General features: G+C 36.2%; 3 protein-coding genes, 2 long non-coding RNA genes and 2 pseudogenes across 21 annotated transcripts; all 7 read right to left on the minus strand.

Annotated features, from left to right (window-relative positions):
• Nucleotides 1–39,700: 39,700 nt before the first annotated feature.
• LOC145978627 (uncharacterized) lies at nt 39,701–128,596 on the minus strand. 2 transcript variants are annotated; one of them, XR_014440727.1, is made up of 9 exons: nt 128,574–128,596; nt 105,480–105,500; nt 97,595–97,705; nt 95,311–95,337; nt 94,579–94,599; nt 94,154–94,174; nt 85,884–85,904; nt 77,673–77,693; nt 39,701–39,944 (listed from the first exon to the last, which is right to left on the minus strand). It is a non-coding gene; the product is annotated as an uncharacterized LOC145978627 (long non-coding RNA). The 2 variants fall into 2 exon arrangements; XR_014440728.1 differs by lacking the exon at nt 128,574–128,596 and adding an exon at nt 126,736–126,754.
• A 4,764-nt stretch (nt 128,597–133,360) lies between these two features.
• Nucleotides 133,361–146,697, minus strand: LOC145978629 (uncharacterized). The gene is made up of 4 exons (XR_014440729.1): nt 146,427–146,697; nt 141,288–141,308; nt 135,959–135,979; nt 133,361–133,381 (listed from the first exon to the last, which is right to left on the minus strand). It is a non-coding gene; the product is annotated as an uncharacterized LOC145978629 (long non-coding RNA).
• Nucleotides 146,698–148,090: 1,393 nt separating this feature from the next.
• LOC145978904 (uncharacterized) lies at nt 148,091–158,334 on the minus strand. The gene is made up of 4 exons (XM_083111856.1): nt 158,134–158,334; nt 151,706–151,776; nt 149,802–149,916; nt 148,091–148,245 (listed from the first exon to the last, which is right to left on the minus strand). Exons 1-4 carry the CDS (start codon nt 158,170–158,172, stop codon nt 148,126–148,128), a joined length of 345 nt encoding a protein of 114 aa, XP_082967982.1. The 5' UTR covers nt 158,173–158,334; the 3' UTR covers nt 148,091–148,125.
• Nucleotides 158,335–161,150: 2,816 nt separating this feature from the next.
• Nucleotides 161,151–276,014, minus strand: LOC145978626 (uncharacterized). Of its 8 annotated transcripts, none has more exons than XM_083111369.1 (16): nt 275,785–276,014; nt 251,218–251,328; nt 248,116–248,142; nt 245,707–245,730; nt 240,560–240,580; nt 237,819–237,839; nt 235,700–235,720; nt 234,710–234,730; nt 207,189–207,209; nt 205,987–206,097; nt 204,617–204,649; nt 202,163–202,270; nt 199,916–199,942; nt 196,634–196,654; nt 194,247–194,267; nt 161,151–161,400 (listed from the first exon to the last, which is right to left on the minus strand). In XM_083111369.1, exons 1-16 carry the CDS (start codon nt 275,858–275,860, stop codon nt 161,396–161,398), a joined length of 669 nt encoding a protein of 222 aa, XP_082967495.1. In that variant the 5' UTR covers nt 275,861–276,014; the 3' UTR covers nt 161,151–161,395. The 8 variants fall into 8 exon arrangements, with proteins under 8 accessions (XP_082967495.1, XP_082967494.1, XP_082967499.1 ...); XM_083111368.1 differs by having other exon boundaries at nt 202,163–202,273; XM_083111373.1 differs by lacking the exon at nt 237,819–237,839 and having other exon boundaries at nt 202,163–202,273.
• A 1,376-nt stretch (nt 276,015–277,390) lies between these two features.
• Nucleotides 277,391–441,823, minus strand: LOC145978876 (uncharacterized). 9 transcript variants are annotated; one of them, XM_083111778.1, is made up of 65 exons: nt 441,583–441,823; nt 431,671–431,697; nt 431,143–431,166; nt 430,363–430,386; nt 429,626–429,649; nt 428,882–428,905; nt 422,818–422,841; nt 420,907–420,930; nt 419,682–419,705; nt 418,946–418,969; nt 418,149–418,172; nt 417,284–417,307; nt 415,360–415,383; nt 414,142–414,165; nt 413,405–413,428; nt 412,618–412,641; nt 412,169–412,192; nt 411,788–411,811; nt 408,766–408,789; nt 404,806–404,829; nt 404,083–404,106; nt 403,583–403,606; nt 394,215–394,232; nt 393,288–393,311; nt 388,216–388,236; nt 385,599–385,622; nt 383,745–383,768; nt 383,399–383,422; nt 382,770–382,787; nt 382,237–382,254; nt 379,456–379,485; nt 375,542–375,568; nt 361,449–361,469; nt 357,962–357,985; nt 356,138–356,161; nt 355,874–355,898; nt 352,927–353,040; nt 351,612–351,725; nt 350,560–350,595; nt 349,056–349,085; nt 347,807–347,920; nt 346,226–346,252; nt 345,910–346,038; nt 338,900–338,920; nt 337,515–337,634; nt 337,061–337,093; nt 320,461–320,562; nt 319,517–319,564; nt 317,716–317,736; nt 317,305–317,322; nt 316,418–316,435; nt 313,858–313,965; nt 311,039–311,074; nt 309,965–310,081; nt 308,457–308,480; nt 306,811–306,936; nt 305,785–305,808; nt 305,022–305,039; nt 301,999–302,022; nt 294,918–295,028; nt 293,486–293,503; nt 290,442–290,465; nt 284,228–284,338; nt 279,901–279,957; nt 277,391–277,616 (listed from the first exon to the last, which is right to left on the minus strand). In XM_083111778.1, exons 1-64 carry the CDS (start codon nt 441,619–441,621, stop codon nt 279,953–279,955), a joined length of 2,559 nt encoding a protein of 852 aa, XP_082967904.1. In that variant the 5' UTR covers nt 441,622–441,823; the 3' UTR covers nt 277,391–277,616; nt 279,901–279,952. The 9 variants fall into 9 exon arrangements, with proteins under 9 accessions (XP_082967904.1, XP_082967909.1, XP_082967910.1 ...); XM_083111783.1 differs by lacking the exon at nt 431,143–431,166; XM_083111784.1 differs by lacking the exon at nt 430,363–430,386.
• LOC145978855 (puff-specific protein Bx42 pseudogene) lies at nt 359,034–360,381 on the minus strand (annotated as a pseudogene).
• LOC145978979 (ADP/ATP translocase 2 pseudogene) lies at nt 402,314–403,386 on the minus strand (annotated as a pseudogene).
• Nucleotides 441,824–442,493: the final 670 nt, after the last annotated feature.

Below are 442,493 nucleotides of genomic sequence, written 5' to 3' on the forward strand. Positions count from 1 at the left end.
AATTTGCTATAATTTAAGATATCAAAATTAATTATTTTGTGAGTACTTTAGGCACTTGGAAAGTATTTAAATACGGTACGTTATTTCCAAGTTTAATTAGTTTATGTAGATCACTGTATGTAGTACGTTATTAGTTGATGTAGTTTCATTAGATTATGTAGAAACTTGAATTACACGATGAAAATATGTAAAATCATAGATACATGTAAATATCATCCATGTTGTCCTGGAATTCTGTCAAGAACTCTCTTGTATAAAAATGCACAACATTTCGGCCTACTTTATCGGATTGCCGTAAGATTAAGATTACGTTTCCATATTTAATTTTATACACGAAGCAACAACTCCGACAACAAGGACAGTGATTTACATCTATTGTATATTCGTGCGCATAGTGATTTAAATAAATACCACGACATAGTATGCGTTAATGCTAGAAAAAGAGATCGTGAACACTTACACAGATTTACTATTTACAGTTATATATAAAATACCACAATAAGAAGATTGGTGCAAGAAGAGCGTTGTAATACCACCTCCTACAAGTGGCACGCCCAGGTCGGTATATAGGTCTTTGGAAAGATAATTCCTTCTCAATCCAGACTTCGCAAAATTACGTCTGAAGATTTGGAACAATTTAGATAATTGGAATGATCGTATATTGAAAGTGCTTAATTTGTGAAGTGTTATTAATGTCATAAGTGTGGAAAATGCGTTGAAAATTTCAAATAACTGCTCTCATAATTTTAATAATTTAGGAATGTATCATATTTATCTACAAAGTTGTGTTTATTGTTGCTACAATATGGTTACATGACACTAACATATTACACATGTGTAACATTTTATATGTTCAAGTGGATTCACATTGTATGCATCAGCTGAAACTCATCCGCTTGGACAAATCAAATCAGGATATGTTCCTCCTTTTGCTGTCGTCTGAAACATAAAAAATCAAAAGGTTAGAGAGCTGGCAACGAAACAAAGTATATTTGAGAGACACGAAATACTAAATCGTGTTAGATCAGGAACCGTAGTTTATGTTTTCCGCGACAGCAACGAAAATAGATTTCGATGCAAGAACTATATTAATAAAGTAAGGTAGATATTATATGAGTTGTAAGAACATGTATTGCTCCTCACTGTCGTGTTGGCTTGCTATTTAGTTCGCCATAACAACTCTAAATAACGGAAAATTGCTTTCTTCTCTTTCTTCTCCCTTTTATTTGTAACTCCTTTCTCTCTTCCTTTGCTTGCATTTTTTTCTAGCTCTTCACCTATCTTCAGTTTTATTATCTCTTCTTTCCGTGTTTACTTTTTCTGTTCTTGACCATTTCCTTTTCTAAGTTTTCTCTCCCACATTCTGTTTCTTTCTTCTTCATTCTTTATCTCTATCGATGTTCTACTACTCCTCTTCCTTCCCTCACTTTCTGCCTGTTTTTCTTCTAAATTTCTCTTTCTTTGTCCCTCTTCTCTATTTTTTTCTCTACTATATTTCTCTTCCTCTTCTTCTTCTTCTCCCTCTATCTCTCTGTGTCCGTGTTAGTGTGTGTGTTTGTGTTGCTTCTTTATTTCTCCTTCTCTATTCCTCTTACTTAAGTTTCCACTTATTTTTCATTTCTTTCTCCACCTCTCTCTTTCTCTATCGCTTCTTTAATTATCTGTCCCTCAATCTCTACCGTTTCTTTAATTTATCATTTCTTGTCTCCCTTATGGCACTTCTCTTATGATGACATGTAAACATGACGTCAATATATCTAACTTAAGGATGAAGCTTCTCCATTTCGACACACCATTGGAAAAATTTCTGCGGAAGCCCATGAAAGAACTACATGTAGTAGAACATGTAGTAGTTCTTATTGTCACCTATGAAAAGGTTCTGGTATTGCGTACCGCCAATAAAAGGGCACTGTGTACATATAACCTTTCTGCTATGTTTTCTTATTTACGCCTCCTGTTAATTGATTTTCTTATCCCCATTTTTCTATTTTATTCCATTTTCTTTGATCTTCCTATATGTCTTTATCTTTCCTTTCCTCTTTCATCCCAGTCCCAGTCTTTCGACAACTCAATGTGTTCCCCAGTGTCTACTTGCCCTTCCTCTGTATCATGAGGATTTTATGATTCGATAAATATGCTTTCACCTTTGATTTAATAAAATTGTCCTCTATATTGCATTAGGCAAATGAAACATCTTTAAGTATATTATATACACATGGCATTGCTGTAAAAGGGATTGAAGAAATAATTATATACTAACGAAAGAGTTTGAAAGTTCTTAGTTTGGAAGAAACTGTTTATGCAATTTCCAACAATATATTACAATCACGTTCTACGTTCATTCAACATCGCAAAATATACCGGTATACAAATTTTACTTATCTGCATATTTTGTTCCCGAATTTCGTCTCTTCCTGAGTATTACAAATTACATGAACACTGGTGTTAACTTTGCAGTAAATAACATTACACGTAGGGAATTACAAGGTACTTACAACAGTCATTCGTAACATTCGTCTTCCGTGGGTAACGCTGCCATTACGCAGTTCTCCTAAGCACTGTACGCATGCACGCACTTTCCCCTTACGCATTTGTAACTTATAACAAAATTAAAGTTTGTTTTAAGTCAATTACATGCTCAAATAGGGTAATCGGGACTGGGCCTACAGGATAAAGTGCGATCCAGATCACTGTGTAGTTCCACCGGGGATCGAACGTGAGACTCCTTGAATACAAGGCGAGATAATTACAACTAATTCCATCGAGGAAACTCAAGGACTTATTTGGGGGGGGGGGGGGTCCGGAGTGCAAAAATTTAATAATGAAAATATACTTGTGTAGCATTTATTACATAATCGATTGTTATAATTTCCTTTGAACTTATTGATTGATTTGTTGTTTTCAAGTCCACTTTTTGCACAAAAAGGCTAATCGGGACTGGACCTACAGTTTAAAGTGGGATCCGAACCACTACATGCCTCAACCGGGTATCGAACCCGGGACCCCTTGGTTACCACTGCGCCATCGAGGAAGCCCATAATTTAAGTAAGATTCAATTGGAACAGTCTCTGTATTAATGTATTTATCCTTTTGGAAAATAGAAATAAGACAAATGAAAAACAATCCAAAAAAACAGCCGGCTTAAGGAAATCAACTTTGGATTTTCCGAAATGGTCGGAGCACGGTCAAAAGCCGCCCCCAAGGGAAAATTCAATGCCAAGGGTAGAAGAAGAAGAATGGCAAGCCACGCCCACTGTAGTACAACCTCGTCAGAGTCATCTATCGGCAGACGGCTGAACTTGTAGGACTTGAACATAACCCCGCCAGATCCCGCTATGGCTAGAATGAAGCCATTCTCAAAGGACATAATGCATATCAGTGTTTGCAATGGCGTACTGTCACAATGGGCCTCTCAATTTGAAAAAAAAAAAAAAATCAATTTACTCAGGAAGGATGCAAGAAAGCCTTGCAAGGTTACATTTTTAGAGTAACTTAGAATCGGGCTCTATATGCGAAATCAAAAAACTGAGATATTTGACAGCTAATATCTTTTAAAATATAGAAGTGATAAAAAATGCAATATTCACTGTTAAGATTCATCCTTTCTAATCAATGTACCACAAAGCTCATTTAAATGTCTCAAATGGTTTTTGAGTAAAAGTGTACTGAATGAAGGTCTTTTTTCCCGCTGCACATGATATGGCCTCTTAATGTTACAACCTCAAAGACCTCCCCGATGACGTAATAGTAATGCTGTCGCCTTGTAATCAACGGATTCAGGATTGGATTCCTGGTGATGGCATCGTTTGAATCACAATTTAAACACTAAGTGCAGTCACGATTAGCACATCTGTGCACGAAGTGACAAATTTTGACAAACGTTTTTGATATCGTAGCATATTCGCTCGGTTTAAGAAATATTGACTCTGGCAGACCTTGCCAGCTTCTGTTCAGAAATGTGTAGCATAAGCCTTTTACAGGAAATGGTAAGAACACTGGCCTTTGGCTAGAGGTAACGAGATTCCAAGCGAGGGGTCTTTTTGCTCGGAATCGTCAGGGAAGCAGGAGCTTTGGGCTATTTTCTAAACCAATCAAGGTAACCTATCCTACACCCTTATCTGCCATTCGCACTGTTCAAATTCAGTATAAAACCTAATCATGAGTTGGTATTAATGTTAATTTAAATATTTGTACCTGCCCTTTTTTAGGGTCCCCCCGATGGCGCAGTGGTAGCTTCATTGCCTTGTAATCGAGGGGTTCCGGGTTCGATACCCGGTGCAGGTTCAAGTGGTTCGGATCCCACTTTAAACTGTAGGTGCAGTCCCGATTAGCCTTACTGTGCATAAAGTGGACTTAAAACACCAACTCAAAACCTGCACTTTTAGGGCTCTCTCTACCATAAATAGTATTAACAGGGAGGGGCAAGTTACACACTTTATTTAAGGTCCCCGCGTTCATGATGGAACGCTACGCTATGACCTAAATAATTAAAACGTGTACTCATATTGTACCGTACCAATAAAATGGCAATAAAATGTAATATTAAAGTATATATTTCTTAATCTGACTACCATCCGAGAGACCCGGGTTCGATCCCCGGCGGGGGAGAAACGGGACTTTTTCAACACTGTTAAAGCGGCTACGGCGCCGACCCAGCGTTACTAAGTGGGTACCTGGAGGAACTCTGGGGGTAAAGGCGGCCAGGGGCGTGGTGCTGATCACATCACCCCAGCTCGGTCGAGATCAAGAAAGTGTGGGGCCCTAACTCCACACCCCCTATTCGCCTTTATGGCGTATTGTAACACACTTTTACTAAGATACATGTAACGATGGCGTGGTACAATGCACAGAGAAGCACTTTATACATATTTCTTAATCAGATATTTTTTTATTTAAAAATAACATTTTGTAACAGTATTATAAGTTACAATTTCATGAATTTCATTCTTTTCACAAACTTTGCAATAACATAATTGTTACCTTACAACTTTACAATTAAGTTGCAATAGTTAAGGAAATATTGATGAATAAGAAACATAATGAACATATTATCGGAGGGAAGAATATTTTCTGTAAACATGGACATTATGTTCTCTATCTGAAATTTCCTATTAATATTAAAATTCCGTTTTGGAGGGACAAGAATATTTACCGTTTTGCATAGAGGAACAAATTGTTTTAAAAAATATTCAAAATTCCTTACATATTTATATTTTTTTCCAAAATATAATATCTTAGTTCCTATTCCAGATATGACCTATTATGCATGCCAGAGTTTTGATGCATTATTTCGTTCAGTTTTACATAATTAATGAGGTTAGATCATTCCCTTACCACGTGCCAAATCTTGTCTATAAATGTAAATGTTTGCACGTAAAGTATCTCGTGCTTTGCAATAAATATGAAAACAACAATAAATTTCCATTTTACTTACTATCACGAGCAGTATAGGCAGGCATTTGTGAGGTTTCATATCAGATTTGGCCAAATGTACATTGCATGGGTAATGTAATACTAGAACAGAATATACTACAGTTCGAAATAACACTTGTCGTTCATTGTTCACTGAAGATAAATATTATTGTACAGACAACCTGTTCATTGCAAACAATATTGAGCAACGACAGCATCCAACACCACATATCGCAATGTAAAGTACTCAGCAAGTATTTCTTTGTACCTATGAAACGTTTGAACGTTATGCAGAAAGATAATATCAGTTATAGTATTTTTTGAAGAAAATAATTCTCACCATGTTAACAGAAAATAACGCAAGGATGCACAGATATGACTGTTTTTGAATAGTCGATATTCCATTCAAAGAAATCAGTTGATTTTATTCATTTCATAAATATTTACTCTATTAACGAACTAATATTATTTGTTAATGTTTAGGAAAATGCCGGTATAAGTTTGAAATACATGTTTCACGATAACAAACATCAACAATACAGAGGAATAATAATGAGAGAATGTCGTAAATTAACATGTCACTAAAATATAAACTCTAATTTCATTCTGCAGTATAGGGTGCTTACAAAGTCTACGTCCATTATGAAATTGGTTTAGTTTTAAATTGCTGCAGCACAGAACGCTGTGTTCAAATGGGAATCAAAACTAACTTCCTTTATGAACCTGGCCACACACAGAGTTGCGTGTGCTATGTTCGCTACTTTATTCTCTATCCGGAAAATCTCTGGAGAAGGCGAACGAAATAAGTCTTTGTGTAATTAGTGACGCAGGACGGATCGACCAGTGAACGTTTTGCAAGGGAACAGGATTCAGGGCTGGGGGAAAGACACTGCAGTTTCCAGTCTTTCCAGAATTATGTACTGCTTCAGCTCCGCCATTCGCTCTCACACGTTCTCTGCTCTTGTGGTCTAACTTGCTCCAGAGATAAGAGGATAGGGTAAAGTTCATTGAAGCAGTGAAAAAGTATCCATGGTTGCATCGATAATAGATGATCAAATTGATTCTTATTTATTTTTCTTTTATCACCAACTTAGAAAACATTGTACATATGTAATGCATTGTGAAAATAATTTGTTTACCTTGGCACTGTTTGGCTTGTTTATTTATGTTTATATTATCTTATTTTCTGTTTGTGGTTCTTTTAACACTAATGCACTGTTTTACTGTTGTTTCTTTCCGGTTTAAAATAGCTTTTGCTGTACTGAAAATTTCAATAAATAAATAAATAAATTCGAAAATACGACTTCCGTGACGGAGTGGTTATCACATCGCGCTACGACGACAGGGGTCCCGGGTTCGAATCCCGGCCTAGGCATGGAAGTTTGTGAGGGCCCATTCATCAATTTCATAATATCATCACTCATCCCCATTTTCGCAAATTAGCCAAAAGTGGCATAAAAAGAGAAGTAAAGTAAAGCAAATCAATCCATTATTCAAAAATAGTTTTTAAATTTCTTCACGTAACTAGGGACAAAGGTTATGGCCGAAGTTTAACCTATAGATATTTTGTTGAAACGTTTTACGGACAATTAAGTAACACTCCACTATTTGATGAAATAATGAGATTCACCAAACTTTATTATTTTGTCGTTCACGTCGTGCATCCACGTTCTTTCATTTTACACAACGGAAGCAACAAGGAAAGGATTTGAAGAGGGTTATGAATCATTTTGCACAGTTTACTTTCCAAAAAACAAGCTCTCTTGAAAAAAATACGCTTCAGTTTAGTGTCAAGTGAATATAGATTTATTAGAAGTACCACCCACGAAATCAAATTAACTTTACTGCAATTAATTTTTTAATACCTCACCTCCAACTGACCCAAGAGTGACGTTCAAACTGTAATTTTATAGTTTTTAAAAATAAATTTCAAAACTTTGATATTATACCATCATAATAGTATAAAATCCATTCTTTACAAGACACTCTCTCTGGACCTTGGCCTCCTCCACAATCAGCCTTATAATAGAATGGGGAGAAGGGGGGGGGTTCAACATCCAGTTTGGCATGGATGTTTGTTAATTACGAGAAAAAAACTGAAAATAAATACATCTCCTGACATGTGTACAAGAATAAAATATGGGGAGGTTGTGTTATGTTAACTCGGGCAACGAAGAAGGCCAATCAAGTTCCTCATTCGTTGGTCTTCGATCACAAGCCAAGTTGAGCAAATATTATTAGTATTATTATTAACCCTACATACACCAAGGGTTTACGCGTAACACCGCACACCAAGGGAGGGTTAAAAAATGTCCACCACATAAATCATTATTTTCTGTCCCAGAAAATGTAATATTCTTCTCTATTTTGTAGTAACTATAAACTTAAGACAACTGAAGGCTACGAACAGAGCAGGTATTAAGTATATCACCATTTTTATTAGTTATTCTTACAATATATTTTAACATTATGGAAATTCTATTCACATATTTCCTGAATTACAAGAGTAATGATGTAGTACTACAGAGTAAGCATTATTGCCTTATATTACTTTCCAAAAGTCATTGTTGGTTACTCTGAATCAATAGTCTTGCGTTTGCAAGAGTGGCATACGTTGCTTTTTTCACTATGCTTTCCACAAACAAAGGCTTCACATTTCCCACGTACAATTGTTGTTTTTGCAAGCTTGTTCAAATGTACATTTTTCGATCTGGCTTCTTTGCAACAAAGAACACATCTTCCTCTTCCTGTTTTCGGTTCTTTACTACGGTGAAACGTGTTGTGATTTTGTGTCCCAAAACGTTTTCCATTGCTGTGACAACATGATTCTGGAGACCAGATAGGTTCTTAGCTCGTTCCTGTACATTTTCTTTGATAAGTTCTAAGCCAAGTTGTTGAAGGTACATGCACCTTTGTTGGATCTTCTTATTTGTCACTCTGGATTATTCAGCACGTATATGGTATAGGAATTGATACAAATTATATCCAACAAGGTAAAAAATTCAGATAATGGCCACCTTCGAGTGTTCCTCTTCGTGGTATACTTTCTGGCCATCTTGTCAATTGAGTCGACTCCGCCTTCGGTTGAATTATAAAACAATATAATTTCGGGCTTATTTTTATTACTTTCATCACATTTTGTATCATTGTGCTGTGTCGAGAGCATGATTAGTAATTTCTTTGGTTTCTCGCGCACAATGTACGACACAAGAGTGACTGGGGGATTGCCAGAATCAGGATCCGTAAATACAAACATATTAGACTGTAATTCTCTGTCTTTAGTGGACTTCAGTTCTTCTGGAATGTGCTTCCTGTTGCATTGCATGGTTCCAACTAGAGTAAGATTATAGTCTGTGTGCAAGCTCTACGGATGTATAATACCTGTCAGTTGTCACATCCTGTATTTGAAATCGGAGCCACAAGTCGTTTCACTATTTCTTTAGGTCCCCTAGTTTGAGGGGTCGATCCTTCTACTTCTCCGGCATAAACTTGCATATTGAGGACGTAATGCTTTTCAGTCTGCTAAAATTCTTATCAATATCCCGTACTTTTTGGGCTTGTCTTTCATGAACTCTTTGAACAGGCACTTGAAAGACGAAAGCATTTCATCACCAACAGTGTTTGCACCAGCTTTATAGTGCTCTGCAAACGTTTCATTTGTGAGTTGAAATAATTCACGTAAAGCAGCAAATTTGGCTTTAGCTCTTCTTTCTTCCCTTGTACTTTTATCATCAAACCTGATAACACTTAGAAGTGAAGTGAATCGATTTCGACTCATGCTTGCTATATATGACAACCTACCATGTTCTTTTGACCATAAAGTACGATTGTCCAAATTGTTGTCGCCTTTTACACCCATCAAAACCAGATATCCAATAAAGCCAGCATTTCAGTCTCATTGGTTTCAGCAACATTTCTTCTTTGTGCCTCTTCATTAGTGTGTTTAACAATTAGAGAGAAAATGTCTTTCGTAAAAAATTTGGAAAATGACCCTGTTATACCGCTTACTTTTCTTGATGGTCGTAAACCCGAACTTTCAAGAATAATATTCTGTTGTTTTCTGCGTGTAGGACGGGGAGGTTCTATAGTATACACTCGGCCACTTTTAGCAATGTATGTCACTGCTGATGAAGGAGGGGAACTTCATCTTTCAGTACTACCATCGCTAGAATTAATTTCTTCGAATTCTTCGTTACAATTAACACTTACTACATCGCTGACGTGATCTTCAATTCCACTTAAAATTTCGTCCAGGCTAGATACAGAGTCACGGTCATCAGTGTTATTTGCCAGTTCGCTCGCAATGTCGCTATCGGAAAGACAATATGCCATATTTGCTTTCCACAAAAGCAAAAACACGTGATGTCTGCTACACTCACGTCCTTGGTGTCCGACGCTTTGTGTCGGCTGTACCCGTAGCGACGCGTAATGTCAGAATCTTCAACTTTAACTGGAAATAACAAAATGCACATTATGGTAACACGTTACACCAAGGGAGGGTACTTTATGTCCACCACGAAAACTTTTTTTAAATTTTGGGTTATTTTCTAGAAATTAAAAGTATTGAATGATAGAAAATAAAATTTATATTTTTGACACAAAACCTGAGTTATGACATGATATTAAAGAAACATCCGTAAAACTTCTAATTCGGATCAAAGTGTGGACAATTCTTAACCCACTTTGGTGTACGTAGGGTTGAAATCAGAATACTAAGACATGTTAAAAGAAAATTTTTTAATGTACGTCGAATACTTACATATCTTCACCACGCTTCTCCACTCGTCTCTCAGACAAGCGAATAACACTTATCCATGGTGCACTGGGTCAAAACACTCGAGCATATTTGGCCGCTGATAGCCGGCATTGCACACGAAATTTTAGTACTTATATTCCGTTGGTATTATCTTTACCGAAGCACAGTCTGATTATAAAGAAATGAACACAAAACTGAATGTTTTAAGAAAAGTGTCCAAACTCGTACACGTTAGGAGAAAAATCTTTTCTTGATCTGGGAGTCGTGTTGAAGAGTCTTGTAGGTCCAAGCGATGCACACCAACTGTTCTCTGGATTTCTATATTTCACTCTTGATTCTTCCAGTACGCTGCTACGGGGAGGAATTGTCCTTCTTCCCTATTGGCCAGTGCACTTTAGCTCCACCTACACGTGATTCCATGTTTATTCCGTGGAGGGATGACTGCGTTGTACGGAGACACAACGAACCCTTGTTCGCTGGGTGATTTGGAGAATGAACAAGTTTCTGACTCTACTTAAATTAAGTTTCTTGTAACTTCACGGTGAGCACTTCCTTTCTGACACTTGGTTTACTTATGTGTTTGCTGGCAGTCTTAACTTCACTAGCGGAGATATATTTTCGAGAGAGGTCGGGGTTCAACATCCAGCACTTTTTTCTGTTGTGACTTCCTGTCAATGTGGCAGACTAACCTGCGCGCTTGATAAAGTTATGTCCTCGGCTCAGCTCGTGATACGTGCTGAGATGCTAGTCTGTTTAGGTGTGCTTGCTCCGGAACATTTGACTCTCATCACTGGAATAGAGGGAGTCATTGTCTTTACAAGTCTCTAAGTAGGACTCTCGGCACTTGCAGCTTCAAGGAAACAGAGGACTTCTTGTTTTCCAAGTTAACGATGAAGGTAGAATGATGTTCTAGCAGGAATTGTTCAGATATTTATAAATTAAGCCTCTGGAACTTAGTAGTTGAATGGCCCTCCTCTAAATTCTTAACTTTCCACCCACTGCAGAGCGGTGACGGATCCAAACGAATATCGAAGGGAGATCGCAGTTTATTGCGGGACCAAACTGGCTTCCTTTTCTTGATTGTAGGTTCTTTCATTTTATGGTTGAATAGATGGCTGGGTCCGTGGGAAAATTTTTTGCTGGCTAGAGACAGTTGCGTCTTTTTCAGAGAGCAAGAAAAAAGATCGAGGGGAAGACCGAGATCGTAATGGTAAATCGGTCATACATCCCTCTGCCCCCGAATAAAATTTGTTGAATGGTAATGAAGCACATTCTTCAGGTTGCCGTATCGACACCTCATACAGGACTTCTGAAGTTTCTTGCCTCACGTTCTCTTCTATGATAGCTTAGGTCAGAATGTGGCTCTAGCACCCATACACTTAAGTGTGTGGGTCACATCTGCCTCTCTTTGGCAAGTCTATCTGTCTCTTTCTTTCTCCCTTTGCTGTTGTTCTCTGCTGCTTCTTCTTCTTCTGTGTGGACTGGCTCTGGGCAAGTGATTGGTGCCCCCACTGCTTCCTGTGTATGTATCATCTTCCTTTTTGACGATTTCTGGAAGCTCTGCGTAGCTCATCCTTTTCCCAACTGCTAACTCTCCAAAGTCGGGTGGCTTAGGCATACGGTTGGTATGAAAGACGTTACCGCCCGCATTCCAGAGTCACTATGGAGTAGACTCTTAGAACACCTTGGCATATTCTCCTGTCATCTGGTCTGTACCGCTCAAGTTCTTGTACTGGAACAATGGGTTGAAACTCCATCTTGGTTGACGCCGGTAATTCCTCGGTGCATCTTCCCTCTTTCATTGGCAGTGGTAACCTGCTCTGGGATAAGTGGCTCTCTTTACTTCTGTCCAAGCCTACGAAAGTTTATAGGCATTAGAATATTGCTTAGTTGAAAGTCTTAATTTTATCTTTATGAACTATATTCCCATGTCCAAACTTCAAGTCTCTTGATCACTTTAACTTCCTTGTCCGCTGGCACCCTCTCTTTACTTCTGAACACTATGTCTCTTGAGATTTTTCATTTAATGTCTTTTGATTATCTTTACATTAATTATGATTAATAACAAAAGTTACAAAAGAAAATTGTTAAAATTGTGCACAAATTGTTATTTATATCATGTTACTAGAGTGTATTACATTATCTATGAAAATTAATTGTTTATTGTTTTCAAATCAAAATTGTGAAAATTAAATCAATGCTAGCTTACTATAATAAAAATGAAATTTTTATTTTATTCATTCACCACTCTCTTCAACTCGATCTCATAGTTTCTTTGCTCTCTTTAAATTCAATTACTGGGCTCAAACTTTTACTAACACATATTTGAAATCAATTTTACAGTCATAATAAAATAAGATAAACAGTATTTAAGGAACGGGCACACAGCCCCCTATATGTGCTTATCACAAGAAATAAGGCCACCTCGGCCAAGTCGTCTGCTCTATGGCAGGAATTATGCGTGCATCATTGTCACATTCTTTAAGTAATATAACCTATAACCCTCTTTTGGCAACGGTATACAATTGTAACGAACTTCAATTATGGCACAAAAAAATAAAAACCTTATCTTGTTCAAGATAGGGAAAGATGGAAGGCCTGTGTTGCTGCAGTCATGAACCTTCGGGTTTAAGAAGGCTAGAGAGTTAGTTAGTTAGTGTTCAATTTTGTTAGGAAGTGTATGTGTTAGGTGTGGGTATTGTGTATTTTATTGTACTACACTATCCTAAAATATGCATCTTGAGCTACCTAACATATGAGAATCTAAACATTCTTATTATTATTATAGAAAGCAAACAATGAATAATTATTATTAAAATCTAACCTAGATTTTCTCCTCATCAAAGCTAAATGGTGCATGAAAACTAGTTTTATTATCAAAAAACATAATCATTCTTTCTACTATACAGACCCAACCTATTTTCTTCATCATTCATCCTTGGCCATTCCATGCCCTTGGTTTGGTTGGCTTCCCTAGTCTATCCAATACTAACTAAAATAAATCAAAGTACACTTTAGATAAAACACAGATGATAATAAATCAAATAGTAATCAATTGATATGAATATTTTCCTGCAGATATTGACAACAAATGTAAAAAATTGAATCAAAAATTATATGGCTAATGTGCTAATCGCACTTAATAAACAAAACAATGGGACTGAGTACTATATATCATTCATAAAACTATTGGGTTGGTGCGAATGAAATGTCCGCTTTGACGTCTGGTGGGAAACTCACCTCAACAACACAACACAGGTATTGACTCAGGTCACAGGTCTAACGTCATAAACCTTGTATACGTCCAGCAAACAGGCTGGGGCACCCAGACAGTCAGGAGGCAATGTGTTGCTGAACAGGGTCATCTGAAAGTGCACCATGGAGAACACACAATTGCGAGTGATTTTTGTTTACAAATTCAAACGGGGACATTCTGCTCAGCAAGTCGCCAAAAACACTAACAGTGCATTTGGGCCAGGAATGGTAAATGAACGCACCATTCGCCGCTGGTTTGTCAAATTTCGTTCCGGTGACATAGCCTTGCAAAATGAACCCAGTGGCCATCGACCAACATCATGTTCGGATGAGCTCCTCAGGAACCCGGTGGAAGCGGACCCTCGGAAAAGTTTCGTGCCATTGCAGACGAGTTAGGCATACACCATACCACTGTCGTTTGGAGGCTCCGTGCGATCAGTAAAGTGAAAAAGTTGGACTCATGGGTACCACATGATTTGACACCGGTCAACAAGACTCGCCGTCTGGATGTGTGCAGTTCTCTGAGTGTAAGGAATAACTGGGATGGTTTCCTGCATTGGATTGTCACTCCAGATGAAAAATGGATCTGCTATGACAATCATAAACGATCAGGACAATGGTTGGATCGTGATCAACGTCCAGGGCGGTTTACGAAACCACCTCTCCACCCACGGAAGGTGTTGTTGCAGGTATGGTGGTCTATGGTGGGTGTGATCCATCATGTCTTTCTCAGCGAGGTGAAACCATCAATGCAAATTGTTACAGTGCTGAACTCCATGAAATGCACCACAAACTTCTCCACAAGCATCCAGCAATGGTCCACAGACATGGTGTCCTCGTGTTGCACGAAAATGCTCGCCCACATGTCGCGCAAAGGACGGTGCAGGCTCTCCATGAGTTGCAATATGAAACCCTTCCTCATCCAGCATATTCTCCCGACCTCTCTTCCATTGACTACCATCACTTCCGGCATCTCGATCACTTCCTAATAGGGAAGACCTTCGCTGATTATCGGGCCGTGCAACATGCCGTTGAGGAGATCTTTGCGTCGCAGACTCCAGACTTCTTTCGCCATAGAATCCAAATGTTGGCTGAGCGATGACAAAAGTGTGTGGCTGCAGGCGGCTACTATTTTGATTAACCAGGTATTGTAGTTTTGATTCTTTTGGCCTTTGGCAATGACGCACCTGAGCCGGACATTTCATTCGCACCAACCCAATATATTAGGTGACTTGCAGAGTCACATGTGAACAGGTATAAGTAGAGCAGTGGCCCCGGTTCTGCAACCGAAAATGGCGCTCGGTGGCGCTCGCAGTGTTGCTAACTCCTCACTTGAAAAAATCACCAAGGTTTTTGTTTTTGGGTCTAACCTAACCTCAAGCAAGGAGCTGGCAACACTGCTTGAGGCTTTTCTCGCAGTGTGGCCAACTCCTCACTTAAAAAATCACCAAGGTTTGTTTTTGGGTCTAACCTAACCTCAAACAAGGAGCTGGCAATACTGCTTGAGGCTTGTCTTGGAGTATTGCCAACATTTTACTTGAAAAGTCACCAAGGTTTGTTTTTGGGTCTAACCTAACCTCAAACAAGGAGCTGGCAATACTGCTTGAGGTTTTACAGTGCATAAAGCAATTTGCCAACCTACTGGTTTGCCATAGCTTTTTACAAAAAAGAGAGAGGGAAAAGTTAAACAACCGATAGTGTTGCTAATATTTACCTACAGCTTTTTTTTACTTGGCAAGAGCTATCTTACTTGAGGCTTAACTAATTTATATACTGACGTAACATACACACACTGAGCAAAAAGAGTCGGCAACAAACATATACTGCTGTAAAAGAGAGAGGGATAGATAGATAGATAGCAACACAGTATGTGTGTGCGTGTATAATATGTAGCATTATTAACTAGAGTGCGTTGGCAACCCACCTACAACTAAAAAAATAAAGATGCCAATGTTGCTGTAAGATAAAGAGAGAGACTAAGCTGGCAACAGTGGTGAGCGAATATGCATTATTTCCAAGTCCCGAGCGCCAATGTATATCGTGATTTTTGCAATCCTCTCTCGCGGCAACGATGTGCCACACACACACGTACGTACTTTTTTTTTATTTCAGTATTGTGACGCAAACAAACAAATAATAATTGTTGTTTTTAGGATGCCTGGCCCCTAACCCCGCCAGGGTGCGTGGTGCCCAACCCAAAAAGGTTCTAATGGCTGCGGTTCTAGATAGCCGCACCTCTGTAGAGTTTCACGTGTTTTTTTTTCCCCCAAACTTCCATGAAACCCTACAGAGGACCTCCGTAATGCTTGCAACGTGTACTAACGACTCTAGTGTTATTTGATGTTGTAATATTTTTGGATATAGAATTTTGTGAGATATAGATAATAATAATTATGTTTATTATAATATTTTTTGATGAAGATGGAGAATGTATGTGTGTGTTACAAATAAAGTTGCATGCTTATTTTTTCTAGTGTGTGTGTATGTGTATGTGCATGTGTTTTTTTGATGTTCGACAGCATCTGAAACGATAAAAAAATTTTATTGTTAATTTTCTCATGTAAGAACAACAACAACAAAATTTTTGTGCAAAAATTCTGATTGTCTTGTGCTATAGTGCAAAAACTGATGATATTGTAATTCATAACTGATGAAATTAATATTGTAACTGATTTTGAACTAGTGAAATTTTCGTATTGTGCCATTGAAACTGATTGTGCTAGCACAAAAAATTTCTTATTGTGCAAGAAAAAGATGTTAAAAACCTGTTAAAACTGCTCTGTGACCCTCTCGTTCTTCACGTCGTGGACGAAGGACTTCTCGGCGACCAGGATCACACTGCATACGGTGTCCTCGGGCAACGGACTGTTGAACTCGCAGACGATCTTGATGTTGGTTCGATCGTTGACCACCACCTGCTTCCTCTTCGTGGTATTGATGACGAACATGGGTCTGCGGGTTTTGAATTCGCTGGGCGTGTAGTACATGTCCATGCTTCCCTCGGTCACGCGTTTGAAAGAGGTGTAAGCTTCGTAAAGTTTGAGATAATCGTCTTTGGTCATGTCGAGGTTGTAATTCTCGCGCGGGAAGACTTCGTTGCGTCCATTCTTGAGATAAATGTTTTTGATCTTGCAGTCGTCGAATTTGCTGGAATTTTTTTCCTGGTTGTTATCGCGACCAGTCTGAAAGAGCACTACGACGAAATCTGGCATGTCGAACTGTATGTTGTTGAACTGTGTCGTCACGTCGAATTCCATGTGACTCCCCGATGCCAACTTCTGTAAGCACTGGTAACCGTGAAAGTGAATCAGTACCTGCGGACTCTTCAAGATCTCCGTTTTGTACTTGAGGGCGTAGTTTGTTTCGTATTCCACGATCGGCATTCTCAATTCCATGCTCCGGATGACGCACTTGGCCGCTTCGGGTAATGTGTTGGCTATCGGCGTGCCGTCGGCGTTCAAGTTGGTGTATCGCATCAGTGCGTTGTTGTCGTTGGCCGCTCTTCGAAACGTGACGCGCAATCCACCCTTCCACATGATCTCCTTGTAGTCCGAGAAGAATCCCGGCAGCAGACGCATGGGAAAGAGCACCGTGTGATTTCTAGTCGATATTTTGGTCCCCGCTTCGAATCCTCCCGCCTGGTAGTATGCTGCATCTGTTTTGGATAATTTCAATGTTCCCACTGCCGTCGATGTGATGCCTGGATAGTCTATTCTGTCTATGACGGTGTTGTGTTTCCTCACCTCCACCTGCGAGAACAGGTGAGGCACGAAGTTGTCCACGAGTATCAAATTTGCATTGGGCGGAAACGCTTCTCCGCTTTCTTTCTTCACCACGTCGAATTGAAGGTAGAGGTCCGCTCTGTGAGGATGAACGAACCCGTCGCCTACGTCCACGTCGTATTCGATCTCCCTGTTTGCTTCGTTGAGATTGGCGAACGTGCGACGGTTCGGAGGGAAAGATTGCAATTCGTAACTTTCGATTTGCTCCATTTTTACTATGCGTGTTATTTATTATACGTTGATCTCCACGATGGCAGTGGTCGTTGCACCTGCGAAATCCACCACGTCTCCTTTCTCGTTTGTCACCACCAACTCTATGTCGTCTATGCGGTTGCGGCATACTGGAAAATAGATCGGCGAAGAGGGTGTGTAGATGATCGGTTCCATGAATTCGGAACTGGGTTTGAATGTGGCTATGATTCCTGTCTGCTTGTGACTTCCTAACAATCCGTCCGAGGATTTTGTGATCATGCCTTCCGCCACGTTGCAGTGAACGTTTAGAGTTTCTATGGCTAGAAATTTAGGAATGTTGGTTGCCGTATGTTTGATGCCAGCTTCGAGTTTGGTGTCGTTCTCGAAACCTAAAAGTTCTCCCATGGTGCCCAGGTTCACGGTCTCCGTCGCCGACACGATTTCCACTCTGTGCGTGACCGAATTTTGAGAAAGGTACGTGCCTTTGGGTAAGTGAGCTTGCAAAGTGGAAAGATTGTATTGGCCTGGCGTGACGACGATGTGTTCGCTTCCGACACTAATTTTATTATTGTGCTGCGTGACGTTAGGTATGAGGTACATGCTGTAGAATGCACGGAGAGCTACGGATTTAGGATAGACGATGTCGTCGTGCAGCGTGAGTTTCAGGATCGAAGATTCGCTCGTGAGATGGAACACGCCCATTGTGTTTCAGGTTCCACAATGCTTTCTGAAAATGTTCCACCGACGGGTTATTTATTTTAGACATGTATGCGAGAACAGAAAGGCATAGGTGGCCGCAGTTAACATCAGTGAAACCCTGGATGCGTTTGTCATTGTAGTAGAGGTTGGCAACACTGAGATACTTCACCAACCTGGCAGGCGGTGTGCCACCGAACGAATCGAAAACAAATGCATTGTTATCGTCAATTTTGAGGTAGCATATCCAATGTGTACCAGGATTTTTGTAACTGTCCAGGTTGACCACGCCATACTCCTTTTTCTTCACAGCAGAGGGTAGAGAATCGGACATGAAAACACCCCTGAAGTTTTTTATTCCCAACAGTTTGATCAGAGATTCAATATCGAAGTTGGACAGGGCTTCTTCTTTTTTTTATATTTCTTCAAAGCATCGAGGTTGCTTTTTTGTTTTTTGGTTATACCTTTCCCCTTCTTCTCCATAGCCAGGTTGTGACGTTTCTGTTCTTCCAATTCTGCCTTGTTCTTCTTCGAGTCGATGACGGTTTTCGCGATGGCGGCGCTACCGCCGGCCAAACTTCCAACAGCCCCCAATGCTGCCAGGATGGCTGGGATGCTGAATATGAAACCTCCGATTTTTTGCTGTTTTCGCGAACGCTGCAAGCGTTTCAATTGAGGTGTGCTGAGAAGTAATTTCATTCCGTGTCCTTTCGTCAAGCAAGAACGTTTCTTCTCACGTTGTTTCTTGGTGAGTAACCCATCGAGGGCACCTAGATTTTTCAGATTGGAGTATGGTATCTGGTACACGACACCCTTAGGCTTCATGTTGATGCTCTATATGTTATCTTCACGATATGTTATTTATATATATGTTTTGAGATTTTTTTGCTTTGTGTAATTTTTTTGGTATGTTATTTATATATAAATATTCTGAGATTTTTTTGGTCCGTGTAATTTTTTTCAAGGATATACTTTGCGCAGAGTCGTTACACAAATTCTATTACGTGCTTTGTTTTTTTACCAAGAAGTTCTTTTGTACCCTTGTACACGATTCGAGTTTTGTTCTCGATTAAAATAGCTAGCTTCTCGTTGGATAACATGTCAGCGTATCGATCTGGTAAAAATAGACTGTATTGTGTGTTGAGCAACAGACGCGCCTTGGGACCATACTGGGTAGAAACAATTGAACCGGAAGTTATCGTGTAAGGTTTGTCCACTTCCAATTCCCGAATTTTTACATACTCTACTGACAAATTTAGCATTTGTTTTAATGCTTGGAGGTCACTCATTTTTTCAGTTGTCATATCGAAGAGAAATTTTCAGTGTGTGTGTTAGAGAAATTTAGTTTTTTTTCACGATGTGTGTTATTTATATATACCGAAGATTTTTTTCACGATGTGTGTTATTTATATATATATTTTTTTTCACGGTTTGTATCGAAGATTTTTTTTGTGTGTGTGCGTTAGAGGAAGAAAGTTCGTGCTTCGGAAAACGCAATGATGTGCGTGATGATTTCTTCAGTTTCCTGTTTGGACTTACACCAATCATCAGTATATCGTCTTCTCCCCTGCCTCGCCTCGTGCAGTTCGTCTAACCTATCGTTTAATTTTTCCCCCGCAACCGAAAGAAGAGTGTCAAGATCACCGCTCCTCATTCCACTGATCTCCCGAAGATGGCCCTTGATAAGCATTTCACAAGGGATACGAAATTTCGGAGTTGTTCTTGCTACGTGTAAAAGTTTCCCTACATCCTCGCAAGCGTGTTTGAATATTTTACATAGCAGTTCGTGCGGCAAATCGGTTATGCAAGACATGTTGTTATTATTTCTTTTTTTACTGTATGTTATTTATTTATACACCCCATCCAAATTTTTGTTTCGTGTTCATGGCGATGGTGGTGCCCAGTGCTGCAACTCTTTCTCCCAGCGAAGCGTCTCTACTAACGAATCTTTCGAAAGCTGCGTGCTCTAACTTTCTGTCTGCTTCGTGACGTGCATTCAGATCGGTGCGAGTGGTGTTGTAGGCAATGTCGTGATCTTTGCATGCGACGTCCAACGGATTCACACCCTTGTCTCCTCTCTCCAATCTTTTCTCGAGTTTGGTACCCGGTCCGCAGAACTGGTAGCCGGGTAAATGCATCTCGAAAGGTAACTTGTTGATGATGTCGTTCACGAGTCTATTTCCTTCGGCCACGTTCCAGAATCTCGGAGGCAGCGTGTTGATAATTTTAATGAGGTAACCTATGCCCTTGTCGTTGTTCACGATGAAGTTGGAAAGTTTTGTGCTGATCATGTCCACAATTCCTACCTTCTCGTTGTAGAAATTACGATTGCCTGCATTCTCCTCTCCTGCAATAACCAACAATCGGTCTATGAGCTTGCGCACGTCGTCCACCCACACAAACTCTTTGGGCAGGGTGTTGTAGAGTTTGACGCCGCTGCCTGTTTTCACCTGGTTCCAAATCGGTTTGATGAGATTTCTGTACTTCTCGCCGCTGCTCGATTTCACCCTATTCTGCGAGGCGTCGTTGTTCTGGTATAAGGCATCCGTCATGATCAAAATTTCCTTGTAACTCTGGTAATCTTCGTCAGTGTAATCTTTCGGCTGCTTTTTGGCAACGAGTTCCCACAGTCCCACCGTACCCGGATACCTGTTCCAACTATCCTTCTCGCCTAAATTAACTTTAATGTCGTTGCCTTCGAAGGTCACCTTCGATTTTCCAATCTTCCAAACCACACCGCCACCTTCGTTGCTCTCCATGCTCGGATACAATCCGAACACTTCATCTTTGTCGAATTTTCCCGTGCTCAGGTAGTCTCGTGCCAAAGGTCCTAACTCAATCTTATCCAAAGACGACGGCGTGCTACCTATGGCTCGACGTCGTGCCGGTACGTCCTTCAGTTCGAACGGCGTCGAAGGAATGCTCGAAATGGGCGTGGGTACGGTGTAACTTTTAGCTGCAAGTGGTACGAGTTCGTTGATCAAATTTTTATTTTGTTCCGTGACGCCTTTAATTTCTTTACCTAGATCGCTGATGGCGTCGATCACAGGTTGATCTTGACGTTTCTTCTCTTCGTAGAATCCGCGATTCTCGGATTTCCAACCTTTAAAGCGTTTCGCGAGGTAATCGCGAAGCTTGAGATTTTCGTCTTCGATTTTTCGTTTCGTCATAGTGTTATTTATACACGTCGTTTCTCACAACGTTGCAACGTTTAGAAAGTCGTTGATTTTGTTTCTGTATTTTCCGTCGTTGGGTTTTCTCGTCATGTCGATCGTCGCGAATCCGAAATCGTCACTGTTCCAACAGTGGGAGCAGCAGCGTTCCGAAAATTGATTGTAGTTCATGTCTCCGCCTACGTAGTCATCGTACGCGTGCTTGAGGTTGGTGTGATCTTGACGAAACAAACATATGAAATTAGCGTTGTCGCGTACTAACTGTTTTGGAATTTTGGAAAACGTTTGAGCTAGGAAGAAGCAATCTATTCCTTTGTGACGACCTTGCGTGAAAAAATTGCGAATTTCATTTTGATTTTCCAGGATAACATCGTCGAACACAACAACTGAATTTTCACGACAATCGTCGAGGGGTTTTATTTCCGAAGCGAACGTTGCAATGTCCAGACCATCGTACAGTTTCATCAGTTGCTGGTATTTCGCTTGCTCCAAACTTTTCGAAAATACGTAGAGGTGCCTGTTCTTCCAATCTAACCAATTCGGTGCGAGGAGAAAATTGTCCACGAGCAGTGTTGTTTTCCCACACCCCGAAGGACCTACGATCAGACAGCGGATGCTGTCGGGAAGCAACTCACCGTTCCTTTTCTTCTTTCGATTTTCCGAATCAGGTAGACGTTTCACGACATTCCACGCACTCATAGAATCACTTCGTTTGAATCGATCCAACTCGTGTCCGGAAGTCCCAGCCATTTCACCAAAAGTTTGTCGCCTCTCTTACGCAAAACTTTTTCGATAAGGTACGTGTCGGGGTATTTTGTTTTAGAGAGTTCCTCCTCGTAGAAGCGCCCCAATAAAATTTCACCACCACTGTCCTTTATTATATACGTGTGTCGGTTTCCGGGTAAAACTCGAACCACCGTAAAAAGTTCTGTGCTCCAATTTTTTGTGAACCCCTTCTCGAAGGTGCGTTTGAATTTGCTGATCCTCACCTGGTCTCCAATTTTGAATTTTGATTTCTTGGTAGTTGTGGGAGTGTACTTTGGACAGTAAACTGTAGAAATTAAACGCTGCTCGTCAGATTTCGTAACGTCAGCTGGCTTCATGCCTATTGTTCTGTGTACCGTATCATTATAGGTGTCGACGAGTTCCGGCAGTATGTCGACCCATTTGTAATTTCCTCGAAGCGTGAATCGTTTCCACATGTGTGTTTTCAAGGTTCGATTAAATCTTTCCACGATGCTGGCTTTGATGTGACTGAAGGTTGAATAATGTCGAATGCCATGTTTTTGAATAAACTTTTGGAATACGGCATTGTAAAATTCTTTACCGTTGTCTGTTTGCAAAAACCGTGGTCGTCTGCCGCTTTTGCGAAAAATTGTCTTGAATGCTTCCATGACGCACGTCCCCGTTTTGGCTTTCAAAGGTAGAGCCCATGAGAATTTCGAAAACGTGTCTATGACGGTGAGGAGGTATTTGTTGCCCTTGTTCAATTTATGCACATTTTTTAGATTGCCGCTACTCATCTCCACGAGGTCACTTTGCCAGAGGTCATCGATTCCCTTGGTCACCACCGACAAACGTTCGTAGTTGCGGCGTGCGGGTTTATGCAATTCTTGGACGATGGCTTGCCTAGACATTTTTTTAGAGATTACGTTTGAAGAGAAGCACCAGCGTGATGGGATTCAAAGAGGGTGGTACTTCACTCGTGTTTTGAATGATCAGCTTATCGCCGGCACTCACGTCAAAAACGGTGAGATCTTCGTCTTTGTGTATTTCATATATGTTGCGCGTTTCGTTCCAACGTGCCAGAGGAATGTTTCCTGCTTTCTGGACACCACGATTCGATATCAAGGTCATGGTGGGAACGCTAGCTTTTCTGCCGTGAGACCAGTACGAAAATTCGTTTATCTGAATCGTGCCATCGAGGAGAAACTTGTAGTACGGATGATAAGGATGCAACATGTACAGTTTGTTACCTTCAACGAACGTGGAGATTCTCTGTTGATTGGGTACGCTGTTGATTTCGATGGCTTGCAGAGAATGCAGTTTAGCAAATTTAGTATCGACGCTAACGAGGTTGCTGTGAAGCTGCCCCAGTGTATTTTGTACGGGCAACAAATATTCGACTATAGTATCCGTTACGGAAGAAAATGACGGCTTGATTTTCACTTCCACGTTCAACTGCTTGAAGTTTTCGTTGAGTTCTTGTAATTTGGCACCGAAAGAGGCCAGCGTCGATTCCTGCGTGGATTCCAGCACTCCAACTTGATCTCTGATGTTAACGACGATACTCTGAAGGTTCTCGACTTGATTCAATTTCGAACTTTTCTCGGTAAGATCGTTCACGATGCTTCGCATCTCGGTAAACTGCGTGTGAAGGTCGGCGACGCTCTGCGAAGTGGGCAGCGTCGACACCAGCGAAGTAAGTTCGTCTCGAATCTGTTCCACGTTCGCCGTTTCCGTTTCCAGTCGTTTCAGCATACGTGATATGTTCCTTTTCAAAGCGTGCAATTCTTTTGAGGTGGGGAGATTGGCCACCCTACTCTCGAGATCGCTCAATGAACTTTTGATGTCGCTCGAATCGGATAGTGCCGTCACCGCCGTTTTCAATTTTTCCAAATCTTCGCTCGAAGGTACGCTCGTCCGTAACGATTCCAAGTCACCCTGTATGTTGTCCAGTACGTGATGAAAATGAGCAAGATTCGTTTCGACGTTCAAATTTTCTAAATATTTGATCTTCTGCTGAACCGCGCTCAACGTGTCTTGTATGCTCGTCAACGCACTTGCTTCAGCGTGAATATTTTTAATTTCTTCGTTGATCAACTCCAGAGACGCCTGAAGCGTAGCGATGGTGGTTTGAATGTGTTCGAAATCTTGATAAGCCTCCAATTGAATTTTTATGTTCGCGACGCTTTTGCCGATGACCTGCAGTTCGTCTGACGATGGTAGGTTCGTCATGGTATCTTCCAAAGTCTGTAACTTGGATTTAATTTCTTCCAATGTGCCGGCGAATTCTTCTTGTAATTTGGAAACGACGACGTGCAAGCGTTCTACATCAATATCCTTCACGACGGTTTGAAGTTCAGAGAAATTCTTTTCGATTGCCGAAGTTCGTTCTTCGATTTCGAGTTTCAATTTTTCCAAATCTTCATTTTTTGATTGAAATTGCTGCAATTTGGCCAAATCATTTTGAAGCTTATCCACGCTCAACTGTATATTTTGAACGTTGTCGTAAGAAGGTACGTCGACATAATTTTTTATGAGCATTTTTAGTTCGGAATCGATTTTCAGAATAGGGTCGAGACATTGCGTTTGGAGCGTAGCGATCTCCGACTCTAAACTTTTGTTTAAGGTCTCCTGCAAAGCGATTAAATCGCTCCTCAACTTTTTAATTCGGACGTCCAACATGAGAATCTCTTCTGCGTGGTCTACACGCTTAGTGTTGCCGAAAATATCGTTAGGCATTTTGGTTAACGGTTATTTATAATAGGATAGACGATTCGTAATTCTACGAAGAGAGGAATGAGTTTGTCGTAATCTCCGAGGAGTTCGACGTACAGGTAATCTCCTGCGGAAACATCGTACGTAATGTTAGAAAGCATCTTGTCGTGCTTGATTCGAAAAATGTTCTTGCCGGTAGATATTTTGATTTCGCCTACGTTTTCCGGATTCACGGCGATTTGAAGTTTTCCATCAATCGGAATTTCGTAGAAATGTAAATTGTTGTTGAAGACGTAAAACATCTTGCCCACATCGTCATCCAATTTCGTCCAAATGCTGTTAAGGTGAACGATCAGTAGACCGTTGAGTTTAGTTAACATGGAAGGTAGAAATTCATGATCTGTCGTCGCGCGGTGTACAGTCTCCATGTTGGTTTGTTTTCGGAAACCAAAAAGATTCATAGGTATGCTGGTTATTTAAAATACGGTCAAAGTTTTTTGTAATAACAGTCAGTGTTGTTTTTTTTGTTTTCTTTTTTTTGTTTTGTTTTATGAATCTTCTGTTGAAGATGGGCATATGTTGCAGGTTTTGCTTTCTGCTAAGCGATAGTGCCCCCACGGCAGTGTGTGGATTCCACATTGGAGAACGCACCTCTTGTCGTCGTTGGGATCCAGGGCAATCTTCCTCACTTTGTTGGTGGTCAACACATGGTCGACGCTCTGGATGCGCTGTTCTGCTCTTAGAACCGACGACCTGGTCTTGAGGCAATCGAGGAAGTCCTCGAATGTGAGATGCTCCCGAACCACCTGTCTGCCGACACCCTTGGCCTTCTTGGTAACGCTACCCTCGGCTTTGATGGTATAGGCCTTGGCGCGAAGACCTGCAAACTCAAGAATCACGTCTCCATCCTTCTCATCTTTGAGTTTGCCGGGCACCTTCTTGTTGCTGGCCAGGATACCGTACTGGTTCGGCTGGGGATAGCCTGAGGTGTCGAAGAGCTCTTCAAGAGCTGGAACTGTGGCTATATCCCCGTATGCGTCGGCTGTGTGAACGTGGTACACCAAGCTGTCCGTGTCCGTGTAGAGAAGCGAGATGTTGTGGCCGTAGTGTGGACGTAATATGTCGTAGTATGTTTCGAACATGTGGAGCTTGCTCAGATCCAGAACAGTGGCTCCAACGTAGATGGGCTTGGTGAGTTTCACCACACCTTGCCTCATGTGAATCAGAGCCAGCTGCTCGTTATAGATTGTTCGAGACTTGAACAATGGACTCGCGACAAGCTGACGACATCGCTCTTTCCTCGTCACCAATTTTATGTCCACGCGATTCCGTACATTCTCCATGGTCTTGCCAAACACCGCATTATTCATGAGCTTCAAGAAATCCTTATCAAGCTCGGACGTGGCTGCGGTGCGGTGTTTAGTGTTGACTTCGATATATGGACGCAACCATGAAGAATGCTCGAACTTGAGGATGCGGTGAACTACGTGGACTGTGACCCCTCGCTGTATCAACCACCGGAGATTTCGGTAGTGAAGGACGTAATTCTTCTTGGGTTCGAAATCCATGACGAGCTTCTTCTGGTTGGAATCGGGTGGACACTTGAACTCGGGTGCAGGGGGGAGATCGCAGAACAAATCCTGCAGCTTCTCGGAGAACTCAAGGTCCACCTCGGCGAAGAACCCATGTTCCGAATCGTCGAAACCTTTAATGTTGAAGTTGGAAGGGTCAGCCCACTCGAACCCTCTAAAGGGGAGTGGCTGCATCATGGAGTGCCCGTACAAGTTATTCACGTCCGTGTGCATGATGTAGCTCGACGGTTGGGTGGAGTCGTAGCCAGTAGCCATGTGACGGTTGTTGGCGCGCGCGTGCCGTTGCGACACCTGGACCATGCCACCCCGCACGGCGCGTTCCACAAACAGCATCATGTCCACGTCCGAAAGAAGCTCCAGCTTGATTTTCGTCACCAGAAACATGGCTGACCACGCCAGTCCGGGGAGACTATAGAAGTAGGCGGGATCCAGGTGGTAGATGTTCATTGCAGTCGCCCGGAACGTCTGGAACACGTCGGCGAGGAGCGTCACATCAAGTCTGAGGTAGGCATCGTGGTAGTCTCCGAGATTTTGGCAATCCAGCTCGCGCCACATGGACTGGGCGTGATGATATTCTTCGTCGGTGATGTTCGAGCCTCGTAGCTGACTGTAGAACTTCGCCTGGGGAGGTAGCGACGTCTCCGCAAACTTGGTAGAGTCGGTGACGTATTCGTAGGGGTAGACCCCCTTACGCCTGAAGAGACCGGCGTCCAAGTTTGGAAAATTCGCAGAGGTAATGAGCATTTGCTCGTTGCTCAGCTTCCCTGCAAGGGCATCGAGGCTGGCCGGGAGGAACCTCAGGGAATCGAGGAAGCGAAGCTCGACGGTAGAGCCGGATTCTGGGATCGACACTCGCTTGCTCACACTGATGTAACGCTCCTCGTTCTGGGCGAGAACGTTGATTCGCATGTCGTCGTACCCAAGATGCTTGATCAGGTGGTGAAAGTCGTACCCCGAGCCGTTGTGAAAAAACACAGGGATGAAGCGTGGGTCCCGGGCCATACGGTTGCAATCATTGCACCAAGGACCAACGTACCTACCGTTAAAGTGATCGTGGTGACGGACTTTACGGTTTTTGGTAGTGTACTCCTCGACGCAGACAGGGCAAGCGATGGCCTCGTCGTGTCTGCGTTGATCGTCGGGGGACAGTGGGAGCATAGACTTGGGGGTCAACAGCACCTTCCCTATCTCGATGGCCTCGTCAACCATCCTCTCGAGGAAGTGTTTGGCTGCGTCGGGACCGCGATACACATAGGGCTCGGGGGCGATGTGTTGATCTCGTCGCACCACAACGTAAGCGAAACTGGATGCATCGTGGAGTTGGTAAGGGGTGGTGGAAGAAACTTCAGGATCGGGGTCGCAAGTGGACAGGGGTTTGAGGAAGGCCTCGAAATCCGCGATGATGATAGCAGGGTGCTCCACCATGGCACCGTGCATGTGGAAACGCTCCACGGTGCCAGGTTTGGGCAAGTCTGCCACCCCCGGTTCGTTGGCTTTGCAGTAGAGCTTGTGGTTAGCGAGCTTCTCGACAGCGATGTTGGGACCTCTGATGCGTTGATAATCCTGCCGTTTTTGATTACGAAATTTAGACAAGCACCTGGGACAAACTTCTATGTGGTGTTCGTCTTTGCTCAGCTGGCTTGAAACAAGCCGAGAGAGGGAACGGATGAGAGTGTAGTGGTGATGGGTCTCGTTCTTGATGAGTAGGAGATGAATTTCTTGCACACCATCATCGTCTACGTCGCTCACCCGGATAGGGTACACCACATTTTCGTCGGTGAGGCCGTAAACGTTGATGGCCAACCGAGGGTTGTGTGTACGGGCCTCGAACTTACGAATATCCGAAAGCGCCACCGGGTAGTCGATCCCAACCATCGCATCTTCCAGCTCTGGCTCGTAGGGTAGGTAGTGGTTAACTCGGTGTGGTTGTTTTTTCCGGTCGACAGGGTGTAATGCTGCAAGCACCGACCAGAGAAAGCACTTGGCGTCACTGTTTTGAATGTTCAGGACGGCCTTTTTATCCTCAATCGCTTCTGGTAAGCGGACGTAGCTGGAGGCGGAGAGAGGTACAAACTTGCAAAGTTTGACGCGCAGTTCGTGAGGCTCGCCACACAGCGAACCCCCCGAGCCCTTGGCTTGATGTTCCTCCTGCTTTGCCACCAGCTCCTCGACAAACTTGTTGTAAATATCCTCGAGGTTGTCGACATCCGCCAGATGCAACGTCTTCGCCTTGGTGTTGTGGCAGAAGCTGTAAATTTCATCAGACGGCTTCTTGTACCGACAACGTAGCGATGCGTAGAATTTAGTGGAGTGCGTTGCAAGCGCATCGCCGAGGACGGAAATAATTTGCGCTTGCACGTTCTCTAAAAAGCTACGCACGTCGCATGAGCCCTCCGAAATAAAAGGAAAGTCCTCTAACGAACGCTGGAAAGCAGACTGGTCTGCTTTTATCGCAGGCTTGACGCGTTTGGCGAGTGGTGCATTGATGGAGGCTGCTTCCGCCTTCCTCTTGGTGGAGGTCGAAGGCTGGGCCCCAGATGTATTTTTGCTTAGGCAAGTAAGCTTATGCTTTTTGGCATACGCAATTGTAATATGTTTATTACATCCGGAACACAGTTCGGTGGCAGCCAAATGCTTGCCTGGCACGCAGGTGCGACAATGTCTTGCAAAATGTTCGCTTGATATAGTTTTTTCGCACACAGGGCAACTTTTCATGGAGCGCATTTTTTCGGGGTATGTTTATTTATATATGGGTGGTGTTGCCTTCCTCAAATATATGCTTTAATCAACTCTATAAAAAAAATTAAAAAAAATATATAAGAAAAATATGATTGTAGATAGAAAAAACACAATAAATATTGTATGCATGTGTAATTCTATTTAGCTTATTTTTGCTAGACACGAATTTTCTTCAGATTTTATTGCCCATTAGTATATTTTTCGACTATTCTAGTAGAGGCGTGAAACTATGAAAATGTTTTTGTTTATATATATTCTATTGTTTTGGCTGATATAATAGCAAATATATATAGCTATTTTGAAATTCTAAAACTTTCAGGTATACTTAATTTTACATGCAAACATACATCATAAAAAATTACACAATCGTATTTTTTTTCCATACGCACATTTTTTTATTTTTGGAAAACAAAGTTATTTTCGATCTCCATTTTTTAAAATCAAACAATAAACATTATTTGTGTTTATAGTATTTGTCGGGCAATAGCAGATAAAACAAGAATAGGTTTTCTACGACCTATAGTTTACGAGTTACAAAACAACTTAGAAATTACATCTTGAAATTTAAATTTAAAATAACTCGAAAACAGTAAGCACTAATCATTATGTTTCCAATAGGTTGTAGAGTACATTCAATTTTTTATCAAATGTCATTAAAATTTTCGAAATAGGGTAAAAACTAAGCCAGCAAATCAAGTTTCTCAAAAAATAAAAAAAAATTGTCTATATTTTCGAAACTTGAGGGGGTGGAATCGATTTTATTTGCTAGTTGAATAGTTTTCGTCAAATCCTATCCAACAAACCTAAAATCATCATCCTAGTTCAATTAGGAGTCGAGAAAATCAATGTCTTGGAAAACGTCTTAAGATAATTGTCTTAAGAAAATTTTCTTGATAGACCGGAAGTAACATCTTGAGATACCGGAAGTCGACTTTCTTAAAGATTAAGATATTTGTCTTAAGACGTTTTCCAAGACATTGATTTTCTCGACTCCTATGGGGGCTAGAACCATGTAACTTTGGTTTATGTATATACCAGTACTTGCCCGACCCCGTGGCCGAGTGGTTAGCACATCGCGCTACAACACCAAGGGTTCCCCGGGTTTAAATCCCGGTCAGGTATGGTTGTTTGTGAATATTCATTTTCATCAATTTCATCACTCATCCCCATCTTCGCAAATTAGCCAAGAGGTACAAAATGCGAAGTTAAAATAAACTAAATCAATCAATCAATCAATCATTAAGTTCGTGTTGTAATCATGAAATTAAATTTTAATTAATTTTTTCCTATCCATCTCTCAAATCTATATAGTCTGTTCATATTTGGCATGTCGACCATTTTGTTTACGTAGCAAAAAAAATCTCAAGCCATTTTTGCGAATGCTCGTTGTAGCCATAAGTATATTTGGATATAATTGTCGGATTTTATTTAACATTAGGTTTAAAAATCAATAAGCCTGCATAAAAAGAAAAAAAACTAAATATTTTAAATAAATTAGATTCGAATAACTATGTACTTCCATTAGTCTTTACAATAGTGTAGTGGTAGCATTGTAATCAAAAATTTGATACCCGCACAAGTGGTTCTTGAAACTGTAGGTCCAGTCCCGATTAACCTTACGTGCATAAAATAGACTTAAAACATTAAATCTATCAGTACTTCCACTAGCCTCTACAATAGCACTGCAATAGTTTTGTAATTGAAACTTTGATATCCGTATAAATGGTTTTTGAAACTGTAGGTCCAGTCCCGATTAGTTTTACGTGCATAAAATAGACTTAAAACATCAAATCTATCAGTACTTCCACTAGCCTCTACAATAGTACTGCAATAGTTTTGCAATTAAAAGTTTGATATCCGTGCAAGTGGTTCTTAAAACTGTAGGCCCAGTCCCGATTAGCCTTACGTGCATAAAGTGGATTTAAAACATCAAATCAATCAGTACTTCTACTAGCCTCTGCAATAGCACAGCAATAGCATTGTAATCAAAAGTTCGATACCCGCACAAATAGTTCTTGAAACTGTAGGCCCAGTCTCGATTAGCCTTACTGTGCATAAAATAGATTTAAAATAACAAATCCAACCCAGTGTACACGCGTCAATACTATCCACTATAAGTAAACTAACATGATTATAATCATTGCCCCTCCCGATTGTTACCTCGCTTTTATGTTATTCGCGATGAAGAATAGTTTTTTTTTTCAAGCATATGTTATATATGCTCATATTTTTTTTGTTTAGCATAATTTCGTTGTTTAATAAAAACAACACTTTCTGTTCACTAACGCCACTTGCAATTATTATTAACACACACACATGTAAAAAAATAACAAAAAAAATAAAATTTATTTATAAAAAGCTGCTAACAATTTAACACACACGAAACAGTAGTATAATTGCGTAAATTTTAGTTTTATAGCTAGTCAAGCGACTTGTGTGCATATAACTTATGCTAATATAGTACTCACCTGACAGACCAAACTAATTCGGTTTCTATTACACTTGATATTACACTTGGTATAGCGTACACTTTTATGCAACTACCCAGTAGCAATACTCGACTGCAACTGATGTGCGCGAGGTTTCTAATAGAAACTTATACCTGCCGGCAGCTAAACTTTCAAGGTTGGTTCGAGCTATGCGTGAACGCCCTTTCCTAGAAAACATATCGTTGACGCCCAGCTGTATTCTGCCGGAAACAATTAGAACTTGTTTCGTGCAGAATTTATGACAGCTGTGTGAGTGATTGCTTCCTGTGGTCACCCAGTAGATTTGAATCTTGTGTGCCCTTTAGTGTAATCCACCCTTTAGTGCAATCCAGGAAAAAAATATCGTTGAGTTCATCGCACAGCCTGGGTGTGACTACAGGAAACTGTCAATCACATAGCCGTCGCAAAAGCTGAGAATTTGCACAATTTTCGGCAGTAACAAATAATCTTGATTTTTGTCGAGTAATAATACCATCAACTTGATGGACAACTTCCTGCAGTCGCACCCAGGTGATTGACAGTTTCCTGTTGTGTGATTGATGGTTTCCCATAGTTACCCGCCCAAGTTTCCACACAACACAGTTGAGTTGACCACAGATTTTTAGCTTATCCTTTCAATCACCCCCAACAGTCGATGAAAATTGTAGATAGGCTGTGATTGATGGCTTCCCGCAGTCACCCACCCAAAGTTTTTACATGGTTGAGTTGACTACAGATTTTCAGCTTGCCCTTCAGTCACTTCAGTAGATGAAAATACAAAAATAAAAAAAAGTACGTACGTATGTGTGTGGCACATCGTTGCCGCGAGAGAGGATTGCAAAAATCACGATATACATTGGCGCTCGGGACTTGGAAATAATGCATATTCGCTCACCACTGTTGCCAGCTTAGTCTCTCTCTTTATCTTACAGCAACATTGGCATCTTTATTTTTTTAGTTGTAGGTGGGTTGCCAACGCACTCTAGTTAATAATGCTACATATTATACACGCACACACATACTGTGTTGCTATCTATCTATCTATCCCTCTCTCTTTTACAGCAGTATATGTTTGTTGCCGACTCTTTTTGCTCAGTGTGTGTATGTTACGTCAGTATATAAATTAGTTAAGCCTCAAGTAAGATAGCTCTTGCCAAGTAAAAAAAAGCTGTAGGTAAATATTAGCAACACTATCGGTTGTTTAACTTTTCCCTCTCTCTTTTTTGTAAAAAGCTATGGCAAACCAGTAGGTTGGCAAATTGCTTTATGCACTGTAAAACCTCAAGCAGTATTGCCAGCTCCTTGTTTGAGGTTAGGTTAGACCCAAAAACAAACCTTGGTGACTTTTCAAGTAAAATGTTGGCAATACTCCAAGACAAGCCTCAAGCAGTATTGCCAGCTCCTTGTTTGAGGTTAGGTTAGACCCAAAAACAAACCTTGGTGATTTTTTAAGTGAGGAGTTGGCCACACTGCGAGAAAAGCCTCAAGCAGTGTTGCCAGCTCCTTGCTTGAGGTTAGGTTAGACCCAAAAACAAAAACCTTGGTGATTTTTTCAAGTGAGGAGTTAGCAACACTGCGAGCGCCACCGAGCGCCATTTTCGGTTGCAGAACCGGGGCCACTGCTCTACTGGTATAATTATGCATCTGATGATACAAGTTTACTACAAACATAAGTATAAAAAGACAAACGAAAGTATAAAACTACACTTATAAAGTAATAAAGAAGTTAATATGAACAAAGGTATGAAACAAATACAGACAAAACAGAGGATTTAATACCTCTTTCGGTTAGTATCACCATAAAACACAATATGAACATAATAAATTAAAAGATCGAAACACACTTATACTAGAAGTGTAATCATGTGTATGAATATAGCTTTTGGTCGAGTGTAATTGTAAGTTTAGTTATTCTTAATGGTGTAGCCCCTTTAGGAGTAGATTATGAGGACAAAGTATTTGATCCCTAACCTCTAGCAGCGAGATGTCGACCTGCCACATGACTGATAGAACCCAGGAACCGAAACGTCCCAGACCCAATCCGCATATATATATATACACATGTACATATATATACATATAAGAGTCCCCCCTGAATCTGATAGCAAGATATTATGTTGATAAAATAATCCCTGAGCACCTAGAGGAGGTATAGAGTTCAATTAAATATGCTTCTCGCATGAAGACAATCAGATTCCACAATGGTTAACCATGGCGTCTTACGAGCTGTTGCAGGGACAGGTGTTACGCGGTGTGCCCCAATCTTCCCAATTCCTAACTCCTAATTTCTACACCGATAAAAAATCTCTCAAGTTACCCAGGGTGTATCGAAACAAGTCGAAATTAGTGAAACAAATAAATTTTTGGTTCTAAACTCTATCAGAGAATAGAATTTTCTAAAAAAATAGCTGGCAAAACTGATTTTCACTAACTTTAACTGGTAGTTGGATGCATAAAATATTGAACATTTAAATTAAATAACTAAACAAGTTTCAATCTGATATCCTAATGCAAAAATCGAATTTTTTTATCAATTCAAGATTTCAATGTCCACGGTCCTTGGATACGACATGTTCATATAAAAACACATTAACAAAAAATAAAATTATGCAAGTTCTTGATGATACTTAGTAATTGTCTTCAAGGGTAGATTATTTATGCCTGGACTAATTAGTTTTCACAAAGACAACTATAATTAAGCATTTTCTGGTTGATTTAAAATTCAAGTTTTCTGCCAAATTACCCATTACAAATTTTGTATTTTAAGTTACAGTAATTCAATTTTATGAAACCATACAAGTTTAATTCTCTACTTTTAAGTAATTTACAGTTTAATTGTTACTATTTATTTCTAAAACGTATAAAATTGTTGTTTTAATGCTGAAAATTCATTTAAGTACTTAATTTAACAGCGTAATCACGCTTTTAATTTGGAAAATGAAAGATAAGCCAAATATTATTTTTAAGTACCAATTTTTAGGTTGAAGAAGAAATAAGGTACTAGATTCTGTGTACACCATCCTGAGAATCAAGTGTTAGAGAATCTCCCAGCCTCCAGTCCATTATGAGGACTTCCCTTTTTAAAGTATGTGGGTTATGTAACATGTGTATCATTAGCATCCTGTGGGAAAAAGATCTGGTCTCTTACCCTTCAACATCCTGAGGTATAATGCCCTTTTACCTTGATTACAATGCCACAGCGTCATGTTTTCCACGTGCTGATTGGTTACCATCTGACCGATACAGCAATCCAACACCGTGAAGACATTGTTTCGTTCCTCCTAGTAGCAGTAATATGGACCTGAGTAGGTGTTGCAGTATTTTCGGGTGATGACATCTAACAGGCTACTAAGAAATTGGGTCTTTAGAAATATTAGGTTCCTACAATGACATTTTGCCTTTGGGACAGTTTTGCATTAAGCTTGGAATTTATTTTGTTCCTTTCATCTGTTGTATTAATATTAGACATGCACAGCTTGTGTTCCCAGTTAATTTCTTCATCAGCTGGCAAGTCAAAGTGTGTTTTTACTGCATTGTCAATGGGATAATTTAGCTGAAGCTCAATGGGTGCAAAACCTGTGAAATGGTTGACACTTCCGTTCAACAAGTTAACAACTTTGGTGACATTTTCTGACCAGGCATTATGCGTGCCTTCACAGACCACTCGCATAAGCAGGTTTAAATCCTTGTGTATCCTCCTTACTAGGTTACTGCTTGGTTTGTATACTGCGGTGTAAGCAACCTTTATGCCTAGAGAGGCTAATGATTGTACTTACTTATTTGCCTTGAACTGAACTCCATTGTCGCTCACTATTAAATTTGAGATCCCGAAATGCAAGAAATAAACATCAATAAGCTTCCGTAGTATGCTGTCGGTAGTACTGTTACGTAATGCGTATGCGGTTAGAAATCTAGTTTTAGCATTTTGAATAGTTAGTAAGAACCTTTCACCTCTCTTATCCCTTAGTAATGGGACCTGAATATCTATGAACAATACAATATATTTAACTTCCATACTGTGCATTAACAGTGTTTGTCTAGGTGTGTGTGTGTTATCTTTAGTACTTTGACATGAATACAATTTGTAACATAAGTTCTGACATATTTCCTCATATTTCTCCAATTATACAGTTTGAAAATCCTTCTCATCATTTTATGTATCCCAAAATGACCTAAATTGTCATGGTAAGCTCTAAGAACTACTGGTACAAATGATTCTGGTATGCAGAGCTTCCATTCATTCAAAAAATGATATTCCCTAGTGACTAACAAGTTATTTGGCAAAATTTTGTGGAATTTTAACCAATTTCTAGACCTGGTTGAATTTTCTGTGAGGGTACCATCCACAAGCTGTATGATAGGGAGAAGTATGGGGTCTTTCCTTTGCTCCGCAGCTACGAAGTCAACGGGAAAATCAAGTATCTCCTTACTGAACGGTTCACTTGTGTAAGTTTTCAGTTTCTTTATTTCAAATGTTCTGCTTAGCAGATCTGCCAGACCATATTCTTTGCCCTGGCAGCAATGTACTTGAAACTGGTAGGATTGCAACTGTAAAGACCTGGTCAGCCTATCGTTCCAGTTTTTCGAGCTGTTTAGCCACTGTAAAGCATAGTGGTTGAAAATGACTGTAAATTTAGTACCAGCTACATATTATCTGAATTTAGAAATAAAAAAATATACTTAAACATTCTAGTTCAGTAAAGGTGTACTTTTCTTCATATTGTCTCAATGTTCTACTTACATAATAAATGACACGAGGCTCCCCGTTATCAATTTGGAATAGATATCCCCTATGCCAATTCCACTCGCAGTTGTCTGTATGAAAAATTCATTTTGCATGTCAGGATGATATAATGTAGTATCTCTGACAATGGCATCCTTCATAGATAAGAAACTATTTTCTTCTTTTCTACCCCACTTCCACTTTTTGTCTCTTTGAGCAAGTCGGTTAACGTTTTACAAATTTCTAAATAGCTGTTGACAAATTTTCGTAACAAGCCAAAAGTACCTAATATTTTCTTTAGTTGTTTCCTAGTTCTAGGCCTGGGAAGTTCATTTATTGACTGTATCCTATCTTGATTTATGTGAATGCCTTTCTGATCAATTGTATGGCCTAAATAGTTTATTTTTCCTTGCAAAAGAAACTTTTCTTCATTTTTATGCTCATATTAGCTGCTCTAATCTTTTAAAATACTTCTCTTAAGAGTTCTATGTGTTCTTCAAAACTATCTGTTCTAATACACAAGTCATCAACATAAATCATTACTTTATCTGAAAGTGTATCTCCTACTCTCCTATTTATAGCTTCAGTAAAAACTTGCACTCCATTTGAAGAACCAAAGACTTACCTTTTATACTTGTATAGTGCGCTATCAAAACTGAACGCTGTAAGCGGTTTAGACTGTTCTGTAATCAAAATCTGGTAAAAGCCGGAACACATGTCTACCGTACATATGTACTTCTTGCCTTGAAAACCTTGCAAGGTTTCATCTATTCTAATAGGCTTAGTTTGAATTAGTTTTTGATACAAGTTCACATTACGTATGTCAGTGCAAATGTGTAGGAACCCATCAGATTTCGGTATTACCATCAGGGGGTTGAGGTGACATGATTCACTAGGTTCTATAATATCCCACTCTAAAATTTTCTCTAGGTGTTCCCTGACTTGAGCCTTATAGTTATATGGTATGTGATAAGACTTCGCTACCAAAGGTTCTGTGGTATTTACCTCTATTTTGTGTACATACTTATTGCAACACTCAGGCTTATCATCAAAAAAGTCATTAAACTCTAATAATGTATCTAAAAGTATATCCTTTTCTGTAGGATTTAGAATTTCAGCATCTTGAGCTTTTTGAAAAAGTTCTTCGGATGTGGTCTGTGTATTACAATTAGTATTCCCAACTGGTACCGTATACCTAGGTTGCTTGTGTACCTGGTTACAAGAATCATCTAAATCCTGAGTGCATTCAGCAAGTGGTAGGGGTAACAATGATACTGCTTTATTTCCTTGTTCTGTGTTTAGTAACAACTCTCTTTACTTCAGGTCTAGTTTAGCCTCTAGTGCAAAAAAATTGGGCAAATTTAGAATTTAGAACAATTTAGTGAATTTTGAATTTTAACGGTACATAACTAATTACAACTTGGCTTGTAAACATGTCCCGTTCGGGAAAGCCATTATTTAATATAATAGGGGAGTTCAACATCCAGTTTTTCATGGATGTTCGTTAATTACGAGAAAAACCTGAAAATAAATACATCACCTGACATGTGTACAAGAATAAAATATGGGGAGGTTGTGTTATGGTAACGGCCAGAACTCGGCCAATGAAGAAGACTAATGAAGTTCCTCATTCGTTGGTCTTCGATCACAAGCCAAGTTGAGCAAATATTATTATTATTATTAGAAAGAAATCAGAACACTTAGACATGTTGAAAGAAAATTGTTTAATGTACGTCGAATACTTACATATCTTCACCACCCTTCTCCACTCGTCTCTCAGACAAGCGAATAACACTTATCCATGGTGCACTGGGTCAAAACACTAGAGCAACGTTGGCCGCTGATAGCCAGCATTGCACACGAAATTTTAGTACATATATTCCGTTGGTATTATCTTTACCGAAGCACAGTCTGATTATAAAGAAATGAACACAAAACTGAATGTTTTAAGAAAAGTGTCCAAACTCGTATACTTTAGGAGAAAAATCTTTTCTTGATCTGGGAGTCTTGTGTTGAAGAGTCTTGTAGGTCCAAGCGATGCACACCAACTGTTCTCTGGAGATCTATATTTCACCCTTGATTCTCCGAGTACGCTGCTACGAGGAGGAATTGTCCTTCTTCCCTATTGCCCAGTGCACTTTAGCCCAAACTACACGTGATTCCATGTTTATTCCGAGGAGGGATGACTGCGTTGTACGGAGACACAACGAACCCTTGTTCGCGGGGTGATTTGGAAAATGAAGACGTTTCTGGCTCCAATTGAATTAAGTTCACGGTGAGCACTTCTTTTCTGACACTTGGTTTACTTATGCTTGATAAAGTTATGTCTTCGGCTCAGCTTGTGATACGTGCTGAGATGCTAGTCTGTTTAGGTCTGCTTGCTCCGGAACGGTTGACTCTCATCACTGGAATAGAGGGAGTCATTGTCTTTACAAGTCTCTAAGTAGGACTCTCGGCACTTGCAGCTTCAAGGAAACAGAGGACTTCTTGTTTTCCAAGTTAACGATGAAGGTGAGAATCATGTTCTAGCATAAATTGTTTAGGTATTTATACATTCAGCCTTAGGAACTCAGTGGTTGAATGGCCCTCCTCTAAATTCTTAACTTTCCACCCTCTGCAGAGCACGAAATTTTATCGTGACGGGTCCAAACGAATATCGAAGGGAGATCGCAGTTTATTGCGGGACCATACTGGCTTCCTTTTCTTGATTGTAGGTTCTTTCATTTTATGGTTGGATAGATGGATGGACCGGTGATCAAACAGATGGCTGGATCCGTGGGGAAAAATTTGCCGGCTAGAGACAGTTGCGTCATTTTCAGAGAGCAAGAAAAAAGATCGAGGGGAAGACCGACATGGTAATGGTAAATCGGTTATAGCCTCCATTCCAATCTATCATCAATTCTTCTCCTCCATCCTTTTATTTTCATCTTCTGCAAGTTTGCAGCCACGTCGAGTATCCATCGAAGTCGTATTCTGCCCTTTCTTCTTGTGTGGTGAAGCTTTTCTCTCAACATTCTTCTTTGCATATAGTATTCGTCTTCAATCAATCTCTCCATATGTCTTAACCACTATATTCTCTGAGCTTTGACAAATGTCACTATATCCTGACCTTCTATTAAATTGTCTAGCTCTGCATCATATGTTATTCTCCACTGTAAAATACATATTTATAAATTACTTAGAATGCTGTTAGTTAACGAGTTTTCACTTCCGTAAGTAAATCTCAAGGGAATTTTTTTTAAAAAAAGACCAGGAAACATATACATTTGTGTCTTTTCCAGGACTGGAGCACAGCGTATAGGGTTGATCCGTGATAAATATTGAAAATATACAATTAATCAGATTATTATTGTGTACGTGGCCAACGATTATTTTCTTTGAAATGTATGTGTTCTAAAATTTTACATACTGAAATTAAGGAAAGATAATTATATATTTTGAAATGAAATGTTTAAAGAATATACTCAGATTTTTATTATTTACAACCAATATGCAACAAACATTATGATATAAATTATGCGGTTGTGTGCAAGGGAAACGTTAAGTAATGAAAATATGATTATGAACTTTTATTTGTAATATCAAAGTATTCTTCTATACAAGGATTAAACAATATGAAATGTCTGGCTGTAATACTTCACTGTCATCCTTCTACAGCAAAGTAACGTCACTACCAGGCACTTTTTTCACTTACGTACTTCAATTCATGATTAATCTGTGAAGAAGGAAAGAAAGATATGTAAAACACAGTTTCATATTATTTGGATGTAGGTTTAAATTTTTTTATCCCACCATACTAAACAGGAAATGATAATAAGCAGAAAATATATTACAAGTATAATATTGAATTCATGAAATAAATAAATATACGAGATGTAAGAGCCTCATGTTAAACCTTCTTGGAGTCAGTTTGAAACAAAAATAGCTCGTCGCTCGGATCCGGTGTGCAGCTGGTCTTATTTAAAAGGAGACAAACAATGCTTTTGACGGGGTGGGCAAACATCTTCCAAGGGAGAGCAATGCTTTATTTTGAATTATTTGAGAGGTATTGTACGATGCTAACACATACACAACAGTATATTTAAGCCGGTTTTACCTCATTTTCGGCAAGAATCTTCAACCTTTCGCAAACTCAAACTAATCGATGTTATTCATTGACCCAACAGATTCATTATATTTTAATTTTTTTTCAAAATATTTATTCAAGGATAACTGTTACTTTATCTTGTAAATCAAAATAACATTCTATGAAAAACCTCATTCAATAATTTATTCTATACGTTCAGTATAATGATACTGATTCTGAAATAATCACTGTATTTGGAGTTACAAAAATTATCTAGAATGCATTAGGAAAAAAGATATTTGCGTATATAAGCAAGACGTTAGGGACAAAAATGCCGCCATCTGCGCCATGTCACGCGCTATCTCGATCCAGAGCCAAAGCGAACGCACTGTATTTGTATTTGAGAGCAACAATGGAATGTTTCAGAAATCAAACATCAAAATCCTTGTGCGAGTAGCATTTTTAAAATCTCCCATACATTGCAATGCTACGTTTAATTTGATTTGAATCTCACCGCGAATCAAACTCAGGAAACGTTGATTACAAGGTGACTTTCGTTACTGTGCATGGAACAAATAATATAGCGCTCTTGAACATCTAATATTGATTCGCACGTGTATCAGTGTCCATCCCTGGAAATATACGCATAGATGTTGGATTGAAACAAAACTGGGCTAAATGCCCTGAACGTAGTCACCTGCCATGTGCACCACACGCTGAAAACGATGTGGGAGACTCGGAATACCATCTGCGTCACCATTGGCCGCACCATGTGTGAATCGGGTCATCTGTTGTTGCACAGCATTGGAAATGTCCTCTCGTGTCGCAAACTGCCTTCTACGTAGTGGTTCCTTAACCTTGCATATGAGATGAAAGCCACAGGGCGAAATGTCAGGTGAGTACGGTGGGTGCTCCAATTCTTCCCATCCCCAGCGTTGCAGTTGCCACCGTACACACTCTGCTTTATGTGGTCTAGCGTTGTCGTGCAGAATGATTGCACTGTCCAGAGGGTCCGAACGCCACGTCGTACCTGTCGCATAGGAAGTTCCTGTAGTACTCTGCTGTCACTGTTCTGCCATGTGGAACGAAGTGGCACACAATGACACCCCTGGCAAAATACGCTACGTTCACCATCAATTTCACGGGGGAAGGATTCTGACGGGACTTCTTCGGTCTTGGTGATTCGGCATGTCGCCACTCCGCGGACTGACGTCTGAGTTCCGGTTCATATACCCTGGCCCAAAATTCATGATGGCGATTATTCATGACAGGAAGTGGTCGCCGTCCTGTTGCAAGTCTGTGTGTATATATATATATATACCTATATATTGTGAGCGACAATATTGTTGCAATATGAGGTGCAAGAAGCGATGCTTCCATGGAGTAAACCCAATTGTCAACCTTCACTTCCACACAGTATATTCCGGGCAACTGCTCTGACCTCTGGACCTATGGAAAGTATAATTTTCTTGGGATTGTGTGTTTTCTTGTACTTAAAACTCCTCGGTGACCCGTTCTTCTTGACATCGTACACGAAAGATTTCTCCCCGATGAAGATGATGTTGCACAGGGTGTTGGCGGGCAGAGCGTCGTGGAACTAGCACACAATCTTGATGTTGATGCAATCGTTGACTCCCATCTGCTTCCTCTTCGACGTGTTGATGACGTACATGGGTCCGCCAGCTATGAACTCGTTGGGGGTGTAGTACACGTCCATGTTGCCGGAGGTCACCCTCTTGTACGCCGTGTACGCCTCGTACAGTTTCAGGTAGTCGTCGTCTACGATATTCAGGTTGTAGTTCTCACGTGTGAAGATCTCGTATCTCCCGTTTTTGAGATAGACGTTCTTGAGCTTGAAATTGTCGAACTGGCTGGAATCTTTCTCCTGGTTGTTGTCCTTCCCTGTCTGGAAGAGCACGGCTGCAAACTCGGGCATGTCGTACCGGATGCTGTTGAAATGCGTGGTCACGTCGAATTCGAAATGATTGCCGGAAGCAGGTTTCTGCACGCAATGGGATGGATGGGCACTTGACGATTCTTCAGGATGTCGGCTTTGTACTTGAGGGCATAGTTGTATTCGTATTCCACCACGGGCATTCGTAGCTCCATGGACCTTACAAAGCATTTGGCAGCGTCGGGTAGTGTGTTGGGAAGCGGAGTGGTCCCGTTCGGACCCAAGGTGCTGTAACTCATCAGCGCATGTCATTGGCGGCTCTGCGAAAGGTGACACTCAAACCACACTTCCACATAATCTCCGCGTAGTCTGAGAAGAAAGCGGGCAGCAGGCGCATGGTAAACAACACCGTGTGGATTTTGGTTTGGATCTTCGCACCCGCTTCATATCAACGTGCCTGGTGGTAAGCGGCGTCGGCCTTATAAAATTTCAGCGTTCGCACGGCCGTCGAGTTGATCCCGGGGTAGTCGACTCGATCGATGACCGTGGCGTGCTTCCTTACTTCGACCTGCGAGAGTCGGTATGGTACAAAGTTGTCCACGAGCCTCAGGTTTGCGTTGGGAAGGAACGTCTCCCCGCCGTCTCTCTTCAAAACGTCGAACTTGACGTACAGGTCGGCTGTGTGCGGATGCACGAATCCGTCCCCGACGTCCACGTTGAACTCCGTCTCTCGGTTCGTTTTGTTGAGGTTCGCGAACGTGCGACGGTTGGGAGGGAAGGACTACAACTCGTAACTTTCAATTTAATCCATGATGGTTATTTATTACACGTTTATTTCAACAACGGCAGTGGTCGTGGGTCCTGCAAAATCCACCACCTCGTCCTTCTCGTTGGTCACCGCCAACTCTATGTTGTCTATGCGGTTGCGACACACGGGAAATATATCGGTGACGACGGTATATATATGATCGGCTCCATGAACTCCGAGTTCAGTTTGAATTCACGTTCAGAGTCTCGATTTCTAAAAATTTAAGAATGTTGGGGCCAATGTGCTTGATGCCAGGTTCCATTTTGGTACCGTTCTCGAATCCCATGACATCTCCGACAGTACCCAGGTCCACGGTTTTTGTAGCAGATACCAGTTCTACACTGTGAGTCACGGAGTTCTGCGAGAGAAACACGCCTCTCGGCAAGTGGGCCTGCAAGGTAGACAGGTTGTACTGTCAGGGGTTGACGCTGAGTTTTTTGCGGACGACCTTGATGGTGTTGTTATGCACCGTCACGTTGGGTATCAGGTACATGCTGTAGAATGCGCGAAGGTCGATGGATTTAGGATAGATAATGTCGTCGTGCAACGAGAGTTTCGGGACTGATGTCTCGCTGGTGAGATGGAACACTCCCATCGTGCTTCAGATGCCACAACACTTTCTGGTAATTTTTGCTCGTTGGGTTATAGATTTGTGACAGCAACATGAGCATGGATACGAGGAGATGACCGCAGTTTACTTCGTCGCAACTTGCATGCGTTTGTCGTTGTAGTAGAGATTGGAAGCACCGAGGAACTTCACCAACCCAGCAGGAGGGACGCCACCGCAAGAATCGAAAACAAACGCGTTGCTGTTTGCTTGCTTGTGGTACCAGATCCAGTGGATGCCCTGATTTTCGTAACTGTCCAGGGTTGACGCACTCTCTTTTCTTCACGACGGAGGGTAGGAAATCGGACATGAAAACGTCCTTGAAGTTCTTGATTCCCAGCGGCTCAATCAGAGATTCAATGGCGAGGTTGGACAGCGGCTCTTATTTTTTCTTAATTTTTTTCGGAGTTTCTTGCTTTTTCCCAACTTCTTTCCCTTTCTTCTCCTAGGACAGGTCGTGTCGTTTCTACTATTTCAGTTCGGCCTTGTTCTTCTTCGCATCGATGACCGTCTTGGCAATGGCAGCGCTTCCACTGGCCAAAAAACCCACGGTACCCAAAGCGGCCAAGATAGCGGGGATGCTGAATATGAAACCTCCAGTCTTCTGCTGCTTTCGCGAACGCTGTAACCTCCTCAAGTGAAGGGTGCTGAGGAGCAATTTCATTCGATGTCCATTGACCAGGCAAGAACGTTTCTTCTTCCTCTGTTTCTTGGTGAGCAATCCATCAAGAGCTACGAGAGACTTGAGGTCTGTATAATACACCTGGTAGACGACACCCTTCAGCTTCATAGTGACAGTATGTTATTTATATATCGTGGGAGTTCGTTTTTCGCCTAATGCGATGATGTGATTGATGATGCTGCCTGATTCTGTATTCGAGTGATACCAATCGTCGGTATATCGCCTCCTTCCTTGCCTCGCCTCGTGAAGCTCGTCCAACCTATCGTCCAACTTTTCCCCTACAGCTCAATAAATCGGGATCTTGCAAGCCTTTTGTGCCGCATATTTTTCGAAGATGGTCCATGAAAACCATTTCGCACGGTGGCCGAAATTCCTGCGTTACTTTGGCCAAGTTGACGATCTTCGAAACATCCTCACTTCCGTCGAATGTGTACGTAAATATTTTATACATGAGTTCAAGTCGTAGGTCAGTTATACGAGTGTTTATTTTCAAGGGGTGTTATTTATTTACATTCCCACCCCCAATTTTCGTTTTGTGCTGATAGCGATGGTTGTACCCAACGCGGCGACCCGTTCACCCAGCGAGGCATCTCTGCTGACAAGTCTCCCGAAAGACGCTTGCTCCACCTTCCTGTCGGCATAGTGACGTGTGCTTAGATCTGTCTGAGTGTTGTAAGCAATGTCGTGATTTTTGCATGCAGCGTCTAGCGGATTCACACCCTTGTCTCCTGTCTCCATTTGCTGCTCGAGTTTGGTACCCGGACCGCAGTACTGGTAACCTGGCAGGTGAATCTCGAAGTGCAGCTCGTTGATGATGTCGTTCACGAGGCTTCGACCCTCGGCCACGGACCAAAATTTCGGAGGCAGGGTGTTGATGGCCTTGATGACGTACCCTATGATTTTCTTGTCGTTCACGATGAGGTTTGCAAGCTTGGTGCTGATCATGTCCAAATGCTCACCTTCTCGTTGTGGAAATTACAGTTGCCTGTATTCTCTTCGCCTGCAATGACCAACAAACTGTCCACGAGCTTCCTCACGTCGTCAACTCCACACAAACTCCTTGGGCAGGGTGTTGTAGCGTTTGACGCCGCTGCCCGTTTTGCCCTGGGTCCATATTGACTTGATGAGGTTCTTGTACTTTTCTCCGCTGCTGAATTTGAAGCGATTCTGCGTGGCATCGTTGTTTTTGTACAGGGCGTCCGTCATAATAAAAATTTCCGAGTAACTTTGGTAATCATCATTCGTGTAATATTGAGACTGCTTTTTGGTGATGAGTTCCCACAGTCCCATCGTGCCGGGATACCTGGTCCAGCTGTTTCTCTCGCCCAAATAGTCTTTCACGTCGTCACCCTCAAACGTAACTTTCGATGTTACAATCTTCCATCCCACGCCCTCGTTTGGTTTCATCCGAACACCTCGTCCTTCTCGAATTTCCCGGTGCTTAGGTAATCCCTCGCCAATGGACCCAACTCGACTAGCTTGTCCGAAGAGGTGTTGCCTAGGGCCTGACGTTTCGGTGGCGGTGCGTGTTTAAACGGGGTAGTGTGAATGCTGGATATCGGTATGGGTACGGCATAATTTAAAGCAGTGAGCGGCAGGAGCTACTTGATCAAGTCATTGATTTCTTTACCGAGTCCGCTGATGTTATCAATGAATGGTTGGTCCTGACATTTCTTCTCTTCGTAAATTCCACGATTCTCGGATTTCCACCCGTTGGACCGTTTAGCCAGGTAGTCGCGTAGCTTCAGGTTTGCTCGGTTTCCTCGTCATGTCGATCGTCGCAAATCCAAAGTCGTTTCGGTTCCAGCACAACGCTCAGAATTTCGAAAAATTTTTGTAGCTCAAATCTCCACCCACGTAGTTGTCGTGCACTTCTTGAGGTTCGTGGCATCTTGGCGAAAAAGCACACGAGGTTGGCCTTGTCCGGGAGGAGCGGCTTGAGAATTTTGGAGAAGGTCTGCGTAAGGTAGAAGCAGTCCGTACCTCTGTGGCGACCCTGGGTGAAGAAGTTGCGAATCTCGTTCTGGTTCTCCAGGAACACGTCGTCGAAAACCACAACCGAATTTTCGAGGCAGCGATCCAGGGGTATTACTTCAAAAGAGAACGTGACTGTGCCCAGTTCCTGGTACAGTTTTGCCAGCTGGCAATACTTTGGTTGCTGTAATCTTTTGGAGAAAACGTACAGGTGCCTGTTCTTCCAATCCAGCCAGTTGGGCGCGAGCAGGAAGTTGTCCACATGCGACGTTTTCTTCCCGCATCCCGAATGTCCGACGACGAGGCAGCGAATGTTGTCGGGCAGCAGATCGCCATTTTTCTCCTAGAGCATTCCGAGGAGGAATCGGAAAGTCGCCTCACCACGTTTCACCCAATGATCACACTATCACCTCGTCCGCGTCGATCCAGCTTCTTTCCTCAATTCCCAGCCATTTGACCAGCAGCTTCTTACCTTTCCTGCGCAGGACCTTCTCGATGAGGTACGCATCTGGATGCCTCTTCTTCGAGAGATCCTCCTCGTAAAATCGCCCTTTCAAAATTTTGTTGCGAGCGTCCCTTATTAGACACGTGTGCCTCGTTCTTGGCATGACCCGAACCATGGTGAAAGGTTCCGTGCTCCAGTTTCTGGTGAATTCCTTCTCGAACGTGCGTTTGAACGTGCTGGTTTACCTGGTCTCATATTTTATATTTCGGTTTCTTGGTCGTAGGTCGGTACCTGGGACAGTAAACGGTGGAGATCAAACGTGCCTCGACGGATTTGTCGACGTCCGCAGGTTTCGTGCGTATTGTGTGATGGACCGAGTTGTTTTAGTCGTCTAGGAGATCCCGCAGCACGTCGGAACACTTGTAGCTACCCTCAAGCGTGAACCGTTTTCCAATGCGCTGTTTTAACATGCGATTGAAGCGTTCCACGTTTCAGGACGCTGAACGTCGAGTAGTGTCGCACATCCTGCTTTCGCTTTAACTCCCAAGAGTTAGAGTTGTAGAATTCCTTCCCGTTGTCAGTCTGCAGGAAATGTGGTCGTCTGTTGGATCGCCGGAAAATCTAGTCTTAGGCTTCCGTGACTCATGCAGCAGTATGCCTCCACTTTGTGGTGAATCGGGACTTGTATATCCCGTTTCGCCACATTCTTCGGCCCACCCTGTATAGAGGAATTAGACCGATGCGTGGGATTGTCAGTTCGCGGAGAAACTTGGTTTGTTTTCGCAAGAAACTCGCATGGGGTGCGACGAGACTGACACCTAGCGAGCTTCTCGGGGTAAAGTTTTTTCCTTGTTGGGCAAACCAGTGTTCTCCCCGGCCCGATTTCGATAACAGCAACTCCAGCAACGGTGTTCCACAGCGTGATAGCTGGCCGAGTCAAAGTGGCGTGACTCAGCACTTATCTTCCCGTACACCTGTGAGCCTTGACTAGAAAGTGGAAACCTTGCGGATATGGAGTTAAGTATTATTACAAGAATGGTTTAGTTTACCGCGTTACCTTAATAGAGATTTTTTTTTGAATGTTTCATTTCCCTTTTCTTTTTTTTTTACTTAAAAGTTTTTTGGGAAAACATCGTAATTTCAGTTTTTTGCGATAATAATTTCCCATCGCCGGGGTCTAATTTCTCCAAAGCATATATGTAGTCAAAAGAAGGAATGATCATGGACTTAGTTTGGGTAGCATAAGTGATGTAAGAGATAGTGGGAATCCAAAGTAAAAATGAATCGATGACGTGGATCGTCATTGTAAAAAATGTTTTTGTGAAAATCTGTCAAGAAGGGGGGGTAATTGGTAACTGTTTTTTTCTGGTAAGAAACGACTTATTTAATGAGAACACGTTGTTAATACTGTTGTAAGAAATTAAATACTCTGCACTTGTTAAGCAAATAAAAAGCATTTTGAGAAAATACCTAATCTTACTATTCATGTAATTACGCAAAACGCTGGGCGTTCTTTAAGATAAGTTCACCCCTTCCAGTATAATTTCTTGGGTAGCAGATTTATTATTATTATTATTATTATTATTATTATTATTATTTGGGAAGGGCCACAATAAAAAGGGGAGTTGTATTTTTTGTTGCTCATATACACGTCAGTTCGTCGGTAGTGGGACTAGACGAGCCCGCTATAAAACTCCGGACCAGCTGGCGGTATATGCGAGATCTTGAAGCCACGCACTATTTAATACCAAAAAAAAATAAACCTGGGATTAGTAGTTTTGATTTGTGTCCATTTTGATTGTCAGATCCTTTTGGTTTTCTCCCTACAGCACGGCAGCCACCCGTGATTGAGAAACTTAATATATACATATATATATTGCAAGTATTTTCTTTTGTGGAGGGTGTGTTATTTATTTCTATTACAGGGAGATAGCCAGAAAAACAAGCACGTACTTCCAAATAATAAAAAAATGGGTTGTGACGGATTGTTCCAAACAACATCGAAATCGAGCAAGACGTCACAACTTTCCATGTCAAGAACGGATAATTGTTGATCCTCGTGTACGTTATATTTGTCGTCCCAATACGCGATCGATATTTGAAGCGCTCTGGATACTTTCTTTGTATGGTGAAGAGCGGCACCTCGAAATTTTCCACCTCCATTTTTCCTGTATCTAAATTTTAGAAACCGAACAGTACAGTCGAAGAAAAATTCGTGAGACTGAGTGTAAGATTACAATTTGCAAATGTTACCGGCGCGTTCATACGGCCAATGTTCTCGAACATTCGGAACACTGTGAAGCCTGACAATCTCGACGAGGAAAAAAATCTCGCTAGTCTGAATCATCCAATCTGCACAGCACCGGTTCCAGGTGTTCTCCGATGGTGCGATCAACCTGGTCGTAGCCGGGTTTTGTCCTTACGTTGACGTACAGTTGCTTGAATTCCTCTTTCAAATCATGAAGCTTGGTGCCAATGTCGACCAAAGCCCGTTCCTGGTTCGCTTTGGCGGCACCGATCTGGAGCTTCACTTTCGCGACGATTTGCTGCAAGCTTTCTACAAGATTCAACTTCAAAGTTTGGGTCGCCAGGTCGTGGACTTGCGACCTGATTTCAGCGAATAGTACGTGTAGGTCTGCGACGTTCTGATTGGTGCGCAAAGCAGCGATCGTGTCCCGAAGTTGCGCGATTTCGGCTTGGATGTTTTTGACGTCGTGGATTTTGAGTATTGGGTTAACAACCCTCTTCACGGCTTTGAATTCCTGCGACGTGAGCATGGTGGCCACCGTACTTTAAAGCGTCTCCATAGCTTTTTCCACGGCATCGATTTTCGTGGCATTAGCCACGGTACGCATGCCATCTTGAAGTTGAGCCATGTCATCCTGGGTGGGCGTCGATCACTGTAGCCTTTCCAACTTCTTCTGTATGTCGTCTATCAGGTGATGGAAATGCGAAAGTTCGGATTCGGTGTTCAGACTTTCCAGCTTGAAGATCTGCTGTTGAACGGTGGCCATATTTCGGCGATTCCGAGCAATTTCGATTCCAGAGCTTCGAGAGATGGCTTTTCATGTTTACGAAGGTATCCTCGATGTGGACTACGGTGCCTTGAATTTTCCCAACGTCGTCGTAAGTTTCGATCTGGATTTTGATGTTGGCTAAGCTGCGAGCAATGGTGTTCAGTTCGCCAGACGAAGGCAGGTTGTCTATGAAGCTTTCCAGCGTTCGGAGTTTGGCTTGAACATCGGCGATAACGGCGTGCAGGGCATCTGTTTGAAGTCCAATCTTAATATTTCCCAGCGTGGGAATTTCCAAGGATTCAAACTGCTCGCGTAAATCCGCGCAATCATCCTGAGTTTTGATACTCTGAACGATGGATTGCAGTTCGGTATGGATGCTTCTCGTTTGATCCTCTAACTCTGTTTCTGGTGTTCCACGTCGTTTGTCCGCGCCAAGAGTTTGTGTTCCAACTTGCCGACGATCACCTCCTAGTTTCTGAGGTTGTCGATGGAAGCTAGGTCACTAGCAGGAAGTCGGTTGTATCTGCGGACATGTCTGTTTGATACCATAGCCTATTTTGGCTAAAATTAAGCTAGATTTTCATATCTTCTGGTGGATTTATCTCATTCATAGGTGTAAAAAATTCTAATCATGCTACGAATTTTAAAATCCTCGTACTATGATGATTAACATTTTTCAATATCTAGCTTGGGAATATTCTATTCTCAGGGTCACGTGACCCCTGTTGATTGGTTGAGAGTGTACTTAACTTATGCCTCAAACAACTCTAATGCCAGGTGGTTAGTCATGTTTCAGAATAGTGCCAAGGTATTTTTTTTAGATATGAAAACTACTGACTACTTGATTACTAGTTATTTTTTAAAGACCCTGGTTTGCTTATACCTAAGGTACAATAAAATTACTAATATTAAGAAAAAAACTTTTGAGGCATCCTATGTGAAAGACTAGACTAGTATTAATTTAAACAACTAAAATTGTTCTGTGACTCTCTCATTCTTCACATCATAAATAAAAGTTTTCTCTGCAGTAAGAATAACACTACATAAAGTGTTGTCAGGCAGAGGGTCATGGAATTCACACACAATTTTGATATTTGTTTTATCATTGACTACTTGTTTATTTTTGACGTGTTGATGACAAACATTGGTCTGTGTGCCTTCAATTCACTGGGAGTGTAGAATACATCTATGTTTCCTTCACTTACTCTTTTGTAAGCAATGTAAGCCTCATATAATTTAATAAAATGATCTTGTGCTATGTCCACATTATAATTTCCACGGGGGGAAATTTCATTACGTCCATTTTTGAGATAAATATTTTTAATGTTGCAATCAACAAATTTGCTAGAATCTTTTTCTTGACTGTTCTACCTCTTAAAAAATCTGGCATATCATACTGTATACTACTAAATTGATTAGTGGCCTCAAATTCCTAATGTCCACCAGAGGCCGGTTTTTTTAACACACTGGTAAGTATAAAATCCAATAGGAACTTGTGGATTTTACACAATATTTGCTTTGCATTTGAGAGCATATTTAGTTTCATATTCTACTACTGGTAGCCTCAGCTCCATGGTCTTGATGATACACTTGGCTGCTTCAAGTAAGCTGTTGGGTAATGTTGTACCATCAGACTTCAAGGTACTACAACGCATTAGTGTATTATTGTTATTAGCTGCACTGCGAAAAGTGACCCTCAAACCACCTTTAAATATGATCTCCTTGTAGTCTCAGAAGAAACCTGGCAGCAGACGCATGGGGAGCAGTACTGTGTGTTTTTTTTGTCAGGAATTTTATTCCTGATTCAAATCCCCCTGCCTGGAAATATGTTGTTCCTATGGCAGTAGAAGTTATGCCTGGATAGTCTACTCTATCTATCACAGTACCATTTCTATGATTGCTGTTGTGGAGGCACCTGAAAAATCTACTACTTCTCCTTTTTCGTCGGTTAGTATTAACTCTATGTGGTCTATACGATTGTGGGATATTGGAAAATAGATAGGTGAGAAGGGTGAGTAGATGATAGGCTCCATGAACTCAGAATTTGGTTTGAACGTTTGCTAATATTCCAGCTTGTTTGTGAATATTTAGGAATATTGTTACCTATGTGTTTGATGGCAGGCTCAAATTCTTTATTATTCTAAAAACCTAGTAGTTTACCAAGTGTACCCAGATCAACTGTTTCAGTTGCAGAAACTAATTCCACCCTGTGTGTAACAGAGGTTTGTGATAGTAACACACCTCTAGACAGATGATGTAATGTTGATAGATTATACTGAGCAGGAGTAATAATATTATTTTTGTTTCCTACTGGAACTCTATTATTTTGTTCCGTGAAATTAAGAATAAGATACATACTGTAGAAAACACGTACAGCTGTAGATTTATGATAGATAATTTCATTGTGTAAGCTGAGTTTCAATACTAAAGTCTCAATAGTAAGATGAAACACTCCCATAATGCTGTCTGAAAATCTTTAATTAATGGTTTATTTATTTGAGAGAAGAAGTCCAGAATTCAAACACATAGGTGGCCACAATTTACAACCTCAAAACCCTGGATACGCTCGTCCCTATAATAGAGATTTGGAGTATTGAGAAAACTAACTAAACCTAATGGAGGTATGCCACCATAAGAATAAAAAAACAATAGCTATGTTAGCTTGTTTGTAGTGACAGATCCAGTGCGTTCCTTGATTTTTGAAACTTTCCAAATTGGCTACACCACACTCTTCTTTATATGGTCCCTTAATAGGTATCGAATCTGACATGAAGACACCTCTGAAGTGTTTAATTCCCAGTAACTTAATCAAATTTTCAATATCATAGTTGGATAATGGTTCTTTTTTATATTTTATCCAAGCATTAATACCCTTGCCTTTGTTCTCCATTGCCAAATTATGACGTTTTTGCTCTTTTAGTTCAGCCTTGTTTTTCTTTGAGTCAATAACTGTTTTTTCTATGAAACCTTTAGGTTTCATAATGATAGGTATTTATATATACATATATGATTATAGCACTACCTCCTGCTAGACTTTCCACAGCACCTAGACCTGCTAAAATAGCTGGAATACTGAATATGAAACCACCAGTGTGTTTCTTTTTTCTGGAACTCTGCAATCTTTTCAACTGAGGTGTATTAAGAGTTCATTTCATTCCATGACCCTTACTAAAACAAGATATTTTCTTCTCCTGTTCTTTTTTGGTGAGGAGACTGTCTAAGGATCCTAGAGATTTTAGATCTGAATAAAGTACTTGGTATACAATACCTTTAGGTTTCATGATGATAGGTATTTATATATACATATATGATTATAGTGCTCACCCTAATTTTTGTTTTGTATTCATGCCAATGGTTGTACCTAATGCTGCTATTTTTCACCTAATAAAGCTACTTTGATGATTATTCTTCCAAATGCTGTTCGCTCCAATTTTTCATCAGCCTTATGACGAGCACTAAGATCATTGTGAGTATTGTAAGATCATTGTGAGTATTGTAGGCAATGCCATGGTCTTTACAAGCTGTGTCCAAAGGATTAATTCCTCTGTCTCCTTTCTCCAGTCTCTGTTCTAGTTTAGTCCCTGGACCACAGTATTGGTAACAAGGTAAGTGCATTTCGGAAGGACGTTGGTTAATAATGTAATTAACTAAACCCCAACCCTTGTAATAATAATTTTAATTAAGTATCCTATGCCTTTACCGTAATTTACAATAAAATTGGCTAGTTTAGCACTAATCATATCTACAATGCCTCTATGAGTTTTCCTACATCATCCACCCACACAAACTATTTGGGTAGAGTGTTGTAGTGTTTAATTCCACTACCAGTTTTTAGTTGGTTGCATATAGGTTTGAAGATTTTCGTATTTGTCTCCACTGCTACATTTAACTCTATTATGACTAGCATAATTGTTATGTTAGAGAGCATCAGACAGTATTAAATTTTCTGAATAACTCTGGCAATCTTCATCTGTATACTCTTTGGGGTGTTTCTTAGTGATGAGTTCCCACAGTCCCAGGATATCTAGACCAGCTATTTGCCCCACCCAAGTTGACTTTTGCATCATCCCCTTGAAATGTAACTTAGATTTACCAATTTTCCAGACTACTCCCTCGTTAGTCTCCATGGTTGGATATAGTCCAAACACTTCATATTTGTCAAATTTCCTAGTACTCAGGTAATTTATTGCCAAGGGACCTAACTAATTTTTTTCTGATTCTACTATGGCCTTGGTAGGTGGTTGTTGGAGTACTAGAAGAGCATAAATACTGGATAGTGGTATAGTAGGAAAATCTGCATGACTTTTAGCAGTAAGAGGCACTAGCTACATGATATTCTTATTTTGTTCTGTAACACACGTAATTTCTCTACCAAGACCACTGATAGCATCAATAATTGGTTAATCCTGACGCTTGTGTTGTTCATAGTATCCTCTATTTTCAGAATTTCAGCCTTCAAATCTTTTGGCCAGATAGTCACGTAAATTCAAATTGTCTTCAATTTTGTGTTTCGTTTTTTTTTGTTTGGGGGGTTATTTATACCGTCACAACGTAACTTATAATGACTCAACATTTATAAAATTGTTAATTTTGTTTCTATATTTTCCATTGTTTGGTTTTTGAGTCATATCAATTGTAGCAAATCCAAAATCTTCTTTGTTCCAACAGGAAGAGCAAAATTTTGAAAATTGACTGTAGTTTAAATCTTATCCTACATAGCCATTATATACATGTTTAAGATTATTGTGGTCCTGACAAGACAGACAAACTAGATTTTTATTATCACGAAGTAACTGTTTGGGAATCTTAGAATAAGTCTGAGCTAGATATAAACAGTCTATTACCCTGTGACTACCCTGAGTAAACAATTACGAATTTCATTTCGTTTTTTAAAAATTACATCATCAAAATAAAACAATTGTGGTTTAATTTTTGATCCAGGCCCTCATACAGTTTCATGAGCTGCTGGTATTTGTGTTGCTCTAAACTTTTTGAGGTAACATACAAGTGTCTGTTCTTCCAGTCTAACCAATTGGGACCAAGCAGAAAATTATCTACAAGTAGTGTAGTTTTTCCACAACCAGACCAGAAGTACCTACAATGAGGCATCTCAGATAGTCAGGGAGCTGCTCACCATTTTTCATTCTAGTTTCTAGTAAATCAGGCAAATGTCTTACCACATTCCATGTTGTTGCCATAGAAAAACTTGGTCTGTGGTAATCCAACTTTTTTCTAGAAGTCCCATCCATTTCACTAATAACGTTTTTGTTTTTTCAACGTAATACTTTCTCAATAAGATATGTATCTCGGCATTCAGTTTTGCTAAGTTCCTCTTCATAAAATCTTCCTTTCAATATTGCATTGCAATTGCATTTTATTATATATGTATACTTGTTCCCTGGTAAGACTTCAACTACAGTGAACAACCCTGTACTCAAATTTTTAGTAAAACGCTTTTCAAAATTGTGTTTAAATTTGTTAACCCTTACTTGATATCCTATTTGTACTTGGGTTTCTTGGTTGTATGTTGATATTTGGGACAGTAAACAGATGAAATTAATTGTACTTCGTCAGATTTAGTCACTTCAGCAGGCTTCATACGTATGGTTCTATGTATAGAGTTATTGTAATTATGAACAAGATCAGATAAAATTGTTACCCACTTATAGTTGCCTAGCAAACTAAACTGTCTCCACATATGATTTTTTAGTGTCCTTTTGAATCTCTCAATTAATCTAACTTTCAAATCACTGTATGTAGAATAATGCATAATATCATGCTGCACCATTAATTTGGTGAATGTGGAACTATAAAATGATTTTCCTCTGTCTGTCTGTAAGTGATGAGGTATTTTGCCTTGCTCTAAAATAGATTTAAAAGTCCCAGCGACACAAGCTCTTGTTTTAGATTTCAGATGAACAGCCTAAGAATATTTACTGAAAGTATATATTACAGAAAGCAAATATTTAAAACCATGTTTTATCTTATTCAGAGGAAATTTAGTACCATTGAGGCAAAATTCATGAGTTTGTGTATAGGGATATAATAAGTAAATATTACCAGCCTTAACATATGTCCAGTGCCCTAGTGTATTTGTAATACTGGGAAGTCGGACACTCTCAAGATAGAATAACTGACTAGATTCAGTTTGCTCAGCAGTGGTTCCAAGTGTTCCCCTATAGTACGAAGAACCTCATCATAGCTAGGTTTGATTCGTATATCACATAGAGTTGTTTAAATTGTTCATTCAAATCATGAAGCTGTCTAATGAAACTTGACAAGACTGATTCTTGATTTGTTTCTATGGTCCCAATTTGAAGCTTAATATTTGAAATAATCTGCTGTAATCTCTTCCCAAGCCTTAATTTATAGCTTTGGCTAGAAAGATCATGTACTGCTTTTGATTTCCATAAATAATGAGTGAAGTTCACTGACAATTTGGTTATTGGGCAAAGTGGCTATAGTTTCTTGAATTTGTGCAATTTCCACCTGAATGTTTCTGATATATTCAGATTTGAGTATTCTATTTACTGCTCTTTTCACAGCTCCCAGTTCCTGAGAAGTAGGTATTCTGAAGTGTCGTCAGAGCTTCCTTCACAGCATCTAATCCAGTGGCATCACCTACAGTACTTAAGGCATCTTGGAGTTGTAATATGTCATTTTGTGTAGGTGTTGATTGCTGTAGTGTTTCCCATTTGTCTTGTATGTCATCTATGAAATGATGGAAATGGGATAATTCAGATTCAGTGTTCAGATTTTCCAGCTTAGTAATTTGTTGTTGGACAATACTCAGAGTTTCAGGAATGCCAGGTAATTTTGATCCGAGTATTTCCTGGACACTCATTAGTTCCTTTTTTATAGTTGCTAAAGTTTCCTCAAGGTGGGCTATGGTATTTTGAATTTTCCCAAAATTATCGTAAGTCTCAAACTTGAGTTTGATGTTAGTAACATTATGGCCAATAGCATTACGTTCACTAGAGGAGGGTAGATTATTTATAAAATCTTCCAATATTTGAAGTTTAGCTTGGACTTTTGTTATAGCAGTGTGCATCTCATCTGTTTGTAGTTCAATTTTTATTTTTTTCTAATGTAGGAATCTCAAAGAATTCAAACTGTTCACACAAATCAGCAATTATACTATCATAATCTTGTTGAGTTTTAATACTTTGGATGATTGCTTATAGTTCTGTAAGAATACTGTTTGTTTGAATTTTTAACTGTTGATTTAGTTGTTCAACATTTGTAGTCCACGCTTATCTGAACTTGTCAACCTCATTTTTTAATTTGCCTACACTCTCTTCTAAGTTTTGAAGATTGTCCATTGAGGCCAAATTAGTGTATTTTTGCAGTAAGGATTTGAGTTCAGCATTAATTTAGAGAATAGGATCCAGACACTGAGACTGGAGGCTAGCTATCTCAGATTAGAGACTAGAGTTCAGTTTCTCCTGTAATATTCGTAGATCAGTACGTAACATTTTAACTCTAATATTAATTATAACACCATTAAGCCTTGTTTCCATGATTATGATAAACTGAATATGCTGACCAAGGCAGTAATTTATTTTATTAAAAACATAAACTAAACGTAACGTTTCAACCTTCTAGCAAGGTCTTCTTCAGACTCTGTATCAAGTACAAAAGTAACAAGATACAAAAACAGGGTATTATATATACACAAATATTACTCCCTCCTAAACTATTTAGAAAGTTGTTTGGAACTTTCTAGCAGGTGACTTTCACTTGCCAACTCTACTTTCATCTAAAAGCCTAAACACAATTACTTCCATATAGAATGTGGTTGGACTTTTAATCTCACGCTCTTTTACCTTCATTTTTCTTCCTTCTCCTCTCCAATTTCTCCCTTGTCCTTTCCACTCTTTGTAACATCTTCTTCCATTCTTTGTTTAACTTCAGTCCCCCATTCCAGTTCATTGTGTCTTCTTCACCTTTCTTCTCTATTTCCTTGGCTTCCTTCCATTTTCTCACTAGCATTCTCTTCTCACTTCCTATTTGCTTAGCCTCATCCCACTCTATGTCATGTCCTGTTTCTCTCGTGTGTTTAAATATTGCATTTCTCTCTCTCTTAAGTCGTACATCATCCCTATGTTGTTTCAACCTGTCTTTCAGCCTTTTTCATTTCTCCTATGTACACACTCTGACATTCTTTACATTTCACTTCGTAGATAATCCCTTCCTCTTCCTCTTCTCTGTTTACCTTTTTCTTGTTTGCATTCCTCGCTATTCCTAAGATGCTTCTCCCTCCTTTCCTGTAAGTTTTAATTCCCGCTTTCCTGAGCACTTTGCATATCTTTTCTCTGGTCTTCCCCATACTCCTTATACCAAACCTTCTCTCTTTTTCTTTCTTTCCTCTTTTTCTTTCTCTTCCAATTATTCCCTGCCCGTTTTCTTCCTTCTTTTGTTTATGTCCAGTCTATCCTCCTTCTCATAGCCTTTCTTTCCAGCTTTTTCCATAGGTTATTTATTTTGCCTTCTTTTTCACATTCTTTCGTGCATATTTTCTTGATTCTGTAATCCATATTCTTTATAAAATTTATTTTTGTCACCTCACTTACATCACTTCTTTCGTGGCAGAATACCCCTGCTGCACACTGCTTCTGATGCCAAGTGGTTTCAATTTCTTGTCCTCCCTTAATTTTCATCAATATATCTAGGTAGCTTATCTTGTCTTCTTCTTCTATTTCGAGTTCCAATAATATCACTCTTTCTTCATTTTGGATTTCTTTGGCAAAAATGTCGAGCTGCCTCTTCGTACCCTTCCATATGCCAAAACAATCGTCCACATATCTGCAAAATAGAATTATTTTGTCACCTCCTTTTTCTATCACTTTCTTTTCCCATTCATTCATAACCAATTCAGCAAAAAGCTGTGCTTAGGCTAGCACCTATATTCAGTCCTTCACTCATTAACATTATTTTATTTCCCATTATACTGTAACCGTTATTCCAAATGGTTTCCAGCGCCTTCACTACCCTTTAACTATCCCATTCTACTATAATTTCTTGTCCCATTCTCTTTTTGATAATGTCCAAAACGTGTCCCCTCTTGATGCTCGGGAACATACTTTTCACGTCTAAGCTAAACATTGTCGTCTCATCTCATTTAACTTAAGTCCTTTTATGAGGTCTACTACTTGTTCCCTGTTCTTAACTGTTCTGCTTTCTTGCTGTGTTACTAACACGTCAATAATTTTCTTTAATTTATTTTCTAAGGATTCCAAAATATTGTTTCTGCAGTTCATTACTGGTCTTAACTTTATTTCCTCTTTGTGTATCTTTGGAAAGCCTTTCAAACTTGGTAGTCTTCCTGTCTCCTTTATGCATTTCTTGAATCCTCTCCTCCTACAGTCTTTTATGATTCTATCTTTTATAGTCTGTTTTTCTCCTTTTCCACAAATCTCCTCATATCCATTTTCTTTTAGGTCTTCAAACTTTCTCTCGTACCATTCTAGTAGTATGAAAGTATATATTATAAGCACAAAAATTGTACAAAAGAAGAGCTTTTTGGTTAACAGGCCCGATTTGCCTACACTTAAAACTATGCCAAGATGCCCTTATTCCCTATTTCTTCAAGTGTGATATGCTCTTAATTCTGAGAATTCTGAATTCTAGTGTAGAAAAGAAGAACCCTAACAGACAGATTTGCCTACACTTAAAACTATGTCAAAAAGGGCATATAGCCCAATCGGCTATGTGTGTACATATTTAAATCTAAAGAATTTTGAATTCTAGTGTAGAAATGAAGAACTCCCCTCAGACAGATTTGCCCATGAGTGTAAAAACTACATCTCTCAGTTTGTTGTCCATAAACTTGTCAAAAATATGCCCCCCTTGATATTGTTTTGGCTACACTTAAAACTAGTGAAAAATGCTTATAAGAGCTTTTGCTTACACAAAAATATAATGTAATATATGCTTAAATACTTATTACCTGGAATATGCTCAATATTTTAATTGGACACCAGCCTCAACTCATATATCTAGTACTAAAACAATGTAATATGCAGAGATTTTCTAGAATTGCTCTGTGACTCTCTCATTTCTTACATCATAAACATATGATTTTTCACCTATGAGAATAACACTACATATGGTGTCATCAGGGAGTGTTTCGTGGAATTCACAGATAATTTTAATGTTTGTCCTGTCATTAACCACAACTTGTTTCCTTTTTGAAGTATTGATGACAAACATGGGTCTCTGTGCTTTGAATTCATCTGGTGTGTAATACATGTCAGTATTGCCAGTAGTGACCCTTTTGTATGCTGTAAATGCTTCATATAATTTAAGAAAATCATTCTTGGACATGTCTAAATTATAATTTTCTCTAGGGAATACTTCATTTCTGCCATTTTTAAGATATATGTTCTTGATGTTGCAGTTATCAAATTTACTTGAATTTTTTTCCTGATTATTGTGTCTTCCAGTCTGAAACAGTACCACCACAAAATCCGGCATGTCATATTGTATACTCGAGAATGAATTTGTAGCATCAAACTCATAATAAGTAACAGTGGCGGGCTTCTGTACACATTGATATGTATAAAATTGTAAAGGAATCTGTGGATTTTTTATTATATCTGCTTTGTATTTAAGAGCATAACTGGCTTCATATTCAACAACTGGCATTCTTAGCTCCATAGTCTGAATAAGGCATTTGGCTTCATCAGGTAGGGTATTAGGCAGAGCTTCCCCTGTAGAGTTTATTGCACTGTACCTCATCAAAGCATTATTATCATTGGCAGCTCTTCTAAATGTGATTCTTAAACCACCCTTCCACATAATATCTTTGTAATCTGAGAAGAATCCTGGCAACAGGCGCATGGGGAACAGCACTGTGTGGTTTTTAGATAATATCCTATCACCAGCCTCAAATCCACCTATTTTGTAGTAAGAAGCCTCGGTTTTGGATAATTTTAGTGTGGCCAAAGCTGTGGAGGTAATGCCGGGATAATCTACTCTGTTTATAACAACACCATGCTTTCTCATCTCAATTTCAGAGAACAGATGTGGCACAAAATTGTCTACCAATCTTATATTTGAATTTGCCGGATAATCTGTACCATCGAGCTTTACAACATCAAATTTGATGTATAGATCTGCTCTGTGGGGGTGTATAAAGCCATCCCCTACATCAAGATCAACCTCAATCTCTGTGTTGGGTTGATTTAAATTTGCAAATGTCCTCCTGTTTGGGGGGAATGATTGTAGTTCATAACTCTCAATATTTTCCATTTTTTTTTGTATGTATTTTTATTTAAATATTAATTTCTATGATTGCAGTTGTTGTGGCTCCAGCAAAATCAACTAATTCTTCTTTTTCATTAGTGACCATCAACTCAATGTAATCTATTCTATTATGGCAGACAGGAAAATATAATATTGGGGATGGAGTGTAGATGATTGGCTCCATAAATTCAAAATTAGGTTTAAATGTTGCAATGATGCCAGTTTGTTTGTGAGTGCCTATGCCATTTGATTTGGTGATCATACCCTCGGCCACATTACAGTGAATATTCAGAGTTTCTATGGCCAAGAATTTAGGTATATTAATAGCAGTGTGTTTGATGGCTGGTTCAAGTTTTGTGTTGTTCTCAAAGCCTAACAGCTCTCCTATAGTACCCAGATCCACTGTCTCTGTAGCAGATACAATCTCTACTCTGTGAGTGACAGAATTTTGAGTTAATACTATACCTCTGGGTAATTGAGCATTTAGAGTAGATAGATTATATTGCCCTGGAGTGATGACAATTTTTTGATCCCCTACTGCAATTGTGTTGTTGTGGTGTGTAATATTAGGGATCAAGTACATGCCATAAAATCCTCTGAGAGCTATTGTTTTGGGATATACTATGTCATCATGTAATCTAAGTTTCAATATTGAATTTTGGCTGGTGAGATGGAATACCCCCATGATGTTTCAGATACCACAAGGCCTTTTGAAAATTTTCAATTGATGGTTTATTTATTTGAGACATATATCTAAGAACAGATAAACACAAATGTCCGCAATTAACATCTTTGAAATTTTGAACACGGGCATTATTGTAATAAAGATTAGCTGATTTTAGATATTTTACTAAATTTTCAGGTGGAACACCTCCAAATGAATCAAACACAAATACCTCATCTTTTAAATATTTAAGATAACAAATCCAGTGAGTGCCCTGATTTTTGTACTTATCCAAATTAACAATGCCACACTCTTTGTTGAGTGGTTGTTCTGGTAAAGAATCAGACATGTACACACCTCTAAAATGTTTGATGCCCAGTGGCTTGATTAAAGCTTCAATATCTTGGTTTGTAAGCGGCTCTTGTTTTTTTAAACTTATTCATGGCTCTCTTAACACCCTTGCCTCGTTTCTCAATGGCCAGGTTATGGCGCTTCTGCTCATCTAATTCTGCCCTATTCTTCTTGGCATCTATTACTGTTTTTGCTATGGCAGCTGATCCGCCAGCCAAGCTCCCAACAGCCCCGAGAGCAGCTAAGATGGCCTGGATAGTAAATATAAATCCACCCACATGTGATTTTTTCCTGGATTGCTGTAATTTTTTTAATTGGGGGGTACTAAGTAATAATTTCATACCATGCCCCTTTGCAAGACAAGAATTTTTTTTCTTGCGCTGCTTTTTGGTTAAAAGACTATCAATAGTTTTAAGAGATTTAAGACCTGCATAAGGTACCTGATACATAACACCCTTGGCCTTCATTGTAGGTTTATTATATACATATTCACAACCCCCACCCCAGTTTTTGTTTGGTGTTCATAGCTATGGTGGTCCCCAATGCTGCTATTTTTTCACTTAAAGAAGCATCTTTGCTTACAAATCTACCAAATGCAGCCTCTTCTAATTTCTTGTCTGCAACATGTCTCTTGTCAAGATCAGTATGTGTGTTGTATGCTATGTCATGGTCTCTACAAGCAGAATCTAGGGGATTAACACCAGGATCACCTCTGTTTAATCTATGGTCCAATTTTGTGCCTGGACCACAATACTGATAGCCTGGAATGTGTAGTTCAAATGGCAGCTTGTTTATAATGTCATTAACCAGCCCCCGACCCTAAGATATATTCCAAAATTTAGGAGGTAGAGTATTAATAATTTTTATAAGATATCCAATCCCCTTAGTGTCATTCACTATAAAATTAGACAATTTTGTGCTTATCATGTCCATAATTCCAACCTTTTCATTGTAAAAATTGTGGTTGCCAGCATTTTCCTCCCCAGCTATCAACAATAACCTATCTACAAGTTTCCTGACATCATCAACCCACACAAATTCTTTGGGCAGGGTGTTGTATTGTTTGATTCCACTGCCAGTCTTGATCTGTGACCATATGGGTTTGATTAAGTTGTTATATTTTGCTCCACTGCTAGACTTGACTCTTTTTTGTGTGGGATCATTGTTCTGGTATAGAGCATCTGATTTTATTAATATTTCTTTGTAATGTTCATAATCTTGATCTGTATAGTTGCCAGGTCTCTTCCTAGTCATCAGTTCCCACAATCCAGGTGTGCCGGGATATTTAACAAAACCACCTTTTTCTCCAAGATGAGATTCTGAATATACAATCAGATCATCTCCCATAAATGTTACTCTGAAATTGCCAATTCTATGTATGATGCTACCATCACGCTCTGTGTCAGCATATAAGCCAAATACCTCATCTTTGTTGTCTTTAGGTGTGCTTAAATATTTTTGAGCAAGAAGACCCAATTCAATAGGACCCTGAGTAGCTTCAATTCTTCGAGGAGCAACAGGACTAGGTGTATGAATACTAGAAAGTGGGGTGAATGGATTATCTAATATGGTTCTTGCAGCTACAGGTACAAGCTCTGTGATCAAATTTTGATTTTGCTCTGTAACAGTTTTGATATTTTTACCTAATTCACTAATAGCATCAATAATAGGCTGTTCTGTTTGTTTGTGTTTTTCATAAATTCCTCGGTTCTCTGATTTCCATCCCTTAAATCTTTTTACAAGATAATCTCTTAATTTAAGATCATCAATAATTGGCCTTTTCATGGTTATTTATATATGTTTCAATGTCTAGAAAATTGTTGATTTTATTTCTGTATTTGCCAGTATTAGGTGTTCTTGTCATATCAATTGTGACAAACCCATAACTGTCCTGGTTCCAGCACCTACTGCAAAACTTGGAAAAATCATTGTAGATCAAGTCCCCACCTACATATTCATCATGTATGTGCTTGAGGTTGGTATGATCTTGATGAAACACACATATAAAATTGCTGTTGTCTCGGATCAGCTGCTTCGGTATTTTTGAAAAAGTCTGTGCAAGGTAGAAGCAATCAATGTTTTTGTGTCGGCTCTGTGTAAAGAAATTTCTAACCTTGTTTTGATTATCCAGTATAATGTCATCAAACACAACAACAGAATTATCGAGACATTCATGGAGTGGCTTAACATCTGATTCAAAAGTGGCAATATCCAGTCCATCATAAAGCTTCATCAGCTGCTGATATTTTAATTGTTCCAAGCTCTTAGAGAAGATATACAAGTGCCTGTTTTTCTAGTCTAACCAGTTGGGTGCCAATAAAAAATTATCAATCATTAGTGTAGTTTTACCACAAGCTGATGGCCCAACAATAAGACATCTAATATTATCAGGCAGCAACTTGCCATTTCTCTTATTCTGCTGTTCAGGTTCTGGCAGCCTTTTTATAACATCCCAGGTGTTCATATTATCACTTTGTCTGCATCGATCCAGCTGTGTTCTGGAAGTCCTAGCCATTTGACAAATAACGTGTTGCCTTTTCTGCGGATGATTTTTTCTATGAGATATGTGTCAGGCTGTTTAGTTTTGGTGAGTTCTTCTTCTTAGAACCTGCCTTTGAGAATATCTCCTCGGTGGTCTTTTATTAAATAGGTGTTAAGGGTCCCAGGTTTAACTTGAACCACTGTAAATAATTCAGTGCTCCAGTTTCTTGTAAAGCCTCTTTTGAATAAGTGCTTATATTTGCTGATACTTACTTGATCACCCACCTTGTATTTGGCTTTTCTTGTTGTTGGCTGATATTTAGGATAATAAACAGTACTGATCAATTTTTGCTCATCAGATGAAGTTACTTCAGAGGGTTTCATGTTGATTGTGGAATGGACCGAGTTGTTATATTTTTCTAGAAGTTCTGGAAGAATACTGAACCATTTATAATTACTTTGAAGTGTAAATTGTTTATACATAAGATTTTTTAGGGTTTTGTTGAATCTCTCTACAATTGATGCCTTGAGATCACTGTAACTCGAATAATGTTGTATTGACTGGCTTTTAATAAATTGTTGGAACACTGGATTATCTGTTTGCAAATACCGCGGTGATCTTCCACTCTGATTGATGATTGTCCTGAAGGCTTCTGTAACATATTTTCCAGTCTTGGATTTGAGTGGCACAGCCCAGGCAAATTTTGAAAATGTGTCTATTACAGTGAGTAGATACTTGTAGCCCTTGTTGATTTTGTCTAAGTTTTTCAGCTGTCCACTTGCTATCTCAATCAAGTCGCACTGCCATAAATCATCTATGCCTTTTGTGACTACTGGCAGTCTCTTATAATTATGTCTGGCTTGTCTGTGTAATTCATCAACAATAATTTGTCTAGACATAATATGTAAACAAGAATATTGCAACTATAGGGTATTCAGCAGCTGATACTACAGGATTTTCTAAATACAGTTTGTCTCCTATTTGTATATGAAATTCCAGAGAGCCTTCATCTTCAACATAAGATGTTTCTAATGTATTGGGATCTGTAAAATCCTCCAATTCTACACAGGTGATTTTTGGTTTATTATCAGCATTTGTTATTGATAAGGTAGGGTAGTGGTGTGCCTGTGGTTGTAGCCAATATTTGATTGGTCTCAGTGTGCCCCCAACAAAAAACTGGTAATAAAATTGTGCAGGGGACAGCATATATATTTTGCCACCTGGTGTAAATAGTGAATCATATTCTTTGTTGGGGATGCTTGTTACAGATTCAAGGTGCTCATTGATGGTCCTAACAACATCATCATGGCCTGGCTTGATTTTTATGTCCACAACAAGTTTCTTGTATTGTTGCACAATTTCTTGTAGCTGGGTGGCAAAAACAGACAAAGCATTTGCTTGATTGGATTCCATGGTCCCTAGCTGTTGCTTGATATTAGCTACAATTTGCTGTAAATTTTCAACAACTGCCAATTTTGAATTTTGAGCTATAAGATCATGGACCTGTCTTCTGATATCCTCAAACAGGGCATGCAGTTCATTAATATGTTGATTGGTTGGTAGAGTGGCCACTGTCTGAGTGAGTTGTTTGATCTCTGTCTGGATATTCTTGATATCTTCTGATTTCAATATGCGATTCACAGCTCTCTTAATATTTTTAAGTTCCTGTGATGTAGGCAGATTTGATACAGTATTATGCAAAGATTCAAGTGCCAATTTCACATCATTTACTTCAGAAGCATCAACCACACCACGCATAGCATTTTGGAGCAGGGCTATATCTGCCTGAGTGGGTGTTGATTGTTGTAAAATTTCAAGCTTTGTTTGGATATCATCGATCAAGTGATGAAAATGAGATAGCTCAGATTCAGTGTTGAGGTTTTCAAGCTTTGTGATCTGTTGCTGGACACTAACAAGGGTATCTACAATACCGGGCAGGCGAGATTCTAGAGTTTCTTGTACATTTGCCAAATCACTTTGCACTGCTGCTATTGTACCCTCAAGATGGGTTATGGTACTTTGAATTTTTCCAAAATCTTCATATGTTTCAAGTTGCAGCTTGATGTTGGCAACACTCCGAGTTATTGCACTCAAAGCATCAGAAGATGGCAAGTTGTTCATAAAATTTTCAAGTGTCTCAATTTTTTCTTTAACCTCAGCTATGGCATTGTTCAAGGGGTCCAGATTAGGTATCTGTAATGATTGAATCTGTTCTTTTAGAGTGGAAATCACTAGATCAAAATCTTCTTGTGATTTTATGCTTTTGACAAATGTTTGGAGCTGTGCCTGGACATTATTTATTTGCTCTTCCAATTGTTGTTTCAATTGCTCAGAGTTGGTGGCCTGGGTCTTAAATTTGGCTTGAAGAGCTGCTACAGCTTCTTCTAAACTTTGAAAATTATCCAATATGGCCAAATCAGTATATTTCTGAAGCAATAATTTGAGTTCAGAATCAATTTTAAGAAGAGGGTCCATGCATTGTGATTGCAAATTTGTAATTTCTAATTGAAGACTGGCATTGAGTGTGGTTTGTAAAGCTTGTAAATCACTTCTTAATTTCTTGACTCTGACATCAAGCATCAGAATCTCATCACTGTGATCTTCATGTCTTGTATGGCCAAATATATCATTAGGCATTTTTGTTTTAGCGGTTATTTATTATTGAATATCTAATTCTTAATTCTATAAAAAAAGGGTATAAGCTTGTCATAGGATCCCGGGACCTCAATATATAAGCAGTCACCAGCAGAAACAGTATAAACAGTGCCAGAAATCATGTTTGAGTGCTTAATTCTATAAATATTTTTCCCTATTGAAATCTTGACATTACCCTCAGGGGTTGTAATAAATTGTAATTGTCCACCTACAGGTAATTGGTAATGATTTAAATTATTGTTAAATATGTACAATGTTTTACCTGTTTCATCATCAACATCTGTAAGTATGCTGTTCAGATGAATAATTAACAAAGCACTTAGTTTCGATATTATATCAGAAGAGGGTTGTGGTGTTGGCAGGTCCATAATAGCCTGTTTTTTGAACCCAAATAAGTTCATAGGCATGTTTATTTATTTCAAATCATGCTCTGTAATTGGGCATTGATTGCCATTTTTCAAATCACAATGACCCCATGGTAGAGTATGTATGCCACATGACAAAATGCATCTCTTATCATCATGTGGGTCCAGAGCCACTTTTGTTACAATATTTGTAGTTAACAAGTGATCCACACTCTGAATTCTATTTTCTGATGTTCTGATTGTGCTACATGATTTGAGGCAATTTTTGTAATCTTCAAATTCAAGCTCTTTGTCAACAATTACTCTGCCAATGCCCTTGGCTTTTTTGGCAACAACACCAATACATGTTTCAAAACTGTACATCTTGGCCCTTAACCCAGCAAATGCCACAATAACATCACCAAGTGTCTCATCTTTTAACTTGCCAGGCGCCTTTTTGTTGTGGTGTTGAATTTTTGAATGTTCACTGGTATCAAAATATTTAAACAATTCAGGCTGGGACATATCTTGATAAACATCTTCTGTTTGAATATCGAGAACAAAACTATCAGTGTCCATGTACATCAGTTTTACACGATCCTTATAAAAAGGCTTCAACACATCATAAAACAATTTTAACATGTGTAATTTGGCCAATTCCAATATCACAGTCCCTACATAAATAGGTTTATCAAACTTAATCTTTGTTTTTTTCATATTAAAAAGTGCCATATGCTCATCATAAATTCTTCTGTAATTGAAGTTGGGCTTTGCTATCAATTTTTTGCTCCGGCTGGGGTCAGTAATTATTTTAACATCAATATGTTTTCTGACATTTTCAATTGTTTTGCCATACACTGAATTTACCATCAATTTAAACAAGGTCTTATCAAATTGACTCATTGCAGATGTTCGAAGCTCTGTGTTTGTATCAATATATGGCTTCAACCATCTTGAGTGCCTGAACCTCAAAACTTTGCCAACTTTGCTCACTTGAACACCATGTTTCATCAGGAACTGGAGGTTTTTGTAATATATGACATAACCCTGTTTTGGCTCTAGAGTCATCATCAATTTCTTTTGTTTAGAGCCAGGTGAGCACTGAACCTCAGGAATTGGGGGCAGATCAGAAAATGTGTTGTGTAAATTATCTGGAATTGTCAGATCAACCTCTAAGAACAGCCCATAGTTACTGTCATCAAAATCCTTAAGATCTTCAATATTGAAATATTCAACCCACTCAAGCCCTGGATATGGCAGTTTATCCATCATAGCATAACCATAGAGGCTGTTGGCATCTACATACAGTATATAATTTGATGGCAATGCTGGATCATAATCAGGAATATATTTGTTATTAGCTCTGGCATATCTCTGACAGCATTGCACCATGCCCCCTCTTATACATTGCTCCATAAACAGATACATATCCTGATCTTGGATCAGATCCAATTGCATTTTAGTGTTTAAAAACATTGCAGACCATGCTAGGCCCGGAGCACTGTAAAAATACATTGGATCCAGCTTATAATTTTGCATGGAAGATTTTCTAAATGCCTGCAGTATATCAGCTAAGAGGGTCACATCAAGTTTTAAATATGCCTTGTGATAATCACCAAATGTCTGGCATTTTAAGTTGTTCCACATCAAATGGGCATGGTGATAATCATCATCAGTGATTCCAGATCCTCTGATTTTGCTGTAAAACTCTTGTTGTGGTGGCAGAGAACACTCATCAAATTTAGAAAAATCTGTAACATAATCATATGGATATACACCCTTCCGCCTAATTAATTTCAGGTCCTGATTTGGAAACAAAGCACATGTGATTTTGAATTGATCATCAGATAATTGAGTGGCCAGTGTAGCCAGGCTAGCTGATAAAATTCTGTATGAATCAACAAATCTTAAGTGAATAGGAACACCATTAACTTTAATTATTTTGCTAATAGCAATATATTTCTCATCATTTTCAGCTAAAATATTTAAATTCTGCTTGTCAAACCCCTCGTACCTGATGAAATGATGGAAATCATAATTGGCACCATGGCAAAATATGGGGACAAATTTTGGTCTCTGGATCTTAATATTACAGCTATTACACAGGGCCATTAAGAATTTACCATCTGTATGGGAATGGTGATGTACCTTGATATTTATATCTGAAAATTCAGAATCACATACCGGGCATTTTTCTGCATTGTTGAAATCTTCATTCTGTTTCTCTGTTAAAGGCAACATGGGTTTTGATTTTAATAAGATATTAGATGCTATGTTATGGCACTCATTTTCTATTCTATGTGCAAATTTTTTGATGGCATCTGGTCCCATGTATAAATATTCTTTACTAACAACACCATCCTGTACAACAACATAATAAAAACTAGAAGGTTCATGTAATTGATATGATGTATTTCAAGATTCCTCAGGGTCTGGGCTAGAGAATGCAAGAGGTTTGAGATTTGATTCAAAATCACAGACTATATATGCTGGGTGTTCCAACAAGGCTTCAAATTTTTTAAAATTGGCTTTTTCACTTGGCATTGGCATCACCATATGAACAGGTTTATGGTTGCCACAGTATTTCAGATGCTCAATTAATTTGTTTTTAGCAATTTCTGCATTCACTTTACAAACCCCATTTATTATCTTTTTACCATCAAATACAGTCAAACATCTTCTGCACAACTTAAATATTCTATTAGATTTGTCTAGTTGTGTTCTGACTAAAGCTTCAAGATTATGTATCAGAGTGTAATGATATGTGTCATCCCCTTCAATTAAGAGCAGATCAAGCGGAACAGCAGAATCATCATCAAATGTACTGATTCTGAGAGGTTCTATCAAGCAATTGCCACGGCCAGTAGAACAAATAAATACATTAATAGATAATTGTTTACCATTGATATCCCGGGCCTTTTTTTTCAAATTTATCAATATTCTGAACAGACATTGGATATTCTAAACCCTCTATTGCTTCATTAAAAATATGTTCATGCTGTTTATAATAACTTATTCTCTGAGGATTCCTTGAAACTGGAAACAAAGCAGCTAAAATACACCACAAAAAGCATTTCTCATCATTATTTTCTATATTAACCACGGCTCTTTTGTTTTTAATATTGGCAGGTAATGGCAGATATGTAGATCCTTGTAATGGGCTGAATTCAGAAATATTAACATATAACTTGTGTGGAGAACCGCATAGGCTCCATCCAGACCCTTTTGCTGCAAATTCAGAGTGTTTAATATTCAATTGATCTATCAAACTGCTTATTATTTTGTCTGAATTTGCATTTGAATATAAAGGTACAGTTTCTGTTATGTGGGGCTGTGTAAATTTTGTGCCATTTGGTTTCTTATATTGTGTAAACAATTTGAGGGACAGCTTATAAGAGCCATTTTGTACATTTAGAATTGCCTGCACATCAGGATTTATACTGTTCAAAAAATTCTTAATGTCACATCTTGGCTCTGATTTAAAACAGTGATCCCTAAGTTGGCCATTAAAACTGCTATGGATAGGTGGTGCATAGCGTGGCTGCTTTGCTGCTCTAGCATTAACAGGTGTTTCATGCGTCCTTTTCAGACCAGATGTAGATGGTTGTGGGGGCAATGTTGATGACTGTACATAAGAATTACACCTATGCCTTTTGTAATATGCCTTGCTTAATATTTTATGGCATCTTGGACACATTTTTGTGGCCTTTCTGCATTTCTTACGGTCGCAAATATGCCGGTGCCTAGACCAATTAGAACTAGATATATTTTTATTACACTGATTGCAATATTTTTGATTTGGCATTTTTGTTGTTTGTTTATATAAAATTTCTTGGTCCAAAAAAACAGAACTATGGACAATATGCCAAAACAATTATAACAGCAGTTAGTGGCTGAGCTGATATTTTTATACCCAGACAACAGCAGAAACTATGCTCTGGTGATCCCCAATATAGAGTAGTTTTTGCTCTATTATGCTGTTGTACAACACACTTTACCAGGTTTTAAACCTCAGCTGTATATCAGCTAGCAATAAATATTCTCAAAATATCACATGTGAGGATATTATTCTGCCACATGTATTTTAATCTTACACATTTTACCAGAGCCTCAAACCCGGAGCCTCTTGATTACAAGGCAATAATACCAACACTTTGCCATCAGGAGAGGCCTCACATTTTACCAGAACTCAAACCCAGAGCTCTTGTTTACAAGGCAACAATATTAACACTTCTCCATAGGGGGGCCTCAAACAGAGAAGCCTATTGATTACAAAGCATATAAGCCATGGGACTATGTCCACATGCAATACACATTGAGCAGCAGAACCCAGGAGTTATGAGCTCTATATCAGCTAAATACAATTCAAAGTTGGACTTTGAAATGTGCAATGAATATTTCTGTAATTCTCTCTCGGTATATATTATCAGAACAAAGCAAAACTTGAATCCAATTCAGGCATATATGTAAACATGCAAGAGGCCAATGTTCTTTTTACTAAGAATTTCCCTTGGAGTTAATAGCATGATGGCATGGCAATTTTCCCTGAAAGGGCACAGTGTAGATTTTATCTCATGCATGCAAGCAAAAATCTCCCAGGCGTGCATAATTTATTGCTGGCCAGGACATGTAACTGATCAAAGATTAAAAAAAAACATGAAACCAATTTGCTTGCCTGCCCTTGTTGTATTGTATTGATTTGTAAGTTGTAGAGGATGAGAATATAAGCATTTTTGCCCTAGTTTTAAGTATAGTCAAAACAATATCAAGGGGGGCATATTTTTGACAAGTTTATGGACAACAAACTAAGAGATTCAGCTTTTACACTCATTGGCAAATCTGTCTAAGAGGAGTTCTTCATTTCTACACTAGGATTCAAAATTCTTTAGATTTAAATATGTACACACATAGCCGATTGGGCTATATGCCCTTTTTGTCTTAGTTTTACGTGTAGGCAAATCTGTCTATTAGGGTTCTTCTTTTCTACACTAGAATTCAGAATTCTTAGAATTAAGAGCTTATCACACTTGAAGAAATAGGGAATAAGGGCATCTTGGCATAGTTTTAAGTGTAGGCAAATCTGTCTATTAGGGTTCTTCTTTTCTACACTAGAATTCAGAATTCTTATAATTAAGAGCTTATCACATTTGAAGAAATAGGGAATAAGAGCATCTTGGCATAGTTTTAATTGTAGACAAATCGGGCTGTTTAATCATATGAGCTCTTCTTTTGTACAATTTTTGTGCTTATAATATATACTTTCATACTACACATTCTCTTTCCATCACCACAATTGCTCCTCCTTTATCTGCTTGCTCTATAACCATATCATTTCTTGTCTTGATTTTCTTCATCCCTTCCCTTTCTTTTTGACTCAAATTATCTACTTTTCCTTGTTTTCCCATTTCTTTCTTCAGTATGGCTGCTGTTCTTCTTCTAATATTGTCTCTTTCTGGTTCTTCTTTTATATGGAGCACTGCTTCTTCAATGTCATATATAACTTCCTCATAATCTACATTTCTTTCTTTAACTTTCAAACCTCTTCCTAGTTTTAAAAAAGCTACTTCTTCTTTTGTTAGGTCTACATTCCCTATTACCACAACTCTTCTTCTGGTATCCTCTTCTTCCTCCTCTTCTCCTCTATCTTCTTTCCATCCTAGTCCCTCTCCTTTCTTCTTTAATTTTATTTTCATTTTCTCTCTAAATTTCTCCTGCCAGATTTTCATTTTATGAAATGTATATTCTCTAGTAAAAATTGTGAGACAGTCTTCAATAGCTTTTTCAATTCTTGTCAGGTTCTCCTTTATTATCTTTATCTCCTTTCTTCTTGCCCTTATTTCATTCCATATCACTTCTTTTTCCATTTTCTGAACCAATATCCTCCATCTCCTGGTGTTGCAAACCACTCCCTTCTACTTATTTTTAATCCTTTAGGCGCTGTGCCTCTCTCCAAACATTTTCTCTTCTCTTCTCTTGTTCGTCTTTGTGTATTTCTTTCCTCTTCAAGTCCTTCCAGTTGTTAATTTTCCTCATCAGCCTTGGAAAATGTCCAATTATAACACCATTAAGCCTTGTTTCCATGATTATGAAAAACTGAATATGCTGACCAAGGCAGTAATTTATTTTATTAAAAACATAAACTAAACATAACGCTTCAACCTTCTAGCAAGGTGTTCTTCAGACTCTGTATCAAGTACAAAAGTAACAAGATACAAAAACAGGGTATTCTATATACACAAACATAACTTCCTCCAGACTATTTAGAAAGTTGTTTGGAACTTTCTAGCAGGTGACTTTCACTTGCCAACACTATTTTCACCTAAAAGCCTAAACACAATTACTTCCATATAGAACGTGGTTGGACTTTTAATCTCACGCTCTTTTCCCTTCATTTTTCTTCCTTCTCCTCTCCTCTTTCTCTCTTGTCCTTTCCACTCTTTCTAACATCTTCTTCCATTCTTTGTTTAACTTCAGTTCCACATTCCAGTTCATGAATGGAGGGGTGGGGTCCAAGCACTGAGACTGCAGGCTGGCTATCTCGGTCTGGAGGCGGGAGTTGAGTGTGGACTGCAGAGCGTGCAGGTCGCTCCGCAACTTCTTGACCCTGATGTCTAGCATGAAGAGCTCGTCGCCGTAATGGTCGCGTTTCGTGTGGCTGAAGATATTGCTAGCCATTGCTAATATGGTTATTTATTATAGAGTAGGTGATTCGCAACTCGATGAAGAGAGGGATGAGTTTGTCGTAATCACCCATAAGCTCGAAACACACATCGTACGTGGTAGCAGTGTCCATCCTATCGTGCTTGATGCGATAAATGTTTTTGCCGAAGTAAATCTTGACTTCACCCGCATTCTTCGGATTCACTATTATCTGAAGATTGCCGCTGAGCGGAATTTTGTAGAAATTGAGGTTGTTGTTGAAGACGTGAAAAGTTTTGCCAACGTCGTCATCGTATTTCATCCAAATGCAGTTTCAGTGAATGATTAGCAGCCCGCTCAGTTTGGACAACATAGACGGTAACAGGTCGAAGCTTGGCGGTGCAGCCTGACTCGATGCTTCCATGACAGACTGGTTTTTGAACCCGAACAAGTTCATAGGCATGGTTATTTTATATATATATTTGCATAGAGCAAGGGTGGCAGTGCATTATCTTAATTTGTAGAAGCATTGCAACATTTAATGTTAGTTGGCTCCTTCCCCTTTTACAAATTAAAAATTGCATTTTCATTATGTGTGTGTAGGACAGAAGTATGCATATTTCCGTTCATAGTGTATGAAATTAGTTACAAAATAAAACACATCGCACAGGAGTACAAAAAAAAAAGAAGCCCAACCTGCCCCAATATTGCTTAAGGTTTGGTTCACATTCGATAGATAGTGGTCAATTTTGGTAATCGCTATTGAAATATTATATTAGGCGACAGCATGTCAGCCGCGCATTACACAGGAGTGAAAAAATATGGCAATCAAAACTGCACCACTGTTGCCAGTTAAGTTTCGTTAATAAGTATTAGATCACAGTCAGTGTTGCTAACTCCTATTTGTAGATTACCTTCTCCTTGTAACAGATTGTTTACAGAACGTTCCGGGAAGAAAGAAGCAAAAGCAATTGAAACACCCCTTTTTGAAATAATAAACTGAGTCCGGTACACAAAGGGAAGTAAGCGCTCGTGAATTTGCGCGCGGAGTAGTTGAAGCAGTTGTCGCGGAGAAGTTATATGTGAGAGTGATTTTTCTTATATTTATTTTACCAAGATAATCTAAAGTACTGGTGTCAACTCTTGTATTGGGTATACTCATGTAAACCAAGAACCACCAGCGAATTAGTGTGAACCTTTAATTATTTTTTTTGTGAAGTTATTTCTTAGTTTTCTTCTGTAATAAATGAAAGTAAAGGTAATTGATTATTCTTTTCTTCAAACATTAAAATCTATAAAAATATTTGAAATCAGTTTATCTCAATCGAACTGTAATTAAAAATCAAGGCTACGTCTAATAATAATAATAATAAAGATAAAATCACGTTTTATTGTTATATCCTGTAAAATATCATATGGTACAATTTTTGTGGGGTGGGTTAGCAACACTGACGAGTCCCAATTGATTGCGTCTTATATGTTTTTTTTTATCGTCAGGGGGCTCCATGAGACCCAAATAATGGCGCAGAACCCGAGCATATACAATACTCCAGGCATCGGGTACAACGTCACAAAACGTACGAGTACCCCAGAACGTGCAAATGTCCACTCTAGAGAAACAAATGAAAGCTTTTTCCCTGACTAATAATAAGGTTGTTCAAACCATCACAGCATGTAATAATTTCATGCAAAAGCTACAAGTTCTCCGAGAACAAATGGTTCAAAACGTTCAAAGTCCACCTCAATCGTTTCATTTAATCGCTTTAACCAAGAACTTTCAAATAGAGGAGAAAAAGGGAATTACCGATCGCATATTTTTTTCGCTTTGCGAAAAATATAATTTAATCCCTAGAGCACTCATAAATACCAACTCACCTATTTTGCCTGCCACTAATCCTACAACTTACAAGATGAAAATAAACAAAGGAACAATACTAGGTCATTGAACTAGTGGTGAAATAATCATGCCATTTCAAGGCCAACCCATTGTTGAATGACCATCTTAGTTAACACTGCCAAAGAACACTACGCCGAAACCCTTTTAATTAATTTATTGGACTATATTATGTAATGGCCTGCGGTGGTGTCCCGCCTAGGGATGTTGGCATTCCCTCACACACACACAAACACACACACGTGTTTGCTAAACTTGAATGTCTGCCTTTATCATCCATTAAGCTGTCTATCGCAATCACAAAATTGTTCATCGCAAATATCGCAATACCTCTCGCAACTCTCTATAAACCGTCTATCATAACTGTTCCGCAAAAACTACTCCCTCCTCTCCCACGACACACTATTTATTTCTTATGAATATCCATTTCGCGGAAGTCGGGTAAAAGCACTTTTAATAAAATGCTGAGTTGTCCCCAGGCAGGAACCGAGTCAACGGAACCCTGGCAGACCATATACAGCAGACAGTATTTATATTTTAGGTTAATTCACGACGTTTTCCTAACTCTCTAGTATGAGATTTACTGGATGAAATCTATGAAGCAATACGGACAATGAAATATTTCCTTCTTTCCCATGAATCAAAGAATAGACCCTCGGTTTGTAGCCTGCAATAACCACTCAGCCTCTATGTTCACAAACTTATATAAACTATAATGCCATTTAATGTCATCAAAATTTAAAAATGCAATATTATATGCTGTAATTAGCTATATTATTATATATATTATATATTATTTTTATATATATATATATATATATATATATATATATATATATATATATATATATTATAAGACTTTAATTCACCGACCTCCGTAGCGGAGTGGCTATCACAGCACACTACGACACCACGAACCCCGAGTCGAATGCCATGGGTGTTCCTTGTGAGTGTCCCTTCATCATATTTCATCCTCGTCTCCGCGAGTGGCAGAAAAGCGAAGTAAGACAAATTAATTCAATCAATCAAAAGCTTAATAATTATTGGAGAACTATTAAATTTTATACCAGTGTATTTTTACTAGAGTTTCACCATAAAGATTAAATTTTCATAATTAATTTCTTGTGCATATAGAATCTAATTATGACAGTATTTTGGAACGATTAGTGCATAATAATATACAACTGTGTAGTTTTGGTTTGTTTGATTTTTACCTTCCAGGACACAACATATTCAAAGTTAAATTATATTAACTCTCGGGTTTTAGTTTCAAATAACAAATATATTTTTATTCATTTCTATATTAATATCTACAGTATACTGTCACCGACATCTTTAAGTTCAGAAAATAAAATAAATATTAATGTCATAATTAAATGATTAATATTGGTGTCTTGTAGTTCATATAACATTTTGTATTATGATTTGTTTTAGTTTACATGTTTGTGAAAATAGCCAGCAAATCTAATAAATTCAATTTGTTTCTAAAAACTACAGATTTCGAAACTCACATTCAACACTATTGGGTTGTTTGTTATGTATATCTATATTTTCGCAAACTAAGATATAAAAGAATTATATTTATAAAGCGAAACTTCAATGTTTCAAAAAATATCACTTATTAAATAAAAATGAAACATAATAAAGAGCAGTCAATAAAAATGTGACGCATACCTTCATGACTGTGCGAATGATCTAGAAAGTATTAAAAATACAAAAGTAATTAATCGTGACACAATATAATACAACCATATATATTCATGAATATCAAAATACGTGACTTTCACAATTGTTATTGAATATATATATGAATGTAAGAAAAAATATATGAGGTATAAAGAAAGGAATAAATTATAGCCGCTTTTTAGGAGGTTAAAAAATAACAATTAGATTAGTTACTTGTACTACTTCCACAGACAAGAGATGATTATGATAGTGGTAAATGTTATTAGGAAGAGGATTGTGTGAATGAATATTAATTCTTCTTTCATAGAGATCTACCATTTAGAGCAAAAGTTTGAGAAATGATGTGACCTGTTTCGCTACAAATAACTAAATAGCCTATATATGATATATTATATGGATGTTTAACTGTTCATTCATTTTGTTGCATGTAATAAAGATTAAGTTCATACTATAAACTATTGATTCACATTTGTCTTCTGAATGGTTTCAATAAATAACTCCAGATGTGAATAATAAGCTTTTAATTGGCCAAACGTTGTAGCGGAGTTGCTAACACAGCACACAACGACACCAGAAACCCCGAGTCGAATGCCATGGGTATTCCTTGTGAGTGTCCCCTCAAGAATGTCTTCATATTTCATCCTCGTCTCCGCGAGTGGCAGAAAAGCGTAGTAATACACATTAATTCATCCAATCAAAAGCTTAAAAATTATTTCAGAACTGTTAAATTTTATATCAGTGTATTTTTATGTTTGTTTCACCATAAAGATTAAAATTTGATAATTAATTTCTTTCGCACATTGCATCTAAATATGACAGTATTTTGGAACGATTAGTGCTTAATAATTATGACAGTTGTATCATTTGATTAATTTTGTACTCGAGTGTATTGAGGTAGGAACGTCGCTGTGACGTGGTAGACTACCTCAGAGCTCCTCATGCCTCGTGGCTCGAGCGAGGTGGAAAGGGGGCGGTGCTAGCAGTTAAAACGGCAGATCGCTTGACGTCGGACTGGGTAGCGGGCAGTGGCTCGACTTTTGTACGGGGTGTAATACCTGCAATTACGTGTTCGTATTGAATAAATAGTAAGTTAAGGAAACTGATTCTTATTACTTCCCGTCGTCATAAGTATGGCGCACGAACAGGAGGACTCGATCGTCTACGTCGTTAGAATCTGGTTGTAGCTGTTAGATGGAAGAATTCAACTTTTTCGTCTGTGATGTTGGAACGTAAGTACTGAACTTTTTCTATGTGGAAAAGAAGAGTGACGAATAACTTTATCGTGCTGTGATTGTAGCACCGAAATTATAAAATAGTTGTACTGAATACTGCGACTAAAATTCTTAGCCAGCAGTAACGGAAATTGAAAATGGCTACAAAAAGGAATTGGAGTTTCTCTTTAAACAATTTGAATCTAGACTCGCGGAACAAGTTAGTAGTGTGAAGGCCGATATTAACAGTGTTGAAAGTAACGACAAAACGGATATTAATAGTGTTGAGGCCAGTGTAAGTAATGTAGGCACCAGCATAGGTCTCTTAAGGCAAGACTTCGAATTATTGGAAGCACGAGTCGAAAAGAAAAATGTCTGATAATTTGGTCGAAACAAAGGAATGCGCCCATGAACTAAAGGAACAAGTGGTCAACTTGAGAACGAAATTGGAAGAAAAGATAAACGAGGTTTCTGTTAAGTGTGTAAATCAACATAAAAAATTGAGAGAGGTTTTCGATTCTCATGTAAAACAGGTAGAAAATGAATGCGTAGAAATTAAGAAAACACTCGAAATAAATCAAAAGAAGTTTGAAAGTTTAGTCAACCTTGTACATGGAAATGAAAGTAGTATGAAGGAGTTGTTTAATAACATTAGTGGACATGAAGTTGCTATTGCTGAGTTGAATAGTAAATTTAACGAAATTAGTGTTAGGTCTGGACAAACTATTCAAGATCTAAACTTGAGCGTTCAAACCGTTCAACAGAAAATATCTAGTAATGACATTACTGTTAAGGGTTGCTTACAACAACTTAGAGAGATTACTAACAAATATGAGGTTCTAGATGATAAGCTGGAGAATATTCGGTATCAAGTTAGAGATTTAACGAATGATTTTTCCATTTTAAGAGTAAGTGCTGAACCGGTAAAATCTTCTGTAGGATTAGAAACTAGAGTACAAGGCTTAGTTAGTCCTGATGCTTCTAGATTGTCTGAACAGCAAAGGGAAGCAAAGAAAGCTTCTTTACCCATTGAAAAAACTGAATATATCACGTTTAGAAAGCAAAGACCATTACGTAAAGGAGAATCTGATTCAGATGTAAAATCTTCTAGCTCTGAAACTAAAGTTCAGTTAAGGGGGCTTAAACGTAAATCTGTAAGTAGCTATAAGACAGGTAGAGTTGCGAAAAGCATGTCAAGAGATGAATTTCATGATAGTAGTTCGGAAAGTGGAACTGATCACAAAAGTAGTAGTTACAGAAGGAAGTTTGTACCTAGTACACTTAAGTACTCCGATCTAGATAGGTTACCTAAATTTACTGCAACTAAGATGGATTATTTGGCATCACAATTTCTTCAAGAGGTTGAGGATCGCTTGGATATGTTAAATGTTCCCAAAAAAGATTACATGAAGTATGTACCAATGCTTTTGAAAGGTGTTGCTAAAAATTGGTTCTCTCAGGAGAAACTACACATTGTAGATTATAGTTCTTTTAAGGTTCTTTTCCTTAATGCCTTTGAAAGTGCATCGTGGAAGTCAACATGTCTTGCAAATGTCTTGTGCAAGAGATACAGTAAACAAAGTAGACAAACTCTGTTAAATTATTTCTGGTCACAGATTAATTTACTAAATTCCATTCAGCCAGACATGCCAGAACAGCAAAAAACTATTTTAGTAGCTCAACAGTTACCAAATAGAGTTAGAGAAGCAATCTTAAATCAACCTAATATTAGTCTTGGTACCGCTGCGGAATTGGTTGCGCGTCATGAAGCTTTGTATGCAAGTGCTGAAGGTGAAAGTAGGAGAGATGGAAGGCCTGTTGGTATTAGACAAGTACAAGTTGTTAATGAAAGTAAAAGAAATAATCAATCTAGAGTAAGCAATATGCAAAATTCTAATACAAGCCATGAGACTAATGTAAGGAATTCTGGTAATTTCAGGAGATTAGCCACTGATAATAATAGTAGTAATGATAGTAGATCTGGTCAAAGGTCTTGGAGAGTAAAACGTTTTCCATATTCTGGTAATAACTATAGAAATAGTAACTTTCGAGGTAGATACAATTATAGTAACCAAAATCGTATAAATGCTGATAATAGTAGACCTCGGTTTAGAAATACTAGTACAAACACTGTGTCACACGATGATGTTCAAAACAATCCTCAAAGAAATTAACCTAGATCTAGTACTAGGGAAGAAATAGAAAATGGTAATGGGTCTTCACTTAGGGTGAATGCGCCCTGGTTTGTGCCTGAACAACCTTTAAACTAGATAGTGAGTCTATTGTTATTGTGACACAGAATAGCATAGACGAAGATGAGAATATTGTGTCAGTAGCCAATCTTAATACTGAAGATTTAAGAAACAAACTTTGTAATGAAAATTCTAGTAAATCAAACTGTGAATCATGCTTTAAAAATGTATGTAGGGTAGATATTAATTTTTATGAAGACTTGTTAGAAGATGAAGCGAAATATAGTTCTAATAACTTAATGTTACCTGTAAACCTCAGGAACAAAGTCAAGAATACAACTTCTATCTTTGCAAATATTAATGGGATAGAGAGTAAATGCTTAGTAGATAGTGGTAGCGACATTTGTTTGATGTCAGAGAACAAATGGAAATGTATTACTAGCGAAGTCACCAGACCTAAATTAGAGCCAACAGAAGATATTATTTTGGTTGACTATTCTGGAAAAAGAAAACAGAAAGTACTTGGAAAATTTTGTGTGGATATAGAAATTGAAGATATTATGTTTTCTGTTCAGTTTGTTGTCGTCAAAGATTTGACAGTAGACATTCTTTTAGGTTTAGATTTTTTGTATAATGTAGAGGCTCTTGTAAACTTCAAGGAAAATTCTTTATTGTTACATACCAAACAAGGTGAAATGTTAGTTAAATTATTACCCATATCTTGTCCAACTTTTGATGTGAGTGAAGAGGCAGAGAGTAGTTGTCTTAATGTAACCCAAAAGCCAAAAGAGGAAATAACTGTTGCTAGTGTAGAAGATCTTAAATTAAAAGCTATGCACGCTGAAATACTCGTTGAAGATGAAAAGAAACAACTGTTTGATTTGTTACTTGAATTTAGGATGCTGTTTGATGAAAAACCTGGTTTATGTACTAAATATTAACAGCATATTGAATTAGATACAACAGAACCTTTAGTTTCTAAGCCATATCGAATACCTTATCATTACAGACAAAATGTTAGAGATCATATTCAAAAATTACTTGAGTGGGACATTATAGAACTTTCTGATTCGCCTTATTTAAATCCACTAGTAATAGTTCCTAAGTCTGATAGAAGTGTAAGGGTATGTACTGACTTCAGGAATATTAATCAACACCAAAAAGTTAGTCAAATTAGACCAATTAATATTGAAGAGGCATTACAAGGATTTGTTGGTAGACCATATGTATCACTGGTCGATATGTCCTCTGGATTTCACCAGATTTTGTTGTCAGAGTCATCAAAAAGTATACTGCATTTTTGTTTGAAGGTAGACAATACCAATACAAACGTTTAGTATTTGGTACATGTAATGGAGTACAAGCATTTACGATGGCAATGACCAAGGTATTAGACGACATTCTGTCAGAGAATGTTATGATTTATGTTGATGATTTATGCATTAGAAGTGAATCTTTAGAAAGTCACATAGAACATTTAAGAAGTGTATTTTCTAAATTAAGATAGAGTGGTATGACTGTACGTCTCAAGAAGACATTCCTCTGTAAAGAAAAGTTATTGTACTTGGGTCACATTATTGACAAAACAGGTATAAGAGTAAATCCAGAGAGAGTAGAGGCTCTTCTCAACCTTCCTACTCCGAAGGATGTAAAGACACTTAAAAAAATAATAGGTTGTTTCTCTTGGATGAGAAGATTCATTCCAAACTTTGCTACCATATGTACACCTTTATATGAATTGTTAAGAAAAGGTAAGAAATGGATATGGACTAAGAAGGAACAAGAGAGTTTTGATTTGCTCAAGCAAGAAATTTCTAATGATGCTAAACTATTTCATCCTGATCTTAATCAAAGGTTTTATGTCCAAAGAGATGCTTCTTTACTTGGCATTGGAGGATATTTGCATCAAATAATTGATGATGAGAAAAGAATAATAAGTTATGTAAGTCGTACACTGAAAGGTTATGAGAAACAATACACTATAACCGAGCTAGAATGTTTAAGTCTTTTATTTTGTATTGAGAAATGTAATCAATATCTTTTGGGTAAAGCATTTACTTTAATTTGTGATCATAAGTGTCTCACTTGGCTGAACCATTCGAAGAATTGGAACCCTCGCTTATTGCGTTGATCCCTTCAACTTCAAAAATACCAGTTCATTGTAGAATACTGCAAAGGATCTGACAATGGCCTAGCGGACTTATTGTCCAGACAATTTTCAGAGTCAGAGCCGATTTTGATGCACATCAACAATAATGTAAGGTTTAAAAATGAAGTATTAGATATACCTGTAGAGTTGTTAGTCCAAGAACAGTACAATGATAAGTTATTTCAACCTATTATTGATTATTTGAACAATTGTGAAAATGTAAATGTAAGTTTACCTCAAAGGTGTAGAAATTGGAAAAAGTTTTATAAAATATGCAATGGAATTTTGATGATAAGAGATTTTCACTTTGAGAACATCTGGAAAATATGGATACCTCAATCTTTCGTTTCTGTAATACTGAATTATCATGACAATATGGGCCACTTTGGTTGTGAAAAGGTACTCGGAAGAGTTAGGAAAATGTACTTTTGGCCTGGTATGAGAAAAGGTATTCTGAGTTATATCAAAGATTGTGAACTATGTATGAGAACGAAGCCGAGTAGACATCCGCCCCAGGGCATATTCCAACAACATTGTAACCAGGGTGAAACTATTTTGTTTTTAGATATACAAGGACCATTAATTAAAGGCTCGCAAGGAGAAAGGTTTCTTCTAACCTTACAAGATGCTAACACTAAATATCTGTTCGCTTATCCAATGAGGTCAGGTACGGCCAACAGTATTGTAAAAGCCTTGCTAGAAGGATATGTCAGGCATTTTGGCATTCCACACAGGTTGGTCAGTGATAACGCCACGGTGTTTCATTCTAACAAATATGTGGACACTTTAACAAGCTTAGGTATAAAATTGGCGTATACCCCAATATATCACCCTAGTTCTAATTTAGTTGAGAGAATTCATTCTGAACTCAACCGGCTTATGCGTGTGATTTGTAAAAACAACCACAAAGATTGGCCGAAATATATAGATGTAGTTGTAAGCTTATTAAATGATAGTGTACACACAGAGCTAGGATTTGCTCCCTCAGAGTTACAACTAAACAGAGATCTTAACTCATGTATTTTGAATCATTTTAATTTACCGCCTAATGAAATTTCTCTGTGGAAAGACAAACTATACATGGCTTTTGTAAAAGGTTTCCAAGCAAGGAAGAAAAGGAATGACAGGTACAACTTGCAACAAGAAAATAGACCTGATGTTAAAATAAAAGACCTGGTATTTGTAAAAACACATTATCTTAGCAGCCTCCTAGAAAATCGCACTAAAAAGTACTGTGAGGTCTATGAAGGTCCGTATATGGTAATTGACAAACAAGCAACTAATGTATACATTGTAATAGATTTGAAAACTGGCAATATCAGTGGTAACCATCACAGTGATAATCTAAAAATCTGGAATTGTTCCATTGAAAAAATAAGTTGTTATTTAAGCCAATTGGAAAAATTAAATCCAAAATTGTACAAACATTTGTTTTGGGTAGATCAAAGAAAGATTTAGATTTTGTTTAAATTATTTATATTTTTTGCCATTTTTATATTTTCTTTAACATAAATGTTGTTATATTGATTATACCCAGTGTATTTGATCATGATGTATACCAGTTTAACTGTAACTACACAAAGTATGAGTGTAGATAAGATAACAATGTGTAAATTATAAATGGGTATTTTATTTTGTAAAAATTTCACTTGAAGGAAATTTTTCTCCCAAGAGAGGGGAGTTATGAAAGTTGTATCATTTGATTAATTTTGTACTCGAGTGTATTGAGGTAGGAACGTCGCTGTGACGTGGTAGACTACCTCAGAGCTCCTCATGCCTCGTGGCTCGAACGAGGTGGAAAGGGGGCGGTGCTAGCAGTTAAAACGGCAGATCGCTTGACGTCGGACTGGGTAGCGGGCAGTGGCTCGACTTTTGTACGGGGTGTAATACCTGCAATTACGTGTTCGTATTGAATAAATAGTAAGTTAAGGAAACTGATTCTTATTACTTCCCGTCGTCATATAATATACAACTGTGCAGTTTTGGTTTGTTTGTTTTTTACCTTCTAGGACACAACATATTCAAAGTTAAATGATTAAAGGTAAAAAAAAAAGGTAAAGTGTTCCCCTGTGCATAGCACCACGCCATGAAGGCGTATAGGGGGTGTGGGGGTAACGCCCCACACTTTCTTGATCCGGTCGTGAGTGGGGGTGATGTGATCAGCATCACGCCCCTGACCGCCTTTACCCCCCAGGGTTTCCCCCAGGTACCCATGTTATTCGACGCTGGGTGGGCGCCGGGGCCGCTTTCACCGTTAGAAAAGTTCCCGGATTTGAACCGGCCGGGGATCGAACCCGGGACCTTGAGCATGGTAGTCAGACGCGTTACCGACTGAGCCACCGCGGCCATTTAATTATTAATATTTGTGTCTTCTAGTTCAAACCCCATTTTGTATTGTCAATTTTTTTACTTTACATGTGTGTAAAAATAGCCAGCAAATCTAATAAATTCAATTTGTTTCTAAAAACTACAGATTTCAAAACTCTCATTCAACACTATTGTGTTTGTTATTTATATCTATATTTTCGCAAACTAAGATATAAATGAATTATATTTATAAAGCCAAAGTTCAATCTTTCAAAAAATATTACTTATTATATAAAAATGAAATATAATAAAGAGCAGTCAATAAAAATGTGACCAATACCTTCATGACTGTGCGAATGTTCTAGAAAGTATTAAATATACAAAAGTAATTAATCGTGACATATATAATCGTATAATACAACTATATACATTTATAAATATCAAAATGCGTGACTTTCACAATTGTTATTGAATATATATATATATCATACATTCTAGTTCAAACCCCATTTTATATTGTCAATTTTTTTAGTTTGCATGTTTGTAAAAATAGCCAGCAAATCTCATAAATTCAATTTGTTTCTAAAAACTAACTAACTAACTAACTAACTCTCTAGCCTTCTTAAACCCGAAGGTTCATTGCTGAAGCAACACAGGCCTTCCATCTGTCCCTATCTTGAGCAAGATCTATATACTCTTTTCCATCCCTACCGATTTCCTTTAGGTCCATCTCGACGTTGTCCCTCCATCTTCGTCTTGGCCTTCCTACTGGTCTCTTACCATCAGGTTTCCCAACAAGAATCCTGTAAACTCCTCTTTCCTCTCCCATTCGTGCCACATGGCCTGCCCACCTAAGTCTTCTTGATTTAATTATTCTAATAATGTCTGGACATGAATACAAATTATGTAGTTCTAAATTGTGTAACCTTCTCCACTCACCTGTCTCCTCATCCCTTTTAGGTCCAAAGATTTTCCTAAGGATCCTATTTTCAAATACTCTCAATTTATGTTCCTCTTTCAATGTAAAGGACCAAGTTTCACACCCATATAATACTACAGGCAAAATTACGGTTTTGTATATTTTAACTTTTAGTTTCTTAGATATTAAACGAGAACACAAAAGTTTATGAAGAGAGAAGTAACATGCATTTCCTGAATTAAGCCTACTATTTATTTCCTCTTTAATATAATTTTCATTTGTTAATATTACTCCTAAGTATTTGAATTTGGAAACTGGTTCAAACGAGTTGTTATCAATAATTAGATTTTGATTATTACCTAACACTTGGTTTCGGCCTGTAAGCATATATTTAGTTTTCTCTTTGTTAACTTCCAAACCTATCTCTTTAGCAGTTTTGAAAAATATTTTAGCATTATTCTTAATTGTATTCACATCATCCCCCAGTAAGTCTACATCATCTGCATATGCTAACAACTGAGTCACACCATTTAATTTTAGTCCTTCTTTAGTTTCGTTTACCTTCCTAACAGCATATTCTAAGGCAAAATTAAACAGCAATGGAGATAATGCATCTCCTTGTTTTAACCCATCATGAATTGTAAATTTGTCAGACATATTAATACCCACACGAATTTTACTTTCTGTTTCACTGGTGCATATTTTTATCATACTAACAAGCTTCTTAGGTATTCCAAACTCTACTAATATATTATATAATTTATCTCTTTTGACCGAATCATATGCTTTTTTGAAATCAATGAATAGCTGATGGACATTTTGATTATATTCCCACTTCTTTTCAAGTGTCTGTCTGATGTGAAAACTTTGATCTGTAGTTGATCTGTTGCGTTTAAATCCACATTGATAATCACCTATAATTTCATTAGCATATGGGGTTAGTCTTGTTAAACGAATGTTAGATAATATTTTATATGTTGTTGAGAGTAGAGAAATTCCACGGTAATTATTGCAGTTCATTTTATCACCTTTTTTAAACACAGGAACAATTATGGATTCTTTCCACTGTTGAGGGATTTCTTCTTTATTCCATATTAAACAAATTAATTTATGAATTTAACATATTAATGAATTTCCACCATATTTAATTAACTCAGCTGGTATTAAATCAATGCCAGGTGCTTTGTTATTCTTTAGCCTTTTAATAGCATCTTTAACTTCAGTCAAGTTAGGTTCTGGAACTAAAGGTTCTGCTGTGTGTACTTCATTCACTTCTGATTTATCTCCTACATGGACATTTAAAAGGTCATTAAAGTAGTTCTTCCATCTATTTAGAATATCGTTAGGGTCAGCTAGAAAATCACCGTCTTTATCTTTTATCAAGTTTACTTTAGGTTGCCACCCCTTTCTAAACTCATTTACACCTTTATATAAATCTCTGATATTTTTATTTTTGCTGTTTGTTGCAATTTCGTTAATTTTGCTTTTCAAGTAATCTCTTTTTTTTACTTCTAAACGTGCGGTTAACTTCTCGCTTTATTCTATTATAATTGTTTAGATTTGTATCATCAGAGTTATTTAACCACCTAAGTCTAGCCTTATTTCTTATTTCTAATAGATTATGACATTCATTATCAAACCATGGCTTACTTTTTCTCGGTTTATGGTATCCTATACTTTCTTTAGCTGCTGACTCTATTGCATTACGTATGTGCTCCCAATTCTTATTTACGTCTGTTTCATTTATATTTTCATCATCATTTAAATCCTGCAAAACATCAAATCTATTTGACAGTTTAATTTGGTAATCTTTCTTAATTCTTTCATCAGCAAACTTTCCTGTATCAAATTTTATAACTTTTAGATTTTGTTGCTTATGATTTATCACTGAGAGTCTTTCTCTTAATTTAGCAATTACTAAATAATGGTCACTGGCAAAGTCAGCACCTCTATGTGTACGAACGTCAATTATACTAGTATGCCTTCTCTTATCAATGAGAATATGATCTATCTGATTATGAGTTTTACCATCTGGAGAACACCAGGTATATTTATGGATATCTTTATGTTTAAAAGTGGTACTTTTCACAATTAAATTCTTTGAGGTTGCAAAAGTAATCAATCTTATACCATTATCATTACTTAATTCATGAAGACTTTCTTTACCAATCGTGGGTTTAAATGTCTCTTCTTTGCCAATCTGTGCATTACAGTCACCTAACAGAATTTTCATATCATACTGAGAAAATTTATCAAAGACCTGTTCTAACTCTGTATAAAAATCATCTTTAGTATTATCATCTTTATCTTCCGTTGGTGCATGTATGTTTATTAAAATAATTTTACACCACCTACCCTGTAAAACTGCATATGATATCCTATCATTAATAAATTCTACTGTTTTAAGAGCCGAGATAATTCTATTATTTATGAAAAAGCCTGTTCCAAAATTATGATTTTCAGTACCACCATAGAAAAAAGTATAATTTTTAGTTTTACAATTCCCTTCTCCTGGCCACCTAACTTCCTGGACAGCTACTACATCTAATTTATACTTAACTATCTCATTAACTGTACACTGAAATGCCCCAGGCAGGTAAAGGCTCAGAACATTCCAGGTGCCTAATTTAATATCCTTATTCCTAATGCAGATTTTATCCTTAGTCCAGGGACCTCCCAAAGTAGTCCCCACCCGGAGATGCGAACGGGGGACTATTTTACCTCCGGAATATTTTACCTTGGGAACATCCATGGCCTTATATTGCTGATTCTTGACATGGATTTTTACAGTGCAGAGTTGTCAGCTCTACGCCTAACCCCCAATATGAATGGAGGAACTACTACACAAGACAAACACAAACACATTAGACAGCACAACTACTACACAAGACACACACAAACACATCACAACTATAACACAATATAAACACAAACACACCACAACTACTACACAAGACAAACACAAACAAATTAGACATATGAAGATACATGCTAACAATTATATTTTGCATCGTATTATTATCAACTAGATAACTAGCAACAACATGAGCGAACGACGATTTGTTGAAAGAGATGACAATATTCAAAAACCTTTTATAATGTAAATTCTGATTTCATGTTCCATTTTATCGACCATCGTGCCTTAGTGTTCAGGGGGGAGGGAATCTTGAGCAACAATTCGGATAATGAATTGGCAAAATTACACCAGACTAACCACTAACTAACTAACTCTCTAGCCTTCTTAAACCCGAAGGTTCATGGCTGCAGCAACACAGGCCTTCCATCTGTCCCTATCTTGTGCAAGATCTATATACTCTTTTCCATCCCTACCGATTTCCCTTAGGTCCATCTCGACGTTGTCCCTCCATCTTCGTCTTGGCCTTCCTACTGGTCTCTTACCATCAGGTTTCCCAACAAGAATCCTGTAAACTCCTCTTTCCTCTCCCATTCGTGCCACATGGCCTGCCCACCTAAGTCTTCTTGATTTAATTATTCTAATAATATCTGGACATGAATACAAATTATGTAGTTCTAAATTATGTAACCTTCTCCACTCACCTGTCTCCTCATCCCTTTTAGGTCCAAAGATTTTCCTAAGGATCTTATTTTCAAATACTCTCAATTTATGTTCCTCTTTCAATGTAAGGGACCAAGTTTCACACCCATATAATACTACAGGCAAAATTACTGTTTTGTATATTTTAACTTTTAGTTTCTTAGATATTAAACGAGAAGACAAAAGTTTATGAAGAGAGAAGTAACATGCATTTCCTGAATTAAGCCTACTTTTTATTTCCTCTTTAATATAATTTTCATTTGTTAATATTACTCCTAAGTATTTGAATTTGGAAACTGGTTCAAACGAGTTGTTATCAACAATTAGATTTTGATTATTACCTAACACTTGGTTTCGGCCTGTAAGCATATATTTAGTTTTCTCTTTGTTAACTTCCAAACCTATCTCTTTAGCAGTTTTGAAAAATATTTTAGCATTATTCTTAATTGTATTCACATCATCCCCCAGTAAGTCTACATCATCTGCATATGCTAACAACTGAGTCACACCATTTAATTTTAGTCCTTCTTTAGTTTCGTTTACCTTCCTAACAGCATATTGTAAGGCAAAATTAAAGAGCAATGGAGATAATGCATCTCCTTGTTTTAACCCATCATGAATTGTAAATTTGTCAGACATATTAATACCCACACGAATTTTACTTTCTGTTTCACTGGTGCATACTTTTATCATACTAACAAGCTTCTTAGGTATTCCAAACTCTACTAATATATTATATAATTTATCTCTTTTGACCGAATCATATGCTTTTTTGAAATCAACGAATAGCTGATGGACATTTTGATTATATTCCCACTTTTTTTCAAGTGTCTGTCTGATGTGAAAAATTTGATCTGTAGTTGATCTGTTGCGTTTAAATCCACATTGATAATCACCTATAATTTCATTAGCATATGGGGTTAGTCTTATTAAAAGAATGTTAGATAATATTTTATATGTTGTTGAGAGTAGAGAAATTCCACGGTAATTATTGCAGTTCATTTTATCACCTTTTTTAAACACAGGAACAATTATGGATTCTTTCCACTGTTGAGGGATTTCTTCTTTATTCCATATTAAACAAATTAATTTATGAATTTGACATATTAATGAATTTCCACCATATTTAATTAACTCGGCTGGTATTAAATCAATGCCAGGTGCTTTGTTATTCTTTAGCCTTTTAATAGCATCTTTAACTTCAGTCAAGTTAGGTTCTGGAACTAAAGGTTCTGCTGTGTGGACTTCATTTACTTCTGATTTATCTCCTACATGGACATTTAAAAGGTCATTAAAGTAGTTCTTCCATCTATTTAGAATATCGCTTGGGTCAGCTAGAAAATCACCGTCTTTATCTTTTATCAAGTTTACTTTAGGTTGCCACCCCTTTCTAAACTCATTTACACCTTTATATAAATCTCTGATATTTTTATTTTTGCTGTTTGTTTCAATTTCGTTAATTTTGCTTTTCAAGTAATCTCTTTTTTTACTTCTAAACGTGCGGTTAACTTCTCGCTTTATTCTATTATAATTGTTTAGATTTGTATCATCAGAGTTATTTAACCACCTAAGTCTAGCCTGATTTCTTATTTCTCTTAGATTATGACATTCATTATCAAACCATGGCTTACTTTTTCTCGGTTTATGGTATCCTATACTTTCTTTAGCTGCTGATTCTATTGCATTACGTATGTGCTCCCAATTCTTATTTACGTCTGTTTCATTTATATTTTCATCATCATTTAAATCCTGCAAAACATCAAATCTATTTGACAGTTTAATTTGGTAATCTTTCTTAATTCTTTCATCAGTAAACTTTCCTGTATCAAATTTTAGAACTTTTAGATTTTGTTGCTTATGATTTATCACCGAGAGTCTTTCTCTTAATTTAGCAATTACTAAATAATGGTCACTGGCACAGTCAGCACCTCTATGTGTACGAACGTCAATTATACTAGTATGCCTTCTCTTATCAATGAGAATATGATCTATCTGATTATGAGTTTTACCATCTGGAGAACACCAGGTATATTTATGGATATCTTTATGTTTAAAAGTGGTACTTTTCACAATTAAATTCTTTGAGGTTGCAAAAGTAATCAATCTTATACCATTATCATTACTTAATTCATGAAGACTTTCTTTACCAATCGTGGGTTTAAATGTATCTTCTTTGCCAATCTGTGCATTACAGTCACCTAACAGAATTTTCATATCATACTGAGAAAATTTATCAAAGACCTGTTCTAACTCTGTATAAAAATCATCTTTAGTATTATCATCTTTATCTTCCGTTGGTGCATGTATGTTTATTAAAATAATTTTACACCACCTACCCTGTAAAACTGCATATGATATCCTATCATTAATAAATTCTACTGTTTTAAGAGCCGAGATAATTCTATTATTTATGAAAAAGCCTGTTCCAAAATTATGATTTTCAGTACCACCATAGAAAAAAGTATAATTTTTAGTTTTACAATTCCCTTCTCCTGGCCACCTAACTTCCTGGACAGCTACTACATCTAATTTATACTTAACTATCTCATTAACTGTACACTGAAATGCCCCAGGCCGGTAAAGGCTCAGAACATTCCAGGTGCCTAATTTAATATCCTTATTCCTAACGTAGATCTTATCCTTAGTCCAGGGACCTCCCAAAGTAGTCCCCACCCGGAGATCCGAACGGGGGACTATTTTACCTCCGGAATATTTTACCTTGGGAACATCCATGGCCTTATATTGCTGATTCTTGACATGGCTTTTTACAGTGCAGAGTTGTCAGCTCTACGCCTAACCCCCAATATGAATGGAGGAACTACTACAGAGGACAAACACAAACACATTAGAGAGCACAACTACTACACAAGACATACGCAAACACATCACAACTATAACACAATATAAACACAAACAAATCACAACTACTACACAAGACAAACACAAACAAATTACTACTACGCAAAACAAACATACTAGACAGCACAACTGCAACACAAGACACATACTACACAAGACAAATAGAAACACATTAGACAGCATAACTACTACACAAGATAAACACAACCACACTAGACAGCGCAGCTACTACACAAGACAAACCCACATACAAGCACATCACAACTACTACACAAGAAAAACACAAACACACTAGACACCACAACTACTACACAAGACAAACCCAAACACACTACAGAGCACAACTACTGCACAATACACCCAAACACATAACAACCTCTACACAAAACATTACATAGTAACTTATAAATTTAATTGAGATTATTCACAGCAGTTTTTAATTATGCTTCCAAAATTACACCAGAGAGAAAATATTTTTGATTGATTCATTTATTTGGTCAATTTATGCACAATAAGGCTAATCGGGACTCGACCTATAGTTTAAAGTGGGATCCGAACCACTATGTACCTCCACCGGATATCGAACCCATGACCCCTTGATTACAAGGCGACGACACTACCACTGCGCCATAGGGGAGCACACCCAAAACATTTTTCATGTAGAACAACCACCAGTCACACAAAGTTCCAAAATATTGACAATGGTACTTTTTGCAAAACTTGGTTCGTATTCCTTTACAGGTGTCAGCAGTGGCGGCGATTAGGGGGAGGGCCGAGAGGGTGCAGTTGCCCCCCCCTACTTTTGGCCACTTTTGCACCACACTAACCTCATGTACCAAGGGAAATTAAATTGTCCTTGCCCCCTCCCCCACTTTTGCACCTTGGCCCCCTAGTATTGGAACCCAATAGCCGCTACTGGGTGTGAGTGATACAAATGTTTTCTACCAAGGAATAAATGTCTGCAATTTCAAATTGATAAAAGTGATGAACATTTTTCTTATATATATTATATTATATTATATTGTCAATTTTTTTAGCTTGCATGTTTGTAAAAATAGCCAGCAAATCTAATAAATTCAATTTGTTTCTAAAAACTACAGATTTCAAAACTCTCATTCAACACTATTGTGTTGTTGTTATTTATATCTATATTTTCGCAAACTAAGATATAAATGAATTATATTTATAAAGCCAAAGTTCAATCTTTCAAAAAATATTACTTATTATATAAAAATGAAATATAATAAAGAGCAGTCAATAAAAATGTGACCAATACCTTCATGACTGTGCGAATGTTCTAGAAAGTATTAAATATACAAAAGTAATTAATCGTGACACAATATAATACAACTATATACATTTATAAATATCAAAATGCGTGACTTTCACAATTGTTATTGAATATATATATATATCATACATTCTAGTTCAAACCCCATTTTATATTGTCAATTTTTTTAGTTTGCATGTTTGTAAAAATAGCCAGCAAATCTAATAAATTCAATTTGTTTCTAAAAACTACAGATTTCAAAACTCTCATTCAACACTATTGTGTTGTTTGTTATTTATATCTATATTTTCACAAACTAAGATATAAATGAATTATATTTATAAAGCCAAAGTTCAATCTTTCAAAAAATATTACTTATTATATAAAAATGAAATATAATAAAGAGCAGTCAATAAAAATGTGACCAATACCTTCATGACTGTGCGAATGTTCTAGAAAGTATTAAATATACAAAAGTAATTAATCGTGACACAATATAATACAACTATATACATTTATAAATATCAAAATGCGTGACTTTCACAATTGTTATTGAATATATATATATATATCATAAAATTTGATAATTCATTTCTTTCGCACATTTGATCTTAATATGACAATATTTTGGAACGTATAGTGCTTAATAATATACAACTGTGTAGTTTTGGTTTGTTTGTTTTTTCCCTTCGAGGACAAAACATATTCAAAGTTAAATGATATTAACTCTCGGGTTCGAGATTCAAATGACAAACCTGATATTATATATATATATATATATATATATATATTATTCTCTAGTGTATACTGTCAGCGAGATCTTTAAGTTCAGGAGAGAAAATAAATATTACCGTCTTAATTAAATTATTAATATTTGTGTCTTGTAATTCATACACCATTTTGTATTGTGATTTGTTTTAGTTTACATGTGTGTGAAAATAGCCAGCAATTCTAATAAATTTAATTAATTTACAAAAACTACAGATTTAAAGACTTACATATAACACTATTAAGTTGGTTTTTTAAATCTATATATACAAATATACAAACTGAGATATACAAAAATTATATTTATATTGTTAAACTTCAATGTTTCAAAAAATTTAATTAATAAATAATAATGAAATGTAATAAAGAGCAGTCAATAAAAATGTGACGCATACCTTGAGAATAGGGGTCTGGCAAATACCCTAGAAAGTATTAAATATACAAATATAATTAATCCTGACACTGTGTAATACAAGAAATAAATAAATTATAGTCCCTTGCCAGGAAGTAAAGAAAAATAACAATTACATCAGTTATTTTGTACTATTTCCACAGACAAAAGATGATTGTATAAATGAATATTAATTCTTCTTTCACAGAGATCTACCATTTGGGGCAAAAGTTTGAGAATTAATGTGAAGTTTTACGCTACTCATAACTAACTAGCCTACGTATAACATATTATGTAGATTTTAAACTTTTAATGGAATTAGTTGCATGTAATAAGGATTACGTTCATACTAGAAATTAATGATTCACATATGTCTTGTGAATTGTTTCAATAAATAACTCCAGATGTGACATGCCAACAAGTTCATGTTACTTTTCAACAACGTCGTCATAATGTCAGCAATTATATGCAATGGTTGGTGATTTTAAATTCTACTGGTTTCTGGTTGGATACGCGGTGGAGGTACAATGCACAGTCGTGGAGACACTATTTTAAATTAGGTCCAGTTCCGATTAGGCTTTGTCAATAAAGTGGACTTCAAACAACAATTCAATCAATTGGAGCTACTGAATCTTGTGATTCTCATCCATAATGCAATGAAAAGATTACTTGGGAGCAACATCACTTAATAATATTTTAATAGCTTCACCTTTCATCAGTTTATATGAAAATGTTGATTATGTTTGGGCAATTCCATTCCAACAAATTTACATTAATTTTTTTAATTAATTTCTTAGCACCTTCCTATATGCATCTCTATCAATTCATGTAATTTCATTTTCCTTGATGAAAGTTACTTAATTTCAGGGAATATTCCTCCCATATCTCAATTCTCAGCTACAGAAAATATATTTCTTTTACTTGTGACGTGTGTGACACTTCTGAGACATGACTTAAGGACCTTCCTCACTCCTTCAGGAATCTCTGTGAAATATATGGGTAAAAAGGTAAAGTGCTCCCCTGTGCATAGAACCACGCTGAAAATATTTTATTTTATTTTCACAAAACTAATTTACTAGACGTTTAGATGACTTTATTTTTTAAATATTAGAAAATACACTTTTCATAAACGTGAGTGCGAGGGGTGTTAAAAATTTTGTGACGGGATAAAATTTTTATAAATATATTCTTGAAAATAATATTTGTTTCAAAAATGTAGTAGGGTACTTCAGAGCTTAAGATATAGAAACAATTAATTGACAGAATTGGAACAAAATTAGTATTAATTAGTTTTCTTATGGTATATTACTATACTATAACTAAACTACATATAAATTGAGTGGAGACACTACATATACAATCCCACTTCTATAAAAATTAATAGTAACATAATTAAGTCTTGATTAAATACTAAACTATTAATACAGGGTGTTTACGGGCTGATGATACAAACTTTCAGGGATGGTGGAGAAGGGCACATGTAACAATTTCAGATGAGGAACCTTGGTCTGGAAACGACTTAGTCGAAAGTTATAAGCAAAAATCGGTGTATCAAGTTGTAATAGTTTTATTACCTGCACAAGTTTCACAAGCTGCTGCATTCACAACTGTTGTTCAAAGTGGCGTCCCCAAGCTTCGCTGCAGGCATGTCATCGTTGCACAAAGTTCTGGCGTACCCGTTGGAACAACCCCGGGGTCGTTCGAACAGTGTCACAGGCAGCGAAAATTCTTGCCAGGAGAACGACCCCGGGGTTGTTCCAACGGGTACGCCAGAACGTTGTGCAACGATGACATGCCTGCAGCGAAGCTTGGGGACGCCACTTTGAACAACAGTTGTGAATGTAGCAGCTTGTGAAACTTTGGCAGGTAATGAAAGCATTACATCTTCATACACCGATTTTTGCTTATAACTTTCGACTAAGTCGTTTCCAGACCAGGGTTCCTCATCTCAAATTGATACATGTGTCCTTCTCCATCATCCATGAAAGTTTGTATCATCAGTCCGGAAACACCCTGTATACTACTTCGCCTGAGGAAGATCCTTATAGAGGGTACAAACATAACATGTGAAGTGTTTTTAAATCTTAATACATAGCCTTGGTCAGCAAAGTTAGCGTAAAAAAATAATAGGTTTTGATAAAAGCCATGAAACTAATATTTGTAATATTAAATCCAAATTGTGCATAATTTTCCCTTTAATTTAATTTCATAAGTGATACTTGGAATAAAAAAAATATCCTTGTTTGTCCACTTTCACATATATAGAAACACGACGCCATGACACTTACCACATACTCTCCTGCATTCACCAAGAGAGTCATACAAATTGTATTCCCTACAATCTCCTGTGTGTTGGAAGTCTACCTCACAGCCACTGCTGGTACACCTCCAGCACAACCCTGAAACATTCGATAATGACATCTTATTTACATAACTATTTTGTAATTAAGGACTGTTATAACTTTATTGCTTTAGTATGTTTCTCTGAATAACGGAAAACAATTTAGAAAGGTATTTTGGAAAATTAAATATTATTTTGTTTATTGGCAAAAATGTTTTTGTAAGCCTTTAATTCGCCGACCTCCGTAGCGGATTGGTTATCGCAGCACACTACACACAACGTACACCAAGTCAAATGTCATGGGTGTTTGTTCTGAGTGTCCCTTCATCAATTACATCATATTTCATCCTCGCCTCCGCGAGTGGCAGAAAAGGGAAGTAAGATAAATTAATTCCATCAATCAAAATCTTAATAATTATTTGAGAACTGTTAAATTTTATATCAGTGTATTTTTATGTGCGTTTCACGATAAAGATTAAAATTTTATAACTAATTTCTTACGCATGTAGCATCTAATACTGTGTGAGTCTTTTAAAAGAGGCCCCGTGGAAAATCTGCTCCTTGCATGTAGGCAAACCTGGTACACCGAAGAGAAGAGCTGGGTAGAGAACAGTCCAGGATATCTGTGCTAAGCAGTTTAGACAACTTTACATAAACGTAAATGAATGAAACATCTCTTCTGTAAATACAGTACAGTGTGACAACAACCTACCTAGAGGAGGAGCTGGAAGTGTCCTCCGTTGACCTCGAGGCACGTGTGCAGACGATACCACATGTTCTGAAAAGCACGGGCGTGGACATCCTGCGGGACATCCTGGATAGCTGTGAAAATATTGTTCTGGAGTTCTTCGAGTGTGTGAGGGTTGTTGCTATACACCTTTCCCTTTAGAGCTCCCCACAAGAAGAAATCACAGGGTGATAAATCTGGAGAACGAGGTGGCTAAGGTTGGTTCGTGCCACGGCTGATGACGCGATCAGGCGGGAACACTGACTCAATGCGCGTGATCGTTGCACATGCTGTATGCGCCGTGGCTCCATCCTGCTGAAAGTAAGCGTTCCTTCGCTCATCTTCAGTCAGTTGTTCAACAAACACGTTGAATATGTTACTGATGTAACGAGCCGAGTTCACAGTCTCATGGAAGAACACGGGGATGATGCGGCGTGACGACACGGCACACCAGACACCGAGTTTCTGGGCGTGCAGTGGAACCTCCATGAACACGTGTGGATTGTCACCTGACCAGTGTCGCGTGTTCTGGGAGTTTATGTAGCCTGACGGATGGAACCATGCTTCATCGGAAATGAACAAGTAACCATCCTGCAGCACCTCCGGAGCAATATTGGACAGAAACTGATACGGTCTAGGTATTAAGCATATGGCTACAAGGCTTGGTCTTCACGTCCAGAAGAAGATAAATCATAAACAGATATATTCTGTGTAATGCTTGCTATATCATGGGTTCAATGTATTTGAATGTTTCGGACATAACGTTCAGTTTATATTAAATATGTTAATTGTTCACCGTCTGGTTTTTATCTTGTGCAACTTATATTAATCTACATTACCATGTCCTTCACTCCGAACCTATCAATTTGGCGCTGCGGACAGTGAACAGAAGATTTGAAGGATTCTAATCATATCGGCACGGGATAGTGACAAGTACGATTTCATGTAGAAAATCAACAAGACGGTGTTTTACAGGTAACATTCAGTTTGCTAATTTTGTTCACGCTTAAGCAAAAGCAAGTTTCAGTTACACATCGTAACTTTTATATTTTCCAGTTATTTCTATCAGTTAACGTAATTTGACGTTTCAACAACATGGCTCTCAACATTACATTCAGCGAATTTGCTGAAGAATATGAAGATATCGAGAGTTATTTCATGCGTTTTGATCAACTCTACCTTGCCCAGAATGTGGCAAATGAAAGAAAAGCAGCAGTTCTATTAGCAGTCATTGGTCCTAAGGCTTTCCAAGTACTTCGCAATATTACGGCTCCTGAAATGCCATATAATCTAACATATACTGTCATTCACGACAAAATGGTTCAGCACTTCAGGCCCAAAACAAACAAGTTTACAGAGAGGTTCAAGTTTCGAAAATGTATTCAGTCTCCAGGGGAATCCGTTACTCAATTCGTAGTGAGAATCAAACAACAAGCAGCCAAATGTGCGTATGAGCAGTATTTAGATGAGGCACTTGTTGAACAATTTCTTGTTGGTGTACAATCTGACAGTACTCGAAAAAGATTATTATCTGAAAGTGATCTTTCCTTTGCTAAATGTCAAGAAATTGCTTTGCATTGTGAATTATTAGAACGAGAAATTAAATTATTCTCGAATAAGTACATAGCAGATTCTGTGACTTTTGCCACCAGCTCAAGAAATTTAACGCGGATGAATCCAGATCGCCACACAGACCCTTCGACGAGTTCACGCCCGGGAGAAATGAAGCGGAACAGAATCAACCTCAGAACTCAACTGCTACCAAGCAAAATCCTCACTCCCAGTGCGGCAACTGCACAAAGAATCACCCACAAGGTCTATGTCCGGCAAGAAACGCAATCTGTAGCTACTGCAAACGACAAGGCCATTGGAATATACGATGCAGAAAGAAGCTGAAAGATAGAACCGTGAATAGAACGTCCAGTTCAACCTCACGGAGCACAACATCCGATGAGTTGTATACGTTCAGCTTCAACCATCTCAACACTGATGCGCTCGGTCATCATTCCACACTGGTTACTTCTACACAACACATTTTGGAGCTGCAATTCAGTTCGGATAGCTTCATAATAAATCTCGAAATCAATAAGTGTATTGTTAAATGTGAAGTAGACACTGGGTCTGCTGTTACTCTTTTCAACGAAAAGTATTTTGATCAGTTGTTTCCACACTATGTAAATGTAATTCTAGCCTACGATTACGAGGTGTAAACGAAGGATATGTACGTGTTACAGCACAAACATCCGTCAAACTATACTTAGACAATAGGGATTATACTTTACCTGTCTTTCTCTGCCAGGAGAAACTTTTATATCCATTGATCGGTCGTACATGGTTGGACATTATTCAACCATCTTGGAGGCGATTATTAGTTACAGCCAGTGTTCTTTCAACTAACACAGTACAAGGTACTATTACTAACACTGGTGCCGACGACCTAAGGCGAGAAATTTCTTCTAGATACGAGAAAATCTTTGATGGTGATTTGTCCAAGCCAATTGCACTTTATTTGGTCGATATAACACTGAGATCCAACTCTGCACCGATATTTCGTAGACATTACGAAGTTCCTTACGGTATTCGAGACCGTGCTCAGGATTCTATTCAAAATCTAGTGAAAGTAGGGTTATGGGAACCGGTCGAATATTCTGATTGGGTCTCACCACTTGTCGTTGTTACCAAGAAAGATGGCTCACTTCGTCTCTGCACTGACTTCTCAGGAACGGTGAATAAAATGACTGAAAACGTCAAGTTTCCCATTGCTAAAGTCGAGGATATTTTCTCTAAGTTGGCCAGGTGTAAATACTTTACGGTAATTGACCCTCAAATGGCTTACGGACAGTTGGAACTTTCTGAAGCTGCCAAACGCATCACTGTCGTCAACACACCTTGGGGATTATATAAACCTCACAGACTACCTTTTAGCATAAATATAAGTGGAGATCTGTTTCAAATGGTCCTAGCGAAGATATGACATTCCCGAAGTTTCCTTCTACTTTGATGATGTCATCGTCGGAGGTGAAACATTGCAAGAATGCTTCACACGCACGTGTGATGTCCTGAATCGTCTGGCCAAACACAATGTCAAAGCGAGCGCCAGCAAAAGCCAATTCCTAACCTCATCTATCGAGTACCTAGGATACAAGATTGACGTCACTGGTATACGGCCGTCAGACAAGAACTTGGAGGCCGTCCTAAATTCTCCACCACCTCAAGACAAATCACAATTACGTTCCTTCATCGGAATGATCAACTTTCATCGAAAGTTTGTACCGAACTTAGCTTCGAAACTTCACTTTTTACTTTCTTTACTCAAGAAAAACGTCTCTTGGAACTGGGACGATAACTGTCAACACGAGTTCGACAGCATCATGGCGGAACTTCGACAGGTAAATCCTATTGTGCCTTTCGACCCAACAAAGCCTGTTGTACTTATCACTGATGGCTCTCCTTTCGGCTGTGGCACGCAATTGTGTCATCGAGTTGAAAGCGGTCTACAGACTATCGCCTGCTCTTCTACCACCTTCAGTGAGACGGAGCGGAGATACTCCCAGGTAGAGAGAGAAGCTTTAGCCATAGTTCACGGTATCAAGCGATTTCACAAATTTTTACTCGGATACAAGTTCGAGATTGTTACAGACGCACGTGCTGTAAAGTTTATATTTTCTCCGGATCGAGCCATTTCGAAACATTCATCCAATAGATTGATGAGATGGGCTCTACTTTTATCTTCATACCAATATAATATAATTCATTCCAGCAAGGTAGAAGTAGCTGACATGCTAAGCAGGTTGCCTACGCAAACACGTGACACAATACCAGCTGGGGAAGAAGAACTTCATGCATATTTCGGGTCTATTGAAGACGCTGTAGCTCCTCTTTCTCGAGACTCAATACAGAACGCCACTTCAGAAGACCCACTGCTCTCATTAGTTGTGTCCTGTGTAGTAAATGGTTGGCCAGATCAACTCGACACGTCTACCGAACGGAAGAAGCTCGCACCTTTCTTCGAAAGAAGAGCTCAGCTTACGTACGAGCAGGGAACGCTCATGTGGTCGGGTAGACTTATCATTCCCACAGTTAAACGGAATGAAGTTCTTAGAGCTTTACACGATGGACACATAGGTTCACCTTGCATGAAAGAGTTATGTCTATCCAAATTTTGGTGGCCAGGCATGTCAGCAGAGATTACGGATTTTGTAGCGAGCTGCAATACATGCCGAGCTAATGCTCCTAAGGTCAGCAGCGGACCCGATTCTTCATGGCCTCTCGCTTCGTACGTGAACGAGAGATGGCATATAGACCATTTTTTCTTTGCAGGGCGTAAGTTCCTACTGATAGTAGACGACTTCAGCAAGTGGACGGAAGTATTGCCTGTACACACATTGGACACAAAGGAAACTATCCGCTGGCTTATGCAATCTTGCGCCACGCTAGGGATACCAAATACTATCGTATCCGACAACGGCCCAACGTTCACTTCTCTCGAATTTCGTAACTTTTGCCTTAAGAATGGCATCAAACATGTTACTTCACCGCCTTATCACAGCCCTAGCAACGGCTTAGCCGAACGATACGTTCATACTGTCAAAACCGCTCTTGTCAAGCTTATAACCGACAAACCCAATCTGAGCACGCTTGAACTTGATATGTGGATCGCCAACCTTCTTTTCATCCTTCGGAACACGCGACTGGGTGGAAAATGAAGCCTACCAGCACTTTCTGTCTTGAAACACCGACGCAGATTTTGGTGGGAACCAAACAATCTGCCTCTGTCGAGTGAATCTCCGTTCAAGCCGAGGAAGTTAGCAAAGTTTCAGAACGATTCTTCATCGAGATATGGTACTTTCGCCATCAACTCAGCAGTTTGGGTTCAATCACCTAAGCACGGTACTCCAAATTACATCCCAGGAGTTGTCATTCGTCGAATTGGGGATAGCATCCTCTACGAGATAATGTTGGAAGATGGTATCAAACGAGTGGTACATCCCAGGTGGTTGAAGAGACGTGTTTCACGTGACACTGCAGATGACGACGACTTCAACGTTACAATACCAAATAGAAATTCAACAAATCCCGGTGGAACAGTACCAGAACCTACCCCACGCAGAGCTGGATACCCAAGACCAGGTCCTAGCACACCTCACTCGTCTCCGAGAAGGTCTACCAGGATTCGCCGCCCACCAGATCGATACGGTCATCAGCATACCTGATTTTTTTTTAATGGGACACCTGGAGGGATGATACGGTCTAGGTATTAAGCATATGGCTACAAGGTTTGGTCTTCACGGCCAGAAGAAGATAAATCATAAACAGATGTATTCTGTGTAATGCTTGCTATATCATGGGTTCAATGTATTTGAATGTTTCGGACATAACGTCCAGTTTATATTAAATATGTTAATTGTTCACCATCTGGTTTTTATCTTGTGCAACTTATATTAATCTACATTACCATGTTCTTCACTCCGAACCTATCAGAAACCACTCACAAAACTGCACGCGAGTTGCCTTGTCCACATCCCGCACCTGATGCATCACGGTAACTTTGAATGCGTGCAAGTTCAAGTCCTGCTTCAGGATCCGCATAGCGGTTGACTGGGTCACCTGCAACTGTTGTGCCAAACGCTGAGATGATTTTCGTGGACTGCGTATCATTAGCTGCGCTGCGACGCCCACCTTTGCCTCAGTGCGGACAGTCTTTGGACGCACTTTTGGCCTATTCAGCACAGATCCGGTTTCCTGCCATTTTGCAATCAGTTTTTGCATTACTGATTTGGTTGGGGCCTTCGCTGGAACTCCATTCACCACGAACTCCGTCGTAAACAAATCTGCACACTGTTCCCAAGAACCGAGGCGTGCATACGTCTCGTCAATAAAGATACGCTGCTGCACCGTTAACACCATGCTGACCCACGGAACCACACTCACAACTTTCCTCGCCGCTCAACTACACTCAACTGACCTGCACGCTGCCTGCCTCAAGGTCATCATTGGACACTTTCTTTTCAATCCCCCTCTATGTCATGTTGTCGAAACTACTTGGCACCGATATCCTGGACTGTTCTCTACCCCGCTATTCGATAATGGCACATTATTTGTATAAGTATTTTATAACTAATCACTGTTACAACTTTATTGATTTAGTATCTTTCTCTGAATAACACAAAGAAATTCAGAAAGGCATTTTAGAAATTTAAATACGATTTTATTTATTGGCAAAAATGTTATTATAAGCCTTTAATTCGCCGCCCTCTGTACCGGAGTAGCTATCATAGCACACTACGACACCACGAATCCCGAGTCGAATGCCATGGGTATTCCTTGTGAGTGTCCGTCCCTTCACCAATTTCATCATATTTCATCCTCGTCTCCACGAGTGGCAGCGAAGAAAAACAAAATAAAGAATTCAATCAAAAGCTTAGTAATTATTTGAGAACTGTTAAATTCTATATTAGTATATTTTTATGTGCGTTTTAAGATAAAGATTAAAATTTCATAATTAATCTCTTACGTATAAAGCATAAAAATTTGCCAGTAAATTGGAACGATTAGTGCTTAATATGAACTGTGTAGTTTTGGTTTATTTGTTTTTTTCCTTCTAGGTAAAAAAAAGGAAAGTGCTCTCCTGTGCTTAGCACCACGCCATGAAGACGTATAGGACAAAACATATTCAAAGATAAATGATATTAACTCTTGGGTTCCAGATTTAAATGACAAATCTGATATATATATATATTATCTAGTGTATACTGTTAGCGAGATCATTAAGTTCAGGAGAGAAAATAAATATTACCGTCTTATTTAAATTATTAATATTTGTGTCTTGTAGTTCATACACCATTTTGAATTGTGGTTTGTTTTAGTTTACATGTGTGAAAATAGCCAGCAAATCTAATAAATTCAATTTGTTTGTAAAAATTACAGATATCAAGACTTACGTGCAACACTATTAGGTTGTTTTTTTATTTATGTCTATATTTGCACAAACAAAGATATACAATAATTATATTTATATTGTGGAACTTTAATGTTTCAAAAAATATTATTTTTTAAATAAAAATGAAATATAGTAATGGGCAGTCAATAAAAATGTAACACATACCTCCATGACGGTGCCTATGTTCTAGAAAATAATAAATATTAAAAATTAATTAATCGTGACACAATAAAATACAACTATATATATTTATAAATATGCAAATGCGTGACTTTCAGAATTGTTATTGAAAATATATATGAATGTAAGTGTTAAATATTTATGTGAGGAATAAAGAAAGGAATAACCACTTTGTGAGGAACTTAAAAAAATATCAATTAGAATACTTATTTTGTACTACTTCCACAAACGAGAATTGATTATGATTGCAAATGTTATTAGGAAGAGGATTGTATGAATGAATATTAATTATTCTTTCAAAGAGATCTACCATTTGAAACAAAATTTGAGATATAATGTGAAGTTTTACGCTACTCATAACTAAATATCCTATGTATGATATATTATGTGGATTTTTAACTCTTAATTCATTTACGTGTAGTTGCATGTAATGAGGATTGCATTCATACTAGAAACTAATAATTCACATCTGTCTTGTGAATTGTTTCAATAAATAACTTCAGATGTGAATTAAATGTATCCTGATATGCCTAACAAGTGCATGTTACTTTTCAACTACCTTGTCATAATGTCAGCAAATATATGAAATGATTGGTGATGAAATCTACTGGTCTCGTGTTGGATACACGTTTGAAGGCACAATACACAGTGGTTTAGATACTATTTTACACTAGGTGCAGTTCCGATTAGACTTTGTCAGTGAAGTGGAATTCAAACATCAATTCAATTAATTAAAGCTACTGAACTTTGTGATTCCCATCAATCATACAATGAAAAGATTACTTGGGAGCAACATCACTTAATAATATTTCAATAGCCTCACCTTTCATTCAGTTTATATGAAAATGTTTATTATGTATGGGTAATTCCATTTTTCGGGTTCACATTCAGACAAATTTACGTTCATTTTTTAAATTATTTTGTTAGCACCTTCATATATGCAGCTCTATCAATTCAAGTAATTTCATTTTCCTTCATGAATGTTATTTAATTTCAGAATATTCCTCCCATATCTCAATTCTCAGCTATAGAAAATATATTTCTTGTACTTGTGATGGGTGTGACACTTCTGAGATATGATTTAGGACTTTCCTAATTCTTTCAGGAAACTCTGTGAAGTGTATGGATTTACTGAAACAATATTATTTTATTTTCACAAGAAAATGTACTAGACATTTAAATGATTTTATTTTTTAAAATATTAGAATAACTTTCTTCATTAACGTTCTAGAGTGCGACGGGTGTGACAAATTTTGTGACGGGTGGAAATTATCATAAATATATTCTTCAAGGTAACGTTTTTTTATAAATCAAGTAGTGTTCGTCACAGCTTAAGATATAGAAACAATAAATTAGACAATTAAAACAAAATTAGAATTAATTAGTTTTCTTATGGTATATTACAATATCATGACTAAACTAACTTAAGTGGATACACTACACATAAAATCCCACTTCGCCACTTCTGGTACACCTCGAACACAGTCTTGGAACATTCGATACTGGCATCTTATTTACATAAATATTTTAACACCTTTAAGCCTTGTTTCCATGATGTGAAAAACTCAATATGCTGACCAAAGCAGATATTTATTTTATTATAAAACATGAACTAAACGTAACGTTTCAACCTTCTAGCAAGGTCTTCTTTAGACTCTGCACCAAGTACAAATGTAACAAAGTACAAAAACAGGACGATTTATATACACAAACATTACTCCTATCTACACTATTAGAAAATTGTTCTGGAACATTCTAGCAGGTGTCTTGCCCTTGTCAACTGTACTTCCACCTAAAAGGCTAAACATATTTTCTTCCATTTAGAATGTGGATGGACTCTTTATCCCACGCTCTCTTTCCTTCATTCTTCTTCCTTCTTCTCTCCTCTCTCTCTTGTCCTCTCCACTCTTTCTTACACCTTCTTCCATTCTTTGTTTATCGACAGTCCCCCATTCCAGTTCATTGTGTCTTCTCTACCTTTTGTCTCTATTTCCTTGGCCTCCTTCCATTTTCTCACTAGTATTCTCTTCTCCCTTCCTATCTGCTCAGCTTCATCCCACTCTATGTCATGTCCTGTTTCTCTCGTGTGTTTTAATATCGCATCTCTCTCTCTCTCTCTCTCTCACTCTTAAGTCGTACATCATCCCTATGTTGTTTCAACCTGTCTTTCAACCACTTTTTCGCTTCTCCTATTTACACACTCTGACATTTTTTACATTTCACTTCGTAGATAATCCCTTCCTCTTCCTCTTGTCTGTTTTCCTTTTTCTTGTTTGCATTCTCCTAATTCTTAAGATGATTCTCCTTCCCTTCCTGTAAGTTTTAATGCCCGCTTTCCTAAGCAATTTGCATATCTTTTCTGTGGTCTTCCACATACTCCTTATTCCAGATCTCCTCTCGTTTTCCTTCTCTTCCTCTTTTTCTTACTTTTCCAATTCTCCCCTGCCACTTTTTTTCCTTCTTCTGTTTGTGTCCAGTCTATCCTCCTTCTCATAGCCTTTCTTTCCAGCTTTTTCCATAGGTTATTTATTTTGCCTTCTTTTTCACATTCTTTCGTGCATATTTTCTTGATTCTGTCCTCCATATCCTTTATAAAATTTATTTTTGTCACCTCACTTACATCACTTCTTTCGTGGCAGAATACCCCTGCTGCACACTGCTTCTGATGCCAAGTGGTTTCAGTTTCTTGTCCTCCCTTAATTTTCATCAATATATCTAGGTAGCTTATCTTGTCTTCTTCTTCTATTTCGAGTTCCAATAATATCACTCTTTCTTCATTTTGGATTTCTTTGGCAAAATAGTCGAGCAGCCTCTTCGTACCCTTCCATATGCCAAAACAATCGTCCACATATCTGCAAAATAGAATTATTTTGTCACCTTGTTTTTCTATCACTTTATTTTCCCATTCATTCATAACCAATTCAGCCAAAAGTTGTGCTTAGGCTAGCACCTATATTCAGTCCTAAACTCATTAACATTATTTTATTTCCCATTATACTGTAACCGTTATTCCAAATGGTTTCCATCGCCTTCACTACCCTTTAACTATCCCATTCTACTATAATTTCTTGTCCCATTCTCTTTTTAACAATGTCCAAAACGTGTCCCCTCTTGATGCTTAGGAGCATACTTTTCACGTCTAAGCTAACCATTGTCGTCTTCATCTCATTTAACTTAAGTCCTTTTATGATGCCCACTGCTTGTTCACTGTTCTTACCTGCTCTGCTTTCTTGCTGTTTTACTAACACTTCAATAACGTTCTTTAATTTATTTTCCAAGTGTTCCAAAATATTGTTTCTGCAGTCCATTACTGGTCTCAACTTTATCTCCTATTTGTCTATCATTGGAAAGCCTTTCAAACTTGGTATTCTTCCTGCCTCCTTTATGCACGTGTTGAATCCTTTCATTTTACAGTCTTGTATGACCTTTCTCTTATAGTTTGTTCTTCTTCTGTTCCATAAATATCCTCATATCCGTTCTCGTTTAGGTCTTCATACTCCTCTTGTATCATTCCCTTTCCATCACCACAATTACAACTTCTTTATCCCCCTACTCTCTCACCACATCACTTCTTGTCTTGATTTTCTTCATCCCTTCCCTTTCTTTTTGACTCAAATTATCTACTTTCCTTGTTCTTCCATTTCTTTCTTCAGTATGGCTGTTGTTCTTCTTCTAATTTTTTTTTCTTTAAGGTTCCTCTTTTATATGGAGTACTGCTTCTTCAATGTCATATATACCTTCTTCATAATCTCTATTTATTTCTTTAACTTTGAAATCAATTCCTAATTTTAAAATAGCTTCGTCTTCTTTTCATAGGTATACATTCAATATTACCACAACTTTTCTTCTGGTATCCTCCTCTTCTTCCTCTTCGCCCTTTTCTTCTTTCCATCCTAGTCCCTCTCCTTTCTTCTTCAACTTTATTTTTATTTTCTCTCTAAACTTCTCTAGTCAGCTTTTCATTTCGTAAAATGTATATTCTATCGTAAAAATAGTGAGACCATCTTCAATAGATTTTTCAATTCTTGTCAGGTCCTCCTTTATTATTTATATCTCATTTCTTCTTGCCCTTATTTCATTCCATATCAGTTCTTTTTCGATTTTCTGAACCAATATCTTACATCTCCTGGTGATGCAAACCACTCCCTTCTTACTTATTTTTATCCTTGAGGCGCTGTGATTCTCTCCAGACATTTTCTCAGAAACTTCTCTTGTTCGTCTTTGTGCATTTCTTTCCTCTTCAAGTCCTTCCAGTTGTTAATTATCCTCATCAGCATCGGAAAATGTCCAATTATAACACCATTAAGCCTTGTTTCCATGATATAAAAAACTCAATATGCTGACCAAGACAGAAATTTATTTTGTTAAAACATAAACTAAACGTAACGTTTCAACCTTCTAGCAAGGTCTTGTTCAGACTCTGCACCAAGTACAAATGTGTAGTTAAATTAATTTCTGCCTTGGTCAGCATATTGAGTTTTTCATAAATATTTTGTAATTAATGACTGTTATAACTTTATTGCCTTAATATTTTATTCTGAATAACACAAAACAATTCAGAAAGACATTTTGGAAATTTAAATAATATTCTCTCTATTCGCAAAAAGGTTATTATAAACCTTTAATTCGCCGACCTCTGTAGCGGAGTGGCTATCACAGCACACTAGGACACCACGAACCCCGAGTCGAATGACATGGGTGTTCCCTGTGAGTGTCCCTGACACATTTTCATCATATTTCATTCTCGTCTCCGCGAGTGACACAAAAACGTAGTAATACAAATTAGTCCAATCAATCAAAAACTTAATAATTATTTGAGTAGGTGAAAAGGTAGGAACTGGAATGGTCCTTTGACCTACTTTTTATTTTTACGACGTTTTACGGACTAAACTAACCTACAATGAGGAAAAAATGGATAGAAGAGGCTCTGGCATCACTTTTTAAGCTATTTTGTACCTCTTGAAAATTTTGCTCTTATGCTGACCTCGCCTTTGACCTACTTTATTTATTTCACCTACATTTGATGTCGATCTTTTACGTGCTAAGCTACAGGAGGAAGAAAAGTACAGTGCAAACACTTTTTAAGCTATTTTTTACCTCTTGCAATTGTTCGACATGTTTTCTTACTACGCTTACCGCGTGATCTACTTTTTATTTTCACGATCATTCACGGGTTGAGCTAACCTAAACACACGTTGCTTGCCTACGCAGTGGAAGATAGAAAGAGGCATACATGTGCGTAAAATGATAAAGGCGAACAACGTGCGTCAATCAAAATTATTTTTGTTAGGAAAATCCTTGGCCCCCAAAAGAAGAATTTTTTTTATCCCGCCAAGGATGCGTGATACCCAACACAGTTCTAACGGCCGCGGCCATATAAGCAACGCCTCTGTAGAGTTTCACGTTTTTCATGTTCTTAAACCCCCATTACTCCCTACAGAGGACCTCCGTGTGTGTGTTTTGCATGCAATGTGTGTAGCTAACGATTCTAGTGTATGATATTTTTTTGTTGCAATTAATTTGTATGGCCTTTTATGAATGAAGTAAACAAATAAGGAAAAGAGATAATTTGAGAAGAAAACTTTGGTTAATTAACATGGATGAATGGAATGTGTAAGAACTAAAGTTGCATGCTTATTTCCCTAGCGTGATAGAAGGGAAAGCTGGTTGCACCATCTGAAAGAAAGAAAAATATTCAGAAGTAGTGCGCATAAAAAAATAACATGATAGAAAAAAATATTCAAAAATAAATTAACCATTAGTGAGAATATTTTTTTGATAATACAAAAATAATTAAACATTAGTGAGAATATTTTTTTTGATAATGCAAAAATTATTAAACATTAGTGAAAATTCTTTTCTTTCTTCCTCCTGCAGCGTGAAAAAAAAATAATTTTGATTTTAGTGCAATTGTGATTTTATTAAAATGGAACAAGAAATATGAAAAATCGTTACTTCTTTTTTCTTTGAAGTAGGAGTCTAATGCGCGAGCAGATTTTGCATCTTTCTTCTTCTTCTTCATCGTCATAACCCCATTCTCGAGTGTGGATGTTGCAGTCCAATAACCTCACTTTGTTGTCATTTGGATCAAGCACCACTTTGTTGATCTTGGATGTGTGCAACTGGGCGATGGTGCTCGTGATACGATGTTCTGTCATACGCTTGTTGGTCTTGTTGAACAAGCACGACTTGTAGTCTTGCATGGTTAGCTTCCTGGAGCTTGTACGACCCACATCTTTCGCTTTTTTTTACTTCACTCTGGTCCTGGAGCTTAAAGCTGTACATTTTCGCTCTCAACCTGCAAACTCTATGATGATGCGACCGTTGACTTCATCCTTCATCTTCCCGACCGTTATTTTGTTGGTGTCGAAGAGGAAGTTGTCGTGAGGATAATTGCAGAAATCTGAAGGCTCTTTCATACTTTTCAAATCTTTGTACAGATCCTCTGTGTGGATGTTGTACACGAAGCTATCCGTGTCGGTGTACACCACTTCAACCCCCTCTCCATATCGAGGCATCATGATGTCGTAGTGGAACTTGCCAGCTTCGATAGTTCAAGGATCGCTACACCCACGGCAATTGGTTTGTCAAAGGTGACGAAACGAGGTGATCTCTCGATAAGTGCAAACGTTTCGCTCAGTATGGTGAAGTTCTTGTACGTTGGCTGAGCGATTAGTTTTCTTAGTTTTTTTCGGGTCGGAGACCAAGACCATACTCTTGCCGTAGATGCTATTATTTAATAGTTTATAGAGATCCTTATCGGCGGAAGAAGAAGCTTGCGCTCGACGTAGTGTGTTGCCGTCGATGTAGGATGCTAGCCATCTGCCCTGTCTGAAGTTCAATCCCGAGTACACACGCTTCAAAACCATTCCATGTTGCAGGCAGAAGTGAAGAAGACGATAATGCACAACATAGTTCTCTTTGGTTTTGAAGGTGAGGATGAGTTTTTTTCTCTTGATGCTTGTTGCCGGGAGCTGCTTCCATTACACGTGCCATCGCAAAACCGTGATGTTCTTGATGTAGTGATGGTGGATATTGGAGATCTACTTTCAGGAAACATCCAAATTCATGGTCTTCGGTTCAATGTAAACATGCTTGAAGCTCCTCGTTGCACTTCCATTTGTATTCTCCGATGGGTAGAGGCTCGGACATGGCATAGCCATATAGGTTTTTCATATCCCAGTATGCCAAGAAGTTTGTTGGTTACCACGTTTCCCTTCTTCAACAAACAGAAGTTGATCGACATCTTTGATGAGACCTATCTCCACCCTCGTGGACTTCATCATCGCTTGCCAAGAATATCCTGGTGTTGTATAGTTGTAAGCGGGATCCAAACCATATGCTGCTATTCCTCTGGAACGATGAAGATGAAGACGATCGCCCAATAACATCACATCCAGTTTCAGGTATAGATCATGGTAATCACCCATGCTTTGGCATCCAAAAACGTGCCATACTTGCTGTGCGTGGTCGTACTCTTCTTCGCTGCAACAGGTGTCGCTAAGACGACTGTAAAATTTATGACGGGGAGGGACCGCAGTGTCTGCGAATTTGGAAGTGTCTGTCATATACTCATAAATACCTTTTGGCCTTAACAAATCTAAATGATTGTCGTCAAAACATCTCCTGGTGGCAACCAAATCGTCGTCGGTGAGCTGAGATACGAGTACGCTCAAACTCGATGACAGAAAGTTGTACGAGTACAGAAAACAAATTTCTAGTTATTCAGTATTTCCTATGTCCACTTTCTTGCTGAAGGAAACGAATTTCTCCTTCATTCGTGCTACGACGCTGATGGGTTGAGCGTCGCATCCCATTTCCTTTATGAAGAGTTTGGCATCGTATCCTTCCAAATTATGTATGAAGACCGGTATAAAATTGGCTATCTTGATTTGGAGATTGCAGTTATTACACAGGGGGGGGGGGGCACATATATTCCCGAGTGATTGTTGTGGTGTTGAACTTTGACATTTTGGAGAGTGAAGTTACATTCACAAACTTCGCAGTGGGTGGCGCGGTCGTATGATTCCTTCTCTTCCTGGGTAAGAGGCTTCATTGTTTTGTCTTCTCTTAGTACAGGAGCGAATTGTATGGCCAACTGTTTCAAGGTTTGGATACATTTTTGTGGAGCATCATTACCACGATGTAAAATAACATTGCCTGTGTTGTTGACCATCAATCCAAAAGCGCAGGCTTCGTGGTGTAGAATTTCAGTAGTACTCGATAAGTTGGGATTCAGTTCGCAGATGGCGAGTGGAACTTGAAAACTTTCAAAGTCGGCGCATATCACCATGGGATACCAGAGTAATGCCTTGTAGTTAGAAAACCTCATGCCTCGAGAAGGCATTTTGATAGCTTCAGTCGGACGTTTACTACATAGACGAAGGTGATCTCGGAGTTCTTCATCAACACTCTTCTTTCCTTGACCGTAAAATATACTCAGACATTTGTCACATACTCGAATTTGATTTTCATGTCTAGTAATTTGACTTGTTGATAATTTTGCAAGGTTTTGTATTAAGCAGGAGTGATAATTATCATCATCTTCGATCAGCAGCAACCTGATGACATGATTGCTTTCAATTTTGCTATATCTCAGAACGTAGATGGCGTGATTTTTGTCTAAGCCGAAAACGTGCACTGCTATATTTCTGTTTTTATTATTCTTAGACTGAGTCTCAAATTTTGATATGCCCCGAAGATTTGCTGGGTAATTGATGCCGGCTACAGATTTTTCGAATTCTGAGAGGTATTCTGGCTTATTGTAGTGGTATAAACAAAGTTCATCGTTTCCCGCTGGGTGATGATCAGCAATAATGCACCACAAAAAGCATGTTATCCTCGTTCTGAATATTGATGTCGGATTTCTTACTTGCTATTTCCGGAGGCACATTGATGTAACTAGATGCTCCTATCGGGTTGTAGCGTGCAATCTTCAAAGTTAAAGTGTGCGGTAAACCGCAAAGTGACCAACCCGGTCCACGTTTTTGGAAAGTCTCGTGCTTATTCAACAAAGCCTCAAACAGCTGGTTGCAAATGGCATCCACCTCATTGGCGTCGGCAGCGTAGAGAATTTTAACACCAGTGTAATTATGGTAAGTTTCTTGTTCCTCCTTCGTGTTTTCATAGATAGCAGAGAGTATAAAATGAATCTTTAACGAATATTGTAACAACGCATCAGTGATAGACGAAAATAATTTGATTTTCACTGGCCGAAAGAAATTATTGAGATCTGATGAAGTTACTGTTTGCGTACCTTAATTTTTTATATTAGACCCAAGCAAAATAGAAGCACAGCCTCATACGATGTGAATTGATTTCGCAAGATATTCTGTTACCATGATCTTTGTATTATTATTGTTTGAAAGATGGTAAGAAATGTTTTAGATGCTCCACAAAAAAAATCATGCACTGTATTATACGAACGGTCTCAATTTTTTTTCACATGTATTAAAATAACCATGCCTATGAACTTCTTCGGTTTCAGAAAGCAGATCATCATGGAAACTGCACCACCAAGCTTCAATGACCTCTTTCCTTCTGTGTTACCTAATCTCAACGGTTATTTAATTATTCACCTGAACAACATTTGGACGAAATTCGATGACGACGTCGGTAGAACTTTTTACGTCTTTAACAACAACCTCAATTTCTACAAGATTACGATCGGCGGGAAACTTCAAATAACCGTGAATCCAGAAAATGTAGGCGAAATCAAGGTTTCCTCCGTCATGAACCTTTATCGAATGAACCATGATAAGATCGATTCTGCGACAACGTATGATGTTTCTGCAGGAGATTATGTTTTGTTGAACTTCTGGGAGAATATGATAAACTTATTCCTCTCTTCGTAGAATTGAAAATCACGTATCGTTAATAAATAAATAACCATAGTAATAAAAATGCCTAACGATATTTTCGGACACACGAAGCACGTGGATCATGCCAGCGAGATTCTTATGCTGGATGTCAGGGTTAAAAAGTTAAGGAGCGACCTGATAGCTTTGCAAAATACAGTCAACACCAATTTATAGTCGGAAATAGCTAGTCTTCAGTCTCAATGCTTGGATCTCATTCTCAAAATAGATTCCGAACTGAAATCTTTGTTAAAAAATGATCCCGACGTACCGTCGATCGACAACGTTCAAGATATACAGTTGAGCGTTGGTTCGCTTCAGAACGACTTGGTGAAGTTGCAGCAGATTCAAACGAAAGATATAGAAAAATTGAAACTTGAACTTGAAGAACGAACTTCCAACCTGGTAAAAAAATTGTCCGAACTTCAAAACTTGATAGGCGGCCTTAAAGATGATTTCGAGGTCGAACAGTTTCATGACGCCATCTCTAACTTACGTGATGAATTTTCCACGATCGAAAGTGAGAAACGTACCATGGATTTCATCAAGGAGAGACTTTAAACGGAAGAAATTCATAGCACTCTTGAAGAAATTAAGAGTATACTGCAGATTTTGGAAGACACCATCACCAATTTACCTTCCTCCGACGAATTGCAAGCTATCAGCAAGAGCGTAGCGAACATCAAGATTCAGTTAGAGGCTTACCAAGATTTCGAACACATTTAAACTACGATCGCTATACTCCAAGCGTCTTTGGAGTTGATCAACGACGAAATAAAAAATATCCACTCTCTCGTGGAGAGCTTCCAAAATCAGGCGATCAGTATTCAAGACACGTTAACCACGGTTCAGCAGATTGATTACTTGGAAAATTTGAACGTCGAATCTAATCTCAACCATTTTCATCATTTCTTTGACAACGTACAGCGTGATCTCGAAACCTTGCAGACGAGTGTTCCGTCGAACGAAGATTTACAGAATTTGAAAACGGCAGTGTCGACGTTGTCCGAATCCAGTGACGTGGAAAGTATCAAAGCAATCGAAATCATGGTAGCTGGCCTTCCCACCTCGGAAGAACTTCGCGCCGTCAAAAGAAACATTTCACGCATATTGAAACAAATTAAAACGGAAGTGACGGACACAGAACAGATTCGGCACGAAATTTCTTCACTTCCCGACATGGTGTCCACGTTACCAACATCGTAGAGCGTGACCGATCTCCATACGCAGTTCACCGATATGAGAAACATAATAAACGATCTTACAGTGAAACGTTCCAAATTGCATCTATTGGAAAATCTTCAGCAAATTGTCGTCAGCGTCAGAGAACAGGTTGGTGTTCTTGAAACTAATGCTGCCTCTCAGGAATCGACGATAGTCGCTTTCAGTTCTAAGTTGCAAGAACTGAACGAAAACTACAAACAATTGAACGTCGAAATAAAAATCAAACCGTCATTTTCGTCCATAACGGATTACATCGCCGAGCAATTGTTACCCAAAGAAAATAAACTGGGACACCGTCACAGTAATCTCGTTGCTATGGATACTAAAATTTCCAAATTGTTTTCCTTGCAAGGTATAGAAATTAAAAGTATACCGAACCAGCAAGGAACTTCCAAGTTCGTTAAGGACAACAAGTTTTACTATTAAGTCCACATAAGCCATATTACATATTTTTAATCGACGGTACCATACAAATACATGAAATTTCATACTGGGCTCATGGAAAACAGATCGCTGTTCCTACGATGACATTAATAAGAAAGCGCGGAGTCCAGAAGGCAGGAAACATACCTTTAGCGTACTAGAAAGAAATTCATTCCGTATATGAAATACACAAGGATCAAGATCTTACGGTTTTTGATGTAGTCACCGGAGATAAACTTTTTATTCAAAATACCAGTGCCGCCTTCGAGACATCCAATCACTTAAGTCATTTTCTTCAAACGTAATCTCGCACTCACTGTCTAGACAAGCTATAGTTGAAGAGTTGCACAAACCTGCACGTCGCTATTACGAACGTTTAGCTGTAGTAACAAAAAGGAATTGATGATTTTGTGCAAAGTGATCTGATTGAAATGATTACAGGAAATTTTAAAAAAATACATAAAATCAACAAAGGCACCAAGTACCTCATGACCGTCATAGACACATTTTCAAAATTCGCATGGGCTTTACCTTTAAAATAAAAAAACTGGAATATGCGTGGTCGAAGCATTCAAAACCATTTTCAAATAAAATGGTAGATGTAGTCGATTTCTTCAAACGGATAACGGAAAAGAATTCTAGAATTCGATTTTCAGACAATTTATTCAAGAACATGTCATTCAGCATTATTCGACTTTGTCACATCAAAGCCAGCGTCTTGGAAAGATTTAATAGAACTTTGAAAACGCGCATGTGGAAACGTTTCACGCTTCAGGGAAATTACAAGTGGGTCGACATTCTTCCGAAACTCATTGACGATTACAATCACACCGTTCACAGCATGATACACATGAAACCCGTCGATGTTACTAAATCCGACGAGAGAAGATTAATTTATTCAGTTTATTGTCCAAAGTATCGTCCCACGACCAAGAAATCAAAATTCAAAGTTGGAGATCAGGTGAGGATCAGCAAATTCAAACGCACGTTCGAGAAGGGATTCACAAAAAATTAAACCACGGAACTTTTTGCGTAGTACGAGTTCTATCCGGAAACCGTCACACGTATATAATAAAGGACAGTCGCGGTTAAATTTTGAAAGGAAGGTTTTACTAAGAGGAACTCACTAAAACTAAATACCCCGACACGTACCTCATGGAGAAAGTATTGCGCAGAAAAAATAAAAAATAAACTGTTTGTTAAATGGCTGGGACTTCCGGAAAAGAGTTGGATCGATGCAAACGAAGTGATCTTATGAGTACGTGGAACGTAGTGAAGCGTCTACCTGATTCGGAATGTCAAACTAAAAGAAAAGAGAACGGCGAATTGCTTCCGGATAACATTCGTTGTCTAATCGTAGGTCTTTACGATTGTGGAAAAACCACGTTGCTTGTGGACAATTTTCTCCTTGCACCGAATTGGTTAGATTGGAAGAACAGGCATCTGTACGTTTTGTCAAAAAGTTTGGAACAATCGAAATACCAGCAACTGATGAAATTGTACGATCGACTGGACATAGCTATCTTCGAATCGGAAATAAAACCCTTCAGCGATTGTCACGAAAATTCTGTAGTTGTGTTCGACGACGACATCATCTTAGAAAATCAAAATAATATTCGCAACTTTTTCACGCAGGGTCGTCACAGGAGAATGGATTGCTTTTACCTAGCTCAAACGTTTTCCAAAATTCCAAAACAGTTGCTACTCGACAATGATAATTTCATTTGTTTGTTTCGTCAAGATCACACCAACCTCAAGCATGTCTACGATGACTACGTGGTGGAGATTTTAACTACAACGAATTTTAGAAATTCTGCTCTTCTTGCTGGAACAGTGACAATTTCGGATGCGCAACGATCGACATGACACAAGAACCCTACGACGTAAAATGCAGAAACAAAATCAACGACTTTGTAACGTCACACGACGTTTAAAATAACCCCATATCAAAAATGACAAAACGTAAAATCGAAGACGACAATCTTATGCTGCGCGATTACCTCGCGAAACTATTCAAAGGTTGGATATCCGAGAGTCGTGGATTCTACGAAGACAACAAGCGCGAAGATCAACCTATCATCGACACCATAAGCGGTCTCGGTAAAAAGATTAAAAATGGCACGGAACAGAACAAGGATCTGATCTCGGAACTCGTACATTTTGCTGCTCGAAATTATGAAGATTATCCTCCAACGCCTCTCTCTAGCATTCACACACCTCTCGAACTTCCGACACGTCCTCAAGCTATAGGAAGCATTTCATCTTCTTCGGAGAAAATCGAGTTGGGTCCATTGGTAGGATATTATTTGAATACCGGGAAATTCGACAAGGGCGAGGTTTTCGGATTGTACCCAAGCATGAAAACCAACGAAGGAGTGATTTTAAAAATTAGAAAATCGAAAGTCACGTTCGAAGGCGACGACGTTAAACTTAATTTAGGTGAAAAAAATAGTTGGGCTAGGTATCCTGGAACAGTTCGACTTTGGGAACTCATCACGAAAAAGTATCCTCAAGATTACACGGACGAAGATTATGAAAGTTACAGAGATATTTTGATAATGTCTGATGCTCTGTATCAAAACAACGACGCTTCTCAGAATCGAGTGAAATCAAGCAGCGGAGAGAAATACAGGAATCTCAGCAAACCTATTTGGAACGATACAAAAAGTGGAAGCAGCGTCAAACTCTACAACACGTTGCCGAATGAATTCGTTTGGGTTAACGACGTTAGGAAACTCGTGGATCGTTTACTTGCCATAGCAGGCGAAGAGAATGCAAGCAATCGTAATTTTTACAACGACAAAGTAGAAATCGTGGACATGATCGGAACCAAACTCTCCAACTTCATCGTAAACGACAGTAAAGGAATTGGATATCTTATCAAAAACATCAACACTCTACCGCCGAAATTTTGGAATGTTGGAAAAGGAAAGGGACTCGTGAACAACATCATAAACAAATTACCGGTCGAAATGAATATTCCAGGTTATCAGTATTGCGGACCGGAAACCAAACTCGCACAACGCTTGGAAAAAGGAGACAAAGGAGTGAATCCGTTGGACGCCGCATGCAAAGATCACGACATCGCTTACAATGTACACATCGATCTAGATGCACGTCACAAAGCAGATAAGAAACATGCTGCTTTCGAAAGATTCATCAGCAGGGACGCTTCTCTGGGTGAAAGGGTCGCAGCGTTGGGCACGACCATCGCCATGAACACGAAACGAAAATTGGGATGGAAATTGTAACCGATCGTCAAAAAGAACTCAGCGAGACAAAAAAATCTTCGATATATAAATAACACACCGTGAAAAAATCCAGTAGCTTGGTTTTTTATAAAAATGAGTGAAGCTCGAGCATTAAAACAAATGTTAAATTTATCAGTAGAGTATATAAAAATTCAGGAATTAGAATTGGGCAAACCTTACGCAATAACTCCCGGTGCTGCAACTTGGTATGGTCCGAAAGTGCGTCTATTGTTCGACGGTCAATATAGAATACTTTTACCACATCGATACGCTAACATCTTATCTGATCAGAAACTATTTATTTTAATTAAGAATAAAACTCGAATCGTGTACAAGGGGAGAAAGGAACTTCCTGGTATCAAATCGAAGCATGTAATAGAATTTATTTAATAGACAAAAATATTTTTCTTTCATAAATAATCCACCTGTGAAAAAAATCTACATGATCACAGAGACAAAAAATTCCCAGAATATATAAATAACATATCGTCAAAATAAAAATAACAAAAACTCATAGACCTGGCAAAAAAATCTCCGAGATCACAGAGAAAAATTCCCAGAATATATAAATAGAATATCGTCAAAATAAAAATAACAAAAATTCATAGACCCAGCGAAAAAATCTACGAGATCACAGAGACAAAAGAATATCGCGCTGAGTGAGACCCTTAATATATACATAAATAACATAGCATCATCATGAAGCCCAAGGGTGTCGTTTACCAAGTACCGTACTCGAATCTAAAAATTTTGGTGCCCTCGACGGGTTACTCAAAAAGAAACAACGCGAAAAGAAACGTTCTTGCTTATCCAAAGGTCACGGAATGAAATTGTTGCTCAGCACTCCTCAATTGAAAAAATTGCTGCAATCAAGATTTTTCACCACGTTGGTTGTTTCATATTCAGCACTCCGGCAATTGTAGCAGATTTGGGTGCAGTGGGAAGTTTGGCAGGTGGAAGTGTAGCCATCGCAAAAACCGTAATCGACTTGAAAAAGAACAAGGCGGAATTGGAAGAACAGAAACGTCACAATCTGGCCATGGAGAAAAAAGGTAAAGGCGACAAAGCTTTGAACAAGTTTAAAAAAAGAAGAAGCACTCAGTAACCGCGACATTGAATCTCTGATCGAACCTTTGGGAATCAAAAACTTTAGAGGAGTTTTCATGTCAGATTCTTTACCCTCCACCGTAAGAAAAAAAGAGTGTGGAGTCGTCTACTTGGGCAATTTCGAGAATCCAGGCATGCACTGGATATGTTATTTCAAAAATTCAAACGCGTTCGTTTTCGATTCTTTCGGAGGTGTTCCTCCGTCGACTTTTGTAAAATATCTCAAAGTTTCCAACCTCTACTACAACGACGAAAGAATCCAAGGTTTCGAGGAAGTGAACTGCGGTCACCTTTGCGTTTCCAATCTCGCATTCATGTCACGAATAAATAACCAACCGATTCGAGATTTCCAGAAAGCATTGTGGAACCTGAAACATCATGGGAGTGTTCCATCTCACAAGCGAGACTTCGGTCTTGAAACTCACGTTGCACGATGATATCGTCTATCCAAAATCCATAGCTCTTCGTGCTTTTTTACAGCATGTATCTGATTCCAAATATCACAGAAGACAACACCATAAAAATCAGCATAACATCAGGTCAGTACAATTTTTCCACTTTGCAAGCCGAATTACCGAGAGGAGTACTACTCTCTCAAAATTCCGTGACCCAGAGAGTTGAGTTGGTGTCCGCAACAGAAACCGTGGACCTGGGAACCATCGGAGAGCTTTTGGGTTTCGTGAACAACATCAAATTCAAACTTCGCATAAAACGCTTCAGTGCTAAAATTCCTAAATTTCTAGCTATCGAAACTTTGAACGTACACTGCAACGTGGCGGAAGGCATGATCACGAAAGCAGTTAATATCGGAAGTCACAAGCAAACTGGAATCATAGCGACCTTCAAACCGAATTTGAATTTCAATGAACCGATCAACTTCACTCCCTCGTCACCAATCTACTTTCCCATATGCCACAATCGACCAGATTGAATTAGCGATGACAAACGAAAAAGGTGAGATTGTGGACTTCAGCGGCCATCGTCGAGATCAACATGTAAATAACTACTATAATGGAGCAAATTGAAAGTTACGAATTGCAATCTTTCCCTCCCGACCGTCGCACGTTCGCCAATCTCAACGAACCGAACCGAGAGATAGAGGTGGACATCGATGTCGGGGATGAATTCGTTCATCCTCACAGAGAAGACCTGTACGTTAAATTCGACATGGTGAAAAATAAAGCGGAGAAGAGTTTCCGCCCAATGCAAATCTGAAACTCGTAGACAACTTCGTACACTACCTGATCTCACAGCTCGAAGTCAGGAAACACGGAACGGTCATCGATAGAGTCGATTATCCAGGCATCACTTCCACGGTAGTGGGAACTTTGAAATTATTGAAAACGGATGTCGCTTACTACCAAGCGAGAGGATTCGAAGCGGGAACAAAAATGTCAATGAAAAGTCACACGGTACTGATTCCCATGCGTCTGCTTCCGGGTTTCTTCTCGGAATACAAGGAAATCATGTGGAAAGGAGGTTTCAGAATCACTTTTCACAGATCCTCGAACGACACCAACGTTTTGATGAGATACAGTAACTTGGGTCCGGACGGGATCACTCCGCTTCCAAACACATTACCCGAAGCAGCAAAATGCGTGATCCAGAAAATGGAAATGAGAATGTTGGTGGTAGAATACGAAACGAATTACGCTTCAAGTACAAAGCGGAAATCTTGAAAAATCCACAAGTGTCCATTCAGTTTTACAGTTACCAGTGCGTGAAGAAACCCGCTTCCGGTAATCATTACGAATTCGACGTCACGACGCAGTTCAACAACATACAGTTCGACATGCCAGATTTCGTCACAGTACTCTTCCAGACCGGGAGAGACAACGATCAGGGAAAAGATTCCAGCAAATTCGACAACTGCAATATCAGTTTGCGTTATACCTCAAGAACGATAGGAACGAAGTTTTCCCTCGCGAAAATTACAACCTCGACATAGCACAAGACGATTTTCTCAAATTATACGAAGCTTACTCTGCTTACCAAAGAGTGACCGAGGGAAACGTGGACGTATACTACACTCCCAGCAAATTCAAGGCGCACAGACCCAACACGTCGAAGAGAAAACAAGTTATGGTCAACGATCGCACAAACATCAAGATCGTGTGCGAATTTCACGATTCAATCCCCGACGACACATTGTGCAGCGTAATCCTAGTGGCAGAGAAGTCATTCGTCCAAGACGTGAAGAACGAGAGGATCACAGAACAGTGCTAAGTCTATTTCATAACGTTTTATATATAAAAAAAATCAAGCATATCATTTATTTTTCCTGATCACCGGTCGCCATATAGAATTTGCAAAAACACCTCTCGATAGCTCTCGTTTTAATATATCAAAATAAACATAAACGGATTTTCTCCGATTTATAGTTTCCGAGTTACGTAACATCTTAGAAATAACATCTTTGAATTTTAATCCAAAATAACCCGAAAACTATCGGGTGCAAATTGCTGCTTCGTTGGCAGTTCATGGTCCTTTAATTCCTGTATCCGTCGACGGTGAAATCAGAGATCTGCGATGGATATTTTACTAGCAAACTGAATTTCTTAGAAAAACATGTTTTTGCTATATTTCATCAACCAGCGAAGATGGAAACATTCAGTTACGTTCGTCGAGTAGTTTTTGTCAATACCAATAGCACGCAACAGAAATCAGGGTTCCAGCTTAATTAGCGACCGAGAAAACCGATGTAAACCGAGGTAAAAAAATAGCTTAAAAGTGCACAGTACACTTTTTGTCCTTTTGTAGGTTAGCTTAGAACGTAAAAGATCGACATCAAATGTAGGTCAAATGAATAAAGTAGGTCAATGCGCGAGGTCAGCATAAGAGCAAAATTTGCAAGAGGTAAAAAATAGTTAAAAAGTGATGCCAGAGACTCTTCTGTCCATCTTTTTCTCATTGTAGGTTAGTTTGGTCCGTAAAACGTCGTAAAAATTAAAAAGTAGGTCAAAGGATCCTTCCAGCTCCTACCGTTTCACCTACTTATTTGAGATCTGTTAAATGTTATATATCAGTGTATTTTTATGTGCGTTTCACCATAAAGATTAAAATTATATAGATAATTTCTTACGAGTATAACTAACTAACTAACTCTCTAGCCTTCTTAAACCCGAAGGTTCATGGCTGCAGCCACACAGGCCTTCCATCTGTCCCTATCTTGAGCAATATCTATATTCTCCTTTCCATCCCTACCGATTTCCCTTAGGTCCATCTCAACGTTGTACCTCCATCTTCGTCTTGGCCTTCCTACAGGTCTCTTACCATCGGGTTTCTCAACAAGAATCATGTGAACTCCTGCTTCCTCTCCCACTAGTGCCACATGGCCTGCCCACCTAAGTCTTCTTGATTTAATTATTCTAATAATATCTGGACATGAATACAAATCATGTAGTTCTAAATTATGTAACCTTCTCCACTCACCTGTCTCCTCATCCCTTTTAGGTCCAAAGATTTTCCTAAGGATCTTATTTTCAAATACTCTCAATTTATGTTCTTCTTTCAATGTAAGGGGCCAAGTTTCACACCCATATAATACTACAGGCAAAATTACTGTTTTGTATATTTCAACTTTTAGTTTCTTAGATATTAAATGAGAAGACAAAAGTTTATGAAGAGAGAAGTAACATGCATTTCCTGAATTAAGCCTACTTTTTATTTCCTCTTTAATATAATTTTTATTTCTTAATATTTCTCCTAAGTATTTGAATTTGGAAACTGGTTCAAACGAATTGTTATCAATAATTAGATTTTGATAATTACCGAACACTTGGTTTCGGCCTGTAAGCATATATTTAGTTTTATCTTTGTTAACTTCCAAACCTATCTCTTTAGCAGTTTTGAAAAATATTTTAGCATTATTCTTAATTGTATTTATATCATCCCCTAATAAGTCTACATCATCTGCATATGCTAACAACTGAGTCACACCATTTAATTTTAGTCCTTCTTTAGTTTCTTTTACCTTCCTAACAGCATATTCTAAGGCAAAATTAAAGAGCAATGGAGATAATGCATGTCTTTGTTTTAACCCATCATGAATTGTAAATTTGTCAGACACATTAATACCCACACGAATTTGACTTTCTGTTTCACTGGTGCATAATTTTATCATACTAACAAGCTTCTTAGGTATTCCAAACTCGACTAATATATTATATAACTTATCTCTTTTGACCGAATCATATGCTTTTTTTAAAATCAATGAATAGCTGATGGACATTTTGATTATATTCCCACTTTTTTTCAAGTGTATGTCTGATGTGAAAAATTTGATCTGTAGTTAATCTGTTACGTTTAAATCCACATTGATAATCACCTAAATTTCATTAGCATATGGGGTTAGTCTTGTTAAACGAATGTTAGATAATATTTTATATGTTGTTGAGAGTAGAGAAATTCCACGGTAATTATTGCAGTTCATTTTATCACCTTTCTTAAACACAGGAACAATTATGGATTCTTTCCACTGTTGAGGGATTTCTTCTTTATTCCATATTAAGGAAATTAATTTATGAATTTGACATATTAACGAATTTCCACCATACTTAATTAACTCAGGTGGTATTAAATCAATCCAAGCTGCTTTGTTAACCTTTAGCCTTTTAATAGCATCTTTAACTTCAGTCAAGTTAGGTTCTGAAACTAAAGGTTCTGCTGTGTGTACTTTATTTACTTCTGTTTATCTCCTACATGAACATTTAAAAGGTCATTAAAGTAGTTCTTCCAACTATTTAGAATATCGCTTGGGTCAGCTAGAAAATCACCATCTTTATCTTTTATCATATAAATCTCTGATATTTTTTTTATGTTTATTTCAATTTATTACTAGTATATCATATAAATTTGACAATATTTTGGAACGATTAATGCTTAATAATACACAACTTTGGAGTTTTGGTTTGTTTATTTTTTACCTTCTAGGACACAACATAATCAAAGTTAAATATTTTTATATATGTATATATATATGTATATATATATATATATATATATATATATATAATGTCGTGTACACTGTCAGCGAGATCTTTAAGTTCAGGAAAGAAAATAAATATTACCGTCTTAATTAAATTATTAATATTCGTGTCTTGTAGTTCAGACCTCATTTTGTATTTAATTGGTTTTATTTTTCATGTGTGTGAAAATACCCAGCAAATCTAATAAATTAAATTTGATTCTAAAAACTACAGATTTCAGAACATACATTCAACATTTTAAGTTGTCTTTTATTCATATATATATATTTTCGCAAACTAAGCTATACAAGAAATATATTTATATAGTGAAACTTCAATTTTTGAAATAATATTATTTTTGCAATGAAAATTAATTATAAAAAAGAGCAGTCAATAAAAATGTGACACATACATTCATGACGGTGCCTATGTTCTAGAAAATATTAAATATTAAAAGATAATTAATAGTGACACAATAAAATACAACTATATATATATACCTATATACCTATACCTATATATATATATATATATATATATATATATATATATATATATATATATATATATATATGCAAATGCGTGACTTTCAAAATAGTTATTGAAGATCTATATGCATGTAAGTGTTAAACATTTATATGAAGTATAAAGAAATAAAGAAATTATAGCCCCTTGCGAAGAAGCTGAAAAATAACAATTATATTAGTTGTTTTGTTCTGCTTCCAAACACAAGAGAGCAAAAGTTTTAGAAATAATGTGAAGTTTTATGCGACACATAACTAAATAGCCTATGTATGATACATTATTTATTTACTCAGAGTTTCGGATACAGTGTTATTTGGCCATTTTACACACATTATTTGGATTTTTAACTCTTAATGCATTTACTTGCTTGTAATAAGGATTAATTGCATACTAGAAGATAATATTTTACATATGGCTTGTGAATTGCTTCAATAAATAACTCCAGATGTGAAATCAATGTATCCTCACATGCCTACAAGTGCATGCCACTTTTCAAAAACCTCGTCAAAATGTCAGCAAATATAAGAAATTAATGGTGATTTTAAAATCTACTGATCTCAGGTTGGATACCCGGTGGAGGCACAATGCACAGTGGCTCAGATACTATTTTGAACTAGGTCCAGTTCCGATTAGACTCTGTCAATCAAGTGGACTTCAAACAACAATTCAATCAATTGAAGCTACTGAATGTTGTGATTCCCAGCAATAAGACAATGGAAAGATTACTTGGGAGCATAATCACTTAATAATATTTCAATAGCTTCTCTTTTCATTCTCTTTATGTGAAAATGTTGATTATGAATGGTCAATTCCATTGTGACGGGTGTGACATTCAGAGAAATTTACATTAATTTTTTTAATTATTTTGTTAGCACCTTCATATATGCACCTCTATCAATTCATGTAATTTTATTTTCCTTGATGAAAGTTATTCAATTTCAAAATATTCCCCCACATCTCAATTCTCAGCTACAGAACCCCGAGACGAATTCCATGAGTGTTCCTTGTGAGTGTCCCTTCATCAATTTCATCATATTTCATTCTCGTCTCCGCGAGTCACAGAAAAGCGAAGTAATACAAATTAATTCAATCAATCAAAAGATTAGTAACTATTCGACATCTGTTAAATGTTATATCAGTGTATTTCTAAGTGCGTTTCACCATAAAGATTAAAATTCTATAGTTAATTTGCTACGAGTATATCATGTAAATTTGACAGTAATTTCGAACGATTAGGGCTTAATAATATACAACTGTGGAGTTTTTTTTTTACCTTCTAGGACAGAACATATTCAAAGTTAAATAATATTAACTGTCGGGTTCGATATTCAAATGACAAATCTGATATATTATCTAGTGTATACTGTCAGGGAGATCTTTAATTTCAGAAATGAAAATAAATATTACTGTCTTAATTAAATGAGTAATATTGGTGTCTTGTAGTACAGACCTATTTTGTATTGTGATTTGTTTTTGTTTTCATGTGTGTGGAAATACCCAGCAAATCAAATAAATTCAAATTGTTTCTAAATTCTACAGATTTCAAAAAATATATTCAACACTATTAGGTTGGTTATATATATATATATATATATATATATTCTCGCAAACTAAAATATACAAGAATTATATTTACATAGTGAAACTTAATGTTTTGAAATAATATTATTTTTGAAATGAAAATGAAATATAATAAAGAGCAGTCAATGCAAATGTGACACATACCTTCATGACGGTGCCTATGTTCTAGAAAATATTAATATTAAAAAATAAGTAATCGCGACACAATATAATACAACTATATATATTTATAAATATCAAAATGTGGGACTTTCATAATTGTTATTGAATTTACACATGAAAGTAAATGTTAAAGATTTATTTGAAGAATAAAGAAATAAATAAATTATAGCCCCTTGCGAGGAAGGTAAAAAATAACAATTATATTAGTTGTTTTGTACTGCTTCCACATACAAGAAATGATTATGATAGTGGTAAATGTTATTAGGAAGAGGGTGGTATGAATGAATAATAATTCTTCTCATATAGAGATCTACCATTTAGAGCAAAAGTTTTAGAAATTATGTGAAGTTTTACGCTACACATAACTAAATATCCTATGTATGATACATTATTTGGATTTTTAACTCTTAGTGTATTCAGATCTGTCTTGTGAATTTTTTCAATAAATAACTCCAGATGTGAATTCAATGTATCCTAACAAGTTCATGCTACTTTTCAAAAACCTCGTCAAAATGTCAGCAAATATGAGAAATTATTGGTGATTTTAAAATCTACTGAGCTCAGGTTGGATACCCGGTGGAGGCACAATGCACAGTGGTTCAGATACTATTTTGAATCAGGTCCAGTTTGCATTAGAATTTGTCAATCAAGTGGACTTCAAACAACAATTCAATCAATTGAAGGTACTGAATGTTGTGATTCCCATCAATAAGACAATGAAAAGATTACTTGGGAGCATTATCACGTAATAATATTTCAATAGCTTCACCTTTCATTCTGTTTATATGAAAATGTTGATTATGTATGGGCAATTCCATTGTGACGCGTGTGTCATTCAGACAAATTTACATTCATTTTTTAAATTATTTTCTTAACACCTTCATATATGCAGCTCTATCAATTTATGTAATTTTATTTTCCTTTATGAAAGTTATTCAATTTCAAAATATTCATCCCACATCTCAATTCTCAGCTACAGAAAATGCATTTCGTGTACTTGTGACAGGTGTGACACTTCTGAGATATGACTTTAGGACCGTCTTAATTCTTTCAGGAAATTCTGTGAAGTATATGTGTTTACTGAAACAATTTTATTTCATTTTCACAAGAAAAATGTACTAGACATTTAAACGATTTTATTTTTTAAAATATTAGAAAAACTTTCTTCATAAACGTTCTTGAGTGCGACGGGTGTGACAAATTTTGTGACGGATGAAGATTATCATAAATAGATTCTTCAAGCTTATGTTTGTTTCATAAATGAAGTAGGGTAATTCAGAGTTTAAGATATAGAAACAATAAATGAGACAATTAGAATAAATTAGAATTAATTAGTGTTCTTATGGCATATTACTATCCCATGACTAAACTAACTTAAGTGGAGACAATACACATAAAATTCCACTTCGCTATTGCTGGTAAAACTCCAGTACAGTCCTGAAACATTCGATAATGTCATCTTACTTACATACATGTTTTGTAATTAATTACTCTTATAACTTAATTGTTTTGTATCTTCTTCTGAATAACACAAAACAATTCAGAAAGGTAATTTAAAAATTTTAATAAAATTTTCTTTATTCACAAAAATGTTATTATAAGCCTTTAATTCGCCGCCCTCTGTAGCGGAGTGGCTATCAGAGCACACTACGACACCAGGAACCCCGAGACTAATTCCATGGGTGTTCCTTGTGAGAGTCCCTTCATCAATTTCATCATATTTCATTCTTGTCTCCGCGAGTCGCAGAAAAGCGAAGTAATACAAATTTATTCAATAAATCAAAAGTTTAATAACTATTCGACATCTGCTAAATGTTATATTAGTGTATTTCTAAGTGCATTTCACCATAAAGATTTATATTCTATAGTTAATTTGTTACGAGTATATCATCTAAATTTAACAGTAATTTCGAACGATTAGGGCTTAATAATATACAACTGTGGAGGTTTTTCTTTTTTTTACCTTCTAGGACAGAACATATTCAAAGTTAAATAATATTAACTCTCCGGTTCCATATTCAAAAGACAAATCTGATATATTATCTAGTGTATACTGTCAGGGAGATCTTTAATTTCAGGAATGAAATTAAATATTACTGTCTTAATTAAATGAGTAATATTGGTGTCTTGTAGTTCATACCTATTTTGTATTGTCATTTGTTTTTGTTTTCATGTGTGTGGAAATACCCAGCAAATCTAATAAATTCAAATTGTTTCTAAATTCTACAGATTTCGAAAAATATATTCAACACTAAAATATACAAGAATTATATTTACATAGTGAAACTTAAAGTTTTGAAACAATATTATTTTTGAAATGAAAATGAAATATAATATAGAGCAGTCAATGCAAATGTGACACATACCTTCATGACGGTGCCTATGTTCTAGAAAATATTAATATTAAAAAATAAGTAATCGCGACACAATATAATACAACTATATATATTTATAAATATCAAAATGCGTGACTTTCATAATTGTTATTGAATATATACATGAAAGTAAATGTTAAAGATTTATTTGAAGAATAGATAAATAAATAAATTATAGCCCCTTGCGAGGAAGCTAAAAAATAACAATTATATTAGTTGTTTTGTACTGCTTCCACATACAAGAAATGATTATGATAGTGGTAAATGTTATTAGGAAGATGTTTGTATGAATTAATAATAATTCTTCTCTTATAGAGATCTACCATTTAGAGCAAAAGTTTTAGAAATAATGTGAAGTTTTACGCTACACATAACTAAATATCCTATGTATGATACATTATTTGGATTTTTAACTCTTAATGTATTCACATCTGTCTTGTGAATTGTTTCAATAAATAACTCCAGATGTGAATTCAATGTATTTTCACATGCCTACAAGTTCATGCTACTTTTCAAAAACCTCGTCAAAATGTCAGCAAATATAAGAAATTATTGGTGATTTTAAAATCTACTGACCTCAGGTTGGATACCCGGTGGAGGCACAATGCACAGTGGTTCAGATACTATTTTGAATTAGGTCCAGTTCGGATTAGACTTTGTCAATCAAGTGGACTTCAAACAACAATTCAATCAATTGAAGCTACTGATTGTTGTGATACTCATCAATAAGACAGTGACAAGATTACTTGGGAGCATTACCCCTTAATAATATTTCAATACCTTCACCTTTCATTCTGTTTATATGAAAATGTTGATTATGTATGGGCAATTCCATTGTGACGGGTGTGACATTCAGACATATTTACATTCATTTTTTAAATTATTTTCTTAGCACCTTCATATATGCAGCTCTATCAATTTATGTAATTTTATTTTCCTTCATGAAAGTTATTCAATTTCAAAATATTCATCCCAAATCTCAATTCTCAGCTACTGAAAATGCATTTCTTTTAGTTGTGACGTGTGTGACACTGCTGAGATATGACTTTAGGGCCGTCTTAATTCTTTCAGGAAATTCTGTGAAGTATATGTGTTTACTGAAACAGTTTTATTTCATTTTCACAGAACAAATTTACTAGACATTTAAATAATTTTATTTCTTTAAATATTTGAAATAATTTTTCATAAACTTTCTTGAGTGCGAATTGTGTGGCAAAATTTGTGACGGGTGAAGATTATCATAAATAGATTCTTCAAGCTTATGTTTGTTTCATAAATGAAGTAGGGTAATTCAGAGTTTAAGATATAGAAACAATAAATGAGACAATTAGAACAAAATTAGAATTAATTAGTGTTCTTATGGCATATTACTATCCCATGACTAAACTAACTTAAGTGGAGACAATACACATAAAATTCCACTTCGCCATTGCTGGTAAACCTCCAGTACAGTCCTGAAACATTCGATAATGTCATCTTACTTACATACATGTTTTGTAATTAATGACTCTTATAACTTTATTCTTTTGTATCTTCTTCTGAATAACACAAAAAAATTCAGAAAGGTAACTTAAAAATTTTAATAAAATTTTCTTTATTCACAAAAATGTTATTATAAGCCTTTAATTCGCCTCCCTCTGTAGGGGAGTGGCTATCAGAGCACACTACGACACCAGGAATCCTGAGACGAATTCCATGGGTGTTCCTTGTGAGTGTCAACACATCAATTTCATCATATTTCATTCTCGTCTCCGCGAGTCGCAGAAAAGCGAAGTAATACAAATTAATTCAATCAATCAATAGCTTAATAATTATTCGACATCTGTTAAATGTTATATATCAGTGTATTTCTAAGTGTGTTTCAACATAAAGATTAAAATTCTATAGTTAATTTGTTACGAGTATATCATCTAAATTTGACAGTATTTTCGAGCGATTTGGGTTTAAAAATATACAACTGTTCAGTATTTTCTCTTTATCTTCTAGGACACAACATATTCAAAGTTAAAAATATTAACTCTCGGGTTCGATATTCATGTGATAAATCTGATATATTATCTAGTGTATACTGTCAGTGAGATCTTTAATTTCAGAAATGAAAATAAATATTACTGTCTTAATTAAATGAGTAATATTGGTGTCTTATAGTTCAGACCTATTTTGTATTGTGATTTGTTTTCGTTTTCATGTGTGTGGAAATACCCAGCAAATCTAATAAATTGAATTTGTTTCTAAAATCTACAGATTTCAAAAAATTCATTCAACACAAATATTCGGAAACTAAGATATACAAGAATTATATTTACATAGTGAAGCGTAAAGTTTTGAAATAATATTTTTTTAAAATGAAAATGAAATATAACAAAGAGCAGTCAATACAAATGTGACACATACCTTCATGACGGTGCCTATGTTCTAAAAAATATTAAATATTAAAATTAATTAATCGTGACACAATATAAAACAACTATATATATATTTATAAATATGGAAATGCGTGACTTTCAGAATTGTTATTGAAGATATTTATGAATGTAAGTGTTAAACATTTATATGAAGTATAAAGAAAGGAATAAATTATAGCCCCTTGCGAGGAAGCTAAAATATATATCACGCCGTGATGAACGACTTCGTGCCGACCAGGAAACCGAAATCTACAAAATATGCAGTGTGGTTTGACAATGAAGTTCTCCTGGTGTTAAAAGACAAAAAGTAAGCCTGGAATCTGTGGAAACATAGCCCCAATGTGCATACACACCAAACCTTCTGTAGTATCAGACGTCACTCCAAGTATTTACTACTTCCTACGTCCAGTCGGTCTGTTCACATTCTCTATCCACTATCAAAACCTCTTCTCAAGTAGTTAAATCTCTCCTTGCCTCATTACCCATACACCGCTCTTTAGGACCAGATGAAATTCCCACGATTTTCCTCCGTAACACTGCTGACATCGTGGCTCATCCTCTCTCTCTCTCTTACTAAATAGGTGCTTCTCTGAAGGCGTGTTTCCTCATATGTTCAAGAAAGCCAACGTTGAATCCATTCACGAATCTGGAGATAAAAATAGTGCTACATCATACAGACCAATATCACTCCTGTCACCTCTGTCTATAATCTGTGAAAAAATCATTAAAGACAGGTTATTCAGATTTACATCTCCGCATATCAGGACTGTCGAAAACGGTTTTCTTCTAGGTAGCTGTTGCTTGACTAATCTTTCAGTTCTCCTTTTACATTCCACGAGGGCTATTTCCAAAACTTCCCAGCTAGATGTGATATACTTGGATATTTCAAAAGCCTTTGATAAAATAAACCATGCCCTTCTTATTCACAAATTACGAACTAATTTAACATACATTGCATCTTTCTCTCCTTAATCCATGATTATCTACACTCACGTTCACAGCGAGTCACTCTTTCAGGCGTCTCTTCTTATTTTCTTCCTGTCTTGTCTGGGGTGCCACAAGGGAGCGTATTGGGCCTTCTCTTCTTCATTCTACATGGATGATCTCCCTCAAAGTCTTTCCTCACTTCCTGTCAATATACTCATGTTTGCTGACGACTGTAAACCTCTCAAAGAAATCTCAACCACATAAGATGCTGTGATTCTCCAGAATGATCTTTCCGAACTTGTCACTTGGTGCAAGCAGTGGAATCTACAACTTAACCCGCAAAAATGTTCCTCCCTCACAGTCTCTTTAAAAAATAACAAAATACATTCTCATTATGTTCTCGAAAACAATTATACTACTACAGTTTCGACCCAAAAAGATCTAGGTGTTATCATAGATGAAAAACTGAACTTTAAGGAACACATCGCAGCTACAACTAAAAGTGCAATGCGCCTCTTAGGCCTCCTCTACAGATTCAGTGAAACTTCTCTTAGCCTATTTTTCAAGTCATTCATTTTTCCGATTCTTGAATACTGCTCTCCAGTCTGGGCCATGGCTTCCAATACAAATCTTTCTAGCACGGATTCCGTTATAGGCTTCTTTACTGCCATTGTTCGTCATAGAATTCCTTCTCTGCGGCATCTTCAGAATCTGACATCCTGACTACTTTGAACATCCAGTCACTGCAGACCCAACGCGATATGGCCGATATGAAATTTTTCTATAAAATCATCAATGGAAAATTAAGATCTGAATTTCTGCTTACAGAATTCAACTTCAGAGTTCCCTCTTGATCGACACGAAACCCTGAATTGTTCCAAAACTCTACCGCTAGGCTTTCCCTTATACAGCGCGCTCTATTCCACAGTCTGTACCAGTTTTACAATAAACTACCCACAAACATAGACATTTTTGCCCCTGAAAGTATTTTCCGATCTTCCTTAAATATGAATATGTAAATCTTTGTTTGTTTCCTTGTTTATGTCTTATGTTTATATTTAACCTTTCCTGTGTTTACCTATAACCATCTTGACTTGTTCTATCTGAAACTTGCAGATTCAAATGACAAAACTAATATATATATATACGTATATATATATATATATATATATATATATATATATATATATATATATATATATATATATATGTGTGTGTGTGTGTGTGTGTGTGTGTGTGTGTGTGTGTGGGTGTGTGTTTGTGTGTGTGGGTGTGTGTGTGGGTGTGTGTGTGTGTGTAGTGTATATTGTCAGCGAAATCTTTAAGTTCAAGAAAGAAAATAAATATTAAAATCTTATATAAATTATTAATATTTGTGTCTTGTAGTTCAGACCCCATTTTGTATTATGATTTGTTTTTGTTTACATGTGTGTGAAAATACCCAGCAAATCTAATAAATTAAATTTGTTTCTAAAATCTACAGATTTCGAAAACTTACATTCAACACTGTTGGGTTGATTGTTATTTAAATCTATTTTTCGTAAACTAAGATATACAAGAATTATATTTATACAGTGAAACTCAAATGTTTGAAATAAAATTATTTCTAAATTGAAAATAAAATATAATAAAGAGCAGTTAATAAAAATGTGACGCATACCCTCATGACGGTGCCTATGTTCTAGAAAGTATTAAATATTCAAAAATAATTAATCGTGACACAATATAATACAACTATACGCAAATATGCAAATGCGTGACTTTCACAATTGTTATTGAAAATCTATATGGATGTATGTGTTTAACATTAATATGAGGTATAAAGAAGGGAATAAATTATAGCCCCTTGCGAGGAAGTTAAGTAAATATCAATTAGATTAGTTAGCTTCTAATAATTCCACAGACAAGAGACGATTTTTATTGTGGTAAATGTTATTAGGAAGAGGATTGTATGAATGAATATTAATTTTTATTTCATAGAGATCTACTATTTAGAGCAAACATTTGAAAAATAATGTGAAGTTATACGCTACACATAACTAAATAGCCTATGTATGATAGGGTAAGGACGGGGAAAACGGACTCTGGGGCAAAGGGACATCTCCTAAGCAAAGTACTAATATTTTCGGTTTGAAGTTCGCTACAATGCAGCAGTTGCAGTTGTGTACGAACCTGAACGTTTGCGAGCTGGTGTGTTGAGCATCGGAAGAAATCTTAAAGAAGAAATGCCCATCCAGCCTAAAATTCTGACCAGATTAGCACAAAATGTACACGCAAAATCCTGAATACTAAAAAAAATGTGTTGCGAACAAAAACATTGCATAGACTACTATACTCCCGCCGAAGTTGTGATTTCAAGTGTGGTGATGCCAGTGATTCCTTTCTAGATACACACATGCTGCCAACATTGTGCTGCCATCCAGTGGACTTTTTCGGAATGTAAAGTCAAAGGTTACAAGTGGGGCAGATGTGCTGGTTGCCATTGGGGCAAACGGAGATAGACGAATTGTATTTCATTTAACTATTGTTAGGTACTTTTTTTAGATTCTAATGTATCTTTTACTCAGTAATGGAAATGACAAGTGTGAATTGTATGTAATGCATTTTATACCTTCCAAATGTTTGTGTTTCTAATACAATGTGCCCTGTTACAGGATTGTGAGAAATCGAGAACGAACAATGCTGTAAATTGGTTCAATGCTTGTAGGATATATCCCTTTAATCCAGAACGACTGCCTGGGCATGTCTTTGTTCCTGTAACTGTCCATGCTCAAGACGAGCGATCATCTGAGCCTACAGCAAGAGAAGAGAATGTGTCATCTCGTGGAAGTTTTAAGGAGCTAAACCCTTTGCCATCATCTTCCGGGACCTGCAGCAGGAAACGCAAAACTGGACAATCACATGGATTGACGGATCCTTCCTTCATCGCTTGCCTCAAGGACAAAGAACTGAAAGCTGCAGCAAAAAAAATCAAAGAGATTAAATGCACCACAAGTGATGAGTGCCGTGTATGCAAAGATGTGTACAAGCAGGGTCAAAATTGGGCGCAGTGCTTAGAGCGATATCTCTGGTTCAATGTAATTTGTGTTGCAAACGGAAATGACCCATATTTTGTGTGTTGTTATTGTAAGAGTGATGATAGTTCATAAATCATCACGTGTCCATCTGCACCGATCAAATGACCGTCTGCCCCGAACGTGCGGGGTAAACGGACACTGCTGCATCCGGGGATTGATCAAACTATTTTGAGACAGATCTTCTTGGTTATGCATACTATGTGCTATCACATGTTAACTGAACGTTCACACATTCCATGCCAACAGTTATTTTCAGTTTTAAATAAAACGTTTCAGATATATTTTGAAAATTGTGCTTAGGGTGTCCGTTTCCGCCGTCCATACCTATATTATGGGAATTTTTAACACTTAATTGATTTACTTGCATGTAATGAGGATTAAGTGCATACTAGAAGCCAATGATTCACATCTGTCTTGTGAATTGTTTCAATAAATAACTCCAGGTGTGAGTTCAATGTATCCTCACATGCCTACAAGTTCATGTTACTTTTCAACAACCTCTTCAGAATGTCAGCAAAAATATGAAATGATTGGTGATTTTAAAATCTATTGATCTCAGGTTGGATACACGGTGGAAGCACTATTTGGAACTAGGTCCAGTTCCGAATAGACTTTGTCAGTGAAGTGGACTTCAAACAACAATTCAATCAATGAAAGCCACTGAGCGTTGTGATCTCGGTCCACAATGCAACAAAAAAAATACATGGGAGCAACATCACTTAATAATATTTCTATAGCTTCACTTTTCATTCTGTTTATATGAAAAATGTTGATTATGTATGTACAAATCCACTGTGATGGGTGTGACATTCAGACGAATTAACACTCATTTTTTAAAATTATTTTCTTAGCACCTTCATATACGCAGCTCTATCAATTCATGTAATTTCATTTTCCTTGATGAAAATTATTTAATTTCAGAATATTCCTCCCGCATCTCAATTCTCAACTACAGAAAATACATTTCTTGGACTTGTGACGGGTGTGACACTTCTGAGACATGACTTAAGGACCTTCCTCAGTCCTTCAGAAAACTCTGTGAAGTATATGGCTTTACTGAAACAATTTTTTTTATTTTCACAAAACAAACCTTACTCGATATTTAAGTGATTTTATTTCTTTAAATATTATAAAATACTTTTTTCATAAACGTTCTTGAGTGTGAGGGGTGTGACAAATTTTGTGACGGGTGAAAATTATCACAAATATATTATTCAAACTAATGTTTGTTTCATAGATGAAGTAGGGTACTTCAGAGTTTAAGATATAGAAACAATAAATGAGACAATTGGAACGAAATTAGAATTAATTAGTTTTCTTATGGTATATTACTAAACCATGACTAAACTAACTTAAGTGAAGACAATACACATAAGATTTCACTTCGCCACTGCTGGAACACTTCCAGCACAGTCCTGAAACATTCGATAATAACATCTAATTTACATAAATATTTTGTAATTATTGACTGTTATAACTTTTTGCTTTAGTATCTTTTTCTGAGCAACACAAAACAATTCAGAAAGGCATTTCGGAAATTTAAACAAAATTTTCTTTATTCGCAAAAAGATTATTATAAGCCTTTAATTCGCCGACCTCTGTAGCGGAGTGGCTATCAGAGCACACAACGACAAAAGAACACTGAGTCGAAATCCATGGGAGATCTATGTGAGTGTCCCTTCATCATTTTCGTAATATTTCATCCTCGTCTGCGCGAATGACAGAAAAGCGAAGTAAGTGAATCCCCGATGGCGCAGTGGTAGCGTCGTTGCCTTGTAATCAAGAGGGCCCGGGTTCGATACCCGGTGGAGGCACATAGTGGTTCGGATCCCACTTTAAACTGTAGGTCCAGTCCCGATTAGCCTTACTGTGCATAAAGTGGACTCAAAACACCAAACTATTTTTACTATCACCGATTTGAAGATAGCGGGCAGTTTTTTATCATGGCGCGCGTCATTTTCTCCATTCGTAAGCATCCGCGGCAGCTCTGGTAAGTCCTAGGACAGTGATACAAAATCTGTGATGTTAAGCACATATTAGGCTACAATTATATTTCTGTGCACTTTTCTAAATATTATTCCTTCATAAAAAATTTTAAGGTCAAAATTGTGTATTTTAATCGCTCAAACTGACATTTTCGGAATTTTTTTTGGGGGGAAGGCAGTTTATCTAACACTTGAATTTTTTGTGCAAGTACCTGTGCACTAATGGAGTATGTCAAAATTATTTGAAGCTTGAGACTTTAATAATTTTTTCTACAGGGTCATAAACATGTACTTTTTTTAAAAAAATTACAAGTTCAGGGTTAAATATCTCTGGTGGGCAGTTGTTTAAAAATCTGAAATTTGTACACAATACAGTACTCCATGATAAGTAACTTGAGTAAAAATTTTGAGTTTGAGATTCAATTGGTTTAAGAGATACAAAACCTTTGCATTAAATATGGTATGCCTAATTTCACTTTTTCTTAACATTTTGTGTTAAAATTCTGCAAACTGTAATTTGGAATGACAATCAACAACATTACAATCCTGAAATGGATCTACAATAAAGTATATATACGAGGGCGTGCTGGACAGTAAGACTTCCTATGTTTTTATTTTCTTTGTTAACTTGTAAACGCATTTTGGATTTTGAGAAACCATACACTGCACTTATAAGACTTTCCCGCTTCTCCATTGAAGGTTTCAAACTTCTAACAAAAAGTACATGTTTATGACCCTGCTGAAAAAAATATATTAAAGTCTCAAGCTTCAAATAATTTTGACATACTCTATTGGTGCACAGGTACTTGCACAAAAAAATGAAGTGTTAAACAAACTGCCTTTCTCCCCAAAAAAATGTTCGAAAATGTCATTTTGAGCGATTAAAATACACAATTTTGACCTTAAAATTTCTTATGAAGGAATAATATTTAGAAAATTACACAGAAATATAATTGTAGCCTAATATGTGCTTAACATCACAGATTTTGTCTCATTGTCGTAGGACTTACCAGAGCTGAGAAAAAAAGTTGCCGCTGATGCTTACGAATGGAGAAAATGACGCGCGTCATGATAAAAAACTGCCCGCCATCTTCAAATCGGTGATAGTAAAAATAAAATAACAGTGGTTCTGAACTGTCAACATATGAGGCTCACACCACACAAAAAAGATACTTCTTAAAAATTGTCAAGCAACCATGTTGTATGACTTCTTATAGATTGACTCATAAGTTTATTTTTATGAGCGTTTCACCATAAAGATTAAAATTTGATAGTTCATTTCTTAGGCATATAGCATCTATATTTGACATTATTTTGGAACCATAAGTCCTTAATAATACACAACTGTGTAGTTTTGGTTTAATTGTTTTTTACCTTCTAGGACACAACATATTCAAAGTTAAATGATTAATTAAATTATTAATATTTGTGTCTTGCAGTTCAAACCCAATTTTGTATTGTGATTTGTTTCAGTTTACTTGTGTGTGAAAATACCCAGAAAATCTAATAAATTGAATTTGCTTCTAAAAACTACAGATTTCGAAACTTACATGCAACACTATTTTTGATTTTGATTTGATTTGATTTAGTTTATTTTACTTCGCGTTTTGTGCCTCTTGGCTAATTTGCGAAGATGGGGATGAGGGATGAAATGATGAAATTGATGAATGGACATTCACAAACAACCAAGCCCGACCGGGATTCGAACCCGGGACCCTTGGCGTCGCAGCGCGATGTGCTAACCACTCGGCCACAGGGTCGGGCATGCAATACTATTGGGTTGTTCCCTATGTATATGTATATTTTAGTAAACTAAGATATACAAGAATTATATTTATAAAGTGAAACTTCAATGTTTCAAAAAATATTACTTATTAAATAAAAATGAAATATAAAAAAGAGCAGTCAATAAAAATGTGACTCATACCTTCATGATGGTGATGATGTCCTAGAAATTATTAAATATACAAAAATTGTTAATCGTGACACAATATAATACAACTATACGGAAATATGAAAATGCGTGACTTTCACAATTGTTATTAAATTCCATATGAAAGTATGTGTTAAACATTTATATGAGGTATAAAAAAAGGAATAGATTATAGCCCCTTGCTATAAATTTAAAAAATAAAGTTAAAAAATAAAAATTAGATCAGTTATTGTATACTACTTCCACAGACAAGAGATGATTATGATTGTGGTAAATTTTTTCAGCAAGAGGATGGTATGAATTCATATTAATTCCTCTTTCATAGAGATATACCACTTGGAGCAAAGTTTTGAGAAATAATGTGAAGTTTTACTCTACACATAACGAAATAGCCTATGTATGATATATTATGTGGACTTTTATTTCTTGATTCATTTAGTTGCATGTAATTAGGATTGACTTCATACTAGAAACTAATGATATACATCTGTCTTGTGAATTGTTTCAATAAATAGCTCCTGATGTGAATTCAATGTATCCTCAGAGGCCTACAAATTCACGTTACTTTTCAACAACCTCGTCATAATGTCAGCAATTATATGAAATGATTGGTGATTTTAAAATCTACTGGTCTCGTGTTTGATATACAGTTGAAGGCACAATGCACAGTGGTTCAGATACTATTTCAAACTAGGTCCAGTTCCGGTTAGGCTTTGTCAATAAAGTGGACTTCAAACAACAATTCAATCAATTGAAGCTACTGAATATTGTGATCCCATCCATAATACAATGAAAAGATTACTTGGGAGCAACATTACTTAATAGTATTTCAATAGCCTCACCTTTCATTCAGTTTATATGAAAATGTTGATTATGTATGGGAAATTCCATGTTGACGGGTTCACATTCAGACAAATTTACATTCATTTTTTAATTATCTTGTTAGCTAGGTGCTAATTTCAGAATATTCCTCGCATATCTCAATTCTCAACTACAGAAAATACATTTTTTGTACTTGTGACGGGCTTGTCACATCTGAGACATGACTTTAGGACCTTCCTTAGTCTTTCAAAATATCTGTGAAGTATACGGGATTTACTGTAAAAAAAAATATATTTACAAAATAAATTTACTAGACAATTAGATGATTTTATTTTTTCAATATTAGAAAATTCCTTTTTTACAAACATTCTTGAGTGCGACGGGTGTGACAAATTTTGTGACAGGTGAAAATTATCATAAATAGATTCTTAAAACTAATACTTGTTTCATAAAGGAAGTAGGGTAATTCAGAGCTTAAGATATAGAAACAATAAATGATACAATTAGACCAAAAATAGAATTAATTAGTTTTATTATGGCATATTACTATACCATAACTAAACTGTATTAGGTGGATACACTACACATAAAATCTCACTTCGACACTGCTAGTACACCTCCAGCACTGTCCTGAAACATTCAATTATTTACTTACATATATATTTTGAAATTGATGATTGTTATAAATGCATTGCTTTAGTATCTTTCACTAATTGCTTTACAGAGGAACCCCTCACTCCTTTCTCCACTGACCCAGAAGGCTCTTTTGAATGATTGAAGTGACAGACTGTTTATATCAACACTCGGATCATTTGCTATCACTTCATTATAATTTGTACTAATTTTCCACATCGGAGATATCATTACATAGTTTGTTCGAGATTTTGGTACATGAAACAACCCGGGATTCGGTTTAGTTCTCATTTGAGGAACACGATGTTGTAATGCAGATACTAATACTAACCCCATAGAGTGTATTTTGTTATTTACAATTTTATATGGCGTGTTCATCAAATTTGGGTTAAACCTTTCTTCAATTTTTTCGATGTTAAACTGCGATACAAGCTCAAGTCCGGAGTGAATTTAGGGTACACTTTGTCTTCCTTGTACTTTATGTACCTCAAAAATTTGTGCTGAATCATTTCTATTTCCCTCATATGTTTTTGACCGAATTCTGCCATGTTAACGATGCATATTCCAGGAGTGAGCGTACTAGGAAGACATACAAAGTTATTAATATTGATGTACTTTTCAGATCTTCCCCACATATTTTTATAAATCCTAATTTCTTATACGCTTGGTTAACGATATGATGGATATGCTCTTTAAAACATAGGTTTGCGTCATATGTCACACCAAAATCCGTGAATTTAATGACCCTTGTTATTTGTTTTGTCCCATCTGATACTGAAAGTTTTTTATTGTTTGAGCGTTTGTTGTAGAAATTACCTGACATTTATGAAGATTAAATGAAAGTATATTATTTTCGTTCCTCTGTAGTAATCTATGTACGTCTGCCTGCAAGTCAAGGCTGTCTTCGTTCTAAATATTTTTACATCGTCAGCGAATAGAAGGCAACGCGATTTCGTAATAATTTTCAGGAGGTCATTAATAAGGAGTAAGAAAAGGAGTGGGACCAAATTGGAGCACCCCACAAGGCATAGGGTATTCCCGAGATATGTATCCTCTATAATTGACAAATTGCTTTCGGAACATCAAGTACACGTACTAACGTATATCGTTTCTAAGCAGTAGCTTCAACGTCATATAAATTGAGGAGGTCAAGACTGACACCAGAATTTATATGTGTAGTGCCTCCATTTGGTTATTGTGTCATTAGAATGTGGCCCGCCTAGCGTATGGAAGGACGCCACTTGCTGCCGAAATCAGATTATGTCAATCTGACCTTATTGAGGGGCACAGTGTGCCTTGTCCTCCTAAAACAGTGCCTATATTACTAACAGTGTAATTTGCCAACACCTGTCATCTTTGCTTGCCTACATACAGAGGAGAACATATTTTTTGACATAAAAATGTGTGTTGCACTCACATGAAAAAGGCCAGGGGTGCCCACGGAGAGAATAATGGCGCGGACCACGACATGAAAGTTTTTCGTATCTTTTTTGTAGGGATTTTTCCTTAAAATAATTCGTGGGACGTGCTATTAGCAAGCAATACATTGTTTAAACGCAAGCTCGTTGTAGGATTAGCTCTCACCCCAGCAACACTTCACAATTTGAATAATTGTGAGGGCAAAACAACAGATGACACACAAGAAAATTGGAAGTGCTATATCGGCCTAAAACCTTAACTAAATCCCAAAAAAGAAGATACGCTTGGGAATTAACAGAAAACTCCAATAATAAACCCGAAACTTGAATTTTTAGTGGAAATGTTGGGACTAAATGCTAGACAGTGGGTGTGAATGCACTGTTATGGATTATGAGTTCTGGAAAAAAAATACGGTAAAAAGTGCCCGGTTTAAAGTTACAACGAGGTCCTGGAGTGAAATTAAAGGATACTGTTGGACATGAGAAATCACGCACATGGGCTAGCGAAACATCCATTTTGAGATTGGAGGATGTACGTACTTTTGAGGATCAAGTCTATGTTGTAATAATCTTGAGGCTGAATTCTTATTTGGATATTCTCTTTTCACAAAATATATACAAAGAAAGCGTCGTGTAAGGGAATTTGGTTCCCAATAGCTTGAAAGAAGATAATTCAGCACTGCAGGTTAAGACTTCGACAAGAGGTTCCAGATCAAGAAATAAGCATTCGCACTAGAGTTGTTGCAGCATGGAATTATCAGGGTCAGGATTTTGATGACCTAAAAATATCTGAAAAATGATTTTAAAAGAACCTAAAATATCAATAAAATGACCTAAAAATGACTTAAATTGTTTGTCTTTATTTCAGGGTATGAGAATTAGTACGGCATAGTTCTTATTTCTGTAAAGTTAGAACTGAAATTTCAAGTTCTATGTGAATGTTAAGTATAAACATCGTTAAAAAACTTAACTTATTCAAAATTATTGCAGTTGATAATGTCGAGCGGCATGTTGGTTTGTTCCTACAATCACGTGGTGATAGAATTTCAGTTTTCATTGCTAGAGACATCAAGGCGATAAATGTCAGTTCCTGGCTAAAAATTAAATATGAGTGAGTGTAACGTAATTACATTACTTTTTTTTGCAATTACGAAAAGAAAACAGAAAAAGAAGTAAAACGCGACAAATGCCCGGAAAATGACATAAAACTTGAAACAATGACAGAAAAATGACGTAAAACTAGAAATAATGACGTAAAACTAGAAATAATGACGTAAAACTTAAAAATTTATAAAATATGACGAAAAATGTAGAATAGAAGTCACATTTATAAAATCAGAGTTTCATATTCAGGATTTTAATACTTAAGAGCAATGCATACTACATAAGGAAAAGAATATGACATGTCATTAAAATCTGTGCCCTGGTAATCATATTCCTCGCTTGAAATATATTGTCAGATATTTGCAACTACTTAGATTTGGAAGTTATGATTTCACACGTCATGTGATTGGGGGAACGGCTTCCTTCACTATCTGGGACTGGTAGACTCGGTGTTCTAGGGACTTATAACTTGTGTACTGGTACTATTCGCAGCATAATTAAGATAGTTTACAAATTCATTTATTGATCATCACTAGAGTATATAATTGTCTTTAGCACGATTTGCTTTTCATATTGAATATGACTCACGTAATAAATTCCGGGTTGATCGACATCTATTTGTCACGGAGACACAGCGATAATTAATTATCCCAAGTTACCCCTTGTCATTTGACAGTTATTTTCAATCTAAAATAATCAATTCTTAATATCTTTAACCAAACCGAAAATAAAACCTGACTTCAGATACAGGTGATTATGTCTATATAAATTATGGTCGTACTAATAAGTATAATGTTGATGTTAATCAGATTCATATGAATTGTTACAGAGTTTCTGAATTAAATTGTTGAATGAAACATCTTGTCATGAAAATTTCTAATGTTACATAAAAAGAACTCTCGTCTCGGCGTAATGAACTGTGGAACTGGAAATTACAATTATTCTCGTACATCTACAAAAACCTCTTACTCTGCTGATAAGGTAGATATTTATCGACTCTATAGAGGACTTGATTAGTATTCGACATCTATAGTATATGCATTGATAGCAAGGGTATTGATAAACGAGAAGGAAAGGAAGTACAACGCCTTGTTTTCTGATTGGCCAAAAGTCACATTGGTCGCCATTCGAGATATTCTTCCCAACACTTCCAAACCTGTGATTTCAACGATGTATCCTGTTCCCACAACCAGAAGGATGCAGAGAAGTTGGAAGCTTTGAAGCCGATGCATCGTTGTTACTTCACGTTCCCGAATCCTTTGGTAACCAAGATGATCCAGGAAGAGATGTACAATAAAGGTGTGACCAATCTTCAGTGAAATCAATACTCATGCAGATTGTGGTGGAAGAAACGAGTGAAATAATAAGCATAAAGAGTCTTGAAAATGTTTCTTAGAAATTTTGGAAAACGAAACGTTGACATTAAGCTTAATAGAGAACGTTTATTGAAAAAGATAAATACTTTTACATGATATGTTTACTTGTTGAAATCTTTTCTAATGTTTACTTGTCAAATAGTTTGTTTAAAGTAATTTCCTAATGATGAAGAATGAGTGTTGACAAATATGTTAACTTGTTGTGTTTGTTTAAAGCTATTCAATGATTGAAGACAATTCATATTTCAAAGTTTACTAGCTACAACGTTCACTTGTTTAAAATTTACTTTCCAAATGTATAGGAAAAGGTTTGTATAGCCTAAGACAATGTTGGCCAATGATTGTGCTTTGACTGTGACAAATGTAGAAAGAAATGAAATATTGTGAAACCCTAAAATATAATCCACGTATTACTAATGTAATGATAACGTATCATACCCTGAGGTGTGAGGGATTGAACCTGCCACTCTCAATAGCTTTATGGGTTATGTAGCTTAATAATCATTCATCCTCAGATGGTAAAAGCATTTTTAATATTTCCATTTTTTTCTACTGGAACGGCACCATGTGTCGCTCCAGTAGAATCTGTCCATGCTCACATTGTAAAATAACATTGCATACATTAATCTGTGCGATGCATAAAACTCAAATAATCTGGAAGAAATTTGCTATCGTTTAAGATGTCAAAATTAGTTATTTTGTGAGTACTCTAGGCACTTGGAAAGTATTTAAATACGGTACGTTATTTCCAAGTTTAATTAGTTTATGTAGATTACTGTATGTAGTACTTTATTAGTTGATGTAGTTGAATTAGATTATGAAGAAACTTGAATTACACGATGAAAATATGTAAAATCATAGATACATGTAAATATCATCGAAGTTGTCCTGGAATTATGTCAAGAACTCTCTTGTATAAAAATGGACAACATTTCGACCTACTTTATCCGATTGCCGTAAGATTACGATTACGTTTCCATATTTGATTTTATACACGAAGCAACAACTCCGACAACAAGGACAGTGATTTACATCTATTGTATATTCGTGCGCATAGTGATTTAAATAAATACCACGACATAGTATGCGTTAATGCTAGAAGAAGAGATCGTGAACACTTACACAGATTTACTATTTACAGTTATATATAAAGTACCACAATAAGAAGATTGGTGCAAAAGAGCGTTATAATACCACCTCCTACAAGTGGCACGCCCAGGTCGGTATATAGGTCTTTGGAAAGATAATTCCTTCTCAATCCAGACTTCGCAAAATGACGTCTGAAGATTTGGAACAATTTAGATAATTGGGATGATCGTATATTGAAAGTGCTTAATTTGTGAAGTGTTATTAATGTCATAAGTGTGGAAAATGCGTTGAAAATTTCAATTTTAATAATAATAATTTTAATAATTTAGGAATGTATCATATTTATCTACAGAGTTGTGTTTATTGTTGCTACAATATGGTTACATGAAACTAACATATTACACATGTGTAACATTTTATATGTTCAAGTGGATTCACATTGCATGCATCAGCTGAAACTCTTCCACTTGGACAAATCAAATCAGGATATGTTCCTCCTTTTGCTTTCGTCTGAAACATAAAAAATCAAAAGTTTAGAGAGCTGGCAACGAAACAAAGTATATTTGAGAGACACGAAACACAAATCGTGTTAGATCCGGAACCGTAGCTTATGTTTTCAGCGACAGCAACGAAAATAGATTTCGATGCAAGAACTATATATTAATAAAGTAAGGTAGATATTATATGAGTTGTAAGAACATGTATTGCTCCTCACTGTCGTGTTGGCTTGCTATTTAGTTCACCATAAGAACTCTAAATAACGGAAAATTGCTTACTTCTCTTTCTTCTCCCTTTTATTTGTAACTCCTTTCTCTCTTCCTTTGCTTGCATTTTTTCTAGCTCTTCACCTATCTTCAGTTTTATTATCTCTTCTTTCCGTGTTTACTTTTTCTGTTCTTGACCATTTCTTTTTCTAAGTTTTCTCTCCCACATTCTGTTTGTTTCTTCTTCATTCTTTATCTCTATCGATGTTCTACTACTCCTCTTCCTTCCCTCACTTTCTGCCTGTTTTTCTTCTAAATTTCTCTTTCTTTGTCCCTCTTCCCTATTTTTTTCTCTACTATATTTCTCTCCCTCTTCTTCTTCTTCTCCCTCTATCTCTCTGTGTCCGTGTGTGTGTGTGTTTGTGTTGCTTCTTTATTTCTCCTTCTCTATTCCTCTTACTTAAGTTTCCACTTATTTTTCATTTCTTTCTCCCCCTCTCTCTTTCTCTGTCGCTTCTTTAATTATCTGTCCCTCAATCTCTACCGTTTCTTTAATTTCTCATTTCTTGTCTCCCTTATGGCACTTCTCTTATGATGACATGTAAACATGACGTCAATATATCTAACTTAAGGATGAAGCTTCTCCATTTCGACACACCATTGGAAAAATTTATGCGGAAGCCCATGAAAGAACTACATGTAGTAGAACATGTAGTAGTTCTTATTGTCACCTATGAAAAGGTTCTGGTATTGCGTACTGCCAATGAAAGGGCACTGTGTACATATAACCTTTCTGCTATGTTTTCTTATTTACGCCTCCTGTTAATTGATTTTCTTATCCCCATTTTTTCTATTTTATTCCATTTTCTTTGATCTTCCTATATGTCTTTATCTTTCCTTTCCTCTTTCATCCCAGTCCCAGTCTTTCGACAACTCAATGTGCTCCCCAGTGTCTACTTGCCCTTCCTCTGTATCATGAGGATTTTATGATTCGATAAATATGTCTTACACTTCTGATCTAATAAAATTGTCTTCTATATTGCATTAGGTAAATGAAACATCTTTAAGTATATTATATACGCATGGGATTGCTGTAAAAGGTATTGATTAAATAATTATATACTAATGAAAGAGTTTGAAACTTATTCGTTTGGAAGAAACTGTTTATGTAATTTACAACAATATATTACAATCACGTTCTACGTTCATTCAACATCGCAAAATATACCGGTATACAAATTTTACTTATCTGTATATTTTGTTCCCGAATTTCGTCTCTTCCTGAGTATTACAAATTACATGAACACTGGTGTTAACTTTGCAGTAAATAACATTACACGTAGGGAATTAGAAGGTACTTACAACAGTCATTCGTAACATTCGTCTTCCGTGAGTAACCCTGCCCTTTCGCAGTCCCCCGAAGCACTGTACACATGCACGCACTTTCCCCGTACGCATTTGTAGCAGTTGAACGAATCTGCGGAGAAAAGGAAAATCGTCCATGAATGTGAATCACTATCGCTCTCTCCACGAAAATAGTTCAGTCAAGGTCAGAGCTTCCCTTTGCCTCCTCCACACCCCTGGCCCTCAACGAATGCGGTTGATTTCGTCTTCGCTATTGTATTATGTGAGGATTATTCGTTGCTTATCGGCAACACTGTAAGTGGGCGGCGTGACCTTGACTGGACTACTTTCATGGCGTTAGCTTTAGTGACGTAAGCAAGATTAATACAAATAGAGATTGGGCCAATCGCTTGTTGCCTCGTGATGACGAAACGACGGCAAAGGGGTGAATTTAAGCATTGAAATGAAATACAAATCTATGTGCTAGTGTTGCAATATGCAGATAGGGAACAATGTGAGAAACTGATCACGTGAAAGTGATTACACTAATGCGCAATTCCTGATGCGAGATGCTTTCTTCTTTATAAGCAATAAACCATGTAAAGTTTATGTTAAGGCTTTAAATAAATTTGACGGGTAGCTACTTATTGTATACATAACGCGAGATAATAACTTTTTACCAATGTTTAAGACGAGGAAAGAGGAACGTAAATTAAGATTATTTTAAAATAAAACTTTTAGAAAAATATTTGGACCTAAAAGGGATAAGGAGACAGGTGAGTGAAAAAAGTTACATAATTTGGAACTACATAATTTATATTCATCTTCAGATATTATTAGAATTATTAAATCAAGAAGACTTAGGTGGGCAGGCCATGTGGTACGAATGGGAGAGGAAAGAAGAGTTTACAGGATTCTTGTTGGGAAAGCTGATGGTAAGAGACCAGTGGGAAGGCCAAGACGAAGATGGAGGGATAACGTTGAGACGGACCTAGAGGAAATCGGTAATGATGGAAAAGACTGGTTAGATCTTGCTCACGGTAGGAAGAAATGGAAGGCTTTTGTTGCTGCAGCCCACCTCGGGTGAGTAGAATCAGGTGGAGTGGGGCCTGTTGCGCCATGGTTTATTAGTATTAGTAGCAGAGTTAGAAGAAAGTCTATGGTTAATAAGTGAAATAAGAGGAATGATCATTCAAGTTGACTCGTTGCAGTGGCGTGCCGAAGGAGGATTGGTCGGGACATAATCCTCCATATTTGGCCCAATAATCCTAATAAAAAATAACGTCAATGTCAGGAAAAGATGGCAAAATAAGGGCTGACGTCTGAACGAATTATGCGTAAATACTCTCCCTCGTTTCGAAAATTCTAGGCACGCCACTGACTAGTTGTCCATCATTTATTTGCTGTAATATAATAAAATAGATGTGTTAAGACTTTATATTATGTACCAGAAACATAAATAAAATTTGATTCACAGTTACTTTTGAAGTATCAGGAACTGTCACTGAGTTACTTTTTAAAAATAAGTAACTATAGCTGTAACTTCATTACTTTTAAAAAGTAGGTTTGGGAACACTATAATATGCAATTAATATCATTAATTACAACTATAATTGATAAAATTTGACAGAGTAACCGTGATTCTTATCAATCGGTGGGTGACGTTCCATCATTTATTTCTTACTGCACGATGTGTCTCAATTTTGACAGAAGTGAGGGTTAGCTTATTATTGCACCGAGCCCTTCAAATAGATCGGTGTTCTCTAAATGTGAATGTATTGCCCAAGCGTTTTCTTTGTATAGACACAAATTGTATCTCTAAAATGCGTTGAAGTTAATGTGCCTATAATTCAAATTATATTCAGAGATCAAGACGAGAACCAGAGAACGTTTACATAACTTGGGTCAAGAACAAGACTTACAGTTTGAAATGGGACCAGACTGTCTCACTTCCTTTCAATTTAATTTCTGTAGGGCCTCCCAAGGCACGTATCTAGAAATACACCGAACCAAGTGTGTCAATAATAATAAAAATATGATGTTTAAGTTAAAATTATATTATTATCACATAAATAGGTAAAAAGATCGAATAACAGCACGTATTCATTATCTAGTAGCTGTCCAGGAAGTTAGGTTGCCAGGAGAAGGGAATTGTAAAACTAAAAATTATACTCTTTTCTATGGTGGTACTGAAAATCGTAATTTTGGAACAGGGTTTTTCATAAATAATAGAATTATCTCGGCTCTTAAAACAGTAGAATTTATTAATGATAGGATATCATATGCAGTTTTACAGGGTAGGTGGTGTAAAATTATTTTAATAAACATACATGCACCAACGGAAGATAAAGATGATAATACTAAAGATGATTTTTATACAGAGTTAGAACAGGTCTTTGATAAATTTTCTCAGTATGATATGAAAATTCTGTTAGGTGACTGTAATGCACAGATTGGCAAAGAAGAGACATTTAAACCCACGATTGGTAAAGAAAGTCTTCATGAATTAAGTAATGATAATGGTATAAGATTGATTACTTTTGCAACCTCAAAGAATTTAATTGTGAAAAGTACCACTTTTAAACATAAAGATATCCATAAAAATACCTGGTCTTCTTCAGACGGTAAAACTCATAATCAGATAGATCATATTCTCATTGATAAGAGAAGGCATACTAGTATAATTGACGTTCGTACACATAGAGGTGCTGACTGTGCCAGTGACCATTATTTAGTAATTGCTAAATTAAGAGAAAGACTCTCAGTGATAAATCATAAGCAACAAAATCTAAAAGTTCTAAAATTTGATACAGGAAAGTTTACTGATGAAAGAATTAAGAAAGATTACCAAATTAAACTGTCAAATAGATTTGATGTTTTGCAGGATTTAAATGATGATGAAAATATAAATGAAACAGACGTAAATAAGAATTGGGAGCGCATACGTAATGCAATAGAATCAGCAGGTAAAGAAACTATAGGATACCATAAACCGAGAAAAAGTAAGCCATGGTTTGATAATGAATGTCATAATCTAATAGAAATAAGAAATCAGGCTAGACTTAGGTGGTTAAATAACTGTGATGATACAAATCTAAACAAATATAATAGAATAAAGCGTGAAGTTAACAGCACGTTTAGACGTAAAAAAAGAGATTATTTGAAAAGCAAAATTAACAAAATTGAAACAAACAGCAAAAATAAAAATATCAGAGATGTATATAAAGGTGTAAATGAGTTTAGAAAGGGGTGACAACCTAAAGTAATCTTGATAAAAGATAAAGACGGTGATTTTCTAGCTGACCCAATCGATATTCTAAATAGATGGAAGAACTACTTTAATGACCTTTTAAATGTCCATGTAGGAGATAAATCAGAAGTAAATGAAGTACACACAGCAGAACCTTTAGTTACAGAACCTAAAGATGCTATTAGAAGACCAAAGAATAACAAAGCACCTGGCATTGATTTAATACCAGCTGAGTTAATTAAATATGGTGGAAATTCATTAATATGTCATATTCATAAATTAATTTGTTTAATATGGAATAAAGAAGAAATACCTCAGCAGTGGAAAGTATCCATAATTGTTCCTGTGTTTAAAAAAGGTGATAAAATGAACTGCAATAATTACCGTGGAATTTCTCTAGTCTCAACAACATATAAAATATTATCTAACATTCTTTTAACAAGACTAACCCCATATGCTAATGAAATTATAGGTGATTATCAATGTGGATTTAAACGTAACAGATCAACTACAGATCACATTTTTCACATCAGACAGACACTTGAAAAAAAATGGGAATATAATCAAAATGTCCATCAGCTATTCATTGATTTCAAAAAAGCATATGATTCGGTCAAAAGAGATAAATTATATAATATATTAGTAGAGTTTGGATTACCTAGGAAGCTTGTTAGTATGATAAAAATATGCACCAGTGAAACAGAAAGTAAAATTCGTGTGGGTATTAATATGTCTGACAAATTTACAATTCATGATGGGTTAAAACAAGGAGATGCATTATCTCCATTGCTCTTTAATTTTGCCTTAAAATATGCTGTTAGGAAGGTAAAAGATACTAAAGAAGGACTAAAATTAAATGGTGTGACTCAGTTGTTAGCATATGCAGATGATGTAGACTTACTGGGGGATGATGTGAATACAATTAAGAATAATGCTAAAATATTTTTCAAAACTGACATAGGTTTGGAAGTTAACAAAGAGAAAACTAAATATATGCTTACTGGCCGAAACCAAGTGTTAGGTAATAATCAAAATCTAATTATTGATAACAACTCGTTTGAACCAGTTTCCAAATTCAAATACTTAGGAGTAATATTAACAAATGAAAATTATATTAAAGAGGAAATAAATAGCAGGCTTAATTCAGGAAATGCATGTTACTTCTCTCTTCATAAACTTTTGTCTTCTCATTTAATATCTAAGAAACTAAAAGTTAAAATATACAAAACGGTAATTTTGCCTGTAGTATTATATGGATGTGAAACTTGGTCCCTTACATTGAAAGAGGAACATAAATTGAGAGTATTTGAAAATAAGATCCTTAGGAAAATCTTTGGACCTAAAAGGGATGAAGAGACAGGTGAGTGGAGAAGGTTACATAATTTAGAACTACATAATTTGTATTCATGTCCAGATATTATTAGAATAATTAAATCAAGAAGACTTCGGTGGGCAGGTCATGTGGCACGAATGGGAGAGGAAAGAGGAGTTTACAGGATTCTTGTTGGGAAACCTGACGGTAAGAGACCTGAAGGAAGGCCAAGACGAAGATGGAGGGACAACGTTGAGATAGACCTAAGGAAAATCGGTAGGGATGGAAAAGAGTATATAGAACTTGCTCAAGATAGGGAAAGATGGAAGGCCTGTGTTGCTGCAGCCATGAACCTTCGGGTTTAAGAAGGCTAGGGAGTTAGTTAGTTAGTTATATTGTTATAAATAGTAGCGTGCAAGCATAAATCTTTGGTATTGTCCTTCTAAGCCCCCTAATTCCAATCTTTCTTCCAATAAGTTCAAAGAGTGGGCCTCCTCGATGGCGCAGTGGTATCGTCGTTGCCTTGTAATCAAGGAGTCCGGGGTTGGATATCCGGTGGAGGCAAGTAGTAGTTCGGATCTCACTTTAAACTGTAAGTCCTGTCCCGATTAGCCTTTCTGTGCAAAAAGTGGAATGCTACACAAGTATGTGTTCATTATTAAATTTTTGCACTCCGGACCCACGCCCCCAAATATGTCCTTGAATTTCCTTGATGGAATTAGTTGTAATTATCTCGCCTTGTATTCAAGAAATCGCACGTTTGATCCCCGGTGGAACTACACAGTGGTCTGGATCCCACTTTATCCTGTAGGCCCAGTGCCGATTACCCTATTTGAGCATGTAATTGACTTAAAACAAACTTTAATTTTGCTATAATTTAAGTAAGATTCAATTGAGACAGTCTCTGTATTAATGTATTTATCCTTTTGGAAAATAGAAATAAGACAAATGAAAAACAATCAAAAAACAGCCGGGTGAAGAAAATCAACTTTGGATTTTCCGAAATGGTCGGAGCACGCTCAAAAGCCGCCCCCAAGGGAAAATACAATGCCAAGGGTAGAAGAAGAAGAATGGCAAGCCACGCCCACTGTAGTAAAACCTCGTCAAAGTCATCTATCGGCAGACGGCTGAACTTGTAGGACTTGAACATAACCCCGCCAGATCCCGCTATGGCTCGAATGAAGCCATTCTCAAAGGACATAACATGGTGTTTGAAAATGCATATCAATGTTTGCAATGGCGTACTGTCACAATGGGCCTCTCAATTTGAAAAAAAAAAAAAAAAAAAAAAATCAGTTTACTCAGTAAGGATGCAAGAAAGCCTTGCAAGGTTACATTTTTACAGCAACTTAGAATCGGGCTCTATATGCCGATTCAAAAACTGAGATATATTTTAAAATATAGAAGTAATAAAAAAATTCAATATTCACTGTTAAGATTCATCCTTTCTAATCAATTTACCACAAAGCTCATTTAAATGTTTCAAATGGTTTTCGAGTAAAAGTATACTGAATGAAGGTTTTTTTTTCCGCTGCACATGATATAGCCTCTTAATGTTACAACCTCAAAGACCTCCCCGATGACGTAATAGTAACGCTGTCGCCTTGTAATCAAGGGGTTCAGGATTGGATTCCTGGTGATGGCATAGTTTGAATCCCAATTTAAACACTAAGTGCAGTCACGATTAGCACATCTGTGCACGAAGTGACAATTTTTGACAAACGTTTTTGATATCGTAGCATATTCGCTCGGTTTAAGAAATATTGACCCTGGCAGACCTTGCTCAGAAATGCGTAGCATAAGCCTTTTACAGGAAATGGTAAGAACACTGGCCTTTGGCTAGAAGTGACGAGAGGCCAAGCGAGGGTTTAAATAGGTGCACATGAGAGCGACACGAGGTTTTTTTGTTCGGAATCGTCAGGGAAGCAGGAGCTATTGGGCTATTTTCTAAACCGATCAGGGTAACGTATCCTACACCCTTATATGCCATTCGCATTGTTCAAGTTCAGTATAGAACCTAATCATGAGTTAATGCTAATTTAGATATTTGTACCTGCCCTTTCAGGGCTCTCTCTACCATAAATAGTATTAACCGGGAGGGGCAAGTTACACACTTTATTTAAGGTCCCCGCGTTCATGTTGGAACGCTACGCTATGACCTAAATAATTGAAACGTGTACTCACATTATACCGTACGAATAAAATAGCAATAAAATGTAATATTAAAGTATATATTTCTTAATCTGACTACCATCCGAGAGACCCGGGTTCGATCCCCGGCGGGGGAGAAACGGGACTTTTTCAACACTGTTAAAGCGGCTCCGGCGCCGATCCAGCGTTATTAAGTGGGTACCTGGAGGAACTTTGGGGGTAAAGGCGACCAGGGACGTGGTGCTGATAACATCACCCCCAGCTCGGCCGAGATCAAGAAAGTGTGGGGCCCTAACTCCACACCCCCTGTACGCCTTCATGGCGTATTGTAACACACTTTTACTAAGCGTGTGAACCTTAAAAGGTTCTGGGATCGAACCAGGAGACCCTTAGATGAATGTAATAATTACCATAGGGAGTCAGCGGCAGCTCGTAAGCACACGCTTGGCTGCATCTTCTATTTGCGGAGGTAAATAAATAACTTAAATTTACACAATCTTTTAAAATGAATGGAAACTCTCAAAATTGGGTTAAAATGACCTAAAGACTGAAAAGGCAAGGTTGGCTTGAAAGAAAGGCATATTACCTGCCTCGTTTGGAAGAGAAGATCAATAAGAGTTTCCAAGTTTACTCTCACACCCTCGCTGACGTTAGTCTCTTAAATTGTATGTTAGCTTCTCAGGACTTCACTCCCAAACAAGTTTCTAAAACTCACGTTCACTTCACATAATCCAGCTCGACTGTCTTTCAAAATCAAACTCCCGTTCATCTCCGAGAATCCAAACTTAACTCCCGTCTCTCCAGACTACAAACCCACAAACTTCTACTTCCTTCCAAACCCCAGAACCGACTGTCCCGTTCAAGATCCAACTTGCATCCTCTCTAGCTAAACTCCTCCCACTTTTCTTTCCATCTCACCCCACTTTTTCCTGCAATAACTGGAAATTCTTTTGCTGAGGTTAACACATTCCTCACCGTTTCCTGCCTGGTTACCTAGCTCAGTGTAACTCGAAAGTGACACAATATAAGATATATGTAACGATGGCGTGGTGCAAAGCACAGTGAAGCACTTTATATTTCTTAATCAGATAATTTTATATTTAAAAATAACACTTTGTAACACTATTATAAGTTACAATTTCACGAATTTCATTCTTTTCACAAACTTTACAATAACATAATTGTTACCTTATAACGTTACAATTAAGTTGTAATACTTAAGGAAATATTGATGAATAACAAACATAAAAATATTATCGGAGGGAAGAATATTTTCTGTAAAAATGGACATTATGTTCTCTATGTGGAATTTCCTATTAATATTAAAATTCCGTTTTGGAGGACAAGAATATTTACGGTTTTGCATAGACGAACAAATTGTTTTAAAAAATATTCAAAATTCCTTACATATTTATATTTTTTTCCAAAATATAATATCTTAGTTCCCATTCCAGATATGACCTATTATGGATGCCAGAGTTTTGATGCATTATCTCGTTCATTTTCACATAAGTAATGAGGTTAGATCATTCCCTTACCACGTGCCAAATCTTGTCTATAAATGTGAACGTTTGCACGTAAATGATTTCGTGTTTTGCAATAAATATGAAAACAACATAAATCTCCATTTTACTTACTATCACGAGCAGTATAGGCAGGCATTTGTGAGGTTTCATATCAGATTTGGCCAAATGTACATTGCATGGGTAATGTAATACTAGAACAGAATATACTACAGTTCGAAATAACACTTGTCGTTCATTGTTCACTGAAGATAAATATTATTGTACAAACAACCTGTACATTGGAAACAATGTTGAGCAACGGTAGCTTCCAACACCACATATCGCAATGTAAAGTCTTCAGCAAGTATTTCTTTGTACCTATGAAACGTTTGAACGTTATGCAGAAAGATAATATCAGTTATAGTATTTTTTTGAAACAAATAATTCTCACCATGTTAACAGAAAATAACGCAACGATGCACAGATATGACTGTTTTTGAATAGTCGATATTCCATTCAAAGAAATCAGTTGATTTTATTCATTTCATAAATATTTACTCTATTAACGAACTAATATTATTCGTTAATGTTTAGGAAAATGCCGGTATAAGTTTGAAATACATGTTTCACGATAACAAACATCAACAATACAGAGGAATAATAATGAGAGAATGTCGTAAATTAACATGTCACTAAAATATAAACTCTAATTTCATTCTGCAGTACAGGGTGCTTACAAAGTCTACGTCCATTATGAAATTGGTTTAGTTGTAAATTGCTGCAGCACAGAACGCAGTGTTCATATGGGAATGAAAACTAACTTCCTTTATGAACCTGGCCACACACAGAGTTGCGTGTGCTATGTTCGCTACTTTATTCTCTATCCCGAAATTCTCTGGAGAAGGCGAACGAAATAAGTCTTTATGTAATTAGTGACGCAGGACGGATCGACCAGTGAACGTGTGCAAGGGAACAGGATTGAGGGGTGGGGGAAAGACTCTGCAGTTTCCAGTCTTTCCAGAATTGTGTACTGCTTCAGCTCCGCCATTCGCTCTCACACGTTCTCTTCTCTTGTGTGCGGCCTTGCTCCAGAGATAACAGGATAGGGTAAAGTTCATTGAAGCAGTGAAACGTATCCGTGCTTGTATCGATAATAGATCTCAAATTGATTCTTATTTATTTTTCTTTTACCACCAACTTAGAAAACACTGTACATATGTAATGCATTGTGAAAATAATTTGTTTACCTTGGCACTGTTTGGTTTGTTTATTTTTGTTTATTTTATCTTCTTTTCTGTTTGTGGTTCTTTTAACACTAGTGTACTGTTTTAATGTTGTTTCTTTCCGGTTTAAAATAGCTTTTGCTGTACAGAAAATTTCAATAAATAAATACATAAATAAATTCGATTGATTTGATTTGATTGATTTAGTTTATTTTACTTCGCGTCTTGTGCCTCTTAGCTAATTTGCGAAGATGGGGATGAGTGATGAAATTGATGAAACTGATGAATGGACAGTCACAAATAACCAAGCCCGAGCGGGATTCGAACCCGGGACCCTTGGCGTCGCAGCGCGATGTGCTAACTACCCGGCCACAGGGTCCGGCAAATAAATTCGAAAATACGGCTTCCGTAGCGGAGTGGTTAGCACATCGCGCTAAGACGACAGGGGTCCCGGGTTCGAATCCTGGCCTAGGCATGGAAGTTTGTGAGGGCCCATTCAACAATTTCATAATATCATCACTCATCCCCATTTTCGCAATTTAGCCAAAAGTGACACAAAATGCGATGTTAAATAAAGCAAATCAATCCATTATTCAAAAATAGTTTTTAAATTTCTTCACGTAACTGCGGACAAAGGTTATGGCAGAGATCTACCCTATTGATATTTTGTTGAAACTTTTAACGGACAACATGCAGCACTTTTTCTGTTGTGACTGGCTGTCAATGTGGCAGACTAACCTGCGCGCTTGATAAACTTATGTCTTCGGCTCAGCTCGTGATACGTGCTGAGATGCCAGTCTGTTTAGGTCTGCTTGCTCCGGAACAGTTGACTCTCATCACTGGAATAGAGGAAGTCATTGTCTTTACAAATCTCTAAATAGGACTCTCGGCACTTGCAGCTTCAAGGAAACAGAGGACTTCTTGTTATCCAAGTTAACGATGAAGGTGAGAGTCATGTTCTAGCAGGAACTGTTTAGATATTTATAAATTAAGATTCTGGAACTCGGTGGTTGAATGGTCCTCCTCTAAATTCTTAACTTTCCATCCTCTGCAGAGCACGAAATTTTATGGTGACGAGTCCAAGTGAATATCGAAGGGAGATCGCAGTTTATTGCGGGACCATACTGGCTTCCTTTTCTTGATTGTAAGTTCTTTCATTTTATGGTTGGATAGATGGCTGGACCGGTGATCAAACAGATGGCTGGGTCCGTGGGGAAAAATTTGCCGGCTAGAGACAGTTGCGTCATTTTCAGAGAGCAAGAAAAAAGATCGAGGGGAAGACCGAGATGGTAATGGTAAATCGGTCATAGCCTCCATTCCAATCTATCATCAATTCTTCTCCTCCATCCTTTTATTTTCATCTTCTGTAAGTTTGTAGCCACGTCGTGTATCCATCGAAGTCGTGGTCTGCCCTTTCTTCTTGTGTGGTGAAGCTTTTCTCTCAACATTCTTCTTTGCATATAGCCTTCGTCTTCAATCAATCTCTACATATGTCTAACCACTATATTCTCTGAGCTTTGACAAATGTCACTATATCCTGGCCTTCTATTAAATCGTCTAGCTCTGCATCATATGTTATTCTCCACTTTAAAATACATATTTATAAATTACTTAGAATTCTGTTAGTTTACGAGTTTTCACCTCCGTAAGTAAATCACAATGGATATTTTTTTTAAAAAAGACCAGGAAACATATACATTTGTGTCTTTTCCAGGACTGGACCACAGCGTATAGGGTTGATCCGTGATAAATATTGAAAATATACAATTGATAGGATTATTATTGTGTACGTGGCCAACGATTATTTTCTTTGAAATGTATGTGTTCTAAAATTTTACATACTGAAATTAAGGAAAGATAATTATATATTTTGAAATGAAATGTTTAAAGAATATACTTAGATTTTTATTATTTACAACCAATATGCAACAAACATTATGATATAAACTATGCTGTTGTGTGCAAGGGAAACGTTAAGTAATGAAAATATGATTATGAACTTTTATTTGTAATATCAAAGTATTCTTCTATACAAGGATTAAACAATATGAAATTCATAATAGAATACTTATGTTTGCAAATGTCTGGCTGTAATACTTCACTGTCATCCTTCTACAGCAATGTAACGTCACTACCTTGCACTTTTTTCACTTACGCACTTCAGTTCATGATTAATCTGTGAAGAGGGAAAGAAAGATATGTAAAACACAGTTTCATATTATTTGGATTTAGTTTTAAACTATTTTATCCCACCATACTAATCACGAAATGATAATAAGCGACAAATATATTACACGTATAATATTGAATTCATGAAATAAATTAATATACGAGATGTAAGAGCCTCATGTTAAACCTTCTTCGAATCAGTTTGAAACAAAAATGGCTCGTCGCTCGGATCCGGTGTGCAGCTGGCCTTATTTAAAAGGAGACAAACAATGCTTTTGCAAAGGGTGGGCAAACATATTCCCAACGAGGGCAATGTTTTATTTGGAATTATGTGAGAGGTATTGTACGATGGTAACATATACACTACAGTATTGTTTAGCCGGTTTTATCTCATTTTCGGCAAGAATCTTCAACCTTTCGCAAACTCAAACTAATCGATGTTATTCATTGACCCAACAGATTCATTTTATTTTATTTTTTTCAAAATATTTATTCAAGGATAACTGTTACTTTATCTTGTACATCAAAATAACATTCTCTGAAAAACCTCATTCACTAATTTATTCTACACGTTCAGTATAATGATCCTGATTCTAAAATAATCACTGTATTTGGAGTTACAAAAATTATCTAGAATGCATTAGGAAAAAGTTTTTTCATCTGCAATGCGTTTTTTCTCATATTTTATATTTTACCTATCGATTGCATGTCCAATAAATATCATATTCTACCCAGTGATTTGTTATCTACGTGAAGGAGGGTGATTATTAATTTTAAAACTATAGTGCGTTCCATTTAGTTCTGCGCCGAGATAGTGCAGGAACAACTTTGAGGAACACTTATAACACAGGTTAGTACTCGTCATGCAAATATAAATATAATTGTCTACATGCTAAAGATATTTGCGTATATAAGCGAGACGTTAAGGACGAACATGCCGGCATCTGCGCCATGTCACGCGTTATCTCGATCCAGAGCCAAAGCGAACGCACTCTATTTGTATTTGAGAGCAACCATGGAATGTTTCAGAAATCAAACATCAAAATCCTTATGCGATTTTCATTTTTAGAATCTCCCATACCTTGCAATGCTACGTTTAATTTGATTTGAATCTCACCGTGAATCAAACTCAGGAAACGTTGATTACAAGGTGACTTTCGTTACTGTGCACGGAACAAAAAATATAGGGCTTTTGAACATCTAATATTGATCCGCACGTGTATCAGTGTCCAACCCTGGAAATATACTCATAGATGTTGGATTATAATTAACACTTTAGGTCGGTATTAAATGTTTCGAGATATATACGAGGGTTGGGGCAAAATTCATTGCAACTATTTTTTTTTCTTTCAGATACCAGCCCGGTTGTAAAATGCGACATATACAGATGAAAGGACGAGGGGGGAACTACATATGGGGACAGTTAAAACACGCGAACATTGTGCCTCACATATTTATTACGATAGTGTACAGGACAATACTGGTTTGATTGTATAAAACAATTACATACCTGTTCTACAGTTGACAGAACAAAACTGGGGCTAAAGACCCTCACAGTAGTCACCTGGCATGTGCACCACACGCTGCCAACGATGTGGGAGACTCGGAATACCATCTGCGTCACCATTGGCCGAACCATGTGTGAATCGGGTCATCTGTTGTTGCACAGCATTGAAAATGTCCTCTCGTGTCGCAAACCGCCTTCCACGTAGTGGTTCCTTAACCTTGCGTATGAGATGAAAGCCACAGGGCGAAATGCCAGGAGAGTACGGCGGGTGCTCCAATTCTTCCCATCCCCAGCGTTCCAGTTGCCGCCGTACACACTCTGCTTTATGTGGTCTAGCGTTGTCGTGCAAGATGATTTCACTGTTCAGAAGGTCCGGAAGTTTGTCCCGAACGCCACGTCGTACCTGTCGCACGAGAAAGTTCCTGTAGTACTCTGCTGTCACTGTTCTGCCATGTGGAACGAAGTGGCACACAATGACACCCCTGGGAAAATACGCTACGACATCAATTTCACGGGGAAGGATTCTTACGGAACTTCTTCGGCCTTGGTGATTCGGCATGTCACCACTCCGCGGACTGACGTCTGAGTTCCGGTTCATATGCCCTGGCCCAAAATTTATGATGGCGATTATTCGTGACAGGAAATGGTCGCAGTCCTGTTGCAAGCATGTGTATAAATATATACCTATATATCGTGAGCGACAATATTGTTGCAATATGAGGTGTAAGAAGCGATGCTTCCATGGAGAACATCCAATTGTCAACCTTCACTTATACACAGTATGTTCCGGGCAACTGCTCTGACGTCTGGACCTATGGCCAGTATAATTTTCATGGGATTGTGTGTTTTCTTGTACTTAGAACTCCTCGGTGACCCGTTGTTCTTGACATCGTACACGAAAGTTTTCTCCGCGATGAAGATGATGCTGCACAGGGTGTTGGCGGGCAGAGCGTCGTGGAACTAGCACACAATCTTGATGTTGATGCAATCGTTGACTCCCATCTGCTTCCTCTTCGACGTGTTGATGACGAACATGGGTCCGCCAGCTATAAGCTCGCTGGGGTGTAGTACACGTCCATGTTGCCGGAGGTCACCCTCTTGTACGCCGTGTACGCCTCGTACAGTTTCAGGTAGTCGTCGTCTACGATATTCAGGTTGTAGTTCTCACGTGTGAAGATCTCGTATCTCCCGTTTTTGAGATAGAAGTTCTTGAGCTTGAAGTTGTCGAACTGGCTGGAATCTTTCTCCTGGTTGTTGTCCTTCCCTATCTGGAAGAGCACGGCTGCAAACTCGCGCATGTCGTACCGGATGCTGTTGAACTGCGTGGTCACGTCGAATTCGAAATGATTGACGGAAGCAGGTTTCTGCACGCAACGTAACCGTAAAACTGGATGGACACTTGAGGATTCTTCAGGATGTTGGCTTTGTACTTGAGGGCATAGTTGGATTCGTATTCCACCACGGGCATTCGTAGCTCCATGGACATTACAAGGCACTTGACAGCGTTGGGTAGTGTGTTGGTAAGCGGAGTGGTCGCGTTCGGACCCAAGGTGCTGTAACTCATCAGCGCATGTCATTGGCGGCTCTGAGAAAGATGGCACTCACACCACCCTTCCACATAATCTCCGCGTAGTCTGAGAAGAAAGCGGGCAGCAGGCGCATGGTAAACAACACCGTGTGGATTTTGGTTTGGATCTTCGCGCCCGCTTCAAATCCCCCTGCCTGGTGGTAAGCGGCGTCGGTCTTATACAATTTCAGCGTTCCCACGGCCGTCGAGTTGATCCCGGGGTGGTCGACTCGATCGATGACCGTGGCGTGCTTCCTTACTTCGACCTGCGAGAGTCGGTATGGTACAAAGTTGTCCACGAGCCTCAGGTTTGCGTTGGGAAGAAACGTCTCCCCGCCGTCTCTCTTCAAAACGTCGAACTTGAAGTACAGGTCGGCTCTGTGCGGATGCACGAATCCATCCCCGACGTCCACGTCGAACTCCATCTCTTGGTTCGTTTCGTTGAGATTCGCGAACGTGCGACGGTTGGGAGGGAAGTTCGGTATGGATGCTGCTCGTTTGATCCTCTAATCTCTGTTTCTGGTGTTCCACGTCGTTTGTCCGCGCCAAGAGTTCGTGTTCCAACTTGCCGACGATCACCTCCAAGTTTCCGAGGTTGTCGATGGAAGCTAGGTCACTAGCAGGAATCGTGTATCTCCGGACATGTTGCAGATGTTGCAAGATCAAGAAGTTGCGGAGCGACCTGCAGGCTCTGCAGTCCACATTCAACTCCTCCCTCCAGACCGAGATAGCCAGCCTGTAGTCTCAGTGCTTGGACCCCATTCTCAGGATCGACGCCCAACTCAAATCCCAGTTACAAAAGTACACCGACCTAAGTAGAAGGAGTTGATTGTTTCTGCAGACAAGTCCGTTTGTTACCATAACCTATTTTGGCTAAAATTAAGCTAGATTTTCATATCTTCTGGTGAATTTATCTAATTCATAGGTGTGGAAAATTGTCTAATTATGCTACGAATTTTAAAATCCTCGTACTATGATAATTAACACTTTTCAATATCTAGCTTGTTAATATTCTATTCTCAGGGTCACGTGACCCCCCTGTTGATTGGTTGAGAGTATACTTAACTTAGCCTCAAACAACTCTAATGCCAGGTGGTTAGCCATGTTTGAGAATAGTGCCAAGGTAGTTTTTTTTTATATGAAAACTACTGACTACTTGATTACTAGTTATTTTTGAAACACCCTGCTTTGCTTATACCTAAGGTAAGATAATATTACTAATATTAAGAAAAAAATTTTGAGGCATCCTATGTGAGAGACTAGTCTCGTCTAGTAATTTAAACAACTAAAATTGTTCTGTGACTCTCTCATTCTTCACATCATAAATAAAAGTTTTCTTTGCAATAAGAATAACACTACATAAAGTGTTGTCAGGCAGAGGGTCGTGGAATTCACACACAATTTTGATATTTGTTCTATCATTGACTACTAATTTTTTTTTACGTGTTGATGACAAACATTGGTCTGTCTGCGTGCCTTGAATTCACTGGGAGTATAGAATACATCTATGTTTCCTTCAGTTACTCTTTTGTAAGAAGTGTAAGCCTCATATAATTTAAGAAAATGATCTTGTGCTATGTCCACATTATAATTTTCACGGTGGAAAATTTCATTACGTCCATTTTTAAGATAAATATTTTTAATGTTGCAATCAACAAATTTGCTAGAATATTTTTCTTGACTGTTCTCCCTCTTACAAAATCTGGCATATCATACTGTATACTACTGAATTGATTAGTGGCTTCAAATTCCTAATGTCCACCAGAGGCCGGTTTTTTAACACACTGGTAAGTGTAAAATCCAATAGGAACTTGTGGATTTTCACAATATTTGCTTTGCATTTGAGAGCATATTTAGTTTCATATTCTACTACTGGTAACCTCAGCTCCATGGTCTTGATGATACACTTGGCTGCTGCATGTAAGCTGTTGGGTAATGTTGTACCATAGACTTCAAAGTACTGCAACGCATTAATGCATTATTGTTATTAGCTGCCCTGCGAAAAGTGACCCTCAAACCACCTTTCCATATGATCTCCTTGTAATCTCAGAAGAAACCTGGCAGCAGACGCATGGGGAGCAGTAATGTGTGGTTTTTTGTCAGGATTTTTATTCCTGATTCAAATCCCCCCGCCTGGTAATATGTTGTTCCTATGGCAGTAGAAGTTATGCCTGGATAGTCTACTCTATCTATCACAGTACCATTTCTATGATTGCTGTTGTGGAGGCACCTGCAAAATCTACTACTTCTCCTTTTTCGTTGGTTAGTACTAACTCTATGTGGTCTATACGATTGTGGGATATTGGAAAATAGATAGGTGAGAATGGTGTGTAGATGATAGGCTCCATGAACTCAGAATTTGGTTTGAAAGTTGCTAATATTCCAGCTTGTTTGTGACTACCTATGCTGCCATCAGAATTAGTAATTATTCCTTCTGCTACATTACAATGAATATTCAAATTCTCTATGGTCAAGAATTTAGGAATATTGTCACCTATGTGTTTGATGGCAGGCTCAAGTCCTTTATTATTCTCAAAACCTAGTAGTTTACCAAGTGTACCCAGATCAACTGTTTCAGTTGCAGAAACTAATTCCACCCTGTGTGTAACAGAGGTTTGTGATAGTAACACACTTCTAGACAGATGAGCTTGTAATGTTGATAGATTATACTGAGCAGGAGTAATAATATGTTTTGTTTCCTACTGAAACCCTATTATTGTGTTCTGTGATATTAGGAATAAGATACATACTGTAGAAAGCACGTACAGCTATAGATTTAGGATAGATAGTTTCATTGTGTAAGTTGAGTTTCAATACTAAAGTCTCACTAGTAAGATGAAACACTCCCATGATGCTTCAGGTGCCACAATACGTTCTGAAAATCTTTAATTGATGGTTTATTTATTTGAGATAAGAAGGCCAGAATTCAAAAACATAAGTGGCCACAATTTACAACCTCGAAACCCTGGATACGCTCGTCACTATAATAGAGATTTGAAGTATTGAGAAAACTAACTAAACCTAATGGAGGTATGCCACCAAAAGAATCAAAAAACAAAAGCTATGTTAGCTTGTTTGTAATAACAGATCCAGCGGGTTACTTGATTTTTGAAACTTTCCAAATTGACTACACCACACTCTTCTTTATATCGTCCCTTAATAGGTATCGAATCTGACATGAAGACACCTCTGAAGTGTTTAATTCCCAGTAACTTAATCAAATTTTCAATATCATAGTTGGATAATGGTTCTTTTTTATATTTTATCCAAGCATTAATACCCTTGCTTTTCTTTTCCATTGCCAAATTATAACGTTTTTGCTCTTTTAGTTCTGCTTTGTTTTTCTTTGAGTCAATAACTGTTTTTGCTATAGCAGCACTACCTGCTGCTAGACTCCCCACAGCACCTAGAACTGCTAAAATAGTTGGAATACTGAATATGAAACAACCAGTGTGTTTCTTTTTTTCTGGAACTCTGCAATCTTTTCAACTGACGTGTACTAAGAGTTAATTTCATTCAATGACCCTTACTAAAACAAGATATTTTCTTCTGTTGTTGTTTTTTGGTGATGAGACTGTCTAAGCATCCTAGAGATTTTAGATCTGAATAAGGTACTTGGTATACAATACCTTTAGGTTTCATAATGATAGGTATATATATATATATATATATATATATATATATATATATATATATATAATTATAGTCCCCACCCTAATTTTTGTTTTGTATTCATGCCAATGGTTGTACCTAATGCTGCTATGTTTTCACCTAATAAAGCTTCTTTGCTGATTATTCTTCCAAATGCTGCTTGCTCCAATTTTTCATCAGCCTTATGACGAGCACTAAGATCATTGTGAGTATTGTAGGCAATGTCATGGTCTTTACAAACTGTATCCAAAGGATTAATTCCTTTGTATCCTTTCTCCAGTCTCTGTTCTAGTTTAGTCCCTGGATCACAGTATTGGTAACAAGGTAAGTGCATTTCGGAAGGAAGTTGGTTAATAATGTCATTAACTAAATCCCGACCGTTGGAAAATTTAGGAGGTAGAGTAATAATAAGTTTAACTAAGTATCCTATGTCTTTACTGTCATTTACAATAAAATTGGCTAATTTAGCACTAATCATATCTACAATACCTATTTTTTCATTATAGAAATTATTATTGCCAGCATTTTCCTCTCCTGCTATGACCAACAATATATCTATGAGTTTTCTTACATCATACACCCACACAAACTCTTTGGGTAGAGTATTGTAGTGTTTAATTCTACTACCAGTTTTTAGTTGGTTTCATATAGGTTTGAAGATTTTTGTATTTGTCTCCACTACTACATTTACTATTATGACTAGCATAATTGTTATGGTATAGAGCATCAGACAGTATTAAATTTTCTGAATAACTCTGGCAATCTTCATCTCTATAATCTTTGGGGTGTTTCTTAGTGATGAGTTCCCACGGTCCCACAGTGCCAGGATATCTAGACCAGCTATTTGCCCCACCCAAATTGACTTTTCCATCATCCCCTTGAAATGTAACTTAGATTTTCCAATTTTCCAGACTACTCCCTCGTTAGTCTCCATGGTTGGATATAATCCAAACACTTCATCTTTGTCAAATTTCCTAGTACTCAGGTAATTTATTGCCAAGTGACCTAACTAATTGTTTTCGGATTCTACTATGGCCTTGGTAGGTGGTTGTTGGAGTACTAGAAGAGCATGAATACTGGATAGTGGTGTAGTAGGAAAATCTGCATGATTTTTAGCAGTAAGAGACACTAGCTCATTCATGATATTCTTATTTTGTTCTGTAACACCCTTAATTTCTCTACCAAAGCACTGATAGCATCAATAATTGGTTAATCCTGACGCTTGTGTTGTTCATAGTATCCTCTATTTTCAGATTTTCAACCTTCAAATCTTTTGGCCAGATAGTCACTTAAATTCAAATTGTCTTCAATTTTGTGTTTTTTTTTTCTTTGTTTGGTTTTTTTTATAACGTTTCAACGTATTTAATAATGACTCAACATTTATAAAATTGTTAATTTTGTTTCTATATTTTTCATTGTTTGGTTTTTGAGTCATATCAATTGTAGCAAATCCAAAATCATCTTTGTTCCAACAGGAAGAGCAAAATTTTGAAAATTGAATGTAGTTTAAATCTCCTCCTACATAGTCATTATATACATATTTAAGATTATTGTGGTCCTGACGAGACAGACAAACTAGATTATTATTATCACGAAGTAACTGTTTGGGAATCTTAGAATAAGTCTGAGCCAGATATAAACAGTCTATTACCCTGTGTCTACCCTGAGTAAACAATTACGAATTTCATTTTTTTTTTTTTTTAAATTACATCATCAAAGACTACAACTGAGTTTTCATAACAATTGTGGTTTTATTTCTGATCCAGGCCCTCATACAGTTTCATGAGCTGCTGGTGTTTGTGTTGCTCTAAACTTTTTGAGGTAACATACAAGTGTCTGTTCTTCCAGTCTAACCAATTGGGACCAAGCAGAAAATTATCTACAAGTAGGGTAGTTTTTCCACAACAAGATGTACCTACAATGAGGCATCTCAGATAATCAGGGAGCTGCTCACCATTTTTAATTCTAGTTTCTAGTAAATCAGGCAAACTTCTTACTACATTCCATGTTGTTGTCATAGAATTACTTGGTCTGTGGTAATCCAACTTTTTTCTAGAAGTCCCAGCCATTTCACTAATAACGTTCTTGTTTTTTCAACGTAATACTTTCTCAATAAGATATGTATCTCGGTATTCAGTTTTGCTAAGTTCCTCTTCATAAAATCTTTCTTTCAATATTGCATTGCAATTGTCTTTTATTATATATGTATACTTGTTCCCTGGTAAGACTTCAACCACAGTGAACAAACCTGTACTCCAATTTTTAGTAAAACGCTTTTCAAAATTGTGTTTAAATTACTTGATCTCCTATTTGTACTTGAGTTTCTTGGTTGTATGTTGATATTTGGGACAATAAACAGTGGAAATTAATTGTACTTCGTCAGATTTAGTCACTTCAGCAGGCTTCATACGTATGGTTCTATGTGTAGATTTATTATAATTATGAACAAGATCAGATAAAATTGTTACCCACTTATAGTTGCCTAGCAAACTAAACTGTTTCAACATATGATTTTTTAGTGTACTGTTGAATCTCTCAATTAATCTAGCTTTCAAATCACTGTATGTAGAATAATGCCTAATATGATGCTGGAACATTAATTTGGTGAATGTGGAACTATAAAATTATTTTCCTCTGTAAGTCTGTAAGTGATGAGGTATTTTGCCTTGCTCTAAAATAGATTTAAAAGCCCCAGCGACACAAGCTCTTGTTTTAGATTTCAGAGGAACAGCCTAAGCATATTTACTGAAAGTATCTATTACAGAAAGCAAATACTTAAATCCATGATTTATCTTATTCAGAGGAAATTTAGTACCATTGAGGCAAAATTCATGAGTTTTTGTATAGGGATATAATTTGTAAATATTACCAGCCTTAACATATGTCCAGTGTCCTAGTGTATTTGTAATACTGGGAAGTCGGACACTCTCAAGATAGAATAACTGACTAGATTCTACTCCATTCAATTTGCTCAGCAGTGGTTCCAAGTGTTCCCCGATAGTACGAAGAACCTCATCATAGCTAGGTTTGATTCGTATATCCACATAGAGTTGTTTAAATTGTTCATTCAAATCATGAAGCTGTCTAATGAAACTTGACAAGACTGATTCTTGATTTGTTTGTATGGTCCCAATTTGAAGCTTAATATTTGAAATAATCTGCTGTAAGCTCTCCCCAAGCCTTAATTTAGAGCTTTGACTAGAAAGATCATGTACTGCTTTTGATTTCCATAAATAATGAGTGAAGTTCACTGAGAATTTGGTTATTGGGTAAAGTGGCTATAGTTTCTTGAATTTGTGCAATTTCCACCTGAATGTTTCTGATATATTCAGATTTGAGTATTCTATTTACTGATCTTTTCAGATCTCTCAGTTCCTGAGAAGTAGTTAAGGTAGCTACAGTATTCTGAAGTGTCGTCAGAGCTTCCTTCACAGCATCTAATCCAGTGGCATCACCTACAGTACTTAAGGCATCTTGGGGTTGTATTATGTCATTTTGTGTAGGTGTTGATTGCTGTAGTGTTTCCCATTTGTCTTGTATGTCATCTATGAAATGATGGAAATGGGATAATTCAGATTCAGTGTTCAGATTTTCCAGCTTAGTAATTTGTTGTTGGACTATACTCAGAGTTTGAGGAATTCCAGGTAATTTTGATCCCAGTATTTCCTGGACACTCATTAGTTCATTTTTTATAGTTGCTAAAGTGTCCTCAAGGTGGGCTATGGTATTTTGAATTTTCCCAAAATCCTCGTAAGTCTCAAACTTGAGTTTGATGTTAGTAACATTATGGTCAATAGCATTAAGTTCACTGGAGGAGGGTAGATTATTTATAAAATATTCCAATATTTGAAGTTTGACTTGGACTTTAGTTATAGCAGTGTGCATCTCATCTGTTTGTAGTTCAATTTTTATATTTTCTAATGTAGGAATCTCAAAGAATTGAAACTGCTCACGCAAATCAGCAATTATACTATCATAATCTAGTTGAGTTTTAATACTTTTGATGATTGCTTGTAGTTCTGTGCGAATACTATTTGTTTGATTTTTTAATTGTTGATTTAGTTGTTCTACATTTGTAGTCTGAGCTTATATGAACTTCTCAACCTCATTTTATTAATTTGCCTACACTCTTTTCTAAGTTTTGAAGATTGTCCATTGAGGCCAAATTAGTGTATTTTTGCAGTAAGGATTTGAGTTCATCATTAATTTTGAGAATAGGATCCAGACACTGAGACTGGAGGCTAGCTATCTCAGATTAGAGACTAGAGTTGAGTTTCTCCTGTAATATTCGTAGATCAGTACCTAACATTTTAACTCTAATATCAAGTACAAGAATTTCATCACTGTGATCATTGTGTTTTGTATGACCAAAAATATCATTAGGCGTTTTGGTAATAATTAATTATTATAAAATAGAAAATTTTAAACTCCAAAAACAGATGTATGAGTTTGTCGTAATCTTAGATAAAAAAAATAATTTCTCAAAAATTAAAAATTTGAAAACTAAAAAATTTAATTTTGAAGTTTGAAAATTTTGCTAATTTTGAAAAAAATTAAAAATTTGAAAAAATTGAAAAAATTCAAAAACATTTATTTTAAATTTTAACTTTAAAGTTTTTGGGTATGACCTTATACTACAAATTTACTCTAAGATCATATAGAATTTAAAATAGACCATGTTCATTTAATATAAAATATGTGAAAACAGATATTCATAAACATATTTTCTACCTATATAGTTCCTTGGATATTTTAATGTGTTTTAAAATCTCTTATTATCTATTTCCTCAAGTACTATTATATGTAAAAATAGTTTCTACTTAACACAACTATTGCTTATGGGAATACATAGACAATATCTGCCTTATTAAGAAAGTACAAATTACTTTTAACACACCCTGTTGTTCTGTCCTATGTTGAAGGTACTCCTTTTCCCAGCAGGTAGAGAAAATAGGGGAATGTGGGGATATTGATTTTCCACGGACAGACCAAGTAATGACGTTTCTACTTCCAAGGCAAATTATGGCAGCATGCAACATTGCAATTCCAGCACAGGAAAAAAAAGGTTTCATTATACGTAAGGTGTAAAGGAACATGTTTTCTAATATTGCTTATACAATTATAGTAGTTTTGTTGTAGAACATTTAATCTGCTAAGTAAAACTTTCTAGCAAGGTTCTATGAATAATTTGTCTTGTTTTCTTGTTGTCTTCGATAATATATAGTCTATATATATAGTAACCAAAAATATCATTAGGCATTTTTATAATGGTTATTTATCATAGGATAGGTGATTTTCAAATCCAAAAACAAAGTTGTAAGTTTATCATATTCTCCCAGCAACTCTATATACAAACAATCATTTGCAGATACATCATATGTGGTGATAGTATTCATCTTATATTTAATACGATAGATATTACTCCCAGTAAATATTTTTATCTCACTTTTGTTCTCATGATTTATAGTAAATTGAAGTTTCCCACCAATGTGAATTTGTAATAATTTAGATTATTATTAAAAATATAAAATATTTTACTAGTATCATCATTATATTCTGTTAGAATACTGTTCAAGTGGATAATTAGTAATCCATTTAGTTTAGACAAGAGAGTAGTGAGATTTTGTGAGGCTATCTGAACAGGCACTTCCATAGCTTGTTTTGTAAACCCAAACAGATTCATGGTTATTTTATTGACAAATATCACATTGGTTGTCATTTCCCAGGCAATAGTAACCCCATGGAAATGTATATAATTCACATGATAGAATCTGTCTCTTGTCATCCTCTGAATCCATGGAAATTTTTCTTATTTTATTTGTAGTTAATATATGATCAATACTCTGAATTCTTTTTTCCTCCCTCAGTTTGGGAGACTTAGTTGTGACGCAGTTGTAATAATCATCAAAGGAGAGTTTATACTCTACTGCAGTTCTACCTACTCCCTTGGCTTTTTAATAGTATATTTTATTGATCTAATTACGTACATTTTTGCTCGTAATCCAATCCTTAATAATATCATTACTTTTTCATATTTTAGTTTGCCAGGCACCTTTGGAAGGAATATCAAAACTAGGAGGGTATGAAGATGTATCAAAATAATTGAACAACTTAGGGTGTTATATGTCTTCATAAAGATTAGGTGTTTTGATATGATATATAAAACTATCTGTGTCCATATGCAGAAGAGAAAGGTCATATCCAATATATATAAAGCCCCAATCCCACCACTCACTGACATAAATGTTCTCCATGAAGGAAGCCCCGGAGGCGAAAAATGCCCGATTACGACCCCCAATGAAATCGTCCCAAATGACCGAGAAAATTCAAAAATCGCTCAATCGGCCCTTCCTTAAGGGTGAAAATGCCCTTTTCTCACGTCCTTAGCAACCGTTGTTACGGACATTTTTTTGCAGCACACATTGTTTCCTTCAATTCTTAATTGTCGAGATACATTATATTTGTCACAGATCAATAGCACACAGATGAATGAACTCCTGGCTTTGAAAAGGTGCCTGAAACAAGGGTGACATCTACATAATAAGGAGTTTCAGCCCAGATACAATTACGTTATACTCAATGCGTAAATATCTACATCGTGCTTGTTTTAACTAAATGTTTAGGGGGTATAATGACATGCAATTCCTTAGAGCTTGCCGTGCCTGTTGTTGTCCATGGAAACGGACGTTGCTAGTGAACTTAAAGAAAGTTTATTTTCACCCCGTAAGCTACTGTAAGGGAATTATGCTAGACTTTTCGAATTTCAAAATACGAGCATCAGCATTTATTACAGACGCAAGATAGGAATTTGCGGGGAATGACGGAAAACAGTTATTATCCAATTACGTTAAAAAATGTGAAAATGACAAAAGATGTAAATATTGCATTTTCAATTTAGTGTCGCTATTGAACTCGTTTATTCAAAAACATCCAACTAATTATCTTGAAACGGTTATTACTTACTCAGTTTATTATTAAGAAATTAGACAATACTCTTTTGAATATTTGTACCTTATTAGAGCTCATACACACATAAAGTAACTTTCGAAACTTTTCAAATTAGCGAACTTATACACTTGTTCCTCTTCATCCAATACAACATGCAGACATTTTACCCCATCTATAATATGATTACGCCCACAACGTGGCCGAAGGTCACGCATGTGAGCGTACAAGACGTGGCCAAAGGCCACGTCGAAAGTACGCGAGTTTATAAATATGGTTCATTGTGTCATAGTGAAGCTGGAACATATGTAACTTAGACATATCCAAAACTGTAGCTCCCACATAGATAGGTTTTTTAAATTTAATCCAAGACTTTTCCATTTGTAAAAGTGAAAAATCTTACATCTACATGCTTCCTAATATTCTCCATAGTCTTACTATAGACAGCATTATTCATTAAATTATAGAAATCCTTATCTAAATCTGGAGTAGCAAGTGTTTTGTGTCTTGTGTTAGTTTCAATATAAGGCCTCAACCACTCTGAATGCTTGAATCTAAGAACTCTTCGAATTTGCACTATATGAACCTTTCTCTCCATCAAAAATTTGAGGTTCTTATAGAGTATGACATATCTCTCTTTATGGTCAAGAGTCATCAGACGCTTCTTCTGTTTTGATTCAAGTGGACACTTGAACTCAGGAGCTGGTGGCAAATCGGAAAACAGATTATGTAATTCATTAGGAAAAACAAGATCCACCTCAGCAAAGAAAGCATCATGGTAATCGAATTTAGCCGGGCAAATACTATTAAAAATCAAAATCCTGTAGTCTAACTTATATTAAACTGAACAAACCCACGCACTGCGAACCATCAAACAAATGTATAATAAAATAAATAGTAAGGTTTGAATTTTAATTGTGGTTGTTAGGTATGAATGGTATGTTAATTTTTAGTGTTACAAGAAAATATATAATACAAATTAATGGTATGTGTATAATATTAAATAAGTGTATTTGTTGTTATGTTAACGGCTAGTAATTCAGCCAGCGGAGAAGGCTATTTAGGTTTTTATTTGCTGGTTTTTATTTATAAGCTAAGTTGAGTAATGATAATTATTGTTATTTGTTATAAAGAATTAGGATATTGAGATATATATATGGAAAGAAATTATTTAATGGACTGCCCAAATATTTATATTCTTGAACTATATTATATATATTATTTTAACAGCTGACTGTCGAAGAGAGTCGACAGTCAAATTATGCATTGGGTAAAAACAACAGATAGTTACGAGTCGGGCTTGCGATGTTTTGTATATATAAATATTAATATTGAAGTATTTTTTAGTAAACAATAAAGTTTGATTGTATATTAGAGAGCATACTACTGTTTGCATTGAAGTGAAGAGGAAAGGTTGTTTTTAGTTTTGTGTTGAAGTTTTTTATTTGTTTAAGTGATGTATTGAAAATTGTTTGAGCAAAGTTTTTTTGAGGGTTGGAGCTATATATTGGAATTGTTTTTTGATGTATTTTGTTTCTTCTTATTTCGGCTACGCTGATATTGAGGATGGAATTGTTTTTTTACTACTGGTTAGTCTATTATAGTTTTATTTTTATGTGATTTAAAGTTTGCATTGAAGGGTGATAATTGTGTAGCTTAGAAATACAATAATATTTTGTTTGAGAGTTGATTTGGAGGACGAAAAGTATTTTGTTTTATTTAATTTATACTGTTTACAGCTCGATATTTTGTTAAAGTTATGCAGATAGTTTGTTAAAGTTAATTAAATTATGTGTTTTGTGGCTGTTTAAATTTTATTGAGGTGAAGAGATATTTTCGGCAGGGTTGTAGTTCAAATTTTTATATTAGTTATATTGACAAGGAAATGTCAAAATTGTAGATTGGCTGGCGCGTTTGCAGAAATTATGTTGTATGCTAGAGTTTGTTATGTGCTAAACTATTGTTTTGATTTTGGGTTTGACCGGCTGTGTATTTTTTTGAGAATAGAGGGTTTTTGTTTAGGACGAGGGCGATTTTTTTTGGATGGTTTTAAATTTTAAATTGTTTGAAGTTTTGTGATTAATTGCATTTTATTGTTGGCCCTCTGTTTTTCTAAATTCCAACCTCAAGCTAAATATGAATTGATGGTGATGTGGGCCGAATGTGGATTGGATGGATATTAGAGTTTATTGCGGGAATATATTGTTTTGTTTTTTTTTCGAAGTTGGTGCGGTGATATATGCAGGGTTTTATGGGAAAGAATGCTGGTTTGTTTGAGACGGCTGTTTCTTTTAGAGAGCAGAAAAGTGAAATTTTGGGGGAAGTGTGTAGAAAGATTGATGGTAATGGTAATTGGTAATTGTATATTGGTTATAAGTGTCCTACACCCTAATTTCTTCGATATCAGTTGTGCATGATAGTAATCTTTATCTGTAATATTCTTTTCTCTGAGTTGGCTGCAGAACTCCTTTTGTGGAGGAAGAGATTCACCATTAAACTTAGTATGGTCAGTCACATATTCATATGGATAGGCCAACGTTTGTCTAATATGTTTAATGCCCAAGCTAGGAAAACTCTTAGTTATAATTTGGAACTGTTAATCAGATAGATTCCTGGCAAGAACATCCAATCCAGCAGAGAGAAATCGCATGGAGTCTAGGAATCTCATCTTAATAATGCTACCACCAGGAATATGTACTATTTTGCTGAGACTAGTATATCTCTTGATTCTCTGCTAAGACTTCTATGTTCTCTGTATCATAACTAAGATGCTTAACCAAATGGTGGAAATCATAGCCATTGTCATTATGAAAGAATATGGGGACAAATTTGTGTCTGTGTATTTTGAGATTACAGCTATTACACAAGATCCCAAGATTATTTTCTGTGAAATGACAATGGTGATAAACTTTTTTTATTTTCATTTGTAAAATATAAATTCCTTCATGGCGTGGTGCTAAGCACAGGGGAGCACTTTACCTTTTTTCACTTTTTAAAAAAAAATATAAATTGCACTGTAGACAAATATCAGTAGCATCATATAATTGCTCTTCATCAGCAGATAATGGTACTCTTGGTTTTGACACAGACAAAACCATACCAATTTTTCTCACTTCTTTTATTTTTTGGAAAAAGTGTTTGACAGCATTAGGTCCTCTGTATATGTAAGGTTCATTAGGTTTTAATAAATTGCACCACACAACTACATAACCATAACTACAGACCTCATGGAGTTGATAAGGTGTAGTAGAAGAAATTAAAGGATCAGGATATAAATAGTTGATTGGCTTAAGAAATGCCTCAAAATCTGCTATTATTATAGCTGGATGCTCCAACAGAGCCTTGTGTTGTTTGCATTTCTCAAACTCTTTTGGTTTGGGCATAATCATACGTACAGGCTTGTTCTCACCACAGTATTGTTTGTGCTCTTTACGTTTCTTGTCAGCAATTTCTGGATTATTAAATATGACATAGTCCTGTTTAATACGATTGTCAAATGTAGTCAAACACCTATGACAAATTTTGATTTCCCCAGAATATTTAGTTATTTGGCTTTTAACCAAACGAGAGAGATTACGAATTTGACAGTAATGGATATTCTTGTTATCCGAAATAAGTAACAAATCAATGACAGTAGCATTATCATTATTGATGGTGCTTATTCAAAGAGGATATAAAACTATTCTCTGTATAGGCATACACATTGATTGCTAAGAGTTCTTTTGCCTGTTTTTCAAATTTTGTTTTATCAGATATAGCAACAGGATACTGGATATTTGATATAATAATATGTTTATACTCTGTCTCATACTTCATATAATGATGAACTAGCTCTGGATTGTCTTTCCTATCAACTGGGTAAAGTTTTGCCAAGACACTTGTTATCTTTATATTTTATATTGACCACTGCTTTCTTATTTTGAATATTCACTGAAAGAGGAATATAAGTAAAATCAGAAAAGGGTGAAAATTTACTTATTTTCAGTTCTAGTTTATGTTGAGTCCTACATAATCTCTATCCACATCTTTAGCCTCAAATTACTCATGTTTTCTAAGTAATGTGTCCATACGTTGGGCATAGATTTGGTCCAAATTATCTATATCACTTAAATATAGAGTCTGGGTCTTGGAACAATCGCAAAATACATGACGTGTTTCATCAGGTTTCTCATATTCAGAGGATAGGATAATATAGAACTTAATAGATTTATTGTTAAGTTCATTTCTCGGGAGTTCTATTATTAATGATTTTATGTTCTGCAAGAAATTGTTGATATCACAGTGTGGCTCTGATTTGAAGGAGTAATCATTGAGACGACCACCAAAAGCTGTTGCACTAGGTGTAGCCCAAAATCTACTTTGTTTTGGTTTAGGACCATCAGTTGGATCTGTATCTGCTTCTCTTTTTCTAGGATTAGTCTGGCTGGTTGATGGTTTAGATTCATATATCTTTTTATGTCTGTTTAGATTAGGTATGCTAATAAAATTTCCTCGATAGGGACAGTGTTGGGTTGGTAATATAGGGTTTTTGGGTTGGCCAGTGCATATTGCCAAGTGTTTAGACAAATTTGTTTCAGATATGAATTTACTTCAAATGTGGCACTCAGTTTTACAAGTAAGATTTACCATTGTTTTTATTTGGAATTTATATATTCATTTTTCTGGATATATCACAACTCTAGAGGGTGTCAATATTTCAATCTTACTTGGAGATAACATATTAAGCACAAAACTTCAAGAAAATTGAAAAACGAACTAATCTATGCTTAAGTATGTCAAAAATAGTAAAATATTTTGGGTATTGGTTATTATATATAGATTTTGTTGGAGGCACAAGATTATGCTTAAGTGTATCAAAAATAGTAAAATATTTTGGGTATTAGTATTTATATAAATATATATGGAGAGAAATAGAAAAAACATAGATACCAATCTTGGCAATATTTGAGCCTTAGAGCTTCTATAGTAACTAAACATTTGTATACCAGATCTTCAAGAAAAATGAACACACTATAGATGAACCAAAATAGTATATAATAGATTTCCAGACCACTCAAAATAGTGAAGTGTTGCAAATAAATCAAATTTAGAAACTCTTCTAATTTACTAGACAATACTAGTATAATATTCTGAAGAAAAACTTACTTAAACCAACAATTTTTACGAACTCTGTCAACATCCAACCTCAAACTTTTCCACGAATAACAATAAGAAAACATTCCACTGAGGTAACATGTTCGTGCATGTTGGAGAAAAGAATTCCACTAATGACACATGTGCAAAAGAAAAACTAAAAACTCACACACATGCATGAGCAACTTATCACAACCTTGTGCAAGGAATTCCAGACTGGATCAATACTAGTATGTGTAGGTGAACAATAGACAGTATGTCCCAAAAGTTATATACAAGGGTTGGATAAAAAGTAATGGCAACACTGGTATAATTGGTACTTGACTGTATTGGCAGAGGAGCACGTGTTACATTCCTTCAAAGTAATCGCCCCTCATCTCTACGACCTTCTGTCACACGTATGGAAGGCGTCGTACACCGTCAGCGCGTCCATCTCTGTCGATGTCCCGCAGTGACCGCCCTATAGCACGTATAATGGCTTCGCGCGCGTCGTAGTGCTTCCCGCCCAGTGGTTCCTTCATTTTGACAAAACGGTCGTAATCACACGGTCTCATACCGGTGAATACGGCGGATGTTCCAGTACCTCCCACTACCAGTTATGCAGGAGCGCCGTCACATTGTTCGTAGTGTGACACCTTGCATTGTCAAGCAGGATGATGGGACACCGTGCCGTCGCTTCCTTCTTAATGCGAGACGAAGGTGGTGTTGCAAGAAGGTGCAGAAGTAGGCTGTGTTGACCGTCTGCCTGAGAGAAGTTGTTCTTCTTGCCTAAACATATTGTTAGGGCGCTTGCACTCTCGTCCTCTGCTTCAGAGCACTGCTGTTTTTGACTGAATAATATACAATCGCTCCCACTCACTATACTTCCTCGTCTGACATTCCTTTATCAGCCACGAAACGCTTGTGGCGCTGTGACTCACCCCTTTCACGGGACAGCAGTGTTGCCATTACTTTTTATCCAACCCTTGTACATTAGTTATGTTGAGTCATGGCAAATGAGAATGAAAGGCATGGTGTTTTAAAAGTGTATATATTGTCTTTATATAATAACTTGTGGCAAATAAGGATGAAAAATAGGGTGTATTAAAAGTAGGATCTATTTTTTTTATTGGTAACCAAGTAGACTGTTTTTTATATCTAAGAAATTATTTTTAGTAATAACAAATATGATAGCTTAGAAGTTTATATCATATTGAAGAAATTATTTTGAGTAGAAATAAATATGATAGCACATATTTACAAAGGTATAGATGATAAATAGATGTGAAGAATGAGAGAGTCACAGAACAATTTTAGTTGTTTAATTTACTAGACTAGACTAGACTAGTCACTCACAAAGGATGCCTCAAAAGTTTTTTCTTAATATTAGTAACGAAAATAATATTTAAGAAAGTACCTTAGGTATAAGCAAAGCAGGGTGTTTCAAAAATAACTAGTAATCAAGTAGTCAGTAGTGTTCATGTCTAAAAAAAACTACCTTGGCAGCATTCTCAAACAAGACTAACCACCTGGCAGTAGAGTTGTTTGAAGCATAAGTTAAGTACACTCTCAACCAATCAACAGGGTACAAGGATTTTAGAATTCGTAGCACGATTAGGCAATTTTGCTACACCTATGAATTAGATAAATCCACCAGAAGATATGAAAATATAGCTTAATTTTAGCCAAAATAGGTTATGGTAACAAACGGACTTGTCCGCAGAAACAATCGACTCCTTCTACTTAGGTCGGTGTACTTTTGCAGCTGGGATTTGAGTTGGCGTCGATCTTGACAATGGGGTCCAAGCACTGAGACTGCAGGCTGGCTATCTCGGTCTGGAGGGGGGAGTTGAGTGTGGACTGCAGAGCCTGCAGGTCGCTCCGCAGCTTCTTGACCCTGACGTCTAGCATGAAGAGCTCGTCGCCGTAATGGTCGCGTTTCGTGTGGCCGAAGGTATTGCTAGCCATTGCTAATATGGTTATTTATTATAGAGTAGGTGATTCGCAACTCGATGAAGAGAGGGATGAGTTTGTCGTAATCACCCAGTAGCTCGAAGCACACATCGTACGTGGTAGCAGTGTCCATCCTATCGTGCTTGATGCGATAAATGTTTTTGCCGAAGTAAATCTTGACTTCACCCGCATTCTTCGGATTAACTATTATCTGAAAATTTCCGCTGAGCGGAATTTTGTAGAAATTGAGGTTGTTGTTGAAGACGTGTAAAGTTTTGCCAACGTCGTCATCGTATTTCATCCAAATGCTGTTCCAGTGAATGATTAGCAGCCCGCTCAGTTTGGACAACATAGACGGTAACAGGTCGAAGCTTGGCGGTGCAGCCTGACTCGATGCTTCCATGACAGACTGCTTTTTGAACCCGAACAAGTTCATAGGCATGGTTATTTTATATATATGTTTGCATAGAGCAAGGTTGGCAGAGCATTATCTTAATTTGAAGAAGCATTGCCACATGTAATGTTAGTTGGCTTCTTCCCCTTTTACAAATTAAAAATTGCATTTTCATTATGTGTGTGTAGGACAGAAGTATGCATATTTCCGTCCATAGCGTATGAAATTAGTTACAAAATAAAACACATTGCACAGGAGTAAAAAAAAAGAAGCCCAACCTGCCCCAATATTGCTTAAGGTTTGGTTCACATTTGATAGATAGTGGTCAATTTTGGTAATCGCTATTGAAATATTATATTAGGCGACAGCATGTCAGCCGCGCATTACACAGGACTCAAAAAAATATGGCAATCAAAACTGCACCACTGTTGCCAGTAAGGTTTCGTTAATATTAGACCATAGTCAGTGTTGCTAACTCCTATTTGTAGATTACCTTCTCCTTGTAACAGATTGTTTACAGAACGTTCCGGGAAGAAACAAGCAAAAGCAATCGAAACACCCCTTTTTGAAATAATAGACTGAGTCCGGTACACAAAGGGAAGTAAGCGCTCGTGGATTTGCGCGCGGAGTAGTTGAAGCAGTTGGCGCGGAGAAGTTACAGCAGTTGGCGCGGAGATTTTGACTGGAAGGTGGTCGCGCTAGTTAGTGCTCTGACTGTTGAGTTTTGCATACCTCCGGGGACATTTTTCTTCTGGCGAAGTAGTAAAGTACAGTCTTAAATCGGGAGACCACGCTAGTGGCATTAAGGCTCTCCGGAAAAGAGTGAACTCTGTCTGCAGCAGTTTAGCAGATTTTCACAGTCAGTGAAGCCGAGGTTGCAGAGAAGGATTTTCTACAGCGACAAGACACCAAGGTTCGTCGGGAAAAGAAGATGGAACGACGAAGACAAGACACCGAGGATCGTCGGAAAAAGAAGACAGAACAACGAGGATTTTAGTGAAGTGGTCCCTAGTGTCGAGAGCTCTCGTGTTTTAACCCCCACATGCTCGATCTTCTGATGAAAAAATCCCACTAAAGTTTGAAAAGCGCTAATTCTTTCTAAAGGCCGGCCATGTAATCGTGAGTAAAAAGGTTAAATTTGTTATTATAAATATATGTGAGAGTGATTTTTCTTATATATCTTTTACCAAGATATTCTAAAGTACTGGTGTCAACTCTTGTATTGGGTTTACTCATGTAAACTAAGAACCACCAGCGAATCAGTGTGAACCTTTAATTATTTTTTTTGTGAAGTTATTTCTTTGTTTTCTTCTGTAATAAAAGAAAGTATAGGTAACTGATTATTATTTTCTTCAAACATTAAAATCTATAAAAATATTTTAAATCAGTTTATCTCAATCGAACTGTAATTAAAAAGCAAAGCTAAGTCTAATACTAACAATAATAACGTTAAAATCTCGTTATATCGTTATATGGTGTCCGAAACTCCCGGGAGTTGCCTTAGATTGTCTTGGTGAAATAAAAAAATGAAAGGGGTAACAGGCATTGTGTTGCGTCGTTGTCGGCGATGTTTATGTAAATATTGAGTGTTGCAATCTGCGTTCTTGTTTGTCGGCAGCATGGCTCGTACAATACGGAAAGCTCCTTGTTGCGGCAGATTGTTGATTTCTGACGCCGCTGTTAAATGTTCAGACTGTAAACAATGGGTGCATAAAGATTGTGTTAAGAAAGATTTTTCCTGCAAGCAGTGCAAGAACGGAGCTGGAAATGAAGTTCATGATAATAAAAATATAGACGACAAAGAACAGGGTGTTTCGAAAGAAAGTGACGAATTTGGTTGTCAAGTTGACGTTGGTCGGGGAAAGGAACATGATGTCTTGAATTCAATTTTGTCATTTATGGAACAGAGTAGGCTAGCGCAGGAGAACTTATGCCTAAAATGGGAAGAAAATAAGGAACAAGATAAGCTAAAATGGGAGAGATTATACGAAAAAATGGAACAAGATAGAAAGCAAGATAGGTTAGAACGGAAACAGAAAGAAGAACAAGATAAGCTGAAATGGGAAGAAAATAAGGAACAGGATAGAGTGAAATGGGAGAGATTATGCGAAAAGATGGAAGAACGTAGGCAGGAAATGAAGGAAGTAAGTGTTGGTTTCCAAAATTTGAGTGATCGAATGTCAGTTCCAGAACAGAAACAATCAGCTGTAATGGAGATGAAGGTCGTTAAGGTGAACGCTATCCAGGAAAGTAAGGTTCGATTTCAGAAAATGAACAAAAAGAGACAGATTGGAAAGTACAGGCTCTAGAGGAACGAGTGTGCGTGTTGGGAATGAAAAGGCAACAAGTTGAAGATGAGTCACTCGGAATACAGCAATCTCAGGAAGTGATAAGTAGAGATGAAAGTTTTCACGAAAATCCTGAGAAAGATGATATGTTTTCTAAACTGCAAGAATGTGTAACTTTAGACGTGACGATACTGGAAATGACTCTGATCAGTAAACGGAAGAAAATTAGAATGATACCTAGACATAGTTCAGTAAAGAAAGTAAGGAAAATGAAGAGAAAGAAATTGAAAGCTGCAAAGAAAATTGAAGAAGCGTCAGTGAAAGCGAAGAAGAAAGTTCGTAAAGATCTAAGAATGTCAGCGCAGAAAGATCAGACACAAGTATGAAAGAGATGAAACCAGAAAAGGTTCATCTGATGAGCGTGAAAGAAAGTCCAAAAAGAAACGAGACAAGAAGAATCAGAAGAAAGTAAGGAAGAAAGTTGCTTGTGGTGATTCTCATAGTGAGAAAATTGAACCTATGGATAATCGGAAACAAAATGAAAAGACTTTAAAGGTGAGAGAAAGTTCAAATAGTGTTGAGAGATTGTTAGTTTCCCAACTTGAAGAAAGTTGGAAGGGGGAGAAGAAGAAATTTGAAAAGCAGAGAAAAGATGAAGAAAGAAGAGGGAAAAGAAGAGGAAAAGGCACTGGATAGTGACGACAAACAGAAATATTAGGAAACTGAAGAAACAACAAAGACTGATAAATCTAAAGCTGAGAGACATTCTAATTTGTTGGGTACTATAATAGAATGTAATTATTAAGTTAGTAAATTTTAAAGAAAGATCTAATTTTCCATTTCTCTTGATGAGCATTTTGAAAATTACTAGTTTATGTAAATTTGATAAAATGATGGAAATTGTTCAAATGTAAATAAGCTGTTTAAAAAAAATGTGCGTATGTTGTTATGAGCCAAGTATATTGAAAATTGAGAAAATGAAAAGTGAAAGTTATTTAATGTCAGTTGTTTTGTATAGGTTATGTGAAAACTAGTTGTGGTTCAATGTAAAAAGTTTAATGATGGTTTTGATAAACCTCTGGTAACTATTATTGTCAATGAGCAGGTAGATAATGAAAATTTGAATTTGAAAATAACTTTGTAGTAAGAGAAAAAAGCCAAAGAGTAAGAGAAAAAATGGAAATAAGCCTCAAAATCGTTAAGAATAATGAAGAACAAATGAGAAAGAAGATAGAACAGTCATGCTCAGAAGAAAGTTATTTGAGGAAATTCTTTGGGAAGCAAGGTTAAATAGCATTAATAGAATGATGAAGTGATGAGAGTACTTGGATATACCTATATGAGATAAAAGTCAGTGTGTATTAAGATATAGTGCGAGAGAGGCACATAAATATAAGGTAGAAGGCGGACCTAAAATGTTGAAAAATATAAGGTCGAAGGCGGACCAGAAATGAAAAATAGTAGGTCGAAGGCGAACCGAAAAATATTGTAGTTACGTAATAAAGAACACGTAATAAAGAACACGCTGATATTTAAGTGAAAGATTATGTCCAGAATTCTGTTTCAAGTTAAGAAATAGTTTGTTAAAGAGATAAGCAACGTATTGTACGATGTAATTTCCTGAAATTAGTAATTTGAGCATGCTGATACCTTAAAGAAGAAAGAAGAAATGAAAGGTAAAGATCATGACAAGAGAAAGGAGGTTTACTGTTAGGTTAATGTCATGAGTATGATGATATTTTGTAAAGATAGAAATCAAGATATTTTTATAATGTTCTACTCTTGCCCGCTGTACCCGCTCTAGTAAATAATTGAATCACAACATGCAGAAAATGTAAAATTATGGAATTGCAGAAACAGTAAAAGGAGAATTTATGTAAATCAGTTAAAACAATTAGAAAACCTGCAAGACAATATGTCAATGATTGAAGTTACTTGTAGTAGATTGATAAAATATGTAGTAATGATTCAAAGTTTATTTTATGTAATGTATGAAGGTATATATGTAATGAAAAGAAATTGAGTAATGTTTATTATGCTTCAATGTTTACAAATTGTAATTCTGTATACTTTCTTCAGATTATTCTTACCATGTGGTTCCAAGAAACAATTGAACAGAATTATTATGCGAAATTTAAGAAAAATCTCTATGTAATTACTGTGTTTAAAAAAATTTGGAACTTGTAACCTGAATTTTGAAAAGAAAAATGTATATACGAGGATTGAACAAAAAATTCAAGGAGATGAATAGACTCTAAAAGACATTAGCTCTCCTTGATCAGTCCATCTAATGTCTCTTCGGGGAGGGGGCATCTGTAGCAGATTGTTTACAGAACGTTCCGGGAAGAAACAAGCAAAAGCAATCGAAACACCTCTTTTTGAAATAATAGACTGAGTCCGGTACACAAAGGGAAGTAAGCGCTCGTGGATTTGCGCGCGGAGTAGTTGAAGCAGTTGGCGCGGAGAAGTTACAGCAGTTGGCGCGGAGATTTTGACTGGAAGGTGGTCGCGCTAGTTAGTGCTCTGACTGTTGAGTTTTGCATACCTCCGGGGACATTTTTCTTCTGGCGAAGTAGTAAAGTACAGTCTTCAATCGGGAGACCACGCTAGTCCGCCGTTGTTTGCAGAGGCACAAGAAACGTTAAATCGGCATTAAGGCTCTCCGGAAAAGAGTGAACTCTGTCTGCAGCAGTTTAGCAGATTTTCACAGTCAGTGAAGCCGAGGTTGCAGAGAAGGATTTTCTACAGCGACAAGACACCAAGGTTCGTCGGGAAAAGAAGATGGAACGACGAAGACAAGACACCGAGGATCGTCGGAAAAAGAAGACAGAACAACGAGGATTTTAGTGAAGTGGTCCCTAGTGTCGAGAGCTCTCGTGTTTTAACCCCCACATGCTCGATCTTCTGATGAAAAAATCCCACTAAAGTTTGAAAAGCGCTAATTCTTTCTAAAGGCCGGCCATGTAATCGTGAGTAAAAAGGTTAAATTTGTTATTATAAATATATGTGAGAGTGATTTTTCTTATATATCTTTTACCAAGATATTCTAAAGTACTGGTGTCAACTCTTGTATTGGGTTTACTCATGTAAACTAAGAACCACCAGCGAATCAGTGTGAACCTTTAATTATTTTTTTTGTGAAGTTATTTCTTTGTTTTCTTCTGTAATAAAAGAAAGTATAGGTAACTGATTATTATTTTCTTCAAACATTAAAATCTATAAAAATATTTTAAATCAGTTTATCTCAATCGAACTGTAATTAAAAAGCAAAGCTAAGTCTAATACTAACAATAATAACGTTAAAATCTCGTTATATCGTTATATGGTGTCCGAAACTCCCGGGAGTTGCCTTAGATTGTCTTGGTGAAATAAAAAAATGAAAGGGGTAACAGGCATTGTGTTGCGTCGTTGTCGGCGATGTTTATGTAAATATTGAGTGTTGCAATCTGCGTTCTTGTTTGTCGGCAGCATGGCTCGTACAATACGGAAAGCTCCTTGTTGCGGCAGATTGTTGATTTCTGACGCCGCTGTTAAATGTTCAGACTGTAAACAATGGGTGCATAAAGATTGTGTTAAGAAAGATTTTTCCTGCAAGCAGTGCAAGAACGGAGCTGGAAATGAAGTTCATGATAATAAAAATATAGACGACAAAGAACAGGGTGTTTCGAAAGAAAGTGACGAATTTGGTTGTCAAGTTGACGTTGGTCGGGGAAAGGAACATGATGTCTTGAATTCAATTTTGTCATTTATGGAACAGAGTAGGCTAGCGCAGGAGAACTTATGCCTAAAATGGGAAGAAAATAAGGAACAAGATAAGCTAAAATGGGAGAGATTATACGAAAAAATGGAACAAGATAGAAAGCAAGATAGGTTAGAACGGAAACAGAAAGAAGAACAAGATAAGCTGAAATGGGAAGAAAATAAGGAACAGGATAGAGTGAAATGGGAGAGATTATGCGAAAAGATGGAAGAACGTAGGCAGGAAATGAAGGAAGTAAGTGTTGGTTTCCAAAATTTGAGTGATCGAATGTCAGTTCCAGAACAGAAACAATCAGCTGTAATGGAGATGAAGGTCGTTAAGGTGAACGCTATCCAGGAAAGTAAGGTTCGATTTCAGAAAATGAACAAAAAGAGACAGATTGGAAAGTACAGGCTCTAGAGGAACGAGTGTGCGTGTTGGGAATGAAAAGGCAACAAGTTGAAGATGAGTCACTCGGAATACAGCAATCTCAGGAAGTGATAAGTAGAGATGAAAGTTTTCACGAAAATCCTGAGAAAGATGATATGTTTTCTAAACTGCAAGAATGTGTAACTTTAGACGTGACGATACTGGAAATGACTCTGATCAGTAAACGGAAGAAAATTAGAATGATACCTAGACATAGTTCAGTAAAGAAAGTAAGGAAAATGAAGAGAAAGAAATTGAAAGCTGCAAAGAAAATTGAAGAAGCGTCAGTGAAAGCGAAGAAGAAAGTTCGTAAAGATCTAAGAATGTCAGCGCAGAAAGATCAGACACAAGTATGAAAGAGATGAAACCAGAAAAGGTTCATCTGATGAGCGTGAAAGAAAGTCCAAAAAGAAACGAGACAAGAAGAATCAGAAGAAAGTAAGGAAGAAAGTTGCTTGTGGTGATTCTCATAGTGAGAAAATTGAACCTATGGATAATCGGAAACAAAATGAAAAGACTTTAAAGGTGAGAGAAAGTTCAAATAGTGTTGAGAGATTGTTAGTTTCCCAACTTGAAGAAAGTTGGAAGGGGGAGAAGAAGAAATTTGAAAAGCAGAGAAAAGATGAAGAAAGAAGAGGGAAAAGAAGAGGAAAAGGCACTGGATAGTGACGACAAACAGAAATATTAGGAAACTGAAGAAACAACAAAGACTGATAAATCTAAAGCTGAGAGACATTCTAATTTGTTGGGTACTATAATAGAATGTAATTATTAAGTTAGTAAATTTTAAAGAAAGATCTAATTTTCCATTTCTCTTGATGAGCATTTTGAAAATTACTAGTTTATGTAAATTTGATAAAATGATGGAAATTGTTCAAATGTAAATAAGCTGTTTAAAAAAAATGTGCGTATGTTGTTATGAGCCAAGTATATTGAAAATTGAGAAAATGAAAAGTGAAAGTTATTTAATGTCAGTTGTTTTGTATAGGTTATGTGAAAACTAGTTGTGGTTCAATGTAAAAAGTTTAATGATGGTTTTGATAAACCTCTGGTAACTATTATTGTCAATGAGCAGGTAGATAATGAAAATTTGAATTTGAAAATAACTTTGTAGTAAGAGAAAAAAGCCAAAGAGTAAGAGAAAAAATGGAAATAAGCCTCAAAATCGTTAAGAATAATGAAGAACAAATGAGAAAGAAGATAGAACAGTCATGCTCAGAAGAAAGTTATTTGAGGAAATTCTTTGGGAAGCAAGGTTAAATAGCATTAATAGAATGATGAAGTGATGAGAGTACTTGGATATACCTATATGAGATAAAAGTCAGTGTGTATTAAGATATAGTGCGAGAGAGGCACATAAATATAAGGTAGAAGGCGGACCTAAAATGTTGAAAAATATAAGGTCGAAGGCGGACCAGAAATGAAAAATAGTAGGTCGAAGGCGAACCGAAAAATATTGTAGTTACGTAATAAAGAACACGTAATAAAGAACACGCTGATATTTAAGTGAAAGATTATGTCCAGAATTCTGTTTCAAGTTAAGAAATAGTTTGTTAAAGAGATAAGCAACGTATTGTACGATGTAATTTCCTGAAATTAGTAATTTGAGCATGCTGATACCTTAAAGAAGAAAGAAGAAATGAAAGGTAAAGATCATGACAAGAGAAAGGAGGTTTACTGTTAGGTTAATGTCATGAGTATGATGATATTTTGTAAAGATAGAAATCAAGATATTTTTATAATGTTCTACTCTTGCCCGCTGTACCCGCTCTAGTAAATAATTGAATCACAACATGCAGAAAATGTAAAATTATGGAATTGCAGAAACAGTAAAAGGAGAATTTATGTAAATCAGTTAAAACAATTAGAAAACCTGCAAGACAATATGTCAATGATTGAAGTTACTTGTAGTAGATTGATAAAATATGTAGTAATGATTCAAAGTTTATTTTATGTAATGTATGAAGGTATATATGTAATGAAAAGAAATTGAGTAATGTTTATTATGCTTCAATGTTTACAAATTGTAATTCTGTATACTTTCTTCAGATTATTCTTACCATGTGGTTCCAAGAAACAATTGAACAGAATTATTATGCGAAATTTAAGAAAAATCTCTATGTAATTACTGTGTTTAAAAAAATTTGGAACTTGTAACCTGAATTTTGAAAAGAAAAATGTATATACGAGGATTGAACAAAAAATTCAAGGAGATGAATAGACTCTAAAAGACATTAGCTCTCCTTGATCAGTCCATCTAATGTCTCTTCGGGGAGGGGGCATCTGTAGCAGATTGTTTACAGAACGTTCCGGGAAGAAACAAGCAAAAGCAATCGAAACACCTCTTTTTGAAATAATAGACTGAGTCCGGTACACAAAGGGAAGTAAGCGCTCGTGGATTTGCGCGCGGAGTAGTTGAAGCAGTTGGCGCGGAGAAGTTACAGCAGTTGGCGCGGAGATTTTGACTGGAAGGTGGTCGCGCTAGTTAGTGCTCTGACTGTTGAGTTTTGCATACCTCCGGGGACATTTTTCTTCTGGCGAAGTAGTAAAGTACAGTCTTCAATCGGGAGACCACGCTAGTCCGCCGTTGTTTGCAGAGGCACAAGAAACGTTAAATCGGCATTAAGGCTCTCCGGAAAAGAGTGAACTCTGTCTGCAGCAGTTTAGCAGATTTTCACAGTCAGTGAAGCCGAGGTTGCAGAGAAGGATTTTCTACAGCGACAAGACACCAAGGTTCGTCGGGAAAAGAAGATGGAACGACGAAGACAAGACACCGAGGATCGTCGGAAAAAGAAGACAGAACAACGAGGATTTTAGTGAAGTGGTCCCTAGTGTCGAGAGCTCTCGTGTTTTAACCCCCACATGCTCGATCTTCTGATGAAAAAATCCCACTAAAGTTTGAAAAGCGCTAATTCTTTCTAAAGGCCGGCCATGTAATCGTGAGTAAAAAGGTTACATTTGTTATTATAAATATATGTGAGAGTGATTTTTCTTATATTTCTTTTACAAGATAATCTAAAGTACTGGTGTCAACTCTTGTATTGGGTTTACTCATGTAAACCAAGAACCACCAGCGAATCAGTGTGAACCTTTAATTATTTTTTTTGTGAAGTTATTTCTTAATTTTCTTCTGTAATAAAAGAAAGTAAAGGTAATTCATTAGTCTTTTCTTCAAACTTTAAAATCTATAAATATTTGAAATCAGTTTATCTCAATCGAACTGTAATTAAAAAGCAAAGGTAAGTCTAATACTAATAATAATAACGATAAAATCACGTTTTATTGTTATATCCTGTAAAATATCATATGGTACAATTTTTGTGGGGTGGGTTAACAACACTGACGAGTCCCAATTGATTGCGTCTTATATGTTTTTTTTATCGTCAGGGGGCTCCACGAGACGCAAATAATGGCGCAGAACCCGAGCATATTCACTACTCCAGGCATCCGGTACAACGTCACAAAACGTACGAGTACCCCAGGACGTGCAAATGTCCACTCTAGAGAAACAAATGAAAGCTTTTTCCCTGACTAATAATAAGGTTGTTCAAACCATCACAGCATGTAATAATTTCATGCAAAAGCTACAAGTTCTCCGAGAACAAATGGTTCAAAACGTTCAAAGTCCACCTCAATCGTTTCATTTAATCGCTTTAACCAAGAACGTTCAAATAGAGGACAAAAAGGGAATTTCCGATCGCATAATTTTTTTCCACGAAACACTGGCAATGCTTACCAAAACAAACAAGGACAAAATTTTCGTTTGGTAACTTTCAGCGTTTGAACCACCAAATGTGGGACAGACAGACCCAAACGCAGGTGTCCCAAGCGTCCCAACAAACCTCATTCATCTGCAGAATTTGCAAACAAACAAATCACAAGTCAGAATATTGTGTTTTAAATTCCAATTTAAACATGTAAACACGGTACGGCATGGAGCATGGAGTACCGGATGACCATTTAGAGTAAATGGAAAACCACCTCCATTTTCTCTTGGGAAGAACGAAACTGAAGTAAACATTGTTCCCGATTATTTCATTAACAGATTTGCAGCCGAAGCAAAGCCGCAAGTGACCTTATCTAGAAAAGTTAACATTCAGCCTCGCTCCAAGATGTTCGTGCCTGTCAGCATTGTCAACACGGCAGGTAAAAGCTTGAATGTTTTCGAACCCAATCTTTTGCTTCGCGAAAAATATAATTTAATCCCTAGAGCATTCATAAATACCAACTCACCTATTTTGCCTGCCACTAATCCTCCAACTTACAAGATGAAAATAAACAAAGGAACAATACTAGGTCATTGAACTAGTGGTGAAATAATCATGCCATTTCAAGGCCCAGCCATTGTTGAATGACCATCTTAATTAGCACTGCCAAAGAACACTACGCCGAAACCCTTTTAATTAATTTATTGGACTATATTATGTAATCCATGTGAACACATATCTGGCTGGTGTAATGACCTGCGGTGGTGTCCTGCCTAGGATGTTGGCATTCCCTCACCCACCCACCCACACACACACACACACACACACACCCACACACACACACACACACACACACCCACACACACACACACACACACACACACACACACACACACACACGTGTTTGCTAAACTTGAATGTCTGCCTTGATCATCCACTAAGCTGTCTATCGCAATCACAAAACTGTTCATCGCAACTATCGCAATACCTCTCGTAACTCTCTATAAACCGTCTATCATAACTGTTCCGCAAAAAACTACTCCCTCCTCTCCCCCGACACACTATATATTTCTTATGAATATCCAGTTCGCGGAAGTCGGGAAAAAGCACTTTTAATAAAATGCTGAGTTGTCCGCACGCAGGAACCGACTCGACGGAACCCTGGCAGACCATATACAGCAGACAGTATTTATATTTTAGGTTAATTCACGACGTTTTCCTAACTCTCTAGTATGAGATTTACTGGATGAAATATATGAAGCAATACGGACAATGAAACATTTCCTTCTTTCCCATGAATCAAAGAATAGACCCTCGGCTTTGTAGCCTGCAATAACCACTCAGCCTCTATGTTCACAAAACTACAGATTTCTAAAATCTACAGATTTCGAAACTGATATTCAACACTATTGGGTTGTTTGTTATTTATATCTATATTTTCGCAAACTAAGATATAAAATAATTATATTTATAAAGCCAAACTTCAATCTTTCAAAAAATATTACTTATTAAATAAAAATGAAACATAATAAAGAGCAGTCAATAAAAATGTGACGCATACCTTCATGACTGTGCGAATGATCTAGAAAGTATTAAATATACAAAAGTAATTAATCGTGACACAATATAATACAACCATATATATTTATGAATATCAAAATGCGTGACTTTCACAATTGTTATTAAATATATATATGAATGTAAGAAAAAAAATATGAGGTATAAAGAAAGGAATAAATTATAGCCGCTTTTTATGAGGTTAAAAAATAACAATTAGATTAGTTACTTGTACTACTTCCACAGACAAGAGATGATTACGATTGTGGTAAATGTTATTAGGAAGAGAATTGTATGAATGAATATTAATTCTTCTTTCATAGAGATTTACCATTTAGAGCAAAAGTTTGAGAAATGATGTGACGTTTATCGCTACAATAAATAAATAGCCTATATATGATATATTACGTGCATGTTTAACTCTTCATTCATTTTGTTGCATGTAATAAGGATTAAGTTCATATTATAAACTAATGATTCACATCTGTCTTCTGAATGGTTTCAATAAATAATTCCAGATGTGAATTCAATTCATCCTCACATGCATAAAAGTTCATGTTACCCTTCAACAACCTCGTCATAATGTCAACAATTGTATGAAATGATTGGTGATTTTATAATCTACTGGTCTCGGATTGGATACACGGTTGAAGGCGCAATGCACATTGGTTCAGATACTATTTTAAACTAGGACCAGTTCCATTTGGACTTTGTCAATGAAGTGGACTTCAAACAACAAATCAAACAATCAATTGAAGCTACTGAATGTTGTGATTCCCATCCATAATACGTACAATGAGAAGATTACTTGTGAGCAACATCACTTAATAATATTTCAATAGTTTCACCTTTCATTCAGTTTATATAAAAATGTTGATTATGTGTGGGCAATTCCATTGTGAGGGGCGTGACATTCAGATAAATTTACATTTATTGTTTAAAGTTATTTTCTTAGCACCCTTATATATGCAGCTCTATCAATTCATGTAATTTCATTTTCCTTGAAGAAAGTAATTTCATTTCAGAATATTCCTCCCACATATCAAATCTTAGCTACAGAAAATAAATTTCTTGTACTTGTGACGGGTGTGATACTTCTACGACATGACTTTGGGACCTTCCTCATTCTTTCAGGAAACTGTGAAATTTATGAGTTTACTGAAACAATTCTATTTTGTTTTCACAAAACAACTATACTAGACATTTAGATGATTTTATTTTTTTTAAATACGTATTAAAAAATACTTCTTTCATAAACGTTCTTGAGTGCGACGGGTGTGACAAACTTTGTGACGGGTGAAATCTAACATTAATAGATTCTAAAAAGTAATGTTTGTTTTATAAATGAAGTAGAGTACTTCTGAGCTTAATATATATAAACAATAAATGAGACAATTAGAAATAAATTAGAATTAATTAGTTGTCTTATGGTATATTACTATACAATAACTATAATAACTTAAGTGGAGACATTATACATAAAATCCCAATTTGCCACTGCTGGTACATCTCCAGCACAGTCCTGAAACATTCCATAATTACATTTTCTTTACATAACTATTCTGTAATTAATGACTGTTATAACTTTATTGCTTTAGTATCTTTCTCTGAATAACACAAAACAATTCAGAAAGGCATTTTGGATATTTAAATAATATTTATTTTATGCGCAAAAAGGTTATTATAAGCTTTTAATTCGCCAACCTTTGTAGCGAATTGCTAATACAGCACACAACGACACCAGAAACCCCGAGTCGAATGCCATGTGTATTCCTTGTGAGTGTCCCCTCAACAATGTCTTCATATTTCATCCTCGTCTCTGCGACTGGCAGAAAAGCGTAGCAATACACATTAATTCATCCAATCAAAAGCTTAAAAATTATTTGAGAACTGTTAAATTTTATATCAGTGTATTTTATATTTGTTTCACCATAAATATTAAAATTTGATAATTAATTTCTTTCGCATATTGCATCTAAATATGACAGTATTTTGGATCGATTAGTGCTTAACAATATACAACTGTGTAGTTTTGGTTTGTTTGTTTTTTACCTTCTAGGACACAACATATTCAAAGTTAAATGATTAATTTAATTATTAATATTTGTGTCTTCTAGTTCAAACCCCATTTTGTATTGTCAATTTTTTTAGTTTACATGTGTGTAAAAATAGCCAGCAAATCTAATAAATTCAATTTGTTTCTAAAAACTACAGATTTCAAAACTCACATTCAACACTATTGTGTTGTTTGTTATTTATATCTATATTTTCGCAAACTAAGATATAAAATAATTATATTTATAAAGCCAAACTTCAATCTTTCAAAAAATATTACTTATTAAATAAAAATGAAATATAATAAAGAGCAGTCAATAAAAATGTGACCAATACCTTCATGACTGTGCGAATGTTCTAGAAAGTATTAAATATACAAAAGTAATTAATCGTGACACAATACAATACAACTATATACATTTATAAATATCAAAAAGCGTGACTTTCACAATTGTTATTGAATATATATATGAATGGAAGAAAAAAAATTATATGAGGTATAAAGAAAGGAATAAATTATAGCCCCTTGCGAGGAGGTTAAAAAAATAACAATTAGATTACTTACTTGTACTACTTCCACAGCCAAGAGATGATTATGATTGTGGTAAATGTTATTAGGAAGAGGATTGTATGAATGAATATTAATTCTTCTTTCATAGAGATCTACCATTTAGAGCAAAAGTTTGAGAAATGATGTGACGTTTATCGCTACAATAAATAAATAGCCTATGTATGATATATTATGTGGATTTTTAACTCTTTATTCATTTTGTTGCATGTAATAAGGATTAAGTTCATACTATAAACTAATGATTCACATCTGTCTTCTGAATGGTTTCAATAAAAAACTCCAGATGTGAATTCAATTTATCCTCACATGCATAAAAGTTTATGTTACCCTTCAACAACCTCGTCATAATGTCAACAATTGTATGAAATGATTGGTGATTTTATAATCTACTGGTCTCGGATTGGATACACGGTTGAAGGCGCAATGCACATTGGTTCAGATACTATTTTAAACTAGGTCCAGTTCCATTTGGACTTTGTCAATGAAGTGGACTTCAAACAACAATTCAAACAATCAATTGTAGCTACTGAATGTTGTGATTCCCATCCATAATACGTACAATGAGAAGATTACTTGTGAGCAACATCACTTAATAATATTTCAATAGCTTCACCTTTCATTCAGTTTATATACAAATGTTGATTATGTATGGTCAATTCCATTGTGAGGAATTCGCCAACCTTTTAATTCGCCAACCTTTGTAGCGGAGTTGCTAACACAACTACATCAGAAACCCCGAATCGAATGCCAAGGGTGTTCCTTGTCAGTGACCCCTCAACAATGTCATCATATTTCATCCTCGTCTCCGCGAGTGGCAGAAAAGCTTAGTAATACACATTAGTTCATCGAATCAAAAGCTTAAAAATTATTTGAGAACTGTTAAATTTTATATCAGTGTATTTTTATGTTTGTTTCACCATAAAGATTAACTTTTGATAATTAATTTCTTGCGCACATTGCCTCTAACATGACAGTATTTTGAAACGATTAGTGCTTAATAATATACAACTGTGTAGTTTTGGTTTGTTTGTTTTTTACGTTATAGGACACAACTTATTCAAAGTTAAATAATATTTACTCTCGGGTTCGAGATTCAAATGACAAATCTGATATATATATATTATCTCTGTCAACGAGATTTTTAAGTTCAGGGAAGAAAATCAATATTACCGTCTTAATTAAATTATTAATTTTAGTGTCTTGTAATGTTAGTTCAGTAGTTCAGACCCCATTTTGTATTGTGATTTGCATTGGTTTTCATGTGTGTGAAAATACTCAGCAAATGTAATAATTTCAATTTCTTTCTAAAAACTACAGATTTCAAAACTTACATTCAACACTATTAGGTTGTTAGTTATTTATATCTATTTTTTCGCAAACTTAGTGAAACTTCAGTTAGAAATAATATTATTTTTTAAATAAAATTGAAATATAATAAAGTACGGTCAAAAAAATGTCACGCAAACATTCATGACGGCGCTTATGTTCTAGAAAGTATTCAATATTCAAAAATAATTAATCGCGACAAAATATAATACAACTATATATACTTATAAATATGCAAATGCCTAACTTTCAGAAATGTTATTGAAAATCTATATGAATGTAAGTGTTAAACATTTAATGAGGTATAACGAGAGCAATAAATTATAGACCCTTGCGAGGAAGTTAAATTAAACAACAATAAGTTCAGTTCTTGTGTACTACTCCAACAGACAAGCGATAATTATGATTGTGGTAAATGTTATCAGGATGAGGATTGTATGAATAAATATTAATTCTTCATTCATAGACATCTACGATTTGGTGCGAAATTTGAGAACAAATGTGATGTTTTACGCTACACATAACAAAAAAGGGTATCTGAATTTTAAACCCTTAATTAATTTAGGGTACTTCAGAGCTTAAGATATACAAACAATAAATGAGACAATTAGAGAAAAATTAGAATTAATCATTTTTTCTATGGCATATTACTATACCATAACTAAACTGAAATAGGTGGAGACACTACACATAAAATCCCACTTCGCCACTGCTGGTACACCTCCAGCACAGTCCTGAAACATTCGATAATTTATTTACAAAAATATTTTGAAATTAATGACTGTTATAACTTCATTGCCTTAGTATCTTTTTCTGAATAACACAAAACAATTCAGAAAGCATTTTGGAAATTTAAATTTAGTTTTCTTTATTAGCAAAAAAGGTTTTTTATAAGCCTTTATTTCGCCGGCCTCTGTAGTGAAGTGGCTATCACAGCACACTACGACACCAGGAACCCCGAGTCGAATGCCATGGTGTTCGTTGTGAGTGTCCATATATTAATTTCATCATATTTCATCCTCGTCTCCGCGAGTGGCAGAAAAGCGAAGTAAGACAAATTAATTCAATCAATAAAAAGCTTAATAATTATTTGAGAACTGTTACATTTTATATCATTGTATTTCTATGTGCGTTTCACCATAAATATTAAAATTTTATATCTAATTTCTTACGTATATAGCATCTAAATTTGACAGTATTTTGGAACGATTAGTGCTTAATAATATACAACTGCGTAGTTTTGGTTTGCTTGTTTTTTCCCTTCGAGGACAAAACATATTCAAAGTTAAATGATATTAACTCTCGGGTTCGAGATTAAAATGACAAACCTGATATTTTATATATATATATATTATTCTCTAGTGTATACTGTCAGCCAGATCTTTAAGTTCAGGAGAGAAAATAAATATTACCGTCTTAATTAAAATATTAATATTTGTGTCTTGTAGTTCATACACCATTTTGAATTGTGATTTGTTTTAGTTTACATGTGTGTGAAAATAGCCAGCAATTCTAATAAATTTAATTAATTTACAAAAACTACAGATTTAAAGAATTACATATAAAACTATTAAGTTGTTTTTTTAAAACTATATTTTCACAAACTGATATATATACAAGAATTATATTTATATTGTGAAACTTCAATGTTTCAAAAAATATTAATTTATAAATAATAATGAAATGTAATAAAGAGCAGTCAATAAAAATGTGACGCATACCTTGAGAATAGGGGTCCGGCAAATACCCTAGAAAGTATTAAATATACAAATATAATTAATCCTGACAGTGTAATACAAGAAATAAATAAATTATAGCCCCTTGCCAGGAAGTAAAGAAAAATAACAATTAGATCAGTTATTTTGTACTATTTCCACAGACAAGAGATGATTGTATTAATGAATATTAATTCTTCTTTCACAGAGATCTACCATTTGGGGCAAAAGTTTGAGAATTAATGTGAAGTTTTACGCTACTCATAACTAAATAGCCTACGTATAACATATTATGTAGATTCTAAACTTTTAATGGAATTAGTTGCATGTAATAAGGATTACGTTCATACTAGAAATTAATGATTCATATATGTCTTGTGAATTGTTTCAATAAATAACTCCAGATGTGACATGCCAACAAGTTCATGTTACTTTTCAACAACCTCGTCATAATGTCAGCAATTATATGCAATGGTTGGTGATTTTAAATTCTTCTGGTTTCTGGTTGGATACGCGGTGGAGGTACAATGCACAGTCGTGGAGATACTATTTTAAATTAGGTCCAGTTCCGATTAGGCTTTGTCAATGAAGTGGACTTCAACAACACTTCAAGTAATTGGAGCTACTGAATGTTGTGATTCTCATCCAGAATGCAATGAAAAGATTACTTGGGAGCAACATTACTTAATAATATTTTAATAGCTTCACCTTTCATCAGTTTATATGAAAATGTTGATTATGTTTGGGCAATTCCATTCCAACAAATTTACATTATTTTTTTAATTAATTTCTTAGCACCTTCCTATATGCATCTCTATCAATTCATGTAATTTCATTTTCCTTGATGAAAGTTATTTAATTTCAGCGAATATTCCTCCCACATCTCAATTCTCAGCTACAGAAAATATATTTATTTTACTTGTGACGTGTGTGACACTTGTGAGACATGACTTAAGGACCTTCCTCACTCTTTCAGGAATCTCTGTGAAATATATGGGTTTACTGAAAATATTTTTTATTTTATTTTCGCAAAACTAATTTACTAAACGTTTAGATGATTTTATTTTTTAAATATTAGAAAATACACTTTTCATAAACGTGAGTGCAAGGGGTGTGAAAAAGTTTGTGACGGGATAAAATTATCATAAATATATTCTTGAAAGTAATGTTTGTTTCATAAATGTAGTAGGGTACTTCAGAGCTTAAGATATAGAAACAATTAATTGACAGAATTGGAACAAAATTAGTATTAATTAGTTTTCTTATGGTATATTACTATACTATAACTAAACTACTTATAAATTGAGTGGAGACACTACACATACAATCCCACTTATATAAAAATTAATAGTAACATAATTAAGTCTTGATTCCATACTAAACTATTAATACAGGGTGTTTCCGGGCTGATGATACAAACTTTCAGGAATGATGGAGAAGGACACATGTATCAATTTGAGATGAGGAACCCTGGTCTGGAAACGACTTAGTAGAAAGTTATAAGCGAAAATCGGTGTATGAAGTTGTAATACTTTTATTACCTGCAGAAGTTTCACAAGCTGCTACATTCACAACTGTTGTTCAAAGTGGCGTCCCCAAGCTTTGCTTCAGGCATGTTATCGTTGCACAAAGTTCTGGCGTACCTGTTGGAACAACCCCGGGGTCGTTCGAACAATGTCACAGGCAGCGAGAATTATTGCCAGGAGAACGACCCCGGGGTTGTTCCAACGGGTACGCCAGAACTTTGTGCAACGATAACATGCCTGAAGCAAAGCTTGGGGACGCCACTTTGAACAACAGTTGTGAATGTAGCAGCTTGTGAAACTTTTGCAGGTAATAAAAGTATTACAACTTCATACACCGATTTTCGCTTATAACTTTCGACTAAGTCGTTTCGGGACCAGGGTTCCTCATCTCAAATTGATACATGTGCCCTTCTCCACCATCCCTGAAAGTTTGTATCATCAGCCCGGAAACACCCTCTATACTACTTCGTCTGAGGAAGATCCTTATAGAGGGTAGAAACATAACATGTGAAGTGTTTTTAAATCTTACTACAGTGCCTTGGTCAGCAAAGTTAGCGTAAAAAATTAATAGGTTTTGATATAAGCCATGAAACTAATGTTTGTAATATTAAATCCAAATTGTGCATAATTTTCCTTTAATTTCATTTCATAAGTGATACTTGGAATAAAAAAAAATAATTGTTTGTCCACTTTCACATATATAGAAACACGACGCCATGACACTTACCACATACTCTCCTGCATTCACCAAGAGAGTTATACAAATTGTATTCTCTACAATCTCCTGTGTGATGGAAGTCTACCTCACAGCCACTGCTGGTACACCTCCAGCACACTGCTGAAACATTCGATAATGACATCTTATTTACATAACTATTTTGTAATTAAGGACTGTTATAACTTTATTGCTTTAGTATGTTTCTCTGAATAACGGAAAACAATTTAGAAAGGTATTTTGGAAAATTAAATATTATTTTGTTTATTGGCAAAAATGTTATTATAAGCCTTTAAGTCGCCGACCTCCGTAGCGGATTGGTTATCACAGCACACTACACACAACGAACACCGAGTCAAATGTCATGGGTGTTTGTTCTGAGTGTACCTTCATCAATTACATCATATTTCATCCTCGCTTCCCCGAGTGGCAGAAAAGGGAAGTAAGATAAATTAATTCAATCAATCAAAATCTTAATAATTATTTGAGAACTGTTAAATTTTATATCAGTGTATTTTTATGTGCGTTTCACGATAAAGATTAAAATTTTATAACTAATTTCTTACGCATGTAGCATCTAATACTGTGTGAGTCTTTTAAAAGAGGCCTCGTGGAAAATGTGCTCCTTGCATGTAGGCAAATCTGGTACACCGAAGAGAAGAGCGGAGTAGAGAACAGTCCAGGAAAGCTGTGCTAAGCAGTTTAGACAACTTTACATAAACGTAAATGAATGAAACATCTCTTCTGTAAATACAGTACAGTGTGACAACAACCTACCTAGAGGAGGTGCTGGAAGTGTCCTCCGTTGACCTCGAGGCACGTGTGCAGACGATATCACATGTTCTGAAAAGCACGGGCGTGGACATCCTGCGGGATATCCTGGATAGCTGTGAAAACATTGTTCTGGAGTTCTTCGAGTGTGTGAGGGTTGTTGCTATACACCTGTCCCTTTAGAGCTCCCCACAAGAAGAAATCACAGGGTTATAAATCTGGAGAACGAGGTGGCTAAGGTTGGTTCCTGCCACGGCTGTTGACGCGATCAGGCAGGAACACTGACTCAATGCGCGTGATCGTTGCACATGCTGTATGCGCCGTGGCTCCATCCTGCTGAAAGTAAGCGTTCCTTCGCTCATCTTCAGTCAGTTGTTCAACAAACACGTTGAATATGTTACTGATGTAACGAGCCGAGTTCACAGTCTCATGGAAGAACACGGGGATGATGCGGCGTGACGACACGGCACACCAGACACCGAGTTTCTGGGCGTGCAGTGGAACCTCCATGAACACGTGTGGATTGTCACCTGACCAGTGTCGCGTGTTCTGGAAGTTTATGTAGCCTGACGGATGTAACCATGCTTCATCGGAAATGAACAAGTAACCATCCTGCAGCACCTCCGGAGCAATATTGGACAGAAACCACTCACAAAACTGCACGCGAGTTGCCTTGTCCACATCCCGCACGTGATGCATCACGGTAACTTTGAATGCGTGCAAGTTCAAGTCCTGCTTCAGGATCCGCATAGCGGTTGACTGGGTCACCTGCAACTGTTGTGACATACGCAGATATGATTTTCGTGGACTGCGTATCATTAGCTGCGCTGCGTCGCCCACCTTTGCCTCAGTGCGGACAGTCTTTGGACGCACTTTTGGCCTATTCAGCACGGATCCGGTTTCCCGCCATTTTGCAATCAGTTTTTGCATTACTGATTTGGTTGGGGTCTTCGCTGGAACTCCATTCACCGCGAACTCCGTCGTAAAGAAATCTGCACACTGTTCCCAAGAACCGAGGCGTGCATACGTCTCGACAGCAAAGATACGCTGCTGCACCGTTAACACCATGCTGACCCACGGATCCACGCTCACACCTTTCCTCGCCGCTCAACTACACTCAACTGACCTGCACGCTGCCTGCCTCAAGGTCATCATTGGACACTTTCTTTTCAATCCCCCTCTATGTCATGTTGTCGAAACTACTTGGCACCGATATCCTGGACTGTTCTCTACCCCGCTCTTCTCTTCGGTGTACCAGGGTTACCTACATGCAAGGAGCACATTTTCCACGGGGCCTCTTTTAAAAGACTCACCCAGTATATATATATATCTTATCTAGTGTATACTTTCAGCAGGATCTTTTAATTCAGGAGAGAAAATAAATATTAAAATCTTAATTAAATTATTAATATTTGTCTCTTGTAGTACATACATCATTTTGTAATGTGATCTGTTTAATTTACATGAGAGTGAAATAGCCAGCACATCTAATAAATTCAATTTGTTTCTAAAAACTACAGATTTGAAGACTTACATGCAACACTATTAGGTTATTTGTTTTTTTAAATCTATATTTTTACAAACTAAGTTATACAAGAATTATATTTATACAGTGAAACTTCAATGTTTCAAAAGTCATTTTTTAAATAAAAATGAAATGTAATAAAGAGCAGTCAATAAAAATGTGACGCAAACCTTGAGGATTGGGCGTGGGATCTGGAAAATATCCTAGAAAGTATTAAATATACCAAAATAATTAATCTTGACACAGTAAAATACGACTTTAAGTATTTAAAAATATGAAAATGCGTGGCTTTCGCAATTGTTATTGAAAATCTATATGAATGTAAGTGTTAAACATTTATATGAGGTATAAAGAAAGGAATATCATATACCCCTTGGCGAGGTAGTAAAAATTTACAATTAGATCAGTTATTTTGTACTTCTTCCACAGACAAGAGATGAATATGATTGTAAATGTTATTAGGAAGAGGATTCTATGAATGAATATTAATTCTTCTTGCATAGAGACCTGCCATTTGAGCAATGTTTAAGAAATAATGTGAAGTTTTACGCTACTCATAACTAAATAGCCTATGTATAACATATTATGTGGATTTTAAACTTTTATTGCATCTAACTGCATGTAATAAGGATTACGTTCATACTAGAAATTATTGATTCACATATGTCTTGTGAATTGTTTCAATAAATAACTCCAGATGTGACATGCCTACATGTTTTGGATACCCGGTGGAGGCACAATGCACAGTTGTGGAGATACTATTTTAAACTAGATCCACTTGCGATTAGACTTTGTCATAGGAGTGAACTTCAAACAACAATTCAATCAATTAGAGCTACTGAATGTTGTGATTCCCATACATAATACAACAAAAAAAATTACATGGGAGCAACATCACTTAATAATATTTCCATAGTTTCACTTTTCATTCAGTTTATATGAAAATGTTGATTATGTATGTGCAATTTCATTCAGACATTCATTTTTTAAATTATTTTCTTAACACCTTCCTATATGCACCTCAATCGATTCATGTAATTTTTTTTTATAAAACATATTTAATTTCAGAATATTTCTCACACATCTCAATTCTCAGGTACAGAAAATACATTTCTTGTGCTTGTGACGGGTTTGACACTTCTGAGACAGGATTTAAGGACTTTCCTCAGTCTTTCAGGAAACTCTGTGAAGTATATGGGTTACTGAAACTATTTTATTTTATTTTGACAAAAATTATTTACTAGACATTAATATAGTACTTCGCCTGAGGAAGAAGCTGATAGAGTGTAGAAACGTTACATGTGAAATGTTTTTAAATCTTAATAAATTGCCTTGGTCACCAACTTTAGCGTAAAAAAGGTAATAGGTTTGACAAAACAATATGCTATTTAAAAGTCATGAGACTAATGTTTGTAATATTAAAATCCAAATTGTGCATAATTTTCCCTTTAATTTCATTTCATAAGTGATACTTGGAATAAAAAAATATCCTAGTTTGTAAACTTTCACATATATAGAGACACGACGCCAGGACACTTACCACATGACATACGGCATTCACCAATAGAGTCAAACAAATCGTAATCAGTACAATCATGTGTGTGTTCGTAGTCTACCTCACAGCCATGGTCGGTACAGTTCCAGCACACTCCTGAAATATTCGATAATGACACATTATTTGCATAAGTATTTTGTAATTAATCACTGTTACAACTTTATTGATTTAGTATCTTTCTCTGAATAACACAAAAAATTCAGAAAAGCATTTTAGAAATTTAAATATGATTTTGTTTATTGGCAAAAATGTTATTATAAGCCTTTAATTCGCCGCCCTCTGTAGCGGAGTAGCAATCACAGGACACTACGACACCACGAATTCCGAGTCGAATGCCATGGGTATTCCTTGTGAGTGTCCGTCCCTTCACCAATTTCATCATATTTCATCCTCGTCTCCACGAGTGGCAGCGAAGAAAAACAAAATAAACCATTCAATCAAAGCTTAATAATTATTTGAGAACTTTTAACTTCTATATCAGTATATTTTTATGTGCGTTTTAAGATAAAGATTAAAATTTCATAATTAATATCTTACGTATGTAGCATCTAAATTTGCCAGTAAGTTGGAACGATTAGTGCTTAATATGAACTGTGTAGTTTTGGTTTATTTGTTTTTTCCCATCCAGGTAAAAAAAAGGGAAAGTGCTCCCCTGTGCTTAGCACCACGCCATGAACGCGTATAGCACAAAACATATTCAAAGATAAATGATATTAACTCTCGGGTTCCAGATTTAAATGACAAATCTCATACATATATATATATATATATATATATATATATATATACATATATATATATATATATATATATTATTATATTATCTAGAGTATACTGTTTGCGAGATCATTAAGTTCAGGAGAGAAAATTAATATTACCGTCTTATTTAAATTATTAATATTTGTGTCTTGTAGTTCATACATCATTTTGAATTGTGGTTTGTTTTAGTTTACATGTGTGAAAATAGCCAGCAAATCTAATAAATTCAATTTGTTTCTATAAATTACAGATATCAAGACTTACGTGCAACACTATTAGGTTGTTTCTTATTTATGTCTATATTTTCACAAACAAAGATATACAATAATTATATTTATATTTTGGAACTTCAATGTTTCAAAAAATATTATTTTTTAAAATAAAAATGAAATATAGTAATGAGCAGTCAATAAAAATGTAACACATACCTCCATGACGGTGCCTATGTTCTAGAAAATAATAAATATTAAAAAATAATTAATCGTGACACAATAAAATACAACTATATATATTTATAAATATGCAAATGCGTGACTTTCAGAATTGTTATTGAAAATATATATGAATGTAAGTGTTAAACATTTATGTGATGAATAAAGAAAGAATATCCACTTTGTGAGGAACTTCAGGAAATATCAATTAGAATACTTATTTTGTACTACTTCCACAAACAAGAATTGATTATGATTGCAAATGTTATTAGGAAGAGGATTGTATGAATGAATATTAATTATTATTTCAAAGAGATCTACCATATGAAACAAAATTTGAGAAATAATGTGAAGTTTTACGCTACTCATAACTAAATATACTATGTATGATATATTATGTTGATTTTTAACTCTTAATTCATTTACGTGTAGTTGCATGTAATGAGGATTGCGTTCATACTACAAACTAATAATTCACATCTGTCTTGTGAATTGTTTCAATAAATAACTTCTGATGTGAATTCAATGTATCCTCATATGCCTAACAAGTTCATGTTACTTTTCAACTACCTTGTCATAATGTCAGCAAATATATGAAATGATTGGTGATGAAATCTACTGGTCTCGTGCTGGATACACGTTTGAAGGCACAATACACAATGGTTTAGATACTATTTTACACTAGGTGCAGTTCCGATTAGACTTTGTCAGTGAAGTGGAATTCATTCAATCAATTCAATTAATTAAAGCTACTGAACTTTGTGATTCCCATCAATAATACAATGAAAAGATTACTTGAGAGGAACATCACTTAATAATATTTCAATAGCCTCACCTTTCATTCAGTTTATATGAAAATGGTTATTATGTATGGGTAATTCCATTTTTCGGGTTCACATTCAGACAAATTTACGTTCATTTTTTAAATTATTTTGTTAGCACCTTCATATATGCAGCTCTATCAATTCAAGTAATTTCATTTTCCTTCATGAATGTTATTTAATTTCAGAATATTCCTCCCATATCTCAATTCTCAGCTATAGAAAATATATTTCTTGTACTTGTGATGGGTGTGACACTTCTGAGACATGACTTTAGGACTTTCCTAATTCTTTCAGGAAACTCTGTGAAGTGTATGGGTTTACTGAAACAATATTATTTTATTTTCACAAGAAAAATGTACTAGACATTTAAATGATTTTATTTTTTAAAATATTAGAATAACTTTCTTCATAAACGTTGTAGAGTGCGACGGGTGTGACAAATTTTGTGACGGGTGGAAATTATCATAAATATATTCTTCAAGGTAACGTTTTTTTATAAATCAAGTAGTGTACGTCACAGCTTAAGATATAGAAACAATAAATTAGACAATTAAAACAAAAGTAGAATTAATTAGTTTTCTTAAGGTATATTACAATATCATGACTAAACTAACTTAAGTGGATACACTACACATAAAATCCCACTTCGCCACTTCTGGTACACCTCGAACACAGTCCTGGAACATTCGATACTGGTATCTTATTTACATAAATATTTTAACACCATTAAGCCTTGTTTCCATGATATGAAAAACTCAATATGCTGACCAAAGCAGATATTTATTTTATTATAAAACATAAACTAAACGTAACGTTTCAACCTTCTAGCAAGGTCTTCTTTAGACTCTGCACCAAGTATACAAATGTAACAAAGTACAAAAAACAGGACGATTTATATACACAAACATTACTCCCCTCTAGACTATTAGAAAATTGTTCTGAGACATTCTAGCAGATGGTTTCCCTTGTCAACTGTACTTCCACCTAAAAGGCTAAACATATTTTCTTCCATCTAGAATGTGGTTGGACTCTTTATCCCACGCTCTCTTACCTTCATTCTTCTTCCTTCTTCTCTCCTCTCTCTCTTGTCCTCTCCAATCTTTCTAACACCTTCTTCCATTCTTTGTTTATCGACAGTCCCCTATTCCAGTTCATTGTGTCTTCTTTACCTTTCTTCTCTATTTCCTTGGCCTCCTTCCATTTTCTCTCCCTTCCTATATGCTTAGCCCCATCCCACTCTATGTCATGTCCTGTTTCTCTCGTGTGTTTTAACATCGCATATCTCTCTCTCTCTCTCTCTCTCTCTCTCTCTCTCTCTCTCTCTCTCTTAAGTCGTACATCATCCCTATGTTGTTTCAACCTGTCTTTCAACCTCTTTTTCGCTTCTCCTATGTACACACTCTGACATTTTTTTACATTTCACTTCGTAGAAAATCCCTTCCTCTTCCTCTTCTCTGTTTTCCTTTTTCTTGTTTGCATTCTCCTTATTCTTAAGATGCTTCTCCCTCCCTTCCTGTAAGTTTTAATGCCCGCTTTCCTAAGCACTTTGCATATCTTTTCTGTGGTCTTCCACATACTCCTTATTCCAGACCTCCTCTCTTTTTCCTTCTCTTCATCTTTTTCTTTCTTTTCCAATTCTCCCCTGCCACTTTTGTTCCTTATTCTGTTGATGTCCAGTCTATCCTCCTTCTCATAGCCATTCCTTTCCAGCTGTTTCCATACGTTATTTATTTTGCCTTCTTTTTCACATTCTTTCGTGCATATTTTCTTGATTCTGTCCTCCATATCCTTTATAAAATTTATTTTTGTCACCTCACTTACATCACTTCTTTTGTGGCAGAATACCCCTGCTGCACATTGCTTCTGATGCCAAGCGGTTTCAATTTCTTGTCCTCCCTTCCTTTTCATCAATATATCTAGGTAGCTTATCTTGTCTTCTTCTTCTATTTCGAGTTCCAATAATATCACTCTTTCTTCATCTTGGATTTCTTTGGAAAAAATGTCGAGCTGCCTCTTCGTACCCTTGCATATGCCAAAACAATCGTCCACGTATCTGCAAAACAGAATTATTTTGTCACCTCCTTTTTCTATCACTTTGTTTTCCCATTCATTCATAACCAATTCAGCCAAAAGCTGTGCTTAGAATAGAACCTATATTCAGTCCTTCACTCGTTAACATTATTTTATCTCCCATTATACTGTAACCGTTATTCCAAATGGTTTCCAGCGCCTTCACTACCCTTTAACTATCCCATTCTACCATAATTTCTTGTCCCATTCTCTTTTTAACAATTTCCAAAACGTGTCTCCTCTTGATGGTTAGGAGCATACTTTTCACGTCTCAGCTAACCATTGTCGTCTTCATCTCATTTAACTTAAGTCCTTTTATGATGCCCACTACTTTTTCACTGTTCTTACCTGCTCTGCTTTCTTGCTGTGTTACTAACACTTCAATAACTTTCTTTAATGTATTTTCCAAGTGTTTCAAAATATTGTTTCTGCAGTCCATTACTGGTCTCAACTTTATCTCCTATTTGTGTATCATCGGAAAGCCTTTCAAACTTGGTATTCTTCCTGCCTGCTTTATGCACGTGTTGAATCCTTTCATTTTACAGTCTTGTATGACCCTTTCTCTTATAGTTTGTTCTTCTTTTGTTCCACAAATATCCTCATATCCGTTCTCGTTTAGATCTTCATACTCCTCTTGTATCATTCCCTTTCCATCACCACAATTACTCCTCCTTTATCTGCCTGCTCTCTCACCACATCACTTCTTTTCTTGATTTTCTTCATCCCTTCCCTTTCTTTTTGACTCAAATTATCTACTTTCCTTGTTCTTCCATTTCTTTCTTCAGTATGTCTGCTGTTCTTCTTCTAATCTTGTCTCTTTCTGGTTCTTCTTTTATATGGAGTACTGCTTCTTCAATGTCATATATAACTTCTTCATAATCTCTATTTCTTTCTTTAACTTTGAAATCAATTCCTAATTTTAAAAAAGCTTCGTCATCTTTTGATAGGTACATTCCCTATTACCACAACTTTTCTTCTGATATCCTCCTCTTCTTCCTCTTCTCCCTTTTCTTCTTTTCATCCTAGTCCCTCTCCTTTCTTCTTCAACTTTATTTTTATTTTCTCTCTAAACTTCTCTTGCCAGCTTTTCATTCCGTAAAATGTATATTCTATCGTAAAAATAGTTAGACCATCTTCAATAGGTTTTTCAATCCTTGTCAGGTCCTCCTTTATTATTCATATCTCATTTCTTCTCGCCCTTATTTCATTCCATATCAGTTCTTTTTCGATTTTCTGAACCAATATCTTACATCTCCTGGTGATGCAAACCACTCCCTTCTTACTTATTTTTATCCTTTAGGAGCTGTGATTCTCTCCAAACATTTTCTCAGGAACTTCTCTTGTATGTCTTTGTGTATTTCTTTCCTCTTCAAGTCCTTCCAGTTGTTAATTCTCTTCATCAGCATCGGAAAATGTCCAATTATAACACCATTAAGCCTTGTTTCCATGATATAAAAAACTCAATATGCTGACCAAGACAGAAATTTGTTTTGTTAAAACATAAACTAAACGTAACGTTTCAACCTTCTAGCAAGGTCTTGTTCAGACTCTGCACCAAGTACAAATGTGTAGTTAAATTAATTTCTGCCTTGGTCAGCATATTGAGTTTTTCATAAATATTTTGTAATTAATGACTGTTATAACTTTATTGCCTTAATATCTTATTCTGAATAACACAAAACAATTCAGAAAGACATTTTGGAAATTTAAATAATATTTTCTCTATTCGCAAAAAGGTTATTATAAACCTTTAATTCGCCGACCTCTGTAGCGGAGTGGCTATCACAGCACACTAGGACACCACGAACCCCGAGTCGAATGACATGGTTGTTCCCTGTGAGTGTCCCTTACACAATTTCATCATATTTCATTCCGCGAGTGACACAAAAGCGAAGTAATACAAATTAATTCAATGAATCAAAAACTTAATAATTATTTGAGTAGGTGAAACGGTAGGAGCTGGAACGGTCCTTTGACCTACTTTTTATTTTTACGACGTTTTACGGACTAAACTAACCTACAATGAGAAAATTGGTCAGAAGAGGCTCTGGCATCACTTTTTAAGCTATTTTGTACCTTTTGCAAATTTTGCTCTTATGCTGACCTCGTCCTTTGACTTACTTTTTATTTATTTGACCTACATTTGATGTCGATCTTTTACGTGCTAAGCTAACCTACAGGAGGAAAAAAATGTACAGTGCCAACACTTTTGAAGCTATTTTTGCAAATGTTCGACATGTTTTCTTACTACGCTTACCGCGTGATTTACTTTTTATTTTCACGATCATTCACGGGTTGAGCTAACCTAAACACACGTCGCTTGCCTACGCAGTGAAAGATAGAAAGAGGCATACATGTGCGTAAAATGATAAAGGCAAACAACGTGCGTCAATCAAAATTATTTTTGTTAGGAAAATCCTTGGCCTCCAAAAGAAGAATTTTTTTTATCCCGCCAAGGATGCATGATTCCCAACACAGTTCTAACGGCCGCGGCCATTTAAGCCACGCCTCTGTAGAGTTTCACGGTTTCTCTTTTTTTTCCTTAAACCCCCATGACTCCCTACAGAGGACCTCCGTGTGTGTGTTTTGCATGCAATGATGTGTGTAACTAACGATTCTAGTGTATGGTTATTTTTGTTGCAATTAATTTGTATGGCGTTTTATGAATGAAGTAAACAAATAAGGAAAAGAGATAATTTGAGAAGAAAAACTTTGGTTAATTAACATGGATGAATGGAATGTGTAAGAACTAAAGTTGCATGCTTATTTCCCTAGCGTGATAGAAGGGAAAGCTGGTTGCACCATCTGAAAGAAAGAAAAATATTCAGAAGTAGTGCGCATAAAAGAAATAACATGATAGAAAAAATATTCAAAAATAAATTAAACATTAGTGAGAATTTTTTTGATAATACAAAAAGAATTAAACATTAGTGAGAATATTTTTTTTGATAGTGCAAAAATTATTAAACATTAGTGAAAATGCTTTTCTTTCTCCCTCCTGCAGTGTGAAAAAAAAATTTGATTTTAGTGCAATTGTGATTTTATTAAAATGGAACAAGAAATATGAAAAATCGTTACTTCTTTTTTCTTTGAAGTAGGAGTCTAATGGCGCGAGCAGATTTTGCATCTTTCTTCATTTTCTTCTTCTTCATCGTCATAACCCCATTCTCGAGTGTGGATGTTGCAGTCCAATAACCTCACTTTGTTGTCATGTGGATCAAGCGCCACTTTGTTGATCTTGGATGTGTGCAACTGGGCGATGGTGCTCGTGATACGATGTTCTGTCATAAGTTGGTTGGTCTTGTTGAACAAGCACGACTTGTAGTCTTGCATGGTTAGCTTCCTGGAGCTTGTACGACCCACATCCTTCGCTTTATTTACTTCACTCTGGTCCTGGAGCTTAAAGCTGTACATTTTCGCTCGCAACCCTTCAAACTCTATGATGATGCGACCGTTGACTTCATCCTTCATCTTCCCGACTGTTATTTTGTTGGTGTTGTCGAAGAGGAAGTGGTCGTGAGGATAATTGGAGAAATCTGAAAGCTCTTTCATACTTTTCAGATCTTTGTACAGATCCTCTGTGTGGATGTTGTACACGAAGCTATCCGTGTCGGTGTACACCACTTCAACCCCCTCTCCATATCGAGGCATCATGATGTCGTAGTGGAACTTGCCAGCTTCGATAGTTCAAGGATCGCTACACCCACGGCGATTGGTTTGTCAAAGGTGACGAAACGAGGTGATCTCTCGATAAGTGCAAACGTTTCGTTCAGTATGGTGAAGTTCTTGTACGTTGGCTGAGCGATTAGTTTTTTTAGTTTTTTTCGGGTCGGAGACCAAGTTGATATTTTTTTCTTGTTCTCGGATCCTCCATACTCTTGCCGTAGATGCTATTATTTAATAGTTTATAGAGATCCTTATCGGCGGACGAAGAAGCTTGCGCTCGACGTAGTGTGTTGCCGTCGATGTAGGATGCTAGCGATCTGCTCTGTCTGAACTTCAATCCCGATTACACACGCTTCAAAACCATTGCATGTTGCAGGTAGAAGTGAAGAAGACGATAATGCACCACATAGTTCTCTTTGGTTTTGAAGGTGAGGATGAGTTTTTTCTCTTGATGCTTGTTGCCGGGAGCTGCTTCCATTACAGGTGCCATCGCAAAACCGCGATGTTCTTGATGTAGTGATGGTGGATATTCCAGATCTACTTTCAGGAAACATCCAAATTCATGGTCTTCGGTTCAAAGTAAACATGCTTGAAGCTCCTCGTTGCACTTCCATTTGTATTCTCCGATGGGTAGAGGCTCGGACATGGCATAACCATATAGGTTTTTCATATCCCAGTATGCCAAGAAGTTTGTTCGTTACCACGTTTCCCTTCTTCAACAAACAGAAGTTTATCCGCATCTTTGATGAGACCTATCTCCAATCTCGTGGACTTCATCATCGCTTGCCAAGAATATCCTGGTGTTGTATAGTTGTAAGCGGGATCCAAACCATATGCTGCTATTCCTCTGGAACGATGAAGATGAAGACGATCGCCCAATAACATCACATCCAGTTTCAGGTATAGATCATGGTAATCACCCATGTTTTGGCATCCAAAAACGTGCCATCCTTGCTGTGCGTGGTCGTACTCTTCTTCGCTGCAACAGGTGTCGCTAAGACGACTGTAAAATTTATGACGGGGAGGGACCGCAGTGTCTGCGAATTTGGAAGTGTCAGTCATATACTCATAAGAGTAAATACCTTTTGGGCTTCACAAAGCTAAATGATTGTCGTCAAAACCTCTCCTGGTGGCAACCAAATTGTCGTCGGTGAGCTGAGATGCGAGTACGTAAGATGGCAACGATGGTTCAGCGATAACGGTGACTGTTTCGTGTCCGGTGTTTATATGTGATTTAAGTGATTCGAGTGCAATCTGTGAGTTTATATTATGCTTGCGAACAACAGTAAGTACGCATGAGCACTTATTTATAAAAATAATTACAAATATTTGACTTATATACAGTAGTAGATGTATTTTCTAGTTGGTGAATGGTAATGTAAACAAACGGGGTTGGACTCAGAATTACCAACTCAATTTGGATTTTGTTGGCTCTAACCGCAGTGTTGCTAGGTCACCAAGTGTGATAAATTATTTTCTAACCGGACACTGACTCAACACCGATAAGATGGGGGTTTGTGGAAAATGTTCCAAAACGGTGGTGCGACAAGATATGTTTCAAAAGATTCAGTGTAAGACCTGCAATAATATTTATCACAGCGCCTGTGTGAATTTAAAAGAGGATGACATTAAATTTATTCGTTCTATGGAACAATCATGGATCTGCGATGTATGTGTAAAATCTCGCCGAGGTAGTATTGGTGATGGAACACTCGTGGTTTCTGATGATCATCTTCCTACTCATGATGAGATGTATCGTCTTTTATTAGATATAAAGGAGGAAATAAATGTAATAAGGAGAAGTAATAAAACGGTGGAGGATGAGATTGGGAAATCACTGAATTTAGCTCATGAAAAATTAGACGAGAACGCCAATCTATTAAAGTGTCAAAGCGTTGAATTGAAGAAATGTATGGAGGTAATAGATGATTTAAGAAATGAGAATGCCAGATTACATAAGAAAATAGGAACTTTAGAATTACAGTTGGATGAACTGGACCAATATGGTAGAAGGAACACTTTGGAAATACATGGGGTCCCATCTAATAAAAACCAAAATGTAGTAAATATTGTTAAGAATGTAGGTCAGGCTTTGGATGTAAAACTTGAAGACAACATGATTGATTGTTGTCATAGATTGGAATCATCAAACCAAAATGTACCTGGTATAATAATTAACTTTGTAAAGAGGGACGTCAGAGATGAAGTTCTTCGTAGACGTAAAGTAAAAAGGACGTTACACTGTAGGGACCTCGGTCTGAATCAGGGGGGCCTGTATATATTAATTGTAATTTAACACCGCTAAGGAGGAGTGTATTCAATGAGGCTAGAAAACTTAAAAATGAAAGAAATTATGCTTTTCTTTGGATTGACTGGGCAGGCAATATAAAACTCAGAAAAGCAGCTAATGACTCTCGGGTACATATACTTAAGTCAGTGCATGATGTTCGTGCTCATGTTTAGAATGGCGAGTCATACAAATTTTTCATTTTATTATCAAAATGTTTGGGGCTTAAATACTAAACTAACGGATATGTATCTGAGTGTGTTAGCGAACAATTATGACATAATTGCCATAACTGAAACTTGGCTTAGGGCTAATGTAACGGACTCTGAATTTAGCGATAATAGGTATGTAATTTTTCGTCAGGATAGAATGGATAAAAGGGGTGGAGGTGCTTTAATAGCTGTAAAAAGTAATTATTATGTAAGAAACATAGATGTTAATATTGAAAATGTTGAGATTGTATGCATTAAGATTGGGTTTGAAATTTACTCTTTAATAGTAATTTGTGTATACTTCCCGCCAAAGTCAAATGTTATAGCTTATCAAACATTTTATGCATTTGTAGAAGATATGTTTAATATATGTAGCTGTAAAATTATAATAATTGGAGACTTTAATATTCCGTCTATTATTGAGTCGACTCATGATTTGACACAGGGGTGATTGCATAATTTTGTGTCTCTGACTGGTCTTGTTAGCATAAATAATATTAAAAATATCAATAATAGAACGCTTGATCTAGTATTAACGAACGTAGATAATTTACCGGAAGTTCGAATGTGTACGGATCCTCTTGTGAAGATTGATAGACATCATCCACCGTTAGAATTACATGTCAACACTGGTAATGCAAAAAGTAATATTAAAAACAGAACTACTAACATTCTTAATTTTCGGAAGACGGACTTCTATAATATGTATAAAGACATTAAGGAAGTGAACTGGGATGCATTAGGTAACTTTGATGATCCAGATAAAGCTGTATCGTATTTTTACAAAATATTAAATGAAGTCATCACGAGACGAGTACCTAAAAAGAAACATAAGAAACTGTCTTATCCATGCTGGTTCACTCAAGAAATTATAAATGTGTTAAAGTCAAAGGAAAATTATAGGAAGAAAAAATAACATTCAGCTAATAATCTATTAAGATTTAAGGAGCTTCGTAAAGAATCAAAGAAGCTGATTAATGCTGCATATAGAGCATATATTAGTAACTCCGAAGAAGCTAGTAAAACTAATCCAAAGTGCTTTTGGGATTTTATTAACAATAAGAAGAAAGGGAATACTCGAGTGAATACAATGACATGTAAAGGTACGGTTCTTGATTCTAATCAGTCTATCGCAGACTCGTTTGCTGAATATTTTAGTAGTGTCTATGAAAAACAGGATACAGAGCTGTTGGATATTGGTAATTTAACCATGGATGTGAGTCACTGTTTAGTTGTAATGGAGATCAAGGAGGATGAATGTAAACAGTCAATTCGGAAATTAAAATCAAGTAAATCTTGTGGGCCAGATGGAATACCCTCGTATGTATTTAAAGGTTGTGGTGAGTGGTTATGTTATCCTTTATGTAAAATTTATAATCTGATTTTAAATTCGGGTAAGTTTCCTACTTTATGGAAGATAAGTAAAGTTTGTCCCATATTAAAATCTTGTAACCCTAGTGACATCTCAAATTATAGAACGATTTCATTAATATCTGTACCTGCTAAAATATTCGAACAAATACTCTACAATAAAATATTTTTCCATGTTAAACCCTATTTATCTTCTTGTCAACATGGATTTATACCGAGAAGATCTACTGTAACTAATCTCGTTACCTTTACTCAATATATCGCTGAGGCAGTTAATCAAAATCAAGCAGTAGACGTAATTTACACTGACTTTGCAAAAGCGTTTGATAAGCTAAATCACCGCATCCTTTTACAAAAATTGGTACAGTTCGGTTTCTCGGATGATTTCATTGTTTTATTTCAGTCTTACATATTGAATAGAGAGCAGTATGTTCTTTATAATGCTTGTTCATCGAGTACATATATTAGTCATTCGGGTGTTCCACAGGGATCCAACCTTGGTCCCTTATTGTTCTTATTATATATTAATGACTTACCTTCTGTTGTTAATTACTCAAAGTGTCTCTTATACGCAGATGATTTAAAACTCTACAAGAATATTGTAAAATTTAAGGATCTTACAGAATTACAGTCCGATTTGAGTGAATGCCATCAATGGTGTATAAGAAATAAGCTCTATTTTAATGTTGCTAAATGCTTTTCCATGACATTTACAAGAATTTCATCTACATTTTTATTTAATTATACTATTGGTGATGTGGGTCTTCAGAGAGTCAATATAATTAAAGATTTAGGAATAATTCTGGATTCTAAACTAACTTACAAGAAGCATGTTGATAAACTAGTAGTTAATGGTTTCAAAACTCTGGGATTTATATTTAGAAACACAAAGGAAATTCAGTGTAGTAAAGCCTTAACAGTTGTGTATAATGCTCTGGTGAGGAGTAAATTGGAATACGCTAATGTAATCTGGAGTCCTTACTTCCAATTATGTATTTGTAAACTCGAACGAATCCAGAATAAATTTTTAAGATATCTGTTCTTTAAAAAATACAAAAAATCGTCTTATGTGTTAAGAATACCTTATAATATGCTACTAACTGAGTTTGAATTTTCCTCTTTGAAAACTAGTTCTGATATTGCAAAGCATATTTTATTATATAAAGTTGTTAATGGTCTAACCGAAACAGAAGAAGTTTTGCAAAGATTAAACTTCTGTACTAAACCTCAATCATTAAGATTGCGTCAACCGTTTATATGCACTTTTTCCAAAAATTTGGTCCATCAGAATTCTGTGGTCATTAGTATGTGTAGACTCGTACATAATAATATTGTTAAGGATAAAATTGATGTAGATTTTGCATTCCCTTACGCAAAGTACATATCAGTAATAAAGGGCTACTATTCAAGACAAAGTTAAGATGTAACGATAAATGGTATTTAATTTTCTTATTTTTATGTTGTGTATTGTATGTATTGAATTGCACTTAACGTTATGGATTTGTATATTATCTTTTATGTTTATATGTTCGATAATCTGAAAAATATCAAAATGAGAGTTCGGTGTTTATCTCTTTTGTTCAGTGCGGATTTTAATATGGAGTTTCGTTATACTGTTTCAAGTCTGAAGCTTCAGCTTCATGTATATTGGTACTATAGTATTATTATAATTTTATAATTTTTGTTTTGTTGTATTAGTTGTATTATGTTTGTCGGTGGGTATATTGTATTGTATTTGTATTGTATTTTTTATCTTTTTATTTTATTTTTTATTTTTTTGTGTTGCATAATGTGTTGTTGTAATATCCCATTGTAATTGGAGCATTGCTCTGTTATGGGATTGCTTATAAATAAATAAATAAAACTCGATGACAGAAAGTTGTACGAGTCCAGAGAACAAATTTCTAGTTATTCAGTATTTCCTATGTCCACTTTCTTGCTGAAGGAAACGAATTTCTCCTTCGTTCGTGCTATGACGCTAATGGGTTGAGCGTCGCATCCCATTTCCTTTATGAAGAGTTTGGCATCGTATCCTGCCAAATTATGTATGAAGACCGGTATAAAATTGGGTATCTTAATTTGGAGATTGCAGTTATTACACAGGGGGGCCACATATTTTCCCGAGTGATTGTTGTGGTGTTGAACTTTGACATTTTCGAGAGTGAAGTTACATTCACGAACTTCGCAGTGGGTGGCGCGATCGTATGATTCCTTCTCTTCCTGGTTAAGAGGCTCTATTGTTTTGTCTTCTCTTAGTACAGGAGCGAATTGTATGGCCAACTGTTTCAAGGTTTGGATACATTTTTGTGGAGGATCATTGCCACGATGTAAAATAACATTGCCTGTGTTGTTGACCATCGATCCAAATGCGCAGGCTTCGTGGTGTAGAATTTCAGTAGTACTCGATAAGTTGGGATTCAGTTCGCAAATGGCGAGTGGAACTTGAAAACTTTCAAAGTCGGTGCATATCACCATGGGATACCAGAGTAATGCCTTGTAGTTAGAAAACTTCATGCCTCGAGAAGGCATTTTGATAGCTTCAGTCGGACGTTTACTACATAGACGAAGGTGATCCTGGAGTTCTTCATCAACACTCTTCTTTCCTTGACCCTAGAATATACTCAGACATCTGTCACATACTCGAATTTGATTTTCATCTCTAGTAATTTGACTTGTTGATAATTTTGCAAGGTTTTGTATTAAGCAGGAGTGATAATTATCATCATCTTCGATCAGCAGCAACCTGATGACATGATTGCTTTCAATTTTGCTATATCTCAGAACGTAGATGGCGTGATTTTTGTCTAAGCCGAAAACGTGCACTGCTATATTTCTGTTTTTATTATTCTTAGACTGAGTCTCAAATTTTGATATGCCCCGAAGATTTGCTGGGTAATTGATGCCGGCTACAGATTTTTCGAATTCTGAGAGGTATTCTGGCTTATTGTAGTGGTATAAACAAAGTTCATCGTTTCCCGCTGGGTGATGATCAGCAATAATGCACCACAAAAAGCATGTTATCCTCGTTCTGAATATTGATGACGGCTTTCTTACTTGCTATTTCCGGAGGCACATTGATGTAACTAGATGCTCCTATCGGGTTGTAGCGTCCAATCTTCAAAGTTAAAGTGTGCGGCAAACCGCAAAGTGACCAACCCGGTCCACGTTTTTGGAAAGTCTCGTGCTTGTTCAACAAAGGCTCAAACAGCTGGTTGCAAATGGCATCCAACTCATCGGCGTCGGCAGCGTGGAGAATTTTAACACCAGTGTAATTATGGTTTCTTGTTCCTCCTTCGTGTTTTCATAGATAGCAGAGAGTATAAAATTAATCTTTAACGGATATTGTAACAAGGCATCGGTGATAGACGAAAATAATTTGATTTTCACCGGCCGAAAGAAATTATTGACATCTGTTGTAACTTGTGATGTGAAAGTCTCCTCGGTTAAAATATTCGAAATATTTTCGCCTGTACGCTTCTGCTTCTTTCGAGGCGCTTGATCGTCAATATTCAGTTTTCTCTTACTCGATCCTTCCCCATGCACATTCTTCCGATGTCTACTCAAGTTGGAAATGGAAATATATTTCCCACACAGGACACATGCACGTTTCGCTTCAATCTTCTCCATTTTTGCTAAGATGTAAAAAAGATGAAGTTACTATTTGCGTACCTTAATTTTTTATATTAGACCCAAGCAAAATAGAAGCACAGCTTGATACGATGTGAATTGATTTCGCAAGATATTCTGTTACCATGATCTTTGTATTATTATTGTTTGAAAGATGGTAAGAAATGTTTTAGAAGCTCCACAAAAAAATCATGCACTGTATTATACGAACTGTCTAAATTTTTTTCACAGGCATTAAAATAACCATGCCTATGTACTTATTCGGTTTCAGAAAGCAGATCATCATGGAAACTGCACCACCAAGCTTCAATGACCTCTTTCCTTCTGTGTTACCTAATCTCAACGGTTATTTAATTATTCACCTGAATAACATTTGGACGAAATTCGATGACCTTGTCGGTAGAACGTTTTACGTCTTTAACAACAACCTCAATTTCTACAAGATTACGATCGGCGGGAAACTTCAAATAACCGTGAATCCGGAAAATGTAGGCGAAATCAAGGTTTCCTCCGGCATGAACCTTTATCGAATCAAACATGATAAGATGGATTCTGCGACAACGTATGATCTTTCTGCAGGAGATTATTTTTTTGTTGAACATCTGGGAGAATATGATAAACTTATTCCTCTCTTCGTAGAATTGAAAATCACGTATCCGTTAATAAATAAATAACAATAGTAATAAAAATGCCTAACGCTATTTTCGGACACACGAAGAACGTGGATCATGCCAGCGAGATTCTTATGCTGGATGTCAGGGTTAAAAAGTTAAGGAGCGACCTGATAGCTTTGCAAAATACACTCAACACCAATTTATAGTCGCAAATATCTAGTCTTCAGTCTCAATGCTTGGACCTCATTCTCAAAATAGATTCCGAACTGAAATCTTTGTTAAAAAATTATCTCGACGTACCGTCGATCGGCAACGTCCAAGATATACAATTGAGCGTTGGTTCGCTTCAGAACGACTTGGTGAAGTTGCAGCAGATTCAAACGAAAGATATATAAAAATTGAAACTTGAACTTGAAGAGCGAACTTCCAACCTGGAAAAAAAAAATTTCCGAACTTCAAAACTTGATAGGCGGCCTTAAGGATGATTTCGACGTCACACAGTTTCTAACTTACTTGATGAATTTTCCACGATCGAAAGTGAGAAACGTACCTTGGATTCCATCAAGGAGAAACTTTAAACGGAAGAAATTCATAGCACTCTCGAAGAAATTAAGAGTAAACTGCAGATTTTGGAAGACACCATCACCAATTTACCTTCGTCTGACGAATTGCAAGCTATCAGCAAGAGCGTAGCGAACATCAAGATTCAGTTACAGGTTTACCAAGATTTCGAACACATTCAAACTACGATCGCTACACTCCAAGAGTCTTTGGAGTTGATCAACGACGAAATAAAAAATATCCACTCTCTCGTGGAGAGCTTCCAAAATCAGACCATCAGTATTCAAGACACGTTCAGCAGAAGATTGATTACTTGGAAAATTTGAACGTCGAATCTAATCTCAACCATTTTCATCATTTCTTGGACAACATACAGCGTGATCTCGAAACCTTGCAGACGAGTGTTCCGTTGAACGAAGATTTACAGAATTTGAAAACGGCGGTGTCGACGTTGTCCGAATCCACTGACGTGGAAAGTATCAAAGAACTCGAAATCATTGTAGTTGGTCTTCCCACCTCGGAAGAACTTCGAGCCGTCAAAAGAAACATTTCACGCATACTGAAACAAATTAAAACGGAAGTGATGGACACAGAACAGATTCGGGACGAAATTTCTTCGCTTCGCGACATGGTGTCCACGTTACCAACATCGCAGAGCGTGTCCGATCTCCATACGCAGTTCACCGACATGAGAAACATAATAAACGATCTTACAGTGAAAAGTTCCAAATAGCATCTTTTGGAAAATCTTCAGCAAATTGTCTTCAGCGTCAGAGAACAGGTTGGTGTTCTTGGAACTAATGCTGCCTATTAGGAATCGACGATAGTCGCTTTCAGTTCTAAGTTGTAAGAACTGAACGAAAAGTACAAACAATGGAACGTGGAAATAAAAATCAAACCGTCATTTTCGTCCATAACGGATTACATCGCCGAGCAATTGTTACCCATAGAAAATAAACTGGGACACCGTCACAGTAATCTTGTTACTATCGATACTAAAATTTCCAAATTGTTTTCCTTGCAAGGTATAGAAATTAATAGTATACCGAACCAGCAAGGAACTTCCACGTTCGTTAAGGACAACAAGTTTTACCTATTAAGTCAACACAAGCCATATTACATATTTTTAATCGACGGTACCATACAAATACATGAAATTTCATACTGGGCTCATGGGAAACAGATCGCTGTTCCTACAATAACATTAATAAGTAAGCGCGGAGTCCAGAAGGCAGGAAACATACCTTTAGCGTACTGAAAAGAAATTCATTCCGTATATGAAATACACAAGGATCAAGATCTTACGGTTTTTGATTTAGTCACCAGAGATAAACTTTTTATTCAAAATACCAGTGCCGCCTTCGAGACATCCAATCACTTAAGTCATTTTCTTCAAACGTAATCTCGCACTCAATGTCTAGACAAGCTATAGTTGAAGAGTTGCACAAACCTGCACGTCGCTAGTACGAACGTTTAGCTGTAGTAACAAAAGGAATTGATGATTTGTGGCAAAGTGATCTGATTGAAATGATTACAGGAAATTTAAAAAAAAATACATAAAATCAACAAAGGCACCAAGTACCTCCTGACCGTCATAGACACATTTTCAAAATTCGCATGGGCTTTACCTTTAAAATAAAAAAACTGGAATATGCGTGGTCGAAGCATTCAAAACCATTTTCAATGAAAGTGGTAGATGTCGTCGATTTCTTCAAACGGATAACGGAAAAGAATTCTACAATTCAATTTTCAGACAATTTATTCAAGAACATGACATTCAGCATTATTCGACTTTGTCACATCAAAGCCAGCATCGTGGAAAGATTTAATAGAACTTTGAAAACGCGCATGTGGAAACGTTTCACGCTTCAGGGAAATTACAAGTGGGTCGACATTCTTCCGAAACTCATTGACGATTACAATCACACCGTTCACAGCATGATACGCATGAAACCCGTCGACGTTACTAAATCCGACGAGGGACGATTAATTTATTCAGTTTATTGTCCAAAGTATCGTCTCACGACCAAGAAATCAAAATTCAAAGTTGGAGATCAGGTGAGGATCAGCAAATTCAAACGCACGTTCGAGAAGGGATTCACAATAAATTGGACCACGGAACTTTTTACGTAGTACGAGTTCTACCCGGAAACCGTCACACGTATATAATAAAGCACAGTCGCGGTTAAATTTTGAAAGGAAGGTTTTACTAAGAGGAACTCACTAAAACTAAATACCCCGACACGTACCTCATGGAGAAAGTATTGCGCAGAAAAAATAAAAATAAACTGTTTGTTAAATGGCTGGGACTTCCGGAAAAGAGTTGGATCGATCCAAACGAAGTGATCTTATGAGTACGTGGAGCGTAGTGAAGCGTCTACCTGATTCGAAATGTCAAACTAAAAGAAAAGAGAACGGCGAATTGCTTCCGGATAACATTTGTTGTCTAATCGTAGGTCTTTCCGATTGTGGAAAAACCTCGTTGCTTGTGGACAATTTTCTCCTTGCACCGAATTGGTTAGATTGGAAGAACAGGCACCTGTACGTTTTCTCAAAAAAAGTTTGAACAATCGAAATACCAGCAACTGATGAAATTGTACGATAGACTGGACATAGCTATCTTCGAATCGGAAATAAAACACCTCAGCGATTGTCACGAAAATTCTGTAGTTGTGTTCGACGACGACATCATCTTAGAAAATCAAAATGATATTCGCAACTTTTTCACTCAGGGTCGTCACAGGAGAATGGATTGCTTTTACCTAGCTCAAAAGTTTTCCAAAATTCCAAAATTGTTGCTACGCGACAATGATAATTTCATTTGTTTGGCGACAATGATAATTTCATTTGTTTGTTTCGTCAAGATCACACCAATCTCAAGCATGTCTACGATGACTACGTGGGTGGAGATTTTAACTACAACGAATTTTAGAAATTCTGCTCTTCTTGCTGGAACAGTGACAATTTAGGATTCTTAACGATCGACATGACACAAAAACCCAACGATGGAAAATGCAGAAACAAAATCAACGATTTTGTAACGTCACACGACGTTTAAAATAACCCCATATCAAAAATGACAAAACGCAAAATCGAAGACGACAGTCTTATGCTGCGCGATTACCTCGCGAAACTATTCAAAGTTGGATATCCGAGAATCGTAAATTCTACGAAGACAACAAGCGCGAAGATCAACCTATTATCGACGCCATAAGCGGTCTCGGTAAAAAGATTAAAAATGTCACGGAACAGAACAAGGATCTGATCACGGAACTCGTACCTTTTGCCGCTCGAAATTATGAAGATTATCCTCCAACGCCTCTCTCTAGCATTCACATATCTCTCGAAATTCCGAGACGTCGTCAAGCTATAGGAAGTATTTCATCTTCTTCGGAGAAAATCGAGTTGGGTCCATTGGTAAGATATTATTTGAATATCGGGAAATTCGACAAGGGGAGGTGTTCGGATTCTACACAAGCATGGAAACCAACGAAGGAGTGATTTGGAAAATTGGAAAATTGGAAAATCGAAAGTCACGTTCGAAGGCGACGACTTTAAACTTAATTTAGGGGGAAAAATAGTTGGGCTAGGTATCCTGGAACAGTTGGACTTTGTGAACTCATCACGAAAAAATATCCTCAAGATTACACGGACGAAGATTATCAAAGTTACAGAGATATTTTGATAATGTCTGATGCTCTGTATCAAAACAACGACGCTTCTCAGAATCGAGTGAAATCAAGCAGGGGAGAGAAATACAGGAATCTCAGCAAACCTATTTGGAACGATATAAAAAGTGGAAGCGGCGTCAAACTCTACAACACGCTGCCGAATGAATTCGTTTGGGTTAACGACGTTAGGAAACTCGTAGATCGTTTACTTGTCATAGCAGGTGAAGAGAATGCAAGCAATCGTAATTTTTGCAACGAGAAAGTAGGAATCGTGGACATGATCGGCACCAAACTCTCCAACTTCATCGTAAACGACAGTAAAAGAATTGGATATCTGATCAAAATCATCAACACTCTACCGCCGAAATTTTGGAATGTTGCAGAAGGCAAGGGACTCGTGAACAACATCATAACCAAATTACCGTTCGAAATGAATATTCCAGGTTATCAGTATTGCGGACCGGAAACCAAACTCGAACAACGCTTGGAAAAAGGAGGCAAAGGAGTGAATCCGTTGGACGCCGGTTGCAAAGATCACGACATCGCTTACAATGTACACATCGATCTAGATGCACGTCACAAAGCAGATTAGAAACATGCTGCTTTCGGAAGATTCATCAGCAGGGACGCTTCTCTGGGTGAAAGGGTCGCAGCGTTGGGCACGACCATCGCCATGAACACGAAACGAAAATTGGGATGGAAATTGTTACCGATCGTCAAAAGATCACGACATCGCTTACAATGTACACATCGATCTAGATGCACGTCACAAAGCAGATTAGAAACATGCTGCTTTCGGAAGATTCATCAGCAGGGACGCTTCTCTGGGTGAAAGGGTCACAGCGTTGGGCACGACCATCGCCATGAACACGAAACGAAAATTGTGATGGAAATTGTAACCGATCGTCAAAAAAAACTCAACGAGACAAAAAAATCTTCGATATATAAATAACACACCGTGAAAAAATCCAGTAGCTTGGTTTTTTATAAAAATGAGTGAAGCTCGAGCATTAAAACAAATGCTAAATTTATCAGTAGAGTATATAAAAATTCAGGAATTAGAATTGGGCAAACCTTACGCAAAAACTCCCGGTGAAATTGCTGCAACTTGGTATGGTCCCAAAGTGCGTCTATTGTTCGACGGTCAATATAGAATATTTTTACCAGATCGATACGCTAACATTTTATCTGATCAGAAGCTATTTATTTTAATTGAGAATAAAACTCGAATCGTGTACAAGGGGAAAAAGGAACTTCCTGGTAACAAATCGAAGCATGTAATAGAATTTGTTTAATAGACAAAAATATTTTTCTTTCACAAATAATCCACCTGCGAAAAAAAATCTACATAATGACAGAGACAAAAAATTCCCAGAATATATAAATAACATATCGTCAAAATAAAAATAACAAAAACTCATAGACCTGGCAAAAAATCTACGAGATCACAGAGAAAAAAATCCCAGAATATATAAATAACATACCGTCAAAATAAAAATATCAAAAAATCATAGACCTAGCGAAAAAAATCTACGAGATCACAGAGACAAAAGAATATCGCGCTGAGTGAGACCCTTAATATATACATAAATAACATAGCATCATCATGAAGCCCAAGGGTGTCGTTTACCAAGTACCGTACTCGAATCTAAAAACTTTTGGTGCCCTCGACGGGTTACTCACCAAGAAACAACACGAAAAGAAACGTTCTTGCTTGTCCAAAGGTCACGGAATGAAATTGTTACTCAGCACTCCTCAATTGAAAAAATTGCTGCAATCAAGAAAAAATCTCACCACCTTGGTGGTTTCATATTCAGCACTCCGGCAATTCTAGCAGCTTTGGGTGCAGTGGGAAGTTTGGCAGGTGGAAGTGCAGCCATCGCAAAAACCGTAATCGACTTGAAAAAGAACAAGGCGGAATTGGAAGAACAGAAACGTCACAATCTGGCCATGGAGGAAAAAGGTAAAGGCGACAAAGCTTTGAACAAGTTTAAAAAAAGAAGAAGCACTCAGTAACCGCGACATTGAATCTCTGATCGAACCGTTGGGAATCAAAAACTTTAGAGGAGTTTTCATGTCAGATTCTTTACCCTCCACCGTAAGAAAAAAAGAGTGTGGAGTCGTCAACTTGGGCAATTACGAGAATCCAGGCATGCACTGGATATGTTATTTCAAAAATTCAAACGCGTTCGTTTTCGATTCTTTCGGAGGTGTTCCTCCGTCGACTTTAGTAAAATATCTCAAAGTTTCCAACCTCTACTAAAACGACGAAAGAATCCAAGGTTTCGAGGAAGTGAACTGCGATCACCTTTGCGTTTCCATGCTCTCTTTCATGTCACGAATAAATAACCAACCGATTCGAATTTTCCAGAAAGCATTGTGGAACCTGAAACATCATGGGAGTGGTCCATCTCACAAGCGAGACTTCGGTCTTGAAACTCACGTTGCACGATGATATCGTCTATCAAAAATCCATAGCTCTTCGTGATTTTTTACAGCATGTATATGATTCCAAACATCACAGAAGACAACACCATAAAAATCGGAAACGAAAAAATCAGCATAACATCAGGTCAGTACAATTTTTGCACTTTGCAAGCCGAATTACCGAGAGGAGTACTACTCTCTCAAAATTCCGTGACCCAGAGACTTGAGTTGGTGTCCGCAACAGAAACCTTGGACCTGGGAACTATCAAACTCGAACCTGGCATAAAACGCTTCAGTGCTAAAATTCTAAAACTCCAAGCTATCGAAACTTTGAACGTACACTGCAACGTGCCGGAAGGCATGATCACGAAAGCAGTTAATATCGGAAGTCACAAGCAAACTGGAATCATAGCGACCTTCAAACCGAATTTGAAATTCAAGGAACCGATCAACTTCACTCCCTCGTCACCAATCTACTTTCCCATATGCCAGAAACGACCAGATTGAATTAGCGATGACAAACGAAAAAGGTGAGATTGTGGAATTCAACGGCCATCGTCGAGATCAACATGTAAATAACTACTACAATGGAGCAAATTGAAAGTTACGAATTGCAATCTTTTCCTCCCGACCGTCGCACGTTCGCCAATCTCAACGAACCGAACCGAGAGATAGAGGTGGACATCGATGTCGGGGATGGATTCGTTCATCCTCAGAGAGCAGACCTGTACGTTAAATTCGACATGGTGAAAAAAATAAAGCGGAGAAGAATTTCCGCCCAATGCAAATTTGAAACTCGTAGACAACTTCGTACACTACCTGTTCTCACAGGTCGAAGTCAGGAATTACGGAACGGTCATCGATAGAGTCGATTATCCAGGCATCACTTCCACGGTAGTGGGAACTTTGAAATTATTGAAAACGGATGTCGCTTACTACCAAGCGGGAGGATTCGAAGCGGGAACAAAAATATCAACGAAAAGTCACACGGTACTTATTCCCATGCGTCTGCTTCCGGGTTTCTTCTCGGAATACAAGGAAATCATGTGGAAAGGAGGTTTGAGAATCACTTTTCGCAGATCCTCGAACGACAACAACGTTTTGATGAGATACAGTAACTTGGGTCCGGACGGGATCACTCCGCTTCCAAACACATTATCCGAAGCAGCAAAATGCGTGATCCAGACAATGGAAATGAGAATGTTGGTGGTAGAATACGAAACGAATTACGCTCTGAAGTACAAAGCGGAAATCTTGAAAAATCAACAAGTGTCCATTCAGTTTTACAGTTACCAGTGCGTGCAGAAACCCGCTTCCGGTAATCATTACGAATTCGATGTCACGACGCAGTTCAACAACATACAGTTCGACATGCCAGATTTCGTCATAGTACTCTTCCAGACCAGGAGAGACAACGATCAGGAAAAAGATTCCAGCAAGTTCGACAACTGCAAGATCAGGAACGCATACCTCAAGAACGGTAGGAACGAAGTTCTCCCGCGCGAAAATTACAACCTCGACATAGCACAAGACGATTTTCTCAAATTATACGAAGCTTACTATGCTTACAAAAGAGTGACCGAGGGAAACGTGGACGTATACTACACTCCCAGCAAATTCAAGACGCACAGACCCATGTTTGTTATCAAAACGTCGAAGAGAAAACAAGTTGTGGTTAACGATCGCACAAACATCAAGTTCGTGTGCGAATTTCACAATCCAATCTCCTACGACACATGGTGCAGCGTAATCCTAGTGGCAGAGAATTTATTCGTCCAAGACGTGAAGAACGAGAGGATCACGGAACAGTGCTAAGTCTGTTTCATAACGTTTTATATAAAAAAATACAAGCATATCATTTATTTTTCCTGATCACCGGTCGCCATATTGAATTTGCAAAAACACCTCTCGATAGCTCTCGTTTTAATATATCAAAATAAACATAAACGGCCTTTCTCCGATTTATAGTTTCCGAGTTAGGTAACATCTTAGAAAAAACATCTTGGAATTTTATCCAAAATAGCGCGAAAAATATCGGATGCAAATTGCTGCTTCGTTGGCAGTTCATGGTCCTTTAATTCATCTATCCGTCGACGGTGAAATCAGAGATCTGCGATGGATACTTTACTAGCAAACTGAATTTCTTTGAAAAACATGTTTTTGCTATATTTCGTCAAGCAGCGAAGATGGAAACATTCAGTTACGTTCGTCGAGTAGTTTTCGTCAATACCGATAGCACGCAAGAGAAATGAGGGTTCCAGCTTAATTAGCGACCGAGATAACCAATGTCTTAGAAAACGTCTTAAGATTAAGAAAATTGTCTTGGTGAACCGGAAGTGACTTCTTGGTTAACTTCTTAAAGAATAAGACATATGTCTTAAGACGCCATGTCAAGAAAGTTTATATCTCAAGTGCTATCGCACTTAGAAAAATCGCGTTTGTTGCATGCAATTGCTGGTGCCATTTCCGACATGACTGCTGAGTATTAATCTCCCAAAAGCGAAGCATTAATTTACAATATATAACAAGCTAACATGATCGTATATACATGTAATCATCCTCCCTCCCCCTCCGATTGTTTCCTCGCTTTTATGTTAATCGCTATAATGTAATGTGATAAGCGATGATATATTAATGAAAGAATAGGTTTTCGAGCTCGCGTTATGTAGTTATCGATATGTTATGTATATGGATACTATGCTTATAATTTGTTTAGCATAATTTCGATGATTAATATCACTAACACCACTCGAAATGATTATTAAGTTATATAATATACACACACATACAAGGAAAATAACAAGAAAGAGACTTACCTAAAACATCTGCTAGCAATATATGATAACACCTCCATTGGTTGTATATATTCGCTTTCAGTAGAATCTTTCTAGCATTGTGGAAACGTAACTGCACTCTACAAAAAATTTCACACAACTGTGTTTGAATTGACTAGAGTCAACGACACACAACGGAAGTCATCCCCCACCCATCACGTCCGGTTGCGAGGTACAATTATGAAGAAAAAACTAGGTCGAGAGAGAAAGGACATTCCCCCTGAGCCGTGCCTGGAAGTTGATAAAGGCAATAGAACTACGCAGGATAATAATTTTTTTGGGGGGCCAGGGATTTTCCTTAACAGAAATAATTTTGTATGCCTCTTTCTATCTTCCACTGCGTAGGCAAACAACGAGTGTTTAGGTTAGCTCAACCCGTGAAATATCGTGAAAATAAAAAGTAAATCACGCGGTAAGCGTAGTAAGAAAGCATGTCAAAAATTTGCATGAGGTAAAAAAATAGCTTAAAAACTGTTGGCAGTGTACATTTTTTTCCTTTTGTAGGTTAGCTTAGCACGTAAAAGATCGACAACAAATGTAGGTCAAATAAATAAAGTAGGTCAAAGGGCGGGGTCAGCATAAGAGCAAAATTTGCAAGAGGTAAAAAAAGCTAAAAAGTGATGCCAGAGACTCTTCTGTCCATTTTTTTCTAATTGTAGGTTAGTTTGGTCCGTAAAACGTCATAAAAATAAAAAAGTAGGTCAAAGGATCCTTCCAGCTCCTACCGTTTCACCTACTTATTTGAGATCTGTTAAATGTTATATATCAGTGTATTTCTATGTGCGTTTCACCATTAAGATTAAAATTCTATAGTTAATTTCATACGAGTATAACTAACTAACTAACTCTCTAGTCTTCTTAAACCCGAAGGTTCATGGCTGCAGCAACACAGGCCTTCCATCTGTCCCTATCTTGAGCAAGATCTATATTCTCCTTTCCATCCCTACCGATCTCCCTTAGGTCCATCTCAACGTTGTCCCTCCATCTTCGTCTTGGCCTTCCTACAGGTCTCTTACCATCGGGCTTCCCAACAAGAATCCTGTGAACTCCTGTTTCCTCTCCCATTCGTGCCACATGGCCTGCCCACCTAAGTATTCTTGATTTAATTATTCTAATAATATCTGGACATGAATACAAATTATGTACTTCTAAATTATGTAACCTTCTCCACTCACCTGTCTCCTCATCCCTTTTAGATCCAAAGATTTTCCTAAGGATCTTATTTTCAAATACTCTCAATTTATGTTCCTCTTTCAATGTAAGGGACCAAGTTTCACATCCATATAATACTACAGGCAAAATTACTGTTTTGTATATTTTAACTTTTAGTTTCTTAGATATTAAACGAGAAGACAAAAGTTTTTGAAGAGAGAAGTAACATACATTTCCTGAATTAAGGCTACTTTTTATTTCCTGTTTGATATAAATTTCATTTTTAATATTACTCCTAAGTATTTGAATTTGGAAACTGGTTCAAACGGATTGTTATCAATAATTAGATTTTGATTATTACCTAACACTTGGTTTCGGCCTGTAAGCATATATATTTAGTTTCCTCTTTGTTAACTTACAAACCTATCTCTTTAGCAGTTTTGAAAAATATTTTAGCATTATTCTTAATTGTATTTATATCATCCCCTAATAAGTCTACATCATCTGCATATGCTAACAACTGAGTCATACCATTTAATTTTAGTCCTTCTTTAGTTTCTTTTACCTTCCTAACAGCATATTCTAAGGCAAAATTAAAGAGCAGTGGAGAAAATGCATGTCTTTGTTTTAACCCATCATGAATTGTAAATTTGTCAGACACATTAATACCCACACGAATTTTACTTTCTGTTTCACTGGTGTATACTTTTATCATACTAACAAGCTTCTTAGGTATTCCAAACTCGACTAATATATTATAAAATTTATCTCTTTTGACCGAATCATATGCTTCTTTTAAAACCATTTTTTTTCAAGTGTCTGTCTGATGTGAAACATTTGATCTGTAGTTGAACTGTTACGTTTAAATCCACATTGATAATCACCTTTAATTTCATTAGCATATGGGGTTAGTCTTGTTAAAAGAATGTTAGATAATATTTTATATGTTGTTGAGAGTAGAGAAATTCCACTGTAATTATTGCAGTTCATTTTATCACCTTTCTTAAACACTGGAACAATTATGGATTCTTTCCACTGTTGAGGGATTTCTTTTTTATTCCATATTAAACAAATTAATTTATGAATTCGACATATTAATGAATTTCCACCATATTTAATTAAATCAGCTGGTATTAAATCAATGCCAGGTGCTTTGTTAATCTTCAGCCTTTTAATAGCATCTTTAACTTCAGTCAAGTTAGGTTCTGGAACTAAAGGTTCTGCTGTGTGTACTTCATTTACTTCTGATTTATCTCCTACATGAACATTTAAAAGGTCATTAAAGTAGTTCTTCCATCTATTTAGAATATCGCTTGGGTCAGCTAGACAACCACCATCTTTATCTTTTATCAAGTTTGCTTTAGGTTGCCACCCCTTTCTAAATTCATTTACACCTTTATATAAATCTATGATATTTTTGTTTTTGCTGTATATTTCAATTTCTTACGAGTATATCATATAAATTTGACAATATTTTGGAACGATTAATGCTTAATAATATACAACTTTGGAGTTTTGGTTTGTTTATTTCTTACCTTCTAGGACACAACATAATCAAAGTTATATATAATATTATGTAATGCTAAAGGTCCCGGGTTCGATCCCCGGCCGGTTCAAATCCGGGAACTTTTCTAACGTTCGAAGCGGCCCCGGCGCCCACACAGCGTCGAATAACATGGGTGCCTGAGGGAAACCCTGGGGGGTAAAGGCGGTCAGGGGCGTGATGTTCATCACATCACCCCCACTCACGACCGAATCAAGAAAGTGTGGGGCGTTACCCCCACACCCCCTATACGACTTCATGGCGTGGTGCTATGCACAGGGGAGCACTTTACATTTTTAACTTTTTTAATATTATGTAGTGTATACTGTCAGCGAGATCTTTAAGTTCAGGAAAGAAAATAAATATTACCGTCTTAATTAAATGATTAATATTCGGGTCTTGTAGTTCAGACCTCATTTTATATTTAATTGGGTTTAGTTTTCATGTGTGTGAAAATACCCAGCAAATCTAATAAATTAAATTTGATTCTAAAAACTACAGATTTCAAAACATACATTCCACACTTTTAAGTTGTCTTTTATTCATATATATATATATATATATATATATATATATATATATTCGCAAACTAAGTTATATTATTTTTTAAATGAAAATTAATTATAATAAAGAGCAGTCAATAAAAATGTGACACATACCTTCATGACGGTGCCTATGTTCTAGAAAATATTAAATATTAAAAAATAATTAATCATGACACAATAAAGTACAACTATATATATATATATATATATATATATATATATATATATATATATATATATATATATAAATATGCAAATGCGTGACTTTCAAAATAGTTATTGAAGATCTATATGCAGGTAAGTGTTAAACATTTAAATGAAGTATAAAGAAATAAAAGAAATAAAGAAATTATAGCCCCTTGCGAAGAAGCTAAAAAGGAACAATTATATTAGTTGTTTTGTACTGCTTCCAAACAAAAGAGATGATTTTGATTGTGGTAAATGTTATTAGGAAGAGGATTGTATGAATGAATATTAATACTTCTCTTATAGAGATCTACAATTTAGAGCAAAAGTTTAAGAAATAATATGAAGTTTTATGCGACACATAACTAAATAGCCTATGTATGATACATTATTTGGATTTTTAACTCTTAATGCATTTACTTGCATGTAATAAGGATTAATTGCACACTAGAAGATAATATTTCACATCTGTCTTGTGAATTGCTTCAATAAATAACTCCAGATGTGAATTCAATGTATCCTCACATGCCTACAAGTGCATGCCACTTTCCAAAAAAATCGTCAAAATGTCAGTAAATATAAGAAATTATTGGTGATTTTAAAATCTACTGATATCAGCTTGGATACCCGGTGGAGGCACAATGCACAGTGGTTCAGATACTATGATAAATCTGATATATTATCTAGTGTATACTGTCAGCGAGATCTTTAATTTCAGGAATGAAAATAAATATTACTGTCTTAATTAAATGAGTAATATTGCTGTCTTGTAGTTCAGACCTATTTTGTATTGTGATTTGTTTTTGTTTTCATGTGTGTGGAAATACCCAGGACATCTGTTAAATTCAAATTGTTTCTAAATTCTACAGATTTCAAAAAATATATATTCAACATTGTCAATGCAAATGTGACACATACCTTCATGACGGTGCCTATGTTCTAGAAAATATAAATATTATAAAATAAGTAATCGTGACACAATATAATACAACTAAATATATTTATAAATATCAAAATAGCATATGTATGATACATTATTTGGATTTTTAACTCTTAGTGTATTCACATCTGTCTTGTGAATTGTTTCAATAAATAACTCCAGATGTGAATTCAATGTATCCTCACATGCCTACAAGTTCATGCTACTCTTCAAAAAACTCGTCAAAATGTCAGCAAATATAAGAAATTATTGGTGATTTTAAAATCTACTGATTTCATGTTGGATACCCGGTGGAGGCACAATGCACAGTGGTTCAGATACTATTTTGAATTAGGTCCAGTTCTGATTAGACTTTGTCAATCAAGTGGACTTCAAACAACAATTCAAGCAATTGAAGCTACTGAATGTTGTGATGCCCATCAATAAGGCAATGAAAAGATTACTTGGGAGCATTATCACTTAATAATATTTCAACAGCTTCACCTTCCATTCTGTTTTTATAAAAAAATGTTGATTATGTATTGGCAATTCCATTGTGACGGGTGTGACATTCAGACAAATTTACATTCATTTTTTAAAATTATTTTCTTATCACCTTCATATATGCAGCTCTATCAATTCATGTAATTTCATTTTCCTTGATGAAAGTTATTCAATTTCAAAATATTAGTCCCACATCTCAATTCTCAGCTACAGAAAATGCATTTCTTGTACTTGTGACGCGTGTGACACTTCTGAGATATGACTTTAGGACCGTCTTAATTCTTTCAGGAAATTTTGTGAAGTATATGCGTTTACTGAAACAATTTTGTTTCATTTTCACAAAACAAATTTACTAGACATTTAAATTATTTTTTTTTAAAATATTAGAAATACTTTTTCATAAACTTTCTTGAGTGCGACGGGTGTGACAAATTTTGTGACGGGTGAAGATTATCATAAATAGATTCTTCAAGCTTATGTTTGTTTCATAAATGAAGTAGGGTAATTCAGAGGTTAACATATAAAAACAATAAATGAGACAATTAGAACAAAATTAGAATTAATTAGTGTTCTTATGGCATATTACTATCCCATGACTAAACTAACTTAAGTGAAGACAATACACATAAAATTCCACTTCGCCACTGCTGGTAAACCTCCAGTACAGTCCTGAAACATTCGATAATGTCATCTTACTTACATAAATATTTTGTAATTAATGACTCTTATAACTTTATTGTTTTGTATCTTTTTCTGAATAACACAAAACAAATTCAGAAAGGCAATTTAAAAATTTTAATAAAATTTCCTTTATTCACAAAAATGTTATTATAAGCCTTTAATTCGCCACCCTCTGTAGAGGAGTGGCTATCAGAGCACACTACGACACCAGGAACCCCGAGACGAATTCCATGGGTGTTCCTTGTGAGTTTCGCTTCAGCAATTTCATCATATTTCATTCTCGTCTCCGCGAGTCGCAGAAAAGCAAAGTAATACAAATTAATTGAATCAATCAAAAGCTTAATAATTATTCGACATCTGTTAAATGTTATATATCAGTGTATTTCTAAGTGCGTTTCAACATAAAGATTAAAATTCTATAGTTAAATTGCTACGAGTATATCATCTAAATTTGACAGTATTTTCGAACGATTATTGTTTAGAAATATACAACTGTGGAGTTTTTTTCTTTATCTTCTAGGATACAACATATTCAAAGTTAAATAGTATTAACTCTCGGATTCGATATTCAAATGATAAATCTGATATATTATCTAGTGTATATTGTCAGGAAGATCTTTAATTTCAGGAATGAAAATAAATATTGCTGTCTTAATTAAATGAGAAATATTGGTGTCTTGTAGTTCAGACCTATTTTGTATTGTGATTTGTTTTCGTTTTCATGTGTGTGGAAATACCCAGCAAATCTAATAAATTCAAATTGTTTCTAAATTCTACAGATTTCAGAAAATTCATTCAATATATATATTCGTAAACTGAGACATACAAGAATTATATTTACATAGTGAAACGTAAAGTTTTGAAATAATATTCTTTTTTTTTAAATTCAAATGAAATATAACAAAGAGCAGTCAATACAAATGTGACACATACCTTCATGACGGTGCCTATGTTCTAAAAAATATTAAATATTAAAATTATTTAATCGTGACACAATATAAAACAACTATATATATATTTATAAATATGCAAATGCGTGACTTTCAGAATTGTTATTGAAGATCTTTATGAATGTAAGTGTTAAACATTTATATGAAGTATAAAGAAAGGAATAAATTATAGCCCCTTGCGAGGAAGCTAAAATATATATATCACGCCGTGATAAGCGACTTCGTGCCGACCAGGAAACCGAAATCTACAAAATATCCAGTGTTTTTTGACAATGAAGTTCTCCTGATGTTAAACATAAAAAAGGAAGCCTGGAATCTGTGGAAACATAGCCCCAATGTGCATATACACCAAACCTTCTTTAGTATCAGACGTCACTCCAAGTATTTAGTTAGGAAGAAATACAAGGACTACGTAGACAACGTAACAACACAGTATCTTACCAATCCAAAGAAATTATTTACATTGCTAAATTCAAGAAAGCAAAAATCACGCATCCCCATGGAAATCAAGTACAAATCGGAAACAGCCTGTGGAGATAAAAGAGTGCACTTATTCAACAGTTCGTTTCACGAAAACCTCACCTCGCATGCTACAACCAACCTACTCCCTACGTGCAGTCGGTCTGTGCACACCTTCTATCCACTATCAAAACCTCTTCTCAAGAAGTTAAATCTCTCCTTGCCTCATTACCCATACACCGCTCTTTAGGACCAGATGAAATTCCCACGATTTTCCTCCGTAGCACTGCCGACTTCTTGCCTCATCCTCTCTCTCTCTTACTAAATAGGTGCTTCTCTGAAGGCGTGTTTCCTCATATGTTCAAGAAAGCCAACGTTGTATCCATTCACAAATCTGGAGATAAAAATAGTGCTACATCATACAGACCAATATCACTCTTGTCACCTCTGTCTATAATCTGTGAAAAAACCATTAAGGACAGGTTCTTCAGATTTACATCTCCGCATATCAGGAATGTCGAACACAGTTTTCTTCCAGGTAGCTGTTGCTTGACTAATCTTTCAGTTCTCCTTTCACATTCCACGAGGGCTATTTCCAAAACTTCCCAGCTAGATGTGATATACTTGGATATTTCAAAAGCCTTTGACAAAATAAACCATGCTCTTCTTATTCACAAATTACGAACTAGATTTAACATACATGTCATCTTTCTCTCCTTAATCCAGGATTATCTACACTCACGGACACAGCGTGTCAGCCTTTCAGGCGCCTCTTCTGATTTTCTTCCTGTCTTGTCTAGGGTGCCACAAGGGAGCGTCTTGGGCCATCTCTTGTTCATGCTATACATGGACGATCTCCCTCAAAGACTTTCCTCACTTCCTGTCAATATACTCATGTTTGCTGACGACTGTAAACTTTTCAAAGAAATCTCAAACACGCAAGATGCTGTGATTCTCCAGAATGCTCTTTCCGAACTTGTCACATGGTGTAAGCAGTGGAATCTACAACTTAACCCACAGAAATGTTCCTCCCTCACAGTCTCTTTAAAAAAGAACAAAATACACTCTCATTATGTTCTTGAAAACAATTATATTACTACAGTTTCGACCCAAAAAGATCTAGGTGTTATCATAGATTAAAAACTGAACGAACTTTAAGGAACACATCGCAGCTACAACTAAAAGTGCAATGCGCCTCTTAGGCCTCCTCTACAGATTCAGTGAAATTGATACCCCAACTTCTCTTAGCCTATTTTTCAAGTCATTCATTTTTCCGATTCTTGAATACTGGTCTCCAGTCTGGGCCATGGCTTCCAATACAAATCTTTCTAGCACGGATTCCGTCCTCAGCTTCTTTACCGCCATTGTTCGTCATAGAATTCCTTCTCTGCGGCATCTTCAGAAATCTGACATCCTGACTACTTTGAACATCCAGTCACTGCAGACCCAACGCGATATGGCCGATATGAAATTTTTCTATAAAATCATCAATGGAAAATTAAGATCTGAATTTCTGCTTACAGAATTCAACTTCAGAGTTCCCTCTCGATAGACCCGAAACCCTGAATTGTTCCACAACTCTACCGCTAGGCTTTCCCTTATACAGCGCGCTCTCTTCCACAGGCTGCCCCAGTTCTACAATAAACTACCCACAAACATAGACATTTTTGCCCCTGAAAGTATTTTCCGATCTTCCCTAAAAATGAATATGTAAATCTTTGTTTTTTTCCTTGTTTATGTCTTAAGTTTATATTTAACCTTTCCTGTGTTTACCTATAACCATCTTGACTTGTTCTATCTGAAACTTGGAAATTCAAATGACAAAACTAATATATATATATATATATATATATATATATATATATATATATATATATATATATATATATATATATATATATATAGTGTATATTGTCAGCGAAATCTTTAAGTTCGGGAAAGAAAATAAATATTAAACTCTTATATAAATTATTAGTACTTGATCATGTAGTTCAGACCCCATTTTGTATTGTGATTTGTTTTTGTTTACATGTGTGTGAAAATACCCAGCAAATGTAATAAATTAAATTTGTTTCTAAAATCTACAGATTTCGAAAACTTACATTCAACACTGTTGGGTTGATTGTTATTTAAATCTATATTTTCGTAAACTAAGATATACAAGAATTATATTTATACAGTGAAATTCAAATGTTTGAAATAAAATTATTTCTTAATTGAAAATAAAATATAATAAAGAGCAGTTAATAAAAATGTGACGCATACCCTCATGACGGTGCCTATGTTCTAGAAAGTATTAAATATTCAAAAATAATTAATCGTGACACAATATAATACAACTATACGCAAATATGCAAATGCGTGACTTTCACAATTGTTATTGAAAATCTATATGAATGTATGTGTTTAACATTAATATGAGGTATAAAGAATGGAAAACATTATTGCCCCTTGCGAGGAAGTTAAGTAAATATGAATTAGATTAGTTATCTTGTAATACTTCTACATACAAGAGACGATTTTTATTGTGGTAAATGTTATTAGGAAGAGGATTGTATGAATGAATATTAATTCTTATTTCATAGAGATCTACTATTTAGAGCAAACGTTTGAAAAATAATGTGAAGTTATACGCTACACATAACTAAATAGCCTATGTATGATAGGGTAAGGACGGGGAAAACGGACTCTGGGGCAAAGGGAGATCTCCTAAGCAAACTACTAATATTTTCGGTTTGAAGTTCGCTACAATGCAGCAGTTGCAGTTGTATACGAACCTGAACGTTTGCGAGCTGGTGTGTTGAGCATCGGAAGAAATCGTAAAGAAGGAATGCCCATCCAGCCTAAAATCCTGACCAGATTAGCACAAAATGTACACGCAAAATCCTGAATACTAAAAAAAATGTGTTGCGAACAAAAGGATTGCATAGACTACTATGCTCCCGCCGAAGTTGTGATTTCAAGTGCGGTGATGCCAGTGATTCCTTTCTAGATACACACATGCTGCCAACATTGTGCTGCCATCTAGTGGACTTTTTCGGAATGTAAGGTCAAAGGTTACAAGTGGAGCAGATGTGCAGGTTGCCATTGAGGCAAACGGAGATAGACGAATTGTATTTCATTTAACTATTGTTAAGTACTTTTTTTTAGATTCTAATGTATCTTTTACTCAGTAATGGAAATGACAAGTGTGAATTGTATGTAATGCATTTTATACCTTCCAAATGTTTGTGTTTCTAATACAATGTGCCCTGTTACAGGATTGTGAGAAATCGAGAACGAACAATGCTGTAAATGGGTTCAATGCTTGTAGGATATATCCCTTTAATCCAGAACGACTGCCTGGGCATGTCTTTGTTCCTGTACGAGTAACTGTCCATGCTCAAGACGAACGATCATCTGAGCCTACAGCAAGAGAAGAGGATGTGTCATCTCGTGGAAGAATTAAAGGAGCTGAACCCTTTGCCATCATCTTCTGGGACCTGCAGCAGGAAACGCAAAACTGGACAATCACATGTATTGACGGATTCTTCCTTCATCGCTTGCCTCAAAGACAAAAAACTGAAAGCTGCAGCAAAAAAATCAAAGAGATTAAATGCACCACAAGTGATGAGTGCCGTGTATGCAAAGATGTGTACAAGCAGGGTCAAAATTGGGCGCAGTGCTTAGAGCGATATCTCTGGTTCAATGTAATTTGTGTTGCAAACGGAAATGACCCATATTTTGTGTGTTGTTATTGTGAGAGTGATGATAGTTCATAAATCATCACGTGTCCATCTGCCACGACCAAATGACCGTCTGCCCCGAACGTGCGGGATAAACGGACACTGCCGCATCCGGGGATTGATCAAATTATTTTGAGACAGATCTTCTTTGTTTTGCATACTATGTGCTATCACATGTTAACTGAACGTTCACACATTCCATGCCAACAGTTACTTTCAGTTTTAAATAAAACGTTCCAGATTTATTTTGAAAATTGTGCTTAGGGTGTCCGTTTGCGCCGTCCTTACCAATATTATGGCCATTTTTAACTCTTAATTCATTTACTTGCATGTAATGAGGATTAAGTGCATACTAGAAGCCAATGATTCACATCTGTCTTGTGAATTGTTTCAATAAATAACTCCAGATGTGAATTCAATGTATCCTCACATGCCTACAAATTCAATTTACTTTTCAACAACCTCGTCATAATGTCAGCAAAAATATGAAATGATTTATGATTTTAAAATCTACTGGTCTCTGGGTGGATACACGGTGGAGGCACAATGCACGGTGGTTCAGATACTATTTTAAATTAGGTCCAGTTCCGAACAGACTTTGTCAATGAAGTGAACTTCAAACAACAATTCAATCAATGAAAGCCACTGAGCGTTTTGATTACGGTCCACAATGCAACAAAAAAATTACATGGGAGCAACATCACTTAATAATATTTCCATAGCTTCACTTTTCATTCTGTTTATATGAAAATGTTGATTATTCATGTACAAATCCACTGTGATGGGTGTGACATTCAGACGAACTTACACTCATTTTTCTAAATTATTTTCTTAGCACCTTCATATACGCAGCTCTATCAATTCATGTAATTTCATTTTCCTTGATGAAAATTATTGAATTTCAGAATATTCCTCCCGCATCTCAATTCTCAACTACAGAAAATACATTTCTTGGACTTGTGACGGGTGTGACACTTCTGAGATATGACTTAAGGACCTTCCTCAGTCCTTCAGAAAACTCTGTGAAGTATATGGCTTTACTGAAACAATTTTATTTTATTTCACAAAACAAACCTTACTCGATATATAAGTGATTTTATTTCTTTAAATATTATCAAATACTTTTTTCATAAACGTTCTTGAGTGTGAGGGGTGTGACAAATTTTGTGACGGGTGAAAATTATCATAAATAGATTATTCAAACTAATGTTTGTTTCATAGATGAAGTAGGGTACTTCAGAGTATAAGATATAGAAACAATAAATGAGACAATTAGAACAAAAATATAATTAAATAGTTTTCTTATGGTATATTACTATACCATGACTAAACTAACTTAAGTGAAGACAATACACATAAGATTTCACTTCGCCACTGCTGGTACACTTCCAGTACAGTCCTGAAACATTCGATAATAATATCTAATTTACATAGATATTTTGTAATTAATGACTGTTATAACTTTTTGCTTTAGTATCTTTTTCTGAGCAACACAAAACAATTCAGAAAGGCATTTTGGAAATTTAAACAAAATTTTCTTTATTCGCAAAAAGGTTATTATAAGCCTTTAATTCGCCGACCTCAGTGGCGGAGTGGCTATCAGAGCACACAACGACAAAAGGAACACCGAATCGAAATCCATGGGAGTTCTATGTGAGTGTCCCTTCATCATTTTCGTAAAATTTCATCCTCGTGTACGCGAATGACAGAAAAGCGAAGTAATACAAATTAATTTAATTAATAATTATTTGAGAACTGTTAAATTTTATATATAGGGGTCAATCCATATGAAGTCATACAACATGGTTGCTTGACAATTTTTAAAAAAGTATATTTTTTGTGTGGTGTGAGCCTCATATGTTGACAGTTCAGAACCACTGTTATTTTATTTCTACTATCACCGATTTGAAGATGGCGGGTAGTTTTTTATCATGGCGCGCGTCATTTTCTCCATTCGTAAGCATCCGTGGCAGCTCTGGTAAGTCCTAGGACAGTGAGACAAAATCTGTGATGTTAAGCACATATTAGGCTACAATTATATTTCTGTGTAATTTTCTAAATATTATTCCTTCATAAAAAATTTTAAGGTCAAAATTGTGTATTTTAATCGCTCAAAATGACATTTTCGGACATTTTTTATGGGGGAAGGCAGTTTGTCTAACACTTGAATTTTTTGTGCAAGTACCTGTGCACTAATAGAGCATATCAAAATTATTTGAAGCTTGAGACTTTAATAATTTTTTCTACAGGGTCATAAACTTGTACTTTTTGTTAAAAAATTACAAGTTCAGGGTTAAATATCTCTGGTGGGCAGTTGTTTAAAAATCTGGAATTTGTACACAATACAGTACTCCATGATAAGTAACTTCAGTAAAAATTTTGAGTTTGAGATTCAATTGGTTTAAGAGATACAAAACTCGTGAAAAATTCAATATTTTGCATTAAATATGGTATGCCTAATTTCATTTTTTATTAACATTTTGTGTTATAATTCTGTAAACTGTAATTTGGAATGACAATCAACAACATTACAATCCTGAAATGGATCTACAATAAAGTATATATACGAAGGCGTGCTGAAAAGTAAAACTTCCTATGTTTTTATTTTCTTCGTTACCTTGTAAACGCATTTTGGATTTTGAGAAACCATACACTGCACTTATAAGACTTTCCCGCTTCTCCATTGAAGATTTTAAACTTCTAACAAAAAGTACATGTTTATGACCCTGTAGAAAAATATATTAAAGTCTCAAGCTTCAAATAATTTTGACATACTCTATTGGTGCACAGGTACTTGCAAAAAAAAAATCAAGTGTTAAACAAACTGCCTTCCCCCCCCCCAAAAAAAAATGTTCGAAAATGTCATTTTGACCGATTAAAATACACAATTTTGACCTTAAAATTTCTTATGAAGGAATAATATTTAGAAAATTACACAGAAATATAATTATAGCCTAATATATGCTTAACATCACAGATTTGTCTCATTGTCGTAGAACTTACCAGAGCTGAGAAAAAAAGTTGCCGCTGATGCTTACGAATGGAGAAAATGACGCGCGTCATGATAAAAAAACTGCCCGCCATCTTCAAATCGGTGATAGTAAAAATAAAATAACAGTGGTTCTGAACTGTCAACATATGAGGCTCACACCACACAAAAAATATACTTTTTAAACATTGTCAAGCAACCATGTTGTATGACTTCATATAGATTGACTCATAAGTTTATTTTTATGAGCGTTTCACCATAAAGATTAAAATTTGATAGTTCATTTCTTAGGCATATAGCATCTATATTTGACATTATTTTGGAACGATAAGTCCTTAATAATAGACAACTGTGTAGTTTTGGTTTATTTGTTTTTTACCTTCTTGGCACAAAATATTCAAAGTTAAATTATTAATTAAATTATTAATATTTGTGTCTTGCAGTTCAAACCCAATTTTGTATTGTGATTTGTTTCAGTTTACTTGTGTGTGAAAATACCCAGAAAATCTAATAAATTCAATTTGTTTCTAAAAACTACAGATTTCGAAACTTACATGCAACACTATTGGGTTGTTTTCGTAAACTAAGATATACAAGAATTATATTTATAAAGTGAAACTTTAATGTTTCAAAAAATATTACTTATTAAATAAAAATGAAATATAATAAAGAGCAGTCAATAAAAATGTGACTCATACCTTCATGATGGTGATGATGATGTCCTACAAATTATTATATATACAAAAATTGTTAATCGTGACACAATATAATACAACTATACGGAAATATGAAAATGCGTGACTTTCACAATTGTTATTAAATTTAATATGAAAGTATGTGTTAAACATTTATATGAGGTATAAAAAAAGGGATAGATTATAGCCCCTTGCGAGGAAGTTAAAAAAATAAAAAATAGATCAGTTATTGTATATACTTCCACAGACAAGAGATGATTATGATTGTGGTAAATTTTATCAGCAAGAGGATGGTATGAATTAATATTAATTCCTCTTTCATAGAGATATACCACTTGGAGCAAAGTTTTGAGAAATAATGTGAAGTTTTACTCTACACATAACGAAATAGCCTACGTATGATATATTATGTGGACTTTTAACTCTTGATTCATTTAGTTTCATGTAATTAGGATTAACTTCATACTAGAAACTAATGATATACATCTGTCTTGTGAATTGTTTCAATAAATAACTCCAGATGCGAATTCAATGTATCCTCACATGCCTACACGTTCATGTTACTTTTCAACAACCTCGTCACAATGTCAGCAAATATATGAAATGATTGGTGATTTAAAAATGTACTGGTCTCATGTTTGATACACAGTTGAAGGCACAATCCACAGTTGTTCAGATACTATTTTAAACTAGGTCCAGTTCCGATTAGGCTTTGTCAATGAAGTGGACTTAAAACAACAATTAAATCAATTGAAGCTACTGAATGTTGTGATTCCCATCCATAATACAATGAAAAGATTACTTGGGAGCAACATCACTTAATAGTATTTCAATAGCCTCACCTTTCATTCAGTTTTTATCAAAATGTTGATTATGTATGGGCAATTCCATTTTGACGGGTTCACATTCAGACAAATTTACATTCATTTTTAATTATCTTGTTAGCACCTAACTATATGCAGCTATATCAATTCATGTAATTTTATTTTCCTTGATGAAAGTTATTTAATTTCAGAATATTCCTCGCATATCTCAATTCTCAACTACAGAAAATACATTTCTTGTACTTGTGACGGGCTTGTCACATCTGAGACATGACTTTAGGAACTTCCTTAGTCTTTCAAAATATCTGTGAAGTATACGGGGTTTACTGACAAAAAATATATATTTTACAAAATAAATTTACTAGACAATTAGATGATTTTTTTTCAATATTAGAAAATTCATTTTTTACAAACGTTCTTGAGTGCGACGGGTGTTACAAATATTGTGACGGGTGAAAATCATCAGAAATAGATTCTTAAGTCTAATACTCGTTTCATAAATGAAGTAGGGTAATTCAGAGCTAAAGATATAGAAACAATAAATGATACAATTAGATCAAAAATAGAATTAATTATTTTTATTATGGCATATTATTATAATATAACTAAACTGTATTAGGTGGAAACACTACACATAAAATCCCACATCGCCACTGCTTTTACACCTCCAGCACTGTCTTTAAACATTCGATTATTTATTTACATATATATTTTGAAATTAATGATTGTTATAAATGCATTGCTTTAATATCTTTCTCTGAATAATTCAAAAGAATTAAAAAAGGCATTTTGTAAATTTAAATAATATTTTCTTCATTCTCAAAAAGGTTATTATGAGTCTTTAATTCGCCGACCTCTGTAGTGAAGTCGCCATCACAGCTCACTACGACAACAAGAACACCGAGTCGAATGCCATGGGTGTTCTTGTGAGTGTCCCTTCATCAATTTCATCATATTTGATCCTCGTCTTCGCGATTGGCAGAAAAGCGAAATAAGACAAATTAAATCAATCAATCCAAAGCTTAATAATTATTTGAGAACTGTTAAATTTTATATCAGTGTATTTTTGTGTGCGTTTCACCATGAAGATTAAAATTTTATAACTAATTTCTTACGAATATGGCATCTAAATTTGACAGTATTTTGGAACGATTGGTGCTTAATAATATACAAATGTGTAGTTTTGGGTTTTTTCCCTTCTAGGACAAAACATATTCAAAGTTAAATTATATTAACTCTCGGGTTCTACATTCAAATGAAAAATCTAATATTTTTATATATATATATAGGTATATTATTAAGTAGTGCATGCCGTCAGCGAGATCTTTAAGTTCAGGAGAGAAAATAAATAATACCGTATTAATTAAATTATTAATAGTTGTGTCTTGTAGTTCATACACCATTTTGTATTGTGATTTGTTTTATTTTACATGTGTGTGAAAATAGAGAGCAAATCTAATAAATTCAATTTGTTACTAAAAAGTACAGATTTCAAGACTTACATGCAACACTATTAGGTTGTTTGTTATTTATATCTATGAATGAAATATAATAAATAAAAAGCAGTCAACATAAATGTGCCTCATACCGTCAGGATCGGGATCGGGGATATATCCTAGAAAGTATAAAATATACAAAGTAATTAATCGTGACGAAATATAATACAACTATATATATATATTTAAAAATATACAAATGCTTGAATTTCAAAATTGTTATTGAAAATATATTTCATTGTAAGTGTTAAACATTATTATGAAGTATAAAGAAAGGAAGGAATTATAGCCCCTTGTCAGGAAGTTGACAAAAATAACAATTAGGTCAGTTATACGAGGGTCACTATTTATATTTTGAGCCTAACAATGAAAAAACAGGAATTTGGCATTGAAAACTGCTTTATTGTTTTTCGAAGTATTCTCCTTTATGGCCAATACACTTTTGCATTCGTTCGAACCATTTGTCAAAGCAGTTTTTCCAATCTTCTTGAGACACCTCCATAATATGGTTTTTGAACGCATTAACGGCGTCTTCCGCCGACGAAAATCGTTGTCCACGCAATTTATTCTTGACATTCGGGAACAAGAAGAAGTCATTGGGTGCCAAATCAGGACTGTACGGCGGATGACCCATCAATTCGATTTTTTGACTGTTCATAAAGTCGGTTGTTAGACGAGATGTGTGACAGCTGGCATTGTCTTGATGAAGAATGATCCGACGGCGTTTGTTTGTTTTCCGTATTTGACCGAAGACCTCTGGCAAACAAATTGTTGTGTACCATTCAGAGTTGACCGTTCTACGTTCCTCTAAAGGCACAGTTGCCACATGACCAGTTTTCCCGAAAAAACAGGCGACCATTTGTTTCGATGTGCTTCGAGCGCGAACAACTTTTGTTGGATAGGGTTCATCTTGAAACACCCATACAGTCGACTGCTGTTTACGTTCCGGCTCATATGCATATATCCCTGATTCGTCACCTGTTACAATCTTATATACGTCTTTTGAAGCACCACGATTGTATTTATTGAGCATTTGTTTGCACCAATTGACGCGAGCGTCTTTTTGAGTTTTTGTCAAATTGTGTGGGATCCAACGAGAACATACCTCTCTCACAGCTAAATGATCATGTAATATTTTATATATGCTGGTGGAACTAATGCCTATGGTTGCCTCAATCTCACAGTATGTCACATGACGATCTTGCAGTATTAGGTTTTGCACAGCATCAATGTTTTCTTGAACAACAACTGATTTTGGACGACCTTCGCGAATCTCGTCGGTGAGCGAATGGCGGCCACGATTAAATTCGTTATACCAGCGTTTCACAGTGGCAAAGGATGCGGCTTCATGCACAAATGTGGAAGTAAGTTGATCGATGCACTCTTGTCTTGATAATCCACGTCGAAAATCGTAAAAAATCATGTCACGAAAATGTTCACGAGTTAATTCCATTTTACTGTTGTCGCGCAATCTCCAAGGCAACATAAACAACACAAATGAAGCTATTGACAAAACATTTGAAGTACGTTATGGTCAATAATGCCAGACGATTCCGTGCAAACGTCAAATCGCGCCTAACTTCAATCAGTGTTGCCAAGGCTCAAAATATAAATAGTGACCCTCGTATTGTACTACTTCCACAGACAAGAGATGATTTTGATTGTAATAAATGTTATTATGAAAAGGATTGTATGAATAAATTTTAATTCTTCTTTCATAGACATCTACGATTTGGAGTAAAATTACAGAAATAATGTGAAGTTTTACGCTACTCATAACTAAATAGCCTATGTATGATATATTTTGTGGATTTTAAACGTTTAATGGATCTAGTTTCATGTAATAAGGATTACGTTCAAACTAGAAACTAATGATTCACATCTGTCTTGTGAAATGTTTCAATAAATAACTCCAGATGTGACATGCCTACAAGTTCTTGTTACTTTTCAACAACCTCGTCATAATGTCACCAATTATATAAAATGATTGGTGATTTTAAAATCTACAGGTCTCGATTTGTATACCTGGTGGAGTCACAATGCACAGTGGTTCAGATACTATTTTAAACTAGGCCCAGTTCCAGTTAGACTTTGTCAATAAAGTGGACTTCAAACAACAATTCAATCAATTGAAGCTACTGAATTTTGTGATTCCCATCCATAATACAATGAAAAGTTTACTTGGGAGCAACATCACTTAATAATATTTCAATAGCTACAACTTTGATGCAGTTTATATGAAAATGTTGAATATGTATGGGCAATTCCATTGTGTCGGGTGTGACATGCAGACCAATTTACATTCATTTTTTAAATTATTTTGTTAGCACCTTCATATATGCAGCTCTATTAATTCATTTATTTTAATTTTCTTTCATGAAAGTTATTGAATTTCAGAATATTCCTTCCAAATCTCAATTCTCAGCAACAGAAAATACATTTCTTGTATTTGTGATGGGTGTGACATTTATCTGACATGACTTAAGTACCTTCCTCACTCTTTCAGGAAACTCTGTGAAATATATGGGTTTACTGAAAATATTTTATTTTCACAAAAAAAATTACTAGACATTTAGATGACTTTATTTTTATTTAATATAAGAAAATACCTTTTCATGAACGTTCTTGAGTGAGACGGGTTTGACAAATTTTGTGACGGGTGAAAATTATCATAAATAGATTCTTCAAAGTAATGTTTGTTTCATAAACGAAGTGCGGTACTTCAGAGCTTAAGATATAAATGTGACAATTAGAAAAAAAATTAGTATTAATTAGTCTTCTTATCGTTTATTATTATACCCTAACTAAACTACATGTAAATTGAGTGGAGACGTTACATATAAAATCCCACTTGTATAAAAAATAATAGTAACATAATTAAGTTTTGATTCCATACTAAACTATTAATATAGTACTTCGCCTGAGGAAGAACCTGATAGAGGGTAGAAACGTTACATGTGGAGTGTTTTTAAATCTTAATAAACTGCCTTGGTCAGCAACTTTAGCGTAAAAAGGAAATAGGTTTGACAAACAATATGCTATTTAAAAGCCATGAAACCAATGTTTGTAATATTAGATCCAAATTGTGCATAATTTTCACTTTAATTTCATTTCATAAGTGATACTTGGAATAAAAAAAATATCCTAGTTTGTAAACTTTCACATGTATAGAGACACGACGCCAGGACACTTACCACATTCCATACGGCATTCACCAAGAGAGTCAAACAAATCGTAATCAGTACAATCTTCTGTGTGTTCGTAGTCTACCTCACAGCCATGGTCGGTACAGCTCCAGCACACTCCTGAAACATTCGATAATGACACATTATTTGCATAAGTATTTTGTAATTAATCACTGTTACAACTTTATTGATTAGTATCTTTCTCTGAATAACACAAAAAAATTCAGAAAGGCATTTTAGAAATTTAAATATTATTTTCTTTATTGGCAAAAATGTTATTATAAGCCTTTAATTCGCCGCCCTCTGAGGCGGAGTAGCTATCACAGCACACTACGACACCACGAATCCCGAGTAGAATGCCATGGGTATTCCTTGTGAGTGTCCGTCCCTTCACCAATTTCATCATATTTCCTCCTCGTCTCCACGAGTGCAAGAAATGCGAAGTAAGACAAATAAACCAATCAATCAAAAGCTTAATAATTATTTGATAACTGTTAAACTTTATATTAGTGTATTTTTATGTGCGTTCCACCATAAAGATTAAAATTTTATAACTAATACATTACGCATATAGCATCTAAAATTGACAATATTTTGCAACGATTTGTGCTTAATAATATACAACTGCTTAGTTTTCGTTTGTTTGTTTTCTACCTTCGAGATCTTTAAGTTCAGGAAAGAAAATAAATATTACCGTCTTAATTAAATTATTAATATTGGTGTCTTGTAGTTCATACACCATTTTGTATTGTGATTTGTCTTACTTTACATGTGTGTGAAAATAGCCAGCAAATCTAATAAATTCAATTTGTTTCTAAAAACTACAGATTTCAAGACTTACATGCAACACTATTAGGTTGCTTGTTATTTGTATCTATATTTTTACAAACTAAAATATACAAGAATTATATTTATATAGTGAATCAACAATGTTTGAAATAATATCATTTTTTAAATAAAAGTGAAATATAATAAAGAGCAGTCAATAAAAATGTGACCCATATCTTGAGGATGGGGCTCCGGCTGGGGAAAATGTCCTGGGAATTATTAAATATACAAAAATAATTAATCGTGACACAATATAATACAAGTAAATATATTTATACATATGCAAATGCGTGACTTTCACAATAGTTATTGAAAATCTATATGATGTAAGAATTAAACATTTATATGAGGTATAAAGAAATAAATGAATTATAGCCCCTTGCGAGGAAGTAAAAAAAATAACAATAAGATCAGTTATTTTGTACTAGTTCCACAGACAAGAGATGATTATGATTGTAAATGTTATTATGAAGAGTATTGTATGAATGAATATTAATTCTTCTTTCATAGAGATCTAACAGTTGGAGCAAAAGTTTGAGAAATATTGTGAAGTTTTACGCTACTCATAACTAAATAGCCTATGTATTATATATTATGTGGAGTTTTAAATCTTGATTCATTTAGTTGCATGTAATAAGGATTAAATTCTTACTACGTAGAAACTAATGATTCTGATCTGTCTTGTGAATTGTTTCAATGAATAACTCCAGATGCTTACAATTTCATGTTACTTTTCAACAACCTCGTCATAATGTCAGCAATTATATGAAATGTTTGGTGATTTTAAAATCTACTGGTCTCGGGTTGGATACACTTTTGAAAGCACAATACACAGTGGTTCAGATACTATTTTAAACTAGGTCCAGTTCCTATTAGACTTTGTCAATGAGCTGAGCCGGCCTTCCTTCGTCTGTTTTTTGGTATCCCTTTTGTACTTGCGTGGAATCGTCTCTACAATAATGTAATTATCATTAGACTGTAAATAAATAAGTCAGTTGATATTTTGCAAACTATCGTTAAAAAAATGTCATACTTCAGCTACAAAGACTATAAAAAATATTTTAATTTACAATTGTGTAGTATGTTCATCCAGAATACTTTGTTTCCACTAGAAGAAAAGTTACTGAAATTACTATAGTTTCATTAACACACTCAACAAACATTTGCATAGTAGGTTCACATATACAGTATCAGAATCAGAAAAATATATTTGCTTCAATCAAACTGTTCAAATATTTTACAAGACCATTTACCAGAAAAAGCTTTTCTATAAAATGATATACAGGGTGTCGCAAAACTCTTTCAACAACGCTTGAGTACTGGTAGATATCATAAAAACAAGTAACTTTTCCCTATAAAGTTTACCTCGAAAGCGCTTAGTTTCTGCGCTATAAGCGCTTAAAACCTATCATGTACGTATGCAACCCAACACAGCAAACGCTTGCTCTCACATATCTACCAGGGGCGTGTGGCAGGGTTGCCACTAGCTTTCCTCCTTAAGAGAGACGACTTCAAAGCAACAACTTGGGGAGTCTTGCCTGAGCAAAATCCAAAACATTAATGATACTTACGATGTTGTAAGAAGCAGTGACAGTATTTATAAACTGACCAAGACAAATAATGGGCAGACTGAAATTCAAGATTACTCATTCCAAAATATCTCCATAATTGATTGATTGATTGATTTGGTTTATTTTAATTCCCTTTTCTGCCACCTTTGGCTAATCGCGAAGATGAGGATGATATGATGAAATAACAAATGACACCAATGTCTAGGCCAGGATTTAAACCCGAGATACCGGCGCCGTAGAGAGCTGTGCTAACCACATCACCACAGAGTGTTTCTTCGTGTATCATGCGATATCAACAATTGCAAGGGACACGTGAGATAGGAGAAATCCACGAAGGAGCAAATGTAAACATGATGTGCTTTCTGCCTGGTTTCGAACATTTGACATTCGAACAAAAGCTGCTGGCTGCTAGTGCATTGCACAATGACTCTACCATCGTGGTTGCAATCACACTCGCAGCAAAACATGCCTTTACTGCAGAAATGAGCTTTCCTTGTCAGTATATTCAAACTCGATTTTTCTAACGCTACTATTATTCCAAGAGTCAAAATAATTCGTTAAGATCAGAGAACTAACAGACGTTTTAAATTCAGTTTTCTTACAGTGTTCTTTTTACGTTAAGTTCAATGCACCAATAGGTGTAGTGGTGCAGTACCTGCTCCCTTTTCAGAAAAATCGGAACCTACGAAGACGAATGATCCAGTGACATATTTCTCAAGGCCGGAGCTCTTATCAGGATCCTTCGATAGAGATCATGTGTCGATCACTAAACGTACTCGATCACCAAGGCGACTAAATAGACGTTTGTTGTTCGCAAAATTGTTTTTTGTCATTGTGCAATACGAGTGACCTTTGCAGTTCAGCGCTTGATATAAGTATGCATTTCTTGACTTTGGCTTTTAATAGGCACTAATTTTAATGTGTGAATTTATTCATTTCTAAACGACGTGTTTCATGAAATTAACAGCAGATCCACGTGGCGGAGTGGTTAGAACTTCGCACTACGATGCCAGTGGTCTTGGGTTTGAATCCCTGCTTGGACATGGATGTTTGTGAGTGTCCATTCATCAACTTCATCACATTATCACCCATCCCCATATTCGCAAATTAGCCAAAAGTGACACAAAAAGCTAAGTAAGATAAATCAAATCAATCAAACATTAAATTAAAAGAACCTTTCAATTACTTCCTTATGAGACGAACACGATTAGCAATAACACTAGCACAGATAGGAATAATTTTCAAGTGAATTTTAATAACATTACATTCTGCGTGTTCGAAACGAGGCAGCAAACACATCATGTTTACATTTGTTCGTTCGTGGATTTCCCCTGGATTTCCCCTATCTCACGTGTCCCTTGCAATTGTTGATATCGCATGATACACGAAGAAACACTCCGTGGTGATGTGGTTAGCACAGCTCTCTACGGCGCCGGTATCTCGGATTGGATTGGATTGATTTGTTGTTTTAAGTCCACTTTATGCACAGTAAGGCTAATCGAGACTGGACCTACAGTTTAAAGTGGGATCCTAACCACTATATGCCGGGACCCCTTGATTACAAGGCGACGACGCTACCACTGCGCCATCGGGGAAGCCGCCGGTATCTCGGGTTTATATCCTGGCCTAGACATTGGTGTCATTTGTTATTTCATCATATCATCCTCATCTTCGCGATTAGCCAAAGGTGGCAGAAAAGGGAATTAAAATAAACCAAATCAATCAATCAATCAATTATGGAGATATTTTGGAATGAGTAATCTTGAATTTCAGTCTGCCCATTATTTGTCTTGGTCAGTTTATAAATACTGTCACTGCTTCTTACAACATCGTAAGTATCATTAATGTTTTGGATTTTGCTCAGGCAAGACTCCCCAAGTTGTTGCTTTGAAGTCGTCTCTCTTAAGGAGGAACGCTAGTGGCAACCCTGCCACGCGCCCCTGGTAGTTATGTGAGAGCAAGCGTTTGCTGTGTTGGGTTGCATACGTACAGGATAGGTTTTAAGCTCTTATAGCGCAGAAACTAAGCGCTTTCGAGGTAAACTTTATAGGGAAAAGTTACTTGTTTTTATGATATCTACCAGCACCCAAGCGTTGTTGAAAGAGTTTTGCGACACCCTGTATATGTATGGTGCCAAAAAACATGGAAGCAATTTTAATTTTTTTAAAAAAACTATGATTGAAACAAAAAAAATATCAAAAATGATTATTGTAATGAAAGGAGAGTTAGTTAGATGAATGAGCCTGTGCTAGAAGGTGAAAAACGAGTGTATCGGCTGCGTAAAATATTATCGGCAGCTATTGGGTTCCAAAACTGGGGGGCAACGAAAGTTTTCTTTTCCTTTGTAGATAATGTTTAGCATAGTGATTGAACAAGAGTGGATAAAATTGTGGAGCAACTTTCCCCCCCCCCCGCTCAACCCCTCCCTAATCGCCGCCAGTGCGGAAGAATATTTTAAATTACACTGTAACTTGTAATAGTGTACATTACTAAAACATGAAGAAATTAAATTGATTGAATGCATTAGATTTTGTCGCTTCTCTGCCACTTTTATTGCTAATCGTGACGATACAAAGATATTAATATAATGTCATGATATAACATGGAAATACTTTCAAAAATGATTTCCTAAAAAATAAAAGGTAAAGTTCCCCGTGCATATAGGACCCTGCCATGAAGGATCATTTAGGGAATGGGGGGGGGGTAGGTCCCCACACATTCTTTATCTTGGCCTCTTTCGATCAACACCGCGCTTCGGCGGCTTTTACCGCCAGGTACGCAGAGCCACATTATGCAGGGACAATGCTGTAAAAATTTCGACCTTAGATCACACACCCTGGGAATCAAACCCGGGTCTCCCGCGTGGCAGTCAGACGCCATACCAACTAGACCACGGCGGCTCTTAAATAATTAAAAATTAAATAATTAGAAATAAGTAATTGAAAATGCTTACATGACGTAAGAATGATAGTACAGGGATATGAATGCTAAGGTATGGAAAGAAGTGGAGTTCAGAAATATATTTGGAGAAAAATGAATATGTCTTGTAAAATATGTAAATGAAATGGAACTTGATTGACAAATCTCGCAAGAAGTAAACACCTGAGAAGACGTTCAACCTGTTACATAGAGGGTTGATAGGCATGAAAGCAAGATAGTGGTACTGGTAAGTATATGTAGCAAGGGAGTGTGAGGTTTTAGAATATTTGATTGTTGTCAGTGTTTGAAAGAGTATGTAAAGAATAAGGGACAAGTTTCTTGATTCTTCCATATTTCTAAACTTTTTGTGAAGCATTAAACTGTGCTTTCATTTTCAAATGGATTATAACAGTGATTACGACTTTGAAATTCACGGTCATTGGTTTCTGTGCATATCGAAAATTGATTATCTCCAAGGGTGACCACAGGGGAAGGGGGGATTGTGGCGCAGATTGAGCCATCAAAATTTTTGGGAGGGGGATTTTTTTCCTTAATATAAATTTCAACATTTATATATTATTTCCAAAATAAATGTAAAGACGTTTACACATTACACCATATTTAATCCATTACATGAAGAAAATGAAGTATTTAGAGGTAGCGATCATGCCCACAGGTGCGATTGTGAACTCGTGTTATGTCCAAGCAACTTATTATTTTTTTTGGGGGGGGACAATTTTTTGTGATGGAAATTTGATGTGAAACAGTACAGCATTTGGCACAAGTTGAATTACTTTATTAACTATCCATTGCGGTTACATAAATAGCAAATTCTAGACTGCCAAGAAAATTATAACGGGTAATGTTATTATTATTAAGGAAGTGGGGATTTCCAACTCTTACACATTGGGTCTTAAATTGACACGTGGATTCTGGTGGAGGATTGAGGATTAAACGTTGGGGGAGGGGAGGCAATATTCGATTATTGAATATCATTGTTAAATCTTAGATTATCGTGGGAATTTTAGTTGGGGAGGGCTGAGCATTAAATTTTGGGGGATATCCATCTCTTGTGTATTAATATTATGTCTGAGATTGCAGCGGAAAATGTGATTTGGATATATATATATATATATATATATATATATATATATATATATATATATATATTTGGAGGGAGTAATATCTAGGTTGAAGGGTTGAATATTAAATTTGAAGCGAGGAGATATGGAGCTCTTAACAAAGTGTAACATCTTAGATTGTCAAGGGATTTTTTTAGGGTTCAAAATTATATTTGGGGACTATATTTAGCGATATGGTATGCTCACGTTTGGGCGCCCAACATGGGAAAAAGTAAATATCGAGGGATCATATGAAAGTATTGAAGTTCCATTAAATTAATTTTCTTACAAGCTTGCAAAGAAATGGATATAAAAATTTTCTTGCTCGCAATCTTGCATTACAAAAATGTGTGTCTGGAATTTTCATGAGACGACATGAAGAATTATACTGTTGCTGCATCACAAGACATAAACAATGTTCTCGATATTTATTAATAATATAATTTCTTAAAATATAATGTTTGGTGTCGGTATACTGCTTAACTTAAAGAAGGTCAGTCAGTTTGATCATATGGTTCTATTAGCAATATTATTCTATTATTGATTCCCTGTGGACTATGCTGCAATAGTTGTACTAACTGTGTACTTCATAGTAACGCCTTGCACATTACTCGATAAAACAGGAAAATAAATAGTGTCAAATTCGCATTTCTAACTTAATGCTGCAGGGTAATTTTGCTTTAGCAAATGAAATTTGCAATTAAGATGAAATGTATGTAATTATTGCTATGGATTACTTAAAAGAAAATTAATTACCCCAAGCAGAGGGGGTGAGTTCTTTGAAGGAGGCAACTTAATATATTCTCGTACCGGCCTTAGGAATTTCTAGCTAGGGTTGTGTAAGACTTTGTGTTAAATACTCAAATTGTGGGTTATTGAAATCTTGTTATCCAACCACAAACACTGTTTAAATACATATTTATATAATTATGATACTTGAGATTGCTAGCTTTCCGTTATTTCGAAAATTTGAACCATTAACAAATATGGACAGTTTAACAGACAATTGTAGCAAAATAAAATGAATTATTACGTATTCACCAAAATATTTTGAGGGGTAATGCATCCACGGTCTAGATGGGGGATGGAAACTCTGTTTAAGAAGGACGGGCAGATAAAGTATCGTGTTCAATAAAGCTTAACAAACGTTACTTTCAGTAGACACACTATCGTAATTAAAGACTTCGTGTGGATTACCACATAATTTGGAAGGGACGCATGACGAGATTAAGGGGGATTGCGACATTGGCCTTGGGGGGGATGGACACCCCTGATTATCTCCACACTTACGACAATTCCTCCTGCACTCAGAAGCAGACCAATACAGGTCTGACTGCCAAAAAGTCCCTGGTCTACTAAAATCTTGACTGCACTCGCCATCACTTTGACACATCCAACAAATGTGAACCTCTGGATTTGAAAAAAATCGTGCTTTAATCGCACGCATATACTTATTAATTAATATTTTATTAATACCTCATCAAATTGAACACAGAACATTTGAAATTTTAGTTTTTAGGTAATATAATCTCGGAATGACATTTACTATAATGTTCCTTGCACTCATGGTGCCCTTAAGAAACTTCATAAATACGCGCTTTCTCGTGCAACTCCCTGCAGTATACTGCTAAAAGAAGTGGATTCAAGCAAAAACTTGGGGATTGTGTTTGATAAACACTTCAATTAGGAGGGAGGCACATGTCGAATTTATTGTGAAAAATTGTAAAGAAAAATTAAAACTTTTTATCATTTAAAACATACTCTGGACGCTAATGTTAAAGATCGCCTTATGCAAGCACTCGAGCTGCTCACATTATACTATTGCTCTTGAAGCAAGCCTTTTACTTGAACTTCAACGAAGCATCCTAGTATTCACTTTACGAAATAGCAATAAGGATTTTGATAACTTCAATGAAACTCGGACGTCACTATTTAAAATTTCCATATATTTTATCACTTATTGATCTACTGTGTTTTGTTTCTTTATCGTTGCTATGGTCAAAAATGTATATAGAAATGTATACATCGTAATTTTACATTATCAAGAATGTGATAATAATCAATTATACATCATATTAATTCAGCAACGTTGTCCAAAATATAACAAAACAGAAATTGGTAACATAGATATATCATCGTGCGTATTAAACACAAATTAAACAAAACATAATAAATAAATGTAAATCTTTGGGTCAGTCACAATACGCACCCCTTCCGGGTGAAAATTTTCGACTCATTTCAGTTCTGTAAATATCGAAAATTTTAAACACATTCAGTTGCAAACTTATGAACATTACATTTTTAAATTACAACATAAATTCCTTTTATTGGACAATATTAATTCGGGTACAATGCATTTGCGCCAAAATCGCGTGTTTTGCGCCAATGAACAAATTGTAAATATTAGTGCCACAGTATCTTTTGCGCCAAGAATGTTTTCCGCCACTCTTGAATGTCTAGCCGAGCTAAGAATTGTATAGGTTGGCAATCCTGTCTCCCAAGGGCAACGAGTGATCGTGGCTTTCGTCTACCTCCCTGTGTTTCACCTCAACGTTACACGTTTCATTACACCGGGGTCCGGTCGACCATGGAACTGCTCGCAGAGGCATCGAATAGAGGTAAGGATCTAATAAGTAAGGACAATTATAAATACAGGAAAGCTTACGCATATTCAGATGGACGTGTTCGGTGGCGTTGCACAAACAAGTCGTGTACAGCAATAATTATTACGAACAGTGGCATGATAGTTGAAAGTCAGAAGATAATTCATAATCACGATAGCAATGAACGCAATTTAATACTTCAACAAATTCGTGATTCATGTAAACGGAAGGCGTCAAGTGCATTACATGAACAACCCTCAAGCATTGTGTACGCTGCGCTGAACGAAGAAAGGCTTACAAGTATCAATCAGCTACATTTCACAGATAAGAAACTTTTGCGAGAGGCTGTGTATAGAGCACGGCGAAATATGCTCCCTCCATTGCCGAAATCAGTGAGCGATGTTCATGAAGCAGTCGAAAACCAGACCAAAAGGACTGTTCGTGGTGAGAATTTCGTACTAATTAATGACAGCGTAAAGTATTCGGTTGTGAATCAAATCTAAAATATCTTTGCGATGCTGATTGTCTTTATATGGATGGGACCTTCAGCTACTGTACAAAAGATTTCACTCAGTTGTTCACGATTCATATTCTGGGAACAGACCGACACTTACCTTAAAATAAATGGCCTCGAAAAACCCGCTCGTAAGAGGAGCGTTTTAAGAGAAAAATACCTCAAAATTGAACCTTACATTGATCAATATAATCGCAAAGCAATTTCACGCATGCATTACGTGAAATTGATCTCACATGCCACAAAGGTTCCATTGTAAGAGACTGCAGTTTGACAAGTGCAATTTTGTATACTTATGGTGGTTGGTGGTGCATAATTTTTAACCGCGCCATCTCGGTGACAGTCCGCAGCCTGTTTAGGTGGGACGGAAAATCATGCTTACCAACCTAAGTCATTGAATTACGATTTTCTGTAGTGGCGCAAAACCATGTACGGAAAGATAAGGATCCGGTAATTATTGGCGCAAAACCAAGCCATTTTCCAGAGTGATTGGCGCAAAGCCGTGCACCCCATTAATTCAGTTCATTATGAACTCCATGAATCAAACTTGACTGACACATTTTGTATCGCGCTTTGTTGTAATTCCATTCATTCAGTACACTAAACGAAAGAACACTATTCTTGAATGGAAACAATCATTAACATAAATTATTACATCTCAAATTGTATTTATAGCTTCTCATTGTCCGATGTAATTCTCAAAATCTTCTAACCTTCTTACTTCACTTCTTCATTAAATCTTGGATAATTTCTTCAGCAATAGTAATTTATAGATGTAGCTAATACACCACAGTCAAGAAATATTACCTATGCACTTAGATCTTCTGTTCTTCAAATCTTCCAATTCACTATCTCAGTTGGGAACTCCGTAATTATTCATATATAGCTACATGATTACTTATTTCCTTGAACGAATACATCAAGTTGTCAATTGAGTAGCAAGTAATAATATAATGCTGCAACTGTTTCTTCAAATATCATACTTATTTGCGCACACATAAACTTGTTAGACGAAGATAATCATCACATCATCAGGGCATCCATGGCCTTTCATAAAAGTATTGTCTACATTTATTCATGCACTTTGTAGACACATCAATTCTCAAATAAAATAATAACCATATGTAATCTAGTGGATAATTCCATTTCTCATTCCTAGATATAATACATTGGCATAAATCAATTATTTATATGCAGAGTATATTATTCTCTGAACAAATTCTTAAACAATATCGCGCAGAAACAGAATATACATTCACATTCTTACTTGCATGCAGCAACAATTCTCGTATTTTAGCACATCAGTAGCAATAGGAAGAAGTTCCAACATCATCAGTTACATTGAATATGCATAGATTAAAATATTCCACCTTTCTTTGAATTAAAGTGCAAATAATTAATAAATACATTTCTTGATGTCATTTTAAGCAAACCTTTGACCTTGTACAAAAAAAACTTGCTTGAAGTAAATCATCTCAACCTTTTAATTTAACATCTCACGGGAACTTGTGTTAATGGTAAAGAACCTTGTACTTGATTTATTTGCGAAGTATTTTGGTCACGATTTGCCATTCTTGTAGAATCAGAATTAGTTTGTGATACTAAACCTGCTGCTTCAGGTTGATAATTTAATGGATTTGAATTTGCAGAAAAACCCTGATATGGCATTGTATTATTATTAGCACTGCGATTTTCATTCCTGTAAGAGAATCGCGATTGATTGAGCAAATTTTCATCATTAAATTGTCCTGTAGCTGAACGATAATTATCTTGCCTGTAATTATTTCGGAATTGTCCTCTGTTTCTAGATCTCAAGCCATTATAATTGTTTGGCGCAGTGAAATTTCCATGATATCCATAATTATTAGAGGTTAGCCTAAAATTGTTGAAATATCGACATCGAAGATTGTTTCCTGCCGATTTTCGTAACCTTGATTGATAACAGAATTGGCTTCTGCCTCACTACTAGTTGGAGTCTGAGTACAAACACTAGTGGTCTTCGAACGTCGAACATTAACTTGCCGCACATTTAACTTGCCTCTATTTTGTTCAGAGTTCTTAAAAATCTTTGGAATATTTTCACGTTCGTTGTCTTCATTAGGAAGAACAACAAGCTCCTTTCTACTGAATTTTATTACATCTAATCTTCTTAACATGCTAGTTAGTTGATCTACTGAACGAATTTCGTGACAAGTAATGTGATTGGCAATATTATCAGGTAATTGGCTAAGTATTAACTTCAGAACATCTATATCTTGAGGATTTTCAACCAAATTGCAATAACTAGAGTGAGTTTTTAAAGCAAAAGTCTGTAAACTGCCATGTACACTGGGATCGTATTTGCGATTTCTCAATACGGAGAGTTGTGATTGGATAACTTCCGAAGAAGCAAACTGATTAATGAATTCTTGTACAAACTGATCATAAGAATTAAAGTAATATTTATGAGTCCGAAACCAATAACCAGCTCTCCCAATGAAGCACTGTTGAATACTTTGCAGTTTCGTTTCTGTTGGCACTCCTACAACATTTAATATGTTATCCAGCTGCTCAATATATTCTCTCGCTGATTGTTGCTCAATCTTTCCCGAGAATTTAGGCAATTGAGATAGTTCACTTAATTTTAAACGTCCACTTCTTGCATTTCCTTCTCCATTGCATGTATTTCTAGTTATAGGATGATCACTTCTTCCTCTCGAACTATACGGTTCATTATAACAAATATGATTTGCTCCGTTTAAATCTGTGTTACCATAATCATGCAATCTAGAACCATTTACAGACGACTGATGATCATCGTGATTGTTCGAAACTGAACATGGTACACTTGCATCACGATAAATATTACTAACACAATCATTTTGTGGGTTAGGTTCCGATATTTGTGGGTTAAAATCACACTACATACAAGGAGAATTAAATCTTTGATCTAGATGAGAATGTGGATTATTATGTACATTCCTACCATTGTCATTATTCGTAGTAAGCACAAAACTAGAAGTTGGATGTGCATTTGTACCAAATAGTTGATAGCAAGCATCAGTGTAGTTATATTTCTCAGCATCTAACTCTCGTTTTTGGAATGAACCTTCTGTGTCGTCACATCTAAATTTATTTACGGAAGTTTCTTCAGAGCTAGATCTTACAGATTTATTATACTTGTGTTTCCAACGGACATGCTTACGTTCACTAGTGTTTATAACATTCTTCTTACCAGAAACTGTCCTAGAAGAATCATCTGATATGTCACTAGACGAAGTACTGAGTCAAACATCACGCTTGGATCTTCCATTGTGACATGTATTAGATTCTGTATTATCCAGAACAATTGATTTTGTTCTACTTTTACTATTTGTAACAACAGAATTACGAGCATTAGAATTAACTTCGGCTGTTAAATATTTGCCATCAGATTGAAGGTTTTTGCTACCTTGTTCCATGCCTTCAATTCGGGAATTAAACTGTTGGAACTTTTCTGTACAATCAGAAATATGCTTATGTACATGAGCATTAACATTGCTTCTACTTTCTAAAATAGTGACTCTAGACATAAGATCAACAATGTTAGAAGAACAGTCATTATAATTTGATTTCATATTATCTAAACTTTGATCATAATCATTAAACTTATTATTAACATCCTTTAGACGTTCGTCACAATCAACAACGTGTTCTTTCAATAATCCTTGTACATTTTCAAATTCAGATAGTTTGTCATCAACATTACTACATTTATTATCTAATACAGATTCAAGACGTGTAGTTGATTGTAAACACGCCGTACTTACCGCATCTATTTTGTCCTTAAATTCAGACATTAAAATATTGAGCCGATTGTTACATGACTAATATCATGTTTAACAGCTTCAAATTTAACATCAAGCTGTGCATTAGATAATTCAGCTTGTTTTAAAGATATAACGTCAAGTTTAACCTGAATATTTTCATTAGACAGATTTAATTCTGATCTAAGTTCCTGATTAGACTGTTTGAGTTCTTGATTAGACTGTTTAAATTCCTGATTAGACTGTTCAAACTGAGTCTTAAGTTCCTGATTAGACTGTTCAAACTGAGTCTTAAGTTCCTGATTAGACTGTTTGAGTTCTTGATAACACTGCTTAAATTCCAGATTATACTGTTCAAACTGAGTCTTAAGTTCCTGATTAGACTGTTCAAACTGAGTCTTAAGTTCCTGATTAGAATTTACAACAGCTAATTGTATGCTTCTAATACTGTTTAGTATGTTATTTAATTTAGGATTTATACTTTCCAAATACACCGGCAATTGGTAAGGATCACTGGAATCACATTTGTTACAACAGTACTTTTCCTTAGTGGTAGAATAAATTGTCCAATGTGTGACGGAGAGCTTCAAACATGAAACATGATACCACGAACGACAATCAAAACATTGCACATACCTCAAGTCATTATCGAGCTTATCACAACACGTCACTCCTTCAATCTTACCTGACTGTACATCACAAATGTCACCATCGTGAGAATTACTACTATTTAAGTACAGGTAATGGACAAAATAATATGAACACCTTGGTTTGCAAAGGCCTATATACGCAGTCGTGGAAAAGGAACAACACTCAGCAGAGATTTCAACCATCTAGTGGCGATGAAAGCAAACATATCAGTCTATCAGAAGCTGGTGTGAGAGTTGCATGTGAGCAGTCAGCTATCCGTCAAATGCAGATATGTCCGACCTTTCAGACTTCAAAAGAGGCATGATCATAGGAGCCTGCCTGGCTGGAGCATCTGTGACAAAAACAGCTACACTTGTTGGTGTAGCACGGAGCACAGTGTCAACTGTTCTGACAGCCTACAGACAACATGGAAAGACAACGTCTGCAAAGGAGAATAGTGGGCGAAAAACAAAGTTATCCAACAGGGATCACGTGTGTTGAAGCGAATAGTGACTCGAAAGCACAAGACAACACTGTCCCCGATAACCGCAGAGATGAACAATCACCTCCAGGACTCTGTATCAACGGAAACCATTCAAAGGGAGCTGCATTCTGTGAACATTCATGGCAGAGTTGCCATCCCCAAACTGTTGGTGACTCCACGTAATGCAGTGACACGAAGAAGGTGGTGCCAAGAGCACAAGAATTGGACACAGCAGCAATGGGAACATGTGATATGGTCAGACGAATCGTCTTTCACATTATTTCAGACCACAGGACGTGTTTATGTGTGAAGAACTCCTGCTGAAGCATTTCATATTGACTGCTTAGCGCCTACCGTGAAACATGGTGGGGGTCTGTGATGGTTTGGGGGGCTATATCTTGGAATGGTGTTGGCCCACTTGTCGTCCTGCGTGAGAGAAGCAACGCAGAGAAGTACTGCACCATCCTGGGTGACCACCTCCATCCCATGGTTCAGACTTTGTTTCCCGATGCATGCCCCATCTTCCAAGATGATAACGCCCCTATTCACACTGCTAGGTCCGTTGATGCATGGTTTGATGAGCACAGTGATGAGGTAGAACATCTCATCTGATGTCCACAGTCCCCCGATCTTAACATCATTGAGCCTTTGTGGGGTATTTTGAAGGCCAAAGTGCGTAATCGGTTTCCACCTCCAATGACACTTTCGGAACTTGAGACTGTTTTGTGCGAGGAGCGGCTACGTATTCCAGTTCACACTGTACAGGACCTTTATTTGTCTATCCCACGTAGGATACAAGCTGTCATTCAGGCAAGGGGGGGCCCAACCCCCTACTAATACAAGTTTTCTGCAATTGCATTGGTGTTCATATTATATTGTCCATTACCTGTAGGTTCCTTCATATGCAACATTAGACTTTAGCCTACGTGAATGTCTAGGTTTTGTTACTTTAGATTTATCTGCCATGATTGCACAGATTAATAATAAACTTAAGAAATAAAATATTTAGTGTCACCAATTTTGTCTTCGCAACATGTTCAACAAATTGCAAATCGAAGACAAAATAAAATTTAAAAGTCTATAACTACCATTGCGCAAACTTCTCACCGCATCAGAAGATTGTCCTCTCTTTTTTCGATCCTGGTTGTAGGCGCCAAATTATTGAACCAAGCCTTTTACTTGAACTTCAACGAAGCATCCTAGTATTCACTTTACGAAATAGCAATTAGGATTTTGATAACTTCAATGAAACTCGGACGTCACTATTTAAAATTTCCATATATTTTATTACTTATTGATCTACTGTGTTTTGTTTCTTTATCGTTGCTATGGTCAAAAATGTATATTGAAATGTATACATCGTAATTTTACATTATCAAGAATGTGATAATAATCAATTATACATCATATTAATGCAACAACGTTTTCCAAAATATAACAAAACAGAAATTGGTAATACAGATATATCATCGTGCGTATTAAACACAAATTAAACAAAACATAATAAATAAAAATAAATCTTTGGGACAGTCACACTCTCCAGTGCACAGTAATATTTTCCAGGGACTAAACTACAAACTTCAATAAATTCAGGAACTATTGTATACGGTTCACTTTTAACCTAAAGAGAAAAGTACAAGTATCCCCGTATTTGAAGAAACTTTCTTGGCTAAACATCAGCAGCAGAAGAAAATACTTAAACTCACCTTGATGCACAAAATTCTTAAGAGTGGCTCCCTAGCCCTAATGACATTCTTCAGAAGGTCAATGCGAATGAGATTTTATGCGAAAGGGGTAGAAGCCAATTGAAGAAAGTCTTACTGAAGCATAAAGATGTATTTTCCGAGAGACCAGGTACTATTAAAAACTACCAGTGTGAGATTGAACTCACCACCACAGAACCTGTGTATCGATTTCCATATCCCATACCTATAGCAAAAAGAAAACTCCTGGAGGGAGAATTAGAAAAGTGGAGACATTGGGGTGATACCTTACTTGAACCCTTTAATTGTATTCGACAAGCCTGACGGTACAGTACGCCCATGCATTGACTTCAGAAATTTGAATAAAATTGTACGTGTTCCACGAAATTCAGTTGAGCCCATTTTGGATGCCTTACAAAAATTTAAAGGTGCTCGTTATTTTACAAATCTGGATCTTGCTTCTGGATATTTACAGATCCCTGTAAAAACTGAATGCCAACCATGTACTGCCTTCTCCTATAAAGGACGTCAGTGGATGTTTGCTCGAATGTCTTTTGGTATCTCTAGTGCTGTGTCAATTTTCATAGCTGCCATGCATGCTGTATTTGGTCCTGAAACCGAAGAGTATCTAACTCAATATATACTATATGACTTGCTGATTTTCGACAAGGAGCTCTCCAAGCATCTCAAACATCTGGACGAAGTGTTGTAGTGACTCCAAGAAGTAGGGATGACTGTAAAGCTGCGAAAGTGTGAATTTGTTTAAAAGGACCTACTTGGGTCACATTGTTTCTGGAGATGCTATCAAAAACCAACCATACAAAAATTCAGCCCTTAAGTTATTTCCTAAACCTAAAACTAGAAACGATGTTTGGAAATTTCTAGGCCTCGCCAACTGGAGGCGGAAGTTCATTGAAAATTTTGCAACTAAATCTGAACCGCTCACCAAGCTGTTAGATAAAAATCAACGTTGGATTTGGCGAGACGAGGAAGAACAAAGTTTCAAGCTACTGAAGAATGAACTTGTAAGAGATGCTGAATTAGCACAGCCTGATTTTGAAAAGGATTTCTGTATCCAATGTGATGCTTCTGGGAAAGGATTGAGTAGTATTCTTTTCCAAATGGATGGTGAAGAGAGAAAAGTCATTCAGTATGCAAGCTGAAAACTGAAGGAGAACGAACGCCATTACTCCATTAATGAGTTAGAATGTTTGGCCATAATCTTTGGAGTTGAGAAGTATGCTGTTTATTTGAAAGGCAGGCCCTTCACTATCTACAGTGATCATAAAGGGTTGGTATGGTTACAAGACGCCCGTAACTGGAACAGTCGTTTGACTTACTGGTCTCTAAAACTCCAACAGTACCAGTATACGTCTCTGGTTGCCATAACAATCTGGCAGATATTTTATCTCGGTATCCTGCTGATGATATACCCCAGATTCATCCTGAGAATAGCCAGCAGACATTCAGAATAAACTACCTGTGGGCCGAAAGAGGAGAAATAAATGACATCGACAAGTGGAGAGAGGCACAATCTGAAGATGATTTCTGCAAAAATTTACTCCAATTTCTAAAGTCTCAGGAACCTAACCTCAGATTGCATCGTTCCTATGGCATTCAGGAAGGGATTTTATTTAAGAAAGGATCGGATAATAAGTCCCTTTGGAAATTGTGTGTTCCGGTGGTAATGAAGCAACATCTCTTGAAAGTAATTCATGATGAAGCTGGACATTTTGGAGTATCCAAGACAATGAAGCGACTTGCAGTACGATACTTCTGGAAAGGCATGAAGAATGACGTGATACAGTACGTCCGAGATTGTGAAATTTCTGCCCAGAGTAAACCAGACAAATCGGGGATACTCAAGGCGACCCTTCATATCAGTCCCAAGCAACCTCATGAGATGCTTTCTCTGGACTTGATTGGGAAGCTTCCTAGGTCTAATGGATACCAGTACATCTTGAGCTATATTGATGTGGGTACATATTTTGTCTTCGCATACGCTTTACGGACTGCCAGCACCACAGAAATTATAAACACGCTTGAGAGAGGATATTTTGCTCACTATCCAAACGTAATGTTTACCTTGAGCGACAGAGGAGCTCAGTTTACCTCTAAGCAGTGGAAAGAATTTACCAAAAGCCCTGGTATCCATCATGTTTGAACAACAGCTTACAATCCAAAGGGGAACATGGTAGAACGAGCAAATCAAGAGATAGTCATATTTTTTCGTTTATTTTGTTATCGAGAACATCAGACTTGGTCGCGATACATATCAAAAGTTGTTTGGTTAATTAATTCTATTTCTGAGACTACTGGATATTCGCCTGCTGAACTATTCTTCAATCATCCTATACCCAGAGAGATCTTAACACATTTCAATTGGCCCGAACGGGAAGTAGCCCAACCGGATTGGAAGTCCAAATTATTCTTAGCCCAAGTCAGGGATAAGAAGAAGCTATCGAAGAATATAAAACAGAAGGGAAACACCAAGACAGTGACAGTTGGAGTCTTCGTGATGGTTAAAAACCATCGCTTAAGCTCCTCACTAGATAGGACCATTCAAAAGTTATTTATGTTGTTGATAGGACTTCATCTAGTGGACAAAGTGGAAAATAATGTTGTGACATTGCTAATTCCAAGGACTAAAGAATTATATGGTAAGGTTAACTTGGATAACCTAAAACTGGTGCGTTTTTCGGAGGATAAAAAGAAAGAGTTTGTACTTTAAAACTAAGTTTCCTCCAGGTAGATAACTTCCTTCCTGAAACTTGGTTTCCGAAAGGAAGGGGCAGATGAGATGATGCATATTTTTATGTGACGTCACCAGTAGAAAATATGTCACTAATATATTTATTTTTGTGAAGGAAAGCGTAATTTATTTGTTATTATATGCAATAATGCACCTTGTTTGTAACGTATATCTTTTGTTTATTGTTTATTGTATTGTATGCTACATTATGGGTAGTTTAATGTATCTTCATATTTGCAAGAGTGCACTATACGAATTTGTATTTCTAAACATTTATAGATGTCAGTTTTGTTGGCAGCATCTTTTTGTAAATAGCGAGTGATTCATCTGTACTTGAATCTGTGTTCTCGAAATAGTATAAAAGCGAGGATATCGCGTAAGAAATACAACACTTTCGCCACGGAACGACGAAGCTTTTAAACTTAAAAAGAACTCCTCGGTGTTGTGCATACATCTTGGTATGGTAGTTCGGTGCGCAAGCTAGGCCTATGTGATCATAGGTACGCCGATAGCCATGCATTGATGCTATGCACAATACTGCAACAATTCTATGTTAAATAATAAAGCTAGCCTAAGGATTAATTTGGAAATAAAAGGCTAAAGAGCAAATATTGGCTCAGTTATTATTGCATATCTCTTGGTGTGGTACTTCGGGGCGCAAGCTAGGTCTATGTAATCATAGGCTTGCCGATAGCCACGCATTGAGTTTATGCGTTTTTAGTTGAGTCAATTCATCGACAAAGCGAAATCCTCGCCTTCGTCTGAAGTATATTCGCATTATAATTGCCATAAATAAAGAATAGAACCTTTTACTTTATCTACTGCAGCAATGTGGTGTTATTTCTCTGTGCTGTGAATATTGTCTTTGCCTAACACTATCCCTGTACCTGAGAGGAGTCTGTGTACTTCACCGAGTCTCATCGTTCACCCCTGATTATTATTAATAAATATAATAATACGTTTAATAGTATAATAATACAGGCTTGAACGTATCAATCTTATCTTATTCAAAATTATTGCAGTTGATAATGTCGAGCGGCATGTTGCATTGTTCCTACAATAACGTGGCGATAGAATGCGTGTTTTCATTGCTAGAGACATCAAGGCGATAAATGATGTTCCTGGCTAAAAATTAAATATGAGTGAGTGAAACGTAATTACATTACTTTCTTTGCAATTACCGAAAAAAAGAAGTAAAACCCGAAAAATGACTTGAAATAATGACGTCAAACTTAAAAGTATATAAAATATGACGAAAAAATGAACAATAAAATTCACATTTATAATATCTTTGTGTCTGTCTTGTGTACTAGTTCCTCCATTCATATAGGTGGTTAGGCGTAGAGCTGACAACTCTGCACTGTAAAAAAATGTCAAGAAACAGCAATATAAGGCCATGGATGTTCCCAAGGTAAAATATTCCGGAGGTAAAATAGTCCCCCCGTTCGGATCTCCGGGTGGGGACTACTTTGGGAGGTCCCTGGACTAAGGATAAGATCTACGTTAGGAATAAGAATATTAAATTAGGCACCTGGAATGTTCTGAGCCTTTACCGGCCTGGGGCATTTCAGTGTACAGTTAATGAGATAGTTAAGTATAAATTAGATGTAGTAGCTGTCCAGGAAGTTAGGTGGCCAGGAGAAGGGAATTGTAAAACTAAAAATTATACTTTTTTCTATGGTGGTACTGAAAATCATAATTTTGGAACAGGGTTTTTCATAAATAATAGAATTATCTCGGCTCTTAAAACAGTAGAATTTATTAATGATAGGATATCATATGCAGTTTTACAGGGTAGGGGTGTAAAATTATTTTAATAAACATACATGCACCAACGGAAGATAAAGATGATAATACTAAAGATGATTTTTATACAGAGTTAAAACAGGTCTTCGATAAATTTTCTCAGTATGATATGAAAATTCTGTTAGGTGACTGTAATGCACAGATTGGCAAGGAAGAGACATTTAAACCCACGATTGGTAAAGAAAGTCTTCATGAATTAAGTAATGATAATGGTATAAGATTGATTACTTTTGCAACCTCAAAGAATTTAATTGTGAAAAGTACCACTTTTAAACATAAAGATATCCATAAATATACCTGGTCTTCTCCAGATGGTAAAACTCATAATCAGATAGATCATATTCTCATTGATAAGAGAAGGCATACTAGTATAATTGACGTTCGTACACATAGAGGTGCTGACTGTGACAGTGACCATTATTTAGTAATTGCTAAATTAAGAGAAAGACTCTCAGTGATAAATCATAAGCAACAAAATCTAAAAGTTCTAAAATTTGATACAGGAAAGTTTACTGATGAAAGAATTAAGACAGATTACCAAATTAAACTGTCAAATAGATTTGATGTTTTGCAGGATTTAAATGATGATGAAAATATAAATGAAACAGACGTAAATAAGAATTGGGAACACATACGTAATGCAATAGAATCAGCAGCTAAAGAAAGTATAGGATACCATAAACCGAGAAAAAGTAAGCCATGGTTTGATAATGAATGTCATAATCTAATAGAAATAAGAAATCAGGCTAGACTTAGATGGTTAAATAACTCTGATGATACAAATCTAAACAATTATAATAGAATAAAGCGGGAAGTTAACCGCACGTTTAGAAGTAAAAAAAGAGATTACTTGAAAAGCAAAATTAACGAAATTGAAACAAACAGCAAAAATAAAAATATCAGAGATTTATATAAAGGTGTAAATGAGTTTAGAAAGGGGTGGCAACCTAAAGTAAACTTGATAAAAGATAAAGACGGTGATTTTCTAGTTGACCCAAGCGATATTCTAAATAGATGGAAGAACTACTTTAATGACCTTTTAAATGTCCATGTAGGAGATAAATCAGAAGTAAATGAAGTACACACAGCAGAACCTTTAGTTCCAGAACCTAACTTGACTGAAGTTAAAGATGCTATTAAAAGGCTAAAGGTTAACAAAGCACCTGGCATTGATTTAATACCAGCTGAGTTAATTAAATATGGTGGAAATTCCTTAATATGTCAAATTCATAAATTAATTTGTTTAATATGGAATAAAGAAGAAATCCCTCAACAGTGGAAAGAATACATAATTGTTCCTGTGTTTAAGAAAGGTGATAAAATGAACTGCAATAATTACCGTGGAATTTCTCTACTCTCAACAACATACAAAATATTATCTAACATTCTTTTAACAAGACTAACCCCATATGCTAATGAAATTATAGGTGATTATCAATGTGGATTTAAACGTAACAGATCAACTACAGATCAATTTTTTCACATCAGACAGACACGAGAAAAAGTGGGAATATAATCAAAATGTCCATCAGCTATTCATTGATTTCAAAAAAGCATATGATTCAGTCAAAAGAGATAAATTATATAATATATTAGTAGAGTTTGGATTACCTAAGAAGCTTGTTAGTATGATAAAAATATGCACCAGTAAAACAGAAAGTAAAATTCGTGTGGGTATTAATATATCTGACAAATTTACAATTCATGATGGGTTAAAACAAGGAGATGCATTATCTCCATTGCTCTTTAATTTTGCCTTAGAATATGCTGTTAGGAAGGTAAAATAAACTAAAGAAGGACTAAAATTAAATGGTGTGACTCAGTTGTTAGCATATGCAGATGATGTAGACTTACTGGGGGATGATGTGAATACAATTAAGAATAATGCTAAATATTTTTCAAAACTGCTAAAGAGATAGTTTTGGAAGTTAACAAAGATTAAAAGTTAACTAAATATATGCTTACAGGCCGAAACCAAGTGTTAGGTAATAATCAAAATCTAATTATTGATAACAACTCGTTTGAACCAGTCTCCAAATTCAAATACTTAGTAGTAATATTAACAAAGGAAAATTATATTAAAGAGGAAATAAAAAGTAGGCTTAATTCAGGAATTGCATGTTACTTCTCTCTTCATAAACTTTTGTCTTCTCTTTTAATATCTATAGAAACTAAAAGTTAAAATATACAAATCACAAATTTTGCCTGTAGTATTATATGGATGTGAAAGTTGGTCCCTTACATTGAAAGAGGAACATAAATTGAGAGTATTTGAAAATAAGATTAGGAAAATCTTTGGACCTAAAAGGGATGAGGAGACAGGTGAGTGGAGAAGGTTACATAATTTAGAACTACATAATTTGTATTCATGTCCAGATATTATTAGAATAATTAAATCAAGAATACTTAGGTGGGCAAACCATGTGGCACGAATGGGAGAGGAAAGAGGAGTTTACAGGATTCTTGTTGGGAAACCTGATGGTAAGAGACCTGTATTAAGGCCAAGACGAAGATGGAGGGACAACGTTGAGATGGACCTAAGGGAAATTGGTAGGGATGCAAAAGTGTATATAGATCTTGCTCAAGATAGGGAAAGATGGAAGGCCTGTGTTGCTGCAGCCATGAACCTTCGGGGTTAAGAAGGCTAGGGAGTTAGTTGTTTAGTTAGTTAGTTTCATATTCAGGATTTTAATAGTTATGATGATCAATGCATACTAAATAGGGAAAAAAAGATGACATGTCATCAAAATCCGAGCCCTGGTAATCACATTACTCGCTTGAAATATCTGATCAGATTGTTTGCAACTACTTACTTTTGGAAGTTATGTGATCGGGGGAACGGCATCCTTCGTTATATGGGACTGGTAGACTCGGTGTTTTAGGGGACTGGTCATTTGTGTACTGGTGGTTATTACAGTATAATAAAGATTAGTTTAGAAATTGATTTACTGATATTGCACTTAGTATGTAATTGTTTTTAGCACTATTTGCTTTTCATATTGAATATATAATGACTCACGTAATAATTTTCGGGTTGGTCGACATCTATTAGTCAGGAGGACACGAGCCATAATTAATTATCCCAAGTTACCCCTTGTCATTTGACAGTAATTTTCAATCTAAAATAATCAATACTTAATATGTTTAACCAATCCGAGAATACAATCTGACTTCAGATTCGGGTGATATATGTCTACGTAAATTATGGTCGTACTAATAGGTATAATGTTGATGTTAATCAGATTGATATGAATTGTTACAGAGTTTCTGAATTAAATCGTTCAATGGAAACATCTTGTCATGAAAATTTCTAATGTTACATAAAATGAACTCTCGTCTCGGCTTAATTAATAATTGAACTGAAAATTAAAATTATTTTCGAACATTCCACAAAAACCTCTAACTCTGCTGATAAGGTAGATATTTGTTGACTCTATAGAGGACTTTTAGTAGTCCAAATCTAGATTATATGCGTATATGTATGGCCGCGGTGGCGTCGGTAACGCGTCTGACTACTAAGCCAAAGGTCCCGGTTTCGATCCCCGGCCGGTTCAAATCCGGGAACTTTTCTAACGATGGAAGCGGCCCCGGCGCCCACCCAGTGTCGAATAACATGGGTACCTGGGGGAAACCCTGGGGGGAAAGGCGGTCAGGGGCGTGATGCTGATCACATCACCCCCACTCACGACCGGATCAAGAAAGTGTGGGGCGTTACCCCCACACCCCCTATACGCCTTCATGGTGTGGTGCTATGCACAGGGGAGCACTTTACTTTACTTTACATTCTAAACCCTTGTTTTCTGATTAGTCAAAAGTCACATTGGTCTCCATTCGAGATATTCTTCCCAACACTTCCAAACCTGTGATTTCAACGACGTATCCTGTTCCCACAACCAGAAGGATGCTGAGAAGTTGGAAGCTTTGAAGCCGATGCATCGTTGTTACTTCACGTTCCCGAATCCTTTGGTAACCAAGATGATCCAGGAAGAGATGTACAATAAAGGTGTGACCAATCTTCAGTGAAATCAATGCTCATGCAGATTGTGGTGGAAGAAACGAGAGAAATAATAAGCATAAAGAGCCTTGAAAATGTTTCCTAGAAACTTTGGAAAACTAAATGTTGACATTAAGCTTGTTAGTTAAGGTTTATTGAAAAAGATAAATACTTTAACATGATATGTTTACTTGTTCAAATCTTTTCCAATGTTTACTTGTCAAATAGTTTGTTTAAAGTAATTTCCTAATGATGAAGAATGAGTGTTGACAGATATGTTAACTTGTTGTGTTTGCTTAAAGCTATTCAATGGTTCAAGACAATTCATATTTCAAAGTTTACTAGCTACAACGTTCAATTGTTTAAAATTTACTTTCTAAATGAAAAAGTTTGTATGGTCTAAGACAATGTTGGCCAATGATCGTGCTTTGACTGTGACAAATGTAAAAAGAATTGAAAAATTGTAAAACCCTAAAATATGTTCCAAGCATTACTAATGTAATGATAACGTATCATACCCTGAGGTATGAGGGATCAAACCGCCAATCTCAATAGCTCTTTGGGTGATGTAGCTTAATAATCATTCATCCTGGGATGGTAAAACATTTTTTATTATTTCCATTTTTTTCTACTGGAAGGGCACCATGTGTCGCTCCAGTAGAATCTGTCCATGCTCACATTGTAAAATAACATTGCAGCATCTGTGCATACATTAATCTGTGCGATACACAAAATTCAAACAATCTGGAAGAAATTTGCTATCGTTTAAGATATAAAAATTAATTATTTTGTGAGTACTTCCGGCACTTGGAAAGTATTTAAATAATGTACCTTATTTCCAAGTTTAATTAGTTTATGTAGATTACTGTATGTAGTACTTTATTAGTTGACGTAGTTTAATTAGATTATGTAGAAACTTGAATCACATGATGAAAATATGTAAAATCATAGATACATTAAAATATCATCCATGTTGTCCTGGAATTCTGTAAAGAACTCTCTTGTATAAAAATGGACAACATTTCGACCTACTTTATCCGATTGCCGTAAGATTACGATTACCTTTCCATATTTCATTTTATACACGAAGCAACAACTCCGACAACAAGGACAGTGATTTATATCTACTGTATATTCGTGCGCATAGTGATTTAAATAAATACCACGACATAGTATGCGTTAATGCTAGAAGAAGAGATCCTGAACACTCACACAGATTTACTATTTACAGTTATATATAAAGTACCACAATAAGAAGATTGGTGCAAGAAGAGCGTTATAATACCACCTCCTACAAGTGGCACGCCCAGGTCGGTATATAGGTCTTTGAAAAAATAATTCCTTCTCAATCAAGACTTCGGAAAATGACGTCTGAATATTTTGAATTGCAAACAGTTTAGATAATTGGGATGATCGTATATTGAAAGTGCTTAATTTGTGAAGTGTTATTAATGTTATAATTGTGGAAAATGTGTTGAAAATTACAAATAACTGCTCTCATAATTTTAATAATTTAGGAATTTATGATATTTATCTACAAAGTTGTGTTTATTGTCGCTACAATATGGTTACATGAAACTAACATATTACACATGTGTAACATTTTATATGTTCAAGTGGATTCACATTGTATGCATCAGCTTAGACTCTTCCGCTTGGACAAATCAAATCAGGACATGTTCCTCCTTTTGCTCTCGTCTGAAACATAAAATATCAAAAGGTTAGAGGCAACGAAACAAAGTATATTTGAGAGACACGAAACACAAATCGTGTTAGATCCGGAACCGTAGCTTATGTTTTCAGCGACCGGAACGATAATAGATTTTGATGCAGGAACTATATATTAATAAAGTAAGGTAGATATTATATGAGCTTTATGAACATCTATTGCTCCTCATTGTCGTGTTGGCTTGTTATTTAGTTCACCACAAGAACTTGAAATAACAGAAAAATTGCTTACTTTTCTTGTTTTCCCTTTTATTTGTAACTCCTTTCTTTCTTCCTTTGCTTGCATTTTTTTTAGCTCTTCACCTATCTTCAGTTTTATTATCTCTTCTTTCGTGTTTACTTGTTCTGTTCTTGAATATTTCTTTTTCTAAGTTTTCTCTTCCATTTTCTGTTTGTTCCTACTTCATTCTTTTTCTTTATCGATCTTCTACTATTCCTCTTCCTTCCCTCACTTTCTGCCTCTTTTCTTCTAAATTTCTGTTTCTTTGTCCCTCTTCTCTATTTCTCTCGCCACCATATTCCTTTCCCTCTTCATCTCTCTCTGTCTCTCTGTCTCTCTCTCTCTCTCTCTCTCTCTCTCTCTCTCTTGTGTGTGTGTGTTTGTGTTGCTTCTTTATTTCTTCTTCTTTATTCCTCTTACTTGTTTCCACTTATTTCTCATTTCTCTCTCTCTCTCTCCCCTCTTTCTCGCTTCTTGAATTATCTGTCCCTCAATATCTACCGTTTCTTTAATTTCTCATTTATTGTCTCCCTTATGGCACTTCTCTTATGATGACATGTAAACATGACGTCAATATATCTAACTTAAGGATGGAGCTTCTCCATTTTGACACACCATTGGAAAAATTTCTGCGGAAGCCCATGAAACAACTACATGTAGTAGTTCTTATTGCCATCTATGAAAAGTTTCTGGTACGGCGTACTGTCAATAAAATGGCACTGTTTACATATGAACTTTCCGCTATGTTTTCTTATTTACGCCTCCTGTATATTGATTATATTATTCCCATTTTCTCTATTATATTCCATTTTCTTTGATCTCCCTATATGTGTTTATCTTTCCTTTCCTCTTCCATCCCAGTCCCAGTCTTTCGACCACTCGATGTGCTCCCGTCTACTTTCCCTTCCTCTGTATCATGAGGATTTTAGGATTCGATAAATATGCTTTCACCTTTGATCTAATAAAATTGTCCTCTATATTGCATTAGGTAAATGAAACATCTTTAAGTATATTATATACACATGGCATTGCTGTAAAAGGGATTGAAGAAATAATTATACACTAACGAAAGAGTTTGAAAGTTATTAGTTTGGAAGAAACTGTTTATGCAATTTCCAACAATATATTACAATTACGTTCTACGTTCATTCAACATCGCTAAATATAGCCTTACGAATTTTACTTTTCTGTATATTTTGTTCGCGAAATTCGTCTCTTTATTCCGAAGGAAGAACACACCAAAAGTCAGATTTAGAAGTTGTGAGAGATTTATTTTAAATCATTTTTAATTGTTAGTATCAACAAATAAAATGAAAATACCTTCTATGTGTTTTCTTGCTCTAATACAGGGCATAATTGTACCGCTGACATTGACAATTATAAAATCTGTTATCAAGGAAATGTTGATTTTTTTTTCCCTTTAATTCCAAGATATGTAACTTAATACATAGATTTTATCGTATCATGAGTTTTGAAGAAAGGGGCATCTCATTTCTTAAGGGTTAAGGATCCTTTTCCTTCGGTAGAGTTTTTATTTAATTTCCAAATTTATTAGAAGCTTTGTATTCAAATTACTTCCTTATTAGGAAAGTTTGAAAACAAATGTATCATACATATTTTGTTTCTTAATATTAACTTGTCCTGAGCAAAAGCAAAACGTGAATTTTTAATTAAAACACATCATGAAAAGTAATGAACGTAATCGATTTTGAGCAAAACTGCAGAAATGACATAAAAAATCAATGACGAAAGATGCATGGCAGAAAAGAGATCAAGTAATATGAGTTTCTATTTGTATTCGATTTCTCAAGTAAGTATCGATCTATCTCGTGTAGAAAAAATTTACTCCAATGGAATCATGCATATTTATTGAGATAACATACAGTTTTCATACGTTCTAAGTAACATTTTGAACACAGAAATTCATCAAAGTTCATTATGGTAGCTACATGGATGACACTCGATGATTATTAACTGAATAATTGTGCACGATATTTTCCATTGTGCAAGAAATATAAATACAAAATAACTTACCTTGAAAAACAGTTGCCTAGGTGCAGTGTAGAAGGAATTACTTGTCAGGAATTTAATCTGAAATGAATATTGTTGTTTTAGATTATTTACCTCGGTATGTCATACTTAAGATTTAACTACAATTTCACCAAAGATTTGTTAAACATAGGCAGCATTAGTAATTAGTAGGGCTAGGATTTTTATGACCTAAAAATCACCAAAATAAACAAAATAAAATATGCTCTTATGACCTAAAATTGTACAAAATATGCACTATAATTTGAAAAATATGCTCTTATAAATGGACTGTTTCAAAAATTAATATCTAAATGCTGAGATATTTAACATACGTACTATTTTTAGTTCACTTTATGGGCTCTGAGTTGCAATGCTGTACTTCCTGTAAATTTTCAAATAAAAATGAAAAAGATTTTGCTGCAGTCCAAAAGAAAAAAACATCAAGTGGACATGGAAGTTAGAACGAATCCACTTCGAAAATGACTATATATTTCTTGAAAAAAAACGAAAATATGCTGAATATGACCGAAAAATCCATCAAAATATGCACTATCTCTGTTTCATACGCCGCACTGACAGAAGTTAAACCGCAGTACCTGTTTGAGAAGATGCATTCCTGTAGGGAAATCCACTTGTATGTTACCCTTAAGCGGAACAATTTCGATTTACCCCATCACTCTACAACGGCCTACAAATCATGTTTCTCCTTCTCGGCTCCCAAAGCATGGAATGCATTGCCTGCAAATGTCGCTAGTGTAAACAACCAATTAAAGTAAAAGATCTGCTGTTAATGGAACAATGGCATTTTCGGGGCACATACTGAAGGTATCAAGTCACTCACTGTATGGAATTGTATTATTGTATTATTATTACTGTTGTCTTTTGTATTTCTAGTTACATTTTTTTTTGTATTCAACTAATTCCTATATATTTTTTTATTCTTCCTTTTTTTGTATCTGTGACTTTTTTTTACGTTTAGCTTACTGCTCCATACGCAGTTTATCTAATCTCATATGTATTATTATATTGACAAGGGTTAGGTGGCAGAGCAGCCCTTGGCTCAACCTCGCCCGCTGAATAAAGAAACTGTATTATTATTATTATAAATGGACAAGTATGCCAAAATATGCCCTCCAAAAGCACCTTAATTCAATTAGTTTCTTCATAATATGAATTTCTATATATTTAGGGAACAAGTCACCCTTACCAAGAAAATTATGCCAAATCATGAAAATCCTAGCCCTGGTGATTAGCAAACTAACGAAGTAATTCAATCATTCAAAATTCTAGGCTACAGTCTGCATTTCCTTACCATATTTCCAACTTTTATTATGTAACTAACAGTTAAATGCTACTTCTGATAAAAGCAATAAGGTCACTCACAATTATATTTATTTCCCCTAGTGCTTTCCAACGCACAAACAATTTATAATATCAAAATATTTCGTATGCAGGAACAGGAAGCAACACGAGATGACTTCGTTTATTTGTTTTCTTGTTAGTGAATTATTTTTGTTGATATGAAAATAATCATTGGAAGGAATTCTTATGTTTTAAGGAAACCGGAAATCTTATCTGGATCAACGAAGAAAAGAAAGTTACAATTAATTTCACCTAACAGCTGTCAAGTATCAGAATATTTGCTACGATTTTCGTAACCTCATTCGGTAAAGTATTGTTGGGCCTGTGTGAAGCTTCTCATGGAAGGAAAATTTGTAAACATTTCTAGTGTAGAAGACATTCACAAGAGAAATATGCAAGAAATGACGACCAGAATGTATTTATTTATCGAAGCATACTTTCTTAATGCGAGTATGTTTTTCAATGATTTTTTGGGGGGCAGGAGAAATGTTTAGTGGGTCGGTGCCCACCTTCGTCCACGCCTGCAGCCTTCCGTGGCGTCCCCTCACCAATTTGGCGACTCCCTCCTCTGATTAGGTCGAACATGCCAACCTCCGTGGCGGAGGGGTTAGGACAGTGAGGTAAGACGCCAGGTGTCCTGGGTTGGAATCCCGATCTGGATATGGGTGTTCTTTTTATCATCCTCGTCGTTGTGATTAGCGAAAAGCGAAGCTAAATCGTCGTATGAATACAGAGGAACGTAGCTCCAAAAACGTGTTTCTTGTTTTGTTTAAATAAACTCCTCTGAGGAACTGTATTTGGAGTCAGATTGATAGATCTTAACTTGTAATCCTTAGCAGCTTTGCTGCACTGACATCCTTTTCCTTGCCGGCGGAGAGAGACGTACCTGACCATGCTGTTGGTAGAATAGAGGCCAGCCATTTCAGCCAAGAGTGTGATGGGCCCACTACTTTGAACATTGGACTACAAACGGAGTGTGGTGCACGTAGCAATAGAGGCAGAACTTTGTGTATTAGGTACGTAAACTCTCCCCGTGCAATAGGAACATAACATCGTATTTTTGCCGTATCCGTGTCGTAATTTTTACGTTCCCCCTTTTTTTATTTTTACATTAAGGCGATAAAGACTTGTATGTTCAACATCCCCCCCCCCCCTTTTGTCCTCTTTGAGTGCGCGTTGATAGACAAATTGTCCACGTACCCCTTTTGTCAAAAAATGGACAAAACAATAAAAATTGGACGTGACGTATATGAACAGAATTAAGTTACCTGTGTTGATCATTGTCCCCCAAACGTTTATTCAGGCTATTTGCGCCCAGTGCATACATGAATAACCTAAGAACGGGCGCACGCTAATTTAATGAACAGTCGAGCCTCTATCTTCGTGCTAGCAATGCAATTTTCATTGCCCATTTAACGTTTGTCTAGTGATTCAAAACCAAGTTTAATTAATTTGGAACTTGCAGAGAAAACTACGATCCTTTATTGACTCCCTAGTTGGGATAGAACTAGTTATTCCTGTTAGTATCCCCCCTCCTTTGCGGTAGCATTAGAATAACCAAGGATCAGAATAATAATATTAATAAATGAGGTATGGTTATACCCAATTGCATTAATTAACGTATTGGTTAAATGTTGAATTTACAATTGTGTGATTGAGTGTGTTGCAATAATGCATGCACGTGTATGTAACGCGTATTTATGATTGATGCTCAATTAAATGCTAATGGTTGAATAGGTGCACGCGGGACGTGTTAGAAATGAACGCGTGGTTGCACGCTTTTGACAAATATAGACATTTCATGTATGGTTATTGTTAAAGTTGATACTGTTTTATGAGCAGTCTTGTTTCGGACAAATAAAACTGTGTTATTGAGCAATTACATTTATCTTCTTCATGATTAGAATCTTAATTACACTATTTTGTTTGCTACCTTTGAATTCTAGTTCGTTAGCTAATGCAAGGAACGTACGTCACCAGACGAATAATAACTAAAAATACGAGTGGTTTTGTGGGGCATTTGTTGTAAAAAGAGAAAAGGTAAAGACGTTGGTGTAATTACTAAAACTATTATATACAATGGAGAAGGCTTAAAAGGCTATTCATTGTCGGGACCCTTTGTTTAGGCACATATAATATACATATACGTGTTTTTCTCTTACAGGGCCTTTGTCTCGCGCTTCTCGTGGGTTCTGCTCGTAAACTCCCGCATTATCTTGCGAGAAGTGCGACACAAATTTAGAATTTGTAACTAATAGTACGGGTCTTACTCTCGTTTTTTGCAGCTGCGGTTGCCACGCAGCCGCTTCCAATTTAAATATCGCGAGCAACCGCAACTTGACCCCAACTATTACGTTACAGCAGTAAAGTCAAATCACGTGTCTCCAATTAACAAGCTCCTTTCAACAGGCAGTCGTATTCCTAGAATACATAATTTCCTCTATCCTGAAAATTTGATAAATTGGAGATACGTCCCTCTGGTTCCCATGCGACGAAATATAGATTGGGTCGAATGATATCATCCTTACTTACATTTTTTCTGAATAATTGAGCAAGCAAAATTCCTAGACCGCATAAGGCATCCACAGCAGAAAGTTCTTATATTAATTTTACATCACACAGAATAGCTAATTCAAAACTCGAGATTTTTTCCATTGATAATTCGAAAAATATAAGAAGATTATGTAGAACGGTATTTTTTTTTATTTTACATCAATATTAGGGCTGACCCGATACCAATGCCAATGTATCGGTATAGGAAAGTATCGGTTGCAACACTTTTCCGGCATTTTGACCTTTCACAGACTTCGCAAAAAATAATGAGAATCATTTTGCCCAAGGTCTCCCCTACATAAAGCATTCGTCAGTAAAAAGGTTTACCTAATTCCTGAGCATTGCAAATTACATGAACACTGGTGTTAATTTTACAGTAAATAACATTACACGTAGGGAATTACAAGGTACTTACAACAGTCATCGTAACATTCGTCTTCCGTGAGTAACCCTGCCCTTTTGCAGTCCCCCGAAGCACTGTACACATGCACGCACTTTCCCCGTACGCATTTGTAGCACTTGAAATCTGCGGAGAAAAGGAAAATCGTCCATGAATGTGATTCACTATCGCTCTCTCCACGAAAATAGTTCAGTCAAGGTCAGAGCTTCCCTTTGCCTCCTCCACACCCCTGGCCCACTAGGGTTGCCACACTACTTCTAAGCTGCGCAGTCGACACATTCCGCGTCCTACGTATCCGGTTCATTTCGTCTTCGCTGGTGTATTATGTGAGGATTATTCGTTGTTTATCAGCAACACTGTAAGTGGGCGGCGTGACCTTGACTGGACTACTTTCATGGTGTTAGCTTTAGTGTCGTAAGCAAGATTCATACAAATAGAGATTGGGCCAATCGCTTGTTGCCTCGTGATTACGAAACGACGGTAAAGGGGTGAATTTAACCATTGAAATGAAATCCAAATCTATGTGCTAGTGATGGAAAAGACTGGGTAGATCTTGCTCATGGTAGGAAGAAATGGAAGGCTATGGTTAATAAGTGAAATAAGACGAATGATCGTTCAAGCTCACTCGTTGCAGTGGCGTGCCGAAGGAGAATTGGTAGGGTCATAATCCTCCATATTTGAACCAATAATCCTAATAAAAAATAACGTCAATGCCAGGAAACGATGGCAAAATAAGAGCTGACTACTGAACAAATTATGCATAAATACTCTCCCTCGTTTTGAAAATTCTGGGCACTCCACTGACTAGTTGTTCCATCATTTATTTGCTGTAATCAAATAGATATGTGAAGACTTTATATTATGTACCAGAAACATAAATAAAATTACCAGCACAAAGTAAATTTAAATGTAATTCACAGTTACTCTTGAAGTAACAGGAACTGTCACTGAGATATTTTTTAAAAAATTAGTAACTATACCTACTACTGTCATTAGTTTTAAAAAGTAGCTTTGGGAACACTACAATGAATATCATTAATTACAACGATAATTGATCAAATTTGACAGAGTAACCGTGATTCTTATCAATCGGTGAGTGACGTTTCATCGTTTATTTATATATATATTTATTTAAGGCTGTGGTTCTTTTTCTTCCACTTGACCATGTTTACACAATTTTTGAATGTGGAAGTTACGATATAATAATGTCAATGGAGTAAAAAAATTACATATCAGAATAGGAATCTAACCTATATACAGGCACACATACACATACACGTCCTTACATATGCACACACGCGCATGTACAAGCAAATATATAACATTACGCTTAAACATAGTTCAAATGGTATACATGAACAATTCATCTTAAATACAAGGTTCGTCCATAAACAAAACGAACTTTTTTCTTCTTTTAGAATAGAAAACAAAAGAATTACCTTCAAATTACTTTATCACCTTCAAAGCAATCACCAGAGGAGGCAATACACTTTGACCAGCGTTTGAACAGGTCTTGGAAACACTGTTGATAGTCGTTGACAGTAAGTGTTCGCAAAATACGAGTAACATTTAATGTCCGCGACGTCGTGAAATCTTCGCCCTTTCGTAGCCATCTTAAGCTTGGGAAAAGGAAACTATAAGCAGGCGATAAGTCCGGAGAATATGGAGGGTGATTGGTTACTGAATGCTTAGCATTGTATTGTTGTACAGACAATGCGGTAGGAGGCCTAGCATTGTCGTGTAGGAGAAACCATTGGCCAGAATGACAGAGGTCCTTCCTAACCCGCTTCATCCTGTTTCTTAGTCGACCAAGCACTTCCTTGTAATACCACTGATCGCTTGTTTGGTTTTCAGGGACAAATTCATGGTGGACCAGTCCTTGGGAACTTTCTCCACATTATCGTCATTCCTTGACGTTGAAGGGTGTCCTGATCTTGGTTCATCCTCAACACTTTCACTTCCACCTTTGAACTATTGTACCAGTCATACACCTGGGTTCTTGATAATGCTCCATCACCATACATTGTCCGTGTCATCTGCAATACCTTGTGGAAACAAAAGTCTTGTAACAAGTACGGTAACGACCGTGTGAGGTGAAAACTAGCATATGAACAAGTACCACGCACCTAGACCATGTGCAACTGGAAAATCCAAGTTCTCGCGCGCGAAGCAGAATAAAAAAAAATGAAATATGAGGGGTGTTTGTAATAGTGCAGGATTACTGGGGGATTAAGACCCAGGACTTTGAAACGAAGCTAATTTGTTGAGTGATTATTGTGGTGTAATGTTGCCTATTGTTCTTTTAATTACATTATTACCTTCGTGCTGCACTGCAAGCATTGCCATATTATTTAAGTGTAATTTACATAGGCACTACATGTTTACATTCCCAACTACCAAAAGATCTTTACCATGACTTTTCCTACCCGAGTATTGTAAAACATAGTTAGCAGCTTGAAAACAAGAAGAAATAATAGGCTATAAGTAAATCTCCGTGTTGATGTGATGTTCATGAGTAAACATATTATGTACAGAAGAAACATCGTCGTATCTCGAATCGATTGATTGATTGATTTGATTCATTTTCGTTCGCTTTTCTGGCACTTTTGCCAGATGCCATGATGAAATTGATGAACGGGCACTTATAAAGAAAACCCACGCCTAGGTTGGGATTCGAATCCGTGCAAGCACTCCGCATATCAACTCTAATCATACAAAAACAAACAAGGAATACTGTTCATTTAAGATGCCAAGTTTATTGTGAATAATTAACGCCAAAAAAGTACACCTTTGACGAAAAAATGTAATTACTCCCACAATTTGCTAAACAATCTCCTCTGTATATAAATAATCATTTGCCACGACATTCATACCATGTAGTATAGAACCGCTGTCATTTACCATTTTGAGTGCAGCGATAACAGTTAGTACCTGAAACCAAGACCACAAGCATTTTTTACATGCAGTGCTGCACGTGTTTCATTCTTCATGAATTTCATCTCTGATTCTCATGGACCCTTTCAATTTAAGAAAGTAGTTTTCTAGGACACCTTTCCTTACTTAAACTTCTCAATTTTTGCCTGATCACACGAGGCTAGATCTCCTGCTGGATTTTTTAGTTGGACTTGGTCTAGTTGCGTGGTATTGGCTCACCTGCTAGTTTCCTCCTCACACGATACTCGTTACCGTACTTGTTGGTAGACTTTTGTTCCCAAAATTCATTGCGCAGAACAGACAAGCTAAGACGATGGAAGACTGACTTTGGGAAGAGCGTCGTACGAGAACAGACATTTTTGTTATTATTAAAAATGAAAAATAAAAGAATTAAAAGAAAAACATTTTCTAGAAAGAAAAATATGGTAATCAAGATATACTCAACAAGCTTCCTAATGAACTCGGGCATTCATGCATGAGATTCGCAAGATTCGTTGAGAAAAAATATTTTATTCAACTAAAGACGTTAAACATGAATAGGCGTGTGCAGACCCTCTGATTAGGTGGGGGCCAGAGCCAGTGAAACTTCATTTCATCTCACGGTTTTAGTTGTATTGTATATTGCAATTATGGGTTTGTATATAAATATGTATGTATGTATGTGTATATATATAAACACTATATTAAATGCAGCAACATAGAGGCAACATAACTGAGGAATAAAGCTTGACGAATAAATCGACTTCAAAATATTTCATTTTCGTTAACAGTATAATATCGTTTCATTATTGTGATATGATTCGTCTACATTACATTTCCACATGAAAGTATATTAATATAGGAGCATGAACGTCTAAATGTTGGCGGAGGGTGGACAAAGATGGCCACACCTCCCTCTTAGAATACAAATGTCAATCTAAAGTATATAATTCACACGTATTATTTGATTTCAGTCACAGTAATTTACACAGTGATGCAGTGAAAAATATTTCCGGGGGGATGGTTGGTTGAGACTTGGGATTAGCTGGGGAACTGCTTCTATAATTTTACATTTTTAGAATGAGCCAATGGGGGGATACTTTGCGAAAATTTTGCTAGCTGATGGATACCATGCCTTCGCACCCCCCCAATTAAAGCACTGAATTTACATTTATTATTATAATATTGATGAAGGAATGCTATAATCTCAAATTCGAGTGGTGTTTTTTGAGGAAGGAACACTACTATCATGTGATATGCTCCATGGAAAAATAACTTGCTTCCCTGTAAATCTGCAACGTCCATGATTTGGGGTGGCAATTGCCTCCCCCCCTTGTCCACCTGTGCGCACGCCTATGTAAACATGTAATACACTGGTTATAATATAATAATAAGGATTTTCGTTATCGGCTATATTTTTTCATTTGGAATGTGCGGTTCAAGGACATCCACCCAGCTCCGCGCTTCCCTCTTCCTTACTCCCACTCCTATGCATTCCCCGTGCAGCACCCAATGAACAGGGAGACAAAGCAACAACTTGTGATCGTTCGGAGGGGAACAGACGACTGCGTGGGGAGACGATGCCGTGACCTTGAAGCGCAGTTTGGAAGTGAAAGCAGTATAATCACATTTGCCGTGTACAAATCTCATCGCTTTGGATAAATTCTTAAATATTAACGAACACGAATGAACCTCATCTCTGTTCATCGAGTATCGAACAAAGACAACCATCACTCGAAAACCACATACCAAATAAAGCTCTTTACCTTGCCAAACACACAGATTATCTCACATGGACAAACTTTCGCTCTGATTGACTGTTACCGCAGATTCTATGAGAGAAGACAGTTGCAATTAGAACACGGTCTAGTCGTCAAAATCAGTCTAACAGCTATCATTTCCATCCAGTCCAGCACCAACTAGGGCGTTCCTACTCGAAATCCAGTTCCGTGTGTTTCGACCTTTAAGAGTTGTTAAGCAACAAATTTGTACTAACAACAGTCAAATTAATCTAACAAGCGCGTGGATCTTTTAGTTTGATCTTAGTGAGTCATAACTGTGTCATACAATTATTTGAATTCATTTACTCTAAATTGTACTGTTTGTATTATATTGTTAATCTCATGGCACTCTTTCAAATGAGACAACAGAAACGCATGACGTATATATTTCGGAGATAAAGCATCACTTGTTCATCAATCGTTAATAAATAGATATAAATAATATTAAACGAATTGTACAGTCACGGACACCATGAATCAGTATGTGACACTACCACATACAGAAAATTATAGGGTTAGCTGGTGCAGAATGTACTTGTATATATCAGCTACATCCTCAAGCAAACTCTAAATGCATCAAATTAGAAATATGCACAAATACACATCATAAATGGCAATATTATTACTATTATGTTGTTCCCTACAAGATAAGTCAAGAATATGGTACTTAACCCTCTTGAAAGTACTTCACAATTAGACCGATTTCATATAAAAAAATATTTTAATGAGGACTGTAATGAGATGAGTAGAACATAATACGTATTAAATAGCAACTGTATTCTGTATTATTTGTTAGATTGGGTTGATTTTGACCAGGATATGGGTAGGTTGGAAGAGTTATTCCTATGGTGATAAATTTTCGAGCTTAGGGATGCATGAGGATTAGTTCGTTATACTTACATCATATTAACTTTAAAAGACTTTGTAAATTTCTTTGGCAATAGAATAAAAGTGACAGCAAAGAGAAAAGCCAACTAATGACCCGAATAATGAATCAGTGAATCGCAGAAGTAGATATAATAAATACAATATATTAATTTGAAATTGCTACAACTTGCAGCTCCCCAACCTTTGGTGATTCGGTACTTTTGCCTCAGATAAGTTGTAGCCAGTGGCTTATGCATAAAAGTGGCAGTTTAGATTGATTGATTGATTTCATTTATCTTACCATTAATGCTACTTTTTGGCTAATCGCAAAGATGAAAAGGAGTGACGATATAATTAAACTGATGAAGTAACACTCGCAAAGAATAACCATGCCCATGCCGGGATGCGAACCCAGGACCGCGGGCGTCGTAGCCCGCTATTCTAACCACTCCGCCACTGAGGCCGGCACATAACAGTATAAAAAATACCGGAAACATGAGAGTAACAAGAAGGGGAGAGAAAACCATTACTAGTGCTTCAGAACAACTAACTGGATGGCTAACCAACAGCTTGCTATGTTCCCAATATTAAAGAATGGACCTCTTGTCTCTAGTATTCACTGTCCGGTGTCGCAAATGAATGTTACTACCAACTTGAGCTTCACTTACCGTTACTAGATCCTTCTATTGTGGCTTAAAGAAAAAAAAATACTTATTATTTGTAAGTCTCAGTACAAATTTCAGAGATTTTTCCAAGGGTGGTTAAATTACTAAAATCAACTGATTATTTTTTTATAAAATAATGATTAATTAAACGTCTACTGGTAAACTATGAAGTTAAGACAAAATTGAAAAGTAGAAAGTGATCAATAACTCCATAATGGCATTCTGACTTAGCACGTCGGAACTCCTCCCGTGCGTCGACGTTGAAGGGAAGTGCGTCCAGAAAGAAATCAGAGATATATTGAAGCAACCGCAAATTCGTTTCATCGTAAATTATGTAAAAATTTAACTAAAAAAGGACTTCCCGCAAAATGAAGCTAAGTAAAACAATTTATAAATAGACTCTGCCGCAAATAAACATTCCATATTAATAAGGTAAAATGTAAAGTTCCCCTTGCATACAGCACCATGCTATGATGGCACATTTAGGAGATTTGGGGTTGTGCTCCACCACATATTCTCGATCCAGGCCAATTTGAAGACGATGTGATCAGCACTACGCTCCGGTTGCCTTTACCTTCCACGGTTACCCCCAGGTAAGCATTTATTTGAGGCTGGGTGGGCCCCACAGTCGGTTTATGCAGCGAGAAGGCCGGTAAAATTTCTATCTCAAAACACCCACACCAGGAATCGAACCAGTGTCCCCCACATGGAAGTCAGACACCCTACTAGACCACCCCTGCTCTAACTCCATATTGCAAAAAAAAAAAAAAAATTCAGGAATCGTCAAAGCATCAATAACGGATTGTTTGATGGCCAAGAACGCACATATACTAATAATAGCACGAAAACTGGTTCCTATAAAAAATGAAAAGAAACGTTAATTTAGAAATACAGTCCATATATAGACGCTCCGCAAAATGACCCATTCTTAGAGAGTCTATATATAGCTCCAACGCAGTTAATGGGGTAATTAGTGAAATTTTGTATTACGAAACAACTCTATACCTTACTGTGTCTGAATTCAAGCATTGCTGCGAAACTGCTAGTGCTTATGTAACGAAATAATTTGTATTACGTTGGTGCATTGTATGCAATCAGTGGCGCAGGAGTGTTTTTTTTATTTGGTGGATTGCAACGTTAAACTTTCAATAATATCGTCTCCCCCGGACATCGTTCCTAGCTAGAGGCGTAGAGAATGGGTTCGGTTCCAGCCTCCAGCTTTGCTCGCACCCAGAGGCATCAACTTTCAAGAACATTGGATCGGCTCATTCGCTTCAGTTATAACTTCACAAAGAAATATCATATCTCCTCCCTTCTCTGTATCATGATATACAAGCACAGCAACAATACATCGTCATTTCTTGTAAATCTGTTATTTACTGCACCACGAATCACGATAACAAATAATACGACAAGTTTATTGGACCCCACAAGCCTATATAAGCTGGTGCCATTATTATCAAGGGATGCTAAAGACCGTATCGGAAGAGTGGTTTGTTATGAAAATGGCCAAAGTTTCATTCCACACATTTAACAATCCACAAGTATGAATGAAAGGTATTTTAGAGATCGGAAAGGCAATTTGACCGTTCACTCACCTTGCTCTAGCTTTGGTTCCACTACATCGGCTGCAGGTTGATATCGTTCACTACTCAATCACTACCGATGAAAGAGCGATAAAAGGGGAGACCTGAGACGTTCAACTTTGCCTTTTATACTCGGAGTAGCGTGAATCCCGAGTCAGTGCAACTTGCTGTCAAGGTTGAGCTGACGTGTATCGGCTCTGAGCAAGGATCGTGGTTTACGTCACTCTTGCCCTACCGTTTACAATATACAGTATATATTCTGGAAAAGCCACATAAGTCACAAACTGCCATTTTCTGTTGCTTCTATCCAAGTCACACTGAATTAATTAAAGAAAATATTATAAGTGTCATTTTATAGTGGGAATGTGTAAAGATCCTAAACAGTGATGATTCATCATGTACAGTCAACGGCAAAGATAATGGTAAGCAAATTGTCCAACGCTATTTTCATTATTCTCTGCTAATTCACGTCTTTATTTCAATTCATTGTCATCACACTGTGTAATTCAGACCGAATGAAAATGGTGGTGGACAATTCACCTATTGTTTCTTACGCCGTTGGGTGTACATTATGTTTGTGATGTTTGCTATTAAAGGAATAAACATAAAGAAAACTGTCTGCTGAAAAATTGTTCATTTTCACTTAGTGCTTTCTTCCAGAACAGCCATTTCGGTGTTAAAATGGCCACAGAGTTCTACATTTTTAAGGTAAAATTTGCGTAATTTCGTACTGCCAATATAAAAATCAATATTCACAGAATAGTTTTAAATTTTCTATTATACAAAATATGGCGATTTTCAAGATAATTTTTAACAGGTTTTAAATGCAAATACAATTTCGTAACAGACAAAGTTTCAAGTTTCATTCCATCGTTTTCACTCAAAAACGTTTTCTTAGAGCAGAAATCAAGTGGGGTAACTAGTATCACACATTAAGATCACGGTGGCCTCAATTCTTTTTAATAGGGAGATAATTTAGTCAAAATATACTTCTTTTCCGTTTAGCTACTAAAAATTAATTCTTCTTAAACTGCGGTATTTTTGGTCAATTTTTTTAGTGGTGTACAAGGGGTACAATTGGGATTGAGGGTTTTAGAGAACTAGTGTATCCTCTTCCAAAAACTTGGAGGCTACAATGTACCTGTGGCATTGCATATAATACCTTCATTCTGTAAGACTTGCCAATAGGACACTATTAGAAAATTATCTAAAATTATAGATATCTCCGAAAAGAAGGTGAAATTTGTTACATAAAATAAATTTCGAGAATGAAACACTATAAAAACAATATTAGAAGCTGGGTGAGTTCCAGAGCCACTTTATTGTAGGAAACATTTACACCTGAAGTCACCCATCTCGGGAATCGAACCCAGGTCTCCAACTTGTCTTACCGACTGAACCACCGGGTAGAATCTACATGTATTATACTTCATAAGCTGAATATCATAAAAACACACATACCTGATCTTGAAGATGGAACTGGATAAAGAAAAAATGAATCATTTACAACTTTGTCACCAAATCACATATTTCAATTGTAAGGTGTCACATTTGTTTTGTGTATGTCCTGATCTTCCGTCTTCATGAGTATTTTCAGAAATTATTACGTGGCTTAACTCTTCTTTATAATATTTATAGATTGGAAGGAATTCTTATGTTTTAAGGAAACCGGAAATCTTATCTGGATCAACGAAGAAAAGAAAGTTGCAATTAATTAACCTAACAGCTGTCAAGTATCAGAATATTTGCTACGATTTTCGTAACCTCATTCGGTAAGTATTGTAACGCCTGTGTGAAGCTTCTTATGGAAGGAAAATTTGTAAACATTTCTAGTGTCGAAGACATTCACAAGAGAAATATGCAAGAAATGACGACCAGAATGTATTTATTTATCGAAGCATACTTTCTTAAGGCGTGTATGTTTTTCAATTATTTTTGGGGGGGGGCAGGAGAAATGTTTAGTGGGTCGGTTCCCACCTGCGTCCATGCATGCAGCCTTCCGTGGCGTCCCCTCACCAATTTGGCGACTCCCTCCTCTGATTAGGTCGAACATGCCAACCTACGTGGCGGAGTGGTTAGGACAGTGAGGTAAGACGCCAGGTGTCCTGGGTTGGAATCCCGGCCTGGACATGGGTGTTCTTTTTATCATCCTCGTCGTTGTGATTAGCGAAAAGCGAAGATAAATCGTCGTATGAAAACAGAGGAACGTGACTCCAAACATGTGTTTCTGGTTTGGTTTAAAAAAAACTCCTGTGAAGAGCTCTATTTGGAGTCAGATGGACATAGCTTCACTTCTAATCCTTGGAAGTAAGGTGGAGTCACGCATATCCAATTTACTGACTTACATATTCCTAAGAGTACATAATTTCCACTCTCCCGAAAATTTGATAAATTGGAGTTACATCCCTCTGGTTCCCATGCGACGAAATATAGATTGAGTCGAATTATATCATCCTTACCTACATTTTTCTAAATAACTGAGAAAGAAAAATTCCTAGACCCCATAAGGCATACACAGCAGAAAGCACTTATATTAATTTTACAACACATAGAATAGCTAATTCAAAACTCGAGATTTTCTATTGATAATTCGAAAAATAAAAGAAGATTATGTAGAACGGTATTTTTTATTTTACATCAATATTAGGGCTGACCCGATACCAATGCCAATGTATCGGTATAGGAAAGTATCGGTTGCAACACTTTTCCGGCATTTTGACCTTTCACAGACTTCGCAAAAAATAATGAGAATCATTTTGCCCAAGGTCTCCCCTACATAAAGCATTCGTCAGTAAAAAGGTTTACCTAATTCCTGAGCATTGCAAATTACATGAACACTGGTGTTAATTTTACAGTAAATAACATTACACGTAGGGAATTACAAGGTACTTACAACAGTCATCGTAACATTCGTCTTCCGTGAGTAACCCTGCCCTTTTGCAGTCCCCCGAAGCACTGTACACATGCACGCACTTTCCCCGTACGCATTTGTAGCACTTGAAATCTGCGGAGAAAAGGAAAATCGTCCATGAATGTGATTCACTATCGCTCTCTCCACGAAAATAGTTCAGTCAAGGTCAGAGCTTCCCTTTGCCTCCTCCACACCCCTGGCCCACTAGGGTTGCCACACTACTTCTAAGCTGCGCAGTCGACACATTCCGCGTCCTACGTATGCGGTTTATTTCGTCTTCGCTGGTGTATTATGTGAGGATTATTCGTTGCTTATCGGCAACACTGTAAGTGGGCGGCGTGACCTTGACTGGACTACTTTCATGGCATTAGCTTTAGTGTCGTAAGCAAGATTCATACAAATAGAGATTGGGCCAATCGCTTGTTGCCTCGTGATGACGAAACGACGGTAAAGGGGTGAATTTAACCATTGAAATGAAATCCAAATCTATGTGCTAGTGTTGCAATATGCAGATAGGGAACAATGTGAGAAACTGATCACGCGAAAGTGATTACACTAAAGCGCAATTCCTGATGTGAGATGCTTTCTTCTTTATAAGCAATAAACCCATGTAAAGTTTATGTTAAGGCTTTAAATAAATTTGACGGGTAGCTACGTATTGTATACATAACGCAGGATAATAACATTTTACCGATGTTTTAAAAGAGGAAAGAGGAACATAACTTAAGAGTATTTTAAAATAAGACCATTAGAAAAATATTTGGACCTAAAAGGGATGAGGGGACAGGTGAGTGGAGAAGGTTACATAATTTAGAACTACATAATTTTTATTCATCTTCAGATCTTATTAGAATCCTTAAATCAAGAAGACTTAGGTGGGCAAGCTATGTGGCACGAATGGGAGAGGAAAGAAGAGTTTACAGGATTCTTGTTGGGAAAGCTGATGGTAAAAGACCAGTAGGAAGGCCAAGACGAAGATGGAGGGATAAGGTTGAAACGGACCTAAAGGAAATCGGTAAGGATGGAAAAGACTGGGTAGATCTTGCTCATGGTAGGAAGAAATGGAAGGCTTGTATTGCTGCAGCCCATCTCGGGTGAGTAGAATCAGGTGGAGTGGGGCCTGCAGTCGGTAGGTGAGCCCTGTTCCGCCATGGTTTATTAGTATTAGTAGCAGAGTTAGAAGAAAGTCTATGGTTAATAAGTGAAATAAGACGAATGATCATTCAAGCTGACTCGTTGCAGTGGCGTGCCGAAGGAGGATTAGTGGGGTCATAACCTTCCATATTTGACCCAATAATCCTAATAAAAAATAACGTCAATGTCAGGAAACGATGGCAAAATAATGCTGACTACTGAACAAATTATTCGAAAATTCTTGGCACGCCACTGACTAGTTGTTCCATCATTTATTTGCTGTTTATCAAATAGATATGTGAAGACTTTATATTATGTACCAGAAACATAAATAAAATTACCAGCACAAAGTAAATTTAAATGTAATTCACAGTTACTATTGAAGTAACAGGAACTGTCACTGAGATATTTTTTAAAAAAATCAGTAACTATACCTGTTACTGTCATTACTTTTAAAAAGTAGCTTTGGGAACACTACAATGAATATCATTAATTACAACTATAATTGATCAAATTTGACAGAGTAACCGTGATTCTTATCAATCGGTGAGTGACGTTTCATCGTTTATTTATATATTTATTTATTTAAGGCTGTGGTTCTTTTCTTCCACTTGACCATGTTTACACAATTTTTGAATGTGGAAGTTACGATATAATAATGTCAATGGAGTAAAAAAATTACATATCAGAATAGGAATCTAACCTATATACAGGCACACATACACATACACGTCCTTACATATGCACACACACGCATGTACAAGCAAATATATAACATTACGCTTAAACATAGTTCAAATGGTATACATGAACACTTCATCTTAAATACAAGGTTCGTCCATAAAAAGAAAACGAACTTTTTTCTTCTTTTAGGATAGAAACCAAAAGAAGTACCTTCAAATTACTTTATCACCTTCAAAGCAATCACCAGAGGAGGCAATACACTTTGACCAGCGTTTGAACAGGTCTTGGAAACACTGTTGATAGTCGTTGACAGTAAGTGTTCGCAAAATACGAGTAACATTTAATGTCCGCGACGTCGTGAAATCTTCGCCCTTTCGTAGCCATCTTAAGCTTGGGAAAAGGAAACTATAAGCAGGCGATAAGTCCGGAGAATATGGAGGGTGATTGGTTACTGAATACTTAGCATTGTATTGTTGTACAGACAATGCGGTATGAGGCTTAGCATTGTCGTGTTGGAGAAACCATTGGCCAGAATGACAGAGGTCCTTCCTAACCCGCTTCATCCTGTTTCTTAGTCGACCAACCACTTCCTTGTAATACCACTGATCGGTTGTTTGGTTTTCAGGGACAAATTCATGGTGGATCAGTCCTTGGGAACTTTCTCCACATTGTCGTCATTCCTTGACGTTGAAGGGTGTCCTGATCTTGGTTCATCCTCAACGCTTTCGCGTCCACCTTTGAACGATTATACCAGTCATGCACCTGGGTTCTTGATAATGCTCCATCACCATACATTGTCCGTGTCATCTGCAATACCTTGTGGGAACAAAAGTCTTGTATCAAGTACGGTAACGAGTATCGTGTGAGGTGAAAACTAGCATATGAACAAGTACCACGCAGCTAGACCAAGTGAAACTGGAAAAACCAAGTTCTCGCGCGCGAAGCAGAATAAAAAAATGAAATACGAGGAGTGTTTGTAAGAGTGAAGGATTACTGAGGGATTAAGACCCAGGACTTGGAAACGAAGCTAATTTGTTGAGTGATTATTGTGGTGTAATGTTGCCTATTGTTCTTTTAATTACATTATTACGTTCGTGCTGCACTGCAAGCATTGCCATATTATTTAAGTGTAATTTACATAGGCACTACATGTTTACGTTCCCAACTACCAAAAGATCTTTACCATGACTTTTCCTACCCGAGTATTGTAAAACATAGTTAGCAGCTTGAAAACAAGAAGAAATAATATAAGTAAATCTCCGTGTTGATGTGATGTTCATGAGTAAACATATTATGTACAGAAGAAACATCGTCGTATCTCGAATCGATTGATTGATTGATTTGATTCATTTTCGTTCGCTTTTCTGGCACTTTTGCCAGATGCCATGATGAAATTGATGAACGGGCACTTATAAAGAAAACCCACGCCTAGGTTGGGATTCGAATCCGTGCAAGCACTCCGCATATCAACTCTAATCATACAAAAACAAACAAGGAATACTGTTCATTTAAGATGCCAAGTTTATTGTGAATAATTAACGCCAAAAAGTGCACCTTTGAAGAAAAAAATTAATTACACTCACTAACTAACTAACTAACTAACTACCTCTCTAGCTTTCTTAAACCCGAAGGTTCATGGCTGCAGCAACACAGGCCTTCCATCTTTCCTTATCTTGAGCAAGTTCTATATACTCTTTTCCATTATTACCGATTTCCCTTAGGTCCATCTCAACGTTGTCCCTCCATCTTTAATTACGCCCACAATTTGCTAAACAATCCCCTCTGTATATAAATTACCATTTGACACGACATTGATACCATGTAGTATAGAACCGCTGGCATTCACCATTTTGAGTGCAGCGATAACAGTTAGTACCTGAAACCAAGACCAGAAGCATTTTTTACATGCAGTGCTGCATGTGTTTCATTCTTCATGAATTTCATCTCTGATTCTCATGGACCCTTTCAATTTAAGGAAGTCGTTTTCTACGACATAAAATGCATTTTTTCACCTGCAAAAATCAAATGCATAATAAATATAGCCTAGTATCCATACACATTTCTTTTTATTTCTGTTTTTGAAAAAAATCACCTTTCCTTACTTAAACTTCTCAATTTTTGCCTGATCATACGAGGCTAGATCTCCTGCTGGATTTTTTAGTTGGACTTGGTCTAGTTGCGTGGTATTGGCTCACCAGCTAGTTTCCTCCTCACACGATACTCGTTACCGTACTTGTTGGTAGACTTTTGTTCCCAGAAGGCATTGCGCATAACAGACAAGCTAAGACGATGGAAGACTGACTTTGGGAAGAGCGTCGTACGAGAACAGACATTTTTGTTATTATTAAAAATGAAAAATAAAAGAATTAAAAGAAAAACATTTTCTAGAAAGAAAAATATGGTAATCAAGATATACTCAACAAGCTTCCTATTGAACTCGGGCATTCATGCATGAGATTCGCAAGATTCGTTGAGAAAAAATATTGTATTAAACTAAAGACGTTAAACATGAATAGGCGTGCGCAGACCCTCTGATTAGGTGGAGGCCAAAGCCAGTGAAACTTCATTTCATCTCACGGTTTTAGTTGTATTGTATATTGCAATGATGGGTTTGTATATAAATATGTATGTATGTATGTGTATATATATATACACTATATTAAATGCAGCAACATAGAGGCAACATAACTGAGGAATAAAGCTTGACGAATAAATCGACTTCAAAATATTTCATTTTCGTTATCAGTATAATATCGTTTCATAATTGTGATAAGATTCGTCTACATTACATGGACGTCTAAATTTTGGCGGGGGGTGGACAAAGATGGCCACACCTCCCTCTTAGAATACAAATGTCAACCTAAAGGTATATAATTCACACGTATTATTTGATTTCAGTCACAGTAATTTACACAGTGATTGAAGTGAAAAATATTTCCGGGGGGATGGTTGGTTGAGACTTGGGGTTAGCTGGGGAACTGCTTCTATAATTTTACATTTTTACAATGAGACAATGGGGGGGATACTTTGCGAAAATTTTGCTAGCTGATGGATACCATGCCTTCGCACCCCCCCCCCCCCACTTAGAGCACTGAATTTCCATTAATTATTATAATAGGGATGAAGGAATGCTATAATCTCAAATTCAAGTGGTGTTTTTTGAGGAAGGAACACTACTATCATGTGATATGCTCCATGGAAAAATAACTTGCTTCCCTGTAAATCTGCAACGTCCATGATTTGGGGTGGCAATTGCCTCCCCCCCTTGTCCACCTGTGCGCACGCCTATGTAAACATGTAATACACTGGTTATAATATAATAATAAGGATTTTCGTTATCGGCTATATTTTTTCAGTTGGAATGTGCGGTTCAAGGACATCCACCCAGCTCCGCGCTTCCCTCTTCCTTACTCCCACTCCTATGCATTCCCCGTCCAGCACCCAATGAACAGGCAGACAAAGCAACAACTTGTGATCGTTCGGAGGGGAACAGACGACTGCGTGGGGAGACGATGCCGTGACCTTGAAGCGCAGTTTGGAAGTGAAAGCAGTATAATCACATTTGCCGTGTACAAATCTCATCGCTTTGGATAAATTCTTAAATATTAACGAACACGAATGAACCTCATCTCTGTTCATCGAGCATCGAACAAAGACAACCATCACTCGAAAACCACATACCAAAAAAAGCTCTTTTCCTTGCCAAACACACAGATTATCTCACATGGACAAACTTTCGCTCTGATTGACTGTTACCGCAGATTCTATGAGAGAAGCCAGTTGCAATTAGAACACGGTCTAGTCGTCAAAATCAGTCTACCAGCTATCATTTCCATCCAGTCCAGCACCAACTAGGGCGTTCCTACTCGAAATCCAGTTCCGTGTGTTTCGACCTTTAAGAGTTGTTAAGCAACAAATTTGTACTAACAACAGTCAAATTAATCTAACAAGCGCGTGGATCTTTTAGTTTGATCTTAGTGAGTCATAACTGTGTCATACAATTATTTGAATTCATTTACTCTAAATTGTACTGTTTGTATTATATTGTTAATCTCATGGCACTCTTTCAAATGAGACAACAGAAACGCATGACGTATATATTTCGGAGATAAAGCATCACTTGTTCATCAATCGTTAATAAATAGATATAAATAATATTAAACGAATTGTACAGTCACGGACACCATGAATCAGTATGTGACACTACCACATACAGAAAATTATAGGGTTAGCTGGTGCAGAATGTACTTGTATATATCAGCTACATCCTCAAGCAAACTCTAAATGCATCAAATTAGAAATATGCACAAATACACATCATAAATGGCAATATTATTACTATTATGTTGTTCCCTACAAGATAAGTCAAGAATATGGTACTTAACCCTCTTGAAAGTACTTCACAATTAGACCGATTTCATATAAAAAAATATTTTAATGAGGACTGTAATGAGATGAGTAGAACATAATACGTATTAAATAGCAACTGTATTCTGTATTATTTGTTAGATTGGGTTGATTTTGACCAGGATATGGGTAGGTTGGAAGAGTTATTCCTATGGTGATAAATTTTCGAGCTTAGGGATGCATGAGGATTAGTTCGTTATACTTACATCATATTAACTTTAAAAGACTTTGTAAATTTCTTTGGCAATAGAATAAAAGTGACAGCAAAGAGAAAAGCCAACTAATGACCCGAATAATGAATCAGTGAATCGCAGAAGTAGATATAATAAATACAATATATTAATTTGAAATTGCTACAACTTGCAGCTCCCCAACCTTTAGTGATTCGGTACTTTTGCCTCAGATAAGTTGTGGCCAGTGGCTTATGCATAAAGTTGGCAGTTTAGATTGATTGATTGATTTCATTTATCTTACCATTAATGCTACTTTTTGGCTAATCGCGAAGATTAGGAGTGACGATATAATTAAACTGATGAAGGGACACTCACAAAGAATAACCATGCCCAGGCCGGGATGCGAACCCAGGACCGCGGGCGTCGTAGCCCGCTATGCTAACCACTCCGCCACTGAGGCCGGCACATAACAGTATAAAAAATGCCGGAAACATGAGAGTAACAAGAAGGGGAGAGAAAACCATTACTAGTGGTTCAGAACAACTAACTGGATGGCTAACCAACAGCTTGCTATGTTCCCAATATTAAAGAATGGACCTCTTGTCTCTAGTATTCAATGTCCGGTGTCGCAAATGAATGTTACTACCAACTTGAGTTTCACTTACCGTTACTAGATCCTTCGATTGAGGCTTAAAGAAGAAAAAATACTTATTATTTGTAAGTCCCAGTACAAATTTCAGAGATTTTTCCAAGGGTGGTTAAATTACTAAAATCAACTGATTATTTTTTTATAAAATAATGATTAATTAAACGTCTACTGGTAAACTATTAAGTTAAGACGAAATGGATAAGTAGAAAGTGATCAATAACTCCATAATGGCATTCTGACTTAGCACGTCGGAACTCCTTCCGTGCGGCGACGTTGAAGGGAAGTGCGTACAGAAAGAAATCAGAGATATATTGAAGCAACCGCAAATTCGTTTCATCGTAAATTATGTAAAAATATAACTATAAAAGGACTTCCCGCAAAATGAAGCTAAGGAAAACAATCTATAAATAGACTCTGCCGCAAATAAACATTCCATATTAATAAGGTAAAATGTAAAGTTCCTCTTGCATACAGCACCATGCTATGATGGCACATTTAGGAGATTTGGGGTAGTGCTCCACCACATATTCTCGATCCAGGCCAATTTGGAGACGATGTGATCAGCACTACGCTCCGGTTGCCTTTGCCCTCCAGGGTTGCCCCCAAGTACGCATTTATTTGAGGCTGGGTGAGCCCCAGAGTTGGTTTATGCAGCGACAAGGTCGGTAAAATTCCTATCTCAAAACACCCACCCCAGGAATCGAACCAGTATCTCCCGCATGGAAGCCAGACACACTACCGACTAGACCATCCCTGCTCTAACTCCATATTGCAAAAAAAATATTTTTCAGGAATCGTCAAAGCATCAATAACGGATTGTTTGATGGCCAATAACACACATAGACTAATAATAGCACGAAAAGTGGTGCCTATAAAAATGAAAAGAAACGTTAATTTTGAAATATCGTCTATATATAGACGCTCCGCAAAATGACCCATTCTTAGAGAGTCTATATATAGCTCCAACGCAGTTAATGGGGTAATTAGTGAAATTTTGTATTACGAAACAACTCTATACCTTACTGTGTCTGAATTCAAGCATTGCTGCGAAACTGCTAGTGCTTATGTAACGAAATAATTTGTATTACGTTGGTGCATTGTATGCAATCAGTGGCGCAGGAGTGTTTTTTTCATTTGGGGGATTGCAACGTTAAACCTTCAATAATATTGTCTCCCCTCGACATCGTTGCTAGCTAGAGGCGTAGAGAATTGGTTCCGTTCCAGCCTCCAGCCTTGCTCGCACCCAGAGGCATCAACTTTAAAAAAAACATTGGATCGGCTCAATCGCTTGAGTTGTAACTTCACAAAGAAATCTCATATCTCCTCCCTTCTCTGTATCATGATATACAAGCACAGCAACAATACATCTTCATTTCTTGTAAATCTGTTATTTACTGCACCACGAATCACGATAACAAATAATACGACAAATTTATTGGACCCCACAAGCCCATATAAGCTGGTGCCATTATTATCAAGGGATGCTAAAGACCGTATCGGAAGAGTGGTTTGTTATGAAAATGGCCAAAGTTTCATTCCGCACATTTAACAATCCACAAGTATGAATGAAAGGTATTTTAGAGATCGGAAAGGCAATTTGACCGTTCACTCACCTTGCTCTAGCTTTGGTTCCACTACATCGGCTGCAGGTTGATATCGTTCACTACTCAATCACTACCGATGAAAGAGCGATAAAAGGGGAGACCTGAGACGTTCAACTTTGCCTTTTATACTCGGAGTAGCGTGAATCCCGAGTCAGTGCAACTTGCTGTCAAGGTTGAGCTGACGTGTATCGGCTCTGAGCAAGGATCGTGGTTTACGTCACTCTTGCCCTACCGTTTACAATATACAGTATATATTCTGGAAAAGCCACATAAGTCACAAACTGCCATTTTCTGTTGCTTCTATGCAAGGCACACTGAATCAATTAAAGAAAATATTATAAGTGTCATTTTATAGTGGGAATGTGTAAAGATCCTAAACAGTGATGATTCATCATGTACAGTCGACGGCAAAGATAATGGTAAGCAAATTGTCCACCGCTATTTTCATTATTCTCTGCTAATTCACGTCTTTATTTCAATTCATTGTCATCACACTGTGTAATTCAGACCGAATGAAAATGGTGGTGGACAATTGACCTATTGTTTCTTTCGCCGTTGGGTGTACATTATATTTGTGATGTTTGCTATTAAAGGAATAAACATTAAAAAAAACTGTCTGCTGAAAAATTGTTCATTTTCACTTAGTGCTTTCTTCCAGAACAGCCTATAAACACGTGCCATTTCGGTGTTAAAATGGCCACAGAGTTATATATTTTTAAAGTAAAATTTGCGTAATTTCGTACTGCCAATATAAAAATCAATATTCACAGAATAGTTTTAAATTTTCTATTATACAAAATATGGCGACTTTCAAGATAATTTTTAACAGGTTTTAAATGCAAATACAATTTCGTTACAGACAAAGTTTCAGGTTTCATTCCATCGTTTTCACTCAAAAACGTTTTCTTAGAGCAGAAATCAAGTGGGGTAACTAGTATCTCACATTAAGTTCACGGTGGCCTCAATTCTTTTGGATAGAGAGATAATTTAGACAAAATATACTGCTTTTCCGTTTAGCTACTAAAAATTAATTTTTGTACAAGTGGTACAATTGGGATTGAGCGATTTAGAGAACTAGTGTATCATCTTCCAAAAACTTGGGGGCTACAATGTACCTGTGCCACTGCATATAATCCCTTCATTCTGTAAGACTTGCCAATAGGACACTATTAGAAAATTATCTAAAATTATAGATATCTCCGAAAAGAAGGTGAAATTTGTTACATAAAATATATTTCGAGAATGAAACACTATAAACACAATATTAGAGGCTGGGTGAGTTCCAGAGCCACTTTATTGTCGGAAACATTTACACCTGGAGTCACCCATCTCGGGAATCGAACCCCGGTCTCCAACTTGTCTTACTGACTGAACCACCGGGTAGAATCTACATGTATTATACTTCATAAGCTGAATATCATAAAAACACACATACCTGATCTTGAAGATGGAGCTGGATAAAGAAAAAATGAATCATCAACTTTGTCATCAAATCACATATTTCAATTGTAAGGTGTCACATTTGTCTTGTGTGTGTCCTGATCTTCCGTCTTCATGAGTATTTTCAGAAATTATTACGTGGCTTAACTCTTCTTTATAATATTTATAGATAAATCTCTATGAAGAAAATTTAATATATGCATGAATGCAGAAAATATTGTTTTACCCTTAACATGGAATTTCATACAAGAATATTATAAAACATAGGAAAATAGGAAAAAAATAAGAGAAAATATAAACGTCTTGGTGTCGACACCATATAAAATGTCTGGAATTCGACTGACAACCTTCTGGCGATGTGGTGGTGGTATTTCGTCAGGTAAATATTCAGTGTGGGGCAGAGTTGACGTTCAGAATGAATGGTTAATGAAATTTCACTGTTGAAAAACTCTTTATTCAAAATATATATTGGAGAGGATGATTATAGGGCAACGAAGTTACCATTACGTCATCCTGGAGGCATTACGTACATTAGTAAATTTAGTCAAGGATGAAGACGGTTTGTTGCGTTTCTAAATGTCCCATATTACGATCAATGTCATCTTCATCTCGACATTAACCCACGAAGGTAAAATAAGCGATGTGAAATAACAAAAGTATGAAATGAAGCAAGACAATATGATCTTATTAAAGTAATAATTATTTTAAAATATATATCAGTGTGTTAAGTCGTTATAAAACACCTGAAATTTACTTACCAGTCTTGCCTGCACCTCCTACCACTGGAAAACAACATAATGTACATCGTTTATACTAGGATGTTTACTAATTTATCTGGTTAATTTGTCGTACACACCAATAGTAAGTAATCCACAGAACGTTTTGTATGGGAGGTCAGGCAATTAACATAAAATTGATTTTTTTTAATGTTAAAGATGATTAACATTATTATAAACTAATCATAACTAAATAATTTAGGTTTGGTTCTGCTAGAATGTCAATTGAATGAAGTTTATTTCTGTTGTTGACTATCAACTCAATACGTTTAGGTATTACTTTATTTGTAATTTCAAAATAATAATGCAGATTTCCAGGGGAGGGCGATGTCTACATATACACCGTGTGAGAGGTCGTAAGGATATTATTGGAATTTTTGGAATATTTTCACAATATCAATTTTAAACGAAACATATATAAATTTAATCTTTCATAAAGTGTTTGTATGTTTGTTGCTTTTCTGTCAATTTAGGTTAATCGCATCGATGAGGATGGGATGAACCCGGGAACTTTGGTGACGAAATCAAAAGTGAAATCACGTAACAAGTTCGTCAACCTAGGAGATTAATTGTTCATATCGAAGTGGTGTGTCTCCACCATATTGATGCTTATACGTATTGTATTTCAACATGAACTTCACTTCAGAGCGATATTATATCGCTTAATTTACATGGGTAGTAAATATATTTCAAGAATACGAGAGAGTCTAAATGTGAATTAAAGTTTGTTTGTAACCGAAGAATGCTTCGCTTCGCGATGTTCAGTGAATGTAGACAACACCATACAAGGTCATGTGCCTCACTTCGTTCTTGCAGCCGACCGTGAAAGGTGAACGATGTAGTGAAAGAGCTGATTACAAGAAAATTTCTCACGAAAACAGGTTTCAAATCTTCGTAAATCTGTTCCAAATTGAAGAAACAGTAAGGTGAGGAAACAGCCAAATGTTTGTGAGTATGGTGCAATGGGAACTTACTTTAAGATGCAAAATCAACAAGCCTTATACTTACGGCATTTGTCTATACATTCATTGATGTTTCGAACGAGCTTATCTCCACTGCATTCTGACCCAGGGCCAAGTTTCTGCACACAGGTATTTTCTTCTTTACAATCATACCTCCAGCAAAAGGTATATTCTGGAAAATTGAAGTTAACATTTACGTAAATGGAGTTTCTTAATTTCGATTTACGTAATTTACAAGTATTGTTTAATAAAACACATTTTAAGGTGCACGCGTTAAATAAGATCATGTAGCAAGAAGCGAATAATTATTGAGTATACAGCTAGCTAAGCTTTTAGCATTACCTTTCTAAGATAAATAAAATTGCTGTTACTCAGTAAGCCACAATCATGTCTACATTCATAATTACTAAAACAAAACTACATTCGTCACATTTCCAATTAGCTCTCTAGGGTATAAAGCAAAAAAAAAAGTTACTAAACATCTTTGCAAACTATTTGCATAGCCACATGTATTGTAGTATGTAGTGTAGAAATAAATATATTTGTAACACTAAGAAGACGAGAAAGGTGAAAAAAATGTTGGCTGATTATTATTTCTTTATTTTGCAATATACGTGTGTTTTAACCCTGTAAAATATAATTTAAATGTGGGATCCAAGACATTATTTTTTTTGCGAGTTATTCTTTACTTAATACGATTATTTTGGGGTTTAAATCCACTTTATACACAGATAGGATAATCGGGACTGGACGTACAGTTTCAAGTGGAATGAGAAGTACTATACTCCTCCACGGGGTCTCAAACCCGGGGCCTCTAGATTACAAGGCGATTACGTTATGACTATGGCATCGGTGAGGCCTCTGTTTACTTATAATATAATACAAATAATTTAACAAAACATGGCATGAAATTCGTTTACGTTTTATTTTGTAGTGAGAACTACTCGAAAAATATTTAATTTTTGTTTCTAATCATGAATGCACGTAGGTCCAGTAATACATACGCAGGAATTACAAGAAAACATAACCCAGCACAATGACTCAGCTGAAATTACACAGAGTATCAATATTCTCACCAACTTTCATATCACACATTGGAAAGTGTAACTATTTCATGAGGCGTATTTGGATTACTCTATGAACTCTAGGCAGATCAAATCGATATAAGTAAAGACTACTTTAAAATATTAAACAACATGTTTTTAGGCAATATGAAAAGAAAATCTAGTAACGCTATTCTAGTACTTCTTGAGAGAAACGCGTGTGTATATGCCCTAGAATTAGAATAAAGAAATGCGTAACGACTAGAAGAAAGTAGGGGATTTAAGTAGTTCTTCCGTAGCACAAGTTTATCCAAGCCATGAATTACTACTATCTTCAAACTTCAAATACTCCCCATTCATTATTTGTAGCCAATACCAGTTTCATCTCTCAGGTTAATCTACGTAGAATCTTAGCATAAGCCTCAACAAATTGTTAGGCGCTTTCTAGAGATACTTAGATCTTAACATTTATATTACACAGGGAAGTTCTTTGAAATGTAATGTCTAGATTTGTTTTGATAGCTTCAGGAGAAAATATTGACATTGATCAGTAACATTTTAATTTTACACTTAAGTTGTTAATTTTAGCTACAAGTTGGAATAAGTACATTTATTATAATCTGTAATTGTAGAAAAATCCTCAACTTACCTGTTGCACCAGGTACTTGCATCGCTGCGAGAAAAACACAAATATTTTAATATCATCATAATTATTAGCATTCTATGGAGTGCATAACTGCACAGTATGTGATACATTAATAAACAATTAGATTCTTTGAACTGGGACATACAAAAATAAAAAAAATGGAGTGGTGACAATCAATACTTGTACTGGACACCAAAGAATATTTGTATAAACAAGAGACTGACGTGGAACATAGGAATATGCAGGTAGGTTCATAAAACGTAATCGGAAGTATTAAGCAGTTATTATGGACTGGTTAAGAGTGTCGTCACCAATGTTCCGGAAGTATATTTCCAAACAAACTTTTGAAAGCGAAGCCCCTATGTTTCGGCATTTCAAACTTATCTCAAAGGTGTGAGTTTTCTTACACTGACAGGAGTTAGGGAACAGAAATATGATGTGTATAGTACAGTGGGATCCATGAGTATTACCGTGCAAATTGTCCATCACCATGTTCGTGTACTTTATTTGACTCAATAGGAGCTTCAAGAATTAAAATAAAACTCAAAACAAGCTGTTGACAACTTCTGCACCATCATACATACAAATCCATCGCTTAAAAACACATCGGATGTAAGGTAAAAATTAATGAAAATAGTCATGGACAATTTGCACGGCAATACTCAAGGATCCCACTGTACATCAAGGTAAAGCGTTGATTGTGGATAATATCTGGATATTTTACTCATTCCTCACGGATAAGGGGGAAATAACGTAAAAAATCGGGTAGTGTTTCAAGAAACAAGTCAACACTTTACTACAGGAACATACATGTACCTAGTCTTTACACCGATATACTATACATGTTCGGAAGACTTCAATTTTTCATGCGTTTTCTCAAAAAAATGCCCGATTTTCTTACCTTATTTCTTAATTAACTCCTCATCTGCAAGTAAGTAATTACAAAAATGTCTGTATATTCCCCAGAATATGATCTTTACACTGATGTGCGATACACCTCACTATTTCGCTTGCAAACTACTGTCACTAAAACGAAATGTATCCTTCTCCTATACATTTTCAATGCTAAAGGATAGGAGAAAGTGGGTTGAAAGTTTTGTTTGGAAGCATACATCCGAGACATCGGCTGCTAGAGACGTCACCGCTTAAGCAGTTCATTTCGGTTACATGTATCAGGGGCTAGGTAAGCCTGCCCTTGCGTTGCCAAAATGAGCGGTGTTCCTCAGCACATCATGAAGTTGAAAGGAAGACCTTACACAGCGAAAATACAGACATAAAATTTATCGTTGTTGAATTTTTTGACAATGAAGGAAGGGAGGGGAGTTAAGATACTGCAACACGGGGACACTCACACGCAAACGACGGGAAAGCGAAAGCAGAAAACAAATGACGGTCTACCTTTCTTCGTGAGTTTCCCGGGGTTTTTCTCACCTTGGTTGAACTGTAAATGATCTCTTCGTACTTAATATTTCTAAATAACCATTTTAGTTCAATCTGAAGTACGCACTTACCACAGTGATCTTTACACTCGGCGAAGGTGTCGTGCATCTGGAGATCAGCGCAAGATGTGGTAGCAACAGGACCGAAGCGGCATTCCTTCTCGAAACATCTCCAGCAGAAAGAATAGCCTACAATTAAAGTCGATAAATTTTATAAGTGGTCGGATGGAAGAAAATGCAATGAAACAACTTGATAGTAAACAGTGATAAACCTTAATTTTACATATAATCTTCGTTTCTACCGCACCCTCCAGGTGTTGTGTCAAATGACCATGTGGGAGCAACGGAACATAGTTTGGAAAATGAAAAGAAAAAGGAACACCACAATGTATTTACCACTGTTAATCGTAGTCAAGAAATGTGAATGAAATTGATGATGCTTTAATAAAAATTGTAGTCACAATAAATTAATTTCATATGTTTAGAAAGAAGTTACATTCTTGAGTGGATACATATTAATATACATATTATTGGACTCATTAGTTGAAAAAATGAAACACAGATTAACTCACTTTATATAGAGAAACTTGACGGATTTAATGTTTTGTTACACACATTGCATTGTTATACACACTGCAAGTACTGTCAGTACTTCGTAAGTACTTCGTATGTCCATCTTTGGCTCTTTTTGAGCCCATTTTAATCGTTGTTTGTGTACAATTACTTTTTACTCTATTTTCTAAACTTCAAACCACATGATTTATGGAATTACGTGTTGCTCCGAAGATACAAAGAAAGAACACCCTTACAACAACCAGAATTAATATTATTTCCTTTGTTATAACTAAACAATAGCATAAAAACACGGTAAACAATGTACGAATTGTTCCAGACATTTTTACGGATATGCAAAGAATCGTGCTGCCTACTATTCTTGTGGGACACAGTAAAATAAAGGATTGTGGGAAACAAGATTTTATCGAAACAGACAAAGACTTTAATCCCATAAAAAGTTTTACAATCGTCAAATAATTGTATTTAGTTACAACTCTTTAAAAACAAGGAAATATGCTTCTTTTTTACAATGAGTCCAATAATTTGTCCAATACTGTAGTTAACTTATACATATATATATTCAGTACTTACCAGGTTCATCATCCTCCATGGGCAACTCATACTTTCCTGAAAATTTAATAAAATAAATACTTAATTTATTCAATATCTAAATATTCAAGCTAACACAATGGTGAAGATGAAGAAAATGGCTGAGTTCATAATATTTAAGACTGTAAGTTAGGTGAAAAAGTTGTTAGTGGTGTGGAATTTCTTGTAAACACATTTCATGGAAGAACATATTTTCTCAAGCAAAATTCCAATGGTAACTTTCTTGGTTCGCAAATAAGAGTTGCTTGATCATTACTTCAAAAATAATTCAATAGCGTGTGCTTGTCTATGCATAAACGTAACATGCAGCCCTGTATGGCTATGAAGAAGCTGTTGCTTCTTGTCTCTGGGCGGATCATCGCAATCCCGTGTCCCATACGATGAGGTTCGTTCTAAGGTTGCCTAGTGATAAACACTAACGTTATGTGTGGCCCTCCGTGGGTATCGGATTCGAATCCTGGCCCGGACATGGACTTTCTTTGTGAGTGGCGCTTCATCAATTTCATCATATCATCACTCATCCTCATGGGCGTCGCCAGAATTTTTTGTTTGGGGGGGCACCCCATTAATAAAAATTGATTAGTAGAAATAATAACAGTAAGTATTATTTTCATGGTGATAATTGTTATTTTACAATCATATATATTACAGACATGAAAATAAACCAATTTTATTTCAAATTTACAATATTAATATTACATTCCTTGGGGAGACTTTGCTACCCCATCCTCCAGATGAGTGAATATTCATTACAACTGTTTTTTTTATCTTTTTAAATTTCCATACAATTAGTGTATTGAAATACATAGTTATTCTATTTTGTTGTTAACTTTCAGACACGTCGTTCAAGAGAAAGCTTTAAACATAACCTGGTTCCTGTATTTTGCACTAAAATAAAACCAGACGGACGGCGCTTAAGCCGCCCCTGGTTTCGAGACTTTGCTTAGTATTGGTTGAAAATATCCAAAAAACATACTCCTGCATCTAGGAGAAGGGAATGAACCTTGCTTCTGAACACAAGCCAACCTGGGACGTTTTGCTAAACGAATAGACATGTTTCACAAGGACAGGCTGGGGTTTTGTAAAATTGAGTTTGAGACTGGATATCGTGTGGTGGTAGGGTTAATATTCCAAGGTACTAACGCGCGCTAGCCAGCCATTTCCGGGAAAGAGCTCTTTAGTTTAAGCGTTCCTCACGAGGCGAAAATGTTGTGTTCTTGCCAAGTTGTCGACCTCCATGGCGGACTGCTTAACACAGCGCGCTACGACGCCAGGGGTCCCGGATTCGAGTCCCGGGTAAGGCATGAGTCCAAATTAGAAAAACTGAAAATTGAGAATAACCGCGAAATTAAAATTTTGAGAATAAAGTGAAAAGAAGGTTGTCCGATGGTAGCGTATTAGTTTCATGTGCGAAAGGTTCTTGGTTCGATTCCTGTTCAACTAATTATTACATTTTATTTGATACTTTATTGAAATAAAGATGAAATAAAATGTTGTTAAATTATTTTAGAGAAAATACTTCTTTCAATGTTTTTAAGGTTATTAATGAACATTATTTTTCACGAGACTTTTCAAATTTTCACATCATTTTATAAACATTTGCTTATAAAATTATCCACTTGTTATATTCGACAAAATATTATGTGCAGCGCAAGGTATAAATTTTATTTTACGAGAAAATGATCAAGAAACAAAACACAAGAATTCTACTCACAACCAGTGCTTTTATTTACATTATTTGTGCAAGATCCAGAGTGGTAATTATCGTAAAAGCATAGAAAATTAATTCTCGACAATTAGCACAGAAAATAAAAAACGTATTTTTGAAATAAATAGTTGCTCGAATTAATAAAAAGAAAAAAGAATGTTAGCAACAATCGAACCCAGAACCTTCGAGACGTGAAACTTATGTTACCACCGGGCTACTTGGCAGTCGAACAATATCTTCGCCTCATGAGGCGCGCTTGGAAATCTTGGAAGCTTTGAAGCGCTTAGTAGTACCTTAGCATAGGGTACCTCTACACGAAGTCCCGTCCTAAACTCAATTTCGCAAGCCGTAGCCTCTTCTTGTCAGTTTTATAAAAGTTCTTGTGACGCGTTCAACTGAAAAGTTGGGACAACGAACTGACACAGCCGCACAGGTTTTCTTCAGCTCTCTATCTCACCACCGAAAGTTTAGTGTTTGTGTTCCGATCGTTGCATGGATGTTTGCTTAAGAGTGTGCATTCATCAATTTAATCTACTCATCGCTTATGCTCATCGTCGCCATTAACACAAAAATTGGGAGGCACAAAATAACTCACCTATTTAGGCTAATCACAAAGACGAGGAGGACAAAAAGCTGTTTTCTATAGTTATATAATCAGTGTCAGATATACTGTAAGCTTAAGTGTAACCCTACTTCCAATAATAGGCATAATAATAATAATAATAATACAAATATGATTAGAGGAGAAATGATGAATTGACACTAGAAATGAAACGCCCAATCGCAGGTCGTGGTTCGAACCTGGAGCTTTTGGAAGCGATCTTCTATGGCTGGCCTTTCCAATGTGTCCCCCACTCCTTTAGCGTCATGAATCCACGACAGATGAAAATTCCAGAACACAAAACAATTAGACAGATCCATCCGTATTTATATAAATTGCCTGTAACCAGGTATGAAACCAACTTCAGTGAATCCTGAAATTTGATTGAGAGTTAAAATTGATTTAGTGGGTCATTCGCCTGTAGTTTCCTTTATTCTCACTTCCTGTTTGCATGTATACGATTCTACAGTAAGAATAAACACAAATACTTACCACAGACTGTAAGACATGGAAGTATATCCTCGTGGAATTTCACTCCGTCACATGACGTCATGTCACGTTTCCAATGGCAAGCCAGGTCTTCTCCACACGTCCAACAGCCTGTCACGTTTCGAAATGAAACAGAGAGTTTAAAGTAATTTATCATATATTTGTATATCGTTTATTTAATTAAACATGTGTTACTTATACCGGTTCAAACTCAATACAAACGCGCCGCTTTCCATCTCAGACTTGCGATGAACCCTGGCCTATTTTCAAAGTGGCCCTTAACGTTGATTCTGTGTAATGTTTTACTGGCGGCAAAGTTTATTTATTACTATTGCATATTTATTACTAGATTTAGGTTTAGATTTATTTCATCCATGAATCACGTTTGCATTTTCATGCTGTGATATTGGACACGTTAGTCAAACATTACAATATACTAATTCAATGAAATAAAATAATGTAATATACAATGAAGTGATACCTTAGCCTATTACAGTTTTATGCTAGGAGGTGTGTACTCGTATTAGTTTTAATGTTTATACATAAGAATGTGAAACGATGAATTAACAATGTCTCAATATGAATATTCTGAACACCTGAACGTGTACAATCTCTAGAAAAAAATGTGTTTACAATAGCCAATGGAAATGGGAATGTGGAAGTAACTAGCGCCATCAAACAGTTGGACGGCAACTTCAAGATACACACCATAAGCAAGTAATAGGCTTGTGCGATTAAACCGCGGCCGACATGAAACTCATAAAGAGGTTTACTACATTTCATCAAAATACATTGTATATTGAATTATTTGCATTGCATTGCAATCTAGATCAGGAAGATACTCATCATGTTATATTTCAATGTCCGCTTTATAAAACTCAAAGGGAGATCTTATTCAAGAATTTAATAACAAATGGAATAGCTGTAACAATTGTATTTATCATTTTTAGATTTTTTATGATATTAATATTAAGATATGAAAATTGTAAATATTTAAAATATGTAACTTGATATAGTCACCAGATATAACAATTGTATTTATTATCAATTTTAGATTTTGCATGATATTGATGGTGATATATAATGTATATGAAAATTGTATACTATATTCAAATTTTCCAATTTGATGTAACAGTATCATGTTACATGCGCATGACGTATGTTTAGGACACTTGGTGTAGAGCTGGTATACGGCTAAAATCAATAAAGTATGAATGAATGAATGAATGCATTGCATTTTGTGCTTATATTGTATGATAATGAAACAAAAAATACACTAGACTGTCGCTAATCCGGCCATTCCTTGCACATATGGGTGCCGGATTCGCGGAAGTGCCGGATTATTGAGAGGGTCGGAAAGCCTCGGTTCAACTTATCTAAAATTTCGAGTTTCTGCTTGAGGTCAAGCGTAACGTGTTTCCTTTTAGAACCCATAGTATGTACTGAACTTTACTGTAAGAAAGTCACAATTTCAAATACTGTACGTATGTATAGCATTGTTTAACATTTTTAACTAACAACATTGTTGAACATGATAATTCATTGTTGTGCGCGTCATTTCTGCTTGAGTGACTACAGGCTGGATGTGGGCCGGACTACTGAGAGGGCGGACTATTGAGGGCCGGATTAGCGAGAGTCTAGTGTAATAATATTGCTCATTTTAAACATCGGGCAATAGTTTTTATTTCATTTTATATATAATTAGTACCCGTGAGGATTTTCAATTTACCTAAAGCCAAAAACTGTAAATGAGTGATTTTATTATGAAGAAACCACCTGACATCAGGAAATGCCTCGATTTCGTGTGTTCAGTTTCTTTACTTTTCTCTATCTGATCTGCATAGTGCATATATATCGTATTCGTTTAAAGGAAAAATCACCTCCTACTGGCGTCACGTCATTACATGAAAACAATCAATCTGGCTAATATTCTGCATAAGGGTGAAATGAGAGTTGACACCGTTATGAAGAAATTATGTCAGTGGCGTGCCCAAGGGGGGAGGAGTGGATTATAACCCATCTTTGGACCAGTATTCATTAAAAAAAAATAGAATGTCAAATGCAGGAAAGGATGACAAAGTGAGAGCTGACTACAAAAAGGAAAAACGTATACGTAACCTTCATCCTTTTTGAATACCTGGGCATACCACTCAATGATATTATCATCAGTCACTACTTGCGTTATATTATTACATAGAAATGATGTACACGAGTCTGTTGCAGGTTAAATACTTAGTAAACTAGTTAATGGCCATACGTGTTTCGTTCTATTTTCTTGCTAAAACTTTAAGAGTAATTTATTTTTGTCGGATTATAGCAACTAAATGTAACAACACAAACAAAAATATCGGCCTGAAAGCATAATCTATATTAATGTAGCTAACAAGCTGTACGTTCTTAAATAAATGATACAAGGACAATCATTATGTTTGGATGTGTACAATGCGCGGATGTAATTATGAAATATAGATTTAAAGCTTTACACGATTGGAAAGTTTGCAGAAATATATAAATTCCACTCAATAATTTTAATTGAGAAGATGCTAAATGGTAATGTGCGTACCTTCTGCATCGTCGTCTTCTGTCGTGGCCAAATTGAGAAATAGAAATAGAACATACGTATTAGAAAATATTAATTTAAAAATTTGGGCTATACATAAAAATATTGTTAATATAAGTTTATCCTATACTATAATTCAAGTTAAAATTGAATGAGCTAATATTAATGGAGGAATAACAAGCGTAAATGAAAAATAATTTTTGAAAAACGAGAACACTCCCAAATAGATTTTCAAGTTATGCTAGGAGTTTTTTGTATTATTTATTATTTATTGATCTTCCATAATATACAACGTGCTATTTAAATATCAAATCAGTATTCCATGTAGGACGTAACGTAATATATAGAGAAGGTATTACAATAAGTGCTTAAAAGAGCTACATTGGCAGGATGCATAAGGTACTCTACTCATGTTCTTGCCTCCTAAGGTTCTGGATTCGAATTCCAGCCAGGACATTGGACTTTTATTTGGTTTATTCCATCAATTACCATTCATTCTCATGGTTGCTATTAAAATAAAAAAGCTACAAAAAGCTAGTTAGGTGACCAAAATTACATTAAGAAATTAATGATAAAGAGTTGTAATTCAATAGTCGCTTTTCAAATACATTTATATGTGTAGGGGCTAATACGAAGTGTGTACATCAAAATTTATTAATGAAATGTTTCAGAGAGTGAGAATAAACATTTTCCAGCTTTATTTTGATATATTCTTCTCAAAATAGAAAACCAGATATTAGGAAACTCATTCTAAAGTTAATATGTGAATCAATACACGAAAGTTGGAATAAATATATATATTCCTATGTTTTATCAACAGTTCTAATTCTGTAATACTTTAATATTTCTTTAATATTTATTTTACTAGTATGTTTATGTGAAAAACTCACCGTCGTCTGGGTCATCATCTATAGATATTTAAGGGAAGTTGCATCAATATAACAGAAACAATGAACATTCAGAGATAGATGTACAAATCTAGTATAACGTAACAGTTGTATACATTTATTTGCAATTAGCAATGTGCTAAATTTACTTTTTCAACTACTAGAATGCAAATTTTGATATTTTTGGCGTGCCAGTAATGTTTTTCATTAAATTATATTTGAAAATTCGTATACTTTTCAGTTCTAATTTGCTTTGTTAATAATAATTTGATAAATTGTTAAATTAGGCATTTCAAATGATTGAATTATGTTGCAAAAAGATCGGAAACTATTTTTTTGCAACCTTTGTTCGCGCTTTCGGCAAATAATAAATACAATTTATTCAGAAAAAAAATATTTGTAAGTGTAACTGACCTTGTTCCGTGCTATCATCATCTGTAAAGAGTTTTCAAAAGTACATTTCTATATCGCAACAGACTACTGTTCAGTTGCATAATTCATACAGAATATGTTTTAGTTTATAATTCATAGTAATATAACAGCTATTATTTTAAGTTACAAGTGAGCACAGACAGAGTAATCGGGACTGGATGTACAGTTTAATGTGGAATCCAAACCTCTCCAACTGCCTACTTCAGGTATCGAACACACAATCTCTTGATGGAAAGTAGACGACGTTACCACTACGCCATCGCCGAGGACCCATCATATTCTCTTGAGTTGGGAGAGTTGACACACAATGTATGATAAATATTCGACTAATTATGTTAGTTTCATTTTTAAAATGTACACATACAGAAAAAATTATGTTAAGTAATGAAATATGCAATAATAGGCTACTTTATTAATTCTTTGCTAAAAAGCAAACAATTTATAAATTAGCTTCTTGTGAATAAGTGAATAGGAACAAATAACACGGTTCCTTGACCCATTTTTTAAATTAATGTGCAGGGTAGTACACGAGAGCTCCCTTCTACGTTCACATGTTTTTAAATTCTAACCCATAGTCTACATTGTTGTCAGTCCTCCCACCCCCCCCCCATCTCTACATATAATTAATTAAAATTCTAATCTCTTTCCGCGAAAAGTCAATTCCATATCCACTCATATCCACAACCACACATCCTTAACTTCCGATTTATTTTCAATAAATATATGCTATATATGATACTATAGAATATTCTATTAATCAAAACCTTTTAAATCGTCTCATTTTATTTAGACGTAGTTTTGTTGTAAAGGCATTTTTGCTATGTAGGGATCAAGCCATTACTTGTATTAATAATGAACTAAATGAAATATTTTACGGCTTAAGCGTAGCCCTATTAAGATAATAAATAATAATAAAATAATAATTTTAGGAACTGTAACAATTACGCTGTTTATTTAACAGAGGATTACAACGACAGCATTACCCATTTTACATTGGAATGTAATAACAGAAAATAAGAATAGAAAGCAGGGTGTGAAATTCGAGGGGGGACAGGGGGATTTCGCCCCAACAAAAATATTGGCCTCAAAAAAATCGCCCCACTAAAATTTCCGGAGGGAGAGTTTTTTTTATAACACCAAAAGATAAGAAATTAGTTTTGACTTGAAATATCTTTGGTAAGGATAATATCAAAAACTCAGATAAAGTAGTGTGGTTGTGAGTGTAGAATGCTGTCTCTTTCTCTCTCCAGACATCATGAACAGATCTATACCAACAAAAATATATGCACAGTAAAAGTGAAAAAATAATGCAACACAAATATATCTAAGAAATCTAATTGATTTATATTAGTAGAAATCAAAACCTTATACATAATAAAATTATTTCAACTATTGTTATTTATTGACATCTATAACCAGCTACTAAAGGAACTATTTTGATGCTTTATAAATATCTGATATAAAGAAATAACAAATTAAATTCTTTATATGTATTTACAGTAATATATTTTTAAACATTTAGTAATTTACTTTTTCACTTAGTACCATTATAAATATTATATATGTGTGTGGGGGTGTGTATTAAGATCTTCCTCCCCCACCAGATTTCGCACCCTGTAAGTGACAATCTTTGATTTAGACTTTTCAACATAAGACTCCACAAGAAGTACGGAAATCTCGTGTTATCTATTGAGCATCTTGCAATTCTGCAACACTGTGAATATAGCGCCAATGTATTACACTTTTACAATCTGTAGAGAGCTAAGTCCATTTATGCACTTACCAGAGAGGCTAGCTGATCGACTTGATGAAACTGGACCTGATGTATTATCTGGAATCATACGCAACCATTTTTAGGAAGAGATACAAAACAAAATCAACATAATTGTGTTCTTAGTTCGCAAAATGAATGAATGAATGACTTCAAATTTTTGATTGCCGGCACGAATGGTAATTTTGCACCCTACAAAGTATACGAGGAAAACACCCTCATATCCGAAACCCTTACTTTAATGTTAAATTAAGGGGTGTAAAGTAAGGTTAACAGACTCCCTTATTAGACTGAACAGTCTCTTCTTTTTAGTCTCTGTCCTGACTTTTCTAACGTAAAACGGGACGCCAAAATGTACCTTTTTGTGAGAAAGACTTGCTGGAAAAACATCACGTAACGATCGTTGGGTAGAAATTATTTGATATTTCAATGTCAATAATGTGCAATATTCTAATTTAAGATTTCCATTATTTCTTCACATTTCATACAGTTAGTGTATTGAAATTCAAGTAATTGTATTTTGTTATAAACTTTTACCCACCTCGTTTAAGAAAAATATATAAAAGCAACGGAAAAATTTTACTCATTAAATTTATGTTGTGTGATCTCTCATATAGCAAAAACTAGAAATTTTGGAAACTATAGAACAATTTATTCTTTGGATTATAGTAGCATATGAAAATATAACGTCGTTTCTGTATTTTACACTATTTTTTATGTAAACAGTTTTTACTTTGGTTATTCGGTTTGAATGCAAAATAAAATTAACTTTATTTATGCTATTAAGAATAAAAATAACAAGTTTTCTGTTGTTGTTTTTTTTAAGTACTTGAAGGAAACGGTACCAATTTCCAAGTTGGTCGACGTAATCGTTTGACCGCCCCCCTGACACCCATGGTCACCAGGTGAAATTTTCAGAATACACCGCTGAAGTATCAGAACATTCAGATACTCACGGCACAACATTTGACAACTGCGGTATGTCTGGCATTCTGGTTCCTGATCGTCCTCTTTCACGCAGCGTTTATCGGAGACGCACCACCAGCACAGAGTTTCGTCTTAGAGAAAACGAGAAAAAATACAATATTTTACATTAGTTACTCTGGAGACAGTATGTATCTTCATTTATGCACTGTGTATATGAAGGAAGGTTGTAAAAGGACAATACAGAAAATACAAATTCTAGGGAGAAATTAGAAATTAATTAATGAAAAAAGAATTATGAACTTTACTACATTGAATGAAGAAAATTATGCAATGAAATTGCCCGAAAATACTTTGTTATATGTTTACAACTGTTAAATTCACATGCATGTGAATGTAGCTAATTGTTAAAGAACAAATATTTATCCATACTCGTAAATGTTTATACACATGTTCATACAGGCTAAACTTATTTCATTCGTATACAATATACGCACTAATTTTTACTAAAATTAATTTAACAGTTAACAATAATTCGTGGCTGGACAGCCCTGGAAGAGCCTTGGCCGATCTATCAACTGCCAGTCTCCATCCCACAATCCTACCTTTTTGGTGTGGAGATCTAAACAAGTAATGGGGTGACTTGGGGTCAGCAGGTCGAACCCGGGAAACCTGGCGTCGCAGTTCGATGTGCTAACCACTCCACCACAGGGGGCAGCACACATAAAGTGTTTCGTAAAAGTAGAAAGGGTTGATTGGTTCACCGGACGACCTTGTCCAAGGTCATTTGATACCATAGCCTAATTTGGCCAAAATTTAGCTATATTTTTATATTTTTTGGTGGATTTAGCTAATTTGTAGGTGTAGCAAATTGCCTAACCCTACTACGAATTCTAAAACCCTCGTACTAGGGTTTAACATAGTAGACAGCACCAGTTCCTTCCAGATCGTCCAAGTGATGTGAGCTAGTCGCAGCCTTTTATGCCTTTTATTTTTACAGTTTTTTGTGTGCGTGTGTTTGTGTATGTGTGCCTTCAAGTGTTTTATGCTCTATTTTGCTCATGCGTGTGCGTGTGTTTCAAAGTCTTTCATGAGCCTCTGAGATAGAGAAAGTATATTTGTTTCTGCAGACAAGTTTTGTTTGATTCCATATCCTATTTTGACTAAAATTAAGCTACATATTCATATCTTCTGGTGAATTTAGCTAATCTGTAGGTGTAGCAAAATGTCCAACCCTAGTACGAATTCTAAAAAACCTTCGTACTAGGGTGATATCTAGCTTGGGAATTCTACCCTCAGGGTCATGTGATACTCTGCTGACTGGTTGAGAGTATACTTGGGGTTATGCTCCAAGCAGGTGGCTAGTTTTGTCTGAGAATGGTGTCAAGGTAGTTTCTTAGGTATGAAAACACTACAGACTACTTTACTAGTTATTTTTTAGATACTCATATTTGCTCAGATCTAGTAAATACTACAAGTCTGTTATTTATTATATACTCTTATTTAAGAGTTTAATTTTATAATATTTGGATCTAAATAATACTAACAATCAAGAGAGTTTTGACAACTAAAATTGTTATGTGACTCTTTCATTCGACACATCATATACAAAAGTCTTCTCTACGATTAGAATAACACTACCTAAAGTGTTGTCAGGCTGAGGCTCATGGAATTCACATACAATCTTGATATTAGTTCTGTCATTAACTACCACTTGTTATCTTTTTGATGTGTTAATAACAAACATTGGTCTGTGTGCCTTGAATTCACTAGAAGTGTAGTATACATCTATGTTTCCTTCAGTTTCTTTCTGTAAGCAGTGTAAGCCTCATATAATTTAAGAAAGTCATCTTGTGCTATGTCGAAATTATAATTCTCAAGAAGGAAAATCTCATTACGTCTATTTTTCAGATAAATATTTTTAATCTTGCAATCATGAAATTTGCTAGAATCTTTCTCTTGACTGTTCTCTCTCACAGCCTGGAACAACACAATTACAAAATCTGGCATATCATACTGTATACTACTGAATTCATTAGTGGCATCAAATTCCTAATGTCCACCAAAGGCTGGTTTTAAGACACACTGGTAAGTGTAAAATCCAATAGGAATTTGTGGATTTTTTAGAAAATTTCTTTGTATTTGAGAGCATAATTAGTTTCATATTCTACTACTGGTATTCTTAGCTCCATGGTCTTGATGATACACTTGGCTGTTTCAGGCACGGTGTTGGGTAATGTTGTACCATCAGGATTTAAAGTACTATAACGCATTACTGCATTATTTTTATTAGCTGCCCTGCGAAAAGTGACCCTCAAACCACCTTTCCATATGATGTCCTTGTAGTCTGAGAAGAAACCTGGAAGCAGACGCATGGGAAATAGTACTGTGTTTTGTTGTCAGAATTTTGGTTCCTGATTCAAATCTGGTAATATGTTTCATCTACTGTGGAAAATTTAAGTGTTCCTATGGCAGTAGAAGTAAAACCAGGATAGTCTACTCTATCTATCACAGTACCATCTTTTCTAATTTCTGCTTGAGAGAACAAGTGTGGTACAAGATTATCTACTAGTTTTATGCTTGCACCAGGGTAAAAAACTTTATTTTCATTTTTTTCGACTTCAAATTTAATATACAATTCAGCCCTGTGAGGATGTACAGAACTGGCACCCACGTACACGTCAAATTCAATTTCACGATTGGGTTCATTGAGATTAGCAAATGTACTACGATTGGTAGGAAAAGATTGTAATTCATAACTTTCAATATGCTTCATGTTAATGGTTATTTTATATATTAATTTCTATGATTGCTGTTGTGGAGGCACCAGCAAAATCTACTACTTCTCCTTTTTTATTGGTTACCACCAACTCTATGTGATCTATGCGATTGTGAGATACTGGAAAATAGATAGGTAAGGAGCGTGTGTAGATGATAGGTTCCATGAACTCACAATTTAGTTTGAAAGTTGCTACGATTCCAGTTCGTTTGTGACTACCTATGTTGCCATCAGAATTGGTAATCATTCCTTCTGCCACATTACAATGGATGTTCAAAGTCTCTATGGCCAAGAATTTAGGAATATTCCCACCTATGTGTTTGATGCCAGGCTCAAGTTTTGTATTATTCTCAAAACTTAGTAGGTTACCAAGTATACCGAGATCAACTGTTTCAGTTGCAGAAACTAATTCCACCCTGTGTGTAACAGAATTTTGTCTCCATTGTCTCCTTTCTCCAGTCTGGACCACAGTCCCTGGACCACAGTATTGGTAACCAGGTAAGTGCATTTCGAAAGGAAGTTTGTTAATAATGTCATTAACTAAACCCGGACCCTTCCAGAATTTCAGAATTAGGGTGGTAGAGTATTAATAATTTTAACTAAGATCCTATGCCTTTACTGTAATTTACAATAAAATTGGCTAGTTTAGCACTAATCATAACTACAATACCTATTTTTTTCATTATAGAAATTATTATTGCCACCATTTTCTTCTCCTAGTATGACCAACAATCTATCTATGAGTTTTCCCACATCATCCACCCACACAAACTCTCTGGGCAGAGTATTGTAGTGTTTAATGCCACTACCAGTTTTGATTTCGTTTCATATAGGTTTAATCAAATTTTTGTATTTGTCTCCACTGCTAGATTTAACTCTATTCTGACTAGTATCATTGTTTTAGTATAGAGCATCACACAGTATTAAAATTTCTGAGAAACTCTGGTAATCTTCATCTGTATAATTGTAGGATGTCTCTTGGTGATGCTTTCCCACAGTCCCACAGTGCCAGGATATCTACACCAGCTATTTGCTCCACCCAAATTCACTTTTACGTCATCTCCTTGAAATGTAACTCTAGATTTTTCAATTTTCCAAACTACTCCCTCATTAGGCTCCATGGTTGGATATAATCCAAACATTTCATCTTAGTCAAATTTCCCAGTACTCAGGAAATCTCTTGCAAAGGGACCCAATTCATTATTTTCTGAATCTCCTATGGCCTTAGTAGGTGGTTGTTAGAGTACTAGAGGAATATGAATACTATATAATTGTGTAGGAGGAAAATCTACATAATTTCTAGCCGTAAGAGGCACTAGCTCATTCATGAGATTCTTATTTTGTTCTGTGACACCCTTAATTTATCTACCAAGACCACTGATAACATCAATAATTGGTTGATTTTGACGTTTGTGTTGTTCATAGTATCCTCTATTCTCAGATTTTCAGCCTTTAAATCTTTTAGCCAGATAGTCACGTAAAATCAAATTGTCTTCAATTTTAAGTTTTGTAATTTATGTTTGGGGGTTATTTATAACATCCCAACGTATTTTAGAATGACTCAACATTTATAAAATTGTTAATTTTCTTTCTATATTTTCCATTGTTTGGTTTTTGAGTCATATCAAGTGTAGCAAATCCAAAATCATTTTTGTTCAAGCAGGAAGAGCTGAATTTTGAAAATTGACTGTAGTTTAAATATCCTCCTACATAGTCTTGTGCTCGGTTCCCTGAGATCGGACGTGTTTTTCCTTAGCTTCGCGTGCAGGGTTGGGCAATACGTGGTGAAGTGATTTTCTGAAGGGAGTGAACGTTGTGCTGCAGTGAACGTGATTTTTGTGAGTGTAAATCTTTGCAGGAGCAGCATTTCGAGTTTGAGTGTTTGTGCATTTGCTATATTTTTATGACAGCATGGGTATCACGAAAGGTGAATGGAGCAGAATCGAGAGCACGATGGGAAGAGTCGTTACAAAAGAACTGAACTCTCACCTGGGGGATCTGGACGTTAGGATAGCCCTGGCCTTCGGGCCTTCGTTAGCGAGAAAGTAGCAAGTATAGAAAGTGACAAACTCTACCCTCGGCTGGCACTCATTACATACAATAATTGACACTATTAATTCACTCACTTCAATTATGGTTCTCAAGTTTATATATATATATATATATATATATATATATATATATATATATATATATATATATATGTTACTTATATCCTTCCCTTTTAAATAACTTCATTTCCATTACACATATATTATATATACACACTTTATTTTCAATCATTTTATTAATCATGAAGTTTTTTAATTTGAATGCAAGGAGGCAAAAGGTCGATGTTGTGCTGTGTCAGTGCCAGATAGTTCGTTGGACAACCCTGAAATATGTTCCCTGATATTTGCAAGAATGGCTACTCTCTCCCTTCCCCCAGAGACCAAGGTCGAGACCACAATGCTGGAGGCAATGACCCGACACTCCCCGTGGCGTTGCACTGCCTGAGCGTGGCGAATCGGAGATTCCTTGCAAACTTGTATCCGCAAGTAGAGGACCTCGCAAACCCAGATAACACAGAAAGTATCACGGTGGGCCACATCAATATTAACCGCCTGAAGAACAAAATAGATCAAATCGCAGCTTTAAACATAACTAATTTCACTTACGTTGCAATCACCGAGACTTGGCTAGATGATTCTATTCCAGATCGGCAAGTTGAAATTGAAGGGTTCGAACTATATAGGCTCGATCGTGGCTCTTCTAATCAAGCAAGGGGCGGCATTATTGTTTACGCAAAAACCGACAAAATATCGGAACTTATTTACTCTGTGTCGGATGTGGACATTGAAGGATTGTGGGTGTCTTTGAAACTCAAACAAAACGACAAACTCTTAATTATCGGATGCATGTATAGACATCCCAAGGCCGCCGTGACTTTTAATGAAAAATTAGAAACTATTTTACAATCTCTTCCGGCTTGCCACGCTTCGGTTCTCGTTGGAAATACAAATCATGACGTCATGAAACCTACTGCAGGGGATAATGCATTTTTCGATGGGATGGAATCAGCGGGGTACAAACAGCTCGTTCGTCTGCCGACACGCGTGACCGACAAAAGTGAAAGTCTCATAGAGCACATTTTTACAAACAAGAGAGAAATACATGTTAAATCTGCTGTGGCAATGCATGATTTAAGTGACCATTTTCTGATATGCACAACAATTAATTTGAAGCCACAAAGATCTCCTAGAATATTAGTAACTATGCGTTCATTTAAAAATTTTCCTGAACAGCAATTCGCTGATCATTGTTCCTATCTACCATTTCACAAAACATCAACGATGCCGGATATAAACGATAAGGTAACATATTTGCAGTCATTAATAACAGAAGCTCTTGATGTCTATGCGTCAATAAAAACGTTTCGCGTTAGGGCCAACAAGCGCCCCTGAATCACTGGCGGTCTTCTTAGATTGGTTTCACTCAAGAACCGGATGTTTAAGCGCACGCAGTTCAAATAATAATAATTACACGTGGGAACAATATAAGACCTTAAGGAACTACGTAACAAAACAGTGCAAGGTGCGAAAAGAAATTATCTCCTTCAACAGATCTATTCTGGTAAATATTCAGGCAACAATTAATTCAAGATTTTAAGTTTTTTGACGGGAAATGACAATAAAAAACCAATCCATCACATCTATTGAACACAATAATGAAATAATTACAGAAGCTACGAGGGTGTTGAATGTCCTGAATTACCACTTTGCTAATGTCGGAAAGTCAATATCGAATATATTCACAAATGATTTAACGCTCAAGAAAAATGAAACTAGCAAGCAAATTGAAAACTCCAGTCAATCTAGAGAAGCCATCTTCAATTTTACACTCGTCTCACATGATGACGAACTGAAAATCCTTAAAAAACTTAATGTCAGAAAGGGTCCAGATTTTGATGGAATAAGTAATCGCCTATAACATCTGCTCGCCCCATGGATTACAGAACCTCTCAACGATATAATTAATTCATCCATAAAAAGCTAAATCTTTTCCAACAGCTGGAAACACGAAAGGGTCACACCTATATTTAAAGTGGGATCCCCAACGCAATTAAATAATTATCGGCCTACATCGATAGCTTCCTCATTAAGTCGGATTCTTGAAAAGGTAATAGATAAACAATTAGAACAATACTTACATTGTAACAACCTAATTACTAACATACAATTTGCTTTTAGGAAAAATCACTCAACAGAATTACACCTGCATGAACTGTTACATAACTGGCGGCATGTATTAGATCGTAAAGGAAAGCAATACATCGCCATAATTTCGCTAGATATCAGTAAAGCATTCGACAGTGTTCAACCAAAGTTATTAATATAGAAATTATATCAGCAATTCAATTTTTCTACTACTGCATGCAACTGGATTGAAAGCTATTTGCACATTAGGAGTATCGATACAAAAGTTGGCAACTCGATTTCGTACGGTCTGAATGTATTTCTCGGTGTACCTCAGGGATCTATTCTGGGCCCAAAACTTTTTAACATGTTTGTAAATGATATCGCAAGCAAGAAATTTGGCTTTGATTTGTATCTATACGCGGAAGACTGTCTCCTGTACTGCGCATCTAATAAATTAGAAAAGGTAATTGCAAATATTGAAAAAAGCATGCCCGAAGTTCTTGAGAGGTATCAATCTAACATGTTGAAAGTGAACGAAACTAAGACTCAAGTATTAATATTATCCACGGAAAACAATAACATCACGCAAGTTGACAATATTAAAATAGGTTATTCGAATATAAAACCAAGTGAGTGTCTAAAATATCTTGGTGTACCTAGATAAAAATGTATCGTTTTCACAACATGTGAAGATTATGTGTGCACGTGCAGCACCTAGAATCAAACAGTTTCAATATGTCTGCAAATATGTGCACCTTGATCACAAATTAGCGTTCTACAAAGCCTTTATTAGGCCGTTACTTGAATATTGTTCCTATGTACTCTATGGGATTAATATAAATAACACCAACAAATTAGAAAAAATGCAAAATTGGGCAATTCGTAATATACGAAAAACACCACACATGATTTCACGATCGAGCACAGAAGAACTGCAACTACCCACGCTTGAATCCAGACGAAAATATGCGTTCCTACTCAAAATTCATCAGGCAATTCACACACACAACCACTTACTATTCGGCAAGGTAATTATATGTAGTAACACGCATTATCCCAATCTGCGATCTAATAACACCAATAGTATCCGAGTACCAAAATGTAACAAGGCAACATACGGATCAAAATCCCTATCATCGCTGGCAAGTATGGCGTAGTATCAACTGCCTGTAGCCTGGAAAAAGGAGAGAAATTTGGCCTAATTTAAACAACAAATTAAGATGTTAATCTACGAATACTGACACCGTGCCTCATTTGCCTTATTGAATCCTTCACATATACTTACTTAATTTCTATTTCTTGTGTGTTTTTATTCCTTGTGTATTTTTATTCCTTGTGTGTTTCAATTATATAGGCACACTTATATATTTCCATATTTATACATTTATAAACAGCAGAATTGTATAGCTTAACAAATTAATCCATGTAGGGCAAAAAGCCGTTTCTATAGCAAGATAATCCGTGTAAAAATACTGTAAGCTTAACTGTAACTCTACTTCGAATAATAAATAGTAATAATAATAATAATAATAATAATATACATGTTTAAGATTAGTGTGATCCTGACGAAACAGACAAACTAGATTTGTATTATCACGAAGTAACTGTTTGCGCATCTTAGAATAAGTTTGAGCCAGATAAAAACAGTCTATTCCCCTGTGACGACCCTGAGTAAAAAAATTACGTACTTCATTAAATCTACGAATACTGACACCGTGCCTCATTTGCCTTATTGAATCCTTCACATATACTTACTTAATTTATATTTCTTGTGTGTTTTTATTCCTTGTCTATTTTTATTCCTTGTGTGTTTCAATTATATAGGCACACTTATATTTTTCCATATTTATACATTTATAAAGAGCAGAATTGTATAGCTTAACAAATTAATCCATGTAGGACAAAAAGCTGTTTCTATAGCAAGATAATCCGTGTAAAAATACTGTAAGCTTAACTGTAACTCTACTTCAAATAATAAATAGTAATAATAATAATAATAATAATATACATGTTTAAGATTAGTGTGATCCTGACGAAACAGACAAACTAGATTTGTACTATCACGAAGTAACTGTTTGCGCATCTTAGAATACGTTTGAGCCAGATAAAAACAGTCTATTCCCCTGTGACGACCATGAGTAAAAAAATTACGTACTTCATTTTGATTTTCTAAAATTACATCATCAAAGACTACAACTGAGTTTTCAAACCAATTGTAAAGTGGCTTTATTTCTGATCCAAAGGTAGCTATGCCCAGTCCTTCATACAGTTTCATAAGCTGCTGGTATTTGGGTTGCTCTAAACTTTTTGAGAAACATACAAGTGTCTGTTCTTCCAGTCTAACCAATTGGAAGCAAGCAAAAATTTATGTAGAAGTAGTGTAGTTTTTCCACAACCACATGGACCTACAATGAGACACCTAATATTGTTAGGTAGCAACTCACTATTTTTCTGTCTAGTTTCTAGTAAATCAGGCAAACGTCCTACCACATTCCATGTTGTTGTCATAGAATTATTTGGTCTGTGGTAATCCAACTTTTTTCTGGAAGTCCCAGCCATTTCACTTGTTTTTTTCTACGTAATACTTTCTCAATAAGATATGTATCTGGGTATTCAGTTTTGCTAAGTTCTTGTTCATAAAATCTTCCTTTCAATATTTCATTGCAATTGTCTTTATTATATGTATACCTGTTCCCTGGTAAGACTTCAACCACAGTGAACAACTCTGTACTCTAAGTTTTAGTAAAACCCTTTTCAAAATGGTGTTTCAATTTACCAACTCTCACTTGAACTCCTATTTTGTACTTGGGTTTCTTGGTTGTATGTTGATATTTAGGACAGTAAACAGTAGAAATCAATTGTAATTCGTCAGATTTAGTTACTTCAGCAGGCTTCATACGTATGGTTTTATGTATAGAGTTATTGTAATTACGAACAAGATCAGATATAATTTTTTAGTGTCCTGCTGAATCTCTCAATTATGCTAGGTTTCAAATTACTGTATGTAGAATAATGTCTAATATCATGCTGGGCCATTAATTTGGTGAATGTGGAATTGTAAAATTATTTTCCTCTGTCTGTCTGTAGGTGACGAGGTTTTCTGCCTTGCTCGAAAATAGACTTAAAGGCCTCACTGACACAAGCTCCTGTTTTAGATTTCAGAGGAACAGCCCAAGCATATTTACTAAAAGTGTCTATTACAGTAAGTAAATACTTAAAACAATGATTTATCTTATTCAGATTTTTCAAATTTCCTGTGTTCATTTCAATCAAATCAGCCTACCATAGATCATCAATTCCTTTTGTTACCACAGATAGTCGTTTGTAGTTACGACGAGCTGGTCTGTGTAGTTCATTGACTATATCTTGTGTAGACATTGAGTCTGGTAAGAGAAGATTACATAAAATTGTTTAACTTCAAATAATAATTGATCACCAGTTTCAACATCAAAAACGGACAATTGTTTATCTTCATGTATTTCATATTTATTGGTAGTATTATCCCAAGATTCTATTGGTATTTTAAGTGCCCTGAATACACCATCTTTCTTTGTATAGTGAAAAGTGGCACCTCAAATTGTTTTCCCTTTTTCAAATAACCAAACTTCAGAAATTGAATAGTACCATTCAGGAAAAATTCATGTGTCAGTGAGTAAGGATATAATTTGTAAATATTACCAGCCTTAACATATGTCCCGTGCCCTCTAGTATTTGGAATACTGTGAAGTCTGACAATCTCAACAGAAAATAACTGACTAGATTCTACTTCATCCAATCTGCTCAACAATGGTTCCAAGTGTTCTCCTATAGTACGAACAATCTCATCATAGCCAGGTTTGATTTTCACATCAACATACAGTTGTTTAAATTGTTCATTTAAATCATGGCGCTGTGTGGTAAAACGTGAAAAGGCTAATTCTTGATTTGTTTCTATAGTCCCAATTTAAAGCTTAATATTTGAAATAATTTGCTGTAAACTCTCCACAAGTCTCAATGTGGAACTATGGCTACAAAGATCATGTACTTGGCTTCTGATTTTCATAAATAATGAGCGAAGTTCACTGATAATTTGGTTGGTGGGCAAAGTGGAAACGTTTCTTGAATTTGTACAATTTCCACCTGAATGTTTTTAATATTTTCAGATTTGAGTATTCGATTTACTGCTCTTTTTACAGCTCTCAGTTCCTGAGAAGTAGGTAAGCTAGCTACAGTATTTTGGAGTGTTGTTAAAGCATTTTTCACAGAATCTAATTCAGTGGCATCAGCTACAGTACTTATAGCATCTTGGAGTTCTATTATGTCATTTTGTCTAGGTGTAGATTGCTGAAGTGTTTCTAATTTGTTTTGCATGTCTTCTATCAAATGATGGAAATGGGATAATTCATATTCAGTGTTCAGCTTTTCCAGCTTAGTAATTTGCTGTTGGACTATACTCAGAGTTTCAGCAATGCCAGGTAATTTTGATTCCGGTATTTCCTGGACACTTGTCAGTTCATTTTTCATAGTTGCCAAAGTATCCTCAATGTGAGCTATAGTACTTTGAATTTTCCCAAAATCCTCGTAAGTCTCAAGCTGGAGTTTGATGTTAGTAACATTACGAGCAATGGCATTAAGTTCACTGGAGGAGGGTAGATTATTTATAAAATTTTCTAATATTTGAAGTTTGGCTTGGACTTCAGTTATGGCAGTGTGCAGCTCATCTGTTTGTAGTTGAATTTTTATATTTTCCAATGTAGGGATCTCAAAGTATTGAAACTGCTCACGCAAATCAGCAATTATACTATCATAATCTTGTTGAGTTTTAATACTTTGGATATTTGCTTGTAGTTCTGTATGAATACTGTTTGTTTGATTATTTAATTGTTGCTTCAGTTGTTCTACATTAGTACTCTGAGCTCGTCTGAATTTCTTAACCTCATTTTTAATTTGCCTACACTTTCTTCTAAGTTTTGAAGATTGTCTAGTAAGGGTAAATTAGTGTTTTTCTTCCTTTGCAGTAAGGATTTGAGTTCAGCATCAGTTTTGAGAATAGGGTTCAGACACTGAGACTGGAGGTTAGCTATCTCAGATTGGAGACTAGAGTTGAGAGTTTCCTGTAATGTTCGTAGATCAGTACGTATTTTTTGACTAATATCAAGTACAAGAATTTTATCAATGTGATCATTGTGTTTTGTATAACCCAAAATATCATTAGTCATTTGGTGATGGTTATTTATATTATAGGATAAATGATTTTCAACTCCAAAAACAAAGGTATCAGTATAAGTAAACATTTTACCACTATAATCAGTATATTCTGTTAGGATACTGTTCAAGTGGATAATTACTAGTCCATTTAGTTTAGATAAGAAATTAGTGAAATTTGGTGAGGCTAATTGAACAGGAACTTCCATAACTTGTTTTCTAAACCCAAATAGATACATTGTTATTTTATCGGCAAATATTACATTGGTTGTCATCTCCTTGGCAATAGTGGCCCCATGGTAATGTATGTATCTCACATGAGAGAATCTGTCTCTTGTCATCCTGAATCCAGGGCAATTTTTCTTATTTTATTTGTAGTTAATATATGATCAACACTTTGGGTTCCTTTTTCCTCCCTTAGTTTGGGAGATTTAGTTTTGAGACAGTTGCAATAATCATGAAAGGAGACTTTATTCTCTACAATGGTTCTACCTCCTCCTTTGGCTTTTTTAATAATATCTTCTTCTGATCTAATTGCATACATCTTTGCTCTCAATCCAATAAATTTCTTAATAATATCATTACTTTTTTCATCTTTTAGTTTGCCAGGCACCTTTTTATTGTTGTGAGGAATATCAAAATTAGCAGGGTATGAATGTGTCAAAATAATCAACCAACTTAGAATGTTTTATATCTTCATACAAATTAGGTGTCTTGATATGATATATAAAACTATCTGTGTCAGTAGTATAAAATAGGATATTACTGGAACACAAAAGTATGACCCCCTCAGATTGGTTTGGCTACACTTAAAACTATGACAAGATGCTTATATAAGCTTATTGCCTACAGTGTGCTACTCTGTCGAATCCAAGAATTTAGTAAAATAGCCCTCGGGGATTTCCCGTGAAAAGTATGATCCCCCTCAGATTGATTTGGCTACACGTACAAAAGCTGCATCTGTCAGATTGTTGTCCATAGGATCGTAAAAAAATATGGCTCTCTTGGCATTGTTTTGGCTACACTTAAAACTAAGCCAAGATGCTCATATGAGCTTATTGCCTTTAGTGTAATACTCTGTAAATTATAATCTTATTAGCTACATCTACACCCACACCAACACCCACACCCACACATATTTACTTCCGATTTACTTGACAGACACCTGTGGGTTTTTTCCAGTTTTTCTTAAGTATATAGTTTTATTAAGTATATAGTTTTTTGATTTGAGCCCAAAAAAATTATATATAAATACCAAAACCAAAAATAGTAACAGACTAAGTATACACACTAAGTATACAAAGCACACTGCTGAACCCAACTGATATTTTTATTAAGTATATAGTTTTTGATTAGAGCCCAAGAAATTATATATAAATACCAAAACCAAAAATAGTAACAGACTAAGTATACACACTAAGTATACAAAGCACACTGCTGAACCCAACTGATATTTTTATTAAGTATATAGTTTTTGATTAGAGCCCCAAGAAATTATATATAAATACCAAAACCAAAAATAGTAACAGACTAAGTATACACACTAAGTATACAAAGCACACTGCTGAACCCAACTGATATTTTGTATTAAGTATGTAGTTTTTTATTTGAGCCCCAAAAAATTATATATACATACTGGAGAGACAAGTCTATGCCTAAGGGTATCAAGAATAGTAAAATGTTTTGGGAACTAGTAGAATTTACACCAAAAGCACAATTATAACTAAACATATATATCACAATTGCTCTTGGTAAACTTACTACAACAACTCTCAGTAACAACTACTTTTTAACAACTGATGCCAATGCCCAAGCATATATATATATATATATATATATATATATATATATATATATATATATATATGAGGGGCGTATCATAAAGAATTACACTTTATTGATTTAATGCAAAATGAAATGGCGTAATTCCATGCACTGCGCAGGATGGGCGCAAGTGTACCTTGTCTACCGCCAGGTGGCAGCACCGTGTGACAGTGCGTAGTCTGTGGCCTGTGCAGCCGTCGAAGCACAACGTCACGAGTGCTGTTGCGGACAACATGGAACAAGATGAACGTGGTCAACGATGGACGAGTTGGTTTTTGTGGAAGGAAGGGGAAACAACGGCACGTATCCATAGACGGTTAGTGGCTGTGTGTGGCGAGTATGCAGTGTCACGGAAAACGGTGTATAATTGGGTAACTGGCTGGAAAAACGGTCAAACGTCGACGGAGAAGGGAAAGAGTCCAGGGCGACATGTGAGTGTGAAAACAGACGCAAACATCGCGCGTGTGGAAAATGTCGTACTGGAGAACAGGTGTGTGACGTTTACGGAACTGGAGAGGATTACGGGATTAAGCAGACGAACCCTGCAACGCATTGTGCACAGTGACTTGAAAATGGGTAAAGTGTCAGCTCGGTGGGTACCGAAATGTCTTAACGCATGCCACTAACAACAATGGTGTAGACATTTCCAGGGAGCTTTTGGAACTTTACGACCAGAATCCAGCTGATTTCATGACGAAGGTTGTGACAGGTGATGAAGTGTGGCTGCATTACAACGAACCGGAAACCAAATCCCAATCCATGCAGTGGAAACATAAGGGTAGCTCCCCACCCAAGAAATTCAAAACAGCGCTCACGGCTGGGAAACAAATGGCCACTGTGTTTTGGGATAGTGATGGCATCATCCTCATTGATTGGCTACCGAGGGGAACCACCGTTAACAGTGCAGTCTACGTGGCAACACTGACGTGGTTGCGTCGTGCAATTCAAAAGAAGAGGCAAGGCAAATGGGGCAAAGGTGTGCTTCTCCAACATGACAATGCCCGGCCGCACACCAGTCGTGAAACAACAGCTGCTATTGACCGACTGGGTTTCAAGGTGTTACCACATCCAGCATACTCTCCCGATTTGGCACCGTCCGATTTTCACTTGTTTGGCGCCATGAAGAAGCCCCTGCGTGGTCACCATTTCAACAATTGTGAGGAACTCCATGAGGCTGTCCAGCGATGGGTGCACACAACTCCAAAGAACTGGTTTCAAAATGGTCTCGAACGACTTCCACACCGCTGGCGTAAGTGTCTACAGCTCCAGGGGGACTATGTTGAGAAAGTGCATATAGCCGATTAAATGTATCTATGTCTGTATGTATCAAATACAATAAAGTGTAATTCTTTATGATACGCCCTTCGTACATATATATATATATATATATATACACACACACACTCTCTCAACCAATCAGCACGGGGTCACATGACCCTGACGGGACATACCCGAATTTCACTTACAAGTATAAGTCGTTATTCTCAAAATCTGCAAGTGTGAAGAAGCATACTAATATATATAAATACCTAACTAATCAACAGACTCACGTGACCTTAGGGTAGAATTTCCAAGCTATATATTCAAGAATTATACTCTTGTTAAAATATCCAACCTTGAGCTTCTTTTTTAAAAATACCAGCAAGCACGCACAGGTAATTCATATCTCAGAACTCAAGAAGTTCATACATTCATTCCCACTAATAAAAATCACGCAGGTAAAGGAAACATCTACTAATAGGTCATAGCGGGAAAACAAAAAGATATATACAAAGCCTCTTAGTTCTCATAAACAAGATAATTTATCAATGACATTACCCTATTGCATGAGTACATGTTGCTTGCAGGAAAATGCCACACTAGATCAATACATACACATGTACGTGATTTAATACGTCAGACCAAACAGTATGTTCCAAAAGTCATATACATTTGTTCCTACGTTGACTCACAGCAATGAGAATGAAAGACAGGGTGTATTAAAAGTAGTGTCTATTTCTTTTTTATAGGTAATCAAGTAGTCTGTAGTTTTTTCATACCTAAGAAACCACCTTGACACCATTCTCAAACAAAACTAACCACCTGCTTGAAGCATAACTCCTAGTACGAAAAAATGTAAAGTTCTCCCCTGTGCTTAGCACCACGCCATGAAGGCGTATAGTAGGTGTGGGGGTAACGCCCCACACTTTCTTGATCCGGTCGTGAGTGGGGGTGATGTGATCAGCATCACGCTCCTGACCGCCTTTACCCCCCAGGGTTTCCCCCAGGTACCCATGTTATTCGACGCTGGGTGGGCGCCGTGGCCGCTTCCAACGTTAGAAACGTTCCCGGATTTGAACCGGCCGGGAATCGAACCCGGGACCTTGAACATGGTAGTCAGACGCGTTACTGACTGAGCCACCGCAGCCATAACTTCTAGTACGAGGGTTGTAGAATTCGTAGTAGAGTTAGGCAATTTGCTACACCTACAAATTAGCTAAATCCACCAAAAAATATAAAAATATAGCTTAATTGTAGCCCAAATAGGATATGGTATCAAATGACCTTGAACAAGGTCGTCCGTTGAACCAATCAACCTCTTCTACTCGTAAACATAACTATATACTAATTGTTTACTCAGAGGGGCATTATTATTGTGGGCAATTTTATAAGAAACTTTTAACTTACTAGTTATTTCATGTGTTTCAGAAATGTCCTTCTCTGTAAATAAACATTAGAATATAATAACTTTCACACTGCTCTCAAAAAGTGAATAATTAATATTATTTGTAACATATTTTTTTCGTATCCTTACTCTATTTGTAGGAAAAGTTTATGTATTATTATTAACAATGCATCATATAATTTAAAAAATGCTTCACTTTCTTAATTAGGTTTCTTTCAAACAGAGAAACTTCATAATTATGTAGCTTGAATAAGGATAATAAGTTTTCTTATGTGATGAATTGCGATTAATTTGGAAGAAACAGCAACACTTTTACTATTTTCCTCTACACATTATTTATGTTGAGACTCAAGACTTGAACCAATCTAGTCTCCGTTCTGTATTGAGAAGCTTTCAAGGAATATATTTCTAATTATAATAATTATTAGACTTTATTGTCTGTAGACAAATACTTACTGCAAGTGCTAGTGCAGTCGGTTTGATTTCCAAAGAACCCTTCGCCATCGCAACTTCCGTTATTAGAAGACGAAATTTCGCATTCGCCGCTTGGCATACAGGTCCAACATAGTTGTTTCTCTAAAAATGAAAAAACAAAATTATACATAATAGTTACTGAAATACGTTATACTAATTATTAACTGAAAATTACAAGGAAGTATATTAACATGACATAAATCGAAATCCAAATTTTTTTGTTAACTTTTCTTGTTACTATCCTTCTTCTATCATGAAGAGATTTAAAAGTTTAAAAAATTACGTTTTATTTTTGCTTCTCTTGTTTCATGATAAAAGCACGTGCAGACTCAATTCTTAAATTATGTAGGCTTTTAGGGTATTCCGAAAATAATTTTCTGATTTGAACTGGTCACACGTTTTTACTGCACAGAGACGCATACACCAAATTCTGTATAGAGGTACAGTGGGATACACAAGTATTGCTGAGCAAATTGTCCACTACTACTTGCATTTTCATTATTTTTTCTCTTGCATCCTACGTGTTATCAAGGATTGGATACTCACGTATGCTGTGGAAGAGGCTGTCGATTCTTGAAGGTCTCATTGGGTAAAACAAAGAGAATAAGCGTTGTTGTTTTTGAGTTGGTGTTTTAAGTCCACTTTATGCACAGTAAGGCTAATCGGGAGTGGACCTACAGTTTAAAGTGGGATCCGAACCACTTGTGCCTCCACCGGGTATCGAACCCGGAACCCCTTGATTACAAGGAGAATGAGCATTGTGACAGACAATTTGATTGGTAATATTTATGCATTTCACTGTACATGTAAAGTTTATTTTTTTGCCAGATGTCTGCGACATGTACTTTCATGTCACTTCATGCACACAATCTGGACATCTGTGGCGACAGATAAAAAATCAAATTCTACTCGTGCCACACATTTTGTAACGTTTGGAGAGCATATTATGCTTCTAAGGGTGAAATTTGTAATTGCTAATAATTAGACCATAAATTACAACAATGAACAGATTTATCTGAAACAACTGGAAGTAAGATGTAACATTGAAAAGTCATAAACAACCACAACCAGGAAATTATTATTGAGATATCATGCACATGTATTTCCACAGCAGAGCGAGATTTTTTAAATAAAATTGTTATCTTGTCTCGTTAAAATATACACGCTCTTTTAATATACATTTATTTATTATGCAAATAAAGGAATTTCTGTATAAATCATGAATATCCTGTTATGTAGCTCAACACGCTCAATGTCACACACAATGTAAGTACGGTATTTAAGTGACAAAGGACACGAACATTTTAGTTCTGAAGAAAATTCCTAATTTTCGTCTTCAGAAAATGAAAAACAAACAGTATACTTACCCTCAAGTACTTCCTTTGGTACTGTAATAACAAACAAAAAGACAAAAATTAAAGTTTTTTACATAAATATATTTACTGAAAATATAACATATAATTTCGTTCATTGCAATCATAGCATGAACAATACTGTCATTTATGTAAGTAAAAACTGATATGAACATCTAATGAAATAATCCTGAAAGTTCCATCTGCAAGTGAGAAAATAGTTAATAGCAAGATACCTATTTTTGTAGTTCTATTACATTATTTATGTTGTTCCTGTGATAGCATTGTATAGTTAACATTTGCACAGATACCCTTGGGGCGCCCTATATAAAGATTGCCCTGATGTTCTTGAATCATCCCAAAGTGATTCTACGTCAGGCATTCAAATTAGGGGAAGCCTAGGAAACCGACACTAATTGTTATATGCTATTTACTGAAGAAATAGATCCGTACATGAATGAAACACAAACCTGCTGCTGCTGGTACGGTCAACAAAGTTAGTAATAAGTTTGTGTCTTATACAGCGTATATTGAGACACTTGTATGTTGAATTGTATCATCTGCAAATATGCTGTTTAAAGAAACAAACTGCCAGACAATTAATTGAGGCGAGTGTACACGGTCTCTTACTATGTTCCCACACTAGCTCGCACTAAATTAGATGTTCACTACTTGCAACTGATCACTTACTATCCACAACCGAGAACTAAATCCCCACCCCCTTAACTCCTCGCCTATTTCACTCATCGGAAGTGGGGACCAACCACCTTCTTACTTGTTGCCTTGTCTCAGGCAAGAAGCCAGCTATGTCAGGCAGGCCAGGTGCCACGTATTATATTTTAGAAATCTACATTTTCTTGAGCGCTGTTTGGGTAAAAGGAGGTGTGTCTATTCCCTTACAATTAATTTGTATTTCTCTGGCCCCATCTACAAGATGGCGCAAAAAGAACGCATGTTTTTGTAATAAGTATAACGTTGTTTATTTTCAAGATACAAACGTTTTATTAACACCAAAACCATCGGTAAGAAATGCAGTTTGGATAGGTATACAGTGATGATTTAATTATGGAAGATGAAGTCGGAAAGATTACATGAAAGATGTTGGCAAGGGCACTTTGAGGAGAGGCTCTGGATGTGTGTACAGCAACAATGAGGTCCTCTTTCAGACATCATCTTCCATACTTAAATCATCACTGTATACCTATCCAAACTGCATTTCTTACCGATGGTTTTGGTGTTAAAAGTGTTGAAAGTCAACGACGTAGTTTGGTGCACTATTTGGCGCTCGTTGTAGTGTAGGTGTATCCCAGTGTCAGACTGGTGCAAGGAAGTTCAACTAAGTGGACGCTGTAGCGCCGGTGTTGGACATGCTCTCTATCAAAATTGAGAAGGGATCTCTTGGCACGGCACGAGTGGCAGCTTGCATGGAGAACATGACTGAGTCCAGTATCAGACCGCAGGGAGCGAGAACGACGACGATTTTCCAGGGTAAGAGCCGGCGGGTGGCAGTAGTCGGCGAGCATCATGGAACTTCGGCGGCCACTTCGATCCCCACAGCGAACTAGGGGGGAGAGGTGGAGCGCGTGCGTGGATACCTAACGGTGACAACCAAGCGCACAGCTCGACACACGACTCACGTACCTGGACGTACGTTCCCGTTTGCCTGCGGGACAAGTCGACTCCGAAGTTCCTTCCTCCACCGGGGAGAGCCTAGAGTAGGTAGTTCCCTGGTTGCTACTTTAAGGACCCTAAACACCTCCCGAGTGGCGGGCATTCAACGCTCGTGGAGGAATTCAGGATGCCCTTCAAGGGAAAGAACAAACACCGCCAGTGCTGAAAGACCTTTTCATGACCGGAAGCACCGAGCAAAACTTTCCCCCACTAAGAGTGGGACAAAGTACTTTTTTGGTGGGAAGTTAAGGAAGATACGATTGTCACATTAGGGACCAAGCAGTGCAACCCAGGGTAAGGTAACAACTCCTGATGCGGCTAGCTGCACCTCCGGGCGCCCGGCTTAAGGCCTAGTGGTGATAAATAAGACCGGGAGGAACGCAAGAACTAGGATGTCGCGGGAGGGGAAGTTACCTAGCAACAACCGCTTGAAAGCTCAACCTGAGGACGAGGGAGCGCGTAGACCTGGGCAAAAGCAGGGCTGAGGAGGAGAAAGGCGAAGGGCAGCAGAAGCTAATTGGAGTGGTGACCCCCGACAGCACCGCACTCCTGCGCGCCTTGGGGTTCAGGCACCGGGGACCATGTGTTTGTTGCGTCATTCTAGGATGACAATTACTCCGACTCGGAAGTTGACCTGAGGGGTATAGGTAAGCACATGGGCATCAAGTATGGTTCCTCCGGGTAGGACAGCAAAATTCAGATGGGCTTCGAGTCGCCTTCTGGCGAGAAGTCGCCGGCCCCAAGGCTAAGAGAAGCCAATGCTGCCCAACGCTTGGACCCGAAACTGAAGCGCCGTTGCCCGGAGAAGCAGACGAGAAGGCTACCAACGGACTTGACCTGACAATGACTTCTCCTCCTTTTACTCAGACAGCTTTTTAAATCTTCGATCCGGCTAATTTTTATGCCCGTTTATCAAAATTAATCTTCGTTCGGCATTGTACAAAATTACGGTTGTCGGTCGGAATGTGTAGGCCCTACTAACACTTAGAAATTCCTGATGGCCTTCGGACTGAACCTACACCTACTTCCTAATTACCCGTTATCATCCTCTCTCCAAGGATAGAACCATTCTTTCTCAGTCTGGGACCCACCATGAATGAAGGATATTACACTTCATGGGACCTATAAGCATGGGAGCCGGCAGAATTACTTGCAGGGTGTGCACCCACTTTATAATCATATCTTTGTAACATCGAATACTTTAAGAAGCCCTCTTGTACAGTCAACGGCAAAGATAATGGTAGGCAAATTGTCCACCACTATTTTCATTACTTTTTTTATTCTACATCCTGTGTTATTTTAAGGAATGAAACTATGTTGGTTCGAAGCAGGCATTGTTCTCTGCTTATTGACGTCATTATTTCAATTCATTGTCACCATATTGTGCAATACAGACCGAGGAAAAATGGTGGTGGACAATTCGCCTACTGTTTCTTTTGCCCTTGGGTGTAAGCTTGCTTAAACAAATTACACATACCTCATTCGAGGAAAGTAAATATGTAATTTAAAATACTAATTTACTCTAGTCTAACATCTAACTAAACACACATGCTGAAATTGAAAACAAAAAGTATTTACTCATCGAATTAATGTGACGGTTGGGGCTGCCTTTTCCGCATAAGATGGTATTTTGGGTTGAATGGTGGTTAACTTAAGTCGTAGATCTGAATGAGCGTCAAGTCTATTTCTGTGCTTGATTTTCATTTGAATCAGAGATGAAAAGTCCCTTTTCTAATAAATATGAGGTCGAGAAAGGCACGAGCAATTTCAATGTCTTCTCCGAAAGTTCAGGATACTCACCTCTTAAATGTAGAGTTTAGACAACGTACAGCACGGGTTGAATTTAAATTGTTGAAACAATACAGTTTAGTAATATAAATGTAATATGTTTTAAAGACATTAAATACATTTTCGAACCCATTTCGCGACCCACCAAACGTTCACTCGTGACCCAGCAGTGGGTCGCGCCCCATAGGTTGAGAAACGATGGTGTAGACACTAATACAGCTAATACACCACGTGACACCAAATCAACGATTTAGACGAGTCGTTGTTGCATTTTGAAACCAACTATACACGCGAGTGCAAACCCAGATAGCACAGAAGTTTGTGGCAGCTTGCTTGTGGCTTGTCAAAGATAGTTGTATCGTATAACCCCCATATATTTTATTAACACAGAAAGGCAATTTCTCTCTATTGTCGGATATCAGAAACCCAGAGAGGAAACAGACACTAGAATCTAAGGAATGCTGAATAACGAAGTTACATCAATCTTGATGGTTACTCGGCGTAATAAAGAGTTCAAGGAAGAAATTCGGTGCATCAACCCGGAATTCATGGCAGCAATCCTTGGAGGATGAATTCAGTAATTACGGCAGTAAGATGTTATTGGTTAGACCGCCCAGCGACCAGCGTTAGTAACCTCTGTGAACGGTGACTCTTCACGTGGATACGCTATTGGGAAAAGGCTATTCTACGAGCCAACGTCTACTGAGAGCTTCAGCACCTAGTTGAAACAGGTAGTTTTCCAATCACCATACCCAGACAATCTTAGGGAGACTGAAATCCAATTTATATGTTCTGTGTATTCATTTGTCACGCCATGCTATTCAATCACTACCTCTCGTATGAGTTAATGACGCCAAGCAAGTATGATTAATGAAATGAGATATCGCTACCCAAAGGACATCTAAGGTACCCAGGTTCAATCCTGTCGTTTCAAAGTGAACGATACATGGTAGAATGCACTGGAATTTTCATGCACTTCACTTCGAGATGCATGAAAATTGAAAGGTTATAAGGCTCTGATACTTGAGTTTTTCCAGCCTGAATTTCGCCCCCCCCCCCCCTTTTTTTATTTTCTATAATTACGTAGCTCTTAACATGGACAAACAGTTATCCAATCCTCGCCCATTTCAACATCTTCATTTTTTAAGAATTAAGTCGTTTCGTCACTACTAGGTATTAATGTTTGCTCAATTAAAACTCTTAACCATATTTACACAAGATTAAATTATAGAATCCATAGAGCGGACACGTGAAATTCTGTTCATAATAGGAAGCTAATGGGAAATTTTGCCATGATAAATGTCGAGACTTTGTTTTGATGAATTGGATGAAATTATTATCACCCTAGCTGAAAGGACTGTGCATTTCAATGAGGTTGAACCCCTTGCAACCTCTACGACATATCATAGTCGAATTTTAACCCGCCGTCTGCGAAAACAAATAGAAGATAAGGCTAATTCAGAACCAGTTCGATATCCAACCCGCAAAATGGCTCAGTTTAATTTTCCTATGCTTGAGGGTATACAGTTTCAGAGAACGGCAGGGCGAAGACATATCTAAATTTCTGGATAAATTCGGTAGTCTTTGCATATTAAACAAATGGGACGAGGACAAGAAGAAACAGGTACTCCCTGTTACTTCTCGGCCCCGCTCTCAAATGGCATGAGCCTTGGACTCGGAACCCTGAAAATAGAGAAGATAATTATGCGACATTAAGAAAAGGCTAACAGGGAAGTTCACGGGCTTCTTGGATAGACTTCAAATCGAAGAACAAATTCGTTATCGATTCCACCATGAAAATGAACCCGTTTTCACTTATGTACGAGACAAACAAAGTTTGCTACTTAAATTAGATTCCAACATGCCTGTTGCGAAACAAGTCAAACATATTTCTCACGGTTTACTCCCAGAGTATATTATAGAAACTTATCGCCGAGAGTATGGGTCCGTGGATGATCATCTGCAAGATCTTAAGGATTTTGAAAAGTTTCAGTATATATATATATACGGTATACGACAAGCTTGATGGAAGCATGACGCAATCAAGTTTCAAACATGCTGCTCTCTGTGACAAGCTTGTCATGTCACGCTTGCTACACTTTTCACACCGTGGTAACTTTGTTCCAAACTTATTCACTTTACATGAAAATCTTCTTTCAAGCTCGGAGCAAGATTAAGGTGCTACTGGAAAGAGAGTATCTTTCTCTCTCACTCACTTTCTCCTATTCTCTTTCCCTATCCCGCTTTCTTATTTCTATTTCTTTTTCCCCTCTCCTCTTTACTTCTCCGTTTTCCTTCTCTTTCTCCTACTATATATCTCTCTCTATCTTTGTTTGCCTTCTTTATTATATCTTTTTCTGGTTCTCTGGTTGTCTTTTTCTTACTTTCATTGTCTCCTGTGTGTCTGGCTTTCTTCCATATCTTCCATTCTCTATCGCTATTTTCGTATCGCTTCTCTTCTCTCCCACTTAAAACGTTTCTCTTCCCATGACATGAAAACGATGACACTTTTTGTAACCAAAGAGTATTATTTAAATTAAACACAAGAATACGTTCGCATGAGAACATGCAGCATTCACTTGATGCCTCTCAGCTTATGAGTAATCCTTCTTCTTTCGTTATTCAAAAAATCCAAGTCACGATTTTCTAAGGAAAAGAAGTTTGTTTTACTTTTTAGCAAGAATATTTACTTAAATGTGCAATTCCAATTGTTTTCGTGAAATCATAGGGTATTACAATTCAGCTCATTCATTCATTCATTCCTTATTCTGTCCCTGTCAAACAAAAGACTGTCGACTTTGGCCAAAGTTCCTGTTCTTCCTTGTAGGCTATCAGTTATCAGTTCCTATGTAATGTCAATAAATTCATTAGGTACACGGCACAGTTTTGTAAATAAAACCTTATTCTTGCACTTTTACACTTTATGTTCTGTTTATATTGTCTGTTTGTATATTTGCTAATTGTATTGTTTTCTTTAATTTTTTGTGTTTTTTTTTCCTTGCAAACCAATCTGCGGTCTGTAATTGGAGGTTTTCCTTTGTTGATGGCAGTAAATAAATAAATAAATATTACTAGTTGACATTTGCGTGAGTATCCATTAAAATCCAAATGAGAGACGGGCTTAAATCAGATAACAGGGAGAGACGTGAAATAGGAATTGGAATTTTTAAGCGTACCAGACTTTTATATAGTATATTTCGTTGTTGTGAGAATTGTCCGCATTCCAAGAATAAATGTTGGACCCAAAACTAAAAACAAAACACAGTCTATAATTCCCATTACAACAGATTTGACAAGATATGCACATCGGGTATATCGCTATCTGTGACAGCATCAGTAGTAATACACCAAAATGTTGAATAAATACAGAATGCACATACCAAATTACAGAGATTAGAAATAACAATAATTATTTGTACAATTGGAAAAGACGTGTCGATGACGACATTTGAAAATAACGCCCATGATATTATCGCTTGGATATTTTCATTTTAAGCAAGTAAATACTATTTGAATTATATGAATGCATCATGTTTTTATATTGTTAAAAATGTATGCATTCTTACCGCATTTTTTGGCGCATTGCATCTGGCCAGAATGCAGTCCCATATCTTTGCAGTGTTCTCCAAGGTAGAGGAATGGAGTACACTCGTTGTCGTCTTGGCAGGTCCAGCACAGCTTCCTGCGGACTTTAACTGTTGGAGAAATCAAAAAGTAATTTATCATTAAGCCAACAAGTAACAATATACGTAGCATAAAATTATTTTTTTAGCGCGAGAAATTGTGAATAAAAAAATGATGATTTTTTACTAAACAGTCCACGTATTAATATAACAATAAACAAATTTAACACCACAAGTAATAGATATTGTATAAACTTACCCCTAACGGTGATTTTCATTTTCGTCTCTACAAAGAAAATGGGATAAAAATCATCAGAATAGGATTTATAATACATTGTTACTAGGGCTCGGATAGTTATGCACTAAAAAACGCAAAATATGCACTACGAAGTGTAAAATATGCACTTTAAAAACCCGTTTAATTTATAAATGCTGTATATTACAAACTAAGAAAGATTACATGCCAGGCAATGAATACTGTATGCATTATTCTGAATGCTCATTCGCTACAAAGATGTTTTACAATGAATATGGTTCTGCGTTAAATGAAACATAATACATTACAGATCAAGATCATGATTGCATTTGATAACAACATGATGTCTCAAATTTTCGAACTTGAAATTCCTTCTGTTTTCAGCTAGATTAGTCTTATATTTAGAAAAGACACGTTCCACTTCGCAAGATACAAGTGGACTGTATTTTAGGGCAACAAAGTCAGACACATCAATTTCCAGATCATCCACACGTTGTTCATTTGTATGCAGAATTTTGCAAACTTTCACCATTGTTGCATACCCACTGTTCGTTTTCAATACTGCATCCAATTTCTGTACATACACAGGATCATCAACCTGGGCGGGTACCTCTTTAACGTCTTCAATAATTTTGATGTTTGATTGAAGTTGTAACTTGTTTGAAGTTGTAACTTGTTTGAAGTTGTTGAAGAAAGAAAGACAGAGAAAGGATAAAGAGAAGAGAAGAGAAGCGAGAAGAAAAAGAAGTACAGTATATGCTCCGTGTTGGTTGTGGATACAAAAATATGCACAACATCAACTTATTTTCATAAAAATATAAACCTGCATATGAAATATGCATTTTTAGTTAAAAATCCTTAAATATGCATTTGCATATGCAATATGCAAAATGCATAATTATCCGATCCCTAATTTTTACACAGTACAAAATCAGTACACGTTGTTGTTTGTCCTTGTCTAATGCCTAAGGTAACACAATTTGTTTTCGACTGTTAACTATTTTTTAAAGTTTTTGTTACTTATCTGGGCGTCGCCAGAAACTTATGTAGTGGGGGTGGGTACAGGTCATTCATAAAACTTGAAGGAAAGAAATTAATAACAATAAAATCTAGTGTTATCATTCTTATGATTTATACAATAATAAATCTTATATATATATATATATATTGTAACAAAAATAAACCAAATTTATTCCAAATTTATAACAACAACAATGATAATAATATTTGGTAATAATAGTAATTTCTTCTTAAAGAAACAAAATTTAACCTAATTAACTATGCTTATTGCTGGTATTATATGCCTACGTGGATTGGTTAAGAAGGTCAGGTTGGTGTTATTAGCATACATCTCCCAAGTTGCTAAGGCCTTCCCTAACCGCTCGTCTCTTGTAGTTCGTAACAATGTGTTGCACTGTCCTTTCCTCATAACGACAGGAGCGAAGGGTTAAAAAATGTACATGATTGTTGTAAATCAAATATGGCTCTCTTGCACTCTTCGTTACATGTTCAACAAGAATTTGCTTGTGAAGTATACTTTATTTCCAGATCTGCGCCGCACAATAGCAATTGTACAATACTTACTGCAGTATGAAATACAGGAATCTTGATCTTCAAAGAGGTCTTGCCCAGAACAGGATTTCTTTCTTGTAACATGTAGTGTACAGCCTCTATCCTCACGCTTCCAGCACATTCTTCCTTAAAATAAATGAAAGACACATTCAGTAACTTTTATTGTACTTTTATTAACCTTGCACTATTATCCTGTATACTGGGAATAAATACAGAGTGTTCGAGAAATAAAAGCCCACCGTTTAAAAACAGAGGAAGATATTGTTATGATTTTCATTTGACAAGAGAGCGTCGTCGCCTTGTAATCAAGGCATCCCGGGTTCGATACCCTGTGAATGCAGATAGTGGTTCGGATATCACTTTAAGCTGTAGGTTCAGTCCTGATTAGCTTTAATATGCATATTGCAAGAAACAGAAACTCTCCGAGTTTTACACCAATAGTGAATACACGTGATTGCGCATGCGCGTCAATGTGCAATGCAGGAACAATCCTGGCACTATTTAGTAGATAAACGGACACGCGACACTACGGTAAGAATAGAATCTAATTGGTATTGATTTAAGCAGTAACATTTATTTTACTTTCTAATGTTAAAAAGCACAAGAATCAAATGATACTTTTCATCAACGTTTAACCTTTCCCAAATACTACGTCATTCAAATATGACCGGGATTGATCTTTTTACCAAATCCTTTATTGTCATATACTTATTTGCACATGTCACCCTTCGAAGTACTCCCCTCCAGAGCCCATACATTTTTTCCAACGTTCTGGAGGCAGAACTTTTTCATAAAAGTTTTTCCGTTGGCTGCATATATACTCCCGAAGACTGCGTCGTTATCCGCAAACCGCATGCCTTTCAAGTCTGATTGAAGCCTTCCAAACAGGTAGAAATTACTTGGGGCCAAATCGAGACTTTATGGCTGGCGTGGCAGAAGGTCCCATTTCAATTTGCTCAGGGCTTTATTCTCCCAAGGACGCACAACTACTGCGCATGGCAGGTTGTTTAAGAAAAATCAGTCTAGGCCATATTTGAATGACCTAGTAATTAAAAATCAAGCATTTAAGTTTCAATAATAACATTTAAAATAAATATCTGATGAAGGGAGTTTGTGTCATCCCAAACCGTTACTTAAAATATTGATTTTATGCGCTTGTAAAAACCGTAAACTACAAGAGAAATAATCCTACTATGTAAGAAATGCCTACATGCAAGATAATTAATTATAGGTTGTAAATAGATATAATAATGATAAGTACCTCTATGTTTGACTCGTTTCGTATGTGATTCTGTAAAAATGAACAATATTATTGCAAAAATGAACTAGTAAATAAAATAATTACACATTGTTATTGATATATTCGTTAATATTTTTGTGTGTTATAAGTAATGAAAATTTTTCAACTTTTTAGATATATGATTCATAAATATACCATAAGTTAATATATTTCTTTTAACGATAGTTGCACAACATGTAAAGATATTATATTGTGTACTTATGCGATTTACACCTCGCACCTTCAGCATACACTCTCATACATTATGTACGTTTGTCTCTAGGTTCAAGAAACATGCAGTAGCTGAAGTTCTGTGGAATATGCAGTATCATTTGACAATAGACAGGTATTTCTTCAACTCATAATAACGCTCATTTCCCTTTTGATATATTGAGGTTTCTTCATATTAATTATTTACAGTGTACCCTGTCCACGCGTCCCGAAGACTGTGTTTAGACCCGTGTAGCCACTGACTTCAACGAGTATTAATAATAATAATAATAATAGTAAAACAACCACCATCACCTTCAGAACAACAAAAGGTGGCCGAAGGTATGTGTTGTGTACCCAGTTTCTCACATGAAATAAACTATTGAAATAATGTGAAAAGAGCAAGTGTGTGTATTAGTTCTCATAGTCAAAGGAAAGCTCTCTCAGCCGCTCCCTTTAGAAAATAAGATACTCCTACATCGCATCCGAAAACACCTGAGACCCACTTATAAAACCTTTTCGAGCAGGCCTCATATCCAGGAAGCTATAAACTCGGGGCAAGCCCCGGCATCTAACGACCTGTTTGGTGAGATAAAACCTTTTCCTAAGCTCTTGCCTTGACTCATCTCACCCTCCCTTCCTATTTATAGTTCCGCTAATGACCTAACCCGTTACAGAAAACTTTCGCTGGTCGGTTGTCTAGCGACACCCACGCCTACCCCAGCGGTCAAGAATTGAAAAGCAGTCATTACAAACGTACAGAGAAACATAGACAAACACCAAAAGCTGTACACATTAATGTAAATACCAGTAGCGTCACCAAAAAAACGGCCGGTCTAATTATATTAATTAATAAACATATAACATAAAATGGATCTACATGTAGTAATGATCGCATCATTACAAACATTATAAAAATAAAATTAGTCTGCCATTATCTAGTTTTTGTTCTAATAATGTTTGGAGAGATCAGTTTATGTTACTGGTACAGGTATTACAATAGAGCCTAGGGAATGCTAATCCAACTGCTACTGATCCTAAGTCCTAAAATTCTATTCCCAATCAGCATGAAATAAAATGTAAGAACAGGCCACCTGATGACTATAGTTAACTGGTATCGTGAAATATAGATTTCAGAATATTGACCAAGAGCAGATAATGTAATACTTAAATTGCATATTCAAAAATGAAGTGATGTTAAATGCTGTGCCGATTAGATAATATACTTAATTTCCTTCGATATTCTGTTATACTATAAGTTATTTATATAGATTACCATGGTGTGTTCGTGACGGTCTCTTACGTCCAGTTCCTTTAAATATAAAAAAACATTTAAAGAATTGAAAAACTAAAAATATTTATTTCATAATATAGTACACTAGACATGAACTGTATAAAAGAGCCAAAAGGTAACTTTGACACTGAAACCTTTATGCAAAAATTACATTCAAAACAAAATAATTCATTGGTGATATTTGCAGCGACTTCGATAAAATTTCTGAAAATTGTTGTTTACTTGGGACGAGTAATAGTTAAAGTAAACTCCAAGTGATAAAAATGCCTCGAAAACTGCTGTCGTAATTTTTATTTTCTTAAAATTAGTCATTTCATGTTATGGTTGCTTAATTTTAATATTGTTACATCGCTGAGTTACAATAGTGACTATGAATTTATCATTAACATACCCAATGTAATACGATTAATGTACAGTGGGATCCATGAGTATTACCGTGCAAATTGTCCATAATTATTTTCATTAATTTTTCTCTTACATCCTATGTGTTTTAAGTGATGGATTTTTATGTATGCTGGTGCAGAAGCTGTCAACAGCTTTTCTGAGTTTTCTTTTAATTCTTGAAGTTATTATTGGATCAAATAAAGTGCACGAACATGGTGATGGACAATTTGCACGGTAATACTCGTGGATTCCACTGTACATATATCTCTCACTTCTTATATATTACGCTATTAAAGTTATGTAACCAGAAGTTCTTTAAAAATAGCTGGTAACACAATTTATTGGACGTCTTAGATATTCCACTCGGAAGTAATAATTGACATGCGGTATCCCCTTACAATAACTTATTGTAAGGTTGTAGAAATAGTATTTTCATTCAAAATTTTCTGTGCTCTAGTATAAACCCAACCTACTCGCTAAACATGCTGCTATCTCAAACATGACAGGATTTTTCGCTATATTTCTACGGTTATTAGAGCTACCTAAGTTTTTTTTTAAAGAAACGTTAACCCCTATCATTCGATTATTCGCTTTATAGAACCTAAAATGATTACTTGTTTTTCCAGACTAGATGTTTAAACGAAACTCACCACAAAATTGTATGCATTCGTACGCATAGTCGAACATACTGTCCCCGTCGCAACCCCCGCTGCTGACAACATTGCGACACTTTCCACTTCGGCAAGTCCAGCACATTGATCTCTCTGAAATGGAGTATATCACATTATTTCATGAAACATACTTGCACAAATACTACAAAACCGGCCTCAACATAAATATCAAATCAGTAAACATTTCGACATTTTCTCGAAATTACATTTTGACGCAGGTACCGGCAATGTAATTTAGTTTTGGGGAAGAATAGAATGCTATACATTGCTGATTCAGTTGTGTATTTATATGATATCCATATAGTGCTTTCACGGTGAAGTTGCTCGTCTAGCGGAGAATAGCGCGCCGGGCAGTGAGAGCGCGTCTGCCGGCATTTAGACTCATCTTGGCTCACCTTGGCACTGGACGCGTCAGTGTTTCAGTATCCAGATACAGATATCTGGTGTCCCTTTTGCACGTGTTTGTGAAGTGTTAGTGTTTTAGATTGGTTTGTCTTAGTTTACGTGTCACTGGTGCTTTTCTACAGTCTAAAATATAATGTCACACTATACGTACAACAACGAATTTTCATGAACGACTCATGCATCGTTAGGAATTATTGTAGGGAAGTTAGAATACGTTTCGCAGCAGAATTCCCAGATGCTTTTGTTTCATACAGAGACAGTGTTCGAAAACTTCTGAACAAATTTAGGGAAACAGGGTCTGTTCTTGATAAGAAGCGAAGGTTGAAACGGTGTGTGATTACTGAGGAGAAACTAGACGACGTTGGAGCACGATTGAAACATACTCCTCAAAAAATCCCTCCAGTACCTTTCACAAGAAACAGACAGTTCCATGGCGTCTGCGTGGCGAGCTACCAAGATTTTAAACCTGAAGCTACACATTAGAAAAATTGAAGAAAAATATAAGGAACTGAAGCAACTTCGGAAGAGGAACTGATACGTATTAGTGAAAATTTCCTATAAATATGCCGTAAATGTGTGGATGCAGGACGACAACATTTCTAACACCTCTTGTAAAAAGGTACGTGCTCATTTTAATTGTAACTGTCAATGTAATTGTACGAGCGCATTTCATTACACAGCTAGCCGTTCCAGTTACGCGGATGTTGCATCCAGTTTGCCGGCAGACACGCTCTTACTGCCCCGCGCGCTAGTCGCTGCTCCTCGGGCGACTTGACAGTGAAAAGCACTATATATTTAAGGGAATGCCTCCCCTCTCCCCTACAAAAAATGGTTAAATAATTGAGAATGAATTCATCCTGTACCATTGAAGAACATTGATGGTACTTACCGCATGAGTCACAGTGTACTATCCTCTTTGTATGATGGCGCCCTCTGCACGAACGTCTGTGAGTGAATTTAAGGGAACACTCCTCTCTTCTGCACACCCAACAGACCATTTTCCCTTCAATCACAAGAAGTAAAAAGTAAGTAGCGAATTAAGCTTATGCTTTGGGGGGCATTTGTGATTTCATTTCGGGATGTAGGATTTTTGGATATGTAAATTTGTATTTGTTACCAGTCCATACTCTTGCCTTGCACTTCTAAGTAACTTGGACATTGGTTCTTACGCAAGTCATTAAAACTCATGATAACATTAATACATAATTTATAAACGCTTAGTATAGGTATTTACATTCTAAGAAAGCCCTAACTCGTTTTAATGCGAACACATACGTTAAGGCACGATTTGTTTGAACAATAGTGCTCTCGTCAACCATTATACTGAAAACATTTCTTTAAGGGGGATAAAAACACCCCTGGCAGGGATTAAAATAATTTTCTCCTACCAGGGATAAAAAAAAAAATGTGAGGGAAGAATCCCCGACATCCCCCCCGTTAACTCGCACCCTGAGCCTTATGTCAATGTACGTACAGTCGCCAGCAATAGAAATGAGACACCTGTGAAATATTCGCTTCACTGCATGGCGTTAAGTGTGTTGCCTAACTATATTTTTTATTGTAATGAAGATAAATTCATAAAATACAGGGTGTACACAAAGTAATATCGCTATGCAAGCCACCGTACGCATTTGTAGCTTAAATGTAGTAAAAGAGCAACTGTGGACATTTTGTCTGGCAACAGTCAATAGCTGTTTCCTCACCCCGACGCGTGACAGCACCAGTGTTCAATATGGCGACTCCTCAGCAGAAATATTTTTGTGTTCTGCACTTTACGAAATGCAAATCAATCGTTACGGTTCAGCGGGCATTAAAACGTGAATTTGGAAGAATCCCACTTCGATAATTGAGACGCTAGATTGTACAGGCTGTTGTACCCATTAAGCCGGAGATGGTGACCAGAATGTGGAAGAACTCGGCTACCTGTTGGATGTGTGCTTTGTAACGAAAAGTGCCCATGTTGAGCACTTGTGCATGTGGAGTGCGTGTAGTAATTTGTACACTTATTCTTCCATCTCGTGCATGGGTTGTTATTGCATGCCGCATATAAAGGAAATTACACAAATTTAAAACTCCAATAATGTTTTGTGTACACCCGGTACATAAGAAGCAATAAGCATAAACATCCTGATCTTAAGACAGAAAATCACCTTAGTAAATATATGAGGGAATATTGTTTGTTTGAATTTTAGTTTTTAGTCCACTTTATGCACAGACAGGCTAATTGGGACTGTTCCTACAGCTTAAAGTGGGATTCAAACCACTGTGAACCTCCACCGGGACCTCTTGATTACAAAGCGACGGCGTTACCACTAAGCCATGGGGGAGGGAACATAGTACAAAGACCCTTGCCTTAAGGGCCTCTCTGATGACGTAGTAGTGGTAAGGGTTGTTGCTTTTTAATGAAGGTGTCCCGGGTTCGACACCCAGTGGAGACACATGGTAGTTTAGATTCAACTTTAAACTTTAGGTCCAGTCACGATTAGCCTTTCTGTGTATCAAGTGGAATTTAAAACAAACTCAAACAAAGCTATTATCTTAAGATAGAAGATCATTTATTTATTTAACAACTTCAACAAAAAATCTAAATACAGCGTTTGCCATTTTGCATTGGAATGTATAACGGTAGAAAAATAACAACAAAAATAACAACATAAACAAAAATTACATCCCATAATGAACCTTACATATGTTTGTACAACAGCCTTTTAAAACGTGCCTCATTTTCAAAAATGTCTATTTGGCATGTTAACTTATTGAATTGGCTGGGTAGTCTCTAGAGCAGAGAACGCTGGATGTGGCATTACCTTGGCTTCTGGATAGCGAAAAGTCGATTTTTTTTTTGTTGTGCGAGATTATACTCGAAAGGGATTTTCCTGAAGAAGGCTGTCACTTCTGAGGGTACTATTAACTATTTTATGTAGGAATACATGGTGTGGCAGTTTATGTCTCTCGTGAGGTGGTTGGATATTTGGATGGAATTCGGCAAAGAACAATGGCCAGGAGGAAATTTAAAACAGAATTTAGTCTATCTAAATTTGAAGGGCATGCCATAGACCAGATCGGAGAAACAGTATTCAATTTTAGGTGAAACGAAAGATTTGTAAAAAGGGCTGAGAATCCTTGAAGAATACTTAAGGGAACATAAGCATCAGATTGCCTTAAAACGAAAGATCACCTAGTGAAATACATGAGGGAAAATAACCAACTCCCTTGCCTTAAAATGGAACTTCATCTGTTGTTGTTGAATTGGTGTTTTAAGTCCACTTTATGCACTGTAAGGCTAATCGGGACAGGACCTACAGTTTAAAGTGGGATCCGAACCACTGGTGCCTCCACCGGGTATCGAACCCGGGACCCCTTGGTTACAACGCGGCGACGCACCACTGCGCCACCGAGGAGGCCCACGAACTTCATCTGAAACATATGCATAACTTTGATATATGATGGAATATCAGCTGTACAATACATGAGGAAAGATAAGCACAAACCCAAATAAGGATACATATTTACTAAAAGTAAAAACCGAAGTACAGTATTTTCATACCCAGTAACGTAAAACAAATTATAATCAGAGTACTAATTCCCTCATACATAATCATTGTGATGAAGAAGGATTAACTATATTAATATTTAATTGATTTCTAATATTTTTGTTAATAGTGTGAGCAATACATAAAATATTAACGTCATGATTTGAACAAAGATCAACTGGTTATATTCTTAGTACGTGCACACATCAAAAACTTTTGACAATATTTTATTGGTGTTTCCCCTACTAACAAAATGCGAAACATAATTGTATCACATATTACTAATGATTTTGTTTGACTTACTTCGATAATGTCTTCGAACTTTGTGCTAATATGAACGAAAGAAAAATATTGTTATAAACTTAAACTCGAATATCAGAACGAAATAAATCTCGCACCTTTTGTTTAAATTATAAATATGTTCAGTTATGATACAAATGAATATAACTCTTTCTCTCTCTATCACCTATTATATTTTTTCATATTAATGTAGGTTAAAAGTAATATAAGTAATTCAGATATAGATAAATTTTTAAATACCTATCATATATTTTTATATATACTTACATAACTTGCCGACTCATGATGTGACTGAAAGAAACACATTTCAAATGTTAAGTGATGTCTAATAATTATGGAACGGATATATATGTAAATGTATATCTGCACATGATGCTAAAATAAATGTTATTTTGTATTATTTTTGCCAATCGTGGTATGTGGACTCAATATGGTACTTTCATGTTTCCATATTTTTACATATATTAGCTTTCAGAACATTTTTACATACAATTTCCACATTTGAAATATTTTCCACACATATTCAACAGTCTTGCTATTACTTCATTTTCTTTTCTGGTTTCAAATACCAAACGTTTTTCATTCATTAGTATTCCTTCATTTATGTTAATACTATTAATGATTCAATCAACTTAAAATCATTTGACAGAATATTAGAATTACTGAAATGAGCCATAGGGTAATTTGGGATAATCCCGACATTTGGCTAATTCCGACACTTGTAAGCTTGCTGTACTCACGTGAGGAACGCGAAGAAAGCAGCGCGTCAGTTGGAGCTCAGACATAGAAGCTTATGGAATGTCTTACTTGTAACTCCACCATTCTTCCTAAACTTGCATTTTACATGCAATGACCTTTCTTTTTGCAAACTGAACATATCGAATATCTTGCTGGACACTGTCCAGGATCATGTCTTCTGCAACATCTATCACATTCTTCCATGTTTTTATAACTTCTATCCTGAGGATTAACGAAGTCCTTTTTCTGTGCTTGCGAGGACTGGAAACCTGGTTTAAATTTCTGTGTCCCAGCAAATGCAACTACATTAGGACTACATTCCTTTTCACGATAACATTTGTGTTTCCCGTTCAATTAATTCCATTTGAAGCACAGCATCTTGACATTTTGCTGGAGTCAATGTAGGCTCAGACAGTAATTTATTTGTAATGGACTCAGACCGAACACCTACAATTATTTGCTCTACAATGGCTTCCTGTAAGTATTGGCCAAAATTACACTTAAGTTCTTGTTGCTTAACACGTACCATAAATTGTGTTTCATTCTCGCCACTTTCCTGCATGCACTGTCTGAACATGAAACGTTCCACATATTTGTTTATTCTCTGGCCATAATGTTTAAGCACATTGTCCTTGAGAGTCGAATACGTTTGCCGTTCGACTGGTTCAGATGCAAGGATAGTTTTCAACACTTTGAAAGTTTCAGACCCTATAACTGCAATCAGTAAAGGCTTCGTTAACATCATGAGCCAAGCAAGACTGTTCAAACCTCGTTAAATAATCTTCTATTTCTTCCGAATCTGGCCGGAACTCAGAGAATAAATTCAAACCGAACATATTCATAATTGCGGACAACTAAATATCACAATATCGTAGGCACAATTCGTATCATACCGATTTAAACTTTCCCTTGTACAATTATTGTAAATAATACACAAACCATACAATCTTGGTTTCTTACCGTAGAAATTGATCAAGTCGACAAAATTTCTCTTTGCATAAACCTATTCTGGAACAATGATCGTCGCGTACTTTTCGTGACGTCTTCATCCATACTTCTTCTTACAAAGAATCACCAAGAATATCCTGTACGACTGCGCGATAGATGTAAGCCTTGTTGTTGTGTGTCTAATTTCTTATCTAAACGTACACAAGACATACAAAAATACGTAGGTTCAAATTAAACAACATAACTTCAATGCCTGAAAGCCATTCACGTACATCTTACACACTGTTACTATGACAACCAATCAACAACATACGATAAAATACAAAAGTAGGTTAAAAATAATATAAATAATTTAGATGTAGATAAATTTTTAAATACCTATCACATAATTTTATATATACTTACATAACTTGCCGACTCATGATGTGACTGAAAGAAACACATTTCAAATGTTAAGTGATGTCTAAATATTATGCAACGGATCTATATGTAAATCTAACACATGATGCTAAAATAAATGTTATTTTGTATTATTTTTGCCAATCGTGGTATATACCCAATATGGTACTTTCATGTTTCCATATTTTTACATATATTAGCTTTCAGAAAATTTTTACATACAATTTCCACATTTGAAACGTTTTCCACACATATTCAACAGTCTTGATATTACTTTATTTTCTTTTCTCGTGTAAATACCAAAGGTTTTTCATTCATCTGTATTTCTTCATTTGTGTTGCTACTATTAATGATTCAATCAACTTAACAGAATATTAGAATTACTCAAATGAGCAATAGGGTACTTTGGGGTAATCCGATATTTGGGTAATTCCGACACTTGTAAGCTTGCAATACTAACTCACGTGAAGAACGCAAAGAAAGCAGCGCGTCAGTTGGAGCTCAGACATAGAAGCTTGTGGAATGTCCCCAAAGTAGATCTTTGAAACGGTGCTTGTATTTGCGGAGATCGGCGTGTAAGAACCAGGTAAGTTGCCTATGAACACCATTAAAACATAAGTCTCATGTAAAATCGAGAATGTAATTGCTAAGCTTTAGATTCGTAGAAGTGAAATGGATGAAATGAGTCAGTGCCTCTGCCTTGTATCTTATCAGGGTGCAATATGTCGAAAGCAAACTTTCCCTGCAGTGTTTCCAACTAAAGGTTTTAATTGCTAAATACACCTATGTCGTTTCGAGGTACTTCCGACATGCAAATTGGGGCAATTTCGACACCTCTACCATTTTGCATTTGTCAATGCTACAATGATACAACAAAGAGTAATACTGTATCAATAAGCTCAAAACTGTCTATACATTGTTTTGTAGGGAGATGCCTGGAAGCCATTCATGTACATCTTTCACACTATTACTATGACAACCAATCAACAACATACTATAAAATACAAATTCTTGTTCTTCCTCTTATCATGCTTCTATCATCTCCTCCTGGAGTCTCTTTTTTGTTTTAAGTGCTGGTCTAACCATATCTATCTGGAGGTCTCCTAAGCCTATTCGATCTTCTGATTGGTGCATACCCAGCGTCTGTGTTTGGTTGGTTTTCGTTATCTCTTCTTCTCCCTGCATCCTTAGGTCTCTTGCTAGCTCTTTTATCTAGACTCAAGACCTGGTCCAGACTGAAAGGATCGTCTTCATCTCTCTCAAACTGAACAGGTCCGCTGCGTGCTGCTTCACGATCCGTGGCACTGAATTCCTTGTCTGGGACAAATTTGTTTGTTTTCATTATTTTCTCCTAATCATCTCCATACACATCCTTGTCCAGATCTCTTGATGGTCTGTAAATATGTTGGCCCAGAGCTCCTGCATCCCTCCAAGGTTTATCATACATGATGTACTTTTCGTCATCTCCATATCCACTGTCCATCCTCTTTGATTGGTTGAACAGCCTCTGGTCAAACTTAGTGTCTTCACTGCCCATTCTCTTAGCTGGCATTTCAAGGGTAATCTGTTCACTAATGTCCCTCTCCCTGTCTCTCTGAAGCTTCGATCTTTTATCATGAGCAGCTCTGGCCAAATTTCATTCTCGCTGTCTATCTTTATGTCTCTTATATCGCAGTTGGTTCATCAACCTTATCTGCCATTGACTGTGTTCGAATTCCTGCTGTCTCTTCTCTCGCCTTCTGAGCCAACTGCCTCAGATGCTCTTCTTTCTTCTCCTTTTCCTTCTATCCAAGTTTCTTCTCCAGCTGCGCTCTCAAACCTTCACTTTCCGGTATTTTAGTATTAATATCTGCGTTATCATTTCATCCAGACCCTGTATTTGTGAACACTGTGTTACACTGTGCTAACAAGTTCCTCCAACCTGGATGAATACTGTCGAGCCATGAACGTCCAATCAACGGATAACGCAGTTCTTCTTCACACAATATAACCGGTAATTTATACAATACATCATTCAATGATAAATCAATGAAAGCTTGGTCTTTCAACTTCAACGTATTATTATTCACACCTCGTAACTTTAGTGTAGAGAATTGTGTTCGCCGATGAGGAAACAATTTTTTGGAAGACTTGTTATTGAACAGCGTAACTTTAGATCCAGCATCTAGTTAACATTGTACACTTCGCTTATCAATACACAGATCAACTACGCACGGTTCTGCTGACGCAAGAACATTAGTGCGATCTACAACTTGTGTTCTTGGCTTGGAGCTAACTCTCCTTGCTTTTGAACGAGTGAGCTTAGCATCTTCTACTTGTGAATTCACAACCACAGAAATCAATTGAGAAGATTCTCGTACGTTCTCCAATGAAAATGAAAAGCAACTCGAGGAAAGATTAGATGCTATTGGATTTGGTCTCACCATAAAGGATTTACGACACCTAGCTTTTCCCTACACTCAAAAGAACAAGCTTCAGCACCGTTTCAATAAAACATCTCAGATGGCGAGGTATGATTGGGTGTACTCTTTCCTAATCAGGCATCCATCTGTGACTGTGAGGAAAGCTGAAGCGTTGTCTTTGAAGAGTTGTCTCTTGAAGCGTTGTCTTTTGCCAGAGCTAGAGGTCTAAACAAACGGCAGTTTACAATTAGTATATTTTTTTTGTTGTACTGCTTACCCATACACAACATGGAAAAATCATGCAGTGGTGTTGAGAAAAGCAACAATTTTAGTTGATGTTCATGTAACCTTCCATAATGTATCTACTCTTTTAAATAGTACGTTAATAAAGCATCAAGCCTACAATTCTAAGTTTTTCTCACATTACCAACCTTAATCTATTACATTGTATGTGATTGTCATTAATCCTTTTGATACTTATATTCGATGTTGTAGAATAGATGTATATGCTTTTAATTCCTAAATATAGAGGGTGTCGGAATTCCCCATACAAAGTGTCGGGATTCCCCAACAAGTTGGGGCAATGCCGACACTATGTAGACTTCAATTTCAATTTTTTTATCTTTCTCTCTAATTAAGATAGAGACATGTCAAGTGTACCGTCCCGAAGAGGAATGTCTAATGATTCCTACTGCTTACATTAATTTCAATAGTTTGACATATAAGGACCCCAGATGCTATTATATGCTTAGCATGTCGGGTTTGGTTTTGGTTTGATTTGCCGTTTTTAGTCCACTTTGTGCACAGTAAGGCTAATCGGGACTGGACCTACAGTTTAAAGTGGGATTCGAACCACTATGTGCCTCCTCCGGGTATCGAACCCGGGACCCCTTAATTACAAGGCAACGACGCTACCACTGCGCCATCGGGGAGGCCCCTTAGCATGTCGAGATTACCCCAAATTACCCTATATGTAAAACAATATTTGTAACTCGTTTTTTCATAATACTCTTTCTGATTAAAATAAATATGCCATAATATATATTTAGATTTGTTATAAAGTCCTAGGTATCAGTTTCATAAGTACTTACATAACACCCCTTTTCGCGGTGCTAAAAATACAGAAATGTCGTATCTTCATTAATCTCTATTAACTATACACTTTATGCAATAAAAAAGTAAATATAGAAGATGACACTAAATAATATATATTTAGCCACATACTCAACAGTGTAACTGGGGCACCTAACTTTGCGGGGGGGGGGTTACAGGGGCAGAACTAGAAACCCCAAGTCCCAGGAGGTTAACAAAAATGGCCTGAACTTGCAAAATTTAATAAACCTGGAAATGTGTATGAGGTAAGTGCCCCTTTACCCACAAGTTACGCCATATATATATATATATATATATATATATATATATATATATATAAAGAAATTCCTCCTTAGAAACTTAATCTGTGCAGAAAAAATATTTTCATAATTTTCTAACCTTGCAATAGTTGTGCGAACATAATAATCTAATCTGTTCTGGTTGCCAATGCCTTTTTTGTTGTTATAAGTTAATTTGTAATTGTATATTAATTTTCTTACCGATCGAAATTAAACTAATAGTAGCGTAAGTTTATTGTTTCTAAGTAATACTTTGTAGGTATGCATTTGTATCCTTTTTTTTATCAATTGAATATCAGTTTTTGACATATTTTGACAATTTTTTGTCGATGTTTTAGCGTTTAGCGATGTTTTAGTAAAATTTTCAATTTACCTCTTTTTTCCCACCTCATACTTGTAGGTATATCACGATCTTACGTGATATAACTTAACCTATTCATTTTTTTATTACGTGCTAAACTACACGAGAGCCTCTACGTGTTTGACCTACTTTTGTAGTAGTGTAGGTGGACCGGTTGACAAACTTCAAGTGAGGTTCAGTGTTGCCAACCCACCCCAAGAAAATTTCACCATGGTGATATTTTACAGGCGAAGCTAACCTACCAATAGGAGTTGGCAACACTGACTAGTTGCTTCACAAACCTCTTGTTTTGATTTTTTTAAACATATGCTATTTCACAGGCGAGGCTAACCTACAAGTTACAAGTTGACTGCGTAACCTTCTATAAGATGATAAGTATGCAGTAAGATGAAGAAGACGCCAACTGGCAATAGCGGTGTTAATGCTTCCCCCTCTCTGTAGGTCCAGCCCCGTGGAAGAGGGGGACCAAAATTTTGAACTTACGGCTGAAAAAAAAATGTTTTCTATTACATGTTTCGTTCGAGGCAAATCCATAGGTAGATATTGTTAAATAAATATTAATATTGTAAATATATATATATATATATATATATATATATATATACTTATTGTATTTAGTTTTTCGGTATCGAAAAAAGCGACTGTCATATCGTATTTGAAAAAAAATTACGCTATGCCTGTGGACATCTAGAAAAACGACAATTTCGCTCCTTCTCTCTGCGTGTGCTATCAACGTTGACAGAATGACAGATATTCAACAAATAGGTAGGCCACGATCTTACGTGATATAACTTAACCTATCCTTTTTTCTTACGATTTTTTTTTTACGATCTTCAGTGATATAACTTAACCTATTATTTTTTTATTTGCGCACCGACATTGGACTCCGCGTTTGTTTTAATATTTCAGTCGAGAATAATAGAGAACATGAAGACGATACCTGTGGAAATATTTCTAGTGTTTGCTACTAGATGTCACCACCAATTGCCAAGGGGCAAAATTTTTTTTTGGACTATTTTTTTCCCTTAACCTAAGCAAATGACATAATAGAATAATAATTAGTTGAGGTAGTAAAAGCAGCATTATTAGCGGTGGTGCAGTTGCGGTATTGTGGTATTTTTAATCGAAATTTCTCTTTTGGCTAAAAATCTCGGTCATGTGGCAACACTGCGTGGACGCATAAAAGAACAATTATACACGACCTCTCTCGGTCCTCCTCCGTAGCCGTGCGTGTTAAGGCGTTCACTCGTTCTTGACATCATGCATGTGCTATAGGTTCGAACCCGGTTGTGGTCGATAGTTTTTCAGTGTGAATAATGGCCCCTTACTTTAGCTCGTGTTCCTGGTCTGCAGGCTGGTGAGATAGTTTGACGGGTTTGTTGTTTCACTGTCTAAATATCGATCACTACGGAGGAGTGACCTCCCCCTGTCCCCGGGGGTCCTCCCTGTCCCTGGGCTCGTGTCCCCGGGGTCCTATCCCTGTCCCCGGACTCGTGTTCCCGGTTAAGTTAGGTTAAGTTGTGTAATGTCTATGTCCATGTCTCTGTCTTTGTAGGTTTTTTTTTTGTCCTGTGGGACAAAAATTCGAGATATTTGCAATTTAACGCTGCACTTGGAAAAAATTTTCGATTGATGAAAAATTGGTTCCATGACGACCTATGTTCATTTTGGTATGGGAGGACAGAGGATACCGAGACTCGACCGACACACTAAACCCGACCTCTCTACGCCTACTCTACGTCACCAAAAAAAAAAAAAATCGACAAGGGGAGATTTTTCGATAACTCTCACTGTTTCCAAGGTACTTGGGTGTTTTTGATAGACGACAACGACGGAGTCATCAATGAGTAAACATCTGTGAACTCGGTGAACAAGTCAACTTTTTTCAGTACGTCAATATTTTTTTTTCTTATTTCTTAGTGAATGGGTTAGGTGACTTGCAACGACGAAGGCCTTCTAGCAACACGTACTTAGCTTATGCCGGCGTAATTCGCTAAAATATGTCTTTAACTATTGTCATTTAGGAACCGCCTCAGTCCTGTTGTTAATTTGGAAAAGGTAATTGATCCAAAAATAACAATGGGGAGGGCAATTAAAGGTTCCAAATGACAATAGTTAGAGTTTATCCAATCTAGTAAAGTGTGGATTGGTTGAAATCTCCAAGGCGTATTTTGCATTTTTTTTTCAAATATGAACACGTTAAAACTGAACTGGGCTAATAATTTCTTAATTGCAATTATTTTTCCAAAAAAACTTCTGCAACACAGAAATGTTGTAGTTAGTTAGTTAGTGTGTCTCACTGCTACACGGAAAATCCTACAGGAGTTTTATTTTTCTTGGAAGTCTGAGATTCACCGAACCCCCATATAGTACTAATTATCTTCATCGTTGCGATAAAAAAAAACATAAGTATTTGAGTTGTGAATAGAAGAGCCAGAAAATCGCATGTCACGGCATTTGATGTTATCTGTAACAAAAAAAAAAGCATGAGGATCATGTCGGAAATAAACTTGTAAAGATCGAGGCTTGCAGCATGAAGCTTCGAGGATGGCAGTTTCTAACTAGCTCCGTATTAACCAACTAATTATTTTGCCTTCTTAAACTTGAAGATTTAGAAACAAAAGCCTTCTATCTCTCAATTTTGTACTAATCACACAGCTGGAAGCTTGCGTGTATCACTCTCACTGTTTATTCAGATTTTGACCTTAACTATTGATCATGCATTTTTATTGCCATGTCAACACAAAATATATATTTTCTCTTGGATTAATTTTTAACTATGATAATGAAAATTTAAGAAAGAGTAGAGAGAAAGAGAGAAAGAGAAAGAATACCATAACAAATAGCTTCTAACATTTTAAGATATATCCTACCATATTCTACATATTCAACGAATTCATTTGATTACAATGCAACAACGTTTTATTATTACATCATATGTTTCAATATTTTCATAGTCATCCAAACATTTGACAAAACATTTTTTTTTAGTTACGAAGATAGGAAGAGAAAAAAAGTAGTTGAATAATTTCGAGAAGTATTTCTTAATAGGGGACAGTGTTTTAATTTTTTTTATTTCTTTCTTTCGTGTAACCACTATGTTATCGATAGGAACAAGGCAAGACCAACATTACCACTATGTTATTATATTGAAGGGGATTTTCCATTATCAATTGTGTTCACACACAAAACTTAGTACCTGTCTGTTTCCATACCTAGATCAAAAGATTCGAACCCCTTCTAACTTATTTAATTATTTACGCTTGTGCTTGTATTTGCTCTCTTCGGGTTTAAAAAAGCCTGGAGAGTTAGTTAGTTGGTTGTTTCCCACTGCACTATTTCAAGTTTTGAATAATCACATGTTAGTTATAAAAAACGCATCATTGACATCCTGTCTGATCATATATGTGTTTGGGCTGAGGCTCCGTATCTACCTGCAACATTTCTTTTCTTCTTTTTCTTGTTATCTGCTTTCTATATTGAACATTAGAAACAACACATTCCCATTAACAATATTTCATGTTATGCAAAAACATTTAAGTTTATACACCATCAGAAGTGGGATTGCAACAACGTTACCACTACGTCATCCGACATAAGTCAGGATCGGTATTGTTATATTTTTATTGCTCAGGTCATTTCATTTTTTAATATGTATAGCTATAGTGAACATACTAACTTAAGCCCTCAGACTCGTAAACCAACAAATATACACCTCTGTTAACTGCCTTGTATTTGGGGAGGGGGTAGCTGTTGGTGCAATACACTTTGAAGTTTTGTTTTCTAAGTGCCACACATCAATTTCATCATAATTATCATTATTCATCCTCATCGTTGCCATTAGCTAAAATTGCCTCTTCTTTTTTACAAATTTTCGTACTGATATCGCCTTAACAGATTAACATAAATCGTCTGAAGTTTGAACTCGTGACACCTCCCAATACAGTTGCAAGCTTATTTGTGATTGTTCCCCTCAATCATTCAAAGTACCTCACTTTTCATATTCAAATACACACAAGTGAAAAAAGTTCGTATCACATTAGAGTCATTCCATGCCAAATCAACACAGATATGTGTAATTTTTAACCTGACCATCTCCGATTTTTATGAAATTTGGGGAGTTGAAACTATGCATAGAACTTAGTAACTATGAAAATTTTTAGTCTCGTGCGTCTTGTAATTGTAAAGTTATACAAGGTCAAAGTTTGCAGAAATTGCCCTTTTTGAGCCCGCTTAGCTATACTAAATCTGTTGTAACTCCGCCCCTATTCTGCCTAGGAAGCTCAAATAAAGCTTATTGTACAGTGAATTGAAAAAGCTTTCCAGTGATATATAACAAGCCCACCTTTGGATAAAAATATAATTTTGTCATGTGACCTTGACTTTTGACCTTGAATATCTCAAAACATGTCATCACCAAAAATCGTGAAAAAAATGTATTTGGTCCCTCATACCATACTCTAAAACATACCAAAAAATCATTCTGGGACTGCAATGGGATCAGAAGATACAAAATAATATGTGTAACTATGTGACTGATAAAAGCCCCATTACATGAACTATGAATAGTCAAATGTCCCTTAACACTCCCTACAAAATGTGAAGGAGTCATCCTGGGTATAATGGTCATGAAAGAAATAGGTTAGGCACAGCCTAGCCGTGTGTGTCAAGCGCAGATCCGGCATATTGTTGACCGCCATATTGAATTCAAGGCAAAAATTTCAAAGGAAAGGGGGTGATGTGATATATCAAATCAGGCTAGAATTTCACGAGAAATGAAGTGACGAAGGTTTATCCAACATATATTTAACCAGCAAAAATTTATTACTGCATGCTTGTAATCATTTTCTCCTTTTCGAGGTGTTAAAAACAAAGCATTGGAATGCTCCTAATGTGTTAGGAACTCATCGAGATCACGCTGACATCTTAGGAGAGAAAGATGTATACGCACCATTGCATATGATTTTAATCAGCTACATTCGCCAAATAGTTGAATAGTGAAGAATATTGGGAAAAGTATCTCAAACAATTACGTGACACTTCCTTCGGAATGAAAAATTCTTCACTGACGAGGCAAATTTTTATGTTCACGGTGAAGTTATTAAAAATAATATGCAATACCTGTGATTTGCTCAGTCGAATGGTTGTTGCTGGTAAGCTAATTATGTGGTATAATATATGGCGAACGGAAATGGTTGGTCCATATTCAACAACGGAACCTTAAATGGTGAGGGCTACTTGGATTTATTAAGTGAACAGGTTTTTTCACCCTTGCTTACGGGATATGGCACTTTTCGAAAGTTTTGAAACAGGACAGAGTGTGACCACACTATGTGGACATTTTCGCAATTTCTTCATGGTAATTTTCTAGGTAGATTGATGGGCACACGGGGATCTATTAAAAGGCCTGCACATTCCCCAGATCTAACATCTTAGGAGGACGTTTACCTTCAGAAACATTTGAAGAGAATGGTGCATGCACTAAAAGTCCCTGATATTGACCATCTGAGAGAAGGCATAGTTGCTGCTTGCGATGTTGTTGCACATGCTACATTACCAAATGTTCTATGCGAGTGTGAGAGATGTCAACGAGTGTGCTCACAGGAACATTGACAACATTATAATGTGCATATATCGTAAGTGAAAGATATGTGTATAACTTTTTGCTGGCGTAAGATACGTTGGAAAATCCTTAGTCACTTCATTTCTCGTGAAATTCTAGCCTCATTTGATATATCACATCACTTCCTTTCCTTTGAAATTTTTGCGTTGAATTCAATATGGCGGTCAACAATATGCCGGATCTGCGCTTGACACACACGGCTAGGGATCTCCCTGTGTCTAACCTATTTCTTTCATGACCAATTATACCCAGGATAACTCCTTCACATTTTATAGGGGGTGTTAAGGAATATTTGACTCTTCATAGTTCATGTAATGGGGCTTTTATCAGTCACATAGTTACACATATTATTTTGTATCTTCTGATCCCATTGTAGTCCCAGAATGATTTTTTGGTATGTTTTAGAGTATGGCATGAGGGACCAAATATATTTTTTTCACGATTTTTGGTGATGACATGTTTTGAGATATTCAAGGTCAAAAGTCAAGGTCACATGACAAAATTATATTTTTATCCAAAGGTGGGCTTGTTAAATATCACTGGAAAGCTTGTTCAATTCACTGTACAATAAGCTTTATTTGAGCTTCCTAGGCAAAATAGAGGCGGAGTTACAGCAGATTTAGTATAGCTAAGCGGGCTCAAAAAGGGCAATTTATGCTAACTTTGACCTTGAATAATTTAACAATTACAAGACGCACGAAACTAAAAAAATTTTATACTTACTAAGTTCTATGCATAGTTTCAACTCCCCAAATTTCATGAAAATCGGAGATGGTCAGGTCAAAGGCTGTGTTGATTTCGCATGGAATGACTCATTAGTGATTTTAAATTGTATTCTTGGGGCCACTTTCTAACATTGTTGCCTGATATTAACACTCTGCTATGCTTAATAAAAAGAAAACATCCATTCATTGCCAGATTGTACACTTGTATAGGTCGAGGTTCATAAGCCTCGTCCATCTCATTCCAGGGACTGCATATTTTGTATACAGTTTATAGTGGAATCACAACACAGGTTGTTAAGAATATCGTCGGTAAATATGAGAATTCTTGCTGTGAAATTTCTATGCTGTTTAACCTAATAGAATTCGAATCCCTGATAGAGCCAAGTACTGAGCTTTAGCATTCCATATTAGCAAAACCTTTATACGTACGTATTTATAACCTCAATTTACTAACGAGGAAATCCCTCTTAGCCAACCAATTAGCACATTTATATGACCTTCTATAGAAGAAGAGGACATGACATTTCCGAGCCGGTATTATTGATGTGACATTCTTAACAGGTTAATGCACATATATAGCTGTAAGTGTATCAATCTTTATGCAAACACTTAGGAATATTTGGAATGCAAACAATTCTTGTGACAAAACAAATAATTAGGAAATTCTTTTTAACCAAACAATCAACACAAATTTCTCTTTTTTATAGAGAAAAAGGAAGAGCATAACATTCCCGAGACAGTATTATTGATGTAGCATTCTTAACAAATCAATGCCTTAATGTTTACACACACATACATAAGCGCATCAATCCCTACACAACCACACACACACATATACAAGAATATTTGGAATGGAAAGAATTCTCAGAAAATTCCCCTTAGCCAAGCAAATCACCAGTTACATGACCCTCTCTCTCTCTCTCTCTCTCTCTCTCTCTTTTCTCTATAAAAAAAGAAGGTCATGACATATCCAAGCTAGTATTACTGACGTGACATTCTTAACAGGTCGACGTCACATATACACACACGCACGCACACTCGGGGAATGTTTGGAATGTAAAACTATTGATTTTGTCTGAGTAAAAACAACTAGGTTACATGGGAATTCTTGCCAACATTTCTGTGTTGCAGAAGTTTTTTTTGGAAAAATAATTGCAATTAAGAAATTATTAGCCCAGTTCAGTTTTAACGTGTTCATATTTGAAAAAAAAATGCAAAATACGCCTTGGAGATTTCAACCAATCCACACTTTACTAGATTGGATAAACTCTAACTATTGTCATTTGGAACCTTTAATTGCCCTCCCCATTGTTATTTTTGGATCAATTACCTTTTCCAAATTAACAACAGGACTGAGGCGGTTCCTAAATGACAATAGTTAAAGACATATTTTAGCGAATTACGCCGGCATAAGCTAAGTACGTGTTGCTAGAAGGCCTTCGTCGTTGCAAGTCACCTAACCCATTCACTAAGAAATAAGAAAAAAAAATATTGACGTACTGAAAAAAGTTGACTTGTTCACCGAGTTCACAGATGTTTACTCATTGATGACTCCGTCGTTGTCGTCTACCAAAAACACCCAAGTACCTTGGAAACAGTGAGAGTTATCGAAAAATCTCCCCTTGTCGATTTTTTTTTTTTTTTGGTGACGTAGAGTAGGCGTAGAGAGGTCGGGTTTAGTGTGTCGGTCGAGTCTCGGTATCCTCTGTCCTCCCATACCAAAATAAACATAGGTCGTCATGGAACCAATTTTTCACCAATCGAAAATTTTTTCCAAGTGCAGCGTTAAATTGCAAATATCTCGAATTTTTGTCCCATAGGACAAAAAAAAACCTACAAAGACAGAGACATGGACATTACACATAGACTTTAGACAACTTAACCTAACTTAACCGGGAACACGAGCCCGGGGACAGGGGTAGGACTCCCTGGAACACGAGCCCAGGGACAGGGAGGACCCCCGGGGACAGGGGGGGTCACTCCTCCGTAGCGATGATCGATATTTAGACAGTGAAACAACAAACCCGTCAAACTATCTCACTTAAATCCCAGCCTGCAGACCAGGAACACGAGCTAAAGTAAGGGGCCATTATTCACACTGAAAAACTATCGACCACAACCGGGTTCGAACCTATAGCACATGCATGATGTCAAGAACGAGTGAACGCATTAACACGCACGGCTACGGAGGAGGACCGAGAGAGGTCGTGTATAATTGTTCTTTTATGCGTCCACGCAGTGTTGCCACATGACCGAGATTTTTAGCCAAAAGAGAAATTTCGATTAAAAATACCACAATACCGCAACTGCACCACCGCTAATAATGCTGCTTTTACTACCTCAACTAATTATTATTCTATTATGTCATTTGCTTAGGTTAAGGGAAAAAAATAGTCCAAAAAAAAATTTTGCCCCTTGGCAATTGGTGGTGACATCTAGTAGCAAACACTAGAAATATTTCCACAGGTATCGTCTTCATGTTCTCTATTATTCTCGACTGAAATATTAAAACAAACGCGGAGTCCAATGTCGGTGCGCAAATAAAAAAATAATAGGTTAAGTTATATCACTGAAGATCGTAAAAAAAAAATCGTAAGAAAAAAGGATAGGTTAAGTTATATCACGTAAGATCGTGGCCTACCTATTTGTTGAATATCTGTCATTCTGTCAACGTTGATAGCACACGCAGAGAGAAGGAGCGAAATTGTCGTTTTTCTAGATGTCCACAGGCATAGCGTAATTTTTATTCAAATACGATATGACAGTCGCTTTTTTCGATACCGAAAAACTAAATACAATAAGTATATATATATATATATATATATATATATATATATATATATTTACAATATTAATATTTATTTAACAATATCTACCTATGGATTTGCCTCGAACGAAACATGTAATAGAAAACATTTTTTTTCAGCCGTAAGTTCAAAATTTTGGTCCCCCTCTTCCACGGGGCTGGACCTACAGAGAGGGGGAAGCATTAACACCGCTATTGCCAGTTGGCGTCTTCTTCATCTTACTGCATACTTATCATCTTATAGAAGGTTACGCAGTCAACTTGTAACTTGTAGGTTAGCCTCGCCTGTGAAATAGCATATGTTTAAAAAAATCAAAACAAGAGGTTTGTGAAGCAACTAGTCAGTGTTGCCAACTCCTATTGGTAGGTTAGCTTCGCCTGTAAAATATCACCATGGTGAAATTTTCTTGGGGTGGGTTGGCAACACTGAACCTCACTTGAAGTTTGTCAACCGGTCCACCTACACTACTACAAAAGTAGGTCAAACACGTAGAGGCTCTCGTGTAGATTAGCACGTAATAAAAAAAATGAATAGGTTAAGTTATATCACGTAAGATCGTGATATACCTACAAGTATGAGGTGGGAAAAAAGAGGTAAATTGAAAATTTTACTAAAACATCGCTAAACGCTAAAACATCGACAAAAAATTGTCAAAATATGTCAAAAACTGATATTCAATTGATAAAAAAAGGATACAAATGCATACCTACAAAGTATTACTTAGAAACAATAAACTTACACTACTACTAATTTATTAGTTATCTATGCAATGAGGTCTCACCATCATCGTTCACCCCCTACCCAATTGTGATTTTGATGCCTTTATCTGTGTTTTGTTAATTTCCATTACTTTGTTGGTTACAATTAAAGCTTTTAGTTTTATTATTTTAAAAATATTCCAAGTAAAGCAAAATATTATTTTGGATTTGCATGAAATAAGAAAATCAAAGATAGAATTGAATGAGAACAACAAATTACCCCATGTAATTTTCTTTGACCTTTAGAGATTTCAGTCCGAAGGGACTTGTCGCTTGCCGCTCGGACTGGGCCGTTATCCTAATGCGTTGCATCGCGTTGCTCCTGTCTGTTCGCGCATACGCGGTGAATGTCTTGCTTTAGACTGAAGGTTCTCCTGTGGCGTGTTACTTGTCACTTGCCGTTTCGGTGTGAAATAACCATGTCGCTTGTGGCTTCGGTTCAAATTCTCCCTTAAACTTTTAGCAGCAAAGTTGTCCTTTTATTTGGAAAAAGCAAAGAGGAAAGAAAAGTGATAGACAAGGAAGAAATATGTGATAAGAAAATGAAAGAAATGAATAAAAGAGAAATAGAAGAGAAGAATAGGAGAAAATAAAGTAGAAAGAAATAAAGAAGAAAGAGAATAAAATATGAAAAACGAGAATGGAGGAATATTAAAGAAGAAGGTTAAGAGAAAAATGGAAGAAAACCCAAATAAAAACAGAAGGAAATAAAGAAAAAAACAGAAGGAGGGAACAAATTAGAAGGAGAGAGAGCCTTCCTGAAGTGTTTCAAACAATCTAGGTGGAAAGAAACAAAAATATTTTGATAATATTTGGATGTTCTTTAAAATTATGAACTGATGCATATATCTACATAAACAATGATGCAAACAGAAATCATTTAAATGAAATGGAAAAATGGAGTAGTGGAAATATGTCGTCACCTTTAATCAAGGTGTCCTGGATTCGATACCACGGTGGAGACATTTGGAACCTACATTAAACTGTAGTCTAGTACCGCTCAGCTTATCTATGCATAAAATGGGATTAAAACAAAAACTCGAAAGAGTGAAAGAAGGAAGTAAATTAAAAGAAGGAAGAAATGTGGAAGAAAGATAGGGAAGAAAGAGAAAATAAATTTGAAGTCTGATCTCTGTTTAAGTTGCAGGGTTGGAAACCTGAACACGACATTTGATATTATCAACGTATCTATCCTTTGAAATAGTAAACCATTTTTAGTTATTTAATGATAGCATTATATAAGTATTATTATGTTTCCAATTTAAGCAATACAATTATCATTGGATAGAAAATGATCATGCAGAACTTATTTTAGTTACAATCGTTTACTCAGAGATATGTGTAATGATTTTGCTTAAGTAATTCGTATGAAACTGGACGTAAACAAAGGGTGGTTTATGATGGCAAGTGCTCGGCGCTATCTGAGATTACTTGTGGCGTTCCGCAAGGAAGTGTACTCGGCCCTTTATTATTTTCTTTATACATTAATGACCTACCAAATATCTTGAAACACTGCCGTTATCACCTGTATGCCGATGACCTCCAGTTGTACTATTCTGCACCCCCAGTAATGTTAAACGATGGTATTTCCAAGGTTAATGAAGATATAGAGAGGATTGTTAACTGGTCGCTAGACAATGGCATGTATATTAACCCTAATAAAACACAAGCAATTTTGATTGCTTCCGATAAACTGAAACGTTACGTAGATCTTAACATTCTGCCTTCCATTCTTGTAGATTCGACTCACACCGGAAATTCAAACCCTTCAATGTGCAACGTGCCACCATTCGTAACTCCAGGGTATGGAGATCCGAATTGGCAACACACCGCTCCTTGCTCCGGCTGGTCAGTTGGGAGCACCAGTTCTCACCCAGGGTTCAGGATTAAGACGATCCACCCTTCCTCCAGGAAGGAAACCACCGAATTGCGACACGTGATAGTAAATACAATTTAAAATACTTTATAATTAAAATGTCCAAAATCTTTAATCACAAATCGCGCCCGTACATACTGATTCGCACAAGTTAAAAGTTATAATTTGTTGGATCATGCACGCTCGCAGGCAATGATAAGCAATTCATTTAACACGAGAGTCCACGCACCGCCTTCAAAGTTAATAGCAAGACCTCAACTGCTACCTCAAGCGCGAGGAGCAGCATAACAAATTGTTCTAACTTACAATACAAACTCATAACATAAAATAACACAAGATAAACTGATAATTTATATAACACATCAATGTTAATTAGCGATAGTAAGCTAAAGTTCAGGTTAGCAACAATTAAAAATGCCAACGTGGAAGTTTTTACATCGCCAAGAACACGAAGCGTGATTCCCCCCACTCCTAACATAAACAGCCAATAGGAAAACGATATTTTATTGAAAACGAGGGAGAAATACTTTGCTATAATATTACAATGTTAAACTATATAGAAATAACGAAACTGATTGTATCAAATAAATCATATTTGCCCTTGCACATAAAAAGGTGATGAAATAGAGATTTAGTTTATAACGAAGACAAATTACTTCAATCTTGTACACTGTTGAACAAAAATCGATATTAAGACGAAATGTATTTAACTTGTGCTTAAATAACAAAATTTGGGTGAAAGATAGAAATAATCCTAGCCATTTTGGATTTGAAAAACAATGAAATCGTTGCATATATATTTGGGATAATTATTAGTCTATAAATTCTGAATAAATATTGCAAAAATACGCGAATAATATAAGATAAAACGTAAATATATACATGAATTATGAAAACAATTAAGTATAAATAGTTCAATCGAAGTTCTTAACTTGAAAGTATACGAATAAGATAAATGCCAATATACAACTGAAATCTGCCTAACATGGCGGTCGTTAGAAATGGATTAGTTGGTGAAGGTCATGTGTGCTGGGCGCATTTTTCCCACTTTCTAATGTAGTTACTCTTGGCAGGGCGCATTTTTCCCACTTTTATTGCGAGAGCGCATTTTTCCCGGGCGCATTTTTCCCTGATTCGTTCTCTCTATCCCCGTCCACAGATCAAACTTCTTCTCCAACTCTTTCTCCGTATCGGCTGTAAGACTATGGAATCAGCTGCCAGAAAGCACTAGAGCAGTAAGCTCCGTCGGTTCTTTTAGCAGACGTGTTCGCCACTCTCTTCAGAGTAGTCGTTAGATCTTCCCCTGTCAAGCAGACTAAAAAGCATGTGCAAGTGAACGAATTCTTAAAATACCTTGTAGTTACTTAAATACAATTTTAAATTTTGCATTCTTTCATTCCATATTTAGTTTTTTGTGTATTATATATTTTGTATTTTGTGTGTTATATTCAGGGCTTTAAGACTTGTGTGTATGAGTATAATGTGTGTGTGTGGACCTATGTGAAATGACTTAGTGTACTTTGTGTATAATATAATAATGTATAATTTTAAATGTATGGTTGAGTGGAAGAAAAGGCTTTGTACGGCCTTAACTCCGCCATTTAAAACAAGGCATTAATAAAAATAAATAAATATATACTTACACAGTGTGACTCCCGATGCCGATGCACCTAAAATTAAAGCGAATGTTTCAAATGTTAAAATAATATATACTATATATACTAGCAAATTCGTACACAACTTTGCATACATCTAAATAAATTAAATTCATGGGACATTATGTTAATCGTTCATATGTAGATCCTTATAAATATATGTAATTGTTAGTCAAATATGTAATCAAATAATATGTATTAGGAGCGTGTTACACAAGTTGCTACAAATTTTACACTAACAACAGTTACCTAATAATCACAATAAGCAAGGAAACTGTTTTCTAAGATCAATCGACAACAGTATGTAACGTTTGGTTTGATTTGTGTTATTTAGCGTCGCTTTTCTTGCACTTTTGGATAATCTCGACGATGATGATTAATTATGAAATTCATGAGGAGTACCTCATAAAGAACACCAACGCAGGCCGGGATTCGAACTTAAAATCACAGACGTCCTAGCCCGCGGTAATAACCACTCCGCTAGGAAGGTTGGTAGTAATGCCGGAATTGAAGGGTTAGCTGTACTGACTTAACTAGGAAATCATATTTTGGAGGCAATCAACGAAAACTATATACACCCTGAGTCTCTTTCTGGAATGTGACCATATTCACTTGTATTTGCCTACAATATAGGATGAATATAATCATAATGGAACTAGAGATGCAGGGTGAAGATAGCATTCGTTGATTACTTTCAAAATATGATTTCTTGGAGCTAACCATTCAATTTTTGCAAAGTTGGACATTTTGACACGGGTATTTCCAACGGACATTGGAACAGCAGAGCACCTAGCAACCAACAGACAAACTACGCAAACTGGAAGTCACGTTGAAAAACGAAAGAACTTAATTCCAAGGTGGGAGGTTGCATAGGCCACCGAAATGAAAGAAAACGCTAAAAATACATACACGCCCTGTCGGTTGTAGAAATAGTAACAAATTGCTCCATGGAATTTTAATTCATTTTCTGTTATATCCTATAGGGTAGGGTGGTACATTTTCGATATAGGTACTATTTTTATCACCCGTTCTAAAAAGTCGAATATTTTGCTTCCTGTTACTGACAACGTTGATCTGAGGAGTGAGAGTTGTTGCGTGGGGTGTCAGGTGTGTTGTGCAGAAATATCAAGAAATTATACAGAAAACCCGGAGAACCAGACGTAATTTTGTATGGCAAGGTGAGTACGTTGGAGATAGAATAGGTGCTTTGTACAGGGTGGCTCAATAAGTCACTTAACACCCCAGTACAACGCCACTGCGGCATGGAACGTGAAAATGGCGATGACCAATCGTTGCCTGGCCAAGGGGGAACCACACTGACGTCACCCGCATGGTCGGTAGCCATCTTGAATTCAACTTCAGAAATTTAAATGGGAAGGTTGTCGTGCGACATATCAAAATGGGCTAGCGCTTGTTTGACTAGACTCTTCTGCCACCTACTGTACAAAGAGAATACTGTTAGAAACAATATTGCCAACTTTCATAGCAATACCACAACATTTGAAATTTATAATAAACTTTTAAGGTTTTCATTTGATTCTCCCTCGTATATACGCGGAGCATCGAAACTTTATCATGTTCCATTTGCCACCCTCCAAAACAAAGTAACGATGGCACGTCAAGAAGCAGCGGTGTTCCTTCTCCTTCCAGGATTGATGTTGGCCATCCAACAGTTTTCTCCAAGCAGATGGAAGACGCAATTGTGGAGAGACTGATGTATTTGGAAGGGCGAGGATTGGGATTGACACCGAAGGAAGTGCGGGTAGCTGCGTAACGATGTATGTAGTCAAACAGAGTTATTAAACTAATAGAACATGCAGTTTGTTTTTATTTTGCTCCTGTAGGCCTACGCCTTACAAGAAGTTGCACTTGTAGTATATATTAAGGATACTGTTTCTTCACTTAATGTTAATCCAAATTGTACCGCACGGTGATCAGATTTCTATACCTACCTAGGTACAATTCTAATCAAATTTTATCCGACCGAAATTTCGTTCTTCTGTCTGCAGTAGCAGAACTAAAAATGTCATGTTATGCCAGCGTCTTCAGTAAAAGGTAAGCATTTCATTGGCACAAAAACTGTAATTTTGCTACCTATTTTTTCAAGTTATATTGAATGTAATTTTTTGTGATCGAAAATGTACTACCTTATCCTACATGTTCTCAGGAAATGGATTTGTAGTTATGCAAGTGTAGAGGTTGACTGGTGTTCTCCTGCAACATTGCAACTTGCATTGAATCATGTCAATGAACTTGAATTCCCCTTGTACTGCACTTACATTTGACTACGTTTCACAATTAAAAGGAAATAATTCAAGATTGAAGATTAAAATAAATTGAATAACTTGCTGTAATATATCTATTGAAAGTTATATCTTGCAATTATTCCATGAAAATTAAGAACTAAACATTTTTTACCGCGGGTACATAAGGAAATAGAATGAGATTTGTTCTTCCTTTGTTTCCACATAAGGAATGATGACAGGGAAATTTGTCCAAGAGTAAATATCTGTTCAGCACAACTGAATACTAGTGCAGTGCTACGTCTCCGGCTAGGATTATGAGAACTCTTTTGCACCCAGGGCTTGCTGGGTTTAAGTAACAGTCTTAATATCGCATAATTAACGATTTATTAACAGTAATAGCTTTAAATAGCAACTAGTTAACAACACACGTCACACAACAAGTTAAAAAGACACTTCTACTGAGATACTTACTTTACACAAGCCTTACAGAGGCAAAATCTTTCAATTAAATTTCAGCGCTGCTATTTGCAAGAGATTAGAAACAAGAAATAGTCCCAATATTACTCACATAAAGCCCTCAAATAACACAAACTTAGACTTACATTAATGTCATCTTTCATATTTTTTCATAACCAAAACCAAACAGAAAGAAAAAAATCTTTATCTTTTTTCATAGTTACCAACTCGCTTATTTTTGCGGAGTTACCAACCCCGCACAGAAAATTATCATACCTAAAAGTGTGATAACACTAGATATCTTCTATGACCATATAGGCCCTCCTATACGTGTGATAACACCGATTCAAACGAACATGTACATAAATTAAACAGAGAACTAATACGTCTTTTGCTACGACATAACTTGTGTTGTTGCAGCAGTGTAGTGTAAGTCTACTTTTACTACAGTGTTCGCAGTGCAGAAAAAAATGTTGCATATATCAGCATATTGAATTATCATTTTAAGTCCTTTTTCATTCTTGTATTATTAATATCGTATATGTATTGTTGTTTTCATTAAAAATAATGCAACTTCTGTAAAAGTCATTAATATAAGTAATCAAACGTAACGATTGTATTTACTCAGATGACTAATTATCACATATGTCACAATATAGGCCTATATTAAAATAGTGAATTTGGTAATAATATTAATTTATGTTATATATGTCTTGATTCCTTGCGAGTTCTCTAGAAAAGGAATAGTATTTGAAATGGGTTAAATGAATGGGCTGCTTGTAACCTATTAATATATTTTCCCATAACTAATTTAAGTACAGCTTTACATAATTAAAGGAAAGGAAAACACTCAATATTTGAGAACTCTAGATTTTTTGACAATTTAATCTCCTTAACGAAGCTATTTATTTTCCTGCTTCGCTACTTTTTTACTAATGTTGTGTTAATTTAATGCCTTCATTTAGTTATTGTGCCATTCGAATGCGTACCCGTGTAGCGACCAGAACCACACGGATTGTCGGATAAATCGTATGTGATTAATCTATCAATTCCTTAAGAGTTATTAAATACGAAATAAAGGAATAATTTTCAGTATATGTATTCTTATAGTATATGTATTCATTACAGTAGAAATTAATAAAAATTAATTAAACTTAGATTTCCGCCAAAAAAATACAACTGAATTCTGAATATTCTTACATGGTATCTCCGTTTCTTTTTTCGACGTGACTGAAAAAAAATAGCACACATAAATGAAATATGTATTAAACTCATTGAACTATAGGTTTCTCCTTATTTACGATAACTACATGTTCATGAAGAGGCATCCTGGACTAGCCTATAGAAAACCTGAGTCCATTAGTCTAATGCGGGAAGTAGGCTTTAATATACACCGTGTCCATAAATATACTGTCATACTTTAAAGTGGTATTACGTCGCTTTGGATAATCGTATTTAAATAAAATTGGTGACATTTGAAAGAAAAACTCAAATATTTTTGTGCATGTCAACAATGGACACCAATATCAGCAATGGACAACAATGAACGAGATCAAACATAGAAACTGAAATAAATTCACTCCTGAAAACAATGGACGATGCGGGTTCATTGTTGGATATTTAGCAGGCAGGCAGGTTACATGCGAATGTTTTCATTTAAAATTGTGTTGTTATTACAGAAGATTTAAGAACGTAGTTGGTGTGTTTTAGAATATCATTACACGCAGAGTTTGGTGAAGGTGTTGGTAATGATGATAATATCTTCTACAATTGGCCGCCGAGGTCACCTGACTTGTCGGTCTGTGACTTTTTTTATGTAGTTACATAAAAGATTGTGTCTATGTACCCCCATTGCCTCAAAACCTGCAAGAACTGCAAATTCGCATCACTTCTGCAATCCAGTCCATGCCTGTGGATATGTTGGAGCGTGTGTGCCATGAATGGGAATATCGCCTTGATGTCTGCAAGGCCACTCGTTGGGGCCACATTCAATGTCTATGAGTTGTAAAAAATATTTGAGTTTTTCTTTTAAATGTCACCAATTTCATTTAAATACGATTATCCAAAGCGACGTAATACCACTTTAAAGTATGACAGTATATTTATGGACACACTGTATAATAATTAAAACTTAGAACACTATATTACCAACTATTTAAACTATTAAGTGATTAAAATATACAACTTTGTGCTGAAAACTATGTTTTGTTTCACTTAATTCCTTTTTTTTAAATTGTGGACCATACCACCGATAACTTTATCATAAATGCAAACATAAACTAATATTTTATGTCATAAATAAAAATATGTTTTTTCAGTATGTGTGTAAAACAAATACTTCAAAAGATTGTATTGCACAATTTTACATGATTCTTCTAGTTTTTATAGATTTTATATGATATTTTTCTAGTATCGTTGATCATGGTTACATATAAATTTAATATGTTATAGAGAAAATTATATTCTTTCGAAAATATTACATAATCTGTTTATGTATCAATGGGTAGACGGTACTCCTGGAGCGGATAATTTATGATTATTTTACCCTGTTCTAGACTCGTGATTTCCTAACAGGCTACTTGGAAAAGTAGGGAGGATCCCATGGCCACCACGAAGTCCTGACATAGCACCCGCTTATTGATTGATTGAATTAAGTTATTTTACGTTGTTTTTCTGCCGCTCTTGGGGATGAATGGTGATATGGTGAGATGGATGAAGGAGTAACCATAAACACAACTGGACGACACAACACATTCGCGGCACAACCCTGCTAGACTGCAAAACGTTGTCCAAGGTGCACCATGTTAAAGAAAGATTGACATTTGGTTTCCTCTCCAAAGAGGCACGCCTTACACCCCTTACTTTTAACTTGTGAACATTGTAAGAACTTGTCGTAGAGATGAAATTTAATAAATGCCAAACAACTTCAGTGCATTGAAATTTAATAAATGCCAAAGAACTTCAGTGCATGTTCTTTAAAGTATACAAAGGTAAGTTGACTTCGTTGTATTTCAAACGTCAAATTTTCCAGAGATATTTTGTAGACACCAGGTACATACTTACGTGCTTTTCCAAATGTCGAATTGCTAACAAAGTTTTAATTAAATATAAAAATACATCTTTTAAATGACGGCCAAGGTAAATTTCTTTAAATCTCCATTAAGAATATACGTATTTGCTCCCGTTCCGCATAATTAATACCAGGAAGTTATTTTTTTCAACAAAAGCTTCTCTGTAATTTGTAATAGTCTGCTCATAGTTCAAATTGTCGCTTAGAGTGACTTACATTTTCATATCAGAAGGAAGAAAGTAATCACTTGTTTCGATTTCTTCCTGCGCTTCCTAAATTATTCAATTAAAAGTAACAAGTAAGATAATTTTAGATCACTAATCAGCATAGCTGAAAAATATACCTGACCATCTGTGTCAACTATCATTATCTAATATAGCCACAAAACAAAAATTGGTGGGTTTCATAGACGAACAAAATAGTAAGCAAGATACACCAATAAGTTCTCATGATTTCATCGTCTGTCTGGTTGATGTCACGTTACAAAATTTAGTGATTTTTTTTCGAACAAATGTTAATTTATCACTACATAATGTATACCGACTGGTTACCATATTACATTCACATGCATACTGTATTGTTATAACATTTATTACATGAATCATGTTTACAAAGCCATCTACACTTAGACTTGTTATGAAATATTCTATCATAAATGTTATATACATATACATGCGATTCCTTCTCCTGGCATGACTAAAAATAATTAATATTGCATTACATTGTCATTTAATTGCTTTCTAACATTTTAATAGAATCCTTTTAAATTTTTCTCAATACAAAATTATCGTGTATATTGTTTTGACCTACTGAGATAAAATTTGTATACAAATATGATTCAAAAATATACAAAATATTTTTGGACTACATTTATACAAATAGTATATACTATTTTGTAAATGTATACTTACATGCATTTCTCGATGTCTCTAAAATAAAATATTTGTTAACTGTTTTCAATATAAATGTATCTATATTTATGATAGCTATATATAGTATATATATAGTATATATAGCTATATATATATATATACACATATAGCCTATAACTCTATATATGTACTAAATTTCAAGAAGGGAAATAAAACTTGTGAAAATAGTTATTTTCTCCCATCTATATTTAATTATATTTTTTCGATTTATTCCAAAATGTTATCATTGAATTGTATCTTTGTAACGTAAATGTCATAGAAACTTCGGTAACTATATATACCTAACTACACAACCAATATTCAAATAGATAAACGAATCATTTGTAAATGTATACTCACATGCATTTCCTTTTCTCGATGTCTTTAAATTTTTCTCAATACAAAATTATCATGTATATTGTTTTGACCTACTGAGATAAGATTTGCATACAAATATGATTCAAAAATATACAAAATATTTTTGGACTAGATTTATACAAATAGTATATACTATTTTGTAAATGTATACTTACATGCATTTCTCGATGTCTCTAAAATAACATATTTGTTAACTGTTTTTAATATAAATGTATCCATATTTATGATATATATATATATATATACTAAATTTTAGCATGGGGAATAAAAATTGTGAAAATAGTTATATTCTTCCATCAATATTTAATTATAATTTTTTTATTTATTCCAAAATGTTGTCATTAAATTGTCTCCTTGTAATGTAAGTTTCAACGAAATTTCGGTAACTGCATATATCTACCTACACAACCAATTATCAAATAGAAAAAATTGTAAATGAATATTTGCATGCATTTTCTATTCTCGATGTCTCTAAAATAACATAATTGTTAACTATTGTTTTCAATGTAAATGTATTCATATTTACGATAGCTTTTTACGTATATATATATATATATATATATATATATATATATATATATATATATATATATATATATATATATATATATATATGGAAATAAAAATTGTGAATTTAGTTATTTTCTCCCATCTATATTTATTTATAATTTTTCGATTCATTCCAAAATGTTGTCATTGTAACATAAATTTCAACAAAATTTCGTAACTGTGCACAACCAATATTAAAATAAAAAAAACGAAACGTTTGTAAATTTATACTTACATGCATTTCCTTTTCTCGATGTGTCTAAAATAACATATTTGTTAAATGTTTTCAATATAAATGTATTCATATTTACGATAGCTATATATATATATATATATATATATATTTATTTATATATATATATATATATATATATATATATATATATATATAAATATATATATATATATATAGGGAAATAAAAATTGTGAATTTAGTTATTTTCTCCCATCTATATTTATTTATAATTTTTCGATTCATTCCAAAATGTTGTCATTGTAACATAAATTTCAACAAAATTTCGTAACTGTGCACAACCAATATTAAAATAAAAAAAACGAAACGTTTGTAAATTTATACTTACATGCATTTCCTTTTCTCGATGTGTCTAAAATAACATATTTGTTAAATGTTTTCAATATAAATGTATTCATATTTACGATAGCTATATATATATATATATATATATATATAACTACCAGGAGCGCGTGGCAGGATTCCTCGTTAAGAGAGACGACTTGAAAACATCAACTTGGGAGTCTTGTCTGAGCAATCCAAGACATTATTGATACTTGCGATGTTGTAAGAAGCATTGACAGTATTTATAAACTGACCAAGGCAAATAATGGATAGACTGAAATTCAAGATTACTCATTCTAAAATATCTCCATAATTGATTGATTGATTTGGTTTATTTTAATTCGCTTTCTGCCACCTTTGGCTAATCACGAAGATGAGGATGATATGATGAAATAACAAATGACATCAATGTCTAGACCAGTATTTAAACCCCAGACACCTGGCGCTGTAGCGAGCTGTGCTAACCACACCACCACGGAGTGTTTCGTGTATCATGCAATATCAACAATTGCAAGGGACACGTGAGATATAGGAAATCCACAAACGAACAAATGTAAACATGATGTGCCTCGTTTCGAACACGCAGACTGTAATGTTATTACACTTTATTTGAAAATCTGTGCTACTGTGCTACTGTTATTGCTAATCGTGTTCGTCTCATAAGGAAATAATTGCAAAGTTCTTTTAATTTAATGATTGATATGCTTTATTTAACTTCGCTTTATGTGCTACTTTTGGCTAATTTGCGAGGATAGGGATGAGTGATGATATGATGAAATTGATGAATGCACTCACAAACATCCATACCCAAGCCGGGATTCGAACTCAAGACCCCTGGCGCGTAGCGCGATGTTCTAACCACTCCGCCACGGACGGAGACTTTCAATTGAATGAAAAACGTCGTTTAGACATGAATAAATTCACACATTAAAACCAGCGTTTATTAAAGACCAAAGCCAAGAAATGCATACTTATATCAAGCGCTGAACTGTAAAGGGCCTCGTATTGCACATTTGCGTATTATTTACATTTGTTCGTTCGTGGATTTCCCCTGCCTCACGTTTCCTTTGCATTTGTTGATATTGCATAATACACGAAACACTCCGTGGTGATGTGGTTAGCACAGCTCGCTACGGCGCCAGATGTCTGGGGTTTAAATCCTGGTCTAGACATTGGTGTCATTTGTTATTTCTACTAATCATCCTCATCTTTGCGATTAGCCAAAGGTGACAGAAAGGGAATTAAAATAAACCAAATCAATCAATCAATTATGGAGATATTTTAGAATGAGTAATCTTGAATTTCAGTCTGCCCATTATTTGTCTTGGTCAATTTATAAATACTGTCAATGCTTCTTACAACATCGCAAGTATCATTAATGTTTTGGATTTTGCTCAGGCAAAACTCCCAAGTTGATGTTTTCAAGTCGTCTCTCTTAACGAGGAACGCTAGTGGCTACCCTGCCACGCGCCCTTGGTAGTTAAGTCACAACAAGCGTTTGCTGTGTTGGGTTGCATACGTAGAGGATAGATTTTCAGCGCTAATAGCGCAGAAACTAAGCGCTTTAGAGGTAAACTTCATACTTGTTTTTATGATATCTACCAGCACCCAAGCGTTGTTGAAAGAGTTTTGCGACACCCTGTATACACTACATTTTTGGCATGGGAAATAAAAATTGTCAAAATAGTTATTTTCTTCCATCTAAATTTAATTATAATTTTTCTATTTATTCAAAAATGTTGTCATTGAATTGTCTGTTTGTAACGTAAATATCATAGAAACTTCGGTAACTATATATACCTACCTACACAACCAATATTCAAATAGAAAAACGAATCATATGTAAACGTATACTTACATGCATTTCCCCTTCTCGAAGGCCCTAAATAACATATTTGTTTACTGTTGTTTTCAATATAAATGTATCCATATTTATGATAGCTATATATATATATATTATACGTAATTATAATTTCGGTAACAACATATACCTAACTATACAATCAATAATCAAAATAGAAAAACGAATCATTTTTATCCAGTCATATAGCATTTGAGAAGAGAAATTTTGAACCTGTCAGGGTTCCTTGTAATTCTTTTCATCAAGCAACCCTTACACCCCCCCCCCCCAAAAAAAAGTGTTTCCAAAGATGCTCCATTCAAACTTGCATGTTCAATGTACGTATCCTACGCAAAGGAAAATAACCCGACATTTGAACTGTCACCTTGATGCTATGCTGAGAAATGGGCGTATATAACATTCATACCCCCCTTCGCTTTGAAACGTAAAACACTCTTCAACCCGTTGCCGTAACCATATGTTTCTGATTTCGTTATAGTAAAAGTTGCAAGTCATGAGAGAGAAATACTACTTTCTCTGCATTCACAGTGGCGTAGCCAGGGGTGGACTAAGTGCAAAACGCGGCGCCTCGCCCCTAAAGGGGCCTGGCGTCCCATGGGGCTACAAAAATGTAATAAATTGAAGTGAGAAATAAATATGGACAAGGCTAATTTTTGTGGCCAAAAATATAAAAACATTCTGTTTTTTTCTGTTTTTAAATTCTAATTAAACGTTATATTTTGAATGATTACGTCAAATCAGGGACATAACTTGCAAATAGGCGGATCCGAAAGCCTAAAGGGGCCCGAAGAAAGTAAAATTTATCATCTTATTTCTCATGTGAAACATTTATGCAAAAATTCACGATAACTTGCTTGGACATTTTTACCCATTTAATCTTTTCCAGAATGAAAAGAACGTTTTCTTGTATTGTCTCCATTCTCTTGATCTTGGACTCCCGAATTTAATAAGTTAACATTACAGCACCTCCAACTACCACGAAGAAAGTATGAGGCATTTAAATACTTGCGTTGTTTCCTTCCTTCCTACAGCAGGTCTGTACCCAGGATTGGGGGGTGGGGGGGAAACGAGTTAGTGGATAAAAGGGAAGATCCGAAATGCTGTTGGATTGATTGAATTAGTTACGTCAATTTTCGGACACTTTTGGATATTCGCGACTATGAATATGAGTGATGATATGATGAAATTGATAAAGGAACACTCACAAAGAACAACCTTGTCCAGCCAGGGATTCGAAACCGGAAACAATGGCGTCGTAGCACGCTGTGCTAACCACTCTGTCACGGTGCTCAGCAAAATGCTGTTGGAGGATTAGATGTGGCCACCAATGTTATGGTAGTATTGCAGCCAGTGCTAAATGTACACCCAACGGCAAAAGTAATATGTCCATTACTATTTTCAATCAGTCTGTTTTCCACAGTGTGATGATAATGGGTTGAAATGAAAATTCCACTAAGCAGGTGTCAACATGAGCTTCGCATCAACAGGATTCTATTCCTTAGAACAACACAAGATGTAGAGTAAAAACAGAATGTAAACAGTGATGAACCATTTGCCTACTCTTACCTTTGCTATTGACTGTACAATTGAAGAGTTGTAATGTTATGGCCCAAAGTAACGAAAAAAAAATCAACTCACCAATTGACCCCCCTCCCTCTTCTCCGATCTGGTAATCAACAACACAGTCGCTTATATAAAAAGGTTGTCACATGGCGTTCAGCTTCATGCTTATGGTTTACATTCAATTCTCAGAAGTATTAGAACTGTACTGTGCTTTGCAAATTAACATCGTTCTTTTTTCACTTTTAAAAAATCGTACACCAGCACCATTGAACAGCAATTATAATGCTATATTTACAAAGGATTTATAAATTAAATTATACGTATTAGCAATGATTATTAAAATAAAGAACATGTCTAAATGTGAGTTAACCAAAGAAAAACATTTTCGCAACACGACTGTAGTTTGAAAAAGGTCGGGACAAGGATTAAAGGGAATTGACTGTTCCGACTAAATGGGGATGTCTTGTAGATTTGCATCAATGGTCGTTAAACAAAAATTACTCTATGTTACAGACTGGAGACTTCTGGAGCCTGCTTCTCTCCCCAAACAACCCATTCATATATGCAAGGACGAAATCTAAATTCTTCCACAATCTGAAAAAATCGACAATGTTATTTTAGTAGGATGTTATATCTTCACATTATCATATTTCATAGTTCGAGAGGGTCACGTCCCCCATGGCCCCTCCCCTTGGTAAGGGCCTGTCGTACAGCTTCAGACTTCATCACCCGGAAAACGGAGGAAGACTTTTGTTTTAGGATGAGTGAAATTAGTAAATATTATTGTGGTCAGTAATTTATTTATATTATTTAAATTTGATAAATTGCTGACGTAGACCTGAAGATTTTATATCGATTCATATTGAGATTTCAAATTTAAGGAACGGATGGGAGCGTCGCATTAAAATCTCGCCTAGGGCTTCGCGATATGTTCCTGAGGTTTGTTACATATTTATCTTGACCTATAATATTTCGAGCTGCCAAAATGCGTAATGATTTGTACTATTATTAATATTTACAAATGTCCTGTATTAAAACAGTTTATACTTACTTGTCCTTCTTGCTGAGATGCCTATAAAATAACACAAGTGCAATAAATTGGAAGTGATATCAATTAAATGCTTCTCTATATTCCCAGTGCCTTTACGTCAATTAAAAAAAAATATGATATCTATTTGCTATCTAGCATAATTTGTGAATTGAAATATCTGTGAAATTGTAGCACTAAAATATAGCATATATTATTAGTGTTCTTCATCCTCTTTATTAAGTTCGAAATACAGGGTCATCGCTAGGTTGGTCAGTTTGGGGGAGGCACTACACACACACACACACATATACGTACACAGTGCTTTCTTATCTGGCGGTATGCAACGGTACGCCATATACCTTGGTATAGGTGAGGGTAAGACATTTTTTTTTCCTTTTTTTTGTTTTGTTTGTTAGAAATTATGGCAAAATTTGACCCAGTTTTACAAGAATATTTGAGACGAATATAGACTAGGAAAATCCACGACCATTGTTAGGAATCTAAATACAGAAGTAACTCCTAACTTAATAACCGTCTAGAGTAACACAAGAAATTCTTGAAAGTCTTAAGATATTCATGTATTTTTTCTATTGTATCAGATTTCAGCCTCAGAGGAAAAAATTCATTAGTTTTTATATTTGTAAATTTGTCTGAAGAAAAATTGAAAAATAGAGGATATTCTTGTACGTTGCATCCGCTGACAAATATCGTTCTGATGGTCTCTTGGTGGCCTTCGATAGACTAGGCTTAGATATAAAAGAGGGGTATGATAATAGCACGGAAATGAAAAGTGTTCATAATGAAGTTCAAGCTAGTCATCTAATGTCGAATATAACATTCATGGTACCGGAATCGAACCTGTCACCCCTTTTTCCAAGATGGCCGTGTTAGCCACTACGTTTCGGAGAGTCCCGAGTCTTTTGCAGCATTTGATTATGCATTTGAAGAATGATGACGTTGGATAATAAATTCTATACTTTCGTATAAATAGTGTTTGCGTGTGCAGGACTGACGATTTGATGGTACTGAATATAGCAGAGCTCGTACGAAATGATTGCGCTCTCGTCTTTCGTGCTAGAGGTTCCAGGTTCGATCCCTGGTGGGAGCTCAAAAATTTCTGTTCTGCCCCAGCATCGTGAGGCCAATTGGGGATCTACTTGAAATCAATATGGTAGCGAACTCTGGTCTCCAAACTAGAAAGGACTCAACATGCTGTACACGCGTAAGCCAATGGAAAACCACCTCAATGGGCTGTTGAGCCATGGAAATTGATTTTATTTACTAATTTTAGAGGACTTATATATAAGTTGTATCCGATGTTGGTTGTTTCAGTAAACTTTTACAGTTCTTTTCCAAAGGATTTCGTCAAATGAGCAAAACGCGCTACAAAATCAGAGGTCCAAGGCTTGGACCTTAGGCATGGTTACATTATCGCTATTTATTCAGGTCATCATTCATCCTCATCGTCGCAATGCCACAGAAGAAAGAAAAGCGACATAAAATAACAAAATTAGAAAATAAAATTAGAAAATGCATCTTGAAGTTGCAGGAGTTGATTTCAACACGCAAATTTAGATTTCCGCTCCCACGAATAGACAAATGACAAATAGAAAATGCTTGATAGGTAATTTTCTTCTCCACACCTCATGATTACATAATGTAACTATTATTCGCTATGTAAATTGTAAAAAGTAAAGTGCTACCCTATGCTTTGCACCACGCCATGAAGGCGTATAGGGGATGGGGAGTTAGGGAGCCACACTTTCTTGATCACGTTCGAAGTTGGGGGTTGATGTGATCAGCACCACGCCCCTGGCTGCCTTTACCCCCAAGAGTTTCCTTCAGGTGCGCATTTTATACGATGCTGGGTGAGCGCCGGAGCCGCTCATACAGGTGGAGAAAATCCCGGTTCTTCCCCGCCGGGGATCGAACCAGGGTCATGATAGTCAGACGCCCTAACGACTTCCTTTCTTTTTAATATAATGGAAGACTCCTAAGCGACAGCCTTCCCCATACGTCATACTCATATCAATCAGCTAATCTCAAATCTAATTTTCATTCAGGATTTGCCGGCCTCCGTGGCGGAGTGGTAAGCACGCCAGAGGTTCCGGGTGTAACGATTGATAAATTTTGGTAAATGTCTTTGCTATTCAAATTACTTTTCGATAGCCCTCGTGTATGTACTTTTAAGGATTTTTATTTTTTAAGAAGGTATAAATATTTCTTAGTTAAATTGTAACACAGTTTGCCGGGCGATAAAGAACGCAGAGCAAGTTGAAGCTTGCATTCTTTTCTTTCTTATCAACAATGGGTTCTTTTTCGGTAGGCGTTGCGCGGTTTTGTAAGTAAATTTTGCTGCATTGTGTTTCTCGATATGCCTTTTTCGAAGGGGTAATTGTTAAAGCTAAAAATAACTTTCCATATGTCCAAATCTTTTGTTTCGGGGAATAGAATTGCGATATCCCGCGAGTATAAATACCTGCCGTTTCGCTGGCAGTGAGATCAGTATATTCCGGAATCTTTAGGTGATTAAATCGCTTGTCGAGGTCCAGGGCTGGGAGAATACGGGCGTTGTGTGGGGAGTGGCTGGTCAACTCTCCCTTCCACAATGTCCGAGGTTTTCCGTAAGCCACCTTTCAGGATTAGTGCTGGTCAGCATGATCCTTAAAGGGGATTTAGCGGGCATATAAATAATTTGATTCATATATAAATATTTAATCTTAATAATTTAAAATTTTGATTCATAAATTCTGTTGAAGTTGTCACTGGTCAGTGTGGCTCCTATGTAAATTCAAGTTAAATAAATTAGGCTCAACAAAGATATACGTCCTTCTCGTCAAGTTAATTTTTATTCTAAATCATTCTGAATTCTCCTCGTCAGGAGGTGAAAGTAAATAATGTTTCGGAACTTTCCTGGTAAGGAAGTTCATTAAATAAATTTGATATCTTTGGTAACATTAATCCGAGAGCACGCTTCTGCTCAGAAGGTGTACTTTAATATCTTTGAGAATATAGGATACATATCCGTTCGGAGTCTGAATACTTGCGACATTGGGATAAAGTTAATGGTTTCATTTATTGGTTGGTAGTTGTAGAAATTATTTAAATAGCTCAATTAAATTATAGGCCAAATATATTTCTTTTAAATTTAATTTTTTTAATTCCTTAAGTGATGGTGTATTGTTCTGCTTTTATGATATGAGTAGCCGGCGGCGTTTATAAAGGGTAGACATTTGTTCCCCTGTTATGTTAAGAGAATTCCACGTGGACATTTGTAATGTATGTGGTCGAAGTTGCTTCTATAAAGGGTAGAGAATGGTTCCCCTGTTATTGTATTATGAATGTTTTGAGGTAGACCCTGATGTTGGTAGTACACCTCTTGAATTCCAAAGAACATAATGTAAGAGTGAAAACATTATCGAAGCAGGGATATAGAGTTTATGACTAATAACACATTAATATATTTTGTTCTGGCAAAATTTTGGATACTAGTTGTAACTTCTACCTTTTTTTAAAAAATTATTACCCAGTTGTTGAAACCAAGTTACTGTTGTATTAAATCTTGAATGGATTAGGATATGTAGCAGAAAAGAAAGTGCTCTTGCCTTTATGGTTATTTAGTATCAAGCTTCTTCCAGATAACTGAAGTTGTTAAGTAATTTTGTTTGCATTTTAACATGACCAGAAGTTTGTATAATTTTTCTTTTTACTCCAACTATGCTGGAGACCTGTAAAATCTTCAATTAATGTAAAAAATAAGAATCTTCTTTGTGTTATTTTCGGTGATGGTTACTTTTGGAACTGAGATGTAAATAAATTCAGTAATTGATAATGTGTGGTTTCTATGAAAATTAAAATAGGATTATATATATATATTAATTTGGTTTACTGGCAAGCTTCTGGTTTGACGGGGTGTCCCGCCTTCACTGGTCAGTGGAGTGACCACAAGTGACCCACAAGTGTGTCAGTGTCAAGGTGCTGCTTCCCTTGTGACTGGCAATGCGCGTTCTCACTGGTCAGTGGAACGCAGGTACGGTCATGATGGTAAAGTCAAGCATCAAAGTGGTTATCGTGCATGAGAATAGAGTTTAGATTTCACAGATATGTAAGTTGAAGTTTAGAAGCAGACCCTTACCCGAACTCTGGGATGCGGGTAATGCGAACTCATGTCCCGAAGGTACTGAGAATTAGTCGAGGCATTTAAACTAAAGAGAAATTGTAGGCAGCGTCGCCCGGTCTTGGTCGTGTGCCTTGGCCACGGGTTGAAGACCTACTTTGTTGCAAGTGGAGCCCAACGTGGGGCAGTATCGTTACAAGTGAAGGCCTACTTTGTTGCACGGGTTCGAATACCGGCCTGGGCATGGATGTTTGTGAATGTCCATTCATCAATTTCATCAGATCATCACTCATCTCCATCTTCGCAAATTAGTCAAAAGTGGCACAAAAAGCGAAGTAAAATATAGGAAATCAATCAATCATGCAGGATAGCCGCACACAAACATGCACGTCCGAGATGGGATTCGAACCCGCGACCCCTGTCATCGCAGCTGTGCTAACCACTCCGCCACGGAGGTCGACAGCGACTGAGCTACCGTGGCTTTTGCTATATAAATTGGCATTAATTATATATGTATGTCTGTGCAACTTTACATCTAAGCAGCTGCCGCATTTGCTGAAAATGAAGAAAAATCACAGAAAGTCAGAACGATAGGCGAAATTTTGAAACCTAACATTGCTAAGACATGGAGACTATTGAAACACTCTTGCTATATACATCGTTTTCTTCCTTTAGTGAAGGGTGATTTATTCTTCATTACAGCACTTGTGATAGCGGCAACCCCTTCCCCCTCGAAAGTCTATCTTGCACCGTCTATCACACGCAGCCTAGTGGCTGATCGAGAAAAGTTTCGAGGGAGGGGCACAAGATAATCAAAAGCTCTCAACGGATACATCTTCAACTGTATGCATTATTTAATATTACATTTATTTAATCACTGCAGATAGGAATGGTTCAGAGACAAGTTTCAGATTCGTGTAGAATTAATTATAGAATACTTTAGTTTCAGATTTCATCTAATTTTTAATATTCTTACGTGTTGTCCCTTTTCCTTATGCGCCTAAAAAGTAAGGTACATATTAAAAATTATAAACGATATATATTAACTACTCCTGACATAAAAATCTTAGTCTACATTAAGTTCGTTACTCAATAAGAAATGAAAAAGAAGAATTGTCTTAAATTCAACACACGTAACATATTCCTCCTCTTTTGTAAGCAGATATTCATCGTTTTTGGAGTTTCAGATTTCTTAAACTTATCATGTGATCAAACATCTCTTTCATCTTCGTTCTATAATTTTCTTCTCCTATTGCAAAAGCAGAAAGAATGAACATCCATAATTTGTCATGCATCCTCTTATCTTCAGTATAGTTAGTACTTGTTTTGTACATCTGAGATGTCATATGATCATCTTTATGAATGTGTTGACCTTCTGGTTTAACATTTACTAGAACTAATAGGACGGATCGAATCATTTCTTCTCCTTAAGTGAAAGGCAAGATCATTTGCATAGCTTAAAATCAATTTGAAACATATTTATATTAATATATTCAATTAAATATAATTAAATATACAATCATCAGGATGAAGATTTTTAACAAAGAAGAGGAAGGGTGCTTGGAACACTATATTGATTTCCAAATCTTATAATATTAATTGCTCCAAAGTTAAAAAAAAAATAATTTAGATGTAAAGTAATTCTAAAACAGTATACGACATCCTATATACATTGCTTTCCTTTCTCTTATGTGCCTAAAACATAAAAATGTGCTTTTAATGTTAAATGATATAACAATGCTCGTGTACTCAATACTTATAATTAATGAAGACAGTAGTCCTTAATATCAATTTCTACACATTCATAAACTATCCTCACCCTCTGAAATCAGGTATTTTCTTGCTTTTTTCCTTCATTCCTAATTTGAGTCCCTGCCCGCCTGTTTAACATATATATACTTACTTGGCTTCCTTTTTGTACCTAAAATATAGCACAAATATGTTATTTAGTGATATGTAATAACAGTGTGTGTAACATAGTTTCTTTATATTTTCAGAGTGAATCAAACTTATAACTACGTTTTACATCCTACGTTTAGGCCGTTCGCCGGCTTCAACTGCTTGGCTGCAAGAGGATGTGTGTATGAGGAATGAAATAAATTACGCTCATTGCCCTTTACCAATATTTAATAGAATCCGCACAAGGGAGGGAGGGAAGATCACGCACTAGTCAGCAAGATAGTGCTGTCACGTGTACGATATATATTTAATTTTCTTCTTGTTCTGTGAGTAATATTGGTGCAGAGTTTTATCCGTAAGATGAAAAAAAGCAGAATTTATAAGAAGAAGCATAGTTTATACGTATTATTTTATAGTTGATGAGTTGTTACTATCACTGTTCGTAATTTCGTCGCGGCGAGGAACTATGAAGAATGATGATGATGATCGTCTTCGTTAGAAAGTAGCTGTTCTATGCTGCCAGTGTTTCAATGTTTCTCGCAGTGTTGTCAACTTCTGATACATAGGTTTCACTAGCTGTGGCTTCTTCCAAATAAAGGCCTCCTAGAATATGAGGTATATCCGCTTGCATTCCTGAATGTAAATCTAAGGCATTCACATTGTCTTCCTCTGTACCTGGTCGATCGAGAGTTACCGTTTGTGGTGCGTAAAGTTTCATCCTGACCGACGCTAGCTTTTGTTCAAACCATTTTCCTTGCTTGATCCCTTCGATTCTGTAATGGTTCTTATCAAGTCGCTCGATTACCACGAAGGGGCTAGTGTTGCCCACGAGACGAGACATATCCCGTCTCGTCTCGTGTCTTGTCTCGAAAACGAGACGAGACACGAAACGGGACAGCCTTTCTAAAATTCGAGACGGGACGAGACTGACCACCTGTCTCGTCTCGTTTTCGAGACGAGACACGAGACGGGACGAGACGGCTCGAAAAGACTCGTCTCGTCTCGAAAGTCTCGAAAAAATATAAAGAAAATAACTAATCAATTAAAAATATTTATTTATTAGGAATAAAGCATTTTCTTTGGAAACCCAAAACAGCTTCTATTACATGAATAAAGATCTGCAAGATTCGAAAAATCCTAATTCATCACACGTTGTCTGTAACGAATTTGCCCAGACTTTAGCCTCGCGTCCCAGCTATCTTAACTTGCAAAATCCCTGTATCTTCCTACTGAAATTTCCTCAGGATACCTTAAATCTGGCAACTATCTGCTACCCCAAGAGCTCTCTTCCATTCATTCTTGCGCAAAAGGATCCGGAGGTAGTCACTGCCATTGTTTACTATGGCCCTGTACCAGCCATACTGGCGACAATCGTCATAAAATTTCTCGCCCAAACAGACCCTTCTTTCATTTGCGACCCTCTTCTCAAAATTCACAGCAGCTAGAGTTGCTAACGGGACGAGACGGGACAGGCTTTTAAAAATTCGAGACGAGACGAGATTGATCATGTGTCCCTTTGACAAACGAATATTTTCGAGACGAGACAGCATTTCACAGCATTTCCACGAGACGAGACAGGCCAAAGTCTCGTCTCGTGGGCAACACTAACAGCAGCTTCGAGTGCTGGTTGCAAACTCCAAAGATTTCGCACTAAAAACCTAGGTAAAGGTAAAGATCCAAGTGCCATGAAGGCACATTTACGGGATGTGGGGGAAAGGTCATTTTGGAGTCGAAGTGATCAGCATCACACTCCGGCCGCTTTTGCCCTCCAGGATTGCCCCAATGCACCCATTGATATGAGGCTGTTGAGCCCCGGAGCTGCTTTATGCGGGGACAATGCGGAAAAATTCCGACCTTTATTCACCCACCACGGGAATCGAACCCGGGTCTCCCGCCTGGCAGTCAGACGCCCTATTGACTACACCACCGCGGCTGTAAAAACCTAGTAAAAGTTAGTTCAATTAGATATTCTGTTTTGAAATAACGAATATAAAATTTGCCTGAAGTCATAGGAGTAATAAACGACATGCAATAGCAACAAGTGTCGCTTGGAAATGAACCCACAGTAATAAATGCAACCTTCCGAACGGAAGCGACTAGACCGGCAAGCGGCACGTATTGCTTTGTCGCTTGCGTGTAATTCGGACTGGGCCGTTTTTTAATAGCGTGCATTGTGTCGCTTCTGTCTGTTGCTAGTGAAATCACAGTGAAAGCTTGCTTATAGACTAAGAGAGATTTCACATCGAAGCGACATGCGACCCGTAACACGTGGCGCTTCAGGATTTAACCAATCGAACGCAGGTTTGTGCGGCTTGCCATGCTCCTACTCTGTGAAACGTTGTTGTTGATTGGCTCATTCCAAACCAACATGTGTCGCGTGTCGCTTGTCGCTCCGGTCTGAAATATCCTTAAAGGAGCGTGTCGCTTGTTGCTTTGGTGCAAAACCCCTGTGTCGCTTGTCGCTTGTCGCCTGTTGCTTCAACCTGAAAGCTATCTTGTGGAAATTTCGCACCGAAGCGACAAGCGACACGTATAATTCAAACCCAAGCGACACAATCCCCTTCAGTCTGAAGGAAAACATTCACCCCGCATCCGTGAACAACGGACCGAGGAGACAAGACAACTGTTCGAAAGGTTGCATTGATTACTGAAAGTTCGCTTCCAAGCGACTCATGTCGCTTGTCGCCTGTAACTTTGGTGTGAAGAATTCTTCCTCACAGGAAACTCTTCGAACCGAAGATCCACGTCTCGCTTGTCGCTTGCTTGTTGTTCTGCTTAGGCCGTTTTCTGTCGCGAGGGTTGTTATCCGCGCATGCGCGATAAATGCTTGCTTATAAACTGAAGTGTCCCTGTCGTTCGTTGCTTCAGTGTGATACTTCCGTGTCGCTTGTCACATTGAACAAGCCACAGGAGGGAAGCGACAAGCAAGAAACATGTTTCGCTTGGATACGAACGCTCAGTAAACGTAACCTTCCGAATCGTAGCACCACGTGTCTCTTGTCGCTTCCGTGTCGCTTGAATTGGGTCGTTTTCTTAATATCGAGCGTAGAATCGCCTCGATCTGTTGGTACTGCCCGTGCGATGAATACTTTTATCATAGACGGAACGAAAGGGGATCCTGTCGCTTGTCACTGCAGTGTAAACCCCCGTGTGGCTTGTAGGCTGTCGCGTGGAACAAAGCTGCCTGAAAGCTCCCTGCGTGTACGATGGATAAAGAGTGGATGGGAGCTAGAAAAGCAAGGCAGATTCTATACATTATCTAGCTATTGATAATCAACAAACTTTATTTGATATACTCATGTTCTTATGATTAAGGAATGATATTTATTCTCACTATAGCTACAGTGAGCAAAGTGATTACAGGTTTAACCCATTTTCGAGAATAATATTTTGTGATGTCTCCCAGTTATAACTTTTGTTGGTATAATATCCTGCATTACTTTTACGAGACGAGACGAGACACGAGACGGGACAAACGAACATTTTCGAGACGAGACAGCATTTCCACGAGACGAGACGAGACAGACGAAAGTGGGCAACACTAGAAGGGGCCTTCGTACTTGCCTGAAAACACTTTGGACGTCTTCGATAAGCGTCTATCGTTCCACAAAAGTATTTGATCGCCAGGTTTGAACGCTGCTTGAGAATAGTTAGGATCAAGCCGTGCTTTATCCATTCTGTGGCGTTTGAGGAGATTTTCTTTTGTCAATCGGCGCGAAAGTTTCATATGTTCCAGCCGTTCATAATTGCTCACGTGCTCCGGTGGAGTTTGAAAAATAGCATCCGATAAGGTGCGGGGATGATAGCTCATCAGCAAATATGTAGGTGAGTATCGAGCAGATGAACGCGGCGTGTTGTTGTATGTGAAAGTGTCGGCCCCCCTATCCCTTGTTTCTATCCGGCCCTCTGGATTACTTCCTACTTTCATCCCTCAATCTCTCCTTTCACCTCACCCTGGGTGCAAAGCGAGCAGATTATATTTGCGCCGGAATTACAAAAGGGGGGTTTCACATAACAATTTATATTTGTATGTCCCTGCTTAAATTTCATGTTATTAATACGAACAGTAGCGTACATCTCGCCCTTCGACGTAACGCTGCCCACAGCTAATGAAATGTTCCATTTTCTTGTCTTCATGAATTTATTTCCATCCCTCTCTAACAACTTGGCTGTTTCCAAACTTAGCGTAGAAGCTGAAGCTCCCGTATCTGCAAATAATACAAAGCGTTTCTTGTTAATCTTACATTGAATGAGAGGTTCGAGGTCTTGCCGAAAACAGCCTTCTCCATTCAAAAAACGGCCTTTGTTTCTGCGTTTTCTCCCGGCGGGTGACAGAATGTTTATTTGGGGACGCTGCTGACCTCCCTTTCCAGCGGGTTGGTTCCTTTTATTGGCCTGTTGACATTCCTGAAGTTTATGTCCCTCACTACGGCAGCCCCAACAAATTACCTTTGCAGAATTTTTATTGGCCCCCGCTTGCCCAAAAGTTGCATCAAAAGAGGGTCTCTTGTGCCCTACGGTCGCATCACCGCCAATGCCCCTTCTTAGAAACGCGGTTGTTTCACAGCACTTGATCCTTTTTCCTAAACCTGGATTGAGAGAGTATAAGGGTAGCTGGTCACTCTCGGTTCCCCCCTCGCTTGTCCTCGCGGACAAAGCCAAATGTTTTACTCCTGTTCTTCGCGAGGTGTCCTCTTCAGTGTTGCAAACTTCAGAAAAAGATAATTCCGTCTCACCGGCGAGCGGTGAATAATAAAGCCTTTCTGAATACAACCTCCTCTGAACAATGGCTGCTTCAGATTCCAATTCCTTCAAAGTATGAAATTGCATCCCATACAAATGCCTTCGGAAACTAGGGTGTGCATGAGATAAAATATGTTCTATTACTTCACATTCGTCTGTCTCTTTTTGCCTCATAGAAAACAGTTTCCTCATTCGACGAATAAACAAAACCAGAGATTCTTCGCTCATTTGGAAGCGATTCTGAATCAATCTGTTGATCTCATTCTTATAATCTACAGAATAATATTCTTCTAAAAAAGCATTTTCAAAGCTCTTGAAATCTTCAAACGGGCGTGAAAATCTAAACCAATCCCCTGCAGCCTTCCTTAGCGAAAACGGAAGAATATTGTCAAACAATGACTTCTCCGAAATGCCCATGACATCTTTATAATTCCGCAACTCTTGCAAATAATCATGCGGCGAAATCTTGTCATCGCTCCCTGTGAAGACTGGAATCGGTAAATTTGACTTATCGAGAATTTTCTGAACTTTTTTCTCCTCTTCCTTAGCACTCTGCTGTTCAGTGCGCGATAAAGCAAGATTATTTAATTCCCTAATAATTTCCTCCTGAGATTTATCGCTTATATCCTGATTACCCAATAGCTGTCCAAGCAAAACTCTATCAATTTGTACTGCCATTTTTTCTACTTTACTTTTTCCACTACGTAATAACATTCACTTCTGTACGATCTTCGTTGTAAAAATTAAAACATCTATCCGTCCGTCAGTCCGTCTATCTTTCAAACTTATAGACCTGACGACAATTTATACAACAAGATATATCCTGGACAATAGAGCCCCCATATGTGAAAGTGTCGGCCCCCCATCCCTTGTTTCTATCCGGCCCTCTGGATTACTTCCTACTTTCATCCCTCAATCTCTCCTTTCACCTCACCCTGGGTGCCAAGCGAGCAGATTATATTTGCGCCGGAATTACAAAAGGGGGGTTTCACATAACAATTTATATTTGTATGTCCCTGGTTCGTTTACACATATACAGCAAGTGAATATACAACTGGTTAAATGGACAGTACCGTAGTTCTTGAAATTATAACATTCTCGTAGGATATATTGGTTTATTATACGTAGTTATATATATACATATTTTACAGAGCGTTTCCATGAGTGTCTTGCATAGACCAAATTACCAAATCTCTAAATCAATATATTTGCGCACCTATGGCATAACCATCGGCACTTCCCTTACCACCGAGTTAGCAAAACTATCTCGGTGGGCCTATCCTCAGCTTAAATGATATTCCGTTACAAATGCGTTTCCTTACGCCTTCTCTCTTTCTTTTGGGCATCAATTAATCAAATACGGAAGTATCCACATAATCAAAGCTTTTTCTAAAAGGGGACTTGGGACAGCAACAGGGGCTGGCATAACCAGATGCTACATTATGATATCCAGTTTAGCCACCAAAAGTGGACTAAACTTGAGGAGACGTTCCTCTTTCGTCGATCAATGGGGAAACACTGTTTTTTGCTAAAGCCCACTGGCTCTTTTTATAGTCGGGGTAAACGTCCGTGGACGTGGACCCCGTAGCGTTGGAAAATTCCACTGCCAACGGTCCTTTGTAAGGCAGCTAGCTCCCCCAACCGGGGAGGTAAAAAGCAGGGGAATCTAACATCCAGCAAAGCACAATCCAATAAGTATATACACTTACATGCAATAATAACATAAAAGTACACTCATAGAAACATATTACTTAACCCTACACCTTGTAGCTGGCCAGCAATTAATTATTACAATATACCAAAACCAGTAATGGTCAATCCGACCGTTACATAGTTGGTCGACAGTGATTTTTTTCTGGAAAGCCAAATGGTAATATGATTTTCGTGTACAGAAAATCCACCAAAACTTCAGCAGTGAGAGAGTGTGTCGGTGCGGCTACCACGTAACGCGTGGCTGCGTCAGAGCACCTGATCACGTAGCGATGTCCCTCTGGTCCTGATGTGACATATGGACCGCATTGGTCCAAGGCGATAATTTGGAAAGGTGTCAGAGAAGTCTTTGTTTGTAGTTCGAAGTGCTTTGGTTGGCGGGACTGCTTATGTCGTGCACACTGTTCACATTCTTTGCATTTCTTGTAGATGAAGGATTTCTGAGAAGGAAAATAATAACGGTCCTTCGCATAGGCATATGTTTTATAATAGTCAAAGTTATTTAGTGCATGTGGAGAAGAGTGCATTTGTTCAAACCATATATCTTGTAATGACTGAGGGATGCATGTGAGCAATCTTTCCTGTTTATCCAAAGTTCGTGACCTTCTGTAAATAATGTCATCTATGAGAAGGAATTGCTGGCTGGTTCTATCGTATTTAGGGTCGGCTTCTTGACTTTCAATTAAATGTAGGTTAATGTTTTTGAGAAAAGGGTCTGCTTGCTGTTCCTTGGCAAGGTGAAATTCACGTGTTCTCTAAACAGACACAATTTCATCTTCTAGGAGAGAAGAAAAGGTTTCATCTTGGATCCTTGTGTTACGGCTAATGACGTCCGAAGCACTGTTGTCGGTTCCCTTTAGATGTTGAATAATGAAATCGTAGTCGGACAGAAATTGCGAAAAACGCCAAAGGCGGCCTTTTAGGGTGGTTGATTGTCATAAATTTTGAAGATATTTGGAATCGGCGTGCAATATAAATCTTTTGAAAAGGATGTAGTGTCGAAATGCTTTTAAAGCAAAAATTATGCCAGAGAGTTCTAACATGTTTATGTCTTGTTCCCTTTCCTTATCATTTAGTATCCTGCTTGCGTATGCAATCGGCTTGACATTTCCTTGGGATCTTCGTGAGCGATGACAGCCCCTAGAGCAATTTTGCTACTGTCCGTGTATATGTGAATAGGAATGGAGGGATCGTATGTGTCTAATACTGGGCTCGTCATTAATGAATGTTTTAAAGCATTGAATGCATCGTTTTGTGCTTCTGACCATCAAAATGTTCTCTCCTTCTTCAGCATTTGTGTAAGAACTGATGCGTGTTTTGAAAAATGTGGAGAGTAACGACGGAAAAAATTTGCCAGAGCCAAAACTTGACGTAAAGTCTTCTTGCTTGTAGGTATCGGATACGAGATAACAGTTTCTAGCATCTTATGACTACCAAACTGCCTTTATTGCTTTATTTTCTGTTCTAAAGGATTTCATGCAACATTACCTCATGTGCATTGAGCTGGCAGTCTTCTACTTTGAACATATCCAATCATTATCGTCACCACTTTGATGTATGCAATAGTGGAATGCTGGATTGTTTTCTTCTGGTGACTTTAATGATCAAGTTATTAGGACTGAAAGCAGAACACTACATATTCCTCCCCCCTAAATACATTACTGCCTTTTTAAAAATAAATTCGATCCAGTTGAAATTCGGCGGGTTAAATTTCCTGATGGGAAGAAAGAATCACTCGAAGCTTCAAAACGTGGTGTTTACACGCGTCTCCAAAAACTCACGTTGCCACCTTAGAAGAGGAACGCCTTAATGTCGTCGTACAGTACAAGTACCAGAGCACCTATATGCCTCTGAGAATGTTGGAGAGAGCTCCCTTGAAGAAAGCACCACCTCCCTCTGTTCTGTAGATCTTTCTCCAGCAATCGATGGTGCCAGTGTAAGTGATGTCACCCTTGGATCTGCCGGACTCCATCATAAGACGTCGTTGGACAGTGTCGAATGGGTAGGAGACTATGCCCGCACACGCGGTCACGGTCTGAGCAATGGCCCATGAGATGAGGAAAGGTGTATTCTTGGGATGTGGCAACCGAAGTAGGCAGCTCTGTAGATGATGATATCCTGTATTGACACATGAAATCCTCTGTACAAACCAGTTAATTCATCAGACTTGAAGATCTTCGTGAGGCAGTTTCCAAGGCCTGAAAATTCTCTCTCCGCGCCAGCTTTGCCAACATCAGCTGCCAACCTGGTTCTGGCGAAATCCAGAGGATACACAAAGCAGAGAGATGTTGCACCAGCGGCAGCACCGGAGGACAAGTTGCCAATGAAGTAGCGCCAGAACTGGGTCCTCTTGTCGACACCTCCAAGGGACACCTGCTTGTACTTGTCCTTGAAGACGAAGTTAGGCCCTGAGTTGGAAAGTAACGGATGACGTTGCCCATGTTACTACGCCAGAAGCTCAAGAAACCTTGTTTCCTTGGGATGCGGACAAAGCAGTCGATCATACCCTTGTAGCGTTGTGCTTCGGAAATCTGCTTAGCCACATGTTGGACCTGCAGCACCTATTTCACTCGTTCAATGGAGGCCACGGCAGTTGATATGATCCATATATTTGTGTAACGCCACAACTTTAAAATATGTCACTGATATATTATACTTTTATGAAAGGACACGTAAATGTTGTGTTATTATATGTAATATTGTACTTTGTTTGTAATGTACATCTTTTGCTTAATTTGTATTGTATTTTATGCTCTATTATGAGTAGTTCAATGTATCTTCATGTTTTCGAGAGTACACTATGTGAATTAGTATTTCTAAACATGTGTAGATGTCAGTTTTGTTGATAGTGTCCTTTTGTAGATAGTGAATGATTAATCTGTACTTGAATCTGTGTTTTCGAAAATAATATATACTTACTTGGTTTCCATTTTCTTTTTGTACCTAAAATATAACACAAATAGGCTATTTAGTGATATGTAATAACAGTGAGTGTAACATAGTTTCTTTATATTTTCAGAGTGAATCAAACTTATAATTACTTCTATCGAAACTCCTTTAAAATATTTGTCTTATCTCTTATTTCTTGATCTTATTTATGTAGTAATTGTTTTAATTTAAATTGAATATGTAATCATCGGGTAGAATAATTCTCGCATCGAACACTTTTGCAAAGATCAATTTTTAAATTATTATTTGCAGTAAGATTAACAAAAATTAAATAGATATAAATTAGTTTTAATGGAGTAATTCTCTTTCTCTCTCTCTCTCTCTTCTCTCTCTCTCTCTCTCTCTCTCTCTCTCTCTCTCTCTCTCTCTCTCTCTCTAACACACACACACACACTAATCCACACACGCACACAAAGGAACAAAAACACACACACACGTATTAAATATATTATATATAAACAAATGCTTACTTGGTTTCCCTTTCCTGTATGTACCTAAAATAAAACACATATGTTTAGTTATACGTAATGACAGTGAGTGTAGCATAGTTTCTTCATATTTTCACTCACTACATATTCAGTAAATATTCCTTCATATCGATTAATACACAAACTTAACATGCATCACTCTCTATAAACATAAACATAATCCTTTAAGAAAAACAAATATTAGACATTCAGACTTCCTCTTATATCTTCTGATATTTTGACCTAGCATATTTTTCTGCTCTTTAGTTACGGTACAGTTTTTTTCGTACATTTGGTAAGAATATAATAATCAAACATGCTATTGATATTTATTGGCCTTTCGTATTCTTATAACTTTATTCTGTGCATCTGGATCCGGTTTCCTTTGCGTCTGAATGAAAGGAAAATATATCGTACCCTCTTAGTTGTCCTTAAGTAAATTATAATGTATAACTTTAAGAATTTGTAACGTACACTATCCCCTCAAAATGGAATAGGACCAGGACAAACAAACATGTAACAAAGAGTTAGAAAAGCATATCTACTACTATTAATATTTCCACATAAATTATATTAACTACCTCACATTTCCATATATCTACAAGCTCAAGATAAATATACGGCAGTTTTTTGTATTTGCATTTTTCTTTACAATAATAATAATTATTATTTAATATATTTAAAATTATTTTTAATTTAAAATAGTATAATTTTCGATATATTTACATTGTTTTCTGATTGTCGAGATGGCTATAGGAGAAAACACATATTATAAATTTCAAATGACATTATATTATATTAAAAATGTTATAAAATAGTAAGTGTTTTTAACTAGATAATTATGTATAAATATGTGATATACATTGATTCTATTATAACTTAGTAGTGTACGAAATATTTATTTTATCAGCATTGTTATTATTAGCAACTATGGAAATGATATTAATACAACATTGTTAATAATATCATAATACAACATTGTTAATAATATCATTCATATGTAAATATTGATTATTCATAATATTTTAAACGGGTATAATTTATCTAATTTTTAATTAAAGATTTACGAAAGTTTAATACTTGATTATTCTTTAACAATATTTCATTAACAAATTATGATATTATTAGTATATTTAAATAATTCGTTAAAGGGACTAGCCAAAATAGGTTTGATCTATCAATTTATCTTATTTTACTTTACTGAGAATGAGTGATGATGTAATGAAATTGATTAAGGGACACTCACAAAGAACTGCCATGCCCATGTAGCATATTGCAATTATTATAGAGAGCTATAAAGCTGACTTTAAATAACAAAATAAGAAGTGACATTTTAGGTTTTTACTGCAAGAAGTTCTCGTTGCTATTTGTGATCAGGTTCGAAAGTTCTATTTATATTATAATTTAATGAATAAATTGCGCATACAAATACATCTTAAATTAATAACAGTATACAAAAGTGTATATGTATATGTAAATATATATATACATGCAAACACACACATACAGGGTGTCCCATGTAACTTGACAAATCGAAATATCGCGAAAAATATGCATGGAACGAAAAAATGTTCCATATGAAAGTATAATAGTATTGTGGGGGCAAGTCTCCTATGCTACAATGAACCAATCCTGCCACCGCCCGGGTGGGGGTGGGGGCAGTGGGTAACCTTGAAATGTTAAAGGGGAAGCCATATTTTTATATTGCAGATTCGAATTCGACGTCCGAAATTAGGCAGGTTTTGTCCGACTTATTTTGTTCCATTTGTGATAAATAAATTGCTATCTCCATTTGCTTCTCACCATCGGGTGCTTGTTTTGGGTGAGTCTCATCGCCTCTCACCATCGGGCGCTAGATGCAATTATTCCAAGCAATTCTCGAAATGATGTCCTCGAATTTCAATGCATTTGCTGATTCGTTGTTGAAATAATTCAACACAACGCAGAAGTGTTGAGCAAGCATTTCTTTTTCGTTTGATCATGTTTGCGCTGGTTGTTGGCACATCTTGATAAACACTTCTTTCAGATATCCCCACAAAAAAAATTAAAAATCCGGCGACGTGAGGTCTGGCGATCTGGTAGGTCATTGCACCGGATCGCCTCTACCGATCCAACGACCATTGTACATCCAACGGTGAAAGGAACAGTAGGCGAATTGTCAACCATCATTTTAATTCGGTCTGAATTACACAATGTGATGACAATGAATTGAAATAAAGACGTCAATAATCAGAGAACTATGCCTGCTTCGAACCAACATAGTTTCATTTCTTAAAACAACACAGGATGTAAAATATAAACGTAATGAAAATAGCGGTGGACAATTTGCCTGCCATTATCTTTGCTGTTGACTGTACATGCGGTTTAATTCCTCCCGTGCTACTATTGCATTATGTGCTAAACAACCGTCATGTTGGAATCACATGTGCTGTCGCAGTACAAGGTTTACGTCGACAAGCAATGTCGGTAATTCCTCATGCAGAAACGTTCGATATTTGTGCCCTTCCAAAGTGCCGTCAATAACATAGGCACCAATCAGTTTGCGCCTTTGATTCCACACCACACGTTAACCTACCGAGGACGTTGACGTTCAACTTCACGCAAACAATGTGGGTTCCCCACACTCCAATAATGCATATTGTGACGTTAACCTGAGCGTGGTTTGTGAAGGTTGGCTCGTCGGAGAAAAGTACTCTACGAAACAACTGCTGGTCGACTAGTGTTTGTTCGCGTACCCATTCACAAAACACCACTCGATTGTGAAAATCGTCGCCATGAAGTTTCTGATGTAAGGACACGTGATAGGGATGAAATTTGTGACGTTTCAATATTCTCCAAACACTATTGCGAGAAATTCCTCAATACGACGAAATTACTTGCGTACTCGCCTTGGGATTGTGAGCCACCCCAAACTTTTTGACAACTACGAACAAACAAAGTACGCGAACGTAGCCTGTCAGGAGAACATTCCGCATAAAAGGTCACAGCATCGTAGATGTTCCTTCTGCATTCATCGTTAAAAAGGATAATTTCAATGTTTTCTTCTACGGATAGATAATCCATGATGTTGAATACCTCACTTAACTGTGCCGTTCGACTATCTGTGGTCACACTGCACTGACCATACAATCACCGACTACTGAGAGCGCGAGCAAAATGCTCCTAGGTCAGAGAATCCCCCTTCCCAAACTTGCCAGCCACTACATTTGCGAGACACAACCAACACGTTGCGCTTACGGCGCCATCGATCTATAACGAATGGAACAAAATGTGTCGGACAAAACCTACGTATTTTCGGACGTGGAATTCGAATCTGCAATAAAAAATAGGGGTTCCCTTTTAACATATCAAGGTTGCCGCCTGCCCCACCGACCTGGGGGTGGCGGGGTGGGTTCAATGTAGCGTAGGTGACTTGCCCCCACAATACTATTATACTTTCATATGGAACATTTTTTCGATCGATGCATATTTTTCGCGATATTTCGATTTGTCAAGTTACATAAGACACCCTGTATATATATAATACTCGCAGAGTGTCCTGCCTGTCGCGATGCCTCCCTTAATAACGACAGTTTTTAAATTTTCAATGATTGTTTTTAACTCTTTGTCACATGTTTCTCTATTCAACTCTAATAATAAAAACATAAGAGGATGGTCTGATAACGTATTTTCTGTGTGTGACTTGTCATTCTTATATTTAAAAAATGTGACAATGATTCTCTGAGATTTCGCGGATTTCATTTTCTGTTGCGATATCACCATGATACATGCAGTTTACGAACTTCATATGATAATCGAAGGGTGCTTCCATATACAATATACACCTTCTATGCACTTTGCGAAACTGTATTATGACAGGCTAACTTGGCCCTTAAGCAACACTATCTCGCAACCGTCGGTCACAGAGTGGAGTCTAGCAAAGCGTGTGTGTTCTTACCTGAGTGCTCTTTCACGAATTCCATATAATTATCATTCATGCTTTTCAAACACCATAGAGAACGAAAGATAAACTTTGAGATAAAATGGTACAACTTATTACAAGCATATATTCTGGAGTATGTGTTGCAATCGCTTATACATGTAACATGATACTAAGATTTTTGTGATTAATCTTTGGCCAGAGCTTTTCCTATTTGATGGCACAATTAGTTTACTTAAATATGGGCATAATTTACAAACCATTAATATAATCACGAAAGTAGTTATTAATTCTGAAATACAATTATCTAGGTGAAAGTGCATTTATGGAACAAATGTACGTAGAAAGTTATTAAGAAGCAGGTGAACGATGTCAACATAAATATTTCAATCGTAAATATGTTCTGTTTTCCTGAAAAGCATTTATAAGATTGAAATATTTTTAAACAATCGCCTTGATAGTGTCTGCATATTCGTTAAATTTTTGATTTACAAATTAGAGTAATGAAATTGAAAATAAGCATTTTAAAGAATCGTATTGTAAAAATGTCACTATACTTTAAAATTAAAATAACGTAATTTCTTTGTATATCATCAAATTTTAAAACATCAGATGGAATGCTTCATGCTATGAAGGTGACTAATCCTCATATACACGCAGAAATACTTTCATCTGTTTTTTTATTAACTATGGTTAAAATAAATTGAAAATAATTTAGTTTTAGAAATGTTCTAAATAATAAATGCATTAATTTTATTCATTCTTACATGGTTTCCCTTTTCCCGATGTGCCTAAAAAACACACACATTGCAAATGTTAGATGACATAATTAACAGCTAGTAACATAGTTTTTCATACTTCTGATTAGTGAATTAATCATAATATGTATGCTTCATACATGCTAAACCAATTTTGCTCTTCTATATAAATAAAATTGCAGGATTTGTGAAACAAATTTCCAGTTTAAATTGTTCTTCCTATCTGATTTTCCTATCAAACTTCTTTCATCTTCACTATTTAGAATCCTTTTTATTTTGTAATATTCACTGGAATTTAATCACTTCTTAATTAATTAAATTACAATATAATTACTAAGATTTGTTTGATTGTGTGTGTGTGTACTGTATATGAATTTAAAATTATACCATGAGAAGTCAGATAGATTATAAAACGTTTACTTTTTTTTTCTTTTCAGTTAAATTAAATTATGAGGAATATCACGGTCCTATATTATAGTTCTCTATACATTTACATTTCAGATTTGCGGTTTACAGACAAAGGACTTTTCTAGCTGTAAATGCTTCTCTTCTGGAAGTTATACTTCCTGTCTCGTTCTCGTTTCAAGCTTTACTTGCCTAATCATTCTTGGTCCTGTCTCGAATTGAAATTGCCTGTGCATATATTCTAATTTCATACGTGCTTACATGGTTTGCTATTTAGTGTACAGCGTACAAATTAAGGAAACATGTTAAACTTTAAATTATACTATGGACGAGTTTGTTGCCCAAAATTCTCCATATTTCATTAACTACACACTTTATTCGATATCTACAGTAGAAGAAGACTAAAGGGGTCCGAAGGATGTAAAAGTTATCGTCTTATTTCTCATGTGAAACATTTATGCAAAAATTCACGATAACTTGCTTGGACATTTTTACCCATTTAATATTTTCTTGAAAAAAAGTAACTTTGTCTTGTATTGTCTTCATTCTCTTGATCTTGGACTCCCGAATTTAATAAGTAAGTATTACAGCACCTCCAACTGCCACGAAGAAAGTATGAGGCATTTAAATACTTGCGTTGTTTCCTTCCTTCCTACAGCAGACCTGTATCCAGGATTTTGTGGGGGGAGGCGAATATGTAGAAAAGAGGGAAGACCTGAAATGCTGTTGGACTGATAGAATTAGTTACGTCGATTTTCGGACACTTTTGGCTATTCGCGAAGATGAAGATGAATGATGATATGATAAAATTGATAAAGGAACACTCACAAAGAACAACCATGCTCAGCCAGGGATTCGAAACCGGGACCAATGGCCTCGTAGCACGCTGTGCTAACCACTCTGTCACGGTGGCCAGCAAAATGCTGTTGGAGTATTAGATGTGGCCACCAATTTTATGTTGGTATTGCAGCTAGTGCTAAGTGACAAAATTGATATAAAAATGCTCGTGTACTCAATTCTTAAAATTAATAAAAACAGTAGTCCTTAATATCAATTTCTACACATTCATAAACTATCCGCACCCTCTGAAGTGAGGTATTCTCTTGCTTTTTTTCTTCATTCCTGTTTTGAGTCCCTGTATGCCTGTTTAATACATACATATATATATATATATATATATATATATATATATATATATATATATATATATAGGTTGGTCCGGGAGGAGCGGCAATATTTTGGGAACTGGTAGCATGGATGGTTTTAACAAACCGATTTTGAACGATAACGGAGATACGAACAGAAATAAAAATGATGTAGGAAAACATGAACAAAAACAGTAACAAGTTAAGCATGGCGGTGTAATGATAATTATGTAAGTAAATACAAGAAGGTACATGCTGATACTAATCTTTAGTGCATTAATTTGTGGTGTAGCAGTAATTAGTACACGATAATTAAGTAATGAAGCAAGCAATAAATGTAGAAAAATGAAATTAAGGAGGGAAAATGCCACAGAAATTATAGCAGGTCACAGCAAATTCTCAAAAATACCACCACCAATATCAATGCATTTCTGAGCGCGTCAGAGGACATATTGTGTTGTACTACGAAGTTCCCGGTGATGTTCCCGAATTAACGCAGCATTATTCATAATGCGAATGTGCAGTTCATCCCTTGTATACACCCTTTCCCGGTAAAAATCCTGCTTCATCCACCCCCATAAACAGAAATCAAGAGGGGTTAGATCAAGGTTGCCACGGAAATAGACCACTACCACGACGACGACAACGACCAATCCATCGATTAGGGTAGATGGAATTCAGATGTTGACCGACTGGGATGAGCAGGTGCTTCGTCATGCTGCAAGATGAGTTTCCGGCTTGTCTGCAAAGGAACATAGTCTAACTGGTCCGTCAAATAATTTGGAAAAGATGAAGGTACCGCTGTACATTCATGCGTTCAAAGGATAATTGGGCCAAGCTGAATGTCGCCAACAATGCCACACCACACGTTTATGGAAAATCTGTCTTGGTACCATGTGACAAGGGTTTCGTGAGGGTTGTCCCGAGCCCAAGGGTGTCTAATTTTCTTGATTACAATATTCAAAACTATTGAACTTTACGTATTGCAATCAAATTTTGATTTGCTTTGAAATATTACATTCACGTTACCCTAATATCTTACAAATTTATAACAATGTATTGCGGACAATAGCAGCAAAATATTTTATTTATATTTTGACTCAAATGCTTCTAATTTATATACAATTTTCAATCAGACTGTTTTCCTGAATGTCATGACCTCGATCTTAAAATAAAAACATCAAAAAACATCTATTATAATTTACAGCAACAAAATTCCATTCCTCAAAATATCACAGAAAAAATAATAAAAAATAAGAATAGAAAATAAAAATAACGATGGACAATTTACCTACTATTAATCTTTGCCATTGACTGCGTGTACAACTTTTATTATTATTATGTTTTGTGTAGTAACATGAAGTAAAATGTAATGTTTATTGTTATTGTTTCATAGATACTCTACTTTGACAAGTTAACACATTGGCTGACTAGTTGTTCATGCCACAAATAGAACATTATTTGTGTATACGCACACTTACATTGTTCCCAGATTGCCGAGTTCCCTACAAAATAACAGACAAATTTAAACTGTTAAATGATTTCAATTAATTGCGTATCACATAATTTTCCTCCAGATCTTCATTAAAAACATTTAATTCAACGATCACGATTTGAATTATAGGGTAGTATAATTTAAGCAAAGGAAATTAATTGTTGTGCTTATACACCAAATACTATTTCAATCGTCAATTTTTAAGATATTAATTTCAGTAAATTGACAAATATAATTTAAATATATATTAGTTCTAATGGAGGATCTCACACACACACGCGCGCGCGCCTATTTAGTATATATATTGAAGAGTGATGCAGAGTAGAATCTGCAAAAGTTCTACTTTTATATATATACACATACTTACTTGCTTTCCCTTTCCTCTTTGTACCTAAAATATAACACAAATGGGCTATTTAGTGATATGTAATAATAGAGTGTGTAAAATAGTTTCTTTACATTTTCAGAGTGAATCAAACTTATAATTACTTCTATCGAAACTCTTTTAAAATATTTGTCTCATCTCTTATCTCTTGATCTTATTTATGATGTCATTGTTTAAATTAAAATTAAATATACAATCATCAGGCAGAAAAAAATTAGCATCAAATACTTTTCCAAAGGTCAATTTTTAATTTTTTATTTTCATTAAGATTAACAAAAAATATTTAGATATAAATTAGTTCCAATGGAGTAATTCTTTCTCTCTTTCTCTCTTTCTCCCTCTCTCTAACACACGCACACTAAAACACACACGCTCGCAGGGGATGAAACGCACACACGTATTAAATATATTATATATAAACAAATGCTTACTTGGTTTCCCTTTCCTGTATGTACCTAAAATAAAACACATATGTTTAGTTATACGTAATGACAGTGAGTGTAGAATAGTTTCTTCATATTTTCACTCACTACATATTCAGTAAATATTCCTTCATATCGATTAATACACAAACTTAACATGCATCACTCTCTATACACATAAACATAATCCTTTAAGAAAAACAAATATTATACATTCAGACTTCCTCTTCTATCCTCTGATCGTATTTTGACATAACATATTTTTCTGCTTTTTAGCTTCGTTAATGATTTGATTGCCTGCTCTTTCTTACATTTGGTAAGAATATAATAATCAAACCTGCTATTGATATTTATAGGCCTTTCGTAATCTTATAACCTTATTCTGTGCATCTGGATCCGATTTCCTTTGCGTCTGAATGAAAGGAAAAAAATATCGTACCTTCTTATTTGTCCCTAAGTAAAACATAAAGTAAAGCTTTAAAAATGTGTAACGTACACTATACCCTCACAATGGAATAAAATCAGGACAAACAAACATGTAACAAGGAGTTAGAAAAGCATATCTACTACTACTAATATTTCCACAAACATTACATTAACTACCTCATATTTCCTATAATCTGTAGTACTTGTTCTACTCACTTACTTAAAAACTTTAAACATTATCTACAAGCTCACGATACACATACTGCAGATTCTTGCATTTGAAGTTTTATCTTTACAATAATAATAATTATTATTAAATGTAATTAAAATTAAGTTTATTCTAAAATAGTATAATTTTCGATATATTTACATTGTTTTCTGCTTGTCGAGATGGCTATAGGAGAACACACACTTTATAAATTTGAAATGGCATTCTATTATTTTAAAAATGTTATAAAAGTGTAAGCCTTGTTAACTAGATAATTATGTATAAACATGTGATATACATTGATTCTATTATAACTTAGTAGTGTACGAAATATTTATTTTATCAGTATTGTTATTATCAGGAATTATGGAAAATATATTAATACAACATTGTTAATAATATCATTCACATGTAAATATTGATTATTGATAATAATTTAAACGGGTATAATTTATCGAATTTTTTGTTAAAGATTTATGAAAGTTTAATACTTGATTATTCTTTAACAATATTTCGTTAACAAATTATAATATAATTAGTATATTTAAATAATTCGTTAAAGGAACTAGACAAAATATTTATGATCTATCGATTTCTTTTATTTTACTTTGCTGAGGATGATTGATGATGTAATGAAATTGATGGAGGGACAATCACAAAGAACTCCCATGCCCATGTCGCATATTGCAATTATTATAGAGAGCTATACAGTTGACTTTAAATAACAAAATAATAAGTAACATTTTAAATTTCTACTGCAAGAAGTTCTCGTTGCTATTTTTGATCAGGTTTGAAAGTTCTATTTAAATTATAATTTAATGAATAAATTCCGCATACAAATACATCTTACATTAATAACAGTAGTATGTTTACAGAAGTACAATATATATAATACTCACAGAGTGTCCTGGGTTTCGAGATGACTAAAGAAAAAAAGTTTTTAAATTTTCAATGATTGTCTTAACACTTTGTCAAATGTTTCTCCACTCAACTCTAATAATAAAAACATAAGAGGATAGTCTAATAACGTATTTTCTGTGTGTGATTTGTGATTTTAATATTTTAAAAAAATGGACATTGGTGCTCTCAGATTTCACGAATTTCAAAATCTGTTGGGATATCACCATGACCCATGCAGTTTACGAAAAGCAGCCGTTTATTGTAAAGGGATTTCATAAGTAAGTATTGTGGTATTAGATTGCAGTGAATGTTAAAAGTGATATGGCTTTAATAAACGTTGTAAAACGGTAAGGTGTTAGTAATGTTTCTAATTGGACTTCCTGAGAGTGCTCAGAGCAGCAATAACATAAAGGAGAGTCCCATAAGTCTGCCGCACGCGGAGATTGGGCAACTACCGTGACGTAGTAATCCAGTGGCGAACTTAAAAAGGAACGTCACAATCTGTCGGTCACGATTCTGATTTTAGGAAATTATTATACAATTTTTGGATTCACAAACAATCTGAAATTTTGAATTCTTCTGTATGAAAGATGTTTATAGGAAGGTAATAGCTTGCAAATGTCAGTTTCGTATTCCATAGGTGTGCAAACAATCATATCATGAAGAAAATGTTAGTCAGTGCTGAAGTAATAATAATACTATAATTGGCATCACCGTCTACGAAAATTAAGATATTGTAAAAATAAAACTGCAGATATCTTTTTCTGGGCACGCTTCTGGTTTATCAATATTTAGAATATTATATCCACCTCTAGAACTTGAACTTCATTTCTCTCCCAAAGATTTTTTTAGTATTCAATGCTGTAGTTGATCTTATACATATTATGAATAACAATCTCGTCTATAATTTCAATTATTTTGATTCCTGGATTCCCTTCCAAACATAGCACGATAATAATAATCTTTGGTTAATGTTGCAATAACTCATTTTGTACTTTTGAATATACTATTGTGAATATTGACATAAACATTAACAAGTAAAGAAATAATTAAAACTGTACGATTTCTTAAATTCAAATAAACCTTATCGTCAGGTAAAAAAAAAATTGAACGGCCGAGATGAAACACTCCTTGTATCTGCAATTTTTATAACTTAATTTCAGCTTAATTACAGAATAATTTAGTTTCAGATTTGATCTAAGTTTGAATATTCTTACATGTTGTCCCCTTTCCTTATGCGCCTATAAAGTAAGGTACATATTAAAAATGATAAACGATATATATTAACCACTCCTGACATAAATATCTTAGTCTACATTAATTTGGTTTCTCAATAAGAAGTGAAAAAGGAGAATTGTCTTAAACGCATCAACACTCATAACATATTCCTCCTTTTTTGTAAGCAGAAATTCAGCGTTTTTGGAGTTTCAGATTTCTTCAACTTGTCATGTGATCAAACATCTCTTTCATCTTCGTTCTATAATGTTCTTCTTCTATTGCAAAACCAGAAAGCATGAACATGCATCCTCTTATCTTCAGTATTGTTAGTCCTTTTTTTTTACATCTGAGAAACATATGATAATCTTTATGAATGTGTTGACTTTCTGATTTACTATTTACTGGAACTAATATGGCGGATCGAATCATCTCTTCTCCTGAAGTGAAAGGTAGGATCATTTACATAGTTTAAAGTAGGGTAGAATAAATGACGAAATTCCATTTGAAACATATTTATATTAATATATTCAATTAAATATAATTAAATATACAATCATCAGGATGAAGATTTTAACAAAGAAGAGAATTGCTTGGAACACAATATGGATTTCCAAATCTAATAATATTAATTGCTCCGATGTTAAAAAATAATATTTTAGATACAGTATACGACATCCTATATATACTAACATTGCTTTCCTTTCTCTTATGTGTCTAAAATATGAAATTTACTATTAATGTTAAGTCATATAACAATGTTCGTGTACTCAATACTTATATGAAGACTGTAGTCCTTAATATCTATAAATTTCTACACATTCATAAACTATCCGCACCTAATGAAATGACGTATTTTCTTGCCTTTTTCTGCTTCATTCCTGTTTCGAGTCCCTGCTTTTTTATACCATTTGTTTGGAATGTGATAATCTAACGTGTAATTTATATAAAAGTCTTATGTATTCTTCAAAGTTATTTTGTACATCTGGAACTATTTTTCCCTTCGTTCAAACGAGACGAATGTATTGTCTAGTGCTACAAGAGCTGTGGAATGTCCTGCGATGTTCATAATTTTCTTAAGTCAAACATAATAATCAGGTAATAAAGAGCTTTAATTCTTCCTTCTCTTAACAATTCTCTCACTGTGGAACCAAATGTAAGAAGTCCGTTGCAATACAAAAAGATATAATATACCAACTTATGCTTAAAATTCAATAAAAAGGTCAGTTCAGTATTGTGTTTAACAATAGGTTTTTCTTTCAACTGCTTATACTGGAAAAATCAAAATTACGCAATAGCTGGTGCACGAAGAACAACTTTGTATCAGGAATTTTCTTGATTACAATATTCAAAACTATTGAACTTTACGTATTGTCATCAAAATTTGATTTGCTTTGAAATATTACATTCACATTACCCTAATATTTTACAAATTTATAACAATGTATTGCGGACAATATCAGCGAAATATTTTATTTATATTTTGACTCAAATGCTTCTAATTTATATACATATTGCACGGAATAGGGTAGAATTTATGGGACACCCATCAGCAAAAGTAATAGTAGGGAATAATCATTCACAATTTTCAATCAGACTGTTTCCTGAATGTCATAGCCTTGATTTTAAAATAAAAACATCAATAAACATCTATTATAATTTACAGCAACAAAATTCCATTCCTCAAACCATCACAGAAAGAAGAATCGAAAATAAAATAACGATGGACAATTTACCTACTATTAATCTTTGCCATTGACTGAGTATTCAATTTTTATTTTTATAATGTTTTGTGTAGTAACATGAAGTAAAATGTAATGTTTATTGTTATTGTTTCATAGATACTCTACTTTGACAAGTTAACACATTGACTCACTAGTTGTTCATGCCACAAATAGAACATTATTTGTGTATACGCACACTTACATTATTCCCAGATTGTCGAGTTCCCTACAAAATAACACACAAATTTAAACTGTTAAATGATTTCAATTAATTGCGCATCACATAATTTTCCTCCAGATCTTCATTAGAAACATTTATTCAACGATCACGATTTGAATTATAGTGTAGTATAATTTTCGCAAGGAAATTAATTGTTGTGCTTATACACCAAATACTATTTCAATCGTCAATTTTTAAAATATTAATTTCGGTAAATCGACAAAAATAATTTAAATATACATTAGTTCTAATGGAGTATCTCTCTCACACACACATGCGCGCGAGCGTGCGCGCCCGCCTATTTGATATATATATTGAATAGTGATGAAGAGTAGAATCTGTAAAAAGTTCTACTTTTATATATATACATACTTACTTGCTTGCCCTTTCCTTTTTGTATTTAAAATATAACACAAATAGGCTATTTAGTGATATATAATAATAGTGTGTGCAAAATAGTTTCTTTACATTTTCAGAGTGAATCAAATTTATAATTACTCCTATCGAAATTCTTTCAAAATATTTGTCTTATCTTTTATTTCATGATCTTATTTATGACTTAATTGTTTTATTTCAAATTAAATATACAATCACGGGAAAATAATTCTCGCATCGAACACTATTTCAAAGGTTAATTTTTAAATTATTATTTGTAGTAATCTTAACAAAAAATATTTAGATACAAATTAGTTCCAATGAATTAGTTCTCTCTCTCTCTCTCTCTCTCTCTCTCTCTCTCTCTCTCTCTCACACACACACACACACACACACACTAACACACATGCGCGCTGGGGCACAAACACACACTTAAACGTATTGAATATAATATATGTACATAAATGCTTACTTTGTTTCCCTTTCCTCTGTGCACCTAAAATAAAACACATACGTTTAGTTATACGTAATGACAGTGTGTGTAGCATAGTTTCTTCATATTTTCTACATATTATTACATATTCAGAGATCCCAGTAAACATTCCTTCATATCGAGTAATACATAAACTCAACATGCATCACTCTCTATAAACAGAAATATAACCCTTTAGGAAAAACAAATATTAGACATTCAGACTTCCTCATGTATCTTCTGATATTTTGACCAAACATGTTTTTCTTCTCTTTAGCTTCGTTAATAATTTGATTGCCTGCTTTTTTCTTACATTTGGTAAGAATATATAATCAAACCTGCTATTGATATTTACAGGTTTTTCGTAATCTTATAACCTTATTCTGTGCATCTGGATCCGATTTCCTTTGCGTCTGAATGAAAGGAAAAAAATATCGTACCTTCTTATTTGTTCCTAAGTAAAACATAAAGTAAAGCTTTAAAAATGTGTAACGTACACTATACCCTCACAATGGAATAAAATCAGGACAAACAAACATGTAACAAGGAGTTAGAAAAGCATATCTACTACTACTAATATTTCCACAAACATTACATTAACTACCTCATATTTCCTATAATCTGTAGTACTTGTTCTACTACCTTACTTAAAAACTTCAAACTTTATCTACAAGCTCACGATACACATACTGCAGATTCTTGCATTTGAAGTTTTATCTTTACAATAATAATAATAATTATTAAATGTAATTAAAATTATGTTTGTTCTAAAATAGTATAATTTTCGATATATTTACATTGTTTTCTGCTTGTCGAGATGGCTATAGGAGAACACAAACATTATACATTTGAAATGATATTCTATTATATTAAAAATGTTATAGAAGTGTAAGCCTTGTTAACTAGATAATTATGTATAAACATGTGATATACATTGATTCTATTAAAACTTAGTAGTGCATGAAATATTTATTTTATCAGTATTGTTATGATTAGCAATTATGGAAAAGATATTAATACAATATTGTTAATAATATCATTCACATGTAAATAGTGATTATTGATAAAAATTTAAAAGGGTATAATATATCTAATTATTAGTTAAAGATTTACGAAAGTTTAAAATCGATTATTCTTTAACAAAATTGCATTAACAAATTATGATATTATTCGTATATTTAAATAATTCGATAATGGAACTAAACAAAATAGGTTTGATATATCGATTTCTCCTATTTTACTTTACTGAGGATGAGTGAAAATGTAATGAAATTGATGGAGGGACAATCACCAAGAACTACCATACCCATGTAGTATATTGCAATTATTATAGAGAGCTATAAAGCTGACTTTAAATAACAATATAAGAAGTGACATTTTAAATTTCTACTGCAAGAAGTTCTCGTTGCTATTTTTGATCAGGTTTGAAAGTTCTATTTAAATTATAATTTAATGAATAAATTGCGTATACAAATACACCTTAAATTAATAACAGTAGTATGTTTACAGAAGTACAATATATATAATACTTACAGAGTGTCCTGGATTTCGCGATGCCTGAAAAACAACAGTTTTTATATTTTCAATGATTCTCTTAACTCTTTGTCAAATGTTTCTCCACTCAACTCTAATAATAGAAACATAAGGGGATAGTCTAATAACGTATTCTCTGTGTGTGACTTGTCATTCTTATATTTTTATAAAATGGACATTGGTGCTCTCAGATTTCACGAATTTCAAAATCTGTTGGGATATCACCATGACCCATGCAGTTTACGAAAAGCAGCCGTTTATTGTAAAGGGATTTCATAAGTAAGTATTGTGGTATTAGATTGCAGTGAATGTTAAAAGTGATATGGCTTTAATAAACGTTGTAAAACGGTAAGGTGTTAGTAATGTTTCTAATTGGACTTCCTGAGAGTGCTCAGAGCAGCAATAACATAAAGGAGAGTCCCATAAGTCTGCCGCACGCGGAGATTGGGCAACTACCGTGACGTAGTAATCCAGTGGCGAACTTAAAAAGGAACGTCACAATCTGTCGGTCACGATTCTGATTTTAGGAAATTATTATACAATTTTTGGATTCACAAACAATCTGAAATTTTGAATTCTTCTGTATGAAAGATGTTTATAGGAAGGTAATAGCTTGCAAATGTCAGTTTCGTATTCCATAGGTGTGCAAACAATCATATCATGAAGAAAATGTTAGTCAGTGCTGAAGTAATAATAATACTATAATTGGCATCACCGTCTACGAAAATTAAGATATTGTAAAAATAAAACTGCAGATATCTTTTTCTGGGCACGCTTCTGGTTTATCAATATTTAGAATATTATATCCACCTCTAGAACTTGAACTTCATTTCTCTCCCAAAGATTTTTTTAGTATTCAATGCTGTAGTTGATCTTAAACATATTATGAATAACAATCTCGTCTATATTTTTAATTATTTTGATCCCTGGATTCCCTTTCAAACATAGCACGATAATAATAATCTATGATTAATGGTTTTAATGTTGCAATAACTCATTTTGTACTTTTGAATATACTATTGTGAATATTGACATAAACATTAACAAATAAAGAAATAATTAAAACTGTACGATTTCTTAAATTCAAATAAACCTTATCGTCAAGTAAAGTATTTTGAACGGCCGAGATGAAACACTCCTTGTATCTGCAATTTTTATAACTTAATTTCAGCTTAATTATAGAATAATTTAGTTTCAGATTTGATCTAATTTTCAATATTCTTACATGTTGTCCCCTTTCCTTATGCGCCTATAAAGTAAGGTACATATTAAAAATGATAAACGATATATATTAACCACTCCTGACATAAATATCTTAGTCTACATTAATTTGGTTTCTCAATAAGAAGTGAAAAAGGAGAATTGTCTTAAACGCATCAACACACATAACATATTCCTCCTTTTTTGTAAGCAGAAATTCAGCGTTTTTGGAGTTTCAGATTTCTTCAACTTATCATGTGATCAAACATCTCTTTCATCTTCGTTCTATAATGTTCTTCTTCTATTGCAAAACCAGAAAGCATGAACATGCATCCTCTTATCTTCAGTATTGTTAGTCCTTTTTTTGTACATCTGAGATGACATATGATCATCTGTATGAATGTGTTGACATTCTGATTTACTACTTACTAGAACTAATATGGCGGATCGAATCATCTCTTCTCTTGAAGTGAAAGGAAAGTTCATTTACATAGCTTAAAATCGATTTGAAACATATTTACATTAATATACTCAATTAAATATAATTAAATATACAATCATCAGAATGAAGATTTTTAACAAAGAAGATTAAGGGTGCTTGAAACACTATATTGATTTCCAAATCTTATAATATTAATTGCTCCGATGTTAAAAAATAATATTTTAGATACAGTATACGACATCCTATATATACTAACATTGCTTTCCTTTCTCTTATGTGTCTAAAATATGAAATTTACTATTAATGTTAAGTGATATAACAATGTTCGTGTACTCAATACTTTTATGAAGACTGTAGTCCTTAATATCTATAAATTTCTACACATTCATAAACTATCCGCACCTAATGAAATGACGTATTTTCTTGCATTTTTTCCTTCATTTCTGTTTTTTTTTACTCCCTGCTTTTTTATACCATTTGTAAAGAATGTTATAAACTAACGTGTAATTTATATGAAAGTATTATGTATTCTTAAACGTTATTTTGTACATCTGGAGCTATTTTCTCTTCGTGCAAACGAGACGAATATATTGTCTAGTGCTACAAGAGCTGTGGAATGTTCTATGATGCTCATCAATTTTCTTAAGTCAAACATAAAAATAATTAAAGAGCTTTAATTCTTCCTTCTCTTTACAATACCCTCACTGTGGAACCACATGTAAGAAGTCCGTTGCAATATTAGAAGTTATAATATACCAACTAATGCTTAAAATTCAATAAAAAAGTCAGTTCAGTATTGTGTTTAACAATAGGTTTTTCTTTCAACTGCTTGTACTGTAAAACTCAAAAATAACCCAATAGCTGGTGCACAAAAAACAACTTTGTATCAGGAACTTTCTTGATTACAATATTCAAAACTATTGAACTTTACGTATTGTCATCAAAATTTGATTTGCTTTGAAATATTACATTAATATTACCCTAATATTTTAGAAATTTATAACAATATATTGCGGACAATATCAGCGAAATATTTTATTTTTATTTTGACTCTAATGGATATACATATTACACGGAATATGGTACAATTTGTGGTTCACCCATCAGCAAAAGTAATAGTAGTGAATATTCTATCACAATTTTCAATCAGACTGTTTTCCTGAATTTCATGACCTCGATTTTAAAATAAAATATCAATAAACATCTATTATAATTTACAGCAACAAAATTCCATTCCTCAAAACATCACAGAAAGAAGAATAAAAAATAAGAATAGAAAATGAAAATAACGATGGACAATTTACCTACTATTAATCTTTGCAATTGACTGCGTCTACAATTTTTATTTTTATTATGTTTTGTGTAGTAACATGAAGTAAAATGTAATGTTTATTGTTATTGTTTCATAGATACTCTACTTTGACAAGTTAACACATTGGCTGACTAGTTGTTCATGCCACAAATAGAACATTATTTGTGTATTCGCACACTTACATTGTTCCCAGATTGCCGAGTTCCCTACAAAATAACAGACAAATTTAAACTATTAAATGATTTCAATTAATTGCGTATCACAAAATTTTCCTCCAGATCTTCATTAAAAACATTTATTCAACGATCGCGATTTAAATTATAGTGTATTATAATTTTCGCAAAGGAAATTAATAGTTGTGCTTATACATCAAACACTATTTCAATCGTCAATTTTTAAAATATTAGTTTCGGTAAATCGACAAAAATAATTTAAATATAAATTAGTTCTAATGGAGTATCTCTCTCACACACACACACGCCCGAGCGTGCACGCCCGCCTATTTGATATATATATTGAAGAGTGATGCAGAGTAGAATCTGTATAAAGTTATACTTTTATATATATACATACTTACTTGCTTGCCCTTTCCTTTTTGTATTTAAAATATAACACAAATAGGCTATTTAGTTATATATAATAATAGTGTGTGCAAAATAGTTTCTTTACATTTTGCTACCTCTCATTCGTGGGTAAGGTAAAGCTCCACGTTATGGGCGCCACTAATGCTACGCCCCTTGTGGGTACGTACTTAAATGTTATTTACCACGGCTACAGATATCTTAATCTCAGGGGGATAGGTTCTTTGTTTGAGAATTCCAAATAAGAAAGCGTTTTATAGCCAAGAGGATATAGTAAAATGCGGATCTATATTCTGAGAACTTAACAAAATACAGAGAAAATATATGTATTTGTATAATCGAAAAGGCTTCTTCTTCTTTTAAATGGCTTCTTCTTCTTTTAAAAGGCTTCTTCTTCTTTTAATATGGAAAAAGCTTCTTCTTTTCTTATGGAAACGGCTTCTTCTTCTTTTAAAAGGCTTCTTCTTCTTCTAAAAAGCTTCTTCTTCTTTTAATATGGAAATGGCTTCTTCTTCTTTTACTTTGAATTTCTTCTTCTTTTATTAAAGCGTAATCTTATTTATGTGCTCGCTTTCCCCCCGCTTCTTTGTCAAACAATACAAGCTATACTTGTAGAAAGAGTAGGGTCGACTAAACTGACAATAGCGCCACCTCCTATTTGACGACCAAAGGGGAATAACCAGGATCGCTAATAACGAGCGCTGCCAATGGCCCAGTGCGACTAATAAAAAGCGCAACCGAAAAGTGCTTCGGGGCGTCTAATTTGACACAGCGCCACCGGGGAACGGACAAATGCAAAAGCTGACGATGTTCTCCTCGTCAGAGAATCAAAAAGAAATTGAGATGAGATACCTTTCTGAATTTATTTGCTCGCTTAATGACTTTCCTAAACGTTTCATATATGGCTATATTCTTAATTCTTTTAAATTACTATATACATCATTCTATTTACTTCTATTATAGTATTTGGACTCTTCTTTTATATATTTCTCAATGTACTATAATATATATAATTCTCTTCTCAGCTCCTAGTTTGTACAATGAGCTCTGATCCTCTTTATATGGCGTGCTGCCATCTGTCGTCGCTCTCGGGAAACTTCTTACTTGCAACTTTCATTGTGTCATCGAAACTGGCACGTGACACAATATCCCCCTCCTTGAGGATAAAAATTTATATATTGGAAAAAATCTTTTGGAAATAGATAAATTTTTCCACTTTCTCTACATCTCGTTTGACTTTTCTCATTGGTTCTCATTTCTACAGCTTACATTGCTTTTCACTTTCACTGTGAAATTATATCTCCTGGCATGCAGCATTTTTCCTCATCTCTCTATTTCTTTCTTCTTTCTATTTTCGTTTCTAGATATCTTATCACCACGTTCCGGAAATATTCGTGACCTCTTAAGTTATTTTTAGATACAAAATATAATTCTTCAATAGTTCATCTCCTGCAAGTCTGCTCGTCTGTTTTCTCCAAGATAGTCTTTACCTGACGATGTCCTGCCAAAATAGTAATTTTCGTTTCGCCCTTTTCTTCTTTCAGCAATCTCTCTACAGATTTTCAGTTAGCTCAGATTTTTCCGTTTCAAAGAACTCTCTCTCTTCTCTAAGTTGATCATCTAAGTGTTTCCATCAGCTACAATAATTCTTCACATCAGCCTTAATTCCATATCAGCATGTATCTAGATATATTTATTTTCTGGGATTACTACCCTTTTTTCGGAATACAACCGATTCTTCTTTAACTTTTGGGATTACAACCCGTTCTCGGAATACAACCGATTTTTCTTTATCTTCTGGGATTACAACCCATTTGTTTTACACTTTTCTAAATACACGATGACCTTTAGTCGTCTAAGCTTGCAAAGAATTCATTTTACTGATACTATTCGATCTTCTTTCATATTATCTTCTCCTTTTTCCTGAGAGTTGTCTTCGTAATTAACTTCCTTCTGTGCTTAACTGTTCCATCTTCTTTGTTCTTCTGTTCATACAATTGAAAAGTTTACATCCATTTTCCATATTACTTTCCTTGGCATCTCTTCTTTTACAGGTTTGATCTTTCACTATCAGTCTCATTGTTCAATGGAGTGGTGACATAAATTAGCATTCATTATTCTTTCTTTAGATATAACTTGCAGAATAGATTTTCCTTCAACAATAGCTATCATATAAATATCCTTTTACAGGAACTAACATTAAAGAACTAAAATTTTATTCTTTCAAATAGATCATTATTACTTGCCCAAACTTATAATTCCACGAATTTTTCTTCTAGTGAACTGGAACTTTTTCAGACAACTTTAATAATCTAGAAACGTACGCTTGCCAGTCTGTAAATCATAACATCTCCTTCCTTTGCACTATTCAGTCTTATTTGTTCCTTCCGATTCTTTCAAATACTCGTTGCTTGTCAATATCTTGTTTTCTTTTTCTCTTCCTCTTTTTCTTTTCTTTCTTCTGTTTTCTTTTCTATTCTTCTCAAGATCCTTCTTCCTCCTCTTCCAACTTTATTCCAGTAAAGAAATTACTTTCATATCTCTCTTCTTCCAATCTGGTTTCTGCCAAGACTTCTTCTTATGTTCTACATCTTCATCAAATGCATGCTCTCCTTGTCTTTTCCGTCTCGTCTTCTTCTTCCTTCTCTTTGGCGAAGTAGCATCAAAATCCATTTGATCTATGTCGACCCATTTTAGCGTATTATTAACTTTCTTCAAGTTCTTTTCTATTTTTAATTTCTTTCTCTTCTTCTTCTTCCATGTATTTACGTGAATATATCTAAATTTCATTTTACTTTTCTTTCTTCTTTGTTTACATCTTCTGCTCGGCTTATGCTTATTTTCTTCCTCTGTCAGAGACTCGTCACAGGAAATTTCTTCTTTCATCTTCATTTTGACACGGATTTCTTCATCATTACATTGACAACTAAATTTTTCATCTCTTTCTATTCCTCTTTCTTCTTCTATTTTCGCATCTTTCTCTTCTTTGACCTCTTTATGTTCCTGAGTGTTTTCTTCTCGTAACTTTATAGCTACTTCTTCTATCTTGCTGTCATGCTCGTCATTTGAACTTTCCTTTTTCATCTTCCAACTTCTATCTTCTATAAGGAACTTCGCTTCTTCTATCTTGTCTTTGTTTTCTTCTATTCTGGAAATATCTACTTCTGTCTTGCTGTCATTTTCTTCTGTTCTTGAAACAGCTAATTCTATCTTGTTTTCGTTTTCTTCTATTGTGGAAACATCTTCTGTCTTGCTGTCATTTTCTTCTGTTCTTGAAACGGCTAATTCTATCTGAGATTTACTTTCAACCAGCTTTCTCTCCAAATTTTCGTTTCTTTGTTTATTTTCCTCTCTGACATTCGAAACTTCCTCTTCTATTCTTCTATTTGTATTTAAACTTATACTTTCGATTAACGACGTTGTTTCTTCTATCTTTCTTTCCAACGACTTTCTATTTCCTTCACACGTTTCATTCAATTTCAAGAACATCTCGTGGGTTTCGGACCTCGAAGCTTCCAATTTCCTGCTATTTTCCTCGAGCCTTTCTTCCACCTTTTTATTACTTTCTTCTAACTTTTCTTCTAACTTTCTACTATTCTCTTTTAATTCTCTACTATTTTCATCTATCTTTTCTTCTTCGAACTTTCTTTCTAATCTTCTGCTATTTTCTTCCATCTGTGTTTTTAATTCTCTATTATTCTCTTTTGCTTCTCTGTTATTCTCTTCCACTTGCATCGATAACTTCTGGAGCATTTCTATTATGTTCACCTCTTCCGTCTTCTTTGGTTTTTCCTTCATTTTCTCTTTTTCCTTTTCCCCTTTCTTCTCTTCTTTATCATTTATCCTTTCTTCCTTGCAATTTTTGCATACGTAATCTCCTCCTTCACTTATTCCTATGTACTTTTCTCTTCTTATCTTCTCACATAGCCAATGTTTCATTTCTTTGCATGAGCTGCATAGGATAGTTTCTTCCTTATTTCCCTCTTCTCCACAGCAGTTTAATATTTCCTTTCTGTCTTCCATTTCCTCCATTATAGTTTCTCTGTTCTCGCCTTCAATTTTTATTTTCTTCCTCCATTTTGGCTTTCTCTCTCTTTGCTTTCTCAGTCACAATTCTGCTAGCCGCAACGTTGGTCGCCACTAATGCTACCTCTCATTCGTGGGTAAGGTAAAGCTCCACGTTATGGGCGCCACTAATGCTACGCCCCTTGTGGGTACGTACTTAAATGTTATTTACCACGGCTACAGATATCTTAATCTCGGGGGGATAGGTTCTTTGTTTGAGAATTCCAAATAAGAAAGCGTTTTATAGCCAAGAGGATATAGTAAAATGCGGATCTATATTCTGAGAACTTAACAAAATACAGAGAAAATATATGTATTTGTATAATCGAAAAGGCTTCTTCTTCTTTTAAATGGCTTCTTCTTCTTTTAAAAGGCTTCTTCTTCTTTTAATATGGAAAAAGCTTCTTCTTTTCTTATGGAAACGGCTTCTTCTTCTTTTAAAAGGCTTCTTCTTCTTTTAAAAGGCTTCTTCTTCTTCTAAAAGGCTTCTTCTTCTTTTAATATGGAAAAAGCTTCTTCTTCTTCTTTTATTATGAAAACGGCTTCTTCTTCTTTTAATATGGAAATGGCTTCTTCTTCTTTTACTTTGAATTTCTTCTTCTTTTATTAAAGCGTAATCTTATTTATGTGCTCGCTTTCCCCCCGCTTCTTTGTCAAACAATACAAGCTATACTTGTAGAAAGAGTAGGGTCGACTAAACTGACAATAGCGCCACCTCCTATTTGACGACCAAAGGGGAATAACCAGGATCGCTAATAACGAGCGCTGCCAATGGCCCAGTGCGACTAATAAAAAGCGCAACCGAAAAGTGCTTCGGGGCGTCTAATTTGACACAGCGCCACCGGGGAACGGACAAATGCAAAAGCTGACGATGTTCTCCTCGTCAGAGAATCAAAAAGAAATTGAGATGAGATACCTTTCTGAATTTATTTGCTCGCTTAATGACTTTCCTAAACGTTTCATATATGGCTATATTCTTAATTCTTTTAAATTACTATATACATCATTCTATTTACTTCTATTATAGTATTTGGACTCTTCTTTTATATATTTCTCAATGTACTATAATATATATAATTCTCTTCTCAGCTCCTAGTTTGTACAATGAGCTCTGATCCTCTTTATATGGCGTGCTGCCATCTGTCGTCGCTCTCGGGAAACTTCTTACTTGCAACTTTAATTGTGTCATCGAAACTGGCACGTGACAATTTTCAGAGTGAATCAAACTTATAATTACTGCTATCGAAATTCTTTCAAAATATTTGTCTTATCTCTTATTTCATGATCTTATTTATGACTTAATTGTTTTATTTCAAATTAAATATACCATCTCGGGTAAATAATTCTCGCATTGAACACTATTTCAAAGGTTAATTTTTAAATTATTATTTGTAGTAAGCGTAACAAAAAATATTTAGATACAAATTAGTTCCAATAAATTAGTTCTCTCTCTCTCTCTCTCTCTCTCTCTCTCTCTCTGTCTCTCGCTCTCTCTCTCTCTCTCACACACACACTCAAACACACACTAACACACACGCGCGCTGGGGCACAAACACACACTTAAACGTATTGAATATAATATATATACACAAATGCTTACTTTGTTTCCCTTTCCTCTGTGTACCTAAAATAAAACACATATGTTTAGTTATACGTAATGACAGTGTGTGTAGCATAGTTTCTTCATATTTTCTACATATTATTACATATTCAGAAATCCCAGTAAACATTCCTTCATATCGAGTAATACACAAACTCAACATGCATCACAGAATTATACCCTTTAGGAAAAACAAATATTAGACATTCAGACTTCCTCTTGTATATTCTGATATTTTGACCAAACATGTTTTTCTTCTCTTTAGCTTCGTTAATAATTTGATTGCCTGCTTTTTTTTTACATTTGGTAAGAATATATAATCAAAACTGCTATTGATATTTACAGGTTTTTCGTTATCTTATAACCTTATTCTGTGCATCTGTATCCGATTTCCTTTGCGTCTGAATGAAAGGAAAAAAATATCGTACCTTCTTATTTGTCCCTAAGTAAAACATAATGTAAAGCTTTAATAATGTGTAACGTACACTATACCCTCACAATGGAATAAAATCAGGACAAACAAACATTTCCACAAAAACTACATTCATTTAGTCATATTTCCTATAATCTGTAGTACTTGTTCTACTCACTTACTTAAAAACTTTAAACATTATCTACAAGCTCACGATACACATACTGCAGATTCTTGCATTTGAAGTTTTATCTTTACAATAATAATAATTATTATTAAATGTAATTAAAATTAAGTTTATTCTAAAATAGTATAATTTTCGATATATTTACATTGTTTTCTGCTTGTCGAGATGGCTATAGGAGAACACACACATTATAAATTTGAAATGACATTCTATTATATTAAAAGTGTTATAAAAGTGTAAGCCTTGTTAACTAGATAATTATGTATAAACATGTGATATACATTGATTCTATTATAACTTAGTAGTGTACGAAATATTTATTTTATCAGTATTGTTATTATCAGGAATTATGGAAAATATATTAATACAACATTGTTAATAATATCATTCACATGTAAATATTGATTATTGATAATAATTTAAACGGGTATAATTTATCTATTTTTTTATTAAAGATTTACGAAAGTTTAATACTTGATTATTCTTTAACAATATTTCATTAACAAATTATGATATTATTAGTATATTTAAATAATTCGTTAAAGGAACTAGACAAAATAGGTTTGATATATCGATTTCTTTTATTTTACTTTGTGTAGGATGAGTGATGATGTAATGAAATTGATTAAGGGACACTCACAAAGAACTCCCATGCCCATGTCGCATACTTCAATTATTATAGAGAGCTATAAAGCTGACTTCAAATAACAAAATAAGAAGTAACATTTTTAGTTTCTACTGCCAGAATTGCTCGTTTCTATTTGTGATCAGGTTCGAAAGTTCTATTTATATTATAATTTAGAGTATAAATTGCGCATAGAAATACATCTTAAATTAATAACAGTAGTATGTTTGCAGAAGTACAATAAATATAATACTCACAGAGTGTCCCTGGTTTCGCGATGCCTGAAAAACGAAGGTTTTTAAATTTTCAATGATTGTCCTAACTCTTTGTCAAATGTTTCTCTACCCAATTCTAATAATAAAAACATAAGTGGGTTGGTTGTCTGATAACGTATTTTCTGTGTATGACTTGTCATCTTTATATTTAAAAGATGTGACAATGGTTCTCTCAGAATGCTGTAATGCAATTATCTAGGTGAAAATGCATTTATCGAACAAATGTATGTATAAAGTTATTATCTAGTAAGTGCATGATGGCAACATAAATATTTCAATCGTAAATATGTTAATAATATTTTAATGTAATAATTAAAAGATGAAAATCCACCATAGCAAAATAATTCAAAACTACATATTTTTTATTGTAGTAACACTAAAATAACAATTTATTTAGAATGTTTCTGTCTTCCTGAAAAGCTTTGATAACAATCGCCTTGATATTGTATGCATATTTGTTAAATTTTTGTTTCACAAATTAGGGAAATGAAATTGAAAATAAGTATTTCAAAAAAACGAATTTGTAAAAATGTCACTATATTTTTAATTTAAAATAACGTAATTTCTTTGTATATCATCAAATTGTAAAATATCAGATGGAATGCTTCTTGCTATGAAGGTGACTAATGCTCATATATATACACACAGCACTACTTTCATCTGTTTTTTATTGTTAAGTATGGTTAAAATAAATTAAATTGAAAATAATTTAGTTTTAGAAATGTTCTAAATAATAAATGCATTAATTTTATACATTCTTACATGGTTTCCCTTTTCCCGATGTGCCTAAGAAAAACACACATTGTAAATGTTAGATGACATAATTTAGGATCCTTGTATATGTAGCAATATTCACAGGACTTTAATCACTAACTGATTAATTAAATTACAATATAATTACTAAGATTTGTTTGGTTGTGTGTGTGTGTTCTGTATTTGAATTTAAAATTATATCATGAGAAGTCAGATAGATTATAAAAAGTTTAAGGTTTTCTTTCTTTTCAATTAAATTAATTTGTAATGAATATCACGGTCCTGTATTATAGTTCTCTATACATTTATATTTCAGATTTGCGGTTTATAGACAAAGGACTTTTCTAGCAATTTGTTGCCCAAAATTCTCAATATTTCATTAACTACATTCTATATTCGATAACTACAGTAGAAGTATACATTTGATATGAACAGCCAAATTATTGGTACATTCTACTGTACTGCATCAATTGATTCTAACTTAGAAAGCAAGGAATGTGAAATAATTATATAAATACATATGTAAAACATAATTACCGTTGAAGTGATTATTATTGCTACAACCTGAAACAGTATGAAATGATTAAGTCTACAAACCACAAATTAGATATTATGGTATTATGGTGTTATTCTATACTCGCGCCACGTTATAGCGCCGCAATGATATTCAGCGAACAACTCCCCCCACAATTCATTACGCGAAATCACTCTCCGCCGCCATTTTTCGGGCAAACAGATGAGATTATGCGTTGAAAATATGCCGCACAAGCATTGTGCGTGTGATCTTTGCCGACGTGATTGAAGGTTGTATTGTTGTGATGGTATGATGAATGTGTACCTATAAAATATCACACATTTCTCGCTGTATGAAGGCTTTTCATATGTTTTCTTTAAAACTTACCTGTTTGCCAGACTTCATGTTGTTTCTTCCCCATGTGCACTGCATGATGACGTCAAGTTGAATATCATCCATTTGCTTATTTATACAGCATTCTTGTCCAGTGTCTGTCAAACTGTAGAGTTGGAGGCATCAGGATTACCAAGCAAATTGCCCATCACCATATTTATTCTATTTGTTTCATGCAATCAGAGCTTCAAGTATTGAATCGAAAGACCACGTAAGCTGTTGACAACCAATGCACATGCATATGTAAAAATCTACGCCTTAAAAACATGTAGTCATGAACAATACTTGTGCATCCCACTGTACCTTGGAAAACAATGCTGTAAAAAGAAGAGTGGCTTGGAGTGATGAATCACGCTGGGCTGATCGTAGGGTAGTATGCTTTCAGAATTATATCTACTTTCACCTACAGTGAAGATTGGCGAGGTGGTATTGGTATTGGTTATATTTTTCGTAGAATGGATTCTGCCCTCTTGTAACATTGAACGAGACGCTCAATGCGAATGGGTACCAGTTGTGTTCTTCCTACGGTGGTCACCAGTTTGTCTATGCGACTATGACAACGCTGCCTGCTATAAAGGGGGGACCAGTGGCGGCGATTGGGTGCCCAAACCGGGGATGCAAGGTGCTAAAACTGGGGGGCGAAGACAGTATATTTCCCTTTGTAGATAAGGTTTAGCATAGTGTGTTGGCAAAATTGGCGAAAAGTGGAGGGGCGACTGCCCCCTCGCCCCCTTAATCGCCCCCACTGAGGGTGCCTGTACGTGAGCAACCAGACTGGCCTTTCCAGAGTCCAGATCTGAACCCTATGGAACACCTATGGGACGAATTAGAACGTACACTTCGTTCTAGACCCCTCCGTCCTACATCAATACCCTCTATGGCTACAACTCTTCAGGAAGAAATGGCTGATATTTATCCGGAAAAGTTGAGATGCCTGGTAGGAAGTCTTCCTGGGAGAGTATGGATTGTGATCAAGGTAAAGGGTGAACCCACCCCAATTTAACGTCCAGTGCGGGGGCGTGTGTCACGTGGAAAGTGTGGCTACGGTTTGGGGTATGTGTCCGGATCTTTGATCTCTTGCTACCGTGACAGCATTCGTCTACCCGTCAACATAACACATACGCAGTTTTCCAATTGTGCAAAATTCCTAGACGAGGGAGAATGACTTCGAAATTTATATTTCCATAATCATTGGTTTCTTTGTTGTTTTTTCTTCATGTTACGATCTCAAGGACCTCCCCGATGACGTAATAGTAACGCTGTTGCCTTGTAATGAAGGGGTTCAGGATTGGATCCCTGTTGGGGGCATAGTTTGAATCCCAATTTCAATTTCAATTTCAATGGTCTTTATTCTTGGGCGAGGTTCAGCAAATGCTGATCTACAACCTAACCTGACAAATAAAGATGTAGCAGAGTACCTAGGTACAATTATTATACATGAAGATTATAAGACACTACATAAGTAAAATGACATAAAAGAAATTATAAAAGAAACCTACTGTTACACAAAGAAAATCACAAAAAGAAAACAGATGACAAAATATATACAGTGTGTGTGTGCTAATAAATGAAAAGATATATATGTATTATTACTTAGTTTCGTTCCAGGTTTTTTTCAATAATTCACAGGAAACAGTTCATAATCATATGTGGTTTTACTTTGCTTCTTATCATCAATCAGTGAATCATATACTGCGCTACGAAAGTGTTTGTAGTTCAGTTGTTTTATTTCGTTCGGGAGTGCATTCCAGATTTTAGGTGCCATGTAACTAAATGAAGATTGTGAAACAGAAGTTCTGCAGCGAGGTATATGGAGGTGAGCGGCGTTTCTGGTGGAGTATGAGTGCGTTTCACTCCTGGCTTTAAGCTTTACACTTAGATAGTCCGGTATGTTTTTATTTATAACATTGCAAGTAATGCAGGTCATGTGCAGTTCTATCCGTCTTGCCATGTTGAGGATTTTGTGCTGATTAAGCACAGGGAGAACGTGTTCGTGATTTTTAAATCTGTAGACATACCTCATGCATGCATTTTGGACTTTCTGAATTTTGCATGAGAGTCTTTTTGTGATTCTTGGCCCGTAAACAACATCGCAATAATCGAAAAGAGGATATATTAAAGATTGGACCAAATTTAATTTAATTTTGGGTGAAATAAAGTCAACAAGCGTGTAAAGGCTCTTTAGCACTGAATAGCCTTTACCACACTGTTTCAGTAATGTTCAGACCGGTCTAATTTTTGATCCATGGTCAAGCCCAAATTTCGTATTGTTTTTGAAAATATTGTGTTCTGCGTTTCAATTAATATTTTGCACTCCCTGAGATTAATTTGTTTCAGGAGATTATTGTTTCCGATAATAGTAAATGTAGATTTATTTGAATTTAGAACTAAGCCATTTGATTCACACCAGCTGCTTATATTTGTCAAGTCCTGATTTAATAGTGCAATCGCGTTTTCTAAATTAAATATATCTGTCGATATATACAATTGCGTGTCATCGGCATAACAGTTCACATTACAATATTGCACTGACGTAATGAAATCAGCAGCTGCTAACGTGAATAACAAAGGACACAGTAATGAACCCTGAGGGACGCCAGTATCCACTAGCAGAGGCGATGACAGTTTATCTGTTAATACACGCTGTTGACTTCCACGGATAGACGTCTCGAACCATTTGAATGCTATTGGGGTAAAAAAAAAAGGTAAGGTGCTCCCCTGTGCATAGCACCACGCCATGAAGGCGTATAGGGGGTGTGGAGGTAACGCCCCACACTTTCTTGATCCGGTCGTGAGTGGGGGTGATGTGATCAGCATCACGCCCCTGGCCGCCTTTACCCCACAGGGTTTCCCCCAGGTACCCATGTTATTCGACGCTGGGTGGGCGCCGGGGCCGCTTCCATCGTTAGAAAAGTTCGCGGATTTGAACCGGCCGGGGATCGAACCCGGGACCTTTAGCATGGTAGTCAGACGCGTTACCGACTTTTTTTTATTTTTTTATTTCCTTTACTATTTACATCTGATTATAACAAACTTTTCATGATTACTATACAGGTTTTACATACTAGGATATATTACATTTAGAAAATTCGCATAGACATTGTTCTTTTTGTTTGCCGACATATTTTGAAAAGTGTGCCTTAAATAATGCACAAATTGTTCATGAAAGTCAACTTGCTGATAAGTAGAGGCAAACCAAGCATATTGCCCCAGTAACCACAATACACTGTTCTGTTTCTTTTTAGGGAAATAACTAAAATTGGGAAACAGAAGATGATCAATTGTAATATTCTTCTCATTGGTACGACAGATGACACTTACGAGTTTCGCAACATATTTCCATGACGTAGCGGTTATTAAGCATTCACTGAGCTTATGCACTAAACTATCAGGCACGTTACATATTAAACATAATGATGAATCTGCCATGTGCAGATCATAGAGTTTCACTCGAGTCAGCAGTATTTGATGCACTATAACGAACCACGCCGATCGTATTCTTGTTGCGAGATGCCTCGCGTGTATATTTTTCCACACCACAGGCCAACGACCTTCCGGGTGTCTTGCAACGATCTTAACAGCCTGTTGAGACGCTACACGCATTCTTCTGTATATGTGCGACACCACTGGAACAGGCAGGGTAGGAGTTTGTAACAAGCCATAGCAAATCTCTACTAAGGTATCACGGAGGTACCTAAGGTTGGGGGGGAGGTTAGTCACGTTTATGGGGGGATCCAACTGTATATGGGCCAAGCAGTCTCGAAGAACATGAGTTGTAAGGCTATCAGGGCTCTGAATCATCGTCTCTATGTCCGCTTGAATGCGGAGCGCCTGGCTCTTGTGGTGCACGTGTGTAAGATTCAAGCCTCCCCCAGCATTATCTAAACACAAGGTCTCGTGATTTACACGTAACAACTGCCCATTCCAAACAAACCAGTTCACTGCACTTTTCAGCTTTGTTACATCCAACATTCGCATCGGAAGTATTTTGGCTATAAACCACACTTTCGAAAGAGCATACACATTAACAAACGTGACTCGTGATTGCAAGCTAATGTTTCGAAACTTATTTATTTGTAGCACTGCTTTTACACTCCCAATCACTCGATCATAATTTACTTGTATCATTCCTTGCAAAGAAGGCGTAAATACTACACCAAGTATTTTTACAATGTTTACAACAGGGAAGTGTTGAACTGGTGTGTGTGGTGGAGAATTATTTAAAAACATCAAACATGATTTCTTTACATTTATGTGAAGGCCTGAATACACCCCAAATTCCGTCGTTAGTTTATGAACCGTGTCCACATCAACAGGTGACTGAACCAAAATGCTGACATCATCCGCATAAGCTAAAACTTTTAGCGACTTTGACAGAATAGTTATTCCTTGTAACCGTGCTTCCAAAGAGGCAAGCAGGGGACTTAGGGAAATACAAAAAGCCAACATGGATAAGGGATCTATCTCCCTGTCGGACACCTGTGACAATGCTAAGCGATTTTGTCAGAAACCCATTAAGCTGAATTTTCGATTCAGCATTGTTATATAGCCCTTGCAGTGCTGAGAGAAAATTTCCCCGTATGCCCCTTTTGTGGAAAACATGAAACATATAATTATGGTTCAGCGAATCAAATGCACGTTCGAAGTCCAAAGCTAAAATCGCTTGATCCTTTAAATTTTTCTTATTATGATTACTGGTAACCACTTCACGCAGCGTTTGCAACACTGCATAAATGTTTTTATTTTCACCATATACATATTGCATGTCCCCCACCAAGTTGCTTGAGTACGGCATTAAACGTGCAAGCATACATCGTGTGAAAATTTTATAGTCGTTGCACAGGAGTGTAATGGGGCGATAATGAGTGATCTCTGTCGGCTTTGCACATTTCGGTACTAATACTATAATACCTGTCTTGGAGGTCTTGCCCATTTTATGTTGCTGAAAGGCCGCGTTGACCCACTCAGTTAAAGTCTGCCCCACTAGCGTCCAAAATGTTTGAAAGAAGCATGTAGGAAGCCCATCCACACCAGGGGCGGAGGAAGGCTTTGCCGCTTTCACCGCTTTATATACTTCTTCGAATGTGAAATCCTCATCAAGCTTAGTTCTATCATCATCGGAAAGTACTTCCGTAACTGCATCCACAACAGAATCATAATTTGAATTGGCAGGTTGGTGCTGCGAAAACATCCGAACGTAATGCTCATATATTGTACGTTGTATGTCCTTAGGTGCTATGATTTTATTACCCGCTCCATCTGCGAGTTCAGTAATGAGTTTCCGTTGTGCATTTTGTCGTTCTTGTATCACGTGACTAATCGACACCGCTTCTTCAGGGTCAAACTGAGGCAGTCTACTTCGAATTTTTGCACCCATACGTTTGTGGGCGGTCATATTTAAGAGTATTGCTTGTATACGTTTAATTTCCGTATGAACCGGTCGTCCTGCCGATGCTTCTTCTATTAATTCACGCAACACACGATAATAAAAGTGATATTTATTATTCCAGTCACGAGACCTCTCTTTACAGAATGATATACAGAAACGTTTAACTGCCGGTTTTAGGATTTCATCCCACCACCGAAGGATGTCAGTACGTCGAAGGCGATGCGTCTCCCAAAATCTCCATTGCTCATGAAATGATCGTTTAAATTCCTCATCAGACAAAATGGACGTATTCATTTTCCAATACCCATATCCCCTAGGCACTAAGGGAAGATCAATGTTAATTGCCATTATCACCGCCAGGTGGTCCGAAAAACATGTAAGGGTGAGAGAAATCGAAGTAACTTTCTGACGCAGTGCCGGGGTAACATAGAACCGGTCTAGCCGGGACGCACAATTTGTCTCTAATATAAGTATACCCCTGCTTATGAAAATATTTATCTGTCCAAACGTCCACCAATTTAAAACCAGACACCAATTTTTGGAGGGAATTAGATGTTGCAAAACCAGGACGTTGATCTTGTGGAAGCAAGACGCAATTGAAGTCGCCGCCACAAATGATATGTTCCTTTACACCTTGCAGTTCAGCCGCCACATCTGTCGCAAAAAAATTGTTCCTCTGTGATCTCTGATTTGTACCTGATGGGGCATATATATTGCATATCCAAACATTTGCCACTTTCGCACATATAATTCTCCCATTAGGATGACACACAACGTTAGTGATGGGCACCGTATTTTTCACTAGAAGCGCAGTCCCCGTTTCCTGACAATTTGCATTATTATATACTACTATAGATGGGGGCAGTTCAAAATTTATCACTTGAACTTCCTGGAGAAAGGCTATATCGAGAGACGACTGGATAAAAAAGTCACCCAGCGCCTCTTGTTTATTCCTGTTTTGTAGTTTGTTAATGTTAATCGTGCCTATTCTGAGTGTTGTAAACATATTTATTGTAATCGTCCTACATGTTATCAGGGACGCTGTATCCCCCTTATTGCCAAGGCTCTCCTTGTAACCATTATACCCGACATTTACACCACAATACAATAAGACCAATAGATGACAAAAGTACCACATCAAGTAAATGGAACAGAGTGGTACAAATCGTTGATCTTCTTTACAAAAAGGAGAAACTTATATATACAAAAAAAATATATACTCGATCACTCTATCATACCTATCAGTCCCCTATCAAAAGCCCTTCTTATAACCACAATCATTACACTCTTACAAAAATTTACTTAACCTCCTCAACATTACTACTCAGTCCACGACATCAGTTTGTGGAAAATTTAGTACTATTAACACTGTTACCTTTAGGTACATTGCCTATTTTTTTTTTTTTAACTAACCTGTTTATAATCATGTTTAGTGTTGTCAGTATCCACTCCACTCTCTCGAAGAAATATTATAGAATGTACACCTGCAGTATTTTTCTTCTTTTTTTCTATGACGCACACGACAAATAACTTTGGATACTACACTAGGGGTGGTCACTCCTTCCCTTCTTCTGTTAGTGCAGATACCCATGGGTGTGGACTCAGGACTCCCCAGATACCTGTGGATGTTGAGGCAGAGCTCCCCCGGGTTTTTTCTTCTTGCTTATTGGCGGGACGAATCGTGGTCTGGATCGCTTGTGTCTTGAAGAGCGTCGTTGTCCTTTATCCGTGTTAATTGCCGGAAATTCATCCTCTGTTTTCGATTCATCCCCGGATCCACCTTCTGTTCCGGTGTCTACTTTCTGGAATTCTATCTTCTTGTCTGCTTCATTTCCGAGTTGTGAGGGAATTCCTGAGGTGTGTTGTACCTTGTCAGGTCCATCTAGTGTTGTTAAGGGGTTGGAGTTGGAGCTGGAAGGTTGGCTACTCTCTTCATTTTCACCTACACTTTCACCTTGTTGTTCGTTATGTATTTTGTCTTTTTCGGTGCTCTTCTTTTTGCTTGGGTCGTTTGGTGTTAACTGTGTTTGACGCTCTGGATCCGTAGCGGGTGTCTCTATTGTTTCATTCGTGAAATGGGGGTTGGATCTATGGCAATTGACCTCTTCTCTTGATGTTGTATTCGAGTTTTGGGGTCTTGTCAGTACTGGAAGTACTGTAGGTTGGGATACCATAGGGGTCGTTCCAGTGGTCAAATTAACAGGGACTCGTCCAGTTCTATTAACGCGGGGTCGTCGCGAGGGGCATTCTGAGAAGTTATGTCCCTCCAAATCACACCCACTGCACGTACGTACTTGACCAGAATAAGTTACCCAGTACCTGTCTCCTTGTATGGTAATGTACGAAGGGATTGCTTTCCGCAGGGCCATTTTAAACACAATGCGCCCCGTTCGTGTTCTATAAATATGTTCTTCTGAATACCTCTCTTCCTTTACGTTCAGCACTTCACCGTATTCACTAATTACATTACAAATCGCATCGTGGCTTAATTCGTCTGGCACTACATGCACACTTACAAAAACACTCTGCTGATCTGCCCATTCCACATCTGTTTTATGCCGTCCGTCTGCATCATAATAGGGCACTTCGGCTCCATAATCATTTAATAATCGCTCACCCACAACTTTCGTTACAAATTTCACAAATACACAGTTTCGATAGTAATCAATTTCAAAACTTTGAACTTGGTTCGATGTCACACCGTACGTGTTATGAAACCACTTATGTAAATCCAGCGAAGTAGGTCTAGATTTTACACTACGAAAAATAAATTTCAACGTATTTTGTCTCTGTACCGGCATGTTTGTCTTCCTTCTAGTCTTCCTCACTTAGCATGTACGTACTCCAAAACAGAGCTTGCTCAATTCAACTCAAGAGTATTTTGCCTTACCTGCCACACGGAAAACAGCGAACGCGAAAACACGATCTGCACGCGGCCGCGTGTGCAGTTAGACTGTCACTGAGCCACTGCTATTGGGGAGAGTTTGTAATATTGTAGCTTTGCAAGAAGTAGTTTATGTGGTAGCGTGTCAAAAGCTTTGCTGACGTCAAGTAAAACTAACATTGTTACATGGGATTTGTCCATTGGATGGAAAATATCGTCGGTCACTTTCAGGAGAGCGTGCTGTAGTGAGGAAAAAAACCGGATTGCTGCGGGGAAGAATGTTATAGTGCCAATGTACTTACGAACTTGATCGTTTACTATTTTCTCAATGATTTTTGAGAGTACCGGCAAAATACTAATGGGACGAATGTCATTTACAGAGCTCGGGTTCTGTTTCTTAAGTATGGGAATGACCTTTGCCTCCTTCCAAGAATGCGAGAAATAGCCTATGATGAGGGAATAATTAATGATATGCGTTAATGGCGGAAGGATTTAGGGAAGTGAGAGTTTTATCATTTTTACAGATATTCCGTCAACTCGTTCGATCGGATTTTGTACACGAAGCGCAGTCACGATTAGCATATCTGTGCATGAAGTGACAAATTTTGACAAATGTTTTTGCTATGACCTAAATAATTAAAACGTCTAATAACATTGTACCGTACCAATAAAATAGCAATAAAATGTAATATTAAAGTATATATTTCTTATGCACATAAATGTTTATTTAAAAATAACATTTTTTGATAGTATTATAAGATACAATTTCACGATTTTCATTCTTTTCTCAAACTTTGCAGTAATATAATTGTTACCTTACCACTTTACAGTTAAGTTCTAAAACTAAAAAAAATATTGACGAATAACAAAGATAACGAACATATTATCGGAGAAAATTATATTTTCTGTAAACATTGGACATTATGTTCTCTATCTGAAATTTCATATTAAAATTAAAACTCTGTTTTGAAGGGACAAGAATATGTACGGTTTTGCATAGACGAACAAATTGTTTTAAAAAAACATTCAAAATTCCTTACATATTTATATGTTTCCAAAATATAATATCTTAGTTCCGATTCCAGATATGACCTATTATACATGCCAAAGTTTTGATGCACTATCTCATTCATTTTGATATAAGTAATGAGGTTAGATCATTCCCTTACCACGTGCCAAATCTTGTCTATAAATGTAAAAGTTTGCACATAAAAAGACTCGTGTTTAGCAATAAATATAAAAACGACAATAAATTTTCATTTTACTTACTATCACGAGCAGTATAGGCAGGCATTTGTGAGGTTTCATATCAGATTCGGTCAAATGTACATTGCGTGTGTAATGTAACTCTAGAGCAGAATATACTACAGTTCGAAATAACACTTGTCGTTCATTGTTCACTGAAGATAAATATTATTGTACAGACAACCTGTTCATTGCAAACAATATTGAGCAACGACAGCTTCCAACACCACATATCGCAATTTAAAGTACTCAGCAAGTATTTCTTTGTACCTATGAAACGTTTGAACGTTATGCATAAAGATAATATCAGTTATAGTATTTTTTTAAAAAAATAATTCTCACCATGTTAACAAAACTTACGCAAAGATGCACCGATATGACTGTTTTTGATTAGTCGATATTCCCTTCAAAGAAATCAGTTGATTTTATTCATTTGATAAATATTTACTCTATTAACGAACTAATATTATTTGTTAATGTTTAGGAAAATGCCGGTATAAGTTTGAAATACATGTTTCACGATAACAAGCATCAACAATACAAAGGAATAATAATGAGAGAATGTCGTAAATTAACATGTCACTAAAATACAAACTCTAATTTCATTCTGCAGTACAGGGTGCTTATAAAGCCTACGTTCATTATGAAATTCATGTTTACAGTTTTAAATTGCTGCAGCACAGAACGCTGTGTTCATATGGGAATCAAAACTAACTTCCTTTATGAACCTGGCCACACACAGAGTTGCGTATGCTATGTTCGCTACTTTATTCTCTATCCCGAAAATCTCTGGAGAAGGCGAACGAAATAAGTCTTTGTGTGATTAGTGACGCAGGACGGATCGACCAGTGAACGTGTGCAAGGGAACAGAATTGAGGGGTGGGGGAAAGACTCTGCAGTTTCCAGTCTTTCCAGAATTGTGTACTGCTTCAGCT

The sequence above is a fragment of the Lepisma saccharinum genome, chromosome 25 (genome assembly GCF_977018435.1).
Source record: "Lepisma saccharinum chromosome 25, izLepSacc3.1, whole genome shotgun sequence".
NCBI classification, from domain to species: Eukaryota; Metazoa; Arthropoda; class Insecta; order Zygentoma; family Lepismatidae; genus Lepisma; species Lepisma saccharinum.

What these genes read in the sequence shown, in the direction of transcription:
- LOC145978904 (XM_083111856.1), bottom strand. Translation starts at nt 158,172, where the DNA reads ATGAAACCTCACAAATGCCTGCCTATACTGCTCGTGATA. An exon ending in TGCCTATACTGCTCGTGATA is followed by an intron (nt 151,777 to 158,133) that starts GTAAGTAAAATG and finishes GTGTATTTCTAG; the next exon opens with ATACGTGCCTTGGGAGGCCC. An exon ending in GTCTGGTCCCATTTCAAACT is followed by an intron (nt 149,917 to 151,705) that starts GTAAGTCTTGTT and finishes TTTTCTCCGCAG; the next exon opens with ATTCGTTCAACTGCTACAAA.
- LOC145978876 (XM_083111778.1), bottom strand. Translation starts at nt 441,621, where the DNA reads ATGAAACCTCACAAATGCCTGCCTATACTGCTCGTGATA. An exon ending in CTCGACAAGCAGAAAACAAT is followed by an intron (nt 428,906 to 429,625) that starts GTAAATATATCG and finishes GTTTTATTTTAG; the next exon opens with GTACACAGAGGAAAGGGAAA. An exon ending in ATACAGGAAAGGGAAACCAA is followed by an intron (nt 403,607 to 404,082) that starts GTAAGCATTTGT and finishes GTTATATTTTAG; the next exon opens with GTACAAAAAGAAAATGGAAA.
- LOC145978626 (XM_083111368.1), bottom strand. Translation starts at nt 275,860, where the DNA reads ATGCATCGGCTTCAAAGCTTCCAACTTCTCAGCATCCTTCTGGTTGTG. An exon ending in ACATAGGCACCGTCATGAAG is followed by an intron (nt 234,731 to 235,699) that starts GTATGTGTCACA and finishes AATATTTTCTAG; the next exon opens with AACATAGGCACCGTCATGAA. An exon ending in TGAATGCCGTATGTCATGTG is followed by an intron (nt 204,650 to 205,986) that starts GTAAGTGTCCTG and finishes AATACTTTCTAG; the next exon opens with GATATTTTCCAGATCCCACG.